Source organism: Lithobates pipiens, unplaced genomic scaffold, assembly GCF_037356315.1.
Source record: "Lithobates pipiens isolate NorthernLeopardFrog02 unplaced genomic scaffold, aLitPip1_a1.2 Scaffold_1, whole genome shotgun sequence".
NCBI classification, from domain to species: domain Eukaryota; kingdom Metazoa; phylum Chordata; class Amphibia; order Anura; family Ranidae; genus Lithobates; species Lithobates pipiens.
In genome coordinates, this window is record NW_027507685.1 from 197,975,759 (window position 1) to 198,552,474 (window position 576,716).

The 576,716-nt window shown below is 43.3% G+C and overlaps 1 protein-coding gene and 1 long non-coding RNA gene across 3 annotated transcripts in view; both read right to left on the reverse strand.

Moving 5' to 3' along the window:
* LOC143988785 (uncharacterized) overlaps window positions 1-5,066 on the reverse strand; it is a 9,386-nt gene extending 4,320 nt beyond the window's left edge. Inside the window, exons 1-2 of the long non-coding RNA XR_013276911.1 lie at window positions 4,944-5,066; window positions 3,718-3,824 (exon numbers count right to left, since the gene is read on the reverse strand). This is a non-coding gene — a long non-coding RNA (uncharacterized LOC143988785). The remainder of the gene's footprint in view (window positions 1-3,717; window positions 3,825-4,943) is intronic.
* An 85,798-nt stretch (window positions 5,067-90,864) lies between these two features.
* Window positions 90,865-343,457, reverse strand: LRFN1 (leucine rich repeat and fibronectin type III domain containing 1). Of its 2 annotated transcripts, XM_077479880.1 has the most exons (4): window positions 343,125-343,457; window positions 169,903-169,992; window positions 105,762-107,160; window positions 90,865-92,807 (listed from the first exon to the last, which is right to left on the reverse strand). In XM_077479880.1, the coding sequence occupies exons 3-4, from the start codon at window positions 107,138-107,140 to the stop codon at window positions 91,958-91,960; spliced, it is 2,229 nt and encodes a 742-aa protein (XP_077336006.1). In that variant the 5' UTR covers window positions 107,141-107,160; window positions 169,903-169,992; window positions 343,125-343,457; the 3' UTR covers window positions 90,865-91,957. The 2 variants fall into 2 exon arrangements, with proteins under 2 accessions (XP_077336006.1, XP_077335996.1); XM_077479870.1 differs by lacking the exons at window positions 169,903-169,992; window positions 343,125-343,457 and adding an exon at window positions 118,633-118,731.
* Between the last annotated feature and the right edge of the window lie 233,259 nt (window positions 343,458-576,716).

Genomic DNA, 576,716 nt, shown 5'->3' on the forward strand with positions numbered 1-576,716 from the left:
TTGGGCCGTTCGCGTCAAAATTCGAGTGACGCGCGCGCGGACCACAATGCACTGCGGCGGCGCAGTGCATTGCTGCCCCATGATTGGCCAAGCATGCACTGTGACCCCGCATGCTTGGCCAATCGCAGCGCCGGCAGCGAGGAGAGCCATGATTGGCCACAGGCATCCTGCCTGTGGCCAATCATAGCTCAGGCTGTGTAGTGCACGCCCCACACTATATAAGGCCGCCTTTGAGGCGGCTTCGTGTAGTGTGTTACTTAGCATCTGAAGCAGTGGGTGTTCTGTGTACCTTCAACACAGTACACACCAATCGTTTTTGGCTGATTTCCTATCTTGCTGCTGTGTAGTGGTTGTTGTCTGTGCCCTGACTGCAGTATACACCACTATATTCACCTCACCTATATAGCTAGTGATCTAGCTTTAACCACTTAACAACTGCCCATTGCCGATTAACGGCTTCAGGGGGGTTGTTTAACTCTGAGAGGCCGTTAATTAACGGCCTCCCAGAATTCTGCTCTCGCGTGCCCCGAGGTGTGCGCACTCGAGAGCATCCGTGACCGCCGGGTCGCATCACGGATCACGGTAAACGGCCGCTCATAGCGGCCGTTTACCACGTGATTGCTCCGTCAAATGACGGAGTGATCACTTGGAAACAAACCGGCGTCATGTTATGACGCCTGTTCCTCCCTCCCCTCTCTGTACCAATCGGTACAGCGGAGGGGAAAGAGATCAGTGTCAGCAGCGATGTGGGCTGCATCTGCAGTGCCCACATCGCTGCTCACTGAATTTAACCCCTCAATTCCCTGCCAATACTCTGCAATACCAGTGCATACTCTGCTGTACCCTGCCATTACTCTGCAGTACCCCGCCATTACTCTGCAGTGCAGTACCCTGCCATTACTCTGCAGTGCAGTACCCTGCCATTACTCTGCAGTGCAGTACCCTGCCATTACTCTGCAGTACCCCCCATTACTCTGCAGTAACCCCCATTACTCTGCAGTAACCCCCATTACTCTGCAGTACCCGCCATTACTCTGCAGTACCCCCAATACTCTGCAGTACCCTGCCATTACTCTGCAGTGCAGTACCCTGCCATTACTCTGCAGTACCCCCCATTACTCTGCAGTAACCCCCAATACTCTGCAGTAACCCCCAATACTCTGCAGTAACCCCCAATACTCTGCAGTAACCCCCAATACTCTGCAGTACCCGCCATTACTCTGCAGTACCCGCCATTACTCTGCAGTACCCCCAATACTCTGCAGTACCCTGCCATTACTCTGTAGTACCCCCCCAATACTCTGCAGTACCCTGCTATTACTCTGTAGTACCCCGCCAATACCCCGCCAATACTCTGTAATACCCTGCCATAAATTGCCATACCCAGCCATACTCAGAGATACCCAGCCATACTCGGTGATACCCTGAAATACCCAGCCATAGACGCCCCCCACCCCTCACCGCCCTCCGGTGCTTCTACCAACTCGCCAGTACGATCAAAGCCAGAATCTTTTTTTTTTTTTTTATTTCAGGCTTCCCAGCCTAGAGGTGAGATGTGGGGTCATATTGACCCCCCAGATTTCACTGTAAAGAGGACCTGTCACCCCATATTCCTATTACAAGGGATGTTTACATTTCTTGTAATAGGAATAAAAGTGATCAAAAATATATTTTTGGGGAAAAAAATGTCAAACTAACATAAATAAAGTAAAATGAACAATAAAAAAATAAAAATAAAAATTAAAGCGCCCATGTCCCCATGTGCTCGCATGTGCCACACATGTGAGGTATCGCCGAGAATGTTAGAGCGAGAGCAATAATTCTAGTCCTAGACCTCCTCTGCAACTCAAAACATGTAACCAGTAAAAAAAAAAATAAAGCGTCGCCTATGGGGATTTTTTAAGTAGCGACGTTTGGCGCCATTCCACGGGCATGTGCAATTTTGAAGAGTGACATGTTTGATATCTATTTACTCAGCATAACTTCATCTTTCACTTTATGCAAACATTGGGCTAACAAGTGGTTAATAATAGAGCTTGCAGTCAGTAGTGTTAGGAGATAGTGCGTGCTGTCTGCGTGCTCTGTACCCAGTACATACCGCTATAATATAGGGCAGGCTCCAACTTACAAACATCTCCTACTTGCAAATGCAAGGAGACAGCAGCAAGTGAGATGAAAAAAGATGGACGACAAAACAAATTATACAGGGGTGATAACCCTTCCCTATGTTTTCCAAAAAGCTTAAAAATAGTTTTTTTGACTGGAGCTACACTTTAAAAATGTACCGGTTGAAAATGACAAACAGATTCAACTTAACACAACAAACCTACACAGTCCCTGTCTTGTTTGCACCGCCTGTATACTGCTGTTCTGAGTATATAGGGCCTGGGGGCCACACGCATTTCCTTTTTTTAATATGGGTACGGGGTTCCCCTTAATATGCGTACAAGACCCAAATAGGCTGGTAATGGGCAGGGAGGGCTACCCATGCCATGTTTCTCAATGATTTTCAACCATATTGCAGGAACCAGATATAACATTAAAACCGCAAGCAGTTTTAAATGGTGTTATTTCCGTTTAATGTCATTTTGTGCAGGGACTGTTCTAAACACGGGAAACACGTGGCACTTCACAGGCATACTACAGACACCCCCCAGGCACCATATTTAAAGGAATATTTCACTTTTTTTTTTCACTTTAATCGTCATTAAAATCAGTGCTCCCGCCAAAACGGCAGTTTTTAAAACTTTTTTTTGCAGTGACCCATGTCCCCTGAGGCAGGAGGCAGGTCCCCAAACCCTTTTTAGGACACTATCTTGCATATTAGCCGTTAAAATTAGCACTTTCCAATTCGAACGTTCGAGTCCCATAGACTTCAATGGGGTTCTAACGTTCGTACCGAACGCGGGGGTCGTTCGCAAGTTCTGGTGCGAACCGAACCGGGGGGTGTTCGGCTCATCCCTAAACCTGAATCAACTTTTCTGAAGGGCTGGCTGTGGGACTTCACCTTATGGAATTTGGTTTGGAGAAAAGTTGTCTTCACTACTGGGATGTGTCCAGAGGCAGGTAAAAGTTGCATGACTGTCCTGAGGATTTGTGAGTACTAACCCTGAGTTGTGATCCCTGGTGACTGTGTGCTTCTTTGGGATAGAAGGGCCAGAGAGAGATATGGACTGAGATGGTTCTCATAGGGTCTCAGAGTATTAGTCATTTCCCTGTGTCTTCAGCAGAATTTATGAATAGGAGTTTGGGGAAAAGTATTCTCCTGTTACTGTGCAGCATTTTGGAGTATCCCATGCCCTAACCCATCTCCTGTTTGAAGTTCTTCAAGCATTAAAAAAAATAAAAATATATCCCCTAGACTAAGGTATTGGATCTGGTCTACATGAACTGATGCTTGCAGGGATGGGCAGCCTCTATACTATTTAGGAAGAACCAGCTATTACCAGCGGCCCCTACGGGAGTAGCGCTACACAGATTAAAAGCAATGTTATGACCGAGCATACAGGTATCAGTAATATGTTGCAACAATCTCTTTAGAAGAACTGATTATTAGTCTGGTAAGCAGAAGGCCACTTCTTCATTTTGTATATGTACCATCCCCAAGCAGGAAAAGCATAGAAATATGTATGAAAGCAAAAATGACAAAAGACAAGAAATAAAATGACATAGAGAAATTTGGTTATTTCCTATTAAAATAAAAAGAGGTAAACATACCAATTAAAATGACTGTTTGGACAGTATTGTTTCATCTACTTGGTTGGACTTCCATAACTGTCAGCTCCCCCATGCTTAACTTACAGGACATTAAGGCACAGTAAGTGCTGAAACTGAAAAAAAAGTTTAAAAGTGTATCTGAGAGATGAAGATAGACAACTCCCACAGACATCTATAAATGTAAAAAAAAACAATGTAGGCTGCGTCAGTCGGATCTAAGTAAGTGTACATCTATGGAGGTCAAAAGGATGAATGCACTGTGCGTTAAAATGCATTTGCCATTAAGGCCTCATGCACAATACAACTCTTCTATTCACCTTTCTCCTGGAAGAAGAAAGCCACATTTTTTCAAACAATTGTAGGCAGGAGTGAGCCAGGTGGTTCATTAGAGGGAAGGAATGACACATGGGAGTCAGGTTTAAAAGGAAGTATATTGTCAAGAATGTTTCAACCACACTGTAACATATGGCCACTGTCCCCACCTAAAACTAGCATTCACAGTAAGGTGCACATGGAAGGATGCTGCATGAAAGACAAAACCAAAGAAAATTCCAAGCTCAACTCACCAGCCAGCCTGCAACCAACGAAATTATCCTGTCTAACAGTATGCTTTAAAAACAGGGGTTTCATTTGCACACTTTTGAAAATACATGCATAAGCTGCACTGGCTACTTCACGGCACCCCAGTATTATTTGCAGTCCTAACTCTATACATTTTTTGAGAGCCTCCGTAGTAGAAGCACATGCATTATAATCGATAGGCAGAAGGCAGCTGAGCCTGGAGGGAGCCCACTTCCCCTAAAAGGCACAGGGGTGGACTGGAGACCCAGCATAAAGTGCAATGGCAGCAAAGGTGTCAAGTACGTCCCCTCACCAGTATTCCAACAGTACAAACAAATAGCAACTGCCCCCACCCATAACTGGCCTTTGCAGTAAGAAGCACATGGAAGGGCAATGCATGCAAGACAAAACCAAAGAAAATTCCAAGCTCAACTCTCCAGTCAGACTGCAACCAACCAATATTTCCTGTCTGACAGGCTCTGCATCCTACGCATGTATTTGCAAATGTGTGAAAACTAAACCCCTGCTTTTAATGAAAACTGTTAGACAGGATAATTTGGTTGGTTGCAGGCAGGCTGGTGAGTTGAGCTGGGAATTTCCTTTGGTTTTAATTTATAAACGGTAACAGGGTTTATGCAGAGGCTTTAACTGTCAGAAATACTCACAGATAATATTACAGTACTTGCGGAGAGCGATGCTTGAGAACCGACAGCATCTGGCATAGAAGGCAGCTAACAGGCAGTATGCAACATGCCACTAATAACGGGAGGTTCCACATAGCAGTAATATAGAACATCCCCTATACTGTCTCTCCTCCTCTAGAAACTCTCCCTACATTATGCAAGTTCTCTCTATCCAGCAGGTTCCTGTTCTTAACCTAACAACATGCAAAATGCGTGCCAGCTGCAGTGAGTCAGTGCTTTCTATAAGCACAGCCCTCACTAAAAATGGCCATGGACTTCATCCAGGGCAGCTGCCTCTAATTGGACAGCTACTCACCTGATGACATATATGGGGACATGAGAGGAACATGAGTCACCCTTTCTGCATGGCAGTTGCAGACAGAGCAACTTGTGTAGGGAGGACAACCTACACCTTCCTAAACATGTTTAGGCACGTTCAGACGAGGCGCGTCAAGTATTTGGTGTTCATTCATTTCTTTGGCCAGAATATTAGTTTACAATGGGCATTGAAATAAATGAAGGCTTAAACATGCACGTTTAAATGCGTTTCACACTTACTGACCTTTAGGCATGTCAGACATTCTTCTCATGCCTCCTGAATGAACTGGCCTTGTTTTTTTTTTCCTGCCTCTAAACGCCTGCGTGCATGGACACATAGGCAACATAGAGGGTCAGAAAAAAAGGTCTAAGCCCTTGTACACACACGGTCGGACATTCCGACAACAAAATCAAAAAAAAAAAAAAGGATTTTGTCCGAAACTGGTGTTGCATTCAGACAAAGTTGTCGGAAAATCCGATCGTTCTGAACGTGATGATGCAATTTCGTTACGACGGGACGGGACTACGTTCAGGCTAGTAGCCAATAGCTTTGGTCTAGGAATTTGATCTGAGCATGTGTGGCACTTTCTCTGCAAACGATCGGACAAAGTCCGATTGGATCATGTTGTTGGAAAGTTTTATAGCCCAGCTCTAAAACTTTATCGGTCGGATAATCAGACGGAAACAGTCCAATGGAGCCCACACACGGTCGGATTATCTGACAACACGATCCGATCGGACATTTTCTGTCGGGATGTCCGACCGTGTGTACAAGGGCTTACACCCTTACAAGCAATGCTTTCAACACCTCACATGCATGAGGCCTTAAGGGCATGATAGCTAGGGAAAAAACAAATTGGTGCCCTCTTCTTTTGGTGTCCTAAGCACATGCTTATTGTAATTAATGATTTATCCAGCCCTGGGTGTTCATAAAGCCAGGACATACCATTTTTTTCATCTGCATGTAGCTCCTAATGCATACTATCAGAAGGAATAAGGAAGCATGAAGCAGAAATGTTGAAGGGAAGTAAACATGATGTGTCTTTCATCTGCTGCATTCAGTTTCCTTGATGGACTACTGCATCTATGGACCTCAACATTGCCTGTTTCTTTGTTCGTCTTCAAAAAAGCTTGAAAAGCGCATCTTGAAATCCCAGTCTGATTTAAAATCTTTGCCTGGGAGAGACCTTGTTGATGCAGTAAAACTACTTTGTGTTTTGTCACTGTGCTCAGTATTTCCATGGTGTGTGATTTTGGCTGTTCCTCACCCAGTTTAAAGCATCCTACACAGCTGTTTCTGTTTCATTTAATGGCTACTTCAACATTCATATGAAATTTATAATCATTAGCACCTGCTTGGTAATAATTACAGTACAGAATACATTTAGGATGGGACTCTGTATATACACCCAAACAGTGGCGGCCGGTACTTTTTGGGTAGGCATACAAACCACCCTCCCTCCCCCCTCCATTTGGTTCGGTCACTCGGTCGATCGCCGAACAAACCCCCCCATTGCTCATCCGTCCGCCCACCAGCCCTGCACTTACCCCATTCAGGTCAGTGGACAGCTTCAGTGGCTTCCCCCTGTGTTTCCTCCTCGGCACCTTACCCCCTGCTTCTGCTCCTGGCCAATATGGTCACTTCCTGGTTGGCCAGGAGGAGAAGCAGAAAGACAATAGCGAATATTAACTCACTATTGTCACACAACTGGGTTGGCTAGGGACGCAGTGCTCTGTGCCCCGACTCCACCCTTTTTGAAGCCAATTAGAGCCTCAGGCTCTAATCACGTGCTTCAAAAACAAAAAAAAAACATTGAAATTCAAGAGTCCGGCACCCTGCATGTATACTTGGGTGCATAGATTAGGTGGGGGCTGTCCCTGTGCCCCTAATGGAGTGGCCACCACTGCCACCAAAAGTAATAACACCTTATTTTTTTGGATTTGTCAGCTTGGGTTGGTTTGATTGGATTTGTGCATGTCAGCTATGGAGGGTTTCCTTCACCCCTTCCCCACAGGCTGCCCCAGACCCCACATTTGGGAAAGCAGCACTACCTCCTGGCCTTATGTGGATGCCATATAACGTATGTATTTTCTGAGATAATGTTACTTACCCCTTATCACATAGTTGGCTTATCGTTCCCATATTCCACTGAACCTATGTCTCTGATTATGACTGTATGAAATTATGTTTGTTTATGTTATTAATCTGAATATTTTATTTGTTTGCAGTTTTAACATTACATTTTGCTATATGTAAATACAAGAAAGGCCAAAGAGGTCCTGAGGAAGTGACATTCCTGTGAAACGTGTCGACCCTATTTCTATACCTCTTAGACACTTCAAGCAGGATGACCCAGAGATGTTTTCCAGATATTTATGTCTGAGTATATGCATGGGATAAGTCATTTTTTTTATGAGATATGAAATGATCATGAGCTTTTATGCCTTTTGATATATAAATAAAAAATTGGATTTGTTTAAAAATAAGGTGTTAGTACTTTTGGGGGTATATACAAAGTGCCGTCCTATATGTATTTTGTATTGTAGTATTTAATTAGGGATAATATCTTCTCAAGTAGTATCACCACTTTGCTTGTTTATATTGCTTGGTGTAATTGGTTAATCATACACCTGACTCTAATCCTACAAAATTCCTGATTGTGCAAGTGTAAAGTCCCGACGGGAAATGTTCGATGACAGGCTGTTGTCGGTAAATGCGACCATGTGTATGCTCCATCGGACAATTTTTGTTGGACTTTCCGCTAGCAAGTTTTCAAATTCTCCGCAGACAAATGTGTGTTGTCGGATTCTCTGAGTGTGTGTACACAAATCCGTCGTTACAAACACGTACACAAGTCCAAAGTACAAACACGCATGCTCGGAAACAAGGATGAGCCAGAAGCGGTCGGTCTTGTAATCTAGCATTTGTAATGGAGAATTAACATTCATGACGTGCCAAATTATTAAATCTCCAAATGCAGCGCTTAATTCTCTTCTTTAATGGGATAATAATGAAGCTGCTTTGTTGGTGATACAGATGGAGTTATTGCAAATACATTTTCAATGGCTTTTTATTAATATGCTTTTTTTTTTTTTTATTTGGGCAAGTTACCACAACACCATTATCCCGTAGTTTTGTAAGATCAAAGATACAACAACGTTGATGTCCCTTTTCAATTTTATATTGTATTTTTTAAAATTTAACTGCTACTCCCAAACTGTCGTTTGAAGTAAAACACATAGCCAAGTATTATTCTCCACTATTGTTTTATTGTGCATAAAAAAAAAAAAAAAAAAAAAATTAGACATGCTATCTGCAAATAGAACTTAACCAAAAAGTGCATTCTATGCATCCAAAAATATAGAAAATATAACAAATTAAATCATTATTCAACCAAAAAAATAATATCAAAGCAATAACTCCAAGGCCAATAATAAATAACATGTTATCTCCTCCGATTCAGCAACATGTCTGGTTGACGAACGGCTCTTCAGAAATAAACTGAAAAGCATGAAGTGCAAAGTGCGAAATGAAACCTGCGAAATGAAAAGCGCAAATCAACACTCACCAAACTTCTACTAACGCGAAATTAGCAGAAGGAGCCCAAAGGGTGGTGCAAAAGAGCTGAAAAACCACATAGTAAGTCTAGTACATCACTACGTTTATAAGACAAGACAAGTTTGGGCCAACGCCCTTTGGACAAAATTCCACATTGGCGGAAAGTCCGATCATGTGTACGAGGCATAAGAATTGATGCTGGTTTGACGCCAAAGGACAGTCACACCAAATATTGATTTTATTTAGATTTTTCTTCTGTTTGCTCACTTTACATTTTGTAAATCCATTATTTATCTTAAGCCGCGTACACACGGGCAGACTGTATGGCCTACTTAGTCCGTCATACAATCCGACGGACAGTCCGTCCTACTATCGAATGAACGCACTTGACGACACACGGATAGCCAAACAGTCCGTCGAAAGCTTGCGCGATGACGTGTACAGCACGTACGACGGGACTAGAAATAGGAAGTCGAATACACAGCAATGCAACCTTCCGCAGTGTAAATCCTTTCTGAGCATGCGCCATTCTTAGTCCGTCGAACTAGCCTACTGACGAGCGGATTGTCCGCTGAAACCAAAGTATGACGGACAGAATTTCGAAAAATCCGAAATACTTAGTACGCCAGACTGCACGCTGAAAAAGTCCACTGAAGCCCACACACGAGCGGACTGTCCGCTGAAATGTGTTTCGACTGACTAAGTAGGCCATACAGTCCGCCCGTGTGTACGCGGCTTTAGTCTCAGAGCTTTCCCTTTTTAAGACATCATCATATCTCAATTTTTTTGAGTCCCCAGGGAAAAAAACCCTATAGAAATATTTTTTTATTGTTGTTATTTTTATCATTGCTACATAATATTATCTATCTATCTATCTATCTATCTATCTATCTATCTATCTATCTATCTATCTATCTATCTATCTATCTATCTCTTTAGAGTTTTCTGTCTTAGAGACATTACATGAAGCAGTCTAATTCAGTAGAAGTCATTGTGGGTCATCGGAGAACATTCGTATTCATTGTATCACATCCTCAATGACTCCCGGATCAAAGGATGCCAATGAACAAGAAATGTATCTGTTTAGGATTCAGATCTGCCTGCATAACTGTTTACTTTCCCTTATGTATAAGCCCTGCAGCTGTCAGGAAGTGCGCAGCTACCAGGCGATGGGGGTGAGCAGTAATGAAGGTTCTTCCTATTCATCCCATCTTTCATCTGCTCTCCTCTTCCCATCCCCTCCACAGCCTCTCTTTATTTACCAACCTATCTGCCGGTTCATCTCTATTCTCTATTGTCCTACCTATTACTGTGTATGCACATTCTGAACACAGACATATTGCACTGTGAAACCCTTATCCACAGTCAAACACACAGCAATTATGCAGTGGCTGCAGAGCTGAATATTCTGGATCAGAAATGGAAATTGCTGAGAAGATGGGGGAGATTGGTCCCTGGTGATATCCCTGCCTTTCAGTGTTCCCTACTTTGGGCCTGAACACCTTTTTCCAGCAGAACTGTCATGGCGATATATAGCTGTGTAAGCACTAGAGTTACCTAAAATCATTGGAAATATTTTAAAAATGCTGACTCCTACAATACATTACTACAGACACCATTTCTTGGAATTTACATTATATGCAGAGGTACAGTGTAACCCAACAGAAATGATAGATGTATCCCCGAGCTATAAAGAGTCTTCCGACTCCTCTCATCCCCCTCTTCACCCTCTTATTCTTACAGATTTCTTGATATATTTAGCCACGCATGTCTATAGGAGGTCAATAGGAAAAACACGATATTACCAAAAGTATTGGGACTGCTTCCTTTACATGCACGTAATGTCATCCCAGTCTTGGTCCGTAGGGTTCAATATTGAGTGGGCCCACCCTTTGCAGCTATAACAGCTTCATCTCTTCTGGGAAGGCTGTCCACAAGGTTTAGAAGTGTGTCTATGGGAATGTTTGACGCGCGTCAGAAGCGTGTTTATAAGGTCAGGCACTGAAGTGGATGGGAAAGCCTGGCTTTCCGGCTCTGCTCTAATTCACACCAAAGGTGTTTTATTGGGTTAAAGGCTAAGTTCACCTTTACAGAAAAATCTGTAAGGTGAACTCACACAGGACCCCCTACTCAACCCCCCCAGTCCCGCTGACCTGCAGCGCAGTGATCTCCCATTATGAGCCAGCTATAGCTGCCTCACCAGTCCGGGGCTTAGAAATCCCCACAGCTTAATCTACTAAATGTACTCTGTCAGGAGGATGGCCTTCTGGAAAAGGCAGCAGTTTTCCCTTGATCATGTTGCTGGTTTGCTAACAGTTTCTTCACAACATCTATAAATTCCTCCGGCTGCTGTTGTTTGGTTCGTCTTTTAGATCTTTGAGGGTTCCCTAACAACTGAGGCTCGGGGCATGTTTCTGGGGTTCCAGGTTCAGTATCCTCAAATTAATTATACAATTTTATGAATCCTCATTAATAAGAGTCTCATCCTGGTCATCCTCATGCCGCGTACACACGAGCGGACTTTTCAACATCCAAAGTCCGAAGGACCGAGTCCGTCAGACTATCCGATCGTGTGTGGGCTGCAACGGACTTTTGATTCACCAAAGTCTGACGGACTTTAGAATATGGAACATGCTTCAAATTTTTCCGAGGGAACTCCGCCGGACCCGGTCCCCTTCGAAAACTCCGCTCGTGTGTATGCTACTCCGACGGACTAAAACCGACGCTAGGGCAGCTATTGGCTACTGGCTATGAACTTCCTTATTCGAGTCGGGTCGTACGTCATCACGTTCGAATCCGTCGGAGTTTAGTGTGATTGTGTGTGGCCAAGTCCGTTCGGCCGAAAAGTCTGTCAGAACTCCGTCGGAATTCCAGCAGAACTCCGACGGAACTCCTTTGGAAGTCTGTCGGACTTAAGTCCGCTCGTGTGTACGGGGCATCAGTGTCTGAGGAACTACAGTAAATATACAATTCTAAATAACTACTCCTTTGTCCCTAAGTGAATCTGTATGGGAGTGGTTTATAATTATCAGGCAGCTTCTGCACCTACAGAGTTCTAATAAGGAACGCAGTAGGGTCTGCATCCCTTTAGACATGATTTCCCTTTAAGAGTGTATCACCAAAAATGTAATTTAGCCACTAAAATGTAGTTGAATCTCCACATTGCTTCTGACAACCTCCCTCCTGGGGAGAGGACAGGCTTGTATGATCTTATGAATGACACCACCTTTCATGATCTGTAATGCTGAAAAAGGCGGTATGGTGGTAGTACAAAAAACGGTCATTGTCCCAATCTATAATTGGTCTTCATAGCAAGGAGCTAGGAGAGGAGGAGGGGCTGGAAGAGCAAACGCATGTCAAATAAAACCAAAGAATTTCCAAGCTCAACTTACCAACCAGCCTGCGACCAATCGTATTGACCTAATGGTATGCGTTAAAAACAGGGGTTTAGATGCACACATTTGCAAATACACACATAAGCTGCAGGCTCCGGCAAGGCACCCTGTATCCTGCAGACCCTACCTCTAACTTTTAAGAATCTCCAAAGTGGGAGCACATGTATTCTAATGGATAGATGAAGGGCAGATGACTGGAGTGAGCCCACCCCTACTTAAAGTGGTAGTAAATCCGCTGAAATGTTTTTTCTGTTTTTTTTTTCTTTACACCCGCAAGGCAAAAGGCATAATGAGCTAGTATGCACCAGTCAGCCGGCCACCTTCTCCACCGCTCTTCCTCTGACTGAATGAAGCCTCAGCAACACATTGTCCAGCACCAGGAAATTGTAACCTCCCGGGTCTGAAAATGCATTGCACAAGGTCTCCTGAAGATGTTACATCCTCTGCTCCCTCTGCGAAGGCTGGATAAATTCTGCAATCTTACCCTTGTAACATGGATCAAGAAGGGTTGCCAGCCAGTAATGATCCCTCTCCTTTATACCACGAATCCTAGGGTCCTTTTGCAGGCTTTGCAGAATCAGGGAGGCCATGCAGCGTAAGTTTGCAGAGGCATTCAATTCTGAGTCCTCTGGGTCACTAAGGATCCGTAACTACTTCTTCCCAGCCACGTACAACTCCTTGGGATTCTGCGTACTGAAAACCATCCCTTGAAGACTGCTGCTGAGTGTTATCCTCTACACCTATGCTGAAACAATCCTCCTCCTCCTCCTCTTCTTCCTGTGTGTTTGGCGTGCTAGCAGGAATGCTATCTGGATAAAGGGAGCCTTGAGTGGTAAGGAAGTCCTCCTCTTCCTCCCGCTATTCTGGCTCAAGTGCCCCGTCAAAGAATCCACAAAGCATGTGCTCCAACAGGAAGACTAGAGGGACAGTATCACTGATGCATGCATTGTCGCTCACCATCCTTGTGGCCTCCTCAAATGGTGACAGGACAGTGCATGCATCCTTGATCAGTAGCCACTGGCGCATCGTAAAGAAGCCAAGCTCCCTTGACCCTGCCCTGGTACCATTCTCACACATGTACTCATTGATGGCCCTCTGCTGTGTGTGCAGATGCTGCAGCAATGCCAACGTTGAGTTCCAGCCAGTGGGCAGGTCACAAATGAGGCAGTTGGTGGGCAGGTTGCATTCCCTTTCAATGTCAACCAGCCCAGCACTGGCATTGTATGACCAACGGAAATGACCACAGACTTTTCTGGCCTGCCTCAGGATCCTGTAAGCCTAGGTACCTGTTCAAGAACCACTGCACCACCAAATTCAGGATGTGTGCTAAACATGGAACATGGGCCAAGTGTCCCTGTTGGAGGGCAGAGAGAAGGTTGGTGCTATTGTCACATAAAACCGTTCCTGGCTGAAGCTGGCGTGGCATCAACCACCTCTGAGCCTGCCCCTACAGAGCTGACAGAATCTCTGCCCCAGTGTGGCTCCTGTCCCCTAAGCAGAAAAACTCAAGCTTCGCATGGCATCTTTTCGGACTGTAGTGCAAATCCGCAAAATGTAAAAAGCACTAAAAATGCATAGGTGTGAATCAGGCCTAAGTGTTTATACAGCATGTTAAGTTTTCAGCAATTTGCTATTGCCTGACACCAAGAGAAAAAATAAAAAGGTGATGGAGTGCGAGCTCCAGCTGATTGACAGCCTCAGCTCCTGTCCCCCTATATAAGGGTTTACAATCACTTTAATGTAGGATAAACCAAGGTGTTAGCTCTCTGTGCATTTTTTTATTCTTTAGATTTATGTGTCTATCACACAGTAATTATAGAGGATTTTATTTGGCACAATGACTTCAGACTGTGTAGAGCAGGTATGTTAAAAGTCCGGCCCGCGTTCCGGTTTAATGTGGCCCCCCTGGTAATTTGTGTATACATATACACACACACATATATATACACCTTTTGTGGCTCCCAGGGCCACAAAAGATATATACTGTATTAATCAGCGCTACCTCAGAGGGGACAGGGAGGGGGTGAAATGAACGCCGTCAGATTGCATACAGCAGTATCTCCTGTTTACTCAGCATCTGTAATAGGAAGTCCCGTCACCTGGGCTGCCATTGGAGGATTGTTCTGTCTATCATAGGAGGTGGGACTTTTTAATAAAGAGGCCACCATGTAAACAGGCGATTCTCCTGTATGAAATTTGTTGGCGCTCGTTTCGCCCCGTCCCTCTCTCCTCTGAGGCTGCAGATGGGCATCGATCAGGCTGCACTCATGGCAATGGTAAGGCTGCATTCATGGCACACGTGGAGCTGCATTCATGACAATGGTGAGGCTGCAGATGGGCACCAATTAGGCTGATTTGCTGGGCACCGACCCCTATTTTGCTTCACAGTTCTTTATTTAAAATGTAAGTTTTTTTCCTGAAACTTCCCTCTTAAAGTGAAGGGAGGTGTTATATGTCTGTGCGTGGTATACTCCAATAAATACGTTATATCCAAATAACACGACAAGCTCATCCTTAAGCCGCGTACACACGTAGCCGTCTGTCCGACGTACTTAGTCTGGCGGACTTCCGCCAGACTGTCCGTCGGAATTTCCGAACGGGCTACTTGCCCACACACGGCACTTTTTCAGCGGACTAATACGGCGTACTAAGTCCGCCGTACTATCCGCCGTACTTTCAAAATGAACGGACTCGCCCCCACACACGCGGAGGAAAGTCCGCTCATTTCGAGCGCGTCTCCAGGTAGGCGGGGCCCGCGAAGGAGACGACGCTGGCCCCGCCGCCTGGTATGGACTTAAAGGGGAACCCCAACGCCGAAAAAAATCCACAACAGACCCTTGTCCGAGCACGCTACCCGGCCGGCCAGGAAAGGGGGGTGTGTGAGCGCCCCCCCTCCTGAGCCGTACCAGGCCGCGTGCCCTCAACATGGGGGGTGCCTTGGGGAAGGGGGGGCCGCACCCCCCCACCCCAAAGCACCTTGTCCCCATGTTGATGAGGACAAGGGCCTCTTCCCGACAACCCTGGCCATTGGTTGTTGGGGTCTGCAGGCGGGGGGCTTATCGGAATCCGGGAGCCCCCTTTAATAAGGGGGCCCCCGGATACCGGCCCCCCACCCTATGTGAATGAGTATGGGGTACAATGTACCCCTACCCATTCACCTGTAAAATAAAAGTAAAAAAAAAAACACAACACACAAGATAAAATACTTTATTGCACAGCTCCGGGGGTCTTCCGTCTTCAGGGGTCTTCTCGCCGGACTCCTCCGCTATCTTCTTGTAGCTCTTTTGCTAGTGGAGGAGTCCGGCTTTCTTCCTCGCCGCCGGCCTCTTCTCCCGACTTCGGGGGTCTTGTCCCCCTCTTCGGTTCTTCTGCCGGGCCACCGCGCCTTCTTATAGCTCTTTTACAGGCGGTGGCCTGGTCTTCTGTCGCCGCCGCCGCCTTCCGTTCTTCTTCTTCTTCTCCAGGAGATGTTGACTTGACGATCTCTCCGGCCGCAATGCCAGGGACACCCTGCGCTGCCACTTATATAGGGACAAGGGGCGGTGTCACATGGCTTTATGTCACATGGGTTGGTCACATGGGTTGATGTCACATGGGGACTGTGACATCGTAAGGGGGAGGGGTCACCATGTGACACCAACCCATGTGACATAAAGCCATGTGACACCGCCCCTTGTCCCTATATAAGTGGCCGCGCAGCGCGTCCCTGGCATTGAGGCCGGAGAGAGCGTCGAGTCAACATCTCCAGGAGAAGAAGGAGAAGAAGAAGAAGAAGAAGAAGAAGACGAATGGAAGGCGGCGGCGACAGAAGAACCGAAGAGGGGGACAAGACCCTCGAAGTCGGGAGAAGAGGCCGGCGGTGAGGAAGAAAGCCGGACTCCTCCGCTAGCAAAAGAGCTACAAGAAGAAAGCGGAGGAGTCCGGCGAGAAGACCCCCGAAGACGGAAGACCCCCGGAGCTGTGCAATAAAGTATTTTATCTCGTGTGTTGTGTTTTTTTTGTGCTTTTATTTTACAAGTGAATGTGTAGGGGTACATTGTACCCCATACTCATTCACATAGGGTGGGGGGCCGGTATCCGGGGGCCTCCTTATTAAAGGGGGCTCCCGGATTCCGATAAGCCCCCCGCCCGCAGACCCCGACAACCAACAGCCAGGGTTGTCGGGAAGAGGCCCTTGTCCTCATCAACATGGGGACAAGGTGCTTTGGGGTGGGGGGGGCGAGCGGCCCCCCTTCCCCAAGGCACCCCCATGTTGAGGGCACGCGGCCTGGTACGGCTCAGGATAGGGGGGGCTCGCTTGCCCCCCTTTCCTGGCCGGCCGGGTAGCGTGCTCAGACAAGGGTCTGTTGTGGACTTTGGGGGACCCCCACGCCGATTTTTTTCGGCATTGGGGTTCCCCTTTAAGTCCATACCAGGCGGCGGGGCCAGCGACGTCTCCTTCGCGGGCCCCGCCTACCTGGAGACCCGCTCGAAATGAGCGAACTTTTCTCCGGGCGGGAAAAGTCCGCTCATTTCAAAAGTAGAGCGGACTGGCATACACACGGCCGGATTGTCCGCCGAAATGCGAGTACGGCGGGCAGATTGGTGTGCAACACGGCATTCTAAGTCCGCCGTACTTTCAGGTCAAAAAAGTATGCAGGAGGCTACACACGGGGGGATTGTTTGGCGGACTTGAGTTTGCCGGACTTTTCCACCCGATTGTTTGATCGTGTGTACGCGGCATTAGTCTCCCGAGTGGTGCTTGGGGATTTGTTGGGACCACAAAAGATATATATTATATTATATATATATATATATATATATATATATATATATATATATATATATATATATGTATATATATATATATATATATATATATATATGTACAGTGAAGGTATTGTCAAAGCTTGATATAAGCACACTCTAAACAACTGATGTATGCGGGCGCGTCTCTCAGTGGGACTAATTCTCAGGGTGGTAATGCCTTGACACTGAGCAACAGCCGTGCAGACACTCTAGAACACACAATACACTATACAATGCTAGCGAACCAATGTAACACAATGTAATTACTGTGATGAAATGCAATCATTTATATATAGCAGTGACACTGTAAGGCCTTACAATGAATGGTATAGTCTCTTATCTTCTTTCTTCAGCTAGCCATTATACTGCAGTATTTGTATTTCATAGAATTTGCAGATGATAATGTAACATAAAATAGTGAACAGCAACTTCAATTATGCAATGCACTTATAGCTTCCTTTCCTGAGAATGCACCCTGAACATCAGTCAGTTCCTAGTGAAGTATAGGCTTTGAGGCCTGACTAAGCACAATCTAATTGGAAAGAACTGTTCAGTGGGACTGCAGGTCTCAGCAGCACTGTAGTGACTAGTCTATAGTGTGTTAGTTGCTTTAGATAAATTTCTGGGCAACAGCCCTCTCACCACACCATGCCCAGACAATTGGGTGCCTCCTATCCGGTGATCTCAGTCCTGCCGCCAGCCAGCACCATCATGCTGCACACCATGCAAGACGACCGGACTGTTCTTTGTTCTTCCTAAGATTTTATCCCATTTAGTACCTTCTAGCAAGGATTGTAGTTTAGGGAAGTTGGTCCTTTTGAAATTCAGTGTCTTTGTATTCCCCTTATGTTTCCTATTTGTGTGATGTATACTGAAACTAATTGACCTGCGATTGCTGTTTCCTAAATTGCCCCATATTTCCACACCCGTAAACAGGTCTGTATTGTTGGTAATCAGTAGGTCGTGTTCCTTGAGGAAGTCACGTGACAAGTGACTCAACGTCAGCTCCAGTAAGACCTAGGGTTGCCACCTCATCCCTTTAAACCTGAACACATATTTACACAGGTTATGTGGCTGATTAAGTTGATAATTAAATGCAGTGCTTTATCTGCAATAAATTACCCTCAGAACCTGTGTAATTAATATGTGTTTGGGTTTAAAGGAATGAGGTGGCAACCCTAAAAGGTCATACATCTGCTCAATAAATTGGCCCCTAAATATGGTTAATTGTCCATAGCTAGGGTTGCCACCTGATCCCTTTAAACCTGAACACATATTACTTAGACAGGTTCTGTGGCTGATTATGGTTTTAATTAAACTCACTTAGTGCTTTATCTGCATTAAATTAGCCTCAGAACCTGTGTATTGCATATGTGTTCGGTTTTAACCACTTTCAGACCGGACCATTTTGCTGGTAAATGACCAGAGGTCTTTTTACTAGTGATGGCCGAACGGTTCGCCCGGCGGTCGTTTCGCGGCGAATTTCCGACATTCGCGGTCCGCACGTTCGAACGCCTTTTTCCGTCGTTCGCCGCGGCGGACTTACGTGTTTAATGTATACAAGAACTTTAACCTTTGGTGACACGTTTATCATGTGATACAGGACAGCCAATTGAGACATGACAGCACATGGACACTTGTACATTCCCCCTAACCTATAAATACACCCGATCCGGTGGCCATTTTACATTCTTTCTTCTGTTAAGATAGGGACAGGTTCCTGTGTGGAGTAGGGAGAGATAAACCACTAGCTATTTGGTACACAAAAGTTCTTTTCAGGACTGGTATAGGTGTTAGGTGTTGATAGGTTTGCTGTGCTGCTGATTCTTGCAGCAGCCTGAGTGTCTTTTGTTAGTTTAGAGAAAGGGAAAGGACGGTGTATGCTACAGGGACAGCCAGATTAGTCTTTCATCATCATCATCATCATCATCATCATTAGCTGTTACTATCAAGGTCCACAAAAGAGCTGTTCCAGTAACCACTAATCGTTCTCTTTTTTTGCCAATTTGTATAGGGACAGGAAGGAAGCAGTGTTGTCAGGCAGTGAGGGTAATTTTAAAGACTTGCTGTTATTATTAGTTCCACAAAGGTTCTTTTCAGGACTGGTATCAGTGGTACAGTAATAGGCTTGTACATGTATAATATTCTTTCTTCCAAATATAGAAAGGATATTATACTTGACTGCTGCCCTTCTGCTGCAGTCTGCTAAACATTCACAACTCACTTGTTCCACAAAAGTTCTTATAAGGACTGGTAACTTGGTATAGGGTGCTACGGTACATAGGCTTGAGTGCGGTACAGTCTGCTGTTCTGTAAGGACCGCTATCGGTCCACAATAGATAGGGTTGACGTGCACCACTGCTGACCGCTGCCCTATACTGCAGCAGTCCTTCAGCGGTATAGGGACTGACGTACAGTCTGCTAATCACTAACACACAACCTGCTTGTTCCACAAAAGTTCTTATAAGGACTGGTAACTTGGTATAGGGTGCTACGGTACATAGGCTTGAGTGCGGTACAGTCTGCTGTTCTGTAAGGACCGCTATCGGTCCACAATAGATAGGGTTGACGTGCACCACTGCTGACCGCTGCCCTATACTGCAGCAGTCCTTCAGCGGTATAGGGACTGACGTACAGTCTGCTAAACACTAATACACAACCTGCTTGGTCCACAAAAGTTCTTATAAGGACTGGTAACTTGGTATAGGGTGCTACGGTACATAGGCTTGAGTGCGGTACAGTCTGCTGTTCTGTAAGGACCGCTATCGGTCCACAATAGATAGGGTTGACGTGCACCACTGCTGACCGCTCACCTATACTGCAGCAGTCCTTCAGCGGTATAGGGACTGACGTACAGTCTGCTAATCACTAACACACAACCTGCTTGTTCCACAAAAGTTCTTATAAGGACTGGTAACTTGGTATAGGGTGCTACGGTACATAGGCTTGAGTGCGGTACAGTCTGCTGTTCTGTAAGGACCGCTATCGGTCCACAATAGATAGGGTTGACGTGCACCACTGCTGACCGCTGCCCTATACTGCAGCAGTCCTTCAGCGGTATAGGGACTGACGTACAGTCTGCTAAACACTAATACACAACCTGCTTGGTCCACAAAAGTTCTTATAAGGACTGGTAACTTGGTATAGGGTGCTACGGTACATAGGCTTGAGTGCGGTACAGTCTGCTGTTCTGTAAGGACCGCTATCGGTCCACAATAGATAGGGTTGACGTGCACCACTGCTGACCGCTCACCTATACTGCAGCAGTCCTTCAGCGGTATAGGGACTGACGTACAGTCTGCTAATCACTAACACACAACCTGCTTGTTCCACAAAAGTTCTTATAAGGACTGGTAACTTGGTATAGGGTGCTACGGTACATAGGCTTGAGTGCGGTACAGTCTGCTGTTCTGTAAGGACCGCTATCGGTCCACAATAGATAGGGTTGACGTGCACCACTGCTGACCGCTGCCCTATACTGCAGCAGTCCTTCAGCGGTATAGGGACTGACGTACAGTCTGCTAATCACTAACACACAACCTGCTTGTTCCACAAAAGTTCTTATAAGGACTGGTAACTTGGTATAGGGTGCTACGGTACATAGGCTTGAGTGCGGTACAGTCTGCTGTTCTGTAAGGACCGCTATCGGTCCACAATAGATAGGGTTGACGTGCACCACTGCTGACCGCTGCCCTATACTGCAGCAGTCCTTCAGCGGTATAGGGACTGACGTACAGTCTGCTAAACACTAATACACAACCTGCTTGGTCCACAAAAGTTCTTATAAGGACTGGTAACTTGGTATAGGGTGCTACGGTACATAGGCTTGAGTGCGGTACAGTCTGCTGTTCTGTAAGGACCGCTATCGGTCCACAATAGATAGGGTTGACGTGCACCACTGCTGACCGCTCACCTATACTGCAGCAGTCCTTCAGCGGTATAGGGACTGACGTACAGTCTGCTAATCACTAACACACAACCTGCTTGTTCCACAAAAGTTCTTATAAGGACTGGTAACTTGGTATAGGGTGCTACGGTACATAGGCTTGAGTGCGGTACAGTCTGCTGTTCTGTAAGGACCGCTATCGGTCCACAATAGATAGGGTTGACGTGCACCACTGCTGACCGCTCACCTATACTGCAGCAGTCCTTCAGCGGTATAGGGACTGACGTACAGTCTGCTAAACACTAATACACAACCTGCTTGGTCCACAAAAGTTCTTATAAGGACTGGTAACTTGGTATAGGGTGCTACGGTACATAGGCTTGAGTGCGGTACAGTCTGCTGTTCTGTAAGGACCGCTATCGGTCCACAATAGATAGGGTTGACGTGCACCACTGCTGACCGCTGCCCTATACTGCAGCAGTCCTTCAGCGGTATAGGGACTGACGTACAGTCTGCTAAACACTAATACACAACCTGCTTGGTCCACAAAAGTTCTTATAAGGACTGGTAACTTGGTATAGGGTGCTACGGTACATAGGCTTGAGTGCGGTACAGTCTGCTGTTCTGTAAGGACCGCTATAGGTCCACAATAGATAGGGTTGACGTGCACCACTGCTGACCGCTCACCTATACTGCAGCAGTCCTTCAGCGGTATAGGGACTAAGAGTTTTGTCACAGGGTCATTTAAAAAATGACATGCAGAGGAAGAGGCAGGCCCTTCCGCAGGGGTGGTAGGGGTAGGGCAGGAGCAACAGGCTTGAGCCAAAGTGGGAAGTTGCAGAAGGTGCGTTCAATTACTTTAAAGGATGCACCAGACTTGGTTGAGTGGCTCGCTCAGCCTTACTCTTCTGCACCCTCCTCATCCTCTCGATCTGCACCCTCTTCTTCACTCTCTGCTATGTGCACCCCCAAAGACACTACCACCAACAACACGACCACCACCACCACCACCACATACCTTCCGCTTGAGTCACTGGAATTATTTTCCGATCCATATCAAGAGGACATTTCTGATGCGCAGCCACTCTTGGTATTGGATCAGGAAGAGGAGGTAGCAACAAGCGCTACTCAGCAGTCTGACGCCAGTACCCAGATCAGCCCAAGGAGGAGGTTGGTCCCCGGTGTTGCTGCCTACTCCGAGATCTCTACTTATAGCGGTGGGGAAGGTGACGTTGATGATGACGTGTCTAGTGATGTCACGTGGGTGCCCACAAGAGAGGAAGAGGAGGGGAGTTCAGAGGGAGATATGGACCAGCAGATAGGGAGGAGAAGCAGCAATGACTTACATTGCACAGCAGGGACAAAGCAGACTGCAAATGTATCAGGAGCGAGTCATCGACCATGTACGGTCACATCTGGCGCTCCCAGGACACCGGCACATGGCTCCGCAGTGTGGGCTTTTTTTAACGTGTCCGCTGCTGACAATAGCGTTGCCATCTGCAATCTTTGCAGTCAACGCGTTAGTCGCGGTAAGCCCAATACTCACCTAGGGACGACCGCCTTAAGAAGGCACATGAGCAGCCATCACCGAGCCCAGTGGGAGCAACGGAACACACAAAGCCACACTGCAGGCTCTCACCGTCCAGCCTCGTCTTCTACTTCTCCTTCTCCTCTCTCCTCACAATTGTCCTCCACTCCACCTTCCATCACGCCAAGCTCACATTTTTCTGCAAAAAGGCAGGCTTCCGTGGGCCTAATGTTTGAGCGTAAAAAAATGATGATGCCGGATAACCCTCTTGCCCAACGGTTGGCGGCTGGCTTGTCAGAACTCATAGCCCGCCAACTACTGCCATATAAACTGGTGGACTCGGAGGCCTTTCGCAAATTTGTGGCCATTGGAACACCACAATGGAAGGTCCCAGGAAGGAAGTATTTCTCAGAGAAGGGCATCCCAGAGCTATATGGCCATGTTCAGCGGCAAGTGAATGTATCTCTGGCACACAGTGTCGGTGCCAAGATACATCTGACCACAGACACGTGGTCTAGCAAACACGGGCAGGGAAGGTATATCAGTTTTACTGCCCACTGGGTGAACCTTCTGACGGCCGTCAAGCATGTAACCCGTGGCACCCGTGTAGATTTGGTTTTACCGCCACGGATTGCATGCAGGCCTGACTCTTCTTCTCCTCCTCCTACTCCATCCTCCTCCCTCTCCTCCTCAGCTGCCTCCTCCTTTTCCGCTGCTAGCGTCTCTTCCACTGCACCGCCCAAGCTCCCCAGAACCTATTCCACATGCCAGGTGAGACGTTGCCATGCCGTGCTGCGTCTGTTGTGCCTGGAAGCAAAGAGCCACACTGGCCCGGCACTCCTTTCAGCTTTGCGTTCACAGGCAGATGAGTGGCTAACACCGCTCAATTTGACAGTTGGTAAAGTGGTGTGTGACAACGGTGCCAATCTGCTTAGCGCATTGAAACAGGGCAAAATCACGCACGTGCCGTGCATGGCACACGTCTTAAACTTGGTCGTGCAGCGATTCCTTGTCAAATACCCTGGGGTCCAGGACATCTTGCGGCAGGCAAGGAAAATCTCGGCCCATTTCAGAAGATCTTACACGGCCATGGCTCGCCTTGCTGACATTCAGCGGCGACACCATCTGCCGGTCAGACGTCTTATTTGCGATTGCCCGACGCGATGGAACTCAACCTTCTATATGCTTGATAGGCTGCTCCAGCAGAAACGTGCAGTTAACGTCTACCTGTATGAACTCTGCGAAAGAAACGGTTCTGGGGAGCTGGGTTTTTTTTCACCGCGCCAGTGGCTGCTCATGCGCGACACATGCAGACTTCTGCGGCCATTTGAGGAGATCACCAAACTGGTCAGTCGCAGCCATGGCGCCATCAGTGACATGGTACCTTATGCCTTCTTTCTGGAGCGTGCATTGCGTCGTGTCATTGATCAGGCTGTGGAGGAGCAGGAGCGGGAAGATGAGGAAGTCGCAATGCTGGATGAATTCCCAGGGGGGGCTACTCTATCTGAGACAAGTCAACAACAGGAGTCTGATGAGGAGTCAGAGGAGGATGGTGCCGGGGCGGATGAGCAGGAGCAAGAAGAGCATGCTTTAAACCTTTCTGGGATCCCTGTTGTGCGAGGATGGGGAGAGGAGAATGAAGAGGACGACATTATCCTGGATGATGAGCAGGAGCCAGGCCACCACACCGCTTCCACTTTAGTGCAAATGGGGGCCTTCATGCTCCAGTGTTTTAATAGGGACCCCCGTATAAAAAGCATGAGGGTCAAGGACCAGTACTGGGTGGCAACGTACTTAGACCCCCGGTACAAACACAAAATGGCGGAAATGTTACCGCCGTCGCAGAGGGCTGTCAGAATGCAGCACTTCCAGGCCTTGCTTCGAGAAATGCTGCATTCTGCTTTTGCGTGCGCTGGCAGAGGAGCAATTCCCACTCCCAGAGAAGGATTTGCGGGTACCAATCCAACAGCGCCTGCAAGAAGAGGCCGGTTTGAAGATGTGTTGGTGACTTCGGATATGAGGTCATTCTTTCAGCCGACCCATCGACAGGTGTCATCCGGATCCAGCATCAGGGAACGCCTAGACCGTCAGGTGTCCGACTACATTGGGTTAACGGCCGATGTGGACGCTCTGAGGAGTGATGAACCCCTAGACTACTGGGTGGGCAGGCTTGACCTCTGGCCAGAGCTTGCCCAATTTGCAATCGAACTGTTGGCTTGCCCCTCATCCAGTGTCCTGTCCGAAAGGACGTTCAGCGCAGCAGGGGGGATTGTGACCGATAAGCGTACTCGCCTAGCTCACCACAGTGTTAACTACCTCACATTTCTAAAAATGAATGAGGCATGGATCTCGGAGGAATTCAACACATGTGACCAGTAGACCATGTATATGTCTATAAACTATTTTTTTAATCAAGCACACAGACCTTCTTAATTCATTTGGCTCACTTCCTTGACCCAAAAAAGCACACCGTACTATATGCCCCTACCCTCCTCTTTGAAGAGGTTGAGCGGTGTCATATTTCTACTGGGGCTGCTTATGATATCCCTGTGCTGTGCTGACTTCCTCCTGGGGGTTCTTATTATGAAGGGATCACACTATCCCTGTGCTGTGCTGACTTCCTCCTGGGGGTTCTTATTATGAGGGGATCACACCATCCCTGTGCTGTGCTGACTTCCTCCTGGGGCTGCTTACGGTGCTGCTGTCAGTGCTGTATGTCACGGTGCTGCTGTCAGCGCTGTATGTCACGGTGCTGCTGTCAGCGCTGTATGTCACGGTGCTGCTGTCAGCGCTGTATGTCACGGTGCTGCTGTCAGCGCTGTATGTCACGGTGCTGCTGTCAGCGCTGTATGTCACGGTGCTGCTGTCAGCGCTGTATGTCACGGTGCTGCTGTCAGCGCTGTATGTCACGGTGCTGCTGTCAGCGCTGTATGTCACGGTGCTGCTGTCAGCGCTGTATGTCACGGTGCTGCTGTCAGCGCTGTATGTCACGGTGCTGCTGTCAGCGCTGTATGTCACGGTGCTGCTGTCAGCGCTGTATGTCACGGTGCTGCTGTCAGTGCTCTGTATTACGGTGCTGCTGTCAGATGCCTCTATCACGGTGCATGTGTCATTCCGGTATGTCACGCTGCTGGTGATCATCTCCTGCACCCTCTTCTTTGCCTACCCTGGTCCCTGACCTTCCCTCTCCTCCATTGCCTTCATTAGCTCCATAGTCCTGAATTGTTAGAACAATTTCCCAAATAAAATAAAAATGCTTGTAGTTATCGATCCCAAATTCACCTCATACATGTATTATGTCATTGTCCAGATGGTGGGACTACGTTTTACCCCCTAATAATTACCACGTGGCCGCAAATTCGACATGAAGGTTTGCAAAGTTCGCCTCCCATTGAAGTCAATGGGGCCCGCGGCGAACGGTCGGTTTCGCGAACGTTTGGGTCCGTTCGCATTTCGCGTTCGCGAAACGTCCCGTCGGAAGTTCGTCCATCACTACTTTTTACACTTTGGCACTGCGCTGCTTTAACTGGTAATTGCGCGGTCATGCAATGTTGTACCCAAACGAAATTTGCGTCCTTTTCTTCCCACAAATAGAGCTTTCTTTTAAAGGTATTTGACTGACTCTGCGATTTTTATTTTTTGCGATATAAACGTAAAAAGACCGCAAATTTTGAAAAAAAATGATATTTTCTACTTTTTGTTATTAGAAAAATCCAATAAACTCAATTTTAGTCATACATTTAGGCCAAAATGTATTCAGCCACATGTCTTTGGTAAAAAAAAAGTCAATAACTGTATATTTATTGGTTTGCGCAAAAGTTGTCACATCTACAAACTAAGGTACGTTTTCTGGAATTTACGCAGCTTTTAGTTTACGACTGCCTATCTCATTTCTTGAGGTGCTAAAATGGCAGGGCAGTACAAACCCCCCCCAAATGACCCCATTTTGGAAAGTAGACCCCCTAAGGAAATTGATAAGTGGTATGTTGAGCCCATTGAATATTTTATTTTTTTGCCTCAAGCGATTGAATAATGACAAAACATTTTTTTTTTTTTTTTACACAAAGTTGTCATTAAATGATATATTGCTCACACATGCTATGGGCATATGTGAAATGACACCCCCAAAATAAATTCTGCTGCTTCTCCTGAGTACGGGGATACCACATATGTGGTACTTTTTGGGAGCCTAGCCGCGTACGGGGCCCCGAAAACCAAGCACCGCCTTCAGGCTTTCTAAGGGCGTAAATTTTTGATTTAAAAAAACCCCAACAAATGACCCCATTTTAGAAAGTAGACACCCCAAGCTATTTGCTGAGAGGCATGTTGAGTCCATGGAATATTTTATATTTTGCCACAAGTTGCAGGAAAATTACAAACTTTTTTTTTTTTTTTTACACAAAGTTGTCACTAAATGATATATTGCTCACACATGCTATGGGCATATGTGAAATGACACCCCAAAATAAATTCTGCTGCTTCTCCTGAGTACGGGGATACCACATATGTGGGACTTTTTGGGAGCCTAGCCGTGTACGGGGCCCCGAAAACCAAGCACCGCCATCAGGCTTTCTAAGGGCGTAAATTTTTGATTTCACTTCTCACTACCTATTACAGTTTTGAAGGCCATAACATGTCAAGATGGCACAAAACCCCCACAAATGACCCCATTTTAGAAAGTAGACACCCCAAGTTATTTGCTGAGAGGCAAAGTTGCGGGAAAATTACAAACTTTTTTATTTTATTTTATTTTTTCACAAAGTTGTCACTAAATGATATATTGCTCACGCATGCCATGGGCATATGTGAAATGACACTCCAAAATAAATTCTGCTGCTTCTCCTGAGTATGGGGATACCACATATGTGGGACTTTTTGGGAGCCTAGCCGCGTACGGGGCCCCGAAAACCAAGCACCGCCTTCAGGCTTTCTAAGGGTGTTACAGTTTTGAAGGCCATAAAATGCCAAGATGGCACAAACCCCCCCAAATGACCCCATTTTGGAAAGTAGACACCCCTAAATTTAGGGGTACACTAGTGAGACTAGGTAATAAATGGCGGGTGCCCTGAAACTATAAAAAAATAACTAACCAACCAGCGTCACCTGTAACAGTTATATGGTGATCACTGGTGAAAGGGTTAACTAGGGGGCAATCAGGGGGCTTTATGCGGTAGTATATGGGGGTCCCTGGCGCTATAAAAAGCTGCGGCGAACCTAAATACCTACCTGCCTAACTAGCGTCACCTGTGACACTAATACAGCGATCAGAAAAACGATCGCTTATTAGGCTGGGTTCACACTGGAGCGATGCGGGAACACCACGAATGCGCGGCGGGTTCCCGCATCGCATGCCTCCCGGCGGCAGTTCACACTGCCCTATGCGAACTGCTGGGAGTGTCAGTGAAATGTTAATGACACCCCCAGATCAGTTCGCATATCGCAGTGCGATCTGCAAACTCGGATCGCATGGTGTGAACACCCATGCGATCCGATTCTGCTGCGGACCAAAAAAAGGGTCCCGTGCGAGTTTGCGGCGGGTGCGGCGGGTGCAACGCGAATTCAGCCATACTATCTGTATGGCTAAACTCGAATCGCACAGAGATCGGATGTGATTTGCACTGCAGTGCGGTGCGAATCACATTCGTTCTCATAAACCGCTGCAATGTGAACCCAGCCTTAGTGACACTGGCGACGGGGGGTGATCACGGGGTTAAACCTTTATTGGGGGGGTTAGGGGGGTACATTAGAACTAAAGGGGGCTAACCCTAACTGCCCTAACAGTTATTACAGTCACAAATGACACCAATGCAAAAAAAAAAAAAAAAATGCATTGGTGTCACTGTGACTGGGGGGGCAGGGGTAATTGGGGGGGTGATCGGGGGGTAAAGGGGGGGTGTGAGTGTGCCTGGCATGTTCTACTGTGAAGTGTCATGTTGGTGCAACTCACCGATCCTCTCTCCTCGGTGCCGGAACGAAAAATACAGACACGGAGGAGAGATTACATCACTTCCTCTCCTATGTTTACATTACAGGAGAGGAAGTGATGCAATGCTTCACTCCCATTCGTCAGGATCGATCGCGAGGGGGTGGCCATGAATGAATGGCCGCCCCCTCATCCCGGATCGCTCCTGCACGGATACCGACCGCCGCTGGCACCGGGGGGGGGCCCGATAGGGCCCCCCACCCGCGGGAAGGCAGGGACGTACAGGTACACCCATATGCCTGCCCGTGCCATTCTGTCGACGTACATCGTCGTGCGGCGGTCGGGAAGTGGTTAAAGGGATGAGATGGCAACCCTATCCTAGCAGTGATCCCTGCTAATAGTACTGGCGATTTTCACAGCTCTCCTCCTACCTGTCCTTGACTTTGACGTAATTTAATGTTAAAATTGATTAATGTATGGAGGCTACTGGGGGAGGAAGGGAAGGTTGGCCATAAACATTTTGCTATGGGGCCCAATGATCTGTAGTTACACATTTCATTTTTATTATATTAGCTTGCTTCTACTCCTTGTAATATAATTTGTTGATTTGGACTGGAGCTTGATGGGTAATTTCCAGAAGCTGAGTTGCACTAGTAAAAGCGTTGGCACATTGTTGTGCATAATCACGCAATACTTCAGTGTGAATGATGGTTACTACAGTCTTCAAAGGCCCCTTTCTTATGGGTGCCTCCGTGCAATGGATTCCACTTGCTCAGTGGGAGATCTCTCTACTGATCCCTACTGAGCAGGCGGATGACAGGTCTTTGTCCACTGACTGTGTAGATCGGACTTGGACACAGTCCTGCTCTCCTCTATGGGGAAAACGGGTGGAAACGGATCACCTTTCTGTTTTTATCCGATCCTATCCAATCCGTTTAGCCAGACAGATGGAAAATAGGGCCACAATCCGTCTGGATCAGATGGAGGCGGGTGTCAGGGGACATGTATCCGGTGACATCTGCAGGCTCCATAAAGGAGACTAGGGTTGCCATCTCATCCCTTTAAACCTGAATCCATGTTAATTACACAGATTCTGAGGCTAATTTAATGCAGGCAAGGCACCAAGTTAGTTTAATTACCACCTTAATCAGCCACAGAACCTGTGTAATTAATTTGTTACATTTTAAAGGGATGAGGTGGCAACCCTAGAGGAATCTGCAAGGTCCAATCAGGTCCACCTAAAAAACTGACAGGTGGACCTGATTGAAAAGCCCGTGCGAAAAGACCCTAATACAGCAAACTGCTCTTTGCAGTTAACTAAGCTTCTTTAATACGGAAATGCAAAGAGAAGTAATACTGTGTGCTGGCGTTAAATAAACCAACCAATCCTGTGTGTCAACAGTAATTGAAAACAACATCCATACAGCCCCAGGGAAGATGGAGGCAATGCCGGAAGTCAAAGTTGAACTCCAGGCATAAAATATAAAAGAATTTAATGCATTTATGTAAAAATATAATTAGATGTATTTTTACATACCTCTAGCAAAAATACCTGAATCTGTTCTGATATCAGTCATCTCTAAATACGTGTACACACAATCGAATTTTCAGGAGACAAAACCTCAGATTTTTGTCCAAAGGCGTGTGCCTGAATTTTGTCTTGCATATGAACGGCAAGGAATTGTCAGCCAACAAATGAATGTAGTGACGTACTATGTGGTTTTTCAACTCTTTAGGGTCACCCTTTGGGCTCCTTCTGCTAATTTTGTGTTAGTAGAAGTTTGGTGAGTGTTGATATGTGCTTTTCATTTCATGCTTTTCATTTAGCGCTTTTCAGTTCGTTTTTGAATGGCCGTTCATCAACCAGACATGTTGCGGAATCGGAGGAGATAACGTGTTATATATTATTGGCCTTGCAGCTATTGCTTTGACCCAAGTCCAGTCCAGGAACAGGAGGAGGAGGAAGAGGATTTCTTGGACCAAAAATTGGTTGCTTTATTAATCGTGACCAATTATGTCATATGCCTTTGCTGCGGGAGCTCAAGGAGAATAATACGGATGTTTTTCATAATTATCTCTGGATGAAGGACCCCTGCTTTCACCAACCCTTGGAATTGTTAACCCCCTATATTAAGAAGCAGGACACATGCATGAGACTTTTATTACATTTTTTGGTTGAATAAGGATTTGATTTGATATATTTTCCATATTTTTGGATGCATAGAATGCACTTTTTGGTTAATTTCTATTGGCAGATATCATGTCTAATTTTATTTGTTTTCATTTTTAATGCACAATAAAAAAATTGTGTAGAATAATACTTTGCTAATGACAAATGACAGTTTGGGAGTAGGCAGTTACATAAAAAAAAATACAATGTAAAACTGACAAGGGACACCAACATAGTTGTATCTTTGATCTTAAAAACTATGGGATAATGGTGTTGTGGTAACTTGGCCAAAAAAAAAAAAAAGAATAATATTATTCTTGATATCACTAGAAAATAAAAGCCTTGTAAAATAAGTTTGCTATAACTCCATCAGTATCACCAGCAAAGCAGCTCCATTATTATCCCATTAAAGAAGATGAGAATTGTGCGCTGCATTTCGCGATTTCAGAATTTGCCACGTCACGAAATGTTAATTCTCCATTACGAACGCTAGTTTACAAGACCGACTGATTCCAGCTCATCCTTGCTTCCGAGCATGCGTGTTTGTACTTTGGACTTTTGTCCGACGGACCTGTGTACACACACTCGGAAGTTCCGACAACACACATTTGTCCGCCAAAAATTGTAAAGCCTGCCATCCAACATTTGTCCACGGAAAAACAACCTGTCATCACACAATCCCCGTCGGAAAATCCGATCGTGTGCACATGGCTTCATCCTTTATAAAGTACTGCAAACAGACTGTGCAAGAGAGAGGCAATACTTTGAGCCAGTCAGGCTCTGCTGCATGCACATGGTTGGCAGTGACTACACTGATAGGAAAAAGACAAAAAGACTGTGGGTAGCAAAGTGACACCAATGGTTTTCTACTTCTTAAAGAGAAAGTGATATGAGAGGTAGGACAAAGGGATGCTCGGGTGTGCTGCAGTCCCAGTCCAGGTATTTATTTGAACTACAGAACGCCTCCCCTTTATGCAGTGGTAAAAAAGAGGGGTGTTCTGTAGTTATAACACTCTTGCTTTCCCAGGGTGACAATGCGACTTCTCCATATATACAGTACAGTGAGTGTTGTCACCTAAAGACTAGGAATAGGAATTTGTCCATGGTCCCTCTTGTTGATTTGAAAATTGCAATCCTATTTTTTTTTTTCCACCAGAATGCACCGTATTACCTTTAATGGGGTTAGTAGGAGCAATATTGGAGCTTTTGGCCAGCACACTCACTATAAAATCGGTGATGGGGCTAAGAGCATTCATCTCTCTGTGTATGATAAATAATGACAGGCAAATCTGGGTTTGATTTACCAACGGTTTGGCAAATCCTATTGAAAATATGGCAAACCCTAAGGCCCAGTGTACACAGGATGTTTTCTTTTCCTCCCCTAGATGCCTATGCTCCATGGGAGGAAATATAAGCATTAAAAACACACTTAACACCAAGTTTTTAGGTGCTTAGGTGCGTCAAGTGCTTGGGCATTCATTCATTCCACTGGCCAGAATATTCATTTATTTTGGCCATTGGAATGAAGTAATGCCCAAGTGCTAAACATGCCTAGTGCTAAAGCACATGTAAATGCATTTAGGCACGTCAGCTTTTTTTTCATTAAAATTCTTCTCTCCTGAACCCACTGGATCTGAGGGTTTTTTCTGCCTTAAAACAATTGTGAACACATATGTGTGCATGGACACATAGGCTAAAGGCTGGTACAACCTATAAGGAAAATCGAGCAAGAATCTTCTTCCAAAGAACTTTCGTAAGATTTCCGCACAGTGTGTACACAACTTTCTACATTCTGACCTTCTGAACAAACATTTCCGAAGGGACAAGCTCCAAAATTTTCTTGTACGAGGACAGAACCAATTATTTTCCCTTGGTGTATACCAATTTTGGTACGGGAAAAATCAGAAACTATTTTGTAGAGCTAAAAGGGCAACAAGGAGAGATGTGTACCACTGCAAAAAAATAAAAAATACAGGGGTAGAATGTCTTTTCATGTGGTTTGGGGGGCAAAATTGAAAATACACAAATGCTTTAAATTACATGTTTGGGGGATATCTTAAAGCTGTGCATGGTGTTACAGAAAAGTAAAATTTTCATGGACCAATGACAGATCACTGTGCTGGCCTGTTGCTAGTAACATGTTACTGCTGTGGTCATTCACAGCAGATCACATGATAGTTGTACACCTTGAAAGGCTTTGTTACATGCCTTTCATTGTGTACTATTGTGATGAGCTCTGTGACTGGTCATCACATGGTACAGACAGGACCAATCACAGTCCATCTGTATCATGTGATTAGCCTGTGACCAATCACAGATAAATACAATAGTAAACACTGAATGAGTAGTTTTCATTCGGTAAAAATGGTTGCTTATTAATGGTAAAATGCACAGTTTTGAGCAGTCATAACGTGTAAAAAAAAATATATATATATATATATCCTGATCCTTCCCTACTATTGTAACCCTGTCTCTTGGTTCTTGTCACTGTATGTAAAAAAATAAAAATAAAAAATAAATAAAAAAAAAATGCTTTTATAAAATGTTTTTTTTTTTAAACTGAGAAAAATAATTATAATTTTTTTTTACATACTATCAGTGTCCCTGATCACCGCCACACCAGTCGTATGATGAAACAGTACTGAGCTGGTGACCGTATGTAAAAAATTGCAAACTTCAAAAAACTTGCCATGCCTCTTTCAAAATACCTTGTACTATCTACTTTCCAAAAAGGGGTCATTTAGGGGATGTTTGTACTGACATTTTTTTGGCCTCAAGAAATGAGTGTTGTCAGAACATCAGGATTGATTCATTTTCAGATATACACTATGTTGTCAAAGGTATTGGCACTACAAGAAAAGTAAAAATAAAAGGCGCACACACCTAGTGCATTACCAAAGATAATGTATTGATAAAAAAATTGTATAAAAGTGGGTACTCACAGAATGCAACTGCCAATAAGCCATATAAACACGGTGTATGGACATGCACAGAACACGGGGTACAATGCAACGTGGCTATTTTGTCACATTTTCAATCATATCATTCCCTATGAAAGTGCTTGCCCATGGTGAATGTCATTAGCCTAGCTCTGAAGAAGGGGGGGGCACCCCTGAAATGTGTTAGCTGTACCCCGTGTTCTGTGCATGTCCATACACCGTGTTTACATGTCTTATTGACAGTTGCATTTTGTGAGTACTCACTTTTATTCAATGTTTTATCAATAAATTATCTTTGGTAATGCATTAGGTGTGCGCGCCTTCCATTTTTGTTTTTCTTTTGGTTGCTTTGGATTACCCCATTTGAGGAAGGCAGCATCCAACCAGTCTTGGGATACCATTTTTTACCACCATTACACCTGATACCTGTTACCCTTTACTTCAGAAGACCTAATAGTGCTGGAAGTGACTGTGTTAAAAGTATTGGGACGCCTGCCTTTACACACACATGAACTTTAATGGCTTCCCAGTCTTAGTCCGCAGGGTTCAGTAATGAGTTGGCCCACCAATTGCAGCTTCAACTCTTCTGGGCTTTACTACAAGAATTGCAATACTGCAGAGGATACAGCAGTGTCAAATTGGCTAACAGCAGATTGGTCTTAGTCAAGGATAATAGGCCTAACTGGTGTATTTTATATATGGAATTTTGATCATATAATGTGAGGTGGTTTAGGTGCACACTATTCTTGCATGTTTTCTTTTTATTTTCTTTGAAGCGATGCAGCAACTTGCTCCAAATGAAAGGTGGCTCCAAGAACAGATGGTAAATAATTTAGGAATGCTCTGCGTTGGACAGTAAACAAAGGCCAATTCAACATGAAATAAAAATGAAAATCCCAATAACCCACAAAAGCCTTGTTTGAAGGCTGTTTTCACACTGGCCTGTTGAAAATGTGTGTTTTTGATGCATTTCTGGCACCTGACTCTCAGCATGCACCTGTGAAACATGAACGTGTGACTCAAACATACCAAAAAACAAAAACCAAGTCTGTGTTTGCTGCGCTTTCTATTAATTCCAGTGGTTTTAAAAACAGCACCAAAGATGCTGCAAGCAGAACTTTTCAAAATGCACCACACCCGCATGCAATGGTGTAGGAATTAAAGGTAAATTAAAGGTAAAAATGTTCAAACGCATCAGTGTGAAAGGGGCCAAAAGTAACACCTTGCAAAAAAAAAAACATTCTTATGAACAGGACAGCATCTTTATATGATACGTGACTTTAGACCAAATACAAAATAAAAAATAAACTAAAAAAAAAAGTCTACAATAATATGAAAAAAAACAACAAAGAGCTAACAATCAATACCTCTCCCTCTGCAGTTTGTTGGCTTTCCCTATGTATTCCCTGCAATGGATTCCAATTCACTGATGTTATGGCTGCTTTCTGCCCCTCCCAACCCTTCCTTAAGGCCTCATGCACACTGGACGTTAAAATAACATTACAAAAACGCCAGTAGCTTTGCAGTGAATTTTCAACTTTTTTACTTTTTTTTTAGCTTTTTTTCAATGTTTTTGCAATAGCGTTTTTCCGCGTTAGCGTTTTTTTTTAGCAGTGTTAGAGTGTTTTTACAGTTGAAAAACGTCTCCCAGAACCCACTATTTTTTTTTTACCGCTCAAAAACGGCACTGCCCAAAACTGTTCATAACAGCCTATGTGTACATGGATAACAAGATGGAGAGTTTAATGACTGTAGAAAAGAAGTCTACTGCCAAAAACAGCTGCTGTAAAAACGTCCAGAGTGCCTTATAGTGAGAGGGTTAGTGTAACTAAAAGCCTTTTTATTGGACCGCATAAGTTAACATTCACCCCGCCGCAAAGCAGATGCCCAGGGTGGCAATCAATGAGAATAAGTAGTGTGGCACCCTCTAGTGTGCTTATGGTTGCCACCTCATCCCTTTAAACCTGAACACATACTAATTACACAGGTTCTGTGGCTGATTAAGGTGGTGATTAAACTCACTTGGTGCCTTATCTGCATTTAATTAGCCTCAGAATCTGTGTAATCCAAAAGTGATCGGGTTTAAAGGGTGTGCTACTAGTGGTAGTGTAGGTAAAATATAGTGTGGCTCAGGGCTAAGCCTGAGCCATGGAACCTGGATCAGGGTTCATTAAAGTTCAGTGCTGGATAACTCATCCAGGCAGCTCTCTGGTGCCTCCCCCTCATTCTAGTAGGTTGTAGAATGTTCTAGAAATTAGCGGGTATAGGCTAGGAGGCTTGTCCTACATATTTAGGCTGGATCACACCTATGCATTTTTAGTGCTTTTTCCATTTTGCAGATTGCACTACAGCCCATTAACTTGGTTTCCTATGGGACACATTCTGTAGAGCAAATCTGCAAAATGCAAAAAGCACTAAAAATGCATAGGTGTGAATCCAGCCTTAGAGGGCCAATCCCCAGGCAGTGGGGCTGTAAGGGGACTAAGTGAGCCCTTACATATGATTCAGTCATGCCAGCAAGGGAAGTTGGGGGGAAGATGGAGATGCAGTGCTGAGGGAGACTGTCGATGGCCCTTGAGAGACGCCTGCAGGGGGGGGCCTTGGGTGGCTGGCCTGGAAGGATCCTACCACAGAAGAAGTTGGAGGATGCTTTCCTGAGAGGCAGCAGGAGCAAGAGGGACAGTGTGAGTGCATCACCACAGTGCGGGGACAGACAGGGGAGAGAATGTTTTGATGTGGTGTTAGCACAGTATGTTGCTGCATCCAGAGGTGATGCTTAGTCACCTCTGAATGCAGCATCTGCACCATACAGCAGTGTCAATGTGGCCTAAGCCTGCTGGCCATCGTTCAAAGGCCATGCAGTGCATTATAGCTTAAAAACATCTCTTGGATAAACCTGTACATTAATTTGCTGGAACACTAATTTCTGAACCTGCAGGATTCCCCTCACACCCATGCAGTGGCGGCCCGTGCATTAAGAGCGCATGGGCACCACCCCCTCTCTCCTGCCGCCCCTCTATCACCAATAGATAGATGAATCTATGGCTGCTGCTGCCACCCCCTATTCAGGCGCATGGCCCCTTTTTGGGCGCAGGGCGTCTGAAATACAGAGGAGGGGGGGGGGGGGGGTTGCCCATAGGCTCTAATAGGCATCAAAAAAGGTAACCCGCGAGTGCCATGCTGTGTTAGAAAAGCAAATGAATCTTCGCTTTCCTAACACTAAACCGCCTCTCCGCTAATCTGTCCGTTACCTGTCACCTGATTAGCTGAAATGACAGCTGCCGCTATTGGACGCCTATCAGGAGGAGAGGATGGGAGATGAGGACAGCAGGAGACACATGGAGGACCCTGCTCGTCGCTGTCACCCACTGCCCCACCAAGACAGGGTAAGTGCCAGGCAGACGGTGAGCGGGTGAGGGGCACACTGGCAGAATGAATGGGCACGCTGGCAGCATTTGGTGGGCACGCTGGCAGTGTTTGGCACAGTGGCAGCGTTTGATGGCACAGTGGCAGTGTTTTGGTGCTTGGGTCTGTCACCTGATTAGCTGAAATGACAGCTGCCGCTATTGGAAGCCTATCAGGAGGAGAGGATGGGAGATGAGGACAGCAGGAGACGCATGGAGGACCCTGCTCGTCGCTGTCACTCACTGCCCCATCAAGACAGGGTAAGTGCCAGGCAGACGGCGAGGGGCACACTGGCAGAATGAATGGGCACGCTGGCAGCATTTGGTGGGCATACTGGCAGTGTTTGGCACAGTGGTAGCGTTTTATGGCACACTGGCTGCAATTGATAGCACAGTGGCAGCATTTGAGGGCACAGTGGCAGCGTTTGATGGGCACAGTGGCAAAGATTGATGGACATAGTGGCAGCGTTTGATGGGCACAGTGGCAGCATTTGATGGCACAGTGGCTGCAATTGAGGGCACAGTGGCAGTGTTTGATGGGCACAGTGGTAGCATTTGATGGGCACAGTGGCAGCGTTTGGCACACTGGCTGCAGTTGATGGTACAGTGGCAGCATTTGAGGAAACAGTGGCTGCAATTGATGGCCCAGTGACTGCAATTGAGGGCACAGTGACAGCGTTTGATTAGCATAGTGGCTGAAATTGATGGCACAGTGGCTGCATTTGATGATTTTTTTTCCAATTTTTTGTGCCCCCCCCCCCCCCCCCCAAAAAAAATAAAATAAAATTGAGCACCAGCCGCCACTGCACTATGGTAGTGAATACAAACCTCATCTCTAATTTATAAAGTGAATATAGGGAGAGGCTAAGAAAAGCTTACAAACTGTATATGGAGAAATTAGGGTTAAGCCCCATACACACTATTATACTTTCTGCAGATTTTTGTCTTCAGATTTACCAAAATCATGTAGTGCAAGGGCCTGCCTGATTGCATACAAATTGAAACGCTTAAAGTTTGACCTCACATTATATAATTTTGGTAAATCTAAAGACAAAAATCTGCAGAAATTCTAATACTGTGTATGGGGCTGTACTTTTTCTGAATGCTATTAGGGTAAGTATTCAGTCTGGACCTAATGCATTGCCAAAACCATCAGTGGTCAAAGGCTTGTACCTGAGCCCTACTCAGGTGCAAGATGTTGGGTGATGATGTTTTTGACCTGAGTAGCAGCCCACACACTATAAGGCTCGGTTCACACAGGGGCGACTCAGATCCGACTTCAGGTCGCCCCTAGTCGCCTCAGGTCGGACAACATTTAAAAATCAATGTAAGTGAATGAGAGCCATCTTAATGCACGCTACTGAAGTCGCTCCGACTTCAAAAAGAAGTTCCTGCACTACTTCAATCCGACTTGTAGGCGACTTGTACCCATTGATTTCAATGGAGGTCGCCTCCAAGTCGGTTCTCTGTATGTACAGAGGCGACTTTGACAAAATTATTAGCTCTGAAGGGGGAACTCCATGCCAAATTTCTGAAAAAAAATTGGCGTGGGTTCCCCCTCCGAGAGCATACCAGGCCCTTAGGTCTGGTATGGATTCCAAGGGGAACCCCCTACGCCGAAAAAACGGCGTGGGGGTCCCCTCCAGATCCATACCAGACCCTTATCCGAGCACGCTACCCGGCCGGCCAGGAAATGGGGTGGGGACGAGCGGGCGCCCCCCCTTACTGAGCCGTACCAGGCCGTGTGCCCTCAACATGGGGGGGGTGCCTTGGGGGAGGGGGGGTTTGCGGCCCCCCCACCCCAAAGCACCTTGTCCCCATGTTGATGAGGACAAGGGCCTCTTCCCGACAACCCTGGCCGTTGGTTGTCGGGGTCTGCGGGCGGGGGTCTTATCGGAATCCAGGAGCCCCCTTTAATAAGGGGGCCCCCGGATACCGGCCCCCCACCCTATGTGAATGAGTATGGGGTACAATGTACCCCTACTCATTCACCTGTAAAATAAAGTACAAAAAAAACACAACACACAAGATAAAATAGTTTATTGCACAGCTCCGGGAGTCTTCCGTCTTCGGGGGTCTTCTCGCCGGACTCCTCCGCTATCTTCTTCTAGCTCTTTTACTAGTGGAGGAGCCCGGCTTTCTTCCTCGCCGCCGCCCTCTTCTTCCGACTTCGGGGGTCTTGTCCCCCTCTTCGGTTCTTCTGCCGGGCCACCGCGCCTTCTTATAGCTCTTTTACAGGCGGTGGCCCGGTCTTCTGTCGCCGCCGCCGCCGCCTTCTGTTCTTCTTCTTCTTCTCCTGGAGATGTTGACTCGACGCTCTCTCCGGCCGCAATGCCAGGGGCGCGCTGCGCGGCGACTTATATAAGGACAAGGGGCGGGGTCATTGGTTGATGTCACATGGGTTGATGTCAAATGGCGACAGTCCCAGCATCCTCCGGGACTGTGACATTATAAGGGGGTGGAATCACCATGTGACATCAACCCATGTGACATCAACCGATGACCCCGCCCCTTGTCCCTATATAAGTCGCCGCGCAGCGCGCCCCTGGCATTGCGGCCGGAGAGAGCGTCGAGTCAACATCTCCAGGAGGAGAAGAAGAAGAAGAAGAACGGAAGGCGGTGACAGAAGACCAGGCCACCGCCTGTAAAAGAGCTATAAGAAGGCGCGGTGGCCCGGCAGAAGAACCGAAGAGGGGGACAAGACCCCCGAAGTCGGAAGAAGAGGGCGGCGGCGAGGAAGAAAGCCGGGCTCCTCTTCTAGTAAAAGAGCTAGAAGAAGATAGCGGAGGAGTCCGGCGAGAAGACCCCCGAAGACGGAAGACCCCCGGAGCTGTGCAATAAACTATTTTATCTTGTGTTTTTTTTTGTACTTTATTTTACAGGTGAATGGGTAGGGGTACATTGTACCCCATACTCATTTACATAGGGTGGGGGGCCCCCTTATTAAAGGGGGCTCCCGGATTCCGATAAGCCCCCCGCCCACAGACCCCGACAACCAACGGCCAGGGTTATCGGGAAGAGGCCCTTGTCCTCATCAACATGGGGACAAGGTGCTTTGGGGTGGAGGGGGGCGTGCACCCCCCCATGTTGAGGGCATGCGGCCTGGTACGGCTCAGGAGGGGGGGCGCCCACTCGTCCCCACCCCATTTCCTGGCCGGCCGGGTAGCGTGCTCGGATAAGGGTCTGGTATGGATCTGGGGGGGGGGCCATGCCGTTTTTTCAGCGTAGGGGGTTCCCCTTGGAATCCATACCAGACCTAAGGGCCTGGTATTCTCTCGGAGGGGGAACCCACGCCAAATTTTTTTCAGAAATTTGGCGTGGAGTTCCCCCTTCAGAGCTCATTCTCTGATTGGCCACGGCAAAAGTCGCCTGGCCTGGGGCGACTTGTAAGTCGCCCCAGGTCGTGTCTAAAAGTCGTGTTCAAGTCGTCTCCAAGTTGCCTCACAAAGTCGTCCTCAAGTCGTGTCGCCCCTGTGTGAACCGAGCCTAAAAGGTTCCTTAATTCCCAGCAGCCCATCAGTGTGTTGGGAGTTTAGTGAGGGGCAGCTGATGGGATTCAGGGGAGAGAGTGTAGTGTAGTGTAGTGTAGTGTAGTGTGGTGTGCTACTAGTGCTTTGTACTTTATATAGTAATCAGTGCTATCTAGTGCTGTATATTTCCAACTGATACATTGCAGTTTGTGTGGCTAATGAGAGTGGAGTAAAAGCCCACCTATATTTTTTAATAGTGGTTAGTATTATTTATTTTCCTTAACCAAAAACATTTTTTTTTTTTTAACATTCGTCTGCATTTGAACTTTAGTTCGTGTGTGTGTGTGTGTGTGTGTGGTGTACACAGGAGCTCCTGCCTTTTCAGCTGGTAGATTCTGCACCCTTTTGCGAATTTGTAGCCTATGCTGTAGTGCAGCTACAGGTTCCTAGTCATTGCTTCTTTGAACGTTCACCTCCCCCCCTTCCAGCTCCCATATGTACCATTAATGTACCTCTGTTGCAGAAAAATAAAAACTTTCTTTTATTTCTAGAACAAGTCCTTACTTTAACCCCTGCATTGTTCATAGAAAACTTCATGACTTCCTGGTATGTAGATTTGGGACGTGAGAGCCAGTAAAACACAGGAAGCAGTTTACCAGCTGACTTCATTAGCACACACCCTACATCCATCAAATAGGTTTGCGTGGCATCCCCCACATCCTCCAAGTGTGCATTTGCCTAACTTCTCAGTGTAAGCTAGCTGCCACAGCTGCTATGTTTTAACAACATACACCGTGTCTCTTCAAATGTGCTGGGGCCTCATGTGGTCCACTGGCTAGACACCCCTGATGTAGTGGAAGGGCCTGCCTGATTGTATACAGAGTGAATGGATAGATAGGTGGGTTCTCCTATTCCATAGTTTTGCCAACTCTAAGGGAAATGTACAGAGATATATATATATATTGTATAGTGTATGGCCACCTTCATACGTGTAGATAGGAGGGAGTGGAATGAGAGCATCAACTGTGAGGTCCCATTCACATCTCTGTATGTTAAAAAGCTTATAGTTTTTCTGCAACAAAGCTACATTCATGGTTTATTGGTACATAGGGGAGCTGTTTTTTTTTTTTTTTAAATATGGCGAACTTAAACTTTAAGGGCATCCCTGCTATTCATCATCACATGGAAGGCAATTTTTCCAAGTCGCTGGACTACATTGCCAGCAGTAAGATTCACAGGACCACAGACATGGTCCAGCAAGTATGATCAGGGATGCTAAACTGCCTGATCTGTGACATGCCCACCAGGTAGAACTTTGGTCGTGCTGCAGGGGCTTCACATGCAGTAGAGGGCCATCAGCAAGTACCTGTGTAAGTATGGCATGAGGGCAGGCTTGAAGGAGCTTGGCACTTTTCTCCATGCCAGTTGCTGCTGATACAGGATGCACACAAAGTATTGTCACCATTTGAGAAGACAACAAGAATGGTGAGCCATTTTATAGCAGTTGTGTTCCTACTGGAGCACACACTGAGTGAAGTCAATGACAAGACACTCCTTAGCAAGACAAAAAAATGTATCCTTAGCAAACACAAGAACTTGGGTTCCTCTGTCTCCAGTAATTTGCCACGCATGAGCTTTCATAAGAACCTAAGGATTTGGGGCATTAAGGAGTGGGACCATTATTGGTTGACAATGCTCCTTGATCCATGTCCTGCTCCACTCATCCTGTCCTGCAGAGGGAACAAAGGATGTACAATAGAAGAACCTTTGTTGCTCAGTTCAAGAGGCATGCAGGTTAACATCTCACACATAAGGTGTCTGGAGGGGGTGTCTGCCTTTAAAAAGTTTTTCACTTCTCAGCGCCCAAGGCTGTCTATCAGTAGCGGCTGCATCACATGGTGGCTAATTATCTGGAGGCAAGAGTAGATGTACAGACCATCCATTGGGAGCTATGCTATTGTAAGCCTGCTACCATTTCTGGGGCCATAGTTGCAACCTTAATTTCAATGGGGCACCCCAATTTTTTTTAGCAGCAGTAGCTGTTAATTTTGTTTTAAAAACTGTCAATCCCATGCTCTGCAGGTATTTATCTGTGGGGTAATGGTGTTTGGACACCAGCAACACCCAAAACCCAATTGTTTTGCAGCTGTGTGACAGCTGCAGATATGGTGAATGTTTATTAAAGCAGTATCCATTCTGTGCTCTGAAGGTTAAGTTGTGATATTTGAACACCATCAACACCCAAAACCCTTTTTTTTTTTTTTGTGGTTGTATAATGACAGCACAACATTTTGGCTTGTAAAAGGTGCTTTAAATGTGCACGATTCCTCAAAATATTTTTTTACTTTGTCCCAGGCAAAATCAAATCAAATTTTTGTATGTACGAATGGAGCCTGCCTGTTCTCTCCCACTCAAATTGCTTCTGATGAGAACTTTTTATGTTCTGTGTAGAAAACGGTATGATTTTCAGATTATGTGTCAGAAAGATTAACATTTTATTATTGCCGGTTGAAATATAACACCTCTGAGTGCTAAATTGCCTTCTTTTAAAAAGAAGCATTAACGTGCATCAAATCTGTGAACTAGTACAATATATTATCGGGTTGAATTACTAAAACTGGGGAGTGCAAAATCTGGTGCAGCTGTGCAGGGTAGCCAATTATCCTCTAACTTCAGCTTCTTCAATTAGGCTTTGACCAAAAAACCTGGAAGGTGATTGGTTTCTATGCACAGCTGCACCATATTTCACAGACTCTAGTTTTAGTAAATCAACCCCAGTGTGTCCTTAAAAATACAAGCTTTATTTGCTGACTGAAATAAGCCAACTTTCTGCTTCCATATTCGTCATGTTCATTATTGCCAAGCATTAAAGTATAATTTCCTTTAAAACTTCAGATTGAAATAAACTGACTCCAAATCAGACTCCCTTTAATAAGAGTGAGATTTTCTGCTTGAAATAAATTGTGGCCTGTCCATATAGACCTAATAAGGGCCCTTTCACACAGGCATTCTGATCAGGTTCCCCTGTCAGGTTTTCAAGCGAAGACCTGGTCGGAAGGTCCATGCAGCCCTATGGTCAGGCGGATATAAACAGACTTACAGACTTGTGTCTGTTTACACCCACCAACCTTTGAGTCCATCCAGTTCCATACAAAAAAAATGAAAAGGATTGCTTCCTTTTCCGAATTTGTGGACCGGGTTGGAGTTTCATTTACATCAGTCTGTCCATGTCCGCCAGACAGAACTTAAATGGACAAAGATGTCAAAATCTTTCAAATTTTTCTTTAAACAAAGACACAAAGTTTAGTATTCAAGGTGCAATGTGATTTCTCTCTTTCCTTTTAAACATAATGGACTATCCGATAAAGGTTTAAAAAGTGTCCTTCAAAACGTTTCAATTTTTCAGTCTTCAAAGTTCGAAAATAACTCAAAATGATCTTTTGTTTTGTTTTACACACAATCTGCCTGCCCTCTCCCTCTGGATTAGTGGAACAGCAAAAAAGCCTAAGCCCCCATTGACACTGGTGCACATGACAATTTGCACTCTATTTCTGGCTTTGGAACCATTCAAATTGGTGGGACGCTGACTTGCACGACTTGGGAAAAGGTTCCTGCACTATTTTTGGTGATTTCATGTGTGACCTGCATTGACATCTGTGCATGAATTTGTGGCTGGTTTTGAAATCCTGAAGTAGGGCTTAAGAAGTCTGCATCAAATGTTTACAATTGGTTAGGTCTACAGGCTGAGAAAAAAAAGACATTGTGATCCCAGATCTGGTCTGATGGATCTCCCACTGATCAGTTTATTTTTTTCTGAATAACACACTCAAATCTATATTTTAGAAAAAAAAATGTCTGTGTATGCTATTCATCTTGCAATGCAGCCTCATAAAAACACTTAGAGACAGTTCACACCATAGAAACGCGGTCCAGATGTGTTCCAGATGATTTTCTGCATGCTTATTTTTGACGTGTTTGTTGATGCGTTGTAGTGCGTATTTAATGTGTTCCAGTGCATTTTTTCCCACTCTTTTTTCTTAACCCTAAAGTGGATGTAATTATTAAAGAAAGATGGGGTGAGTGGCGCTAACCTAATAAGATGAGGGTGAAATTAAACTATACACACAGCAGTATACCACCCTCACCTTGCTTGCACATAGAGGTAATAAATATTGTAATGTGACATTTCTGTTACAAATATAACACATCAAAGGTGGTGAAAACCATAAGTGCCTTAAACTTAAAGTTCCAATTAATATCTACATCCCAAGTGTAAATTACAACACCACAGACGGTCGGACATTCCGACAACAAAATCCGTCGGATTTTGTCTGACAAAGTTGTCGGAAAATCTGATCGTTCGTAACGTGATGACGTAATTTAGTTACGACGGGACTACGTTCAGGCTAGTAGCCAATAGCTTTGGTCTAGGAATTTGATCTGAGCATGCGTGGCACTTGTCCGATCGGAATTCTCTACAAACAATCAGACAAAGTCCATGTTGTTGGAAAATTTTATAGCCCAGCTCTAAAACTTTGTCGGTCGGATATTCCGACGGAAACAGTCCGATGGAGCCCAATCACAGTCGGATTATCTGACAACACGGTCCGATCTGACATTTTCTGTCGGAATGTCCGACCGTGTGTACAAGGGCTTAAACTTAATAACACCACATCACACCAAATCATGTAACGTGTAATGCCACACATGAACGCCTGTTTTATGTTAGTGCAATAATGAAAATAGAGTTTTGGAGTTAATTATATCTCAATAAGCACAGATGCAGAAGAGAACATTGCCAAATTCAAGTTTTATTGAAATTCCAAATACATTGTCAGCTGCCAGCCTTTTTTTATTCTGAAATTCCTAGAAAACTAAAGAACATACATGAAAGCAGGAATCAAACATCTGAATCCGGCATGAGCACAGCTGTATCTATTCTTTGAGGGCTGGCATGCATTCTGAAGCAGAATTTGCCATTAGCTTGACATGTCTATGCGAGATTCAGAGCTTGCCATATGATTGATTTTCTTATGTAAGATCCCCGCATCTGTACAGAGCAAAGTAGAGGATGAGCAGCTAAATAAAGAAAAATAAAAAAGTGGGAGAGATGGATGTAAACTGATAAAAAAGGATGATGTGGGAGGCAGATAATGGAGGGCAACAGAGGCAGCTCTAGACTTTGTGAGGCCTTAGGCAAAACTTAGACCTGAGGCCCCATTCACGCCCATAATGGGAAAAATATTATAAAAACGATAAAAATGAACTGTATAAATGTGCATATATTAACTTAAATCCTATGAACTATGAATTCACAGTTTCTATAACCAATTATTCTTTAATCAAATATCATTAAACATATGGTGGGTTGGTATATATATATATGTTACACTCACACAGATATAGATCAAATTGTGCAGCTGCCGACTTATTATCCTCTGTGCTGTCTCGTAAATGTGAATTCATGCAGGAAATGGTCATAGACTGAGGAAAATTAAATAGGAGATGGTCAGAGACTGTGTGTGGACAATAATATAGGAGACGGTCAGAGACTGTGCGGACAATGATACAGGAGATGGTCAGAGACTGTGCGGACAATGATACAGGAGACGGTCAGAGACTGTGCAGACATGATACAGGAGACGGTCATAAACTGTGTGTGGACAATGATACAGGAGACGGTCAGAGACTGTGCGGACAATGATACAGGAGACGGTCAGAGACTGTGCAGACATGATACAGGAGACGGTCATAAACTGTGTGTGGACAATAATATAGGAGACGGTCAGAGACTGTGCGGCCATGATACAGGAGACGGTCAGAGACTGTGCGGCCATGATACAGGAGACGGTCAGAGACTGTGCCGACAGTGATACAGGAGACGGTTTTAGTATGGTAATGACAAGCAAACTCTTACCTGGCTAACACGGTTTGAAAAGTTGGAGACACAGACAGGGTGCTGAAAGACAATCACACCACAAAGATACAGGTGATGGTCAGAGACTGCGCGGAAAATGATACAGGATATGGTCAGAGACTTTGCAGCCAATGATACAGGAGACGGTCAGAGACTGTGCGGACAATGGTACAGGAGACGGTCATAAACTGTGTGGACAATGATACGGGGATGGTCAGAGACTCTGCGGCCATGATATAGCAGATGGTCAAAGACTGTGCAGACAATTATACAGGGGATGGTCAAAGACTGTGCAGACAATGATACAGGGGATGGTCAAAGACTGTGCAGACAATGATACAGGGGCTGGTCAGAGACTGTGCGGACAATGATACAGGAGGCGGTCAGAGACTGTGTGCAGACAATGATACAGGTAATGGTCAGAGACTGCGCAGTCATGATACCAACAGAATGAGCATAATTGATAACTTAACAGTGTAATGCTGCTTCATTGTCAGCAAGTTTAGGGAGAGGGTAAATAACACTGCTGTATTACTTAACTGTAATAGAGAAGGTGGTATTGGTACACCATTCTGGGTGTACTGTCTGGCAGAGGAATATGAATCACAAAAATAGCTGCACAGAATTATAAATCTTTTGGTAGAGGAAACATTTCACATATGTGTGTGAATAGATGTTTGCCTGGCGTTAATTTTGAAAGCAGAACTGCAGCAAGATAAATAATTAAAATAATTAAAATGAAAAATAAAATAAGCTCTCCAGTTTGAACGACAGCCAGCCTCATTAAATGGCATTCAACTGGAATGTACATGCCCTCAGCCTGTCATTCAACAAGTAAGGAGAAGGGCACAATGATGATCCCATCCAGTGGTGGCTGGTGCTCACAATTTTTGGGGGGGCGCAAACAAACTGAAAAAAAAAACATAAATTGCAACCTCACTGTGCCCATCAGTTGCAGCCACTGTGCCCATCAGTTGCAGCCACTGTGCCCATCAGTTGCAGCCACTGTGCCATCAAAAGCAGCCACTGTGCCCATCAATTGCAGCCACTGTGCCCATCAATTGCAGCCACTGTGCTATCAAATGCAGCCACTGTGCCCATCAAACGCAGCCACTGTGCCCATCAAACGCAGCCACTGTGTCCATCAAACGCAGCCACTGTGCCATCACTTGCTGCCACTGTGCCCATCAAACGAAGCCACTGTGCCATCAAACGCCGCCACTGTGCCCTCAAAAGCTACTAAGAGAATAAGAGAACCAACCTTCAGTATGGTGGAACTATTTTAATTCTATTGATCCAGGCAAACCAAAACCTCAGTAAAGCAGATGACAAGTTATTTTTACAATGTGGGAAAATAAACAGTACATGATACATGAACTATTTTTAATTTGAGAAAAGAAGCCATGAATGAAGAAACTCCTCCAAGAATTCATAATATGACCTAAAGCCCATGCAGAGATAATATGGTCTTTGACTTGGGGGTGCATTGTTCTAGTTTTATTTATATATATATATATATATATATATATATATATATATGTACAGTGCCTTCGAAAGTATTCGGCCCCCTTGAACTTTTCAACCTTTTGCCACATTTCAGGCTTCAAACATAAAGATATAAAATTGTAATTTTTTGTGAAGAATCACCAACAAGTGGGACACAATTGTGAAGGGGAACGAAATCTATTGGATATTTTAAACTTTTTTAGCAAATAAAAAACTGAAAAGTGGTGCGTGCAAAATTATTCAGCCCCTTTACTTTCAGTGCAGCAAACTCACTCCAGAAGTTCAGCGAGGATCTCTGAATGATCCAATGTTGTCCTAAATGACTGATGGTGATAAATAGAATCCACCCGTGTGTAATCAAGTCTCTGTATAAATGCACCTGCTCTGTGATAGTCTCAGGGTTCTGTTGAGAGAGCATCATGAAGAACAACGAACACACCAGGCATGTCCGTAATACTGTTGTGGAGAAGTTTAAAGCCGGTGTCTTGTCAAATAGGGTCCTCCATCAGATGCTGTCCCCTGCATACTGCGCATGCGCAGTACACAGGAACACAGATTGCGAAAATTGCCGAGGATGAACGGCGCCTGCGCCGTGAGTCCAGGTTCTATCCCCACTATCCAAGTGGACATAGAGTTAGAATAAAAAAGAGCCGAGCGCAGCGAGGCCGAGCCCGAAGCGTGGCGAGCGAAGCTCGCTCGCGAGGGGCCCTCTAAAATTCACAACCCTATGTCCGCTTGGATGGTGGGGCTACCACCTCCACTCACGGCGCAGGCGCCGTTCAGCTTCGGAGATTTTCCGAAGCTTCGTCTGTTCCGTACTGCGCATGCGCAGTACGGAGCGGACGCATATTTATGGCCGGACTCTATTAGGCAGAACACCGGATTTGGATACAAAAAGATTTCCCAAGCTTTAAACATCCCAAAGAGCACTGTGCAAGTGATCATTTTGAAATGGAAGGAGTATCAGACCACTGCAAATCTACCAAGACCTGGCCGTCCCTCTAAACTTTCAGCTCAGACAAGGAGAAGACTGATCAGAGATGCAGCCAACAGGCCCATGATCACTCTGGATGAACTGAAGAGAACTACAGCTGAGGTGGGAGAGTCTGTCCATAGGACAACAATCAGTCGTACACTGCACAAATCTGGCCTTTATGGAAGAGTGGCAAGAAGAAAGCCATTTCTCAAAGATATCCATAAAAAGTCTCGTCTAAAGTTTGCCACAAGCCACCTGGGAGACACACCAAACATGTGGAAGAAGGTGCTCTGGTCAGATGAAACCAAAATCGAACTTTTTGCTCACAATGCAAAACGATATGTTTGGCGTAAAAGCAACACAGCTCATCACCCTCAACACACCATCTCCACTGTCAAACATGGGGTTGGCAGCATCATTGTTTGGGCCTGCGTTTCTTCAGCAGGGACAGGGAAGATGGTTAAAATTGAGGGGAAGATGGATGCAGCCAAATACAGGACCATTCTGGATGAAAACCTGTTGGAGTCTGCAAAAGACCTGAAACTGGGACGGAGATTTATCTTCCAACAAGACAATGATCCCAAACATACAGCAAAATCTACAAAGGAATGGTTCACAAATAAACGTATCCAGGTGTTAGAATGGCCAAGTCAAAGTCCAGACCTGAATCCAATCGAGAATCTGTGGAAAGAGCTGAAAACTGCTGTTCACAAACGCTCTCCATCCAACCTCACTGAGCTCGAGCTGTTTTGCAAGGAAGAATGGGCAAGAATTTCAGTCTCTCGATGTGCAAAACTGATAGAGACATACCCCAAGCGACTTGCAGCTGTAATCGCAGCAAAAGGTGGCTCTACAAAGTATTAACGCAAGGGGGCCGAATAATTTTGCACACCCCACTTTTCATTTTTTTATTAGTTAAAAAAGTTTCAAAAATCCAATAGATTTCGTTCCACTTCACAATTGTGTCCCACTTGTTGGTGATTCTTCACAAAAAATAAAAATGTTATATCTTTATGTTTGAAGCCTGAAATGTGGCAAAAGGTTGAAAAGTTCAAGGGGGCCGAATATTTTCGCAAGGCACTGTATATCATAATGTGCTTTCGGCTAAGTCTATGCTGTATTCTAACTTGACATTACATTGGAGCAAGTACAATTTACATATATTATATATATATATATATATATATATATATAGACAGTTATAGACACTACCTGCTCCTGCTCCTCGCCTTGGTGACTAATTGGTGATTAAAGGTAGCAGGACTCAGAGAAGCAACACATGATGTTCTATCTCTGCCCTGCAGTGCAATCTGGGAGTTGTAGTCTCTGCAGAGCACAGGCACCAGATGGCCATGTTGAAGTCTGTGTGCCTGTGCTCTGTGGGAGAACTACAATTCCCATCATGCACTAGGGCCACCGTCGCCGACTTTAGGGGAAGGGCTAGGACTCGGAGGATGGCGCTGTAGCAGTGGAGCCTGCTATTGGACGCAGGCAGCCTGAGCCATGCCCACACCATCCACCACCATGACGAGTGACTGAACATTAGTGTTATCCCCCCCCCTCGTAGAACGGCAGTGGATCAGCTCACTCTGCACCACAGCTGTGTGCAGCGCGCCCGGCGCCAACTCACCCCGCCACTTGCGAGTCCCAGTCCCAGTGTCCCACACTGTACACAACAGCAGCACAACACCTGAAAGGCAAATTAGGCAATTGCGCGACGGCGAGGCCCTTTCTGTGGGCGAGGCCTAAGGCAATCGCCTAATTTGTCTAATTAAAGAGCCGCCTCTGGAGGGCAATGAGAGAGCATCAAATGCCCCTTGCTGCCACCCACTTGCAAACCCTTCAACATGACCCATTCTATAAAGCAGAGACTCAGACTACTCTACTCCTGGTCGTCGCTTTACTTTTCCGATTCAAAGAGACACTGAGCAGAGTGAAAGTACTTCCTAAGGCTAGGTTCACATCTATACATGTGGCTGTGAGTGCAGGAATAACATATGTTCCCGTCAGGGACGTGCAGTAAGGGTAGGCCGGGCCATGAACATAAAAACAAAAAACCGAGCTTCAAAGGTCATGGCTCAGCGACCTGGGGTCACAGAGAGCCCAAATTTGGGGGGCATGTAGCCTAAGTCCTACCCCACCACTGGTAAAAATGGGGCCCCTACAATCTATTCCAGAGATATGGGGCTCCTTGTACAGCCTATCAGAAGCTACATACAGAGCAGCCAGTTAAAATACAAGCTAGCACACTCTGTTTGCAGCAGACTGAGAGGATGAGCTCACAGTGCCTCTCCTCACTTCATTGAGCTCAGTGCCTCTGACAGAACAGCTTGGAGTGTTGGACCAATGGTAAAGTACCATTAGCCCCAGCTGTCCAATAAAAATTCTGCATCGGAGGCACGCCTCTCACTGCACTGTCATAGAAGGGGCATGTGTGTAAAAGACAAATGCTCCCTTGCAGCCCAGCCCTCTTAAATGGAAGGAAAAAACATGGGTTTATGTGTATAAGATTTACCCACAATCCCATGTTTTTCTCATACAGTTAAGAGGGAGAAACTGATTCTGTTGAAAAGGACAAAAGGTACTGTTATATTCAAGCTAAATCATATATTATTATGCCATATGTTATAACATAATAATATACTATTTATCTATTTACTGTGAAATTGCTTGTTGGAAGTTATAACTTCAAACTTCAGTTTTTTGATCCGTTGAGTACAGATTTCGAAAATATAGTACCGTATATACTCGAGTATAAGCCGAGATTTTCAGCCTCTTTTTTGAGGCTGAAAGTGCCCCCCTCGGCTTATACTCGAGTCATCGCTGTCTGCCTGCTCGATCAGCGTGTCGAGCAGACAGACAGCGGCCATTCTATAATTCAAAAGCCGCGCCTCCGGCTCCGCCTTCGCCTGTGATAGGCGGAACACTGAATTTCCCAGCAGCCTGTGTTCCGTCTATCACGGACATCGTCTCATCCTCGTACTACGGACGAGGATGAGACGATGTCCGTGATAGGCGGAACACAGGCTGCTGGGAAATTGTGTTCCGCCTATCACAGACAGGGAGGCGCGGCATTTGAACAGGGGAATGGGCGCCGACGAAGAGCGGTGATCCTGGGACGGGACCGGACGGAGGCTCGGCTCGGGACGGGACGGGACCGGACGGAGTCTCGGGACGGGACGGGACCGGACGGAGGCTCGGGACGGGACGGGACCGGACGGAGGCTCGGGACGGGACGGGACCGGACGGAGGCTCGGGACGGGACGGGACCGGACGGAGGCTCGGGACCGGACGGAGGCTCGGGACACAGGTAGGCTGGACACACAAGGCCACACACACACACACACACACACACACACACACACACAGGGATGGATGGATGGATGGACACACACACAGGGATGGATGGATGGATGGACACACACACAGGGATGGATGGATGGATGGACACACACACACACAGGGATGGATGGATGGATGGACACACACACAGGGATGGATGGATGGATGGACACACACACACACACAGGGATGGATGGACACACACACACACAGGGATGGATGGATGGATGGACACACACACAGGGATGGACAGGCATATCTCACCCTCGGCTTATACACGAGTCAATAGGTTTCCCAGTTTTTTGGGGGTAAATTGGGGGCCTCGGCTTATACTCGGGTCGGCCTATACTCGAGTATATACGGTATATATAGTAAATATATATAAACAATATATAATAATTATTTGTATATTACTTATGGTAATTAACCCCTTGCCACCCAGGCCAATTCTGACACTTCTCTCCTAAATGTAAAAATCATCATTTTTTTTTCTAGAAAATTACTCAGAACCGCCAAACATTATATATAGCTATATATATATTTTTTTTTTAGCAGACACCCTAGGTAATAAATGGTGGTCGTTGCAACTTTTTATGTCACAAGGTATTTGCGCAGCAATTTTTTGCGGAAAAAAACTATTTTATTAATCATTTAAGCCCTGGACCATTTTGTTGGCCAAAGACCAGAGCACGTTTTGCGATTTGGCACTGCGTCACTTTAACTGACAATTGTGTGATGTGGCTCCCAAACAAAATTAATGTGTTTTTTCTCCATAACTAGAGCTTTCTTTTGGTGGTATTTGATGACCCCTGCGGTTTTTATTTTTTGCGCTATAAACAAAAAAAGATATAAGAAATATTTTTTGCTTTTTGCTGTAATAAATATCCCCCAATATATATATATATATATATATATATATATATATATATATATATATATATATATATATATATATATATAAATTTCCTCAGTTTAGGCTGATACATATTTTTGGTAAAAAAAAATCGCAGTAAGTGTTTATTGATTGGTTTGCACAAAAGTTATAGCGTCTACAAAACAGGGGATAGTTTTATGGCATTTTTATTAATATATTTTTTTTACTAGTAGTGGCGGCGATTTTTATCATGACATTATGGCGGACACATCAGACAATTTTGACGTGATTTTGGGACCATTGACATCTATACAGGGATCAGTGCGATTAAAATTGCATTGATTACTGTGTAAATGTGACTGGCAGTGAAGGGGTTAAGTGTGTCCTAGGCATGTGTTCTAACTGTAGGGGGGGATGGGCTATGTGTGACACATCACTGATCATAGCTCCCGATCACAGGGAGCTATGATCAGTGACAGTGTCACTAGGCAGTACAGGGAGATGCTTGTTTACATTAGCATCTCCCCATTCTTCCTCTCCTTGAGACGATTGCGGGTATCCCCGCGGACATCGATTTGGTGGGACCCGCGATTCTACTCATGGAGCTCCCGGCCGGCGGCAAATTCAAAGGGACGTACAGGCACGCCCATGTGCGCAGCCGTGCCATTCTGCTGACGTACATCAGTGTGTGCCAGTCGGGAAATGGTTAATAAAAAAAAAAATAACGTTAGCCTGATTTTTTATTTTTTTGTATAATGTGAAAGATGATGTTACGCCAAGTAAATAGATACCTAACATGTCATGCTTTAAAATTGTGCACACTTGTGGAATGGCGCAAAACTTCAGTACTTATAAATCTCCCTAGGTGACACTTTATATTTTTTTACAGGTTACATGTTTAGAGTTACAGAGGAGGTCTAGTACTAGAATTATTGCTCTCGCTCTAACGTTTGCGGCGTATGTAATCTGTGTGTACCTGGCTCTGATACTAGTCAGTGCTTCACCAGCCACTCACCTCACTGCATGTCCCTGGTTCCTGTACCCGCAACCAAATCACGCTGCTCTTATGAGATGCACAGGACTGCCATTCATTCTGAATGGCACCTCCACACATCTCAGCAAGTAATGAGCTTGCGGTTGTGGGAACCGTAGGGAAATCAAATGGTTAAAAAGACCCTGCAATTGCGGCCGCATTCTTGAAAAGGTGCGTGCACTTTTTTTTTTTTGTGGAAACGCAGGCACAGCAGCCCATTCATTTGAATGTGGAAGTGTAAACCTAGGGTAATAATCCACCCTCCCAGAAAGTTCTACTCACAGATGCTCCTCTTGTCTTCTTTCTCCTTTGGAGCCCTTGCCCTATTGCACTAGTAGAGTGGGGCTTTCTGGTATGGGGAAGCATGTGATCTCCCTCATGGTACAGTGTTTGGGCCTGAGTGGCCACCTGCCAGACTAAAACCCTTTTCACATTACGCCACCTCTATTTTTAGCAGCGTTTTACCGTCGGATTTGCGGCACATTTCGGCCGCTAGCGGGGCGCTTTTACCCCCGCTAGCGGCCGAGAAAGGGTTAAGACCGCCGGCAATACACCGCAATAGCGCCGTTTTGCCGGCGGTAATACAGCACTGCCCCAATGATTTCAATGGGGAGCAGCAGTGGAGGAGCTGTAAACACAACGCTCCTTCACCGCTCCAAAGAAGCTGCTGGCAGGACTTTTCCCTGACGTCCTGCCAGCGCACCGCTGTAGTGTGAAAGCCCTCGGGGCTTTCACAATACAAACAATGGTGCAGCTGTTTTAGGGCGGATTGCAGGCGCGATTCCTAACGCTATAGCGCCTGCAAAACGCCCTGGTGTGAAAGGGGTCTAAAACACTTTCCTGTGAAAACATCTGACTCAGAATTTTACCCCAGGCAGACTTCTGTCTTGCCTGGAAGGTGGTAATAGAGAATTGAGGGTGAGTATAACTTGAAAAGGGTGGCAGAAGAGGAGGGGGGGGGGGGCTCTGTTAATTTGTCTTAAATGATCAGGGGACAGTGTCTCTTTAAATTAATTGACAGGTAAAGTAAACCTGCCTTGTCAGAAATGGGCTGCCTTAGCTTGCCTTTTGAACATGCTAGCTTCCTAGATGTTCTGACATATTGGTGCCAGTTATTACCTTGCCACTGAAATCATTCAACCCTTCAGTTGGGTTGAATACCTGTTAGCCCTGCTGCACACAGTGGTTCCTCCTGATGACTCAAATGCCCTGTAGTGTTGTATGAGCTTGTGGGAGGAACCACAGCATGTAGAGGGGAGCAGCTATTCTTACTTAAAGCGGAGTTCCACCCAACAGTGGAACTTCCGCTCATTTGTCTCCTCTCCCACTCCGATACCACAACTGGCACCTTTTGGCGGGGGGGAAACAGGATACCTGTTTTGGGCAGGCATCCTGTTTCCACTTCCGGCAGTCCAGGCCGCGGCCCGTGACATCACTGCGGGGCTCCCTCCTCCTCCCTGTCACCGGGCGAGTAGGAGAGAGGAACGGGGTCTCGCACATGAGCAGTAGGGTTCCCGGCCTGAAGCCATAAGGCTACACTGTTGGGTACTCTTACCCGCAATGGCGGTGGCAGCCCCCGACAGCAGATTGGAACATCAGCTGCGGTGCCGACATTGCTGGACTCCAGGACAGGTAAGTGTCCTATTGTTAAAGCCAGCAGCTGCAGTATGTGTAGCTGCTGGCTTTTCATTTATTTTATTTTTGGGCGGAACACCGCTTTTTCTTTTGGGCTGAACACTGCTTTAATACTTGCAGCAGTTGGGGAGCAGCTAAGGGTACTGGTTGTCATTTTAAACAAGCTGACAGAAGGGTCCAAGAAGATTTAGTCAAGTCTCAAGCATTGCAAAAGCCTGCCAGCAGCTTGTATGAAGTGACAATAAGCATGCCCTTTTTAGATCTGTTTTTATCATCCGCCTAAATTGAGCTGAAGGTTGCTTTAAGAACTCATTCACACAATCTTTGCTCTATGAAGAGTGATCTGCATTTGGATTACTCTTCAGAGAGCAATTGACAGACCATGAGAAGGTGATGTGTTGCCTCCTCCCTGCCTGATTTAATCCTGCAAACCCCACACTAGCGTGCTGCAACTGTATGCATTGCAGAGCAGCCTCATGCACTTGAAAGGGTTTCGCTTAGCGGGTGTTATGCCTGCCGAAAGTGACAGGTGGTATAACTTCTGCTGCAGCATGTGTGTATGTAGAACTATCCCTGTAAGGGCCGCTGAATTTTTGGGTCCTCCCTTACGCAAACAGCCAGGCAACAGGAATTTTTGCAGCTTTCATGCAGACTCAAGAATGAGTCCAGGGGATGTTTTTTGTTTATTTAGGAGTTAAACTTGGATAGGGAATGGGAAAAGCATGGGATACCCAGAACTGTAAAACCTGAAAACAAACCTAATCACCTCTTACTGTCTCTGGCAGCTAGAAATTCACATTAGTATACAGTCCTCCCGTAGGATTGATGGATCAGCTGATTGGATAACAAAAAGTCTTAAATGTTGAATGCAGGTGCTGACCCATAAGGAAATGCTAATGCACCTGGCCTTGGACCCATGCTAGAGGTGCAGGATGGCTTAAACTACTGTGACTTGTCTCTAAGCTGTATCCTGGTTACAGGCTAGCAAAGTATTGCACCTTGCTGCTCCTCCTCTGTCCAAGCTTGGCATATGAATGATAAAGGTTACTCAGTTCCTCTTGAGTTAATCCTCTTGAGAAGTCCAGATGGCTGCTGCACAGGCTTCCTGGTGAACAAGCCCAGTTCCTGACTGTCAGGGTGCTCCAGCTAAGCCTAGCTAAGCCTAGCTAAGCCCAGATATACCCAGATATTGGAGGACACTCCAAAAATATTCAAGCTTCGTCCCTGTTTCTCCAACTTCTAAGTTCCAGCAAGTTCTAGAAGCCAGGAGGAGATATCAGAGACCCAGCCTTAGGCTACTTTCACACTGGGGCATTGCGTGCACTGGTGGTAAAGCGGCGCTATATTTAGCAGCGATTTACCGTTTTTTTAGCGGCGTTATGCGGCCGCTAGCGGGGCAGTTTTAACCCCCTCTAGCGGCCAAAAAAGGGTTAAAACCACCCGGGTTTTTGGCAGCCGTGGGTGGATCACTTCCACCCCCAAATTTTGATCATCATCTCTTAGTACCATAGTCTAAATATTAGATCTTACCTAGGGATGTATCTTCTCCCCTAAAACCTCTGGGGACGCAGGGTCGCCCACTGTCCCATCCTTGTCCCTCTTCTTTCCTGTGCTCCTTCGCTTTCTTTCACTCTTTTCCTTTTCTGGTCTCTGCTCCCCGCTTCCTCTTCCCTCCTCCTTTTTTTTACTGGTTGACTTTAAAGTCCTTTCTATGGTTGCTCTTGTAACTATGCTATAGTAGGGTAAATACTCTTTAAGTGGTTTCTGCTCCCTAGATCCAGGGATGGTTCACCCTACTATGGGGTCTCCTGTTGTTAGGATTCCCCCCTTGGTTTATACCAGATCCAGTGTAGAAATATCATTACAGCGCTTTGGCAGAGCTATTGGATCCTGGACACTTTCATTTGTTCTACATTGTTCTTTTCTGTAATCTCGTACTATTGTCACTGGCTGTATACTTATGTTACGACTGTTCTCAATTGTACGATCTTGTTTGTTTGTATAATTCTACCTTTTATATCTTAATAAAAAAAATTGAAAAGAAAACCACCTGGGTTTGCAGCGCTGCCCCATTGTTTTCAATGGGAAGGGGTGCCTTTGGAGCGGTAAATACACTGCTCCTACAGCGCTCCAAAGATGCGGCTTGCAGGACTTTTTAACCGCCCTGCAAGTGCACCGCTCGGGCTTTCACACTGGAGACACAGCAGTGGCTGTTTCAGGGCGCTTTGCAGGCGCTAGTTTTAGCACTTTAGCGCCTGCAATGCGCCTCAGTGTGAAAGCAGCCTTAGAACTCTGCCCAGCTAACACAAACACATTAACCCCAGCTCCTGTGCCTACAAAAAAGCCCAGCTAAAGTTTCTTACTCTGTATACTGAGGGTGCTACATGTACAACCCTGACCACTGCCTCTTCAGCTAAAGTGGGCAGTTGGGGTGGAGTAAAAGCGCTGCTTAACCATGGGATTTTACTGCCCCTAAACCGCTAGTATGAACGACCCCTAAAGCTTAAACAGAGCTGCCTGCATGCTATGCAATTGCTTTGTAAAAGCTTGCCGTTACACACTGCTGTTATACAAGCTGAAGCCCATGTGGACAGGCCTTAAAACTGAACCACAGGAATTATTTCATTTATATACTTACTTTTGTCCAGCTTGGCATAATGCAAGAAAGCATTATTCCTACACCTGCCCTTTACTCTTACTACACCTTATGAACTGCTAGGAAAGCTGAAAATCACTGTAATAGTCAGGGTCAGAATGCCTTAAAATCCACATGGGAAGGAATAGGGAAAGTAAGGAACATTGTGATACCAACAAGATATCAAGTATTTATTGAGAAATTACTAAAAGTAACCCCAGGAAGAACAATCTAGGGGAAAATTCAAAAACCATCAAAACTCCATAAAAATCTCACACATCATATCAAAATAAATGGTGAACCATGAGACATGGTGTAATGATCCTGATTGCATAGGTCCAGAGCCCTGACGTGTTTCAACTAGGATACTTTAAATGTCATATTGCATCTCTTTTCTGTGTATACTCAATTTGTATTTACAGTATTTTAGAGATCCTTCTGATATGCTAACCACTGCCATCCCCCCGAGAAAGACATAATGAGCTGAAACGCGTCAGCGCTCTGGACCTATGCAATCAGGAGACACCATCGCTCATGGCTCACTGCTTTTTTTTATTATATGTGACATTTTTATGGAGTTTTGATGTTTCTTGATTTTTCCCCAGGACTGTTCCTCTTGGGGTTACTTTTAATAATATCTCAATAAATGCTTGATGTGTGTCTTATATCTTGTTGGAATCACAAAGTCCCTTCCTTTTCCCTATTTTTGTTTTCGTTGTGACAACAGTTCGATATAGATAGGAGATTCGACATGACGCTGATAATAGCAATCTGTGTCCATCGAATCTGTGGTCGAATGTGCCTAACCTTAGCGCTATTAGTCCAAGATTATTCTACATAGAGAGAAAAGATTCAACATTATGGAGACAATAGCAAAAAAAGGTCAAATGTTATTATTAATGTCATTATTCTACATTGAGAGAGAAGATTTGGCGAGCAGACATTTATGGTCAAATGCTCCGCCCATAGGCTATAGAAGAATTCTAATGTTGGTTGACTAGAAATAATAATTAATAAATATAATTATTACCAGTGTCATACAACATTAGAATTCTACTATAACTTGTAGGCGGAACATTTGACTGGAAATGTACAATTGCGGTGTTGTACAGTTTAGCTGCTACGTTGAATCTGCTTAGAACATTCGACATACACAATAAGCCTTCAATGACAAATTCAACCTAAATTATTTTGGATTTTTGGACGAATGCATTTTTTAAAGAAACTAAATAAAAACTAATTTTGGGAGTAACTAAATAAATGTATTTTTTGGACGAAAACGAAATTCCGAAAACTAAATATTTCAGTGTGCACATGACCAGGGTAGTCTAAAGGTCCCTCTTTTACCTGTTACCCATTCCACTCCAACCTCCACCCCTTTTACCACAACCATGAATGATGAGACCACACCTTGCTTTGGAGTAAAATGGCCATAACAGCCTTTATTACCATTACTCAAACACTCCAATCAAAATATATATCTCAATATATAAATAGCCAAATATATATGTATAACCATAACCAACATCAGGTATAACGAATAGCATATAAATAACATGCCCGGTCTGGTGATGTCTGACGGTGACCCATAACTTTACCAAACAACCAACTCACTGCGGTACCCACTTACACTTAACCAGGCCTCCAGCTGTGACCGCTCGGAGACAACTTCCGACAGTGATAACCATAAAGGTATTCCATCCAACGTTCAGGAATACACCGGAGGGACCCATAATAGCAATGGGCCCCCCACCCCTTATCAGATGACCTCTGATTTATCGCCAATCGTCAAAGACCACCAGACAAACACCGCCACAGCCCGAAGGGTGACTCCCTTACCCTTAAGGGCCACCCCACACCCGCAAGGCCTTAGAATACCGTCTTCCAAACCCAAGGACCACCCATCAATCCCTACCTTGGCTAAGTGCACCCCATTCCGTCCAACGCACATACCCCATTGCATGGCAGCTCCCGGTGCCGAACCACGAACCCGTTATGCTGTGCCACAAACCACCCCACCACCTTGTGTACCCTAATACGGGTCCAATTGATGCCCCCGACCAACGAGCCCAGCACCATACCGTCCTGGCTACAATGTCTGATCAGCCCACCACTGTACCCGCAACACATGACGCTCAACCTCCCCGAACAAACGTTCCCACTTCACCCCCGGGATCCCCAACCCTCGCAAGCAAGCCTCACTCCGAGAAACACCGAGTAGCCTGCCCCCAGGTCGTTGGTCTCCTCTCCTAGCCCCCAAACACACGTAGGAGCGCCCCACGATCCAGACAAGGCGAGCTGTACCTCCATCTGAAAAGAAACCAACAGCATAAAACCAGCCGTCAACTACCACCATTGCACCCACCTCAACAGGAAAACAGCCACACCACCCCGCACATATGTAAATAACTTCCACTTGCGTTGTGCATGTGTGTCCACTTATTTTTTATTTTTATTTTTATTTTATTTTTATTTTTTTAATTTATTTATTTATTTATTTATTTTTTAAATTGTATTATTTAATAGAAACCCACTCAAACCACCGCCAACTGAGGCCTAACATACGTACGAAACCACCGAGATTCCCATCTCCCAATCCGGCGAACCGCCGTCTCGTCCAGCCCACACCGGGCAGCCTCAGTGACCGCCCGATGCGGTAGGAGTGCGACGCAAAGCCTTTGCTATCCAAACCCACCTCCCGCAAACACTTCCGGAACACCGAAACAAATTGGTACCTGAACAAAAAAAGGACCCTTCCTCATACCGCCGGAAAGGCCCCCCGTCACACTTCTCAAAAGTCCCGAACCGCTGCCACGGGCAAACCCTGGAACCAGGTAACGCAAACCGGGACACCAGCACCCCCTTCCCCTGCTGGTCCGTTTTGGACCTGCGCAGCCAGAGCCCCACCCGGTCCCGTCCAAACGCACCATGCCTTCAAACAGACCCCCAGTCACCCTCTCGGTCGGGCTCACCAATTCCCCAATCCGAACGCCCCATAAAAGCCAAAGAAAACGCTGCTGTGAACAGCCGCGCCTCGTAACCTGAAGAGCAAACAAACCCCAGCCGATAACAGATCGCCGGCAGGTTCGTGAACGTGACCGGCCTCCGTGCATCCCTCGTCCTGTCCTGCTTGCGATAACCTTTCCACGCCCGTCGCACCCAGAAATCATATTGTTTTATTTTTTTTATTTTTTTTTCATTTTTTTATCATCCACCCACAACAAGCTAAACAAGAACGTCAAACACACCAGTTTCCGGCCACTCGAGGAAACCGACACCCCTTGCTCCCCATTTCTGGCCACAAAGTAGAGCACAAACAGCCGCCTACCGCGTCCCCGATCACAGACCCCTGCCCCCGAACCAGACCCAACCATTTGGCCCAAACCTTGAAGAAGGACCGCCAAGGGGACGCTCTCACCAACTGCCTGAGCCATCCCGCAGCCACCCAATCCACCCCGGGCAAGGGACCCCTCCCGCTTCCGCGCCCGGAGCAAGCTCCCTGAATCTTTCCCACTGAAAATGAGACAGGGAGTCAGCCAGCTCAATTGCCACGTCCGAGATGTGTACAGCGTAAAGAAAAACATGCAACTGTACACAACGACAAACGAACTGCCGCATCAGCCGTGTAACCGGAGGGGAAGTAGCTGACATGCGGTTAACCACCTGCCCAACACCCATGTCATCGTAATTAATGCGCAACTTCAAACCCCTACACCCCCCCCCCCACAGCTCCAACGCTAACACCACTGGAAATAGAGTCCACAGAACCAGATTCCCCAGGAAACAAGCCTTCTCCCATGTCTCCGGCCAAGGCCCCGCGCTCCACTTGCCCCTGAAAAACGCCCCGCACCCGGTAGAACCCGCCCCATCTGTGGCCAAGGCCATGTCAAAGTTGCTAACCGGGCCCGCCATCCAATTGTCCTACCATTGTAGGAAGCCAAGAACTCATGCCAAACCCGCAAGTCCTCCCTATGGCCCCTACCCAGGCGCACAAAGTGCGTCAGAACGCTGACCCCCACCGTAGCCGCCGACAGCCGCCCGCGGAAAATCCATCCCATGGGAATGATCCTACCAGCGAAGCGCAGCTTACCCAGGATTGACTGCAACATCCGCAACTGAACCTTATTTCCGCGCCAGTGGCACCCCAACAGCCAAAAGCTCTCATGAGGAACAGGGAGCAGCCGGAACGCCGATTCCACATCGGCCTTGGCCATCAGCTCCCCTTGACCATACCGCCGCACCTACCGGACTGCCGCGCTGAATGACGTGTAGGACACCGTGCACACCGCTGGGTCAATAAAACCGTTTACTGAGCCCCCTGTTCGGAAACGACAGGTGATGGATGAGTCAAAACTACCCCACTTGCGTCTTGGGGACCACCCCAATGGGAAAACCACCAAGTCGGGCCAAGGCCTTCCCCAAACGGCCCCCCGCGTCCGCCACCCCCCTTTGTAGCCTGTCAGCCACCACCCCCGGATGCTGCAATGCCCACTTCAACTTCTTCGCCACCAGCGGCACCGCTGGCAGCGACAGGTAAACCTGAAGCCATCCCGAAACCCCACCGGCAGCACCCGCGCCGCCGCCCTCTCCGGATACCTACGTAGAAAAAGGAAGCATCCACGCCCGTATCACCGGCGTCCTCCCGTTTCCGAGCAGCATCCCCGACTCGATCCCCTTTCCGGAAGCACCGAGACAGCATGTGTGCTCCACCGCAGCCGGAACACTCACGCCTGAACCCGCACGCTCCCCCGAACTGGCATGCTCCCTCGTCGAACTACCCCCAGACCCCCCATTCCTTTCCGGCCGGCAGTCCAGAGGTAGGCGCACACCCGGTCCCCCCTTGAAGAAACTGAGGCGGGGGCCACGCCTACGACATAAGCCTCATCCAGAAGCTGATGTCCTAGCGGTCCCAGCGCAACTCCGGTCGCACTGCTATGCGCTGCCGGAATTGCCCGTCATACCGGGGCCACCACCCCCCCCATACACCCTATGGGCCGTCCCAATCGCAGCCATAGAGCAGAACAGCGCCAAGCAATGCTCGGGGCTCCGCTCCCAAACGACGCTCGCCAGAATGGCAAATGCCCGTAACCAATTAGTAAATTGCGCGGTAGCAAACCACCGCTTGTCCTCATCCTCCTGCGGGGAATCATCGGGCCTGACCCCGTCCAATCTAAACTTCACCAAATGGGAGAAGCGAGAAAGTCTCCCCTTACTCCCCTTTCCCGAGCCTTACCTGCACCTCCTGCGTCCAGTGGGCCCCCAGCGGCCCCACGAAACACCCGTACACCACCCACCATGCCGCGTCGGCGACCCAAACGATATCCGACCGTACAGCCGCTGCCGTTTGTTCGTTTTATTCTATATTTTAATATTTTCGCGTCCACTACTGGCGCCCCCACCGCCCCTCCCCCACTGGAGGCGGCACAGAAGGTACCAATGGTGTCGTACACCCTATGCCCCCAGGAACCCTCCAAGCACCCCGGCCAGGGGAGCCCCCCACGGGGCCACCGGCGGCGGCTGCGCCAGCCCCCGGTCAAACCGCCCCACCAAGGCCCGCAGCCCATCCAGCAAATCCTGTATCCGTGCGGCAGGTGCAGCACCCTCGCTGCCCATTCCCGCCGCCTGAACCCCCCCCACGCTGAGGCCCGCCCAACATGCACCACTGGCCCCCCCGTGCCTGCCCGTACCACCCCCAACAGACCCCGCAATGCCGCAGACAATGAGAAAGCATCTTGTGACTCACCTGGCTGTCCAGGAACTCTCCCCACAGCCGGACTGGTGACATCCCCTGCTGGATCCGGTACCTCATCTTCCGGAATCTCTCCTTCGGACCGATCCTCCTGTCCCCAGGTAGGCGGGGGGTGTAAGCCCCCCGGGGGAAGAGACCCCGGAGGCCGATGCCACAACCCGCATTGGTGCCGCCACCCCTTCGGCCAAGACCTCCCCGGCAGACTGGCGATGCGGACCAGACCTGTCAGCCCCTGGGGAAGCGCCCCTGCTGGCCTTCTGTGTGGAGCAGCCTGCAGGTGGTCCCCGCTCCTGACCAGGCTGAAGTGCTGTCCCCCTGCCCCTGGCCGCCTGATCCCTGGTAGAGCCAGCCCGAGCAGCCATCCCTCCTGCTGAACTGGGCCCTGCTGCAGAGTCCCCCCTCCCCCCACCCTCATTCTACAAAGAAGCTCCCCCGCCTCGTGGCATGCCCGCCCCACCCCCCGACACAGGCCGGTGGCGTGATGACCGCCCGAGGCCCGGTAAGTCCACCAGAGTCCCCCTCGCCGGGGGTAGCGATCGGTCTTCCCCAGGGCTCCGCACTAAACGAGGTGGCCGAGTAGCAGGCCCATGTACCAAGTGCGCCGAAGGCCGCGACCTCCGCGTGCGCTGCAGACTCTCACCCCTCCTGTAGTCCGGTCCCACCGCAACCGCCAGCCACCCGAGATGCTCCTTCAGCCAGACCGGCCCTCGTTTCTCCGTCCGTCCGTCCGTCCGTCCGTCCGTCCGTCCGTCCGTCCGTCCGTCGCCTCAGCCCCGCCAGGAGTGTTGTAAGGTCCACCATCACAGAGAAGCAGTGGTGTAAAACTGCCTCCTCTCTCTGTCCCTTCCTTCGCACTGCCCGTTGCTCCGCCCCTTCCTCCTTTTAAAGCGCTCCTCCCCTTCCATTACATTTTCCACTTGCTCCTCCCCCACAGCCTCTCTCTCTGCACCTTAACCCCTTAGACCTTATACAACCCTGTCATGCCCGGCCCTTCCTTACTTCCCTTTCAGTCCATCCACTGCGGGCCTCCCTTGTCTAGTATTCATTGAAAAAAAAATAGGTGTTCTATGAATGGTGGTGGCGCCAAGCGAACAAAACCCCTGTGGTCAGTGTGCAGTGGGCCAGAAGCAGGACCCAGAATGTCTCAAATATCATTGTAGTAGCTCTGATGAGAAATGCATACATTGTTCACATTGTGTCAAATTCACAATACAAATAATTCCAGTTCAGCCTTAAAGAAAAAATCCAGTTCCAGTTTAGGGATTTGAAACACAGAATTTAATGGGGAATCTGTTTATTTAGCTGCATCAGGAATGAATTTAGCTTAGTTACCACTTCAGCCCCGGTCCCCTTCATGACCAGGCCATTTTTTGCGATACGCACTGTGTTATTTTAACTGACAATTGCGTGGTCGTGCAGCACTGTCCCCAAATAAAATTGATGTTCTTTTTTTCCCACAAATAGAGCTTTTTTTGGTGGCATTTGATCACCTCTGCAGTTTTATTTTTTATGCTATAAAAAAAGCTATATTATATATATTTAATATTTTTTACTTTCTGCTATAAAAAACATCCAATAAAAAAATGTAAATAATCTAATTTCTTCATCAATTTAGTCAATGTGTATTCTGCTACATATTTTTGTTAAAAAAATTAAATAAAAATCACAATAAGTGTCTATTGATTGGTTTGTGCACAAGTTATAGCCTCTACAAGCCATGGAATATTTTTTTATTGTTTTTGTATTTATTTTTACCAGTAATGACCATGATCAGTGATTTATAGCGGGACTGCGACATTGCTGCTGACAAATCAGACACTAAGTGACACTTTTTGGGGACCAGTGACACCAATACAGTGCTCAGTGCTAAAAAATATGCACTGTCACTGTACTAATGACGCTGACTAGGAAGGGATTAACAGCAGGGGCGACCAAAGGATTAAATGTGTCCCTAGGGCAGTGATGGCAAATCTTGGAACTCCAGATGTTTTGGAACTACATTTCCCATGATGCTCAACTACACTGCAGAGTGCAAGAGCATCATGGGAAATGTAGTTTCAAAACATCTGGGATGCCAAGGTTCGCCATCACTGCCCTAGGGAATGCTTTCTAACTGTGAGGGGGAGGTGCTTTAACTGTGGGAAGACAAAGATCCGTGTGTCTGCTTAGCAAAAGCATAAGATCTCTGTCTTCCCTTGTCACATAATGGCAATCTGCTTTGTTTACATAGGCAGGCTGCCATTCTGCCTCTCTTGGGAGCGATCGGTGGGTCCCAGCGGACATCGCTGATTGGCTCACGCTGTGTTTAATCACAACAGTAGCTGGTCATCAGTGTTGCTCCTGTGTGCCACAGACCAGGAAAAGAGCGAAATCATGTACAGGTATACGTGGGGCGGTCTGCAATTGGTAAACTGAAGATTCAAAAGCGGGATTGTCATGAATGTATGTTGTAGTGTGACTGTTTACAATAACTGTCATTTTTACTAAGGCATGACTGCATAAAAAGCCAGGAAATTATGCAAAGCAAAATCTCAGTCAAAGTAGCTGATGTAAAGGGGGGGTGGGGGGTGGGTAAGAGGCGCCACCTGTGTAACACACGGTCTGTGATTCTCAGCTAAGAACCAGGACAGATGGCACCTCTCAGTAAAGAATTATGGCACATGAAAGCAAAACCACAGGGGTAGTTTGTTGTTTATGCATCATTTTCTCACGTTTAACGGGCTTTACTTTTATGTTATCATGACATAAACGCGTAATTCACAACTTTCCCTGATTTTGAGGGTCCACCCTTGATTTGGAATAAAGTCCCTCTTTCCTCCTCATTTGTCCCTCATTTTTGTGTATATATATATATATAAGAGGTATGTTGTCAGCAAGACGTACAGGACACCCATAGATTATATGTTATATGTAAGACTATTTGTTATGCAATTTCTCCTTATGGCCACAAGATGGCAAAAGGGAGAGACTGACCTTTCCTTTCTGAACATGGAGAGACACATGACACTGAAAGGTTCAGGAAGTGTGTGAGGGGAGGTACCAGCCTGGAGACTGAGGGTTGAGGAGAGTGTGAGATATAGAGGAGAGAGGAAGGGAAGCTGAAGTGGCTAACAGAAGGACAGAGATACCAAGCCTCAAAAAGCCCTTTTTGCTGTGAGACAGTCTACACCCAACAGAGGGGACAGAGGACAGTAGTGGGGAGGTGACAGGACTGTGTGGTGAAACTCCACCTAAGAGAGAGAGACACACACACACTTTTCCTGAGACTATAAGGAGTATAGGAGACTGAGGGGAGCCACCCAGCCCAGCAGAGATGACCCATACCGCTTCAGGGATTGCAACATCCATCCAGGTCAATCCGCTGTCCGTTATCCTCAGTTTTGTTACCAGTCATCTTGATTAGCTGTCAGGATGGGATCCGGTGCCTTACTACATCGCTAGGAGCAACAGAAGCCTGAACCAGCATCTAGGATTACCGTTGTGTCATCGCACAGAGGATTGGTGAGCAGGTGCTAACCCAACATCCTTCTTGACACTGCATGCAGACACCAATTTACCTTTCTAGTGTCACGGGATGCTTGTTTGGAGCTGACATCTTTAGAAGTTTGTCCTTTAAATCTCTAACTAACAAATATTCTAAATGATTACTGCTCCACACGAGCTTGTTTAAACCTACTCGTAAAACAAGGGCCCCACAGTTTGCTAGCAGAAGACACTAGTATTCTTCACCCGTGGACCTGCAACATTCTGAACTATGTTTACTGCACCAGTTTAACCCATTTTTTGTTGTTGATCTCTCAGTAGTGTTCATGGCCCAGAAGGACTGAGAATGTGACAAACCTTCTCTCCTCCCTCTCAACGCCTGTATTATGGGCATTAGATTACTGTCTTTTCTATACCTAAAGTTGCTAAATATTGAAGGCTGTCATTTATACAGTAGTATGTTTTAACAGTGCTGTAAGTTTCCATGATAATATATTCAGTTTATCACTACCAAGCGTGTATCTGTTTTTGTCATAATCCACAGCCAGTATAACGGTATTTTCCACGTGTCTTTAAAGTCGTTGTAAACCCTTACAGACCACTTTTACCTACAGGTAAGCCTAGATTAAGGCTTACCTGTATGTGCAAGAAATATCTCCTAAACCTACACGGTTTATGAGATATTTGCAAAAGACAGGCACCTATGTCTACGTAGGCAGGTGCACTGAGCATGCCGTTTCTAACGGCGATCGTGCTGTTAGTGGTGGCTCCCGTGCGCCTGCCTGGGAGTGACGTCATCGCGGCTCCGGCCAGTCGCATCGCCAGAGCCCTGATACCTGGAAGTCACTCCGGGAGATATGGCGGCAACGGAGGAGGGGAATGAGGACCGCTGCAGGGGCTTCGATCTCAGGTAAGTAATTTATAATGAGCTAGTATGCCATGCATACTAGCTCATTATGCCTTTGTCTTGCAGGGTGTTTATTTATTTATTTTTTTCCAGAGGGTTTACTTCCTCTTTTAAATGTGTTTGCAGTAATTTTATTTAACTAAGTGTGCCAGAGGGGCTGAGGTTTCTTGGAGTTGAGGCGGAGATCAGAGAATCCAAATTCACCAACCTGCTCTTTTCGGGAGTGGCGCTACATACATAAAATGCACTTTTTTATCTTTCAAAAAAGTGTTTGCCAGTGGTAAAGGTTTCATCCAATTTCTAAATGGCTGCATTTGTAATTTTCAAAAGCCAGTATAGAGAGATATTGGTAAAAAAGCACTTGTGGGTTTAGCTAATCATTTTTGTTGTATACTTCTCCTTTAAGGGGGCGTAGCAGGGTATGTGTCCTACACCTACATACTTTTGCTAATAGGTGTCCTTCATTTTCCATCTCAAAAAGTTGGGAGATATGTAAATGACACGGCCTGGGAAAATGCTGACCCTCCACAGCTTGCAGGAATTCCAGATACAAGTCCATCTTTCTCAGGCTGTGGCCTGTTTTTACAGTATGGACACCATATTAACAGCAGGGTTTGCATCCAAGGGCCTACAATAGCAGGGGCTCTATAGAGGACTTGCCTGATTTTTCTTTGCTTTGAGGAGCCTCTGAGTCATTAGCCAGGAAATCCAAACTTAAAACACTGCAGAGTAGACATGTGCACAACAAAAAAATTGTTTTGTTTCATTTCGTTTCTTTATGTTTCCGTTGATTTGTAACAATTTGTAATTTTCGTAAGACGTGAGGTTTCATATTTGGACTTGTTTGTATTTTCGTAACAGTTTCGTATTCGTAATTTTGTTCGAAATTTGTAATTTTGTAAATTAAGTGGTAGATAATAATTTTCGTTTATTCGGTACACTGCTCGTAATTTAGTAATTCTTACTTTTGCGAGATTGCCTTTTTCGTTGATTCGTAGGAAATAAAGAATAATAATCCTATGCATGCTTTTCTAATAAGTCCTGTACTTACTCCAATCCACTCCCTCAGTCACGAGACCTGACTCAGTCTCCTCCTCAACTGAATCTAAAAAGATTCAGGAATGCAGTGTGACTCAAACACAAAAGGGATAAGCTGATTGGCTAAAGATATTAAGTAAGATACATCACTCACCAATACACTGTCCATTTGAAAGAATGATTCGAGAACACGAAATTATGAACATACATATTAAGATGAAAAGTGTGAAAGTGTGTAATAGTCTGTGCAGTGCTGTACCCCACGCTAATACTCCACTACTGTATGGTAGTGTTAAAAACATTCACCAATGCAAAGACCAGGATTGTCAGGACAGGAGGGACAAAAACAGTGGGTGTCAGACCTATATCTATGCTTTCTACAGGCACATTTTCTTTGGTGGGCTTGTTGGGTAGGGGTACTAGGGAGTAGTGATGGACGAACTTCCGACGGGACGTTTCGCGAACGCGAAACGCGAACGGACACAAACGTTCGCGAAAACGACCGTTCGCCGCGGGCTCCATTGACTTCAATGGGAGGCGAATTTCGCAAACCTTTAGGTCGAATTTGCGGCCACGGGGTAATTATTAGGGGGTAGCACGTAGTCCCACCACCTGGACAATAGCATAATACATGTATGAGGTGAATTTGGGATCGATAACTACAAGCATTTTTTTTTTATTTGGGAAATTGTTCTGACAATTCAGGACTATGGAGCTAATGAAGGCAATGGAGGAGAGGGAAGGTCAGGGACCAGGGTAGGCAAACAAGAGGGTGCAGGAGATACAGAGCACTGACAGCAGCACCGTAATACAGAGCACTGACATCAGCACCGTGACATACAGCGCTGACAGCAGCTCCGTGACATACAGCGCTGACAGCAGCTCCGTGACATACAGCGCTGACAGCAGCTCCGTGACATACAGCGCTGACAGCAGCTCCGTGACATACAGCGCTGACAGCAGCTCCGTGACATACAGCGCTGACAGCAGCACCGTGACATACAGCGCTGACAGCAGCTCCGTGACATACAGCGCTGACAGCAGCTCCGTGACATACAGCGCTGACAGCAGCTCCGTGACATACAGCACTGACAGCAGCTCCGTGACATACAGCGCTGACAGCAGCTCCGTGACATACAGCGCTGACAGCAGCACCGTGACATACAGCGCTGACAGCAGCTCCGTGACATACAGCGCTGACAGCAGCTCCGTGACATACAGCGCTGACAGCAGCTCCGTGACATACAGCGCTGACAGCAGCTCCGTGACATACAGCGCTGACAGCAGCTCCGTGACATACAGCGCTGACAGCAGCTCCGTGACATACAGCGCTGACAGCAGCTCCGTGACATACAGCGCTGACAGCAGCTCCGTGACATACAGCGCTGACAGCAGCTCCGTGACATACAGCGCTGACAGCAGCTCCGTGACATACAGCGCTGACAGCAGCACCGTAAGCAGCCCCAGGAGGAAGTCAGCACAGCACAGGGATGGTGTGATCCCCTCATAATAAGAACCCCCAGGAGGAAGTCAGCACAGCACAGGGATGGTGGGAGCCCCTCATAATAAGAACACCCAGGAGGAAGTCAGCACAGCACAGGGATGGTGGGAACCCCTCATAATAAGCAGCCCCAGTAGAAATATGACACCGCTCAACCTCTTCAAAGAGGAGGGTAGGGGCATATAGTACGGTGTGCTTTTTTGGGTCAGGGAAGTGAGCCAAATGAATTAAGAAGGTCTGTGTGCTTGATTCCAAAAATTGTTTATAGACATATACATGGTCTACTGATCACATGTGTTGAATTCCTCCGAGATCCATGCCTCATTCATTTTTAGAAATGTGAGGTAGTTAACACTGTGGTGAGCTAGGCGAGTACGCTTATCGGTCACAATCCCCCCTGCTGCGCTGAACGTCCTTTCGGACAGGACACTGGATGAGGGGCAAGCCAACAGTTCGATTGCAAATTGGGCAAGCTCTGGCCAGAGGTCAAGCCTGCCCACCCAGTAGTCTAGGGGTTCATCACTCCTCAGAGCGTCCACATCGGCCGTTAACCCAATGTAGTCGGACACCTGACGGTCTAGGCGTTCCCTGATGCTGGATCCGGATGACACCTGTCGATGGGTCGGCTGAAAGAATGACCTCATATCCGAAGTCACCAACACATCTTCAAACCGGCCTCTTCTTGCAGGCGCTGTTGGATTGGTACCCGCAAATCCTTCTCTGGGAGTGGGAATTGCTCCTCTGCCAGCGCACGCAAAAGCAGAATGCAGCATTTCTCGAAGCAAGGCCTGGAAGTGCTGCATTCTGACAGCCCTCTGCGACGGCGGTAACATTTCCGCCATTTTGTGTTTGTACCGGGGGTCTAAGTACGTTGCCACCCAGTACTGGTCCTTGACCCTCATGCTTTTTATACGGGGGTCCCTATTAAAACACTGGAGCATGAAGGCCCCCATTTGCACTAAAGTGGAAGCGGTGTGGTGGCCTGGCTCCTGCTCATCATCCAGGATAATGTCGTCCTCTTCATTCTCCTCTCCCCATCCTCGCACAACAGGGATCCCAGAAAGGTTTAAAGCATGCTCTTCTTGCTCCTGCTCATCCGCCCCGGCACCATCCTCCTCTGACTCCTCATCAGACTCCTGTTGTTGACTTGTCTCAGATAGAGTAGCCCCCCCTGGGAATTCATCCAGCATTGCGACTTCCTCATCTTCCCGCTCCTGCTCCTCCACAGCCTGATCAATGACACGACGCAATGCACGCTCCAGAAAGAAGGCATAAGGTACCATGTCACTGATGGCGCCATGGCTGCGACTGACCAGTTTGGTGATCTCCTCAAATGGCCGCAGAAGTCTGCATGTGTCGCGCATGAGCAGCCACTGGCGCGGTGAAAAAAAACCCAGCTCCCCAGAACCGTTTCTTTCGCAGAGTTCATACAGGTAGACGTTAACTGCACGTTTCTGCTGGAGCAGCCTATCAAGCATATAGAAGGTTGAGTTCCATCGCGTCGGGCAATCGCAAATAAGACGTCTGACCGGCAGATGGTGTCGCCGCTGAATGTCAGCAAGGCGAGCCATGGCCGTGTAAGATCTTCTGAAATGGGCCGAGATTTTCCTTGCCTGCCGCAAGATGTCCTGGACCCCAGGGTATTTGACAAGGAATCGCTGCACGACCAAGTTTAAGACGTGTGCCATGCACGGCACGTGCGTGATTTTGCCCTGTTTCAATGCGCTAAGCAGATTGGCACCGTTGTCACACACCACTTTACCAACTGTCAAATTGAGCGGTGTTAGCCACTCATCTGCCTGTGAACGCAAAGCTGAAAGGAGTGCCGGGCCAGTGTGGCTCTTTGCTTCCAGGCACAACAGACGCAGCACGGCATGGCAACGTCTCACCTGGCATGTGGAATAGGTTCTGGGGAGCTTGGGCGGTGCAGTGGAAGAGACGCTAGCAGCGGAAAAGGAGGAGGCAGCTGAGGAGGAGAGGGAGGAGGATGGAGTAGGAGGAGGAGAAGAAGAGTCAGGCCTGCATGCAATCCGTGGCGGTAAAACCAAATCTACACGGGTGCCACGGGTTACATGCTTGACGGCCGTCAGAAGGTTCACCCAGTGGGCAGTAAAACTGATATACCTTCCCTGCCCGTGTTTGCTAGACCACGTGTCTGTGGTCAGATGTATCTTGGCACCGACACTGTGTGCCAGAGATACATTCACTTGCCGCTGAACATGGCCATATAGCTCTGGGATGCCCTTCTCTGAGAAATACTTCCTTCCTGGGACCTTCCATTGTGGTGTTCCAATGGCCACAAATTTGCGAAAGGCCTCCGAGTCCACCAGTTTATATGGCAGTAGTTGGCGGGCTATGAGTTCTGACAAGCCAGCCGCCAACCGTTGGGCAAGAGGGTTATCCGGCGTCATCATTTTTTTACGCTCAAACATTAGGCCCACGGAAGCCTGCCTTTTTGCAGAAAAATGTGAGCTTGGCGTGATGGAAGGTGGAGTGGAGGACAATTGTGAGGAGAGAGGAGAAGGAGAAGTAGAAGACGAGGCTGGACGGTGAGAGCCTGCAGTGTGGCTTTGTGTGTTCCGTTGCTCCCACTGGGCTCGGTGATGGCTGCTCATGTGCCTTCTTAAGGCGGTCGTCCCTAGGTGAGTATTGGGCTTACCGCGACTAACGCGTTGACTGCAAAGATTGCAGATGGCAACGCTATTGTCAGCAGCGGACACGTTAAAAAAAGCCCACACTGCGGAGCCATGTGCCGGTGTCCTGGGAGCGCCAGATGTGACCGTACATGGTCGATGACTCGCTCCTGATACATTTGCAGTCTGCTTTGTCCCTGCTGTGCAATGTAAGTCATTGCTGCTTCTCCTCCCTATCTGCTGGTCCATATCTCCCTCTGAACTCCCCTCCTCTTCCTCTCTTGTGGGCACCCACGTGACATCACTAGACACGTCATCATCAACGTCACCTTCCCCACCGCTATAAGTAGAGTAGGCAGCAACACCGGGGACCAACCTCCTCCTTGGGCTGATCTGGGTACTGGCGTCAGACTGCTGAGTAGCGCTTGTTGCTACCTCCTCTTCCTGATCCAATACCAAGAGTGGCTGCGCATCAGAAATGTCCTCTTGATATGGATCGGAAAATAATTCCAGTGACTCAAGCGGAAGGTATGTGGTGGTGGTGGTGGTGGTCGTGTTGTTGGTGGTAGTGTCTTTGGGGGTGCACATAGCAGAGAGTGAAGAAGAGGGTGCAGATCGAGAGGATGAGGAGGGTGCAGAAGAGTAAGGCTGAGCGAGCCACTCAACCAAGTCTGGTGCATCCTTTAAAGTAATTGAACGCACCTTCTGCAACTTCCCACTTTGGCTCAAGCCTGTTGCTCCTGCCCTACCCCTACCACCCCTGCGGAAGGGCCTGCCTCTTCCTCTGCATGTCATTTTTTAAATGACCCTGTGACAAAACTCTTAGTCCCTATACCGCTGAAGGACTGCTGCAGTATAGGTGAGCGGTCAGCAGTGGTGCACGTCAACCCTATCTATTGTGGACCTATAGCGGTCCTTACAGAACAGCAGACTGTACCGCACTCAAGCCTATGTACCGTAGCACCCTATACCAAGTTACCAGTCCTTATAAGAACTTTTGTGGACCAAGCAGGTTGTGTATTAGTGTTTAGCAGACTGTACGTCAGTCCCTATACCGCTGAAGGACTGCTGCAGTATAGGGCAGCGGTCAGCAGTGGTGCACGTCAACCCTATCTATTGTGGACCGATAGCGGTCCTTACAGAACAGCAGACTGTACCGCACTCAAGCCTATGTACCGTAGCACCCTATACCAAGTTACCAGTCCTTATAAGAACTTTTGTGGACCAAGCAGGTTGTGTATTAGTGTTTAGCAGACTGTACGTCAGTCCCTATACCGCTGAAGGACTGCTGCAGTATAGGGCAGCGGTCAGCAGTGGTGCACGTCAACCCTATCTATTGTGGACCGATAGCGGTCCTTACAGAACAGCAGACTGTACCGCACTCAAGCCTATGTACCGTAGCACCCTATACCAAGTTACCAGTCCTTATAAGAACTTTTGTGGAACAAGCAGGTTGTGTGTTAGTGATTAGCAGACTGTACGTCAGTCCCTATACCGCTGAAGGACTGCTGCAGTATAGGTGAGCGGTCAGCAGTGGTGCACGTCAACCCTATCTATTGTGGACCGATAGCGGTCCTTACAGAACAGCAGACTGTACCGCACTCAAGCCTATGTACCGTAGCACCCTATACCAAGTTACCAGTCCTTATAAGAACTTTTGTGGACCAAGCAGGTTGTGTATTAGTGTTTAGCAGACTGTACGTCAGTCCCTATACCGCTGAAGGACTGCTGCAGTATAGGGCAGCGGTCAGCAGTGGTGCACGTCAACCCTATCTATTGTGGACCGATAGCGGTCCTTACAGAACAGCAGACTGTACCGCACTCAAGCCTATGTACCGTAGCACCCTATACCAAGTTACCAGTCCTTATAAGAACTTTTGTGGACCAAGCAGGTTGTGTATTAGTGTTTAGCAGACTGTACGTCAGTCCCTATACCGCTGAAGGACTGCTGCAGTATAGGGCAGCGGTCAGCAGTGGTGCACGTCAACCCTATCTATTGTGGACCGATAGCGGTCCTTACAGAACAGCAGACTGTACCGCACTCAAGCCTATGTACCGTAGCACCCTATACCAAGTTACCAGTCCTTATAAGAACTTTTGTGGACCAAGCAGGTTGTGTGTTAGTGATTAGCAGACTGTACGTCAGTCCCTATACCGCTGAAGGACTGCTGCAGTATAGGGCAGCGGTCAGCAGTGGTGCACGTCAACCCTATCTATTGTGGACCGATAGCGGTCCTTACAGAACAGCAGACTGTACCGCACTCAAGCCTATGTACCGTAGCACCCTATACCAAGTTACCAGTCCTTATAAGAACTTTTGTGGACCAAGCAGGTTGTGTATTAGTGTTTAGCAGACTGTACGTCAGTCCCTATACCGCTGAAGGACTGCTGCAGTATAGGGCAGCGGTCAGCAGTGGTGCACGTCAACCCTATCTATTGTGGACCGATAGCGGTCCTTACAGAACAGCAGACTGTACCGCACTCAAGCCTATGTACCGTAGCACCCTATACCAAGTTACCAGTCCTTATAAGAACTTTTGTGGAACAAGCAGGTTGTGTGTTAGTGATTAGCAGACTGTACGTCAGTCCCTATACCGCTGAAGGACTGCTGCAGTATAGGTGAGCGGTCAGCAGTGGTGCACGTCAACCCTATCTATTGTGGACCGATAGCGGTCCTTACAGAACAGCAGACTGTACCGCACTCAAGCCTATGTACCGTAGCACCCTATACCAAGTTACCAGTCCTTATAAGAACTTTTGTGGACCAAGCAGGTTGTGTATTAGTGTTTAGCAGACTGTACGTCAGTCCCTATACCGCTGAAGGACTGCTGCAGTATAGGGCAGCGGTCAGCAGTGGTGCACGTCAACCCTATCTATTGTGGACCGATAGCGGTCCTTACAGAACAGCAGACTGTACCGCACTCAAGCCTATGTACCGTAGCACCCTATACCAAGTTACCAGTCCTTATAAGAACTTTTGTGGAACAAGCAGGTTGTGTGTTAGTGATTAGCAGACTGTACGTCAGTCCCTATACCGCTGAAGGACTGCTGCAGTATAGGGCAGCGGTCAGCAGTGGTGCACGTCAACCCTATCTATTGTGGACCGATAGCGGTCCTTACAGAACAGCAGACTGTACCGCACTCAAGCCTATGTACCGTAGCACCCTATACCAAGTTACCAGTCCTTATAAGAACTTTTGTGGAACAAGTGAGTTGTGAATGTTTAGCAGACTGCAGCAGAAGGGCAGCAGTCAAGTATAATATCCTTTCTATATTTGGAAGAAAGAATATTATACATGTACAAGCCTATTACTGTACCACTGATACCAGTCCTGAAAAGAACCTTTGTGGAACTAATAATAACAGCAAGTCTTTAAAATTACCCTCACTGCCTGACAACACTGCTTCCTTCCTGTCCCTATACAAATTGGCAAAAAAAGAGAACGATTAGTGGTTACTGGAACAGCTCTTTTGTGGACCTTGATAGTAACAGCTAATGATGATGATGATGATGATGATGATGAAAGACTAATCTGGCTGTCCCTGTAGCATACACCGTCCTTTCCCTTTCTCTAAACTAACAAAAGACACTCAGGCTGCTGCAAGAATCAGCAGCACAGCAAACCTATCAACACCTAACACCTATACCAGTCCTGAAAAGAACTTTTGTGTACCAAATAGCTAGTGGTTTATCTCTCCCTACTCCACACAGGAACCTGTCCCTATCTTAACAGAAGAAAGAATGTAAAATGGCCACCGGATCGGGTGTATTTATAGGTTAGGGGGAATGTACAAGTGTCCATGTGCTGTCATGTCTCAATTGGCTGTCCTGTATCACATGATAAACGTGTCACCAAAGGTTAAAGTTCTTGTATACATTAAACACGTAAGTCCGCCGCGGCGAACGACGGAAAAAGGCGTTCGAACGTGCGGACCGCGAATGTCGGAAATTCGCCGCGAAACGACCGCCGGGCGAACCGTTCGGCCATCACTACTAGGGAGGACATACGGAAAATGCCTCTCATGCAGCCGGCTTACTGGATTTGGATTTTGAAGGTGAGGTGGAGCACCGTCTGGATACAGAAGGGCTCTGACGATCTCTTCCTGGAATTTAAGGAAGGATTCAGTCCATCCCGAAGCTCTGTATAGCACATGAGCGTTCAGCAAAGCCAATTGAAATAAGTATACAGACACTTTTTTGTACCAGCGTCTGGCCTTACAGGCAATTAGGTACGGTGCCAACAACTGGTCGTTGAGGTTCACCCCTCCCATATCTTGGTTATATTCATGGAAACAGAGGGGTTTCTCCACAATACCAGTCGCTGTAGGTAGAACCGATCTGCCCTATACGCTCACTACTCAAGCTGCGTAGGGCCCCGCCACTGTGGGCGCCCCCAAGGGCGGATCGGCTCTGCTCCCAGAGCTCTGCCGGGCTTTCAGGAGTTATACCGGGATGATGCCCGCAGCTGCAGGCATCATCCCTGTACCCTTGTTTAGAGCGGGCGATTGGCTTTCCAGGGATAACAACCGATGCGGCTAAAAGCCGCTCGGCTGTTATCCTGAAGGAGCGGGAGAGGACATCCCCCCTTCCGCCTCCCGCCACTCTGACCGGGCTTCCCATCCCACCGGGAGACCCGATGCTCAGTTCACCACTTCTGGCAGCTAGGGACAGACTGGCACGGAGCCGGAAATGGCTTTGTTCCAGTCTCCTGATTGTAAACACAAAACCAATGTCACGTCACTTCCTGTTTACTCGGCTGCCAATAGCGCTGGTTTAAAAAAAATATACAGCATTCAGAATCGCTGAAAATGGCAAACTGAATACTTTGAAGTGCAAAGGAGAGATCAGGGGTTCCATAAAGCGTACCTGTCACCACCTATTACTGTCACAAGAGATTTTTACATTCCTTGTGAGAGCAATAAATGTGATCATTTTTTTTTAAACAGAATTTAATTATATAAAAATAAATAAGACATTTTTTTTTAAAAGCGCCCCCGTTCCCGCGATCATCAGAGTGAGAGCAATAATTCTAGTACTAGACCTCCTTTGTAACCTGGTAACCGTAAAAAAAAAAAAAATGAAAGCATCATCTATGTAGATTTTTAGGTACCGTGGTTTGTCGCCATTCTATGAGTGTGTGCAATTATAAAGCGTGAAATCTTTCACATTATACAAAAAAATGGGGCTAACTTTACTGTTTCGTTTTTTTTTAATTAATGAAAGCGTCCCTTTTCCCAAAAGTTGCCTTTAAAACACTGCACTGCACAAATACCATGTGACATAAAATATTGAAACAATCCTCATTTTATTCTCTAGATTCTCTGCTAAAATATATATATATATATATATAAATAATGTTTGGGGGTTCTAAGTAATTTTCTAGCATAAAATAAGGATTTTAACTTGTAAACACCAAATGTCAGAAATAGGCTTAGTCATGAAAGTGTGACTGTGTGGCAATGGCAAATGGTTTACATAGCTCATGGCATCACGGGTCAGGTAGAGGGCCTCTTACATTGAAACCTCAAAAAATTGGGATTTTAAAGGCAATATCAACAAAAAAAAAAAAAAATTCTCAAAGAGAATAAATTCATCTAAAAAAGCATAGATACATTAGCATAGCAATAGAAGTGGCACAATCTCAACTACAGATACATCAAAGAGAACATGTAAAAACATCACTCAGTGTAGTAGGTAGTTGAGAAGTCCGATGCGTTTTGAAAAAAGTGCATATAAATTCTTCATCGGGGACAAAAATCCACTATCTGAAAATATAGAGCATGATAACAATGTTCTGTACACTAAGGGATGATGGCAATTACATGCCAGCCTACATGAGCCTACATGAACCTAATTATTAGGTAGAGGGCCCCTTAGCAGAATTTTGCTTAGGGCCCCAGGGAGGTCAGGATCACTGGCAATAGGAATTTAGACTGTCATGTCTGCGTGAAGGGAGGACAGAACGAAAACATTCTTATTATCCCTCTATTTCACAGTGAGCAAATTATTACACTTGAAGCAGGCTCTATTTCCCAGCCTAAGAACGGACAAGCCTCTGGGTAAGCCCCAGCGATTAGGTCGCACGGTGCCACATGTGCCAATCTGATGATCAAACAAGTGACTAAAAGTGGCATATGATAATTGTCCACATACAAATGGTACCCCTTTCCGAATGAGGGCGACACCAAGTGGCGTAAAATCAACTGTTTCCACCTGAATGCCGGGTTGGCCAGTGAATGGGGGAAGTACGGGTGATGCAAAAGTGGTCGTTTCCCAATTAGGATTGGTGAATTCTGCAGGAAGGACACTATGGGCACGACGGGCCTGTCTTTGTCTTCTTGGTAGCAGCGGGACACTACTTATGCTTTCCACCTTGCCAGCTTGAACTGCACTTATGGGACTCACCACATGACCACATGACACTTTTCTCTATAGCAACAGACTGTCTCCCAGGGGCAATCTCTCATCAGTTGAATGTATCTACTACCCCTTTGCAGGCATGATAACCCATGAGCATTCATGAGTTCCATCTGTGTTTTCCTCTATTGGACTATGAATCTCTGAACATGGTCTTTTTCTTTGTAAGACGGTTTATGCTCCTGTTTGTGTAGCATTCTACCTTTCCTGCCCATAGAATTAACGGCATTCTGGGGATTTTTCACAAACTTTTAGAAATAGTCCATATACTGGATATTATATACTAGATATTATTGGTGAAAATGTTCATGAGGCTCAATCAATCAACAAGAACGTGAGACTCGTTCTTTCTTTTTGAACCTCGATCGTGTCCTGAAGAAGCATAATGGCAAAACACGTAGACACACAAGGGCTCACTGTAAAAAATGTAGAATTTTATATGATTTTTAATGCCTGTGAATACTGTGTATTATTGTGTAATGTTTTTAATAAATAATATCAATAAATTTTTTCTACTTATCCATTGTTTCTATGCCTCTAAAGTCTGATCCATGGATACTCCCCGAGTACCATTTTTTGTTTCACCTTTATTGGGTAATAAACTGCGGGTATAAAAAACTAACTAACCAGCGTCACCCGTAACACTTATACGGTGATCACTGGTGAAAGGGTTAACTAGGGGCAATCAGGGAGTTAAAACCTTTATTAGGTAGTATATGGGGGTATCTGACACTATAAAAAGCTGACGGTGAACCTAAATAACTAACTGACTACCTGTGACACTTATACAGCGATCAGAAAAATGATCGATTAGTGACAATGACTCAAAAAGGAGGTGAAAGGGTTAACTGGGGGCGATCAAGGGGTTAAACTATTTTAGGGGGGTATCCTAGACCTAAAGGGGTTTACCACTAACTTTCTTAACACTTATAACAGTCACAAAATGACACCAATGCAGTGATCAGTAAAAAAATTAAAACCGCTATTGGTGTCACTGTGACAGGGGGTGTGGGGGGGGGGTGATTGGGGGATTTGTGTGCCTATGTGTACTAGTGTTAGTGTGTTGTTGGTGCAAACTCGCATTGATGTCTTCTCTCCTCAGGCGCCGGAACAAAAAGGTTGCCTCTGCTTCTGTTTACATTTCAGAAGCAGAGGATGCTTCTCATTTGTCAGGAGCGATCGCAAAGGGGGTGCCCTTGAATCAGTGGCCTCCCTCTCAGCACGGATTGCTCCTGCAGTGATGCTGACCATTGCATGCATGGGGGGGGGGGGGGGGCGATAGGGCTCCCCGCCCGCTAGGAGGCAGGGAAGTACAGGTACGCCCATATCCCTGTCCATGCCATTCTGTCGACATCCATCATCGTGCGGCGGTCAACAAGTTATTATTTCAGATTTTTGGATTTTCGCTCTTTTGAATTTTCATTCTTATTTTTGTATTTTAGAATTTTTCAAATTGCCGAATATTCAAATACTCGAATTTTCAAATTTACGAATATTCAGAAAAAATAATTAAGCAGGTTTTCGTTAATTTGGATATTTTCAAATTAACTAATTTGTCGAAATTCTTTAAATTAAACAAATTCAGAACCAAATGAATTGCACATGTCTGCTGCTGAGCACCCAAACAGAGCTCTCTGGTGACAGCAGAAGCAAGGAAAGAGGTTCAAAAACATTTGCTTGATTTGCTTGGATATTAAATAAGCTAAAGTGAATAAACTGAACTTACTAGTTATAAAAATTGTTATTACTTTACTGATCCAGCATTAGATATGCTAGCAGGGCTCAGCATAAGCAATTCTGTTGCTTTGTCCTATTGTTAATAAACCAAGCCCAGAGATCTCAGATCAGATATCGGTTTTGGATTGTTATGAGAGCAGATTTGACATATTGAAAAATCTGGAAAGATGGGAAACGGGGATGGCAGGACATGAGGTTGGAAGGAGCAGAGATAGATGCAGAAAAGAGCTGGGCGGAGATGAAGTCCCTGGTGGCAATCAGACAGCTGTTTGGTTGGAGAAGTGATTAGTATTAAGCACTCTGCTGGGCTCGGGACATATGGGATAGAAAAGAAGATTTGCTGCCAGTTCTTGCTGTAATTACTGGACTTGGGGAGGAATGATCACACGTAGTGATGCTGAATATAAAGAGAACTCATCTCCAGTCCATTCTTTTGTACTCTTATGATGTCGAAAGTCCTATCCAACTGGTTACACTTGTCAGCATTGTAAAACAATTGTCAGGGAACCTCTACTGCTAATCTGCTTTCTAGCACAGTACTGCCTTCATAAGTCTGCATAGCTACTGGCAGTTACAGTATTAAGAGATGGCAAAGCATTAGACTCTATTCCCATAAGAAACATACGCTGGCATTAATACACAATGTAATAAAAATAAGCGTAATGCTTAAGTGTTTGTAAACCCAATTACTAAAAAGTTATATATAAGCTTGTACATGTTTTGAAGTTGTTTGTGTTCATCATTGGTAAATCTGCAGATTTTTTAAAAAATACCTTTTTAAAGTGTTGCTAAACCCAGGAACCTGCATTCACTATATCTGGTCTCTCACAGTACACAGAACATGGAGATGCAATCATCCTGGGAGAGATCAGTCAATGCTATGCTTCCACTATACAAATTGAAGTACATAAATAGGAACTGCCCGAAAAACTTTAATACAATTTGGCAGCCATGGACGGAGTAAGGGAGGATAGGCCCTGGAACAAAGGATCTGGACATGTAGGACTGTAGTTCAGACACCAGCTCCTGATGTAGAAGGATAGAGTGTACCCTGTGATATGACTAAGCCCTTGTACACACGGTCGGACATTCCGACGGAAAATGTCCAACCGGACCGTGTTGTCGGATAATCCGACCATGTGTGGGCTCCATCGGACTGTTTCCGTTGGAATATCCGACGGACAAAGTTTTAGAGCTGGGCTATAAAACTTTTCGACAACGTGATCCGATCGGACTTTGTCCGATTGTGTGTAGAGAATTCTGATCGGACAAAGTGCCACGCATGCTCAGATCAAATTCCTAGACCAAAGCTATTGGCTACTAGCCTGAACGTAGTTCCGTCGTAATGAAATAACGTCATCACGTTCTGAACGATCGTATTTTCCGACAACTTTGTCCGACCGTGTGTATTCAACACAAGTTTCTGACAAAATCCGACGGATTTTGTTGTCGGAATGTCCGACCGTGTGTACAAGGGCTATGGGATGTCGCATACTTAACATATCGCATATCTCTTGTATAAAATCCACCTGTACTGTAACTCTATGATTTGGTCCATATTGGACAAATGTTGTATCATGCTTTGATTTATGCTTCAATAAAGGAACATTCTTGAAGTAAAAAAAAAATATATATATAAACTGCTAAATTCATTTTCTCATAAGCAGTATATAGCAGTCTTGTGACTCCTATCAGTGTCTGGTTATTAGGCTAGGTTCACACAATTGCTGCATGTGGCTCACAGCAGGGGTGCGGTGCATCCCCGTTCACCGTTTCAGGTCCGATTTCAACCCACATTTTTGGGCTGAATTTGGACCTGAAATGGACAAAAAGATGCACAGGTCCCCTGTGAAAATTCGTACCGGAGCCGCAGCGGAGATATGCAAACCAGCTCCATAGAGAGTTACAATCTCCTACCATGCAAATTGGTTTGGGGAAACCATCATCCAGTTCACATAGATGTGAACTCAGCCTAAAGCTTGTAGGAGGAGTTGTCATACTGCACTGGCTGATCTATCAGGATGCAGGACCCCAGATATTCTGTCTGGACAGTGCTGATTGGCCCTGTGCTGATCACATGCACTCTCCCAAAAAAAAAAAAAAACAACTCTCCAGCAATATACACCAAACTGAGCATGTGCTTGACTTCATTTACTCTGTCCTATCTTGACATGTTTTGGGGGTAATGCAAGAAGAGGAGGATCTGTGCATACAGGATCAAACAGCCTTTTTACACAATGCGGAGGATTAACCCCTTAGGTTCCACAGTGAGTATAACAAGCATGCACTTACTGTTGTGGGTTTAGTAACACTTTAACCACTTCAGCCCCGGAGCATTTGGCTGGCCAAAGACCAGAGCTTTTTTTGCGATTCGGCACTGCGTCCCTTTAACTGAAAATTGCACGGCCATGCGACGTGGCTCCCAAGCAAAATTGACGTCCTTTTTTTACCCACAGATAGAGCTTTCTTTTGGTGGTATTTGATCACCCCTGCGTTTTTTTGTTTTTTTTCACCTTCCTTCCCCATTTCCCCCACCCCCCCCTTTTCCCTCCTTTTCCCTCCTCCACATGTTCTAGCTTATGGCTTACCCATTCCATGTATTCTATGTCATCTAGATTCCAGACCTCTGATTTTTAGTCACCCCCGGTCACCACGGGAGACCCCCTGCTGGCGACACCTTGTGTATGCTGGGAAGTGGTCCTCCATCTATCCCCATATAATAATTGTAATTTGTTCAAATTGTTTTTGATCATGTGCTAATTAAATTGAAGATAGTTTCCTGACAAAGCAACTCAGTCCGCAAAACTAGTAGAAACACTGTCCATGACCATCTATCCCATTGTGATCTTCCCCATCGGGGGAGTATTATCTTGGTGATACACAGGGACCATCACCTATTTCTTATTCATCATTGATATTTGTCCTGTATTATGTATCAAAAAACGTCTCTATAACTTTTTACATGTTTGTTTCTATATCTGAATTTACCTTTATTGCATTGTACCGAGATAGTCCAATTGCCTTTTAGCCTTTTGGTGAGCACCTGGCTGGGGACCAGGCTCCGAATCCCCTTATTTCTATTCTCCAGGGCTGTGCTGCCCATGAGGACAATTGAGGCAGTGGCTTCATGTGGTACTCCTGGAGGCATAAAGAGCACGGCATTTTGGCCAGGTTGTCCATATTGGATGCTTCATCTTCAGTGTATGTTCAACCCTGTGTATGCTCAGCCTTTTGGCTGCATGGTGTCATTGGTTGTTATGGTGTAGCTGGACGCCTGCACCATAACAACCAATGGTGCTGTGCTCCTTGGCAACAAATGAAGCTGTGCTGCCTGGCCTTCTGTTCACCACCAGCATCATAGCAACCAAAGATACTGTGCGCATCTAGTGTCCTAACAACCAAGGCTGCTGTGTACCGCCAGCTTCCTAGCAACCAACAATAGAGTGGTGGTGGTGGTGGGGGTCTTTTTGTATGTCCCATAAGTTGCCTGTGATCCAAACTTCATTAGAGTAAAGCATTCAACCTCAAGTTATTGTATTTTTCTGCAGCTAACCAAATGTCATTCAGCTACAATTTACCGTACATCTACACATGAAATCGTGTTATTCACATAATGATCAACTTCTATATTTACGCACTTACCTGCTTCTTCTTTACCCACAGAACCAAGAAAGTGCATTTTTGATACCAGAGTTTTGCAGAAAACACGTTAACAAATTGTAAAAGCATTTAAACCTAAGTGATGCAAATTTTTTGTTAATACTATTAAAAGCGGCTAACCTGAAGTTAGAAGATAAAAATATATCTTACTTTAATTAAGTATCAATATGCTGAAATTAAAGAGGAAGTAAACCCTAATGGGTTTACTTCCTCTTTGATTCCCTGCAAAGGTAAAGCATAATGGAAATGGACTACTATGCATTGCATAGTAGTCCATTATGTGTCACTTACCTGACACAGGAGCCAGCGAAGTCACCGTTGTCCCCTTGTGTATGGAGCCTCCATCTTCTTGGTGGGTCTCGCTGCTCCGGCGCTGTCATTCGACGGAGCCGCGATGATGTCACTCCCGCGCATGCACACGGGAGCCGGCACTCGCGGCATATCGCGGTTAACAGCTGCGTGCTCAGTGCGCCTGCACGCCGCTGTCTACGGCGCATGCTCCGTAGACAGCGGTGCCTGTCTTTTGGCAAATATCTCCTAAACCGTGTAGGTTTTTCTTGGACCTCACATGTTAATGACTGAGGGAAACAGTGCATTTTCAGAATGATTACGATGTAATTCACATTTTTACTTTGCTGTGCCATATATCTATCATTGTGCTATGTATACAGAGTTGGAGATTTTAGTGATTTATCAGTGTTTTGCTGCAACCTTTCCCCACCCCCAAAAAAAGGGGGAAAAAATCCCTGTTATAAAAAATAAAAAACGGATGCTGGTCTAAAATGCAAAAGTGACTAGAGGTGCCTCCAAATGTCCGCAGAAGCTTCAAAATCATGCCTTATTGTCAGGCAAAGCTTCAGCATTTATTAATAGGGACGACGCTCATGCGCTCCTTTCTGCAGCATGCTTCTAAAGATAAGGGTGAAGAGGTGGCAGCAAGCTTCAACGCTATCCAATACACTGTTTTAGGCTTCTGCAGGTATGTCCAGGAACTAGGTGTCTGAACTTGAAATCCGTATGGGGCACTACTGGAGCTTCCATAAACAAATTTAGTTTTTGTTACAGCTAGGCTGTAATCAGCATGAGCTTTGTTATGTATTCTCTATTTGTTAAGTTATTTTTTTCCTAAACCCACTGCATTGACTGCCAGTCTGCCACTACCTGCTGCTGTTGAGAGCCTCCAGCAGTTAATGTGAGAAATAACAATGTATTGGGTTATGAATATTTATTCTGCCTTGAAAAGTTTTATTCCAGTGATACCGGCAGGAAAAGTTTAGTATTTCAAGGACCCTTCTAGAAGAGTCTTGTCTGCTGGATTCCTGCCTGGCCTGAGAGGGTCCTTCCCTCTCAGGCTGCTGCCTGAATAGTGTGCCAGACTGAGGGTTCCTGTCCTTGCTTCCTAAGCCTTCCGACTTGGGAAGGGGAGAAGCAAAAATGTGCAGAGAACAGTATGCAGCATGGGTATGGGGGGTTGGGGCAGATAACCATTTGAACTGGACTTTCCACTTTAAACCCTAGCGCCTGATGCCTGGTTATTGCTACTGGAGGGTCAGTATGTTGTTTGGTACAGCAACGGGATGAGTCACCAGTAGGAAGGCAGGAGGGCCCTTCTAAAGTCCAGCAGCTTCTAAGGGGGTCACTGCTTGTTTGAAAATTATTGTTTGGTGATATGTGGGAGGTTGGCTTTTCTAAAATATGAATTTGTTGAATTTGTTATGCAATAATGAAATCTTTATTCCAAGCTCAATGGTGAATGGTAGCATAACGTTAACTTGGGAACTAACCCAGATAGCAACAAGAACTTTCCACACATTCGTGGCAGTGTTGAATTGTAAGTCTGTTAACTTGCTGCACATGTTCACAGGCAAGTTGTGCACTTGAAGCACAAGCTCTAGTTGAAACTTTTCCAATTTGTAGCAAATTTGCATGGCAAGTCTCTAGGAAAAGCAAAGTTGCAATGGTGAGTCTACAGCAAGAGCTCGGAAAGTCTATAGCAGGGGTAGGCAACCTTGTGCTCCAGCTGTGGTGAAACTACAACTCAAGATTCATTTCAAGACTTTGAGAGCCACAGGCATGACTCTCAGAGGCATGATGAGAGTTATAGCTTCACCACATCTGGAGTGCTGAGGTTGACTACCTCTGGTCTACAGCATGATAAGTCAGCCATAGTGACCCCTGTGGTGGGATGACCATTGCGCAACATAACTTAACCAGAACTTTTGCAGCAGGCATGCAAAATATTTGCAAAGAAAGTTGATCTGGAGTCATATAATGCAGACTTCCTAAAATTGTGCAACAAACGTGTGAAGTCTGGTGAGTCTAGCAATAGCTTAGTAAGTTATTTTCAAACTTGCAGCACAATTGAAGCTGTAATAGTAAAATATGACCGCACAACATACCGGAAAGCAGCTGCATCTACTTTTGCTTGTCAGCAAAATTGGTGTGTCTGGAAAGCTCATTAACCAAGCACACGGTGTTGTATAATGTACTCATACTGTATTGAAGCTAAAAACGGTCAGACTGAGAGTCTCTCATCTATAGCCAAGGACCAGCTTTAGTTCTTTCCATTATCTAGAAGGCAATATTACAGATTTGTATCAATAGATGAAGTTGGAAGATTATTATTGGGAACGTTTTGGGCCATTTTTAATCTTGCGTTTTCAATTTTTAATTGGACTATTGTGACCAGTTCTAATTATGTAAACGTTTTGAACATTTATTTTCTTAAAGATTTGAACAGCATGTAAGGAGACCCAGTTTCTTGACCAATAATTTCAGCAAAAATATTCCTATAAGATATTATTATATGCATTTTATTTAGCAGTAAAATCTTCCCTTGTGTAGACATCACAGTCAGTGGATGTGATGTCAGCAGTCCATCAGACTCAAATTACACTCTGCAATATCCTTCCTCATTCCTTCCTCTTCAGTAACGTTTTGCCCCCCCCCCCCCCCCCAATACATCTCATTCTCACCCCCACAGTATGGTTCTGATCCCTCAATATAGCAGTCCCACTCGATATAACACACTTACCAGACCAGGTTGGTTCAGCTGGTACACACAAGCTGGTACACACTGGCTGAACATTGGATAGTATTGGCTGGTTCAGCAGAAACCAACCGACATTCGGCCATTGCGTACAGCAGCCTGTCCGACAGAAGCTGGCCTAACATCTGTTAAATGGGCATGCTAGAAAGCAAGCAGCTGATTGACAACAGATCAGTGATGGCTGCCATTGGCCATTGACCAGTGTGTTCTGGCTGGGGGGGGAGCAGTTTGCCTGTCAGAACACAATAACTCAGTGGGGAGATCACTGTATCAACATCACATAGTTAGTACAGCAAGCACCTCCTTTTTTTTCGTTAATGCCGATGGGTTTGACAAATGAAAAACTGCCTGTGTGTACCAGGCATAAAGGAAGTCCTCCCTTGAGTGGTGACTGGAGCTAGAGAGTAGCAGCCTCCCTCACTCTGCACAGACAGGCTGCAAGAGTGTTTCTTTTCTTGGGTGTCGCTGTCAGCACTAGCTGCTGTGCTGCAGAGACTCTGGAGGGGGTGGTTAGACCCCCTATCCCTCCCATTATCTAGACCTCTGCTATGTTAGGAAATTGCTCTACTGTATATGGCATGACCAACATTTTCTAGCAAGTTGAAGGGAACATTGGAAGTGTAGCACCCTCTAGTGTGCTAGAAATATAGATAGTTTTTTTTTCGTTTAGTGTAGGTCAATTTGTGCAGAGATTCAGGGAGAGCTGGATGCCTCAAAGGCTGCATCACTGAGAAGGTACTGGAACCTTCTAGAAGAGTGGGAGGGGAGGTAAGGTGCCTGGAGTATTCTGAGAGCCCTGACCAATCCCCAACATGGTTTGGCAGGGGGCAGGCCCCTTCAAATACACTGAGTCAGCCCAGCTGGGGAGGAGAGTTCAGGTAGAAGCTGCAGATGGAGTTTTTGGCTGTTGTGGCTTTGGATGAAGCTCCCCAGTCTGGGGGGGGTGACCTTGAGCCTGGGCTTGGGTGTGGACAGGAACTTCTCAAAACCAACTGAGGTGTCCTGAGTAAAAGGCATGGGAGCAAGGAGCGGACAGCCAGGCACGTCTCCAGGAGGAACAGTCAAGATGGCCGGTGAGTGACACACAGTCAGGAGGACTGGGGGGCACACCTGAGAGGATTGGGATGGGTGCAGAGCCAATCAGGAAGGCTGTGGTGGCACGGGTATTGGAAAGAGGCAGCTGCAGCCAGGAGGGTTGGCAGTGCCTGAAGAGGTGGTACTGAGAGCAGTAGCCACATATAGGACAGCTAGCACCAAAGACTTCCATTTTGCTACACTATAGGTGTAGCAAAGGGCATTCATCCAGACCCAGCTGAGATTGTGTCTGAAACTGGTCATAGCTTGTCCTGGGAGTGATGGTCTGCAAGTATGTGTGTGCTGGTGGTAGAGGAGTAGAGAATTTATATACTGGAGTGTATATAGTTCAAGTCCCTACAGAGTTTCATAGTTCAAATGGGCATCCCATATGCACCCCTCCACATCCATGATCAATTCCCCTAATAAAAAAACAAACAAAGCTGCAAGGACTGCTTCTTATATCTAAGTGACTGGAAATGTATGTGCCTGACTGTGTAGGGTGGGAGACGACCACATTCACCAGCGGCCCTTACAAGGGTAGCACTACACAAGTCAATAAAAGTTATATATGGAAAGAATAAACATTGCAAGTGGGCAAATTAAATTCTTGATTATCCTGTATTTACCTACAATTTTTAGCTGGTGACAGGGTCTCTTTAAGGCAGCCCACAGATTTGCTTAAAAGGGGTTGTAAAGCTTAGTTTTTTTATTTTCTAAATAGGTTCCTTTAAGCTAGTGCATTGTTGGTTCGCTTACCTTTTCCTTTGATTTCCCTTCTAAATTTTTGTTTTCTTTGTCTGAATTTCTCACTTCCTGTTTCTCCTCAGTAAACTTCACACCATCATCCGAGCGGTGTTTAGTCAGCCAGAACAGCTTACTGAACAGCTTACTGAGGAGGAACAGGAAATGAGAAATCCAGACAAAGAAAACAAAGAAAAAAAAAACATTTAGAAGGTAAATCGAAGGAAAAGGTAAATGAACCAAAAATGCACTAGCTTAAAGGAACCTATTTAGAAAATAAAAAATGAACCTTTACAACCCCTTTAAGGCATACTAAATTGGCCCCATTATTAAAACATGTCCTTTTAGCATGCCTCAACTGCTATTAACAGTAGCACACCAGAAGTGTTGTTTTAGCTTTAAAGAATCAGAAGTCAATCTACATTGCCTTAGAAACCATTCAATTCAGCCTTGAATTTCCTACCTGCATGAAGAATAAGACAAAGAATCTGATTTATTACAATGAGCGCTTCTCACTTCTTTCAGACACTTTCATGCAGTGCGCACATCATAACCATGTAAATACATATGAGAATGCAATTTAAAAAAAAAAAAACAGATCAGACACAGAGATCAGTAACAGAAAGGACTTTAATTCCCCACTGCACCCACCAGCATCTCTCTCTCTCTCTCCTCCATGCTATATGTACTGGGGAGAGGGAGGGTGACACACGTTTTTAATGTAAAAACTTGTGTGTAGACAATATTCTGGATGATCTCTCACTTCCTGCTCAAGTCCCAGAAAGGCTCCTGACTCGAGTGACTCAGAAAGAATCCAGACCAGCTAGATGTACAGATTGTATAAGTGGCGCTAAGTGTGATCACGACCAATAAAATCCTCTTTTACGCTTTCTGTCTCCTCCGTGCAGGAATGCTTTTGTACAGTAGGTTTTAGGTATCGTGTCGTTTGTGCATATGTCCTGTTTCCTAGATGAACCAGCATGTCCACCCCTCAAGTTACACCAAGGTTCACAGAAGGGTATCAGAAAGCCTGGGTGCTGGTTTCTCACTTGTTTTAAGGCACTGCTTCAGGGGCTCAGTAAAAATTCTACTATAACCCAAGCAGAACAACAGCCCTCTAGATCCACAAACCAGAGACGGGGGGAAGGGCTAAACGGTGGATCCATTTTTATAGGGGCAAGGCAGAGGGTCTCATCCATGAATTTCTTATATTCTTTAACAACCTGGTAACCATGGACACCAAGAACATGAATTGATTAGGTGTTTGTCTCATTATGCAGGTGAGAGCAGCACTGCTGTGCAGGATCTGTAGAAACACACAGCTTTTAAAACCTTTTGAGAAAGCAGTGCCAACGGCCATTCTGATGCAAAAGCATTACATAACGATGCAGAATAAATCTGTACACTTCTGGAAATCGATAAGGGCCCTCTCAGGGTAAATCACACAATATGAATGAAGGTTTTGGGTATATCGGAAAACCCAACATCAAAAATGGCAACAATTTTTTTTAAAAAAATGATTTATTTATTTATTTATTTACCTCTTACGAAGTGTACTGAAACATTAAGCATAGTTACGCAATGCTTCAGTCGCATATCAGAGTTGGATCAATCCCCAAACATTAATGCCGAGACCATGAGGTTTCAAAGGAAGTGCCCTTCCATGTCACTTAACCCCTCAGGCAATCCATTCCCTGAAAGATAATCACACGGTGCTCTCTAGCATCCATTCTGTGCTGCTAAACGTGACTCTCCGGTGTCCCAGGGCAGCATCTTGGTTGTGCAACTCCGAGGTGGACATGTGTCTCTTTGTCCGTGCCCTGCGAGGGTAACTGTGGCTCTGGAATAGAGTATAGTCCCCATCAAAGGAAAATCTATGTTGATAAGTCCTGGGAGGTGCTTTTGGGCCCACACGATTTTGACCGTCAGCAGTAACTAGACATAGAGAGGTGGTGGAGCCAAGAGCACTGGTCTCTGTGTGGTCTCCTTCTGCAGACAGAGAAGATAACAGAGCAACTGTCTGAAGATCACTGGAGGTCCTAGTTCTCCGCTTGTCCTTTTCAGTCAGTGGGACCAGAGGAGGTGAACGTGGTTGGCTCTCTCTTTTACCAGGGTCTTTGCCCTCCAGGGGGGACTCTTTGGAAGATGGAGGCAAAGGTTCATAGTTATTTTCTCCCAGTTTGGCACAGGAGTTGGCGCAGGCCATGCCTTGCTGCCCGTTGGTTTGGGAATAAACATTGCTGACTCTGGCTTTGCCTCCTTCCTCCTGGCCACTGTACACTTTATATCGGATCATCAGGATAATGATAAACACCAGAACAGAAGCCACAATGATTCCTCCAATTATGATAATCATAGTACCCCCCAAGAACTGGGTATGAAGTGGTCTGCACTGTCCGCTCTCTTCTTTAGTGGTGAACTGGACACATCCTACCACTCGTGTGGCCGTCAAGGAGGTCATTCCATCATCATAGACAGCTAAGACACAAAGGTCATACTCACGGCCTGGAGCCAAATCATTCACAAGGAAACTCCTGTTGCTTGGGGGGATCATTCTGTAAAAAAAAAAAAAAAGATAACACATAACTCTGAGGATGCAAAAATACATTTTTAACAATGAAAGGTTAAAAAACAAAAAAACAAAACAAAAGTGAAGCTATATTTAATTGAGACCCCCCCCCCCCCCCCTCTGCTGCTGTGTTTTCAAAATTCAGCAGCAGAGCCACCTGTAGGTGAAACCTGGTACTAACAGAAATCTGTTCACAAGGCTTGTGAGTGCTGTGGGGTAAAACTGAAGAAAGAGGGATGACAACAAAAGTATTGTTGCTTATAGTAACTGATCAGACATTTTGTTTTATAGTCCATAAAATTAGAGAAGAGCTGGTTAGTTGCTAAAGGCCCACAACATGTTTTCTTTTTTTCCAGTTTTAATTAATCATTTGCAAAGTGTCAGTCCTGACTCCTGGCACTCTAAACAAAAATAGAATTGGCCTTGTTGACTTAGTGTGCAGGAGAATCTGATAAATTGGTGACAAGAAAAAGGGGTAATTTTAATTATAGAAAACTCATTTATATCCACCATTTTTACACTAAAAATGTAGGGATGAATTCTCGAGACGTTCTATTGGGTTGATGTCAGGACTCAACTCTTAAGCAGGCCAGTCAAGTTCCTCCACCTAAACTTGCTCACCTGTGTCTTTATGGACTTTGCTTTGTGCACTGGTGTGCAGTAATGTTGGAACAGGAAGGGGCCATCCCCAAGCTGTTCCCACAAAGTTGGGAGCATGAAATTGTCCAAAATGTCTTGGTATGCTGATGCCTTAAGAGTTCCCTTGGGCCAAGCCCAACCCCTGAAAAACAACCTCACACCATAATCCCCCCTCCACCAAATGATTTGGACCAAGGCACAAAGCAAGGTCCATAAAGACCTGGATGAGCGAGTTTGGGATGAAGGAACTTGAGTGGCCTGCACGGAGTCCCGACCTCAACCCAATAGAACACCTTTGGGATGAATTAGAGCGGAGACTGCGAGCCAGGCCTTTTTGTCCACATCAGTTCCTGACCTCACAAATGTGCTTCTGAAAGAATGGTCAAACATTCCCATAGACACACTCCTAAACCTTGTGGACAGCCTTCCCTGAAAAGTTGAAGCAAAGGGTGGGCCAACTCAATATTGAACCCTACGGACTAAGACTAGGATGCCATTAAAGTTCATGTTATAGGCCTTCCCTGAAGAGTTGAAGCAAAGGGTGGGCCAACTCAATATTGAACCCTACGGACTAAGACTAGGATGCCATTAAAGTTCATGTTATAAGGCTAACATGCAGGGTCTTTTAGAACCAGAACAAAATAATGGCAAATGCCCCTAAAACAGCATAAAATGTCCAGTGTGTATGCGGCCTTATACAAATATAGGCTTAAAAAAATAAAAATGTATCAAAAACCACATCATGCTCATTTTAATGTAGGTGCTACAATGAAGCTAAATATTCACATTTGGGATAGGTGAGGACCAAAATTATGAAATTTTAGACAAGCATTGATGTAAATGATCCATGTCTGTTTCTCCAGGACAAGTACATTTTGGAGTTTTGAAAGTATTTATTTATCCATGTAATTCATTTAAGGAACATCAATATACAGTAAAACCTTGGTTTGAGAGTAACTTGGTTTGAGAGCGTTTTGCAAGACAAGCTACATTTTTTACAAAATTGTGACTTGATATACAAGCAATGTCTTGATATAAGAGTCATGTCACAACTGAGTAAAAGAGAGAGAGAACAGAGGCACCTCTAAGTGTAGCAATATGGTTACATTTAATGAAGGTACAGCATTTAGAAACTCACATTGTTAATGATTAAAAAAGGCACATCTAAGTATGCAGGCATCCGGGGTAAAGCTGTCCACAGACCATCCTCTGCACCGTCATCAATGTTGTCCCTTCCATTCTACGCTCCACAAGCACTTCAAGCCTCATTTTAGATTGCTCTACTGCAGGGTAGTCTTCCCGGTCACGATTGCAGACTGACAGCGGTGAGACCTGGTCTATGAACCACTTTATCCCAGATCCCTGCTTACTTAGAGGTGACTCTTTTAATCATTAACCATGTGAGTTGCTAAATGTTGTACATTAATTAAATGTAACCATATTGTTAGGCCGCGTACACACGGGCGGACTGTTCGCCCAACCTTGTCCGCTGAACAGTGTTTGGGCGGACAGTCCGCTCGTGTGTGGGCTTTCAGCGGACAGTTTCAGCGGACAGTTGGACGGACAAAGTCTTTCGGAAATTCCGAAAAACTGTCCGCTGAAACTGTGTTTGAGCGAACAGTCCGCCCGTGTGTGGGCCTGTCCGCTGTACTTTCGAAATGAGCGGACTGTTCCCGCTCGGAAAGTCCGCCCATTTCGAGCGCGTGTACAGGTAGGCGGGGCCCGCGAAGGAGACGTCGCGGGGCTCCGCCGCCTGGAATGGGCTTAAAGGGGAACCCCAACGCCGAAAAAAATCGGCGTGGGGGTTCCCCCCAAGTCCACACCAGACCCTTGTCCGAGCACGCTACCCGGCCGGCCAGGAAAGGGGGGCGAGCGAGCGCGCCCCCCCTCCTGAGCCGTACCGGGCCGCGTGCCCTCAACATGGGGGGTGCCTTGGGGAAGGGGGGGCCGCGCGCCCCCCCCCACCCCAAAGCACCTTGTCCCCATGTTGATGAGGACAAGGGCCTCTTCCCGACAACCCTGGCCGTTGGTTGTCGGGGTCTGCGGGCGGGGGGCTTATCGGAATCCGGGAGCCCCCTTTAAGAAGGGGGCCCCCGGATACCGGCCCCCCACCCTATGTGAATGAGTATGGGGTACAATGTACCCCTACCCATTCACCTGTGAAATAAAGTACCAAAAAAAACACAACACATGGAAAAAGTATTTTATTGCACAGCTCCGGGGGTCTTCCGTCTTCGGGGGTCTTCTCGCCGGACTCCTCCGCTATGTGTGTGTAGCTCTTTTACTAGCGGAGGAGTCCGGCTTTCTTCCTCCCCGCCGCCGGCCTCTTCTCCCGACTTCGGGGGTCTTGTCCCCCTCTTCGGTTCTTCTGCCGGGCCACCGCGCCTGGTCCGGTGGCCCGGTCTTCTGTCGCCGTCTTCCGTTCTTCTGTCGCCGCCTTCGGTTCTTCTGCCGGGCCACCGCGCCTTCTTGTAGCTCTTTTACAGGCGGTGGCCCGGTCTTCTGTCGCCGCTGTCGTCGTCGCCGCCGCCGCCGCCGCCGCCTTCCGTTCTTGTTCTTCTTCTTCTTCTCCTGGAGATGTTGACTCGACGAGCTCTCCGGCCGGAATGCCAGAGCCGCGCTGTGCGGTCACTTATATAGTGACAATGGGGCGGTGTCACATGGTATATGTCACATGGGTTGGTCACATGGTGACCCCGCCCCCTTACGATGTCATAGTCCCCATGTGACATCAACCCATGTGACCAACCCATGTGACATATACCATGTGACACCGCCCCATTGTCACTATATAAGTGGCAGCGGAGCGTGTCCCTGGCATTCCGGCCGGAGAGCTCGTCGAGTCAACATCTCCAGGAGAAGAAGAAGAAGAACAAGAAGAAGAACAAGAACGGAAGGCGGCGGCGGCGGCGGCGGCGGCGGCGACGACGACGACAGCGGCGACAGAAGACCGGGCCACCGCCTGTAAAAGAGCTACAAGAAGGCGCGGTGGCCCGGCAGAAGAACCGAAGGCGGCGACAGAAGAACGGAAGACGGCGACAGAAGACCGGGCCACCGGACCAGGCGCGGTGGCCCGGCAGAAGAACCGAAGAGGGGGACAAGACCCCCGAAGTCGGGAGAAGAGGCCGGCGGCGGGGAGGAAGAAAGCCGGACTCCTCCGCTAGTAAAAGAGCTACACACACATAGCGGAGGAGTCCGGCGAGAAGACCCCCGAAGACGGAAGACCCCCGGAGCTGTGCAATAAAATACTTTTTCCATGTGTTGTGTTTTTTTTTGTACTTTATTTCACAGGTGAATGGGTAGGGGTACATTGTACCCAATACTCATTCACATAGGGTGGGGGGCCGGTATCCGGGGGCCCCCTTCTTAAAGGGGGCTCCCGGATTCCGATAAGCCCCCCGCCCGCAGACCCCGACAACCAACGGCCAGGGTTGTCGGGAAGAGGCCCTTGTCCTCATCAACATGGGGACAAGGTGCTTTGGGGTGGGGGGGGGGGGCCGCGCGGCCCCCCCTTCCCCAAGGCACCCCCCATGTTGAGGGCACGCGGCCTGGTACGGCTCAGGAGGGGGGGCGCGCTCGCTCGCCCCCCTTTCCTGGCCGGCCGGGTAGCGTGCTCGGACAAGGGTCTGGTGTGGACTTGGGGGGAACCCCCACGCCGATTTTTTTCGGCGTTGGGGTTCCCCTTTAAGCCCATTCCAGGCGGCGGAGCCCGCGACGTCTCCTTCGCGGGCCCCGCCTACCTGGAGACGCGCTCGAAATGGGCGGATTTGCCTCCTCCTTACGTGGGCGAGTCCGTTCATTTCAAAAGTTGAGCGAACTGTTTGCCCAACCTTGTTCGTCAAACAGTCCGCTCGTGTGTGGGCAAGTCCGCTCATGCAAATTTTGAGCGGACTGTTTGCCGAAACTGTTTGACGAACAAGGTTGGGCAAACAGTCTGCGCGTGTGTACGCGGCCTTACACTTACAGGCACCTCTCTTCTCTTTTATACTCTGTAGATGATGGATTTTGCTTCTAATCCCCTTGTGGAGGCTTCCATTTGTGGATGGACATTTTATGGTTACACAACCTATTGCTATAATCTTTTTTTTATGGACTATAAACGGAAGGACTTATGAATAAATGGTTCTGGAGCTAATCATTTGAGTTTCCATTACTTCTTGTGGGGAAATTCACTTTGATATACAAGTGCTTTAGATTACAAGCATACTTCTGAAACAGATTATGCTCGCAATACAAGGTTTACTGTATTCCACATGTTCATTGCTGTCCCAGAGAAGCTTACAGTCTAACATGCCCACAGGCATACATGTTTTCTAAAGGCTGTTTGGAAGGAAGATAGATTAACCCACCAATACGTCTAGGTATTATGGACAGAGTCTAGAGCATCTGGTGAAGACCCATATAAACTCCATATAGACAGTGCCCCTGGGGGCCACTGAACTCAAAACCCCAGCACTGTAAATCCATCAAGCCCCCATAAAATTAATTTTAAATCTCAGTGATTTGTGTTTACTACAAGATATGTGTTGTTTATATCACAGACGCAATAAGTGGAATTGAATGGCTTTTTAAGTATCTTTCAAGGCTCATTAAGTATAAGTGATAAATATTTGTGACCAGCTGGGAAATTACAAAGAGTGTGCAATGGAGAGACATAAGAAAGAAAAGAACATGAGAGGTGAGTACAAAGATAGGAAGGTGTACTCTGCAGGAAATGTATGACTGGGGCTACTTACTGTCTACAAAGAATATGGAGTGTTTATGGAAGGTCTCTGTACTTATTTATTATTTTCTGCAGACAATGGGGGTTATTTACTAATGGAAAATCCACTTTGCACTGCAAGTGCACTTGAAAGTAAAGTCGCTGTAGATCCGAGGGGACATGCAAGGAAAGTATAAAACAGCATTTTAGCTTCCACATGATTGGATGATAAAATCAGCAGAGCTTCCACTCATTTTAGATCTACCCCTTAGATTTCGAGCGACTGCACTTCCAAGTGCACTTTCAGTGCAAAGTGGATTTGCTTTTCGTAAATAACCCCCAATATGTTTTCTCTTTCTCCATATGTAATATGATAATGTGTTGGTATGAGATGTGGGGGGCAAAAATCTAAATATAGTTAAGCTGGCATGGGCTAACCACTGGCTAAATGATGGAGCAGGAAATGTAAGGGGAGCAAGTAGAGGAACCAAGATAGGGACAGGTAGAATGAGGGGTAAGGTTATGGAATACTTATGGCTCAAAAAGGGTAAACCAATTGGAAAAGGCCAAGTACAGGATGGGTTGCAAAGAGCAGTCAGGGAAGATCAATGAATCAGGCCTCTTGAGAGGGTGAGTGAGGCGGGCAGGTAGAGATAGATGGAAGAGTTAAAGGGGTAAGTGAAGGAAGAAGGATGTCTGGAATGGAAATAGCAGGTATGGAAGGAGCATAATTACAAGATTCAATAAAATGGACAGGTAGAGCATCTGGGGTGGGATGAGGGGTACTGTAGATGGAAGAACTGGGATGAGTGGGATAGAAAAGGTAGGTGAATAGATTGGCAGCAAGTGATAAGGGCAAGGAGTGAATTTCAGGTATGGTGAAAAAGACAAAAATAAGTGAAAGTTGAAGCGGTAAGGAGAAATGAGACTGACTGAAAAATGAGAAAATCACATAAAAAAAGGGTGAGAGAAGTGAGAAGAGCAAACAGTAGAAGGGTAGGAGAAGTGAGAAGAGCATTTAGTAGAAGAGCAGACAGTAGGTTAGGAGAAGTGGGAAGGCATTAGAAAGGAAGATAACAGGAGGGCTGGAGAAGTGAGAAGGGCATATTGTGAAAGAGCAGGCAAAAGAATGGTAGAAGTGAGAAGAGCAGACACTAGAAGGGCAGATACTAGAAGGGCAGGGAAAGTGAAAAGGGCCTATTGTAGGAAAGTGAGAAGAGCAGCCAGTAGAGGAGCTGGGAAAGTTAGAAGAGCAAACTGACTGTAGAAGGGCAGATAATGGGCAGGAGAAGTGAGAAAGGCATTTTGTAGAAGAGCATACAGTAGAAGGGTAGGGGACGTGGAAAAAACAGTCAGTAGAAGGGCAGAGGAAGTGAGAAGAACATACACTAGAAGGGCAGGAGAAGTAGGGCATACCATTGAAAAACCGACATTAGAAGGTAGGAGAAGCGAGGAGAGCATATTATAGAAAGGCAGGGCTAGCTGGGAAAGAAGGCATTAGAAGGGCATACAGTAATTGATAAGGGCTGAAAGACTATGATGGAGGGGTAGAGAGTAGACGTGAAAAGTGCAAGCAGTCAGTTTTGTAAGTTAAGTAGAGAGAACAAATTTAATCAGAATGCAGTAAGAAGGGGCAGGTAGAATGCTCTAAAAGAGGACACATAGGCTGGAATAGTCAAGAAGAGTAGAAAGAGAGGGAAATGTCAAGTGAAGTACAACATGTAATTACAGTTATTAGGTGATAAAGGTTTCCAAAGAAAGATGGGCTAGCTGTGGAAATTGTTATATGTTGAAAAGGTTAGGTAGTATGTGAAGGGCAGGTAGTTTAATCAATTGCATAGTGAGAAGTGTAGATAAGAAAGCATCTGACAAAGACAGAGAACTGGATGAGTATTGAAAGTAAAGTAATCAGTTCTGGATTAGCAAGAGTCTACCATTAAAGTCGTTTATTTTGCCTTAGGTTTATTGATCCCTTTGGGGCGTTCTTTTCCTGCACACTTACTTGGTCCCTTCTGGAACCTCCTAACAATCAAAATAAATGCAACAGCATAAATCAATGCAAATGCATGTTTTCCTGCAACCAACACTGTACCGTATCCAATATTTATGTTCATTCTGCATGTTGGTTGGAGAACTGCCCAAAACATTGAGGCTTGTGTGCTTGTTTCTGATGTATTAGCAACAGAAACACTTTGATTATGTTGCTATCTCTCACACATCATCAATAAATCAGTATGCTGCTCACAAGCAACTCTAGAGCATCTTATACTGCTGGGGTGGAATAGGCTGTCTCAAAGGCTACACAAAATGCTAACAAATATTGCATATATTTCATTCTATGCCTTTTCACAGCGGCATGTACAGTATATTGTGGCAATTGTAGTTCTTTTTCATTGTTTAAAAGCAACATGGTATTTACCTGTGACTTGCCTTCAAATCACAGTTTCAAGAGTCCTTGTTTCTCTGTGTACAATATCCATCTTTAAACACTATACACTCTTCCCTAAGTGTTAAGCAGATCTTCTCCCTGTCTGTAATGTTTATCTACAGCAAATATTACCTCTCAGTTCCGTTCTGCTCAGAAATCCTGAATCGGCCCATTCTAAAGTGTTTGCCATGTCTGACATTCTCTTTCTTTACACAGCGAAGAAACTCATTACGAAGGCGATGGATAAGGTGCAGATCGTGTCAGTTCAGTGATTCCCATAACGGAAAAGCCTCCATGGACCACAGGTTTTAGAAATAATACTAGGGTAGATATCTTTTAGTGAAATGGGGGTGGTTGATTGGGACATAGCTAAAAGGTTTCTCTGTTCCACACCATTTTGCTTGTTCCCAGCTAAATTGCCTCTCGAGATTGGTGAAAGCTGCCCTTTGAGAACCAATTCCATAGTGCAATTGTCAAAGCCCATACTTCCTTGATTTTCAGCTGTCTGTCACTGCCACTGGCACGCAGCCGAGAAAGCCAGTCACAAGATGGTAAGGAAATAAGATTTCAAAGAACTGAAGCAAAATGATGGTTTTCAAATAAATATATCAAAGGAAAACTCTACTGTAGTAAAACAATTGATACAAGATATGTATCAGTTGTGCAAATCATTTTATAGTTTGGAACAACCCTATTGCTATGACAAACAAACTAAGCCTGGAGCATCCTGGCAAAGTATGGGGGTAACCAGTGCATGGGGAGGGAAAGGTAGCGGTGGAGAAGAAGAGGTTGAAGATGTGGGTTAGAGATTGTAGGATAGAGCAGGAAGGTGATTGCATAATTGTGAGGGGACAGGGTCAATGGGACAGGTGGTGAGGTGGGCCATGGAAAAGAGTTTGTCAATTCCTCAGCGGTAACAAGGCTAAAGGAGGAACCCTGCACTCTGTAAATAGCACATCCCTGCACTCTGTACCTAGCGTAGCCCTGAATGCTGCATTCAGTACATAGTGCACCCTTCAACTCTGTATGTAGCACACCTTTCAACTATGCATTTTGTATGTAGTGCACCCCTCAACCCCACACTCTGTACATAGTGAACACCTCAATCCTAGTGCAGGATGGCCACACCTGTAATTTGATGCAGAGGTCATGATGTGCAGTAACCTTTAGCAACCAATCAGTGAGCAATAATGATTTGCAGTAACCTCTAGAGACCAATAAGTGAGCAGTAATGATGTTTTGTAACCTCAAGCAACCAATCAGAAAGCGGAAATGATGTGCTATAAGCTCTAGCAGGCAATCACAATCGTGACCTGATCTTCTGCAGTAAACTAATTTTGAGTTTACTAGTCCAATAAAATATTTTCCCAGGGTCCAATCAATATTAAAGACAGCCCTGCATGCAGGTCAGGTGCATGCTTCGGCCAATCATCAGACATCAATGCACTGATCTCACAGTGCATTATGGGACATTCCGCAGCATGTGAATTTGCCGCGAATGTGGAATTCGGCAAACAGACAAACACCTGATGTTCAAGTCAAAGTTACATTTGTCTCGAACCGTGGGATCGTCCCTAGTGTTCTGTAATGCTGAACATGATTCGTAGCTTGTCCAGGTCAATTCAGTTCTGAATGTAAGGAATACTCCTCGGCATTGACAGTATATAAAATCAGGTAGCACCAATATACACCTTTATACATTTACCATAGGAAAACAGGTGTTATCGTCTAAGCATAGGATAGAAGATGTGAAAAATGTGTATCCACCCTGTAAGTAGTACTTTAATCTCACCATTGCTGTTGGCAAGGGTTCATAAATGTTAATCCTTTGATTTACAGAAAATCTTTTGCTGGATATTTGACACAACACCTATTTCAAGTACAAGGACAACTTCTACCCACTTGCTGACTGCAATACATATATATACATTGCGGTTTGCAAGTGGTTTACCAGGATTATGGCTGAAGCTATCAGTCATAATCCTGGTATTTTTTTTTTAGCCGGCACCTGCTGCGGGAGGTTTACTTCGTAAACACCTTTTGCTCCCCAAGCCTCGTTTTCGATCTGGATACACGGCCCTGTGTCTCTCTCCACACCATAGAGGTGGAACGAATGCTGTAGAGACACAGCGCGGCTCAGCCATCCGTACTGATATCCACCCTCCCCTCACTGGAACCCCTATCCTTATCTGATGGACTCTTATCACTTCACTGGACTGTGATAGGCATTTTAGCTGGGAACACTGAAGGAGACTGCACAGCGCTGTGCTCAGCCATTTCCACCCTTTCATGCCTGGATCTGATTTGGTGCCAGCTATACAGGATCTGCTGTGACCTGCAGTCCAACACTATCTCCTCCACCCAGATTATGGAACTGAATGCAACTCCTCTTTCTTTCATGTGAGTGGATATTGTTGTTTAATTCAATTGTTTTGTGATACACGCTTCCTTGTTCACAGTGTATTGAGAAATGCAGAGAGCTGTAAGCCAGGGAAGCTCAAAAATGGCCAAACATAGGAAAGCAAATTCTATGGGCCAAATCTCATCAGTATTCCTACACCTTAAAGGGTAACTCAACTTTGATGAAAAAAAAATCTAGCAATAAAAAAATAAAAATAAAATCTAGCATATACAGTTGCCACACAAGCCATATTGTATTTTAATGTGATTAAAAAAGTACCTCTCCTTTTTAATCTGCAACCATTGTAATTACATGTAAAGTTCAATGCAATATGGCAATTGTCATTTCCTGCTTGTATGATTAGCTCATCGATTTTCCCCAAATTTGCACTAAGATATTCAAATTTTAGGCATTCCCTGCAATCAAAATTTTAATTTTGGTGAGATACTCTACAAGGGTTAAATACTTCCAAAGGGATGCAGATACTGTAGCTTCTCTCATCAAAAGACCAGGAGTGTATCGGCTGATTATAACAAACCAATCTCTCCTATTCAGAATCAGTATTCAAAAAGCTTTTTATTCAGAGCTTTAAAAGGTAGGACTATGCAAATAGGTTTGTTAAAATCCCTGAAATGTACAGTGACTGCTTAGAGAGGATTGTTTTTTTTTTTTTTTTTCTTAACAAAAGGAAACGTGGCATTCTATTGAGAACAGTGATGTGTCTGGAGAATCACCATTGCACAGGGGTGGGGACCTTCAACACCAACTGTCTTTCACAAATAATGCTGTTTTAATATATCTACCCCAGCATTTTGACAACAATCTCTACAATTTCAGCCATTTAGTTGGAAGGGTTAACATTTATGAAGCCTTCCTGACACCAAGGATGAGAATATGTATCTACTACAGGGTGGTTCCGCAATTTTCACACCTTCCATCCTGTTATCAATCAATAACATCTGTCTTTACATGATAATTAGATCAAGGTGTTTGGTGCTACATATTTGGATATAATTGCTGGGGCATATTTCTGACACTCATTAGAACTGAAGAAGTAGCTTGGACAAGCTTCAAAACATCTCCAAAAATTACAGAGCAAGTCCAGTTGAATGTGACTAACTTGAAAGTACATTCTAAGGCCCCATTCACACCTGAACATAGCGTTTTCAGGCAGGAAATCACGCGATTTTACCGCAATTTTTCATCGGTTTTTACTATGATTTTGCAGTGTTTTTTCCCGTGTTTTGCTGCAATTTTGTGCAGGGCAAAGGGTCACCAATTTAAAAAGAAGAAAAACGCCCAAATCTGCCTGATTCGAGCGGAAAAAAAAAGAGTCCAGAACTTGTTTGAGCTTCAGGCGTTCGGCTTCAGGCGACTTGGAGTGGAGATGTGAACCATCTCCATTGAGAATAATAGATTTTTTTTCCCCTCCAGCTTTTTTTAACTTCAGGCTTCAAGCCACAAGACGCTCAGGTGTGAATGGGGCCTTTAGGTCATCTTATCTGAGGAAGCATTAGGGGGAATTTATCAAACCTGGAGCATGCAGAATCTGGAGAAGCTGCGCATGGCAACCAGTCTATCTTCTACCTTCAGCTCACTCAGTTAAGCTTTGCAAATGAAAGATAGAAGCTGATTGTTTGCCATGTACAACTGCTCCAGATTCTGCATGCTCCAGTTTTGATATATTCAGCTGACTGTATAACATAGCCTTGGGAATGGAGACATATAGGGGTTTTGAGGGCTCTGCATAGTAACCAATTAGCTTCCAGGTTGTATTGTCAAGGCTTAATTAAACAAGCTGATGTTAAAAGCTGATTGACTACTATGCGCAGGTGCACTAGAATTTGCAATCTCCAGTTTTAGAAAATCAACCCCATAGAGACCAGAATTTGCAATCTCCAGTTTTAGTAAATCAACCCCATAGAGACCAGAATTTGCAATCTCCAGTTTTAGTAAATCAACCCCATAGAGACCAGAATTTGCAATCTCCAGTTTTAGTAAATCAAACCCCATAGAGTTCCACTACATATGTGTATTTTTTATGCATACCTAAGACACAGTTTACTATTGAGGGACAAATACATTATCACTGGGAACATACAATTAAGGCAACTTACATTTTCCATAAACAACTGTCTTTTGTTATCAAAAGAATTGTCAGGTTGGATAACAATCATCCAAAGGCCATGGGCAACTTTAGAGAGTTTTGACTTCATATAGTTAGTGAAATGCAGATGAGACAGCCATGAGAAAAGGAAAGTGTTCCGGTGAATTGCGATATGAAGGTTCTGGATCAAAGTGATCTTTTTTACCTTAGCTGGGAGTCCATGATATGGGTGACTATATGGAGTAGTCCTTTAGGTTACTTTCATACTCATAGATCTGAAGAACTTCCTTAAAGCTAAGCCAGGCCCACCTGCAATTGTTCTATGGCACAACATGTTGTGCTGAAATTCCTTTTTCCACTTGACTGTAGCCTTTTTGTATTCCCTTTATTTAGACTAGACTTGTTAGTCACACTACCCCTGCTACATTTTCAAAAGCAAGAAGAAACCATCTTAAAGAATGACTACCATATTTGATCCTACAAAGTGCAGCATAAGTATATTAAGTAGAAGAATGATGGAAAATTTAAGGGAGGGAATCTGACCAAGGGAGTACCAGATAATAGAATATGTGGGGTATTTCAATTAGATTGTATCCACTAAATACTGCAAATGGTTTTACTGATTTATATATGCAAATCTACCCCAAAATTATAACATCTTACCTGTACACCAGAGAGTCATCTAAAGAACTGTTGTACTGAATCTGATACATGCGAATCCCAGGAATATGGCGCTCTGATGGCCATTGAATGACAACTGAGGTGGATTTCAACTTGTCCACAACTATTCTCCTGTCCTGTAGGCTTTTGGTGTCATTGAAGCCTGATTTGGTGGAGGTTGTGATGTCAGAAGAGCCAGGGTCAGGTTCTTTTATGTGAGCCGTGTTATTAACTAACAATGGAAGTGGTACTATTGCCACTTCTACTGGGGCAGTGGCCTCCCCAGCTGCATTGGATGCTATACAGGTGAAAGAACCACTGTCCTTCAGTGTTGTTATCACAATATCCAAAGTTCCATTGTCATGAGCCACAATCCTTGATGTATTGTGGATAAGCTTTCCATCTGGACCAATCCAGTGGATGGAAGGTTCAGGATCTCCTACTGCTTTGCACTTGAGGTTTACAGACTGTCCTTCCATGACAAATGTTTTGCTGGCATAGTGTCGAGTAATAAGAGGAGGTTCACAGATAAACTCCTCCTCTTGAATTGACCAGAAATACTTGTCCGTTAGCTGTTCTGGAGAAGCACATGTCTCCAGGTCATCTTCTCTTGTCAGTCGTCTCAGCCATAAGAGCTCACAGTTACAGTGTAAGGGGTTTCCACCAAAACTAATGGACAAGGATGAACTGGAGCCTCTTGTACTGGCCAACACTTGAGACCTGAGGAATAGGTTGTCTGGAGGCAGTTTGTGCAGCCGGTTAGAGGTCATGTCCAATCTTACTAGCTTATGCAACATAGTAAATGTTCCTTCAGCAATGTAGTCTATGAGGTTGTGATCCAGAGTTAATGTATTCAGGTTGGCCATTTGCCCAATGTCATCCCAGGGCAGCTCTATTAAGTTGTTATAGGATAAGTCAAGGTCTTCCACAGTGGGAAGGAACTCAATGAAGGCTCCATTCTGGATAGTATTAATCTGATTGTTTCCCAAAATCAGATGGCGCAAATTGCCCAAGCCACGGAAGTGTTCACATCTCAGAGCTGAAAGCCGGTTACTGTTCATGTGCAAGGCTCGTAAAGAACGCAAATCAGAGAATGCCAGGGGTACAATCTGGCTAATTGTGTTCCGTGATAGTGTCAAGTGCACCAAGTTGGTCATATTGACAAAGTCTTTGCGCCGGATGATGGTGATAAAATTGTCCGTCAGTCGTAGCTCCACTGTTCGACGGTCAATGGCTGGTGGAACAAACAGAAGTCCTGTCTTGGCACACAGCATCGTGAGGGTTGGAGAGTTAGTCTGGCAGATGCAGCGGCCAGGGCAATGTTGTGCTCTCCCAAAGTACCCCAGGGCTCCCATCAGCAACAGGCATAGCAGCTTCTCCATGGCCCCTTGGCCAAAAGAGTCTAAAATAAAGAAAAAAGAAAGTTTAAAATATAAATAATATATGTTGCAGACTGTACAAGAAAGGAAAGTAGAAACTGCCCTTATGTATTTACACTGAAGGTTCAATAGCATTTTGGAAGGGTGATTTTCCTTCCTTGTGTAGCAATTGAATTTATATGTCTCCCTGTTTAGGCTCCACTTTCCATGACATCAGGCTCTGTGCACTTTGCATATGGAGATAAGGTTACAAAGAGCTGTGTGTGTCTAAATGAAAATTCAGCTTGCCACACCATCCCCTACTTTTTAATGGGCTAACCTGCAAGCTCCAGTAAACAATCAGTAAATAGGCAAACAGTATATATGAGATGAGAGTAAGACTCAAAAAATACATTATCTTTTGGAAAAACAAAAATCATAGAAAAATATGAATTTTGTACTCACCTTAAAATCCTTTTTTTTGAAGCCCACTGAGGTACACAAAATGTTTTAAATTGTGTGTAACCCAATAACATATTATTCCAGATATGTGTCTGTGTTTCTGTTTTAATCTAAACATGTCAGGAACGGAAACACATCCATCCTAGTGAACATACACATGGTGAGCTTGTGTTCCCGTGGTCAGAATTCTGCTTCCACACCTTCCAACCCCCATCCTATTTGGCCAGCTCATCACAAGGAAGGACCAATGTGCAGAAGTGTGAAGTATTTACCTTCTACACAGGCATGACATTCCTGCACTCCAATAAGACTGCTTCTGCCATGCCCCAACCCTGCATTGAGTGACAACACCTGTGGTTTAGATTGTCGGCAGATGAGCAAATCATCAAAAAGAGTCTCCACCCCTCTAAGCCCATGATACAGCTAAGAACAGTAGCCACATTACTGCTTGTAAACAAAGAAAAAAACAGGTATTTATGGTTGGAGCCCTCCGCTGTAAGAGATATGAAAGAACACATAAACACGTCACAAGACTAACAACATAAAATAGACCTGAATTGTGCCCTTGGTCTGCTGTAAGGTAAGCCCTGGTGAGCTGGGCGGTGAGCCCTGCTCTGCTGGGCGATATGCCAAGAGAAGGCCGCATACCTTAAGAAAGTAAATGGATGTTTCTGTAGAGAAACGTGTTTTAAGTGAAGTACTCTAAGAAGGGAAATGGGTGGGTGGGTACCTTGCACTGGAACCGACACAGACCGTTGTGGGTGGTCTGATTATATACCCTCCGGGCTCCTCCCATAATTACGGGCCACCATACTGGCCCTCTTATTTATGGTTGGAGCCCTCCGCTGTAAGAGATATGAAAGAACACATAAACACGTCACAAGACTAACAACATAAAATAGACCTGAATTGTGCCCTTGGTCTGCTGTAAGGTAAGCCCTGGTGAGCTGGGCGGTGAGCCCTGCTCTGCTGGGCGATATGCCAAGAGAAGGCCGCAAAAGATTTGGTGTAGGGAGGTAATTATTAATTTATGTACAGCAAGACACTACGGGGCAAAGTTTCTGAAGGCTCAGGACATTTCCACTTGTGGATTGGAGATGTATCGAGTAAAGCAGGTGGATTCCCGCCTGCCCATCTTTGATCGCGTGGACTGGGACCCCGTTTCGTGAGGCTGCTGATGCTGCTCCAATGCGAAAGAATGTCCAAGAAAATGACCAAGGTCCTGGCCTAATGTGCTCAAAAGGAACCTGACGTGACTAATGAACTGGTTGCTGCCTGGGGTACTAATCGAGAACGGTAGTAATGGGCTGTCCTGCGAGGGATCAAACATATGGGCCAAAAATTGATCTAGGATGGACACGGGGCACCAGGCTTTGAGAGTTTGGAAAGGTTTTAGGTCAACCCCTGGACCGGACTATTGTGTTTTGGACACGCTGAGGAGCAAGATGAAGTCTGATGGCGTGTGAGGTGGTGTCTATGTAACACTTTACAACTGGGATGGTGACAGTATTCACTGGGGCGTAAGAAGCTGTAGAAAGCCAGGTAGATGGCTGCTTGAAGGACCAGGCTGAATTTAGCCAAAAGGGGAATGTGACAGGATGAAAGACATGTCTCGGAATATGGCGCTGGTGACGGGTAGCCGTTTGATACCGATTTGGGGTCATTGCCTGTGAATACCACACAACATGGTCTTGACCGTATGGGCGGCGAACAAGACGGTTTGTTAGGATCTCATAAGGGGATGAAATACTGGATGTCAGCTGAGTGGGATCTAAGGTATTGTGTGACAATGCCAACTGTGTGCGGTGGCATAATATGAAGACCGGGATGTGATGGAGAACTCTTGGTATTGCTCTGGGGTTTGAGGCTAGTAACCTGACATAGAACCTCTAGGCTGCCCGGTAGGCCTTCAGGGTGTTGTGAGATAGTGAAAGATTAATAAGGCAGGTAGCGTCGTGAAAGTGTTGTTTGAATCCGAGGTTAGCTACGACCAGTGTGGGATAAGAGACATGGTCGGGTCGGTTCCAGGTTCCTGCAAAAAATAACGAAGCAAAGTTAACGGGTAGTGCGTCGGCCAGATTATTGCATTTGTCTGGGATGTGGACGCATAGGACGTTAGATTGGTGCTGTGGGGATAGTGGCACCAGCCTGCACAGGAAGGCCACGATGGCCAGCTACTAGGACCTCCTTTATTGGTTTATTGGCTTGGTTGTCTGTGGCGAACGCCACTGTTTGTCCTGCCCAGTTGTTGCACCAGACTTGTGCTCCTGCGACAATGGGGTAGAGGTCAAACAAAGAGGAGGACTAACTGAACCCAGGAATCAAGAGGATTTCTGACGGCCATGGCCCTATAAACCCAATTTGACCAAAATTGAGGCAAGGACCTGTGGAGGCTGCGGTGACCATGACTACCTGAGATGAAGAGAGAGATGCTGAAGGAATACACATTGGCATGCCATTCCAATTTGTGAGAAATTCGACTCTCATGGGCAGATCTGCTATAGCTGGCACATCTTAATTTAAGGATTTAGTCAGGGTCTTTGCCTGGAAGAGAAACACTAAAAGATGGGAGGTAAAAGATCCCCTTGAGTCTGGCTGCTGCCTTGGCTGAAAATGAGCAGTGATAGTCAAAGGATGGGCACCCTGCGTACTTGTGACCTGCTGCGTGCAGATACGGGTCCAATTCTACCCTCCTGTTGGGGTTGCTCTGCCTAGCATGTCTCTGACTGTCCCCAAGGCCCGCACAAACTCTGTGACAGTGAGCTTGCGATTAAGTAAAGGGTCTCTGGTCTTCAGGATGACGGAGACATCTCCCTGCGAATATGATTTGTTCTAGGCCAAGTTGTGTACTGCTATGAGGAGGGATGCTAAGTTAACGTCGTTGTCATCCAAGATGTCCTCCTAGATGCCCTGCTAGGACAAGGTGTGCAGGGAAGACAATGGTGCATCTGTAAGTGAAGGTACGGGAATGACGGTGGTGACTGGAGCTGGTAGGGGCATGGCTGGGCGTACCTCCAGGGCTGTCACTCTGCTTGGACTTCAGGGACTGCTGCTGACAGTGTGGTTACCCAGGAGTGCAGCTGAGTAGTCGCAAAGAAGATAGACTGAAGTGGTGCCTGGAAGGGCTGCCACTGGTGGTGGAAACAGTAGCCTAAAGGCTTGGTTTCCTGGCTGCAGCAGGGTAGGATTTACTCCTGCGACACCGTTCTGTTATGAGTTTATATATTTTTTTTTTTGTTTGTTTTGTTTATTTGTTTTTTATTGGTCCAAGCTCTTGTGAGACTAAACCGCCGCTTGCTGAGCCCGTAAAGGGTGATGGCAGGGCTGAGGCAAAGTCCTCACTGTCTGCCTGCGACATGGCGTCAACTAAAAGCAAGGGGGGGTATGTTTGAGGTAAGTTGCAAAGGTAGGAGCGGATAGTTGCGTTGGGTAGATAAGATGAAAGGCGGAAGGAAACAAGAAGAATAGGACAAGGAACGACAGCCATAGTGACAGTTGGTTTGCGCTCGAGCGCTGTTGAGTGTGACTTTAGAAAACTCAAAAGAATGCGTAACAACCGAGGTGAGCCAGGAGGTGACTGGCTAGGTAACCGATAGCTCGGGTGTCAGTCTGTGCTCGGCACAGACTAATGAACCAGAGCGCCCCAGGGCGGACTGGGGTGGGTAGCTGAAGTCTGGTATACTAAGTAGGAATGTTGCGATCTGTAGTTAATTGACGTGGGTTCGGTCTACTAATGCTTGCACTGCCAGCAAGTATGGAGATTAGGCGACCTTGTCTGCGTATTGAAGGCTTGTGCTTCGAAAACAGAGTGAAGTGCACAGAAGTATGTGACAGTTGCTAACGCCTCAGGAGCAGGTCAAATTCTGTATGTGAAGTAAAAATATGTAGTGAAAGAGTGTTTAAGAGAAAGGGGGAATCCCATTGAACTACACACCTGACTTTATGCCCTAGTTGTGAAGTCGACTGGTTGGTGGTCGAGAACTGAGTTGACCGGGAGCCTGTAGTAAGGTGACATGAGAATTTCGTTTTGACGATGGGGATTGCAAAGAGCTGTTTGGGGCAAAGCTGGCCCCCTGGTGAAGATGCAAGCCCTCGACAATGGTTTTTTTTTTTTTTTTTTTTTTTTTTTTTTTGGGAGATACTGTCCAAACCTGGTGCAGGGTGGACTAACTGGTGTTCTAACTGGCCTAAAAGGGGAAAGCGACAGAGAAAACGATGAGCAGCCGTGTTGCTACTGGAGACGATGAGTGGCAGTTTGAGCCATTCGCTGAAATGCTTGCAGCGATTGCAAGGAAGCGGCCTTATTTGAATTATAAATTGAATTATGAGGTGAGAATGAATGAATGAATGAATGAATGAGGTGAACAGCTGTGTTGCTACTGGAGACGATGAGTGGCCGTATTAAGCTATTGCAGAGATGCTTGCAGCGATTTGCAAGAAAGCAGCTTTATTTGAATCTATAAATTTAATTATAAGTGTGTAGGAATGAGGAGAGCAGCCGTTTTTCTACTAGAGATGAGATTTGAAAGGTGAAAGCAATGTTTTGCGGATTTATAAGTGTGTAGGTATGAGGTGAACAGCAGTGTTGCTACTGGAAACGATTGGCAGTTTTGAGCCAAATGCAGAAAAGACTTGCAGCGATTGCAAGAACGCAGCTTTGTTGAAAGGCGAAAGAAAGGTTATAGAGGAAATGTGATTATGTAGGAATGACCGTGCGCAATACTGAGCAAATTGGTGGAGAGAATTGTGTACGATCATGTATGGATAGACTGAGAAGGTCAAATGTAAGTACTGCTGAATTCGTACAGCCGATGTGACTAGTTTGAACTGGGCTATAGCTATGGAATAGTCTGCGAAAGATTTGAGTCGGTGATGCAACAGGATTCGGCTTGGTTGTTAGAGTTGCGTTTGGCAAGGACTGGAATCGTTGCGCCGACGCTGCGACTAAACTCGAATCCTCCGTAGATGCGACTGAAAGGCTCGTATATGGGATCCGACCGTATCGCTGAGGATATGGCTGGGTTCGGATTGATTGAATTGTGATGGTGGTTGAAGGGGCTGGTGAAACATAGAAGCGAAGTTGCGACTAGATTCGAAACGGCCGTAGATGCGAGGTGACTACAGGGCTCGTATGACAGATCTGCCCGTGTTGCAGATGATATGGCTGGGTTTGAATCGACTAAATGGTGATGGCGGTTGAAGGGGCTTGTGACTGCCAAGGATCCGAAACATAGAAGCGAAGTTGCGACTAGATTTCAAATCGGCCGTAGATATGAGGTGACTACGGGGCTCGTATAACAGATCTGACCGTATTGCCGATGATATGGCTGGGTTCGAATCAACTAAATGGTGATGACGGTTGTAGGGGCTTGTGATTGCCGAGGATCCGAAAACATAGAAGCGAAGTTGCGACTAGATTTCGAATCGGCCGTAGATGCGAGGTGAGTAAGGGGCTTGAATGTCGGATTTGACCGCATCGACCGTGAAGTGATCGGCTCGAGTAAACCCGCGTTGGGTAGAAAGGATGAAATACATGAAAGATGACATAGACTTACGGTGGCGTAAGTGCGACTTTGCAAAACGAACATGATAAGGTAACTATTGGAGTTTAGAAGAGCGGTAACAACAAAGTCCTACCTGCGACAGCGAGTGTGTAGCGGTCCGAGCGTGGGACAATCAATGAAGATATACGACCGATCTCGAAGGTACAACTACGTGGACATGCAGTGAGTTGGCAGAGTCAGCCTCTGCAATGCATTTGACACGAATCAGCTCAAAAATGTATGAGATGAATCTGATATAAATTGGCAGTAAGGAGTATCTGATACGAATTGGTTGTAGAGTGTATGCCCTTCCTTACTGTGAAACCAAACACCTATCAACCACCCATCCCCCCAGGCTAGTCAAGTGCAGGTAAGACATCAGGTGGGTTTAATTACACCTCAATCAGCCACAGAAACCCATACAAACAATACCTGTTTATCTCAAAAAAGGATGAGAACAGTGAATTTTATAACCAGTGAAGCCTATGGCGAGTGATAACGAGGAAAAACTGATAGCGACTCGGCTGTGCCGAACAATGTCGGGACATGAGTGTCAACAACTCAGAGGTAGGTTTTGCAAAAGGGGTGCAGGATAGTAAGCATGATAAGCCGCAAGTTTGCACATGATATGAAAAGATTTGGATACTACTTATCTGCGACCATGAGCGGGAACCGCCGACGAAGACCACGAATGAAGAAGCCGAAGTGCACCTACGATTGGACACACAGATAGACGACCGTGAGGGAGCTGAGAAGAGTCAGCCCCTTGATGTGCAGTACCTTGCACTGGAACCGACACAGACCGTTGTGGGTGGTCTGATTATATACCCTCCGGGCTCCTCCCATAATTACGGGCCACCATACTGGCCCTCTTATTTATATATTTCTTTAATTTAAAAAAAGCCTTATTGCTCTCATTATTCTCTTAAACTGATTGGTGTGATGTAGAATGTAATGTCCACAACCACTTCATACATTTTGGTTATACTGCCACATATAGTGTGATCTGTCACTAGCACACAAAAAACTGTCTTTGTGGCTTTGGAAGTTTTAAATGACCAAGACTAGAAACAGTACTAGAAACAGGCTCAACCTCTAGGTTTAGAATGGTGAACAACTAATAACAGCCAAAATGGGTCCTTTAATTTGTAAGTAATCATAGTAGACTGTGACTCTTCAGGGCTAAGCTCATCAGTTAATGACTGGTAGGGCCACTGGTAAGATATAACATCTGCAGGGGAGGGCACAGGAGTGCACTAGTGACCTCTGCAATCAGAGTCAGCAAATAACTATAAGATCTGAGCCATAAAGTCTTGCATGACAGTGGTAAAAACCTCAGTCAAAAGATTGGAGGATCAAGCAACACCAACTGAAGCTAAAGAGGACTTTGAGGACAAGGATAGATTTAAAAAAAAGGGCATCATGACTCTAGGCTGCAGAAGTCAGTACAGTCAGTAGATGCACTGTCCTACAGCTATTAGTGAGGGTGGGCTTGGGGCATCTATAACAGCAGGACTGTCCTCCCAATGTACAGAGTTGAACACATGATGGTAATGCAATGTATAGGCTCAGGGTAGGAGGCAAGTCCTCAAGCACTTGTGAAACACAAACCGCTGGTAGGGGGTGAGGGTGGGATGATTGGAAGTGACCAATCACTTTAGACAGGCAGTAGGAACAGATCAAAGATTGAAGCTCCAGCCTGAAAATTTTCCCCACATGCAATCCAGTAAAAGAAAGACACTTCCAGGCCATTCCTGCAACATCCAGTGCAGTCCTGACATGGTGCTCCAAAATTCAGGCCGAGAATGACTACACCAGATAGCAACAATCAGAAAGACCAGGCTCCATGAGCGACATAAAAATCAAAGAATCCTCCTAGGACACGAGAGAAAAACTGAGGCATGTTGAAGTAGGAGGAGATATCCAGGGCTGCCCCACAACTTTTTTAGTTGGCAGCGTCCAATGTAGTTAGCAGTATAACCTGATGGTTTAAAGCCTCCTGTGCCCCTCGATGGATGAGAAATAAAGTATAGTTATAATATTTTGCAATTGCTGCTGGAACATTTTTGGACCCGCTCCCTCAGGTTTCCAGTGGCTCTCGGGCTTATCTGGATGATCAGTGAGTCTGGGAACTAACATGGCGGTTGTGGCAGCTGATCACAGAGATTAGCTGAGGAAAGATGGCCTCAGCTAAATTCTATGGTCTAGGAGGACCTGAAGGGACATCATGACATCACATCCGGTTCTGGTTCAATATAAACAATGCAATTTTTTTTTTTTTTTAAAGCTTTGGATCAATTATTTTAAAATTTTTTTATCTAATGCTTTGCATTGTAGAGGAGAGATGCAGGGTCTTAAAGACCTCCATGTCTCTCCATAAAGAGGACCTGTCATTGTGTACTGTTATATATTGTGTTGTGTTTTTTTTATTCCCCCCCAAAAAATTGCACTTGAAAAATCGCTGCGCAAATACAGTGTGACACAAAAAATTGCCACCATTTTATTCTCTATGGCTATATATATATATATATATATATATATAAGTATAAGAATTGGCCTGGTAGGCAAGTGGTTAAATATGAAAACCTCCATAAGATAAAACCTTTGTAATTGATGGGATCATAAGTTTACCTCCCCTACTTGCCTCTTTCATAACATTTGTTACTATAGTACAGGTTCCCTATCAGCATTAAAATTTGCAGACACTGCATTTTGAAGTAAAAATCTCTTCATTTTTTTTTTTTTTTACTATCGCGCCATGGATGAACTGGTAATAAAAATGTTCTTTCCTACCTCAGTTTTATCCTCCAGTTCAGTTTATTTAATAAAGCAGAAATCCACACCAAGCAGAAAACCCATATCAACCAATCCCCTGCTCTATCAGACTGTTAAAACACAGGTTCAATTACGCTATATCATCACATTCCATAGTAACCTGTTAGCTCATTCACTTTTCATTCTAATTCAAGATCCTGGCTACTGTGTTTATCTATACTCTACTTATACAATCACCCAATCATCCCTTATACATTATATTGGTGTATAACAGCCCACATGGCTGCAATGACATCTGGGGTTGGAAGGGGGCAGTTGGAGACTTCAGAATATCGCTAGTCACTGTTCCCCTTTGCAACCTGTACAGTAAGGAACATTTGTTTAAAGTGGGCGTAAACTCCTATCCCTGACTTGTACCTATAGGTAAGCCTATTATTAGGCTTACCTATAGGTACTGTAAACATGCACCGCTTAGGAGATATTTTTGGTTTTGATTCGTTATTTACATAAATGAATTTAGTTAAATTTGTTTAATTCATTTAATTTGTTTTCGGAATTCATTTATTTTATTCATTTTCAAATTGATTTGAAAAGTTTTCAAATCATTTTCAAATAGTTTTTGAATTCAAATAGTTTTCGAATTTCCAAAAAAAATAAAATAGAATAGAAAATAAAGGAATTAAATAGAAAAAAAATTCCATTCTATTCCTTTATTTTCTATTCTATTTTATTTTCTTTGGAAATTGGAAAACTATTCGAACTTGAAAAGTTTTTGAATTTGAAAACTATTCAAATTTGAAAATTATTTGAAAACTATTCAAATTTTTATTTCAGATTAATTTAAATTTGGCACTATTCAAATTCGGAAGTTTGGATACATCCGAATTTTCAAATAACGTAAATTTGTCCGAATTTTAATTGTGGACCGAAATGAACTGCACATGTCATATATATATATATATATATATATATATATATATATATATACATACACAGTGGTGTGAAAAAGTGTTTGCCCCCTTCCTCATTTCCTGTTCCTTTGCATGTTTGTCACACTTAAGTGTTTCGGAACATCAAACCAATTTAAACAATAGTCAAGGACAACACTAGTAAACACAAAATGCAATTTGTAAATGAAGGTGTTTATTATTAAAGGGGAAAAAAATCCAAACCATCATGGCCCTGTGTGAAAAAGTGATTGCCCCCTAAACCTAATAACTGGTTGGGCCACCCTTAGCAGCAACAACTGCAACCAAGCGTTTGCGATAACGTGCAATGAGGCTTTTACAGCATCCTGGAGGAATTTTGGCCCACTCATCTTTGCAGAATTGTCCTAATTCAGTTACATTAGAGGGTTTTCGAGCATGAACGGCCTTTTTAAGGTCATACCACAACATCTCAATAGGATTCAGGTCAGGACTTTGGCTAGGCCACTCCAAAGTCTTCATTTTGTTTTTCTTCAGCCATTCGGTGGTGGACTTGCTGGTGTGTTTAGGATCATTGTCCTGCTGCAGAACCCAAGTTCGTTTCAGCTTGAGTACACGAACAGATGGTCGGACATTCTCCTTCAGGATCTCTTGGTAGACAGCAGAATTCATAGTTCCTTTTATCACGGCAAGTCTTCCAGGTCCTGAAGCAGCAAAACAGCCCCAGACCATCACACTACCACCACCATATTTTACTGTTGGTATAATGTTCTTTTTATGAAATGCAGTGATCCTTCTACGCCAGATATACTTGGACACACACCTTCCAAAGAGTTCCACTTTTGTCTCATCGGTCCACAGAATGTTGTCCCAAAAGTCTTGGGGATCATCAAGATGTGTTGTGGAGAAATTGAGACGAGCTTTGATGTTCTTTTTGCTCAGCAGTGGTTTTCTCCTTGGAACTCTGCCATGCAGGCCATTTTTGCCCAGTCTTTTCCTGATGGTGGAGGCATGAACGCTGACCTTAACTGAGGCAAGTGAGGCCTGCAGTTCCTTGGACGTTGTTGTGGGGTCTTTTGTGACCTCTTGGATGAGTCGTCGCTGCGCTCTTGGGGTAATTTTGGGCGGCCGGCCACTCCTGGGAAGGTTCACCACTGTTCCATGTCTTCGCCATTTGTGGATAATGGCTCTCACTGTGGTTCGCTGGATTCCCAAAGCTTTGGAAATGGCTTTATAACCTTTTCCAGACTGATAGATCTCAATTACTTTCTTTCTCAATTGTTCCTGAATTTCTTTGGGTCTCGGCATGATGTGTAGCTTTTAAGGATCTTCTGGTGGACCTTACTGTGTCAAGCAGCTCCTATTTAAGTGATGCCTTGATTGTGAACAGGTGTGGCAATAATCAGGCCTGGGTGTGGCTAGAGAAATTGAACTCAGGTGTGCACAACCACAGTTATAGTATGTTTTAACAAGGGGGGCAATCACTTTTTCACACAGGGCCATGATGGTTTGGATTTTTTTTCACCTTTAATAATAAACACCTTCATTTACAAATTGCATTTTGTGTTTACTTGTGTTGTCCTTGACTATTGTTTAAATTGGTTTGATGTTCCGAAACACTTAAGTGTGACAAACATGCAAAGGAACAGGAAATGAGGAAGGGGGCAAACACTTTTTCACACCACTGTAATATATATATATATATATATATATATATATATATATATATATATATTACATTTGTATTAACATTGTAAGCCAAAACATCATGGTTTTGTTTAAATAGCAATAAACTTCAAGGCTCACTTACAGTTCTCTTTAAACAATTCCCCTTTCCTCTCCTTTGTTCTCATATTTATAGTGTAAGTGAAATCATTGGGAATCCAAGATGGCTTTCTTCTTGCTGTGTTCAAGCCTATTGACAGATATTGATCAGCGAGGCACCAATAAAACATATCACCTGTCACACTTGGGTTTACTAGCCAAGCACACACTCATCTCACTGTATCAGTATTCCGAGAGCTGACCCCGAGCTCAGACGAAGACTGATTACAGAACTAATAAGGCTCATTACACATATAGATTATTTACAGTAATTCAGTAATCACCAATTGTAAGTGATCAGCATGCGATGACCAGATATATGAATAAGTAACTGGCTTGAGAAATGCACTTTTAGCCCTTGTACACACAGTCGGACATTCCGACAACAAAATCCATTGGTGTTGCATACACACGGTCGGACAAAGTTGTCGGAAAATCCGATCGTTCAGAACGTGATGATGTTATTTAGTTACGATGGGACTACGTTCAGGGTAGTAGCCAATAGCTTTGGTCTAGGAATTTGATCTGAGCATGCGTGGCACTTTGTCCGATCAGAATTCTCTACAAATGATCGGACAAAGTCCGATTGGATCATGTTGTCGGAAAATTTTTATATTCAGCTCTCAAACTTTGTTGGTCGGACACTCCGACGAAAAAAGTCAGATGAAGCCCACACACAGTCGGATTATCCGACAACACGGTCCGATCAAACATTTTCCGTTGGAATGTCCGACCGTGTGTACAAGGGCTTAGAGGTAAAGTATACTATATTTTCAGTAAGCACATATTGTGTTTCCTTTTTTATAGTGAAAGTACATCTGGTCCTCAATAGGGATTACATCGGTCCCTTTTCCTCCATCAATTCTATGGATGATATCAATTCTATTCTGATCTGACTCAGCAAAGGATGGGTCCTGGATCCTCTGCTGTGATGCAACGGAGCATGCCTACGTGAAGGGGGCCTAATAGTGCTGAGAAAAGCCACACAGGGAATAGTCAGCTGACTCATTTATTTGCATTGTAGAAAAGAACAGCAAATCTGACCATACACTATGTTAATTCACTCTCTGGGTGCCCTGTCAACTTTCATTGTATTTTGTGGTTGATTTGAGGTCAGCTGTCACTTTTAGCTGCTGTCCCCATGGCAAACTGTTTTTGTGCAGGAAGGCTTCCCTTTAAAAAAAGAGAGCTATTGTTCCAACAGTTGACATTTTAGGGTTTTCATTTACTTTTGGGGTATTTTGGCTTTTATTTTATGCTTATCTGGCTTTTTTTTGTTGCTGAAAGTCTTCCTTTTAAAAAGAAAACTTTTGTTTCAGGGTGACATCTTATATTTTTAATTTCTATTGTTTTTATTTTTAACTAATGCTGACAGTTTGGAGTTCTTAAATCACTTGCTACTGTCCATCTTTACTTTTATGTGCCTTTTGTTCACAGGACATAGCTGTATTGTTTCAAAGGAAACAAAGTGCAAATAAAGGTGCTCCTAAAACCATCTCACACTATATCACTCACGTTTAACATAGTGCCCTATCCCCATAGATAAAATGAAAGTTAGGCATAGTTCAGTAGGGCCTATTATCCCTGATTTAAAATGTCCTGCTTCTGTCTAATCTTACATCGCTGCATCCTCAGCAGTATCTTAATTCTTGTAGTAAAACTCCACCTTGTGGACCTAACTTTTTATTAGTTTTATTATTAATAATTTGTTGTGTTTCATTTGTTTAGATGCAGCATTCATTATTTTGGATAATTCGTAACTCCAGATAAATTCATATATTTGTTTCGTTCACTAACAGCCAAATTTGAAAGGAAATTCCAATACCTGTAATTTAATAGTTAGTTGTTATTAGATAGATAGTTATTATTTTGGATTTTCAAATTTTTGGATTTTCAGATTTTCGAATTTACAGATTTTCAAATATTCTAATTGTCGGATTTCCGAATTTTCAAATTTCCGAATTTATTCGGAATAAAGAATTTCGGTCATAATGAATGACCCAAAAATTAAAAAAAAACAAATGAAATGAAATCTAACACATTTTTTGGCAGTGCACATGTCTAATATCTGCATATCAAAGCAACAAGCATTCAGGATAACTATCGTATTTTCAGATCAAAATGACACTGGGGTTCAGCACCCAAAAGTGACTTGAAATTGCTGACAGCGCTGGATATCTGTATTTTAGACTTGGCGGTCAGAGCCATTTGAAGCTGTTTATCTGTTGTGACAAAGAGTACCTTTTAATACCAGTTGTTAGAATTTTGCTTTGGACTAGATATTGATTGGTTAAGGCAGAAAACAACAGCAAGCTTGCTCTAGTTAGGATTAGAGAGAGCCTGCTTGCATAAAGGCCAGGGGCAATTTAGTGGTCACTAACAATTTCACCAATCTTGTCTCCAAATGTCACCCAAATTGTCCTCTTGGCTCTTCTCAAGACCTCCTACTCTCAAGCTCTCTTGTCTCCTCCTCCAATTCTCGTCTCCAGGATTTCTCCAGAGTCTCTCCCATCTTCTGGAACTCGCTACCTCAACCTGTCCGTCTATCCCCTACTCTTGCTACCTTCAGGCAATCCCTGAAAATTCATATCTTCAGGGAAGCTTATCACGTCTCCAACTAATCTTTTACCACTTCCATCAGCTCATTCCCCACGGCTACAACCTTTTGTACCACCTGACCCACCCTATTCGATTGTAAGCTCTTCTGAGCAGAGCCCTCTTAATCCTCTTGTATTTTATTGTATTATAACTATATTGTCTATCTTTTACATTGTAAAGCACTGCGTAAACTGTTGGTGCTATATAAATCCTGTATAATAATAATAATTATAATAATAGACTGCCATGAAATGAACTACAGGTAAGCCACCTATACAGAGTTTTGTATTCACTAAATTATTATATTGTCAAGGTGACCCAAAATGTTCTATGTAAGTATAGAGCAGAGAGAGGTAATTGTAGACCTTCTCTTCCAATCTTCCATGTATGGACTACTGGCAACTTTTGAGGGCTGGATACTAAACAACCAGGATGGAAGAGGGAGTCCTCATTGAATGTAATTGGCTCTCAAGGGAATAATCCTGCTGACTGATCAGACCTTGAATAGACATAAAGGGGGAGATTTACTAAAGCTGGTGGACACAGAATCTGGTGCAGCTGTGCATAGTTACCAATCAGGTTCTAGGTTTTATTGTTCGCCAAGCGGACAAGCCGCGTGAAAGGACCAAAACTGAACAAGTTGATTGATTACTATGCACAGCTGCGCCAGATTCTGTGTGCACCAGTTTTAGCAAATCTCTACCAATCTGTCCAATTTGGCCTTCTTCTGCCAGGGATCAGGATCACCCCTGCCAGTAAGACTAGTTTCACATTTGTGATTTGCTCCATGTTTATCTTACTGCAAGCCTACACTTACCTGTAAAAACTCAGTAGTAAAGTACAATCACTGTGGAGCATTAAGGCTGAACACCAGGCAAACAGCTAAATACACAAATTAAATACTGTATAAAAAAAGGCATTTTTTTCAAAAAAGTTGTGTATTGCCCTCTTAGGTAGGTGCTAGAGTGAGTGTACTATAGTTTTGGTTTCTCTGCCTAACAGAGACGGTATGTGAGAATTTAACTTAAAGCGGAGTTCCACCCTAAAGTGGAACGTCCGCTCATTGGAACCCTCCCCCTCCGGGTGCCACAATTGGCACCTTTCAGGGGGGAGGGGGGTGCAGATACCTGTATAATACAGGTATCTGCACCCACTTCTGGGCATAGATAGCCGCAGATTCTGCGGGTATTTACGCCACTTCCTGCGGGGCCCCCACTGCTGGGAAACACACGGATCCCAGAGACAGCAGGGACCATCCTTATTGCACAGCACGACTTGCGCATGCGCAGTAGGGAACCAGGAAGTGAAGCCGCAAGACTTCACTTCCTGATTCCCATACCGAAGATGGCGGCGGCAGCACCGAGAGCTGATCACTGGGCGGGTAAGTGTCCTCATTTTAAAAGTCAGCAGCTGCAGTATTTGTAGCTGCTGACTTTTTAAAACAATAAATGCTAGAACTCGCGCTTTAAATATAAGTGAGAATTTTCTCAGTGTGCTCTGATTCTGCTAATCTGTCTTGAAGGTTCACACTGGTCTAGCAGCTATGGAAAGTGCTGGATAGTGGGTGGAAACCTTGCAGCTGGGAGCATGAATATTCATACAGCCCTTGCCAATTACAAGTGGAGGTGCCCCAAGGCATGCTGGGTGCCTGTATTTCTGCTTGACAAGCACATTGGCTCTGGGTCTTCCTCCAAAGAGAGAAGTCCAGGGGGGAGGGGGTCTGCTGCCCCTCATCAGCACAGGTTGCCATGTGGCCTCAGGTGTGTGACTCGAAGGCCTGAATATTGAAGCTGAAACCTAAGGTTCTCCTGAGAGCTGACTGAGGAAGGATGTCCATGGATTCTGTCTGGTATCACTAAGGAAGGCTGCCATTGGTGCTTCCAGAGCCTTGCACAGACCTCCTCTAAAGGAATCTTAGAGACTGGTGCTGCTAAATCCCCCTCTGGGTGCTAGAAGTCAGCATACTGGGTGTAAGCTAAAGGGGACACTGACTAGTGTCTCGAAGAATAGGAGGGTCCACTAAATTCCTTCTACTAAAAAGGGACTTTGCTACACAGTTCTACTGAGAAAGCTGCCCTTGCTCGTGAATAGTTTAATTTGGAGTATCCTACTAAATCCCTTCTCCTATCCAAGTTTTCCTAATAACACAAAGAAAAAACAAATCCCATAGACTGGTCATTGGAGACAATGAATGGAAGAGTGTGTGCACCTGGCTGTGTGGGAAAATAATCTGTGACTGGGCTTCAGCTTAAACAGTAGGAGACTCAGGGAAAAATACCAATGGCTCCTGCTGAGGTAGCGCTACATTTCCATGCCTGTATATCCATTTCTATGATGAATACAGCCCTACCACATAGCACAACCTTGTCTGGAATGGAAAAAGAGCTGATCTTCTTTGCTAAAGTTAGGTTACACAGGTTTTGTTCCTCTGCCAGCCTTTGACTGGACATTGAAAGAAAAACAAAAGACTGATGTGCCAATATCTTTTTTGCTCTGTTCTTTCCTGTTCTTTGTTAGAACATGAACACTGCAGTCCAGCTGAATAGAATCGTGTGCTGCTTTTCCTTCTCCCAGTCTGAACTCTGATGTACAGTGTATTACAGGATGCTGATACCAACTCAAATTCAGATACTCACATGGCCTTGCATTAAGAAAAAAACAAACCCCGAGATGCTTTAATTTTGTCTTTTATAACTGTCTGATCTCATCATTACTAAGTAGGAAGCAGAGCTTGGCTGTGGCATAACTACATTTGGCAGATCTCCATGTACAAATATATTAACGAGCTATACACAAGTTTATTAACACACAAGCTTACGTTAATAGTATATATAAATACTTTTAAGATGTTTATGAATCTTTTTTTCCTTTACAGAACTTAAAGTTTCAAAATTAATAAAAACAATTGCATCATGGCCATATGGGCGTAGTAGGTGGACTATTTTTTTTTTTCAGTCTTGTTCTGTTGGTATGTGTTGTAAATTGTTTCCATCAGCCTCCCCTCCCTGCCTCCTCTTCTCTCTGTGTTCACTCTTCATGTATAGATCTCTTAGGTTACCATTGAACGGGAAATGTATTCCGTAGGGGAAGGAAGAAGCTTTTTACTATCTGAAAATCAATGGGATTAGACTGCTGAGGTTAAAAGCAGATCAGCACTGTAGATGGAAAGAAAACATGGTCGGGTCTTTGCTTGGATATACTATGACGCGACTCCTTAAGGTCACAGCTGGAATGGCAAAATACTTGCTTATAGCCATGCTGACCTGCCACAATACCACATTGATGTTGAAAAAACATTTAGGAAAATTTCCTTAGTGATAAGTGAGGCAGGTATACAGTCTGCCCTGCTGAGATTCTACCTTTACTTAAGTTCCTACCTCCACACATTTCGAACAAACTTTTCTAGGTGGCCTTTAGCTGACCATAAACATTCAAGTCTAATTGTAGTAACCCTGTACAATCCCCTTTCAATTTATTGAATAAATCATGTAACCAACATAGACATGTGCACCGGATGTGCCTGGGCACACCCTAATCACCCTGTGCGGTAGCGATTTCCCCCTGCTTTCTGGTGCCCCATCTCCCACCTGCAGTGCTGCCAGCTTCCATCCTTTCCTTTCCCTCTGGCTGCTGCAGGGAATGTTACAAGATGGAGAGCACAGTGAGTGATCTATAGTGATCATTTCTGTATTTATTTTTAACTAAACCATTTCTTTACCGTCCAGTGCGGCTGCGGAGAAGGGGAAGCTCTGTCCTTAGTCCCTTTTTCTTTCTCAAAAGTGAGACCTCAGGGGTCTGTTTAGACCCTTGATATTTCACCAAAACTTCCCAACGGGGCTCCAAAAAAATTGTAAACAAATAAAAAATAATTTAAAAAACAAAATTGTAAAAATAAATTTAAAAAATAATGAGAATAAAAAACTACTGACACTGTCCACTGCCCTACTGACACCAATCTCTGCTCTACTGACACCGTTCACCTACCGTCTACTGACACCTTCTGATATACACACACGTGTGCTTGTGCTCTGGGGTGCCCACCCTAATGTAATAGGCTGTGCACACTAATGTTAACCAAGCAATCCAGTCTGAAACTGTTCAGACAGACCTTTGCATCACATAGTTAATGATAGATTAAAGGACATTGTACAATCTGACTGTGCTATGTATGCTAAGGATATATGGACAATTAAATATTTTTTCCTACTGAGAAATGCTACAGCTTCGGTCATCGGTCATCTCATTTGCAGCATACTGAAATCAATTTAAAGCTAATGAAATAGCTGTCAAGAAGCTAAAGCAAAAATAAGGCTCCATGCACAGTAGTGTTTTTTTCAGCTTCTAGAAGCTTATAGTGTTATCCTATGTGTCCATGCACAACTTCAGCGTTTAGAAGCAGAAACAAAAATTTTTTGTAGAGATTTTGTGAGCGTTTTCCCGGCAGAAAAAAATGCTAAACGCTCATAAACACTTTTAAACGCTACTAAAATGCTCCTAATGGCTTTTTTGAGCATTTTTTTTCTTTGCGTACTGTAAAAACGCCAAAAAAAAAATGCTAAGGCTCCTAAAATCTTTTAAAACCCTACTACAAGCTGGCACAAAACGCTATTATTAGCATTTTTCATCTAGCTTTTTTCTAGTGTTTTTTGAGCTTATAAAAAAATGCTAGTTTGCATGGAGCGTAATGCCCCATACACACAGTTGAATTTTCCAACGGAAAATGTTTGATGGAAGCTCTTTGTTGGAAATTCTGACCGTGTGTAGGCTCCATCGGACATTTTCCATCAGAATTTCCGACACACAAAATTTGAGATCTGGATCTCAAATTTTCCGACAACAAAATCTGTTGTCGGAAATTCCGATCGTGTGTACACAATTCCGATGCACAAAGTTCTACGCATGCTCGGAATTAAGCAGAGGAGCCGCACTGGCTATTAAACTTCAATTTTCTCGGTTTGTTGCACGTCACCACGTTCTTGATGTTCGGAATTTCTGACAACATTGTGTGACCGTGTGTATGCAAGACAAGTTTGAGCCAACGTCCATCAGAAAAAAATCCATGGATTTTGTTGTCGGAATGTCAGATTGTGTGTAATCGGCATTAGAGTTTTATTTCTGCTCCTAGAAACTGAAGCTTTAAAAACATTTCTAGACTAAAATAGTATGGATGGACACAAAAAATAGATATAAACCCCAGGGCTAAGATTAGACTTGTGTCTAAACTGGTGTGCCTCCGAAAAGCTATCTGTGTTCAGATTGAATTTTTCAGAGGCTACTAAACACTCTTCATCACTTGTTATAACCCTGTAAATGCCACACCAAAGCAGCGTCAACTGCATGCATTGAACTCAGTTGTGGGCAGTTTTCAGCACTTTCATATTAACTTGAATGGGTTCCAACAATTGTGACAGATGAGATTTATTTACCGTCAGCATAAAGCAAAGAATTGCACCCCAGCATCATCCCCGTCCTCTGCCTTTACAGTCAACAGTGGCAATGGATCTCAACTGTACGTTTTAATACTCTCACAACTGCAAGTCTAAACAAGCTCTTACTGTATATCATAATAAATTGCTGCCCCTTGTAGTCTCCATCAGAAGCCATGTGACAGGGTGGCAATGCGGAAGCATAACTAAGAGACATGGACAGAATGTTGTCACTTAATAACTGCTAGTACCTGGGAAGGACCTTTAATGCAAGATCATCAGGTATTTTTTAATAAAAGATACACATTTAGAAAAAAAAACTTTTTAAATTGCATTAACATACTAAAGCTTAAATGAAATGATATTGATTTGATTTTCATACATCTTAAATTATTAAACCCACAACAGTAAAATCAGTCTGTATATGCAGTAAAGCATGCTTGTTATACACGCAGTGGAACCTAAGAGGTTAATCCTTTCATTGCGTAAAAAGGCTGTTTGATCCTGTCTTCTATGATCCTCCCCTACTTTTACTGTTACTAGAACAGAGCCCTAGGAGGCACTCTGCACATGCTCAGTTTGAGTTTCAGGAGAATGAAAACTCCTTCTACAAGCTTTAACCAGTGCGCGGATGGACACTGATAGAAGTCACAAGACTGCTATATACTGCAGTTTATAATTACTAAACTAATTGCATTTCCATGTTCTGTATACTGTGAGAAACCAGATATAGTGAATGCAAGGCCCTGGGTTACAACCATAAAAAATAATTGTTGGTTGACCTGGCTGCTGTACTTTGCTTTACCAAATACAGACCCCAGGCTCAGTTGGCTTGCCATGGATAAGCTCTGCCCCCTTGCACAGTACATCCTGTCTATCATTCTTCCTCATAGAAGAGTAAAGAATAAGCCCTGTAAGCTCCTCTGGCAGCACAGGGTACTTATTATCACCCTCTAGAACAGCCTTTCTTAACTTTCTTGCTCCAAAAGAACCCTTAAAAAGGGGTTTTAAAGCGGTGTTCCACCCTAAAGTGGAACCTCCGCTGATCGGAACCCCCCCCCCCTCCGGTGTCACAATTGGCACCTTTCAGGGGGGGTGGAGATTCCTGTCAAAGACAGGTATTTACACCCACTTCCGGGCATAGACTCCCGTGGGAGTCTACGTCATTTCCTGTCCTGCCGCGCTGTCTGCTGGGACACACACGGGTCTCAGAGACAGCGCGGAGAATTCCTATTGCGCTGCGCGACTCGCACATGCGCAGTAGGGAACCGGGAAGTGAAGCCGATTCGCTTCACTTCCTGATTCCCTCACCTAGAATGGTGGCGGCAGCAGCCGAGGGCCGAGCGATCGATCGGCCTCGGCTGCCGGCATCACTGGAACCCGGGACAGGTGAGTGTCCATTTATTAAAAGTCAGCAGCTGTAGTATTTATAGCTGCTGGCTTTTAATATTTTTTTTTTTGGTGGAATCCCTCTTTAAGTGTCTGGGAATCCTGCTGAACTCATCAGAGGTCAGTAGGGAGAATGCCCCCTTTCAGACAACTGGCAAGATCATTGGTATCATATGAATGGCTCTGCCAAGTGACATTAGACCTAGACAATGTAAGCACTATCAGATGGGAGGTGAATTAACCACCATTGAGGGAACCCCTGGCAACCTCTGGAGTAAACCCTAGGGTTCCATGGAATCCTGAGTATGGCTCCTCTCTCAATAACTACAATGTTTATACAAATTTTGAAGCCTTTGGTTAATCTCAGGCTGCAAAATTACATTGAGCTCCACAGACCAAGGACAAAACGTACTGCATGGTGCCTCAAACAGTGACCCCCTAATGCTCGCCTCTGAGGAAGTTGCATTTAGATTGATTCTTGAGCTAGAACCTTCATGGAGGGATCATCAGGTATTATTTTAAGGAATACAGCAGATTTCAAAATATAGAAAATGACTTTTAAATTACATTATCACAAAATCTTAGTAGCAACAAGCTTTAATTGCCCATGTAGTCCTCAGCTCGTGACCCCTCCTGAATTATTCATATAGTCTTGATTATATGGAATTCAGTAGAAGACACAAGCCTCCTCTGTAGGAGATGGCAGGTTGGACTGTCACCAATTCTTTTGTCACATGCTCTAGATCTCAGGACTATTACTACAGTCTGCAGTGTGTCCTTGCAATTAACACTGGTGCCAGTCACCAGGACTCACTAATTATGTCTAGAGGAAAAATGTTGTGGTAAACTTTCTCCTAGAGTGCCTCTAGCGTTAGGTGAGAACTAAATTTAAGCTTTATAAAAATCTTAATAAAAGAGGTCATACTGCACATTGGGAGGACAGCATTTAAAGACTGAAAGCATCTAAATCTGTGCTGTTTTATCCCTCCTCTCTCATAGGCATGAGCATTATTATTACTAAGCAGGATTTATATCGCGCCAACAGTTTACGTAGCATTTTACAATATAAAAGGGAGATAGTACAGTTACAATACTATAAAATGCAAGCGGGTTAAGAGTACCCTGCTCATAAGAGCTTACAATCTAAGTGATGAGCATTATATAAGTTGAAGAAAGAGGTATGACAAGAAGAAAGAGAGGAAAAAAATGAAGTGGGAAGAGAAATAAGAAAAAGACCACCTCTTTAGTCTGTGTGGGGGCTCCAGGCCTTTTACGTACATCTCTGGAGAGAAGGAATAATTTCTTTGGCAAAAAGGCCATGGCAGCTGTATGTTCCCAGATATTATTCAACATACTGGAAATTTTTTGTGCAATTAGGAACATTTCCAAAGCTTGAAAGTTATGTTATCAAGAAGGAGTTTACAAATTTGCATGACTTGATGCGTGAATCATCCACACCACTTGCAATCATCAGGCTGTATATGACCTTTCTGATACATAGTTTATGGTGTTATTTTTATCAAAAGGAGCTGACGCCCTTCAGACTCTAAAGAGGTTTTCTTCAGCAGTAGCAGCATTCGTACCCTTGAGTTTTCCTGCTCCCCTGAGGCTCGGTGACATATTTGTGATGGGTTACAGGAGGTGACACACTGTTTACTTCTGTTCCCGGGAGAGATCTGTCAGCTGCCTCGGGATAGGGAACGTGAGCCTGAATCAGAGTGACACACTTGGACAGAACAAGCGTGGACTTTTCACTTTGATTAGACCTCAAAAAGGACAAGCAGCCTGTTCCAGACTGTGCTGCTGTCATGGCCAGGAGTGGAGGGAGTAAGCTGAACAGCTAGATGTCAAAGCAATGCAGTGTCACTGCTACAATACACAATGCGACTATTATCTTCAAGATTCCGTCTGTGTATAGTGCAGTTCTATGGGTTCCGCTTTTAGTACTCAGTGTGATCCGCCCCTGATGGCGTCTGAGGACATGTTTATGTTACACTTCATATCATATGTCAAATCAATACGGTGAGACTGGTACAATGCAGAACTAAACTGTATCTGAGCACCACAAACTGAAAACACTATTTAACTCATTTTTAATATTCAAAGCAAACTCACCCATCCATAAATGTCTCTAAGCTTTATTTTGTTGTGAAATCATTTTGAAAAAAAAAAAAAACCCTAGCATTTCTAGCAGTGGCCATCTTGAGTAAGGGCAGAAAATTTATGTAGCATTTACTTCCAAGAATCCATCCTCTTAGTTCAGGCATGTAAGCAGGATGGTGTGTTTACCTAAAAATTGCCCTTGAAAATTCATCTGGGGAATTACATAATTTTGGTTTAGTCAACTGGTGTCTGGTGTAGTTTAACAAGTTTAACATATGCAAATATAATATACCTTCCCACCTATTTACTAAAATAGTTAATGTTGATTGAGAGAGTTCAGTTCTGCTTTAAAGTCTTTAGTCCTCAATAAGATCCATTAATAGCAAGGTTTAGGAAGGCATTAAGGAAGAACTCCTGGAACTCCTAGAACTGAAAACAAAGTACATGTTGTACTTTGTCCTATATTCCTACATGCCTTGTAAGCCTAGCTACAAGGTTAGAAAGAGTGCCTCCCCATCTCGGTTGTCCGACAGTGCATGCTGCATGGCTATTGTTTCCATCTTGGCTGCCTTGATGCTTGAACCCCTAGCACTTCCTGGATCCTCCTTTTTAGTATAGACTAGTCCTACATAATTGCAGACCACAGCTTGCTATGGTTCCAGCACTGTCACCTTTCTGAGCACATTGCAGCTGTGCCCACAATGCAACAGCATAAGAAGATGGGGCATAAAAGATTCATGTGAATGGTCACGCCCATATATGTAAACCCAATACTATCTTTAAAAAAAACAAAAAACTTTAAAACTAGTAATTTGAAATGTAATTTTTAAGTCTTTCAACTTTTATTAAATTAATACTGATCCTACTATGAAGTTTCTTATTCAGGTACTATCTGTGTGTCCAGGTGCTTGACTAAGAAGGGGGAATGAGAGAACCACTGGCTGCAGCTTCTCACTGTAGCTTCTGCCCTGTGGTGCTGAACTGGTGAGCTGCTGAGCAGGAGTTCAATAGACTGAGTCAGGCAGCACTGCACTCTGGGGACTGTGGTCCAGGGGAGAGAGAGCTTTTGAACTGCATTTCCCAAACAGAGATTCCCAGGAGAAGGGAAAATAGCTGCATTTTTTCACACTTGCCATGAGGGATTCCAGAGAGTGCACATCACTGTCTTGTTTGCACCACCACTGCTGCATATTGGTGGCCTGAGCAGGATCCAGAGTGCTGAGTCCAGGTGTGCCGACAACCATTGTCACCTGGCTGCAGAGCAGAGAGTGGACTAATTACTCACTGTGTGTGACCGGATGATGAGTTGCATCATTGCTAGGACTACTGATTTGCTTGAGGATTTAAAACATGCTGCTGAAGAGAAAAAAGACTGAGCACTTTAGGAACTGACCATACAGACATCTAATAGCCTTATTGTTGCCTGCAGGCTTCACTGGGACTATTCTCATGAGCAACAAAGGTACAACTGGGCCCCAACGCTATCCGGCTGAAGAGTTAGAACTAAAGACTTGTCTCTTTGCAGCTGTTAAACAGAGATCTTTACCCATTGCTTATGCTAAGGAGGTACCACTCAGGGGATATTACACCACATTCTAGCCATTCTCCCAGAGTGCACTCTAGACTAGTTATAGTATTGATATAACATTGCAGTTATGCTTACAGTGCCTTGAAAAAGTATTTATACCCCTTGACATTTTCCACATTTTGTCATGTTACAACCAAAAACGTAAATGTATCTTATTGAGATTTTATGTGATAGACCAACACAAAGTGGCGCATTATTGTGAAGTGGAAGGAGAATGATAAATGGTTTTCCAAATGTTTTACAAATAAATATGTGAAAAGTGTGGCGTACATTTGTATTCAGTCACCTTTACTCAGATAGCCCTAACTAAAATCTAGTGGAACCAATTGCCTTCAGAAGTCACCTTATTAGTAAATGGTCCATCTGTGTGTAATTCTCAGTATAAATACAGCGGGGCAAGAAGTAAAGCCATTGTTGAAAGAAATCCAGAGTCCTGTTGCAGTTTGCAAGAAGCCATGTGGAGGACACAGCAAACATTTTACATGTTTGTGGAAGAAGGTGCTCTGGTCAGATGAGATTAAAATTGAACTTTTTGGCTTAAAAGCAAAATGCTATGTGTGGTGGAAAACTAACACTGCACATCACCCTGAACACATGGTGGTGGCAGCATCATGTTGTGGGGATGCTTTTCTTCGGCAGAAACAAGAAAGCTGGCCAGAGTTGATGGGAAGATGGATGGCGCCAAATACAGGGCAATCTTATAAAAAAAACTGTTATGCTGTGTACACACGACCAGACTTCCCGGCACACTAGGTCCGACGGTCTTCCCAACGGACTTTCAGTGGAGTTCTGATGGACTTTGCCAATGTACGGACTTGGCCACACACAATCACACCAAAGTCCGATGGATTCAAGCGTGATAGCGTACGACTGGACTAGAATAAGGAAGTTCATAGCCAGTAGCCAATAGCTGTCGGTTTTCATCTGTCAGACTAGCATACAGATGAGCAGATTTATCCATAGGAACTGGGTCCGGTCGGAAAAATGGAAACGTTCTATTTCTAAAGTCCGTCAGATTTTTGGACAGCAAAGGTCCGATGAGGCCCACACACGCTCGAATTGTCTGACGGATTTGTTCTTTCGGACCTTTGCTGTCAAAAAGTTTGGTCGTGTATATGTGGCATTAGAGTCTGCAAAAGACTTGAGACTGGGGCAGAGGTTCACTTTCCAGCAGGACAACAACCTTAAACATACAGCCAGAGCTACAATGTAATGGTTTAGATTGAAGAGCATATTCATGTTTTAAAATGGCCCAGTCAAAGTCCATACCTAAATCCAATTGGGAATCTGTGGGAAGACTTTAAAATTGCTGTTCACAGACCCTCTCCATACAATCTGACTGAGATTAAGCTATTTTGCAAAGAAGAATGGGCAAAAATGTCACTCTCTAGATGTGCAAAGCTGGTAGAGACATCCCCAAAAAGACTTGCAGCTGTAATTGCAGCAAAAGGTGGTTCTAAAAGTATTGACCGAAATGTACGCCAAACTTTTCAGACATTTATTTGTAAAAAAAATTGAAAACCATTTATCATTTTCAATTTTCCTTCCACTTCACAATTATGTACCACTTTGTGTTGGTCTATCACATAAAATCTCAATACAATACATTTACATTTTTGATTGTAACATGACAAAATGTGGAAAATTTCAAGGGGTATGAATACTTTTTCAAGACACTGTATTTGCACTATTCATTGTTGACTTTGCTGATTGATGAGCTAATCCCAGTTCAGTGGTACTGAACTCTCTTCTAAGTATAGTGATTTTACTGTCTAGCGAACTGAGTCTGAACCTACCTTCTGTGTCTTCGTTTATGCTCAAACCAATTATTCTAACTTGTACACCAATACATTGAGTTAATTTAGCACTAAACAGTCTTGTGTCTATTTCCTGATACGAATTCACATATAGATATGTGCACACTGAAATATTTTGTTTCATAATTTCGTTTTCATCTGAAAAATAAATTTATTTAGTTACTCCCGAAATTAGTTTTTTATTTATTTTGTTTCGTTAAAAAATGCATTAGTCCGAAAATCTGAAATAAGAAAGGTCGAATCTGTCATTGAAGGCTGATGGTGTCTGTCAAATCTTTTCTCTCTATGTCGAATAATCTTGGACTGAGTTAGGTTAGGCACATTCAACCTTTTTTGCCATTGTCTCTATAATGTCAAATCTTTTCTCTATATGTCAAATCTTTTCTTTCTATGTAGAATAATCTTGGACTAATAGAGCTAAAGTTAGGCATATTCGACCACAAGTTAGATGGACACAGATTGCTATTGTCAGTGTCATGTCAAATCTCCTATCTATATCGAACTGTTGTCACAACGAAAAAGAAAATAAAGCATTTGTGTATTTCGGATAATTTTCGGTTTTCGGATTCTGCACGTTCGTTATCATTTGCTAAAATGATAATGAAAATACCCAAAATTTGGACTAAAAAGCATTCGGACGAAAATGAATGCACATGTCTAATTCACAACCAAATTAAAGGAATCTACATTTGTGCTCCTATAAGTGCTTGCAGTAAGTTTCACTCAATCAGGTGTGTCGGAGGGGCTGAGGTTGTTCTTGGAGTCAAACCAACTCCTTCGAGGGGGGGGGGGGGGGTAGCTCTACACTGGTTTAGGTTGACAGTACTGCCCCTTATACCTAATTTTAGTCCTGCATTACCACCTTGTCACTAAAACGGGAGAGCGAAAAATCTGATGCAACTCTTCATAGAAACCAATCAGCTTCCAGGTTTGCCAAAGCTTATTTGAACAAGCTCAATTTAGAAGCAGATTGGCTACCATGCACAGCTGCACACGATTCTGAGTGCAGCCATTTTAGTAAATATAACCCCATAAATGTCTAATTTAGAGTACAAGTGACCGTTTTGACACATATTATATAGGAATGGTCCATTGTTGTCAAAATCAGGAAATTAGCCTTGAGAAATCCCTTGCAGCCATCACAATACTGCATATAGATAGGAAGTGACTGCAAAAAGGCTGCAGGACAGCAACTGCACTGGGACGTAACAAATTATAGAAAAAGGTTAAAACAACATTACAAAGAAATACACATTTTGCAAGCAACTAAATGGTATTCAGTTGTGGTTTATATCTACATTAAAGTGGAACATTATGTGGAAATTAAATTAGTATGACCAAGCAGGTTATTTATTTCAGGAAAAGCATACTATGGCACTTCTACAATAAAGAATTCCTACCTACCTGTTCGTCCTCCTATTAACAATGTCAACTGAGCTGTACATGTACAGCTTATGCCCTGTACACACGAATGGACATTGATCGGACATTCCGACAACAAAATCCATGGATTTTTTCCGACGGAAGTTGGATCAAACGTGTCTTGCATACACACAGTCACACAAAGTTGGTCGCAAATTGCGAACGTCAAGAACGTGGTGACATACAACACGTACGACGAGCAGAGAAAAATTAAGTTCAATAGCCAGTGCGGCTCTTCTGCTTGATTCCGAGCATGCATGGAACTTTGTGTGTCGGACTTGTGTACACACGATCGGAATTTCTGACAATGGATTTTGTTGTCGGAAAATTTGAGATCCACATCTCAAATTTTGTGTGACGGAAATTCCGATGGAAAATGTCTGATGCAGCCTACACACAAAAAACTCCCTTCGAACATTTTCTGTCGGAAAATCTGACCGTGTGTATCGGGCAATAGTGTATAATTTTCATCATCCTTGGCCGGCATGTATGAAATGTGCATGTTGAGTTACTTCATTCTGCCATGGCCAATTAAGATGGCCAAAAATCCCAAACCTGGAAGAAGACTGGGCAAGATGGCACATCATCAGCAGGGAGGTTAGTATAGATGCTCTTAAATTTGGATTTTTTGTGAACTAGATTTTACACTTTTAAAAGTAAAAGATGTGCCTTAGAACTGACACCTTTTAATAAACAGACCTCTTTAGTGCCCCTTTCTGATTTAGTTTTACTTTCATTCTTTGCCCTGATTTCATAGCTTAGGCCTACCAGCTACACTTTCCTATCCAATATGATTAACTCGGTGTCCAGTAAGGACATTCTTATTGGCTAGGGGAACAGTAGTTGATGGGGCTTAGCCTTAAAGTGATACTAAAGTCTTGTTTGTTAAAATTAAAAATAACAAACATATTATACTTACCTGCTCTGTGCAGTGGTTTTGCACAGAGCAGCCCAGATCCTCCTCTTCTCTGATCCCCCACTGGCTCTCTTGGCCCCTTCCTCCTGCTATGGGGACACTCGAGCTAAGCCACAGCTCTGTGTGTCCATTCAGACACGGAGCTGCGGTTTGGCACTGCCCCTCACTCTGTTGATTGGCTAACTGACTTTGATTGACAGCAGTGGTAGCCAATGGCACCATTGCTGTGTCTCAGCCACCAGGAAGGAGTGTCCTGGGCAGCCCAGACACTCCTGCAACATAGCTGGATCAAGCTGGTGCTCATGTAAGTTACGTAGGCTGAGGGGGGCTGCTGCACACAGCAGCTTTTTTATCTTAAGGCTGTCTTCACACCATTGCAAATTGGATGCGGGTTCCTCTCATCCTTGCGTCCTGTGCGTCTTTTGGTCCATTTCTGGTCCTAATTCAGCCACAAATTCGGGCTTAAATCGGACCTGAAACAGGGAACCAGGACGCACCAGACCCCTGCTGGGAGCCGCATGTGGTGATGGTGTGAACCCAGCCTAATGCATAGAATGCAATAAGATAAAAAAAAACTTCTGCCTTTAGAATCACTTTAAGTTAGGAATAATCAGTGGAACAATGTGACACTATATTAGATACTGGCACAGAATGGACTAATAGTAGCATTAGCCAATTTTTAACATCTGTTCAGAGTGCAAGGAGTATACTGTACATTTAAAAGTTTAATATGGAGCACAAATTTATTTTAGGGTAAATTGATTGGACTTTCTGACTTTAGAAACGTTGCACTGTTTCCCGGACAGCTTTGTGAGTACATTGATTTATTTTCCTCGATTTCTCGAATTGTTTCTTGCAGAAGAACACCACTATTTGTATCCAAGACACATATCATATCCCCAATGCAGTTTCAGCAGCAAATACGTTAAAGTGGACATTAAAGAGAATCTGTCACTTTGCTTCTTTAGGAAAAAGTATCTGGTTTGTCCAAAGTCTAAAATGGTTAAACAAGCTCATGGCTTGTTTCTGCTTTTTACCAGCCAGCGAGTTCAGCTGAACTTGCACAATTTCAACTCATCAACACAGTCGGACTTCAGGGGCGATTTGACAGACATCTGTGCAGATGTCTATACAAATCGCCCCCCCCCCCCCCCCCGAAGTCACCAAGAGTAGTACAAGAACTACGCTTGGGACGGTGCCATTACCGGCAATAGCCGCCGATGTCATGTCAAATTGCATGCCAAATCGGACCAATGTGAACCTAGGTTAAAAGTGACCTGAATGCCTATAAAATAATTAAAAGCACCCCAGTTGTTCTCTGCACACACACACACAAACACAATCACGCAATTTAGAGCACACACCTGTATATAAATTATTTTTCCACACATACTACATCACCACCACCATGAGAGGAATAATTCTAGGTCTCTCATTTACTGTTAGTTCTAAAATGATGAGTTGCAATTGCAGTTAAAAGCATTTTTTAATAATTACAGTGCCTTTGAGAAAGTATTCACACCCCTTGACATTTTCCACATTTTGCCATGTAACAAGCAAAAATTTAAAATTTATTTTTTGGGGATTTTATGTGGTAGACCAACACAAAGTGGCACACAATTGTGAAGTGGAAGGAAATTGATAAATAGCTTTCAACATTTTTTACAAATAAATATCTGAAGAGTACTTTGTAGAACCACCTTTCGCTGCAATTACAGCTGCAAGTCTTTTTGGGGATGTCTCTACCAGCTTTGCACATCTTGTGTTGGTCTGTCATTTAAAATCACAATAAAATACATTTTTGATTGTAACATGACAAAATGTAGAAAATGTCAAGGGGTATGAATACTTTTTCAAGGCATTGTATAGGTACCATCATTTTTACAAATTAGATGGGTGCATATTTGTTATCTATCTCCTTGACACTACCTCATCTTTAAAGTGGTTCTAAAGGCTGAAGGTTTTTACCCTCATAACCTTCTGTGGCAGCAGTCTCCTCAGCCCCCCAATACTTACTTGATTTCCCTCTCGATTCAGCGATGTGCATGAGAGCATCGGCTCTTGGGGACTCTCCCTCCCCACTGACTGAAAGAGTAGAGGGAGCCATCAGCTCTAGCTGCTGTCAATCAGAGCGAGACAGCCAATGAGCAAAGAGAGGGGAGTGGGGCCGAGCAGTCACTCCATGTGTTAATGGGCATGCAGAGCAGTGGCTTGGGAGCATGCCTGCTTGGGTGTGCCCAATCTGCTTGCTCTGGGGGAGCTTGACAGGAAGGAGGGGCCAGGGGCACCGGGAGGGGACCCATGAAGAGGAGGATCAGGGCTGCTCTGTGCAAATCCACTGCACAAAGTGGTTAAGTATGACATGCTTGTTATTAAAACAAAATTGCCTTAAATATCACTTTCATTTTGTAAAAAAAAAATGGGGATTAAATTGTTTTTGTGAAAACAAAAATTCACTTTAGTGTATTTAAAAAAATAATAGACCTTATAAATAGTTGTTCAAATATGGTAAGACATAAAAAATTGTAACTGCCATAATTTTTTCTAGAGGGCTCCTGGATTTAGAAAATATATAATATTCTGGAGGGTTAAATAATTTTATAGCTAAAAATGCTGATTTTACCATGTGTAGAAAATAAAAAAATTGATCAAAAACGGAACTTCATGAATAAAAATGCTACCCGTAATATCCCCCATGTATAAAGCCTAGGCAAAAAGATAACATGCCACCAAAATGATTCTGCAGAAAGCCTACTGTTTTATCAGTTACACCATATCTGGTAGATATACATTAATTAAAAGTTAAATCATACCTAAACGCAAAACCAAAAATGTAATATGTTGCAGCTTACCAATCCTCTAATGCTGCGTACACACGACCGGAATTTCCGGTAGACTTGGTCCGACGGACTTTCCGAATGAACGGACTTGGCCACACACAATCACACCAAAGTCCGACGGATTCAAACGTGATGACGTGTGACCGGACTAGAATAAAAAGTTCATAGCCAGTAGCCAATAGCTGCCCTGTCGTCAGTTTTCGTCCGTCGGACTAGCATACAGACGAACGGATTTCTCCATAGGAACTGGATCCGGCAGAAAAAATTCTATTCTATTGTTCTATTTCTAAAGTCCATCAGATTTTTGGACAGCAAAGGTCCGATGGAGCCCACACACGATCGAATTGTCCGACAGATTCTTTCCGTCGGATCTTTGCTGTTGTCCGGTCGTGTGCACGCGGCATTAGTGGTTCTAAAGGCAGAATTTTTTTTTTTACGCTAATGCACAACGCTTTTTTCTATCTATCACTACATATAGTTACATTGTTAGTAAGGTTGAAGGTTGTAGTAAGGTTGAATAAAGACACCAGTCCATCCAGTTAAACCTGTGTGAGTGTCTACAATTGTCCCTATCCCTGTACATTGCACACAATTGCTGACAATGTTTTGTTTTGTATTTAGCTGTCAGTAGGGAAGCTCGTTGACAGCTGATTACTCATCTGTTGTCAAGAACGCCACGGCCAGCTTCACAGCCTGCTCCTTAACAACCAGCAATTCACTGTGCAGCACGCAGTGCATTGTGGAGGCGCCCGGCGGACAAATATCTCGCCGAGCGCCCTGCAAATTCGGGTGTTTGGCCAGCAGGTGATGTTCGGGCTGAACTTTTTTGCTCGGCTCAAACTGTTTGCCCAACTCTAAGGCCGCGTACACACGCGGGGACTGTTCGCCCAACTTTGTCCGCTGAACAGTGTTTCGGCGGACAGTCCGCCCGTGTGTGGGCTTTCAGCGGACAGTTTCAGCGAACAGTCTGAAATTCCGAAAAACTGTCCGCTGAAACTTGGTTTCAGCGAACAGTCCCCTCGTGTGTAGGCTTGTTCGTCAAACTAAGTTCCGCGCATGCTCAGAAAGGATTTACACGCCGAAAGTTGTAATGCAGTGTATAGGACGTTGTATTTTCCGTCCCGTCGTACGCGCCGTTCACGTCATCGCGCACGGTTTCAGCAAACTGTTCGTTCGTCGTGTGTGGGCAAGTCCGTCCATGCTAATTTTGAGCGGACTGTTCGCTGAAACTGTTTGACGGACAAAGTTGAGCGAACAGTCCCCGCGTGTGTACGCGGCCTAATAGTCACGGACCGGATACTTGACACACTTTGACAGTACACTGACTTTCACTTCTTGCTACTTTCTTGTTGATCCGAAAGAGCGGGGATAAGTGACTCTATGTGAGCTCCAAGTCACGACTGAGGCCTTTGTAGTACAAATAGCTAGCTAGACATAATGGTACCCAAAGCACGTAACATGGCTGCTCCCTCACTCAGAACCAAGTTGTATGAGACTTTTTTATCTAGGCACATTTTATTAAAGTGCATATTATTACATCTTCAGTACAGACATCATGAGAGAAAAGGGATTTAAAACGCAAGCAGAAATGTCTTCTCTCAGGGGCACTAACAAGATCTACAGTTATGAATTTTAAACAAGTGTGATGCCACTAGGAAATAATAGTCTATATTTAGCCTCGGCTGAACTAGTCACGTGTTCCTATAGATTTATTTCAGATTTTGACCTGTTTACCCTGTTGGGTTTTTGAGGTCTGCTCTCTGCTATAAATAGTCTGAGTATTTCTTCACAGCATGCCAGCAGAAGATAACCATACGATCCTTTTTGTGTTATGTGGTAATAATTTTGGCTCATTTACATTTGTGCAGTGCGTTAATGCGCGTTACGCTGCATAGTAACGTCTTTTTGCATTGAGGCAACTCACTGAAAACAGGGGGCTTTAGAATGGCCTAAACATTAGACATGTCAAAATATTTTGGCAGCAATACATGCGTCACAAAGAATTTGTGTTACCCTAGTGCTTTGCGTTTCTATTCATAATGAACAGCACCACAATGCATCGACGCGCATAAAAAGTATTGCGGCAAAGATGGCCTTTAAGCTGGAACACTTTGCAATTTGATTGTACAATCTCCTTTTTGGTGGCCATACAAGTAACGATCTGATGAATCGATTCTTCACAGAATTGGACAATATCACCGAATGCACTGTATTACCAAAAGTATTGGCACGCCTGCCTTTACACGCACAGAAACTTTAATGGCATCCCAGTATTAGTCTGTAGGGTTCAGTTCGTATTGAGTTGGCCCACTCTTTACAGTTATAACAGCTTCAACTCTTCTGGGAAGGCTGTCCACAAGGTTTAGGAGTGTGTCTATGTAAATGTTTGACCATTCTTTCAGAAGTGCATCTGTGAGGTCAGGCACTGATGTGGACAAGAATGTCTGTTTCGTAGTCTTCATTCAAATTCAACCCAAAGGTGTACTATTGGGTTGAAGTCAGGACAAGCTCCTCCACCCCAAACTCGCACATCCATGTCTTTGTGGACCTTGTTTGTGCACTGGTGCGCAGTACAGGAATGGCCCATCCCCAAACTGTTCCCACAAAGCTGGGAGCATGAAACTGTTCAAAATGTCTTGGTATGCTGACACCTTAAGTGTTCCCTTCGCTGGAACTAAGGGGCCAAGCCCAACCCCTGAAAAACAACCCCACGTCATAATCCAGGTCCAGTGCACAAAGCAAGGTCCATAAAGATATGGATGAGCGAGTTTGGGGTGGAGGAACTTGCCTGGTCTGCACCCAAGTACAGGCAGGCGTTCCGCTACCTTTTGTAATATAGTGTATCAGAATTATCGAAAAGACACATACTAAAGGTAAAAAGAGGTATTTAAATGTTTATTCCATTTTTCACAAGAAATAAGAAAGACTCACAATGGATAAATGGTTGTCATTCAAACTCAAAATCAGGTAAAAGCCCGCCCCACATGTGTAGGGACTTCAAACAATCAAATGAGAATGACCTTGACAATAGAGTGTTACGCATCTACAAGGGTGAGTACACCTCTCACATTTTTGTAAATATTTTATGTGACAACACTGAAGAATTTACACTTTGCTACAATGTAAAGTAGTGAGTGTACAGCTTATGTAACAGTGCAAATGTGCTGTCCCCTCAAAATAACTCAACACACAGCAATTAATGTCTAAACCGCTGGCAACAAAAGTGAGTACACCCCTAAGTGAAAATGTCCAAATTGGGCCCAATTATCCATTTTCCCTCCCCTGTATCATGTGAATCGTTAGTGTTACAAGGTCTCGGGTGTGAATGGGGAGCAGGTGTGTTAAATTTGGTGTTCTTGCTCTCGCTCTCTTACACTGGTCACTGGAAGTTCAACAAGGCACCTCATGGCAAAGAACTCTCTGAGGATCTGAGGAATTGTTGCACTACATAAAGAAGGCCTAGGCTATAAAAATATGATGCACAAGAAAGCCCACAAACAGTTTGCTAAAGACGAGCAAACTAAGGATGTGGATTACTGGAACATGTCCTGTGGTCTGATGAGACCAAGATAAACTAATTTGGTTCAGATGGTGACAAGTGTATGTGGTGCAACCAGGTCAGGAGTACAAAGACAAGTGTGTGTTGCCTACAGTCAAGCATGGTGGTGGGAGTCTCCTGGTCTGGGGCTGCATGAGTGCTGCCGGCACTGGAGAGCTACAGTTCATTGAGGAAATCCTAAATGTCAACATGTACTGTGACATACTGAAGCAGAGCATGATCCCCTCCCTTCAGATACTGGGCTGCAGGGCAGTATTCCAACATAACGACCCCAAACACACCTCCAAGGTTACCACTGCCTTGCTAAAGAAGCTGAGGGTAAAGGTGATGGACTGGCCAAGCATGTCTCTAGACCTAAACCCTATTGAACATCTGTGGGGCATCCTCAAACGGAAGGTGGAGGAGCGCAAGGTCTCTAACATCCACCAACTTTGTGATGTCTTCATGGAGGAGTGGAAGAGGACTCCAGTGGCAACCTGTGAAGTGTTGGTGAACTCCATGCCCAAGAGGGTTAAGGCAGTGCTGGAAAATAATGGTGGCCACATAAAATATTGACACTTTGGGCCCAATTTGGACATTTTCACTTAGGGGTGTACTCACTTTTGTTGCCAGAGGTTTAGACACTAATGGCTGTTTTGAGTTATTTTGAGGGGACAGTAAATTTACACTGTTATACAAGCTGTACACTCACTACTTTACATTGTAGCAAAGTGTAATTTCTTCAGTGTTGTCAATAGAAAAGATAGAAGAAAATATTTACAAAAATGTGAGGGGTGTACTCACTTTTGTGAGATACTGTATATTGTTCACAATGAGTAAAAGGTGAAAAAAGATTGCTGGCGATCCCAGATCTATAGCAACAAGTCCCAAGCAGATGTTAGAAAATGCCTGCTGAGATACAGAGGATGAGTGGGATCGGAATGCTGGCATCATATGAGAAAACATATATCTATATATAAATATATATATATATATATATATATATATATACATACTGTATATATAAATACATTATCAACATTATGGGAGAGAAAATAAATAAAGAAAAGGAAGAGAAGGAAATGAAGAGAAAGAAAGAAGCCAAATCCCGCCTGGATGTCCTTCCCTAACCACCACTTTGACAAGCGCACATCTAAAACTTATTTTGAGTTTTCATAGAGTAGAGAGGGCTTAGAACACCTTTCAGGTTTTTATTGCTGTCTTTATTTCCATGATTAAGATTCACCCTCTCTATTTTCACAGTGACCATTATCACTGAATCTGAAGGTGAAAGGAAATCCCAAACTTTGAGTGGTTAATGGAATAGGAATAAAGGGGCAATATTGCTATGGGGACACTAGGTCTGGTGGCTCTAGTGGCTACCAGGGACTTTCCTCACTTCCTGTTGTGGCTATGGGATATGAAAGAAGGGAAATCTCCCCAATGGGACACAGATGGCAAAAAAAAAAAAAAAAACTTGCCTGTGGTTTTAACCCTCATCCACATCACTGCTCTGGACAGACAACCTAAAAGCACAATTAGGACACAGTTGTCACCCCATAACAGGAAGTACCTGAGCAAAGACCTTTGTGACACCATCATCAGATATTCTTTTAATAAAAGCTGCAGATTTAAAAATCTTGAAAGTTACTTTTGACAACCTGAAACAGCTCACTTTTTCTCTATTCATATTTTCTTCTTTCCTTATGCCATTGTGTCTGCCAGATTTATCTTGCAAGATAAATTGTTCAGTCTTCACATGTATTCTCAAATATCTTTCTTGAGTCACCAGTAAAACAACATTTTATCTTTGCAATACAACGTTGCTTTGTACCAAAGAAGACACACATCATTCTATCTTTACTTTAAGGCTTCTCCGCAGTCACTGGATATTCATCATTCTTCATTCCATGTTCCTCCATAAACACCACACATAATTCTGTCACTGTAATCTGTGTAATATCTCTAAATACATATCAATATATCCTCCCATCATTTAAATTCCTGGAATTCTGAGAACATTCCAGGTTATATTTCTACTAAAGGAAATCTTAGAACCCTTTCACACTGGAGAGGTTCGGGCATAGGCGGTAAAGTGCTGCTATTTTAGTGGCGCTTTACCACTGTTATAGCGGTGCTTTTTGGCCGCTAGCGGGGCACTTTTAACCCCTGCTACTGGCTGAACAAAGGGTTAAAAGCGCCCATGTGGCATTGATTTCAATGGGCAGGTGCAGTGGAGGAGTGGTATACACAACGCTCCTGCACTGCCCCAAAGATGCTGCTTGCAGGACTTTTTTTCCCTGCAAACGCACCGCCCCAGTGTGAAAGCACTCAGGCTTTCATACTGAGGTGACTTGAGAGGCGCTTTTCAGGCACTTTACAGGTGCTATTTTTAGTGCTAAAATGCCTGAAAAGCGCCCCAGTGTGAAAGGGGTCTTGCTGTGAAAAATATGTTGACTACTAGTACTGTCCTATAAATGTGTATAAATGCTGCGCTAAACTAGTGCTCATTAATAAAACCCATATAGATGAGGGTTATAGAAAAAAAAACAATCCTAAAATCATAATAAAGTGCCAAAGTGCTTTGTGACAAAATGCAGTGGTAGCTCGCAAGACTCTTATGCCCCATACACACGATCGGACTTTCCGACAACAAAATTGTGTACTTTTGTTCGAAGGATGTTGGCTCCAACTTGTCTTGCATACACAAGGTCACACAAATGTTGGCCAACAATTACAAACATGGGAACGTGGTGATGTATAAGACGTATAACGAACTGAGAAAAAGGAAGTTCAATAGCCAGTGTGGCTCCTTCTGCTTGATTACGAGCATGCGTGAACTTTTGTGAGTCAGACTTGTGTATACACGATCGGAAATTCTAACAACAAAGTTTTGTTGGAGGAAAATTTTAGAACCTGCTAGCCAACATTTGTTGGCGGAAAGTCCGACAACAGATGTTCGATGGAGCATACACACGGTCAGACTTTCAGCCAACAAGCTCACATCCAACATTTGTTCTCGGAAAATCTGATCATGTGTAGGCATAAGTGGGGCATAAAATTACATATTGGTACTGTCCTCTCTTAAAAATGCTGCATGCCTGCCAGCCTCTCATGACCATCTAAGGCCTTGAATACTATGATTCACCGGACCAATACAAGTAACAAGATCTTTCTTGAGTTGCATGCGTGTCCCAGGTTGGTAACTCTGAGACTGAAACTAGGGTCAGCTTCGGAGTTCAGAAATGGCAACCTTCATATTTCTCAACACATTTTTCCTTTATTACATTTTTTTTTTACATGCATATGAAGCTTTACCTTGTGCTATTGATAAATGCATAATTTTATGTTGACTTAAGGGGGTGTCAGGGACATGGCGGTCACGGTACTGGCAATGCCACCCTGAACACTCATGGATGCCCACAGAGAGTCCCAAGACTTGCATGAGTGTGTGCGCATCAGCGCACATCGGTGCATACTGGTGCGCATCAGCGCACATCATAACATACTGGTGCGCATCAGCACACATCGGCGCATACTGGTGCGCATCAGCACACAACAGCGCATACTGGTGCGCATCAGCACACATCGGCGCATCAGCGCATATCATCGCATACTGGTGCGCATCACCACACATCGGTGCATACTGATGCGCATCAGCGCACATCATCGCATACTGGTGTGCATCAGCACACATCGGTGCATACTGGTGTGGATCAGCGCACATCGGCGCATATCGGTGCATCAACGCACATCGGCGCATATTGGTGCATCAGCACACATCATCGCATACTGGTGCGCATCAGCACACATTGGTGCATACTGGTGCGCATCAGCGCACATTGGCGCACACGTATGTACAATACTGCGCGTCCGCGATGGCGCACAACTGGCGTGACTAATGATGGCGCCAGTGGCCCTATTTAAGCCAGCTTGCAACTACAGGACCTTGCTGGATTATCTCGACGGCTGCCTTGTGTACCTTGACCTTGTTTCCTGATCTGAGGCACCCGTTGTGACCAGGCTTGCCTTCGACCTTGCTTCCTGATGTCCTAGTCTGACCTTTGGCCTGCTCCTGGACTCTGCTTCTATTTCCTGATCTCCCGGCTTGACCTTTGGCTTGAATCTGGACCCTGGCTGTGTTTGACCTTGGCTCGCCCCTGAGTATTCTTTGGACTGATCTATCTGTGCATGACTTCTGGCCTGGCTCCTGGTTTCCCTGTTCATCTGAACACAGCAAGTTCAGCTCCGCCTGCTCCATCCACCCCGCAGCAGCCAAGCTCATCTAACTACAAGCAAGCACCCGGTCACCCATGCTTCTTCGGGCGTCGCGCTTCCTGTTCTCAATTTCAGGAGTGCGATGCACCTAGCCACAAGGGGAGCCCTCTTAGCATCTCGATCTCCATATACGCTCCTGATAGAGGGCTAAGTATGCCTAGTAACCTTGGAAATGCCTAAAAATATAATAATTATGCTGGGAAAAAGCCTTGGGAAATGCTATTGATAAAAGGTAATTTTTCTATTGTTGTTCTCCATTATTTTGTGCTAAAATATTCATAATTTTATGTTGACTTTGTACGTTTTTTTTTATGGGGGCTAGGTATGCCTAGTAACCTTGGAAATGCCTAAAAATGTAATCATTATGCTGGAAAAAGCCTTGGGAAATTCTGAACTGTCAACAGAGAATGATGACATATGTTAAAAAAAAAACAATGAATCTGAAGAGACAGTAGTGTATGTTCATTGACTCTGGATGAACTATATATATATATATATATATATATATATATATATATATATATATAATGAGGTATGTCTTGTGACCTTGGGAAAGCCTAAAAAGTCAACGTAGAATGATGATGACTGAAAAGCCAAAAAAAAGGCCCTGGAAAAGCCTAAACAGGCAATATAGAATGATAAAATGTATTCAGAGACTATGAAAAACAATGAATATGAAGATACAGGAGTTTGTGTTCATTGACTCTAGACTATACAACGAGGTATGCCCAGTCATCTTGGAAAAGCCTATAAAATCAACATACAAAGATGATGAAGAGTTTTCAGTGATTCTATGAAGATAATATATGGATATGGAGATACAGAAGTGTGTGTTCATAGACTCTGGATAAACAGAGTATATGTATACAGAGCTATGCCTAGTTTAAAAGTCTAAAATGTCAACATAAAATAATGATGATGGAAAAGTAAAAATGTCAATATAGAATGATGAAGTGTTTTGGAGATGAACATAGAGTAGTGTGTGTTTACTGACCCTGGCTAAATGGCATATATAATGAGGCATGACTGGTCACTCTGGTAAAGGCTAAAAAGTAAATGTGACAATGAAGATAGTGTAGATAGACAGACTTAAAAAAAAAAAAAAAAAAATTGGAAAAGCCTAAAAAGTCAACATAACATAGTGATATAGTAATGAGGGTTTTTAGGACACTCCGTAAAAAAATACAATGACATTTAATGACAAAGTAGTGTGTATTCATTGATTCTGGATAAATAGGATATATAATGAGGTATGCCTTGGGAAAAGCTTAAATGGTTAATATAGAACAATGCTGATGGTAAAGCCTAAAAAGTATTGGAAAAGATTAAAAAAAATCAACAAAGAATGATGATGAGGTATTTTCAGAAACCATAAAAAAGTAAGGAATATGATGATACAATAGTGTGTGTTCCTTGACTCTGGATAAACATGATATATAATGAGGTATGTTTAGTTACCTTGGCACAAACAAGAAAAGATTCCTCTTAAGCCAGTGCTGTGGGGGTAATAGCTACAAATCACTTGAGACATACTTCAGCTGATTGTCGGTCAGCCATATTTTAACCCTTTCCATTTTGGAATCCTTTGACTTTGATTTCACAATAAATCTTTTAATCACAAACCGTGGCATAGACATTTTTATGCCTTTTCCGAGGTGTGACTCAAGTGGTTTGTAGACATCATCCCCCAGCACTGGATTAAGAAGAAACGTGTTGCTTGTTCTTTTGCACAACACCATCCCTGGTGTTTTGGTTCCCGTCTAGCTGCAGAGGGCTAACATTCATTACACAGACTGCAATATGGTGGTTCTCCAAACAGCGCCTGAACTTTTTAGGTGTACATTAATTACCTTGGGAAAGCCTAAAAAGTCCATTTAGAATGATGATGATGGAAAAACCTAAAAAAAAAGCCCTGGAAAAGCCTAAACAGGCAACATAGACTGATGAAGTATTTTCAGAGATTTTATGAAGAACAATGAAAATGATGTTACAGCAGTGTTTGCATTTAGTCTGGATAAACAGAATAATATATAATGAGGTATGACTAGTCACCTTGGAAAAGCTTATGAATTCAATACAGAACAATATTTATGGAAAAGCATAAGTGCCTTCAAAAAGCCCAAAAGGTCAACACAGAATGATGATAAAGTTTTTCCACAGACTTTTACTGAAAAGAATGGATATGAAAATACAGTAATGTGTTTTCACTGACTGGATAAACAGGACATTAAATGAGGTATACCTGGTCACCTTAAAACACCCCCAAAAGTCAACCTAGAACAAAAATCATTGGAAAAGCCTAAAAAGTCAATATAGAATGACGATGAAGTGTTTTCAGGGACCCTATGAAAAGCAAAGAATAAGAGTGTACAATAGTGTGTGCTCATTGATGCTGGATAAACAGGATATATAATGAGGTATGCTTAGTTACCTTGGAAAAGCCTAAAAAGTCAACATGGGGGGCACCTGGCGGCCCCACCCCCTTGTGACGTCACAGACTGTATGCATTGGTCGGTAATATCACAAGGGCGCACTGCCAAGAGGTGGCATTGCCAGGTGGCCCTGCCCTTACCTTTATAAGAACTGTCAAATGGCAAGCCAGGCTTTCAGCGATTTGCCTTACTGGACGGCGGGGCAATTTTTATTTTTCCTTTTTTGGGGCAGTAGTGCAGTGGGCTTCCTGATTGATTATTGATCTACATCAGGGGACACTTTTTTTTTCCTTTTTTTTTTTCTTTTCCTTTTTTCTTTCCTTCTTTTCTTTTCCCTTTCTTTTTTTTTTTTTTTTAAGTTTAAAAGAGTTTTATTGAAAAATAGTTGGCATTACAGGATTGAGGCTCCCACGCAGGGGAAAGCCATAAAAAAGATGAATAGATAACATAACAGGTTATACACATGAACAATAAGGAGTAAGTTCCTTACTCCGGCATCGGGTAGAAATCTACAGGGGTATCAGCAGGGAGGACCTAGTACCGGGGTGGATCAGGAGTATAGATTAACCTGCACAACCAAAGTGAACAATAAACTCCTGAAAAAAAAAAAAAAACCATGGTAGAGATATAAACAGGAAAAGGAACCAGGAGTACTAGGTGTGCTCAATAGGAAAGACAAAGTAAAAAGTAATAATCATAAATGAACCCCCTCTCCCGGCGGCCTAGTGCCCCGACACCCCGACGGGGATCTCACTGTGTCGGAGCCCCATGGCTCACCTGGGACCGAGGATAAGCTAGTGTCAGGTCCCATCATACCCCATTTAGCATAAACTGAAAATATGACTAACATAAGAACTAATAGGAAGAACCTGGGAAAGACCCCAAGGGGGTCCTGTTCAATGGCATAGCTCCCAGCTGGACATGAGGTCCGGCCCCTGGGAGAGCCTAGTAAACAAAGGATATTGTTAGAGATACATGCCTAAGTATAATTGTTAAACCAGAGCTTGTGAAGGAAAGCGTCCCCCACCCCCCCTCAGCCTGGCCCGACCAGGGGGAGGGGAGGGGGAGGGACAAGAGGGGGAAAGAGAGAAAAAGAAAAAAGAGAGGGGAAGAGGGGGAGGGAACAACGCTAAACTGACGGAGCCTGGGTCAAGGAGAGCCGGACGCTGTCAGAAGGGGGTGCAGCTCTCTAGATAGGGCAATCACTAGGCCAAGACACCGGGACCAAAAACTAAAGAAGGATCCCAATGTGACTGGCCCAGGGCTCCCAAACCCTTTTAAATTTACTCATTTTGTCCAGAATAGTGTAGGAAATTTTTTCTTGAAACATAATCCAGGTAATTTTTTGTTTCAGATTCGGGAAGGAAACCCTAGGGGATTTCCAGGACCTGGTTATAGTCAATTTAGCACCCAATAGGATGAAATGAATCAGAGATTGAGTATGTTTGGAGATGTGGGGGATTCCTTCATTTAAGAGGGCGAATGTTGGGGATTGGGGAGCTGCTTGGCCGGTCACCTTGCGGATTAGTGCAAAAGTCTTATTCCAGAAATTTCTAATCCTGGGACACTCCCACAAAATGTGAATGAGCGATCCCAGGTGCCCGCACCCTCTGAAACATAAGGGGGAGGATTGAGGGTAATACTTAGCAAGGCGTGTGGGCACAAGGTACCAACGGGTAAGGACCTTGACGTCCGCCTCCACCAGAGATGTGTTGAGGATCCCCTTGAATGCAGTATTGAAATGGGTGTGCCAGGAGTCCAGGTCCCACTCGATTCCTAGGTCGCGTTCCCAGCTCAGCATGTACTGCGCTTTATCCATTGGTTCAGCAAATGCCGAATAGATCAGCGAAATCCCTCCCCTCATGTCTATGGCTGAAGAACACCAAAGTTCGTAAGGCGAAACTGTGAGGGGAAGGGGGTATTGGGAAGTTAGGTTATGCAGAAAGTGGGATAATTGGTGGAACCGGAACCGTTCTGTAGGAGGCATCTCCAACTTAGAGATGCATTGTTTCAACTTAAGTGGTCCTGCCGGATTAAGATAATGTCCTATTCTGTAAAGACCTTTGTCTGTCCACCATTGGAACGCTTTGATATTCAGCCCCGGCTGAAATGAGGGGTTATTGAAGATATGTGCGAGAGGTTGCCACCTGGAGGTAAGGGTATTGGACTTGTAAATGTCACAAAGAGCAAGGGAGTGAGATAGGGTAGGAGACATGACTGGGGGTCTGGATTTTGGGGGGCGCCATAAAAGGAAATCAATGGTAAATTTAGGGATAGCCTGTCTTTCCATCTCTATCCATTCGGGTTTAGGCCCGCTTGAGTAAACATTAGATATCTGGCAGAGTTGTGCTGCTTGATAATACCACCAGAGATTGGGCAGACCTAGACCGCCTTTTCTTCTGGGTCTAAATAATGTTTTCTTGGGGATTCTGTGGTTGGATCTGCCCCAGGTAAATTTAATAATTGCCGATTGAAGGTTCTGTATAAGAGACTTAGGTACCGGAATGGGTAGAGAGCGGAAGAGGTATAGTAACCTAGGAAGAAGGGTCATTTTTACAGCGTTAATTTTCCCTATCCATGATATCTTATGGAGGGACCATTGTTCAAGATCATTTTTAAGTTTTTTGATCATGGGTGGGTAATTCTGGTGGAACAGCTGGCCAAAGTTAGATGTAAGGTGAACCCCTAGGTATGGGATAGAGGGAGAACTCCAGGCGAAGGGGAATTGTTCTTTTAGCCTATTTACTACTTCAGGGGTTAAGGAAACATTGAGGGCCGTTGACTTGGCCATATTAACTTGGAGTCCTGAGGCTTGTCCAAATTCTTGGAGGAGTTGAAGGACATGAGGGGTTGAGACTGTGGGGGAGGTAATAAAGAGGAGGACGTCGTCCGCGAACAGAGCGCATTTGTGAATCGTGTTGCCGCAACGTACTCCCTGAATGTCCGGATGATTCCTGATGGATATAGCTAACGTTTCAATACCAATGGCGAAGAGAAGGGGGGAGAGAGGGCATCCCTGTCTGGTTCCTTTACTGATTAGGAAGGGGTCTGAGAGGTGGCCCTGGAGTCTAACTTGTGCCCGAGGGTGAGAGTAAAGAGCCCCTAGGAGGTGAATGAAGTGGGGACCAAAACCCCATTTTCGTAGAACGCCAAATAAGTAAGGCCAGGTGATAGTGTCAAACGCTTTCTGCAAGTCTATAGAAAGGAGGAAGCCCTCCTGAGGAGGCCCTCCGTCCCAGGGGACACTTTTTAAAAATGTTTTAATAAAGGAATCGTCAAAAACTGTCTATGTTCTTATTACTTTTTGACTCTTTTTTTTTTGGTGAATGGGTAGGGGTACTATATTCATTCACATAAGGCGGGGGCTGGGATTTGGGGCCTCCTTTTTAAAGGAGGGTTCCAGATTCCAATAAGCCTTCTGCCAGCAGACCCTCACAACCACAGCCCAGGATTGTGGGGATGAGGCCCTTGCCCCCATCAACATGGGAACAAGGTGCTTTGGGGTGGGGGGGAGCCCCCTCCTGGGAGCCCCCTTCCGTTCCAAAGCACTTATCCCCCCATGTTGAGGGCATGTGGCCTGGTATGGTTTCCTGACCTGCCAGGCTGCGCGCTCGGTGTGGCATGGATTTGGGGGGGGGGGCCCACGCCATTTCTTTTTCAAATTTTTCTAATGCCAGGATTTAAATTGTATTGCCGCAATTTAAATGTCATTTAATGCATTTTTTTCTTTAGAAACTGAAGTTTTGCTGCAGCAAGTTCTATACATGCTACAGATGCGCCACTTTACAAGCAGACTAAGGGGATCTCCCACCCCCCTTCCCCCACTGACCATATTTAAAAGAATTTTTCCTTTTTATTGTTGCACTTTAAGCATCATTAAAATCACTGCTCCTATAACAACGATATTTAAAAAAAATATTCTATCCTTCGAGAATTTGTTCAAATCATATCCATCCCTTGCAGTGCTTGTTTATCATCATGGCTGCCTTTCCAGACTTGTCCAAAATAAATCTTTCCCCTGTCACATTTACTAGCTCCCTTGTTACACCTCAGCCTTTAACCATTCTCACTAGTTCCATTACCAGGGAAAATGTCAGCAACAATATCAGCACATATCTTTAAATATAAGATTTGTATTGATCACATTCTTTGTGTAATACCACTGCAAAACAATTATGTTACTCAATAAGATATTTTAAGGCTTATTGAATCCATAAATTTCTGACAAGAAGGAAGCTTGGTGAGTCTCTCTGGATGCAGGAGCTTGTACTTAGAGAGCTTGATGCCGTTTTAATACAATCTAACACTGACCTTTTCCATTTTTTTTTAACTTAGCTGAGGCTGCAAATCGCTAAGAATTATTAATGATTCCCATCTTTTCTCACAAAGGTTTTGCTAGACAGCAGAAATATGTGTGCACAGTAAAGTTTCTACAAGAGTATATGCTATCTCACACGTGTCTTTTCAGATAAGAGCATCATTTTACATAATGTCTTGCAGAACCTGAAAAACCGAAGATCTCTCATTTGATATTGACCACAGTATTACATATTGGACCAGCAGATGTCTCGTTATCAACCACCTATCACCCATAACACCCATAAATATATAAATTGTATAAAAAGTAAACTTGGCAGTTTAAAGCAGGGGTAGGCAACCTTGGCCCTCCAGCTGTGGTGAAACTACAAGTCCCATGAGGCATTGCAAGACTCTGACAATCACAGGCATGATTCCTAGAGGAAGAGGCATGATGGGATTTGTAGTTTCACAGCAGCTGGAGTGCTGAGGTTGTCTTCCCCTGGTTTAAAAGGACTCTGCACCTGTCAATTCAAGGCCACTCAACTGCCAACAAGATATCCTCACCATTTGTGATGTCTCCTATGCTGAAGTGTAGGAAGATGTTTACCAATGTGGATGAGGTCGCTCTCCACATTCCCCCTGCTTTGGTCCTATCACTGTTACATGGGGGGATTATATACTACCCCCCACCATAAGCCATGCTCCATCACAGCAAAGAAGAAAGCATTCCTGGGGGACAGAATCAACACAGAAGCACAGATAGGACTGTATATCTTGCAAAGGCAAGCAGACTGGGCTTCATTAATAATGGCAGCCCTACCTAGTTCACATACTTCCCTTTGTACCATTTTCCCATGGCAGCAAGGAGAGGAAGCCCACCCAGGGCCAGAGATACTACTAGGCAAACTAGGCAGCTGCCTAGGGTGCACTGCTGCCTACTGATGCCCGGCCACTGGTTTCCCTCCATGTCTGGAGGCTGCAGCATGTAACTAAAGCCTCATACACATGGTATGATTGTTGGCCAACCAAGCATCTGATTTTTGTCAAAAGAGTGTGTGCCAGGATCTTGTCTTGCATACTAACGGTACACAATTGTTGTGCCACAAACACGAACATAGTGATGTATTATGAGGAATTTCAGCTCTTGAGCGCCACCCTTTGGGCCCCTTCTGCTAATTTCATGTTTGGTGAGCATTGATTCTGAGCATGCGTGTTTGTACGTTCGATTTTTTGTGACTGATTTGTGTACTGACCATACGAAAATCTGACTTCAATCCGTTACCCGCCGAAAATTTACTAGCCTGCCATCCAACATTTGTTGGCTGAAAGTTGGAAAACAATTGTCAAAAGGAGCGTACTAATGGTAATATTTTAGGACAACAGGTTTTCAACAGACAATCCACTGTCAACAATCATACCATATGTACGAGGCTTTACTCAGGCAGCTGCTCCATCCAACCGGTAGCGTAATTAGAGGCGCAGGGCAGCCGATGCTTCCTGTATATCTGTCACATGGGCAGGGCAAAGGGGGTGAAGTCAGGTGTGAAGCCAATAAGGGTGGCAAAATTAGGTTTCTCCCAGGGTGTCAAAAATCTTTGCCCAAGCCCTGAGCTCACCTAAAGCACACGATCAGAATTTTGGTTGGAAAAAGCTCTGATGGTTCTCTCGACGGAATTCCGATGACATTTCGCTCAAGCTGTCTTGCATACACACGGTCACACCAAATTCCGACTGTCAAGAACGTGGTGACATACAACACGTACAATGGGAATAGAAAAAGGAAGTTCAATACCCAGTAGCCAATGGCTTCCATCTAGTAGTTGAATCTGAACAAGCGTGAGTTTTTGTGCATTGGAATTGCATGCACACGATCTGAATTTCCGATACAATCTTTTTCTGTTGGAAAAATTGAGAACCTGCTCTCAATCTTTTGCTGGCGGAAATTCGGCCAGCAAAATTCTGATGGAGTATACACACCACAATGTTATTAGGAATAACCCTGGGAAGTCAACTCCATATTAAATGTGGTGCTCAGTTCATTGAGTTATGCTGTATTAGTTATTTGCCATAGAAGTCATTGTACAGGACCATGTGACTCTTATGTTTGCCTCTGGTTGCTGAGTATAGCACTCCTTGTGGCAAATAATGGTTATCACTTAGTGAACTGAACTCTATGATGTAGTATGTATACTATCGCATTGATGTGACCTCTACACATTCTTTATGTTGACACGTTATTACTTATGATACACAATGCAATGCAATCTGACACTAAGAAAATGGCTTTTAGATCTTTTTAATGTCGTGTATTTAATTTTCACTGACAGTTATGAATTCCATCATGGAGCACCTTCAAAATGAGTTATGGCGAGCTTCACACTATTCTCAGACTACAGCGGAAAATAGTAAATTATATTTAGCAGGAGTGACACTGCTCCTCTACAAAATATGTTTTTTTGACAGGTGTAATGTCACTATTTTCCAAACACGAGTGGAGCAACTATGTCCAATGTTTTGTAAGACCGATAGAGAGATATCTCACCTGCCAATTTCAAATAGGTTGTCGTGAACCTTGGCTCGCAATCAATCAATGATCCGTTGGGGACCTGATGTTCATCACAAAATGGCGATTTGCTCTCCCCAGGTGAGCTGATTCTTTACAAAGGACCCATTACTAGTTCACTGTAGAGCATAAAGGGGAACCCTCTGTGCAAAAAGCCTGCATGAGAGTGGAGTGGAGTGTTGGCTTTCCGACTCACCACTGACTGAGTGGATCCTGCTTTTATTTAATTGCCGAGAGTGCAGAGGATTATCAGATAGAATTTCCCACTCCCTCTAATGTTACCTACTTAATAAGAAAAATCACAGTTGCCTTTTAGGCAGTATCTGTGAAATCACATCAGGCAGGGGGACATGCTCCATAATCCTCTTCACCCTCTGCAGAAATGGTTCATCTGCCCTCCTACAAGTCAGCCTTGTTGTCTGGTCAGCCAAATCATCAGCAAACTCAGGGACTTCTACAACCAGCACTACATAACCTTTATGGAAGCTATGTCCCAGATTCATTCATTCAAGTGATTCGATCACCTAGTAAAACAACCCATCCAGTTTGAAATAGAAATTAAAGCCAAAACATTTGTATATATATATATATATAAAATATTATAAAAACATATTTTTACTTTTTTTATAAGTGATCACATTCCCTCTGTTCTCAGCTGCATACGAGTTGGGGGAGGAGAAGCAGCAGTACAATGATCTACACAGAGAATGGCTGTGCAGTGGGGGGGGGGGGGTTGTCAGGACAGGTCTGATCACTGGAGGAGAGCACACTGAGTTCCCAGCAAAGCTAGAGAACTGACCATGGTGTGTTCACCTGCTTAGTGTGGTGAGTTTTTAAAGCGGTAGTAAACTGCTGCATGTGTTTTTTTTTGCAGCCTGCAAGGCAAAGCCATAATGTGCTATAATGCATCACATACTAGCACATTATGTGGTAAGCCATGATGACGTCACTAATCTCCTAAACAGTGCTGGTTTAGGAGATATTTACAGTACCTATAGGTAAGCCATATTAATTGCTTAACTATAGGTGAAAATCAGATATGGGTGTTTACTCCCACTTTATTAAGAAAGCAGAGGGCCTGGCAGGAACACCAGGGATTTCACACAAAGGAAGCAATACAAAGAGAACAGGATATTTTTTCATGCAGGCACATAGAAATATGAAATATTGGGTTTACATATTCTTTAAGCACAGATGGGGCTTAATCATGCTTCAACGACATACTAAAACACTGAATAGCATGCCTTAAAGTGATTGTAAAGGCAGAAGGTTTTTTTATCTTAACCACTTGCTGACCGAGCCATAGCCGAAAGACGGGTACAGCGCGTCGTATTTTTCTGGGTGGACATCCATGTTGCTCTCGTGCGCCCCCTGGGGCACGCTCCCGCAAACATCTGTGACGGGTGCATTACGGATCGCGGTAAACAGCCGCAGGTAGCAGCCGTTTGCCATGTGATCGCTCCGTCAAATGACGGAGCGATCACATGTAAACAAACTGGTGTCATTTCATGACGCCGGTTCCTCCCTCCCCTCTCTGTACCGATTGGTACAGTGTGAGGAGAGAGGCGGAGAGATGGCAGCAGCGCTGTGGGCTGGATGTGTAGTGCCAATACTCTCCCCATACTGTGCAATACTCTGCAACACTGTGCAATACTCTGCAATACTCTGCCAATACTCTGCCAATAGTCTGCCAATACTTTGCAATACATTTTAACAGAAACAAAGAATATTTTTTTTACCAAATTTTCTGTCTTTTTTGATTTATAGCGCAAAAAATAAAAAACCCAGCGGTGATTAAATATGACCAAAAGAAAGCTCTATTTGTGTGAAAAAAATGACAAACATTTCATGTAAGTACAGTGTTGCATAACTGAGTAATTGTCATTCAAAGTGTGAGATCCCCGAAAGCTGAAAATTGGTCTAGTTAGGAAGGGAGTTTAAGTGCCCAGTGGTCAAGTGGTTAATGCATTCTATGCATTAAGATAAAAAAAGCCTTCTGTGTGCAGGAGCCCCACTCTGCCCCTCTAATGCCACGTGCACACGATCGGAATTCTCGGCAGAAAAAGCTCTGGGTTTTCCTGACAGAATTCCGCTCAAACTGGCTTGCCTATACCCGGTCACACCAAATTCCCATCGCTTAGAATGTGGTGACATACAACATGTACGGGGGGACTAGAACAAGGAAGTTTAATAGCCAGTAGCCAATAGCTTCCCTCTCGTGGTTGAATCTGAGCATGCATGATTCTTGGCATGTCGGAATTGCATACACGCGATCAGAATTTCCAATAGAAAGTTTTTCTGTTGGGAAAATTGCTGGCGGAAATTCGAACAGCTAAATTCCGATGGAGTATACACATGGTCGCATTTTCCCATGAAAAGCTCGGTCTTTATTTAATAATTATATTTATTCATTATTATTACTAGTCAACCAACATTAGAATTGTTCTTCTATAGCCTATGGGCGGAGCATTCATTTGACTATAAATGTCCACTCGCGGCAACTGCTTCATAGAATCTTCATGTCGAATCTTTTCTCTCTATGTCGAATAATCTTGAACAAATACAGTTAGGTTAGGCACATTCAACCTTTTTTGCTATTGTCTCCATAATGTTGAATCTTTTCTCTCTATGTTGAATCTTTTCTCTCTATGTAGAATAATTTTGGACTAATAGAGCTAAGGTTAGGCACATTCGACCACAGGTTTGATGGACACAGATCGCTATTGTCAGCGTCATGTCGAATCTCCTATCTATATCGAACTGTTGCAACAAAATGAAAATAAAGCATTTGCTTATGTCGGATCTTTCGGTTTTCAGACTCTGCACATTCGTTATCGTTTGTTAATTAATGAAAATTCGAAAATTCGGACAAAAACGAATGCACATGTCTATAGGATACAATCTTCCCCACAACAGCCCATAAGCCATATAAGAAGCCAGAGGGGAAGTCAACCTACCATAACACATCCATAGCTGAGTTAATAGATCTGGGTGAATGATCCATTTAAATTCTTTCACATTTTCAACATCCAAAGCCATTCATAACCCTGCCCCGAGCTACATCACCAAACTTATCTCAAATTTCACTTGAGCGACATCCTGCACTCTAGCTCCAGTCCAGTGTTTCTCAACTCCAGTCCTCAAGGCATACCAACAGGTCAAGTTTTCAGGTTTTCCATTATTTTGCACAGGTGATTTAATCAGTTTTACTGCCTTAGCAATTACCACAGCCATTTCATCTGTGGGAAATCCTGAAAACATGAACTGTTGGGGCGCCTTGAGGACTGGAGTTGAGAAACACAGCTCTAGTCACCTCCTCTCATGTTCACCTTCAGGACTTCTCTATAGCCTCTCCTTACCTCTGGAACTGCCTACCAGTCCAGTGTTTCTCAACTCCAGTCCTCAAGGCACACCAACAGGTCAAGTTTTCAGGTTTTCCATTATTTTGCACAGGTGATTTAATCAGTTTTACTGCCTTAGCAATTACCACAGCCATTTCATCTGTGGGAAATCCTGAAAACATGAACTGTTGGGGCGCCTTGAGGACTGGAGTTGAGAAACACAGCTCTAGTCACCTCCTCTCATGTTCACCTTCAGGACTTCTCTATAGCCTCTCCTTACCTCTGGAACTGCCTACCACAATCTGTTCATCTGTTTCCTACTCTGTCAACCTTTAGGTGATCCCTGATAACTCATCTCTTTATGGACACCTGTCCCCACCCATAGACGCACAGTTACTATCTTTCATATCACTTAACCCTACCTTTAAGATTGAAAGTTCTCATGAGCAGTGTCCTCCTAACCCTCTTGTCCTGGATTTTATTGTAACCGTCTCCCTTTTATATTGTAAAGCATTGTGTAAACTGTTGGTCCTATACAAATCCTGTATAATAATAATAATATTAATAATAATATTTGTGATATATCCATTGTGTATCCATTGTGTCTGTTATATTTAATTATCATACTGTTCCTCTCCAATTTCAAATTTCACTGTTTGTAACGCGTGATCAAGCACACAAAACGACCACCATGTCTGCAATACTAATAACCTAATTCTAACTGTCAGCAGCTGTCAGTTATGTACAAGGCAGAAAAAACTAAAGACTGATATGTTTTTTTTTTTGTGCAGCCCCTAGTACATGACACTATACTCAAGAAAAACTGTACATATAGAATCAAAGAAGGAATTATGAGGATGACCTGATTTTTCCATGACTATACCATAAAATGGGAGTCCAGAGGAATCATCAAAACAGAAATATATAAATATATTTTTATATACTTATATAGTTATTATTTTCTAGGTTGTAAGGGTAGGGAATCACTTCACAGGCGAGTTCACACCGGAATCACGCAAGAATGTGGTCCACAATCCTGTGCGATTGAGTGCATTGTGATTTACTGCCTATTTATTTTGAATGGACTGAAGTCCCACCAAAAGTAGTGCTGCAACCAGAATGCATGGTACCATGTGATATGATGTAGGCAAACGCACTATGTTTGTGATCTGCATTTGAGGTGTTGTTAAAGTGTTACTAAACCCAGGACCCTGCATTCACTATATCTGGTCTCCCACACTACAGAGCACATGGAAATTCAATTATTTAGTAAATATAAACTGCTAAATACCTTTTCTCAAAAGCAGTATATAGCAGTCTTGTGACTTCTATCAGTGTCTGGCCAAGCACCGGTTAAAGCTTGTAGGAGGCGTTTTCATTCTACTCTGACTGTCCTATGAGGCTGCAGGACCCCTGATCTTCTGTCTGCACAGTGCTGATTTTCCCTGTGCCAATCACATGAATCCTTCCCTTCTCTAGCAAAACACACCAAACTGAGCATGTGCAGCATGCCCCCAACCCCCCCCCCCCCCCCCCCCCCGCCAGGCTTTGAGCTATAAGCACATGGATTAGGGGCTGTGGAAGAAGGGGATGATCAGAGAAGACAGCCTTTTTACACAATGCAGAGGATTGACCCCTTAGGTTCCACAGTGAAACAAGCATGCTTTACTGCATCTACAGACTGATTTTACTGTTGTAGGTTTAGTAACAATACTAGAAGCCTTGTGTTGTCTTCTAACACTTTTTTTAAAATCCTCTGGTTTCTATAAAGCAATGAACTGTCAAGATTCCAAGCATTCAATGTATACAGGTATTGACTTAGAGCTAATCTCTGCCCCTTCCAAAACACAGCTCATTCATGGTGCAATGTCAGAGTCTCAGTTGCCAATATTTCACATTGGACTTTCAAAGGATGGGAGAAGAGGCCTCAATCTGGTGGCCAGAATCATCCAGCCCACTTTCTCTGTGCCCAGGTTGTCCAAGACCTACCTCAGCTTGCGACTGGACAGTAAAAAGAGAAGCAGTACGGTGATAATCTGTTATGTTGTATCTCATACAGAGAGGGAGGGGGAAACCGTATAAAACATGTTTTTTCACAATGGTTCACACATTACACTTTTTTGTTTATGCACATTGTACTATAAAATGTGTCAGTTTTTTTTTTTGCTTATTTTAGAAAAAAGGCTCATTTACACTTGTATTTCCCTTTTAAAGCGGTAGTAAGGCCCGCTTTGTGATTTTTACCTACAGGTAAGCATATAATAAGGCTGTAGGTAAAATGAATATCTCCTTTACTTGCACCATTTAGGAGATATTCCCCCTGGATGCAGTCACTGACATCACGGCACATGCGCTCTGAAGGTCTGGCATACTGTGCCCGGACCTTCAGAGCTTCGTGCAACAATCGTGGGCGTGACAGCATTGTGGCTTTGGCCACCCACACCACCAGAGCCCGCGAACCCGGAAGACATATCGGTGGAAGATATCAACCCTCTCAGCGGTGACAGTGCGCCACTGTAGGACTTAATTCTAAGGTAAATATTTTTTTTCTACCATGGTTTACTACCTCTTTAAAAGCAATCGGCAGTCACCTTTGTCTCCCATATTGGGAAACCCTAATTTTCCTCCAGGCTTAGAGCCAAGAGCATTTTGGAACCTTAGGGAGAAGGGCTGTTCTAAGGCCGCGTACACACGGGCGGATTGTCTGCCCAACTTAGTCCGCTGAACCGTGTTTCAGCGGACAATCCGCTCGTGTGTGGGCTTCAGCTGACTTTTTCAGCGGACAGTCTGACGGACTTTGTCTTTCGGAATTTCCGTAATTTTGTCCGCTGAAACTTGGTTTTGTCCATCCAAACTTGGTTTCAGCGGACAGTCCGCTCGTGTGTAGGCAAGTTGGACGGACTAAGTATGGCGCATGCTCAGAAAGGATTTACACGGCCGAAGGTTGCATTGCAGTGTATTGGACGTCGTTTTTCTAGTCCCGTCGTACGTGCTGTACGCGTCATCGCGCAAGTTTTCAGCGGACTGTCTGTTCATCGTGTGTGGTCAAGTCAGTTCATTCAAAATTTGAACGGACTGTCTGTCGGATTGTCTGACGAACTTAGTTGGGCAGACAATCCGCCCGTGTGTACGCGGCCTCAGGCTTCACATTTTTTGACCTCCGATACATGGCCAACGATAGACTCTTTGGTGCAGCAGGGAGGACAGTTTGAAATACATTTTTTCCAGGCCTTACAGATACACCATTATTTTGAAATCCTGGGACCTCCAGAGGGCTACCAGCGATTGTGTACAAAATTTGAGATGTGCTGTGAGGAAAAGGAGCCTCTTCTCCATATGATCTCTAAGATGTACGCGTTGTTGATATCACCGCCAGAAGATTTTATAATGCCAGACCTGAGTAAATTGGAGAGAGATCTAGGCAAGATTTTCACCCCAGCTCAGTGTCAGAATATCATACATCCTTCGCTAAAATCATCCAGGTGCACGAAAACCCAGGGATCTAACTATAAGTTACTAACATGCTGGTATTATACTCCTATAACTCTTAACAAATTTTTCCCTTCAAATTGCTGCTGGAGATGCAGTGAGGGACACGGGACCTTACTACATGTTTTTTGGGCATGTTCAGAGATTAGACAGTATTGGCCGGAAGTACAAAGAATTACTCAAAAACGAATGCCCTGTACACATGACCAGTTTTGCTGTCGGAATAAACTCTGAAGGTTTTTCCGAAGGAATTCCGCTGAAGCTGTCTTGCATAAACACGATCACACCACATTCTGACCGTCAAGAACGCGGTGACGTACAACACATATGATGGGACTAGAAAAAGGAAGTTCACTAGCCAGTAGCCAATAGCTTCCATCTCGTACTTGCTTCAGAGCATGCATCGTTTTTGGTCCGTCGGAACAGCATACAGATGAGCCGTTTTCCCGATAGGAATTGGTTCCGTCGGAAAAATATAGAACATGTTCTCTTTCTAGGTCCATCAGAATTTTTGATTTAAAAAGTCTAATTGGGCATACACATGGTCGGAATATACAATGAAAAGCTCCCGTCTGACTTTTTCTGTCGAAAATTCCGCTTGTGTGTACGGGGCATTACAGATTTTCAGATCCCAGATGACCCGGCTTTCTTCTTGTTACTTGGCTCACAAATCCCGCTTCGTAATTACAAAAAAATCTGTGCTTTGCCACCTGGTGAATGCAGCAAAAGCCTTTATTACTTTGTGCTAGAAAGACCCACGACCACCTCTCATTGCCCTGTGGCTCAATAAAGTTAGAAGCATGGGGATAATGAAGGATCTAGTGCTTACGACACTAGACAGAAAATAACAAATTTACTGAAACATGGGCCCCATGGGAGGTATTTGTACACTCGGAAGAGGGAAGAGGTCTCTTCCGCTATACGTTGGGGGAGTGCAGATGGGTAGTCCATTGTCTCTGGGATTGGGGGGGGGGAATTCCTTTCTGAGGGTTTTTTGTTTTGTTTTGTTTTTTTCTCTCCTTTCCTTTTTTGGTGTGGTTTGGTTATGTTTGGTTTGAGTTTTTTATGATAAAAATAATAGGAGAGCTGAAATTACTGAGGTTCATTGATGTAGTAACAATAGGTCCAGTTTGAGTCTGTTTGTGAAGTATAATTAGGTTTTAAAGCCTGCATCTATTATGGTACACCTATTGTCTTGGAATATGTATGATGTAATGGTAATATGGCTGTTTTTTTTTCTCTGTAAAAATAAAGAATTAAAATAAATAAATAAATAAGCAGTGGATTGCGTTTTAAAGGGATTTTGACAGGTGCCCGGAAGGCAATATGTTGCCTCATTACCACCAGTTTTAACCTCATAAAGCCTGCCCCACTGCGTTGAAACTGCATACATTTGACTTGAGTGGGTCACGTTCCATAAAACGTGGGTCACGTTATAAAAGTAAAGTGGCTCAGCTGCCTGTTTTTTTTTGTTTTTTTTTATCATATTTTGAATGCAAATGTAAACTAGGCCAAATATATCATTGGGAAATTTTGAGGAGTAAATGGAAGGATAAGTAATTTTCACGCCTTTTTCTCGCTCTCTCGGTCCTCTCTCTCTCTCACCTCTTCTCCTTCCACCATATGAAACAGAATGAGAGATAGTTATAAAATTACCCAACTTGGCAATAGGAATAATGACAGCAAATGACAAGCTGACAGGAGATTTTGAAAATGTGTAAGCTAAAATGCGAGACAGAATTGCTAAGTTGGCTGTTGAGAAATATTTAAGTATAATTAAAGGCAAATCTTTTTTGCAAAAATGTAGATAGAATGTTACGGGGTTTAGAGAGTCTGGATTTTTTTTTATTGCTGTCTGTGTTCCCGTTAGGGAGATTTTCTCTAATTGTTCTGATCCTTTATGTCACTAGAAATAAAAGTGAGGGCAAATCCAACATCTAGTGGTTGGTTTACTAAAGCTGGAGAGTGCAAAATCTGGTGCAGCTCGGCATTGTAACCAATCAGCTTCCAGGTTTTTTTTTTTGGTCAAAGCTTACTTAGAGCTCGTTCACACAGGGGCAACTCAGGATCCAACTTCAGGTCGCCCCTAGTCGCCTCAAGTCGCGCTACATGTAAAAATCAATGTACTGTATTTTCCGGCGTAAAAGACGACCTTTTACATGTAAAAAAATTGGCCAAAAAGCAGGGGTCGTCTTATACGCCGGGTCAGCCCCTCGGATGCCGGCTGGGTGTTCGGTAATACTGTATGTAGCTTTGGCTACATACAGTATATACCGCTGAGCCAATCCTGGTGAGCAATGTATTCATCGGAATACAAAGCCTGCTCGGATTGGAGTAACGACCTCTGCCAATCCGAGCAGGCTACTCTGTAGCCTGCTCTGATTGGCTTGGAGAGTCAGAGCGGCGCGGGCTGATGATGTTACAGCCTCTGCCAATCCAAGCAGGCTTTGTATTCATTAATAGAATAAATCGCTCGCCGTGATTGGCTCCAGCAAATGCAGGAAGAAGGAAGAAATATGAAGCCTCGGAAGCCTCGAAAGCCGGGTCGTCTTATACGGTAAGTACAGTTTTAAAAGCGTTTTTGTCCTGTAAGATTAGGGGGTCGTCTTATATGCCGGGTCGCCTTATACACTGGGAAATACGGTAAGTGAATGAGAACCGTCTTAAAGTACACTACTGAAGTCGCTCCGACTTCAGAAAAGGTTCCTGTATTACTTCTATCCGACTTCTAGGCGACTGGTAAACATTGATTTCAATGGAAGTCACCTCCAACTCGGATCTCCATCTATATTGAGGCGACTCTCACAGAATAATCAGCTCTCGAGGGGGAACTCCAGGCCAAATTTATTTTAAAAATCCGGCGTGGGTTCCCCCTCGGCAGCATACCAGGCCCTAAGGTCCAAAGCACCAGTAATATACAAAATATGAAAGTTTAATTATAGCAGTACTAAACACATGAATTGTATTTAATTACAGATAGTATACTAATTGGTATCACTAAAACATACTAGAAAATTTATAAAGAAGGGCCACCTAAAAAAGCCGGTATAGCTGTTGTTAGTTCAAAAATTAAAGTTTGAACCCCACAGTTTCTGACATGGAAGGAATACAGATTACACACAAAGCAGTGCATATCACAAACATAAAACACATAGGTCCGGACGCCAGTGGGATACAGGACTGGTCCCGAATAACTGCCCGGTGATGCTACTAATTGCACCTAATAGGCAGTATGGGGCCAAAGCTGCATCCCCCCGGTAGCTCGAGCAATATAAATACAATATTTTGTATTTATTTGTAGTGATTGGCTACCATGCACAATTGCACTCCCCAGTTTTAGTAAAGAGTTGCCGCCAGAGCAGGAATAGAGGGGAAATCTTTCAATGGAACAATCTTTTTCTTGTGGCAACTGTCTAAAAGTGGATTTCCCTTACATTGGAAACATATCCTCTCATTTCCTGCTGAGTTTACAGGATATGATGTAAAGAAGGGAAATCTCCCTGATGAGACATAGGGGTCGATTTACTAAGAGCAAATATTTTGGCCTTAGAGTACTTTTGCAAGAGCATTTGCTCCAGAGCTTAGTAAATGAGGTAAAGCTTAATTTCACAAAGAATATCCAATCGCATGCAAGGAAAATAAGAAAAAGAAAACAGCATTTTTGTTTGCACTTGATCGGATGATGTGAGTCAGCGAAGCTCTCCTTCATTTACTAAGCTTTGAAGCAACTGCACTTCCAAAAAAAGCACAGTCTTTGCCTTTATTAAATCTCCCCCATAGATGGCAAAAAAATTACAGCTGTTTTAACCTTCCCTACTCTATCCAAAACGAAACAAAAAATAGTTTTGGCTTTAGATATACTTTGTTAGTCACTACTGTAAAGTGAAGTTGTCAAAATCAAAGCGCTCTTTTGGGTTATAATACAGGCATACCAAACTTTTTTTTTTACTTTTCAGCTTTAGTTAATAAACCCCATTGTGTACTTAAAAGTGGGGTATGCTTGTAACAGACTCAACGTTATTTTTTATTGGTTCAGGACCAACATGGCGCTTTAGTAAAAGTCCAGGAACTGACATACAAAATTATATGTCTTATTTGTGACAAAAAAATATTTTGTTTCCTCATAAGAGCATATCAGTACCTTCAGACGCATCTACATTGAGATTGTATGTTTTTCATGTTTTTTTTTTTTAAATAACAAACATACTTACAGTAGGTGACCGCGATATTGTGTCAATCTTGCCGCTTCTAGCGGCGAGATCGACACCCTACGAGCCCTGTCGCGGGAGCCAGCGCCGAGCTGGCTCGCATCGGGAAAGGAAAAATGTTTTTCCTTTCCCGATAAGCATCTCTGGCCGGGTTGACACTGGCACGGGGATCCAAATTGGATTCTTGCCAATACCAGGCACTGTGTTTGGTATGAATCCTAAGGAAGAACTCCACGCCAAATGTAAAAAAAAAAACGGCATGGGTTCCCCCTTGGGAGGCATACCAGGCCCTTAGGTCCGGCAGGGATTTTAAGGGGAATCCCCTTCACCGAAAAATGGCGTGGGGCCCCCCCAAAATCCATACCAGACCCCTATCCGAGCACGAAGCCCAGCTGGTAAAGAAAGGGGGTGCTCCAGGCTCCGTACCAGGCGCTCACTCGTCCCCACCCCCTTTCCTGACCGGCCGGGTTGCATGCTCGGATAGGGGCCTGGTATGGATTTTGGGGGGGACCCCACGCCGTTTTTTTCGGCGAAGGGGATTCCCCTTAAAATCCCTGCCGGACCTAAGGTCCTGGTATGCCCCCGAGAAGGCATGCAGGCTTCATGAGTGAGGCGAAATTGTCGCCTCGCTCTGGCTGCTATAGGAAAAATGTCATTTTCCTATTGCAGCCAGCGCAACGGGATTGCGCTGGTTAGAGAAGCCTGTCGCCGGGAACCAGCGTGATACTGTCGCGCTGGAAACACAATGTTGGTGGCACCTACTGTACCTGTATGGTGGAGTGGTTTTGCACAGAGAAGCCTAGATCCTCTTCTTCTCAGGCCTCCTGCTGGTGCTCCTAGCTCCTTCCTCCTGCCATGTACCATCACAGAAAACCGCCTGATGTAGGGGTACCCAAGCAAGATTGTTCCTGAGCCGCTGCTCTGCGTGTCCATTCACACACAGAACCACGCCTTGGCCTGGCCCCTCTTTCTTCTCATTGGCTCACTGGCTGTGATTAAACCTGCTGCTGTCTCAGCCAATGAGGAGGTTGAGTCCCTGGAGAGCTCAGACTTTCATGCACATCGCTGTATCACAATGGGGCTTAAGGGAAGTATTTGGTGGGCTGGGGGGGCTGCTGCACACAGAAAGTTGTTTACCTTCTTCCATAGAATGCTAGCAGATTAAAAAAAAAAACCTTGAACCATTTTAACTATGTGAACTGGCTTCTAACTAATATGGCCCTTGAATTTGTGTATCTGTGTGAATTTGGCAGGGATACTAGACTGTTAGCTCAATTGGGCCATGAACAGATGTGACTGCTTCTATGTAGCCTGTAAAGTGGTAATTTTAACCTAAGGCTTCAAATTCAGATCCCTGGCCTCAGCTATATTTCACAGACAACTCCTGTGCCTCAGCAACTTGTCACACCTACTTATCAGAGATGACTTCCAGCTCTCATCTACTTTTCACAGATGACTTTCAGATCTCACCTTCTTGTCACAGATGACTTCCAGGCCCCAACCTACTGGTCACAAGAGGTGACTTTTAGGCCTCGCCTACTTATCACAGATGACTCCCAGGCCTCAGCTGCTGTTTACAGATGACCCCTGGGCCTCACCTACTTCTGAAACATCATGCATCACCTACTGGTCACAGAGGATCCCTTAAATTCATCTTTTTGTCAAAGATTGGGCCTAAGTTACTTGCAACAGATGACCCTTAGACCCCGCCAGCTTGTCACAGATTGGACCTCACCAACCTTTTACAGATGCCCCCTTGGCCTCACCATCTTGTTGCATATTTGTCCTTACCTACTTGTTGCAGCTGACCCCAAGCCTCATCTATATGTTACAGATAACGATCAGGGCCCCTCTATTTGTCACAGATGAACCCTGGACCCAACTTACCACACCGTCTTTCACAAATTGAGCCTTACCCACCTGCCACAGATGACTGCTGGGACTTACGTTTCACCCCTGCTTGTCACAGGTGACCCCCAGGCCTTACCTACTAACAGTACATCGCTCATCACCTACTTATCAGATATGACCTCTGGTTCTTACGTACCTTAGGCTCTGAGCAAAAGGGGATCCCCTTGAAACGCGTTAGCCATTTGGAAGGTTCTCCGGCATGCTGGAGACAGTCCTGCTGACCTGGTTGCATTTTGTCCATTGTGGACTCTGATACGCTTTTACAATCCACTTGTTTGTAAGAATGTTTCCTTCTTTTTGATTTGAATATTACTTGGGTAATGCACAAGGTTGGTGCACCCTCTTTTCATTCTTTTACAGTATTTCCATTGGGTATCCCCTGACCCTTGGAGGGCAGCAAGGCCTGTGCATGCACTGGGAGCCATAGGAATGCCAGGCTTCTTCCATTGCCATCTCACTACTGTTGAGCACAGGAGATTGTGTTTGACAGTGATTCTTACCTACTTGTCACAGATTGGGCATTACCTACTAGTCACGGATGATCCCTGGGCTTCATTTACTTCCTAGAGCAGGGTTTCTCAACCATTGTTCCATGGAACCCTAGGGTTCCTTCAGAGGTTGACAGGGGTTCCTTGAGCAATTTCTGCCTCTTCGATAAGTTCCAACTGACACCATTGATCTTTTTAGCCATATGTAAGGGGGTAACTCTTCCCAATGACCACAAGTGTAAGCAGCATTCTTCCCACTGACATTACACTAATTTCTCATGAGTTGTAGATATAGTCATTTTTATCAGGGATTCCCTGAGACCGCAAAGTTAATTTAAGCATTCCTCTGTGTTGAAAAGGTTGAGAAAGCCTCACTTATTTGTCGTGAATGCCCCTCACTTGTTTCCAAAAGTAGACCCCTAGGCCTTACTTACCCTACATACTGTATTATCAATAAAAACAAAACTAATGCACATCCTTGACAAAATAAACTACAATACTTACAATATTATGTATTATTTTAGCAAAATGATGTGACAAAAAAAGAAGCACTGCGGGAAACCACAGAAGACTTTTTCAGCATTGTAATAATACAATAAATAATACCTACCTCTCACGAGAGTGGGGATGTTACATTTTGAAGTTAATAATTCACAGTTTCTGTCATGTTATGCATTGCAACAAGGGAGCTTTGCAGGATCTGAAATCAAAAATAATTTTATTAGAGTTGTAAACGTCCCTCTGTTTCAGTCACAAACATTATTTAACAATGCATACAGAAAAATATCTAATAAACTTTTTACATTTGTATTTCACTGTAGAAAAGACAACTTTATATTGTGAACACAAAACCAGCAGTAAAAAGAAACCACTACTTGCATATACCTGACAGTTTTCATGATGGTGCCTTAAACTATAGCGGCCTAAGTATTTTTGTAATTTGTAGAATAGTTTTATTTGGAGACATTATTAACACTGTTCTATAGTTTTAAATGAAAAGTACAGTGTACTTTTAGTAAGTGAACAGTATTTTTTTTAGCTTTTAAATCATTTTTGCCCCTTATTGACCTTTAATTTGTAAAGTGCATGGAAAAAAAACTGACTTAAAATGACTTCTGTATAGAAGTCAATGCAAGTCGCCTTGAAGTTGTCCCAAAGTAGTACAGGAACCTTTTTCTAATGCCGTGTACACACGATCAAACAATCGGGTGGAAAAGTCCGGCAAACTCAAGTCCGCTGGACAATCCCCCCGTGTGTAGCCTCCGGCATACTTTTTTGACCCGAAAGTACGGCGGACTTAGAAAGTAGTTTTGCTCTCCAATATTCCCGCCGGACTTGCATTTCGGCCGACAATCCGGCCGTGTGTATGCCAGTCCGCCGTACTTTTGAAATGAACGGACTTTTCCCGCCCGAAGAAAAGTCCGCTCATTTCGAGCGGGTCTCCATGTAGGCGGGAGCCCGCGAAGGAGACGTCGCTGGCCCCCGCCACCTGGTATGGACTTAAAGGGGAACCCCAAGGCCGAAAAAAATTGGCGTAGGGGTTCCCCCCAGGTCCACATCAGACCCTTGTCCAAGCACGCTACCCGGCCGGCCAGGAAAGGGGGGCCGCGCAGCCCCCCTACCCCAAAGCACCTTGTCCCCATGTTGATGAGGACAAAGGCCTCTTTCCGACAACCCTGGCCGTTGGTTGTCGGGGTCTGTGGGCAAGGGTCTTATCGGAATCCGGGAGCCCCCTTTAATAAGGGGGCCCCCGGATACCGGCCCCCCACCCTATTTGAATGAGTATGGGGTACAATGTACCCCTACCCATTCACCTGTGAAAAAAGTACAAAAAAAACACAACACAGGGTAAAAATAGTTTATTGCACAGCTCCGGGGGTCTTCCGTCTTCGGGGGGTCTTCTCGCCGGACTCCTCTGCTATCTTCTTCTAGCTCTTTTGCTAGCGGAGGAGCCAGGCTTTCTTCCTCGCCGCGGCCTCTTCTTCCGACTTCGGGGGTCTTGTTCCCCTCTTCGGTTCTTCTGCCGGGCCACCGCGCCTTCTTATAGCTCTTTTACAGGCGGTGGCCCGGTCTTCTGTCGCTGCTGTCGTCGCCGCCTTCTGTTCTGTTCTCTTCTTCTCTTCAGATCTTGACTCGTTGCTCTTTCCGCTCACAATGGCTCTGGCACGACGTGCAGCGACTTATATAGGGACATCACCGGATGATGTCCCCGCCTATTATGATGTCACAGTCCCAGCATCCTCTGGGACTGTGACACCATAATGGGCGGGGACAAGTCGCCGCACGCCCAGTCCCCGTCATTGTGAGTGGAGCGAGCGACGAGGCAACATCTGAAGAGAAGAACAGAAGGTGGCGGCGGCGACAGAAGACCACCGCCTGTAAAAGAGCTATAGGAAGGCACGGTGGCCCGGCAGAAGAACCGAAGAGGGGGAGAAGACCCCCGAAATCAGAAGAGGAGGCCGCGGCGAGGAAGAAATCCGGGCTTCTCTGCTAGCAAAAGAGCTAGAAGAAGATAGCGGAGGAGTCCGGCGAGAAGACCCCCGAAGACGGAAGACCCCCGGAGCTGTGCAATAAACTATTTTTACCCTGTGTTGTGTTTTTTTTGTACCTTTTTCACAGGTGAATGGGTAGGGGTACATTGTACCCCATATTCATTCACATAGGGTGGGGGGCCGGTATCCGGGGGCCCCCTTATTAAAGCCCCCCACCCGCAGACCCCGACAACCAACGGCCAGGGTTGTCAGAAAGAGGCCCTTGTCCTCATCAACATGGGGACAAGGTGCTTTGGGGTGGGGGGGCCACACGGCCCCCCTTTCCCCAAGGCACCCCCCATGTTAAGGGCACACGGCCTGGTATGGCTCGGAGGGGGGGGGGGGCGCTCGCTCATCCCCCCCTTTCCTGGCAGACCGGGTAGCATGCTCGGACAAGGGTCTGATGTGGACCTGGGGGGGACCCCCATGCCGATTTTTGCAGCGTTGGGGTTCCCCTTTAAGTCCATACCAGGTGGCGGGGCCAGTGGCGTCTCCTTTGCGGGCCCCGCCTACCTGGAGATGTACTCGAAACGAGCGGACTTTCCTCCGCGTGTGTGGGCGAGTCCGTTCATTTCAAAAGTATGGCGGATAGTATGGCGGACTTAGTACGCCGTATTAGTCCGCTGAAAAAGTGCCGTGTGTGGGCAAGTAGACCGTTCGGAAAGTCGGACGGACAGTCTGGTGAGAAGTCCGCCAGACTAAGGCTCGGTTCACACAGGGGCGACTTGTCCAGGCAACTTTGCCGCCTGACAAGTCGCGCTCCGTTCTGTACTATGGAACCGTTCTAATAGGAGCGACTCAAGTCGCTCCGACTTAGAAAAAAGGTTCCTGTACTATTTTTGGGGCGACTTCAGGCGACTTGCATTGACTTCTATACAGAAGTCGTTTTGCAAGTCGCCGCTGATCGTGTGCAGGTCGCGGCGCTGCAAGTCGCGCCACCCCTGTGTGAACTGAGCCTAAGTCCGTTGGATAGTCCGCTACGTGTGTACGCGGCATAAGTCGGTCACTCCTATTCGAATGGTTCCATAGTACAGAATGGAGCACGACTTGTCAGGTGGCTAAGTCTCCTGACAAGTCGCCCCTGTGTGAACAGGCGCTTTAAATGTATTTTTTTTGTTCTGAAGTGCAAATAGCCCCTAATACAGTTTACACAGCAGCAGTATTTTGATAGCTAGATAGATAGACAGAATGGCTTTTATAGCACCTCTGAACAGTAAGCAGCATAGAAGATGGGTGTCACAAGTTCTAGAGCCATAAACCAAGCAAATTACCCCAACCCAGAATGTTTCCTATGTTATGGACAGGCCAACACTAGAAGTGGGGCTAGTCAATGCTCGTATATACTGTCTCTCCAGTTTACAGACAGCAGATATTCACTCATTCTCCTCAGTGGGCTTTATGGTGAAAAATAATGATTCCCATCAAAAGTCACTGAATCTGGCCATTTTTTAGCCCATGTGACCTTCAATTCACTGCACTTCTTTAGAACTCAACAACTAGCACTCACTCTTTCTACTTTTTTAGAGCTGTGCCATTACCTTAGCCCTTGTACACACGGTCGGAGATTCCGATAACCAAATCCGTTGGAGTAATTCCGACTGATTAATTCTGGAAGAGGTCCGGAAGTGATATTGCATACACATGGTCAGACTAAGTTGTCGGAAAATCTGATTGTACATAACGTGATGACGTTATTTTGTTACAACGGGAGTACGTTCAGGCTAGTAGCCAATAGCTTTGGTCTAGGAATTTGATCTGAGCATGAGTGGCACTTTGTCCATTGGAGTAGGCTACACATGATCAGAGTATGTCCGATAGGAGCATTTTGTCTGAAAATTTTACCAGCAGGTTGGAAAACTTGGTCCGTCAGATATTCAGACGGAAACAGTCCGATGCAGACCACACACAGTCGGAATATCCGACAAAACGGTACAATAGGACACATTCCGTTGGAATCTCCAACCGTGTGTACAAGGGCTTAAGCTCCATACACACTATCAGTTTTTCTGCTGATTTTTTCCTTCAGATTTACCAAAACCATATAATAGGAGGTCAAACCTTAGGAGTTCCAATGTGTATGCAATCAGGCAGACCCTTGCACTACATGGTTTTGGTAAATCTGAAGACCAAAACCAGCAGAAAATATGATAGTGTGTATGGGGCTTAAGACAGGTCCCATCCATGGTATGATAGAAGTGATGGGAGTCCACATGACTAGGTATGTCGAAATTCTCTTCTGAAGAGGGCAAATTAGATATTGTGTCAAAGTGGTGGCAACCTAACCAATCATATGTCAAGTTGGTAGCATTTTCACATAAAACCCAAAATCCTATTTAGTAACCAGTAACTGGGAAACACTAATCAACAGAGAGAACATTTCACATAGATAGATAGATAGATAGATAGATAGATAGATAGATAGATAGATAGATAGATAGATAGATAGATAGATAGATAGATAGATAGACAGAGAGACACATACATGTTTGCTTAGTAGTAATCGTTATTATTTCCAAGCATCTGTTTTAAGATGGTTATTATTATTAAAGTAAAAACAAATGGATAAGGGTAACAGCCATTTCTAGGCTTTTCATAACGACAGATAAATTATACACTAAGCTACATAATCTTCCACATGCAGAAGAAATGGGCAGTTCTAAACCTTGGCGGAGGAAAATCAATACTTGAAACAAGACGATCAAGCTTCAGAATGAAAAAGATAAAAAAATGATATGAATAAACAGTAGAGCACAGAGAAGCCCTTCTAGAGGCACCCTGTCAATTGTCTGCACATCCAGCCGTGGATCTTATGGCATTTATCCACATCTGTCATAGGAGTCTTAGTGCTGCCCCATAGCAACCAATTAAAATCAAACCTGTATTAGAAAATGGATCTTGGAAAATGAGAAGGAGAGCCATAGAAGATGGAAGCCTTTCAGATACACAGGCACAATCTGACTATACCCTCAGGCAAGGGTGTCCACTGGTCAAACCAAAACAGCCTACATAGAGGAAAGGGGACCCACATGCTGCAGACATTTCCGCTACCAGCTGATGCCATGGTAACAGACAAACAAAATAGAGACAGACAGGAGTACAGTGCAGACTAAAGCCTCATAGACAGGATCGGATTTTCTGCAGACAAAACCTCTGAGGCCGCGTACACACGCGCGGACTGTTCGCCCAACTTTGTCCGCTGAACAGTGTTTGGGCGGACAGTCCGCTCGTGTGTGGGCTTTCAGCGGACAGTTTCAGCGGACAGTTTGACGAACAAGGTTTTTCGGAAATTCCGTAAAACTGTCCACTGAAACCTTGTTTGAGCGAACAGTCCGCCCGTGTGTAGGCTTGTTCGTCAAACTAAGTTCCGCGCATGCTCAGAAAGGATTTACACGCCGAAAGTTATAATGCAGTGTATAGGACGTCGTATTTTTCGTCCCGTCGTACGTGCCGTTCACGTCATCGTGCACGGTTTCAGCAAACTGTTCGTTCGTCGTGTGTGGGCATGTCCGTCCATGCTAATTTTGAGCGGACTGTTTGCCGAAACTGTTTGACGGACAAAGTTGGGCGAACAGTCCCCGCGTGTGTACGCGGCCTGACTTTTGTCCAAAAGTGTGTGCCTGGATTTTGTCTTGCATACAAATGGCAAAGAATTGTCGGCCAACAAACACGAGCGTAGTGACGAACTATGTGATTTTTTTCATCTCATTTGTGCCACCCTTTGGGCTCCTTCTGCTAATTTCATGTTAGAAGTTTGGTGAGTGTTGATTCGTGCTTTTCGTTTCGTGCTTTTTAGTTTCTGCTTTTCATTTCGGGCTTTACATGACCCAAGTCTAGTCCAGGAACAGGAGGAGGAGGAGTTCCACTTAGGACTCCACTCCATTGGCAAAGGGCCACCTGTTAGGTGGAGTAGGAACTACACTTGCCAACACATTCATCCTTCAATTGCCATGAAAATCCAATTGCTAAATCTAATGCCCTGTATACACTACCAGCCTTTTTGACGGACTTGGTCCAGTGGACTGAATCTGACGGACAATTAGATCGTGTGTGGGCTCCAGCTGACTTCTTCTTCCCCAAAGTCCGGCGGACCTAAAAATAAAACTTGCTTCAAATCTGTCCGCCGGACTCAGCTTTCTAGTGGACAATCGGTTCGTTTGTGTGCTAGTCCGACGGACTAAAACCGACGCTAGGGCAGCTATTGGCTACTGGCTATGAACTTCCTTATTCTACATCATCACGTTCGAATCCGCCAGACTTTTGGAGTGATCTTGTGTGGCCAAGTCCATTAGTTTGAAAGTCCGGCGGACCTCAGCTGCAAAGTCCGTCGGATTGTCCGCCGGACCATGTCCATCGAAAAGTCCGGTCGTGTGTACATGGCATAAGAGTGAGGTGTGAGAATGGGATGGGCAGGGCCAAGCTCAACTTTTAAAGCATCCCTTTGTTTTCCAAACAAAAGCAATCGCTTAAATAATCAGTTAAAATAGTGCTGTAGGGTTGGCAAGAAGAGCCACAACAGCCAGTGAGGGTCACACTATCCTAAATACCCAGACGTGGTATTTGGAGCTCTGCAAGTGAGCAAAGTTTCAACATACCACCTAAGATTTTTTTCTTTTTTTTGGGGGGGGGGGGGGGGGCTTTTAGTTTATTTCACTAAGGAAGGGTTGTGATTTGCTTATAACTTTAACTGTTTAAATCTGGAACTGCTGTTTATTTTTACAACATATTGATTACACTGCTTATGCATTTTCTCATCATATGCATAGACAAGGTTTGGAATTCATTAGAGGAATGTTCCTAGTTTTCATAATTCATGATCCACCTAATTTATCAAAAAAAAAAAACTGCATTGTTAATCAGAATCCACAGTAACCAAAGTAGACTTTGTATGGTTAATGAGTACCTTTGGTTGATTTACCTTTGATTTACTAAAACTGGAGAGTGTAAAATCTGGTGTAGCTGTGCATGGTGGCCAATCAGCTTTTAACTTCAGCTTGTTCAATTAAGCTTTGACAAAATAACCCTGGAAACTGCACGCTCTGGTTTTCGTAAATCAACCTCCTTGTGTTGTTCAGCCTGATCATTGATAAGAAAAACAATCTTCTTTTTACTATATTTTAGTGCAAACAAGCTAGTGAAATTACGGTCCTGGAGCTTTGTTATAGGAGCCTGGATTTCTGGGCTCATAGCAATAATTACCATGCCTTATTTTACTGGTGTGGTTCGTAGTTGCTTTTTGGAGGGATTATGGGCTAGATGGTCTTATTCTTTCCATTTTCTGTTTACCATGGTGTTGTAAAAACATTTTTGTTTAGAGAGTTTTTCTCCACTCACACCTAGGTGATTTGAATAGTGGGCGGAATCGCTGTGATTTGAATCACGGGTGGAATCGCCGCAATTCTGCCGCAATTACAAATCATGGCAAAACGTGGGACGCTGTTGCAATACCATTATTTCTTAATGGCACCCCAATTGTAGTGCGATTGTGCCATGATAAATTGTGGCAAAATAGCAACTTGCAAAGCTTGTTGCTCAAAAAGTCATGCATTGCGATTTACTGCAATTGCAGGAAGTTTTATCGCAGCAAAATAGCACCACGGTTGGGTCGCATTCAAAAATAATAGCATCGCAAATGTGTCCCATGTTTTGCCACGATTTAGAATTATTGCGGCAGATTTGCGGCAATTCTATACACTATTCTAATTGCCTAAGTATGAATGGAGCCTAAAGCTCCGTAAACAAAAATGTTTTTACAACAGGGTGGTAAACAGAAAATGGAAAGAATAAGAAAGGGGAAACTATATCGTAGCTCCATCTTCTGGCTAGATAAAAGACTACATAATAATCATGCATAAAGACTCTTATTTACCAGACTAAAATAAGGAAAACATATTTTATATGTATATATGGTTTAAATCCTGATCATTATACAAAAAAAAAAATACAAAAACTTGCGTTTATCTTAAACTAAAACTTTTTTTTATTCTGAATAGGGCAGGGCATGGTAATATTTTTTATTTTTTGCCACATGTGTCTCATTAGCGCTATTTTTCCTTAATTTCCTGTCCTGCAGACAAAACAGAGAGTAGGAAGATATCTCCCCAAAGTGCAGGGATATTTCCCCTTTGCCCTTGTACACACGGTCGGAAATTCTGATGGAAAAAATCGGACCGCGTTGTCAGATAATCCGACCGTGTGTGGGCTCCATCAGACTTTTTCCGTCGGAATGTCTGACCAACGAAGTTTGAGAGCTGGATATAAAATTTTCCGACAACATGGTCCGATTGGACTTTGTCCGATCGTTTGTAGAGAATTCCGATCGGACAAAGTGCCACGCATGCTCAGATCAAATTACGAGACCAAAGCTATTGGCTACTAGCCTGAACATAGTCCCGTCATAATGAACGAACGTCATCATGTTCCGAATGATCAGATTTTCCGACAATTTTGTGTGACCGTGTGTATGCAACACCAGTTTAAGACAAAATCCATCGGAAAAATCCGATGGATTTTGTGGTCGGAATGTCCGACCATGTGTACAAGGGCTAAGACAGTTGTCACCAGAATAAATGTATTCAGTGGCAGATTTCCCTTTTTTTATATATGTATATATATATGTGTGTATGTATATATATATTTATATATATATATATATATATATATATATATATATATATATATATATATATATACACTATAGAGTAAATATTCTCAGTAAGAAAACAGCAATCAAAATGTTTCATCCAATTTCTAAATTGCTCCATTTGTAAATTCCAAAAGCCAATATAAAGGAATAATAACAATAAAAACAAGTTCTTGTAAGTTTAACCAATTATTTTATTGCAAAAATCCCCTATAAGGGGTGCGTGGCAGGGGGTGTGTCCTATACCTACATACTTTTGCTAATAGGTGTCCCTCATTCCAATCTCAGAAAGTTGGGTGGTATGCTTTAAGGCTGAATTCCAGGAATGTGTTCTTTTTTCTAGCTTGGACGAATGTAAGTGTGCAGTCATATTCTATATCTGGCTAATCCATGGAGAACTGGAGAATTGCTGCTACTACAGCGCTATTTGTTGTCTTCTGGGTCCTGTGCTGAGAATCTGCCCTGCTCCATTGTAACTACAGGGTCACTCACTTTTCCTGCGCAGAAAAACATTCAGCAAAAGCTTTTCATTTTCTGAAAGAATGCAAAGTGATCTCTGATTGGATGAGGTGGAGAGCAAGGGCAGTGATGTCACAATCTCCACCTTGTCCAATCTGAGAAGGCCTTGTTACCACTGAGGACCTAAAAGACAGGTTACCAGTTTAGAGTTATAGAGGAGGTCTAGTGCAAAAAATATTTCTCTCACTAACGATCGCAGCAATACCTCACATGTGTGATTTGAATGTCATTTACATATGCAGGTGCTACCTATGCATGCGTTCACTTCTGCGTGCAAGCATGACGGGACAGGGGCATTTTTAAAATTCGATTTTTTAATTGTGTATTTTATTTATTTATTTATTTTTTTTACACTTTCCCTTTAACTTCTTATTTTTTTATCACTTTTTTACCTATTACAAGGAATGTAAACATCCCTTATAGGACTAGGGCATGACAAGTCCTCTTTATGGAGAGATCTGGTGTCTATAAGATCCCAAATCTCTTCTCTATCCTAGAAAACCTGAGATAAAAATAAAATCGATCTCAGGCTATCCAGTGAAAAAAAAAATAGCATGACGTCACTCCTGGCCTTCGAGGATAATAGAGATGGCCAGGGACCATTTGGTCCACGTCTAGCCCTATGGTAAATCGCCGGCGACGGCGGATTCATTGTCCTTCTCCCTGATCACACAAGACAGACAAAAGAAGCACTGGAGGACAGAGGGGGGCTAAACAACTGCTAGGATAACTTCTACATTGCAGAGAATCCCCTGTTGGAAAAAAAAAAAGATATCTGGATGATGCCTGTAGCTGCAGGTATCATTCATATCTCCACTTCAAGTCCCTGACGTCATATTATGTCAACCCGAGGAAAGTGGTTAAAGCACCCTCATCACCCCCTTTATAAAAACCACAGCATAAGGCGAGCACATGTATGTTCACATTAATTGTTCCACAAAGGTGAGGTATCATTGCAAATGGAATGAGAGCAATAATTCTATACCAATAGTTCACAGTTCACTCTAAACTGATGACCTGTAAAGTTTTTAAAGTGTCGCTTATGGAGAATTTTGGGTACCATCGTTTTTTACGATGTCATAGGCGTGTGCAGTTTTAAGACTTAGCATGTTTAGTATCTCTTTACTCAACACAACCCCATCTTTTATATTTTACAAAAAAAAATGGGTATAAAATTGTGTTTGTTTGCACTAAAATCAATTTTTGTGTATTATTTCTTGAAACATATGTGCTTGATAAATAACTGAGCAAATATCATACAACATAAAAAATTTAATTTACCTCATTTTATTCTCTAGGGTCTCTGCTTTAAGAAAATATTTATTTTATGTTGGGGTGTTCTAGCTAAAAATGCAGATTTTAACATGTGCGTAAAAAATTCAAAAGTGGTTAAAGCTGGATTCTGGAAAAAATTCAAAACTACTCTTGCAATGAGGTGCCCCCCTGCACTGCAAGTGTTAAAAGATCTTTGTCTAGGGTACCGTTAGAGCAGTGTTACCTACCTTATCCCTCATTCTTCTGGCAGCCAGTGCTCTCCTCTTCCCTCTGACGCTCTGGGTTGTGGGCAGGCCCTTGGCATCCTCACTTGCAATGCATGACTTCTTATCTTGCATCGTACATCACGATGTCACAGTGTGATTGACAGATGGCATGCCAAAAAGAAGCACCTTTGAGGGACTGGTCAGATGGAGAGGAGGAAGCCTATGGGAGTGAGGCCACTCCATTTAAGAGTACCCTAGATACAAATGAGCATTTGACTCTTGCAGTGCAGGGGCCACACAACAAGGGTACTTTGAATTTGCTTAAGTTTATCATGTTGATAATAATATACTTCTTTGATTGCACCATTGTATTATTTGCCACTGAGGAATTAATAACAGTTTTCCTATTGGACACATGCCCTATGAAGTTTGCTCACACTTCTTCACTTAGTGACTGGACTTTTATATGTCATGGTTGTTATGCATTATTGTTTTGTATATTGATTTGTGTTCATAGCACATCTAATCACTATTAATTTTCACACACCCATATGGTGTCTTCGTTAGCGCTACACTTTTGTATATTTTATTATGTTGATAGCCTTTTGGGTATTTAAAAGTCAAGTTGCTATGGGTAACAGACTTAATAAAATCAATTTTTATAAATGAGAGCCATGATCCCCTCCCTTGGTTATTCTGACCTATGTTTACTGCTACACACAAGACAAGGAAAATAAATTCTCTTCCGCCGACTCTCCGAGCTCCTAAATGAGCCTACTGAATAAATGAAATTCACCGAAGCATAATGGTAGCATGAAAAGAAGACATTATAGCTCTGAAATGGCTTCCTTTCTCTTCTATTCAGTGAAAAGTCTGCAAAGGAGTATTTACTGTAGCTGTATCCTGGCTGAAACAAGGAAACTGCAGGCGAGAGCAGAGACTGAGGCGTTTTTGTCAAACAGGCTTGCTCTGTGCTATTCTGAACAGCTGACTCCATTTGTCCGGTTCCTGGGCAATTCTAAGCGACGCGGTCATATGGTCAACAGCACAATGCTGTACACCAGTCACATCATGGATAACAGTAGCTATATTTTTCTACTTATCTTTTGAATGGGCAACTGTGGTTAGTTGCACAAAGACATTTTTTCTCCAATTTTACATGATTTTGCGTACAGGAAAAGATCTGAATGTGACCCTTTAAAAGCTGGACTGCAGGAAAATACCAAAGACATAAATTATTGTCTGTAATCATTATTACATTAATAAGTGCATTTTTTAAAACTGTACTCCACTTTTGTAAAAAAATAAAAATAAATCATTTAGCATAAAAAATTGCTACACAAACTATTTTAAACTATTCTGATTTAAAAAATATATCCATCTATGCTCCTCCCATATCTGTAGACCTTTCATTTTCGAGAAAAGCTTGCCCCCCATCCCACCCCAAAAGCTTCTGATATTTTTCACAAATCCATCCTATTCTCTAGGATGGACCATCCTATAGAAAGAAAGGTTCTTACTGGTATTGCAATCTTAAAGTGGTTGTAAACCCTTACAAACCACTTTGACCTACAGGTAAGCCTAGATTAAGGCTTACCTGTAGGTCCAAGAAATATCTCCTAAACCTACACGGTTTAGGAGATATTTGCAGAAAGACAGGCACCGCTGTCTACGGAGCATGCGCCGTAGACAGCGGCACGCAGGCACACTGAGTGCGCCGCAGTTAACGGCGATATGCCGCGAGTAGCGGCTCCCGTGCGCATGTGCGGGAGTGACGTCATCGCTGCTCCGACAAATGACAGCGCCGGAGCAGCGAGACCCACCAAGAAGATGGAGGTTCCGTACACAAGGGGACAGCTGTGACTTCGCTGGCTCCTGTGTCAGGTAAGTGACACATAATGGACTACAATGCGATGCATAGTAGTCCATTATGCTTTACCTTTGCAGGGAGACAAAGAGGAAGTAAACCCATCAGGGTTTACTTCCTCTTTAAAGTACTAATGTTGATACAAATATTCTGGCTCTTAGGCAGGCGGCTTCTAAACCCCAGAGGATCTCTGTGGTCTCCTTGGCTTGTAATGCAATGTAACAAAAATTTAAATTGAAGCACCACACCACTGCTAAGCAGACCAGATACAACTTGAATCCATGAAAAGTCAGAGGGACAACAACTGGCAGCTGGCACTCAAAATTTCGTTACAAACTAACATGCTTCTGCCCCGGAGAGATGAACGGCAGTGATCATTCTGCCACCCCCCCGGTGGGAGACAAATGGAAGCCACCCCCTGCCATTGGGAAAAAACAGTGACGACCACCTGCCACCCCCGGGGGGGGGGGGTGGGGGAGAGAGACACTATGAATGCTGCCTTACCCTTATGGAGTAGGGGAAAGGAAGAGCCGGGGCCACTCCGGTGTGCACACAGTGAGACATTCTCCTCCTGGCCACACAGGAATAGGACATTTTTCCTGAGACACTGGCCAATAGGGGCTTCCTGATAGGCTGGGAGGAGAATCAGTGTGGTAATAGTGAATTTCCATTCACTATTGTCACACAAGTGGGTGTGCCGACCCTTTTTTGAAGCCTAGTAGAGGCTCTGACTCCAATCATGTGCTTCAAAAAAGAACACTCCCCCACTGGAATCCATGCTTCTGGCACACTGCATGTAGATTAGGGGGTCAGACACATGGATGGAGGAGCTGCGCCCCTTATGGAATGGCTGCCACTTGGGGCAACCCAATCCAAAAATGTATCTAACGCAATTCAGGGGTCCAGAACCCCCCCTACTTCAGGGCTTGATTGAATACTATGTGAATGGACTAGAAATAATTTCTTCAGTGTGATTAAAAGCACAGGTATGTCAACAGTCATTTTGGCAGAAACCATGTAAGTTGCACCTTCTTCCTATTGGCTCCTTATCAGTCTGTAAAATAATGTTCATGGTCTAGGCATCTGGACCACCGTAAGGAGTTTTACATTTTGAAAAAGACCACACAAAATCAACAACATGGCACTGAATGTATACCTCCCAACCATTGAAACATAAACATCTGGACACCACATTGACTACTCCAGTCTGCCTCCATTCTTTTCTGTTGAGTGTTGCCTTAGTTTTGACCCAAATATTGTGAAATTAAATCTGGCAGGGGTCATGTAATGATTACTATCTCCAGGCAACATATGAAATTGATTGGTGTGTGGTTAATACTAATTAGGATCCACTGCAATAGTACTCAAAGCAATGCTGTCTTAGAAATCCTACTGGTATAAATTGCAGGCACCTAAAAGTGCCCGCATATATCGGCATCAGGTTCCAAACTCTCTGGGCTCTCGTACTTTATATTTTTAGTAACAGAATCACTTCAAGTGAGTTAATTTACCACTAAAGGAACTTTCTGGGTCAACTCTATCTACCTCTAGGGATTTCTATATTCACTGCTAATGTCAAGGCTTACATATTTTGTATGGTGCTGCACAGATATGCTCTGGAACTACATCTCCCAGATAATAGTAGAATCCAGTGCTCAGTAGATGCATGCAAGAATGTTTTTTAACTGGTTCCTATTAATGTTCAGCAGGATTTTCCCACATGATTTTGTGACATGCATCTTCCCTCTTATGCTTCTGTTCGAAGAAGATGAATACTTTGCAAAAAGATGAATATTTCTTTGCAAAAAGACTGCCAGATCACATGAACTCTAGCCGACATCACTGCTGGATTCAAATTTAGACTTCATTTATGTACTGCTTGTTCATCTTGCCTAACAAAATAGCCTGAATAATCTAATTTAGGTCACTCTATCTGTTTATAGGTAAATATATATATATATATAACGGGTCAGACTTATGTGGCACTGGCAGCAGTAAACTATGCACGAGTTAGGGCCACCCAGGGATCTTCCAAGTAGTTCTGTGTTCTGTACATTTATTCACTGTTTCAACACAGGATCATTTTGTACAGCAAGTCCATAGCATAAAACAAAAGATCTGATTGTCTGAGCTACTAACTAAACTCAGGTCAGCTCCAGACTAATGCCCTGTACACACGGTTGGACTTTCCAACGGAAAATGTCCGATCGGATATTGTTGTCGGAAAATCCAATCATGCGTGGGCTCCATCTGACTTTTTCCATCCGAATTTCCAACACACAAAGTTTGAGAGTAGGATCCAAAATTTTCCGACAACAAAGTCCGATAGTTTAAATTCTGATTGTGTGTAGACAATGCAGACGGACAAAGTGCCATGCATGCTTAGAATAAATTACGAGATGAAAGCAATTGGCTACTGGCCCATTTATAGTCCCGTCGTATGCGTTGTAAGTCACCTTGTTCTGAACAATCAGATTTTCTGACAACTTTGTGCGTATGCAGGACAAGTTTGGGTCAAAATACGTTGGAAAAAATCTGACGGATTTTGTAGTCGGAATGTCCGACCGTGTGTGGGGCATATCAGGTTGCCCTCATTTGGCTTCTCCAAAAGAGACAGTATGTGCACCTTTTAGTGATCTATCAGCAGTCAGCCTTTTCACACAGTAGCTGGTTCTCCCAGCACAGAGAAACAGTAACAGAATTAGGAACCAGACCATCAGACAGAATATAAATACAGTCCGCATACAAGATGTAACAAATGGGAAAATGTTGGTGGTTTGGAATTGTGAGGCAAGATTGTGGATGTTATATTCATGTTACCTAGGTTTCTCACTTACATATGATCAGGAACTCCAGGGATTGTGTCTTATATGGAAAAAAATTAACCTTGTTTACTTGATCCTGGAGCCCAGATAGTTTGTAGAGCTTTGGGTGAGAACATTTTCTATTCCTAGATCTACATTTTACCTAGTAATCAGATCTCATTAATTAGGCTCTTGACAGAACCTTTTATATAAGATTTTACTTGACTCATTAAAAAACTCCAAAAATTAATTGCTTTTAGGGAACTTCACCTTAGCCACTTCAAGGACAATTCCCCACTGGGCCATTACAAAAATAGGAGTCACCCTCTCCTACAATGAAGGGCATATATCAGTAACCTTAAGATAAAATGAATCCAACATAACAATATAGGACAGTTTATGCCACATAAAAGGAGAAATAGTTTGAGGGTGTTACAACCAAGTTCATACTTTATGAATTTTTCCACTGGAAACCTCTAATAAGATATTCTGTTTTGTAATGACAGGTTCATTGATGTCTTTCAAAAGGCCATACAAGGAGGATCAGAGGCTTTCTATTAGGACACTATTTTTGGCAACTAATATGTATTAGTTGTATTACTTCTGTTTTAACTTTATTTAAAGTATAACACAGTGACACTTCATTCCTGTCTCCGTGAGGCAGTGCAATGACATGGTTTCATCCATTGCACTGTAAAAAATGGGCTGCCATCGGGGGTGGGCAACCAATACACATGCAAGGGGCCAAGGCTTCCCCAGGGGCTCAAATGTCGAGCAGGGCCAGGAAGTACATGGCTGCCCCGTCTTTCTCTATCCATTCATTCACAACAAATGAGTCAGCAGCTGCTGCTCTCTGTTATTTTGCTCACACTGAGCTCTTTACTGCCACCTGTGGCTGCTTGCTGCATATGCACTCCCTGTGTGAGTGCTGCTTGTACTGTATTCTGGATTGTGATTGGCTGCAGTCTGAGTCTCAGGAACATGTGTCAGCTTTATGGAAACGAGCTGGGACTAGGAACATCTCCTTTACAAGTAGGGTCTATGTGTATAAGTGAACGGCTGTTGGGTGGGCATTATATGTGTGTGTGTTGTGTGCGTTTTATGTGTTTCTTATGTGTATCAGGGGACTGAGTATGTACAGGTGTGGGGGGCTGCCTGCAGGACTGTGGGATGGCCAGTGGGTAGATTTGGTGGGATGGCCAGTGGGTTGGCCCTGGGGAATAGACATGTGCACTGCCCAAAAATTCATTTATTTTGTTGCATTCGTTTTTTTTTTTTTTTTTTTTTTGGGTCATTCGTTATGATCCAAATTCTATATTTTTTCGAAAAAATTTGTAAATTAGAAAACTCAGAAATACAAAAATTCTAAAATTCGGAAATTCAAAATCTGAAAGTTCAAAAATCGGACATTCGGATATTCGGAAATCCGAAAATTCAAAAATTCTAATTTATAAATTCGGAAATTTGAAAATCCGAAAATATGAAAGAAAATTTGAAAATTCTAAAGAACGAAAATAAGAACGAAAATCCGAAAAGCAAAAATTCAAAACTCTGAAATAATTTCTAACTAACTAGGTACTGATAACTATTAAATTCTAGTTATTGGAATTTCTTTTCAAATTTGGCTGTTAGTGAACATAACAAATACGAATTTATCCAGGAGTTGCGAATTATCCAAAATGACGAATGTCTCATCTAAATGAATGGAACGACAAATTAATAATAATAAATAATAATAATAAAAAGTTTTTATTATTATTATTTATTTGTTACGCTCCATTCGTTTAGATGCCACATTCGTTATTTCGGATAATTTGTAATATGGATATATTCATATTCATTACGTTCAATAACGGCCAAATTTGAAAGAAAATTCCAATACCTATAATTTAATAGTTAGTTATTATTAGTTAGTTATTTCAGATTTTTAAATATTCGGGTTTTCTAGTTTTTGAATTTTCATTCTTAATTTAGGATTTTCGTTCCTTTGAATTTTTGGATTCTCGTCCTTATTTTTTGGATTTCTGAATTTTCCAATTTTCGGCTTTTCAAATTTCCAAATTTCCGAACTTCTGAATTTGTGATTTTTTGTATTTTCGAATTTCCGAATTTTAGAATTTTCTAATTTTCGAAAAAAAATTTGTTAAATGGGTTTTCGTTAAATTGGAATATTTCCCAATTAACAAATTTTTCAATTTTAGTTTGAAAACAAATTCGTAACAAAACTAATTGCACATTTCTACTGGGGAATATTGGTGGTTAGGCCTGATTGGGAGGAGCAGGCCTAAAGCTGTGTAAGGGGCACCAACATCTCTGATGGCTGCCCTGCATATCACACAAGAGTTTTCGTGTGAGTAGAAAATTGCAGTCACTGCACATAACCCTAAAGGGCTATAGATTTTCTATCATAATAAAACAGAAGTTTATGGGAAGTCCTCATGGCCACCAAAGGGAAGAAATCCTCTGCTAGACCAAGGACACAGATAAGCAAACAAGATGTTAAAGTGAAACTGTAGCCAAAACTTGTTTTTTACATTATGATTAGTATAGAGAACACTTAGAACATCTATCATGTTTTTCTTGCTGCTTAACCCCCATCCTCTTGACAATTGTCACAAAGACAGAAAGTGAGCGGGCATCCATAAAGTTACGGTTACCACTTGTTTTGGTGATAATAGTAAAAAGGTGGAATTTCCCCTTAATTATAGAGATTTCCTCTTACATTGTCCACTCTCCAGTGAACGCACAGACAAAACTATAAACCTACCAGAGGTGTTAACTCTTTTCCACTGTATTTTGTATTCAAACATCTTCAGCATCTTATCTATGACTTAAATGAACCATTCCCCATACCACAAACTTCAGCCTGTGGGAATGTGGGCAGCACCAGAGAGTATATTCATACAGTGCCTTGAATAACTATTCATAACCCTTGAAATTTTCCACATTTTGTCGTGTTACAACCAAAAACATTGGGATTTTATGTGATAGACCAACACAAAGTGGCACATAATTGTAAAGTGGAAGGAAAATGATAGTTTTCAAAATGTCTTATAAATAAATATGTGAAAAGTATGGCGTGCATTTGTATTCATGCATGCTTTGATCTAAACCATTCCATTGTAGCTCTGGCTGTATGTTTAGGGTTGTGGTCCTGCTATAAGTTAAACCTCCTGCCCGGTCTCAAGTCTTTTAAAGACTCTAATGCCGCGTACACACGACCAGACTTTTTGACAACAAAGATCCGACGGAACAAGTCCGTTGGACAATTCGATCTTGTATGGGCTCCATCGGACTTTTGCTTGCCAAAAATCCAGCGGATTTTAGAAATAGAACATGTTTTACATTTTTCCACCGGAACTCCGCCTGACCAAGAAATCCATTAGTGTGTATGCTAGTCCGACGGACAAAAAACGACGCTAGGGCAGCTAATGGCTACGGGCTATGAACTTCCTTATTCTAGTCCAGTCGTACGTCATCAAGCTCGAATCCATCGGACTTTGGTGTGATTGTGTGTGGCCAAGTCCATTCATTTGTAAAGTCCGTCGGAACTCCGCCGAAAGTCCGTCGGAAAGACCGTCGGACCTAGTCCCTCGAAAAGTCCGGTCGTGTGTGCGCGGCATTACAGTTTTTCTTCTACGATTGCCCTGAATTCGGCTCCATCCATCTTACCATCAACCAGCTTCCCTGTCCCTGCTGAAGAAAAGCATCCCCACAACATGATGCTGCCACCACCATGTTTCAAGGTTGGGATGATGTGTTCAGGGTGATGTGCAGTGTTAGTTTTCCACCACACATAGCATTTTACTTTTAGGCCAAAATGTTCAATTTGGGTCTCATCTGACCAGAGCACCTTCTTCCACATGTTCACTGTGTCGCCCACATGGCTTCTCGCAATCTGCAAACTGGACTTCTTATGACTTTCTTTCAACAATGGCTTTCTTCTTACCACTCTTCCATAAAGGCCAGATTTGTGGAGTGCATGACTGATAGTTGTCCGGTGGACAGATTCTACCACCTGAGCTGTGGATCTCTGCAGCTCCTCCAGATGTACCATGGGCATCTTTGCCGCTTCTCTGATTAATGATCTCTTTGCCCGGCCTGTCAGTTTAGGTGAATGGCCATGTCTTGGTAGGTTTTGGATGTTGGATTGAAGTGCTCCATGAGATATTCAAAGCTTAGGATATTTGTTTATAACCTTACCCTGCTTTAAACTTCTCCACAACTTTATCCCTGACCTGTCTGGTGTGTTCTTTGGCCTTCATGATGCTGCTTGTTTACTATGGTTCTCTAACAGACCTCTGAGGGCTTCACAGAACAGCTGTATTTATACTGAGATTAAATTATACACAGGTGGACTCTATTCAATAATTAGGTGACTGAATACAGTTGGTTCCACTAGATTTTAGTTAGGGGTATCAGAGTAGAGAGGGCTGAATACAAATGCACACCACACTCTTCACATATTTATTTGTAAAAAATGTAGAAAAACATTTTTCATTTTCCTTCCACTTCACAATTAAGTGCCACTTTGTGTTGGTCTATCACATAAAATCCCAATAAAATACATTTACGTTTTTGGTTGTAACATTGGAAAATTTAGGAAATTTCAGGGGGTATTAATACTTTTTCAAGGCACTGTACCTCCAAACTTTCAAAGATGAAATAGATGGACACCTTTTAGAATAAAAAATAAAGGATACGCCCCTGCCATACCCCTAGGTAATGCTTAACCACTTGAGGACCGCCGTATTGCCATTGTACGTCAGCACAATGGCACAGGCAGGCATAATCACGTACATCTACGTGATTGCCTTCCAGCGGGTGGGGGGTCCCGTCGGACCCCCTCCCGCTGGTTACGGCGGTCCGATTCGGTCCAGGAGCGCTCCGTGATGAGGGGATGGCCGTTCGTTTTCGGCCACCCCCTCTGGATCGCTCCTGGCCAATGAGAAGCTTCCTCCCCTGTGTATTGTTTACACAGGAAGGAGGAAGTGATGTCATTCTCCTCGGGGCGGTCTTTTTGACCGGACTACGAGGAGAAGAGTAAAAGTAAGTCTGCACGAACACTACACTGACATGTAGGTACACACAGGCACACAAACCCCCCCCGATCCCCCCCCCGATCGCCCCCCGATCCCCCCCCCGCCAACCCCTCCCCCCCCAGTCACAGTGTCACTGATTGCATTGATCATTTCTTTACTGATCAATGCATTCAGTGTCAGTTGTGACAGTAAAAACTGTCAGGACAGTTAGTGTTAGGTCCAGGGTAGCCCCCTATCACCCCCCAATAAAGATTTAACCCCCTGATTGCCCCTAGAGTTAACCCTTTCACCCCCTTTTGCCAGTGTCACTAAGCGATCATTTTTCTGATCGCTGCATGTGTCGCTAGTGTCGCTAGGTAGCTAGTTATTTTTTTAGGTTCACCGCCAGGTTTTTATATCGCTAGGTACCCCGATATACTACCCAATAATGTTTTTAACCCCCTGATTGCCGCTAGTTAACCCTTTCACCCCCTTTTGCCAGTGTCACTAAGCGATCGTTTTTCTGATCGCTGCATTAGTGTCGCTACAGTCGCTAGGTAGCTAGTTATTTTTTTAGGTTCACCGCCAGGTTTTTATAGCGCTAGGTACCCCGATATACTACCCAATAATGTTTTTAACCCCCTGATTGCCGCTAGTTAACCCTTTCACCCCCTTTTGCCAGTGTCACTAAGCGATCATTTTTCTGATCGCTGCATGTGTCGCTAGGTAGCTAGTTATTTTTTTAGGTTCACCGCCAGGTTTTTATATCGCTAGGTACCCCGATATACTACCCAATAATGTTTTTAACCCCCTGATTGCCGCTAGTTAACCCTTTCACCCCCTTTTGCCAGTGTCACTAAGCGATCGTTTTTCTGATCGCTGCATTAGTGTCGCTACAGTCGCTAGGTAGCTAGTTATTTTTTTAGGTTCACCGCCAGGTTTTTATAGCGCTAGGTACCCCGATATACTACCCAATAATGGTTTTAACCCCCTGATTTCCGCTAGTTAACCCTTTCACCCCCTTTTGCCAGTGTCACTAAGCGATATTTTTTCTGAACGCTGCATCAGTGTCGCTAGTGTCGCTAGGTAGCTAGTTAACTAGGCTCCCAAAAAGTCCCCCACATGTGGTATCCCCGTACTCGGGAGAAGCAGCAGAATTTATTTTGGGGTGTAATTTGACTTTTGCCCATAGCATGTGTGAGCAATATATCATTTAGTGACAACTTTGTGCAAAAAAAAAAAGTTTGTAATATTCCCGCAACTTTTGGCAAAATATAAAATATTCCATGGACTCAACATGCCTCTCAGTAAATAGCTTGGGGTGTCTACTTTCCAAAATGGGGTCATTTGGGGGGGTTTTGTGCTATTTTGGCATTTTATGGCCTTCGAAACTGTGATAGGTAGTGAGGAGTTAAATCAAAAATTTGCACCCTTAGAAATCCTGAAGGTGGTGATTGGTTTTCGGGGTGCCGTGCGCGACTAGACTCCCAAAAAGTCCCACACATGTGGTATCCCCGTACTCGGGAGAAGCAGCAGAATGTATTTTGGGGTGTCATTTCACATATAACCATGGCATGTGTGAGCAATATATCATTTAGTGACAACTTTTTGTAAAAAAAATTTTTTTTTTTTTTTTTTGTCATTATTCAATCCCTTAGGACAAAAAAAATAAATATTCAATGGGCTCAACATACCCATCAGCAATTTCCTTGGGGTGTCTACTTTCCAAAATGGGGTCATTTGGGGGGGATTTGTACTGCCCTGCCATTTTAGCACCTCAAGAAATGAGATCGGCAGTCATAAATTAAAAGCTGTGTAAATTCCAGAAAATGTACTCTAGTTTGTAGACGCTATAACTTTTGCGCAAACCAAAAAATATACGCTTATTGACATTTTTTTTACTAAAGACATGTGGCTGAATAAATTTTGCCCTCAATGTATGACTAAAATTTAGTTTATTCGATTTTTCTTATAACAAAAAGAAGAAAATATCTTTTTTTTTCAAAATTTTCGCTCTTTTTCCATTTATATCGCAAAAAAAAAAAATCGCAGAGGCAATCAAATACCATCAAAAGAAAGCTCTATTTGTGGGAAGAAAAGGACGCAAATTTCGTTTGGGTGCAATATTGCATGACCGCGCAATTACCAGTTAAAGCAGCGCAGTGCGAAATTGCAAAAAGACCTCTGGTCCTTAAGGTGTTTATTGGTCCGGAGCTGAAGTGGTTAAATACAGTAAAAGAAGAAATACACATCATTTCAGGCATTAAAAGTACCCACAGTGAGCCAAATAATTTTAAGGAACATAAAAAAAAATCCTCCATCTGAAGGTGAAAGCTTTTAAAATTGGCTTGGAGATCTTCCCTCCTTAGCTCAGCAATTTTCAGTTAGAGCAATGTGTGAATGTTTTATGTATTTTTTTTCCCTGATGGGAGCTCAGATTCTGGCAGATGGTTTAATTGTTTATCTTATGCCATGTACACACGATTGAATTGTCCGGCGTACTTAGTTCGGCAACAATCCGACGTATGACGTACAGCACGTACGACGGGACTAGAAAAAAGAAGTTCAATAGCCAGTAGCCAATAGCTTCCTTTTCGTACTTGCTTCTGAGCATGCGTCATTCTTAGTCCACCGGACTAGCATACTGACGAACGTATTGTCCGCTGAAACCCAAGTCCGCTGAGAAAGTCCGCTGAAGCCCACACACGATCGAATTGTCCGGTGAAATGTGTTTCAGCGGACTAAGTACGCTGGACAATTTGATCGTCTGTACGCGGCATTAGGGTGGTTTCTACTTAAGCAGCCAGCAACTTGAAGACAGATTTGGTAAGTTTGGATTTCGATATTTTTTCAGCATCAAGTTTACCTTTTGTGTTTCAGCTGGATTTGAGAACTAGACATGGACTGAGGGTACTGGCCGGGTTGGTGAACTCTGGGGCATGTTGACCACCAAGTAGGGAAAGTCCAAAAAATATTGGTATTAAAGTGGTTGTAAACCCTTACAAACCACTTTGACCTACAGGTAAGCCTAGATTAAGGCTTACCTGTAGGTCCAAGCAATATCTCCTAAACCTATATGGTTTAGGAGATATTTGCCCGAAAACGGGCACCGCTGTCTACGGCGCATGCGCCGTAGACAGCGGCGCGCAGGCGCACTGAGCGCGGCAGTTCCAAGAATGGAGCTGCCGCATTTGTCGACTCCCGTGCGCATGCGCGGGAGTGACGTCATCGCGGCTTCGCCGAATGACAGCGGCGGAGCTGCGAGACGCCACCAGCAAGATGGATGCGGCAGACTACAGGGGACAGCGGCGACTTCGCTGGCTCCTGTGTCAGGTAAGTGACACATAATGGGCTACTATGCGATGCATAGTAGTCCATTATGCTTTACCTTTGCAGGGAAAAAAAGAGGAAGTAAACTCATCAGGGTTTACTTCCTCTTTAAGCAAAGGCTGATCAGTGACAATCATTTATAATATCAGGCCATGATACTTTTTGAATGAATTTTCTATTCATTCATTCATTCCTCTATTTTCCTCCCACACCCCCAAGACACACCGATAGGTCATTCAACTCCTCTCTAAAAAATTGGCCCAAGATGACTGCCCCAATAGCTGATAAAGTGGTTTGAGCCTCCAAGGTGGAAAAAATTTTATAAATATAGGTTAAATTGAAAAAAATATCCACATGGTTAGCTGTCCTGTACAGAGTTTTTTAAGGCCATGGTTGATCTAAGCCTACTTCATTTTGAATATTCATCTTTTGATGGCTATCAATGGTTATTTGGGTGTTCTGGTGACCCGAAAAACCAAAGGCTGTGCAGAAGCTACAATACCCAAGGCCCATCACCTCACACAAATCACTGAAATATACTTTCCTGATTGGAAACTAATTTTGCTGCATGTAAGATTCAAATTCCATCATATACCGGCATTTTAAATTAAAGAAAAAAAAAAGTATTTGGCCAGTTTTCACTGGTACCATTGATATCTTTTTATATTACTGCTTGAAAATAATAAACACAGTTATTCACCAGCTTGTCTATAACACAACGAGAAAGATTCTTTTGAAAGATACAAAATGTACAAGTCATGTCAAAGGATATAGAAAAAAAAGACAGTTGCCTGAGAAACAGGGGTACAAAGAAGAAGAGTCAGTTGTGGAGGAAAGAGAAACAAAGAGATTCAGATATAGATGAGAAGGGATGGTTGGAGATGAAAGGGACTGAGGGTACAAACAAGGATGGATGATTATGGTAAAAAAGTTAAAGATGGATTGGGGTACACAGTAAGACCCCTTTCACACTGGGGCGTTTTTCATGCGTTTTTCAGGCGCTTTAGCTGTAAAAAAAAAGCCCCTGTAAAGTGCTTGAAAGAAGCCTCATCTGCAATCCTAACGTGAAAGCCCAAGTGCTTTAAGAGCTCTTTCACAATGTCAGCACCTGAAAAAGCTCATAAAGTGCCGCTTAAACTAGCAGCGCTTTACCAGCGTTTTTTGTGCGCTGTTGGGTCGCTTTTAACCCCTGCTAGTGGCCAAATAAAGGGTTAAAAGCGCCCACAAAACACTGCTGCCAAAAAAGTGCTTTTCAGGCGCTTTTCAGGCGTTTTGCAGGCGCTTCCCATTGATTTCAATTGGAAGGGGCGATTTAGGAGCGTTGTATTCACCGCTCCAAAAGTGCTGCAAAGAAGCTGCTTGCAGGACTTTTTTTGATGCCCTGCCAGCGCAGCGCCTCAGTGTGAAAGCACTCTGGCTTTTACATTGGGATTGCAGTTGCGGCTTCTTTCAGGCGCTTTACAGACACTTTTTTTTTAAAGCTAAATCACCTGAAAAATGCCCCATTGTGAAATGGATCTCGGTGTGAAAGCACTCAGGCTTTTACATTGGGATTGCAGTTGCAGCTTCTTTCAAGCGCTTTACAGGCGCTTTTTTTAACGCTAAAGCGCCTGAAAAATGCCCCAATGTGAAAGGAGTCTTAAAGGCATGGTTCTTCTGGATGAAATAGAGACAGAGGAAATTAAATACAAATGTGGAGGAATGGTTGTTGATGACAGAGGGTTTGGGGTACAAATGAAGAGGCAGAATGTTGATGAAAGAGTCACCAAGTAACTGGAGTAAAAATGAGAAGGGGTGGTTGTGGATGAAAGTAGGACAGAGGAATAAAGGCACAAACGAAGGGGGATAGTTGTTGATGAAAGAGAGATTGGGGTACACATGGAGAGGATCGAGTGTGGATGAAGGAGGCACTAAGGAACTAGGGTACAAATGAGTAGGGATGATGGTGTATGAAAGAATAGAGGATTGGGGTATATTGTAAATGGAGAGGGACAGTGGTGGAGAAAGGATGACGAGAGGAAGTGGGGAACAAATAAAGAAGGACAGTTGTGGATGAATTAGGAACAGGGGAAAAGAAGTACAAATGAGGAAAATTGGTTGTAAACAAAAGACAGACAGGGTGATTGTGGTACAAATGAGGAGTGATGGTTGTGCAAGAAAGAGAAGCCAAAGGATTGAAGTGCAAATAAGGATGGACAGTTGTGGGTAAAAGGGGGGAAGTGGGACCAGGTTATCAAGGAAAAGGGATGGTGGTGGTTGAAAAAGAGACAGAGGGACCAGTGAACAAACAAGGTGGGATGGTTATGGAGTAAATATGGACAGAGGGACCAGTGAACAAACAAGGCGGGATGGTTATGGAGGAAATATGGACAGAGGGACCAGTGAACAAACAAGGCGGGATGGTTATGGAGGAAATGGGGACAGAGTGATTGGAGTACAAATGAGGAAGAATGGTTGTGATTGAAATACAGACAGCGGGACTAGAGTACAAGTGAGGAAGGATGATTGTGGATGGAAGAGGGACAGAAGAACTGATGTATAAATGAGGAGGGATGGATGTGGGTGAAAGAAGAAAAGTTGTATTGGGGTACAGATGAGGAGGGGCAGGTGTGGCGGAAAGAGGGGCAGAGGGATTGAGGTACAAAATAATATTGACAGTTATGGCTAAAAGAGGAACAGTGGAAACAGAATACAAGCAAGGCGGTATTGAAGAACAAACAAGGGCAGAGGAACTGAAGTATAAATTGTTAAAGAAAGAGGGAGAGAACAATTGGGGTATAATTCAAGTGGGGCACATTTGGAATCTCCTTGTGTGCAGTGATTAAGTAGAATGTTTCTGTAACATATGCAAATGAATACAGTGTTTTTTTTTATTTTATTTTACTTTATGAAGAGTTTTCTTTTAACTGTAGAAGTAAGGGTGATGGGTGATCTTTTGAAAAAGTGCAAAAAAACATTATTAGTGATTCAACAACAAAGGGGAAAAAAATAACAACTTGCACACAAATTGCAATTCAACAGCTTATTATTCTAAGTACTGAGTATGTTAAATTTTTTATGTGTGGAATAAAGTCTGAGCATACTGTGCCTTCATCTCCATTTTCAGGGTATATCTGCAATAATAAAAGCACATTGCTTCAACAGGAAACGTTAAAGGTCATGTGTACGGCAAAACCTAATCTTTAGATTGGGCGTAGAAGCTAATGTTTTTCCAGCAGCTTATTGATATACATTTTAAGGGTGGCACATCCTCTACTTTCCCTTAGTAACTCAAACATGAAATCATTTAAAAAAAAAAAATGCTCTGTCTATGCGCCTCTTGCCCTCCACTCATCGCTAAACCCTGTAAACTTTTTTTTAAAGATCACTGACTGCTACTACAACTTTGATTAAAAATAACATAAAACGACACTCAGATCTGTGACTGTGCTAAAACTTGAACCGAAAAACGAATGCTCACTTCACCTTGCAGTATTCTAACAAAGATAATGATGTGTTAGGGTAAATGCACACCTATATGTTTTATATATTACCAATAATTGTCATGGGATTTTGCTAGAAACCTCACCAAAAAAGCATGCAATATGCAAGCTGAGAAAAGATATTACCACATTAAAAGAGTGATGGTATTAGATGCAATTCCATGTTATGGAAACTGTGGTGCTAGACACTGCAATATTACATAGACCGTTGTGTAATGCCGCGTACACACGATCGAACTGTATGACGTACTTAGTCCGTCATACAATCCGACGGACAATCCGGCGTACTTTCCACTGAACGGACTTGACCACACACGGATACACAAACAGTCCGACGAAAGCTTGCGCGATGACGTACAGCACGTACGACGGGACTAGAAATAGGAAGTCCAAGACACAGCAAAGCACCCTTTGGGCTCCTTCTGCTGACTTTGCGTTAGTGGAAGTTTGGTTAGAGACGATTCGCGCTTTTATTTTTATTTATTCTCGAATTGGAATATTAATCATAGGATGAGGATGAATAAAGACATTTGTGATAACTCTGTGTGAATATAAGCAGCAAAGCAACTTCACTTTTCTTGCATTATGAAGAAGAAAAGAATGTGCTATATTAAAAAAACACAAAATTAGCAGCATGACAAATATGCTAGCTTCAATACGAACACTAGTTTTTCAAGACAGAGCGCTTCTGCCCTGTAAATCCTTTCTGGGCATGCGCCATTCTTAGTCCGTCGGACTAGCATACTGACTACCATATTGTCCGCTGAAACCAAAGTACGACGGAAAGATTTTTGTGCAAACCGAAATTCTTAGTACTCCGGACTGCACGCTGAAAAAGTCAGCTGAAGCCCACACACGAGCGGATTGTCCGTTGAAATGTGTTTCAACGGACTAAGTACGTCATACAGTTCGACCGTGTGTACGCGGCATTAGACAAACTTCCATATAGCAAAGCATTTGGTGTTAGACACGCTGCCATCTTACACTGACTGCGGTGCTAGACACACTGCAATATTACAAAGCATTTGGAGTTGGACACATTGCTATGTTACATAGACTGTGGTGTTAGACACACTACCATGCTACATAGGCTGTAGTGTGAGCCACACTGCAATATAACATAGCATTTGGTGTTGGGCACATTGCCATGTTACATAGCCTGTGCTGTTATGCCGCGTACACACGATCAAACAATCGGGTGGAAAAGTCTGGCAAACTCAAGTCCGCCGGACAATCCCCCCTGTGTGTAGCCTCCGGCGGACTTTTTTTACCCGAAAGTACGGCGGACTTAGAAAGTATTTTTGCACTCCAATCTTCCTGCCGGACTCGCATTTCGGCGGACAATCCGGCCGTTGGTATGCCAGTCCGCCGTACTTTTGAAATGAGCGGACTTTTCCCGCGTGGAGAAAAGTCTGCTCATTTTGAGCGAGTCTCCAGATAGACGGGGCCAGCGAAGGAGGCGTCGCTGGCCCCGTCACCTGGTAAGGACTTAAAGGGGAACCCCAACGCTGAAAAAGTCGGCGTGGGGGTCCCCCCCCCAGGTCCACATCAGACCCTTGTCTGAGCACGCTACCCGGCCGGCCAGGAAAGGGGGGACGAGCGAGCGCCCCCCCCCCTCCTGAGCCGTACCAGGCTGCGTGCCCTCAACATGGGGAGGTGCCTTGTTGATGAGGACAAGGGCCTCTTCCCGACAACCCTGGCCGTTGGTTGTCTGGGTCTGCGGGTGGGGGGCTTTTCAGAATCCGGGAGCCCCCTTCAATAGATACAAGATACCGGCCCCCCACCCTATGTGAATGAGTATGGGGTACAATGTACCCCTACCCATTCACCTGTAAAAAAAAGTAAAAAAAACACAACACACAAGGGTTAAAATAGTTTATTGCACAGCTCCAGGGGTCTTCCGTCTTCGGGGGTCTTCTCGCCGGACTCCTCCACTATCTTCTGCTAGCTCTTTTGCTAGCGGAGGAGCCCGGCTTTCTTCCTCGCCGCCGCCCTCTTCTTCCGACTTCGGGGGTCTTGTCCCCCTCTTTGATTCTTCTTGCTGGGCCACCGCGCCTTCTTTTAGCTCTTTTACAGGCGGTGGCCCGGTCTTCTGTTGCTGCCGTCGCCGTCTTCTGTTCTTCTCTTCTTCTCTTCAGATGTTGCCTCGTCGCTCTCTCTGCTCACACTGAAGGGGACACGGCGCGCGGCGACTTATATAGGGACATCACTGGATGATGTCCCCGCCCAGTATGATGTCACAGCCCCAGCATCCTCTGGGACTGTGACATCATACTGGGCGGGGACATCATCCGGTGATGTCCCTATATAAGTCACCGCGTGCCGTGTCCCGGTCACTGTGAGCAGAGAGAGCGACGAGGCAACATCTGAAGAGAAGAAGAGAAGACGGCGACGACAGAAGACTGGGCCACTGCCTGTAAAAGAGCTAGAAGAAGGCCCGATGGCCCGGCAAGAAGAACCGAAGAGGGGGACTAGACCCCCGAAGTCGGAAGAAGATGGTGGCGGCGAAGAAGAAAGCCGGGCGCCTCCGCTAGCAAAAGAGCTAGCAGAAGATAGCGGACGAGTCCGCCGAGAAGACCCCCGAAGACGGAAAACCCCCGGAGCTATGCAATAAACTAGTTTAACCCTTGTGTGTTGTGTTTTTTTTTTACTTTTTTTAATGGGTAGGGGTACATTGTACCCCATACTCATTCACATAGGGTGCGGGGCCGGTATCCGGGGGCCCTCTTATTGAAGGGGGCTCCCAGATTCCGATAAGCCCCCCGCCCGCAGACCCCGACAACCAACGGCCAGGGTTGTCGGGAAGAGGCCCTTGTCCTCATCAACATGGGGACAAGGTGCTTTTGGGTGGGGGGGGCCGCGCAGCCCCCCTTCCCCAAGGCACCCCCCATGTTGAGGAGGGGGGCGCTCACTCGTCCCCCCCTTTCCTGGCCGGCCGGGTGGCGTGCTCGGACAAGGGTTTGACGTGGACCTGGGGGGACCCCCACGCCGATTTTTTCGGCGTTGGGGTTTCCCTTTAAGTCCATACCAGGTGACGGGGCCAGCGACGCCTCCTCCGCTGGCCCTGTCTACCTGGAGATGGGCTCAAAATGAGCGGACTTTCCTCCGCATGTGTGGGCGAGTCCGTTCATTTCAAAAGTACGGCGGATAGTCCGGCGGTCTTAGTACGCCATATTAGTCTGCTGAAAAAGTGCCGTGTGTGGGCAAGTAGCCCGTTCGGGAAGTCCGTTCGGGAAGTCCGCCGGATAGTCGGCTACGTGTGTATGCGGCATTAGACAGACTGCCATGCTACATAGACTGTGGTGTGAGCCACACTGCAATATTACAAAGAATTTGGCATTGGACACATTGCCATGTTACATAGACTTTGCTGTTAGACACTCTGCCATTTTACGTACATGGACTGTGGTGTTAGACATACTACTGTGCTACATAGACTGTGGTGTTAATTGCACTACCATGTTACATTGAGTGTGTTGTGAGCCACACTGCCATTTTACATAGACTGTGGTGTGAGCCACACAACAATATTACAAAGCATTTGGTGTTAGACACACTACCATGTTACATAGACTGTGCTGTTAGACACACTGCCATGTTACATACATGGACTGTGGTGTTAGACACACTACTGTGTTACAGACTGTGATGTCAGACTCACTGCCAAATATTACAAAGATTGTAGTATTAGACACACTCACATTGCCATGTTACCTAGATGGTGATGTTAAACACACTGCATATTACATATTAGACACACTGTTATGTTAGAAAGACTGTGCTGGTAGACTTCCTGCCAGGTTGTATAGACTGTTGTGTTAGACAAACTACCGGATTACAAAGCATATGGTGTTAAACACACTGCAATGTTACATAAACTGAGGAGTTAGACACTGCCATGCAACAAAGACTGTGATGTTAGACACACTGCTATATTACATAAACGGTTGTGTTAGCTACACTGCCATATTACATAGCATGTTAGACACACTGCCATATTACATAGCATGTGCTGTTAGACACACTGCCATTTTACATAGACTGTGGTGTTAGACATATTGCTGTGTTAAATGAACTGTGGTGCTGGACATTCTGCCGTATTGGAGAGTCTATAATGTCACACACACTGCCATGTTAGACACATAGAGGTTTCCACAGAAACCAATCAGCTTCTAACCTCAGCTTGCTCAATTAAACTTTGGCAATAAAACCTGGAAGCTGATTGGTTTCTATACAGAAGTGAACCTGATTTTCCAGCTTTAATAAATAAACCCTATAGTCATGTTACATAGACTGTGCTGTTAGACACACTGCCATGTTACACAGATTGTGGTGTTAGACATACGGCCATGTTAAATGGACTGTAGTGCTGGACATTCTGCCATATTGTGGTGTTAGACATACTGCCATGTTAAATGGACTGTAGTGCTGGACATTCTGCAATATTGTGGTGTTAGACATACTGCCATGTTAAATGGACTGTAGTGCTGGACATTCTGCCATATTGTGGTGTCGCACACACTGCCATGTTAAAGAAAAACTGCTGTTATAATGTTGCATATTGTGCCCTTAAAATAATATTCTTCGTATTTGTATTATCATTTTGAGGTGTTGCGTTTTTTATAGCAGCCCATTAACAAAATACCTTTCAACCCCATTTATCTTTTTTTACTTGATATATTTAAGTAAGATTAAATGTAAATTAAATATAAATAAAGACCATGCATTGGCTGATGGCACAGTAGTTATATAAAGAAGCTTGTGGCATATTTCCTCTATGCAGAGCTGCACAGGAAAGCTCCTTTCCTATCTCTGCCTCTTGGATTAGAGCACTTGGCACTATCTCATGTGTTCCCTGCGGCCTTCATGTGACCCGTCGTGCCACTTTCTAAGCCACAGGGATGGACTGGTAAAGTGTAAAGTGCTGGGCTGGGAGCCAACGATTGATAATGCCTCTCCCGACATCTGCTTCTGGAAGAGGTATGTGACCAGCACACTTTTTATTTTGTATTCACTGTGCCACTGACCTGCCCTATTCCAACTCACTCCTGACATTTTAAGAGATTCCCCTTATGAATAAGTGAATGCAAATTACGGGTGATGCCTGGGATTTCTGTGGTTGAGATTACATATCTAAAAGGGCTATGTATGTGGGCACTTTAGTATCTGCTGCCGAGTGTGGCCTTGCTGAATACATTTCAGGTTAATGTGTTTTTTTTTTTTTTTAACTCCCACATGCAGAGAGCACAAGCAGTACATTGTACAGTCTGCTGGGCCTAATTGTACTGCTGTATGTAGAAGCATGCAGAAACTGCTTAGCGACTATGTCCCACAATTCCCCTGGGTTCGTTCCACTCTTCGAGAGTCGAGAGCGTGTGCTTTGAAGGCAGAATTTAGAATACAATAATGCAGAGGCGAGCGCTGCCTCTTTCATCAATGCTTCTCATCTGGCAGATGCTTTCAGTTGCGCCCGTACTCGGAAGAAAGTGATGGCGGTGATGAGGAGGGTGACATCACAAAGGAAGAAAGTCTAATTAGTCGATGCCGAGCTGAAGCCATGTGACGTATGTGCCGCACTGCTTCCATATATCAAGCTGCTGATTACTGAAGTTAAACTGTTTATAACCATAGGTGATTATATTATCACCCTGCATTCATGGCTGCTGGTGGCTAGATATTTTTTAAACCAGCTATTCAAACTGAAAAAAACATCAGATACAAAATGTCATATTTCCTTGCTTGTCGGATATTAAATAGCATAACTTGACTAGGAAACGCAAATATATTTCCTTTTAAATCGTTTTGATAATAGTCAGCTCATGTTCACAAGGCAACTGAGTTTAACCACTTCCATACTGGGCACTTTTGCTCCCTTACTTGCCCAGGCCAATCTTTCCCTTTCAAGGATGTCACACTTTGAATGACAATTGCGCGACAATGCAACGTTGTACCCAAACAAAATTTTTATCATTTTGTTCACACAAATAGAATTTTCTGTTGGTGGTATTTCATCACCACTGGGTTTATTATTTTTTGCTAAACAAATGAAAAAGACCAAAAATTGTGAAAAAAAATCTTGGAAATAAGTAAGTTTTCTCTTCACCGATGTGCACTAATCAGGGGGCGCTGATGAGGCGGCACTGATAGGAGGCACTAATAGGTGACACTGATGGGCAGCCTTTAGGGGCACTGATAGGCAGCACTGATGGGCATTGATGGACACTGATAGACGGCACTGATAGGTGGCACTGACAGGCATCACTGAGGGGCACTGAAAGACATCACTGATCTACACTGATTGGCATCACTGATGGGTACTGATTTATACAAACACAATTTCAGAAACACCTCAGTATTCCTGAACCCAGCGCTAAATGGATTTTGTATGTCATATCCTATATTTTATGTATGGTTATGTAAAATTGAAAACTTCTCTTGCAATTAATATTTAGCACTGTTAATGTTTGGTTTTTAATCAGACAGTTGTTTGTGATGGGTACTGATTGGCATCACTGGTGGGCATCATTGGTGGGCACTATTGGGCATTACCGGTAGGTAGTGATTATCAGTGCAGACCCTCCCATGTCAGGAGAGCTGCTTATTGGCATGAATAGAGGAAGGCCAATAACCAGCACTTTTTAGTTACGCTGTGATCAGCTGTGATTGGACACAGCTGATTTTGTGGTAAAGAGCCTATATTAGACTCTTTACCGTGATCTAAAATGTGGTGTGTCGGAGTGACACACCGTACTACCGATCGCTACGCTACACCCCGGGGGAGCGCACGAGTGGCTTGTTCTGAAGGACGTCATATGACATCCAGTCAGCACGGGAAAGCCACCACCTGGCCATCATTTTGCTATAGGCCGGGCGGGATGTGGTTAAAGAAGAATGTCCTCCTTATCTTAATGTTTACAACAAAGGCACCTTTAAAAAAATGATATTTATGGATAGTTGCAGGCTTTTAATTCTTTGCATACATTATTTAATTTTTTTTTCTCCATTGTCCTAAGGGTGGACACTTCCACTAAGGTGATGAATCCATCTCCCTTTACTTTCTAGATCTCTAGGTCAGTCTCCAGGAACATGTGACAGTGCACATCATCTGTGGGGAAAGGCACTGGTGATGTAGCCTTCCCAGGATGCTTCTGTAAGGCCCTGGCTACATAAACAGTTCCTCACTCAATCAATGAAAGATGATCTCAAATCAGCATGCTGATGTTACTTTTTTAGTTAAAGGGGGGCCAGTTTGCTCTAAAATTTATCTCAAAGATATTTTCAAATACTCCCCACTCTTCTCCCACTGTCTTATACAGGCTGAATAAATGCCCCTCACTCACTGCCTCCCACAGATTTAATGACGCTCAGCATTTAACTTACTTTCCAGCCTAAGGAGTCATTGACACACCCTTTTGGAGTGCATCCTTTCATCACCTTGAGCTAAAAGTAAAGTGCTGCAGGGAATGGCATAGAGGTCACTATGTGAATACTAATAAGCAAGAGGACTCTGGGATGCAACGTGATTGTTCATTTCTAGGGATGGGCTCTATGTTCGGGTCGATATGAAAATTGGCTGTTCACCTGTTTGCTGAATAACGAACAATGTGGGGTCTATGGGAGGAATCAAAAGTGCTAATTTTAAAGGTTATTATGCAAGTTATTGTCATAAAATGTGTTTGGGGACCTGGGTCCTGCCCCAGGGGACATGTATCAATGCAGAAAAAAGTTTTAAAACGGCTGTTTTTTCGACTTTAATAATGCTTAAAGTGAAACAATAAAAGTGTAATATTTAAATTCCGTACCTGGGGGGGGGGGGGGGGGGGGGGGGCTATTGTATGCCTGTAAAGGGGTGTATGTTTCCCGTGTTTAGAACAGTCTGATAGCAAAATTATATTTCTAAAGTAAAAATAGTAATTTAAAACTACTCATGGCTATAATGAATTGTCAGTCCCGGCAATACACATAAAAGTTAATTGATAAAAACGCTCACAGGGGAACCCCGAACCAAAATTTTAACAAAAATGCGTGGGGGTCCCCGTAAATTCCATACCAGGCCCTTCAGGTCTGGTATGGATATTAAGGGGAATCCCACGCCAAAATAAAAAAAATGGCATGGGGTCCCCCTCAAAATCCATACCAGACCCTTCAGATCCCCCCAAAAATCCATACCAGACCCTTATCCGAGCACGCAACCTGGCAGGCCGCAGGAAAAGAGGGGGGACGAGAGAGTGCCCCCCTTCCTGAACCGTACCAGGCCACATGCCATCAACATTGGGAAGGTGCATTAACAAGGGGACCCCCAGATCCCACCCCCCGTGTAAATTGGTAATGAGGTACAAATGTACCCCTACCATTTCACAAAAAAAAGTGTCAAAAATGTTAAAAAAGACAATAGATGGTTTTTGACAATTCCTTTATTAATGTCTTCTTCTTTCCCTGCTTCTTCTTATGGTCTTCCTTCAGTGTTCTTCTTCTTCTGGTCTTCCTTCGGTGTTCTTCTTCTTCCTCCATCGTGTTATTCCCCCGCTCCTTGCTCTGGTCTTCTCATCTGGCTTCTTCCTCCGGCTACTTCTTCTTCTCCGCTTCGTCCTCCAGACGATCTGCCTCAATGGGAGTCTCTCACTGTGTGACGCTTCTGTTCAGGTGGCAGCTCATATATATATATATATATATATATGCCCCCCTCTGATGCACGGGGACTTCCCTATGGCTTTCTCCACTACTATGACCAGAGAGGATGATTTTATGTCTGGGAACTGATTTATATTACCTGTTATATCTGATATTGGGCACATAGCTCAAATATTTTTCTTGTTTGACCCCTTTGCTGCTTAGAGATGGCAATATGGGGAGGTATTGTGGTGCAAAGCCCCCAAAATTAACTGGCTTTCCTACGAATAGCATTCCCAATTGCTTCTACTTCTTTCATGGTAAGGGTGCCTAACCATTAGAGTAGCTGCAAAGTTTGTATCTGGGGGGGTGGGTGTGTATGTGTATATATATATATATATATATATATATATATATATATATATATATATATATATATATATATATATATATATATACTATGTTACCAAAAGTATTGGGCCACCTGCCTGTAAGCGTACATGAATTTTAATGGCATCCAAGTCTTGGTCCGTAGGGTTCAATATTGAGTTGGCCCACCCTTTGTAGTGGATAGAGTGGGGAACTATATTGTCACCAAAGGGAGGGTAATTTCTGTCCTAGGCAATTGTCACTGGAACACTTGTCCCCACTGGAATAATTTACCGTTTTGTTCTGGTGAAAACTCTATAATTTTTTGATTATAATTTTGATTAATTTTGTCTCAAATGACAGTGGAAAAAATACAGGGGTGAATCTCCGCATACAGATATCAGTTCAAACTTGACAGAGGGTCTAAACCTTCCTTACTTTATTAAAAAACGTACAAAAATAAAAAATTAAAACAATTCCAAACCATTCTCATTTCCCTTTAAAAAGAAGATATGGCTTTTTCCCCATAGACATATAAACATAAAACATCACACCGCATATTCCTGCCTTTAGTACTTAGGGAAAAAGACAACTCTAAGTGATATGCTAAAAACGCAATAGAACTTTCAAACACATTTTATTTTATTTTTTTACTTATGCTCCTGACAAGTCACCCATATTATACAAGTTCTGTCTAAGAACTTCAGAGGAGACCCCAGCAGCTGCCCTTTATGTGTAGGTACGCTCTGGAGATTGAGGAAAGATGACACTTCTGTCTATGAGTAACGTTTGCAGCTTGTTACATCCTAAAAAGCCTTTTTTTTTTCTCAACCCTGACCAGAGAACCTATGAGATAAGTAGATGTCACAGGATACAAGTCAGCTGGTTCCCCAGTGTGAGTCTAAGTCCTGTTACCTGTGGGAGGAGGAAGCCAATCCAGATGACTGCTTGGAATTCTTCACCCATAAAGCAAGTGCCAAGCTCTTAATTAACTAATTTCACAGGCAAACGTTACAGATTATAAAAGAGAGAGAAAAAAAAAAGATAAGATTTCGAGCAGAATTAACGAGAATGACATCAATCCGACAGGCTTGTTCCTGGAGCTTTTTTGGAGATCTTCCAAGCCTCTGTCCTTGCTTTCTCTCTTTTTCCATTCACTGTCCCTACGTCACCGCTCTCACCGCAGAGATCTATTACTGGGTGTGAGCGGGTGCCGGAACGGAACCATAACGGACACCAGAATGTCATTTTCAACAACAAAGCTATTAGTGTTTCGCTACAGGGCCTGACAACAGAATGAGATTGGCTAGAGGAAAGTGTACATCTTCACATTCAGCCTTGTTTATCAAAGTGCTTTCATTAAGAACTGCGTGTGACACAGCATGACTCCCAAATGTCCCTCTTTGAGAGGGACACTGTCACTTTATAAATGTTCCTGATCATTAAATCTTTTATGTTGCTTTTAGACAGAACATTTAGCAAATGTTCTGCTTAAATTAACACTTTTGAAAATGTTTTATTTTTAATCTGATTAAAGTGGTACTAAAGGCTGAAGGTTTTCTCTGCATTACCTTCTAAGCGCAACACCTCCCTTAAGTCCCATACACAGGATCGGACTGTTGGCCAACAAAATCGTGGACTTTTGTCCAAAGGGCATTGGCCCAAACTTGTCTTGCATACACACAATTGTTGGCCAATACCTAGTAACGTACTATGTGTTTTTTTAGCTCTTTAGCGCCGCCCTTTGGGCTCCTTTTGCTAATTTCGTGTTAGTAGAAGTTTGGTGAGTGTTGATTTACGCTTTTCATTTCATACTTTCCATTTCACACTTTTCAGTTTGTTTCTGAATGGCCTTTCGTCAACCAGACATGTTACGGAATCGAAGTAGATAACGTGTTATTCATTATTGGCCTTGGAGTTATTGCTTTGACATTATTTTTTTGGTTGAATAATGATTTGATTTGGTAAATTTTCTATATTTTTGGATGCATAGAATGCACTTTTTGGTTAAGTCCTATTCGCAGATAGCATGTCGAATTGTATTTGTTTTATTTTTTTAATGAACAATAAAAAAATTGTGGAGAATACTACTTGGCTATCTATGTGTTTTACTTCAAATGACAGTTTTTGAGTAGGCAGGCAGTTCCATTTAAAAAAAAAAATACAATGTAAAATTAACAAGGGACACAAGTTGTATCTTTGATCTTAAAAACTACGGGATGATGGTATTGTGTAAAAAACAAAAACAAAAAAAAAACATAATAATAATATTCTTGATATCACTAGAAAAAAAAGCCTTTGAAAATGTGTTTGCAAGAACTCAATCAGTATCACCAACAAAGCAGCTTCATTAATATCCCATTATAGAAGAAAAGAATTGTGCGCTGTATTTGGAGATTTCATAATTTGCCACGCCATGAATGTTAATTCTCCATTACGAACGCTAGTTTACAAGACCGACTGCTTCTGGCTCGACAAGACTGACATTTGTCTGCGGAAAATTTGAAAACCTGCTAGCCAACATTTGTTGGTGAAAAGTCCGACAACAATTGTCCAATGTAGCATACACTCGGTCGGATTTACCGACAACAGCCTGTCATCGAACATTTCCTGTCGGAAAGTATGATCGTATGTACAGGGTTTTATTCTTACCTGATCTCAAGCTCGAGCCAGCGATCCACAAGAACTGTGGCTTACACAGTTCTCCCCCTCTAAAAAGGCTTATAGATTTTCCTGCCAATCACAGCCAGAGAGGAGGGAGCTAGGGTAGGGCCGAGCCCCACTCTCTGTGTGTCTATGGACACACAAAGCCCCAAGAACAGTGGCTCTCACTGTTCTCCGCCTCTAAAAAGGCTCAGAAATGCTCTTGCTACTGCCTATCACAGTCAGAGGAGGAGGGACCTTGGGCAGGGCTGAGCCCCGCTCTGTGTGTCTATGAACACACAAAGCTGGCTCAGGAGCAAGCCCGCATGAGTGCCCCCGTAGCAAGCAACTTGCTATGGTGGGCATCTGGCTTGGGGGAGGAGCCAGAAGTGCTGGCGGTGGATCTGAGAGAAGGAAAATCGGGGCTGTCCTGTGCAAAACCATTGCACAGAGCAGGTAAGTATTACATGTTTGTTATTTAAAAAAATAAAGGTTTAAATGTTTATGTTAAATGTATGTTAAATGTTAAAACAAGCAGAGCACAGGGCTCATTTTCTAGGCTATTCAAATTAGCTTTGCTAAAAACAGCCTGTTTTTTTCCCAGTTTAGTAGCTTAAACCTCAACTTCAGTTGAACGACTTTAATCACTTGACCTCCAGAAGATTGACCCCTCCTTCATGACCAGACCATTTTTTTCAATAAGGCACTATGTCCCCACTATTGGAGTAGGCCAATTTGCATTATAAATATTCATGTCTATATAAGTAATTTCAGAAGTGGGGTTATTCTTTTTTTTTTTGTTGTCTTGTGCAATGTGTTTTATATGTTATGTCTGTATTTAAACTAAGATGGAAAATATTAAATTAAATAAAATCCACAAATAGAGCTTTCTTTTGGTGGTATTTGATAACCACTGCATTTTTTATTTTTTGCGCTATAGAAAAAAATAATTATTTTTACATTCTGCTATAAAACATACCGTATCCTAATAAAAAAAATTAAAAAAAATCTAATTGAGCTGAACTCCATATACAGTTTTAGCAGGCATGAGAGAGCTTGAAGGCAAAGAGTTTCTGCTGTGCACTCTCTATAGAAAAACAAAAGGGCTCTGGCATCCAAAAGTCCCAAAGGTGTCAGATACTGAAGATTCTGCTGTTACCACAGCTCTGTTACAGTACAAAGATCAGCAATGTGGGCAGAAGGACAGGTAGGGTATGTCTTTTTAACACATTTTTAAACTAGTGACAGAGTTGCTTAAAATTTCGGGAGTTTTCTGTGAACCGTGCATAATTTAGGGTTATTATTGTAAATTACACCACACAATTGTTAATGTGACTTTTTTTATTTTCCGCATGAATGTCAAGCTTCAATCTGTGGTCAGTGTAAATCCCTTGACTAGACTAGGGCAAACATTAGCTAACTGCCAATCAGTCCCATTCAATTTGAATTTTTATTTGAGTGAGTCAGCCTGTCAAACAGATTTCCTGATTACCATAATGCCACGTACACGCGATCGGACATTCCGACAACAAAATCCATAGGACGTCAAGAACGCGGTGACGTATGACGAGCCGAGAAAATTGAAGTTGAATAGCCAGTGTGGCTCTTCTTCTTGATTCCGAGCATGCGTAGAAATTTGTGCTTTGGAATTGTGTACACAGGATTGGAATTTCCAACAATGGATTTTGTTGTCTGAAAATTTGAGATCCAGATCTCAAATTTTGTGTGTCGGAAATTCCGATGGAAAATGTCCGATGGAGCCTACACACGGTCAGAATTTCCTACAAAACGCTCCCATTGAACATTTTCCGTTGGAAAATCCGACCATGTGTACGCGGCATAAGACTTTATTGGTCATCTTAAGGAAAGACTTACCCGAAACTGATATTTACATTTTTATTAGGGGATTTAAACAGGTTCTTAGATCTTTCTGAGACACTGTAAGCCCTTGTACACATGGTCGGAGATTCCAACAACCAAATCCGTCGGATTTTGTCTGTCGGATTTTGTCCGACGGATCTTGTCCGAAACTGTTGCATACACACGGTCGGACAAAGTTGTCGGAAAATCCGATCTTTCAGAACGTGATGACGTAATTTCGTTACGATGGGACTATGTTCAGGCTAGTAGCCAATAGCTTTGATGTAGGAATTTGATCTGAGCATGCGTGGCACTTTGTCTGATCGGAATTCTCTACACATGAACGGAGTATGTTGGAGCATTTTGTCAGAAAATATTTCCGGCAAGTTGGAAAATTTGGTCCGGCGGATATTCCGTTCCCAGGCCACCAGCTGTGACCATTATGAGGAGCTCCCATTCTCCCTCTTGTATTTTTTTTTTTTTTACATTATGAAAAAGAAATCAGCGTTTTTTTTATGTTATTTTTGGGTAATTTTAGAGGTGCACATGTGTAGATGCTCTATCTCCAACATGTGTGGATCATTTTATAGCAGGTGCTGGTGTCAATTGTATTTTAAGTGTATAATGTTGCCCTTAAGAATTCTATTATATTTTTATATTGCTAGCATCATTGTTGTTTTAATGCTTCCACAAGAATGTGGCTTGTTTTTTTGGCCACTCCCATTCTCACCCACCAATGGGAGTGGTCTCTAGATCATATGATGAGACCCTATGTGCATTTTCTAATGTGTCAGTGCAGCATCACAGATGGGCTCTGAGGAAGAGGGGATCCCCCCTTGAAATGAGTCAATATCTGAAAGGTTCTCCAGCGTGCTGGACACAGTCCCGGTGACCTGTCGATTTGCGCCCATTGTGGACTTTGATATGTTCCTATGAACCACTTGTTTATGTTTAAATTTTCTTCTTTTTTATACCAATAAACACCACTTAGGTAATGTGCAAGGTTGGTGCACCTTCTTTTTGTTTCTTTACAGGGTTTCCATTGGGTGTCCCCTGACCCTTAAAGGGCAGCAAAGTCTGTGCATTTACCGAGAGCCATAGTAATTCTAGGCAACATCTATTACCCTCACATCACTTTTGAGAGCAGGAGATTTTGTGTGATTTAAGAAATCAGCAGAGCTTGAACACACAAATGAGGCCAGTAACACCTGAACCTCCCAGTGGGCAGCAACAGAGTTGGTAATTATGACAGGGAGATCTCACTTTTAGAGTATCCAAGACATATAAGAAACCAGAGTCTGAATCACCTCTACCTAAAACGAAACTCTCATTCCCATGAGGCATTTTAATCCATGCCCCGTTCAATGCTGTGGTTTACCAGAATAGGGTTGTAGAAGTGTTGTATGCATCCCTATACTAGCTCTGTCTATTAGGACACAGAGGCTTCACAGACACAGTTGGTGCTCCCAATGTGGCATCTCTGCGGGTGCCCTCCCCACTCTCCTTTTGAGCTATAAGCAAGTGTTTCTGGGCACACATACATTGTCACCTTTGCCTAGCAGACCACTTTGGTTTAGACTCACACTGAACCCTGGCACTGGCACCACAAGTGAACCGTGCCTTGGAACACCTTTTCCAATTGGTCCCAAGCATGGTACACTTAACCGTTCCTGGGCATTGCTCAGAGCACTCACAATACACAAACGGACCAGACCATGAAGGTAAAATTATCAGTGTGAGTGCTCCTTAAAATATAACATTGGGATGGACTGACATTTAAATTGCCTAGAATCGTTGTTATGCTCATGTTCAGGATCTAGCCGTCTGCAGCCACCCTTAGTCACTCTTCTGTGATTGGACATCTAGCTATGTTATTCTCGATTCTCAGCGGAGTTGGTGAAAAGATCAGGACCGCCTCACCACCGGGGTCAGCCTCAGGCCATTAATTATAAGAAAATAACAAACTAACAATGCCTGTTCGCCTGTGTTTACACGGACACATTCGGTTCTGTTACATACTCCGTGACAGAAAAGCTGTTCTCTAATTAGATTTTTTTTTTTTTTTAAATAGTCGAGCTGCCCAGTCATGTGAAGAAATGGGGAAATAAATCTATTCTCCTTGGATTTATCAGCGAGGCATTCTATGTTCTCTGTCACATAAGCTGTGAAGGAATTAGCAAGGGACAGCAGTCTGCGGTCTGTGTTGACTGTGAACGTTAGCAAGTCTCGCAGCGGGAGCACCATTGCACCCCTCACTCAGCCTGTCTCTCATACAAGTCTACTCCAAGAAACAAAAAAACTGAAAGTGAGCTCTCGGCTGCTGTATAGAGATGCCAATAAATGGATGAGACCTCAGCGAAATGTGCCTGTAGAAATCGAATTAAGGACATAAAACATCTGTCAGTTGCAAGTCTGTTTTATTCGCCAGAATCTACCATTGCTCCCATTCTGCGCTATTTGTCAACAGTGAATGGAATCGATACAGTTAATATACTAAAAGTACCAACAGATACTAAACAGTATGCAGAAGATTCTTTCTTTGGAACCATCAGTGTGAATGAATGCACTATAGACACCCCTGGTTGCTGCCTAAGCTGGAGGAACTGTTGCAATTGACTGGGTAGAACCAATTGATTGTTCCTTGGAAATGAATCAGCTAGGAAGAGTTTGCCAAGGTTGCAAAGCCCACGGACAAACACACACTTTCTGATCAGAATACAATTGGCAGATTGTGCAACCAAGATATGTCTCTGGATATGTCTTCTGAAAATCAGCACAGGAGAAGGGGGCAAAACATGTAAGCATATTCATGTTCAGCAGCAATATTATTTAGTATTAATTAATAAATATAATAAATATATGAATTAATATATATTAATTAATATATTTAGAAATACCTCACCTACAATATATTTTGGCATTGGCAGCTATATGATGTTTTACCACTGCTATAATTATTCTTGTAAACATAAAATTCATTAATTTACCGGAGCTCCTTAACCATAGCCAAAACATTTATGTGTGTCTTAAATAGACCCTCTAACACAAGGCTTGACAAATTCCAGGGGTCTGGTAGCCAATGCTCCATAAAAATGTTCAGGCTTTCTCTAGTTTTTGTCAATGGAACTAGCTCCTACAAAAGACAATAAATGAAAATCTGATATAGTCCGTATAATTCTAAATATCTCTAGAGAGAGTAACAAAAGATTCCATCAAGCATCAATATCTCTGTGTAATGAATGGCATATTCAGAAACACCAAAGTGTATAGTCCCACTACTGAGACACACTGTGGCTACTCACCTCCAAATGATGATCTCTGAATGGACAGGGTGGTCACAACACACTTTTCCCCTTTATGGGATATACTCAGATGCAGGTACCAGACTTACGACAGTATACACATTTCCAGATGACATAACAAGGTAAAGAAGAGACTAATAATGCTCTCTACTTAATTATTAAAAGTCTTTACTAAAAGTATTAAAAAACACTCACAAACAGATATTTGGCTGTATGTATGTAACAAGCCACTCATATGAGCCGATCCAAGGATAGCCGCAGGTGATGCTACTAGTTTTGCTCCTCCTCCCATACGCATTGTGTCCAATAAGGGACTTTTGTAATACTTCCTTTAGTAAATATTTTTAATCATTAAGCAGGGAGCACTATTAGTCTCTTCTTTACCTTGCATATGTCATCTGGAAATGTGTATACTGTTGGAGTCCAGTACCTGTCATGGTTATGCAGTAATCTTCTTCTGTTTGCTTATCTCTCCTCATGTGTTCAGACTAAGAGGCCAGCCACTTCCACCTGGTGGTTTTTATAACCTCTCTTCTAAGCATGGCTCCACCCCAGGCCCTATCAGGGAACCCTATATTAACCTGTGCACTGCAAGACAGTGGTGCTGATCAACCATTGTGTATCCATTGTGTGTTTGGCTTCCTGTTTCCTGCTTGCCGTGTGCTCTGTTTGTCTCTGTTACCGACCTTGGCATGTTCTCAACGATTCCTGTCTGCTTGTGACCTTGACCTTTTGGCATGTCCTTAACCATCCCTGTCTGCCTGTGACCCTGAACCTTTGGCGTGTACTCTGTTGTTCCTGTCTGCTAGTTGCCCTGACATCTGCCTTATCCCCTTACTATCCTTGTTGTTCCAGCCTGCTGCTTCCTTCTCCTGTAGCCTACTGTGAGCGTGAGCTGTGAGACCCTAGGGGCCGCTACCTGGAGCCAGACTGCGGCGAAGTCCATCCTCACCACTGGAGGCTCTGGTGAACACCTGCTGGCTCTTAGACTCCGCGCCCTGGGGAATTCATGCTCTAGCTCCTACTGGGATCTGTGTTAGTGATCCAGCAGACCTGTGTCCTGATTCTCCCTGGGTACAATCTGCAGCAGTCAGTCCTAAGGTCCACTACCTAGCGGTGCACTTCCGACTCCTACGGAGTGCATCTGTCACCTGGTCTCAGGTGACCTGACAGTACCTGCATCTGAGCATAACCCCTGAAGGGGAAAAGCATATTGTGATCATCCTTTTCAGGAGATGAGCAGTCACAGTGTGTCTCGATGGTGGGAATGTACATCTTGGTGCTTCTGAATATTATGTAAACGGAGATCTTGATGGTTGATGGACTCTTTCGTTACATGATTTTTAGAATTATATTGGCAATATCAGATTTTTATTAAGTATTGCGCTGCATTTTTATTGTAATTTATTGTATGTTGGAGGTAAAGTGGAATATACCTTTGGTATTTAGCTGGTAATATTTGATTTTGATTTTATGTTGTTTTGTATAGGTGTTTGCACTGATCGTTTTTAAAATCCTACCAAAGAAAAACCTGCTGGCTCCTTGATTGGAAAGACTGGCTCCTGATTTCTGCATCAAGCTGTCCACCCCTGCTCCACCCATTAAGCGAACATTTAACACAATTTTAAACTGTAACTCAAAGCTTAAACTTTATTCAATGCTCCAACTCTAATCTCTAACAGGCTACAGTTATGTAAATAATATTATCTCTAGTCAAAAACTGTCACACTGTATTTTTTGTCTATGATCACTAGGACAGAACGTGATGGGAAATCTAAACTGTAGGTAATGGTGATGTAAATTGTATTTGAAGGTGATTGTAGCAATATTAATGTTCTGGCAACAACAAGGTTGAGTACCTCACACGATACTTTTTAATTTGCATGAATAATTACATTTTCAGGACAAGTATTTGCAGTATACCTCCTTCTTCTAAGGTCCGAGCAATGCTGATACACAAAGCATATCTGCGCTTCCTTTGTGATCAGGTTGGTTAATTGCTTCTTCATGTGGCTATATACAGTATCTATCATCATGCTCAGCATGACTGTATCCATATTCATGAAGTAACACAGTTCAGTACTATCCATGATGCTTGTCTTATTTGCAAGAACAATTATGTTTTCAGGATATACACCCCTCTGCTCACACGATCTGATGAACATCCCGTGACAAGAGAAAAACAGGGAATGACATCTGTAGATGGACACAGCCAGGGCTGGTGCAAGGATATTTGACACCCTAGGCGAAACCTAATTTTGCCGCCCCCCACCCCCCCCCCCCCGAATGTGGTGTGGAAAATGCACATGGATGGTGGTTTTCCTGCACCGCGTTCTATCTTGCGTACACACGATCACAACAAAGTCCAACTGCCAAGAACACGTTGATGTACAACACATACAATGGGACTAGAAAAAGGAAGTTCAATAACCAGTAGCCAATAGCTTCCGTCTCGTACTTGCTTCAGAGCATGTCTTGTTTTTGGTACGTCAGAACAGCATACAGACGAGCGGTTTTCCCGGTAGGAATTGGTTCCGTTGGAAATATTTAGAACATATTCTCTTTCTAGGTCTGTCAGAATTTTCAATGTAAAACATCAGATGAGGCATACACATGATCGCAATATACGATGAAAAGCTCCCGTCTGACTTTTTCTGTCGGACATTCCGCTCGTGTGTATGGGGTATAAAGGTAAATCATTTTTTTACCTTAATGCATTACCTGCATTAAGGTAAAAAAAAGTTTTGCCACTTGATGTACCTCATTCCTCCCCCAAATACTTACCTGAGTCCTGTATGGATCCAGTCAGGGCTGGTGCAAGGATATTTGACACCCTAGGCAAAACCTAATTTTGCCGCCCCCCCCGAATGTGGTGTGGAAAATGCACATGGATGGTGGTTTTCCTGCACCGCGTTCTAGTGTGGACTGGGGCTAAAAGTCTGGTGTGTGAGGGCCAGCTCTGTATATGCCAGCAATCACCAGGTGGTATTGACAGGACAGATCCCTGGACACCTCATCTTTGTGTACTCCAGGCCTGGGCAGTGATCAGGGATGATAGATCAGATCAGAGATTAGTGATGGCCGAACGGTTCGCCCGGCGGTCGTTTCGCGGCGAATTTCCGACATTCGCGGTCCGCACGTTCGAACGCCTTTTTCCGTCGTTCGCCGCGGCGGACTTACGTGTTTAATGTATACAAGAACTTTAACCTTTGGTGACACGTTTATCATGTGATACAGGACAGCCAATTGAGACATGACAGCACATGGACACTTGTACATTCCCCCTAACCTATAAATACACCCGATCCGGTGGCCATTTTACATTCTTTCTTCTGTTAAGATAGGGACAGGTTCCTGTGTGGAGTAGGGAGAGATAAACCACTAGCTATTTGGTACACAAAAGTTCTTTTCAGGACTGGTATAGGTGTTAGGTGTTGATAGGTTTGCTGTGCTGCTGATTCTTGCAGCAGCCTGAGTGTCTTTTGTTAGTTTAGAGAAAGGGAAAGGACGGTGTATGCTACAGGGACAGCCAGATTAGTCTTTCATCATCATCATCATCATCATCATCATTAGCTGTTACTATCAAGGTCCACAAAAGAGCTGTTCCAGTAACCACTAATCGTTCTCTTTTTTTGCCAATTTGTATAGGGACAGGAAGGAAGCAGTGTTGTCAGGCAGTGAGGGTAATTTTAAAGACTTGCTGTTATTATTAGTTCCACAAAGGTTCTTTTCAGGACTGGTATCAGTGGTACAGTAATAGGCTTGTACATGTATAATATTCTTTCTTCCAAATATAGAAAGGATATTATACTTGACTGCTGCCCTTCTGCTGCAGTCTGCTAAACATTCACAACTCACTTGTTCCACAAAAGTTCTTATAAGGACTGGTAACTTGGTATAGGGTGCTACGGTACATAGGCTTGAGTGCGGTACAGTCTGCTGTTCTGTAAGGACCGCTATCGGTCCACAATAGATAGGGTTGACGTGCACCACTGCTGACCGCTGCCCTATACTGCAGCAGTCCTTCAGCGGTATAGGGACTGACGTACAGTCTGCTAATCACTAACACACAACCTGCTTGTTCCACAAAAGTTCTTATAAGGACTGGTAACTTGGTATAGGGTGCTACGGTACATAGGCTTGAGTGCGGTACAGTCTGCTGTTCTGTAAGGACCGCTATCGGTCCACAATAGATAGGGTTGACGTGCACCACTGCTGACCGCTGCCCTATACTGCAGCAGTCCTTCAGCGGTATAGGGACTGACGTACAGTCTGCTAAAAACTAATACACAACCTGCTTGGTCCACAAAAGTTCTTATAAGGACTGGTAACTTGGTATAGGGTGCTACGGTACATAGGCTTGAGTGCGGTACAGTCTGCTGTTCTGTAAGGACCGCTATCGGTCCACAATAGATAGGGTTGACGTGCACCACTGCTGACCGCTCACCTATACTGCAGCAGTCCTTCAGCGGTATAGGGACTGACGTACAGTCTGCTAAACACTAATACACAACCTGCTTGTTCCACAAAAGTTCTTATAAGGACTGGTAACTTGGTATAGGGTGCTACGGTACATAGGCTTGAGTGCGGTACAGTCTGCTGTTCTGTAAGGACCGCTATCGGTCCACAATAGATAGGGTTGACGTGCACCACTGCTGACCGCTCACCTATACTGCAGCAGTCCTTCAGCGGTATAGGGACTGACGTACAGTCTGCTAATCACTAACACACAACCTGCTTGTTCCACAAAAGTTCTTATAAGGACTGGTAACTTGGTATAGGGTGCTACGGTACATAGGCTTGAGTGCGGTACAGTCTGCTGTTCTGTAAGGACCGCTATCGGTCCACAATAGATAGGGTTGACGTGCACCACTGCTGACCGCTCACCTATACTGCAGCAGTCCTTCAGCGGTATAGGGACTGACGTACAGTCTGCTAAACACTAATACACAACCTGCTTGTTCCACAAAAGTTCTTATAAGGACTGGTAACTTGGTATAGGGTGCTACGGTACATAGGCTTGAGTGCGGTACAGTCTGCTGTTCTGTAAGGACCGCTATCGGTCCACAATAGATAGGGTTGACGTGCACCACTGCTGACCGCTGCCCTATACTGCAGCAGTCCTTCAGCGGTATAGGGACTGACGTACAGTCTGCTAAACACTAATACACAACCTGCTTGGTCCACAAAAGTTCTTATAAGGACTGGTAACTTGGTATAGGGTGCTACGGTACATAGGCTTGAGTGCGGTACAGTCTGCTGTTCTGTAAGGACCGCTATCGGTCCACAATAGATAGGGTTGACGTGCACCACTGCTGACCGCTCACCTATACTGCAGCAGTCCTTCAGCGGTATAGGGACTGACGTACAGTCTGCTAATCACTAACACACAACCTGCTTGTTCCACAAAAGTTCTTATAAGGACTGGTAACTTGGTATAGGGTGCTACGGTACATAGGCTTGAGTGCGGTACAGTCTGCTGTTCTGTAAGGACCGCTATCGGTCCACAATAGATAGGGTTGACGTGCACCACTGCTGACCGCTGCCCTATACTGCAGCAGTCCTTCAGCGGTATAGGGACTGACGTACAGTCTGCTAAACACTAATACACAACCTGCTTGGTCCACAAAAGTTCTTATAAGGACTGGTAACTTGGTATAGGGTGCTACGGTACATAGGCTTGAGTGCGGTACAGTCTGCTGTTCTGTAAGGACCGCTATCGGTCCACAATAGATAGGGTTGACGTGCACCACTGCTGACCGCTGCCCTATACTGCAGCAGTCCTTCAGCGGTATAGGGACTGACGTACAGTCTGCTAAACACTAATACACAACCTGCTTGGTCCACAAAAGTTCTTATAAGGACTGGTAACTTGGTATAGGGTGCTACGGTACATAGGCTTGAGTGCGGTACAGTCTGCTGTTCTGTAAGGACCGCTATCGGTCCACAATAGATAGGGTTGACGTGCACCACTGCTGACCGCTGCCCTATACTGCAGCAGTCCTTCAGCGGTATAGGGACTGACGTACAGTCTGCTAAACACTAATACACAACCTGCTTGGTCCACAAAAGTTCTTATAAGGACTGGTAACTTGGTATAGGGTGCTACGGTACATAGGCTTGAGTGCGGTACAGTCTGCTGTTCTGTAAGGACCGCTATAGGTCCACAATAGATAGGGTTGACGTGCACCACTGCTGACCGCTCACCTATACTGCAGCAGTCCTTCAGCGGTATAGGGACTAAGAGTTTTGTCACAGGGTCATTTAAAAAATGACATGCAGAGGAAGAGGCAGGCCCTTCCGCAGGGGTGGTAGGGGTAGGGCAGGAGCAACAGGCTTGAGCCAAAGTGGGAAGTTGCAGAAGGTGCGTTCAATTACTTTAAAGGATGCACCAGACTTGGTTGAGTGGCTCGCTCAGCCTTACTCTTCTGCACCCTCCTCATCCTCTCGATCTGCACCCTCTTCTTCACTCTCTGCTATGTGCACCCCCAAAGACACTACCACCAACAACACGACCACCACCACCACCACCACATACCTTCCGCTTGAGTCACTGGAATTATTTTCCGATCCATATCAAGAGGACATTTCTGATGCGCAGCCACTCTTGGTATTGGATCAGGAAGAGGAGGTAGCAACAAGCGCTACTCAGCAGTCTGACGCCAGTACCCAGATCAGCCCAAGGAGGAGGTTGGTCCCCGGTGTTGCTGCCTACTCCGAGATCTCTACTTATAGCGGTGGGGAAGGTGACGTTGATGATGACGTGTCTAGTGATGTCACGTGGGTGCCCACAAGAGAGGAAGAGGAGGGGAGTTCAGAGGGAGATATGGACCAGCAGATAGGGAGGAGAAGCAGCAATGACTTACATTGCACAGCAGGGACAAAGCAGACTGCAAATGTATCAGGAGCGAGTCATCGACCATGTACGGTCACATCTGGCGCTCCCAGGACACCGGCACATGGCTCCGCAGTGTGGGCTTTTTTTAACGTGTCCGCTGCTGACAATAGCGTTGCCATCTGCAATCTTTGCAGTCAACGCGTTAGTCGCGGTAAGCCCAATACTCACCTAGGGACGACCGCCTTAAGAAGGCACATGAGCAGCCATCACCGAGCCCAGTGGGAGCAACGGAACACACAAAGCCACACTGCAGGCTCTCACCGTCCAGCCTCGTCTTCTACTTCTCCTTCTCCTCTCTCCTCACAATTGTCCTCCACTCCACCTTCCATCACGCCAAGCTCACATTTTTCTGCAAAAAGGCAGGCTTCCGTGGGCCTAATGTTTGAGCGTAAAAAAATGATGATGCCGGATAACCCTCTTGCCCAACGGTTGGCGGCTGGCTTGTCAGAACTCATAGCCCGCCAACTACTGCCATATAAACTGGTGGACTCGGAGGCCTTTCGCAAATTTGTGGCCATTGGAACACCACAATGGAAGGTCCCAGGAAGGAAGTATTTCTCAGAGAAGGGCATCCCAGAGCTATATGGCCATGTTCAGCGGCAAGTGAATGTATCTCTGGCACACAGTGTCGGTGCCAAGATACATCTGACCACAGACACGTGGTCTAGCAAACACGGGCAGGGAAGGTATATCAGTTTTACTGCCCACTGGGTGAACCTTCTGACGGCCGTCAAGCATGTAACCCGTGGCACCCGTGTAGATTTGGTTTTACCGCCACGGATTGCATGCAGGCCTGACTCTTCTTCTCCTCCTCCTACTCCATCCTCCTCCCTCTCCTCCTCAGCTGCCTCCTCCTTTTCCGCTGCTAGCGTCTCTTCCACTGCACCGCCCAAGCTCCCCAGAACCTATTCCACATGCCAGGTGAGACGTTGCCATGCCGTGCTGCGTCTGTTGTGCCTGGAAGCAAAGAGCCACACTGGCCCGGCACTCCTTTCAGCTTTGCGTTCACAGGCAGATGAGTGGCTAACACCGCTCAATTTGACAGTTGGTAAAGTGGTGTGTGACAACGGTGCCAATCTGCTTAGCGCATTGAAACAGGGCAAAATCACGCACGTGCCGTGCATGGCACACGTCTTAAACTTGGTCGTGCAGCGATTCCTTGTCAAATACCCTGGGGTCCAGGACATCTTGCGGCAGGCAAGGAAAATCTCGGCCCATTTCAGAAGATCTTACACGGCCATGGCTCGCCTTGCTGACATTCAGCGGCGACACCATCTGCCGGTCAGACGTCTTATTTGCGATTGCCCGACGCGATGGAACTCAACCTTCTATATGCTTGATAGGCTGCTCCAGCAGAAACGTGCAGTTAACGTCTACCTGTATGAACTCTGCGAAAGAAACGGTTCTGGGGAGCTGGGTTTTTTTTCACCGCGCCAGTGGCTGCTCATGCGCGACACATGCAGACTTCTGCGGCCATTTGAGGAGATCACCAAACTGGTCAGTCGCAGCCATGGCGCCATCAGTGACATGGTACCTTATGCCTTCTTTCTGGAGCGTGCATTGCGTCGTGTCATTGATCAGGCTGTGGAGGAGCAGGAGCGGGAAGATGAGGAAGTCGCAATGCTGGATGAATTCCCAGGGGGGGCTACTCTATCTGAGACAAGTCAACAACAGGAGTCTGATGAGGAGTCAGAGGAGGATGGTGCCGGGGCGGATGAGCAGGAGCAAGAAGAGCATGCTTTAAACCTTTCTGGGATCCCTGTTGTGCGAGGATGGGGAGAGGAGAATGAAGAGGACGACATTATCCTGGATGATGAGCAGGAGCCAGGCCACCACACCGCTTCCACTTTAGTGCAAATGGGGGCCTTCATGCTCCAGTGTTTTAATAGGGACCCCCGTATAAAAAGCATGAGGGTCAAGGACCAGTACTGGGTGGCAACGTACTTAGACCCCCGGTACAAACACAAAATGGCGGAAATGTTACCGCCGTCGCAGAGGGCTGTCAGAATGCAGCACTTCCAGGCCTTGCTTCGAGAAATGCTGCATTCTGCTTTTGCGTGCGCTGGCAGAGGAGCAATTCCCACTCCCAGAGAAGGATTTGCGGGTACCAATCCAACAGCGCCTGCAAGAAGAGGCCGGTTTGAAGATGTGTTGGTGACTTCGGATATGAGGTCATTCTTTCAGCCGACCCATCGACAGGTGTCATCCGGATCCAGCATCAGGGAACGCCTAGACCGTCAGGTGTCCGACTACATTGGGTTAACGGCCGATGTGGACGCTCTGAGGAGTGATGAACCCCTAGACTACTGGGTGGGCAGGCTTGACCTCTGGCCAGAGCTTGCCCAATTTGCAATCGAACTGTTGGCTTGCCCCTCATCCAGTGTCCTGTCCGAAAGGACGTTCAGCGCAGCAGGGGGGATTGTGACCGATAAGCGTACTCGCCTAGCTCACCACAGTGTTAACTACCTCACATTTCTAAAAATGAATGAGGCATGGATCTCGGAGGAATTCAACACATGTGACCAGTAGACCATGTATATGTCTATAAACTATTTTTTTAATCAAGCACACAGACCTTCTTAATTCATTTGGCTCACTTCCTTGACCCAAAAAAGCACACCGTACTATATGCCCCTACCCTCCTCTTTGAAGAGGTTGAGCGGTGTCATATTTCTACTGGGGCTGCTTATGATATCCCTGTGCTGTGCTGACTTCCTCCTGGGGGTTCTTATTATGAAGGGATCACACTATCCCTGTGCTGTGCTGACTTCCTCCTGGGGGTTCTTATTATGAGGGGATCACACCATCCCTGTGCTGTGCTGACTTCCTCCTGGGGCTGCTTACGGTGCTGCTGTCAGTGCTGTATGTCACGGTGCTGCTGTCAGCGCTGTATGTCACGGTGCTGCTGTCAGCGCTGTATGTCACGGTGCTGCTGTCAGCGCTGTATGTCACGGTGCTGCTGTCAGCGCTGTATGTCACGGTGCTGCTGTCAGCGCTGTATGTCACGGTGCTGCTGTCAGCGCTGTATGTCACGGTGCTGCTGTCAGCGCTGTATGTCACGGTGCTGCTGTCAGCGCTGTATGTCACGGTGCTGCTGTCAGCGCTGTATGTCACGGTGCTGCTGTCAGCGCTGTATGTCACGGTGCTGCTGTCAGTGCTCTGTATTACGGTGCTGCTGTCAGATGCCTCTATCACGGTGCATGTGTCATTCCGGTATGTCACGCTGCTGGTGATCATCTCCTGCACCCTCTTCTTTGCCTACCCTGGTCCCTGACCTTCCCTCTCCTCCATTGCCTTCATTAGCTCCATAGTCCTGAATTGTTAGAACAATTTCCCAAATAAAATAAAAATGCTTGTAGTTATCGATCCCAAATTCACCTCATACATGTATTATGTCATTGTCCAGATGGTGGGACTACGTTTTACCCCCTAATAATTACCACGTGGCCGCAAATTCGACATGAAGGTTTGCAAAGTTCGCCTCCCATTGAAGTCAATGGGGCCCGCGGCGAACGGTCGGTTTCGCGAACGTTTGGGTCCGTTCGCATTTCGCGTTCGCGAAACGTCCCGTCGGAAGTTCGTCCATCACTATCAGAGATGGCTGAACAGTGATTTGTACATTTATGGAGGATTTCCCCCTCCAAAATACAAAAAATTTTGCAGCAATAAAGAATAGCTGCTGCTAATAAAATAAGTTACCTTGTGAGATGTAGCATGAAATAAAATCCATCTAAAAAGCAATGTGGCACAATGACTAAAAAGAATAAATATTAAATATTAAATATTCTACACCGCCACTCAAGACAATGTTGTTTTAACACACAATCAGCCACTAAAAAACACACTTATTGTATGTAGGCTGGGGGAGTCACATCTGTATAGACTGCCCACCTAACCTTACAATCACTGGGATGTCCAATTTTATTTATACTTTCTGGAAGGAATTTTAAGTGGATGCAGTGGATCCATGATCTGTCTGTGTTTGGTAGCAAAACGGACAAAGCAAAGTTGAAAGCAGTGTAAGGCTGTGTTCACACTGGAGCGATGCGGGAACGCCGTGAATCTGCGGCGTTTTCCCGCATCGCATGCCTCCCGCCGGCAGTTCACACTGCCCTATGCGGACTGCTGGGAGTGTCAATGAAATCTTAATGACACCCCCAGATCAGTTCACATATCGCAGTGCGATCTGCAAACTCGGACAGGAATCGGATCGCATGGTGTGAACACCCATGCGATCCGATTCTGCTGCGGACCAAAAAAAGGGTCCTGTGCGAGTTTGGGGCGGGTGCGATGCGAATTCAGCCATACTATCTGTATACTATCTGTATACTATCTGTATGGCTGAACTCGCATCGCACAGAGATCGGATGTGATTTGCACTGCAGTGCGGTGCGAATCACATCCGGGTCTCCCACCCGTAGCGGTGTGAACCCAGCCTAAAGCACACATAAATACAAGAGGCAGCAAGCAGCATAGGTCTGTCAACCAGTGTAGGGCATAATACTATATTTGACACATGTGTAGAGTGCAGTTCAGTCAGTATTACATGATGTTATGAGCAATACTACCATCACTCTGGTTGTGTCTCACCCAACCTGTGTGCATCTGCATACCTGTTGGGGCGCTGAAGCAGTGACAGGACATCCTTCCCAAAGCTATAGTCTGCTGCTCAATCCCACTACACACTGTGAGGATTCTGTATGTGCAGTTCCCCAGCCACCCTGGTGTCCTGTTTCCTGGCTCAGACCCTGTACAGTACACATGGTTTGCCTGGTGACATATTTTTCAGCTACCTTCTTCTAACTGGGCTGCAGCATCATGCGGGACATGTGCCTGTTCTCCAGGCTCCACTACATGTGACCACAGCCTCACTGGGAGGAAAAAAGAGCTGAGAAGAAACAGCAGCAGAGATCATGAAGTCTCTTACCAGGAGAGGGGATGTTGGCAGTGTTGTGTCGGTGGGAGAGCGCTCTGATCCTGCAGAGTGCCCGCACAGTAGAGGCTAAAAGCATCGAGCCCTGGACAATAGACATTGCTGGAGAGGCTGAGGAGAGGGGAAGAGGCGGAGTTATGGGGGGAGAACGGACCGTGCAGCATATGGGAACTGGGCAGAGAGAGAGGCAGAGCTGGCTGTAGTGAAACACAGACAGGTTACTAGCATTCTGGCACTGTGATGATCAGAGGCGCAGGGGATGACACAGTTCTCCGCCGCCGCTGCGCCTCTGACACTGTACAGAGGGACTGGGGAGCGGCTGCCTGTTGTGTTGAGACTGACTTAGTTACTGGCTGCAGAGAGAGGGAAGAGAGTCACCAGTGGCCGGGCGCCCTAGGCGGCAGTGCGCCCTAGGCGGCTGCCTAGTCCGCCTAGTGGTAGCACCGGCCCTGGACACAGCACTGGATCCACTTAAAATTCCTTCCAGAAAGTATAAATAAAATTGGACATCCCAGTGATTGTAAGGTTAGGTGGGCAGTCTATACAGATGTGACTCCCCCAGCCTACATACAATAAGTGTGCTTTTTAGTGGCTGATTGTGTGTTAAAACAACATTGTCTTGAGTGGCGGTGTAGAATATTTGATATTTGATATTTATTCTTTTTAGTCATTGTGCCACATTGCTTTTTAGATGGATTTTATTTCATGCTACATCTCACAAGGTAACTTATTTTATTAGCAGCAGCTATTCTTTATTGCTGCTAAATTTTTTGTATTTTGGAGGGGGAAATCCTCCATAAATGTACAAATCACTGTTCAGCCATCTCTGATCTGATCTATCATCCCTGATCACTGCCCAGGCCTGGAGTACACAAAGATGAGGTGTCCAGGGATCTGTCCTGTCAATACCACCTGGTGATTGCTGGCATATACAGAGCTGGCCCTCACACACCAGACTTTTAGCCCCAGTCCACACTAGAACGCGGTGCAGGAAAACCACCATCCATGTGCATTTTCCACACCACATTCGGGGGGGGGGGGGCGGCAAAATTAGGTTTCGCCTAGGGTGTCAAATATCCTTGCACCAGCCCTGACTGGATCCATACAGGACTCAGGTAAGTATTTGGGGGAGGAATGAGGTACATCAAGTGGCAAAACTTTTTTTTACCTTAATGCAGGTAATGCATTAAGGTAAAAAAAATGATTTACCTTTATACCCCATACACACGAGCGGAATGTCCGACAGAAAAAGTCGTAGCTTTTCATCGTATATTGCGATCATGTGTATGCCTCATCTGATGTTTTACATTGAAAATTCTGACAGACCTAGAAAGAGAATATGTTCTAAATATTTCCAACGGAACCAATTCCTACCGGGAAAACCGCTCGTCTGTATGCTGTTCTGACGTACCAAAAACAAGACATGCTCTGAAGCAAGTACGAGACGGAAGCTATTGGCTACTGGTTATTGAACTTCCTTTTTCTAGTCCCATTGTATGTGTTGTACATCAACGTGTTCTTGGCAGTTGGACTTTGTTGTGATCGTGTGTACGCAAGACAGTTTCAGTGGAATTCCATCTGAACTCAGTCGGAAAAACCTTCAAAGTTTATTCTGCTGGGAAAACCGGTTGTGTGTACAGGGCATTAGAACCACTTTAAGCTTCTCTAGAACCACTTGGAGAAAAAGTTAACCAACCTGATCACAAAGGAGAAACAGATATGTTTTGTGTATCAGTACTGCTTGAATTGTAGAAGAATAGCGTATACCCCAAAAGCTTGTCCTAAACATTTAACGGTCAGAGATTTTCCCCTGAATACAGGAGAAATCTTCCAGTAGGAACACCTGTTTAGGTGGCAACTGTCTAAGATGGAATTTCCCCTCACTTTGGTGGGATTTCCTCCAACTCTCTGTTGTGTTTTTAAGACAGGAAGTTATAGGAAATCCAATTAATGGATTTTGGGTGTGACTGATGGTACACTTTAGTCATGAACCAAGTACAAACACTATGATGTCACCAAAAGAAACATGCCTAATACATCTATGCTGAAAATGTTGATGCCAAAAATCCTTATGATCTTGCTGCCCTAATAAGTACTAATATTTCAAATGAAGATAGCAGGAAATAAAGAAGTACATTATTAATTTGCATCATAAGGGACTAAAAATGCTCAGGATCTGAAGTATTAAAAGCTGTATCCCCATTAGCCCTTGTACGCACGGTCGGAGTTTCCGACGGAATGTGTCCAATCGGACTGTATTGTCAGATAATCCGACTTGTTTATACAATTTTCCAACATGCTCCGATCGGACATAGTCCGATCATGTGTAGCCTACTCCGACGGACAAAGTGCCACGCATGCTCAGATCAAATTCCTAGACCAAAGCTATTGGCTACTAGCCTGAACGTAGTCCCGTCGTAACAAAATAACGTCATCATGTTATGTACAATCGGATTTTCCTACAACTTTGTCCGATCGTGTGTATGCAACAGTTTCGGACAAAATCCGTCGGACAAAATCCAACGGATTTGGTTGTCAGAATGTCCAACCGTGTGTACAAGGGCTTAGAGTGCAGGTTTCTTAGTGGTTGAGAGTCCACATCAAACAAAATGGTAAACTGTTAAGTGGTCCTTTGAACTACTTTTTATTATTTTACTACCCCTACCATATAAAACAATGACCATGGAATTATTGTGATCCATAATTAATTCATCTCTACACTCTACTGCCCACATTACCTGTTCATTAAGTATGATTGTTCTAGAATTCTGTTATACTGCAGACATTTCAGTTACATTTACCTCCAATTAAGCCCAATGCATTTTCCCTAGACTAATGTCTCAAGTGAGAAAACTCATCCATAGAGGGATGAGCAAAATTGAGACTGAATTTTGGTAATATGCTCAGGAATTGATTAGAGATAACATTTCACAAATAATTAGTTGTTCATCTCTTCTCTCCATACCCATAATATTACAATTCCAACATCACTTGACTGCTAGATACTGTACAGTGCCTTCAAAAGTTTTTATACTCCTTGACATTTTCCACACTTCTACATGTTACATTAAAAACCTAAATGTATTTTATTGGGATTTTATGTGACTGACCAACACAAAGTGGCACATAATTGTGAAGTGGAAGGAAACTTCCACTTCAAACTTTTCCAAACTTTTTACAATTAAAATGTGAAAAGTGTGGCATGCATTTGTATTCAGCCCCCTTTACTCTGATACCTCTAACTAAAATCTAGTGGAACCAATTGCCTTCAAAAAGTCACCAAATTAGCCCACCTGTGTGTAATTTAATCTCAGTACAAATACAGCTGTTCTGTGAAGCCTTCAGAGGTTTGTTAGAGCACCTTGGTGAACAAACAGCATCGTGAAGGCCAAGAATCACACCAAACAGATCAGGGATACAATTGTAGAGAAGTTTAAAGCAGGGTTAGGTTATATTAACAAAAAAAAAATCCCAAGCTTTGAACATCTCTTGGAGCACTGTTCAATCCATCATCCAAAAATGGAAAGAGTATGGCACTGCAAACCTACCAAGACATGGCCGTCCACCTAAACTGACAGGCCGGGTAAGGAGGGCATTAATCAGAAAAGCAACCAAGAGAACATGACAAAATGTAGGAAAATTCAATGGGTATGACTACTTTTTCAAGGCAATGTATGATCAAAATATAACTCCATTTTACTCTTGACATACACAAAAACCTTGGCTTTGTTTTTTGTACTATATTCCAAAACACTCCCCCTCCCAACAGACTCCAACTACTCAATACCATTAAAATACAATTGCTTTTTTAAAGAATACTACATGGTCAACCTGCTTCAATGAAACATGTGCATAACTCTGTTATAGTACACTGGGATAAACACCGCACTGTATCATAACACAAGTCTACTAATCTCTATGCAGATACAGAGTACGGAAACAATTCCAAGCAATTTCCACTCCCTGCATACAAAGACAGAGATTTCTGTGTCCTTGGATCTTGCAGAAAAATATGTTATGATATATGGAGACAAAAAAAATGTTTTTGACCTTCACAATTTGAAAACATTAATGCATCTTTATCAAGGCAAAAGCAATCAAGTTCCATCAATAAATAAAGAAATGAATGCATATTCTAGGTGGTTGTTGTCAAAGCAGGGGGTTTGAGCTTTTTTTTTTTTTTTTATCTTTTTACTCAAATAGGATTTTCTGAATTGAATAATAAAAAAAAAAAAATTGTCAAAAGGTGATTTTATTAAAGTAAGCCTATCCACCAAAGTGTATAAACCAGCATTATTGGTATGACCCCTTTCACACTGGGGTGGTTTTCAGGCGCTTTATCGCTGGAAATAGCCTCTTCTAAGCGCCTGAAAACCACCTCTCACTCATTCAAGTGTGACTTTTCACACTATTACTATTGCGGGATGTTCCGAAAGGTCCTGCAAGCTGTATCTTTGGGGCGGTTTGGGGGCTCTGTATGTAGCGCTCCCAAAATGCCCTGCACATTGGAATGATTGGGCAGCGCTTCCAAAAAAGCGATTCAGAAGCACCACAACACTGGCACTATTAACCCTTTATTTGTGGTTTAAAGCTAATGTGGCTGCAGCCCCAATGTGAAAGGGGTCTAAGACCCCATACACACTATTAGATTTTCTGCAGATTTGTGTCTTCAGATTTACCAAAACATGTAGTGCGAGGGCCTGCCTGATAGCATACAAATTGTAACTCTTAAGGTTTGACCTCATATTATATGGTTTTGGTAAATCTGAAGACAAAAATCTGCAAAAAATCTAACAGTGTGTATGGGATCTTAGCCCTTGTACACATGGTCGGACATTCCGACGGAAAATGTCCGATCGGACCGTGTTGTCGGATAATCCGACTCTGTGTGGGCTCCATCGGACTGTTTCCGTCAGAATATCCGACGGACAAAGTTTTAGAGCTGGGCTATAAACTTTCCGACAACATGATCCGATCGTGTATAGAGAATTCCGATCAGACAAAGTGCCACGCATGCTCAGATCAAATTCCTACACCAAAGCTATTGGCTACTAGCCTGAATGTAGTCCCGTCGTAACAAAATAACGGCATCACGTTACGTACGATCGGATTTTCCGACAACTTTGTCCGACCGTGGGTATGCAACACAAGTTTCGGACAAAATCCAAATTTTGTTGTCGGAATGTCCGACCGTGTGTACAAGGGCTAAGATGCATGTACCTTGCAGTGCTAGTAGGGCTGTATTTAGACATCATTCCACTTTAGGCAAACCACCAGAATGATGACACCCTTTTTTCACAAGCTTCAAACCTTGTGTAAAGATTATGTTAGAGAAAATGTCTTTTAGTATGCACTATTCGAGGCTTATGCTTTCTAATGTATAGACACAGAAAATTGAGTACTTTCCGTGAAACTTTTTTTAATTTCACTAACATACAATTTTTCTGGACAAGCTTTCGGGGAATGTCTCCTTCTTCAAGGTCCAAGCAGTACCAACTACAATCAAATCAAGTATAATGTATAGACAGAACTATTTATCACCTGCACAAAAGAGAAAAGAGACATGGTTTTATGTTTCTTTAACTGTAAATAGTCTTCTAATATATCCCCTACAACCACGCTACCCATCAAATCAACAATTTATATAAAATTCTTATAATGTGAAAAACAGCTTTAATTAAAGCCTATCTCCAGGTTTCTTGTGAAATTGAATAGTTCAAAGGAACTATTTGCATCATTACCTGATGCACTCGCTGGAAGCACTTTAAAAAAAAAACAGTACTAGAGTACCATCATTTACGAGCATTTTGCAATACCACCCATTATTTAAAAAAAAAAAATCCTGACTCGGTTTGTGAGCGTTGTCTCGCAAAACTAGAAGGATTCAATCCTCTGGGGTGTGCAGTACCTCATTTGCCAGAGGGTTGGGGGTGCCAGTGACACTCGGAACCGCTCGGAGACACTCAGAAACGTTCCGTTCCGGAGTGTCTCTGAGGCTTTCCAAGTGTCTCTAAATGCATCAGAGCGGCTCAGAGTGTTTCCTAGTGTCTCCGGCGCCACCCCACCTCTAGCCACATGCAGTATTGCATACAATAGCAGTCATTGTGGAACGAATTATCTGAGTTTCCATTGACTCCTATGGGGAAACTCACTTTGATATACTAGTGCTTTGGATTACAAGAATTCTTCTTGAATGAAGTATGCTAATAAACTAATGTACCACTGTATGTAGTATTAGCTACCTGTCTTGCTCCAGGAGCAAAATTGAGTTTGGCTGTGCATTGCTCAGCCATTCACAGAAGGCCTTGTATTTTATCAATGAATACAGGGATTCCTCTGATTGGCTGAGGTGGAGAGACGGGCGAATGACATCAATTTGTGGAAGCCTTGCATTCATTGACCAGTCACAATAAACTTGAAGTTAGACTTGAAATACATTTATTGGAATATATCCGCATACACAATCAGTGCTAACCTTGAAATATTTTCAACTTTATATTTAAAAGTCCAAAGCCTTTCTATGTAACTGTGTTTTATTCTTCACACAAAGAGTGCCTTTGAAAATGGATTCGCCACCTTTTAACCAGATAAATTATCCCTGGCACTGCATGTGTTCTGAACTCAAATGTACTCCAGCTGTTTTATCCATCACCACCTTCTGAGAGGCTCACTCACTAGATGGGATTGTGGACTTTACAACATTGTATTTAATATTTGTAGACCAAAAGTGCTGGTTGTGCTTGTGAATATAATGTAAAGAGTCCTCCAACACCTTTCAACATTCTCTGCACTTGCTTCCTTATATAATACTCTTGCTGATTTTTGCCACAAATGTCCATAGGAGGCCAGAAGAGGGAAACAAAAGCAAAAGCTATCACCCTTATCTAGCACAACCAGCATATGCGTTATGGTATATTCAAGACAGCCTGTTAGTACCCATATTTCTGGTTCTTTTATTTCAGGGAGAATGTTAAAGTGATACTAAAGCCATGGTTGGGACTTTAGATGAGGCACATGAATGGAACCGGATCGGGGATTAAAAATAATATTTATTTGAACAAGTACATATGGCAAAACATATCCATTTGGCAAATAAATCAGTAAGGCCCCTTTCACACATGCGGATGGTATGTCCGTATTTCATCCATCTGTTTGCAGATGAAATGCAGGCATACATTCATCCCTATGGGATAGCGGGTGTCTGCGGATGAACATCCGCAGACACCCGCTATTGTCCGCCTCCGCAAATGTCCGATTCTGCAGACGGAGGAAAATCCTATTTTTCTGTCCGTCTGCAGAGCGGATCGGACGAACACGGACAGACGGTCCGTGCTCATCCGATCCCCATAGAGGAGAGCGGAGAGCTGACAGGGCGGTCCCTGCACAGTGTGCGGAGACCGCCCTGTCCGCCGCCGGCTCAGCAGGGACAACGGAGCGATCCCCGCTGAGCGAGCGGATCATCGCGGGGCGGATCATTACTGATCCGTCCTGTGTGAAAGGGGCCTAAGAGTGATTGGTAAAATATACACACCCATGACTCAAAGAAATACATCTACATACTGGAGTATCAACATGGCACTTATATAGTAAGAGGTAGTATGAACTGAATGCTCCATACAAAAGATCATTAAAACATGGCAAGACGTTGCATAAAACCCCATGATTAAGTCAAGTGAATGAAGAAACATGTCGGGGCGTGGCTACTAGGTAACTAAGAGTGAGAGGAACCATCGGATGGCTCATGTCTATCTTCACCAAGGTGCTGGCGAGGCCAAGTAGCGGTGAGAGATTTAAAAAGTGTGTCTCGCATACCCTGGGTCCACTAAAAATCACCAATGCTTTGGCAATCAGCTGTGTTAAAGTGTGCTGTGGCTTGACTTATTTGGCGTTGTTACAAGTTTTTAAATGTGAGTGTAACTTAAGATGATCTTAAGGTGATTAAAAGTTTTTTTTTTTTACGGTATCACGCTATTGGAGCATTTTCTTTTTTCTATTTCATGAGAGCACTGTCTATGAAAGTGTCAATTGGGTCAGCTTTTCTCCCGCTGAAGTGAAGGATTGCGCTTTTCTGCCAAAACACGTTGAGTGTGAGGCTGATTTAGTCGGGGAGTTAATTCACATAAGGGGGAGAGGATCACATTTCACAGCGGTGTGGGGAAGGACAGGCAGTTTGAGAGAAAAAACACTGATCAATATTGCTTGTTAAAGTGAAATATGTTTTGGAGACTCACAGACTTTTGCAACATTGTATGAACACTGCATATGCTCTGCAATACTCCCTAAGGAGTGTTTAAATGTATAGTGTGAACTATCACGTATTCACTGGGTTATTTATTTTTATTTCATGTTTATTTACTATTAATAATTTTTTAATTTTTTATATATTTTTTTATTTATGTATACAATTTTTTTTGAGCTATATCTGATGTACTTTGTAGTATAATATTTAGTGGTGTAACAGTCACTTGGTTTAGCGCCACATGTTTCAATTATTTATAATAGGAACAAATCCACAGAAATTACACATTATTTTAAGTGGCTGCTTAGTGGGGAAGGGTTCTTTTGCTGGAAGCGCAGTGGTAAATACACAGGTGAAAGGGCATTAGTGAGTGTATTATTAAATTGCATAAAATACATCATATATGAGAACATGGTTGCACCTAGAATAGCTTGACACGTTTTGGAGATTATACCACCTCATCAGGAGCAAATGCATAAACCGTATCTGTAGAAAAAATAAGGTCAATATGATCTAATGTTGTCTAGAAAGAAAGAGAGCAAAAGGAGCCAGGAGGAAGGAAAATGTCCACCCCCTACACACATGTAGGCTCGAAGTTTATATATGGTACTGAGTGGGGACCATCTCAAGTGTCCATCCCAGGAGCTGTGGTGGTGTGGACCCCCAGACAGGGCAAGGGGCCAAAACTCCCCTAAAAGGGAGAGAATGTCCATGCTGATGGTATGCAGCAAAAGCTCCAAGGTGTCTGTAAAATAATGTGATATATGTGTATAGCTATACTTGTAAACAGTGATGAATACCATATTAAAGTAAACCCATAGTAGAAAGTGACTAAACACAAGGAGCCCTGTGAATGAAAAATCAAGGGTGGGTAAAAGCTGCTAAAGGAAAGCAGAATAAAGAAAGAGTGGGCAGCAAGTGGAGTGTTTCCATAGAATCCACCATGCGATATCCAAGAAATTATACAAAAGAATGTTTTGCACAGAGCAGCCTGGCTCCTCCTCTTCTCAGGTCCCTCACCGACCCTCCTGACACCTCCCTCCTTCTGGGTGCCCCCACAGCAAATAGCTTGCTCTGAGTGCACCCAAGCAGGAGCGTTCCCGCTGCTCTGTGTGTCCATTCACACACGGAGTCGGGATTCGGCCCCACTCCCTTCCTCTCCTTTGACAGCCAATAGAGTGTGAGTTCCCAGAAAAGCAAGGCTCTCATGGACATCGCTGGATCGAGAGGGTGTCTCAGCTAAGTATTAGAGGGGTCTGGGGGGCTCCTGCACACAGAAGGTTTTTTACCTTCATGCATTCAGTCTTTACAACCACTTTAAGTCAAGGCTTTATACAACCACATCTTTCATTTTTCAGCCATGTTGAATAGCAATCTCATGTCTGTAGGGCCAGGTAGATACTCTTTAGCAACTCTAATGCCCTGTACACACGGTGGGACATTCCGAAGACAAAATCTTTCAGATTTTTTTGCCCCAAATTGTCTTGCCTACACGCGGAGGCACAAAGTTGTCAGAAAATCCGATCATTCAGAATGCAGTGGCATAGAACACGTACGACAAGACTATAAAGAGGGCAGTAGCCAATAGCTTTTGTCTCGCAATTCATTCTGAGCATGCGTGGCACTTTGTCCATCGGAATTGTCTATACATGATCGTAATTTAAACAATCGGATTTTGTTGTCGGAAAATTTTAGATCCAGCTCTCAAATTTTGTGTGTCGGAAATTCCGATGGAAAAAGTCTGATGGAGACCACACAGGATCATATTTTCTGACAACAAGATCCGATTGCACATTTTCCGTCGGAAAGTCCGACCGCGTGTACAGGGCATAATGCAGTGTAAACACAGTCAGACTTTCCAGCAGAAAAGGTTAGACGGAATCCCTTAATCGGATATACTGATTGTGTGTGGGCCTCATCTGACTTTTTTTTTCTCGAAAATTCTGACGGACCAAAAACAACGCAATGGCAGCTATTGGCTACTGAACTTCCTTTTTCTTGTCCCATCGTACGTGTTGTACATCACCACGTTCTAGATGATCGGACTTTAGTGTGATCGTGTGTAGGCAAGTCTGTTTTCTGACGGAAAAACCGGTCGTGTGTACATGGCATAAGGGAGAATATACTGTATTTATTGCCATATAACATGCACTTTTTCACCCTTGAAATCGGGTGCAAATAGCGTGTGCATGTTATACACCAATACTTCAAATTTATGTGCCTCGGAGGGAACAGTGAGGGGGGTGGGACGAGCACCATCAGATTACATACAGTTAGAATCTCCTGTTTACTTGGTGGCCTCTGTAATAGGAAGTCCCGTCTCCTGGGCCACCATTGGACCAGTGTTCTGTCTATCATAGGAGATTCTCACTGTATGTAATCTGACAACGGTCATCCCTGTCCCCTCTAGGCTGTAGATGGGCATCGATCAGGCTGCATTGATGGCAATGGTGAGGCTGCTGCATTGATGGCACTTGTGAGGCTACATAAATGTGGGCTGATGAGGCTGCATTGATGACACTTGTGAGGCTGCATTGATGGCACTTGTGAGGCTACATAAATGTGGGCTGATGAGGCTGCATTGATGACACTTGTGAGGCTGCATTGATGGCACTTGTGAGGCTGCATTGATGTGGACTGACGAGGCTGCTTGATGGCACTTGTGAGGCTGCACTGATGTGGACTGATGAGGCGGCATTGCTGGCACTTGTGAGGCTGAATTGGTGTGGACTGATGAGGCTGCATTGATGGCACTTGTGAAGCTGCATTGATGTGGACTGATGAGGCTGCATTGATGGCACTTGTGAGGCTGTATTGATGGCACTTGTGAGGCTGTATTGATGGCACTTGTGAGGCTGCATTGATGTGGACTGATGAGGCTGCATTGCTGGCACTTGTGAGGCTGCATTGATGGCACTTGTGAGGCTGCATTGGTGTGGACTGATGAGGCAGCATTGATGGCAATGATGAGGCTGCATTGATGGGGACTGATGAGGCTGCATTGATGGCAATGATAAGGCTGCACTGATGGCACTTGTGAGGCTGCATTGATGGCAATTGTGAGGCTGCATTGATGTGGACTGATGAGACTGCATTAATGGCAACGGTGAGGCTTCATTGATGTGAACTGATGCGGCTGCATTGATGGCACTTGTAAGGCTGCAGACTGGCATTGATCAGGCTGCATTGATGGTAATGGTGAGGCTGCAGATGGGCACTGACCCTTTTTTTTTTGCTCCTTATTTAAAATGGAAGTTATTTTCCTGAAACGTCCCTCTTAAAATGAATGTGTGTGTTATACGCCGATAAATACGGTAAATTTAGTTGTTTGCAAATATTTTTTTTCCATCATGATATAAACAGCACCAACAATACTTTCTTTCTACTCCATCCCAATGACATAATCATTGACTAAGCCAAATAGTGCTGTTTTTGGAGCAGTCAAGGGTGTCAGAATAGGGGGTTGAATCACTTTGAGGCCTGCCATCGGCAGGAATGGATAATAACAGGAACCATGTGACAATACTATATCTAAGATTGATTGCCCAGTTCTGAAAACATCCTATCTCTACCGTTTCCTCCAGACAAGCTGGTTCCGGAACAATGCCTTCACCTCCCTCTTCATCAATCAATTCAGGTATTATGCTGTACTACAAAAAATAGTGAATAAAAACCCCAAAAGCAAAAATGTAGAGTCCAATGGTATTCTCAGTTTAAACCAGATAAACACCGTGAGTTTAAAAGCCTTTCCCCTGCCAACACGCTGTTGAAAAGGACCGATTCAGGGGAAACTGCGATCTCTTTGAAGAGGTCTGAAATCCCCCCTATAACTCTGCATTCAGCAAAGCTCATGCGGATTAGAGAGTTCTGACTCTGCAGGGGGAGTGTAAGGAATATGCAAAGAAGCCACAGCTTTCTATAGAGAGCAATGGTACCACTCTACAACATACTGGCAGGACACAGGCTTTTCTACTCTGTGGCTGATTTTTAAAGAAAATATATTGGAAGACTTTGAACATCTTTTGTTTTGATGCACCTGGAATGTATTTAGCTAATTTAAATTGCGAGATCAATCAGTCTTTAATATACTATATTACCAAAAATATTGGGACACCTGAACTTTAATGGCATCCCAGTCTTAGTCTGTAGGGTTCAATATTGAGTTGGCCCACCCTTTGCAGCTATAACAGCTTCAACTCTTCTGGGAAGGTTGTCCACAAGGTTTAAGAGTGTGTCTATGGGAATGTTTGACCATTCTTCCAGAAGTGCATTTGTGAGGTCAGGCACTGATGTTGTATGAGAAGGCCTGGCTCACAGTCTCCGCTCAAATTCACACAGATGTTCTATTGGGTTGAGGTCAGGATTTTGTGCAGACAAGTCAAGTTCCTTCACCCCAAACTCACTCATCCATGTCTTTATGGACCTTGCTTTGTGCACTGGTGCACAGTCGTGTTGGAACAGGAAGGGGCCATCCCCAAACTGATCCCACAATGTTGGGACCATGAAATTGTCAAAAATGTCTTGGTATGCGGTTGCCTTAAGAGTTCCCTTTACAGGAACTAAGAGGCCAAGCCCACACCATAATCCCCCCTCCGCCAAAGGATTTGGACCAGCACACAAATCAATGTGCATAAAGACCTGAATGAGAAATTTTGGGGTGGAGGGACTTGACTGACTTGCAAAGAGTCCTGACCTCAACCTGATGGAACACCTTTGGAATGAATTAGAGCGGAGACTTTGAGCAGGCCTTCTCGTCCAACATCAGTGCCTGACCTCACAAAAGCGCTTCTGGAAGAATGGTCAACCATTCCCATAGACGCACTCCTAAACCTTGTGGACAGCCTTCCCAGAAGAATTGAAGCTGTTATAGCTGCAAAGGCTGGGCCAACTCAATATTGAACCCTACAAACTAAAGCTGGATACATACAATACAATTTTCTGTCAATTATTTCCCTTTAGATTTACCAAAAACATATAATATGAGGTCAAACCTTAAAAGAAGCCCTTGCACTACATGGTTTTGGTAAATCTAAAGGAAATCAGATAACAAAAGTCGTATAGTGTGTATGGGGTCTAATGCCACGTACAGGCGATCGGACATTCCGACAACAAAACCGTGAATTTTTTCCTTCAGATGTTGGCTCAAACTTGTCTTGCATACAAGTGGTCACACAAATGTCAGAAATTCCGAACGTCAAGAACGCAGTGACGTACAACACTTTCAATAGCCAGTGCGGCTCTTCTGCTTGATTCCGAGCCGTGCACACGCTCGGAATTTCCGACAAGTCTTCTTGTCGGAAAATTTGGGAACCTGCTCACAAACAGTTGTTGACGGAAATGGCAAATGTCCGATGGAGCATATACACGGTCAACATTTCAGACAAGCTCACATCGAACATTTGTTGTCGGAAATTCCGATCGTCTGTACGCGGTGTAAGACTGGGATGTCATTAAAGCGGGAGTCCGCCGGGACTCCGCGTTTTTTTTTTTTTTTTAAAAGCCAGCAGCTACAAATACTGCAGCTGCTGACTTTTAAAATAGAGACACTTACCTGTCCAGCGCGCCCGCGATGTCGGCACCCGAAGCCGATCTCTAGATCGACACTCGAGTGCTGCCGCCGCCATCTTGGGTATGGGAATCAGGAAATGGAGCCTTTCGGCTTCATTTCCCGGTTCCCTACTGCGCATGCGCGAGTCGCGCTGGGCAATAAGGACGGTCCCTGCTGCCTCTGGGATCTGTGTGTTTCCCAGCAGGCAGCAGGGCACTTGTGGAAAGGGACGGGCACTTGCGGAAAGGGGCGTAATCTATGCCCCTTTCCGCAGAGAGCTATCCCGGAAGTGGGTGCAGATACCTGTACTGTACAGGTATCTGCACCCCCCTCCCCCCTGAAAGGTGCCAATTGTGGCGCCGGAGGGGGGGAGGGTTCCGATGAGCGGAAGGTCCACTTTAGGGTGGACCTCCGCTTTAAAGTTCATGTGCGTGTAAAGCCAGGTGTCCCAATACTTTTGGTAATATAGTGTATATTGCAGTTTACCAGTCTTTTAAGATGCATTGTCTGCATTAATTTTCATGTTTCAGGTTAACAACATTTTTCAGCAAGTTCAGAAAATGCTTGTTCATCTTGCCTAAAATGCAGTGTCCTTGTCAAAAAGAATGTGATCTTTATTCTGTAAACTACTGATCTCTCCAACCTCTATATAATGGAGTTGAACAAAGGCAGACATATTTTAGGCCAGGCAGAGATTATCTGCAGGAATACCAGGTGACACACTATCTACATTTTTTGGTTTGGGGTTTAGATACTCTTTAAAAGGCTCTGCAAACATGGAGCTCCATTATCACCCACTGTCTAGTTTCCTGTGTGCTTTGACCACCCTCTCCAAGTTACCTACCTATCAACAGCTCCCCCCACAAAATGAGGCAACGAGAGGTATTGCGCTCTGGAGACAGCACTTTAACATTAATCATTTTACTTTTTTTCAGCAAAGGGGCTGCACTGCTGTAATTTATATTTTGCAGGAAGTCAACGCCTTCCTCAGAATTTTAATATAACAGCTTAATAATACATTTCAATTCAAAGTGTTATCAACCTGTCAAACCAATCATGTGCTCGAGGCACCCTGCTGCTTTAATTATATAAATATTATCCTGAGAAGGCTATGAGGAACAAGTCACTGACATAAATATTATACTCCACCAGCACATGCATATCTCAGCAGGATACCGGGCTGAAACTTTACATAGACACATTGGCAGAACCCGTGAATTAAAGAAGCAAGTAAACTACTATATCCCATGGACAATGTGCTGCTGGGTAACTATGCCTAATGCCGCGTAAACACGACCCGACTTTCCGGCAGACTAGGTCTGACGGACTTTTCAGCCGAGTTCCAAAGGACTTCAGAACTAATGGACTTGGCCACACACAAACTAAGTCCGTTCGAAAGTCCGTTCGTTTTGAGCGTAATGACGTAAGACGGGACTAAAAAAGGAAGTTCAATAGTAGCCAATAGCTTCCTTTGCGTCGTATTTGGTCCGTCGGACCAGCATACAGACGAACGATTTTCCCGATAGGAATTGAGTCTGTCGGATAGATTTGAAACATGTTCTATTTTTAGGTCCGTCAGATTTTTATAACGAAAAACGATCAGATTAGCCCACACACAAATGGCTTGTCCGATGGACTGATCCCATCGGACCTAGTCTGCTGAAAAGTCTGGTGGTGTGTATGCGGCATTAAGGACACATGGGACTGAGCGGTCTATTCACCTGTAAATTTGTTAACTGGCAATCATTGGAAAGAATGCAAAAATAGTATCCAGGGTGCTGCTTTATCCTTCTCAGGATAGTCATGGCTGTGCTCGTTTCCACTCTATAAGGGACTCTTTCAAATGAAAGAGGATCTTCACCCTCATTTGTAGCTTCCCTTCTCTGCACACCTCCTCTTTTTTATTTTTGGTTATTTGCTAACCCCTTCACCCCCCGAAAGGATTTACCCCCTTCCTGATCAGAGCATTTTTTGCAATTTGGCACTGCGTTGATTTAACTGACAATTGCGCGGTCATGCGATGTTGCACCCAAACAAAATTTACGTTCTTTTTTCCCTACAAATAGAGCTTTCTTTTGGTGGTATTTGATCACCCCTGTATTTTTTATTTTTTGCGCTATAAACAAAAAAAGAGCATCAATTTAAAAAAAAAAAAATATCCCCCAAAAATATATTTTCCTCAGTTTAGGCTGATATTTATTCTTCTACATATTTTTGGTAAAAAAAAAAAAGCAATTAGCATATATTGATTGGTTTGCGCAAAAGTTTTATGGCATTTTTGTTATCATTTTTTTTATTAGTAATGGCGGCGAACTGCGATTTATATCTTGACTGTGACATTATGGGGGATACATCAGACACTTTTGACACTATTTTGGACCATTGTCATTTATTCAGCAATCAGTGCTATAAAAATGCACTGATTACTGTGTAAATGACACTGGGAGGGAAGGGGTTAAACACTAGGGGGCGATCAAGGGGTTAAGTGTGTCCTAGGGAGTGATTCTAACTTTGGGGGGGATGGGCTACTACTCACATGACAGCAATCACTGCTCCCGATGACAGGGAGCAGTGATCTCTGTCATGTCACTAGGCAGAACGGGGAAATGTCTTGTTTACATAGTTAGTAAAGTTGAATAAAGACACCAGTCCATCCAGTTCAACCTGAGTGAGTGTGGTGCGTGTCTACAATTGTCCCTACCCCTATACATTGTGTCTCATGAAGATGCTCATCTATTAGTAATTTAAGGTACACATATAGCACCGTCAATTTACAATTTTAGTGCCCCACATATACATCACACACTCACATCGGTCCCTAACCTCAAGGAGCCCACAATCCAAGGTCCCCAACTCACATTCATATAATAGGGCCAATTTTTTGGACAGAAGCCAATTAATCTACCAGCATGTCTTTGGACATAGGCATCTCCCCGTTCTTCAGCTCTATGACACAATCGCGGGACACCAACGGACATGGAGTCCATGGGACCCACAGTCACCCATTTGCCCAGCCATGCCATTGTGCTGACGCATAGCATCTTGCGCTGGTCGGCATGTAGTTAGATTGAAATATTCCCTCCCTTGTCGCTGTATTTTTTATATGATTGGGTCACCATGGAATCCAGGGGGGACATATTTTCTTGAATAAATAAAGGTTCAGTAGCCCGTGTTCTAAAAACTGGGAAAAGGTTTGCTGTATATATTTGTTTTCTTTTGAATATTTGGGTGTTATATGTATGATTATGTTAAATCAATAAAATTTACCGCATCCAATTCTTTGCCAAAATATGGTATGTGTTTATTTAGTTACATGATGGTATCCAGGGAACTTAGGTGAAGGGCAATGTGTGGCCTGCTGTCCCATATTAGATACTTTGTCTATTACTCCAGGCAGCAGATGAATAATACAAAGTTATGATAAATTATACCGTATCCCAGAATACTTACTACGGCATATATCATTTTGTTTAGACTCTCATGATCAAGGAGCCCCCGACAGACAACACACTGTCAAGCAGCCAATGGTGAGGTCATTCCACTATTCATTCTGATGTCAATATGTTAAATCAGAACTCCAGCCAAAAAAATAACAAGATAAACATTTCTCCCATTTTTTTATGCCAAAAAATACATTGGTATTGCACTGGAAACATACTGAACCTCCAAGCTTGAAGGGGTAGTAGAAAAAAAAAAACTCGGTCCAAGTGGGCATCATCACCACACCAGCCACATTCACAGAGAGATACAGTATGTTGTCAAAAGTATTGGGATTCCCACCTTTACATGCACATGAACTTTAATGGCATCCCAGTCTTAGCCAGTAGGGGTCAATATTGAGTTGGCCTATCTCTTGCAGCCATAACTGCTTCAGCTCTTCTAGGAAGGCTGTCCACAGGGTTTAGGAGTGTGTCTATGGGAATATTTGACCATTCTTCCAGAAGTGCATTTATGAGGTCAGGCACTGATCTTGCATGAGAAGGTCACGAAAGGCGAGCACCCCCCCTCCTAAACCATACCAGGCCACATGCCCTCAACATTGAGGAGTGCTTTGGGGCAGAGGGCTCTGCCCCACCACCCCAAAGCACCTTGTTCCCGTGTTGATGGGGACAAGAGTCTCTTCTCCAAAACTCACGGCTGTGGTTGTGGGGGTCTGCGGGAAGGGGGCTTATCGGAATCTGGAAGCCCCCTTTATTAGGGGGCCCCCAGATCCCCGCCCCCCCATGTGAATATAGTACCCCTACCCATTCACCAAAAAAGTGTCAAAAAGTAATAAAAACACTTGACAATTCCTTTATTCCTTTATTAAAAAATAAAAAAAATAGTGTCCCCTGACGTTAATCGTCCTCAATCACGACGCCATCTGAAAAAGAAAAACGCTCCACCCACTGTGAAGGCAAACCGCTGAATGGCTGGCTTGCCATTTGACAGTTATTATATAGGTAATGGCGGGGCCACCTGGGGACTTCACCACTCCCTTGTGATGTCACCAACGGGTGCATGCTGGGGCAGCGGGTATCACAAGAGGGCAAGCCAGTGATTTTTTTGGGGGGGTTGCTGGTGCGGCAGGTGCCAGGATTGACATTGGAATTACATGGGAGGGACACCATTTCTTTATTTTTTTATTTTTTAATAAAGGAATTGTCAAAAACTGTGTGTGTGTGTTTGTTACATTTTGACACTTTTTTTGGTGAATGGGTAGTTTTACTCAGTCACATAGGAAGGGTGGAATCTGGGAGCCCCCTTGTTAGAAGTGGGCTTTCAGATTCCGATAAGCCCCTCTGCTGCAGACCCCTACAATCACCGGCCAGTGTTGTGGAGAAAAGACCCTTGTCCTCCCTGCCCCAAAGCACCTCCCTCATGTTGAGGGCATGTGGCTGGTATGGTTCAGGAAGGGGGAGGGGGGCGCTCGCCCCCCCTTTTCTGACCTACCAGGCTGCATGCTCGGATAAAGGTCTGGTATGGATTTTGGGGGTCCACACCATTTAAAAAAAATGTTGCAATGGGATTCCCCTTAAAATTCATACCAGACATTTGGGATTGGGGGGGGACCCCACGCTTTTTTTTCTTTCTTTTTTTTTAATTAGCCAGGTGCTGGCAATTGCAACTGCAAGTCAATTTAAATGTAATTTGTTATTTTTGCTGCAGCATGTTCTATACTCTTATTTTATTGTTGCACTTTAACCACTTTACGACCGGTGCACAACGATGTACGCCCATTATTTGAAGAGGGATACCTCGGTAATGGCAGCAGATACCACAACCGAGATATCCATCTCTTCAGGCGCCGGTCATGTGTACGATAATGGTGGACTCTGCGGCGGGTTCACCGTGAGAGCACCGTTATCAGCGGTGGGAGAGGTGCCATCCCCGCCACTCTCCTGCGCCCTCCGCCGCTTACCGGAGCCGTCGTAGCGATGGAGACGATCGGGTCCTTCACATTGCTGGGTATGGAGATGAGTGACCCATCTCTATACCATAGCAGGGAGCGGAAGCAACGTCACTTCCGCCCATACTGTAGCTCTTAAAGGCATATTTTTTCAAATTACATTTTTTTTTTTATTGCATTTAAGTCCAAATATGAGATCTGAGGACTTTTTGACCCCAGATCTCATATTTAAAAGGTCCTGTCATGCTTTTTTCTATTACAAGGGATGTTTACATTCCTTGTAATAGGAATAAAAGTAATCCGATTTTTTTTTTTTTTTAAACAGTGTAAAAATAAATAAAATCAAGTAAAATAAGAAAAATTTTTTTTTTTTTTTAAAAACACCCCATCCCAACGAGCTCGCGCGCAGAAGCCAACGCATATGTGAGTAGCGCCCGCATATGATAACAGTAGTCAAACCACACATGTGAGGTATTGCCATGATCGGTAGAGCGAAATAAATAATTCTAGCCCTAGATCTCCTCTGTAACGCAAAACATGCAACCTGTAGAATTTTTTAAATGTCTCTTATGGAGATTTTTGAGGGTAAAAGTTTGACGCCATTCCACGAGCGGGCGCAATTTTGAAGCATGACATGTTGGGTATCAATTTACTTGGTGTAACATTATCTTTCGCAATAAAAAAAAAATAGGCTAATTTTAATGGTGTCTTATTTTTTTTATTCAAGAAAGTGAATTTTTTCCAAAAAAAGTGTGCTTGTAAGACCGCTGCGCAAATACGGTGTGAAAAAAAGTATTGCAATGACCGCCATTTTATTCTCTAGGGTGTTAGAAAAAAAAAAACAATATATGATGTTTGGGGGTTCTAAGTAATTTTCTAGCAAAAAAAAAAATGTTTTAAACATGTAAACACCGAATCTGAAAAAGAGGCTCGGTCCTTAAGTGGTTAAGCATCATTAGAAATCACTGCTCCTGAAAAAACATTTGATTAAAAAAAAAAAAAAATTGCATTGACACATGTCCCCCAGTGCATTACCCGAAAACCCCATACTCCTTTTATGGCCGATTACTTGCACATGAACCTTCAAAATGGGCACTTTGGATTTCTCATTTTCATAGACTTTAATGGAGTTCGCTGTTTGGGGCAAAACGTTCCGCCCATCTCTGTATATTACATTTGTGGCTTTGGGTTTAATACTTTAATGCTCACCCTAGACACTGGCCCATAGACACCTCTATATTATAATGCAATCCTATCAACACCTATTATTCAGTCTGTAAGTGTGGCAATGTCTGCTTCCATCAGAGCCTTCTAACCCAGGTGTTGATTCCCTGCAGTAAAAATACTGATGCAGTTAAAACCTCAACATTATAACTGTTTTATTTATGTAATAATAACACGTTGTTCCTGCGAACAATATTTAGACCTTTTTCATTTAAAATGAATAGGGTTTCTTTATATATATATTTTTTTTACATTTTCTGCTCAGTTTTATAGACATGAGAATGTACTTTTGAATAGGAGCACCGAGAGGTCTGAAATCTTTTACACTTTGCTTTTAATGCATTGCATTGCCACAGTGCATTCCTATGGGAATATCGCATTGTCCACTGTTATTTTCATACAGATAACATTTTGCCCCTTTCTTCCTTATTAATGTGCACAGTACCTCTCACACGCAGACAGCAGAGCAGCCATTTTGTGACCTAAGCTACCACAATATGTGAGCAGGGACATTTTCTTTCCTGTTTTGATATGTTTAACGCAGTCTTTAAAAATGCCCTGCAGGATAACAGCTAATTACATATATTGGAACCAGCCAAAGGTTTTTAATGATTGTCCATCCAGTTTTCAGATTTATAAAGCTCTGCCATTCGGCTCTGCCTGTCTGGGTCTTCTCCTTCATCCAGCCTGTGACTGGACAATGAAGAAGCAGCAGACCGATGAGCCCAGGATAAAAAATAAAAAAAACCCCTGCAATAAAAGAGCTTTTATACTCATCATTTTGCATGCCGTTTCCATGCACTTTGCATTTTACGATTCTTTTCTCTCTGTTTAAATGCACTATAAAACACACTGTATATAACTGGTTGCTAAGGAGGGAGCCAGGAAGCCGGCTGCCGTGTCCTTAGCAACTGATGAGTTATCAGCTGTAAGTGGGGTTGTCACAAGGGGCGGGCTCTCCGGGTGATGTCATTGGATGCCCCCCCATTGCTATATACCGTATTTGCCGGTGTATAAGATGACCCGGCATATAAGACGACCCCCTAACTGTACAGGTTTTTTAAATGTTTTGCCCGTACTCACCGTTTAAGATGACCCCCCATTCCGAGGCTTCCGACGCTTCATATCCCTCTTCTTCGTTCTTGCTAGAGCCATTTCCTTCTTCCTTCTTGCTGGTGCTGGAGCCAATCACGGCGAGCGATGTATTCTATTAATGAATACAAAGCCTGCTTGGATTGGCAGAGGCTGTAACATCATCAGCCCGCGTCTCTCTCACTCTCAAAGCCAATCCGAGCAGGCTACTGTGTGTAGCCTGCTCGGATTGGTAGAGATTGTTACTCCAATCCGAGCAGGCTCTGTATTCATTTGAATACATCGCTCACTGGGATTGGCTCAGTGGTATATACTGTATGTAGCCGAAGCTACATACAGTATTACCGGACATCCAGAAGGCATCCCAGCAGCTGACCTGGCGTATAAGACGACCCCTCCTTTTTGCCCAGTTTTTTTAAGTGTAAAAGGTCGTCTTATACGCCGGAAAATACGATAAGAATCGGGAGAGAGTGGGTGACAAAAAAGCAGATGAAGACATCAACAAAATAAGAGTGGCTTTTTAGATTTCTTTAGTGGGTAAAAGAAAGAAGACAGCAGCGGAAAGACACTGCAGCGGCGGGAAGAGGCAACTTGAGGAGAAGACAGCGGGAAGAGACAGCTCAGGAAGGAGATGGCGGGAAGTAGAAGACGGTGGAAGAGACTGTGGGAAGGAGAAGACAGCGGGAAGAGACAGCTCGAGGAGGAGACGGCAGGAAGGAGAAGAAAGTGTACCCGATACCCATTCACATAGGGGGTGCAGGATGTGGGGGCCCCCTTCTAAAAGGCTACCTCCGGCTAGGGTTATCAAGAAGAGGCCCTTGTCCTCATCAACATGGGGGCAAGGTGCATTGGGGTGGGGCGGTAGAGCCCCCTGCCCCAAAGCACCCACCCCCCCTATGTTGAGGGCATGTAGTCTGGTATGGTTCAGGAGGTGGGGTGCTTTCTTGGTCTAAATGTGGACGAATCATGAAATGGAAACATTACAGTAGCCAAAGTCAGTGAGCCGCTGAGAAATGGTCAACTTTGGAGTCCTGCTTAGAAGGATAAATCCAGGCGTTTTAAAAAAAAATCTAACAGTCATGTTATAACGATATAACGGACATGTTTTTTGCACAAAATGCAATGTTTTTGCTGTTATGTTGGAATAAGTATGCCGTTTATTAAGTCAATGCAGCTGTGCTTGTGCCCGTTCCAACATAATCGGAATCAGAGTCTTTACTGGGCCATTCCCTTATTGAAGGATTCTGGTATGTTATTATTCATGCCTTTACTTCACAGCAGTCAGTATTTTTCTACCAACAACTGGACAACAAGGCGATATTACAATTTGAGTGTTCAATCTACTAAATCTGCAGTGAATGGTCCAAAAATAACTACTGTAATAGAAAGGCCAGCTCTCCTGCTTGGTAAATCCACACACTTCTCCGCAGGGTGCATGGTCCCTGCTGCTCCAGGAGTACATATAGGTAAAGATAGGCCAACACAACAAAAATAAAAGTAAGCTTTATTAAACCATATTCGGGTTTCTACATTATAAGCTGTTAATTCCACTCGACATCTCCTGCAGCCATTTCTCCCTACAGTCCTTTGCTTGAATGTAGCTATTAAAGCGGTATTAACCCTTTTACTGACATTTTTGCATTTTTTTGCACACATTTAAAAAAATTATTTTCGTTCTGAAGGTTAAAAAAAACATTATATGTTTTCTAAAAGCAGAAACACTAGAGAATAAAATAGCGCTAGTTCCAATTTTTTATGTTACTTAACGCATGCTTAAAAATATTATTTTAGGTCTGAAGAAAAAAAAAACATTATATATTTTCTGAAAGCAGATATCTTAGAGAATAAAATAGTGGCAGTTCCAATTCTTTACGTCACTTGATATTACCGAAAAGGTCTAGGAAACCCAACACTTCAGTAAAAAAAAAAAAAAACACGCTAAAGTGAATATTAGGGCAAACAAAAACAATAAACGACCCACATTTTTTGATAAAATATAAAGGACAAGGTTGCACCTTTAAATGTGCGTGCGCCCGTGAAATGACAAAAAAACATTAGTACCCTTTTTTTTCTATAGGTGACACTTCAAAAGCCCCCTATAGGTCATCAGTTTAGTGTTATGGAGGAGGTCTTGTGCTAGAATTATTGCTCTCATTCTGGTGTGCGCGCTAAGTGTATCTCAATCTGTAAGCACCCCCGACGAGTGCATTTACGTTCATATGTGCGTATATGTGGGTGTGAGGGGGCCTCTGTATTTTTTTGGGGGGGGGGGGATTTTATGTGCTTAGATGTAACTTTATGTTTTTGCAAAAATAAATGTAAAAAAAAAATTTTCCTTAACTTTTTTTTACATCACATAGGGGACAAAAAGACCCTTATGTGATGTTTTTTTAAGTGAGAGATTTTTTAGGGGCAGGGACACGTGCGTGAGGGGGGACAATGGATAGAGTATCCATTTAGTGGATACCCCATCCTCAGTGCATGTTCACCTAACAGTGTCCTAGCAAGCAATGACTAACTGTATATGCCCCATTCAGTTGCCAGCCAGGAGTTCGCCCAACCAACAGCTGAAAGTTAAGGGTCAGGAATTCAGTCTGACATCATTGTCCAAATATAACCACAACAGTAATTAAATAAAACAAGACAAGATGTCACCCGTCATGGAAGAATATGGTCCCAACTATCTCCCAGTGACTGGCGTATACACAGTGCAAGCTAGATGTAGGAGGGATGTTTGCTCAGCACCTGCAAATGCTAACATATGAGAATAGACCTCAGGAATAAAAGAAAACAATACCCTATTAGCCTGCCATGATCAGAACTTTAGAGCCCTTTCACACTGTGCCGCCCCGAGGTGGCAGCGGTAAAACTGCACTATTTTTAGCACTGCTTTATCATCGTTTTAGCAGCGCTATTCGGCCCCTAACGGGGTAGTTTTAACTCCCCGCTAGTGACCGAAAAGGGGTTAAATCCGCCTGCAAAACGCTGCCGGTATAGCAGCGCTGCCCCATTGATTTCAAAGAAGCTGCTGGCAGGACTTTTTCTGACGCCCTGCCAGTGCACCGCTCCTGTGTGAAAGCCCTCAGTCTTTCACACTGGAGTGAATGGAGCAGCTGTTTTAGGGCAGTTTGCAGGTGCTATTTTTAACGCTACAGCGCCTGCAAAACGCCCCAGTGTGAAAGGGGTCTTATGGCGAGAAAATATACACTACAATATATGGTCAAAAGTATTGGAACACCTGCCTTTATACAAACTTTGATTAAATACCACCAAACGAAAGCTCTATTTGCAGGAAAAAAAGAATGTCAATTTTGTTTGGGAGCCATGTCGCACGACCACGCAATTGTCAGTTAAAGCGATGAAATTCTGAACCGCAAAAAGGGATTTGGTCTTAGGCCAGCCAAATGGTTCGGGGCTTAAGCGGCTAATTGTCCCATGAGGAGGCAAAAGAAACTGCTGAGCCATTAGGCTTGGTTCACACCTATGCAGTTTGCTTTTCATCCATTTAGGCTGGATTTACACCTATGCAGTTTTAGTGCTTTTTGCATTTTGCAGATTTGCACTACAGTCCCTTTACCATGGTTCCCTATGGAACACATTCTGTAGTGCAAATCTGCAAAATGCAAAAAGCACTAAAAATGCATAGGTGTTAATCCAGCCTTATGCAGTGCTTTTTGCCTTTTTGCACGTGAATTTTTTATGTGTTTGGCACTTCTTGCTTTTTTTTTTTACCAATTTGTGGTTTGAGTGGAATACAAAAACGCAAATCACGGTGAAAACGCACTATAGACTTTTCTGCAGCTTCTCCGTTGAGGTCTTTTGAACCAAAAACACACTGCTTCGCTTTAAAAAAAAAAGTAGTTGAGCCTTTACTAAAAAGCATAGATGTCAACGTGTCCCACAGAAAACAATGTTAAACTGACTGTAGCGCGTTTCTGCAAGAAGCATTTAAAAGAAATGCATAAGTGTGAACTGAGCCTTGCAGGCTATGGCATAGATGTGATTCAGAAGCAATTACAACTCTTGCCAGGTAAATGCGGAACCGCGGCGGGTGCAGATCTTGGTGGTAGTAGCCAATATTCAAGCGAGAACTTTGAAGGCTGAAGTGGAGAAGGGTTCCATGTGAACAGCAGTTGATACATATGTATTTCAACCATTTATTTAGCTGTCTGGAATTCTACATGAAACATGACAGCAGTAGTAAAAAAAAAAAAATAATAATAATGAATCACATAAATTAGGCAATCTTTGCTTGCCAAAATACCTATGTGAAATGTATAATGTGCTGTGCGTTGGCATACACAGTTATCACCCATCTGCCAAAAGGTTGCACATTAAATGGTGCCACTGGCTACGGATAACTGTTCTATAGCACTATCCAAAATAATAGTCATTTCTAGTACAGTTTTCACTTGAACCTTCCTTCTAACTCTAAATAGAGGAGGAGTCAATAAAAGTGCTGTACCTGCAAGGTTTCCCGCAGGAAGAGCGCCGATTATTGCGGCAGGTGTGAATGGTAATTTGCCCTGGCTCAGAGCAATGCCATCCTCACATCAGTCTTCTCTGCAGGATTTATCCTGATGTCTGTATCAAACACTCTCCGGCTCCCCTGGGAGGGCGTGAGATCCGCAGCTGATAATGAACAGTGAGATGCGCTGCCAGAGTGTTCGCCTTGTATACTGTTGTTAACGTGCGTGCTGGATGGATTAGAGGATGTGTAATTACTGCATTGTGCTTCCATGTGTGCACTGCCATATGATGGCATTTTGTAGATGTGCACGACAGCGTGCATTAAGCGCGCATATTCATATATTACCATGCGCAGTATTCTGTGCACCCGTGCGTACACGCTCTTCTATGGAGACTGTTTATTTAGCAATAAGGGGTGGTCATATATTAAATCAGCTCCCGGAGTGGTTAGAGGATCTGTACTGTAAAGTGTATTTAAACTCAAGAACAAAAATGGAATGTATTGTAGCTTGCCTTGGTTAGTGAATTTTTTTTTTTTTTTTTTTCTTTGCACACCATTGTACTGTATCTAAGGCCTCTTGCACACCATGCTCCTGTTTGAGCATCTATTAGCCTTCATTTTGGTATTTATTTGCGTGTATTTTCACGCACATGCAATTTTCTGCATTTGCTCAAACGTATTCTCGCATTCACAATACGTTAATGGGGTCGTGCACAAATGTATTGCGCAGAAATATATGCATGTGCACGCATTTACACACATTAGGCCTAAATTACTGACCAAAAATGCAGATTTTTCTATTTTTTTTTTTTTACTGAAGAATACACAGTGCTTGTTTATGTGTCTGTGTGCATAGGCTAATTACAATATGGACTGTATTTTAGCTTAGTAAAACTGAGCTTTTTCAAGCTGCAGTGTGGAAAAGGCCTAATGCCGCGAATTCTCATCGGAAAAAGCTCTGATGGTTTTCCCGTCGGAATTCCGACAGAATTTTGCTCAATCTGTCTTGCCTACACGCGGTCACACCAAATTCAGATGGTCAATAACACCGCGACATACAACACGTTCAACGGCACTATAAAAGGGAAGTTTAATGCTTCCGAGCCTGTGTTGAATTCTTTCCGAGCATGCGTCGGAATTTTGCGTGTCGGAATTGCATACACACCATCGAAAAATCAGATAGAAAGGTTTTCCACAGGAAAAATTAAGAACTCGCTCTCAATCTAAAGACCAGAAATGCAGACAGAAAAAGAAAGATGGGCATACACACAGTCGGAAAATCCGATGAAAAACTCCCATCGAACTGTTTCCATCGGAAATTCCGGCCGTGTGTACGCGGCATAAGAGGAGCAGTGTTGTCACCCAGAGAAAGAGGTGTGCTAGGATTATAGGACAACTTCCCCTCTCCATAACATGGCCAGGGGGGTGTGTAGTCAATGGAGATAGCCGGGAACAATGCTGACAACTGTCCGCAAAGGAAGACAGCACAGGAAATGATCTGCTTGCAAGGTTTCCGGTTGGATGAACAGTTTTTTTTACTTGTTAAACAGATACTGTTTTTCCCTGAAAATAAGACCTAGCCTGATTTTCGGGGAAGGCTGCAATATAAGCCCTACCCCAAAAATAAACCCTAATAAAGTCCATGTAAAAATATACAATGCCCACTGTGTCACCTTTTGTAACTTTATTGTTGAAAATACCTTATTTACAGCGCTGCTGGGCACTCATGTGACCCGCTAGAGATCTCCTCTCCTCCCAGCAGACGTCAGCGGCCCCTCCCTTTGCAGTGCTCGGAGCGGGGCTGACATCAGCAAACATCTTGGCACTTCCCTTTGCAGTTCTCGGAGAAAGGCTGACATCAGCAGGCATCTGGGCCCTTCCCTCTACAGTGCTCAGAACTGGGCTGACGTCAGCATGCATCTCGGCTCTTCCCTTGGCAGTGCTCGGAGCGGGGAAGAAGAGCTCACGTGGGCACCTAGTGGCGCTCTACATAAGGTATTTTCGATTTGTGTCCCTGCTCTGTCCTGTGAGGTCAAAGCAAAGCAGTCACTCCCTTGCAGCTGTATTTGACTATTATTTAATAGTTTAATTGACATTATACAAAAATAATATAAATTTATTTAAAAATGATATAAAAAAAATCAAAATAAATAATAATAAAAAATGAATAATATTCAATAATAAAAATTACTTTTTTTTTATATTAAATGTATATTGAGAACTAAAATATGGGGAAGCCATCATTTATAAATGTTTTTACTCTGGACTGGTATGTTGTATCTTTTAAAAAAATTTATTTTGGCAACTCAAGCAAACCAAACATAGAGCACTATGACTGTGCGTTAAGCCTCATACACACGATTGGACTTTGTACAAACTTTCCTGTGGACTTGTGTACAAATGGAATTGACCGTAAATTTGTATTGCATACACACAATCAGACTTTTTAGGCAACAAACACGAATGTAGTGACGTTTCAACGTACTGACGACACTTCAAAAGAGGACGTTCAATTACTGTAGCGCCACCCTTTGGTCAACTTCTTTATTGTTGTCTGATCTTTTGCATTGGTTCTGAGCATGCGTGTTTGTACTTTGTACAAAAGTCTGATGGGTTTCTGCACACACAATCGGCCTTGGCTCCATCGGACTTATGTTGTCAAAAAGTTTGTCCGTTTGCACAGCCAACAAAAGTTAGATGAAAACCGAAAGAGTTTGTCCGATGGAGCGTACACACGGTTGGATGTTGCCTTAAAACAGCTCATTTGCATGTTTGTTGTCAAAAAGTCCAATCGTGTGTACGGGCCTTTAGGGTTGCCACCCCATCCCTTTAAACTCAAACATATAATAATTACACAGGTTCTGAGGTTAACTTAATGCAGATAAGGCACAAAGTGAGATTAATTACCATTAGGGATGAGCTCAGGCGTATTCGCATGGAACACGTGCAGAGCCCGCCAGGAAGTCGGTGCAGCGCTGCGCTAATCACAGGCAGTGAGACATTGCCGATCTCTGCAGCCACACATTGGAGCAATGTTTCACTGCCTGTGATTAGCGCAGCGCTGCTCCGACTTCCTGGCGGGCTCTGCACATGTTCCATGCGAACATGCCTGAGCTCATCCCTAATTACCACCTTAATCAGCCGCAGAACCTGTGCAATTCATACTGGTTTGAGCCCCCATTCCCATCAGGGTGATATGACATGTCAAATCGCTGTCTATTACCGACAATGGCACCATCCGAATTGGTGCGACATCAACTTTGCGACTCCAGATCCTGCACTACTTTTGGTGACTTTGGGGGCAATTTCAATAGACATATGTGCATGAACCTGCACAGATGTCTCTCAAATCGCTGTGATTTCAAACCCTCATTCAGTGTGAACCTACACTAAAGAGATGAGGTGGCAACCCTACTGCGCGCGCGTGTGTATGCATGACCTCAGAATGACATTGTTTCATGCATTTTAAAAACATGTGACTGTCATTGAGAAAACAAAATCTAAAGTGTCCTGGGCCCTCCAAGGTCTAAATGATTTTCACCAAAATGGTGCAGGACTAGGGTTGCCACCTCATCCCTTTAAAACTGAACACATGTAAATTACACAGGTTCTGTGGCTGATTAAGGTGGTAATTAAACTCACTTGGTGCCTTATCTGCATTAAATTAGCCTCAGAACCTGTGTAATTCATATGTGTTTGGTTTTAAAGGGATGAGGTAGAAAATCTGTCTTCATTTGTATGGTGTATGGGAAAACTACAATTGGACTTTAACCAATTGCTGCTAGTCAACTCATTAGGCTAAACCTACACAGTAGATTTTTAATATCTCAGTAATGCTGCTAAGCGTTACTGATTAATTGCTATGATATGCAGCTGATGATCAAACAGATGGAACAAATTGCTCCTAATAGAGTAAGCAAGTAGTATATAGTAGTGGTTGATTTTGAATAGTTGTACAATGGTCCAATCATGTGTGATTGATGACTTTAAGCTGCTGCTGCTGCAAGCAACTTGTGTAGTTTACTCCACCTGGAGCCATTTGTTCTATCCGTTTAGCAGCCAATTGGAAATCTTAGCAATTATTTGCTTTAGTAGCACAACTGAGGTACTAAAAGTCCTGTTTACCCCAAGCCTAATGAGTTGATTGCCAGCAAGTAGTTAAATCTCCCAAGTGGGAGTCTGCTAAAGCGATTTAACTTTTGATTCAATTTTTTCCCAAAACACAAATCAATTGAAGACATAAAATGGTAGCTTCAATTGGCTCCAAAGAAATTAGAAAAAGAAGGAAAATAAAATATATTGGAGCTCATCAGTTCTTAAATATGGTGGCTGCATTTTTTTTCTTTTACAGCCCTTTATTTTCATCTGGTGATCCTGCTAGTAAGGCTACTTTCACAACGTGGTGGACGGGCGCCGGCGGTAAAGAGGCGCTATTTTTAGTACCGCTTTACCTTCAATTTAGCATTGCTATTCGGCCCCACTAGCGGCCGAAAAAGGGTTAAAACTGCCCGCAAAGCACCGCTGCAGCAGCACTTTGCCGGCGGGTTTGTGGTGCTGCCCCATTGTTTTTAATCGGAAGAGGTGCTTTAGGAGTGGTGAATATACCGCTCCTATAATGCTGCAATAATTCGGCTTGCAGGACTTTTTTGACCGTCTTGCAAGCGCACTGCTCCAGTGTGAAAGCCCTCTGGGCTTTCACATTGGAGTGAATTGAGCGGCTCTTTCAGGGCACTTTGCAGGCACTATTTTTAGCACTATATCGCCTGCAAAGTGCCTCAGTGTGAAAGTAGCCTAACACAGACTTGGTTCACACCTACTGTCTGCAGTTTGCCTTTGATCCGTTTCTGCGGTGCTTTTTGCACATGTGTTTTTGAAAAAAATGTTGATGCATTTTGCATTTTTTGTGCTTATTTTTACCTATTTGTTATTGGGTGGATTAAAAAAATTCAAAATGCAAATTGTGGCAAAATTGCAGTACATTTGCAGCAAAAACGCACAACAAGCTTTTCTTCAGCTTCTCTATTGAAGTCTACTGAACCAAAAGTGCACCGTTTTACTTTAAAAAAAAAGTCCCTGACCCTTTCCAAAAATGCAGCGGCTGACAAAAGCATAAATGTGAACGTGTCTCCATAAGAAAACCATGCTGAATGGACTGTAGTGCATTTCTGCAAACAGCAAAAAGTATAGAAAAACGCATAGGTGTGAACCGAGTCCCTGTTTACACTTGAGCGAATTGTGTGTAGACAATTTTGAGGCATTATGTGTTCTTATGAGTGAAGTGCCATGCGGAAGCTTCTATAACCACTTAAGGACCGCCTCACGCAGATGTACGTCAGCAGAATGGCACGGCTGGGCACAAGCATGTACCTGTACATTGCTTTTCAAGTGCCCAGCCACGCTCCTGTGCTCCGTGACCGTGGGACCAGCGGACCCGATGGCAGCTGGTGTCCCGCAATCGGGTCACAGAGCTGAAGAAAGAGGAGAGGTCTGTGTAAACAAACCTCTCCCCGTGCTTCCCTGTGTGGCTGTCACCAATCGTCTCTTCCCTTTTATAGGGAAGGATTGTCAGTGACGTCACATGCCATGCCCCCTACAATAAAAAAAACACATAACATCATACATAACGCCTGCACTGCCCCCTAGTGGTTAACTCATTCACTGCTAGTGTCATTTACACAGGAATCAGTGCATTTAAATAGCATTAATTGCTGTATAAATGAGAATGGTTCCCAAAATGTATCAAAAATGTCCAATGTGTCTGCCATAATGTCGCAGTCACAATAAAAATCGCTTATCGCTGCCATTACTAGTAAAAAAAAAATATTAATAAAAATGCTATACAACTATCCCCTATTTCGTAAACGCTATAACTTTTGCGCAAACCAATCAATAATCGCTATTTGCGATTTTTTTTTTTTTTTTTTACCAAAAATATGTAGAAGAATACGTATCGGCCTAAACTGAGGAACAAAATATTTTTTTATATTTTTTGGGGGGATATTTATTATAGCAAAAAAAAAAAAATATTGAATTTTTTTCAAAATTGTTGCTCTATTTTTGTTTATAGCGCAAAAAATAATAACCGCAGAGGTGATCAAATACCACCAAAAGAAAGCTCTATTTGTGGGAAAAAAAGGACATCAATTTTGTTTGGGAGCCACGCCGCACGACCGCGCAATTGTCAGTTAAAGCGATGCAGTGCCGAATCGCAAAAAGGGGCTTGGTCCTTTGGTTGCAAATTGGTCCAGGGCTTAAGTGGTTAAGGCAGGATCATGCACTTTATGCCTCTTAGCCGTTTATTATGTGATCACCTACAAAAGTGCTTACAGCATTTGTGTGTTTTTTTTTTCTTCCCTTTACCAGTTAATGGGGTCAGAAGTAGTTCCTCTGGAGCTGCGTTGAACTACAAGCACTTGAATACTCAAATGTGAACAGGGACAATTTAAAAGCCTAGGTTTGGCTGGTGGAGCATTCTGGAGCTTTGAGTTTCATCCTATAAAATATTTGATGTGAATGGGGCTAAGCTCTAGATCAGTGGTTCTCAACTCCTGTCCTCAGAACCCACTAACAGGCCAGGTTTACAAGATAACTGAACTACATCACAGGTGATATCATTTGCTACTCAGTGATTGCAGTATTCTAGTCTGAATCTCCCCAAGGTAATACTTGAAATCTGGCCTGTTAGTGGGTCCTGAGGACAGGAGTTGAGTACCACTGCTTTAGATGGACAGAGCCAGGGGCGGACTGACCATTTGGCCACTCGGGCACTGCCCGAGGGCCCGGGCCACTAGGGGGCCCCATCAGGGTTGCCAGCCTCAGTAAAATCAGGGACATTATGTAAAAATCTGTGTTTTTTTTTTTACATCTGTCTCTGAAATGTCCCTTACCGACATCCTTTTGGGCTAAAAATCCTGGGATTATAGCTGCCCCACCTCTCCAGTACCTTCTCAGCCAATAGAAACATGTCTGTGTATACTGTGTGTACATGTATGTGTATACTGTGTGATTGTATACTGTGTGTGTATACTGTGTGGCCCCATAATCTCTGATTGCCTGGGGGCCCCATAATCTCCTAATGCCCGGGGGGCCCAAAGAGTTGTCAGTCCGCCCCTGGACAGAGCCCTGTCATCATATCTACTATATTTAGGTGAAAACGTGTCACCATTGAACAGAGCTACAAACAACACCCCCTACTCTTCTCCATAACATAGAGTGGAGTGGTTCTGTATTCCCCAGAGGTAGCTGCAAAGGATGCAGCACAGGTAAAAAGCACAGGAATGTTGCTCACAAGCTCTTTGCCAGAATCAACAGGATTTTTTTGCACATAAAGTATATGTGAATCCTTACCTTGTAAAACAGCCCAGCTTAAAATAGAAATGAAAGGCAAAACGATTGTGTATCCATATAAAAAACATTATAAATACCTTTATTTAAAGTGATCATATACCCCCTCTTCTCAGCTCCCTAAGGAGCTTAGAGAGCTGGGGGAGGAGAAACATCAGGTCACTGATCTTCCCAAATTTCTGTGATGGGGTGGGGGGTATATCAAGACAAGTCTGATCACTAGTCCTGAGCACAGCTAGAAAACTGACCACATCGTGTTCTGCCTAGTTTGGTCAGTTTTTCATAGTGAAGCAGGGGGACTGGCAGGAACACTAGGTATTTCACACAAAGGAAGCAATACAAAGAGAAAAGGATACAAGTGAATGGTACAGTAGGTACATATTAGGAATAAGAAATGTTGGGTTTACCCTTAGGAGGTATATTTAACAGACCAAAATGAGATCATGTTTGGGGTCTACATATACTTTAAGGCAATTTGAGTGAACCGTAGTACATTTTCAGCATTTACTGGGTAAGATTAGTTCGCAAAATTGCCCTTTAATACAAAAGTGTTATTTAGTAACAGTATAGAATATGAAATGCAACTGCTTTCCAATTAAGGAAGAAGTCCGAAGGTAAAAAAACACACAGGTATTGGGGACAAAGAACATCTCACTGAAACGAGGCTTGAACAAAGGAAAAGGGAACTTCCCATGAGAGAGCTGCCTAAAACCGAGAGGAGGACAGACAAGGAGACAGGAACTCTTAGCTGTGATAAAAAGAAACCCTCAGAAGTTATATTTTTTTCTCTTATTGTGTTGTTACTGCAAAGGCTGTCCCAGGAGATAAAAGCTTACAGATTAGTCAGTAGATGCCACCTCACAAGATATTGACTCATAACCGAGAGGAAAGAACAACCAAGCGTATAGTTATGGGGAGGAAGAAACCCTAAGGAAATCAGCCAATCCATCTTTTTTGGACTTGTACAGGCAGAACATAAAAAAACCTCTGTCAGTAGATCACTAAGGGTTAAAACGCTAGAGAGCTTTGTGTTTTCCTCAGCCTCATATTTCATGTATTATTTTCCATAAAGGAGAAGAGCAAATCACAAAGATCAATAAATAACAGTTAACGTGAAAAGCAATTTACATGTGTCTTTTTCCTGATTTTAGATGCAAGTTCTGAAAAAAAAAAAATCCCCAAAATCCGGGCTTCACTATAATCTGGATTCCAACCAACCATTACACAAAGTGCCTATAAAAATATTTATCCCCCTTGGAAGTTTTTATGTTTTATTATCATAGAAGATTTAATCACAATGGCCTTGATTTCCTTCTTTTTTTTTTTTTCTGCCGGTTTCAGAACAGTGATATTTTTGGTTTTAAAGCTGTATGAGACAAAATCTACCCTTGCAGTGGGGCACTCCACAATGCAAGAGTTAAATGTTTGTTTAGTCTAGGGGTGCAGGGGTAAGTTATATTACTTACCTCATTCCTGACTTTAGTAGGCTTCCCCAATCCATGCAACTGGCCAGCTACAGCGTCTCCTCTAGGCAACATCAGGCCACCCACAGGCTGGCTTTGAGGACAGCACCAGAGCTTGCCATATGGAGGGATAGCTTAAAAGAGAAGTATAGATTTTTTTTTCACAATCATGACTGTCAGTCATCGACTCTCTGATCTGGCTCCCCACACTCACTGGAGCACTGGGCTGTGGAGGGGGAGGGAGTGGTTAGCTCAGGCTCTCAGCAGATTTTTGAGAGGCTGAGCCAGGTGTCGGTCCCGGCAAATGGGCAGATCCCAACTTCATTGTCATGATTTTGCCTGAGCCTGGCTTCAGCCCGCTGTCTGCTGAAAACAGGTCACAGGAGTGCAAAGCAAATGTGCTTTGGCTGTACTTCTCCTTTAAATAATACACTTTATCACTTTACCACCCTAGACTAAACAGTTGTTTACCCCTTGCATGGTGGGGGGGTGCACTGCAAGAGTAGATTTTGTATAATTTCCGGGGGTTTAGCTTTGAGTTAGCTAGGTTCACATCTGTGCGGGTGTGGGAATGCACGTACATCGCACATGTTCCTACATCTAAAATGTGGTGCTTTAAAAAAAACATGCGGGGTGCCATTAAGACACTGAAAGATACGGTGCAGTTTCTTGCATGTGGAAATGCATGGTGCAAAACCATTATGCAATTTCTGTGCAGCTGCATGTTTAAAAAGGTGCAGAAAACGCAGGTACAGCAGCCCATTTCAATTAATGGGCTGGCATGTCCATGCAAACGCAGCACACAGAGTCGCATAGATATGAACTGAGCCTTAAGCCATTTATGTTTAAAGTCATTGTTGGAAGAGAAATATTGTCCTAGGGTTAAGGTTTCTTGAAGACTTCATCGGGTTTTCTCTAGGGCTTTCCTGTATATTTTTTGTTTCTATTCCACCTTCTCCCCTCTCAATTCTTTCAGGGCCTATTGCAGAGAAGCATTTCCAAAGCATGATGCTGCCACTGTCATGCTTCATGGTTAGGGTGGTGTATCTATGGGGATGTACAATTTTGGAAAACATAAAAGTTCAGGGTGACAGCCAACAAGCTAAATGTTGGTTTTCTCAGACCATAGGGTCTTTCTCCAGCTGACTTGTGCCTTCTAATAAACGTTGGGTGTTTTAGTTAACAGTGGCTTTCTTTTTGCCACTCTCCCATAAAAAATTGACCGTGATGATTGATGGTTTGTTCTTGGCAGATTCACAACTTGACACATTATTTACATGTCCTAATAATTGATTTAACTATGCTCCAGAGGATAGTTTTTTCTTTCCCTGACTTGCGATTTTGTATAAGGATAGAAGCCCTTTGAATTGGTAAACCCTCTTAGGTTGCTTTCACACCTTCCTCTATCATTCAATAGTGTTGCTGTAGGTATAAAAGGACAGGTGTGGATATGTAGAAGGACATCTGCCCAGCAGACAGTACCATGTAAGTTTTTTTTCAGTGTTGGGTGTACAAGTAGGGCCTGCTCCCTTAGAAGAAGCCAAGGACCAGACTAAATATGAACTGTAAAAATCATGCTTTGACCTTGTGTTAAATGTAGATATGGGCCTGTCTGGAGGGACTGGATGTTTGCAATTTTTATTGAAGTGTATGTACCTTTTAGATGTGCCTGTGAAGCAACATCTACCCCTGAGGTACATGTTGTTCACTTGAAGAGCTTTGAGTAAAGATGACCTTTTTTTTTGAACTGTCATTACTCCTTTGAGTGGGGTCACGCTCGAAGACCAATTGCTATAGCAGTAGTGAAACTATCACCAACCAGCACAATAGGTACACATGCAGCCCCACTGGTGACTGATGCAGGCTCATCTGAGGTGCTGAGTCTAAGCACTAACCTGTGTTCACCAGAGCTCCTGATTTTGGAGATGGATTTTGCTGTATGTTAGTACCAGGATACGGTCCTCAGGATTGTCCCACCAGGAGGGGAGCAAGCCGGGGTCCAGTAGTGGATACGCAGGTAGGGATCAGACAGAAGTGTAGTCAGTAAACAAGCCAAAGGTTGATACCAAGTAGTTGCAGGCTGGGATCAGGTAGAAGCATAGTCGAGGAAAACAAGCCAAGGGTTGATAACGAGTGGTAGCAAAATATGGACCGCAGCAGGGAATACGGGACTGACATAGTGGCTGGATAGAGCACAATAATCTGGCAAACAGGAAGTGCAGAGACATGACTTAAACCAGGAAGTTCATGGCTAGAGCAAAGATTTTAGTGTTCAAGACAAACAAGGTTCAAGACAGGATGATTCAAGGGATTTTCAAGGGAACTGTCCAGCATTTCAGCTAGCTTAGCAAGAAGAGACACAGCAGAAGTTCAAATCCAGACCCTGACACTAGCAGGTTGGGATTAAGCAGAAGCATATTCAAAGAACAAGCCAAAGGTCAGTAATGAATGGTAGCAAAGATACGGATGGCAGCGGGAGAGACAAAAGTGAGATATTGACTGGAGAGAGCACAATAATCTGGTAAATGGGAAGTGCAGAGACATAGCCTAAATTAGGAAGTGCAAGGGAGGAGCAAAGGGTTCAAGACAAACAAGGTTCAAGGCAGAATAATTCAAAGAATTGTCTAGGGAACTACCCAGTATTCCGGATGACTCAGCAAGAAGAGCCATTGTCAAACACAGCTGAGGCCCCAGGATCAAGTCCAGGCCCTGACACTTGCAGTATGCTGCCCTATAGTAGAGGCTTGATAATGGGACCCTACCCTAGTTAGGCCAGGCTGGGCCTTGCTTAGAGTTCCCAAGCCGGTCATGTCTCTTCTGTTTTTCCCTTAGAAATGTGAGAACTCTGGGGAGCCACATGTAAAAGGATTGCAGAGGTACATTTTCCCTCGCACCTCTCCTGCAGCTGCTACATTCCCCGCGCCTCCACCTCCACCTTGTCTCAGCAGTCAGCTCTAGAGGACAACAGAACTCCTCCACCAGATCCTGCACCAAATCCCTCTAGTCTACGCTTGCCCAGGTCTCAGCATTAATCAGACTCCCGCAGCTGACTAGCCCTCCTCTGGTCCTCCTCCAGACCCTGCACTTTCTGCTTCCCAACTCTGCCCCAGCTCTTGACAACTGATGTAAAGGGGTGGGGTTCTCTGGACATCTGTCTTACAGATAAAATTAGCCCTTTGAGAGCAACCATAATGCTTATGAAATTGAGTTTGACACACCAGCACTTGAGGTTGGAACTTCAACATACTGTACATGTGTATCTATACTACGATGACTTGAAACCTCACAGGCCATCTCCATTTTACTCACTATGTGACTTTGGGAAAAAACTGTCTGCATCAGTGATAGTTTAGGTGTGCAATATGAAAAGGGAGTGTATAGTTATGCAACTATTTAGTTTGTGTCTTTTTATTGTGATTATTTTAAATTACTTGGAGGAGGTCTGTTCTCAGTTTGAAATGTAGGAGTCTATTTTTGTTTAACTACAGTATGTAAAAATTAAAACCAGCTTGAATTCAATGTTTTGTGTCAATAGAACATGAGACACACAAGGGGTTAATAGTTTTTATTGGCACTATAATTAAATCCAAAAATAAAACCTTTAACTGGTCACAAAATGCCTTAAAGCTAAACTCCAGGCAAACACATGTGCATAGATTAAATGCATACAAAGACAATGGTTTTACCTGCCAATGGGGTTGCGTTTCTGTCAATCCAGTTCTGAAATGTACACAGCTCTGCTGTACAGCCCTGTTTAGCAGGGCAGGAGACTCAAGCAGGGCTGGTGCAAGGATTTTTGGCACACTAGGCAAAACCTCATTTTGCCGCCCCCATTGGCTCCACCTTTGACTCCACTCCCTTTACCCTGCCCATGTGAAAGAAGGTGCTGCTATACAGAAAGCATTGGCTCCAGTGATGTGCTGCACCTCTAATTACACTACTGGTTCGGATGGAGCATCTGCCTGAGACTGAGTTAGTTACATGTTGCAGCCTGCAGAGCATGCAGATGCGGAGGGAAACCAGCAGCCGGGTGCCCCTAGGCAGCAGTGCGCCCTAGGCGGCTGCCTAGTTTGCCTAGTGGTAGCACCGGCCCTGGACTCAAGTCTTTGCTACTGTAACACTTATGCCCCGTACACACGAGAGGACTTATGTCCGACAGACTTCCAAAGGAGTTCCGCCGGAGTTCCGCCGGAGTTCCGCCGGAGTTCCGCCGGAGTTCCGACGGAGTTCTGACAGACTTTTCGGCCGAACGGACTTGGCCACACACGATCACACTAAACTCCGACGGATTCGAACGTGATGACGTACGACCTGACTCGAATAAGGAAGTTCATAGCCAGTAGCCAATAGCTGCCCTAGCGTCGGTTTTAGTCCGTCGGAGTAGCATACACACGAGCGGAGTTTTCGAAGGGGACCGGGTCCGGCGGAGTTCCTTCGGGAAAATTTGAAGCATGCTTCATTTCTAAAGTCCGTCAGACTTTGGCGAATCAAAAGTCCGTTGCAGCCCACACACGATCGGATAGTCTGACGGACTCGGTCCTTCGGACTTTGGATGTTGAAAAGTCCGCTCGTGTGTACGGGGCATTACAGGTCTTTTTTCAACCAAATTCTATTATTGGACAAGCATCAAACTGATGAGCTCATCACACTGTCTCCTATTAACATGTTCTTTGCACTGCAGCACATCTGATTGGCTCCTTGTGCTGATTCTCTGTGTCCGAGTCTGAGCTGTACATAGACTGCAAGAGGCCCATACTATGTCAGATTTAGGTATTTACACTGCTTGTATTACATTAATAATTGTATTTTTTTTATTAGAGGATACAGGGCTGCATTAAATTGTGCCTGGAGTTCAGGTTTAAATATTAATTTCATGAAAAAAAAAGAAAAGAAAATGAAAAAAAAAAGTAAAGAAAATGAAAAAAAAAGAAAAGAAAATGATCATAATGAGGTAAAATAATAAACATGGTTTAAATAACTCATGCACCAAAATGATTTGATCCTGAGGCCTGGAAATATTTTGTTTGAATTCCCTTATATCCTCAGTAGGTTTTTGCGCATAAATACTGCAACATATAAATATCATTTTCACCTTTTATAACTGTTTATATTACTGTATTTTTACACTTTCGCTGTACATGATAGCTCTCCCAGCACATATCTTTATTTTCTGCAAAATATGTTTATTCTCAAGAGGAATACTGTTGACATATTCGAAAATAACCGCAGACATGTCCACCCACCCACTGTTTCACGTCTGTAATCTATGTGACCAAACATTTCCCTTCTTTCAGGACTGGAAAGTTTTTCTTCAACTGCGGCGGTGTGTGCAGATACCTGACAGTTTATGAAACATGATGCATGATGGGACTTTATAAAAGGAACTGCCGACCTGATGTCAAATTTGAAAGGTTCTAAAGCCAAGGGTAGCACAGAGCTTTGATGAATTATGCAACACAAAGCACAATCTTGGGTACCTGTCTGATTTTCTCCAGGACTGTTGAGGATATATGATAAGACTCTAGAAAATGATAAAGGTGAACTCTAGTCGAAATGAAAATCATTTTTTCAAGTGTTACAGACCACCCAATAATTGGCTCTAATTTCCTTCCTAGCATTTATCGTGTATACCTATCTGGCATGCTAACGTTCTTTGTCAGCATTATCTGCTGATGGATCTCAGCCTGTGAAAATAGAAGGCATGGTGCCCTCTGGCTTGCTGATAAATGCTGTAAAGAAGTTGTGAAGTACAGAGTCAAGTGAGAAGTGACTGAAGTGCCACCTAAAAGTACTCTGAGAACCATAAAAACCTTGCTGCAAGGGATAATGGATGGAATTGTATGAGATGGATGGATTGTATGTAGGGATGAGCTGTATGTTCGACTCGAACATCGGCTGTTCGCCCGTTCGGCGAATTATGAACGTTATGGGCCGTTGGCGCCAAATTCGTGTGGCGCTCACGGCCCACAATGCACTGTGATGGTGCAGTGCATTGCTGGCTCATGATTGGCCAAGCATGCACTGTGACCCCGCATGCTTGGCCAATCACAGCACCGGCAGCGAGGAGAGCCATGATTGGCCACAGGTAGACATGTGCAAAAGGAAAAAATTTTAGTTTAGTTTCGTTTTAATGCGTTAATTCATTAATTTCGTTTAGTTATATTCGTTAACTTCCTTAAATTCGTTTTCGGATTTCGTTTAGTTTTCTACCGAATTCGAAAAATCGGCCACATTCGAAAATATTTCAACGAAATTCAAAAATATTTCTACCGGATTCGAAATGATTTCAACATGATTCGACATTATTTCAACCACATTCGAAAATATTTTGTGACCCGAGTTTAGGGCCATGTATCTCGGGGTCACTTGGTGCTACACACTTCAAATTTGGATATGTTGTAGTGCTAGTACTATTGTGTTTGCATACCAAATTTGGGGTTTAAGTGACCCCGAGATATGTGGCCCCAAAATCGGGTCGCAAAATGTTATTAGTTAATAGAGCAGAGAATGACATTTTGCGACCCGATTTTGGGGCCACATATCTCGGGGTCACTTATAGCTAGAAACCCCAAATTTGCTATGCAAACACGATAATACTAGCTCTACAACATATCCAAATTTGAAGTGTCTAGCACCAAGTGACCCCGAGATACATGGCCCTAAAGTTGGATCACAAAATATTTTTAAATGCGGTTGAAATAATGTTGAATCATGTTGAAATCATTTCGAATGCATTCGAAATTATTTAAACATGATTCAACATTATTTCAACCGCATTCGAAAATATTTTGTGACCCGAGTTTAGGCCATGTATCTCGGGGTCACTTGGTGCTAGACACTTCAAATTTGTATATGTTGTAGTGCTAGTACCATTGTGTTTGCATACCAAATTTGGGGTTTCTAGCTATAAGTGACCCCGAGATATGTGGCCCCAAAATCGGGTCGCAAAATGTCATTCTCTGCTCTAATAACTAATAATATTTTGCGACCCGAATTTGGGGCCACATATCTCGGGGTCACTTATAGCTAGAAACCCCAAATTTGGTATGCAAACAAAATAATACTAGAAATACAACATATCCAAATTTGAAGTGTGTAGCACCAAGTGACCCCAAGATACATGGCCCTAAAGTCGGGTCACAAAATATTTTCGAATGCGGTTGAAATAATGTCGAATCATGTTGAAATCATTTCGAATGCAGTTGAAATAATGTCGAATCATGTTGAAATAATTTCGAATGCGGTTGAAATAATTTCGAATCATGTTGAATTCATTCGAATTCATTCGTTATATTTCTTTCGTATTCGTTGTAATTTGTTATTTTTTATTCGGACATTCGAATGCATCCGAATGTCCGAAAGATGCAAAATTCGGCCGAATTTCGATTCGTTACGAAACGAATTGCACAAGCCTAGCCACAGGCAGGATGCCTGTGGCCAATCATAGCTCAGGCTGTGTAGTACATGCCCCACACTATATAAGGTCGCCAGCGCGGCGGCCTTGTGTAGTGTGTTGGCATCTGAAGCAGTTAGTGGGTGTTCTGTGTACCTTCAACACAGTATACACCGATCGTTATCGGCCGATTTTTCGTTCTTGCTCTTCTGTAGTGGTTGTTGTCTGCGTGCCCTGACCGCAGTATACACCGCTATATCCACCTATATAGCTAGCGATATATCTATCTTTTATAATAGAGCTTGCAGTCAGTGGTAGGAGCTTGTGCGTGCTGTCTGCGTGCTCTGAACCCAGTATACACTGCTATATCCACCTATATAGCAAACTATCTTGCTCGTTTTAAATAGAGCTTGCAGTCAGCGGTAGGAGCTTGTGCGTGCTGTCTGCGTGCTCTGAACCCAGTATACACCGCTATATCCACCTATATAGCAAACTATCTTGCTCGTTTTAAATAGAGCTTGCAGTCAGCGGTAGGAGCTTGTGCGTGATGTCTGCGTGCTCTGAACCCAGTATACACCGCTATATCCACCTATATAGCAAACTATCTTGCTCGTTTTAAATAGAGCTTGCAGTCAGCGGTAGGAGCTTGTGCGTGCTGTCTGCGTGCTCTGAACCCAGTATACACCGCTATATCCACCTATATAGCAAACTATCTTGCTTGTTTTAAATAGAGCTTGCAGTCAGCGGTAGGAGCTTGTGCGTGCTGTCTGCGTGCCCTGAACCCAGTATACACCGCTATATCCACCTATATAGCAAACTATCTTGCTCGTTTTAAATAGAGCTTGCAGTCAGCGGTAGGAGCTTGTGCGTGCTGTCTGCTTTAGGGATGAGCTTCGTGTTCGAGTCGAACATACGTTCGACTCGAACATCGGCTGTTCGCCCATTCGGTGAATTCCGAACGTTATGGGCCGTTCGTGCCAAATTCGTGTGGCGCTCACGGCCCACAATGCACTGCGTCATCGCAGTGCATTGCTGGCTCATGATTGGCCAAGTATGCACTTTGACCCCGCATGCTTGGCCAATCACAGCGCCAGCAGCGAGGAGAGCCATGATTGGCTCCAGCAGGATGCCTGTGGCCAATCATAGCTCAGGCTGTGTAGTACACGCCCCACACTATATAAGGCCGCCAGCGCGGCGGCCTTGTGTAGTGTGTTGGCGTCTGAAGCAGTTAGTGGGTGTTCTGTGTACCTTCAACACAGTACACACCGATCGTTATCGGCCGATTTTCGATCTTGCTCTTCTGTAGTGGTTGTTGTCTGCTTGCCCTGACCGCAGTATACACCGCTATATTCACCTCACCTATATAGCTAGTGATCTATCTTTTATAATAGAGCTTGCAGTCAGTAGTGTTAGGAGCTTGTGCGTGCTGTCTGCGTGCTCTGTACCCAGTACACACCGCTATATCCACCTACATAGCTCTTCTCTATTTGAGCCCACTTGCCATCTGCAGGAGTTATTGGAAGTTGTGTGTGCCTCCAGCACAGCACAGTATACATCTCTATATACCCCTTTATCTCTGGTGTTCTATAATAAAGGCATCTGCAGGAGTTAGTGGGTGTTTTGTGCCTCCAGCACAATATACACCTGTATCTACCCTTTATTGCTGTTCTCTAATAGAGCCATCTGCAGGGCTTAGTGGGTGTTGTGTGATTCAATTACAGTATACCCCTTTATCTGTGGTGTTCTATAATAAAGGCATCTGCAGGAGTTAGTGGGTGTTGTGTGACTCCAGCACAATATACACCTGTATCTACCCTTTATTGCTGTTCTCTAATAGAGCCATCTACAGGGCTTAGTGGGTGTTGTGTGACTCCATTACAGTATACCCCTTTATCTCTGGTGTTCTATAATAAAGGCATCTGCAGGAGTTAGTGGGTGTTGTGTGCCTCCAGCACAATATACACTACCCAACTGCTGTTTTACCCAACTCCCTTCAGGCCATTACCATGTCTGGAAGGCCAGCAAGGAGAGGCAGACAAGCACAAGCCGATAAAAGAGGGAAAGCAGGCTCTGTGTCTAGAGACAACAGTGCTGGTCGTGGACGCGGTGCATTGTTATCAGCATGTGGCCATGGGACACGCTTGTCCTTCTTTTCGGCAGCTGGACATGTTGAACCGCAACATGCCAACGACTTGGTAGAGTGGATGACCAAGCCCTCTTCATCCTCCTCATCCTCTCTCACCCAGTCTCAGGGTACTAGCAAAGCAGCTGCCAACGCATCGTCTTCCCTCCTCTCAATGTCATCATCAGTGACTCCTTCCCTAGACCCACCACGTCCTCCTGAAGAGTCTCCTGAACTCTTTGAGCACAGTGTTGGGTACATGCTCCAGGAGAATGCCCAGTGTTTTGTAGGCTCTGATGATGACACTCAGCTAGAGGAAGGCAGTAGCGTGAGCGCAGAGAGAGGGGATGCTCAAGAAGGACAGCAATCTGGCAGTCATGTTCCACAAGCTGCAGCATACTGCCAGGTTTGCTACCGCGATGAAGAGGGAGGGGATGATGAGGGCACTGACTCCACGTGGGTGCCTGGTAGGAGAGAGGAGGAGGAGGAGGAAGAGGAGGCACATGTCCAACGAGGCAGGATGCCCTCCGGGGGCCAGCTTAGGGGCAGCACACCGACTGAATCACACCGCGCGTTATTCTAAAAGTTCTTTGGTGTGGGCCTTTTTTGAGACGAGTGCATCAGATCGCACCGCTGCTATTTGCAACATATGTCGCAAGCGTATCTCGCGTGGCCAAAACATCAGCCGCTTGGGCACCACATGCTTGACCAGACATATGTTGACCTGCCATGCAGCTCGTTGGCAAGCGTACCTCAAAGACCCACACCAAAGAACAAAGTGGTCCTCTCCTTGCTCCTCATCAGCTGGCATCACCAACCCCACTAGACCTTCAGTCCTCTCTGAAACCTGCTCTGAGAGGAATGAAGGTGTAGAATTAGGTGTGTCACAGCCAAGTGCTTCCGGGCACTCTGCTAGCAGTACACCCACATCCGATTATAGCAGGCAAATGTCCCTGCCCCAGCTGCTGGACCGGCGAAAGAAGTTCACTCCCAGCCATCCACATGCCCAGCTGTTGAATGCTAGCTTGGCTAAATTGCTAGCACTTCAACTGCTGCCTTTTCAGTTGGTAGACTCGGCCCCCTTCCGTGAGTTTGTACAATGTGCGGTTCCTCAGTGGCAGGTCCCCAAACGCCACTTTTTCTCACGGAAGGCGATTCCGGCTCTCTACCGGCATGTGGAAGGCAATGTCCTTGCCTCGCTGGACAGGGCGGTCAGCGGTAAGGTGCATATTACCGCTGACTCATGGTCCAGCAGGCATTGACAGGGACGTTACCTGTCTTTCACGGCCCAAAATGCTACTATTGGTTGTGACACACCTCTCTCCTCCACCCCCTCCTCTTCTTCTTCCTCCATGGCCTCTTCCAGTGCTCTGTCCTCAGAACCAGCGGTGCTCCGTAGGCGTTCCAGGGGCTACGCAAGTACGCAGGCAAAACTATGCCATGGCGTGCTTGCGCTTGTTTTTTTGGGGGACAGGAGCCACACTGGGGCGGATGTTTTGTCAGCTCTGCAGAAGCAGGCCGAGAGGTGGTTGACGCCACGCCAGCTTAAGCCAGGAATGGTGGTTTGTGACAATGGCACCAACCTCCTCTCCGCCCTCCGATAGGGACAACTGACCCATGTGCCCTGTGTAGCTCACGTCCTTAACCTGGTGGTGCAGCGGTTCTTGGGCAGGTACCCTGGCTTACAGGATGTCCTGAAGCAGGCCAGGAAAGTCTGTGTGCATTTCCGCCGATCATTTCATGCCAGTGCTCGGCTGGCTGAGCTTCAAAAGAAGTTGAACCTGCCCAAGAATCACCTTATATGTGATATGCCCACTAGGTGGAACTCAACGTTGGCCATGCTGCAGCGGCTGCACATGCAGCAGAGGGCCATCAATGAGTACCTGTGCAACTACGGCACCAGGACAGGGTCAGGGGAGCTCGGTTTTTTCTCACCACGCCAGTGGGGCATGATCAGGGATGCATGCACTGTCCTGTCACTGTTTGAGGAGGCCACAAGGATGGTGAGCAGTGACAGTGACAGTGCATGCATCAGTCCACCTCTTGGAGCATACGCTGCGTGGAATAATGGGCAGGGCACTTGAGGCAGAACATAGGCAGGAAGAGGAGGACTTCCTTGCCTCTCAAGGCCCCCTTTATCCAGACAGTGTTCCTGCTGTGCCACCCATCACACAGGAAGAGGATGAGGAGGAGGAAGAGGAGGAGGAGGATGATTGTGTCAGCATGGAGGTGGAGGCTGGCACTCAGCATCAGCAGCAGCAGTCTTGTAGGGATGATTTACAGTCCCAAGAAACACGTGGACTTGTACGTGGCTGGGAGGAGGTAGCTGCGGATCATGTTGTCCTTAGTGACCCAGAGGACTCTGGACCGAATGCCTCAGCTAACCTACGCTGCATGGCCTCCCTGATCCTGCAAAGCCTGCGGAAGGGTCCTCATATTATTCGGATCAAGGAGAGGCATCATTACTGGCTGGCCACTCTCCTTGATCCACGGTACAAGGGTAAGGTTGCCGACCTTATCTTGCCATCGCAGAGGGAGCAGAGGATGAGACATCTCCGGGAGGCCTTGCAGAAAGGTCTGTGCAACGAGTTCCCAGAGACTGGGAGGTTACAAACTCCTGGTCCTGGACAACGTGTTGCTGAGGCATTGGTCAGAAGGAGCGGTGGAGAAGGTGGCCGTCTGACTGGTGCTTTCAGAATTTTTTTTAGTCCGCAGCCCCAAGGTATGATCGGTTCCAGCAACCATCGCCAGCGTCTGATTTACATGGTACAGGAATACCTAGGGGCAAGGTCAGACTTGGACACCTTTCCCACCGAAAATCCTCTGGCTTACTGGGTCTTGAGGATGGATCACCGGCCAGAGCTTGCACAGTATGCAATTGAGCTACTGGCCTGTCCTGCATCCAGTGTTCTTTCGGAACGCACCTTCAGTGCTGCTGGTGGCTTTGTTACCGATCACAGGGTGCGTCTGTCCACCGAATCAGTTGATCGACTGACCTTCATCAAGATGAATCAGTCTTGGATCACCCACAGCTACCAAGCACCTGAAGCTGATGTAACAGAATAATTTTTTTGGAAATATCACATCCCTTCAAGACTGCCTATGCTGATGCTGAGTGACTGTCCTGTTATGTTGATTGTCTATCCTCTTCCTCCTCCGCTGATATGTTGGAAGAACATTTCTGGTTCTGGGTGATGCCCAAGGCCCCATTTTTCTGCCCCTGTTTAACAGGTGCGTTTAAGTACAATTTTTGATGCAATGCTTTGCAGCAGGGCTAATTCCTGCAATCAAACAAGAGTATATGGGAGAGGCTGCAGTGTGGTGGCACCAGCACCAGTGCCTAAGGCCCAATTTTTCTGCCCCTGTTTAACAGGGACATGTAATTACAATTCTTGATATAATATTTCACAGGAGGGCCCGCCCGTTCCTGTGCCCACCCAGAGTAACTGTGAGGACTTAGTGTTGTGGCACCAGCACCACAACCACCAAAGGTCAATTTTTCTACCACTGTTCAACAATGGCATGTAATTACAATTCTTGATATAATCGTTCACAGCAGGGCGCTCCAGCGCCCACCAAGAGTCACTTTGAGGGCTTACAATGTTGTGGCAAAACCAACACCTTGTTCCGCCATTCCTGCAGAGCATATAGGGCAGGCCCCTACTTTCAAACATCCAACTTACAAACATCTCCTACTTGCAAACGGAAGGAGACAACAGCAAGTGAGATGAAAAAAGACAGACGGCAAAACAAATTATACAGGGGTGATAACCCTTCCCTATGCTTTCCAAAAAGCTTAAAAATAGTTTTTTTGACTGGAGCTACACTTTAAAAATGTACCATTTGAAAATTACAAACAGATTCAACTTAACACATAGAACCTACACAGTCCCTGTCTTGTTTGCACCGCCTGTATACTGTTGTTCTGAGTATATAGGGCCTGGGGGGCGACACGCATTTCCTTTTTTTAATATGGGTACGGGGTTCCCCTTAATATGCGTACAAGACCCAAAGGGGCTGGTAATGGGCAGGGAGGGCTACCCATACCATTTTTCTCAATGATTTTCAACCATATTGCAGGAACCAGATATAACATTAAAACCGCCAGCAGTTTTAAATGATGTCATTTTGTGCAGGGACTGTTCTAAACACGTGGCACTTCACAGGCATACTACAGACACCCCCCAGGCACGATATTTAAAGGAATATTTCACTTTTTTTTCACTTTAATCGTCATTAAAATCAGTGCTCCCACCAAAACGGCCATTTTTAAAACTTTTTTTTGCATTGACCCATGTCCCCCTGGGGCAGGAGCCAGGTCCCCAAACCCTTTTTAGGACAGTATCTTGCATATTAGCTGTTAAAATTAGCACTTTTAATTTCGAACGTTCGAGTCCCATAGACTTCAATGGGGTTCTAACGTTCGTACAAATTTGGGGTCCGTTCGAAAGTTCTGGTGCAAACCGAACCGGGGGGGGGTGTTCGGCTCATCCCTAATTGTATGTGTTTTACCCATGTATAATAGGTCAAAGAGAGCACCAAATAATACATCTTTAGGCATCCAAAGTCTTTGTTGTTCGAATGGTTACAACAAACAGGGCAAAGAGGGGTCAACATGTTTTTAATGAAGCCACATAATCCCCCTTCATCAGGAAAACTTTTAAAATAACACACATAAAAATTACAAAAATATTCACACATCACCTTTTTTTGTATGGTATTTAAATCTTTTCATTCCGCCGTGATGAAGGGGGATTGTGTGGCCCCCGAAACGTGTTGTATTTTTTATTTATTTTTTGCCTTGTTGGTTGTAACCAGTTGAACAATAAAGATCTTGGATTCCTAAATATTTACAATGTGGTTCTAGTTCAAGGTCTTTATTGTTCAACTAGAAACAACCAACAGGGCAAAAGAAATTCAAAACATTTCAGGGGGCACATAATCCCTCTTTCATCTGAGCTGGATGAAAAGTTTTAAATACCATACATAAAATGGTGATGTGTGAATATTTGTGTCGTTTTTATGTGTGTTATTTTAAATGTTTCCCCAGCGCTGATGAAGGGGGATTGTGGGGCCCCATGAAACATATTGGCACATCTTTTCCCTGTTTGTTGTAATTAGTTGAATAACAAAGAGGAGCCAATGTGTTTCATGAGGCCACACAATCCCCCTTCATCAAGGCTGGAGGAAACTTTTAAAATAACACACATAACAATTACACAAATATTTACGCATCACCATTTTAGGTATGGTATTTAAAATTTAATTCAGCCCTGAAGAAGGGGGATTGAGTGGGTCCCAAAATATGTTCGATTTCTTTTGCCCTGTTGGTTGTAACCAGGTGGACGGTAAAGACCTTGGATTCCTAAAGATTTATGATCTGGCTCTAGTCCAAGGTATTTATTGTTCAACTAGTTAAAACAAACAGGGCAATAGAAATCCAACACGTTTTGGGGGCCACACAACCCCCCTTCATCAGGGTTTTTAAATACTGTACCATACATAAAATGGTGATGTGTAAATATCTGTGCAATTTTTATGTGTGATTTTTTAAAAGTTTCTTCCAGCCCTGATGAATGAGGATTGTGTGGCCCCATAAAACACATTGGCTCCTCTTTGCCCTGTTTGTTGTAACCAATTTAACAACAGAGACTTTGGATGCCTAAGGGTTTTTGATTTGGCGCTCTCTTTGACCTATTACACTTGGATTTCTCAACTCAGGTGACTGTCCTCTCCTGGTGGGTGGGTCTCTGTTTTTGTGGTGAGCTGTCGAATACAAGTCAATTGGGCTTAAGTAATGACTTTGTCCATTTTGTGAAAATCTGTGGCCAGTGCCCCTCTACCAATACCTATTGTATGGGATTTATGGCCATAGGAAAACAAATCAAGATTGAGCTTATACAAACATCTAAATATTCAATCATAATTGATCATGCACATGTAGGCTTACTTAGTAAAGTATTTGTATTTGCTCCTTTATTTGGTTTTACACGAGGGGGACTCAAGGGCTTAGGGAAAGATCTGAGAGGCCCCTGTGGTTGCCCTTCCAACTATTTGAACCCATGCTGATAACCAACACTGTCTCCCTTCTTTGCACAGTAAAAGTCGAGCTTGACCCCCACCCTCTTCTACTTCTTTAAAAAATAATATTGGTCATTGAGTCTATCCGTTACATAAAAAAATGACCTGGGAGGCCAGAAGGAGGGGTGCGGCCAAGTTGACTTTAACCAGAAAAGTTTAAAATGTGAATATAACTTCTGCTGTCTATAATTCTGGAACTATTGATCATTTTGACAAACAGTTTTAGCTACGAGTAACCACAGCTTGTGCATTTTTACATCATAAGCTCAGTATGACTTGCACATGTGTATGAAAGATTTGCTTTCAAGACAGAATTTTCCTTCAGTTTCAGATTCTGCTTTGTACCTTGTTAGTTTGATTGCCATTGTTACTGTACATTTCTCATGTGTAGGCCTGCTGATTTTGTACTGTGCTGCTAAATCCATATTTACAGATCCAGTCTCTTCATGAGGTTCCCTGTCTCTGTAGCTTGATTTGTTATCGTCCATTTAATAAAACATTCATAACTTTGTGCTATAGACTTAAGCAGCATGGGCAGTTGCTCTAAGGGATTCAGGGCAGCTAGAGGTCATGCAATATCCCGCAGTAATTGGTATGCAGCTATGCAGTGGTGGAACCAATGTGAATTTCATTATAGAAGAGATACTCCGACACAAGGCAAAGACTGCAATCAGTCTTAAGAAACAAATGCAGTGTAAACACCAACAAGATGGTGCTGTAGCCAATCAGATTTTAATTTACTGGAGTCAGATCAGGGAGAGATAACTTTTAATTGATTGTTATGAATAAATAATCGTATTGTAGTGCTATCCCCGAAGGAGCAGCTTAGTTTTTTGGCTCCTCTCTTCTGCCACGACTCCTTAAATTTCTTGGTCCCCACTGACACACCTGGTATAGATTAAAGGCCACTCAGCCCTGTGTAACTTAAGCATTAGTATGCCTCCTCTCTCTAACAGTACACAGAAAATAGACCACAAGCAACTGTTTGGCAGATGAAATGGATGAATTATGGTAAGTCGGTTAAACGATGCATGAATCGATAAATAGATATTTGAACAAGTTTAAAAATGCTGTACTAGATAATATGAACATTGACCCATAAGCTGGTAATCAACTAAAAGGTTGTGATGTTAAACCAAATTATAACTGGTGCAAACAGTGTTAAGATTATTGGCAATAACTAACACAATAATTAAGGTCCTTGTTGTGTACACACTAAGCATACAACCCCCATCGTAGGTTGGTGTATGGATTCCTGAGAGTGGTAACCCTGGGAATGGCTGCAGAGTAACTGGGGCCTTATTGTCTCAGTTCTCAAGACCTGGTCCTTGCAAGGCTCAGTCCCAGTGTAAGCCCTTGTACACACAATCGGAGATTCTGACGGAATGTGTCCGATCGGAGTGTTTTGTCTGATATACCGACTGTGTGTGGTCTGCATCGGACTGTTTCCGTCGGACCAAATTTTCCAACTTGCCGGAAATATTTTCCGACAAAATGCTCCGATCGGACACACTCCGATCATGTGTAGAGAATTCTGATCGGACAAAGTGCCACGCACGCTCAGATCAAATTCCTACATCAAAGCTATTGGCTACTAGCCTGAACGTAGTCCCATCGTAACTTAATTACGTCATCACGTTCTGAAAGATCGGATTTTTCCGACAACTTTGTCCGACCGTGTGTATGCAACAGTTTCGGACAAGATCCGTCGGACAAAATCCGACGGACCAAATCCCACGGATTTGGTTGTCGGAATCTCCGACCGTGTGTACAAGGGCTTAGACTCTCACTGGCTCTCTCAGTATCAGTTTCTCTGAAGGTAGGTACAGATAAATAAGAACAGTAGAAGATCTCAGTGGCTTAGTCCTCAGCCTCTGTAGACACCATACACATCTCTGGCTCTCACCAGGCTCCTTCCCAGTATAGTGAAATGGCTATGGTGACATATAATGAATAAATTTAAAGTGATTAGTATGATTAATTGTGCCAAGAAGCTGCTGCTATCGTGTAAAGTAAAACAAAACTAAAAGATAATGAAAAATGTTAAACTTAGCGCTGCTCCTATATACCAGATGTAAATAAATAAATGAACTATAATAAAGTGCTAGTGCAATCATAAAGTTCATAAAAGTGCAATCACATAAGTATCACACGTGTTCAATTCCTGCTTATGTGGGTTGCAGTGCCATTCTGTGCTCCCCTCCTGGGTCCCCACTCACCAACAATAAGCTTTAAAAACAAAGTCTTTGTCCTGTATCAATGGATGAGATGTCTCCTCCCTGCTTTCCAGAGGTCAAGTTTCCATTGTGATGATATGAGGTTTGTGGTATACCAATGAAGAGAGAGATATATAGCGTAATATTGCTAGGATTTATTGTAAAATTAAAAACGAATGCACTTCAGCAAAAAAAAGTTCATAAGGGCATATAAGTAAAATCGCAGCTATGGCGTGCGTTCCAGCTGTCACTAGGTCTTGAGTACCTGGTCTTTGCTTGATTTGATGCGCCCCTCCTACTAAGCGCCGTATCATTACAATGGAAACCTTACCGCTGGAGGAGTGAAAGGAGATATCTCATCCACTGATACAGAACAAAGATCTTACCTTTCTAAAATGTATTTTTGGTGAGTGGGGACCCAGGAGGGGAGCACAGAGTGGCACTGGAATCCACACAAGCAGGAATTGAATACGTTTGATACCTATGTGCACGGATAGACATTCACTTATGATTGCACTATTATGAACTTTATAGAAGCAGCACTAAGTTTAACATTTTTCATTATCCCTCCCAGTATATGTATGCACAGCTGCAGGTCCTCACACACTGGTTTCCCCACACTGTCTGCCCAGATCTCCATAGATTTGCCTGAGAAAAGTCCCTCTATCTCCTCCTGTGTATGCAAGGAATCCTGGGTATGAAAGTTCACAGCCCATTAGCCTTGATTTACTTGCATTGTACACTGCCCCTTTAAGGACTACAGATCCTATGATCCTTAGCAGCTGTTGTGTCTCCTTCTCCTGACAGGCTCTCCACTGCTGCCATGAGAAGGAAGGTGGGAAGGAGCGAGGGATGTTACACAGAGGCTCTACTCACTGCCAACAGTGCATCATGGAATGGAGAGAGAAAGGCCCACACAACTAGAGGTCGACCGATATATCGGCCGATATTTGCCGTTTTTTAATTAATCGGCATCGGCCGATTGTGCTGATAAAAAGCCGATTTAGAACTACAGCGGGACTTAGAAATGACTTCTGTAAGAAGTCAGTGTAAATTGCCTGAGTCCTCATAGAAACACTTTCCTCCTCTCTGGGCAGGCTGCCAAGAAAATAACTAAATGATACAATGTTTACACTTGAATGAATGAAGTCATCTCAGTGTGTAGAAGTTCTCAGTTTAACCATTTAAAGACTAAATCTTTTCTGACACTTGTTGCTTACAAGTAAAAATCCTGTATTTTCTGCCAGAAAATCACTTATACCCCCCCAAAAATTATATATCTTTTTTTAGCAGAGATCCTAGGGAATAAAATAGCGGTTGTTGCAATATTTTATGTCACACGGCATTTGCACAGAGGTCTTTCAAATGCATTTTTTTGGGAAAAAAATACACTATTTAAAAAATAAAAATAAAATAAAAACAGTAAAGTTAGCCCATTTTTTTTTTTTCGTCCAAAAGTTTTGACTACCTGTTTTTATTTAATATATATATATATTTTTTTTTATCTAAATCATACATACAAGTAAACTGATAGGAGGTTTGTTTTGTTTAATAAATGTTTAAATGTAAGAAATTTTCTGTATCACTTATGAAGACTGCTTTCACACTGGAGCGGGCAGGTGTTGATGGTAAAACGCAAGTTTTAGCGGCTCTTTACCATCATTTTAGCGGTGCTATTTGGCTGCTAGTGGGGCGCATAAAACCCAGCTAGCGGCCAAGGAAGAGGTTAAATGCGCCCATGAAGCATGCGCTTCGACAGTGGTGCCCATTCATATCAATGGGCAGGAGTGGTGGAGGAGCGGTATACACCACTCCAAACGTGCTGCTTGCAGGACTTTTTTTTTTTAAGATCCTGCCAGCGCATCGCCTCAGTGTGAAAGCACTCTGTCTTTCACACAGACTGCAGGGGAGCCATTTTGCAGGCACTTTACATGCGCTATTTTTAGCCCAAAAGCGCCTGAAAAACGCCCCAGTGGGAAAGGTGTGTTAGATCAAGGGGGATTAAAAAATAAAAAATAAATAAAAAAGGAAAAAAATAAATAAATAAAATAAAAATCGGCCTAACATATCGGCCCAAAAAAATCGGCATCATATATCGGCTATCGGCCGCCATGATTTCTAAATATCGGCATCGGCATCGGCCAAAGAAAAACCCATATCGGTCGACCTCTACACACAACCTACAGATGCATGCTCTGCAAATGTTTACAGCAGTGGCAGGGGGGGTGGATTAGAGGGGGCACCGGAGCACACAGCCCGCTCCTCCTTTAGCCAGCAAAGCCACATCTGGCTACAGTACTTAGCGCATTGATATTTACCTGTAAAGTGTAACTTTAGTCAGAAAATGAAGTCCTCATGGATCACTTTATGTTGGCCCCTTTTTCAGGTATAGCTATGTAAAACATTAAAAATAAGTAACTATACTGTTTAATATCTAGTAATACACTGTCTTTCCGTGCTCTACACAGTTGCTCTCTATTTTTTGGCACTGTGCCGAAAATGCAGAGGCCAATTTGCTGACAGCCTAAAGATTTTTCCTGCTGCTCAAGGGTTCTGAGCTTTAGCAAAATGGCAGCCTCCAGTAAGAACGTTGGAGGCAATTTACAGCCCACGCTAATGTTTTAAGAAAATTCAATACAAAATCGTGCTAAGGAGTATGCAATCAAATCAAACTAATAAAAATCGGGGAATAAAGCTGCTATCCTATTTTTTACATAATCAAAAAATGTTTGGGAGTAAAGAAATTAAGTGCACTACCCCTTATACGCTCCCCAATCAGTGTAATGTGTGTGATGCCACAATAGCTGCCATATGATACTCAAAAAAGTGCCCTGTGCATTATACGCAAACCAAATTCATTGATATAGAATCATATACAAAATGTAATCATGTGGAAAATAAATTAAAAATCTCTAATCAATATACAATAAATTACCCTGTGTGTTATACATCATTGTTGTAGTCTCCATATCATCAGTGTACCTCATTCTGCCAATCAGTCTTGCACACTCCCTTCACACTGCTAGCTTGATTGACAATGGCTGTGGGACGGTGTACTGTAGGTGTCATCTAGATGTGTCTCTGTGTTTCACACTGTTAAAGGTAAGGTGTGAAATGAGTATCAGTCTCCACACTCTGCCTCCAGGGCAGTTAGGGATGCTGGGACTTGAAGATGTTGACACGGCAGCAGCATCATTCAGTGAACCTGTCTGGTTTTACTGTTTCCTTGCTCCCTAAGGCCTGCTATATAGAAGCCATGGTTTCCATGCACTGCACTGATGATGGCCAAAAAGCCTGAAACAGCTGTATTCAGTTTTGGAATTCAGGGCCCTAAAATATTTGGCTGTATCTGCCATAAAAGCACAGCTGTCTCTGACGGCATAAAGGAATGATTTGCATGATTTTCCTAATGTTGGAAATAAATACTTATTTTTTTTAGATGTTATGAAAGTGAGATGTGTAGATACCTTTAGCTTTAAGAAGACTATACTGTAATTCTTCTTACTATACATTGTTTTGATTGCTGAAGGTAGAAATTAGAAAATTAATCATTTCATTGAAGGTGGGTTTTGGCAATTTGTCCCAGACTCTAGACTAAAGGTACAGCACCTATAGTCATTAGATAGTAGTGAGCCATTCATTCATGATCTGATAAAAAAAAAAAAAAAGTTTTACAAATGAGCATTCAATGAGAAAACACGCAAGGGAAGGAAAGGATCAGGACACTCTGTGTCTTAGGGGAAACATGAAGAATTACTTGCGAAAAGCTGTTTTGACCAGTTACCCCTTCCTGAGCCCTGGCTCAGCTAGGGGCATCATGGAGGACTAATATATACAATATACTGTATTGCGACTGACCTCCTGGCTTTCACCTTGGGTGCCTTTGTCAAGATATAGCTTCCTCTAGTCTGGAACCAGGTATTATTGCTGAATATTGCACCCATGAACTAGACGACACTAGCTTAGGTGCAAACTGAAACTAACTACTAACTATTGTAAACTCACACAGAATATATAACATGCAAGATCAGGTAATGGATTGATCAAATTAACATAAACAGTATGGTAATCAACCACTAGTCACTTAAACAAGCCTAGATGCCCAGACCATTCGGTACTAGTTCCCCAGTAAATAAGACCTAGGGCTGTCCAAATATCTAAAAGGATTAGCAGACAGACAGCAACTATAGATGACTCAATTAATAATGATAATTCGCACCTAGGTGGCACACATTGGGGCTGAGATACTTAACACAAAACACCTTAAACAAATAGCAGGAGACCCCAGCATCAGGTTGTTTTGAGCTGATTATAGTAACATCTGCTCTGTGTCTAGGAGGAGGATTGGAGAAATCAATGCTAAGTTGGGCATAGAGGCCCCACATCTATAACCAGGTCCTCCACTGCTGAGAGTCTGTGTGTTTTGGGGAGACATGGACTTGAATCCAAAGTAAAACTACTCCAGAGGTCCCACAGGCACACACCTTCCAAAGAATAGGACCCCCTCAAAAGCCAGGGCCCATAGTCAGTAAGCAGGAGGCCACCCTGCAGTCATCTACAAAAGCCCCATGTCCTGGTTGGGTCTGTTATATATATCTTAATCTGACCATGAACCGAACTTTTGTTGCAGCTTTTAGAATGGTGTATTGATTTAGTTGATTTAGACTATTATCCTATGTCTGGCAATCTGATTTTGGAATAGGAAGTAAAAGGAAAAAGAGAAGCCATAAAAGTTTAAGGTCACCATTATTGGAATTCTTTAGAGGCTTATAAATGTATAATTTTCCATTGTTTTACAATTAAATATACTTACAAATAAATATTTAATACAGGGTATATCCATGACATTCAGTGTAAAAAGGATGACAGGCTTTCCAATAAGAAAGCCTAGCACTGCTTTTTCTCTGACAACTTGTATGAAGTAAATAACAAAGACAAACTCTGCTAAATTAAAGGGAGGAGTGTGTCCCTCCTTTTTTAGCCGATGTGCAATCTGACCATTCCTGGCATGATATGACAGTTACCTGATATATATATATATATATATATATATATATATATATATATATATATATATATATATCATGTATATATTTATTTATTATGGGAAAAAAAAGAAATATACTATATATATAAAACACTAAAATATACAAAAAAACATGTTTCTTGTTTGAGACTCAACTTGAAGCTGCACTGAGCTCCCACATATTGCAATGTAAAGCAATCAGAAATGGCAGTCATTTACTAAATGCTACTCTATAATAATGTTTAATTTCCTGCCATGTACCAGAGGGAGTTGCCATCTCTTCACACCACAGGCCTGTTGTGTTGCTCTAAAATCTCACAGACTCAGCTGCCTGCGCTCACGGCTTTATTGATCTGTGGGTAGTGTTACCTGCACCTCAGCTTCTGGAACCAGCCGACATGAAACTGGCATTGAGAGCTAGCTTCCTGTCTAGGTAATCAGGCTGGAGCGTGTGCACAGTTCAGCACTGTATTCATCACAGACAGAAGCTGTCTGTGCCACCACATAGAGAATAGAAGAATTTATCTACCCATTCATGAGCCATGGATTTCCTGCAGACAGGTCAAACTGTTCCAGACCTATCCTTCCCTCTATTCAGTAATGTCTGGCTTTAGACATGGTGACTGTCTGGCCAATAGAAAGGCACACTGTGACATCTTTTTTAATCGCCGTGGTAGGGGACCTTGAAGTAGAGCCAGCAGGGCATAAAACAGTTTCTCAATGTTTCCAACTCTGTAAGAGTTTTAGAAAAGCTATTTCTGGAATAAAGTAAAATCACTAAAATGCAGATAGTACCCAGTAAAAATGCTAAAAACTTTATCAAAGTGACTTCTATAAAATAAAAATAAAACATGTCCAATGGAAAGAAAGACTATAATAAAACATGTCCAATGGAAAGAAAGACTATTAAGATCAGTGGGTAAGATTTTATAGCCATGATAGCTGCTGAAAAGAACAAACTCACCGGGGACGTAAATATTCAAAGGCTTCTTTGGCAGGGTCCATTTTTTTTATTATTCTTTTTTTTCAGCAGACAACATCACCCTAAAGCTGAACTCAACACAAAATGATCACATCAAAATGTCAGTCTTGTAGTCCATATATAAGCCCTCTTTGCAAATATCCTCCATATGCTTATTTCAACACACATCATCTAGAATGTTAGTAATGACTGGATGACTGACCAGAACAAGGGTGGGCAATTAAATTTCCCATGATAAACTGAGACGCTTGTGGAGGACCAAACTTAATTCTGCTCAATATTGATTTTGGACCTGGGAAAGTCCATAAGTACATAAACATATAGAAACTAAACATCTATACTACTTACTAGGAATAATAGGTACAACTGCTCATGCAATAGGTCTCTTTCAAATGGGTGGTTTGGGTTTTATTGCCCTGTGGTTGCCCGCCTTAACTGTAAAATGACAGGCTGTTTGCATGCTGCATGGTTTTTAGCTTGGGCTGCAGAGTTTGATGAGCAGCATCACTTTCAAACTCACCCATTGAGTTTAATAGGGCTGTGCTGCAACTGATTGGCAGCTACAAGCTTCAATGGCAAAGAAGACCTACATAAAAAAAATATCATAAAAAGAAATCTGCAAGCACTTTTTTTTAAAACAAAGATCAACAAATTTCCTCTTTAATTATTACTAAAATGACTCCTAAGACACAACACTTACTGTTCTCTGCGCTACCTGCATCAACTGTCATTTTGCACCTTTTGTAAAATGTCATATAGAATAAGTGAGGTGCACGATGGGACTAAAACTTTGCATCAAGCCTGAAATTAACGTGCAGTAGATTTTCTCTGAAATGAAGCTGTCTGCTCCCATTGTGTTCAAATTGCTTGCGCACCATGTATGTGTAAATGTCCCCCAGCATGAAATGTCCTATAATTACTAGGGCAGCACAATGTATTGAATGGCAGCAAAACATCCTTGAACAAGAAAGGAAGCAGCACTACAAAAAACAATAAACATCTTCAAGGTACAGACAGTACCTTTCCATCTAGGCAATATGGAACAATCAGCGCAAACAATATAGTATCAGAAATGTTGCAAGCTGAACACTTTAGGTTAATCACATTGCCTCATAGAATATACAAAATAGAAATAAGTGCAATGCAATAATGAAAAGTCCGTAAACACAGTGTTCACAAAGGAATTACAAGTCCCAGGCAAAAGGAGCTGAAGAAACCTTCTAATGAATATTAGATTTCTTTGTGACACCACCTTCATCAGCTGATATAAATTGGGCGCTTACCAGATCCTATGGACCTCTGAGCCTACAGAAGGTCAAACGAGCTTTGTATCCACAATGGGATAAAAGTAACCAGTACTCCAATGGACCAGATCAGCCGAAATTGGTATAAAAGGAAGAAACACAATCTACACGTCAAAAAAAAGAGTAATTTATTTAAATGTCCTATTGCCAGGCTCCATACATGCCGCTATCACACTACCGGATTTTTCATTATTACGCTGCACTTATTTCTATTTCGTATAGTACCTATCCATCATTGAGCCTTAAAATAAGCCACACAAAAAGAACAATACCACCAATTAAAGTGTATATTAACTCAATCTCGAAATGCTCAGATAAGCTTTAACCTATTAATGTAATTTAAAAAGTAATTTTCTGTATTTTTATATCTGAATTTTCCATTAACACTGAAGTCTGGGCATAGCAGCATTGAAATATATTTTTGTATACATCTTTGAAACTTTTAGAGGGTCTGTACTGGCTTCATCAATTGAGCCTTTTCCAACGTCCCTCCCTGTATATTGTCTCCGTCCACACAAGCTCCCAGTATAGATATTTACATATTAACAGATCAATAGGACTGTGGTGAGTACGGGTCACTCATTAGCATATGCTATGGATTTGTGCTCTCCCTTTTTTCCTTAAAGAATGAAAGTATAATATATCACTTAATATCTATTCCAGGTATTGTTATACTTGACTATAATAGTTAAGACATATAATATTACATCTCTCCCTATGGGAGATCCAGCATATTTTTGGACCAACATTTAATGTAGGCTATTGGGGCCCCTTGGAAATCCCCTCTTTGCCCTTATTCAAGACTCATTTTGGAGGTACGGACTTTGTGCCTTTTGGGATGTTTTGTTGGGGTGGGGTTTAAGGTGGGGTGTTGTGTTTTTTTGGGGGGGGGAGGGGGTTGGGATATGTGGGAAGGGTAGTATGATCTATTTGCGTTTTGTGGGCTATGTGTGGCTATGTTTGTGCATGATATATTGTATTGATCCATTGAAGAGTGATATATTAATTTGTGTTTTTTTTTTCTATTTTCTTTCTATAAACCTAAGGTTGAGAATATCATAACATGTCTTTTAAAATTTAATAAATCAAATACTCTCGTCCTTTTCCTGATGAAGCCATTCCGGCAAAACATGTAGAAATTTCTGGACACAGAATTATTTGTATGTGATTGCAGTACTCTCACTGTCTGGAATAGGGATTGTGTATATACCCATGACCTTGACCGTAATTGTATTCACTACTTTTATATTGGTTTTCTAAATAAAAGATTTGTATATTTTTACATAAAAATTGGTGTTGTTCTTTATACTATGTACCCATAAAGTCCCATTGCTCCATTTTGTATATTGAAATATATTCCTCAGTAGACACAAAGGATATAAATTCACCAAATACCTTTAGAAAGATAAGTATCCCCTTGTAAAAAGTAACAGAGACATCCTTATTGTGATGTGCATTGCCTGTATACACAGTACAGCTGTTGGAGGGACCCATCAGGCTCACCAACTATAGGTTTTTTTGGAAGAATTTACAGGAGAGTTAGAGATGAGATCAACCACTGTAAAAAAGGAGAGAGATCAGCAATGACCAGCCTTTTTTTACAGGAAGCTCCTACACAAAGGCAATGTTTCACACTGGGTTACTGCACAGATCTGGAGGAAATACACAAAGCACACCAAAATGCAAGTAGGACTGGCCATATATGGTTTGAATTGGCCGAGATCCGAACCATTAATGGGCAGGCTGAATGTACCAAGTTGATCGAACTATCGACTTGGGTACAACCAGCCTGCCGGATTTGCTTGTGATTTTCGCAAGCAGATGCTAAAACCACTAGGAATAATTACTGTCTTCTCCTGGCATGGACAGCATCCCCCGACCACTCCCACTCCCCCTGCCGGGAGGAGACCATAGCTCGGAAGGAGGGATTCCCCTGTCTTCCCATGGTTGCAGGAAAGAAATGTGCTCCGTTTGTGGCCTGCGTAAGATTACAAATGTCTCTTGTATTTAAACAATATTTGCTTATCTCTTATCAACTTCTAAATAATACCTTGTAGTCATTTCTTAAAGATCCTTGTTTAGACATTTCATGTTATGGGGTGGCAACTGTCTCCCAGTTGTGTTTCTGCATTGTCACCCTGGAACATGGGCATATGATGGAGACTACAAATGGCCTTTTATATACATAATATGTATGCATGGTTCACGGTTTTCACTATGGAGGAGATAAAACTTGTGTGCAAAGCATCTGGTGCAGCTTTGTATAATAACCAGCTTCCAACTTCAGACTGTTCAATTAAGTTTTGCCCATAAAACCTGGAAGCTGATTGGTTACTATGTGCAGCTGTATCAGATTCGGTGTGCACCAGTTTAGTAAATTTCCCCCATGATGAGGAATCTCCTGCAAGCAAGTGCTAGAGTATATTTATGTACACAGCAAGTGGCTTATATGTTGAAAGAGATCAACAGTGCTGAGATGCAAAAAGGATAAGAAAAAATATAAAAACTGTATTTTATGGTGGGAAAAAATGGCAGATGTTTAAGATCTTTAAAAAACAAAATGGTATTTAATTAGGGTTTACATCTACTTTAATTTTATTACATTTGGAACAGGCTTGTAGGGGTAAAAGTAGCCAGCTTATCTTCTTAATTACTGACACACGTGTTACCAATATTATAACTAGGAAACGGCCCTAGACCACTGCCCCCAACACCCCCCCCCCTCCATCTACAGGTTCCCCTTTGCTTGGTCCCCCCACTTTACTATCTCTATATGTACTTACATTAATGAAGAATACTGAGTGGATAAGCTGAATTATTCAGCTGAATGTGCCATTGGGTAGACACAAGGCAGAGATGCTTCTCCATGGATTCCTCATGTGACTTCAGGTGACTTGGGCAAGCACAATACACACAGGAGAATTGTTGCTGTTCCGTGCCAAACCTGTAACTAGCAGACTAGTCTAAATTTATCAAGCACATGAATCTTTCTGTGAATTTCCAGGCTATCTGAATGTCACCTGGGAAATATAAATTCTTTGACATATTCTAGCTAGTAGCAGTTAGTCACATTCAACTGAACTTGTTCTATAATGTTAAAGATACTGCCAAGCTTCTCCAAGGCATATCTTCAGTGGTTTGGATAAGCTCCAAAATTACGTCAACATTACAGTCCAGTTGAATGTGACTATCTACTATTAGATATACAAAAAAACATTATTTATCTACTAATTGAGCTTGTTACTCAGTACATACAGCCAAAATAAGTTATACAAATCACAAGAATTTTTTTTTAAAAACACATTTATTAACTATATATAACAAATAAAAAAAAAACAAGTCTAGAATTCACTATCCTGCAGAATACAACTAATGATCAAATTATGAGCTTATTTTGAATACATGTCATGAGCAATCATAACTATACATCAGATATATGATGAGCAACAAGATATTCCATGGATCCAATGATATACTATATGTTCCTCAGGCCTTACTCGCTTCTTCAGGAGAGGTGAAGCTCAAACAGAAGACCAAATTATTTCATACAATTCATCCTAGTGTCAGCAAGTGTACAGTAAGCACAACACTTAGAAGTCATTCCATTAAAAAATAGCTGCATACAGGGCCGTTTTTAAGGCAGGGCAAAAGAAGCAGATGCCCTGGGCCCTGTCATTATTGTGGGGCCCAAAGCAGCTGCTTCATACTTGCCAAATATCCTAGTTTAAATTCCCTTGCCCCTTGAGGTTTTAGTCCTGTGCTGTGTCCCAGATGACTCACCCGGAGAATCTGTGTTTACATGTAAATTACCGGCATCCATATGTAAATAGAGGCGGCCGGTGGCATTGATATGTATATCATGCCCGCTTGAGGTCATATCTACAGTAATCTCTAGCAACCAATCAACAAGCAGAAATCATGTGGTGTAACCTCTAGCAACTAACCAGTGAGCTGTAATGTGTTCTGTAACCTCTAGCAACCAGTCAGTGAGCGGTAATGATACACTGAAACCTCTGGCAACCAATCGCAATAGCTGCCTGAACTGATTCAGTAAACTGATTTCGAGTCTAGCTGCTATTTATTGTATGTCTCAGAGCAGGTATAGAGCGAAATTGCATGGGGCCCCCAAGAAAAGATTTTCCCAGGGTCCAATCAATATTAAAGATGGCCCTTGCTGCATATCATGTTATGTAAATAGAAAATGTCCCCATATTCACCGATCAGCCAAACAACAGGGAGGCCTGCCCCTCTGGAAAGATGGCCTCTACACAGCCATCTAAATATCTGTGTTCCCAGACCAATGGAAAGTGGGATAGTTAATCTGCTTCTATATATACCATGAGCTGAATGAGTGAGAACCTTAACAGGCGTATTCTAACATATTCTTATTTGATCATCTTTTCATTTAAAGGAAAACTCTACTTTCCCCCAACAAAAATGTTACAACATATATAAATTCTATAGAAACCATTTTGTAGTGATATTTAAATTGACCATTCCATTTAAACCCACCATCAGTTATGAGTTTCTAACACTGCCAAATAATGCAAATATTATCCGAATTACCGCTCAGCATTTTGGCATTACTTATGCAGAGAACGTTCAAAGAAGTAATGTTTCTTATTTATGTGACTGGCTTTATGACTGTGATTTTGACAGACTACTTTTCTCTGCAGACTTATGCTTTACAACAGGAGTGGACTGATCATGTGATCATAAAAAGTAATCCTGCTCATTTAGCACAGGAGGAGAAATTACTAAATGGTCTCTCTCAATCTACAAAACAGAAGCAAGAAAGAGTCAGCAATGAGGCTTGCTACAATCCTTGTAATGTGCATAGGTAACCAAGAGAGAATGAAAGACTGTACTGGGTACACACTGCTCCAAGGTGGCCTGCAGGGATCCTCTAGCTGCTTTATAGACCCGGGTGCCTGCTTGATCCTTGGCCAGATCAGCATATGAAGAAGAAATGTGTGGCAGCACAATCGGGGAATAAAAGCAAATGCTTTATTTCATGTCCATAATATAAGCAGCATGGCCACACGGTCCACAATGGTTCAGCAAACACGTTTCACACTCCTGTGACTAAGCATAGGATTGTGAAATGCATGTGCTGAACCATTGTGTACTGTGTGGTCATGCCGCTTATATTATGGACATGAAATAAAGTATTTGCTTTAATTCCTGGATTGTGCCGTCACTCTTTTCTTCTTCATATGACCTAGAGAGAATAACAAATTTGTCAATGGTTTTGGTTGACAGATAATGTGTGTGAGGACAGCAGCGGCAGACACTCATAACCAATCACCGTTGAATGAGTGATTAGATAAGGAAAATTGTATATCTGAGCATTACTAGTATCCCTTGGCTAAGACTGTTAATGGCAAAATGTGCATGCTTCAGTGTACATGCACATTATTGTAAAGGTAATTTAAAAACAATAATGTGGACCAGAAATTTATGTTTATGACTGGGACATGCCAATAATAGTTTTACTGGGACCCTGCCAGGTAGAATCAATGTAAGATACCAACTGACAGGGGCGGACTGACCATTGGGCCACTCAGGCACTGCCCGAGGGCCCCATACCACTAGGGGCCCCATCAGGGTTGCCAGCCTCAGTAAAAACAGGGACAGTATGTAAAAAATGTGTTTTTTTTTTACATCTGTTTCTGAAATGTCCCTTACCAACATCCTTTTGGTCTAAAAATCCAGAGATTATAGCTGCCCCACCTCTCCAGTACCTTCTCAGCCAATAGAAACATGTCTGTGTATATTGTGTGATTGTATACTGTGTGTGTTTGTGTCTGCTGTGTGGCCCCATAATCTCTGATTGCTTGGGGGCCCCATAATCTCCCATTGCCCGGGGGCCCCATGAGTTGTCAGTCCGCCCCTGCCAACTGATTTGTCTCAATCTGGAGACTAAATCACTAAACGCTGACTATGTGATGGAGGACTAACTCAGCAAACCTTAGAACTAGTTCTAACTTTCATGCTTGCTATCTTTGACCCTCCCCCATTTCAAATACTGTCCAAGTAAAGTACAGATGAAAAGTAGCCTTTGAGATCCCCTGAACTCTACCTTCACTTCCAGTCCTACTGGTGTGAACAGCAAATGGAAAAGCATTCTACATGCGTCAATTAAGGTAAGGAAAATGCTTGGGTATTATAGACTCATGCCAGAATATATGGGAATTTTTGTATTTTATTGCAGATATACACCACGTGCCTACTCCTGAAGAGTGGAATAAATCCACGAAACACGTTAAGCTATTTAGATGCTGTGTTAAAATCTATCATTTACAAGACTCCATATGCAATTCCTTATATATGAATCTTGTGTTTACAGGATCCCATATGAACTTTTTGCAACAATGCAATTTTTACTTAAATTGTTACTGATTTGGAGAGTTCAGAGAGTTTATGGGTTACATATTCATGACCATTCACAGCTGTATTGTGTTAATATGCAATATGTGTATGTATATATATATATATATATATATATATATATATATATATATATATATATATATATATATATATATATATATGAATTTTAATGGCATACCTACCATTACCATGTATTAATGTTTTGTAACTTGACATATACAGATATGTATGAATCAATAAAAATGACAATATACATTGTCCATTTCATCTATTTACAGCCACATGCTTCCTTTAAAGTCCTACTCCTTTTTATTTTTCTTCTATAGACAGGGGTGGAGGCATATGACCTCACTAAGTTATTGCTTCATTTAAAAAAAATAAAAAAAACTCCTCTTTTAGGGTTAGAATATAGTTAAGAAAAGCAGTGTTCAGCTGAATTGGACAACAGGAGAAGGTACCAGCACTAGTTAAACCTATACTAAATATAGATGGACCCCTAAGTTCCAAAGGGCCCTTTTACATCTGCACAGTCTTCACAAACTGTATGTCCGCACTGAATTTCAACTGCAATTCTCATCCGAAAATGAATTTCTCATTTTCCTGCCGCAGACTGGAATGATGTTTGTAAATCTGCAGCCTCTGACTAATAGTGACAATAATCATAACTAAAGATGGTTAAATCCGCTGCATCAGCTTATCTGCAGAGTTTTCATAGTTGCAGTGGCGTCCGTCTGTTCATTCCCCCAGAAGGCTGCAACAAAGCCAGAAATTGTGATTGTTAAACCCATCTGGTGGATCGGGTGATACAGGTGGTGTATTGGAAAGTGGGGGTGTGAATTTCCCCTGCTTAGTTTATCTCTACTAATAACCAATCCACCTAAAAATGTATTGTTAAGATTAACCACAGACATAGAGCAGAGCACAATCTGACTGCATGTCCTGTATGTGGCCACCATCAGACGTGTGTGTTTATGCCTGAGAAAAAGGGGAATAGGAGAGAAAAAACACAGGGCAAAAGACCGGTTTATAAGGAAAGGATATTCCATAAATAGTTTTGACTCATAGATCACTCACCAATCTTGGTGTTGTCACCATAACCAAACCATTAATGCAAAAAGATGAGAAAAACCCCTGGTATTGTATACCTGGAGAACAAAGGGGTTACTATTGGTAACACAAGGATCATAGCAGAGCATAAGTAGAGACATTTGTATAATTTATTAGTATCAGGCAGATTTAAAAAGGGCAAATAACAATACTGCTATTAAAGTACCGTATATACTCGAGTATAGGCCGACCCGAATATAAGCCGAGGCCCCCAATTTACCCCCAAAAAAACTGGCAAACTTATTGACTCGTGTATAAGCCGAGGGTAAGACATGCCTGTCCATCCCTGTGTGTGTGTCCGTCCATCCCTGTGTGTCCGTCCATCCCTGTGTGTCCGTCCATCCATCCCTGTGTGTGTGTGTGTCCATCCATCCATCCATCCCTGTGTGTGTGTGTCTCCGTCCATCCATCCATCCATCCCTGTGTGTGTGTGTCTCCATCCATCCATCCATCCCTGTGTGTGTGTGTATCCATCCGTGTGTGGTGTGTGTGTGTGTGTGTGTGTGTGTGTGTGTGTGTGTGTCCAGCCTACCTGTGTCCCGAGCCTTTGTCCCGAGCCTCCGTCCCGTGCCTTGCCTCCTTGCCTCCGTGCCTCGCCGCCGTGCCTTGCCTCCGTCCCGTCCCGTCCCGTCCCGTCCCGTGCCGTGCCTTGCCTTGCCTCCGTCCCGTGCCCTCTTCGTCGGCGCCTCGGCGCCCATTGTAAAATTCAAAAGCTGCGCCGCCGCCTTCGCCTGTGATAGGCGGAACACTGAATTTCCCAGCAGCCTGTGTTCCGCCTATCACGTACATCGTATCATCCTCGTCCGTAGTACGAGGATGATACGATGTCCGTGATAGGCGGAACACAGGCTGCTGGGAAATTCAGTGTTCCGCCTATCACAGGCGAAGGCGGAGCCGGAGGCGCGGCTTTTGAATTATAGAATGGCCGCTGTCTGTCTGCTCGACACGCTGATCGAGCGGGCAGACAGCGATGACTCGAGTATAAGCCGAGGGGGGCACTTTCAGACTCAAAAAAGAGGCTGAAAATCTCGGCTTATACTCGAGTATATACGGTAGATTAAACTCCACAGTCACATTGGATAGCTGGTTGGTATTATTTTAGTGCCTACATGGTGAAACATAGGAATTACTAGAGAGCCATGAGTTGAATTTTTTAAATATGTTTTTAAATTAACCTAAATTTGTCTTGGCATTGCCATCCTCTACATGGCATGCTTCAGATTGGGAGGTGGGGTGATGAGACGATGCTCAGAACCCATCAGGCTCTGCTGCAGTGCACATATTCAGGTAGGGAACAAACTGATAGGAGGAAGGCAAAGTAGACTGTGCACTTTGTAAAGTGCAGTTGCTCCAGAGCTTAGTAAATTAGGTAAATGTTCACTTTTCAAAGAATACCCAGTCACATGCAAGGAAAATTAAAATCATGCATTTTGCTTGCACATGATTAAATGATGGAAGTCAGCAGAGCTTCTGCTCATTTACTAAGCTCTGGAGTAATGGCTCTCGCAGAGTGCAAATGCACTTTGCAAAGTGCACAGTCTATTTTCCTTAGTAAATCAACCCCAGTGTGTAATCTGTCCAATCAGCAGGCCAGGGGTGTGTTCTTGACCTGATGCTGCTGTAGTTGAATTTAAGAACTTCATGAGTTACAAATCTTTTCGCAATGTATATATTTCAGTTATGTATTTACCTGCTTACCATTTCAAGACTGTAAAAACTCCATTAGTCAAAATCTGAATGCAAGTTTATCAAAATTTGTATTTATTACAACATTATAGCACAGACAAAATACAAACTAATAATCAGGGCAAATAAAATGGGAATGGCTTAGGATAGGAAAAGATAAAAAGCAAAACCCAAAATGCAGAGGATAATACACACCATGTTCTAGCAGTATCATTTTATGTGACTGTGGCTCCACAAGAAATGAGACATTACTAACAGCTTTACCCAACATAATCCATCCCACTACAGCGACTGATAATCATTCCCGTGGGCATGTATCCGTAGGTCTACCATCATAACTGTAATGGCATCAGTAACTATTAGAGTAGGTATCAGTCCCTGGAGATGGGATCGAGAATGAGGAAAATTCATTACATTTTTTTTTTCTGGAGGATGAAAGATGCAGCTAGGGAGTACCTACAACCAAAGAATCCTTTTTCCACTGTCGTGGAGTCCTGGCAACACAAAGGCTCTGCACACAGATATCAGCATATGGCCGCACAAATCTCAATGTATCAAAAGGAACCTGTACCAAGAGAAATATGATTGCCACTACAGACCACCTTATGCTAATGTAGCTGCCTGGCTATCCAAGAATTTAGAACTTGGAGACACAGACCTGTGACAAGCAAGCAGATCAGCAGAGTCAGACTGAGGCCGCGTACACACGGGCGGACTGTTCGCCCAACCTTGTTCGGCAAACAGTTTCATCAAACAGTCCGCTCAAAATTTGCATGAGCGGACTTGCCCACACACGAGCGGACTGTTTGACGAACAAGGTTGGGCAAACAGTTCGCTCAACTTTTGAAATGAACGGACTCGCCCACGTAAGGCGGAGGCAAATCCGCCCATTTCGAGCGCGTGTACAGGTAGGCGGGGCCCGCGAAGGAGACGTCGCGGGCTCCGCCGCCTGGAATGGGCTTAAAGGGGAACCCCAACGCCGAAAAAAAATCGGCGTGGGGGTTCCCCCCAAGTCCACACCAGACCCTTGTCCGAGCACGCTACCCGGCCGGCCAGGAAAGGGGGCGAGCGAGCGCGCCCCCCCCTCCTGAGCCGTACCAGGCCGCGTGCCCTCAACATGGGGGGTGCCTTGGGGAAGGGGGGGCCGCGCGGCCCCCCCACCCCAAAGCACCTTGTCCCCATGTTGATGAGGACAAGGGCCTCTTCCCGACAACCCTGGCCGTTGGTTGTCGGGGTCTGCGGGCGGGGGGCTTATCGGAATCCGGGAGCCCCCTTTAAGAAGGGGGCCCCCGGATACCGGCCCCCCACCCTATGTGAATGAGTATGGGGTACAATGTACCCCTACCCATTCACCTGTGAACTAAAGTACAATAAAAAACACAACACAGAGAAAAAATATTTTATTGCACAGCTCCGGGGGTCTTCCGTCTTCGGGGGTCTTCTCGCCGGACTCCTCCGCTATGTGTGTGTAGCTCTTTTGCTAGCGGAGGAGTCCGGCTTTCTTCCTCCCCGCCGCCGGCCTCTTCTCCCGACTTCGGGGGTCTTGTCCCCCTCTTCGGTTCTTCTGCCGGGCCACCGCGCCTGGTCCGGTGGCCCGGTCTTCTGTCGCCGTCTTCCGTTCTTCTGTCGCCGCCTTCGGTTCTTCTGCCGGGCCACCGCGCCTTCTTGTAGCTCTTTTACAGGCGGTGGCCCGGTCTTCTGTCGCCGCCGCCGCCTTCCGTTCTTGTTCTTCTTCTTGTTCTTCTTCTTCTCCTGGAGGTGTTGACTCGACGAGCTCTCCGGCCGGAATGCCAGGGACACGCTCCGCTGCCACTTATATAGTGACAATGGGGCGGTGTCACATGGTATATGTCACATGGGTTGGTCACATGGGTTGATGTCACATGGGGACTATGACATCGTAAGGGGGCGGGGTCACCATGTGACCAACCCATGTGACATATACCATGTGACACCGCCCCATTGTCACTATATAAGTGACCGCACAGCGCGGCTCTGGCATTCCGGCCGGAGAGCTCGTCGAGTCAACATCTCCAGGAGAAGAAGAAGAACAAGAAGAAGAACAAGAACGGAAGGCGGCGGCGGCGACAGAAGACCGGGCCACCGCCTGTAAAAGAGCTACAAGAAGGCGCGGTGGCCCGGCAGAAGAACCGAAGGCGGCGACAGAAGAACGGAAGACGGCGACAGAAGACCGGGCCACCGGACCAGGCGCGGTGGCCCGGCAGAAGAACCGAAGAGGGGGACAAGACCCCCGAAGTCGGGAGAAGAGGCCGGCGGCGGGGAGGAAGAAAGCCGGACTCCTCCGCTAGCAAAAGAGCTACACACACATAGCGGAGGAGTCCGGCGAGAAGACCCCCGGAGCTGTGCAATAAAATATTTTTTCTCTGTGTTGTGTTTTTTATTGTACTTTAGTTCACAGGTGAATGGGTAGGGGTACATTGTACCCCATACTCATTCACATAGGGTGGGGGGCCGGTATCCGGGGGCCCCCTTCTTAAAGGGGGCTCCCGGATTCCGATAAGCCCCCCGCCCGCAGACCCCGACAACCAACGGCCAGGGTTGTCGGGAAGAGGCCCTTGTCCTCATCAACATGGGGACAAGGTGCTTTGGGGTGGGGGGGCCGCGCGGCCCCCCCTTCCCCAAGGCACCCCCCATGTTGAGGGCACGCGGCCTGGTACGGCTCAGGAGGGGGGGGCGCGCTCGCTCGCCCCCCTTTCCTGGCCGGCCGGGTAGCGTGCTCGGACAAGGGTCTGGTGTGGACTTGGGGGGAATCCCCACGCCGATTTTTTTTCGGCGTTGGGGTTCCCCTTTAAGCCCATTCCAGGCGGCGGAGCCCGCGACGTCTCCTTCGCGGGCCCCGCCTACCTGTACACGCGCTCGAAATGGGCGGACTTTCCGAGCGGGAACAGTCCGCTCATTTCGAAAGTACAGCGGACAAGCCCACACACGGGCGGACTGTTCGCTCAAACACAGTTTCAGCGGACAGTTTTTCGGAATTTCCGAAAGACTTTGTCCGTCCAACTGTCCGCTGAAACTGTCCGCTGAAAGCCCACACACGAGCGGACTGTCCGCCCAAACACTGTTCAGCGGACAAGGTTGGGCGAACAGTCCGCCCGTGTGTACGCGGCCTGAGAGCAGAATTCCCAAACTGCACCCTTGTTCTGACTCATAGTACTGAAACCATTGGATATGCCTGACAGATAACTAGAATTTCAATAAGAGTTCAGCAAAGGAAGTCTCCATTCTTTAAAGCAGGTTCCCTTAAGCGACCCCATCATAAGATCACATAAAAAAAAAAGTCATAGGTGGAAAAGAAGCAATGTAATATTTACCTTTCATGCCAGAACTCTGCTCCCTTCAAAAGAAATGTCCAGCTAAAGTCTGAAGGGAAACTGACACTTCCAGGAGTTTTGGTTTCTCCTGGGTCTTCCACAGTGTTTAGTGGTTCCAACCTTCAACCTCCATGTTACTACTGTGTTCTAAAATAGGTGGGGGGGGGGGGGTAGAACCACTGAGGGGACCAAGAAGACGCTCTGGAAGGTGTCAGTTTTCCTACTGACTGTAGTCTGGGATTTCTTGCTAGTGGAACACAGTTCTGGCAGCATGGACAATGAAGAGGATTAGTATTAAACAACAGGGTCACTTTTAGCCTGGACTTATGCCGCGTACACACGATTGCAATTTTGGTCGGAAAAAAGCTCTGATGGTTTTTCCAGACAGAATTTAGATGGGATTCTGCTCAAGCTGTATTGCATACATACGGTCACACAAAAGTTCTCTGATCTTTTGACTGTCAAGAATGCGGTGACGTAGAATACTGCAACAAGCCGAGAAAATGAAATTCAATGCTTTTGAGCATGCGTCGAATTGTTTCCGAGCATGGGTAGGAATTTTGCGCGTCTGAATTTCTTTACAGATGATCGGAATTTCCGATCAGAAACTTTTTCCGACTGAAAAATTGAGAACATGCTCTCAATCTTTTGCTGGCTAAAATTCCACCAGCAAAAGTCCGATGGAGCATCCACACGATCACATTTTCCGACCAAAAGCTCTCATTGGACTTTTGCTGGCGGAATTTACGATCGTGTGTACGGGACATTTATCTTTTCTATGTGTGTTTCATGTATTGCAGGCATATTCATGTGCTGTCATTGTCATTCATAGAATCACTGAGCCCTTGTACACACGGTCGGACACTCTGACAACCAAATCCGTTGGATTTTGTCCGAAACTGTTGCATACACACGGTCAGACAAAGTTGTTGGAAAATCCGATTGTACATAACATGATAACGTTATTTAGTTACGATGGGACTACGTTCAGACTAGTAGCCAATAGCTTTGGTCTAGCAATTTGATGTGAGCATGTGTGGCACTTTGTCCGTCGGAGTAGGCTACACATGATCGGAGTATGTCCGATCTGAGCATTTTGTCTCAAATTTTACAGACAAGTTGGAAAACTTGGTCCGTCGGATACTCCGACAGAAACAGTCCGATGGAGACCACACACAGTCGGATTATCCGACAAAACAGTCCAATTGGACACATTTCGTCGGAATCTCCGACCGTGTATACAAGGGCTTACACATTATGATCCATCAATACATGGGCAAAGCATCGCACAGATGTGAACTAGAATGATTGAAAACAATGGCTAATCTGTGTCCAAGCATTGTGCTTGCTAAAACAAATGCTCAACTTAAAGCTGCATGTTAATGCATAACATGCGGTATGTGTACTGTACATTGAGGTGCATGTCATTCATTCTGACTGTTACCTCAAAACACATACTGTATACGGTAAGACAAAGCCAACATGTGTTATAACACATGACAATTCACAACTGTGAGGTCTTGTTCACACTTAGCGAATTGGAATCACGGTGCAATTCTCCCCGTGACTCTAAATCATGCTTTAAGAGAATCAAACTGGGGGCATCAACATGGGCAACAAATGACAGCGTACAAAACATGTGAATGCCACAGATATATGTGGCCTTAAGGAGTATGATAAATTAGTAGCACACCAATCATTCTTTACAGGCTGTATGCAGTGTTTTTTCGCACAACAGACTTGTTATTCCCGTGACACATCTCTGTGTTATAGGCCTCTGGTAATGACAGCAAAATGGTGGGAAAAGGTTATGATTCTGTGCACCCGGATGAAGGATACTATTAGCAGAGCTCATTTAAATATGAACTGTTTTATATAAACACACGAGGGCTAATGAGATTCCAGCCTGAACCAGAACAGGATATTTAGAGAGCAAAAGTATCCTGTGCCCAGGAGGAAAATGCAGGACCTTGTAGACATTAATATTGGCTCCTCACATAGCTGTACATACATCATCTCCTCTCGTCAACAGCTATATATACAATAACCTCCCAGTATTCTGTCATATACCCAGTTCTCATTTCCTCAGCAGCCAAATATATCCCCCATCCACCATTGCAGAAGGTTGGTTCAAATATAGACTTCTCTTCCCGCAAACAGTGGCTATATACACAGTGCTCTCAACTTACAGTAGCCATATATAAATTCTCTACTACTGTACCTTCCTGGACATAAATAAAGTTATCTTTTCTTCAGAAGCCATAGATAAGCTGCTTTCACACTGCTTGATTGTAAAAACACTGTAAATATGCTAATGCATTTTTGCCACTTTTTTGGTGCATTTCCAGTGCCTTTTGTGGTTGCCTGGCATCGGCCTGCACCTGTGATTCTACAAACGCACCAGAAAAGCAACTGTGGGTGCATTTTTGATACATTTTTGATGTGTTTTCCATTTATTTCATTGGGAACAAGGTTCGCTTTTGGCGCATTTTTTTTTTTTTACCATACCTAACATGCACCAAAAATTCAGCATGCAGGACTTTTAAAAACGCTACCGACCCACAACTGACTGATGTAAAGAGTTCCAAAGGGTTTAATGGTTATGCATTTTTCTTCTACTTTTTGTAATGCAAAAATGGAAGAAAAACTGATTATTGTGAAAGGGCCCTTATGTTACATTCTTACCCACCCCCCTTCCTGCAGGTGGTGGTTCATATATAGGATTCTCCTCTCACCCAGAACAGCTATATATACAGTGTAGAGTACAAGGGTTTAGTTGAGCACTCGGGCTTAATTGGACTTAATCATACAATTATTGGCGTAAGGGCGGGGGAAACACGTCAGAGGGGCGTGACCAATCAGTGGGCATTTGAGCTGAAGCCTGTCTTCACACGGTAGGTAGTTGAATACAGTGTGCAGTGATACTTGTATGATATATTGTATCTGGGAGCAAGATGTGCCCTGTTTCCGCCAGCACCTGAATACCGAGTACAAACTTGATAGACTGATACTGCAGGATTGGAGAAGCACCAGCCTGTTATGGTATTAGTAATCTCAGACAGTTACTACAGATGCCTAAGCATCTTCCAGACAAAAACTGGTAAGTATTTGCTATGAAGTTTCTAACATCCCTACTATGTACATGATTAGCCTTGAGAGAATGGTCTCCCTTTAATTGCAAATTATTTCCTATCATAGCTTCATATGGGTTAATATATCATACCTTTTAAATATACAAAAATACAGGATAATACCCTATGGATCATAGATCTAAGCAGTTATATCCTCTTTTATTGAAGATAAATAAAGGCAAAAGACCCTTTAAATTCCACTTTACAAGTGATTCTCCCTCCCTTTACCAAGATCACTAGTCAAGCTTCTTGCTGCTTCTCCATCCCTTTCATCATCAGACAAAATCCACCATCAAAGTGGCAACCGCAAACTCACCACATGCTGCCTAGTCCCAAGAAGAAGCATGCAGATACATCATACAACAGATTAGAGAAAATCCTATTGACAACACGCAGTCTCTTAACATTCAACACAATTCTGACATTCCAACAACCCAGAGAGGCTACTGGGGAGCTGCAAGAGCCCTGCAACCTTGTATAACCTATAGAGTAAATAGCTATTGCTAAAACACACACACACACACACACACACACACACACACACACATATATATATATATATATATATATATATATATATATATATATACAGTATTTCACAAAAGTGAGTACACCCCCACATTTTTGTAAATATTTTATTACACCTTTTCATGTGACAACACTGAGGAAACGACACTTTGATACAATGTAAAGTAGTGAGTGTACAGCTTGTATAACAGTGTAAATTTGTTGTCCCCTCAAAATGATTTAACACACAGCCATTCATGTCTAAACCGCTGGCAACAAAAGTGAGTACACCCCTAAGTGAAAATGTACAAATTGGCCCCAATTAGCCATTTTCCCTCCCCAGTGTCATGTGAATCGTTAGTGTTACAAGGTCTCAGGTGTGTGTGGGGAGCAGGTGTGTTAAATCTGGTGTTATCGCTCTCACTCTCTCATACCAGTCTCTGGAAGTTCAACAAGGCACCTCATGGCAAAGAACTCTTTGGGGATTTGAAAAAAAGAATTGTTGCTCTACATAAAGATGGCCTAGGCTATAAGAAGATTGCCAAGACCCTGAAACTGAGCTGCAGCACGGTGCCCAAGACCATAGAGCGGTTTAACAGGACAGGTTCCACTCAGAACAGGCCTTGCCATGGTTGACCAAAGAAGTTGAGTGCATGTGCTCAGCATCATATCCAGAGGTTGTCTTTGGTAAATAGACGCATGAGTGCTGCCAGCATTGCTGCAGAGGTTGAAGGGATGGGGGGTCAGCCTGTCAGTGCTCAGACCATATGCTGCCCACTGCATCAAATTGGTCTGCATGGCTATTGTACCAGAAGGAAGCCTCTTCTAAAGATGATGCACAAGAAAGCTAGCAAACAGCTTAAGACAAGCAGGCTAAGAACATTGATTACTGGAACCATGTCCTGTGGTCTGATGGGACCAAGATAAACGTATTTGGGTCAGATGGTGTCAAGCAAGAGTAGCGGCAACCAGGTGAGGAGTACAAAGACAAGTGTGTCTCACTTACAGTCAAGCATGGTGGTGGGAGTGTCATGGTCTGGGGCTGCATGAGTGCTGCCGACACTGGGGAGCTACAGTTCATTGAGGGAACCATGAATGCCAACATGTACTGTGACATACTTATATTCCTAAACACCCCTTCAAGACAACCACTGCCTTGCTAAAGCAACTAATGGGAAAGGTGATGGACTGGCCAATAATATCTCCCAACCTAAACCCTATTGAGCATCTGCGGGGCATCCTCAAATGGAAGGTGGAGGAGCGCAAGATCTGTAACATCCACTAGCTCCATGATGTCATCATGGAGGAGTGGAAGAGGACTCCAGTGGCAACCTGTGGCGCTCTGGTGAACTCCATGCCCAAGAGGGTTAAGGGAATGGTGAAAAATAATGGTGGCCACACAAAATATTGACTCTTTGGGCCAAATTTGGAAAATTTTACTTAGGGGTGTACTCAATTTTGTTGCCAGCAGTTTAGACATCAATGGCTGTGTGTTGAGTTATTTTATAGGGGACAGCATTTACACTGTTATACAAGCTGTACACTCACTACTTTACATTGTAGCAAGGGGTGATTTCTTCTTTGTCACATGAAAAGATATAATACAATATTTACAAAAATGGGAGGGGTATACTCACTTTTGTGAGATAAGGTGTATATATATATATATATATATATATATATATATATATATATATATAAACACACAAAATATGCAATATACTGATATACTGTATGTAAAAAAGCATGATTTAAAGAGTCCCTGTTGCCAGACCACTAATTTCAATAAAATACATCCCATAAAAATCATATGTACAGTACATTGAACATGTTATTTACCAGTAAAAGCCTGTGTGAGCATCTAAAAGCCTTGAGACTCCTGCTGGGTGCCACCATCTTGGATGTGATATCAGCAGCCCTAGCAAACTTACAGCTGTCACTCAAGTGACAAGGAGGTGAAGGGAGGGATGAGGAGCTGGGCCAGCCAGGCAGTAACAGTAATTAGACACTCCCATAAGAAGATAGCACTATGCCATGCAAGAAGGGAGGTGGCTGTGCCAGGGAATTGACTCTCCCCGGAATAGTCACATTTTCTAACACGTTCAATAACACATTGCAAGTGGCCAATTTTTATGCCACACTGTTGCCTGATAGAGGGCTTGATGGTATTGTGCCCTGTAAGCTCCTTCACTTGGGGGTTGATTTACTAAAACTGGAAAGTGCAAAATCCGGTGCAGCTCTGCATAGAAACCAATCAGCTTCCAGTTTTTGTTTTTTTGCCAAAGCTTAAAGTGATTGTAAAGCTTTGTTTTTTAAATATAACATGTCATACTTACCTCCACTGTGCAGTTCATTTTGCACAGGGTGGCCCCAATCCTCCTCTTCTGGGGTCCCATGGCGGCGCTATCAGCTCCTCCCTGCATCATATAACCTCCTAGGAGAAGCACTCTCCTGGGGGGTTACCTTTGCGGGCGCGCTCCTGAGTCCAGCATTTGTGTCCATAGAAGCAGAATGTAGGACTCGGCCCCACCCACATAATTGGATTTGATTGACAGCAGCGGGAGCCAATGGCTGCGTTGCTATCAATCTATCCAATCAAGAGCCGAGAACCCCCGGGCAGAGAGGAAGAGCGCGTCGCCACAATGTGAATTACAGGCTCAGGTAAGTAAGCCGGGGGAGGGGCTAGGGGGCCTGTCACTGTGGGAAGTTTTTTCACCTTAATGCATAGGATGCATTAAAGTGAAAAAACATGAGGGTTTACAACCCCTTTAATTGAACAAGCTAAAGTTAGTTAATTGGCTACCATGCACTGCTGCACCAGATTTTGCACGCTCCAGTTTTAGTAAATTTACTCTCTTGGTATTATGCTCCCACTGCAACCAAAAAAAAGTGCAGTGCGTTGGCTTTAAAACGGTATTAAAACTGATTTCAGATAAGTAAATAGACTTCACACAGCCCTGCATCAATGAAATTTGAATGAGGTAATGGTCATATATCATTAAAGGGCTGGTTCACACCAGGAATCGCACAGGAACGTGCTGTGTGCTCCTGCGTAATTCACATGCAGTTCTGTGCTGAGCAAATTTTGGCTGAAATTGCACCACACCAAAAGTAGTGCATTCCCTACCTTTGGAAACTCACTGCAAATGTATTGCATGGTACATCTGTAGCATTTGCAACCTGCATTTGAGGTGTCATTAAAGTGGTTGTAAACCCTAGCAAAAAAACAAACAAACCTGCAAGACAAAGGCATAATGAGCTAGTATGCATAGCATAGCATAGCATGCATAGCATACTAGCACATTATGTATTACTTATCATAGATCAAAGCCCGCTCAGCGGTCCTTGTTCACCGCTCTGGCCGGAGCCATCGATCCTGGAGTTACTTCCGGGTATCGTTGGTTCTGGTGCTGTGATTGGCTGGAGCCACCGGCAATGGCACAGTCTAAGGAGATATCTATGGTATCCTTATTATAAGCTTACCTGTAGCAAAAAGTGTGTTGTAAGGGTTTACAACCACTTTAACTGCAGTGCATTTTGATCTTGGTTTGGGAAATGAACATGAAACATGGGTTTCCCGCAGCGCGCTCTGATGTGAACCAGCCGAAAGAGTACATCTTTGTAATTGAAAGAGGGTTTAATATTTTACAGAAAAATCTCCCTAATTTATGGTCGTATTCCCATCTGAACACCTAATGGTGTGGTCATATAAGATGCTTTTTCAAATGCATTTTTTTTGTAGTGTTAGATCCAGTGCTGAGATGGAACATGGAACCTCTCTCCAATTACAATTAAACACCTCCTCACTTGAAACTAAGCTCCTCTCTCAGCATTCAACTGTCTAATGCCAGAACCTCTGTGAGCACAAGAATGAAAATGAAAGGTTGCCTTGGGCAACATGACAATTTTTAGGCATATGCAATGCAACAATATAACTTTAAGGTACACTGTCACACATTTTAAGTGGACCTATACACAAATGTTAAAGTTTTATTGGCAGCCTGGCTGAGATACATTAATAGAGAGTAATAGAATGGTTGAAATACTTATTAATGGAAAAAAATGCTGCTCCATGCTCCTTCCAGTTCTCCAGAGGCAGTTCTGGCCAGCTCAGTAGATACGTAAGCATGTCACTTCTCCTAGCTTATCCACACTCTTGTGCCCCTTTGTTGATTAGAAGCAGCATCTGCAACCACCTTTCAATCATTGTCTCACTGAGACATTAAATTGAATGCCCTTACACCAAGCACTAGGTCATTAGTGCTACATCTGTAAGCAAATTTTCATTAAAAAAAATGCATTAAACCATACAGAGAGCACTATGCTCTTTTAATTGATTTTACATGGTGCAACAATCTTATCTGGTCCCCATTGATTGTGAGATCTGGTTGGCGATTTGCAGCGGTGTAGTCCTGTTACTGTTGGATCCATGCAGAGGTACCAATCATCTCTTACACCCTTTATACACATGTGCATTTGTTTTCGTCCGAATGCATTTTCGTCCAAATTTCAGGTATTTTCGTTATGACAACAGAGAGAAAATATTTGACATAGAGAGAAAAGATTTGACATTATAGAGACAATAGCTAAAAAGGTCGAATGTGCCTAACCTAACTCTATTAGTCCAAGATTATTCAACATAGAGAGAAAAGATTCAACATGAAAATTCAACGAAGCAGTCGCCGCGAGCGGACATTCATGATCAAATGCTCCGCCCATAGGCTATAGAAGACTTCTAATGTTGGTAAACTAGTAATAATAATTAATAAATATAATTATTACCAGTGTCATACAACATTAGAATTCTACTATAGCTTGTAAGCGGAACATTCGACCAGAAATGTACGATTGGGGCGTCGTACAGTTTAACTGCTCCGTCGAATCTTCTTAGAACATTTGACAGACACCATAAGCCTTCAATGACAGATTCGACCTTAATTATTTCGGATTTTCAGACGAATGCATTTTTTAACGAAGCAAAATAAATAAAAACGAATTTCAGCAGTAACTAAATAAATGTATTTTTCGGACGAAAACGAAATTCCGGAAAAAAAATATTTCAGTGTACACATGTCTAACCCTTTATAGGAAGGCTCATTTAACCTATCTGTTGATTCAGTGGGTCCACATAGTGAGGTGAGCGGCTTGTATTGATTGTGGTGGAGGCATTAACACGGATACACACAGCTGAGATGTTTTTATGAGCACAGTGAGCACAGCCGAGGATTCTACTCTATCCATTCTCCTTTTCTACTGCCCTTTTCTCACTTTATTAAAGATGTATGGACTAAACTTCTGACTGCATTTTATGAATTTAATATATGATTTTCAGTTTTATTTTATATTAGCAATGCACATCTATTTGTGACTTTTCATGCAGGATTTGATATATTGAGCTTGAGTGTTTCAGCTGCTTTGTGGTTAGGGATTTTATTTGCGCTGATTTTCAACTCAGTAGATTGCTTTAAAAAAAAAAAAGGCCTGGATTCTTTCCTAGGTGTACATAATATAATTGGGTAATAACATTCATAGGTCAAGTTGATCCAGGGAATATCCGATTGCCTCTCAGGGGAGCAAGAAGGAATTTTTCCCCCTGCTGTAGCAAATTGGGTCTTGCTTTGCTGGGGTTTTTTCGCCTTCCTCTTAGTCAACTGTGGGTATAGGATTGTGTATATGGGATTTATGTTTAGTTTTTTTTGGGCTGAACTAGATGAACTTGTGTCTTTTTTCAACCTTACTAACTATCTCAGAAAAACTCTGCTGAAGATTATATGATGATACTTCTAGGCATTTGGTTATATGAGCAGCCCAGGGAAGATCTTGGAACAACGGTTTGTCCAATAGTAGCTATTACTTTACTTTTTTTTTTTCAATAAATGCCTTATTTCTAAAAACATAAAAAAATCATATATACAGCATTATGGACAAAAAAAGATGGACAGTTGTGAAAGAAAGAGGGATTTGGGCCAAAGAAAGGGCAATTTGCAGCATGGATATTACCACATAAAGAGAGGTTTGCAATATGATATAACGTTGCGGTATGTACCATAATGGAACTCATAGGTCAGTACTTAGGACAGCAGGGAAATGAGGGCAACACCACCCCCCAAAGTTTACAAACTGTGATACTTTATTACTTATTGTGTTTTCTACTCTGGCCAAGCCTTGTGTCAAAATCTAAATTCAGCACATGATCTAAAGGGGTAAGTGTGTGCAAGGAACTTTGAAAGGAGCCATAAGACTCGCAATACTTCAATAAATATGAAACTGCTCCTTTTTCTTTTCGGTTGGTCTGTACAGTTAAAAAAAAAGTTGGCAATATAAAAGCAGATAGCAATGCATTCCTTTAATAAAATAATCACATAACACAAGGGTCAGAGTTTGCAAGAAAGGATGTCATTATATATGAATGGTTAGGCCAACATGAAGTTTAAATGTAGCCCTGTCTAAATGCAGTCAAGCCGCATTTCAGTGGCACAGCAGGCTCCGTGCCGTCATTCTTACTCAGTGATCTGCCAGTAAATTCCCAGCTAAACACCTCAGTTGGCTCTTGCCTTGTCTGTAATTGTAAACCAGTACACCCTCTATCTTTGTCTCTCCGTGCTGGTTGTTATACAGCCAGGCTGATTTGTCTCGTAAATAAATAATATAAATAATCACAAAAATTAATGAGCAAAGCAGTCAAACTGAATCTGTGTTACAGCTCATATTACCTTGGAAATAAGAAGCTTTATGAACCTGCCAAAATAACTGGCTGACTGCTTCAAATACAATGAATAGAGAGACAGGTTGTACGCGGCAGCAGGAAGAGTAAGCGCAATGGTGAATAAGAGAGACAAGTTCTTTACACGTAATGAAGAAGACGGATAAGCTCATAATGGTGCGGACCATGGGAATGAGTGATATGGGTTTTTAGCACATTCTTTGTGGTTAAATAGGGACTTCAAGCCACAAGTGAAATCAAACTATGACCTGAAAATGCCTTCCAGGAAGCACTGTAGCTGTTCTTTAGTCTCTAAAGTTGAATCACACTTCAATGTACACTTGTGTTCAGACTAAAAACTGTAATATTTACATATTCAAAACAAGTAATAAAAAAAATTTAAAACACGTGATCCCTGAACTGTTTAGCTGCTTGTAATGTGAAGTAATTTCTTCTCAAAGATCCCTCTTGCCCCTTGAAGCTTGTATCTAGTTTTTGCTACTTGGGAATCATAAAACTACAACTTCTTTTCCTATACTTTAGGAATAATCTAAACTCTCTAAGTTCTGGCCAACCTTCCCCTGACCCTTTTAGAAAGGGTAAACATACAGTATTTAAAATTATGTTGCTGCCCCGCTTCCTCCATCTATAGCTTAAGTAATTCTCCAGTGTATATCCCCAAAAGTCGCTTTCAAGAGATTGACTCTATTCTCATATCCTTTATCTGGGGAGGTAAGGCTGCTCAAATAGTAAACGACACCCTGCAATTACCAGTTCTAGAGGGGGCCTAGCAATTCCCAAACTTCTAATTTATTATGTAGCTCCTTAGTTGGCTCATGCTCACTGATGGTTTCATCTGGAGGCTAATAATGCTGCTTCGGCACTGGAAGCAGCTATTCTCACCTCATATAAATCTTTATAAAACTTAATTCACTGAGAATCTACTCTGGGTCGGGCAAGTACAAGAATCTTATCCATGATGCTGAGGCTTTTCTAACTTTCTAAACTGCTTGCTCCTGGCTCAGCAAATGTATATTCCCCTAACACCCCTTTATGGCAAAATCCACGTCCATTCGACTGATGGGCCTTTTTGGTCTAGACAGGGGGTAAAACTGATCTCTCATTTATTACTATTGGGGGTTTTACATTTGTTTTTGGATTTTCAACTAGCCTTTCATCTACTCTCGGCATACTGTGGTGGCACAACTTTGATTAACCAATGTATCTATAAAGCCATCTGCCTTGAAGAACTTATTAACCACTTGCCGCCCACCATATAGCAAAATGACGGTGGCAAAGTGGTTGTAATATCCTGACTGGACGTCATATGACGTGATCAGGATATTAGGCCACTGCACGCCCCGGGGGCGCGCATCGCGGCGATCGTTGTTGCGGGGTGTCAGTCTGACACCCTGCAATTACGATCTGTCAGAGACTCTTTACCATGTGATCAGCCGTGTCCAATCACGGCTGATCACAGTGTAAATAGGTAGAGCCGGTGATCAGCTTTTCCTCACTCTCGTCTGTCAGACGCGAGTAGAAGAGAGCCGATCGGCTGCTCCTCTGACAGGGGGGGTCTGTGCTGATCGATTATCAGCACAGCCCCCCCGAGGATGCCCTCACTGGATCACCAGGGGTGCCACCAGACCACCAGGGACGCCCAGCAACCGATATGCCCCCCTAGACCACCAGGGATGCCAGTCAGTGCCCACAATGGATGCCAATCAATGCCCATAATGGATGCCAATCAGTGCCCACAATGGGCATCACTGATTGGCATGCATTATTGTTTGGCACTCATTTGGATCCATCCCTATACAGTACTGTACACTACAATGCCCAACCATGCCGCCTATCAGTGCCCATCCATGCCACCTATCAATGCCCATCTATGCCGCCTATCAGTGCCCATCCATGCCGCCTATCAGTGCCCATCCATGCCGCCTATCAGTGCCCATCCATGCCCATCTGTGCCGCCTATCCATGCCCATCCATGCCACCTATCCATGCCACCCATCCTTGCCACCTATCAGTGCCTATTTGTGCCACCTATCAGTGTCTATCTGTGTTGCATATCAGTGCCATCTATCAGTGCTGCCTATCAGTGTCACTTCATTGATGCCACATTATTGGTGCCCATCAGTGCCCCCTTCAGTGCCAGTCACTGCGGCCCTGTCAGTGCCCATCAGTGAAGGAGAAAACTTACTTATTTACAAAGTTTTGTAACTGAAACAAAAAAAATGTTTTTTTCAAAATTTTCGGTCTTTTTTTATTTGTTTAGCAGAAAATAAAAGTCCCAGAGGCGATCAAATACCACCAAAAGAAAGCTCTATTTGTGGGAACAAAATGATTAAAATTAAGCTTGGGTACGGTGTAGCATGACCGCGCAATTCAAAGTGCGACAGCACTGAAAGCTCAAAATTCGTCTGGGCAGGAAGGTGTATAAGTGCCCGGTATTGAAGTGGTTAAGTAATCCTTCTCATTCTAAACTTATCTCTACATGCTATTCTACTTTACTTCATTCTAGAACAGATAGACTCCATCTTACTGAATCTCCCTGGCATGTGGACATTACACAGCTTGCGGAGGAAGTTTGGCAGGAAATTCTTCCCCTACAAGTACCCATGGTCATTTCATCCAGGAATAAGGTTGTGCAAACCAAATTTCTTTAAAGATCATATTACACCCCCTGTCTCTTTTTTCGATTGGGTAAACTGTCTTCTCCAGCTTGTTTTAAATGCTCTTCAGTGGATGGCACATTCTATCATCTGGTCTGGGAATGCCTCTGAATTAGCGCTTTCTGGTCCACAGTTACTGCTTTTATTAGGTCAATTACATAATTGCCTAATATATATGTAATCCTTTACAATGTCTCTTTAGATATATAGATGTTGATACTCTTCCTAACTGTACCAAACTCTTTTTGCATTCAGTTTTGTACTGTGCTAAGAAATCCATAGTTATTCAGCAGCTCCTCCCTCCATAGCATCCTGGTTTATCTTAGTTAATTGGACCATTCCCTTATATAAACTATTGTTTGAAGCCAGAGGTTTCCCTAAGAAGTTTAATAATATCTGAGACCCATGGTTTTCTTCTGAAAGTACTGTTCCACCTGCTAATCCAGACTAGGTATAGGGTCAGAACATATGTGTTTCATTTGCTCATTATGACAGTATTCAAGGTTTATGGGAATCTAGTCTAGCCCACACTTTTCCTACATCTGTTTTTTTTTTTTTTGCTTTTGTTTTTTTACAGACTACTGATTTTAGCTTTAACAATGTTTTATACATGTATCCTTTGTGCTTGTTAAAAGTGCATTGTATGGGCACTTTTCTGTTATAGTTTATTTTTCTTTTCTCTTTTTATTTTGACATAATGTGAGCAAGGTTCACTCTTCTTGTGGTAACTTTATTCCTGTACTTAATAATAAAGTTATTAAAAAAAAAAAAAATGATCCTTGAAGATTGCAACAAAGGTTAAGGGTTCATGCACATGAGTGTAAACTAAGTTATACAGATCTGACCATTTAAACAGATATTTAAACAATTGTGCTAATCTTTGCATGTGTACAGTGTAACTGGACCCTTCCCCATCACAGCTGCCTAGGGAATTTAGTACTAACATGTGAACATCAACAATGTGTAGGCACGGATGTAAGCAGATGTATGTTTGTACGAGTTCACATGCAATACTGGCAGCTTTCTATGCAGAGTCTTGAAAAATCTAAGCTGTTAGTTTTTATAACAGCTTAAAAACATCTGCTAGTTGTTTACATTAGAGGATTGACAGTCTGCAAAAAATGAGTTATAATAGCAACTAACCTTTAAAGCTGATTATATTTACAATGCTTATAGCTACAGAGCTAAATGAGGGTTTGTTTTAAAGTGTTTTACTGCTTTTTTGGAATGTATACATACTTTGGTCAGCATAGTATGGGCATAGGTTCACTTTGAACTGTGACTAAAACACCACTTCTACAGGGGGTGGTCTTGTGTCATATCATGCAATTACAGTATGCACAAAATACTTACCACACATTATGACACACTTACCTTCTTGAGTGCCCTCCTCCAGCAATGTAACATCCACGTTCCTCCTCATGACTCCATCACTGGTGATAACATCTTCTGCTGGTCTTCTTCTGGGACTTGTCTCACCACCTGCACCTTTGATTTTTGATTTCTTGATGAACTAAGGTGGCTGAAGAATCTTCAGCACTCATATATAACAAAACAGAGAATCAGGGACACTATACAGTCCTTTAACTGAGATAAACAGTCTTTAAGCTGGCAAAACCACACCCAAGTGGGATTTCAAATCCAAAGGTCTAAGGGTTCTGGAAAACCACCAATTAGTTAGGGTATTCTCCACCAGAACATTAACGAAGCAGATTACCAAAATTTGAAACCTCTAGATCATAGGGTATCTGAAAAAGCTTGTTAACGGTTTAAACCAACTGGACCACTGAATTCATACTCCTAATCAGTTGCTCCTGGAGATCGGGAATATATTACTAAAGATTTGCAAGTAGGGTGGTCTCTTTCTTCAAATCTTAATTACTTGTTGCAGTAAAGTACTGTAGACCTAGGGGTTGATGGATGTAAGTACAGCACACAAGTGTGTCAATGGAAGTGTATAACACAACATGAGAAAAAGATCCTTCAGCAATATTTTTAGATTTTATTTTTTTAAACTGGTGCATTCATTTGAGTTTTACATTCAGTCAGTTTTGATTCCATAAACTCTTGCATATGCTTCCACTACAGCCACTTGTTATATGATTCTACACTGTTCATTGTTTCTTTCTGCTCATTCACATGGCTAAGCAGTCAGTCAATTTCAACTTGACTTTGTCCAGCTTTTGAAAAAAAAAGCTTTTTTTATTTTTTTTTTCGTTTTACTGGCTTGATCCAGTTGCTAACAAGCCTTCTTGAAAATTCACTCTGCCTATAGGACAGAGGTTGCATGACATTTATCACAGAGAACATCACAATAGTGTGAACCCGGCCTGCAAAGTGACTTTCTACTACATTCACTAAGCTAAGGAAAAAAATCCTCTGCATTGTGAAAATTTCCTTGCAAATAAGCAGCCTATTTGTCCTAAAACAACCGTTGTCTAAGCTTGTAAAGATAATTATCTTTCTCGGAGGCATTTTAAATGCAAAAAGAAAAACTATTTTATTATATTATGATAGAAGCAGACAATGATTTAGTAGAAAATTATCGGAAGAGTACTAAGCCAAGATTTGTCAGAGCTAGAAGTGAGTACAGGTAAAGGGAGCCGAGGGACACTCTCTTTAATGCAACTATTCCTGTGTTGCTGGCCTTTTTGTCAGATATTCAGGATTTTTAAACTGGTTGACAGGTATGGAAGGCTCTCAGTAGGCAGAAATAGAAAGGAAAAAGACAAAATCATGTAACTGCAAAATACTTTTATTTGACTGGGTATTTTAATAACCTAATGCCACGGACACACGATTGGAATTCTCGTCGGAAGAAGTTCTGATCCGACGGAATTACGCTCAAGCTGTCTTGCCTACACACGGTCACACCAAATTCCGATCGTTTAGAACGCGGTGATGTATAACACGTACGACAGGACTAGAAAAAGGAAGTTCAATAGCCAGTAGCCAATAGCTTCTGTCTTGTAGTTTAATCTGAGCATGCATGATTTTTGGTGTGTCGGAATTGCATACACACGATCGGAATTACCGATAGAAAGTTATTCGGTCGGGAAAATTGAGAACATGCTATTAATTTTTAGCTGGCAGAAATTTGGACAGCTAAATTCTGATGGAGCATACACACGGTCGCATTTTCCGATGAAAAGCTTTCATCTGTCTTTTCTGGCTAGAATTCTGATTGTGTGTATGTGGCATTAGATGTGTTAAAAAATATGCCTATTATATGATTAGTAGCAAGTCTTGCAAAAAAATTACTGGTCTGCTTGTTGAAGCCTAACTGAGTGGAGAAATCTTTGTGCAGAAAACCACCGAATCAACATATATATATATATATATATATATATATATATATATATATATATATTACATATTATATATTTATATTATATTAAATCACAAGATATACAGTGAGGGGGAAAAAAGTATTTGATCCCCTGCTGATTTTGTACGTTTGCCCACTGACAAAGGAATGGTCAGTCTATAATTTTAATGGTAGGTTTACTTTAACAATGAGAGACAGAACAACAACAAAAAATATCCAGAAAAACGCATTACAAAAAAGTAATAAATTGATTTGCATTTTAATGAGTGAAGTATGTATTTGATCCCTTATCAATCAGCAAGATTTCTGGCTCCCAGGTGTCTTCTATATATATATATATATAACGAGTTGAGATTAGGAGCACTCTCTTAAAGGGACTGCTCCTAATCTCAGCTTGTTACCTGTATGAAAAACACCTGTCCACAGAAGCAATCAATCAGATTCCAATCTATCCACCATGGCCATAGTACACAGAGATTAAAGAGGAAGTAAACTTTCCCACTCTGATTCTTCTCTTCATTTAGTCCATTATAATAAGTAACTATCAAACTATAGCCACTGTAATCCAGACCAAATTGCATATTACTTACTGTTTAAAGAAACTTTAAAAAACTTGTTTCCAGGGGTTAGGCAGCACCATCTTAAGTATTGTTTTCTGAGTCCAAAGTGGAGTGTATTTCCGCCCTCACATTGAGCATTTCCTGTACTGTTAACCAAGCCTCCTTCCCAATCCAACGTTTCTAAGGCAACCCTGCTTCCCTGTTCATATCTGACTTGTTTTATTTCATAGTATTTACTTGTGCCGGTTATCTAATGTGTGCCTGTGTCAGTCTTATCAGCTTCAGTTGATAAGACTGAAGTAATGCTGTCCGATGGCCAGGTTTACACTGCATGTGATGTCACATGGTCACATGGGGTTTAGGTGGAAGCTCTGAGTAATTATGCAGCCTCCTGGGATTTCAGTGGTGTGCCGTAGGAAGTCCTGATAACAGATAGACAAGCACATAGAGAGTGTGCCGTAAATCAGGGGAGATCTGGGCATGCTCAGTGATGTCATTCTAAAGAACAAACAGTATTACAATAATACTAAGCAAGTAAGGAGATATCTACAAGAAGTGTTCATTAGGGTTTTTTATGCTGATTTACATGGCACAAAGTTGTGGGGGAGAGTTTACAACCGCTTTAAACAAATCCTCCTACATAAGTTATACTTGTGTATCTGCAGCCCTCTTTTCTCTACAGCCTCCTAAAACACAGTTTACACAGCATCTCTCAGCAGTAGAAACAAGGAGATAGGGGTCTAAGATAATATACACTGCAGAGGTAGAACAACCCTTTTCAACCAGGGTGCTGTTTAGGCTCCTCAGGGGTACCATGGGAAAAATTCTAAGTCTAACGTGTGGCTCTGTATAATAAAAAGCTTGGATCAAGCTCCTTGTCTTTACAGATGATATGGGGGTACAGGTCAGAAAGGGAGGATGGGGCTGTCTGTGGCGCTCTCTACTCCCGGGAGAAATAGATTGCATTTCTCGTACCCCAACTTCTTCCCTGGCAGCCGGATGTGTGGCCACCTCCTTCCTTCCTCACACAGGTGGTTGCTTTCGCTGATCCAGCAGCTGAAGATAGAAGAGGAGAAGACATAGCAGGCCCCGTAATGGCGTGCACACACGGTCGGACTTTCCAGCAGAAAAGGTCTGATGGAATCATTTCATCGTATATTCCGATCGAGTGTGGGCTTCATCAGACCTTTTTTATCGAAAATTCTGATGGACCTAGAAATAGAACATGTTTTAAATCTTTCCAACAGAATCAATTCCTATCGGGAAAACCATTCGTCTGTATGCTATTCCAACGGACCAAAATGACGCAAGGGCAGCTATTGGCTACTGGCTATTTAACTCCCTTTTTCTACTCTCATCATACGTGTTGTACATCACCGCATTCTAAATGATCAGAGTTTGGTGTGATCGTGTGTACGCAAGTCCGTTTCAGCAGACCTCCATCAGAAAACCGTCAGAATTTATTCAGACGGAAAAACCGGTCATGTGTACGCGGCATAATTCTTTCATCTCCAGTGGTGTGGTAAGTGGCTAATGGAGAGAGGCATCTCCAGCAGGAATTCCATGTTTCCCCTCACTAACTGCCACTACATACTGCTCACTGACTGATAACACATGCTGTTACTAATTACCACTACATTCTACTCAACGACTGCCACTACATTCTGCTCGCTGACTGCCACTACATTCTGCTCGCTGACTGCCACTACATTCTGCTCGCTGACTGCCACTACATACTGCTCACTGACCACCTCACTACTGCATACTGCCCTATCCTGTCACTACATACTTCTCACAAATTTCTACAGATACAAGATAACTCTGTGCCACAACCTACTGACCATTGAACTCTGCCTTACAAACTACACTTTAGGGCTGGTTCACACCAGGTGAGGTGCAGGAACATGTGTGAAATTGCATGTTTTTCTACACCGCACAAAAACATACTGCCTTTTGCAGATTAATTCTTAATGGCACCCCCACACATCTAGCAAATTCACATGCATTTGAGTCTGGTAAAACACATGGGGGTTATTTACTAAAGGAAGATCCACTTTGCACTGCAAGTGCACTTGAAAGTAAAGTTGCTGTAGATCCAAGGAGGACATGCAAGGAAAATAAAAAAAAACAGCATTTTAGCTTGCACATGATTGGATGATAAAATCAGCAGAGCTTCCACTCATTTCAGATCTATCCCTTAGATTTAGAGCAACTGCACTTCCAAGTGCACTTGCAGCACAAAGTGGATTTGCCTTTCGTAAATAACCTCCATGGTATTGTAGTATTATGTATTTTTGGTGCGGCACAATTTTAAAAATCATGCTGCCACCTTTTTTGCATGTTTCACGTACATAGGGCAGCCTATTGCAAAACGCAATGTTGCTGAAATTCTAAAGGATGCCTTTACTGTAAAAAGGTTGAGAAACACTATAGAGCACACAGCTCCATGACATCTGATGGTTAATTGGAGTGAAGGGGCACATTCCACGCAGGCTTAGGGCTCTTTCACACCTACGGACCTGTCAGTTTTTCAGGCGGACCTGAACGGATGCCCAATGTACTACTATGGAGCGATGGATATCAGTGGTGACATGTCTGCTGACATCTGATCCACTCCACTAAATCCAGACGGATGTAAACCCTATTTTCCATCTGTCCGGTGGATCGGATGAAAACGGACAGGTGGATCCATTTTCATCTGATCCCCCACAGCGGAGAGCGGAGATCTGACAGGTTCGTCTGTGCATAGTGTGCAGAAGTGGACCTGTCACCCGCTGGAAGATCAATGAAGCAATCCCTGTTGAGCAAGTGGAGTCCATGAAAATGGACATTAAAGTGTGAAAGGGGCCTTAGAGGTTAAGTCTAAAGTGTTGGCTAAGGCTTGGTTAACACTTCTGCATGTGGCTGTGGGAATCGCAGCAGTTTCTGCACCCACAACTACCCGCAGTGAAAACGCACTACTCTGTGAAAACGTGCAGGACTGCCATTCATTGTGAATGGCACCCCCACACATGTAAAATTGCAGTGCATGTTTGGGTTTGAGTACCGTAGATAAATCGCATGGTCAAAAAGACCATGCAATTTCCCTGCACCCGCCTTTTTGAAAAGGTGCATGAACCTTTTTTATTTGCAGAAATGCAGGCACTGCAGCTTATTGATTTGAATGGCCCGTTGTGTCCATGCAAACGCAGCCCACAAAAACGCATAGATGTGAACCTAGTGTTAAAGTATTTTCAGTTACTCATGCAGACAGCAGAGGGTTTAGAGATCAGAGATGAACAACGCTTGGTGCTTTGGATTCAGACAAAAACCCAATATAAAGGGATATGGTTTGTTTATTTTACATGTCTGAGGTTTACAACCACTTTAAGGAGGATAGGGTTGCCTTCAAGTAAACATGATATGCATGTATTGATTTCTTATATTTGTCCCAGTTTGGTAACTCACATAGTTAAGGGCCTATTCACAAATATGCATTATGGTAACACTACCACAATGCATGTTAACTCAAGAACCGTGTGCTCCAATACATCCTACAGTAGTGGGCAATGTACTGAAGCACAGCTGAAAGCACATGCTTTACTCTTCTGTTGACCCTTATCCCTTGAAAATAAGAGTCTTTTCGTGCCTCTATGCATCCCTCTGTGTTACCTTTTGTGCCCATGCACACATAGGCATTTACAGGCAATTAGAGGCAAGCACATTTAGAGGCAGAAAAAAACCCCAAGGCCAGCGTGTTCAGGAGAGGAGTGCTTTGCCACAAATAATACCCGGTGTGCATAAATGCATGCAAACTTGAGCATTCATTAATTTCAATGGCCACAATAAATTAAAATGCTGGCCAATTGAGAGTTGCAGTGTGCATGAAGCCTTTGAGATACTTTCTATAACTTTATCCTTTGCCTTCTGGACACACGCCCTCCTCATTCCACCTCGAGTGGCTTTATCTGCCCACCCTTCGGGTGGGCAGATGCTTATTCCACAATCTTTGTGAGTCTATTATTGGCTGACCCGCTTTTGTAAGTACATCTAATCCATTTCTTTGCTCTTATTAGTTCAGGTCTAGCATGCAAAATTACAGTTTCAGTATAATTCTAATGGCCAAAAAACTTTTTTCATTACATTACTGTTGTACTAATCTTTAACTATATCTACATTGTAGAAAGACCAAACGTCTGCTATAAGTGACACTAAGCCTCTGAAGAAGGACGTTTTTGTCCGAAACATGTCAGGCGTCATTTCCGGCATCGATCTGTGCTAGTCCAAAATGTCTGTACAGGGCAGCTAAGTTTCATGTTTATCATGTTTTTAATGCATAATACCTTTTGAATAATCTTTTGATACTTGTATGTTATTGAATCTTGCATCACACTAAATAATAAATATCTATATTTTTTACTACACATTTGGTCCATCATTTAAAATCCTGAGGGGTTATACCGTGCTTTGTGCACTAGGTTCTTTTTCTATTGCCTTCTGGAAATGTCATGTTTAGAACTAACTCTAGTCCTGGATTCATCTTCCTCTCTACTGCCTGTACATATATTATATCGCAGAACAGGAAATCAGGTAGTTTGGGATACGACTGGCACATAAATCAAAATGTACAACAAACACCTGTGTGTCGGAAATAAGTAAGACATCCTCCATCTGTAAGGATGTCTCAAGGCTGCAGATTTGCATATTAGCTGCTGCTTGGCCCATTGCAAAGGAAAGAGATGTTAAGTGTTAATTGTTTATATTCAGTGATTTAGCAGCTTCCTAATATTCTTTTTTTTAATTAAACAACAGTTTTTCAAAGAAGGTTAGAAGCTGCTGTGATCAATGAATGTCTTAAATTATCATCTTTACTTCTATTTGTTTAAACATCAATTATCATGGTTAGTAAAAGGCTTATGGTAGGCATCAGTACTAGACAAGTTATTTCTTGAACAGGTTTACTGGCATACCTATCTGTACACCTGTACATAGAGCTTTCTTTGCCCACATGGGATACACATGTTTTTCATGCATATACATGCAAGCTTTCTCATTCATGTCTACTGGGATGTAAGTGGTTGCAGGGACACAGCCGCTGGTCACAGAATGCACACCAGCACTGGTATGGCCCTCAAATTGGAACCAGTGACTGTGTCCATGCAGATGATACATCCCAATAGACATAAATTAAAGTGCCTACATGCAGATGCATGGATTAGCTGTGCATCTCATGTGAGGAATGATGGCCCTTTGTATGGGTGTACACCCAATTGAGATAGTCACCTTATACACCATATAAACCTGCCCCAACCTACAGTGCTGGGTTATACAATTGAAGCTATTAGAAGATTAATCATGATTGGCACATCTAATATTGAGATCTGCTGTGTTCCATGCATTCACTACAATGTAAAAAAAGAACCAAAAGCTATATGTCATTCAGAGTGCAGCATTATAATGAATTACTTTTTCCTCCTACTAAGTTCCACAAAGCGTACAAAATAGGCATTGGTTTACTTGAAGCACATCTAAAGTCAAATGCTTTTTTTTTTTTTTAATAAAACCCTTGCTTTTTGCCATCTACATACCATTTGTATCCTTGCCAACATTTTTACCCCAGTCCTTAGAAACTGTAACCCCCCTCCCACACATATCAAGCAGTCATGCACAGATTAAGCTTACTTTCCAGAGAGTGCCACCTGGATCAAGCCAACTTTTTGGCTGTCCCGCCCTAATTATATGGGAACAGCCCACTCACAGCTTTGACTGTCTCTGTAAAACCCTTTGGTGAGTTTCTGCACATATTCAGTAACTCAAAGCCCTTGTACACACAGTCGGTCATTCTGACAACAAAATCCATCGGATTTTGCCCGAAACTGGTTTTGCATACACACGGTTGGACAAAGTTGTCGGAAAATCCGATCGTTCAGAACGTGATGATGCTTAGTTGTTGTGACAGGACTACGTTGCGGCTAGTAGGCAATAGCTTTGGCCTAGGAATTTGATCTGAGCATGTGTGGCACTTTGTCCGATTGGAATTCTCTACAAACGATTGAACAAAGTCTAATCGGATCATGTTGTTGGAAAATTTTATAGCCCTGCTCTAAAACTTTGTCGGTCGGAAACAGTCCGATGGAGCCCACACACGGTCGGATTATCCGACAACGCGGTCCGATCGGACATTTTCCGTCGGAATGTCCGACCATGTGTACAAGGGAAAATATGGATGATCCTGTGTTCTCTGGATACAGCACCATCGGGACAGAGCACAGAGATGTTGGCCTGTCTTGGCAAATCTCGGACTGTTGGTATCTATCCATTGGGAAGATTTTCTTTTAATTTTATGCCTTTTGTGTCCAATATGGGAGAATTCTTTCCATACATAGTTGTTACCCCAAATGTCCCCACTGGAAGACTTCTCCTTTATTGCTGTTCTGATGGCAACTCAAAAATTGGTTTTTCCCTCACTCCAGTAGCAATGGTTACCAGCACAAATGTAGAGGGCAAATCTCCCCAACCAGAATCTCACAGCATTTCTAACCCCTCACCACTCTATTCAAAACTATTGAGCTGTTATCAACATCAGGAAACCTGCCCTGAGGAATGCCATTCATTATGCAGTCATCGCAGAAAGTGGCAGCAAAAAGGATGTAGTAAATCAACAGCACTAACAAGCAAAGCATGAAAGATGGCAAAAAAAAACACTATCTTACTTGTAAAAAATGCAAATGCTTTATAAAACTAATGTCATTCAGTCAGAGTTTACATTAGGGAACATTATTTAGGTATTATATGTATTTATGTAGTGTTGAGAATTTACACAGCACTTTACATATATATCAGTCCCGCAAGGAGCTTACAGTCTCTGGCATCTAAAAAAAATGTACCCTATTATGTATATGTATACATGTGGGAACCAATTAGAATTTGAGAAATATTTTAAAGCCAAAATGTATTTTTAGATTTGGATATTATTTTTAAATTTGTTTTGTTAAGAGACACAGCAAAAGCATTTCCTTTCAATTCTCCTATAGACACAATAGAAAGTGGGGGGAAATTTCTCCAAAGTGACAGTAAATCCTCTCCTACGCTGTTGTCACTGAAAAAGGTGGAGAAGATGGAAGATTTCCTCTCTATTCCTGTTCTAGTGACAACATGAAATGTTCGATTTGTCCTAATTTTTTTTCTGCCCAAAACAAAAGTTTTGCCTTTAGGTACACTCTAAAGTGGTAGTAAAGTCTCGTTTTTTTTTTTTTCTAAAAAACAAACAAACATGTTATGCTTCCCTGCTCTGTGAAATGGATTTGCACAAAGCAGCCCGAATCCTCCTCTACTCGGTTCCCTCTTTGGTGCCCCCACAGTAAGCAGCTTGCTTTGGGGGCACTCGATCCGAGTCACTGCTCCTTTTGACCATTCAGACACGGAAGCCCCAGTTTGGCCCCACCCCCTCTTTCTCCTGATTGGCTAACTGATTTTGATTGACCACAATGGGAACCAATGGCGCCACTGCTATGTCTCAGCAAATCAGGAGTAGAGTCCCAGAAGGCCGAGGCACTTGTGGACATCGCTGGAAAGAGATGGGGCTCATGGGGCGACTGCTGCACACAGAAGGTTTTTTTATCTTTATGCATAGAATTCATTAAGATAAGAAAACCTTCTGACTTTACAACCACTTTAACTATCAATATGCTCACAAAGAGACTGAATAATGCTACAGACAATAACGTACAAACCCCCTTTCATTTCATTTAGACACCCATATATTTCAAACTGAATTTTGTGCAAATACACTGTAATTTAAATATATTCTCCAGCAGCCACAAGAGATATGAATATACTTCATGTGTACCAAATGCCTTTGCAATCCTCAATTTCCTTTTTTTGTTGTAAAGTTAGCAGTAACATCATCACTGTGCTGCAAATTGCATGTGCAGAGGTCACAGCTGTGGGAGGGACCCTGCAGATTTCACCCACTACAACAGAAACAGGTGGAGACTAGGGATGCGCCGAACACCTGTTCGGTTTGCAGCAGAACATGTGAACAGGCAAAAAATTTGTCAGAACACACGAATGCCATTAAAGTCTATGGGGCACGAACATGAATAATAAAAAGTGCTAATTTTAAAGGCTTATATGCAAGTTATTGCCATAAAAAGTGTTTGGGGACTTGGGTCGTGCCCCAGGGGACATGTATCAGTGCAATTTTTTCCCCATTTTTCCGGGAGCAGTGATTTTCTTAATGCTTAAAGTGAAACAATAAAAATGAAATATTCCTTTAAATATTATTCCTGGGGGGTATTTATAGTATGCCTGTAAAGTGGCACATTTTTCCTGTGTTTAGAACAGTACCACAGCAAAATTACATTTCTAAAGGAAAAATTGTCATTTAAAACTGATCGCGGCTGTAATGAATTGTCAGGTCTCGGCAATATAGATAAAACTCATTGAAAAAAAAGAGCATGGGATCCCCCCCCAGTCGATTACCAGGCCCTTTGGGTCTGGTATGAATATTAAACTGAACCCCGGACCAAAATTAAAAAAAAAATGCATGGGGGTCCCCCTAAAATCCATACCAGGCCCTTTGGGACTGATATGGAACTTAAGGGGAACCCTGCGCCAAATGTAAAAAAAATGGCGTTGAGGTCACCTCCAAAATCCATACCAGACCTGAAGGGTCTGGTATGGATTTTAAGGGGAACCCTGTGCCAAAATGTAAAAAAAATGGCGTAGGGGTCCTCCCCAAAATCCATACCAGACCTGATGGGTCTGGTATGGATTTGGGGGGACCCCTACCCAATTTTTTTTTACATTTTGGTTCGGGGTTCCACTTAATATTCATACCAGACCCAAAGGGCCTGGTAATGGACGGGGGGGGGGGTGATCCCATGCTCTTTTCAATTAGTTTTATCTATATTGCTAAGACCCGACAATTCATTACAGCTGTGATCTGTTTTAATGACATTTTTTCCTTTAGAAATTTCTAAATGTTAAATTATAGTGTAGCGCTATATAAAATATGATTAAACCACTAAGTGATGTGACAATAATATATAAGTATCAAAATTGCATGACATACAAAAGTGCTTGCCCAAACTGCCCAGCAATTGCATAAATAATGAAAAAATTATAATGAACCCAAAAAAAATGTGAAAACAGTCCAAAAAATCTGTTATTCGATTAAATCCAATCCACACGTGAGAGGGAAAGAGCCATCCACCTTCGTCCTATGAAGACCACATGCAGGCACCCTGTGGCATATCCATCACCAAATAAGATGTAGGCTTACCAGATAGAATGGATCCAAACGAATATACATTCGAAGGATCAATCAAACTTCAGAATATTCTCATATAGAGTTGTCCAACATAAAAAAGGCTCTCCTGGGAATTCTCAATCAAGTATTCAAACGATGGGAAAATCTTCCACTTTAAACCTCAACGCCCATTGTAGAACTCATACAGGAGGAAAAATGAGGGCCACAATAGTGTAAATCCGTTTTAAAAAATTTAATGAAATAAGTAATGAACTTACATGAATCCAAATGAATAAAGCGCTTTTATCATAAAAACAGAGCTGCAGTAGGAGTCCCGACGCGTTTCGTCCTCAAAAGACGTCATCTGAGGACGAAACGCGTCGGGACTCCTACTGCAGCTCTGTTTTTATGATAAAAGCGCTTTATTCATTTGGATTCATGTAAGTTCATTACTTATTTCATTAAATTTTTTAAAACGGATTTACACTATTGTGGCCCTCATTTTTCCTCCTGTATGAGTTCTACAATGGGCGTTGAGGTTTAAAGTGGAAGATTTTCCCATCGTTTGAATACTTGATTGAGAATTCCCAGGAGAGCCTTTTTTATGTTGGACAACTCTATATGAGAATATTCTGAAGTTTGATTGATCCTTCGAATGTATATTCGTTTGGATCCATTCTATCTGGTAAGCCTACATCTTATTTGGTGATGGATATGCCACAGGGTGCCTGCATGTGGTCTTCATAGGACGAAGGTGGATGGCTCTTTCCCTCTCACGTGTGGATTGGATTTAATCGAATAACAGATTTTTTGGACTGTTTTCACATTTTTTTTGGGTTCATTATAATTTTTTCATTATTTATGCAATTGCTGGGCAGTTTGGGCAAGCACTTTTGTATGTCATGCAATTTTGATACTTATATATTATTGTCACATCACTTAGTGGTTTAATCATATTTTATATAGCGCTACACTATAATTTAACATTTGGAATTTTCTTCACTACTGTATATCCTTGTGATTGTGTTAGCAGCTTTTTTGTATGTAATTTTTGGGGTTAGCGCAGTGTTGATTGTCATTGACAGTTTTTTTGGATACACATTCTTTAGAAATTTCTAAACATGGGAAAGATGTGCTACTTTACAGGCATACTATAGACACCCCCAGGCACAATATTTAAAGGAATATTTAATTTTTATTGTTTCACTTTCTCCAGAAAAAACATCAGTTTTAAAAATAAAAGCATTGATACATGTCCCCCGGGACATGTTGAGGGCATGTGGCCGGGAACAGTTCAGGAAGGGGGTGCTCTCTCATCCCCCCCTCTTTTTCTGTGGCCTGCCAGGTTGCATGCTCAGATAAGGATCTGGTATGGATTTTGGGGAGGACCCCTACGCCATTTGTTTTTTACATTTTGGCACAGGGTTCCCCTTAAAATCCATACCAGACCCTTCAGATCTGGTATGGATTTTGGAGGTGACCTCAACGCCATTTTTTTTTACACTTTTTATGACAATAACTTGCATATAAGCCTTTAAAATTAGCACTTTTGATTTTTCATGTTAGTGTCCCATAGACTTTAACGGTGTACTGGCAGCTTTCAAATTTGCCGCAAATTCTGCATATTGTTCGCTGTTCGGCATTTACATTCGACATGCACATCGGGCTCATCCCTAGTGGACACAAAAACAGTCATCCTGCACAAGAACAGAGAGAGAGAGGAGCGACAACTGGTAACTATACAGTACAGGTTTCATGCTACATAGCTCTAGGACAGGGATATGCAATTAGCGGACCTCCAGCTGTTGCAAAACTACAAGTCCCATCATGCCTCTGCCTCTGGCTGTCATGCTTGTGGCTGTCAGAATCTTGCTATGCCTCATGGAACTTGTAGTTCTGCAACAGCTGGAGGTCCGCTAATTGCATATCCCTGCTCTAGAAGCAATACACTAAAGACATCAAAGTGTAAATAAGAATACAATTAACTTTTGTATTTAGATAATATTTAATTAGCCTTGATATCAGCTTTTGGTAAAACTATTCATAACATTGGACAATTTTTTTCTCATAAATGACCTTCAGATACTTCAGTTTATCCACGACAAGTGAATTTTCTGTATTTTACAAAGTGGCAGAGCTGGGCAGTCAGGACAGATGTTGTGGGAGTTGACAGAAGATGGTATTCAGCAGATGGCTGTGAGTATGTTTGGGATATTCATGTGCCACTCATTCTATGGATAGGATACAAACGCCATGTTCATGGGACATATGCCACAAGCCCGCCAGAGAAAACCCCCACCTCCTCTAGATTCCCTTATTTGTCACTGCAAATTCACAATGATTCATAATCCGTAAATTCTGTCGGAAAGTGTCAGCGGTCTCTGTTTTCTGTTCATCCTCGAATAAACGTCAACACGGATTTTTGGCTGTTAATACACTCACGCAAAACAGTTTTGTTTTAACTTGTTTCTGCCTGTGAATCTAATTTGTAATTGGAAATCAAAATAAATACATGTAGTTCTTCTAAGTTCAGATACAGAAAGCAGGAAGGAATCTTTCAGAAAAGACAGGTTCCTTTCAGGATGGTTGTGTGTTTCAATCTGCCACTGAGACAAAGTGACATTAGCATAGTTGAGAGTTCTGTATGAGGTGTAATACTCTCGAGGTACCACTATGTTAAAGCATACCTGTGCCAAATGAATTATGTAAGCTATCATGGATTGCCTCTGCTTTCTAAAATGCTTATTGCCTGGATGCCATGATAATCCAATGGCTCAATATGTTCCAAGTCACTGATTACTATGAAGATTGGGAGTTTCAACTTCCCATGTTACATTTTGACAATTGCACGGTCATACAACACTGTACCCAAACTAATTTATTTTTAATTTTCTAAGAATTTTTAATTCTTCCCACAAATAGAGCTTTCTTTTGGTGGTATTTGATCACCTCTGTGGTTTTTATTTTTTGCTAAACAGACTAAAAAACACAGACATTTAAAAAAAATAGTTTTTCTTCATTTCTGTTATAAAATTTTATTTTCTCCTTCACTGACGGGCACTGATGAGGCGGCACTGATGAGGTGGCACCGATGGGTACTGATGAGTTGGCACTGATAAGGTGGCACTGATGGGCACTGATGAGGAAGCACTGATATGTAGAATTGATGGGTACTGATAGGCAGCACTGATTGGCACCGATAGGTAGCACTGATATGCAGCACTGATGGACACTGACAGACAGCAGGGATGGGCACTAACAGGCAGAATTGATGGGCACTAACAGGCAGAACTGATGGGCACTGACAGGTGGCATTGATGGGCACTGACCGGCGGCACTGATGAGCACTGACAGGTGGCGCTGATAGGTGGCATTGATGAACACTAATAGATGATACTGATGGGCAGCACTGATTGGGCAGGTACTGACAGGTATTAATGCTGGGCACTGATTGGCACTGTGATGGACACTACATGGCACTGTGGTGGGCTCTGCCACTGTAATAGGCATTGATTGGCACTGTGGTGGGCACTGGCAGACTATATTATTGGAGCACTGCTGGGCACTGATTGGCAGCTGATTTGCACATCTGATGGGGCTTTGCTGATTATCAGCACAGACCCCCCTCTCTGACAGGGAGAGTCAGCGTGAACCAAGGAATGCCTCACAAAGATCAGCTGTGATTGGTAACAGCTGATCACATAGTAAGAAGCCTCTGTCAGAGGCTTCTTATCATGATTAAAGATGCGGCATGTCAGACTGACATGCCGCATTCGTGATCGCCGCAATGCTCGCCCCCAGCATGTTATCCTGCTGGACGTCATATTCCAGTCAGGAAAACAGAACCACTTTCTTGCCATCATTCTGTTATAGGCCGGGCGGGAAGTGGTTAAGCACAGTTAAAATTCTTAAGCTCTGATAAAAGGGGAGTGTCCTTGGCCTCTGAAATGCATTGGTTTTATTCTGCTTTGAATCAATTTTATAATTAAATCACCTTGTACTGTGTTCCTGAGGGTCGTTTCTGTTTTGCGGAGTGCCAGAGAACCGGAGCCAGTGTGCCCAATGACAACTTCAGTTACCCTTAGAAAATCTGAATCTAGCACCCTGTTTGTTCTTGTGTTCAGAAAATATTAATGTCAGACACGGTCAGGCAACTAGCAGTTTCAGGGGGAGGTGAACAGATGTATTATCTGAACAACAGGAAGATGAAAAGAAACACATTGGGGGTTGATTCACAAAAGACCAAGGATGAGTTTTATGTTCAAGTCGAACTCATGTTTGACTTGAACATTGTCTGTTCGCCAGTTCCACCGAACAGCAAACAATTTTGGGTGTTTGTGGTAAATTTGAAAGCTGCGGAACGCCCTTTAAAAGTCTATGGAGAAATCAAAAGTGCTAATTTTAAAGGCTTATATGCATGGTATTGTCATAAAAAGTGTTTGGGGACCTGGGTCCTGCCCCAGGTGACATGTATCAATGCAAAAAAAAGTTTTAAAAACAGGAGCAGTGATTTTAATAATGCTTAAAGTGAAACAATAAAAGTGTAATATTCCTTTAAATTTCATACCTGGGGGGTGTCTATAGTACCCCAATACCAATTCACACAAGGGTTGGTGGGATCTGGGGGTCCCCTTGTTAAAGGGGGCTTCCAGATTCCGATAAGCCCCCCGCCCGCAGACCCCCACAACCACCGGGCAAGGGCTGTGGGGATGAGTCCCTTCTCCCCATCAACATGGGGACAAGGTACTTTGAGGGGCTACCTCAAAGCACCCTCCCAATGTTGAGGGCATGTGGCCTGGTACGGTTCAGGGGGGAGCTCTCTCGTCCCCCCTCTTTTCCTGCGGCCTGCCAGGTTGCATGCTCAGATAAGGGTCTGGTATGAATTTTTGGGGGACCCCACGCCATTTTGTTTTTACATTTTGGTGCGGGGTTCCCCTTAAAATCCATACCCGACTTGGGGCTTGGCAGGGCCTGGTATGGAATTTAGGGGGACCCCCAAGAATTTTCTTTTAAATTTTGGTTTGGGGTTCCACCGTGGGCAAATCCCCATGCCGTTTTTATCGATGAACTTTTATGTGTATTGCGGACCGACAATTCATTATAGCCGCAAATAGTTTTAAATGACTTTTTTTTCCTTTAGACATGTCATTTTGCTGTCAGACTGTTCTAAACACGGGAAACATGTTCCCCTTTACAGGCATACTATAGACACCCCCCAGGTATGAAATTTAAAGGAATATTACACTTTTTTTGTTTCACTTTAAGCATTATTAAAATTACTGCTCCCGAAAAAACTTTTTTTTGCATTGATACATTTCCCCAGGGGCAGGACCCAGGTCCCCAAACACTTTTTATGGCAATACCATGCATATAAGCCTTTAAAATTAGCACTTTTGATTATTCATGTTTGTGTCCCATAGACTAACGGTGTTCGCGTGTTCAAACAAATTTTTTTCCTGATTGCATGTTCTGGTGCAAACAGAATGGGGGGGGGGGGCTGTTTGGCTCATCCCTACTAAAGACAAATAAACTGTGCATTTTTGCAAGTGCAGTTGCTCAGAGCTTAGTAAATGAGGTAAAGCTTCAATTTACACAGAATACCGAATCACGTACAAGAAAAATGAAAAAAAAACAGCATTTTCGCTTGCACATGACCAGATGATGTAAATCAGCAGAGCTCTCTCTCATTTACTAAGCTCTAGACAGCTGCACTTGCAGGGTGTAACTGCACTTTCAAAAATGCACAGTCTTTTTGACTTTAGTAAATCAACCCCAACAGACCTCAGTACTCAATTTCCACCTGATAATGCCTGCTGGGTGGGTATTTAGGTCCTCCCCTACTAAGTGCCTCTTGTGTTTTGCTTGCTGCCAGAAACTGCTAGCTGTTATCCTGGTCCTGCCCTGTACACTGTAACCTGCTGCCTTGCACCTACTCCCCCTTATTCCTGGTCCCAGTTTTGTTTCCCCCTTCCCATCTGCTCCCTGCACCTCAAGTTTTCCCCTTTTTGGTGTTCCGCATTTCGTATACATTGTACATAATTAATTGTTAGTTATTAGTCAAGTACTCTGTCACTGGATTTTTTGGTTCACTTATATTGTCATGTTTGCTTTGTGCTGGTGTTTGGAAGGATTTTGTTTCACTGTAAATAAACCTCACTTAATGCATACATAGTCTGGTCCCAGTTTTCTGAGTGTAGCCACGCAGATCTGGCCATCTCTGTTGCTGATTCCTGGCACAATAATGAAGGTCTGTATTTTTTTGTTTTTATGCAAACAGATTCACAAATCACACAAATCATTTTACCAAGCACTAGCCTCTTGCAGTCCATGTACAGCAAGCACCGAGTTGGAAGGGAAACAGTAAAAGGAGCCAATCAGCTCATCGCTCATCCGGTGTGTCTCCATTCACTGTATCAGGTCCAATTCAGCCCGAATTGTGGGCTGAATTCATATCTGAAATGGACCAAAAGACACATAGGACTCCTGTACAATTTGCACCAGAGCCGCCGCGGAGATGTGTCAATCGGCTCCATAGAGAGCTGGTCACAATCTCCTGCTATGCAAATTGGATGTGGAAATCCACATCCAATTCACAACAGTGTGAACCCAGCCTGACTGTCCATTCACAGGCTGTGGGTGGGCCCATGACAGCCTTGACTCAGAAGAAGTGGTTGTTATTAGACCCTGGGGCCTGAGACTAGTAGCAGAAAAGAAGCATTGTTGGAGACAGCCTCAGTTTTGTTTCTTTTTTTTTTCCGTAAAAAGGTTATTAAAGATTTTAACAGACAATACAGAAATGTCAATATAAAAGGACACATCAACATTACTAACCTGAAAATACATAAAGTGCTCTTCGAGATGTCATTGCATTGCCATGTTTGTGTAAGGTAATTCAGGTGTTTATAGAAAGAAGTATAAGGTTTCCCTGAACATTGAGGCATAAAGCACTGAGATCACAGTGACTCCCCAAGATAAGCTAGAGCACAGCGAATCAAAGACAGTAGGGGCTTTTGTGAAGCTTTCTCTGTTCGCTGGGTTATCAAGATAGTGTTTCAATTGTAGATAGGCCCAAAAAGGAAAGGACTAAGAGATAGTGTTGTGAGCTCTCTCTGGTTTAGCTTGCATCTCTGCATAGGACCACTCAGCTGATAAGTAGGCCTTAGCGATACCTGGAAGAAAGTCTGGGTTACCCTTAATAGGAGTGATCGCAAAGTCTTTGGCTGAGAGCACATGGACTTTACAAGTCCTTTCAAAGGCATGAAGATTTGCCCAAATAAGAGGGTGTGACTGGGTGTTGTGTGTTATGTGCTTTTTAGAGAACCAGGGGACTGAGTTCAACTCCTGCGATCAATTGCTCCAAGAGTACCCATCCCTTACATCAGGTATGTATCCTCCAATCCACTACCTGAGCCAAATGAACAGCCCAATAATATTTATGCAGGTCAGGGAGTTCAATGCCACAACCAGACTTTGGTAACACCAGCTTTGCCCATTCAATTTGTGCTGCCTTGGTTCCCCATAGGAAAGCTCTGCACATTCTCTTGTATGCCGCAAAGAAGGAAGGTGGCAAATGGATCGGGATAGTCTGCAGTTTATACAGAATGTGGGGAAGCACTATCATTTTTAGAATTGGGGCTCATCCAAACCAGGAGACGGTGGGCACATCCCCCCCAAGGAGGCCCTGCTGTATAATTTTCAGTTCTGTTAGCTTACCAGGTAGTTGGATACCTAAATAGGTGATGGCATCTGACTTTCAGTGGAAGAGGAATTTTTTCTGACATAGATGTACTAGTTTAGGGGGTAAAGAGACGTTCAGTGCAAACAATTTTGAATAATTAATTTTTACGTTTGAAATGAGTTGGAACTGTTCTAGGACTTGCATTTGATTGGGTAAAGACTTCAATGGGGATGAGAAAAAAAGCAGGATATCATCCACAAAGACAGCAAACCGAACTCTAGCTCTTGGATTGGTCTATAATGCCCCAATGAAGGACTGCATAAAGCTACCCTGTCCTGGGGCTTCTAAAACTGCATCCATATAGTAGTGGTGTAGGTTTAGAGCTTTAATGGTATTGTCCCTGGCTTCTCTGCCAGGGACAAAGCCAACTTGGTCGAGACCCACCCAGACAGGCACATGGTAAGACATTCGGTTGCAAGGATCTTGGAGAATAATTTGACGTCCACGTTCAGAAGCGAGATCGGTCGGTAGTTGGCTACATTAGTGGGATCTTTATACTCTTTTGGGATCACTGAGATATATGCCTTTAATAGGCTTCCTGAAGAACTAGGGGTATCTAATAGAGTATTGAAGGCCTTGAGGAAATCTGGAGCCAAAAGATCTGGAAAGCTTTTGTAGAGATGTGCCGTGAAGTAATCCGGCCCTGGACTCTCACCAGGCTTCATGGCTTTTAAGGCTTCCTCCCATTCCTCTGATGACAGCAGGGCTTCAAGAGCCTGCCAGTCATTAACTGGCAGGCTCTTATAAGATTCAAATGTGTATTTGCTGCTACCAGGCTATGTTCATTTGATTTAATATCATACAGTTTGCTATAAAAGGCATTGTTTCTTTTTTATCTTTCATTAAGGTTTTCATTAAAAACATTTAACTGTATGGGTTGTAAGGTGCAGTCACTTGTACCCCGGTCACCATGATATCACTTGATTTCCTCTGTCACCTGCTCAGGAAATGCCTTGTACTTCCAAGTATGAGAGAGCACATGACACATCCCTTGTCTCCCACAAAAGTTTAGTGCCTGGCTAACAGATCACAAAGCATGGTTTCTGTATACATTTCAACTTGCTCAGCAGTGGAAGATAAGTACACATACCTTATGCTCTATACAATAGTGGTGCAGATTTTCCTTAAGTACTCCCACTTACTGGTGTAAGTTTAAATAGCCGCATAGCTACTTAGATTATGAAAGACCAAAGCCTTCTTCAATGCATGAATTTTTAAAACCACAGCTGATCTAAAGGTGAAAAAAATAACTTTATAACATGGTCCAAGTTGCCTCAAAGGCCACCTCCGCCCACAACTGATATTTCCATTAATTGTAGTTCAATATCCATGCTAGCCTGTTAGTTCAAAGTTTACTAATGGTGTCATGCTACTTGAATAGAGATAGACATCTATTTTTTGGCCCAATGCGAGAAAGAGAATATTTATAGTTACATCTTCCCACTGAATTCTTCAATATAAAAGAAAACAGCTAGTAATTCAATCTATTGGTGCCTAATAAAAGTACTGAAATATAATGACCTTTAACACAAACCATTAACATATAACAGCTCAATACAACATATAATTTGGGTGTGGCTATTTTATATAATTATCTGCAAATGTCCAGGTGCAAAACAGTTTTGGGAACTCCCATATCTTTTATTCTGCACAATGAGAGAGAGAAAGAAATTGTCATATTACTATCTCTAATTTTGCCTATGCTCTAAGAGCTGTTGTCACAGGCCCAAGTCAGTGCAATCATTGTTCTGTTCAGTGCCTTCACCGTATCTACAAACATAAAGAAGGAGCAAGGGTGATATTTACTCCATATACCTTTTGATTCAGTGTTTCTACCAGGAGTTTAAAAAAAATACTTTTATGTTGCAATGCATACATGCAGGCACAGTAGATCACAAAGTGCAAAAAAATCAGGCACATTTTGCAAATACATATACAGTACATATAGCAAATATCTCCAGACTAGGATGGAGAATAAACAATGGATTAGGTATCCCTCTTGATGTGCATTCTACTTTTCACAGTATTGTGTAATGGGGGGATATTCATGATTTACTTGAACAATGTAAGGGCTGCCCTTTTCTAGCAGTTTGTGATCTTCTGTGATTACATTAGTGGCACACAGCACATTAAACATAATTTAAGGCTCCGTGCACTGAAGGCATTAAATAAAAGGTATGTCCCAGAAAAGGCATGCTGATCTCAGTCCTATGGACAAGCTAAGGCTCCATGCACAGTGGGTGTGGCAGAAAAAGAGTTCACACAGAGCATTTCTGTATATGTTTAAGCTCTTGTACACACGGTCGGAGATTCCGATGGAATGTGTCCTATCGGACCGTATTGTCGATTAATCCGACTGTGTGTGGTCTCCATCGGACTGTTTCCGTCAGAATATCCGACGGACCAAGTTTTCCAACTTGTCTATAAAATTTTCCGACAAAATGCTCCGAACGGACATACTCCGATCATGTGTAGCCTACTCCGACGGACAAAGTGCCACGCATGCTCAGATCAAATTCCTAGACCAAAGCTATTGGCTACTAGCCTGAATGTAGTCCCGTCATAACGAAATAACGTCATCACGTTATATACAATCGGATTTTCCAACAACTTTTTCCGCCCGTGTGTATGCAACAAAATCCGTCGGACAAAATCCAATGGATTTGGTTGTCAGAATGTCTGACCGTGTGTAGAAGGGCTTAGGCATGTTTAGGAGTGTTTAGCATTTTTTATGCCAGAAAACTGCAAAATGCAAACTAGAAATAGTTTTTCTGCCTTCTAAACATTGAACGTGAACGCATAGAATAACATTGAGCTTCTACCACACTCAGAAAAAAAAAAATTCCTGTAGAAGCAGCGCTTTTTTTTTTTAAGCCAGTGTGCTTGAACCATAAATATACAGGATGAAAGTAGCATGGAGCTGAGATGAGAGCTTTCAAAGCAATGGGAGAGAAAGGGTAGAGGTGGGGGGATCTACTTGCAAAGTTACTTATGTTAAAAATACAGTTATCCTTTAAGAGATAAAAAAAAAAAAGTCACATGCATTAGATATGGTTGCCTTAGGTCTCCCAATCTTTGCAAGCACTGTACTCAGTTAAAGTTAACGTGTAAATGTTAGGCAAAGCAGGGCTTTCCAGTTGCAGGATACAGGCCACCCTCAACCCCTTACAAATCACAAAAAGTGTTTCCAGCTTGTTGGATAGTTCCTGTGGGTGCCAATTGATCTCTCTTTTTTTTTTAAAGGGAAATAATAGTTCATCTTTAACATCCACCTTTATCCTCATGATAGAGCTTTGAGGCAGATGCCCTCGGCACAATGATGCTTTTACAGTTTCTGATGAGCCAGTGAAGGATCCACTGTATATGGCCTACATGGCAGCTGCAATCACTCTGTGTAAATGTAATATACTGTAGTAACCATAATGTGATATGAAGGGTCAAAAGCAAGCATTGGTATGAAGATAACTTGTGGCTATGGTTGCATTAGTCCTATTAAAAACAATGCATTATTCCATTATCCAATGTACACAAAGCTTACAATGGCTGGAGCACTTACATAAAAAAAGCACTTCACCCTTGATTGTATATGATGGAGCTGCTGGCGGAGCTGAAGGCTTCACATAAGAAAAAAGAGAAACAAGTTTCTCTGGATGACAAAAGCACCAGCCATGCCTGTATAAATGATACTGAGCCCATTTAAATTGTGAATTCTCATGCCAGCAGTACATTGTAGATTATGTTAATACTTTACTCCAGTCCAGTGGGAAGATCTATCATGGGAAATGCTGGCATTGCTTGATTTAATCTGCTAGCTGTTGGTAACCTGATATTCCAAGGAAACCTAATCCTGTGATATTGCAGGACATCGTTAGATGTCAGTTCCCTAGACCTTGTCAACAAATTCCTCCTTTCTGGCTCCCTAAGGACTACCCTCAAGCCTTACCTTAGTTTCCTTCTCAATAACATGCTATTTGAAGCTGAAGCTGGTCATGCATATTACAATCTGATTGCACATTTTTCCCATTTTATTAGATAGTGTGAGAGCCTACCTGATTGGATATAAATTGAATAGATTGTTTAGGTAGACCCTCATACTATACAGTGATGCTTGTTTCTCCCCCCAAGTGGCTACATCATTAGAGTATCCCTGTAGAGATGCAGGGACACCCCTGGAAGTGCTGAATGCCAAAGATCCTAGTGGTGCCTTTCAATCTGGAAAAGAGTAAAGACTCCATATAATGAATGTGTTGATGAACATTTAAAGCTATATTTTAAGGAGACAACAAGGGGAATTCATCAAGAGCATTGCATGCATGCATTCCCTTGCTCCTCTGCACATAAAATGTTGGTCTACACAAATCTGGTACATGGAGGTGGGGAGGCACTGAGGCTGAAGTGTCTTTATAGTCTTCAATGCATGCTTAGCCCCTTGCTAACTAGGACAGCATTGGCTGTGTAGCCACAAGGGTCAACACAGTGGTTGACTTATCTCATGCTCAGTTGGTGGTAATTCTTTTTGGATCCTTTACATCCGCACTGACGATCCTAACTGTGGGAACTACCTAAATCTAGCATGTGTTGGTACTGGTACCATAACTGGTGCAAATATTTTATAAATTTTGGCACAGGCCATGTTAAAAGGGGCCAGACTTTGAGAAAAAAAAGTAGTTAGTGCTGTACTGAATTCACCCAATGTTGTTAGGATTCTAATAGCAGTATCTTATTTAGAGAAACATTGCTGAGTAATTTTCCTGCAACCTCCAAACTGCCCTGGAGCTCATAGAGACAGACACATTCACTTTCCATTAATATAAGACTTTAATGAGTGTGAAGACAGTATTGCTAATTAAAATGCAGTGGCTGGGCTATCCCTGTATCCCAGTTTTTTTTGGTTTATTTTTTATTTTTATAAATATAAAAGTAAAAAAAAAGAATCTATCTTCTCATTCATGAGAATATAAACCAAAGTCGATGTTAGGTTTTATGAACAGCTTTCCAAAAAATCACTCCACCTAAGAATTGTTTCTCACACTCGATAATTTTTACTGTGTGATAGTATTAGTGTTTCTATTATCATTACCAGTAATTGCATTACATATTACAGGGACTGTCTACTCAAAATTGGGTAGGAGTCTGGTGGGTTCTTGTCGCAAATTAGGTCAATTCAAACTGAATATATGATGAATACATACATAGGTTACCTTCAATAAATAATTCATGTCTAAATGATAAGAAAAATGAAAGATACAAGAAACTGTAGTTATACTGTATGTGAGAATCTTAACTTCTGTAACAGTCTGGCCAATTCTCTCTCAAGCATCTCTGAAGGTCAGTGAGGCTGTCAATCAAATTTAAGCAGTTGTAAAGGCATTTTAAAATGAAAATATTAAACATGTTATACTTAACTGCTCTGGGCAATGGCATTGCACAGAACAATTCCTTTACCTCCTCTTATCAGGTTCCCCACTAATGTTGTCTACTCCTCCTCTTTCCTTAAGTGCCCCCATAGCAAGCTCTGTGCTGTGGGGTCACTTGTGTGGTCACACTCCCAAACCAGGCTGTGTGCATCCATAGACACACACAGTGTGGCTCGGCCCCTCCCCCAGCTCCCTCCCCATGGGATTTGATTGACAGCAGCAGGAGCCAATGGCTCCAGCTGCTGCCTCTGTGAATTCAGGAAAAGAAAGCAGTGCTCCTGTAGATGGGCACAGCACTGGTTTAATAGAGGAGCCAGGTAAGTATTTAAGGGAGGGCGGAGTGGATCATGGAAGTTTTTTTTGTATTTTTAAGGTTTTTTACCTTAATGCAATCTCTGTGTTATATCTTTAGAACCAGTTTAAAGCCCAACTGAACCATCTGTATTTATTATTATAATGCAATCAGACAGCATATACAGTAACTCTTGGAGAGTTGGACTGGTGCCCTCAAACACAGGGCCACAGCCCAGTTCTCCAGCAGTCAGACACGCCCCCTTGCAAGCTGCTCCAATCAACAGTGTTCTTGCTACCTGAGCAGCACTGTTGATTAGAGCAGACAATGATATATACTTACTAGTAGAAAATAGTATAAAAACCTAGAAAAATTATGGTATAACACCATGACATACCAAATTTATATTTCTATACTCTCAAGAATAGCATAACATCAATAATGCTGTGAGAACAATACAGACACACTATTTTAATCTTAACACTAATTACTATTACTAGAGACACACAACTACCAGACACAGGGAAATGCTATTTTGCAACATAGCTAGATAATAATTATTGATAATTAGACATTCACTATTATCTGATATAAAATAGTCAGCCAACCACTGTTATTAGTTTTAGTTAGGACAGCTACATACCTATTCGTTGTAACCTATTCACCAATTAACTACTGCCATATGGTGTGTTGGTAGCCCATTCAAAATAAACAGGTTGCCCAAATATAACACACACTAACAAGTTGATGTACAATACAAAACACTTTGGCACACATGATAACACAATGCAAAGCTAAGGTGTGAAGAGGGCCTTCAATTGGGCCAGGGTCAGGAGGATCTTTGTTTAGATTTTATTGCTGTCTGTGATCTCATTGGGAAGGTTTGACAGAGGTTACAAGGGCAGAGCGTGATGACAAATCTCTTCAATGAGGACACAGACAACAATGAAAACCTGACAGTGACTCTAACACTGGCAGTGACCCTACTACATGCAAAAAAAAGTGGTTTGGCTGGAGCTTCGCTTTAGTAGTAAAATTTAAATGGAAAATGCACTGCAGGATAAAAGAGAATGAACACAAAATGGAGATATTAGCAAATCAGAATTCTTGTTTAGCTTGCTATAAATCTGAAAAGCAAAACTTGATTTTTGGCCATACACCACATTTCCTATTTTGCACTCACTTCCTTTTCTGGGGTCAAAGTTCAATGCATTGAGCTGCTCTGTTCCTGTATCTACAGGTCACAGAAGCAGTAGTGGGAGCCATTGGCTCCTACTACTGTTAATTAAATCCTGTAACCAGGGAGCTGGGGGCAGGGCAGAACTCCAATACAAGTGTCTATGGATGCACATAGCACAGCTTGTGTGCGTTCCCACGAGTGCCCTCACAGCACACAGCTTGCCATGGAGGCACTCAGAGAAGATAGGGAGCAGACAGGAGGTAAGGGACCACTCTGAGGTGGAGTGGACAGTGTTGGTGAGGAACATGATAAGAGGGGGTAAAGGAACCGTTCTGTGCAATACTATTGCACAGAGCAGGTACGTACTGTATAATATGTTTACTATTTTAATTAAAACATGTCTTTACAACCACCAACAATCAGGGGGAAAGGCATTTCCCTCACGTTGTACAGATTTCCATATACTTCCTGTTGTGTCTCTGTGGAAGAAAGGGAAGATTAAGCTCTTCTCTCTATCAATTATAAGATATTACAAGTGTTACTATATTACTTTTTGACTTTGCTTGAGTTGCGGCTACTTAGATTGTCCCAGTATTCAAATTCAGTTGGCTTTTTAGTGCTAAATGGTGAAATCTGATTGGTGGTTACAGGCAATGTCATGCTCATTTTACTATGAGAAATTGTTTTTATAATGGCCCTTCCTAACCTTTTTAACATGGAGGAACCCTTAAAATATCTTTCTAGTTTTAGCTAAGTTCATGCTAATTACATTAGTGTGATTGTCACTGGGAAGAATAGTTCTTCCATTTTTGATCAGAAGGAAGAATTCCCTCCTTGCAGATAGCTAAAAAGAGCATTGTTGTCAGTGGTTACTTATCTGAGAGGCAGACATTGCTTAGAGAAACCCTAGCAACCCCTGTAGGAACCCTAGTTGAGAAAGGCTGTTCTAGACTAATAAGCAATGTTAGTTTACTTTAATGTACTGCTTCTAGGTCTAGGTTTCCTCTAACCTAAATGACTAAAAACCTTCTTAGATAAGATGTGAATAAACTACAAGAAGCTCTTTGCTCCCTTCCAAAATATGACTTTAATGAGCACCTGTCACCTAAGCATAATGGAAACAGCTGCTCCTTGCCTTGTGCTTTAGAAGATAGATACATTATTTGTCTTTAGCGACACTGTCAGCTGTTTTGCTTCATGATATGGCAAACAGGTCATACTAGTCACAAAATGGATGAGAGAGGCACTTCTAGCCATGGCTAAGCTCAGCCAATGGATACAAGCAATGTTTTAATGGTCAGCCATGCCCAAAGACTATATTTTTGAGGGTTGTGCAGATGTTGGCATACTAAATTGCATGCTGGCTACTAGAGATTTTAAGAGCTCCATAATTGAGCTATTCCCACCAAATCTGCCACAAAATCAAATTATGGTATCACACTCCCCCAATGGACTCTCCATTATAAACAAATAACATGAGGATTCATCTCTGAGACAGTGGCACCTTCAAAATGGCTTCATGGTTAAAACAGAATTTACCACAGAAAAATCATCTTGTTTTTGAAGATGTCAAGGTAGGTAAAAACCAGGGGTTGGTTCAATTTAACAGTTCCCTCTTGAGACTAAAATGCTTGCTTTGGGTGAAGAGAGCCTTTAAGCCATTTCTAATTATTCTTTACATATGGTACTACTTTAAAGAAAACGTATGGTTCACCACTGGAACACTTTTACGACTCCAAGCTTGTAATTGCACTTAGTCAACACTTGGGAGCTCACTACCATCACATCATTAAAGCATATTCTGGTACATATGCTTGCAACTCTAATCATTATAACTCTCTTTTGATATTTAGTAGTGTGAAAACACAAGGGACAAACCTAAGATATGTCCATGCACCATTTTAATTGCGAGATGCAGAAACAAGTACACAGATTTGTAAGGGGGAGGGGGGGAATACACCAACAGAGAACTAGGGCCATCTATTTTAAAGCACGTTGCTGTTGTCGATTGCTGTCAGGACACGTAAACAGATGCAAAAGACCCCATTTATTTTGTGTACACATATGTAATGACGTTCAACACCTAATGACTATTGTAGAACAATGTCAAATTAACTGCTCGCCCTTTCAGGCAGTTTGCCACTAATTTGCAAGCTCGTGACCACAACAAACCATTAATGAGCTGAAGACAATATAAAGATATGTCATATTCTGAGCAATACATTCACATTATCTACTACAGAGACAAACAGAGCAGGCATAGGCTTATAATCTTGTGATATATACCTGGAGGACGATGTGATGCATATATATATATATATATATATATATATATATATATATATATATATATATATATTGAGTGACAGAAGCTCTATTAGAGCAGGATAACTACAGAATATATGGAGCTGGCCAGATTTAGCTATGGCTGATCTTTTGATAAGAATTCCTGGCTTAGCTGTTGGTATGCCAGTGACATATGTCAAGGCTGTGAGATTTATGCTGGTGTCATGTGTCAGGGATGCAAGAGGCATCTTAGTGGGATGCTGTTTGGTATAGGATGCTGACTCGTGAAAAGACTGCTGTATGCATTTGTTAGCAGAAATTCATTATGCATTGCTACATCCAGCGATATTTTACTCTTGTCTTGTATCTTTTCAGCAGATTAGTATGTATCATACTGTATAAGGAGCTGACATTTCTAATGGTGATCATACATGCATCGATACATTATTACTTTTTTTCCCTATCATTATCTTGTGAACAGAATAATCAATCGATAACTATAACAAAATTACAGGTTTCAATCAATAGGAGGAAGATATAATCTTGAGTAATCAATTACATCTGCATTTTAATATCAAAATCTCCTAATCAGCTCTATCTCATTGCAGCTGATAGATGCAAAACAATAATATTCCACCCTGACCAATCGCATCTGATCTCTATTGAGTTTTGGTTGATGAGAAGGCAAGTTACAGCTGCTTAATCATTTATCGATCTAATTGAATGATAAAATTGAGGCATGTATGTCTGCCATAAGGAGGACCTTGCTGAATTATTTCAAGGATGCATCATGTGTGGTTCAGCTCCAGTGCCATATATGCCACTGCTGTGTCGCTCAAGGTGCATGTTGTTTACCTGTCTGGCTGAACCATGTATGTTGCTGATGCCCCTTGTCATGCTTAGAATAGCATGATCTGACGTCACAGGGCTGTGAAATATATGGAGGTGACATTGCTCTCTCATCCTGGTGGAAGTCATTATCATTTTGGAAAAGGTAGTCAACATCTAGATGAGTGCTGAGTTCTATGATGTAGCTGAGCCTGTCTGGGTTCATGGTGCTGACCAGTTGGTGTTGCCCTTGACCATGGTGCTGAATTGCTGGCACTGTCTATGGGTACCCCTGTCCTGAAATACCAGTACTGAATATGGGTCCCCTGTCCATTGTGCTGAATTACCAGTACTATATATAGGTGACTCTGTCCATGGTGCTGAATTACCTGTACTGTACATGGGTGCCTCTGTCCATGGTGCTGAACCGCAGGCATTATTTATATGTGACTCTGTCCATGGCGGTGAATTGTCGGTATTGTATATAGGTGACTCTGTCCATGGTGCTGAATTGTCGGTACTATAGATAGGGGACTCTGTCCGTGGTGCTGAATTGTCGGTCCTATTGATAAGGGACTCTGTCCATGGTGCTGAAATGTCGGTACTATAGATAGGGGACTCTGTCCATGGTGCTGAATTGTCGGTACTGCATTATAGGTGCCTCTGTCCATGGTGCTGAATATATATATATATATATATATATATATATATATATATATATATATATATCTATAGCCTCTTCGTGGTTCTGAATTTCTGGCACTGTCTATGACTGTTCCTGGTGCTGATCAGTGGACTCTGTCAGTTCAGCACCATGGACAGGGACAGCCAGAGACAGGCTCAGCCACAACATGGAGTCAGCAATCATCTGCGTGCAGGGAATGTCAGAGACAGCCAGAGGAAAGAGACAGAGACCGCCTAGACAACCCAATGCAGAACACTCTAAGAAAGGCTGAAAACTCCCAGGACACAGGAGACAGCAGCATAGAAGAGACCAAGAGACAACCTGACCACAGTCAATCCAGAGAAAAAAAAAACACTGCCAAAGCATAATCCCACAGATGTTATGTTCTAACAGGGCACAACCCTGACAGCAAGACATGCACAATCCAGAAAGACATGGCCATCCTGAGCAAAAATAGACAACTTAGCCTCGAAAAGAGGTATAAAGAGGCAACCTGGCCGTGCTTAGAGCCAAAGAAGAGACATGAAGGTGGGCACTGCGGTGTGTGGCACAGAGCTGCACCTACCTTCATCTGGGCTCTCTCTGCGCCATGCCATCCAACCTGGTGCCAGCGCCGGCCGCCCCTCCTGCATCAGCAGCAGCGCCCCTCCAGCCTTAGGAAAGCAGCTGGCACGGAGGGGGCATTCAAAGGGCAAAAGCGGCTCCATCCATAGCTCCAGCGCCCGGCTCCGTGATTCCATCCAGTGGCATCCTGCTGCCCCCCCCAACCGCACCCCACGCTGCCTCGCAGCTCCCCGAGAGGCAGGAGATGGGCGCACATCCGACCCCCGGGAGGAGTCCTGTGCCGGAGCCAACCTCGTCCAATCCTCCGATCGGTGAGTCTGGGTGGAGGGGCCGGGGAGGATGGAGGTGACGGGGAGGGAGGAGGAGGATGGGGATGGAAGGGAGGAGAGGAGGAGGAGCACTGACACTCTTCAGCACTGCACCACATACATACATGTGCGGAGAAGAGCACACTGGTCAGCTGTCTATCTAGCTGTATATCTATTTATCTAGCTACCCAGCTATCTATCTATACACAAACACAACTAGGTACAAAGAGACTATATATAGATCTCTCTCTCTCTCTCTCTCTCTATATATATATATAGATAGATATATATTGTATATATTGTGTCTCTTTGTACATAGCTGTATATCTATCTATCTATAAATCTATATATATATATATATATATATATATATATATATATATATATATATATATATATATATATATATATATATATATATATATATATATATATATATATATATATGCAATATCTCACAAAATTCTGGGCACCCCTCATATTTTTGCAAATATTTTATTATATCTTTTCATGTGACAACACTGAAGAAATTACACTTACACAGTTGCTGTCCCCTCAAAATAAATAAACACCACACAGCTATTAATGTCTAAACCACTGGCAACAAAAGTGAGTACACCCCTAAGTGAAAATGTACAAATTGGACCCAATATTTTCCAGCACTGCCTTAACCCTCTTGGGCATGGAGTTCACCAGAGGTTCACAGGTTGCCATTGAAGTCCTCAGAGCTGGTGGATGTTACAAGCCTTGTGCTCCTCCACCTTCCCTTTGAAGATGCCCCAGAGATGCTCAATAGGGTTTAGGTCTGGAGACATGCTTGGCCAGTCCATAACCTCTAGCAAGGCAGTGGTCATCTTGGAGGTGTGTTTGGGGTCGTTATCATGTTGAAACATTGCCCTACGGCCCAGTCTCCAAAGGGAGGGGATCATGCTCTGCTTAATTATGTCATAGCAATAAAAATAGATAAGATTGCGCTATGGACAAATTCCACCCGTCCGCCACACAGGCAAGGGAAAAAACAAAATGAAATAAAGATGAATTAAAATGAACTCAAGGGGTTAAAGCTGCCTGTGCTTGAAACCTGTCCCTAAAAATAGGAATAGGTTAGAAATCTGAGATATAAATTAAGCTTTGGCGCTAAAACCTTTTTGTGCACTGTGGATACCAAAATCATGTATGAGTGTGAAATGATCTATTATCTCTGCTAGTGCTCTGGAGAATTTAATACAAATTAAGGTGGAAATCTCCCAAAAACCACTATATACGTGATATTAAAATGCGTGAAAAAAGAGAAAAGGATGTGTGTCTGTTGACTTACACCTCAAAAATGCACATATGTATTAAAAAAATGGTGAATCAATCACATAGAAATAAACAATTAAAAATATTAACGTGCTCAATAGAAAAACATACGCAAACCAATATCTGAAAAATCATATGCAAACCAATATCCAAAAATTATGCTCTATGTTCAAAGTGACAATCAAAAAGCGTTTTGTGAAAGTACCAAGAAAAAATAATAATAACAAAAATCTTATAATGTCCAACAAAAAAATTTTTTTTTTTTTCAAAGTCGCATCATCTGGTTGCTGGAAAAACGTATGGAACTTTCATCAAATGAGGAAAGTAGAGCAAAGTGACTAGTGCAGAAGGGTTAAATGCATTCCTCTCCGGTGCGCCACTCTGTGTTAGGAAAAAGGTATATATATGTGCTCACCAGACCAAAAACCCTCAATGGGTTAACCGAGCAGCCACAGTATGAGCCACTGTGCAGCTTTCTTTGGGCTCTGCTTCTGCTATGCTGGGGGGATGCTTTACACTTTTCCTTCCGCAGATAGTCCGTTTAGCAATTATACATAAAGGGAAACAGAAGTACAAACATAGTGCAATACTGTTGTTTGAACGTTTTTGTTTATTAAGAAGTCAGGTTACTCACAATATCCAAAGAGACAAATCGCTTTAAAATTAACTGCGCCGGCATTGCTGCTTGTATACCAGTGTAAGGTGCACGTCCTAGGCCACGCCCTACGCGTTTCGTCAGAGCGACGTCATCTGGAGCGGCCATGTTGGTGCACCCTCACGTTTATGTAGGGTGCAGTGCTCTTCTGCGCCTGCGCGAGTGTATTAGCGCCATAATATACCGGAATGTAATATGTAGGTTGCGGTGCCCTATAGCTTAATAATTTGTCATGCCCTGAGTCCGCAACAATAAGCAAAAAGAAAGGTTTTCATTGGGATTGACATAAGTGAATACACTGCAGAATATAGCATATCCCGTGTCCACAATAATGAAATAGTTTTTCCATGTTCGTGCTGTCACAAGAGAGCACACAGTATGTAATAGACACACAGCGGCTCGTATAGGGCATTCCCACAGTAAAGATGGCGCTAATACACTCGCGCAGGCGCAGAAGAGCACTGCACCCTACATAAACGTGAGGGTGCACCAACATGGCCGCTCCAGATGACGTCGCTCTGACGAAACGCGTAGGGCGTGGCCTAGGACGTGCACCTTACACTGGTATACAAGCAGCAACGCCGGCGCAGTTAATTTTAAAGCGATTTGTCTCTTTGGATATTGTGAGTAACCTGACTTCTTAATAAACAAAAACGTTCAAACAACAGTATTGCACTATGTTTGTACTTCTGTTTCCCTTTATGTATAATTGCTAAACGGACTATCTGCGGAAGGAAAAGTGTAAAGCATCCCCCCAGCATAGCAGAAGCAGAGCCCAAAGAAAGCTGCACAGTGGCTCATACTGTGGCTGCTCGGTTAACCCATTGAGGGTTTTTGGTCTGGTGAGCACATACATATACCTTTTTCCTAACACAGAGTGGCGCACCGGAGAGGAATGCATTTAACCCTTCTGCACTAGTCACTTTGCTCTACTTTCCTCATTTGATGAAAGTTCCATACGTTTTTCCAGCAACCAGATGATGCGACTTTGAAAAAAAAAAAAAAAAAAAAAAAAATAAAATTTTTGTTGGACATTATAAGATTTTTGTTATTATTATTTTTTCTTGGTACTTTCACAAAACGCTTTTTGATTGTCACTTTGAACATAGAGCATAATTTTTGGATATTGGTTTGCATATGATTTTTCAGATATTGGTTTGCGTATGTTTTTCTATTGAGCACGTTAATATTTTTAATTGTTTATTTCTATGTGATTGATTCACCATTTTTTTAATACATATGTGCATTTTTGAGGTGTAAGTCAACAGACACACATCCTTTTCTCTTTTTTCACGCATTTTAATATCACGTATATAGTGGTTTTTGGGAGATTTCCACCTTAATTTGTATTAAATTCTCCAGAGCACTAGCAGAGATAATAGATCATTTCACACTCATACATGATTTTGGTATCCACAGTGCACAAAAAGGTTTTAGCGCCAAAGCTTAATTTATATCTCTTAATTATGTCATAGTACACATTGGCATTCATGGTTCCCTCAATGAACTGTAGCTCCCCAGTGCTGGCAGCACTAATACAGCCCCAGACCATGACACTCCCACCACCATGCTTGACTGTAGGTAAAACACATTTGTCTTTGTACTCTTCACCTGGTTGTCGCCACACAAGCTTGACACCATCTGAACCAAATAAGTTTATCTTGGTCTCATCAGACCACAAGACATGGTTCCAGTACTCCATGCCCTTAGTCTGCTTGTCTTCAGCAAACTGTTTGTGGCCTTTCTTGTGCATCATCAGACCAATTTGATGCAGTGTGCGCCATATGGTCTGAGCACTGACAGGCTGACCCCCCACCCCTTCAACCTCTGCAGGAATGCTGGCAGCACTCATACATCTATTTCTCAAAGACAACCTCTGGATATGACGCTGAGCATGTGCACTCAGCTTCTTTAGTCACCCATGGTGAGGCCTATTCTGAGTGGAACCTGTCCTGTTAAAACTGCTGTATGGTCTTGGCCACCGTGCTGCAGCTCAGTTTCAGGGTCTTGACATTCTTCATATAGCCTAGGCCATCTTTATGTACAACATCAATTCTTTTTTTCGGATCTTTGGAGTTATTTGCCACGAGGTGCCATGTTGAACTTCTGTGACCAGTATGAGAGAGTGAGAGTGATAACACCAAATTTAACAAACCTGCTCTCCATTCACACCTGAGACCTTGTAACACTAAAGAGTCACATGCCACCAGGGAGGGAAAATGGCTAATTGGGCCCAACTTTACATTGTAGCAAAGTGTAATTTCTTCAATGTTGTTCCATGAAAAGATATAATAAAATATTTACAAAAATGTGAGGGGTGTACTCACTTTTGTGAGATACTGTGTGTGTGTGTGTATATATATATATATATATATATATATATATATATATATATATATATATATATACAGCAGGCAAGATACGTATTGAAGAGGTCACCATTTTTTTTTTTTTTTAGGTAACTATACACTCACTGGCCACTTTATTCGGTACACCTTGCTAGTACCCACTTTTGCTTTCAGAACGGCCTTCATTCTTCATGGCACAGATTCAACAAGGTGTTGGAAACATTCCTCAGAGATTTTGCTCCATATTGACATGATAGCATCATGCAGTTGCTGCAGATTAGTCGGCTGCACATCCATGATGCGAATCTCCCATTCCACCAGATCCCAAAATCGCTCTATTGAAACGCTCTATTGGAATCGCTCTATTGGATTGGGACTGGTGACTGCGGAGGCCTATGTAGTGAACTCATTGTCATGTTCAAGAAACCAGTGGTGAGAAGATTTGAGCTTTGTGACAGGGTGCATTATCCTGCTGGTACTTGGTACTAAGGTACAATTGATACTAAAGGGACCAAAGTGTGACAAGAAAATATCCCCACACCATTGCACCACCACCACCAGCCTGAACCTTTGATACAAGGTAGGATGAATCCATGCTTTAATGTTGTTTACACAAAATTCTGACCCTACCATCTAAATGTCGCTGCTGAAATTTTTTTAAATCTTCTATTGTCCAATTTTGGTGACCTTGTTTGAATTTTAGCATCAGTTTCCTGTTCTTAGCTGACATGAGTGGCACCCAGATTGGTTTTCTGCTGCTGTGGTCCATCCGCTTCAAGGTTTCATGTGTTCTCTATTCAGAGATGGTACTCTGCATACCTTAGTTGTAACAAATGGTTATGTAAGTTACTGTTGCCTTTCAATCATCTCAAACCATTCTCCTCTGACATCAACAAGGCATTTTCATCCACACAACTGCTGCTCACTGTATATTTTCTCTTTTTTGGACTATTTTCTGTATGCCCTAGAGATGGTTGTGTGTGAAAAGGCCAGTAGATCAACAGTTTCTGAAATACTCAGACCAGCCCATCTCACACCAACAACCATGCCATGTCTGAAGTCACTTAAATCCCCATTGTGATGTTCAGTTTGAGCTACAGCGTGTCATCTTCACCATGTTTAGTTGCCTTAATGCATTGAGTTGCTGCCATGTAAATGGCTGATTAGCAATTTGTATTACCAAGCGATTGAACTGGTGGACCAATACGCCAAACGCTACGACATTTGGAGCTCATGTCACATGACATGTGAAAATTAACGTTTCCCTATGGCAGCCGTTTTAACTGGTCTGACACAATTCAGTCCGACTTTGAAAATGCTCCCTGTACTACTTTGGTACGACTTTGATCCTACTTCAGCCCATTGACTGTCATTGAAGTAGGATCAAAGTTGGATCCTTGTCCTAACCATCTGACTTTGGCATCCGACATTGTGTTATTTCCTGCCCCCCGCTGTAGCCCCCCCCCCCCCATTGTGTGTTAGCTTTGATTGGCCAAAGGACAAGTCGTACTATCTGAAAAGTTGGATCAAAGTTGTATCCTGTTCATGAAAGTTGGATGGATGTAATGTAGGACTAATGTCGCAGAGCAAAGTAGGATGAAAGTCATGTAGTATAATGTGAACCCGGCCTTAGTTCTTTCTATAGATTTTCTACTGGATTCAAGTCAGGTGATTGACTGGGCCATTCTAACAGCTTTATTCTTTTTGTTTAACCAAATAAGAGTTTTCTTGGCTTTGTGTCTGGGATCATTGTCTTGCTGAAATGTCCACTCTTGTTTCATCTTCATCATCCTGGTAGATGGCAGCAGCTTTTTATCAAGAATGTCTTGGTACATATTTGCAGTCATCCTTCCTTCAATGATATGAAGTTTGCTAGTACCATATATACCACTCCCAAACCGCCACAGAGATGCTTCCTGCAAGCTCTCCCTCACAGTGTGAAAGCACTCAGGCTGTCAGAGGATCACCAGACTTCAATGTTGGAGCTTTCCTGTGTGCCTGCGGGGAAGAGCGGCAAAACGGCGCACACGGGTGCACAATGTGGAGGGTTTGCGCATACGGGTGTGCGAATTAGCGGGTCCACGCGCACACAGTACCACGGGTTGGCGAACACATATGTGCGATACAGTACAACGACATGCGTGCATGCGCACGCCTATGCACACCACCTGATTGCCCTGACAGACCTATAAAAGGCATCAATGGGCTCTGTGTCTTTGCTGGTTTGTCTCCTCTGCTCCTGTGTTCCTGTGTTCCTGTGCCTTGTTTCCTGAGCCTACCCATTGTGACCCGGATTGTACCTGACTACTCTTGGACCTCTCCTGCGATTGACCTTTGGCTTGCTTCTCGGATCTCCTTCTCTGTTGTTTCTGTGTTTGACCCTCGGCTTGCCTCCTGGACTTGTCTCTGCCTATTCCCTGTGTTTGATGCTTGGATCCACGGACTGACTTCCCGTGTATGACCTGGCTTGCTCTCGGACTCTCATCTCTCTTCCTGGTGTTTGACCCTCGGCCTTCCGCTTCTCTACTCCAGGTGTTAAAAAATTGAAAAACGTGCTACAAGTCACAGATAAAAGGGGCTAGACTCAGCCTCATCCCAAAGAAATAGAAATTTGAAAAAAGTTTTTCCTCTGTAGAGGAGACTTTCAAGTAGGATGAGTCGCCAATAAATTATAAAGCATATATTAAAAAATATAATTTTTAATAATAGTATTAAAAAACATGAGCACATACAAGATGAAAGGACAATCCTATACACAGATCTTTATAGGAAGCTGGAAAATACATCATACATGTTAAATTGTACATCAAATGAAAATCACATTTATTCCACTGCACTATGAAATAATGCAGCAGCTATACCCAACTCATTTCAAGACTTTGCTTATGTCGCTTCCTCTTCCTCAGGGATGTGTGCGATTAACGCAAAACATATACGTCTGCAATCAAACAAGAGTAAGTTACATACATATAATGATCTAACAGGAACACTTTTTAGTCATTATGCATTATCTAATTCCATTAACTATAGTCTGAGAGCATATGCACTGAACATACAAATTGTAGGTGTTCCAGCATCCAAATAATTTTTTTATATTTTTAAAAACCAACATATGTATAATGCAGACAATGGCTCCTCTCTGGTCTCTAGTTCACTGGACAATTCAAGAACGCCCTCCAAGAGCAGCAAATTCCAACGCAGGTGAGATCCCCCACAAAGGACGTCCAAATATATCCGTATGAGGATGAATCCTCTAGGTACCCCAAATAAGGAAAGAAAAGAAAAGGAAATAGTGTAAAAATACTTATAAGATATAAAATATAATCAATATAAATAAATAAACATCCCTATAACTATTGCAGCAAGTACAACACCAGCAAATTATACATATAGTCAAATTAAATCATATAAAGCATTCATTGCTATCTCAGTATATAAATAAACCAATCAGTATATATATAGAGCTACCTTGAGCCTGAGGGGATGCCGACTACTGGGAGGATCTATTGATGTATATAGACACAGAACGCAATCACCACTTGTCTACACAGCTGATTCAGAGTGCTGGGCATGGTCAGATGCACTACCCTGGAATAAACAGGGAGACAGAGGGAGAAAAACCCCCACAACAGAAACCCTGGGTTAGAGCTGTATATGTAGCTTACAAAACAAAGTGATCAGACAGACCGTTGTATGCAGAACAATTGTGTGCCTCCCCGGGCTGTCAGCCACACTGGTGCCATAAATAAAGACATTTCAACATAATATAAAGTATAGAACCCCGTGCTACCTGCTGCATGTGTCCATGGAATAAAGCCGATCTGTGTGTGATCCTCACCATCCACATCACAGGCGGCTAGATGCAGGGAAGATTTTAAGGTGGTTGGTTGGAAGCAATCAACCAATCATGTCCAGTCTTTCCTATAGAGAGGGCAGGGCCATCCAGGACGTCCCCCGGGAGGACAGCGCGCGGACGGCGCCTCCACCGCTACCATAGTTACCCAGCAGGCATCATGCGTGGATGGAAAAATGCAATGCCGTGGGAACCACCACCCCGATCAATAACGACAGGGGTGGCGTGTAGGCTGCGCCGTCTCACGCCGCCGCCCCGCAACGCACGCACAGAAGTCACATGACCCAAGCATATGGGTCACGTGACCGAATGTAAACGACAAAAACAACACCTGTGGCCCCCATGCGCTGAGTGAGGGGACACAAAGCGGCAGATGCCGCAATGGTGGCAAAGAAGAGGCCATATGAGACCCAGAGCCAGAGAGAGGGTGCCAGTGTTGATGGGGACAAGGGCCTCTTCCCAACAACTCTGGCCTGTGGTTGACAGGATCAGCGGGCAGAGGGCTTATTGGAATCTGGAAGATTCCACCCCCCACTCATGAAGGGCCTGGTATGGACTAGGGGGGACCCTATACTGTTTTTTTCTTTATTTCTTCAATAGCCGGGTGTCGGCAATTGTAACTGTGAGTAATTTTAAATGGGATCTGACTCTTTTTTTTTATTTAGCAATGTCATTTTTAGGTTGAATATATTTTTATTTGCAAGATCAATGAAAGTTCAGTGATACAAAAATACAAAAATACAAAAGTACAAAAGTACATAAGTGTGTCAGAACCTTATGTGTAACATTACATTTTAACTTCTATCTTTTATCCCAGATAGAGGAAGAGGTAGGCTGACAGGGAGGGCGGGGAAGGGGGGGGGTGGGGGAAGGGGAATAGTAAAGGTAGATAGAAACCCTAAAGAAGGTAAGTGTTTGAGAGCAAGGTAGGAGTCCCATGGTTCTGTGGCATGTGTGATTACTGACGGTAACATTATCAGTAGTCTTAGGACCCACAACCCTTTAACAGTTATCAGCTTAATCCTCTAGATTATATCCAATTCAACAGCCCAACATATTTCGCCTCAAGGGCGCATATCACCCAGGAAGTTTTCCGAGGCTGAGTGGTGGCGCCATATGGACCACAGTGTGACGAATTTGTCATACCTGTCGCCAACCTTCGCCTGTAGCTCCTCCATGACCATCATATCATTAAAGGATGTCGACCCATCCAACTATAGACGGGGTACAATCCTTTTTCCAGTAAAGGGTGATATTATGGCGGGCAGCAGAGAGAAGAAATCTGAGGAGGCAATTTTTGTGCGACTTAATGGAGCCCAGTATGATGGACAGGAGAGCGACCAAGTGCGAAGGGGACAAGGCAGTCTGATACATAGCATTATACATTTCAAAGACTTTATCCCAGAAAGGACGGACATTAACACATTCCCACCATGTGTGAAGAAATGTTCCCTTTCCTCCGTGGCATCTCCAGCACATATCTGTTGATCCGGGGAACATCTTGTGCACCGAGACTGGAACTCTGTACCACCGTGAAATCAGTTTGTAATTCTTCTCCTGAGTGAATCCTGATCTGGAGGATTGGTGGGTAAGTATAAAGGCTGTTTGCCATTGCGTTGGGGTAATCTCCGCGCCAACGTCACTGGACCATTTGTGAGTGTATAGTGAATATCTTTATAGAGGAGAGATAAGGTATGTTTAGGAGTGTGCGGGAGGGTGCAGAGTTCCTCAAACAGGGTAAGCGGCCTATGGATATTACCTGGAGTGTGTAACGACCTACAAAATTGGTTTAGGGATTGCCTGGAAAGCCAGTCCAAACAGGTCGAGGGCAATGGCGTTGACAGCTCTCTCAGTTGTCCGGCGGAAGGGTGAACGAATTGATTAACCATAGGCCAGTCCTCTCTGCAGTATGCCCCAACATGTGTTCCTGAGAGGTAAGTGGGTAAGTGTGCATTATCAAAGAGGGGGGAGAGAGGACCGGGGTCCGTAGGCAGGCCGAGTTTACAAGACGTCTCATACCATTTGGTCAGGACCACCACCTTTAGTGGGGAAATCTTTCGGAGCGAGTGATATTTGACATGGTATCCCCATTGGAGGGCTCTGAGGTCAACTGGGGCCATATCTTGTTCAATAGCAACTGAGGGTTTAAACAAGGGTCTCAGGAACCATTCCAGAAGTCTGGACAATAAGGACGCCGTGTGATACAGTTGGAAGTCGGGTAAGCCGGTACCACCTCTGAGTTTGGGGGCACAGAGGACTTTATGCTTTAATCTGGAAGGGTGATTTAGCCATATAAATTTAATTATCGTGGAGCGGAGGGAGAGGAAGAAAGCTCTGGGGAGGAGTATGGGTAATGTTTGAAACAAATATAAAGCTTTAGGTAATATATCCATTTTAATGGCGTTCATCCTCCCCCACCAGGTGAGCTTCAATTTGTGCCATGATTCGAGAGAACGCCTAATGTTGGTCAGCAGCAGCAATGTCATTTTTGATGTAGCATGTCTTATGCATGCTACAGATGTGCCACTGTACAGGCACATTAAGGGACCCCCCCCCCCCCAACACTATATTTAGAGGAATTTTTCATTTTTATTGTTGCACTTTAGGCATAATTAAAATCACTGCTCCTGAAAAAATTATTGTTTAAAAAAAATATATATATTGATACAAGTCCCCTACAGCAGTACCTAGACCCCATACCCCTTTAATGGCCAATTACTTGCATATAAGCCTTTAAAATGGGCAATAGGAGTGCTGCTGCTAACCAAACAGGGGGATGTTCGGCCCATCCCTAGTCAGGACCTACCAAAAGTGGTTCAAGGAAGGAAAACCAGTGAACCTGTGACAAGGTCATGGGTGGTCACGACTCTTTAATGCATGTGGGAGTGAAGGCTGGCTCATGTAGTCAGATCCAAAGAAATAGTTATTGTGGCTCAAATTTCTGAAAGCGTTAAAGCTGGTTCCAATAGTAAGTTGTCAAAATGCTAAATGCATCATATTTTGTTGTGTATGGGGCTGTGTAACTTCAGACAGGTCAGGGTGCCTATATGGTTCACAGCCAAAAGTGCCCACAATGGGCATGCGAACATCAGAACTGGACCATGGAGCAATGTAAGAAGATAGCCTGGTCTGATGCATTCAAAAATTATTTAAAGAAGACAAGTTTGAGGTATTGACTTTGCCTCCTAATTCTCTAGATGTCAATTGAGTTGAACATCTCTGGGATGTGCAGGAAAAACAATTTCAATCCATGAAGGTCCTACCTCACAACTTAAAGGATCTGCTACTAATGACTTGGTGTCAGATACCACAGCATACCTATGGAACCCAAAAAGAGTAAGGGCGAGTGGTCAGCTTTAAATACTCTCCGGGCTCCCACCATAAACTCAGGCCACTATACTGGCCTTCTAATTTATGGTTGTGGCCCTATGACTGAGAGAGATGTGGATCACATAAACACGCAACAAGACTTACAACATAAATAGACCTGAGGTGTTGGTTTGGTCATCTGGTAGGTATGCCAAAAAAGGCTGCAAAAATAATCAGGTAGGAAAGTATTTCTTTATTGGCTCTATCCTCATTAAGCAAATGTGGAGAAGGCATGAGCCATCTCCACCTGAGGGTTTGGAATGTATCTGGTGAAGTGGGTGGACTTCCATCTGCCCTGTTTCTTGATCACAGGGTCTGGAGAGTCAGCCGGACAATCAGCCCGTGTGTGGGCTCTGGCGGACTTTTTTTTCCCAAAAGTCCGGCGGACTTAGAAAGTATTTTTGACTCAAAAATTGTCCGCCGGACTGCGAGTCCGCCGGACAATCCGGCCATCTGTGTGCTAGTCTGCCGGACTTTTGAAATGAACGGACTTTCCTGCACACGGAGGAAAGTCCGTTAATTTTAAACCTGGCTCCAGGTAGACGGACTAGCGCAGGTCAATGTCATCGCCTCCATGGGCAGGGGGCTTATCGGAACCCAGGAGCCCCTTTAATAAGGGGGCCTCCAGATACCGGCCCCCCACCCTATGTGAATGAGTATGGGGTACAATGTACCCCTACCCATTCACCTGGTGAAAAAAATAAAAACACCACAATAATTTATTGCACAGCTTCGGGGGGTCTTCTTCCGTCTCGGGGTGTCTTCTCGCCGGACTCCTCCGCTATCTTCTGCTAGCTCTTTTTATAGTGGAGGAGCCCAGCTTTCTTCTTCATCGCCGCCCGGGGGTCTTCTTCTGACTTCGGGGTCTTGTCCCCCTCTTCGGGGGTCTTGTCCCCCTCTTCGTTTTTTCTTGCCGGGCCTCCTCTTTCTTCCTTTAGCTCTTTTACTAGCGGTGGCCCGGTCTTCTGTCGCTGCCGCCTCTTCTTCCGACTTCGGGGGTCTTGTCCCCCTCTTCGGTTCTTCTTGCCGCGCCTCCGCTCCTTCTTCCAGCTCTTTTACTAGCGGTGGCCCGGTCTTCTGTCGCCACTGTCGCTGTCGTCGTCATCACTACCGCCTTCTCTTCTTCTTCCTTGAGATGTTGACTCGACGCTCTCTCTTGCTGCAATGACAGGAACGTGTTGCGCGGCGACTTATATAGGGACAATGGGCGGGGTGATGCCCCTGCCGATTATGATGTCACAGTCCCAGAGGATGATCGTGTGTACGTGGCATTTGACTCACAAGAAGGGTTTAGATGAAGCTTGGTGTCAATCAAACCCAGAAGAATGACAGCAGAAGCAGGGCAGGGTCGGGTATCCTCAGGGACTAGCCCTGGAAAATAGGTGAGTAGTCCAGCAAAAAGTGTATTTTAATATCTTAACAACTGCTGGGCTTTTTATTATTATTTTTTTTAAATTGGAGTTGGACTGTATGTACTATAGTCATAAGAGTGGTAGAGTTTCTTCTGTTTTTTTAAATCAGCTTTAAAGCCAAAAATATTTAACTAAAAACGCTAAACAAAATCCCTTAATGCCTTGTATGAATCCATGGTCATGTGACACTCTGTGTCCCAGGTCTTCTTTCCTCAGAGCGATAGAGCCCTTCTTCGAGCGACCTCTTTTTTCCTCTATTGATGTATATAAAAAAGTTCAAACTATGAAACATTGCATAGGCCATAGGTTAGGCTTGTGTGCACAGCATGTGTTACAAGCAAAGTCTTTATCTTTTGCAGACTATTTGGAGTACTGACGTCTGTCCTCCCTGGTAAAGAGGATGCTGCTCATTGGCTAATAGAAGAGTGCTTCAACAGGGTCTTGAAGATTCGTATGACAGCTTGAGGGATTGCAGCAATACTGGCTGACAGCAAGAAGAGACTGTAGAGGTGGACCATCAATGTAGAGGAGTATCAAGTGATGGGGGACTTAAGTGAATGAAAAAATGTCATAAAGTTTTGTTTTTTATTTTTTGACTGGCTGGGAGTGAAGTGAGTTGGAGGGTTCAAGAGGGTATTGTTTTTGCCTGATATGGGGTTTACGTTTATGCTCCCACATAAGAGTGCTGGTGTTTGGTGATGGCTTCTGAGAATTCCAGTGCTGTTACTTGGGGATGAGGAGAGAGTCCTACTACTTAGCAATAACTTCCATTAAAATGAACCTTTTGATTTGTTCTGTGTAAAGCAAGGACAGGTTCGCTTTAACATTTGCATCACTTAAAAGGCATGCCAAGCTTCCCCTTTTGATGGCTGTGTTTTCAAAGCCTTACACCTGGCATATCTGATAGGTGTCTTTGGGATTCAGTCATTTGTTGCTGAATCAATATTGAAACTCAGCTCTCATAAACTCAAGCCTTGCAACTGGTTTATGAAATGTTATTACACTTCTAGGAAAGACTTGTGTAGGGAATGAGTCAGAGGCTAAAATCAACTAAAAAGAGCCTCTTAAATGTTGGAAAACCTTTTAATATTTCACTGAAATAGCATTTGATACTTGGACATATTTCCAGCAGGTGCAATCTTCAAGAGAATGATAAAAAGAGGGGAAAACAGTCTATTTCCAAAAAAAGTCTTGCAACTGTATCAATAAAGAGTTCTTAGCCTTAAAGTGTAGCTAAAACCAAAACAGATTTTTTTTTCATGTTGGAAAAAATGTAGAATGATTAAAAACTCTGTCAGTTCTTTTGCTGCCTGTGTCTGATTCAGATTTTTCATCTAGTTATAAAGCTAGAAGGAATATCCCCTCCTACACAGTTGTCACCAGAGCCAGTGTCTCCATCGGAAGATTTTCCCTCTATTACTTTCCTGGTGACAACTAAGAATTTTGTTTTCTCCATCACTTCTCCCCCGGGACAATAGTCACCAGGGCAGATAGAGAGGGTGAATCTCTCAATAGAAAGACATAAAAACATGCTTTGGGGAAAAGGTGTATGGCCCTGGATCACTCTAACTAGACTTGTACACAACGGAAAATTTTGTTTAGTTTCAGTTCGTTGTCATTCGTAAAATACATCATTTCGTTCTGTTATATTCATTATGTTACGTTAATATGTTTTCGGATAATTCGTTATTATTCGTAGAGTGTCGAATTCGTTCGTATTCGTTGAAATTCGCTATTTATGTATGTATAGACATTCGTGATAATGATTCGTAGTTTGGAAAGTCGTTTGTTTATTGAATCTTTTAACACACAATGACAACGTCTCTTCTCCTCGGCTCAAATACAATACAACACCCTTCTAACTCAGTTCTCAGGAATGCACTTTGCCAGTAATCCATCTTCCGGCACAAAATTAATTAGCTGATTGGACTATAAGATTTACTTTGAGCTGACCTTTTGTTTCATTAGATCTTTAAAGAATTACCAAATCATGTCGAATTCATTCGAATTCATTCGTTATATTTCTTTCGAATTCGTTGTTATTCGTTATTTTTTTATTCGGACATTCGGATGCAAGATGTAAAATTCTGACAAATTTCGATTCATTACGAAACAAATTGCACAAGCCTAACTCTAACACTTCTTGTTAACGCCTAATAGTGTGGAGATGGTGTTGATAACTGGGCTAGCAGTTTTCTGTACACCAAAGGACTTTTATGGTCACCATGGGCTGTGGGTGGAATAATTATGGCTAGATTTGAAGCATCACACCATGTCTCAGTTTGCCACAATTAGCTGCTGATGAACACTGTGCCATTTGATTCAACAGTCATGATGAAGGGAGCACATAGCCCCTGAAATATTAGAAAAGTGGTCTCTGATAAAAGATAATTTACATTAAGGCATGTAAGGGTACCATCATCCTATGAACAGAGCATTTTAAGGGCAGGAGATAATTCCTCCATTTGTCCCCAAATAGTTAGAATAAATTGACTTTCTCTGTACCTAATAATTACAAGTTAAACATAAAAAATAAATTTTATTAATAAAAAAATATGTAAAAAGGCAAAACAGATTTACAAGTATGGATTTAAAAAACATGAGTCTCATTGTGGGACCCAGTATTATAAAACAGACAGTTATATGTTACACTGATGCTTGGTACCCTCCAAGGTAGCAGGTGGAGGGATAATTAATTGTCAGTGAATGGTAAGTCCTCTACATGTTTCATGGATATCTCTGCTTCTTCAAGAGAAGTAGCATATATAGATAAATATAGCAACATGATAACATGAAAATATTGTGACTAGTACACCAAAGAATGTGAAGGAATATGGTAACAACACTGTCGCTTACCAATGAGGGCCGAGAGCATCATTGAAACTCCCCCACTGCGAGCATACAGGGGGTTACACATTGGTCGAGAGTGAGCATACACAAGTGCCCCAAGAGTACTCTGCTTGCTCTGGGGGCACTTAGCAGGGGAGAGTGGTCGGTAGCACTGGCAGCAGACCAGAGAAAATCAGATTCTGGGCTACTCTGTGCAGGTGACATGCTTGCTATTTAAGAAAAAAATCTGAACCTTTAGTAACACTTTAAGTGGAGGCATTAAGTTATTAGTCACTTACATAATGTTCACCTAAATCTGCTAGTCCATCTAACATTACTCTCTTCAGACAATGTTGATGTCCAAGAGTGTCTCTGTTGCTGTTCCATAGAGAGGAATTGTGTTCAAAGGAAGGAGGGTAGCCCCTGGAAGCTGCACATCTATAGTGTCCTGCAGAGATGAGCAGAGTGGCAACCTCAGCCTGGACTTGACCAGGCAATGCTCCCAATGCGTTTCACCTCCCAGAGCTTAGTCATGAGGATGGGGAACTCATGCATGTGGGGAGTATTTAAGCAGCATCGGTAGTCACTCATAATGTGTAAAGTAGTAGCAGGTGTGTGATTGATTGTAACAAGTGTTTATTTAAAGGGATAGGACTATCACCACAGTCTGACCTAAAGTGCTACTCTCTATAAAATGCATAGTGTTTATGAGTGCAAAGGAAAAGTACAGTTACTATCCAGAACACCAGGTGAAAACAAAGGAGAAAACTAAAATGCAAAATGAATGCAGAGACAACATCTAAGAACAGATAATATTTAATATATTACATTTTTATTTTTGGGTTTGATCTTTTTTGGCACTGCAAAAATTGACAGAGTTTCTAACCCTTTAATACCACTTCTCACCCTTCCATTAATAAAAATGTGGCTTTAGATATACTCTAAGAAAGTAATCTGTTGGAACTCCAAGGCTTATTAGCATCCTCTGTTCAGTTCTTAAAAAACCTTCTACTCTCTATGGAGATCAGCACCATCCAACCCTGTACTGCTGATGTCTGAACTAGCGATGCTGAGTACTTTCAGCTTCCCCTCCCTGTGATTCTTTTCAGCACAGCTCATTATTTCAGTCCAACTTACAAGGTTTCCTAAAACCTGAGCAGAAAGTATCAGGATGCTGCTGGGGCACTAGGCGCTGCAATATCGGCTTCTAACACCATGCTGACAGATTCATTTTAAATCAAATAAAGTGCAAACAAAAATAAATGAATTCAATGTGCGTATGTATGAACACATAAACAAACAAACAAATTAAATATGGTTCTAAAATTTGCAGGTTGCATTATAAACAGGGGAAAAAGCTGATTCTGGGTATCCTGTGAACACAACGAACCATAGCAAATTGCCTTTCTCCACCACAATGCTAAAAGCTGCTCTGAAATGGAAACGAAATGCACATTTTTAAACTGGTTTCTTGCTGTTTTATGCCTCCCAAATCTGTCTGTGCCTCAGGCTAACTCACTATTGACCCTGAATAGTGTATTTATTTCTGAAGCCTCTCCAAATCACTTTACAAGTCTGCGCTTTTTTCTTGCATATTATTGGTTTCATCCTTAGCGTTTTAAGTATCTACAATTTAAAATCTAAGCTCAATTTTGCAGAAAATATCCTGTACAGTCAAGGTGCCCCAGTGGATATTAAAAAACTGTGCAGTTTTTAAAACTTTCATTTATTTCTTTTTGTCATACCTGTAGGGCATTTGGGCCCCCCTGAAGCCTGGCTGGAAAAACTCCCAGTTAGCAATCCCTGCATCCTGTCTCTGTTGCCAGGACAAGGATAAGTGTATTTTTTGTTACTGCTAGACCAGTTTCCAATTATGTCCAACAGCAAAAAAAGTTCTATGTTTAGGGAGTGGGAGGGAAAGGGCTCCCACTGGCTCCTTGTATTTAGAAGGCACCCAAATTCAGATTTCTCTGTGTTATTTTGTATTCCCCCAAACCCCATGCTCCCACCAGGCCATTTTGAAGAAACCACTCTCTTGCAGTTGGGTTCCACAGTCAATGTTGTTTATCAGTTGTACATTGTGGGGCGTCTGTAAGTACTGAAACATACAGCCTTGAAATAAAGGACATCTACGAAGTAGCATTCGTCTTAGGCCGCGTACACACGAGAGGATTGTCCATCCAACTAAGTCCGTCAGACAATCCGACAGACAGTCCGTCCTACTTTTGAATGAACGGACTTGACCACACACGATGAACAGACAGTCCGCTGAAAGCTTGCGCGATGACGTGTACAGCACGTACGACGGGACTAGAAATATGACGTCCAATACACTGCAATGCAACCTTCGGCCGTGTAAATCCTTTCTGAGCATGCGCCATACTTAGTCCGTCCAACTAGCCTACTCACGAGCGGACTGTCCGCTGAAACCAAAGTTGGACGGACTGTATTACGGAAATTCCGAAAGACTTAGTCCGCCAGACTGTCCGCTGAAAAAGTCAGCTGAAGCCCACACACGAGCGGACTGTCCGCTGAAACACGTTTCAGCGGACTAAGTTGGATGGACAATCCTCTCGTGTGTACGCGGCCTTAATGTATGTTTACTTAGAAATCTGCTCCGTACAGAGGATCACACCTTCCAAGGGGTTGTGATACAGAATACAAACTGTTATGCCCCGTACACACGAGCAGACTTTTCGACATCAAAGGTCAGACGGAACGATTCCGGCGGACTATTCGATCGTGTGTGGGCTGCAGCGGACTTTTGATTTGCAAAAATCCGACAGACTTTAGAAATGGAACATGTTTCAAATTTTTTACGTCGGAACTCCGCCGGATCCAGTTCCTATCGAAAAATCCGCTCGTCTGTATACTAGTCCAACGGACAAACAGCGACGCTAGGGCAGCTATTGGCTACTGGCTATGAACTTCCTTATTCTAGTCCGGTCGTGTGATTGTGTGTGGCCAAGTCCGTTCATTCGGAAAGTCCGTCAGAACTCTGTCAGAACTCCGTCGAACCTAGTCCCTCGAAAAGACCGGTCGTGTGTACACGGCATTATAGCTTTTTATAAGAAAATGATAACATGACAGTATATGGCGGGCACAAGCCCAAATTACAAAATACGCAATACATTCCAGGATAATCTATTTCATATTTCATCTGGACATACTGAACCAAACACAAGTGGGTGAAGCTTGGAATTTTGGAGAATGGCACTGACTAGATCAGATTCCTGCTGTGCTGTTTTTTTTTCACTCCTACTAAAAAAAAGAAATCTTTATCTTGCAATTTTTTTTCACTTACTCTTCATGGATGGGTCAAGATATATATGCGACATACAGATGATACTATTCATTGCCTCATGGGTGCACCAGTACCACCACATTACCACAATGTGAATGCCTTCTTTTCATTTCAAATAAATGCAAGGTCTTCTGTTAGGTCTGGGCACCCTCCCCTTGCAGCAAGCTAAACAAAAATGTCGACCACCCCAAGCTATAACTAGCCTTTAAAGGAAGGTGTACATGGAAGGGCTTTGAACAGCATAAACAAATCAAGATTTGTTCCAGCAAACGTTGCACAAAACAAGAGGCTAGCTAGTAGGTGTGCTGGGATAACACTAGTTTTGGGCTGGGAAAACTCATGTTTTGTGCAGAGCACTTTCATGTGCATCTTGCTTTAAAGGCTAGTTATAAATTGGGTCAGATATCATGTTTGTTCAGCTTGCTGGAATTGGTATAGACCTACTGGTCTCCTTCATCTGCTCTTGCACTTTGCTAGGCTTCTGGTATATCCCTATGCCTTTAAGGAAGAATAGCCTGCTTTCTGGCATACCTGTCCTTAATTTATCAACTGCTATATGTGCTCCAAAATGGATACTTTCATTCAAATATTAGATTTAGGACCACACTTTAACCACTTTAGGTCCATCCTATAGCAGTTAATTAGAAAAATTGCACACAGGGGCCTATAGGCAGCTAGAAAAAAATTGGACTGAATAGAATATATCAAAAAAGTTCTTTATTACGTACAAATATATGAAAAAACACATGAATTAAAAACTGCATGAGCCCTGGTATGCATGGTATCCAAGCATGAGATGTCAATATTGCAAATAGCAAAAAATTGTTTCTTAGCACTAAATGCTATTGCTCACAGAAGAAGGCCAACAGGTTTCTATAATATATTGTTCTGATCTTCCTCGGGGGATGAAGACATCTTCAAATTAAAATATTGTGTATGACCAGAGTTGATTAAAAACATATACGTGGGGTAGTTATCTGGTGGTAATCTGTCCAAGGAGAATGGAACGGGCCCACACAAAGCCACAGAAAGTCACACAGGCTAAATGTGAGACAGAGGGAAAGGGAGCACAGACTTACCCATAAGTGGCCTTAGATGGTAAATAACATTCAATTCCCACTGATGGGAATCCTTTCAACAGTATATATGTATGCATGTATGTATATATCCCACTTAATGACATGCAGGTAGGTTAATTGGCTTCTGTCTAAAATTGGCCCTAGTATATGAATGGGGGCCTTGGATTGTGGGCTCCTTGATGGTAGGGACCGATGTGTGCATAGGGACAATTGTAGACACTCACTTAGGTTGAACTGGATGGACTGGTGTCTTTATTCAACCTTACTAACTATGCAACTATGTTGATATTTTTTTGTTTATAGCGCCAAAAAAAATGCAGATGTGATCAAATACCACCAAAACAAAGCTCTATTTGTGGGAAAAAGGACATACATTTTATTTGGGTACAGTATTGCATGACCACGCAATTGTCAGTTAAAGTAATGTAGTCCTATATTGCAAAAAATTGCCTGGTCATGAAGGGGAGGGGTAAATCTTCTGAAGGTCAAGTGGTTAACGAGGGGGCCTTGATGAGGTAGTGTGGTTTCCACATATATTTGCAAATGTTGTGCAACTAAAACTTCTGCTTTTAACATAAATTCTTATTTTGCTTGCTTCCCATTACAGGGTGTGATGTCACTATCCTTCTGGCGAGATTCAGTAAGTACCCCAAATAACAGTGGAAGACACTCCAGTCCATGGCAAGAGCTTCCTCTCATGAGATTCAGGTTGTCCTACATTCCCTAGGATCATACTGGACTAGGACTTCAACCTCACATAGGTGCCATGGGTGGAAGATGGTGGTAATATAAGTATGTAACCTAACTTTTTTCATTACTATCATTTTTAAATTACTTTTAGGCCTCTTGCATACAATACTCCTGTTTGAGCATCTACTCTTTCAGACAGTTTTTTTGTATGTATTTACACATATATGCGTCTGCGCACTTTCCGCGCAAATTCGCGCACACACACAGAAACTTATGCAAGAGGCCTTAGACTGCAGGTGGCCTGGACCTAATAAACAGATATTATATTTTACTGCAAAGTTTGCTATAAATTTCACGATCATCTTGATCAGCGTTTTGAAAGGTAACACTAGCATTTTTAGATAGAGGTTAGCAATGACCATATTTTCCTCAGTGACACAACACCACCTCTTTCACCTCACCCAAAAAGAAATAAATAAAATATTTTAATACTCCAGGGTACTGTAACACAGGTGACAGTGATATATAGCATTTTTTTGTGACTTACATCTGTTGTCCAATCTCAGATTTTGCTGACTGGTTATGCTGCATGGATTGCATCGTGCCCAGAGACTTAAGAAAATCCAAAACAGCAGGGTAACTGTGTATCTGTTATTTTAATAGGTGAAAAGAGGTCAAAGAAAAGTCTAATGGTGCATAATTTGCTGTCAGGGCTGCAGTTTGCAAATCAATCATGGCCAGACATTAGATGTAAAATGGACATCCTCAGTAAAATGGCAATGGTTGCAAAGAAACCTTTTTACTACCCATTTAAACACAAGCTGTTTTTTTTTTTTTTGTTCTTTGTTTTTAGAAAAGAGCAGGTTTTTTTTTTGTTTTTTTGTTTTTTTTTTTTAGAAAAGAGCAGTTCTGCTAGTAACCTACCCTAACCATATACCCTATGTTTGTATTTCTTTACCTATTTACCTTTAATTTTTGTAAGTTCAGCTATTACAAATCCGTTGTTTCTTTTTCTTTTTTTTCTTTTACTGTAGCTCTAGATACAGTAGAGTTAGAGCCCCTAATGTCCTGTACACACAGTCGTAAATTCTGATGGAAAAGGTCCGATCGGATTATCTTGGAAAATGCAATTGTGTGTGGGCACTATCTGACTTTTTCCGTCAGAAATTCCGACGGAAAAAAATTGAGAGCAGGATCTAAAATTTTCTGACAAAAAAATCAGATCTGACTTTTTCCAATCATTTGTAGAGAATTTCCGACAGAAAAAATGGCACACATGCTCAGATCAAATTACAAGACCAAAGCTATCGGCTACTAGCCTCTACAAAGTCCCGTTGTACGCAATGAACGTCACCACGTTGCGAACGATCGGATTGTCCGACAACTTTGTCCTACTGTGTGTATGCAACACCAGTTTTGGACAAAATCCGTCAGAAAAAATCTACAGGGCATTCGAGTTTTTTCTCTGTGCCCCAGACATGTAAAATGGACATCCTCGGAAAAATGGCAATGGTTGCAAAGAAGCCTTTTTCATTTTCAATCATTTTTATATGCACGTAAACAAAGTACGTTTGAAAAAGGGAACGTTTGGTACATATGACTCCAAAAAGTATATAAATTGGCCAACGTGGCCTAACAAACAGTGTGATAACATGTGACTTATTCATAGGATACAGCATATGTTAAACATGTGTAATTGCTAAAGAACATTTTGTCAGCAAACAACATGAACTCTGTTATGTTCCCAAGTCAGAATGGTAAGCATGTTAGTGGGTTGGTGATGAGTATGGGTTTGTCACTCACGAGCTCCTAGCTAGTAATGGAGAGGAGGGTGAGAGGAAGCTCCCCCAGCCACCCCTAAAGGGATCATGCTGTGGGTGAGGGATCCCCCTTGATTCCTTTAATTTTGACCCAAATCTCCGCTCGGGAGAGTAATGTGCTAGGAAGTATTGTTTAAATATATTAGTATATCAAAACAGGTAAAATAACTACTGATATATCCAGAACTGAAACTTGGTTGCTAGGAACGGAGCGGAAGTGAGCTCAGATAGCCTAAAGAGTAAGAGATCCAGAGAAACTTAAGCCGCGTACACACGGGCGGACTGTATGGCCTACTTAGTCCGTCATACAATCCGACGGACAGTCCGTCATACTTTCGAATGAACGGACTTGACCACACACGGATGCACAAACAGTCCGTCGAAAGCTTGCGCGATGACGTGTACAGCACGTACGACGGGACTAGAAATAGGAAGTCGAATACACAGCAATGCAACCTTCCGCCGTGTAAATCCTTTCTGAGCATGCGCCATTCTTAGTCCGTCAAACTAGCCTACTCACGAGCGGATTGTCCGCTGAAACCAAAGTATGACGGACAGAATTTTGAAAAATCCGAAATACTTTTTTTACGCCAGACTGCACGCTGAAAAAGTCCGCTGAAGCCCACACACGAGCGGACTGTCCGCTGAAATGTGTTTCGACGGACTAAGTAGGCCATACAGTCCGCCCGTGTGTACGTGGCCTTAGTTCTAGTGTTGCTGTTCCATGCTCTTCTAATGCGTAAAAATCCAATCTGACTATTTCTGGTCATTTGTAGAGAATTCCGTTGCTGTCCCATGCTCTTCTTGAGTATGTTTGTCTCCTTTATTCACTTTAAGGTTAAGGAGTGCTATGTCTGGTGTTTGGGGGACCTGTACAGTCATCACTCTGTGTATCAAAGAAAATACTTTGTTCCAGAGACCCCTTATGCGTGGGCATGACCACCATATATGAAACATTGTTCCTATGTGGTTGCTTTTTCGAAAACACAGCGGGGAAGCATCTGGATAGCTCCTAGCAAGGAGGGAGGGAACCCTGTACCATCAGGTCAGTATTTTAAGGCTTGCTTCAATCAGAGAGATATTTAATATACCCTTGAAGGATCATTGAAAACAGATAAACCATTTATCCTGGTCCCAGGATATATTGAGGTAATTTTCCCAAGAGAGAGTGTAGGAAGGTTTGGACATAGCTGAGGCTAGGGAGGAGTAGATCATGGATATTCCACCTCTCTGATCCGTGCTGCCCGAGCACCATGATTCATAGGCCGTGACCCTGGGTGGGTTCTGGTTTATTAGGCCAGATCGAATGGAGGAAGTGTAGTAATTGTATCTGAACCATTCAGAGAAGGGCATCTCTAGTTTGCTATTGCAGAATATGACAGAGACGGGGCATGTCGAAGTGAAAAGTTCACTATTCTAAGCAGTCCTTTATTGAGCCACCAACTAAATGCTAAAATGTTCATTCCCAGAGGAAAGGCGGGATTATGGAACATGTGTGTTAGGGGGAGAAGGGCTGAGATGAGGGATGGGTTTTTTGTATTTTATTGCACAGAGCTAATGAGTGGGAGAGAGTGGGAGCTAAAATAGGGAGTCTGGGTTTAGCAGGTGACCATAATAAGAAGTGTGGATGGGGAACTGCGTGTCTCTCCATGTAGACCCAATCAGGTTTTGGGCCCCGTGAATAGATGCGATAGAGATCTGGGCCAGCTGTGCGGCTTGGTAGTACCACCAGATGTTGGGTAGGGCAACCCCCCCCCCCTGAGATTTGGGTCTAAACAGAATATTTTTAGAGAATCTTCTGCTTTTTGGTCCTCAAATAAATTATAGAATTTTAGATTGAAATGTATGCAGTTGCGATTTCCGGATTGGGATAGGTAGAGATCTGAATAAGTAAAGGAGGTGAGGGAGGAGGGTCATTTTGATTGCGATTATGAGGCCTAGCTAAGATAGGTTATGCTAAGCCCAATTTACAAGGTCTGATGTCAGTTTATGGAAAGCGGCTGGGTAATTAGAAGGGTATAGGGAATCTATTTTAGGGGGGAGATTTACCCCTCGGTATGGAATGGAAGTTGAGCACTAGTGATGGCCGAACGGTTCGCCCGGCGGTCGTTTCGCGGCGAATTTCCGACTTTCGCCGTCCGCGGGTTCGAACGCCTTTTTCCGTCGTTCGCCCCGGCGGACTTACGTGTTTAATGTATACAAGAACTTTAACCTTTCGTGACACGTTTATCATGTGTTACAGGACAACCAATTGAGACATGACAGCTCATGGACACTTGGACATTCCCCCTAACCTATAAATACACCCGATCCGGTGGCCATTTTACATTCTTTCTTCTGTCACTGTAGGGAAAGGATCCTGTGTGGAGTAGGGACAGAGAAAACGCTAGCTATTTGGTACACAAAAGTTCTTTTCAGGACTGGTATAGGTGTTAGGTCAGCAGCCTGAGTTTCTTTTGTCAGTTTAGATAAAGGGACAGAGCGCTGTATGCTGCTATTTTAGGGACAGCTCAGCCAGATTAGTCTTTCTTCATCATCATCATCATCATCATCATTAGCTGTTACTATCAGGTCCACAAAAGAGCTGTTCCAGCTAATCGTTCCAGCCTACTCTTTTTTGCCAATTTGTATAGGGACAGGCAGGAAGCAGTGTGTCAGGCAGTGAGGATAATTTTAAAGACTTGCTGTTACTATTAGTTCCACAAAGGTTCTTTTCAGGACTGGTATCAGTGGTACGGTAATAGGCTTGTACACGTATAATATTCTTTCTTCCAAATATAGAAAGAATATTATACTTGACTGCTGCCCTTCTGCTGCAGTCTGCTAATCATTCACAACTCACTTGTTCCACAAAAGTTCTTATAAGGACTGGTAACTTGGTCTGTCTAGGGTGCTACGGTACATAGGCTTGGGTGCGGTACAGTCTGCTGTTCTGTAAGGACCGCTATCGGTCCACAATAGATAGGGTTGCCGTGCACTACTGCTGACCGCTGCCCTATACTGCAGCAGTCCTTCAGCGGTATAGGGACTGACGCACAGTCTGCTAAACACTAACACACAACCTGCTTGGTCCACAAAAGTTCTTATAAGGACTGGTAACTTGGTATAGGGTGCTACGGTACATAGGCCTGAGTGCGTTACAGTCTGCTGTTCTGTAAGGACCGCTATCGGTCCACAATACATAGGGTTGCCGTGCACTACTGCTGACCGCTGCCCTATACTGCAGCAGTCCTTCATTGGTATAGGGACTGACGTACAGTCTGCTAATCACTAACACACAACCTGCTTGGTCCACAAAAGTTCTTATAAGGACTGGTAACTTGGTATAGGGTGCTACGGTACATAGGCCTGAGTGCGTTACAGTCTGCTGTTCTGTAAGGACCGCTATCGGTCCACAATACATAGGGTTGCCGTGCACTACTGCTGACCGCTGCCCTATACTGCAGCAGTCCTTCAGCGGTATAGGGACTGACGCACAGTCTGCTAAACACTAACACACAACCTGCTTGGTCCACAAAAGTTCTTATAAGGACTGGTAACTTGGTATAGGGTGCTACGGTACATAGGCCTGAGTGCAGTACAGTCTGCTGTTCTGTAAGGACCGCTATCGGTCCACAATACATAGGGTTGCCGTGCACTACTGCTGACCGCTGCCCTATACTGCAGCAGTCCTTCATTGGTATAGGGACTGACGTACAGTCTGCTAATCACTAACACACAACCTGCTTGGTCCACAAAAGTTCTTATAAGGACTGGTAACTTGGTATAGGGTGCTACGGTACATAGGCCTGAGTGCGTTACAGTCTGCTGTTCTGTAAGGACCGCTATCGGTCCACAATACATAGGGTTGCCGTGCACTACTGCTGACCGCTGCCCTATACTGCAGCAGTCCTTCATTGGTATAGGGACTGACGTACAGTCTGCTAATCACTAACACACAACCTGCTTGGTCCACAAAAGTTCTTATAAGGACTGGTAACTTGGTATAGGGTGCTACGGTACATAGGCCTGAGTGCGTTACAGTCTGCTGTTCTGTAAGGACCGCTATCGGTCCACAATACATAGGGTTGCCGTGCACTACTGCTGACCGCTGCCCTATACTGCAGCAGTCCTTCAGCGGTATAGGGACTGACGCACAGTCTGCTAAACACTAACACACAACCTGCTTGGTCCACAAAAGTTCTTATAAGGACTGGTAACTTGGTATAGGGTGCTACGGTACATAGGCCTGAGTGCGTTACAGTCTGCTGTTCTGTAAGGACCGCTATCGGTCCACAATACATAGGGTTGCCGTGCACTACTGCTGACCGCTGCCCTATACTGCAGCAGTCCTTCATTGGTATAGGGACTGACGTACAGTCTGCTAATCACTAACACACAACCTGCTTGGTCCACAAAAGTTCTTATAAGGACTGGTAACTTGGTATAGGGTGCTACGGTACATAGGCCTGAGTGCGTTACAGTCTGCTGTTCTGTAAGGACCGCTATCGGTCCACAATACATAGGGTTGCCGTGCACTACTGCTGACCGCTGCCCTATACTGCAGCAGTCCTTCATTGGTATAGGGACTGACGTACAGTCTGCTAATCACTAACACACAACCTGCTTGGTCCACAAAAGTTCTTATAAGGACTGGTAACTTGGTATAGGGTGCTACGGTACATAGGCCTGAGTGCGTTACAGTCTGCTGTTCTGTAAGGACCGCTATCGGTCCACAATACATAGGGTTGCCGTGCACTACTGCTGACCGCTGCCCTATACTGCAGCAGTCCTTCATTGGTATAGGGACTGACGTACAGTCTGCTAATCACTAACACACAACCTGCTTGGTCCACAAAAGTTCTTATAAGGACTGGTAACTTGGTATAGGGTGCTACGGTACATAGGCCTGAGTGCGTTACAGTCTGCTGTTCTGTAAGGACCGCTATCGGTCCACAATACATAGGGTTGCCGTGCACTACTGCTGACCGCTGCCCTATACTGCAGCAGTCCTTCATTGGTATAGGGACTGACGTACAGTCTGCTAATCACTAACACACAACCTGCTTGGTCCACAAAAGTTCTTATAAGGACTGGTAACTTGGTATAGGGTGCTACGGTACATAGGCCTGAGTGCGTTACAGTCTGCTGTTCTGTAAGGACCGCTATCGGTCCACAATACATAGGGTTGCCGTGCACTACTGCTGACCGCTGCCCTATACTGCAGCAGTCCTTCAGCGGTATAGGGACTGACGCACAGTCTGCTAAACACTAACACACAACCTGCTTGGTCCACAAAAGTTCTTATAAGGACTGGTAACTTGGTATAGGGTGCTACGGTACATAGGCCTGAGTGCAGTACAGTCTGCTGTTCTGTAAGGACCGCTATCGGTCCACAATACATAGGGTTGCCGTGCACTACTGCTGACCGCTGCCCTATACTGCAGCAGTCCTTCATTGGTATAGGGACTGACGTACAGTCTGCTAATCACTAACACACAACCTGCTTGGTCCACAAAAGTTCTTATAAGGACTGGTAACTTGGTATAGGGTGCTACGGTACATAGGCCTGAGTGCGTTACAGTCTGCTGTTCTGTAAGGACCGCTATCGGTCCACAATACATAGGGTTGCCGTGCACTACTGCTGACCGCTGCCCTATACTGCAGCAGTCCTTCAGCGGTATAGGGACTGACGCACAGTCTGCTAAACACTAACACACAACCTGCTTGGTCCACAAAAGTTCTTATAAGGACTGGTAACTTGGTATAGGGTGCTACGGTACATAGGCCTGAGTGCAGTACAGTCTGCTGTTCTGTAAGGACCGCTATCGGTCCACAATACATAGGGTTGCCGTGCACTACTGCTGACCGCTGCCCTATACTGCAGCAGTCCTTCATTGGTATAGGGACTGACGTACAGTCTGCTAATCACTAACACACAACCTGCTTGGTCCACAAAAGTTCTTATAAGGACTGGTAACTTGGTATAGGGTGCTACGGTACATAGGCCTGAGTGCGTTACAGTCTGCTGTTCTGTAAGGACCGCTATCGGTCCACAATACATAGGGTTGCCGTGCACTACTGCTGACCGCTGCCCTATACTGCAGCAGTCCTTCATTGGTATAGGGACTGACGTACAGTCTGCTAATCACTAACACACAACCTGCTTGGTCCACAAAAGTTCTTATAAGGACTGGTAACTTGGTATAGGGTGCTACGGTACATAGGCCTGAGTGCGTTACAGTCTGCTGTTCTGTAAGGACCGCTATCGGTCCACAATACATAGGGTTGCCGTGCACTACTGCTGACCGCTGCCCTATACTGCAGCAGTCCTTCATTGGTATAGGGACTGACGTACAGTCTGCTAATCACTAACACACAACCTGCTTGGTCCACAAAAGTTCTTATAAGGACTGGTAACTTGGTATAGGGTGCTACGGTACATAGGCCTGAGTGCGTTACAGTCTGCTGTTCTGTAAGGACCGCTATCGGTCCACAATACATAGGGTTGCCGTGCACTACTGCTGACCGCTGCCCTATACTGCAGCAGTCCTTCATTGGTATAGGGACTGACGTACAGTCTGCTAATCACTAACACACAACCTGCTTGGTCCACAAAAGTTCTTATAAGGACTGGTAACTTGGTATAGGGTGCTACGGTACATAGGCCTGAGTGCGTTACAGTCTGCTGTTCTGTAAGGACCGCTATCGGTCCACAATACATAGGGTTGCCGTGCACTACTGCTGACCGCTGCCCTATACTGCAGCAGTCCTTCAGCGGTATAGGGACTGACGCACAGTCTGCTAAACACTAACACACAACCTGCTTGGTCCACAAAAGTTCTTATAAGGACTGGTAACTTGGTATAGGGTGCTACGGTACATAGGCCTGAGTGCAGTACAGTCTGCTGTTCTGTAAGGACCGCTATCGGTCCACAATACATAGGGTTGCCGTGCACTACTGCTGACCGCTGCCCTATACTGCAGCAGTCCTTCATTGGTATAGGGACTGACGTACAGTCTGCTAATCACTAACACACAACCTGCTTGGTCCACAAAAGTTCTTATAAGGACTGGTAACTTGGTATAGGGTGCTACGGTACATAGGCCTGAGTGCGTTACAGTCTGCTGTTCTGTAAGGACCGCTATCGGTCCACAATACATAGGGTTGCCGTGCACTACTGCTGACCGCTGCCCTATACTGCAGCAGTCCTTCATTGGTATAGGGACTGACGTACAGTCTGCTAATCACTAACACACAACCTGCTTGGTCCACAAAAGTTCTTATAAGGACTGGTAACTTGGTATAGGGTGCTACGGTACATAGGCCTGAGTGCGTTACAGTCTGCTGTTCTGTAAGGACCGCTATCGGTCCACAATACATAGGGTTGCCGTGCACTACTGCTGACCGCTGCCCTATACTGCAGCAGTCCTTCATTGGTATAGGGACTGACGTACAGTCTGCTAATCACTAACACACAACCTGCTTGGTCCACAAAAGTTCTTATAAGGACTGGTAACTTGGTATAGGGTGCTACGGTACATAGGCCTGAGTGCGTTACAGTCTGCTGTTCTGTAAGGACCGCTATCGGTCCACAATACATAGGGTTGCCGTGCACTACTGCTGACCGCTGCCCTATACTGCAGCAGTCCTTCATTGGTATAGGGACTGACGTACAGTCTGCTAATCACTAACACACAACCTGCTTGGTCCACAAAAGTTCTTATAAGGACTGGTAACTTGGTATAGGGTGCTACGGTACATAGGCCTGAGTGCGTTACAGTCTGCTGTTCTGTAAGGACCGCTATCGGTCCACAATACATAGGGTTGCCGTGCACTACTGCTGACCGCTGCCCTATACTGCAGCAGTCCTTCATTGGTATAGGGACTGACGTACAGTCTGCTAATCACTAACACACAACCTGCTTGGTCCACAAAAGTTCTTATAAGGACTGGTAACTTGGTATAGGGTGCTACGGTACATAGGCCTGAGTGCGTTACAGTCTGCTGTTCTGTAAGGACCGCTATCGGTCCACAATACATAGGGTTGCCGTGCACTACTGCTGACCGCTGCCCTATACTGCAGCAGTCCTTCATTGGTATAGGGACTGACGTACAGTCTGCTAATCACTAACACACAACCTGCTTGGTCCACAAAAGTTCTTATAAGGACTGGTAACTTGGTATAGGGTGCTACGGTACATAGGCCTGAGTGCGTTACAGTCTGCTGTTCTGTAAGGACCGCTATCGGTCCACAATACATAGGGTTGCCGTGCACTACTGCTGACCGCTGCCCTATACTGCAGCAGTCCTTCATTGGTATAGGGACTGACGTACAGTCTGCTAATCACTAACACACAACCTGCTTGGTCCACAAAAGTTCTTATAAGGACTGGTAACTTGGTATAGGGTGCTACGGTACATAGGCCTGAGTGCGTTACAGTCTGCTGTTCTGTAAGGACCGCTATCGGTCCACAATACATAGGGTTGCCGTGCACTACTGCTGACCGCTGCCCTATACTGCAGCAGTCCTTCAGCGGTATAGGGACTGACGCACAGTCTGCTAAACACTAACACACAACCTGCTTGGTCCACAAAAGTTCTTATAAGGACTGGTAACTTGGTATAGGGTGCTACGGTACATAGGCCTGAGTGCGTTACAGTCTGCTGTTCTGTAAGGACCGCTATCGGTCCACAATACATAGGGTTGCCGTGCACTACTGCTGACCGCTGCCCTATACTGCAGCAGTCCTTCATTGGTATAGGGACTGACGTACAGTCTGCTAATCACTAACACACAACCTGCTTGGTCCACAAAAGTTCTTATAAGGACTGGTAACTTGGTATAGGGTGCTACGGTACATAGGCCTGAGTGCGTTACAGTCTGCTGTTCTGTAAGGACCGCTATCGGTCCACAATACATAGGGTTGCCGTGCACTACTGCTGACCGCTGCCCTATACTGCAGCAGTCCTTCAGCGGTATAGGGACTGACGCACAGTCTGCTAAACACTAACACACAACCTGCTTGGTCCACAAAAGTTCTTATAAGGACTGGTAACTTGGTATAGGGTGCTACGGTACATAGGCCTGAGTGCAGTACAGTCTGCTGTTCTGTAAGGACCGCTATCGGTCCACAATACATAGGGTTGCCGTGCACTACTGCTGACCGCTGCCCTATACTGCAGCAGTCCTTCATTGGTATAGGGACTGACGTACAGTCTGCTAATCACTAACACACAACCTGCTTGGTCCACAAAAGTTCTTATAAGGACTGGTAACTTGGTATAGGGTGCTACGGTACATAGGCCTGAGTGCGTTACAGTCTGCTGTTCTGTAAGGACCGCTATCGGTCCACAATACATAGGGTTGCCGTGCACTACTGCTGACCGCTGCCCTATACTGCAGCAGTCCTTCATTGGTATAGGGACTGACGTACAGTCTGCTAATCACTAACACACAACCTGCTTGGTCCACAAAAGTTCTTATAAGGACTGGTAACTTGGTATAGGGTGCTACGGTACATAGGCCTGAGTGCGTTACAGTCTGCTGTTCTGTAAGGACCGCTATCGGTCCACAATACATAGGGTTGCCGTGCACTACTGCTGACCGCTGCCCTATACTGCAGCAGTCCTTCATTGGTATAGGGACTGACGTACAGTCTGCTAATCACTAACACACAACCTGCTTGGTCCACAAAAGTTCTTATAAGGACTGGTAACTTGGTATAGGGTGCTACGGTACATAGGCCTGAGTGCGTTACAGTCTGCTGTTCTGTAAGGACCGCTATCGGTCCACAATACATAGGGTTGCCGTGCACTACTGCTGACCGCTGCCCTATACTGCAGCAGTCCTTCATTGGTATAGGGACTGACGTACAGTCTGCTAATCACTAACACACAACCTGCTTGGTCCACAAAAGTTCTTATAAGGACTGGTAACTTGGTATAGGGTGCTACGGTACATAGGCCTGAGTGCAGTACAGTCTGCTGTTCTGTAAGGACCGCTATCGGTCCACAATACATAGGGTTGACGTGCACTACTGCTGACCGCTGCCCTATACTGCAGCAGTCCTTCAGCGGTATAGGGACTAAGAGTTTTGTCACAGGGTGATTTAAAAAATGACAGGCAGAGGAAGAGGCAGGCCCTTCCGCAGGGGTGGTAGGGGTAGGGCAGGAGCAACAGCCTTGAGCCAAAGTGGGAAGTTGCAGAAGGTGCGTTCAATTACTTTAAAGGACGCACCAGACTTGGTTGAGTGGCTCACTCAGCCTTATTCTTCTGCACCCTCCTCATCCTCTCGATCTGCACCCTCTTCTTCACTCTCTGCTATGTGCACCCCCAAAGACACTACCACCAACAACACGACCACCACCACCACCACCACATACCTTCCGCTTGAGTCACTGGAATTATTTTCCGATCCATATCAAGAGGACATTTCTGATGCGCAGCCACTCTTGGTATTGGATCAGGAAGAGGAGGTAGCAACAAGCGCTACTCAGCAGTCTGACGCCAGTACCCAGATCAGCCCAAGGAGGAGGTTGGTCCCCGGTGTTGCTGCCTACTCTACTTATAGCGGTGGGGAAGGTGACGTTGATGATGACGTGTCTAGTGATGTCACGTGGGTGCCCACAAGAGAGGAAGAGGAGGGGAGTTCAGAGGGAGATATGGACCAGCAGATAGGGAGGAGAAGCAGCAATGACTTACATTGCACAGCAGGGACAAAGCAGACTGCAAATGTATCAGGAGCGAGTCATCGACCATGTACGGTCACATCTGGCGCTCCCAGGACACCGGCACATGGCTCCGCAGTGTGGGCTTTTTTTAACGTGTCCGCTGCTGACAATAGCGTTGCCATCTGCAATCTTTGCAGTCAACGCGTTAGTCGCGGTAAGCCCAATACTCACCTAGGGACGACCGCCTTAAGAAGGCACATGAGCAGCCATCACCGAGCCCAGTGGGAGCAACGGAACACACAAAGCCACACTGCAGGCTCTCACCGTCCAGCCTCGTCTTCTACTTCTCCTTCTCCTCTCTCCTCACAATTGTCCTCCACTCCACCTTCCATCACGCCAAGCTCACATTTTTCTGCAAAAAGGCAGGCTTCCGTGGGCCTAATGTTTGAGCGTAAAAAAATGATGACGCCGGATAACCCTCTTGCCCAACGGTTGGCGGCTGGCTTGTCAGAACTCATAGCCCGCCAACTACTGCCATATAAACTGGTGGACTCGGAGGCCTTTCGCAAATTTGTGGCCATTGGAACACCACAATGGAAGGTCCCAGGAAGGAAGTATTTCTCAGAGAAGGGCATCCCAGAGCTATATGGCCATGTTCAGCGGCAAGTGAATGTATCTCTGGCACACAGTGTCGGTGCCAAGATACATCTGACCACAGACACGTGGTCTAGCAAACACGGGCAGGGAAGGTATATCAGTTTTACTGCCCACTGGGTGAACCTTCTGACGGCCGTCAAGCATGTAACCCGTGGCACCCGTGTAGATTTGGTTTTACCGCCACGGATTGCATGCAGGCCTGACTCTTCTTCTCCTCCTCCTACTCCATCCTCCTCCCTCTCCTCCTCAGCTGCCTCCTCCTTTTCCGCTGCTAGCGTCTCTTCCACTGCACCGCCCAAGCTCCCCAGAACCTATTCCACATGCCAGGTGAGACGTTGCCATGCCGTGCTGCGTCTGTTGTGCCTGGAAGCAAAGAGCCACACTGGCCCGGCACTCCTTTCAGCTTTGCGTTCACAGGCAGATGAGTGGCTAACACCGCTCAATTTGACAGTTGGTAAAGTGGTGTGTGACAACGGTGCCAATCTGCTTAGCGCATTGAAACAGGGCAAAATCACGCACGTGCCGTGCATGGCACACGTCTTAAACTTGGTCGTGCAGCGATTCCTTGTCAAATACCCTGGGGTCCAGGACATCTTGCGGCAGGCAAGGAAAATCTCGGCCCATTTCAGAAGATCTTACACGGCCATGGCTCGCCTTGCTGACATTCAGCGGCGACACCATCTGCCGGTCAGACGTCTTATTTGCGATTGCCCGACGCGATGGAACTCAACCTTCTATATGCTTGATAGGCTGCTCCAGCAGAAACGTGCAGTTAACGTCTACCTGTATGAACTCTGCGAAAGAAACGGTTCTGGGGAGCTGGGTTTTTTTTCACCGCGCCAGTGGCTGCTCATGCGCGACACATGCAGACTTCTGCGGCCATTTGAGGAGATCACCAAACTGGTCAGTCGCAGCCATGGCGCCATCAGTGACATGGTACCTTATGCCTTCTTTCTGGAGCGTGCATTGCGTCGTGTCATTGATCAGGCTGTGGAGGAGCAGGAGCGGGAAGATGAGGAAGTCGCAATGCTGGATGAATTCCCAGGGGGGGCTACTCTATCTGAGACAAGTCAACAACAGGAGTCTGATGAGGAGTCAGAGGAGGATGGTGCCGGGGCGGATGAGCAGGAGCAAGAAGAGCATGCTTTAAACCTTTCTGGGATCCCTGTTGTGCGAGGATGGGGAGAGGAGAATGAAGAGGACGACATTATCCTGGATGATGAGCAGGAGCCAGGCCACCACACCGCTTCCACTTTAGTGCAAATGGGGGCCTTCATGCTCCAGTGTTTTAATAGGGACCCCCGTATAAAAAGCATGAGGGTCAAGGACCAGTACTGGGTGGCAACGTACTTAGACCCCCGGTACAAACACAAAATGGCGGAAATGTTACCGCCGTCGCAGAGGGCTGTCAGAATGCAGCACTTCCAGGCCTTGCTTCGAGAAATGCTGCATTCTGCTTTTGCGTGCGCTGGCAGAGGAGCAATTCCCACTCCCAGAGAAGGATTTGCGGGTACCAATCCAACAGCGCCTGCAAGAAGAGGCCGGTTTGAAGATGTGTTGGTGACTTCGGATATGAGGTCATTCTTTCAGCCGACCCATCGACAGGTGTCATCCGGATCCAGCATCAGGGAACGCCTAGACCGTCAGGTGTCCGACTACATTGGGTTAACGGCCGATGTGGACGCTCTGAGGAGTGATGAACCCCTAGACTACTGGGTGGGCAGGCTTGACCTCTGGCCAGAGCTTGCCCAATTTGCAATCGAACTGTTGGCTTGCCCCTCATCCAGTGTCCTGTCCGAAAGGACGTTCAGCGCAGCAGGGGGGATTGTGACCGATAAGCGTACTCGCCTAGCTCACCACAGTGTTAACTACCTCACATTTCTAAAAATGAATGAGGCATGGATCTCGGAGGAATTCAACACATGTGATCAGTAGACCATGTATATGTCTATAAACAATTTTTGGAATCAAGCACACAGACCTTCTTAATTCATTTGGCTCACTTCCCTGACCCAAAAAAGCACACCGTACTATATGCCCCTACCCTCCTCTTTGAAGAGGTTGAGCGGTGTCATATTTCTACTGGGGCTGCTTATTATGAGGGGTTCCCACCATCCCTGTGCTGTGCTGACTTCCTCCTGGGTGTTCTTATTATGAGGGGCTCCCACCATCCCTGTGCTGTGCTGACTTCCTCCTGGGGGTTCTTATTATGAGGGGATCACACCATCCCTGTGCTGTGCTGACTTCCTCCTGGGGGTTCTTATTATGAGGGGATCACACCATCCCTGTGCTGTGCTGACTTCCTCCTGGGGGTTCTTATTATGAGGGGATCACACCATCCCTGTGCTGTGCTGACTTCCTCCTGGGGCTGCTTACGGTGCTGCTGTCAGCGCTGTATGTCACGGAGCTGCTGTCAGCGCTGTATGTCACGGAGCTGCTGTCAGCGCTGTATGTCACGGAGCTGCTGTCAGCGCTGTATGTCACGGAGCTGCTGTCAGCGCTGTATGTCACGGAGCTGCTGTCAGCGCTGTATGTCACGGAGCTGCTGTCAGCGCTGTATGTCACGGAGCTGCTGTCAGCGCTGTATGTCACGGTGCTGCTGTCAGCGCTGTATGTCACGGAGCTGCTGTCAGCGCTGTATGTCACGGAGCTGCTGTCAGTGCTGTATGTCACGGAGCTGCTGTCAGCGCTGTATGTCACGGAGCTGCTGTCAGCGCTGTATGTCACGGAGCTGCTGTCAGCGCTGTATGTCACGGTGCTGCTGTCAGCGCTGTATGTCACGGAGCTGCTGTCAGCGCTGTATGTCACGGAGCTGCTGTCAGTGCTGTATGTCACGGAGCTGCTGTCAGCGCTGTATGTCACGGAGCTGCTGTCAGCGCTGTATGTCACGGAGCTGCTGTCAGCGCTGTATGTCACGGTGCTGCTGTCAGCGCTGTATGTCACGGAGCTGCTGTCAGCGCTGTATGTCACGGAGCTGCTGTCAGCGCTGTATGTCACGGTGCTGCTGTCAGCGCTGTATGTCACGGAGCTGCTGTCAGCGCTGTATGTCACGGAGCTGCTGTCAGCGCTGTATGTCACGGAGCTGCTGTCAGCGCTGTATGTCACGGAGCTGCTGTCAGCGCTGTATGTCACGGAGCTGCTGTCAGCGCTGTATGTCACGGTGCTGATGTCAGTGCTCTGTATTACGGTGCTGCTGTCAGTGCTCTGTATCTCCAGCACCCTCTTGTTTGCCTACCCTGGTCCCTGACCTTCCCTCTCCTCCATTGCCTTCATTAGCTCCATAGTCCTGAATTGTCAGAACAATTTCCCAAATAAAAAAAAAATGCTTGTAGTTATCGATCCCAAATTCACCTCATACATGTATTATGCTATTGTCCAGGTGGTGGGACTACGTGCTACCCCCTAATAATTACCCCGTGGCCGCAAATTCGACCTAAAGGTTTGCGAAATTCGCCTCCCATTGAAGTCAATGGAGCCCGCGGCGAACGGTCGTTTTCGCGAACGTTTGTGCCCGTTCGCGTTTCGCGTTCGCGAAACGTCCCGTCGGAAGTTCGTCCATCACTATTGAGCACCAGGAGAATGGGAAATGGCTTTGTAAATTATCAAGTAAATTGGGGGGACAGTAATGTTTAGTGCTAATGATTGAGATTTGAGATATTTACGCGGAGGCCAGAGATTTTGCCAAATTATCAAGCAGGGAGAAAATGTTAGGCGTTGATATCAGCGGAGAGGTGACAAATACTAACAGATTGTCAGCAAACAATGCACACCTATGCTCTTGGTTTCCGCAGAAGATTCCCTTAATGTCAGGGTGAGACCTGATTGCTATGGCCAGGGTCTTGATAGCTATGGCAAAAAGGAGAGGGGAGAGTGAGCAGCCTTGTCTGGTGCCTTTTTCTATGCTGAGGGGGACAGAATAGCAGCTGAAACCCCATCTCTCTAGGACATTAAATAGATAAGGCCAAAAAGCCTTTTGTAGGTTGATCGACAGTAAGAATCCTTCCTGGTGGGGACCTCCATCCCAATGACAGTTGAGGAGGGATATGATGTCACCTGCTCTCCTTATCTGGTCAGGTCCTTGTCTCCCCGGGATAAAGCCCACCTGGTCCTTATGGACATAGAGAGTGATACAGGATGAGAGTCTACTGGACAATACTTTTGTTAAGATTTTGTGATCATTGTTAATTAGGGCGATAGGGCGATAATTATACAGCATATTGTATCTTTACCAGGCTTAGGTATAACTTATATATAAGCCAACTTTAGGGCTTTATCCAGGGGAGAACCAGACATGAGAGAATTAAAGTATCTAACCATATATGGGCAAGGGTAATGGCAATTTTTTTGTAATAGCGACTGAAAAGCCATCCAGTCCCGGGGCTGAGTTCTGTTTAAGCTCTTTTATTACCTCCATGACTCCCGATTCCAATATTGGCTCGTCCAGGAGCTCAGAGAGTTCCGCAGATGTTTTGGGAGAGGGACATTATTAAGGAATTCGTCTATGGGAGGTTGAGTACTTAATTGCTAATTTTTATATAAATTGGTGTAGAATTCATGGAATGTTTCCATGATGGGTTTTGTGTCAATTCCCCCGTCTGAGCTTGTATCTTGGGAAAGGCATGGGATCGGGTTTAAGGGATAATTTTATCTTGTCTTTCTGGGAATAGAATCGTACTCCTGACCATCTTAGATTTTGTTCGGCTTTGGTGGTTAGGACGAGATTTACGGACATTCGGGTTGATTCAAGGGATTCCAGAGACCCTCTAGTGGGGCTATGCTTATGGGCCTTACTTAAGGATTGGAATTCCCTGGTGGGATTGTTGATATCTGCCTTGCATTCCTTTTTAAGTCATGAGGTAGTTTGGATAATCTTCCCCCTTATCACTGCCTGTTTCTGGGGAGATGGAGTCGCTATTGTTCAGTAGGAAGTATTCTTGGATTTCTCATGTGAGGATCGTGCATTGAACTGGGTCGCTTAAAAGTCTCTCTCTCGCCATATGAATTTCGTACGGGGTTGTGGGTGTGCTGTAAGTATAAAGGAACCATAGAATGGTATGAAATGGTGGTATCTCTGATGACCGCTTTTGAAGCAGATGGAATGTTGTGGGACTGAATAAAGATTTGATCTATTCTGGTGTAAACTTGATGTGGTGCAGATTAATGAGTATAATCTTTGGATCTAGAGTTTAGTTACCTCCTGATGTCCGCAAGGCCCAGAGAGCACAATGTGGAGGCTATCTTAGTGCTCTGTTTCAGGGGTTTCCTTGACTGATAAGGGTCTGACCCCAATTTGTCAAGGGATTGATTGAAAGGAAGATTTGTGTCGCCTCTCATAATTATTTTCCCTTCCAGCTGCAGGCTAAGTGTGGACATCATGGAGGAAAAGAATGTCACCTGGCCTTTATTTGGGGCATAATAAGAGACAAATGAATACTGTGTGCCATCAATAGTGCCTTTTACTAATAAGTATCTGCCTGCTTGGTTTCTTATAGTGTCAGTTGGGGAGAATTTCAGATTTTTAGAAAAGCATATTGCCACACCTTTGGTTTTGGTACCTGCATTGGAGAGGTAAAACTGGGAGTAGTTACTATGTAGGAAGGAGGGGTTGTACGATGATGGGAAATTAGTTTCCTGTAATAAGAGGACTTCAATCTTTGGAGACTGTTAGTGTTTAAAAAGTTTTTATCTCTTAACTGGGGAGTTTATCTCTTGAACATTGTGGATGGCAATACATAAGGGTGTTGGTGTCAGAGTACATGGATCAGAGGGGGGGATGTGTGCATAAACCTTTGGGTTCTTACCCTGACCTCCTGATGTGGGTTATCGTTCACAGCCTCTGATGTCCGAGGGCCTTGATGATACAGTCATGGACATTGTGATGAGCCTCTGGGTGACCCAGGGGAAGAGAGGGAAGGGTTAGAAGGGGAGGGGGGGGTAAAGAAAGCCGATCTTGAGGAAGAGAGACAAGGCATGTCAAAAACAATATAACGGGCAAAAAAATGCAGCTTAAATAGAACCAAAGTCCCCTTGCAGGAAGAGGGGGCTGAGACCCTCCCCCGGCAAGTTTTCCCCAAAAAAGTAACCTCAAACATGGTGGTTGTTTTGCAGTCTCCGAGTGGAGGGAAAATGCCACTCCGAGACAGGTGGAGGTGAAGTGAGGCCGCTCCGGCCATTCTGCCAGAAGAAAAAAAACAAGAACTGTGGAAGCAAATATTATAGGTGAATAAAGTGTCACAGTGCAGATAATGGATGACCTACCAGTATGTAAAGTGACAGTACAAACAATAAAATATGTCAAAAAATTGTCTCCATCAAATATAGTAAAAAAAAATAAAAAAAAAAATAATAAAAGGATAAGAAATAAAAATGGAGTGCTCAACTAGTCCAAATATTATATGTGATGGATAAAAAGTCTATAACAGGAATACATAAGCCGTCCAAATCAAAATAATACATTTGCAAAAAATTCCAAAATATGTGACTTTGTTAAAATTGGTGAATGATAATGTCCATATAAACTTCCATAAATTTTCTCCTAGACTACGGTCTCACAGAACTCTCACCTGGTAACCATGTGGTATCTTGCATCAACAAATAATAGGTATTATCCAAATTCTTCTATCAGGATCCTATTAAGTTGATGTGTAGTGTAAATAGAGTCATAGGCACTTTTCTCTTTCAGAATCCTCCACAGATCCCGGATTGCTCAGATTAACAACACATTAACAACTCATTAACAACAACACCAAGTCACATATTTTGGAATTGTTTGCAAATTTATTATTTTGATTTGGAGGACTTATATATTCTTGATATAGACTTTTCATAAATCACATGTATATTTTTGGACAAGTTGAGCACTCCATTTTTATTCCTTATCCTTTTATTATTTTTATTTTAATATTTGTTTTTTCACTATATTTGATGGAGATACTTTTTTTACATATTTTATGTCATTGCACAAGACAGTACTGCACTAGTATTGATTTATTAGAGGATTATATTTCATCTTTTTAGGTGATTTTTATTATATTGTGCAAGATCACTTCATGCTTTTATTACCTGTTTTTGTATTATTGTGAACACTATTCGATTTTGCTGCAATCACTTGAATTTATCACTATATGATATTTTGCAGATAGGCACTTTAACTATTTACTCTTAGTAGCGCAAGGCACACGTATATTTCCAAGATTATAGGTGGTGACCTAGATCTTATATGTAATGAGTATAAGAAAAGAGGGCGAGATCAAAAAGAACAAAAAACCTGTGAGTGTGGGTTGTCCACACATCTGTGGTCTGAGATTTCTGTCTCCATCCCCCGGTCAATTAGTGAGGGGAGAGAGAGGGAAATCTGCTTTAGAGTAACCAAGAGGTTGATTAAACAGCAAGCTGTCTTTAGGGAGTCTTTTTTTTCCTGTAAAGGAGAAAATTACTAGTTCACAGCAAAATATAGTAGGTGTGGATAATGTCACTCAGGGGTCTGAAGATTCAGGTAGGAAGAGAATGGCAAAGTGTCCAGATCAATGTAGTAGAGATTTGGACTGGTTGCCATTATTGTACTATAGGACATGGAACAGACTCAGTCTGTGCAAGGTGGGCAGGCATGACTTATGGAGTCATTTGACCAGAGTTTAGTCAGTGAAGTCCCGGAAGGAAGATAAAAGGTTAATTGCAGGATTCTCATTAAGGTGGATATCCATCTTTAGATCTCATTGTTTGTGCCACAGAGGTTTGATGAGGTTTGTGGGGGGAGGCCTTTTCGTGGAGATTGGAGTCCTGGGATCCAATGCAAGGGCAGGAGAATGGGAGATGAGGCCCAGTTGAAGTAGCAAGCATTCTCTGTCTACGAAGTTTGTGAAGCTGTACGATTTGTTTAGAAAAGAAAAATTTAAGTGAAAAGGAAAAGACCATCTCTAAGTGATCGATTTTTGTGACAGGATTTGTAGAAGAAGTTTTAAGGATCTTCTTTTTTGTATCGTATAAGGAGAGAGGTCAGCAAATATTTGAATGGGGTGTCCCTGTATAGTAAGGTTTTTTGTTTCCTGGGCCTTATGCATGACCTCCTCTTTAACTCTGGGTAGGCCGTCTTGGCATGGTGGTTGGAGGGCTCTGTGGGCACGGTCCATTTCCAGGCGGTTGTCCTTCTTCAAGCTCTTTTACTAGCGGTGGCCCAGTCTTCTGTCACCGTCGTTGTTGTCGCTCTCTCTGGCCACAATGACAGGGACATGTTGCACGGCGACTTATATAGGGACAATGGGCGGCGTCACCAGGTGATGTCCCCACCCATTATGATGTCACAGTCCGTTGCGGCCAGAGACAGTGTCGAGTCAACATCTCAAGGAAGAAGAAGAGAAGGCGACGATGGTGACGACGATAGAAGACCGGGCCACCGCTAGTAAAAGAGCTGGAAGAAGGAGCGGAGGCCCGGCAAGAAGAACGAAGAGGGGGACCAGACCCCCGAAGTCAGAAGAAGATCCCCGGGCAGCAACGAAAAAGAAAGCCGGGCTCCTCCGCTAATAAAAGAGCTAGCAGAAGATAGCGGAGGAATCCGGCGGGAAGACCCCCAAGACGGAAGAAGACCCCCGGAGCTGTGGATTAAATGATTTTAAAACCTTGTGTTGTGTTTTATTTAATTTTTTTTCACCAGGTGAATGGGTAGGGGTACATTGTACCCCATACTCATTGACATAGGGTGGGGGGCCGGTATCTGGGGGCCCCCTTATTAAAGGGGGCTCCCAGATTCCGATAAGCCCCCCGCCCGCAGACCCCAACAACCAACAGCCAGGGTTGTCGGGAAGAGGCCCTTGTCCTCATCAGCATGGGGACAAGGTGCTTTGGGGTGGGGGGCTGCACGCCCCCCTTCCCCAAAGCACCCCCCCATGTTGAGGGCACGTGGCCTGGTACGGCTCGGGGGGGTGCTCGCTCGTCCCCACCCCCTTTCCTGACTGGCAGGGTTGCATGCTCTGATAAGGGTCTTATATGGACCTTGGTGGGACCCCCACACCGTTTTTTTGGCATAGGGCTTCCCCTTTAACTCCATACCAGGTGATGGGGCCAGCCAGGTTTCAATCTCGCCGCCGAAGGCAGCGACCTTGACTTCCTTCGCTAGTCCCGTCTACCTGGAGCAGCGTTCAAAATGAACAGACTTTCCTCCATGTGTGGGCAAGTCCGTTCATTTCAAAAGTCCCGCGGACTCCCGCCATAGTCCGGCGGTTTGTCCGCAGCACCTAGTCCGCTGGAAAAGTCTGGTCATGTGTGGGCAGGTCTGCTCGAAAGTCCGGTGTTTTGAACTCCTCGTAACAGCTATGTTTAAAGCTTATATGAGAATAAAGACAGGATAAATCCCCAGCTTAGGCTTGCGTCCCTCTAAATGAAATTTCTAATATGCAGTAAACGAAACAATTTGGCAAGGACCTACAGTATATAGCCAAAATATGTGTCTGTATAGGCAAGATACTGACTGGATCCCATCCTACACAACATTTTTCTTTAGAAATCTCCAGTCAAGCAGATAAATACACTTTACTAGGTACTGTGGAAGCCGTAGTCCAGATCTGCCTTCCATACTTCAGGACCCCAGCTGCACTACTGCCTAATACCACATACCAGTGTCTTATGACTTAAGGTGAACTTCAGTGAACTAAAAAAATTAGTCATGTGCAATTTTTTTTTCGGTCTGAATATAAATTCAGACCCATTTCTGGTTATTCTGAGATTTGGATGTGTCCGAATCTCAGAATAAATAGTAATGCATTTCATTAAAAAAAATTTCGTTTTCAGATATTCATTTTCTGATTAAGTCTACATTTTCAAAACATTTTAGTGACAACTTTGTGCAAAAAAAAAAGATGATCTTAGGTCGAGTACATGGATACCAAACACGACATGTTTTAAAATTGCGCACACACGTGCAGTGACGACAAACTATATACATTTTTAAAAGCCTTTAAAAGCCTTTACAGGTTACCACTTTAGATTTAACACAGGAGGCCTACTGCTAAAATTACTGCCCTCGATCTGACCTTCATGGTGATACCTCACATGCATGGTTCAATTGCTGTTTACATTTGGCGCCAGACCGAGGCTTGCATTTGCCTTTGCGCAAGAGCGGGGGGTGGCAGGGGTGTTTTTTTTTTGTTTTTTGCTTTTTTATCTTATTTTTAAACTGTTCCTTTCATTTTTTTAATCATTTTTTTTGATATCTCAGGGAATGTAAATATCCCCTATGATAGCAATAGGTAGTAACAGGTACTCTTTTTTTGAAATAAATTGGGGTCTATTAGACCCTAGATCTCTCCTCTGCCCTCAAAGCATTTGACCACACCAAGATCGGTGTGATAAAAGGCTTTCTCAATTTCTAGTCTCTGATCAGCTCTATGGTCAGCTGGCCGAATCACTGTCTGCATTCTCAGGTTTCTTGTTGGGACCAGAGAGCCAGAGAAAAACATGGAAGATTGTGGGGGGGGGGGGGGGGGACATTCCATCCCACTGCTTGTAAAAGCAGTCTAGAGGCTAATTAGCCCCTAGGATTGCTTTTATAGGAAAGCCGACCGCTGGTTGAAAAGAATGATACCAAGATGATACCTAAACCTGCAGGCATCATTCTGGTATAACCATTCAAAGTCCAGCAACATACTAGTACGTTGCTGGTTCTTATTGGCCATATATTGTAAACTTTTTTTTCATGCAGCCTGTGGGCTGAACGAAAAAAAATTGATCGGTGGGTATGCCCACCATTAGAATACCTCCCTTCATCCACCCACTTCTAATGATGGGCATACATGCACCATTTATATATGCCGAAGCATGGGGGCACCCACCCCAAAAGGTAGGAGCAAATCGCTCCTCCACCCCTGCTACCCCCATGCTTCGGCATATATGCTCTTTTTTTAACTGCGGTGGAGAAATCACCACCTACAGTGCTGGAGTCACGGCTTTATGTATCGTGGGAGCAAATGCTTTTGCTGTCAACATAAATAAATCCAGGCTGCAACTGAATGGCATACCTGCTAAGCAAATTATGGTTAACAATAAAACAAAGCAACATTACAATATAACAGTAAGGCCGCGTACACACGAGAGGATTGTCCGTCCAACTAAGTCCGTCAGACAATCCGACAGACAGTCCGTCCTACTTTTGAATGAATGGACTTGACCACACACGATGAACAGACAGTCCGCTGAAAGCTTGCGCGATGACGTGTACAGCACGTACGACGGGACTAGAAATACGACGTCCAATACACTGCAATGCAACCTTTGGCCGTGTAAATCCTTTCTGAGCATGCGCCATACTTAGTCCGTCCAACTAGCCTACTCACGAGCAGACTGTCCGCTGAAACCAAAGTTGGACGGACTGTATTACGAAAATTCCGAAAGACTTAGTCCGCCAGACTGTCCGCTGAAAAAGTCCGCTGAAGCCCACACACGAGCGGACTATCCGCTGAAACACGTTTCAGCGGACCAAGTCCGTCAGACAGTCCGCCCGTGTGTACGCGGCCTAAGACTTACCATACCCGCAAAGCAAAAAAAAATAAAAAATTTGTAAAAAATAACAAATTTATTTTTTAATGCAATCTGTGCCTAAAATATATATATGCCAAAGCATGGGGGCATTCTCCCGCAAAAGGTAGGAGAAAATCGCTCCTCCACCCCTGCTGCCCCATGCTTCAGCATATATGCTATTTTTTTTAACTGTGGTGGTGAAATCACCTCCTACAGCGCTGGAGTCACGGCTTTATGTATCATGGGAGCAAACACTGTTGCTGTCAAGATAAATAAATCTTCTCTGCAGCTGAATGGTGTACCTGAAAATAAAAAATTGTTTAACAATAAAACACAGTAAACAGTAAAGTATAAAAAAAAATTGCATACCTGAAAAGCAAACATGATAAAACATAATAACAACAAAACATTGCAAAATAGAATACAGTAAAAAAGAGCAGAAGAATAGAGAGAGAGAGAGAGAGAGAGAGAAATGTTTTATATATTTATATATATATATATATATATATATATATATATATATTTTTTTTTTTTTTTTTTACTTTATTTACACTTTTTTTGTAGCTGTAACGGTTCTAACGGTTGTAACTGTTGTAACGGTTCCAGCGGTTTAGGTCTCTCAAAATGCGTTGGTTGGAGAAGGTGAGGTGGAGCACTGTCTGGAAAAAGAAGGGCTCTGACGATCTTTTCCTGGAATTTAAGGAAGGATCCAGTCTGTCCTGAAGCTCTGCATAGCACATGAATGTTCAGCAAAGCCAATTGAAATAAACAGACACTTTCTTGTACCAGCGTCTGGCCTTACGGGCAACTAGGTTCGGCGCCAACAACTGGTTGTTGAGGTCCACCCGTCCCATATTTTGGTTATATTCGTGGACACAGAGGGGTTTCTCCACAACACCAGGCGCCGTAGTAATTTTGACCGTCGTGTCTGCATGAAGGGAGGTAAGAACGAAAACATTCTTATTATCCCACCACTTCATAGTGAACAAGTTATTACACTTGAAGAAGGCTCTCTCCCCCAGCCTAAGACGGGAATCTACAAGCCGCTGGGGAAGTCCCGGCGATTAGGTCGCACGGTGCCACGTGATCCTATCTGATGATCAAACAAGTGACTAAACAGTGGCACGCTCGTGTAATAATTGTCCACGTACAAGTGGTACCCCTTTCCGAATAATGGTGACACCAAGTCCCACACAATCTTGCCAGCGCTTCCTATGTAGTCAGGGCAGTTTGTCGGCTGTACGTGACTACCTTTGCCCTCATAAACCATAAAACTACATGTATAGCCTCTGACAGGGCCACAGGCTATACATGTAGTTTTATGGTTTATGAGGGCAAAGGTAGTCAAGAAGGTACTGTTTGAATGACAAGCGGCCAGAAAACATAATCAGAAAACTTGGTGGGGAGTAAACAAGTCTGCAAAATTATGGTTGAAGTGGTTTACAAGGGGCCAGATTTTGTGGAGCTGATCATATCCAGGGTCTCCATGAGGTTGACAGAGTTCATTGTCATTGAAATGCATGAACCCCAAGATCTGCTCGTATCGTGCCCTGGTCATGGAAGCAGAGAACAAGGGCATATGGTGAATTGGGTCAGTGAACCAATATGACCACAACTCACTCTTTTTGGTTATGCCCATGTTGAGGGAAAGGCCCAGAAAGAGCTTAAATTCAGAAACCATAATTGGTTTCCAATCTCTGGCAAGGGAAGACCTGAGGAATAGTGGTGATGTGTTTACCAGTGTACAAATTGCTTTGGTCCACAATAGATCTATAGAGATCTTCGTTGAAAAAACAGCGAATAAAAATCAAGTGACGTAAAATCAACTGTTTCCACCTGAATGCCAGGTTGGCCAGTGAATGGGGGAAGTACGGGTGCTGCAGAAGTGGTGGGTTCCCAATTAGGATTGGCGAATGCAGCAGGAAGCGCACTATGGGCATGACGGGCCTGTGTTCATCTTCTTGGTGGCAGTGGGACACTACTTGTCCTTGCCACCTCACCAGCTTGAACGGCACTTATGGGACTCACTAGGTCACCACGTGATACTGCAGTGCTGGTTTGACTATGACCGGGGTGTACTAGGCCGCTGGTGCTTGCCAGTTCACCAGAAGGATGAGCGGCACTAGTACTGCTCTGCTCCATATGAGGGACCTGAGGTTCTTGCACCTCAATGACTGCAAGATTGGGGTCTGGTACACCTGACCTTGGCAGGGGCCACAACGCCGTCGTCAGAGCTATCTGTCATGGAACCGCTGTCGTCTACAGGATCGTATTCTAAGCCTGAATCTGACAGATGAGTGACTTCCTCTTCACTATCTGTCATGCTCAGAAAAGTGTAGGCCTCTTCACTAGTGTACCTTCAATTTGCCATTTTGGGGTCTAAATTTAGTGGTACACTAGTGAGACTCACAGGTAAAAAAGCTCCTAGACTGTCAGCAACTGTATCAAAACGCTACCAAAAAACTATTAGCGATCGCAGGGATCAGGCCTGACTCTAACGCTGCAGTTATGTGTTCAGTGTTTTGTAAGGGACAGTGATCGATAGATACTGCACTTGGGTGGGCTGGGCTGGGCGGAGGGGCAAAACACAGGTGCTAGCAGGTTTTTGTGCTGTTCCCGCTAACACTGCATTTTTGGGAACCCTAAACTGCTGGGGATGCTAGTATAGATCTGATCAAATATCAATCCGTTAAGATACTATACCACTAAGGGAGGTGTATGCTGCGTGCGTGGGTGTTAGTGGTACTGGCACTAATCTGACGCTGCCTGGGGGGACACAAACCCTAAAACCTAACTTATATCCCCTGCTGGGTGATCAGGGGGTTAAACCTTTATTAGGTAATAAACGGCAGGTGCCCTGACACTATAAAAAAACAAACTAACCAGCCCCACTCGTAACAGTTATACAGTGATCACTGGTGAAAGGGTTAACTAGGGGGCAATCAGGGGGATAAAACCTCTATTAGGTAGTATATGGGGATACCTGATGCTATAAAAAGCTGACGGCGAACCTAAATACTTACCCGCCTAACTAGCGTCACCTGTGACACTAATATAGCGATCAGAAAAACTATCGCTTAGTGACACTGGTGACTGTGGGTGATCATGGGGTTAAACCTTTATTAGGGGGTACCCTAGACCTAAAGGGGGCTAACCCTAACTGCCTTACCCCTAATAAGAGTCACAATGCACCAATGCAGTAATCAGTAAAAGAAAAAAAAACTGATACTGGTGTCACTGTGACAGGGGGTGCAGGGGGGTGATTGGCGGGTGAAATATGTGCCTGTGTGTTCTACTGTTAGTGTAGTGTTTGGTGCAACTCACTTGGATGTCTTCTCTCCACGGGAGCCGGAACGAAAAGGCTCCACGAGGAGAGATGACATCACTTCCTCTACTGCTGTTTACATCACAGCAGCAGAGGAAGCTTTTCATTCGCCGGGAGCGATCTCAAGGGGATGGCCATGAATCAGTGGCCTCCCCCTCAGCACGGATCGCTCCTGCAATGATGCCGACCACCTCAGGGGGCGATGCCTGCCCGTGGCCATTCTGCCGACGTATATCACCGTGAGGCAGTCGGCAAGTGGTTAAAAACTGATGACTTACCAGTTTCCCTGCTGACAGCTGATTATAAACAAACAATTTCCAGAAATTAAAAAATTTGTAAAAAAAAAGTGTGTGGGGAATCCCCAAGTCAATACTAGGCCCTTCAGATCTGGTATGGATTTTAAGGGAGATCTCACTCTCAAAATGTAAAAAAAAATGGCATGGGGGGTCATTGTCCCCCCACCAAAAGCCATATCAGACCCTTATCTGAGCATTCAGCCCTGGCAGACCAAGAAAGGGGGGATGAGTGAGCACTGGGCCAGGGTTGTGGGTAAGAGGTCCTTGTCCTCATTAACATGCAGACAAGGTGCTTTGGGGGAATCCCCTCTACCACAAAGCACCCCCCCACGTTGAGAGCATGTGGCCTGGTATGATTCAGGAGGATTCCTTTCTTGGCCTGCTGGGCTGCATGCTTGGATAAAGGACTTGTATGGATTTTTCATTTCAGCGTGGGGTTCCCCTTAAAATTCATACCAGACCTGCATTTTTTTCAGAATTTGAATGCTGGAAACAAAAACCGAAAAGCTTTATTAACTAATATACCCAAAAAGAAACTAAACAAACTTTTCCATTCTGTACATGTTTAAAAAAGATACCCTTGCAGTGGGGCTCCCCCTATACTACAAGGTTTAAATGTTAGTTTTTGTGCAGGGCACCAGGAAAAATTACTTTTACTTACCTTGCTTTGCCTCCTCCCGCAGCCAGTGCTCACCTCTAGTGATGGACGAACTTCCGACGGGACGTTTCGGGAACGCGAACTGCGAATGCCGCCAAAAGATTGCGAACTATAAAGTTTGCGGTGGGCCCCATTGACTTTAATGGCAGGTGAACCTTAAAAACCTCAAGGTCAAATTTTCAGCCACAAAATACTTACTAGCTGTGCGCACATAGTCCCACAACATGGACACTGACATAAAAAAAGAATGCTTGTCATTGTCGATCCCAGATTCACATAATACTTTTGTTATCTGTGAAATTTTGACAATTCAGGAGCGCATGAAGGCCATGGAGGAGAGGCAAGGTCAGGGCAGGCTATGAAGGGGGTGCAGGAGATGATCAGTGCCACAGTCAGGGCAGCGCAGTCCTGTGCCAGTGTCCAAGTGTGCCAACCTGTGCTTGAGCCCCTCCCTCTGCCCGGCCCTTGCCCCCACCTATGCAGGTCTCCTCAGCCATGGTGCTGGCACTGCCTGCTGATTGGCTTCTCTGCTGCTATCTCCCTCACTGACACCAGCACTGAGATAGAGACTGAGCACTGACACCAGCACTGAGATAGAGAGCACCCACACCAGCACCGAGATAGAGAGCACCCACAACAGCACCGAGATAGAGAGCACTGACACCAGCACCGTGATAGAGAGCACTGGGACCACACCAGTACCCAGAGAGAGCACTGACACCACACCAGCACCGTGATAGAGAGCACTGACACCAGCACCGAGATAGAGAGCACTGACACCAGCACTGAGATAGAGAGCACCCACACCAGCACCGAGATAGAGAGCACCCACACCAGCACCGAGATAGAGAGCACTGACACCAGCACCATGATAGAGAGCACTGAGACCACACCAGTAACCAGAGAGAGCACTGACACCACACCAGCACCGTGATAGAGAGCACTGACACCAGCACCATGATAGAGAGCACTGACACCACACCAGCACCGAGCTAGAGGGCACTGAGACCACACCAACACCGTGATAGAGAGCACTGACACCAGCACCGTGATAGAGAGCACTGACACCACACCAGCACTGTGATAGAGAGCACTGAGACCACACCAGCACCGAGATAGAGAGCACTGACACCAGCACCGAGATAGAGAGCACTGACAGCAGCATTGATACCAGCAACTCGCTGCAGGACCCAAAAATATGACATTGCTCAACCTCTTCAAACAGGAGTGTACGGGCATATAGTACGGTGTGCTTTTTTTGTACAAGGAAGTGAGCCAAAGGTAGAAAAAAGGTCCATGTGCTCGATTAAATAAATTGTTTATAGAGTTATGCATATACATGGTCTACTGGTCACATGTGTTGAATTCCTCCGAGATCCATGCCTCATTCATTTTTATAAATGTCAGGTAGTCAACACTGTCGTGAGCTAGGCGAGTGCGCTCGGTCATGACCCCCCCTGCTGCGCTGAACGTCCTTTTGGACAGGACACTGAACGAGGGGCAAGCCAACAGTGCCATTGCAAATTGAGCAAGCTCTGGCCAGAGGTCAAGCCTGTCCACCCAGTAGTCCAGGGGTTCATCACTCCTCAGAGCGTCCACATCGGCCATTAACCCGATGTAGTCGGACACCTGTCCGTCTAGGCGTTCCCTGATGCTGGATCCGGATGAGACCTGTCGATGGGTCGGCTGAAAGAATGACCTCATATCAGAAGTCACCAACACATCTTCAAACCGTCCTCTTTTTGCAGGCGCTGTTGGATTGGTACCCACAACTCTTTCTCTGGGAGTGGGAATTCCTCCTCTGCCAGCGCACGCAAAAGCAGAATGCAGCAGTTGTTGAAGCAAGGTCTGTAAGTGCTCCATTCTGACAGCCCTCTGTGACGGCGGTAACATTTCCACCATTTTGTGTTTGTACCGGTGGTCTAAGTATGTTCCCACCCAGTACTGGTCCTTGACCCTTATGCTTTTTATACAGGGGTTCCTGTTAAAACACTGGAGCAGGAAGGCCCCCATTTGCACTAAACTGGAAGTGGTGTGGTGGCCTGGCTCCTGCTCATCATCCAGGATAATGTCGTTCTCTTCATTCTCCTCTCCCCATCCACGCACAACAGGGATCCCAGAAAGGTTTAAAGCATGCTCTTCTTGTTCCTCCTCATTCGCCCCGGCACCATCCTCCTCTGACTCCTCTTCAGACTCCTGTTGTTGACTTGTCTCAGATACAGTAGCCCCCCCTGTGAATTCATCCAGCATTGCGACTTCCTCATCTTCCCGCTCCTGCTCCTCCACAGCTTGATCAATGACACGACGCAATGCACGCTCCATAAAGAAGGCATAAGGTACCATGCCACTGATGGCGCCATGGCTGCGACTGACCAGTTTGGTGATCTCCTCAAATGGCCGCAGAAGTCTGCATGCGTCGCACATGAGCAGCCACTGGCGCAGTGAAAAAAAACCCAGCTCCCCAGAACCTGTTCTGCTGCAGAGTTCATACAGGTAGACGTTAACTGCACGTTTCTGCTGGAGCAGCCTATCAAGCATATAGAAGGTTGAGTTCCATCGCATCGGGCAATCGCAAATAAGACGTCTGACCGGCAGATTGTGTTGCCGCTGAATGTCAGCAAGGCGAGCCATGGCCGTGTAAGATCTTCTGAAATGGGCCGAGATTTTCCTTGCCTGCCGCAAGATGTCCTGAACCCCAGGGTATTTGACAACGAATCGCTGCACGACCAAGTTTAAGACATGTGCTATGCATGGCATGTGTGTAATTTTGCTCTGTTTCAATGGGCTAAGCAGATTGGCACCGTTGTCACACACCACTTTACCAACTGTTAAATTGAGCGGTGTTAACCACAGATCTGCCTGTGAACGCAAAGCTGAAAGGAGTGCAGGGCCAGTGTGGCTCTTGGCTTCCAGGCACAACAGACGCAGCACAGCATGGCAACGTCTCACCTGGCATGTCAAATAGGTTCTGGGGAGCTTGGGCGGAGCAGTGGAAGAGACGCTAGTAGCGGAAAAGGGGGAGTCAGCTGAGGAGGAAAGGGAGGAGGATGGAGGAGGAGAAGAAGAGGCAGGCCTGCATGCAATCCATGGCGGTAAAACCAAATCTACATGGGTGCCACAGGTTACATGCTTGATGGCCGTCAGAAGGTTCACCCAGTGGGCAGTAAAAGTGATATACCTTCCCTGCCCGTGTTTGCTAGACCACGTGTCTGTGGTCAGATGTATCTTGGCACCGACACTGTGTGCCAGAGATACATTCACTTGCCGCTGAACATGGCCATATAGCTCTGGGATGCCCTTCTGTGAGAAATACTTCCTTCCTGGGACCTTCCATTGTGGTGTTCCAATGGCCACAAATTTTTGAAAGGCCTCCGAGTCCACCAGTTGATATGGCAGTAGTTGGCGGGCTATCATTTCTTACAAGCCAGCTGTCAACCGCTGGGCAAGAGGGTTATCCGGCGTCATCATTTTTTTACGCTCGAATATTTGGCTCACGGAAGCCTGCCTTTTTCCAGAAAAACATGAGGATGGCATGATGGAAGGTGGAGTGGAGGACAATTGTGAGGAGAGAGGAGAAGGAGAAGCAGAAGACGAGGCTGGACGGTGAGAGCCTGGAGCGTGGCTTTGTGTGTTCCGTTGCTCCCACTGGGCTCGGTGATGGCAACTCATGTGCCTTCTTAAGGCAGTCATCCCTAGGTGAGTGTTGGGCTTACCGCGACTTATGTGTTGACTGCAAAGGCTGCAGATGGAAACACTATTGTCAAAAACGTTAAAAAAAGCCCACACTGCGGAGCCATATGCCGACGTCCTGGGAGCGCCACATGGTTGATGCCTCGCTCCTGATACATTAGCAGTCTGCTTTGTCCCTCCTGTGCAATCTAAGTTCTGCTTGCTTCTCCTCCCTATCTGCTGGTCCATATCTCCCTCTGAACTCCCCTCCTCTTCCTCTCTTGTGGGCACCCACGTAACATCACTAGACACGTCATCAACAAGGTCACCTTCCCCACCGCTATAATTAGAGATCTTGGAGTAGACAGCAACACCGTGGACCAACCTCCTCCTTGGGCTGATCTGGGTACTGTTGTCAGACTGCTGAGTGGCGGTTGTTGCTACCTCCTCTTCCTGATCCTCTTCCTGATCCAGTGCCAAGAGTGGCTGCGCATCGGCAATGTCGTGTGATGGATCGGAAAATAATTCCTGTGACTCAAGCGGAAGGTATATGGTGGTGGTGGTGTTGGTGGTAGTGTCTTTGAGGGTGCACACAGTAGAGAGTGAAGAAGAGGGTGCAGATTGAGAGGATGAGGAGGGTGCAGAAGAGTAAGGTTGAGTGAGCCACTCAACCAAGTCTGATGCGTCCTTTGACGTAATTGCACGCACCTTCTGCATTTTGCACTTTGGCTCAATTCTGTTGCTCCTGCCCTACCCCTACCACCCCTGCGGAAGGGCCTGCCTCTTCCTCTGCCTGTCATTTTTGACCCTGTGACAAAAGTGTCTAGAGAAGTGCAGTATGTATGTGGAAAGTACAGTGCCTTGCGAAAGTATTCGGCCCCCTTGAACTTTTCAACCTTTTGCCACATTTCAGGCTTCAAACATAAAGATATAAAGCTTTAATTTTTTGTGAAGAATCACCAGCAAGTGGGACACAATTGTGAAGTGGAACAAAATCTATTGGATATTTTAAACTTTTTTAGCAAATAAAAAACTGAAAAGTGGTGCGTGCAAAATTATTCGGCCCCTTTACTTTCAGTGCAGCAAACTCACTCCAGAAGTTCAGCGAGGATCTCTGAATGATCCAATGTTGTCCTAAATGACTGATGGTGATAAATAGAATCCACCTGTGTGTAATCAAGTCTCTGTATAAATGCACCGGCTCTGTGATAGTCTCAGGGTTCTGTTGAAAGCGCAGAGAGCATTAAGAAAGACCAAGGAACACACCAGGCAGGTCCGTAATACTGTTGTGGAGAAGTTGAAAGCCGGATTTGGATACAAAAAGATTTCCCAAGCTTTAAACATCCCAAGGAGCACTGTGCAAGCGATCATTTTGAAATGGAAGGAGTATCAGACCACTGCAAATCTACCAAGACCTGGCCGTCCCTCTAAACTTTCAGCTCAGACAAGGAGAAGACTGATCAGAGATGCAGCCAAGAGGCCCATGATCACTCTGGATGAACTGCAGAGAACTACTGCTGAGGTGGGAGAGTCTGTCCATAGGACAACAATCAGTCGTACACTGCACAAATCTGGCCTTTATGGAAGAGTGGCAAGAAGAAAGCCATTTCTCAAAGATATCCATAAAAAGTCTCATCTAAAGTTTGCCACAAGCCTCCTGGGAGACACACCAAACATGTGGAAGAAGGTGCTCTGGTCAGATGAAACCAAAATCGAACTTTTTGCCCACAATGCAAAACGATATGTTTGGTGTAAAAGCAACACAGCTCATCACCCTCAACACACCATCCCCACTGTCAAACATGGTGGTGGCAGCATCATGGTTTGGGCCTGCTTTTCTTCAGCAGGGACAGGGAAGATGGTTAAAATTGAGGGGAAGATGGATGCAGCCAAATACAGGACCATTCTGGATGAAAACCTGTTGGAGTCTGCAAAAGACCTAAAACTGGGATGGAGATTTATCTTCCAACAAGACAATGATCCCAAACATACAGCAAAATCTACAAAGGAATGGTTCACAAATAAACGTATCCAGGTGTTAGAATGGCCAAGTCAAAGTCCAGACCTGAATCCAATCCAGAATCTGTGAAAAGAGCTGAAAACTGCTGTTCACAAACTCTCTCCATCCAACCTCACTGAGCTTGATCTGTTTTGCAAGAAGAATGGGCAAGAATTTCAGTCTTTCGATGTGCAAAACTGATAGAGACATACCCCAAGCAACTTGCAGCTGTAATCGCAGCAAAAGGTGGCTCTACAAAGTATTAACGCAAGGGGGCGGAATAATTTTGCACGCCCCACTTTTTTTTAATTTTTTTATTAGTTAAAAAAGTTTCAAAAATCCAATAGATTTCGTTCTACTTCACAATTGTGTCCCACTTGTTGGTGATTCTTCACAAAAAATACAATTTTTATATCTTTATGTTTGAAACCTGAAATGTGGCAAAAGGTTGAAAAGTTCAAGGGGGCTGAATACTTTTGCAAGGCACTGTATATTATATGTGTTGTGAGGGGTTAGCTCGGCAGCGGGTGTGTGTGACCCCCTGGATGGGTTCACAACACAAAATCAGGCACAGCAGACAGCGTTGTAGGTAAAAAAAAACAAAAGATGCGGTTTATTCATGCTACATGCAGTAAAAAATATAACAGCCAAAACAAAAGAAAAACATGAAAATAAATCCTGGTCAGCTTGACCTCTAAATACACACATAGATTCCCTGTCTAACAACTGAATGCAGCCTTGTGCTGCACCAGTCCCTGTCTCTGTTGTAGAGGTTTGCCACACAGGCGTTAACTCACCGCACAGAACAGGTGTCACACTCCCCAGTCTATACAACACAAAACTGGTTCCAGGATGGAGCATCTCCCTAAGCATGCTGGGGTTTTTTGTAGAGATCTTAATGAGCCCACTTACTTCAGCTGGGCTCATTAACTCTTCTCTAGTTGTACAAGTCTGCATAAAGCCTGAATCTAGGGCACACATATTTCCCATCCTGGATACAACCAGGTGACTTTACCTGCCTGCTGCCACATACCCCCCCCCCCCTCTTGTTTCAACCTTGGGGTTGTAACACAAGCAGTCAGACACGCATGTATCCGAGACAAAGCATCCACATTCCCCATTTTAACACCAGGGCGATGCTTAACTGTAAAGTTAAATTCCTGTATGGCCAGGAACCACCTATTTACCCTTCTATTGGTCTCCTTGTTTTGAGCCATCCACTTTAAAGGAGTGTGATCAGTCACCAGGTCAAAGTGCCTACCTAGCAGATAGTACCCAAGGGAATCTAGAGCCCACTTCACTGCTAAACATTCCTTCTCAATCGTGGCGTAATTTACCTCATGGGACTTCAACTTCCTGCTGAGGTAAATGACTGGGTGCTCTTCCCCGTTCCAGACCTGGGATAACACTGCCCCTAACCCAACGTCTGATGCATCAGTTTGTACCACAAAGTCCTTAGAGAAGTCTGGTGAGTACAACACTGGCTGGCTACATAAGGCTGTTTTTAAGGACTGAAATGCTTCTTCAGCCTCTGGGGACCATTTAACCATGACCGACTCTTTCCCTTTTGTCAGGTTGGTGAGGGGCACAGCCTGAGAAGCAAAATGGGGAATGAATCGTCGATAATAGCCAGCGATTCCCAGAAAGACTCGTACCTGTTTCTTGCTGTTGGGACGTGGCCAACTCTGTATGGCCTCGACTTTATTGACTTGGGGTTTTATCACCCCCCTCCCAATAGTGTACCCAAGATATTTGGCCTCCTCCTGTCCAATGGTACACTTCTTTGGATTGGCCGTAAACCCAGCTTCCCGGATAGAGTCTAGGACTGCTTGTACTTTCGGCAAATGTGAGACCCAGTCTGTGCTATGGATAATCACATCATCCAGGTAAGCTGCAGCATATTTCTGATGGGGCTTCAGAACCTTATCCATTTTCCGCTGGAATGTTGCCGGTGCATTCTGTAACCCAAACGGCATTCTCTTATATTGGAATGCCCCATCTGGGGTTACAAACGCAGTTTTCTCCTTGGCCGACTCGGCCAGGGGAATTTGCCAATACCCTTTGGTGAGATCAAGAGTTGTCATATATCGGGCTGTTCCCAGCCGGTCAATCAACTCATCTATACGCGGCATGGGGTAGGTGTCAAATTTTGTAACTTTATTCAATTGTCGAAAATCGTTACAAAACCGTCAGCTCCCATCAGGTTTGGGCACTAGTACGATAGGACTGGACCAGTCACTCTGGGACTCCTCTATCACACCCAATTCCAGCATCCTTTGAACCTCCCCACGTATTGCCTCCCGTCGGGCCTCTGGTATTCTATAAGGTTTTAGTTTTACCCTTTCTCCTGGCGGGGTGATAATGTCTTGCTCTACGCCAGATGTTTGTCCCGGCAGCTCAGAAAAAATCTCTTTGTTACGAAGTACAAACTCTTTAACCTCCTGTTGTTGGGCTTTCGATAAGGTGTCTGCTATTACAACCTCAGGAACTAAGCAATCAGGCTGTGCTTGTAACAAAGTCTCTGCGACTAGGGATTCCCTATCCCTCCAGGCTTTCAGCAGATTGACGTGATAGATCTGCTCTGGCTTTCGCCTTCCTGGCTGTCTAACCCTGTAGTTCACCTCACAAATTTTTTCAATTACTTCGTATGGACCTTGCCATTTGGCCAGAAATTTGCTTTCAACCGTAGGGACTAGCGCCAAGACCCTATCCCCCGGGGAAAAAGTACGGGTCTTGGCCCCACGGTTGTACACTCTCTGCTGTGCTAACTGCGCTTGGGTCAAATGTTCCTTTACGATTGGCATTACCTGTGCAATTCTATCTTGCATCAGGGCGACATGCTCAATCACGCTCCTGTGAGGAGAACTCCCATTTTCCCAAGTTTCCTTGGCGATATCCAGCAGCCCTCTTGGGTGTCTCCCATAGAGCAACTCGAAGGGTGAGAAACCCGTAGAGGATTGGGGTACCTCCCTAATGGCAAACATCAGATAGGGTATTAGACAGTCCCAATTCTTTCCATCTCTATCCACCACCTTCTTTAACATTTGTTTTAGGGTGTTGTTGAATCTTTCAACCAACCCATCTGTTTGGGGGTGATACACAGATGTACGCAATTGTGTCACTTTGTACAACTTGCATAGTTCTTTCATAACCCTGGACATAAAGGGTGTACCTTGGTCCGTAAGCAGTTCCTTACAAATACCCACGCGGCTAAAAACAAGAGATAGCTCTTTGGCTATGGTTTTGGCCGAGGTATTTCGAAGAGGAATTGCTTCCGGATAACGGGTGGCATAGTCCAATATAACCAAAATGTACTGATGCCCCCTAGCAGACTTCATTATCGGACCTACCAAATCCATTGCGATCCTCTCAAAGGGGACCTCAATGATAGGAAGAGGTACCAGCGGGTTACGGAAATGTGGCATAGGTGCCGACTTCTGACACACAGGGCAGGAGGAACAATAATTTTCTATTTCCTTCATGACCCCAGGCCAATAGAATCTCTGCAGTACCCTCTCTCTGGTTTTCTCGGCCCCCAGATGACCTCCCAGAATGTGCCCATGGGCCAATTCTAACACCAACTTCCTGTAAGGTTTGGGCACTACAAGTTGCTCAATGGTTTCTTCTGCCCTTTGAGCCACTCGATATAGCAGGTCCCTTTCCATAGTGAAGTAAGGATAAGTGCAAGTCTTATCTGGGTTCACTAACTCGCCATCTATTTTCACCACATTTTCCCGTGCCTTTATTAGGGTGGGGTCTTTTAACTGTTCTGTGGCAAAATTTTCCCTGTGAACCTCAAGATCCGAAAACTCCACAGATGGCATGTTTTCATCTGAGGATGTTGGCTCCTCCCCAGTTTCTCGAGTTTCCCCCGCCAATACCGACAAGGGAAATTCAGGAGAGTCCTCACCACTCCCAGAGGAATTCTGGTCATCTTCCTGGTTTATAGGGGCACCAATGGGGGGCTCAGGACAATCCCAGAGTTCCCAGAATTTTGGAAAATCCCTTCCCACAATAGCATCATGTGGTAAGTGAGACAATAACCCCACCTGATGAGAGAGGTTACCTTTGGGGGTCTCAAAAAACACCGAAGTTACAGGATACTCTCGGGTGTCCCCATGCACACAAAAAACAGCCACCCTGTTCTTCCCAGAGACCTCTGTAGTAACTAATTCAGCTTTTATCAATGTTACCAGGCTACCTGAATCCAGCAACACATCAACATTTCTACCATTAATACACATTTTACATAAATGTTTCTCAGGTCCCCGAATGGCAGTGCACGCAACTGTCGCAAACAGCGACTGACGTCTCTCCCTTATAAAGTCACATTGCATAGGCTCATCCACAACTGGGCAATTGGCTGCAATATGTCCCTCTTGGCGGCAGCGGTAGCAAATAATCTTTTTCGCTGCCTCTTGCAGCCTGGGCTTCCCGGGCTGCTCCCGCCAGACCTTAGGTAGAACTCCCACTCTCTCACTCTCTCCACCCTCACCCATTGGAGTCATCTTACCCGCCACTGGGGATGATCTGGTCTTAGGATGGAAAGTCCGTGAGTCCCTGGAAGAGTGGGTCAAGTTCTCTGTAGCCAAGTACCTCTCAACCAGATCCACAAGTTTATCTGCATTTTCTGGGTCTCCATGGCTTACTCATTTTTGGATGGCAGTAGGAAGAGCTCTCAGGAAACGATCCATAACCACACGTTCCACAATGTTTGGTGCGGTCAAAGTCTCTGGTTGCAGCCACTTCCTGCTCAGGTGAATGAGATCATACATTTGAGACCTGGGGGGTTTTCCAACCTGAAAAGTCCAATTATGCACACGCTGAGCCCGGACGGCCAGGGTGACACCCAGCCGTGCCAATATTTCTGTTTTTAGCACCACATAGTCTTTTGCTTGGTCAGGCTCTAGGTCATAATAAGCTTTCTGCGATTCCCCAGTTAACAGAGGGGCCACCAGTCCAGCCCATTGCTCCTTAGGCCACTTTTCCCTTTCAGCAGTCCTTTCAAATGTGGTCAAAAACACCTCCGGATCATCCTCTCCAGTCATTTTTGTCAGTAATCGGCTCACACCAAAGGATGCGGTATTATTGTAACCACTTGCTTCATTGGTCTGCGGACGTTGCTGTATTAATGTCTCTATTTGCTGTTGAAAACTCTGCTCTTGCTTCTGCAACAGGTCTATGAAGCGGGCTTCAGATTGCTGCTGGGCTTGTTGTTGAGCTTCCAAACTCTGCAGGTGAGCTTTCTGCTGAGCTTCCAGACTCTGCTGGTGAGCTTTCTGCTGAGCTTCCAGACTCTGCTGCAACGTTGCATTTGTCTGCTGCTGGGCTGCAAGGCACCTTTGTAAACCCGCATTTGTTTGCTGCTGATTTGCATTTGTTTGCTGCTGATTTGCATTTGCTAGAGCCAGCTGTCTCAGTATCTCCTCCATGCTGGCCTTAAAAAAAAACTGCCAAAATTCTCCACCAACTGTGAGGGGTTAGCTCGGCAGCGGGTGTGTGTGACCCCCTGGATGGGTTCACAACACAAAATCAGGCACAGCAGACAGCGTTGTAGGTAAAAAAAAACAAAAGATGTGGTTTATTCATGCTACATGCAGTAAAAAATATAACAGCCAAAACAAAAGAAAAACATGAAAATAAATCCTGGTCAGCTTGACCTCTAAATACACACATAGATTCCCTGTCTAACAACTGAATGCAGCCTTGTGCTGCACCAGTCCCTGTCTCTGTTGTAGAGGTTTGCCACACAGGCGTTAACTCACCGCACAGAACAGGTGTCACACTCCCCAGTCTATACAACACAAAACTGGTTCCAGGATGGAGCATCTCCCTAAGCATGCTGGGGTTTTTTGTAGAGATCTTAATGAGCCCACTTACTTCAGCTGGGCTCATTAACTCTTCTCTAGTTGTACAAGTCTGCATAAAGCCTGAATCTAGGGCACACATATTTCCCATCCTGGATACAACCAGGTGACTTTACCTGCCTGCTGCCACAGTGTACAAGCCTATATACTGTACACCTATAAAAGGACCTTTGTGGACCTAGTAGCTAGTGATTTGCAGACTGTCCCTGCTCAGAACACCAAGCTGTTGCTCAGTCCCTACACTGATAAAAGACAGCTTCAGAATCGGGCAGCAATCAGCTCAGCAGCACAGCAGTCAAGTATAATATGCTGTCTATATTTGAAAGAAAGTATATTATACGTGTACAACCCTATATACTGTACACCTATAAAAGGACCTTTGTGGACGTAGTAGCAAGTGATTTGCAGACTGTCCCTGCTCAGAACACCAAACTGTCCCTCAGTCCCTACACTGATAAAAGACAGCTGCAGAATCAGGCAGCAATCAGCTCAGCAGCACAGCAGTCAAGTATAATATGCTGTCTATATTTGAAAGAAAGTATATTATACGTGTACAACCCTATATACTGTACACCTATAAAAGGACCTTTGTGGACCTAGTAGCAAGTGATTTGCAGACAGTCCCTGTTCTAAACACCAAATTGTCTCTCAGTCCCTACCCTAATAAAAGACAGCTGCAGAATCGGGCAGCACTCAGCAGCACAGCAGTCAGCAGTGCACCATAATATACTTTCTATATTTGAAAGAAAGTATATTATACGTGTACAACCCTATATACTGTACACCTATACCAGTCCTTAAAAGGACCTTTGTGGACCTAATAGTAATAGCTAGTGATTAAACTCACTGTCCCTGCTCCACACAGCGTCCTGTCCCTACACTGACAAAATACAGCTGCAGAATCGGTCAGCAGTGCACTCAGCAATCACCAGCACAGCAGTGCACCAGAACCCTATATACTGTACACCTATACCAGTCCTAAAAGGACTTTTGTGGACCTAATAGCTAGCGATTTGTCTCACTACAGTCTGTCCCTGCTCCACACAGCAACCTCTCCCTACACTGACAAAAGACAGAATGTAAAATGGCCGCCAGATCAGGTCTATTTATAAGGTAGGGGGAATGTCCAATTGTCCATGTGCTGAAATGTCTCAATTGGCTGTCCTGTACCCCATGATGGATGTGTCATGGGTCAAAGTTCTGCAAAATGTAAACAAATATGGCCACCGCGAACAGCGCCAGAAGTCCGCCGGTTTGGCGAATCACGTACAAGGCCATCTCTTATTTTACACTTGCAGTTTGGGGGTAAAAACAGATTGCTGATGAGCCACACCTTTACCACCTCCAACTGCTCTCCCTTAATCCATGAAGGTAGCATCTGGGGTTGTTCACACCATCGGCAGCCAGTGCCCATCTCTTCACTTTAATGCTCCCGGTTGTAGGCAGGCCCTCAGTGTCCTCACTTTGGGCTCATTTACCCTTGTAGTTGGGGGCAATAAAAATAGGTGACTTTTAGCACCACAACCACACTCCCACTTAGGCTAAAAGGCAGCAGCTGGGGGCATTTACATGTCATGGGCATGATGTTTTGCTTCACGGCTATGGTAGGAATTAGACCCTCTGTCAGGAACTACTGCCCACCAAACCTGAGCAGAACATTCGGCAGAACACAGGGACACCGGACACCGTTAAAGTCTATGGGACACGAACATGAATAATCAAAAGTGCTCATTTTAAAGGCTTATATGCAAGTTATCGTTATCGTCATAAAAAGTGTTTGGGGACCTGGGTCCTGCCCCAGGGGACATCATATATCAATGCAAAAAAGTAATTTTAAAGTACTCGCTATAATGAATTGTTGGTCCCGGAAATACAGATAAAAGTCATTGAAAAAAATGGCATGGGATTGCCCCAGTCTGTTACCAGGCCCTTCAGGACATGTTCTCAACACCATCACAACTTACTTAGAAAATTACCTTCAAAGACCCTAGTTGTTATGACATAATCATCTCCCAAAGTGACCAATGATCTCAAAGTTGAGTGGGTGAGCGTCTGCATTTGGCATCAATAAACATCTGGCAGACCCTTGGATTCACCACCCTATCAAATGACCCTTGGGACTTCCTCCCTTCCTGGATCTCATCACTAATCAGGTAAGTGCCCCCCCCCCCCCAAATGCCTTTCCTAATACCATAACTGCAATAACTTTTTCCTGCCCAAAATACCCCACTAACCCAGTAATGTAGGTCTTACACATAAGTCTATAGTTCTGAATGAATGATTGACTTATATAGGGCTACCTATGAAAACTGAACCGCCTCAGGGCACTTTCTTGCCACTGGTGTCCATCTGCAGCTTTGACGCGATCCTTTAACCTGTAGGGTCTTGAAACACTCACGACACATACAACATTGACATACACATATTATGGCCGATTATTTTTTTTTTGGACAGGGTCTAATTAACCTACCAGCATGTCTTTGGAGTGTGGGAGGAAACCGGAGTACCCGGAGGAAACCCACGCAGGCACAGGGAGAACATGCAAACAGATAGTGTCGTGGTCGGGATTTGAACCAGCAACCCTATTGTTGCTAGGTGAAAGTGCTAACCACTACACCACTGTGCTGCCCATCAGTTCTGTCCAAGGTCTGTCCAAGGTCTGTCCAAGGTCTGTCCAAGGTCTGTCCAAGGTCTAACTGTTGTTACATATTCCCACATATTCTGGAAAACTGTGTGTAGCCAGATGCTGGGCTAAAACAACATGGAGAAGGAGACATTGCCCTTATAATTTTAAAGTCTACTGTGATGCTGGATGTCATGCCACACTATTCCCTCCAGACAGCAGGGGGAGAGCTATGACAAGAAATCCTCCTATGCAGGGCACTGGTAATCATGGGAGTTGTAGTTTGAGACATCAGCCATAAAGTAGGGCCAATTGACCCTTTACATTACAGTTCCCAGAGAATGCTAAGGAAAAGGGGGAGTGACGAAAGGGCTTTTACCAGACTGCATAAGAAACACCTTCCTCTTGGTGCCAAAGGAGCTGATGAGAGCACATCTACCTGCATGCTGACCACAATGTTGTGAGGCCAGACCACCGAGGACTAAGTTTGAGGCCTGGGAGCAAAGACACCAAGCACAGAGCACAGCATCACACCTGCAGCATTGCTGTAGCAAGACCGGAGTTTGGTCTCATCCTCTTCCCACTACTGGCCACCAGAGACAGTCTGTGAAGAAAGACAGAGGGGGCCCCCTCTAACAGTGAGAGTTCACAGCCACACCACAGGGACAGGTGAGAGGGCTTACTCCTATTGTTCACACTGATTGCAGGGGCTGAGCCACTAGAGCAGGCATATTCAATTAGCGGACCTCCAGCTGTTGCAGAACTACAAGTCCCATGAGGCATAGCAAGACTCTGACAGTCACAAACATAACACCCAGAGGCAGAGGCATGATGGGACTTGTAGTTTTGCAACAGCTGGTGGCCCACTAATTGCATATCCCCGCACTAGAGGCAGAACATTGACTATACAGCACCTCTACCACACCCATATCTCACTTATACCGCACCTATATTGCCTCTGTATTTCCCTAGACTGCATCTATTATACAACCTTACTACATCTATCTAGTACATATACTGGATCCTTACTGCATGCTGGTTTACTAAGAGTGTCAATAAGTGCACCAATGCTTCTTCAAGGGCCCTAACAATAGCCAGCAGATAAACAACCCAAAGGACTGCCCCTTCTTCCAAGCATTCTTCTAGCCCTTACTCATTATTAATTAACCATGTAACCCCACCCAGTGAACCTAGGCCTAGTGTAATCATCAGTAAGACACCTTAGCAGTATAGCCTCCTGAACACAGTTGATTACTACTTTTTTTACTACCGTACTGTCTGTTGCTCTTCGGTGATTTTGTTCCTCCTTATGCTGATCTGGCACAAAGTCTCATCTCATGCCTAATGTTTGCTATTAGTTCCATTTGATGTCAAATTGTGTTATTACAATTGCCAACCCATCTTTATGCCTTCTTTCATTACTATCCATACTGTGTGGCAATATACCAAGTTTGTCATTACTTTGAGTGATTTTCTGTGATATTACATGCTTAAACACTTGACCTAGTAAGTCACAGGGGTTGAAGTTCTTGAGGAGGTCACGGCAGAGAACAGAGGGCCCATCCTGACCAGTGGCTCCTATAGGAATAGCACTACATGTGGTCTGGGATTGAGGTGCTAATATCCACCTTGAAGAAAAGTAATTATTTGCATTCGGAATCTGGAGTTCTCAGGGGTAAGCTAAGAATACAGTTTTAAAATGAGTATGTACTGGAATCCTCAGTATAAGCACCAAGCCAGTGGAGGTTTTACTATATAAAGATTTGAAACCTCTCAATTGAAGCTGCATGCCCTTAGCAGCTCTGCAGTGACAGCTCATATCAATAAGACATGATTAATGGACAATTAGTAACAGCTGTTTGGGATTCCCCTTTGATATAAAGGTCTGTGCGCAGTGCGAAATTCTGCTGGTACTCAACACCTACAGACACCAGTCGATTTGTTCCTCACTGAAACTGAGACAAGCTCAGCTGAAAACTGCTTTCTTTCAGTTTGCAAACAAGTCAAATCTGTGAAACGCAAATTAAAGGGCAGCAGCATCCAAACAGCAGATCTGTAGAAACTGTATTACAAAGACTGCAGAATCAATGCTACTCTTGCTTGTTCACTAGAGAACATCATACTGGGGATGGCCACTATGAGTTTTATCCTTCCTGTAAGTCCACCACCTATTATGACAATCCTTTATCCAGCTGAAGTATGAGATTGATTTGATTTTTAAAGTAGATGTACCTTATCTGAATGCCATTTTGTTTGCTAAAGCACTACGTACTGATGGATTCTTGCATCCACTAATGGTCTGCATATGTGGACTTTGGTGATGGTTGCATGACCAAAGTCCATGACCATACATATATATATACATGCATATATATATATATATATATATATATATATATATATATATATATATATATATACAAGTTGTCGGAAAATCCGATTGTACATAATGTGATGACGTTATTTCGTTACGACGGGACTACGTTCAGGCTAGTAGCCAATAGCTTTGGTCTAGGAATTTGATCTGAGCATGCGTGGCACTTTGTCCGTCGGAGTAGGCTACACATGATCGGAGTATGTCCGATCGGAGCATTTTGTCTGAAAATTTTTATGGACAAGTTGGAAAACTTGGTCCGTCGGATACTCCGATGGAAACAGTCCGATGGAGACCACACACAGTCGGATTATCCAACAAAACGGTCCGATAGGACACATTCCGTCGGAATCTCCGACCGTGTGTACAAGGGCTTATACTGTGAGACATGTAAAAAATATATGTGATAAATGATCAGTACATGTGATGTAATAAATATCCAATGAAAAACCATAAAGGGAAATCAAAGTCCGTCCAACGTGTACTTTATACGTAAATACATTGTATACCTACAGATAAATGTCTCTAAAAAAATTCAGTGTTTTTTCTTCCAAATGTCAATATATGCTCTCTTGGTGCTCACAGTCAAACTGTGCAAACCCCCATGACCCTTTTAACTTAATAAGTGGGTCCACAGTAGCTTAGATTTACATTTTCCTTCCAGGCATCCTTTCATCCTTCTAAGTCACCCCCTTCAAGCTTCTGATTGTTGCAGTACTCCAAATAAATTTTGGCCATCATGAATAAACAATAAAAAAGAAAGCCATATTTCAGTAATTGTTATTAAAATAGTAAAAATAAATAAGAATATATAAGAAAAAAGTGCAGCGTTTGGCCAATAATTATGAAAGTGACCAAAGAAAAGTTGCAAAAAATATATATGTAAAAGAAACTGTGAAGCCAACTACTCAAATGCTATTGAAAAATAAAAAATAAAAAATAAACTCAAGTGTCCATAAAAAATAATCAAATGTCCATACATAAATGAATACACAAAAAAGAAATATGTATATAATGTCCAGTGTGTATATAAAAATAACTGTGGAAATAACTGGAAATTGATTATTCAATCAAATTATATTTGACCACGTGGACCCGTCACCTCTAAACACAGCTATTAGATGGAGAATTAGCAGATCCCCAGTGACCCCCCTGTTAGGGGAGGTCAAACTGCGCGAATTCGATCACAGGTCACATAGACGTCCAGATATCCAGATCCCGGAGATTATCCCGATCTGTCTGACCTTTCGGATGTCTTGCAATCTTCAGATTTGCACGATAGCTCTCGGCACGCCTCCAAATGAAGTATCACCATAAAAAAACGTCTTGATGTCAGGTAGCCATTGTACCCTTAGCCCACGTACACACGGTCGGAGATTTTGGCAACCAAATCCGTCGGATCTGGATTTTGTGTCCGAAACTGTTGCATACACACGGTCGGGCCAAGTTGGCGAAAAATCCGATCTTTCAGAACGTGATGACGTAATTTCGTTACGATGGGACTACATTCAGGCTAGTAGCCAATAGCTTTGATGTAGGAATTTGATCTGAGCATGCGTGGCACTTGGTGCGATCAAAATGTTCTACACATGATCGGATTAGGTCCGTCCGACCCAGTTGGTCGGAAAATATTTCCAACATGTTGGAAAATTGGGTCGGACGGAGATTCGGACGGAATCAGTCCGATGCATACCACACACAGTCGGATTATCTGACGACACGGTCCAATAAGACTCATTCCGACAGATTCTCTGACCGTGTGTACAAGGGCTTAGACAAACTGAATGTGAGGATCCACCTTCTCCAACACAATAGTAAAAATAACAATACAATGAGTTTCAAGCTTCGGTTAAGCATAGATTCAAAGAGACATGTATACAAGTACCATCATCCTAATCAATAATTTTTAAGAAGAAACAAGAGATTATGAGGCCACATAGACAGTTGCTGCAACTGTAACTAATGTGACCAAACCTACAAGATTATAGAAATCTCTGGACTATCTCTGTACTTATTAGCATAAATAAATCGACAGATACAATCGGACATGGTTTCCCCATGAAGTTTATGTTGAGGGGTGGCGTAGCGAAATTCCTCTACCGGTTTCGTGGTCAAAAACCGCTTATTCAGGAGGGAGATCTACATGGTAAACAAATATAATAGGATAGAATAGAAAAACAGCAATGTATATAACAATCACACAGAGTGCTGAAATAAATACCTCATCATTATCAAAAATTGATGACCATCTCATAGAAAATAAATAAATACATAAGTGAAAGTAAACTAAATTCAATTGATGCACAAATCCATAATAATATAAATATTATAAATAAATAATTAAAAATGAAATGAAATACCAGATAAATGTGAATAAATTAAATTAATAATAATACATAGTGTCCATATGTGAATAAATTAAATTAATAATAGTATATAGTGTCCATATGGTTGACCAATCACCCGTGATGAAGTTGAATAAATGACTGAACTCCAATCAAAAATTCTCCAAGTGCAAACGTGCTCTCGCCATCACCACACATATAAGTTGGCTCCTTACCGACTCAATATGATCCAACCCCCCCCCCCCCCCCCCCCCCGTTACAGAGGGTCACAGCAGGTGAAAAAAAGTATTTATAATATTTATATTATTATTGATTTGTGCATCAATTGAATTTAGTTTATCACTTATGTATTTATTTATTTATTTATTTTCTATGAGATGGTCATCAATTTTTGTCACCTGTGATGGGTATTTATTTCAGCACTCTGTGTGATTTATATTTGGTGTAACAACTGGAGATATTCAGTTGCATATTTGATTGCCATTGGTTGGGTCTGCATATATATGCATATATATTTTTACATATTTTTATAGGTGATTTATTTTTGATGCGACAACTGGAGATATTCAGTTGTAATTTACACTTGCGTGTTATTTTTTGGGTTCACACTTATATTCACATATAGTTTGCACAGGTTAGCGCAATTCCCTACTTTCTTATCTGATTTTGTGTATATTTGGTGTACATTAGAGTTGCAGCTTCCCAGATACACTGTGTTTTGGGTTGTTGGGTATTTTGTTTTATCCGGTAGCGCAGTTTGTCCCCCTTTTTTCATGTATATAACAAGAAAGCAACATAATTTTACATTGATTAAAATTAGAACGGCTCACCAATACAGCTAGTAGCAACAGGTCACAGGGCCCGCCAAATTCCTCCAGCAGCGAATGCGGGGGAATATATAGGACCGGCTATAGTGTCAAAAAAATTGTGAATTAAAGATAATAATTGATTATCACAATCAAAGCACAATCAAACAGCACAATATAGAAAGGATTATAATCCGATAGGTTCAGAATGTAAAAGTACCAACCTGTGTAAACGATCGCCTAAAACAAACGCCCAGCATCACGGTCCCAAGTTGCTCAACAGAGGGCTGCCAAGCAGCCTCTATTTGAGCTCCTCAACCCACGTGGCGTACTGCGCCGCCGCCGATGGCAGATCACTAATCCCATGCAGGTCCCCTGCAGATCTGTCAGTTTATTGGCCTGCTCATACCTTGTATGAGAAAGATGGTACATTTTGACAGGAAGACTCAGTGAACTACCATGGTGCTCACAGCACCGTGGTAGTTCATTGAAAACTACAAGCCAACAGCTACAAAGACAACAAAGACAAATGTTGTTGGTTGATTGTTATTCAAGATCATGTGGATCACATCAATGAAGCTAATAGACTATTGGCTGACTCGTCCACTTACACCAAGTTGAAGAAAGATCCAATACCAGAGTATAGAGAGGAGCTAAATAGTTTAATTAGTCATGCGAGACACCATAATATAATAGATAAAATCTAGGCTTTGTATCTTTATAGGGATTTTTCGCATTTTGTAATTTTATCATATCCCCAAACTCCACAAGAGTCCAACACCCCCCACCCCCCAGATGCATCATTGGAACTGTGGATAGTATCACTTCTGGTCTATCTATATATATTGACCAATATTTAAATCCTTTGATCCAGGGTTTGCAATGTTATATTAGGAACGGGGTCCATTTTTCAGAACAACTGCCACCATATAAATGGAAGAGCAATTATATCTGGATGTCTCTTGATATTAACTCATTATATATGTCCATCCCACACCAATTTGGACTTACAGCGTTAGATTATTTCTTATTTAATGATTCATATATGAGTTAAGGTTAAGCAGAATTTATTATAGAATGTTCTGTTTCACACATAACTAGTTCAGCTTTGATGATCAATTATATCTGCAGGTCCGGGGGACAGCCATGGGTGCAAATTTTGCACCTCCTATGCTAACTTAGCAATGGGTCTTTGGGAGTCCCAGCATATATGGTGTAACAATCCCTTTTCAAACATCTAATATTTTATGCGAGAGATATAGATGATATTTTGATTATCTGGGATGGCCCTAGCAAAAGATTTAGTCACACGTAGTAACAATACACATTAATTGTCTTTTACTTATGCTTTCCTGGACCTTGAACTGTATCACATCATTGAGGAGATTCATGCCAAAAATGATTACAAACCTACAGCAGGTAATTCCTTATTGCATTACAAAAGTTGTCATTATCATAAGTGGACAACACAACATACCCAAAGGACAGTTCTGTCGACTTAGACAAAATTGTACCAGTACCACTGACTATATGTAACAAAGCAACTGCCTAAAAAATAAATAATCTATAATAAACCAAGCTTAGGCAAATTATCTCGATAATATGCCTCCTAAAAAAGAAAAATAGGCATTAGATCAATCTGCTCGTTTCACCACTGAGAACCACTGAGAACTTAAAAGGAGGGAACTCATCCTTAAAAAAAAATGGCAAATACTATTAGAGGACCCACACCTCAAGCTCCTTCTGCCCAACAAACCACTAGTGACATACTAAAAAGCATGTAATCTAAAAAATAAAGTTGCACCCATCAAGCTCAAGCCCCATCTGGGGACCCTATCTCCCCGGATCTGCCTTATATCTCTGCAGGAGATGTTTCAATGTAAAAAGCCCCTATGTAAAACTTGTGATTTTGTACAACACAGCAAAAAACAATTTTCCACAAAAGGCAAAATGTACAGGTTTGTGGAATTTTATAATTGTTTCTCAGACCATCTAGTATACTGTCTAAGCTGCCAGTGTAACTTTCAATATATAGGATGCACCATTCACCCACTCTGACAAAGGTTTGATGAGCATCGCAGATGGGTAGAAGAAGGGAAGGACAAACACAGTGTCCCCCATCATTTCGCCCAACATCATAACCAATCCACCAAAGGTCTAGAAGCATGAATCATAGTACAAATGCCTAGGAACCTCTCTGAAGTGAAAAAATTCCATAGGCTTTGTGAATGTGAAACTTTTTGGATTTATTCTTTTGATACTCTCTCACCTGGCAGGTTGAATGAGTAGTTAGATATATATATAACATCTTATGGTTTCCACACGATAATACTGTAATTTTTTCTCTTTTTTCTAGGTTTGATCAGTGTTTATTATCCTGTTGAGGTGGTATATTTGAAAATGTATGATGGCTGGGGAGGTGGGTGGCAATCACAAGGAGTAAGTAACCATTACACGTTATCTGTAATAAATTGCATTTACATATAAGTGTTACTTCTCTCTTAGATATACCCCAACTTGACCCAACGTCAAGGTGTGTTGGCATTATAAATACTGAACCATGGAATACCCCTAATGGTGGACTTTTAAGGCACTTATGCCGCGTACACACGACCAGACTTATGTCCGACAGACTTTCGAAGGAGTTCTGACGGAGTTCCAGCAGAGTTCTGACGGACTTTCCGAATGAGCGGACTTGGCCACACACAATCACACCAAACTCCGACGGATTCGAACGTGATGACGTACGACTCGACTCGAATAAGGAAGTTCATAGCCAGTAGCCAATAGCTGCACTAGCGTCGGTTTTAGTCCGTCGGAATAGCATACACACGAGCGAATTTCTCGGTAGGAACTGGGTCCGGCAGAGTTCTTGCGGAAAAATTTGAAGCATGTTCCATTTCTAAAGTCTGTCAGACTTTTGTGAATCAAAAGTCCGTTGCAGCCCACACATGATCGAAAAGTCTGCCGGAATCATTCCGTCAGACTTTTGATGTTGAAAAGTCCGGTCGTGTGTACGGGGCTTTAGAGTCAATATCACATTTTGAAAGTACAAAGAAAAAGTTTTTTTATTATTGAAAAGGTTAAAAGATTACATAAAATATGGAATGCATAGATGCACCGATAATCTGTACATATACAAATTATTCTAAACACTCTACGCATTTGGAGAAACTAGATCTCCTTCTTCAGGGGGTATGTACATTGGTAATGGATAATCTATTGAAACAGGAAGTAAAATATATATTAGAGAAAAATTCCCATCTTCAGAAGTACATACATGTGATGTATTTACTAATACTTTACTTACCATTAGGGGTATTCCAAGATTCTGATCTAACTTTGGATGTGGCACACAAAATTGTAGAATTATTGCCTCCCGCACACATTGTTGCATAATAAATACTAGGCCCCTTACATTATTTAAAATAATATAATCTAGATAGATCACCATAACCAAAAAACACTTATAGGGACCATATATCTGGCTAGGCATACAAGATAGCATCTGCAAAATAGCCAAGACGGAGCATCCTATGACACATTCCCAATCTATGGAGGGTGACATGTGTTCATGATAGGTGGACCGGTCACGTGTCAGTCAAGCTTGGAATTTGCCCCCCCTCCAATCTTTTATTTTTATTTTTTATTTATAACTGGAAAAGAGGACCAACCAGGCCACAACAAGTATACAGATAAATTGACCACAGTGCAGGTACAGCCAAGAACAATACAAAAAAAAAGAATAAATCACAAAATAAAACTTCAGCATAAGTATGCGCTGGTACCTATATTCTATGACCAGTTGCCATGGCTCAGCGGGGCCTCCCCCCGTTTATTCAGATGTGTAGAAATCAGTAAGAGCTTGGATAAAGCCCTGGAGTGCTAAGGGAAGCCAGACTAGAAAAAGGGTAGGAAACGGGGGGAATAGGTGGGTACAGAAGAGAGAAGGTTTGGGAAAGGGTAAGGGGAAGGGGGAACTCACGAACATGGGTGGTATGGTTTTACCTGCAAGTCTTGGTGACTGTACCCCCCTCCAATCTTTACCATTATTATTCCTAATAAAAACAGGGGGTCTGCCAGCATGTGGTAGACACTTCTAACAATTCATCCATGAACAGAATATGCAACATGATATAAAACTAACATTCATCCATTTTTAATTGATTAAAAAATATTTACAATGAATATTTATTAATACCCCCCCCCCTTTTTTTTTCTTCAATCCACAAAATGTGCACAGGCCATTATCACTCTTCAATTTAGTTTGACTACGCTTATGCACAGGACTAGATTTTAAACCAGGTCTTTCACTTTCTTTTAAATACATTCAGATGCTGTTATTTAATACATTGTTCATTAGAAAAGTATGCTTTTTTTATTATATTTTATTATTCTACAAAAAATCATATACCTTTATAATCTGTATGTTTAACTTCTATATCATGAATTGTATGTACTGCATTTATTTTATATAGTTGGTTTTACTATTAAGGCAGAGAGATTTTCACTCTCCCCACTAGATGGCAGCACATCAAGGCACATATAAGGCTCCCCTAGCCCCAATAATCACAGTTTGAGAAAGGAGTGCTTTGTTGGTATTTTCCCTAGTGCGCATGCTCCAAAATGCGTTGCGAGCACACCGGTGACGTCAACACATGAGGCGCTGCATTCCAGCCTGACTTCCAGTCCTCAGCTCAACTCCATCAACATCCAGCTGGCCAGGACAGCCCCATGAGTAGCAGAGATGGCATCCCATGGCTCCTTACCCAGACTTGTGCAGGCCTCATCCCCTGGACGTTTTTACAGATGTGTCAGTATTTATCGTTTACCATGTGAGTTTTATACTCTTTATACTTGCAAATAATGCTTTACAGTCTACACTCAAAGATGCTTGTATGTCTGTTTTTTTCTCGACAGCCACAAAGGCTGCCTGGCCTTGTAATTTTCCATTGACAGAGGACTGTGAATGAGTGATGTGACCAGGTGGGTGGAGCACCGCACGGCTGTGCCTTTTTTTAATTCTGGCAGCAGGCACAGGGAGAAGATCCCTGGTCTTCTATCATAGCAGGGATCGGGGGGTGGGGGGGTACAGTACATTCAAAACATGTTACATCCTGAATATGGGTATAAGATGCAACATGTTATGAAAGGTGAACTTATCCTTTAAAAGTGTGACCAGGCCTGCTGTACATGGTGTTTGGAGTGGGCTCCTGGTTGTGTGGGAATCTGTTCCTTCATTTGCTAGGTTCCCTCTGGGTAGAGCTATGTCTTTTATTCAAGAGCAAAAGAGCAAACATGCCTGACGCAAGGCAGAAATCTTTTAAACTGAGCTTGTTGGCTCTTTGTAAGAGAAGATCTTAGTACCTGGAAGAGAACAGGCAGGGTGTGACTACACCACACTGGTGTGCTAAACTACATATATGTACATACACTGGGCCCCTTGTGACAAGGGGGGCATATGCAAGCTTCTGAATATTTGCAGGATTCTCGAAGGAGGCAAGCAGCTACCCATGAAAAGTTTTAGCATGAATATATTTTCTGACATAAGGACAGTCATAAGAGAATGCAGCATAATTTTATGTTACAGCATTTATTTAGTGAAGACAGTGAGGTGGAGCGCCTCACTAAGTTCCAGTTACCTTGAAATATTAAGCAGACTATTTACTCAATGCTGATTTTCCTACCAAGGAATACAGCTTTCTGGAATGCTCAGTTCTCTTGCGTGAGATGCCAGGGAGTGGCATTAGAGATAGAGATTAAAACTACAAAAAAGTTCCAATAATTTAGGTTTAAACCATTGCAATTTCATTGAAGTTCCACTTAAGTGTCAGGGCTGGCTTAGCCTTTCCTCCTCTGGGCTGGTCACTCAGCTGTCAGCTAATTGCCAGCTCTCTTCTCTGTCTACAGTTACCAGCTGTTCCCGATGATGCTCGTCTGACCTGCCTATTTAAAGCTTTCCAGCTCACTTTTTCCTTTGCCTTCGTGTTGGTCACATTACAAGGAACCATCTCCTGCTGTTTGTTTCAAGACTGGCTTGCTGACATCGCTCCTGGCTTCTTATCAAGCTTGCAGTTGCTCTCCTTGGATCCCTGACTTCTGGCCTGGCTGATTACCTGATCTGGTTAATGAACTTTGGACTGGCTGACTACCCGATCTGGCTACTGGACTCTGGCTATGCTTGACTATGCTTTTTTCTATTTACCTTTTTATTTTTATTAATAAACAAGTGTGATTTGATTGTACTTCTGTCTCAGTCTGTTTCAGTAACAGTAAGTCAATATTAAAGCAAATGTGTTATTGTCTCAAAGCTGTAAGTTGACTTTAATCCTTAAGCCTAGTACACGCAGGCTGAGTGTCAGGTAGCATCGGCTGGTTCAATAGAAGCTGGCCGAAATTCGGCCCGTGTGTATGGCAGCCGGTCCGACAGAAGTCACCCTTCCGCCAGCTTCTGTCAACAAGTCGTGCCTGAAAAAGGTCTGTCAACTGGCTCCTGGTCAACACTCTCAGTCAATGGCTGAGAGCGCTGACGAGAGTGTTCTGACAGGGGGCCATTCCCCTGTCAGAACACAATAGCACAGCAGGGGGTATCGCTGTACTAACATTGACTTGTTAGTACAGTGGCTCCAACCTGAGCTGTCAGATTTATTTCCTTCATTCCCAAATTCGTACAATCACAGGTGATTTCATTTTGATATGGAAGCCGATTGGATCCCTCTGCCATCATTTTATGATAGTGTATTGAAGTTTGCCTTTAATATTGATAATGACATCATGTATGTGTGGTCAGCATGGAACATGACATCACAATGGCATGTGTGAATTCGCTAAACATTTACCCTTGTTGGTGGGAGATGTTAGATGATGAGAAGACCTTATGAGGGTAGGATGTAAAAACAGGAAGTGATAGATGCTGGAGAGTCTCAAAGTCTATATGTTAATGGATAGCTATGTTGTATTTGTTGGAGCAGTGGAAAATTCTGTATAAGAGAGCAGTGGGTGATGGATATGTGAGTTTAATGGGGTGGCTTTTTGAAGATGGAGGAATCTTGAAGTAATGGGGATCTGAGAGGTTGGCTGTTTCATTTGGTTGATATTATGGATATGGGGATCTTTTAGGTGAAGGTAATAGATGTGGTGAAAGAGGTGGGTGAGCTATTGGAAAGGGGTAATGAATGCAGAGGAGAGTGTTATCTTTGCTTCAAAAAAGGAGAACTATTAAAGCTATTGGGGGCCCTAGGAGGTGAAGGATGTGGTAAGAGATGTGGAAAAGCTATTGGTGCAGAAGGATTGTGTGCAGAAGAGTGTGTTTTTTGTGTTTTATACAGTGGCAAATTTAAGATTGGGAGTTGAAAATAAATGTCATGAAAGGCACAGGGGAACTAATTGTGTGAGGGGTTAGATGCAAAGGAGTGTGTTTGTGTTTCATATGGGCAATATTTAGGATATAGAGGCGTGGAAGATGGAGTTGGTAAATTTGGTACGAGAGGTGGGGGGGGGCTTTGGGCATGGAGGGTCAAATCCAGAGGAATGTGTTGTCTTTGCTTCACATAGGGAAAGTTATTAAGGCTATGGGGGCCAGAATTTGAAGTTGATGGATGTGATAAGAGATGTAGGGGAGCTATTGGTGCAAGAGAGCTGGTTACAGAAGAGTGTTTTGTTTGTTTTATACACAATGGGAAATGTTAGGCTTGGGAGGTGAAGATCATAACTGTTATAAGAGGTGCAGAGGAGCTATTGGTGTGAGGGTTTAGATGCAAAGCACTATGTTGTCTTCTTTTCATATGGTTAGATGGGGGGGGGGGGGGGGGGTGTAGAAGGGTAGGATAAAAGAGAGTGTGTGGTCTGCATTCAATATGGGGGATATTTAGGATATGGAGGTCTAGGAGATGAAGGCGATGGATATACTGAAATGGATGGGGGAGCTATCAGTGTAGAAGTTAGGAAGCAGAAAAAATTCATGGTCTGTGTTTCATATGGAGGGATGTTGCAAGAGTGTTATAGAAGTGGTGAGATGAAGTCACCAAAGAACAGGATTCTTATATCATCTCTTATATCAGGGCCATGGAGTTCTACTAAGATATTCACCTGAGAGGACAGTCAATTTTCCTTCATCACACACTGCATTCGGTAACATAAACCCCATATTTCAGTTGAAACAAAAATGTTGGTTTGTTTAACTCTTGCCAGGCTTATGTGGGAGGCGAGAGATGAAACCTGTGATCTAAGCCTGATGTGTTTGTGGAATGCTGTAAATAAGCACTTCTCATAATTGCTTTTCCTTGTCACACATGATATTAAAAATAGCTGTTTCAGGACAAGGCTGTGGTTGACCTGGCAGTGTGGTTTTGTACACAGCTCAGCGTCAGGCCTCGGAAGTGGGATTGATGTATTCAGACTTGGCTGAGCCTGTGCTTGGCTGCCAGCTGCACTTGTGGAAGCTGCAATTCCAGATTTTGTATTTCCTATCAGCATGACTTAATGTGACTCTCTTATCCCCATAGTTAGCAGGCTGGGAGGAACATCTGCTCCTGTTTTCATGCTGATTTCTGTATTCTGTGCATCGTTCGATCCAAGAGGTACGGAGGTGTCAGCGCTGAGTCTAGTGGTAGAGTGGGTGGTTTGCTAGTGGAAGGATGAAAATCCAGAGATGACCTTGAGATATATACTGTATATATATGTATATATATATATATATATATATATATATATATATATATATATATATATATATATATATATATATATATATATATATATATATATATATATATATATATATATATATACATACATATACATATATATATATATATATATATATATATATATATATATATATATATACACACACATACAGTATGTAGGCATGAGTTGCCATTCTTATATCAGTTAGCATCAGCAGAATGCACTGAAAGGCCAGAGCCTGTATCTACTGATGGAGCTACCACTTTTTTAGTGGCTGCATTTTCAGACATATGAATCTAGTCAGGGCCTCGACTGCATCCCATTACCTGCAGTAGGGAATAGGCAAACCTGCTGTATTTGGCACAGATGTTTTGCCACTTGTTTCTTAATGCCAATTTCTTGGTAAATCCTATATGCCAGTCCAAAAACGTTTGTCACTTATATTTTATAGCATGACTTCTAATCCTTTTACAAGAAAATGTAGCAAAAATAATATGGCAGTTAGAATTGTTTTTTTTTTTTATTTTTTTTGCTTAGGATTGATGCTTACCACTAAAACAGATCTAAACTCAACCACTCAAATCTCATAAAAATTAGAATGCTGTTAATGAAATTTCAAATGTTGTGAAGAAACCCTTCCTGAGTTAATTGATTATTTCTCTTGAGTTGTCTCTTGTAGTACGCATGAGAGTTAACAATGTCTGAGTTATGAATATTTATCCACCTCTGCCGGTGCTGGACAAGGTCATCCAGTGTCCAGTGTGAAGATGCCAAACTGCCCCCCCCTCTGGGCAGAGCAGGGGGCAGGGCCAAAAGCAGCGAGCACAGCATGTCATGACTTGTGTAATTGTTGCAACATGTGATGAAATAATGCACATTACAGTGAACTGAGTTTAATAGCCATGCACATACTGTGACATATAAAATATGGGCATAGCAGAGGCAAAGGAAGTAATCCACTGCATGTGGAAACAAATCTCCTGCGTTGGTGATGAGAAAAACCATGCACTTATGGAAGGAACACCAGATCAATGAATAAACAAGTGCAAATACATTTTTTAGTTTGAAATGAAAAAACAGCCAACACTCACCCTTCATCGGGGCTTTAGTTAAAAAAAAACATGGAATAGACTCAAAATAAAGATTTCCTATGTGAATCTTTGAAGGGAAGCTCATTGCTGGATCAGGAGAGTTACTGGCCTTATAAGCTTGCCTGGATGAAGCATCTTTGGAGAGCTCTGTCTAGGGAGCAGAAGCTGCTGTCATTGGATATTTCAATAAAAACTTAAAAATGTAAAGTACCTATGGCTGCTTTCAAAGGGACAAGATCCTAATATTTCTTAGAGAAAGTAAAAGATCTATTGAACCTAAGGGACCAACAACAGCATAGACTGCCTCTAGAAAACCTTAGGTATCTTGTTTTTTGGGATATACTGTATCCTTAGCCCCCTACCCCAGAAGTTTATTCAGCAATACATTTTTGAAAAAAATGTAACCCAGACTAAAGCTGATAACTGGTATTTAACAAGTACAGCCCTCACACACCCAAAACTAAAATAATAATATAAATACTAAACAGTCATAAATAGTCCTATGAATCACCAATATCTAATCCTCAATGTGTATTGTTAACAGCAATATATGTAATCAAAATGCTTATGTAAACAGTAATATAATAATAATAATATACAAAAACATAAATTAACAAAGTGGTTAAATCCAGAAATTAAAATAGAGGCATATACACTGTAAAATACGATAGGATAGAAGAAAAAAGTCCCACAAGCCGCCATGAGAAAGTAGGATGCGCTCCTCAGGCCATCACAATCAAACATTTGTAAGGCCTTGTAGGTGTCATTGGTCACACACAAGGCTTACCAAATAATGCAACCCTCCATGTAAGAGTGGTCATATGCACATTGTGAGATTCTCCCAGGGAAAGGGAGCTCTCTCCAGCTTCCCCTCATTCACAGAGTCACCAGGAATATTGCTGTCAGTTGTCACCATATACATCCACAACTTGCAGGGAGCCACTGCACCAACTATCTGTTATTTATTATATTATTTTAGTTTTGGGTTTGTGAGCACTGCACTTATAATATCCCTATATGACATATCTGACACAATGTCAGGGATGCCCCATAGTGGTATAGAGTCTGTAACCTCGAGGGTAGGAAAGTATATTGATTTTTTATTACAACCTCTGATTAAAACACCAGCCTAGCTTAACCTCCCTAGCAGTATTCTCGACTGTGACTCGGGGGGGAATTTTCAGTACCAAAAGCGGTGACCCCCCCGGACCAGACTCAGGATCGCATCACAGGATACAGGCAAAGTTACTTTCCTTGTCCCCAGGATCCTGCGATGTCTCCCTGCTGTGTGTGTGAGCTGTGTCCTCCGCCGGATCTATCACAGTGCCAGGCTTGATTACATTATTGTATAATTTTTATTATTATTATATTATTATTTGTGTAGCACTAACCCCCGAAGGAGCTGCTGGTTAGATTGGGCTTACCGTTACCTTCTTTTCTCGTATAGGGGTGTCCCGTGGTAGATGGCCCAGTAACTCGAGAGACCGACAACAGATCCACTTGAATGGATTTTATTTTCAAAAACATAGACAATGAACAGTCTCTTAAATTGGGATCAGTGGGTTGGAAAGGAAGTTCTGGTACTCTTAGTGTCAAAGTCAAATATTAAAGAACTTGCTTTGACTGCATCCAGAGAATAGCCATTCACAACTGGATATTCACTCAAGTTGGACAGTCCTTCTCTCACAAGGCCTAGCAGCCAACAAGGTGCTTAACTCAGGAACAAGTCTCTGCCACAAACGTTGTAGAACATACAAGATATGTCTCTGCCACAGACATTGTAGTAAAACACATAGGAAACTAAATGAAGAACACTCATGGGATACCTGGATCTTTCAGCCAGCTTGGCGATATCCACGAAACCGGATTCTCTTGGGTACTTCAGCCCTTCCAGGCCCTTACTAAGAAACCAACTCCTACGTGGTCATCTTCTGAAGAGTCCTCCCCTGGAATGCTTGAAGTCACTGGGTCTCTCCCAAACCGGAGACGGCACTCAACCACCTCAGAATTCTCCTTTAGTTTCCCTGCCTCGGGCTAGCCAGAGCTAAGAAAACAAGATCGGGTGGAGCCGCACCCCAGGCCATGGCCTTCCGGGGGGGTGGTCAGGAGGACCAGGACCATGAAGTGAGTACATCCTTCTGGACCGGAACACCGAACCACATGACGTCTACATCTTAAATACCCTCTCCCAGAAATTACAGCAAGAGCACCACTCCCACTGGGCGGGCTCCGAGAGAGAGTAAATTAAGCACCCAACCAGACCATATCTGCCAGAAGAGACAGTGCCCCCTGTGGCCAGGCTGAACATCTCATAGTCCAGTCAGACTGATGCTGAAGTCCAAATTTAGACAATTGTACCCAAACCAAACTGCAGTTTAGGTATAACCTTAACTTTGAAAAACGCATCGCGCGTGCTCTTCAGGAGCCAGCGCTACATTTGTTATAATTATTTATAGTTATTATAATTTATGATTTTGTGTTTCAAACTTTATCATACCCAGGTTGTCTTTTAGACTTTTGTTTGGACAGATTTAAGTGTGTTATTCCTAAGCCCTTGTGCATACGGTCGGACATTCTGATAACCTAAATTCCGAAGGATTTAGTCCAGAAGTGGTCTGGAAGTGGTGTTGCATACACACGGTCGGACTAAGTTGTCGGAATTTCCGACCGCCAAAATGGGGTGACGTAAGCCACGTACGACGGGACTAGAAAAGGGAAGTTCAGCATCACATCCGGCACCCTTTGGGCTCCTTCTGCTGATCTCGTGTTTATCGCGTGTTAGTAGAAGTTTGGGTAGAGACGATTTGCACTTTTCAGATTTGTGTTTCAGGTCGTTACTGCTCTTCAGTTTGTGCTTGTCGATTCGTATCTGCTTATCAGTGCGTGTAGTCAGTTAGCATTTGTTGGTCATCGTGGACTATATCTTGGTATATAGTACACTTTGATTTTCATTGCTTATTGTCTACTCGTTTCTGGTTTTCAGTTCGTTCTTTCAGGCCTTGCTGTTTATCGGTGCCTTCTGTTGTCCGTTCTGACCAGCCGACCATTTTGAAGCCATGTTTCGTGTACGTACTCATCGTAGAGTTCATGCTATGCAGGGGCTTGGTGTTGGGCTTTTAGCTTTGACACAAGCCCGGTCCATGAACAGGGCGAAGAAGGAGTTTGTGGACCATGAATTTGTTGCTCCAGTGTGACCAGTTCTCGCACATGCCTTTCCTTCGTGAGATACGGGAGAATAATCCTGATGATTTCAGGAATTATCTCCAGATGACGAACCCCGTTTCTCACCATCTGCTGGCTTTGCTGTCCCCTTGTATTAGCAGAACCTGCATGCGGCAAGCCATCACTCCAGAGCAGAGGCTCATCGCCACATTGTGCTACTTGGCGACAGGGAGAAGTCTTCAGGACCAGAAGTTTTCGACAGGCATCTCCCCCCAGGCTCTGGGAATCATTATTCCAGAGACCTGTTCTGCCATCATACAGGCCCTGCAGAAGGACTATATTAAGGTAAGTTTTATCCTTTAACATCACATTCTATGTATTTAATGTTTGCTAATGTATTGTATTTCTTTCCTCATTCCCTAATTACCATGTTTGCAATATGCTGTAATTGATATGCTGTGCCCCTTTGTCCTCATGCATGCTGGAAGCTTTTCAAGTTCCTTTTTTGTCCTTCATGCATATTTGCCTTCACTAACTTCCCCAGCATGCTCTTCTGGGGCCATAAACCTATAGCCTAGTCACTTAGCAATGTATTTTGTCAGCTCCATAGTATTGCTTTCCCCTAAAATGAGTACAAATGTTATGTGTGTGCTTAAATTCACGCAGAGGGCCAGATTATTTTTTTTGTTGGGCCAAACTCATTAGAAACCCCCCTCCCCCAACTGCTAGGTCAGCTGATAGCAATCCTCTATCTGCTGACATTGCCAAACCCAATACACACTATACCTACCTTTTCCTGGTCAGATTTATGGATGAATTCACCAAAGCATGTAGTACAAGGGCCTTCCTCAATACTTTCAAATGCTACAGTTTAAAGTTTTTTTTCTCCTATTATTATCTTGATAGGTAATAGCAGAATGTCAAAATGTGCTTCCATTTGTTCCTTTTTTCTGTATTATGACACTTCTTACCTGTCCGGTGGGCTGCCAATAGTGTAAGTAAGGAGAGGCTGGCCAAAGTATCACACATTATTTATGCATTCAGCTTTCAATGAAGTGGAGAGGGTTACCTGTCCAAAACATCCCCCCCCCCTAATTTTTTGCAATGGACCATCAGATGGGGGGGGGGGGGGGGGCGAGGAATCTGATAAGGGGATCTTATGCTCTAGGCTTTAAATACTCATTTCCAAAAATGTTATACTGATATTGGCCAAACATTTTTTGTGTCTAATCTGCTTGCAATGTTGATGTGCAAAATGACTAATTTTTTTTATTGTTTGACTCCACAGTTTCCTTTTAACACCACAGGAATGGCAGACTGTGGCCTCCCACTTTGCCAGCCATTGGGACTTTCCCAATTGTGGAGGTGCAATTGATGGGAAACACGCCTACATCATCCCACCCCCCAACTCGGGGTCCTACTATTATAATTACAAGGGGTATAATAGTATCGTGATGTTGGCGGTGGTATCAGCGACGTATGACTTCCTGAGTGGCAGTCTGGGCTTGCCACCTCCAGAGGAGAATGTAGAAGGACTCCCCTTCGTTTTCGTCACGGATGAGGCGTTTGCTCTGGCAAACCACCTGATGCAGCCTTTCCCGATGAGGACCCTCACCTCGGATCAGAGGATCTTTAATGTGCGGCTGGCCAGAGCCATAAGAGTAGTGGAGAACACTTTCGGGATAATGGCCAGCCGGTTCCGCCTATTTTTGACTCCAATACACATGGCGGAATATAAACTAAATCATATTGTGCTTGCCTGCTGCGTTCTGGACAATTTTTTGAAAAAACATTCAATAAACTATGTGGCCTCAGTTGGCCCTGATGCAGACTTGATGGAAAATGTGAACCTCACGGCCCTTGAAGCTGTTCGTCCTGGCTTGACCCCCCCCCCCAAAGCGCCCATGAGGTCCGATCCAGAAATGTGGAGTACTTTGTGGGTAGGGGGGCCATTGATATGCCAGACAATGTCTGAGAGAAATGTTTTTAATACATTTTTCTTTGAAACTCCAATAATCTTTGTTTTCATTTACTGCTTGGCTTTGTTTTAGGTGTCTCCTAGGTTTTTTGTGTTTTTTTTTTGCCTTTTTCTACAACAGTGCAAACCCAAGTTCAGAGCCAAATGAGGTGACAGTCTCTTCTTCAGATAATCTTATTGTGTTGTGGGTCTGCTACACACACACCTTGTTTTTGTTGATAATGTATGTAGTGCATTACTGACAAAAATATTGCTCATTTTCAGCACCATGGCAGAAATATGTGGGGTCATGAAAATGGCGTGATTGGGGACATTTTAACATCACTGTGGGTGTTATTTACTAAAGGTAAATCCACTATGCACTGCAAAAGTGTACCTGAAACTGCACTTGGAGTGCAAAGTGGATTTGCTTTTAGTAAATAACACCCATTGCCACAGAAAACAACAACTTTACTACAAATACTGCTTTTGCACATTGAAAAAGGAAACCACACATTGTTGACAATTTAACTTTTTACTCAAAGCACATTCACATGTGCGTTTAGAAAAGGGTTTTACAACAAACCAACATATTTGGTGGATATAAAACATTATTTTGGGTAACATTTTAAAACTTGCCGTTTTTGTGTAAACAGGCACGTATCAAAGCATAACATACAGAACACAGGAACTTACAAAGTTCAACTTTGAAAAGTGAAGACAATATCAGACACGAGTATGTACAAACTGTGCTGATATTGCCTTCATCAGATGGGGTGTCACCCCTGGAAAAGCCAAATTTGGAAGATGCACACAAATTGAGAATCATAAAGTGTCCAGTTTCCTCCTGATCCCATACCTAATGTCAACATGTGCTATCTCCCATCATGGGGTATCAATGTACGTGTTTTGGGAGTGCAACCCCTTCATCTCAGCCACTTTAGTAGCAAGGAAGGGGTTGCACCCACAAAACACGTACATTGATCCCTCATGATGGGAGATAGCACATGTTGACACACTGTGTGCATCTTCCAAATTTGGCTTTTCTAAAAATAAAAAAGTGTTTTTTTAATTTAAAATGGATGCTAGCTAGTTTTGGGTGGTTCAGATTCTCCCTAAAACATCAATGATGTTCTTCATTTTTTGTTGAACATCATTGATGTTTTTTCTGTATATTCTCTAAATCGCGATTGCACCCCATTATCTCCCCAATGAGGATCTGGGCACTTTCATTTGTAAAATGTGATTCTTCTTCCACAACATCCACATCGCCTAAAAAAATAAAAAAATAAAACACACCATGTACTATAAATATGCAGATATACATTGATTAGCTTACCTGAAGCTGTGGTCTTCGACACTCACCTGTTGTGGTGCCAATTTCGCCAATTTCGACAATCTCTCCTTCCTCCTCCTCCTTTGCTTGTGCTTTTGGTAATTTCCCCTTCTTTGGGAGGTGTGGGTCCCTGGTGTCCTCAGACGTCCCGAGTTTTCTCTCCCCTATGAGAATGTAAAAAAGGAATACTTAGCACACAGATATTTAAGGGCATAAATAGGAATATGAAACATTGCTTGGAAGTGTCCTACAATTGTGTTTTTTGGCAGAGTTCAAAGGTGAAAACATTATTTTTGACACTTTCTAAAGCTGGAATACTTACCTGTTGTGTGAACAAATGTAGTCAAGTGCAACTTGGCAAAACATTGTTTTGGAGTGGGCTAACAAACAATGTTTATTACGAATGATTGAACCCATGAACATGAAAGTGGCCATTTTAAACTGTACAACATTAAATCAAAGCACATGGAGAAGTATACAAGCAATAATAATAATACGAACACACAACAACTACTTACTTTTTTGAAGAACTTGCTTCATCCTTCTGTACTGATCGTGCTCCCTCAGTTTCAGGTCTGACCAGCGTTTTCTTAGTTGATCCTTGGATCATCGTACCCCAAAAGTCTTCTGAAGACTCTTCACAACTTTAGTCATGATCTTGGCCTTTCTGATATTTGGGTTTGGGTAAGCTCCCTACTTCCCATCACAGTCGTTCCTCTTCAATATGTCCACAATCTCCAACATCTCAACAAAAGACATATTTGAGGCCTTAAATCTTCTCTTCCAGGATCTGGACGTTTCAGGCTCCGGGCTTTCCTCGTCCTCCTCCTCGTTAGTGGAATTAGCATGCCCCTGCTGTGTCTCCTCCATGTGCTCTCCCCACTGTGCCGAAAGAGAAGGGGCGGGGAATAGTCTAGAATGAACATCAGGGATGGAAGGAGTTTCATGCATGCACACTGTATATAAAACGCAACGCGCATGTGTCGTACGTACGATCTGTGAGCAGAGGGAGAAGCTGACATGCCGATCGTGCAAACAAAGGTACAATTTTTAACTTGGTACATCACTAGCCTATACTGCTTCTAGATTGAGGCCTGTATTGGGACAATATTTAGTAGCGTTTAGCCTGACATTAGTGTTTGTCTTGTGTTGTGTCTTGCAGAGAATATGGATGGGTTTAACGACCATAGTTCCCTCCCTCTGTTCATTGATAAGTACAGGGAGCTGCCCTGTCTGTGGCAAGCTACACATCCACATTACAGTAACAAATTAAAGAGGCAGGCAGCAATGGAGAAACTGCTAGAGTTTGTGAAGCCGGTGGTCCCCAGGGCAGACACCACCTATTTAAAAAATAAAATTGGTGGCCTGAGGAGTACATATCTGAGGGAGCGCAAGAAGGTGCTGAAGTACATGCAAACTGGAGCTGCAGCAGATTAAGTTTATGTCCCTAAGCTGTGGTATTATGAGAGACTGCATTTTCTGTCAGACCAGGCTGATGTCAGGGAATCCCTCTCTACCCTTCCTTCCACATGTCCTTCCACACTTCATTCCACTCCTGCTGAGTCTTCCGACACCCAACCTGGGCCTTCCAGACAGGAAGAAATGGAGGAGCCCAGCTTGAGCCAGGTATAGTATTGTTCTACATATTTTGGGAGTAAAAATTAATGATGTTAACTTGATTTTTGCTCACTGATTTTAGCTGATTTTAGAAAGTGTTTCACATATCAATAGACCATAGTGACTAAAACATTTGGGCCAAGAATGAAAAATGCTGGGCTCAGAATGATAGTCTTTTCTATTTGTTAACAATTTGCAACAGTCATGAGCTGAAAATTGTGTGTGTTTGATGAACCAAAAACCAAAACTATGTCCCTTTTTCATACACAGCAAGACCTCAGCCAGGAGGAGTGTGTGGAATGCAGCAGCCAGGAGGTGGCTGTGGAAAGTGGCAGCCAGGAGAAGGCAGGGGTAAGCGGCAACCAAGAGGTGGGCAGGCCTAGGAGCCTGACTGAATCACAAGTCCCTCCCTTCTGCCTTCCACCCAAAAGGGCCAGAAAGGGGGGGGGAATGTGGAGGAGTCGGCTCTGCTCATCGGGGAGCCTTCAGCGGCCCTCAAAGCCACCCCCACATTCCAAGAGGCCTTTGCCGCCTTGGCTGCCTGCAAACTCCAGTAAATGGAGGAGGGGCAACACCTCTTGTGTGAGGAGCTCATCATCCACACCCTCAACAAGGGGTTATTGGGCCAAATCACACAAACAACACACTTGTGCGATTTGGACCATGCTCCTCCTCCTCCTTCTGCCACACCTCCAGCACCACAGCCACAGCCTGGAAGGAAGCGTGGAAGGAAGACCAGAGAGCGATGGCCTGGGTTCAGTCAGGTCTGACAGAAGATGCAGCCTCTTGTAGGACCACAGCCTGGGGGATGTCATCTGCTGCTGTTCCAGGTTTCTTGTACTTCAGGACCAGACTGCTCTCCCTCAGATATGTACTCCTCAGGCCACCAATTTTTGCATTTAAATAGTGCATGTGTGCCCTGGGGGGCCAAAGGCTTTGCTAACCTCCCCAGTTTCTCCAGCGCTGCTTCCCTCTTTATTTGTTACTGACACCTAAATAAAGGTTTTTTTTTTGGTTCAAGAAATACTTGCCTATGTGTTTTACTTCAAAAAGAACAGTTTATTTATGAGTAGGCAGGTACATTTCAAAAATACAAAGTCAAATTAATAACAAGGGGTACCAACACCAAACAACCTTCTAGAGATTAAAAAAGAAAACAATAAGATCAAAAGATAATAATGGTGTTGTGGTAAATTGGCACACAAAACACACCAAAAAAATTCCGAAGATGAGCAAACTGTCAAAAAAGGAGATCTTGATAAAAAAAAAAAACACAAAATGTAAAACAAAAAAAAATAAAAAAAAAAATGATTATGGAGATGTGACGAATTAAAATATTGTATTCATGAAATGAGGAAAAAGAATAAAGAAATAAGTTTTGGAGAAGTGTGTGTGAATATGAGCAGCAAAACAAATTCATTCTTCTTGTAGCATTGTAAAGAAAAAGAGAATGCACTGCATTAAATAATTTTTAACATTGCAGCATGATGAATGTGCTATATCAATTAGGAGTGATAGTTTTACCTGACCGAGAGTTTCCGTCTCAGAATTTATTCTGAGCATGCGTGGCACCTTGTCTGTCGGACTAGGCTACACACGATCGGAACTGACGTGCATCAGATCATGTTGTCGGAAAAATTTATAGCCAAGCTCTCCAACTTTGTCCGTCTTATTCCGATGGAAACAGTCTGATGGAGCCAACACACTGTCGGATTATCCGACAACACGGTCCGATCAGACATTTTCCATCGGAGGGCTAAGAATTACAGGCCTACAATATAAAACGCTAAATTTCCATGCAAAACAATGTACCGCTTTGAGCATCAAAAATCTGACATAATCTTACTACCAGGGAGGTTAAGGCCTAGGGATGAGCTTGATGTTCGGGTCAAACATACGTTTGATTCGAACATCGGGTGTTTGCCCGTTCACTGAAGAGCGAACATTATGGGGCGTTCGTGGCAAATTCAAGCACAGCGGAACACCCCATAATGCACTGCGAGATCACAGTGCATTGCTGTATGATAATTGGCCAAAGCATGCACCTGGCAAATCCCAGCGCCCTCTGCTAAGAGAGCCATAATTGGCCAAAGGAAGGGATTTTTGCTTGCATATGATCTTCTGCTCATTTACTAAGCTCTGGAGCAACTACTTTTGCAGAGTGCAACTGCACTTTGAAAAGTGTACAGTCTATTTGCCTTTAGTAAATCAACTCCACAATGTCAATGGCATGGCCTGCAAATAGTCTGGACCTCAATCCAATTGAAAATCTATGGTGGAAACTAAAGAAAATGGTCCATGACAAAGATCCAAACTGCAAAGCTGATCTGGCAACCTGAATAAGAGAAAGTTGGAGCTGGATTGACGAAGAATACTGCTTGTTGATAGTTAAATCCATGCCTCAGAGAATTCAAGCTGTTATAAAAGCCAGAGGTGGTGCAAAAAGGTAAGTACTAGTGGTGTACTACAATGTTTTTTTTTATGATTCCATAATATTTTCCTCAGCATTTAGTAATTCCATTTTTTTCTTTTGCTTGATCTGCAAAAACAATTGCAATTGACTACAGCTTTCTTTACTTTTTTTAATTGTTTCTTACAGCCAGAAGGTTGGATTGTTAAATTAATATAGTTTAGATGCATGTCTGTGATTAGTTTTTTTTTCTACACAATTAAACACCTGAATGAACATTTTCCAAGAGTGGCAATTCCATATTTTTTGCCAGGGTTTGTATAACCGGAGTGCTTGTAGGTGGATACAAAAAGCACTGAGATGCAACAAAGTAAATGTAAAAGTAAGTATTTTATTTAAGAAAAATGGCACAGTGCTTTAGCAAATATAATGCCATTCACTTAGGGCTTACATATACTTGGAGTTGAGGCTTGAGGTTTATAAGCGTTTATGAGCGGTTATCGGCGTTTGTCGTTTTTTGGCGGTGAAAAACGGCACTTTGAACACGAATTTCTGGCATTCAGAAAAAAGCCCATAAATTCCACTGCTCATTAAACCTAAAAAATGTCCATGTGTGCATGGACACATAGGCTAACATAGAGTGGAGTTTATGGGCTTTTTAAAAAAAATGCCCAAACTCCAATAAACTGCAGTTTATGAGCTCCAGTGTGCATGGAGCCTTAGGGATTAGCTTTTCTGAACTCAGCTAAATAGACGAGTGTGAACTGTTTTATCCACCAAAGGATTAATATTTCTGTTCAACCATATTTGTGTCTCATACACCACATCACATATTTTGTTAGATCTGGAAAGCTGATTGATGGTGTGTGTTTTTTGCTTTGTGCTCTCCATATCTTTTATTAATTGTGCAAGCATAGATGGGCTTTTTTATATCTGACTCCAATTCCTGGAAATTGACCAACAAAGAGCCCTCAGAATTTCTAACCATTTAGCTATCTAAAACATGTTGGGGGCTTCAACTATTTTCTATTCTATCTATTCAAAACTTATAAAAATGCCTTTAGGCATATCTGACTGAGGGATCAATCAAATAACGGCACCTTTTTTACCCAGCAGAACATTGTCCCCAATAAAACATTGTTTATTTAAACCATTCTATTAATTAATTAAATGATACATGTAAATGAAAATAACATAGCAAATCACATTTTAATTGAACATAGCCAACTAGTTAAAACTGAAGTAACCAGCAAGGTGGTCCTCAGTCTCAGTAGGTTTTTAATAAACCATATTTCCTTTTATCAGCCACAACCAGAACTGAACTGATAACTACCAACCGCAGAATGCTAGCTTCTGGGACCATCTCCTGCCCCTCTGCTGAAACTTGTAGCCACACTGGCTAGGACTTTCTTTTGAGGCTTTGGGTGGCAATCTATGTTTACTCTGATGGGAAATTTTGTTGGTATCTAGGTGTCAGAAAGCTAGCTGCGTACAATTAGACCCCCACCCCCACCTTTCATACTACATCTGCCATAAATAGTAAATTCAAGAGGGATGGTTGGGGGGGAAATTTCTTTTTAGTGCAACCCTTGTGTAACATAAACGTGAACGGAGATGTAACATAAATGTAAGAGTAGGATAGTTTTGTCTTAGAGAGATGTGATGTGATCTGTAGAAGTAGTATAATTGAAGATGTAGTTTAATTCTGAGTTATTAACAATATAGTATTCTCAGTAATCAGTCATACACATATGTTATTTCATTAGCATTTGAAAAGACATGACCAGCTTCTAGGCAGAGTTGACACCTAGATACCAACAAAATTTCCCATCAGAGTAAGCATAGATTGCCACCTTTCTGAAGCCTCAAAAGAAAGTCCCAGTCAGTGTGGCTACAGAAGGTCCCAGAAGCTTTGATTGGTATCAACAGATCTAAGGAATACATTTTGTCTCTCATAACAGCTAAAATATTAGCAGAAGAGTGATGAAAATAATTCCTTGTGATGTTATTATGTAAGCGTTATTATGTATTCTTTGCAAAAGTGAAGCTTTACCTAATTTCCTAAACTCTGAAGCAATTGCACTTTGCAAAGTGCACCGTCCGTTTGCCTTTAGTAAGTCAACCCCAGTGTGTGTTCCACCCAGAGTGAAAATGATGTCACCAGTCATACGTTCCATTCTAGCAAAGAAAGCAACATTGACTATTAAACACAAGGAAAATGTATAAAAATCAAACAAGTCAAAGCATGATGACTTCTTATTTATCAAAAACTTCAAACATTATATCCAACAGATGACTAAATCCCAAAGAAATAGCCCCTCCATCATGCTCTATGCACTCCTGGACTATTTTGCATCTTGTGTCTGTCTCCGATTTTTATATACAACAGCGCAGGAGTAGAGATTGTAAGAGGTAATGCAGCCAACATGAGGTTTTAACCCAGTAAGTCCCAGACAGGTAAAGGTTTCAGATGAAATTGCAGATACAAGGGTTGTCTTGCAAAAAGAGCCACAGAAGAGATAAGTACTCTCCAACATCTTATGCCCTGTACAAACGGTTGGACATTCCGACAACACAATTCCTCAGATAGATTTTGGCCGAAACTTGTGTTGCGTATACACGGTACACGGTCACATAAAGTTGTCGTAAAATCCAATCGTTCTGAACGAGGTGACGTCAAACACGTAGGTCGAGACTATAAACAGCACAGTAGCCAATAGCTTTCATCTCTTAGTTTATTCTGAGCATGCGTGTCACTTTGTCCATTGGAATAGTCTACACACGATCGGAATTTATGTGATCGGATTTTGTTGTCGGAAAATTTTAGATCCTGCTCTCAAACTTTGTGCGTTGGAAAATAAGACGGAAAATGTCCGATGGAGCCCCCACGTGGTCGGAATTTCTGGCAAGATGATCCGATCACACATTTTCAGTCAGAAAATCCGACCGTGTGTACAGGGCATTACTTAACTGGGTGGCTGCACTGTTGTAGCAAGTATATGTGCTGTTTCAGGATGGGCAATATGGACCAACAGAAAATGTCACCATCAAAGCCAACCAGGGGCTTCCTCTGTCATCTGTATTACATTACTAACTGTGAGCATGGGGAAGAGACATGAAAACCATTTTTTATCACTGTATTTTACCTCCTCTTTTACAATGACCATGTAAGTAATTTTAAGCCTTCTGTCCAAATACATCTAAACAGCCTTGTACAGACATTTCATAATTCTTCATGTTCTACTGAATAAGGCATTACATGATCTTTCATGTCAAATCTTTTCTACTAAGGTCACAATGCAATAACAGGATACGTTATATACGCTATTATTCTGGTGCTGGCCCAGGGCCTTTTGTGACCTTACCAAGAACAACAGCAGTATTGGTGATGACCATGTAGAGTGATGTACTGCAAACTAGTCACACACATGTTACATGTCTGTCATATATTTAACATTATCTTGGCCAGGTACAAACATGTGTCCCATAAACATACAGGAAAATCAGGGATATCAAAATGTGTTTAAATGTATTTATGAAACAACAGTTAAATAATTAACATTCAGTGGAAAGTAATTGTTTATTTTAACTCCTTCATGCAGACCATACACAAATATGCAACCTCGGCTTGAAGGGGATGTACCGGGGTGAAGCATGCAGCTGCACACATAACCCCGGAATAATTTTTAGAGCAACCGCTTGGCTTTCTTGGGATAACAGCCAGCTAAAAGCCGGTCGGCTGTTATCCCAAGGAGCAGGGGGGCATGTCCCCCACTCCCACCACCTTCCGTGGCTCGCCTGGGCTTGCTCGTTCTCTCCTGTTCCACCAGCACGTCTGCTGGCTGGTCGGAGACTCAAACGAAGCCAGATTCGGCTTAGATTGGTTCTCGGATCTAGTAACCCATAAGCGATGTCATGACATCCCCTCCGGTTTACTAAAGGCTTAAAGGTGCCAAGGAGGGAATTAGAGTCTTATAGGCCCCCCAATCTCTCCATGAAGAGTACCTGTCACTTACTATTACTCTCACAAGGGATGTTTATATTCTATGTGACAGCAATAAAAATATCAGATTTTTTTTTAAAGAGACAGTGTAAAATAATTAAATAAATAAATACATAAAATAAATAAGAAAAAAAATGTAAAGGCCCCTGTCCCCATGTGTTCAGGCGCAGAAATGAATGCATATGTAAGTTGCAGTTGCAGATCTCCAGTAACGGTCCTTCAGAGTTATAACTTTCATCCATACGCTCTCTTGACTCTCTGCTGCTGACAGCAGAGTCCACAGTCTCTGGTAAGAGTATATACCCTCTCCCCTGGGTGACAGATGCACAATCCTGGGTGACCCCTTAGCAGATGGTGGTTCACTCCTGTCTCTACTGAACACACTTTCATTTTCAATCTTCTGCTCATTCAAACTATTTCATGTGAATGGTGGTGATTTTTCACCCTAGCCCAGCAGAGCCTTATTTACGGTCTGCTTCTAATATTTGAACTGTCTGAACCCATGGCGGCTACTTGTACCATAATTGTATTTGAGTTACACTTATGATATGATTGCTTCAGCACATTTGCACTTTATTATTGGTGTATGCCAGTATTATTAGTCACTCAGTTTATAATTTATATGCATTCATTTTGCACAATTATTGTTGGAATTGTATATTTGCACCATTGTTTATATGTTGGTTTATACCTACAATATGGTTCACTTATAGTGCTGCACTTTTTTTATTACATGTACATGTAAAGGCAGGCACCCCACTACTTTTGGTAATATAGTGTATGTAACAATGACACAGTACAGCAATAATGTAAGTGTATTTGGGTTAGAAGCGGGTAAAAAGAAACCTTCTACCTGTGCATTTTAATGCTTGTGGATAAGACAATAACAAATCCTGTGAAATCTAATTGGAAGATAAAATCAGTTGGATTGCTTTTGAGATAAATGGCGACGACATCTGATCATATGCTGAAATGCACACATAAAAAAAGGATTCGTTTTTTTAAGTGTATGAGTAGCAGTGAAAAACCTTTCCCAGCACATGGTGCTATCATTATTAGAAACTTGTTTAAATTACATAACAAATAATTATTTTTCTTTGAAGATACTTTTACATTCCTGCATCGCTTGCCTGGTATTAATTCCATCTCCTGTCCTTTAAACTAGCCATGTCTCTATGTCTCATTATGATAAAAAAAAATTTGATCATTATTATATCCAGTGTTTGTGTGCCATAACATAACAAGCATAGAAAGGCTGTGACCTTTATTCAAGGACACAAAGTGTCATCCCTTTGCCATCAAGGGAATGTCTGCAGATACTCATTGTGTACGCGTGTTAGAGACCTGGGAGGTGACCAACATGTGTCATCCTGCTCTTCCTGCTGAAATGCAGAATGACAAAGCTCAGTGTCAACATTTCTTTTAAGAAAATCCCTTCTGAGTCGGGGGGACAAGAACTGCCAGTCCCAGTGACACAAGGGGAATGTCTGTGGCGTTTGAAGGGCATTTAGGGGTGGCTTTGTATGAAATGTTCCAGACATACTGTATATCATTCAAATCAGCCTGGCAAGAATATTTTGCAAAGATATCAGACTTAAACGGGAAGCCTGGAGATTGTAGCAAGGCCAGATGTCTGCCTGTATCGCCGGAGAAGGGGGACAGAACCAGGGAGAGAAATGTTTGAACAAGGAAAATAATTCTCCAGCTTTGATTCCGAATGCATACCTTTCCCGAAATAGCCTTAAGATATCTAAATAAATCAGACTTGCCTCTACTGGGGGAGCTGGGAACTTCACACTGTATATTGAGCTGACTGACACTTGGGAGGGGAGTCTAATGATTATTTTCAGAACTTTCTTGAGGTGCTTTAAGGTGAGCAGACATCTCACAAAAAAATGGTCTGTGTTGGGACACTTGCTAGTGCTGGAACTGTCCATGATCCTCTGTCAATGCTCTCTGTGATAAGGAACTGCATAATTAACACTCCCTTGATTAACAATTGGCAATTAAGGTGAAGACATCAGTACATCAGAAATGCTTGTCACTCTCCTGTGGAATCTTTGCAAGGAATGAAAGTAATCTAACTTTAGCATTAAAAAGTAGTGCTGAAATTGGGAAGCGAGTGGACCGTGGGGGAGGGGGCAAACTTTTACCACTATGTCTCATCCACCAGGATTAAAGGAGCAGTGAACTCAAGCGCTGGAAAATGCATGGGTCAGCTCTTGTGAATTTTTAAAGGTAATGTATAGCCATATTAATTTTTTTTACATGCACATATAAAAGAGGTTAGCTTATAGCAAATCTAAACACTTTGTTTTTCCAAGGATTGTGTATCATAAACCAGGCTCATTTTTTTTATTATTGAAAATAACTGTTTCACATTTTTCCACCCTTTGTTTGCATTTTAGTGCTGCTGATCCCCATCTGTCTTTTTCTAACACTTATGCCCTGTACACACGTTCCGATTATCGGACCACAAAAGTCACTTTCAGACAGATCATTTGATAATCTGATCGTTAGTACGCAGCTTTCGACAGCCGATCACGACAGTCTGTCCAACCAAATCCGAAAACAGGAAAACTTTGGTCGGATGACAGCCATCGTACGACAATCGTGTAGCCAGTACAGTATGCGTCCGATAAAAGTCATTCGACAAACACCACGCATGATTGGAAACACGAAAATAAACCAGAAAGAACCCACAGGTCACACATATTTGACATCATTTAAAATACGTAGCTATGCACGACAAAAGATTTTTCCAGAATCGTACGACAAAAATCTTACACACATTTTGCACTGTTGTATTCGATCTTAGTTGTATACAACACAATGTGAACGATCTGTCTTACGATAATCGGAACGTGTGTACGGGGCATAACTTCCACTTGCACTTGCTTTAGTATTGGCTGCACACCATTATCCTATATCAATTTCCCTATAGTGATAGTATTGAACCATGTCTACACAATTTATGTTGGTACAGCAGATTGTAGCCCTGTCAAGGGTGACAACACAAGAGCACAGTTAGAAGATAGTTGTCTCACGATAATTAGAAGTATCTGAACAAAGATCTTTGTGGTAGGATCACCGGGTATTTTTTAAAAGAGTTGTGTATTGAACATGATTTGGACCAACTTCTGAAATTAAATTACCCACTAAAATATCATACAAGCTCAAACACAGTAGATATTCTTTACTATAAAATAAGAAACAAACAGAAGGTGCCTCTAAGTGCAGCAAACAAAAGACTTTAATTGCCAGAGGATAAAAATACACTTACTAGCATTAAAATAAAACAAGGCTCATCATATGGATGTGAGAGGGAGTCGACAAGTGGTCCCAGAAGTGGTCTGAAGTGCAGCTTGATGGAATAAGTCCTAACTGACCCAACCCTCTGACCAGCGGGGGGGGGAGGGGGGAACGCAGGAGAAAGGACCCTATCGCATTATGCTTGTTTCTTTTTTACCAGAGTATTGCTTCCCTCTTAGCCCTTGTACACACGGTCGCAGATTCCGACAACCAAATCCATCGGAGTAATTCCGACGGATATTAATTCTGGAAGAGGTTCGGAAGTGATGTTGCATACACACGATCTGACTAAGTTGTCGGAAAATCCGAGTGATGACGTTATTTCGTTAGGATGGGACTACGTTCAGGCTAGTAGCCAATAGCTTTGGTCTAGGAATTTGGTCTGAGCATGCGTGGCACTTTATCCGTCGGAGTAGGCTACACATGATCGGAGTATGTCCAATAGGAGCATTTTGTCGGAATATTTTACTGGCAAGTTGGAAAACTTGATCCGTCAGATATTCCAACAGAAACAGTCCGATGCAGACCACACACAGTCGGAATATCCAACAAAATGGTCCGATAGGAAACATTCCGTCGGAATCTCCGACCGTGTATACAAGGGCTTAGAGTGCTGCCCAAGTACTATTTAAAACACCTGTTTGCCTGATCTGCATCCATCACAAATTGCTGACATGTTCTCTGGCCAGATTCTGTCATCCATAGTGTGCTTCATTCTCTTACCCTTTACTATAAATAATCTTATTGTTATGTAATATGTAGTAAACATTTAAAACTATATATGTGCAGGTGGACAGCCATATGTATCCATTGGATATGCACATTCTCCTTCTTTTTTTGCAGTGCTACATAATATTATGCTAACCAATTAAGTCGTAATGACCAAATACATTGATATGAGATGTGCGCCAGGATGCTGAGAGCAGCAGATCTTGGTTAAAGAAATTGTTTGCACACATTCCTATAGTGCTGTGATTTGAATTTCTTTATAACAAACAAGATTACACTATGATGGTTGTTGCATGTCCTCATCTCTAAATGATCAAACACAATAAAACAACAGAGGTATAAGATGGAAGAATAACGTTGATCCAGGAATTATATTTTTCTCTTGGGAGACTTGCTAAGCTAAGTGTACTGGCTTTTTTCTTAACCAAGCGTGACCTTCTCTACATGTGAGAGATGTGTTAAAAAAATAATATTACTGATAATGCGCACGTATATTATAGGGTTTTTTCAATAATTAAATTTTTGCTGTAAGCTCACAAAAGGTAATTGCCTACCAAAAACAGACATACATGATTGTTTAGTAAAAAAAAGTAATCCTGTAGCCAGAGACATACTGTACATTCCTGAAAAACATACAATTCCACTATAATACAAATTGCAAGTAATGAATCATATAACCATCTACATTAGATAGACATTATAATATGCATTATAGTTACCGCCTGTTCCAAGTTTGCTTCAAAACCCAAAAATTGTATTAAACCTTCACCTGTTCAGTCCCTCCTATTCTTTTGGTCAAGTTCAAGCCTGTTGTTTCAATTCATTATTATAGTAAACATTTCTGGGGAAATCTGAATCCATGCATACATATTATGATACTATTTGTCATATAACAAAAATTTACAAAATCTGAGTTTGTGCACTACATATCCAATCTAGTGAATAGTTTGAAGAATTACTGGAGGATTTGATGCACTACAGTATTTGGGCATTATTTATATACTTTTTATATTTTTTGTACATAATTTGGTATTTCTTTCTGATTATATGAATTGATTGTTCTTCACTTTCATTTTAATGTATTTATGTGGAATAAAAATGATGTATAGTAATTAATTGTAAAGGGTTTGTTGCTGCATTATGTACATATTTTAATATTTAGTGCAACACAATGATTTTGTTTTACAAATGCTAATCTATAAATTGACCAACTCATTATAAAACAATGCTCTCCCTGTGTATATCTGATATCTTAATAGTTTCTAGGCAGAGTAATTTCAGTAGTGAAGTTATTCTAGTGACTAATCTAAAAACCTATGATACAAGTCTGCAAATGCAGTTCTGTAGTTATTAATGTATCATTAAATGTTTTCATTAAATAAATGTTCATTAAGTACCTGAATTTGACCTGGTATCAGCCTCTTGCAATTCCTCTAAAGCATGGTTGGAGTATGAAAGGAATAAGCAGTACAACGAGCCAATCAGTTTATGTGCTGACAAGAAGCATGCTGATAGAAGGAGAAATAAGCTTATCTCCATGCTGCTTCTCTTTTCACTGCCCAGTCACAGGCTGGGGGTGGGTTCAGGACAACCTTGGTCAGAGGAAGTGGGTTTAATGATGCTATCCATCAGACAGGGGCGGACTGAGCATTGAGCCACTCGGGCAATTGCCGAGGGCCCCGGGCCACTAGGGGGCCCCATCAGGGTTGCCAGCCTCAGTAAAACCAGGGGCAGTATGTAAAAATCTGTGCTTTTTTTTACATCTGCCTCTAAAATGTCCCTTACTGACGTCCTTTTGGTCTATCTGTGTATACTGTGTGTACATGTATGTGTAACCTGTGTGATTGTATACTGTGTGTGTGTTTGTGTATAGTGTGTGGCCCCATAATCTCTAATTGCCTGGGGGCCCGATAATCTATTGCCCGGGTGCCCCATGAGTTGTCAGTCTGCCCCTGCCATCAGACTGAGTACATCTAGCTGCAGAAAAAAGGCAACTGTGGGGAAATCTGTGAATTGAAGTTCAATAGTGTGGTAAAAGTTGGTTTTGTTATTTTATCTTTAACAGGCTGTTGTTTTTAATCTGGGTATGTTTAACTAGAAGTTTTCTTTAAATTAGAAAATGCAAAAATAAATTTAAATATATGCTCATTGATCATATCACTGACCATATTCTTCCATTGTGGCAGGCATTAATAGAACTGAAGGAGCTTTGACAGGGCAGGTGGGTGATTGAAAGGTTTGCTTCCTCCATTCATAGATTACGTTGCATTCATAGAAGCTTTGCTATAGTATGAAGTAGCTTCTATGAATTGAGGAGCTAGATGGAAAGGGCAAGCATAGTCCTGCACTCTTGATGAGATCAGTTCTATTAACCTCTACTGCATTAGTATAATATGGCGGCTGGTGTGTGTGTGTGTGTGTGTGTGTGTGTGTGTGTGTGTGTGTGTGTGTGTGTGTGTGTGTGGGGGGGGGTCTGAGGAAAAGGATTTCTACCCTATGAGGAGACCGCAGCACAGGGGACGCATGGCATCAATTGTAAGTATTGTGCATTGTGCTCACTTTTTTCTATTTAATAAACTTAGGCTTTAATACATTTTTTAATTGATTGAGTGCCACATTCAACTGGCCTGAACAGAACATACAGAGAAGAGAAAAGCGCCTCTAGGTGTAGTATGAAAAGTAACATTTATTAAACCCCTAATTGTGGCTACTGCCACAAATAATAAAAACATTGGCTCGTCTGTCATTGGAAGGGATCCATGTGTCTAGGGTGTCTATTGCCGGTAATGTTCGAGAGTTGTGCCTCTGAAGTCCCGGAGTTGGTTTCGGAAGTCTGCTGATGCGGGTTCAGATACGGTGGAATGCACTGTGGAGCGCACTGTGGATGAGACGGTATTGGGCATTGGAGTCCAATGCCTAAGTTTAGACATCCAAAATAGACACCCCCAGATGCATTGATCCCTTCCAGATGAGTCAATATTTTTATTATTTGTCTGAGTAGCCCCAATTAGGGGTTTAATAAATATTACTGGTCATACTACACTTAGAGGCAATTTTCCTCTTCTCTGTTTCTCCCCTATCCATAGAGGCTACAGCTCTTGGATTAGCATGCCCTAATGCCGCGTACACACGAGCGGACTGTATGGCGTACTTAGTCCGTCTAAACACATTTCAGCGGACAAGGATTTACACAGCGGAAGGGTGCTTTGCTGTGTCTTGGACTTCCTATTTCTAGTCCCGTCGTACGTGCTGTACATGTCATCGCGCAAGCTTTAGACGGACTGTTTGTGCATCCGTGTGTGGTCAAGTCCGTTCAGTCAAAAGTACGACGGACTGTCCGTCGGATTGTATGACGAACTAAGTACGCCATACAGTCCGCTCGTGTGTACGCGGCATAAGTGTTATTGGACTTTCTTATCTACTCATCTTAACAATTCATTTTTATACACCAACTTATTTGCACTGGACTGTTGCCTTTACACTTATCTCTCCCTATGTTCTGTGCAGTATGGGGAATAGTGTTACTTGCACTATTTTAACAACTTTTAAGCCAAAAGTGCAGATTTAAACTGATCTAAGTTTTTTTGTAATGAGTTCTGACATGAGTTAATCTTGAAGAGAAAGTGTCACAGAGAAAAACATTTGTATTAGATTGCCCTGATGGAAGCAGTCCCGAGAGGCACATAAATTGTCTGTGAATACAGAATAGCTCCGGGGTATACATGTCTGGAAGGTGGGAGACTGTAAAGTGCTGTCAGGGATCCGCTCGTCCTGCGCGATCGGCTCTCCGTGCGCGCGTGCACGTTCGTGCAGCGGGTCGTCGTAGGTACGAGCGTCTTCCAACGCGCGCGGGTGCACGCCGTTCGTGTGTGCGCGCGGTACACGCACGCACGGGCGAGCGTTAGCACGATTGGCGCCAGTAGCCCTTTTTAAAGGCACAGTTGCAGCAGCTCTGTGCTGTCTCGTCTGCAGCTTGTGCCTGTGTATACCTGCTTGTCTACCTGCTACCTACCTGATATCCGACCCGGCTCCGTCTGACCTTGTTGACCTCTCCTGCTCCGACCCCGGCTTGTTTGACCCTTCTTGAACTGATCTCCTGTTGCCGAACTCTGCTCGTACCTGACACCTCTGCTTGTTCCTGCATCGCTACCCTGTATCCTGAGGACCCATCCAACCTGATCCAGTGGCCTGCAGTCCTCAGCCTTCCTACTACAGAGAGTCCCTGCTTCTGAGAACCCTCATCTCCGGATACCTGCTACTGCTCCTGGCTGGACTCTCCTACCCCACTGCGCTCCGGTCTCCCTGTTCCCATTCCAGTGAGACCAGAACCAGAGCCGTAAGAGAGGTCCCCTTCTACTAAGACAGACTCAATACCTGAAGTTCCTAACAAGTGCAAATGTGTAAATGGCCAGAAAGTGAGTGAGTCACAGCAGACTCGAGCACAACACTCACAGCAGATGTAGGTGAGAAATTCATAGCAGATGTGGGCAAGAAAGTCACAGAAGATATGGTCGAGAGTCAAGTCACAGAAGACATAAATGAGAGAATTGCAACAGATCTTAGAGAAAAATTCACAGCAGCTATGGATGAGAGGAACACGGAAAATAAGTGCAAGAAATTTGACACAGATGTGGTTAAGAGAGCCATAGCAAATTATACCATGAGATTCAAAGCAGACTTGGGTGAGAGAATCACAGCATACATGACCAAGATATTTACAGCAGACATGGGTAAAAGAATCAAAGCATATGTGACCAAGAGATTCACAGCAGACATGTGTAAGAAAGCCATAGCAAATTATACCATGAGATTCACAGGAGACATGAGTAAGAGAGTCATAGCAAATCATACAATGGGATTCACAGCAGACAGGGGTAAGTGAGCCATAGCATACTATAAATAAAATACTAGTGCGCACAACCCCTAACAAATACTAATTATTCCTAAAAAGTGCCTACTCAATATCAAAGGAAGCTGCCAACATAAATAATGTCCTCAACACTATTTAATCAGTCAGAGCCATAGCATACGTGATCACGAGATTCACAGCAGACATTGGTAAGGGAGCCATAGCAAATTATATCATGAGATTCACAGCAGACATGGGTAAGAGAGTAATAGCATATGCAACCAAGAGATTCACATCAGGCATGGGTAAGAGAGTCCTAGCAAATTATCCAATGAGGTTCACAGCAGACATGGGTGAGAGAGTCATAGCAAGCTATATCATGAGATTCAAAGGAGACATGGGTAAGAGAGTCATAGTATATGTGACCAAGAGCTTCACAACAACTACTGGTATATGCAAGTGATTCACAGCAGACATGGGTAAGAGAGTCATAGACCCCATACACACTATTAGATTTTCCGCAGTTTTTTTATTCCGATTTACCAAAACCATGTAGTGCAATGGCCTGCCTGATTACATACAAATTGAAACTCTTAGCCCTTGTACACACGGTCGAACATTCCGACGGAAAATGTCCGATCGGACCGTGTTGTCGGATAATACGACTGTGTGTGGGCTCCATCGGACTGTTTCCATCGGAATATCCGACGGACAAAGTTTTAAAGCTGGGCTCTAAAACTTTCCGATCGGACTTTGTCTGATTGTGTGTAGAGAATTCCGATCAGACAAAGTGCCATGCATGCTCAGATCAAATTCCTAGACCAAAGCTATTGGCTACTAGCCTGAACGTAGTCCCGTCGTAATGAAATAACGTCATCACGTTACGTACGATCGGATTTTCCGACAACCGTGTCCAACCGTGTGTATACAAACACAAGTTTCGGACAAAATCCGACGGATTTTGTTATCGGAATGTTCGACCGTGTGTACAAGGGCTTAGGGTTTGACTTCATATTATATGGTTTTGGTAAATCTGAAGACAAAAATATGCAAAAAATCTAATAGTATGTATGGGGTCTATGACTCTCTTACCCATGTCTGCTGTGAATCACTTGCATATAGTTGTTGGGAAGCTCTTGGTCATATATGCCAAAGCTATCTTATGTGTGTATGGGGCTTTAGTATAAGTGAACAAGACATTTGCAGCAGACATGGGTAAGAGTGTTAAAGCAGGTATGAGTGACTAAGTCACGGTAGCCATGGATGAGAGAATCACAGCAGATGTAAGCAGGAGATTTACAGCAGATCTGGGCAACAGCGTCAGAGCAGATTTGGGCAACAGAGTCACAGTGAATGTGAGCAAGAGATTCACAGCTGATGGGGGTTAGAGACCATGTATCGATTCCTCACCATTGTATTGCCTCCTCACTACCCGTTTTAAACCATTGAACCCTGCACTTAGGCATTGCATGCAGTTGCCAGGTGAATATGGGACACATTCAATTAGGTGATATTTAGCAGGCAATACTGCCTGCTGAACATGACAATGTGATGATGAAGCTATGGATCACGGCCACAGCATGTATACACCCCCGTCTGCTGCCACATAAAAGGAAGTGCTGCCAATTAATCATATTGTTAAAATCAACTGCTAGTGTAAACAAGGCCTAAAGCCCCGTACACACGAGAGGACTTATGTCCGACAGACTTCCGAAGGAGTTCCGTCGGAGTTCTGCCGGAGTTCCGACGGAGTTCTGACGGACTTTTCGGCTGAGCGGACTTGGCCACACACAATCACACTAAACTCCGACGGATTCGAACGTGATGACGTACGACTGGATTCGAATAAGGAAGTTCATAGCCAGTAGCCAATAGCTGCCCTAGCGTCGGTTTTAGTCCATCGGAATAGCATACACACGAGCGAATTTTTCGAAGGGACCGGGTCCGGCGGAGTTCCTTCGGAAAAATTTGAAGCATGTTCCATATTCTAAAGTCCTTCGGACTTTGGCGAGTCAAAAGTCCGTTGCAGCCCACACACGATCGAATAGTCTGACGGACTCAGTCCGTCGGACTTTGGATGTTGAAAAGTCCGCTCGTGTGTACGGGGCTTAAATGTTTTGTATGAGCTCTGTTTTGGTACTATGAACCGCTGAGTTGCATGGAATGAAGACATTTTGGTATTTAACGTCCATTTCCAAAGTGACTCGGTAGCTTCTAAATGAGATCTCCGCTGACAACAAACTAGCTTAACTAGCAAAGCTTTGCAAATTGAGACACATTGGCTTTATGCAGTATACGGGATCACTTGATTGTTAATAAATAAACTCTGTTGATTATGTATGGACTCCAGCGTTGATTTTTTTGACTTATAGGGGAAAGAAAAGACATTTATATACAATATTATGCCCATGTGAAGACCTTAGTATGAATATTTAGACCATTAAAGGCCTAAGGCCTCGTACTCACAGTTTGATTGTTTGATGACCGAGCGTCTGATTTTTGTCAAAATTGCGTGTGCAGGATTTTGTCTAGCATACTAACTATCCACAAATTGTCATTTGACAAACACAAACGTAGTGATGTACTATGAGAGTATAAAGAGGACGTTAATTTTTTCAAGCGCCACCCTTTGGGCCCCTTCTGCTAATTTCATGTTAGTAGAATTTTGGTGAGCGTTGATTTGTGATTTTCAAATCGTACAAAACAAATGCCTTTTAAAATATGTTTGGCATAACTAAATCAGTATCACCAGCAAAGCAGCTTATCTATTATCCCATTAAAGAAGATGAGAATTTTGACATTTCATCAATTGCTGCATCATGAATGTTAATTTTAAATTACGAACAGTAGTTTACCAGACCGTTCCTTGATTCAGAGCATACGTGTTTGTACTTTCGACTTTTGTGTGACAATTATTGACCATCCGAAAGTCAGACGTTGAGTTCACATTTGATAAAAATTTTATAGCCTTCACATCCAGCTTTTGTCTGACGAAAAAGTCAAATCAGCTGTCGAAAGCACCATACTAATGATCCGAAAATCCGCAGACAGCTCATCTTGCGAATTTTCCCTTCGTATCGTGTGTACAAAGCTTAAAGGGGTTACATAGTCAGGTTGAAAAAAGTCCATCCATTGTAAAGGTTTGTTTTTTATTTTCTAAATAGCTTCCTTTAAGCTAGTGCATTGTTAGTTCACTTACCTGTTCCTTCAATTTCCCTTCTAAATGTTATTTTTCTTTGTCTGAATAACTTCCTGTCCCTCCTCATGAAGCTTGCCCCCATCATTCGAGCCATTCTGCCTGGGGGTTAGTCAGTGTGCTCGCCCCCTCCCTTGGCACAACATCCCTGCGTGGAGATGCTCTGTTAGTTCACAGGCACGGAGGCAGGGGATACGTGGGCGTGTCTATGATGCTGTAGCTCCACCTCCTGTGTCTTGTTATTGTGCTGAATGAACATCTAAGCAGCACTGCCCGCCTTAACTCCACCCCCTTACTTAATGATTGGTAGGTAGGAAATACAATGAAACCATTATTCATAAAGAATTAAATATATTTATTATTTTTTTCAAAATGTACTACTATTTGGTTCTCTATGTTATGGGCGTGCTGGGGAGGCAGGAATGGGCGCCTTAAATGGGCGGCATTTGAACATGCAAGCCTGAAACAGAAATGAGAACTATGCTCGTTAGATGACATGGCGAAAAAGCGGCAATGTGCATGCGTGGTGCTGCTAAGCCTCAAGAGAAAAGTAGTTGCTTTGATGTCGTTGCTTTAGTGAATGCGCTTCGAAACGCGGAAGTAGAGGAGAGAAAGTATAGAGGAAACAACGAGGACAAGAAATAGCATACTAAAAATAGCATACTAATTTAACAGGTTAACCCCCCTGACGGTATTCCCGAGTCTGACTCGGGGTGGATTTTTCATACCAAAAGCGGTATCCCCGAGCCAGACTCGGGACTGCATTGCTGGATCCATGAGGAGGATTACTTACCTTCTCCCTTGGATCCAGCGTTGTCTCCCCGCTGTACGAGCGAGCCGTGTCTCGCTCGATGCATTACATCGCCGATCTCCGTGCCCTGCGAGCGTTGCGACGCACGGGGACGGAGATCGGCGCCAAATTCAAAAAGTGAAACAAACAGTAAACATACAGTATAATGTAATCTTACAGATTACATTGCTGTATGTAAATATTTCACATCCCCGTTGTCCCTAGTGGTCTGCCCAGTGTCCTGCATGCACTTTTATATAATAAAAACTGTTCTTTATGCCTGGAAACTGGAGATTGCCCATAGCAACCAAAACTGTCACTGTACATCAAAAATGATTTTAGACCAGCTAGAAAACAGCGATAATAAATTAGAATCACTCGCAGAATTGAGCGATAGCGATTTGTGGGGAGATCCGTCATCAAATACTGAAAAGTAATGACAGTGACAATTCTGCAACTGAGCAAATTTCAGTGTTTTTGATTTGATTACATTATTGAATAATTTTTATTATTGTTATATTATTATTTGGTACAATTATTTATAATTATTTATTATATTATAATTTATGATTTCATTTTTCAAACTTTATCATACCCGGGATGTCTGCTAGACTCTGGTTTGGACAGATTTAAGAGAGTTATTCCTAAGAATTGCAGGACTACAATATAAAACGCCAAATTTTCATGCAAAATAATGGTACCGCTTTTAGCACCTAAAATCCGAAATAATCGTACCGCCAGGGAGGTTAATACATATTTTAAACAGAAATAACAAATATATTCAATATCTGTAAAGCAAAGAGATCACTTATAGGCTAAAAATGTTTAACCTTTACAACCCCTTTAAGTGCTTGTTCTGATTAACCACTTCGGCTCTCACACCTGTTTACCCCTATGGGCAAGACCATATTTTCACATTTTTGCCATGTGTGTTCATAAGTGTATAACTTTGTAATTACTTATGATAAAGAATTGATACATATTTTGTTTTTTGGTGGACAAGTGGAGCTTTTTTGTAACCCTAAAGTCAGAGAATTTTTTTTTAATTTACAGTGGGGAAAATAATTATTTTATCCCCTGCAGATTTTGTAAGTTTGCCTACTTACAAAGAAATGAAGAGCCTAAAATTTTTATCATAGATGTATTTTAAATGATAGAGACAGAATATCAACCACAAATGCAGAAAAAAAAAACACATAAAACAAATGCTATAAATTAAGTTAGAGTTCAGTGAGTAAAATAAGAATTTGACCCCCAAGCAAACCATGACTTAGTACTTGGTGGAGAAACCCTTGTTGGCAAGCACAGAGGTCAGACATTTCTTGTAGTTGGTGACCAGGTTTGCATACATCTCAGGAGATATTTTAGTCCACTTTTCTTTACAGATCTACTCTAAATTCTCTAAACTCTAAATAAAGTGGAAGTCCATGCTAAAACTAAAATTCTTGCCTCTATAGCCCCCAGGATTCTAACACTAACCTCTCTAACTCCAAAAAATAAATAAATGTATACATACCTTTTCTGCAGGTGATCCGACCTGATCTCCAGTAGTGGAAGCTCTTCAGAGGACATGGCCGACAACGGCAGTGAAATTAATGGGATGTGACATCACCCATAGAGTTACTATGGGTCTTCCATGGTGAAGCCTCGGCTGACAGCTCAGCGATGGATTGGGTTGAATCACCTGCAGAAAAGGTATATATACTAGTTTTTTTCTTTACAGGGCTAGAGAGGTCAGTGTTAGAACGCTGGTGGCTATAGATGCAGGGATTGTAGTTTTAGCATGGATTTCCACTTTAAGGTTCTTGGCTGTCTCTTGGCAACTCGAAGTTTCAGCTATGTCCATGAATTTTTTTTATAGGATTAAGGTCTGGAGACTGACTGGGCCACTCGATGACCTTAATGTGCTTCTTCTTGAGACACTTCTTTGTTGCCTTGGTGTTATGTTTTGGGTCATTGTCATGCTGAAAGACCCATCCATAACCCATCTCCAATGTTCTGGCTGAGGGAAGAATGTTCTCATCCAGTTCTCTATACAATACATAGCCCCATCCATAGTCAGTCTCAAGATCTTAATTCTATATAAAATTTACGGAGATAGCTGAAACTTTGAGTTGCTAAGCTACAGCCAAGAAACCTTAAGGATTTAGAGAAGATCTGTAAAGAAGAGTGGACCAAAATCCCTCCTGAGATGTGTGCAAACCTGGTATTTAACCACAAGAAATGTCTTACCTCTGTGATTGCCAACAAGGGTTTCCCTACCAAGTACTAAGTCATGTTTTGCTTGAGGATCAAATACTGGACTGCAACTCAATTTATATTTGTATCATGTGTTTTTTTCTAGATTTTTGGTTGATATTCTGTCTGATAAAAATTATAGGCACTTCATTTCTTTGTAAGTGGAGAAACAAAATCTGCAGGGGATCAAATAATTATTTTCCCCACGGTATTTGAATTTTAAAGGGAGTAAAAGGTAAAAATAAAAAGTACAAGAATATTTTTTCAAGTTTGATCAGTAATATTTTGAACACAAGTACTATTACTGCGGGGGAAACTTCTGTTTTATTCTGCTGCTTGTTTTATTTACTGCAACATTAAAATTAAATTTTTGGTTATTTTGGCATATGCCGGGAATGTAACTGTCACATTGGTTGTGATCTCTACCAAACTGTCAAACCATTCATTGGCTGGTGTCAGAGCTGATCACATGTGCAGCATCATGGCAGTTGAAGATTAAAAAGAGGCCAAGATGGCACCTTCCTTGGCTGAAAACTATAGAAGAATTGGAATTTTCTTATTGTTTCTCTGGATCTACAGTGTGGGGGCTATATATATATATATATATATATATATATATATATATATATATATATATATATATATATATATATATATATATATATATATATATATATATATATATATACAATATATATATACAATATATATATATATATATATATATATATATATTTCCCACAGGATCTAGGCCAAATTCTCCCATTTCTCGTATTGTTCTCAATTGGAAATATGTGAATCCTGGAAAAAAGTTGTGTGAAAACATTTATAAAACAGTTTCTATGTCCCTGTCTACCTCATATGTTTCACCATAGGTATTCTTTGTCAATGTGTTTTCTCATAAAATACTGTTAGATGTTTTGCATTGCCAAAAACGGTGACAGTTTTACTTTAACCATAAGAGGAGCTTGCCAAAACCCAATTATCAAAAAAAAATGTATTATGAATATTATAAGTTACAAAATGTACTTAGCTTTGCAATGTTCTGAATATTGAAGAATTAACACAGAACTCGTAATATGTGGTTTTGTGAAGGTGGCGGGATCAAAGCCACCTTTTCATATTACCAATACCTATTAATACAAAGCGTACTGGCAGCACTTTTCATTAACCGACCTGCAGTGATAGTTTCAATATGGAAGATTGAAGACCCAATATCTTGTCTTTTAATTAAATTTATCCTGCTCTGGAATATGATCAAATTTAATTAGTCCAGGCCTATGATTGGCAGTAGAAACCATTGAGCACAAATTAACAAAACTGCAATGCTGAGCTTTAATTAGAAAGACTCTGGCTTATATATTATTTCTACAGTCCTCTCCTTCAATCTGACGTTGAGCCCAGGGGTTTAATACAGAGTGATGTGCAATGCTCTTTCCACGGCCAGATGATTTATGTCCCTTTTGGCCTCCAGATTGTGATAGCAGCATCTGGAATTTACTATTGTCTTTTTTTAGGACCCTTTGGCCAAATCAGGACCTTGTGGAGAGAAACCCCATTACGTTCTTGGAGAAAGTAAAACATGTTACAGTGTAAGCTTTCAGTACAGCATATCTAACTCTAGCACAACCTAAACACCTAGAGCAGCAATGATAACAATGGTAACAAGCAGATATTAATCGAAACGTATAATTAAATATAGGGGCTGTCATTCTGGCTCTCTTAATCAGCATTACCAAATGTTATTATTATTATTTTTTTCAATAAAATTTTTATTAAAACTGAAAACAGTACAACGTTGCATAGTATATGTAATAACAGCATATACATATTGGAGATGAATTAGTTAATTATATTATATACTTTAGATTAACATTTAATGTGTGGCAGGATTTTTATACAAAAACTGTGTAAAAATGTTAGAAAGTAGTAAATAATTAAACATATCGATGGGGTGTTAATCATAGTAGTAATCATAATGCAAAAAAAAAAGAAAAAATGTAATTAATTATACATATGTGTATTAAAGAAAAAAGAAAGTAGAGTTCTGGACTGAAGATTGTGATGATTATAAAGTTAAGTGTGAGAATAAATGGAATAAATATTCCAGACTGTCCGTAGTTTATAAACCTACTTTGTACTTAACGAGGAGATCGAGCCCCACCCCCCTCCCCCAAGAAAAATTAACTAGTACATGATTAAAACTTTTACATGCATTAAGATTGTAAATAAGGTGGAGGACAGTATTTTATATATGAGGCTAAGGTCAAGAACACAGGGACAAGACTTCAAAATAACAAGAGGAAAGATCTAAGATAATTAAGGAAAATATAATATACCAAAAGAGTCATTGATGTTTGGAAAATACTTCCCGCAGAGATAGTGAGCCCATTAACAGTAAATAAATGTAAACATGGGACAAACCTGAATCTATACCCAGATAAAAAGGTTTAAAGTTACACAAACCTAAATAAATAAATAAATGGCACAGATTCAATGGAACTGGTCTTTTTCTACCATCATTCTTCTATGCCCTATGGTTTATATAACCATAGGCATGTCACTCACATGTCCTTATTTCTTTGTGCTTATGCTGCGAATTATGCCGCGTAAACACAACTGGATTTTTAAGCAGGCTAGGTCTGACGGTCTTCCCGACGAACTTTCAGTGGAGTTCCGAACGAACGGACTTGCCCACACATGAACAGACTAAGTCCGTTTAAAAGTCCATTCATTTTGAACGTGATGACGTAAGATGGGACTAAAAAAGGAAGTTCAATAGCCAGTAGCCAATAGCTTCCCTTATGTCGTATTTGGTCCGTCGGACCAGCATCCAGATGAATGGTTTTCCTGATAGGAATTGAGTCCGTCGGACAGATTTGAAACATGTTCTATTTCTAGGTCCATCAGATTTTTTAAATGAAAAATGATTGGATTAGCCCACACACGATCATAATGTCAGACGGACTGATTCCGTCAGACCTAGTCTGCCGGAAAGTCCGCTCGTGTGTAGGCGGCATCAGGAAGAAGGGCAGTGCTGTAATGCCCTGCACACATGACCAGTTTTCCCTTCAGAATAAACTCTGAAGGTTTGTCTGATGGAATTCCGCTCAAGCTGTCTTGCATACATGCGGTCAAGTCTGACCATCAAGAACGCGGTAACGTACAACACGTACGATGGGACTAGAAAACAGAAGTTCAATAGCCAGTAGCCAATAGCTTCCATCTCGTACTTGCTTCAGAGCATCTGTCATTTTTGGTACGTCGGAACAGCATACAGAGGAACAGATTTCCCGATAGGAATTGGTTCCATCGGAAAAATATAGAACATGTTCTATTTCTGGGTCTGTCAGAATTTTCGATGTAAAAAGTCAGATGAGGCATACACATGGTCGGAATATACAATAAAAACCTGTTGTCTGACTTTTTCTGTCGGAAATTCCGCTCGTGTCTATGGGGCATCAGGGTAGGTTGTAGCACCTTGGGATACTAGATGTCAAGTTTCAAGTTAGGTTGTAATTAGGGATGAGCTCCTAGCTTGCTTGTTCAGATATTTGTCTGAATACTGGACTTTTAGCCTGTTCTGCAGGAGCCAGATGTCATATATTGTAGATGTTTTTCTACCATTACTACAGTATATAGGACAACTTTGTTCTTTTGCTGTCAGGGAAAGTGGTGTGTGGATAGTGGCTGACATCATTGGCCAAACATAGCCTTGGACATATTTGTTCAATTACATCCATGGGTACACCCCACCACTTTGTTTACATTACTTACAACGGCTTGGTAGCTGTCATTTGTAGTGAATGTATGAGAATATGAGACGTGTCAACTGGTAGGGTTGTTTTCTCTTTCAGCGAGTCAGCAGTCTTTCTTCTTCATGCTTGATAAGGATCTGCATTGCCAGGTGAGATGATTGATAATTTATTTACATTGTTGGAATTTTCTTTTTTTTATAAATTATTTTTAAATATCTGTATTTACATTTTCTTCTCATGAATGAGCAGGGATACTATGTATCCCTTACTTATTTACACAGAGGGAGGGGCAGTAAGGGGATTAAGGGAATCTCTAGCTGCTTTATTTACAAACAAAAGTAATTCACCAAAACTGTCAATTACCGGTATTAAATGGCATTTTTGTTAATATAAATGTTGCTATGGTAGAATGTATTCTTCGTACAGTTGTGCAACTTGACAGGTAGGTTTAAGTAGAGAATTTATGTAAGAGAATTTTGCTTTTTTAATGTTGCCCTTTAACCATTATTAAAAATTTCATGCCATTTGTTTGACAATCGCTTGCCCATTAGCCTAGAAAATGGCCATTACTGGCCATCATGTTTAGTAATGTTCTACTAACCCACGTATGTTCGGCTCATCAGCTAGTTGTAATGAATAATTATTTATTTTAGTTTTTTTTTTTCTGGTCATTGTATAGCAATATTATTGTTGTAAAACATAATAATATAATACATTTTCCAAACTAGAAATAAATGAATGTACGAAGTATCACAATAGAAATCTAGGTTGGCAAAGCTTCACCAGCACTTCAAATCAAGATTCCTAATTAAATTATCAGCTGAGATACAAGATAGCACCTTCATATAATCCTGTATCACTGCTTCTTAGCTAACTGAAATGGTTTGGACAAAATGTTTTTTTTTCTTCTTCTGAGATAAAAAATGTAATCAAATTTGCAGTGGTAATATAATTAAGCTTCAAAAACACATTACATTGAGTCATTTTAAATGCCCTTTATTAAGCATTTAGAAAATACTTTAAAATGTCAAACCTTCTTTATTTAAAGTACTAAGAAAAATGCATACCTTCATTACCCTTCTTTCTTTACAGTTTAAGGTCCAATATTAAATTACAGAACAAATCACAGATGTACTATGATATTATAATCAGAGCTGTGTGTGTGTGTGTGTGTGTGTGTGTGTGTGTGTGTGTGTGTGTGTGTGTTTTTCTTTCAGCAGCATCTTCATAAACCTTGTTTGCATTGCCCTTACTGCCTGGTACTTTCCAGAGTTTCTCAGCCAGTGTTCCCTGAATCCCTACTGTTCCTTTAAAGCAGGGGTCTCAAACTGGTGGCCCTCCAGCTGTTGCAAAACTACAAGTCCCATGAGGCATTTTGAGGCTGACAGTTACAAGCATGATTCCCTTAGGCAGAGGCATGATGGGACTTGTAGTTTAGCAACAGCTGGAGGGCCACCAGTTTGAGACCCCTGCTCTAAATTTTGTTAGGCAATCCTTGTCAGTTGAGTAGTGGCAGACTGAGCTGCATAGTTGTGGCACCAATGTCACTCATCAGAGCTTGCAGTGTGGGACCGGAGACAAAAAATGTGAGGGAGCGCTACACTGACCACCAATGTAACAGGGCATTGTAACCCTACCCTTCTCCTGCTGACCACTAATGTAAGGGAGTCCTTATTCCACTGACCACTACTCTAGGGGCTCACTTCTCCAACTTACCAGCAACATAGAGTGGTTCTTCTCCCACGTATGTAAAAGGTGCCTTCTCCCACTGACCACCAAAGTAATGGGATCCTTCTCCACTGACCAGCAGTGTAGGGGTACCTTTAATCCATGACCACAAATGAAAAGGGTCCCCTCTCTACTGACCCCTAACGTAAAAGACCATTCTTTACCGATGTAAAATATAAGTAAGCATTTCTACACTGACAAACAAGAGGAGACCATTCTTCCACTGCCCACCATAAGGGTAAGTTCTTACCTTTCTCATTTACCATCTAGATAAAGGTATCCTTCTCCCAATGATACCGAATTTAAAGCCTTGCCCTTCCCAATTACTAAAAATGTAAAGTGATCCTTTTCCCATTGGCACCAGTCTAAGCCCTTGTACACATGGTCGGACATCCCGACAACAAAATCCGTCTGATTTTTTCAGACGGATTTTGTCCGAAAGTGGTGTTGCATACACACGGTCGGACAAAGTTGACGGAAAATCCGATCGTTCAGAACGTGATGACGTTCGTGCCTTGTGACGGGAATACATTGCGGCTAGTAGCCAATAGCTTTGGTGTCGTAATTTGATCTGAGCATGCGTGGCACTTTGTCCAATCGGAATTCTCTACAAACAATCGGACAAAGTCCAATCGGATCATGTTGTCGGAAAATTTTATAGCCCAGCTCTAAAACTTTGTCATTTGGATATTCCGATGGAAACAGTCTGACGGAGCCAACATACGGTCGGATTATCCGACAACACGGTTCGATCGGACATTTTCCGTTGGACTATCCGACCGTGTGTACAAGGGCTAAGGGCTCACCTTTTTCAACAGGCCACCATTATTATGTAGCCCTTCACCACCCTGTACCAGTGTTAATTTTGATGTCAAATTTTGATTTCATTTTAGATATAGTCTTTAAACTAAAATGCAATTTTAGTTTTAGTCGTATTGTAGTCATCTGAATGGTTTTAGTTTTAGTTGTATTTTATTCCACTAAATTCTCCAGTACATTTTAGTTGACTAAAATCTAAATGGGTTTAGTTAAATTGAAATCCATTATTTAAGCATTTCTTTAGAATTGCTAAACTCATTATATACTCCTGGAGTAAAAATCTAATAACATATTAATATTTGTGGTATTAAGGTTTGAACATGCACTACAGACATAGTCGCTGCGCTATATAATATCTTTATAAATAAAACCAAGTTTCATAGGAAAACAAAAATAATGTTTTTTGACAAGCAGAAGTATAATTTGAAAATATAAAAAATAAAAAAATGTAAACTCTATTAGCTGTAATGCTATTGCACATATTACCTGAATATAATAACAACAATAAATATCAAGAAAAAAAATAAGAAAAGTATTTTTCTTTTTTTTTTTTCTTTTAACAGCTTAGTAGATTCCCCCTATACGTTCTTGTGCAGGGTTCATTTTGATGTTAAATTTCAATTTAGTTTTAGTCATTGTTCTTTGACTAAAATGCCATTTTAGTAGAAATAGAACCAGTTCCCCCACAAACGGGGTTTTTAGGCAGCAAGAGACAGTGATAGAAGCAAATAGAAGTAGTATAAAAGGTATTTTAATATTCTTTGATAAAAACAAACATGAGCTTCACCTGGACACTTATATAACAGACAGAATCATGTGTAAAAAGTGCATATAATGTCACATGGAAGTATACTAACAGACACAGCTATATGTTACACTGTATGGGTTAGTAACAGTGAAAGCATAAATCTAACGCGTTTCAACCCTTGAGAGGGTCTTCTTCAGAGATGGTAGTCTGTTAAAGAAAACACAAGGTTACACTGAATAAATAAATCCGGTGTTATGCATGTTGGGAATACCCAATATTAATTTAATATGGTTTACCCGATGATGTACTTCCAGGTGGATAAGGTGGATTATAGTACTTTGGATAGAGTTCCCCCAGAGGGCAATGTCTCAATTTCCTTTACGCATCTGGAGTGGTACCTGGTCCATATGTGTCGCCAGAATGCCAGAGGGAAGGGGAGGCAGCGTCACAAGCCCACTGACGTGACTCGCGGGAGGTCACACTAATGCCTTGCCCCCCAGAAAAGAGAAGAATCCGGGGGGTAGGTGCGAGTAAGGGTACCCAGATGATGTGGTGAGTCACACCTGCAGCAAAATCCCAACAACAGGCAAAAATTAAAAGCAAGGATTGTTTGATATTGGAAACATGGGGTGCATATGTGGTATGAGGTTAATAATGTCATATCCTCATTATGTATACCAAAAAATATATATGTATATGTGCACCCCAAGTTATCCAAATATCCATATAGGGTGCTTTCTAACAAAAAGCGGAGAAAGAAAAAAGGAGACCATGCCTGGAGGTATCTAAGGTGCCTGGGAAAAAGAGGAAAGGGGGAGGGAAAGCCAAAAAAATGGGTGAATGTGTTGATGAGTGCTGCTGTGTGGACCATAATGACAAGAAGGGGGGGGGGGAAGGGGGAAGGAGTGATGAATGGTGGACTGGTGAAAAAGGTGGAAGTGTAGGCACTCAAGCAGAGAAAGAAAAAATGCGCTAAAATAGTGGGAAAAGTGAAGAAAATGTAAATCGTGAAACAAGAGAGACCACATGTGAAAATGTGCAAAATAAAATACATTAAAATAAGGTGACGGCAGCAAGAGACATAACCGATAAAGGTATCGAGTGCATAAATGAATGTGCATGCATAAGAAGTGTATATGTGTGATAATGGTGTGAGAGAGTGCCGAGCAGATATATTGGCCACATTAGAACAGCCAGGCCAATGGTGAGATTATTACCTGGATTGTAAGACCTGGTGGGAGATTAGTCCAGATGGTAATGAGGAAAGGACGGCGACTTAAGCGTTAGTCCACAAGGGGTAACTGGCGCAGTCCCTGACTCGTGTTTTCTAGAGTCATCCGATCTGTAAGTTAGTTAGATCAGTCCACATACCTGTCAGCTAGTACAAAGGCTATTTTGGTGCAATACATCACCAAATGCAGGTCAAATGAAGAGGAAAAATCATACTCACCAAACGACAGGTAAAGGTTTCTTTCCCCCTGAGTGAATGTACACTTCCTATGAAGGAGGGTTTGTATTTAAAGCCTGAAAATTGGCTGCAGGTGCATACCGCCCACCCATCAGCCGGTATACGCCCAAACGCATTGGCCGCCTGAACAGGATCAGCCTCGTGTGGCTGCCCCGGCGTCCTGGAAGGCCGGAAACCGGCCCCGAAATGACGTCACTTCCGTCGCAAACGCGTGGCGTCACCGCATCATGCACGTCCGCTGGAACGTGCGGACGTGCGTGAGGTGTGCGTCCGGAAGTGTCCGAGGATGCCGCAGGGAAGGGACTATGTGTCCCCATCCCTGGGCGGGACCAGCCCGCCCATTCAACGGGGGGGAGGGACCAGCGGAGAGGTTTGTCCGTATTGACCAGACAGGAGCCACTCCTACCCTTGCCGGGGAGTCATGGCAGGGGGCAGACCCAATCCTCTCCTCCTCACCTTTGGGCTGTAATTTGGCGAAGGACCATTTTAGATTACGGGGAAAGGAGACATATGCTCGGTGGAAGGAAAAAATTGTTATATTATAAAAATTAGGCGATGTCTAATGCCGAGACTAGCCAGATCCATCCCGAGCACCTACCGAGGATCTTCAGGGCTGATGATGGGATGGGGAGTGTGAAAGTGAGGAACATGGGGGAGGGGGGGAAAAAAAAAAAAGGGAAGATCCAAAGGTAGGCGAAAAGGGAAGGCAGGTGGCAGGTCGGGGCATAGCATCACAAGAAGCTAAATAGAATTCACCAATCAAATTATGTAATTGTATAATACTTCACATGATTTAATGTGAGTCTATTATCATGCAAATGCATGTCTCTATCAGGAGCTTGAACAAAGCAGATATGCAAACTATAGCAAGATATACATCAATTGGAACACATGACAGTTAGACACATGGCTTTTCTGGGTAACTGGTAATGTAAAGATACATTTCATTACAGAACAGCCCTGACTGGCCTATTGGCGGACGCGAGAAGAGACTTTGAGATGTGGTAATGAGAAGAAAGGCCTAGGTAGGGGAGAGGAGAAGACCCCATTGCAGGGCAGAGGGAACTCTATTGTGTCCTTCCAGAGGAAAACCCCTTAAGGAAGGGAGCAAAAGAGATCGATTCATTCAAACCTGGGGCAGAGGTGGCATCCAATTTGTGTATCCACCTCTGTTCCCGTTGCAATAAGATCTTGTTCCAATCCCCACCCCGGGCCGGTATGTGTATGCGATCTAGGGCAACAAATGTGAATTTCGGCATTCTATAATTGTGTACTGTTACAACATGTCGACCAATTGGCAAATAATAATTGCCAATTTCCATACTGTACACATGTTTGGATATGCGACGGTGGAATTCCTGTTTCGTTTTACCCACATAGTATGCCCCACATTCACATTCCATGAGATATACTATTCCACGTGTTTGACAGTTTACAAAATGAATGGGTCGAAAAGTACCACCGTTCGGTAGACAAAAAGTCTTATCCCGTCTGATATGCTTGCAGCATGAGCAGTGATTGCAAGGAAAAGAGCCAAAAACTGAGCAGTGTTTGGATCCCTTTGCCGCACTCATATACTCACTTTGCACTAATTTATCATGTAACGATGAGGCCCTTTTGAAGGAAATGGAGGGACGTATGGGGACAAAACGTCCAATTCTGGGGTCATCTCTTAAAATAGGCCAATATTTCTGAATAATATTATAAATGATGTTATGTTGTTTAGTAAAACGCATCGTGATCCTGGGTAAGTCCCCCGTGGGGTCATCACGTATCTTTTTAGAGAACAGGAGATCCTTGCGGGGTAGAGTTACCACCTTATTAAACGCCCTGCGTAGGCATGAGCGGCTATACCCGCGTGCTAGGAATCTAGTCTGGAGTTTATAGGCTTTTTGCCATTTTAGTTTTAGTTGTATTTTAATCATCTCAATTGTTTTAGTTTTAGTCGTATTTTAGTCGACTAAACTAGTACTAATTTAGTCAATGAAAATATTTAAGTCGACAAAATTAACACTGCCCTCTAGCAGAGATATTTCTTCACCAACCACCCTTGTAAAGGGACATCACAGTTTTCAATGATGTGTTTATTTTGTGGCTATTATTATTATTTGTATCTAAGATTAATGATGAACATACTGTAGTTTTTCATATAAAACAGTGAGGAAGATAAAAATAATCCACCCAGGGTGCCAAATTCTTTGTATTATTATATTATTTGTAAAACTGACAAGGCTTATGTACCATGGATTGTAGATTTCATAATTTTTTAGAAGGTGGTCTCAGCGGGGAGCATCGATAGTTTAAAAAAACTATTAGATAAGCATCTGAATGACTGCAACATACAGGGATATACAATGTAATACTGACATATAATCACACACATAGGTTGGACTTGATGGACTTGTGTCTTTTTTCGACCTCACCTACTATGTAACTATGTAATATATAACCTTAAAGTGATAATTAAACCCAAAAGCAAACATTTAATATATTGCAGCTTACCAATTCTTAGATGTAATGGCTGTGTTAGCTTTCTTTTTTAGGCTTTCTTTCCTTTATTTTCACCTGGTGATCCGACCATTGAGTATGTTATTTTTTAACAGAACAAGCTGTCCTGCAGATGTAGCAGTTAGAAGGTTTAGATAAAGCTGATTATTGTAAGCAACCCTCTCAGTGGTAAATGGTTTAATTTATGTACCGTATTTAATCGGCGTATAACATGCACTTTTCCCCCTTAAAAGCAGGCGAAAATCATGGGTGCGTGTTATACGGTGATCCCCCGCCGTTTCTAACCTTTTCTGCGGCTCTTGGTGGCTTTCAGGTATTTTCGGCCACACTCGGCCATTCTCGGCTGCACTCGGACATTCTCGGTGGCTTTCGGAAAGTTCAGTTCTCAGGAATGCACTTTGTCAGTAATCCATCCTCCGACACAAAATTAATTAGTTGATTTGACTATAATATTTACTTTGAGCTGACCTTTTGTTTCATTATATCTTTAAAGAATTACCGAATCATGTCGAATTCATTCGAATTCATTCGTTATATTTCTTTCGTATTGGTTGTTATTCGTTATTTTTTTATTCGGATACATCCGAATGTCCGAAAGATGCAAAATTCGGCCAAATTTTGGTTCGTTATGTAACCCCAAGCCACATCGGGATTGCATTGCAGGATCCTAGTGCAGGTTACTTACCTTGTCCCCAGGATCCTACAATGTCCCCCAATGTGTCTGCGGGCTCTGTCCTCCGCCCGATGCCTCTGTGCCGGGCTCCGTTCCCTGAGAGTGTTGTGACGCATGGGGCAGAGCCCAGCGGCAAACTAAAAAAATAGAAAATTCATAACACATACAGTACACTGTAATCTTACAGATTACATTACTGTATGAAATAATTTCACATTCCTTTTGTCCCCAGTGCTTTGTCCAGAGCCCTGCATGCAGTTTTATATTATATATACTTTTCTTTCTGCCTGGAAACTTGAGATTGTCCATGGCAACCAAAAAGTGTCCCTTTATGTCAAAAGTCGTTTTAGACCAGCTGGAAAACAGCGATGGTGAATTAGAACATTTGCAAAATTGAGCGAATCATGGGGAAATTAATTTTTATTATTATTTTTTTTATATAATTATTTATTATATTATAATTTATGATTTTGGGTTTCAAGCTTTATCATACCCAGGATATCTACTAGACTCTTGTTTTAAGTGTGTTGTTGCTAAGAATTACATGCCTACAATATAAAACGCCAAATTTCTATGCAAAACAATTGTACTGCTTTGAGACGCAAAAATCTGCCATAATCATACCGCCAGGGTGGTTACACTCCACTTTTGAAAAAACTGCTAACATAGCTGCTACACAAGCCATCTTGTAATATAATGCTATTAAAAATGACCTTTCCGCGCTAGCTTTGGTTTGATAAAACTGCCAAAAACTCAAATGTTGATTCTTTGTAACATGGCAGATGAGGGGCATTGTATACAGTGTATATGTACAGAATGCCACCAGGAATGTTATTTTGCAGACTCTTACTGCCCTGCTAATGACCCTTTATAGATACTGGGGATAACAGAGAACATGTATTAAAGTGATTGCAAACATTTTTAAAATAACAAACATGTTATACTAACTTGCTCTGTGCAATAGAACTGCACACAGCACCCTGAATCTCCTCTTCTCATGGTCCCCTGTTGGCACTTCTAACTCCTACTCATTGTGTGCCACCATAGGAAGGTACTTCCTATGGTGGCACACCAGTGGGGTCTTTCCTAAGCCATTCTGCCTGCATCTATAGACACAGACAGTGTGGCTCAGCCCCACGCTCCACTCTTCTGTCAGAGAATTTGATTGACAGAGGGGGGAGCCAATGGTGCCTGTTATCAATCTACCCTGTAAGGAGGGAGAGAGAGGAGAGCTTCATTGCTCTAAGGCCCAGCTCTGGTTCAAGATTGGGCTCAGGTAAGTTTAAGACTGCTTTCACAATGAAAGCATCAGCCATTAGCGCTAAAGCGCCACTCAATTTAATGGCGCTTTAGTGCTGTTTAAACTGCACTTTTGCATCACTTTATGCTGCTAGCAGGGCACTCTTAACCCCAAAAAGTGTTAAAAACTCCCATTTTGCTGCGGTTTCAAAGTACTTTTTAGGCTCAACTGATATGACCTGTCTTTTACTGGCACCTGTTCTGGGAGTGAAGACCAGTGATCCAATTCGGGTCTTGTTGTCACCCCTCTTTGTGACATCATCACGACTCTAAAGTCCTCAATAGCCTTAGAAGTCTCAAGAGTTGGATAGCACTGGAAATGTCCAGGTCACCCATGCAGTGTTGTGGGCCCCAAAGAGGGACCCACTTACTCTACAGTCCATGAAATAGAAGACTCAGGAACCATTGGGTTGATTTACTAACACTGAAGAGTGCACAATCTCGTGCTGCTCTGCATATGAACCAATCAGCTTCCAGGTTTGTTTGTCAAAGCCTAATTGAACAAATTGTAGTTATAAGCTGACTGGCTAGTGGATACCATGCAGAGCTGCACCAGATTATGTACTCTCCAGTTTTAGTAAATCAACCCCATTGCCTTACGTGACCATGTTTTTTTTTGGGGGGGGGTTGCTTCAGTAATCAGCTAAAGAGGGATGGGGTATTGTTTATGCTGGAGGGAACGGGGAGTGAGTGTCTGTGTCCAGAGTTTTAACAAAATGATCTGTACTTATGTAACCCAACAACTGTGCACCTTTGCTTAGGATAACCTCCGCCCGTTAACCATGCAAATGAAAGGCGCTTAGCATCAAAGAATATGCTTTCTACCTGGGAACTGTGGAATTTGAGCAGCTGTTCTAAAAGGTATTAAATCAATAAAACCACTAGAAAATATTAAACAAAAATCTGCGAGGTGAATGGATCAATCAATTCACCCGTAGAAAAAACAGCGCATAATACTTCATAAAACAAAGAAAAAATTATATGTGATTTGTGCTAATACGAACTATGGAGAAAACATTTATTTCTTCCCAAATGCAGTCATACACACTAAGTATTGTCCATGAATACTGTCCATATATCCAAATTAGGCTGAGTAATTGGGATAGTTTCAGCAAAAAAGTTACAGCAAAAAAGTTAAAACGAAATATCTATTTCAGTCCATCAACAGACAATAGAATTAAAGATCAAAACTGAAACAAAGTGTCCTGGTACAAATCACAGGCAGTGTACGCTGCAATCCTTCCTTAACATGATTATACTTCCACTAGTATGATGCAGTAATCCCGAATTTACTGGGGTGCAGTCTCAAGGATGAGGTGACCCCCCTTAGTAATATTCTTACCAGATATGCCTGGTTACATAGGCTCTCAGAAATTACTCCTCATCGGTTCGATCTCATCAGCTTCATAAGCGCAGTCTTAGTCTGAAGACATGAGGGAAGATCTTGAATTACCCGACACTTATGCAGTGGATGAGATCCAGCCGATGAGTAACATCTGAGATCCCGTGTAACCAAGCACATCCGATCGTGTATTACCTGCGCTTATGAAGCTGATGAGATCGAACCGATGAGGAGTAATTTCTGAGAGCCTATGTAACCAGGCATATCTGGTAAGAATATTACTAAGGGGGGTCACCTCATCCTTGAGACTGCACCCCAGTAAATTCGGGATTACTGCATCATACTAGTGTAAGTATAATCATGTTAAGGAAGGATTGCAGCGTACACTGCCTGTGATTTGTACCAGGACACTTTGTTTCAGTTTTGATCTTTAATTCTATTGTCTGTTGATGGACTGAAATAGATATTTCGTTTTAACTTTTTTGCTGTAACTTTTTTGCTGAAACTATCCCAATTACTCAGCCTAATTTGGATATATGGACAGTATTCATGGACAATACTTAGTGTGTATGACTGCATTTGGGAAGATATAAATGTTTTCTCCATAGTTCGTATTAGCACAAATCACATATAATTTTTTCTTTGTTTTATGAAGTATTATGCGCTGTTTTTTCTACGGGTGAATTGATTGATCCATTCACCTCGCAGATTTTTGTTTAATACTTATGTAACCCAATAGCTACTAAATATCAGCTGACTGTTGATCAGGTATTGCTATTCTAAACAGAACTACTCTACATTACAACTTTGTTTATTAATAGCTTGTGCTGTTAAAAGAAATGACGCAGAATTAGGATTGAGGGGTCTCATGTTCAAGATGAGGGGTCTAATCAAAATGTGTGCATTACATAAACAGAGAGCGGAATCAATTTCAGAAGGAGCATGGATTAGAATAATTTCTCTCCTAAATTATGATTGATTAAATTTGTGCAGAACAAGATAGCTTCTGCTATGTTACCTCTAATTAAGTTGATTTTGGAGAGCTTGAGTGGTGAAGGCTTGTTGATTGACTAGTGAGAGAAAAAACAGACACGTGTATTATAGGAAATAACATTAGTGTATATTGGAATGTCAGACGGTGGAGCCACCAAAAAAGACCATAGGACAGAAAAAAATAACCATATTTTGTTTTACAGTTTTGATTTTTTTTTCCAATCTCTGATAAATTTTCATTCTTTATAGATTCCCCCCTGTAATTGTTCCCACCCCAGCTATCCCCCTGCTATTAGCTAAAGACTGGTACACATGTACCAAAGTTTTCCGGTTCGGCAGGTTCAGAGTATTTTGGTGGGGGAGGGACAGTGAGAAAACAATATCGCAGCTGGCAAAATCCCTGCATCAAACATCGTTGTGTTAAGTTTATTTTTATATTTTATATTATATATATATTTTTTTTTTATTATTATTTATTTATGTCTGTCAGTTTATTTTTGTGTTGTGTGAGCCCATGCAGCAGGCTTCTGGCTATTTCAGTAATCATCCCAAAAATGTGGCACACTATATATGTTTATTTGGTCAGACTATTCATACTGTAGTTCCCGCTTATGGCCGTGCACCTTCAAAGTGTTTCACTACAATTGCATTTAGAGGCTTCTGACTTTATCTGCACAGTCCTCTCCGAGCCACCAGCAAGCAGCTCCACAGATACACTCAGCAATTTGTGCCTAATGCCTGTTACTACCTTACTCTTGTGAGTAACTATGCCCATTTGTGAATTAAATTTACTTTTATACTGCACTTAGAGTGGTATCTGTGTTTTATCCTGTGCATTGGTCTTTAGGAGAGTGAAAAGTATTGGTGCTATTATCAGGTTTGTGGCCAGGCTCACATAAGTTAAGAGCTATAAAAGTTATGTCCAAAAAAGTTATGCGTACACCCCCAAACTAGTGAGTTCATGGGGTTTCTATTGAAGAGTTCTGTTAATGCTACAGCATGCAAAGACATTTTAGACAATAGCACGGTTCCAACATTGTGACATCGATTTCAGGAAGGATATTTTCTGTTCCAGCATGACCATGCACAAAGCCAGTTCTAAAAACTTAGTTTGATGAGATTTGTGTGGAGGAACTTTAAATCCTGACCTTAACCTTAACACCCCCTGGCGGTATTCCCGAGTCCGCCTCGGGGTGCAATTTCAGTACCATAAGCAGTAACCCCAAGCCTCGGGATCGCATTGCAGGATACAGGGAGAGTTACTTACCTTGCCCCCTGGATCCTGCGATGTCCTCCCCGCTGTGTGTGCTCTGTCTCCTCGCTCAATTCACACAGTGCCCGAGTGCAGCTGAGCTCCGTTCCCTGCGACGTTGCAACTCACAGGAGCGGAGATCGGTGCCAAATTCAAAAAAGTAAAAACACACAATACACATACAGTACTGTAATCTTACAGATTACAGTACTGTATAAAAAAAAATACACATCCCCTTTGTCCCTGGTGGTCTGTGCAGTGCCCTGCATGTAGTTTTATATTGTAAATACATTTTTTTCTGCCTGGAATTTGGAGATTGATCATAGCAACCAAAAACTGTCCCTTTATGTCAAAAGTGGTTTTAGACCAACTAGAAAACAGCAATAATAAATTATAATCACTTGCAGAATTGAGCGATAGCGATTTCTGGTGAAATTCGTCATAAAACACTAAATCTAATGACAGCGACAATTCTGCAACTGAGCAAATTTCAGTGTTTTTGATTTGATTACATTATTGAATATTTTTTTATTAATATATATATATATATATATATATATATATATATATATATATATATATATATATATATATATATATATATATATTATTTGTAATAATTATTTATAGTTATTTATTATATTATAATTTATGATTTTGTGTTTCAAACTTTATCATACACTGGATGAGTTATTCCTAAGAATTGCAGTGCTACAATATAAAATGCCAAATGTCCATGCAAAATAATGGTACCTGTAAAAATGGGGTATCTAGCGTTACCTGACATTGAAGAAGTGAACCCCTGTGTTTCTAACAATCCAGGTGTCACATCAATTTAGTAAAATTTGTGTACGTTAACCTTTCTGTATCAATTTTGGGTATTTTAGTTACCGTATCCCTAAAATATAAAGACAATAAATTGTGACAAAAGGCTATAAATGCCCATAGAAAGTGCTTAGTGCAAGGATAAGTTCAAAGTAATAATATAATACTCAATGCGATTTATGTTTAAAATCGCATAAGTACTATTATGTGTTGAATTATCTCCAAAACACTAATAGACTACATACAGTAAATTCATCAAGTTGTAAAGTGCAAATTAGTGGAAAATAAATCAAATACAGTATAACTGTAAAATCTGTAAACATATACTTCAAATCTCATGTATATAATAGTGCAAAATCACAAAGTGAAAAAGGAAAAACAAACCCTATATAGATATATGTACGTAGGATATATATCAAAATTTCTATATATCATAAACAGAAAATATATCGAAAGAAATATATATATATCAAAACTTAAGTGTATATAAAAAATAAAATATAAATCAAAAATAAAGCAAAATAAATTAAAGGAAAAAAAAGGAGAAAAAAAGGGGGAAAAAAGTCTTTAGTGTCCACAATTGAAAAAAATCCTCAGTTGTGCAAATCCAGCAAAAAAGGTGTATTCATAAGGTGACTTTAGTGCTTGGTATATATCCTTCAGATGACTTGCATGCTCCCCCACAAGGTTCCCCACTCACCAGAAGAATACACCCCTGCAGGGGTACTGCGCCTTTAAATCAGCCTTATGCAGTTCCAACTCTCAGGCCCATATACGATATAGTTCTTTGTAGCCAGAAAAAATCCAGTTTATTCTGCAGCCAAAAATGGAGTCAGCGAGAGGACGTTGTCTTCCCTCCAGCCACGGTCAGGGGTGATCAGCACCCGGTGCACTCACTGCTGGATGACTCAGGTCTGCTGAGTCATCCAGGAGGGATGGAGGGATGGCTGGAGGGAAGACAACGTCCTCTCGCTGACTCCATTTCTGGCTGCAGAATAAAATGGATTTTTTCTGGATACGAAGAACTACTGTATATAGTATATATCGTTTATTGTCTTTATATTTTAGGGATACGGTAACTAGAATACCCAAAATTGATACAGAAAGGTTAACGTACACTAATTTTACTAAATTGATGTGACGCCTGGATTGTTAGAAACACCGGGGTTCACTTCTTCAATATCAGGTAGCGCCAGCCACCCCATTTTTACAGATTATTAATTACTTGTGAAAACCCCTTGTGGGGATTTCTTGGCTGGGGGCTGCAACCTATTTTTTCTATTTTTTTATTTCTTGTATTACATAAGCGCGGCTTTGTCCAATATTTATAAAAATAATGGTACCGCTTTCAGCACCTAAAATCAGAAATAATTATACCACCAGGGATGTTAATGAACACATTTGGGATAAATTGGAATGATAATTTCAGGTCAGATCTACCCATCCAACATCAGCATCTGACCCCACAAATGCTTTTTTATGGCTGAATGGGCACACATTCCCAAACACAACTCCAAAATGTTATGGAAACTCTTCCCAGAGGAGTGTAGGCTGTTATAGCTACAAAGGGGGGCCAACTTGATATTAGTACCTATGGTATTGGCATGGGATGTCCAAAAAATTCATATAGGCGTGATGGTCAGGTGTCCACTAATATTTGGTCATATTGTTTGCATTTATTTGCAAATGCAGCTACAAAAGCCAGAAGAATATTACCATACATAAAAAAGAGGATATACTCCAGAGATAGAATGATAATCCTGCCACTTTATAAAACTCTGGTTAGACCACATCTGGAGTATTCTGTCCAGCTCTGGTCACCAGTCCTCAGAAGGGATGTGCTGGAACTGGATAGAGTCCAAAGAAGAGCAACAAAACTAATAAGGGGACTGGAGGACCTTGATTACGAGGAACGACTGCAAACACTAAATCTATTCTTGCTGGAGAAACAACGCTTGAGAGGAGATTATGATATCAATTTACAAATAGCTCAATGGTGATCCCAGCATAGGAAAAAAATGATTCAGTCTCAAGTAGTGTGGGAAGACACAGACACACACTATGAGATTGGAGGAGAAGTGGTTTAACCCTAAACTGCGCAGGGGGTTTTCACTGTCAGGGTAATAAGGATGTGAAACTCTCTTCCACAATTGGTGGTGGGTTGCAGGGAGTATGGATATTTTTAAGTGACTCTTGCATGTGCATCTTAAAGAACACAACATACAGGGATATGGGAAATAATTATACACACTGACATGTGCACCTACACAGGTTGACCTGGATGGACTATTGTCTTTATTTACCCTTGCCTACTATGTAACTATGTAACCATGTATGTATTTACGTTCTAGATATATCAGACTTAAAATGGCACTTGAACAGCTATTTTTCTCTTTAATAAAACCACTGCAATGTCCACCTTCTGGTGATTAATTTACAGATTAATGAGCTAGTGTTCGAGTGGTGACAGAGCAGTCTGCATTGCCTCCTCTTCACAGCCACTAGAGCCAGTGAGTAATAATGTGCACTGTATCTAATCATCCAGCAACCTCTCCTCCCAGGATCCTGAAATGGTGCCTAGGTCATCAATTAATTGACAAAATGATTGATGGCTCCCTCCATATTGCAGTACTACTCACTTAGCCAGGACATCAGCTAGCGGCTATCCTTTTATTACTTTCTGAAAAGAGACCTTTTGCTGCAAAATTAATTTTGGAAAGGGGACACCATTTAATTATATGTCATTTTTAGTTATCCTTGAAAAAAAAACCTTGAATGATATCTTGGCTTAGAAAGCATGCATCTTGTACCACGATACACTTGTTTCATCAATCTGAGAATCATGGCAGAAAAAGGAGGAATTTCATTTTCATTGCAGGATGTCCTTGATCATAAAAGCCCCAAACAGGCACCTCCCACTGATGATTTTCCCTCTATGAGAGGCTTCATCATCGAGCATGTGTGCATGAACTTTGAAAGACATTACCACATGAGGCAATATAACTTGATCAAAAAAGGAAAACTCAATTAAAACATCTCATATACTTTTACATATGCTTTTGTGATTTTAAAAGTCATTTTAGTTCATTTAAATCTGCATCAATCATTAAAATAATACCTGGTGATGCTGCCATGAAGGTCTTTGTTTGAGTATTATCTCTTCTGGAACATAGAAAAAGAAAAAGAGTTTTGGTACTTTTCAGGCGCTACTTAGAATCATAAATGCACATTATCTACAAAAAATAAAAAATAACTTTATTCATTGACATAAAAATATTTTTTTTTAATAAAAGACCAACAACACCTTGCATTTAGACATATGTACAGTATGACTATTTTGCATGATAACATTGCAAATATATTGTCAAACTGTAAGGGAAGTCTGGTCAACAGAAGTGCATTGGTGCGCAGGTGCAGGCACACCAGCGTGTGCACAAAGAATAACTTGTATTGGTGCATGTGTGAGTGTGCATGGGCATGAGCAGGCACACACGTGCACAAACATGCCCATACTGGCACCAGACAGCCTATTTAAACTGAGCAATGACACATACATACTTTCAGCTTGTTCCTGTTAACCTGTGTCTTGATCTGTTCCAGTTACCTGTGTTTGACCCAGCTTCATTCTTGTACATTCCTTTAATCTTCTGCTTGCCTACCTGTGACCTTGGCTGATGTTTGACTCTGCTCCTTTCTCATGTTCCTGTACCTCGCTGCCCGGCTGTTGATGACCCCCTGGCTTATGTTCACGCAATGTTTCCACCTGCTGATCCAGCGACACAGAGTTCCAGTTCTCAGTGCCTCTCCGGTGATCTGCAGCCATCGGGTTCCTGCCAAGGCCTAGCTGGTGCCACCTACTATATCGACGCTCGTGCTACTCTGTGTCCTTCACTCCCTGTCATCTCTACCAGGGGCGTTGGACAAGAGGTGCAAGACACAGCTCGATCTCCACCAGTTACGTCACACAAACTTAGTCCAAGGCTGACAACTCCAAACCCTCCATCTAACTTCACTCCTGCATTGTCACCTGGTCACATGGACTTCTGATGGAGACCATAGCCAGTCCTGCTGATGCTCATGGTACAAGCATGTCCCATCACTGTCACCATCAGGTAACCCATGTAGACAGTAGGTGGCTGCAGAAGATTGACAGCACTGACACGGAACAACACAAAAAAAGTGAAAACATAACAGTTGTTTATAATATGTTAGAAAACTTATGTCATCCAGTTATGGTTTACATCTAATGTAGGTACACCTGTTGTTATAAAAGCATAACTGGTGCATGTAAACCTTATGTCATGAGCCTGTATGCAGAACCTGAGTTGACGAGGGTGGCCTTTGCACAGTTTCCATCCAAGCAACCCAGGATAGTAAGACAAGGACTTCAGAGGCTAAAGAAAGGCATAAGTGCCAAGGTGTAGCCACTGTGAACAGGAACTTGAGAGTGCAGGTATATGATGAGCAGAGGTGCAACTGTTGATGTGCTGAGGTGGCACCAAGTTTAGTAGATGGCATACGCCGGGATGTGCACAGAACCAGAGTCAGAGTCAGGGACAGGCAGAGGTCGGCAATGGTCAATCAGTGAGACACACTGTGAGACACTAGGCAGAAGCATGACCAGTAGTCCAGGCCGGGGTCAGTAACCGTGGCAGATAGCAGACATGAGCAGGTAAGGATCATCCAAGAGTAAGGTCAGAACAGAAGCCGGGTCAGTAACAGGATCATGGATGCACATAGAGACTGGATCACAGGGGAAAGGCTGAAGACCATACAGAAAAGGACCAGTGCAGGATTCTAGGTTAAACAGGCTACCTGTTAGCGGTATGGGCAAATGAGCAATCTGTCTTCTATGCTTATGCCCATGCACACTCGCATTAGCCAAACAGCAAAGTCCTGGTCCGATGACTGGTACTACATTCCTGACACCCTAACAATGCCGGTAGTCTTTTAAATATACTATTAAAGCCCCTTTCACACTGGGGTGTTTTTCAGGCTACAGCACTAAAAATAGCGCCTGAAAAAATCTGGCCCCTTTCAGGGCTTTCACACTGGAGTGGTGCGCTAGCAGGACGGTGAAAAAAGTCCTGCTAGTCACATCTTTGGAGCGCTAAAGGAGCTGTGTTTTCACCGCTCCTAAACCGTTCCTACCCATTGAAATCAATGGGGCAGCGAGCGCTAGCGGCCGCATACCGCTGCTAAAACAACGGTAAAGCGGCGCTAAAAATAGCGCCACTTTAACGCCGACGCCGCTCCCGCCCCAGTGTGAAAGGGGCCTAAAAGAGTGTTGTTATATCTGTTTAAGTGCAACAAAATACTCATTGATCTTGCATATGAGAAGGTTCTTATTTGCCCTGGTCATGGTATATCTAGTAGAAGTTAGTAGTTAAGCTTGCCAGACATCTTCCTATGCTCTCTGCCTTTGCTGCACCTTTATCAGTTAGCATCGTTCCCTGGTCTCTATCTACCCTTCAGATCACCCCCTCCCTGTCATGTTAAGAGAATACAAAGAGGTGTTCTGTAAATCTAACATATTTCATGTTCCAAGGTGACAACACTGCTCTTCCATAGAGACAGTACAGTAAGTAAGCGTTGTCACTCTAGGACATGAAGCCTACCAAATATAGACTGTCAAGCAGCAAAATATTATTTTATTAGATTTGGGTATATTTATCAGAGCTAGGACAAGCATGAAGCAAATGAGCATCAACAAAAAGCCTGAATTCTATATACAGTTAGTCAGAAAGTACTGACAACTAATAATTTCAGAAGTAGAGGTCAGCATAACCTTCTCCACATCCTCTTAAAGGTGTACTTCAATACTCATCAGGCACACCGCGATTCTTATGAAATTTCAACCATTTAAAACGCTTTCGGTCCAAAAAAAAACAAAAAAGGCAAATGTAATTTAAAGTGTTTTTATACCCAACAACAAAAATGTAATGAAAACAAACAAATAAACTCGCTCTTCATGTACAACAACAAACACGAGATTTCAGCATCCTAAAATGTTACTGAAAGTGAATACTGAACATACTGTAAAGACAAATCTATATAAAAAATCAAGTGTGCATATCTCTTTAAATGTGAAATGAATAAATAAAAACATTAAATTAAACAGTTAATAATATTCCAATAAAGTGAAGTAACTAAAATAAAATAAACAGATCATGTATTCAGTACAACATATCAAAAATGAATTAACCACTTGCTGACCGCCCTGTAGCAGTTTTACAGCTCTGCGCTGGATCATGTGTATATACAGTATACAGCACATAATCCTGCACTCTTGCCTGCAGGGGGGTGCACAAGTGCCGCCGGCGGACTGATTCTACTGTGATTATTTACAGAAGAAGCTGATCTGCGGGTGTCTGCCGCCACCCACCTATCGACAAACAGATCTTTGTTCTAAAGGGGGGTGGATGGATTTTGTGTTCCTGCAAAGCTCTTCCCCTAGTAAAAGCAACCCCTTCCCAGGCAGTGTCATTAGTACAGTGACAGTGCATATTTGTTAGCACTGATCACAGTATTAGTGTCACTGGTTCCGGCAAAGTGTCAAAAGTGTCAGTTATGCCACATACACACGATTTAACTATCCGGCAGACCAGGGTCCACCAGACAATTTGCCCGTGTGTGGGCTCCGGTGGACTTTTTCTTCCCAAAAGTCCAACAGACTTAGAAAGAAATTTTGACTCAAAATTGTCCACCGGACTCGGCAGTCCGGCAGGCAATCTCCGCTGGACATTTCAAATGAACAGACTTGCCCACACACGGAGTAAAGTCCGTTCATTTTGAACATGACTCCAGGTAGACGGGACTAGCGATGGAAGTCAATGTCGCTGCCTCCATCAGTGATATTGACACCTCGCAAGCCCTGTCGCCTGGTATGGATTTAAAGGGGAACTCATACGCTGAAAAAAAACTACGTAGGGGCCCCCCTCAAAGTCCATACCAGACGCTTATCTGAGCACGCAGCCTGGCCGGTCAGGAAAGGGGGTGGGGATGAGCGTACCCAGCCCTGTGCCCTCAAAATGGGGGGTGCTTTGGGGAAGGGGGGCCCTGCAGCCCTCCCACCTCAAAGCACCTTGTCCCCATGTTGATGAAGACAAGGGCCTCTTCCCAACAACCCTGGCCATTGGTTGTCGGAGTCTGCGGTCGGGGGGCTTATCGGAATCTGGGAGCCCCTTTAATAAGGAGCCCCCCAGATTCCGGCCCCCTACCCTATGTGAATGAGTATGGGGTACGATGTACACCTACCCATTCACCTGGGGGAAAAAGTGTCAATAAAAAAAAAACACAACACAGGGCCAACGCTAGTAAAAGAGCTGGAAGAAGAACCGAAGAGCGGGATGAGACCCCCGAAGTCAGAAGAAGACCCCCGGAGTTGGAAGAAGACCCCCGGACGGCGGCAATGACAAAGAAGAAAGCTAGGCTCCTCCACTAGCAAAAGAGCGGCAAAAGAGCACAAGATAGCGGCAAGAAGACCCCCGAAGTTGGAAGAAGACCCCTGGAGCTGTCTAATAAACTACTGTTTTTTTATTTACACTTTTTTCCCCCAGGTGAATGGGTAGGGGTACATCGTACCCCATACTCATTAACATAGTGTGGGGGGCCGGAATCTGGGGGCCCTTTATTAAAGGGGGCTCCCGAATTCCGATAAGTCCCCTGCCCGCAGACCCCGACAACCAACAGCCAGGGTTGTCAGAAAGAGGCCCTTGTCCTCATCACCATGGGGACAAGGTGCTTTGGGGTAGGGGGACTGCAGGGTCCCCCTTCCCCAAAGCACCCCCCCATGTTGAGGGCACGCAGCCTGGTACGGCTCACGAGATGTCAATCTCGCTGATGGAGGCAGCGACATTCTCTTCCTTTGCTAGTCCCGTCGTACCTCAAAGCACGTTCATGTGTGGGCGTGTGTGGGTAGGTCCGCTCATTCAGAAAGTCCAGCGGACCTCCGCTGGAAAGTCTGGCGGATTGTCCACCGGATAGTCTGATCGTGTGTATGCGGCATTAGTTTCCGACTGTCTGCTGCAATATTGCAGTTCTGCTATAAGTGGCTGATCCCCGCGATTACTAGTAAAACATAAATAAATAAAAATTTGATAAATATATACTATAGTGTGTAGACACTAAACCATTTATGTAAAAAAATCAATATATGCATATTGGGATTTTTTTTTTTACCAAAAATATGTAGCAGAATACATATTGGCCAGAGTTAGATGTTTTTAAATTTTTTATTGGACATGTTTTATAGCATTAAAAAAATATTTTTTTTCAAAATTGTCAGCCTTTTTATTGTTTATAGCACAAAAAAATAAAAAACCCAATGGCGATCAAATACCACCAAAAGAAAGCGCTATTTGTGGGGAAAAAAGGACATAAATTGCATTTGGGTACAGTGTTGAATGACCGTGCAATTGCCAGTTAAATTAACGCAGTGCCATATCACAAAAAATGGCCTGGTCATGAAGGGGGAGAGGTAAATCTTCTGGAGGTCAAGTGGTTAAAAAATCCACTATGTTGCTGAACTCGCACAATTTCATTTCTGCATGTAAGTCCCGACTTCTGGGGTGATTTTAGAGACATCTGCGCAGGTTTCCACACAGATGGCAATGGAAATCGCACCCCAAAATCTACTATTGGGAATTGGTGCAGCAACATACCAATTCGGACGCTGTCAAATTGCATGCCAATTCGCATCAATGTGAACCACGGTTCAGTGACATTCAAATGCAAATAAAGTGCTTCCAGTGTTCAGGTGTTGCTCCCCCATGTACAGCTTTTTACCAAAGGGTAAGCTCTCAACAAAGGGAGATCTACTGTATCTGCTTTTTGTTGAAACACTGCTGAAGGTCCCAACAACTGGCTCCAGGTCAGTATCATCTGAGGATGTCACACACGAGCACTCAATATTCCCCTCACATCAACATTTTTAATGTCATGGTACAAAATAAAAAGAAGTTTACTGCTAGGGTCTTTACCAACAATAACAGTTTTTTTGACACTGTGAATTATTCCTAATTGCTGAAAAAATGTTGCCTTGATCTGATAGTTGTCTTAGTGATTGAAAGCCACTTGACTGGTTTGAAACTGCTGGAAAATTGCCATGTTTGCAGGTAGTATTAATCATTAAAATTTTCATTGTGATTCACCTTATTCACAAAGCTCTTTGCCTCAGTAAAGATTGTGTAACATTGGTGCGTGAAGGATTTGCTGAATTTTTAGGGGGCCCTCTCAACCTTGCCAATGGTGAGCTTTTTCAGGGTTACCAGTTTAGAGTTACAGAGGAGGTCTAGCACTATAAATATTACTCTTGCTCGAACGATCACAGCAATGCCTCACATGTGTCATTTGAACGCAGTTTACATATGTGGGCATGACCTAGGTATGCATTCACTTCTGCGTGCGAGCACGAGGATCGCTTTTGTTTTTTTCTATTGTTTATTTTTTACATTTTTATTTTTACACTTTCCCTTTATTTGTTTACTTTTGTATCACTTTTATTCCTATTACAAGGAATGTAAACATCCCTTGTAATATGAATGGGACATGAAAGATCCTCTTTACAGAGAGATCTGGGGTTTATAAGTCCCTATATCTCTCTTCTATACTGGAAAACTTAAGATCAAAAAAAAAAAAAAAACAATCTCAGGTTTCCCAGCAAAAAAATATTAGTGTTTACAAAGCCAGCAGAGCCCCCTTGCCCCAAAGCACTCACCCCCCCAATGTTGAGAGTATGTGGCCTGGTATGAGGGGGGACACTCACTGGCCCCCCCTTCCTGACTTGCCAGGCTGCATGCCCGGATAAGCATCTGGTATGGATTTTAGGGGGGCCCACCCCATTTTCTTTTTAAATTTTGTTGTGGGGTTCCCCTAAAAATCTATACCAGACCCAAAGGGCCTGGTATAGACTGGGGGGGCTCTTATAGACTGGTTGGCCACCCACCCCATTTTTTTTTTTTACCCGCCAATTATTTTTACTCAGCTGTCCACTGGGAAGCCCATTGGCAGCTAATGATGACTTACATTACCCAAATACTGCATGTAATAGCCTTTCCTGAATTGAGTCCAATGTCTTTGAACCCAGATAACATAAACAACACTTGGTCTGGCTACACCCTAGCTGCAAACACTACATTTAGATTAAAGACATGCCAGCTTAAAGTAAGATCTCTGTACTTGCATCAGCCTTTCACCTGCTGAAAAAACGTTGATATGTTCTATATTGCAAACCTGGCAGTTCTTTTATAAAATAACTACTATAATATTTATGAATCCTACTGTTATATAATACACTGAGCAAAATGATAAAAGCAACACTTTTGTGTTTGCCCCTATTTATCATGAGCTGAATGCAAAGATCTACAACTTTTTGTATGTACACAAAATATTGTTTACAAATATTACAACCCCCACCCCCCCCCCCCCCCCCCCAAAAAAAAGTAAAACTGAACATTTTTGAGTGGCCTTTTATTGTGGCCAGCCTAAGGCACACCTGTGCAATAATCATGCTGTCTAATCAGCATCTGGATATGCCACACCAGTGAATTGGATGGATTATCTCGGCAAAGGAGAAGTGCTCACTAACACTGTGAGCAATATTTGAGAGAAATAGGCCTTTTGTGTACATAGAAAAAGTCATAGATCTTTGAGTTCCGCTCATCATCAATAGGGACAAACACAAAAGTATTGCGTTTATAATTTTGCTCAGTGTGTATGGCTGCACAACATCACTGAATTACTTTTCATTTTACACCTAGGTTTTGGTTAGATTTGTAGCATTTATAAACATTCAATATTGGCATTCAACTGGTCCAGCTTCATTCGTCATTGTCAACTTGATTTGCCATTCTTCAAGGTGAAAATAGTAAAACTCCAAACCTTTTGGTTAGTAAGGAATTAAACATAGGATGGTACTTACGGCTTCAGAATGTTAGATTGAATTCAAATGTTTTGTATGTTTTTTGCTCATGTGGTTTTATTCAATTGAAATCAATTGAAACACATCAAAATGCATTAGAATGCCTGTCAATGTGCATCATAAAGCTTGCCGACTTGTGTTGATACACATCAATGTATGTTGGCATGCATTTTTATACACTACAAAAAGCCTTTCAAATTGCACAGCATTATGTTCAGTTTACATTCTTTCTTTCCAATAATTTGTAGCTGTAGTAGCTTTTTTTAAAAGTATTAACCAGTTCCCGACCAGCTCGTGTATATATATGGGGCAGAGTGGCTCCCCTTGTACAGGTACGGGGTTCCTTTAAGAGCCGTGGGGCAGGAGGTCGCGATTTCCACCGGCCACGCACGATCGCATGCACAAATGCCAGCACAGGGATTTGTGTGTGTAAACAGGAGAGGAGACATGTTGTTTGTTCCTACTATGTAGGAACAGCAAAATGTCTCCTCTCCTACTCAGTCCTATCCCCATACAGTTAGAAACACTCACGAGGGAACACATTTAACACCTTGATCGCCCCCTAGTGTTAGTCCCTTCCCTACCAGTATAATTTACACAGTAATCAGGGCATTTTCATAGCACTGATTGCTGTATAAATGTCAGTGGTACCAAAAATTTATCAAAAGGTTCCGATCTGTCCACCTCAATGTTGCAATAACGCTAAAAAGTGCAGATCACTGCCATTACTGTTAAAAAATAAATTAATTAAAAAATGCCACAAAAATGCCATAAATCTTTCCCATAGTTTGTAGACACTATAACTTTTGCGCAAACCAATCAATATACGCTTAATGTGTTTTTTGTAGAAAAATATATATATTGGCCTAAACTGATGAAGAAAGTTGTTTTTTAAAAACATTTTTGGGATAGCAAAAAGTAAAAAATATATATTTTTTTTCAAAATCGCCGCCCTTTTTTGTGTATAGCGCAAGAAAATAAAAAATGCAGAGGTTATCAAATAGCACCAAAAGAAATCACTATTTGTGGAAAAAAACTACGCAAATTTTGTTTGTGTACAGCATTGCATGACTGCTCAATTACCAGTTAAAGTGCCAAATTGTAAAAAGTGCTCTGGTCAGGAAGGGAGTAAAACCTTTCCGGGGCTGAAGTGTTTAATGTGTGGTTTTACCAATGTTTGTAAGATGTGAAATGGACAGTACTATTCCAGAGTAGGGTAGCTGACTGTAATTCATGCCACCTTCCTAATCACTGCTGTAACACTCAACTCTAAGCCCCCGTACACACGGTTGGAAATTCCAACCACAAAATCCGTCTGATTTTTTCCGACTGATTTTGTTCGAAACTGGTGTTGCATACACATGGTCGGACAAAGTTGTCAGAAAATCCGATCGTTCGGAATGTGATGACGTTCTTTCGGTCCGACGGGACTACGTTCAGCCTAGTAGCCAATAGCTTTGCTCTCGTACTTTGATCTGAGCATGCGTAGCACTTTGTCCGATCGGATTTCTCTATAAACGATCAGAAAAAGTCTGATCGGATTTTGTTATCGGAAAATTTGAGATCCTGCTCTCAAATTTTTTTCCGTCAGAATTACAGACGGAAAAAGTCCAATAGAGCCCACACACGATCGGATTTTCCAACAATATAATCCGATCGGACCGTTTCCATCGTAATTTCCGACTGCGAGTACAAGGGCTTAGGCCTCATGTACACTGCTGCTGGTAAACGCACGTTTTGGAGCAGTTGGTCATTTTTTTCAATTGCTCCTGAATGCTCCTCTATGTTATCTTATCTGTCCATGTATGCTGAGTCATTTACAGTCGTTTCTAGGAGGTTGAGTTTGCAGGCTTTTTTTGGAACACACAAAAAAATTGTTCAGAAGTTGAGTTTAGAGGCATTTCAAGCGTCAAACATTTCTAAACATGGCTAAATGTGGTAACTCGCGTTTAGCCGTTTTTCGTTTACAGGCATTTTTCATTTTTGGCTATTTTGAAAAAAAGAATTTTTAAAACACTACTAAACATGGCTTAACACGGCAAAACTGATGTTTTAAATGTGGGTTACCAACTGTTATGTTAAATCGTTCAGGAGAGGTTGTAAAAATGTCCTGTGTACATAAGTCCGGCGAACATAGAAAGTAGTTTTGACTCAAAATTTGTCCGCCGGACTTGGCATTCAGCGGACAATCCGGTCGTCAGTGTGCTAGTCCGGCGGACTAAGAATGACGCATGCTCTGACGCAAGTACGAGAAGGAAGCTATTGGCTACTGGCTATTGAACTTCCTTTTTCTAGTCCCGTCGTATGTGCTGTACGTCATCGCATTCGAAATCTCCGGACTTTCGGAACGTCCGTGTGTGGCCAAGTCCGTTCATTATAAAGTCCGCAGATTATTTGCCGGATTGTTTGCCAGACCAATTCTGCCAGACAATTTGATCGTGTGTATGTGGCAGTACTGGAAATTGGAGTCAAATTTAGAAGCATTACTGCCAAATTGTCAGAAGGGGAAACATCTGTAAGATCGTAGACGATCTGCAGGACCTGTTTGCCAGAATGAGGTCAGTTTTGGACAATTCTAGAAAATGTGGAGTAGTGTGCCAGTCTGGGTACCACATCTTTAGCATAACGGGCTATGTCCTGGGAATAATGACACTTGTACCCATGGAGTCCTGTACCAATGCGTCCAGATTTTAAATGCGATCTACTGATAATTGCTGTACAGGGAAGACTTATGAACACAGAAAAGTATATGATTCTTTTGGTCTTCTGAAAACATAATGTTAAGATCTGTTTTGAAGACATGTGCAGTTTGTTTAATTACAAAATTAAATTCGGATGAATTTTTTTTTTCTGGAAATTTGGATTTATTCGAAATTCCGACTTACAATCGTACCGAATTTCAATGAATCCGAATTAACAAAAAAAATGTGGATGGAATTCAAATTTGAAGTGATTCAAATAGTTTTTGAAAAAGAAAAGAATAGAATTAGAAAAACAATAGAATAGAACAGAATAGAATAATAACCATTTCCCAAAATTCAAATAGAGTTAATTTGAATTTGAATAGAATATAAAAAAATTGATTAGAATAGAAAATAACAGAATAGTATAAAAAACAGAATAGAATGGAATAAAAGGAATATAACTATCTTCTGAAATTCCAATTTACGAAATAGAATAAATTTGAATATAAAAGAATAGAATAGAATAGAATAGAAAATAAAATAATACAATATAAAAGAATAGAATAAACAGAAAAATAATAGAATAAAAAAAAATAGAATAGAATATAAAGAATATAACCATTTCCCAGAATTCAAATAGACTCAATTCATTTGAATAGATTAGAAAAGAATAAACTTCCTTCCTTCCAAGGTTTCCTTGTTGAATGTTGAAAATTTGAAAATATTAAATAAAGAATAAAAAAAAAAGAAAAGAAAAGAAAAGAAAAGAATAGACTATTCTATTTAAATTAGAATTTTTATTCTTTTCTATTCTTTTTTAATTATATTATTCTCTATTCTATTATTTTTTATTTGAATTTCAGAAGATGGTTATATTATATCTATTTTATTCTAGTCTTTTTTATTCTATTATATTCTATTTGTTTCTATTCTATTATATTATGTTCTTTTATTTACTATTCTATGTTGTTCTGTTTTATTCTATTCTTTTATTTTCTGTTATATTATCTTCTATTCTATTATATTTTTTTATTCCATTCCTTTATTTTTTATTGTATTTTATTCTCTTTGGAAATTGTAAAACTATTGGAAAACTATTTGAATTTGAATATTATTCAAATTCCAAAAACGATTCAAATTCGAAAAGCTTTTGAATTCGAAAACTATTCAAAATTGATTCAAAAACTATTTGAATCGATTCAAATTCCGAAAATTCTAATTGATTTGACTACAAATAAACAAAATGAATTCCGAAAACAAATGAAACGGGTTAAACAAATTTAACTAAACACATTTATGTAAATAACAATATATACTGTAAGAGCGCAATAGCAATTTCCATAAGGGCTCATCACCCAGGTAGAGGTCTTCAAATAAAGTGGGTGGTCTACAGGAACAAGCATGAAAAATCTTTCACTTGCCTAAAGTAGAGGAATTAAGGGTGGAATGTACGAAAGATGGCATGATCCACTCGGAGGGGCCAAGAAAGGTAGAAGCTCTAACCACACTCAGGTCTGACTGGAGCTGAAAAGATTTGTCAGAAAAACCCGGCACAAAGTCCAGCTGGCCTTGTATATGCTTTAAGTAAGATTTACTTATGGTGAAACAAAACCATCCAAACACCAGCACAAACACCAGCACACAGCAAAAATAAAAGTAACGTGAAGAAAAATCCCAGTGACAGAATGACTAACAACTAAATATATACAAAATGGGGAAAACAGAGAATCAGGGAAAACTGGAGGTGCAGGAAGCAGATGAGTAGGGGGAATTGAGACTTGGATCAGAAATAAGGGAGAGCAGGTACAAGGCAGCTGATCACAGGGTACAAAGAACAGGGCAGGAACAGGAACAATGGAAACATAGTTTTTGATCCTGTTCCCTGTACCTGTTTGCCTGTTGTAACCCGGATTGATCTTTACTACTCTGCTCTTCTCCTGGACCTGACCCTTGGCTCACTTAAATGGATTTCCACCTTGTCTCCTGTGTTTGACCCTCTGCCTGTGACCCGGACCCACTTCCTGTCTCCTCGTCTTGACCCTCTGCTTGTGACCTGGACTTACCTTGTGTCTCCCAGACACCATACCCCAGTCAGTGATTGGGAATACCGATTCTCTGTGTTTGACCCTCAGCCTGGTTCTGGACTTTCTGTTTGTTTATCTTCAGCAAGTCATCCCATCTGCCTGACTCTTCACAGCTGCTCAAACCTACAAGGACTACTCCTGCCAGCTGGGTAGCCTCTTTGTTCCATTCACTCCCTGTATCACCTCCAGGGGGCAGACTGCGCTTAGTCGTAAGGGTGAACTGCTCTCGGCATCTCAGCCTTGGTAAGTACTTTTCTGACATCAGGTGAGTGCAGGCAAAAGCATAACAGATTTTTGTTGGAAAATGTTACCCTTTAAAGTTAGGGTTGCCACCTCATTCCTTTAAACCCGAACACATATTACTTACATAGTTGTGTGGCTGATTGAGGTGGTAATGAAACTCACTTGGTGCCTTATCTGCTTTAAATTAGCCTCAGAACCTGTGTAATGGGATAGAAGGCAGCAAGCATTTTACATTGTATAGATAATAAATACAAAACTAGACAAGCGATTAATTTAAAAAAAATATTTTATTGGTAAATATTTTGGCTGCGGTTGTTTTCTAAAATGTTTACATTATTTATTATCACTTATTATTATTATCACATTTATTATCACATCACTTAAAAGTATAGATAAATAAATAAATAAACCCAGCCACTATGGCTCATGCTTAATAATATTCTCTCTTCTGAGTAATCAAAACAAACTTATCCCAAAGACAAAGCTCTGAACCACATAAAAAATCAGCGACAATGGAGAGAGGGGTGGGGAGCTGTCCTCTTCACTTTCTTCTGGCAACTGTCAACGGTCCATAACCCCTATTTATAGGGGTATTTTGCAGTATTGGTGAGTTAACTGATTTTAAACTGATCTATCCTATATTAAATTTTAAATGTATATAATTTTATTGGATAACTAATGCTAGCCTATGAATTTACCCCATTTTCAAAACTATTGGGATATATTTAAGACAATTACTGCTTTCTTAAGCAGTATCAAAACACACTTACCCCAACAGACAGGAAGTTTGATAAGCATACTGCCCATCACCTAACCAAGGCTTTTTCTATGCAACTCTGGAAATCATTGTTTAAAATATCAAGCCCAATGTCTGATAAATGAATACCGTCCTCACGGTATAAACCACAATGACCACCCTCCAATTCTAAGTGCCGAAAAATTAAACCCAAAAGGATGCTTTAAAAACATATTAATAGATCTATTTACCCACTTTAATTTTTTTTCGAAAGGACGTAAGTAGAAAGAATCAATCCATCAAAGTCGAGGAATAATTTCAGAAAATACAATTCTTAAATGAGGAAAAGCCAAGCTAATGAAATTAATTGTTTGTTGAATTTCAAAAGCTAAGTCTAAAGTCTTCATCTTGCCTATGTCATTACCCCCTAAATGAATAAGTAGAATATCAGGTTGTGGCCAACAGTCAAACAATCTATAAAACTCTGACTGTACGTCATCCCATTGCATACCTCTCCAGCCACTCCAGTATACTTTAAAAAAAGAATCAAGACTCAAATTAGAAGAATAGGATCTTGCTGACCCTCTCTTCTGAGCCCAATACACAAAGGAGTGGCCGAGAATCTAAACAAAATTCAATCGACCTGTTAGAAAATTAAACCAAGGAGTTAGGATGGAAATATAACTTGTAAGAATCAGATCTCCATCTACCCAATTTATTCAGCTTCAGTGGCTGCACCTATTCTAAAAGAATGAGAAGTTAAGCAAATATGATTCAAATGTAGATAATCCAAACAGCTGTGAAAAACACAATTAAACTGGTATCTAGTTAATGGAGAACCATCAACATGCACAAACAAATTATCATTACTAGAAAATATTTTCTTAAAAGCCAAAAAGGACAAATGTCAAGGAAAGGACACCGATTTAAATAAATCCGGTGTCCCTTGTCATATTCATCAGTCTTACTGTAAGGAAGAAAAATCCTCAATTGGTTATCCTCAATAATTACATTCTCAATTTTCATTGGAGAGGGCCTACTTTTTGCAGCAGAGACAACCTTCGATATGCAAAAAGCTCCAAAGAAAAGGAAAGAAAAAATGATTTAAAAAGAAGATCTTCATAAACAGAAAAACAAACCTTCACAGAAATAGAACACAAACCGCTCAATAGATCAATATCAATAGGAAAGCGTTCATCTCTGTGAAACATAGATTTCTTATATCCTTTTAATGCTTTTTTGACAGAAAAATAACTCAAACAATACGGCCATGATTTTAGCTTTAGAAAAAATGAAATGCCAGCTAACGTTTTATGCAGATGAGACCATAAATATTGTTTATCCATTAAAGAACTAAGAAATAATAGTATAACTTCTTCAAAAGAAAATTGTACAAAATGATTCGTTTGTAAAATGGACATCCATAACTTCCAAGACCAAGTAGATTTAGCTGAGTTTTGAATATGGTTGAAAATTATATTAGATCCCATAAATGATTTGGGCATGGAAAACCTTGAAGATCCGCTTCCAGCATCAGATGATAAAAATGATACATCTGGAATCGAGAAAGCGAGTCTGCCAAACTGTTTTCTCTACCAGGAAAAAAATTAGCTCAATTGAAACATTTAATGACAGACATTTAAAAACCAAATACCTTAACAATTTATTAACCTGTGGCAATTTGGATGAAAGGCAATTAATAGCATAAATCACCCCTTTATTGTCAGTATTGACAAGTAATCTCCTGTTCTGGAAAGAGTGTCCCCATAATTCTATCGTCACAATGATTGGGAATAATTCTAGCAACACTACCTTCTTGCAAAAACCTTGCACAGTCCATGATTTTGAAGGCCAGCGGGAAGCACACCAGTGCGTCATCCAAATAGTGGAAAAACCGACAGATCCAGCCGCATCAGTGAAAAGAGAAAAAGCCTCACTGAAAATAAAGTCAAATTGACAAATGGCTTTACCATTAAAATGTTGTAAAAATTGCAACCAAATCAACATAGCAGCTTTAATTTCTCCAGACAAGCACACATGAGATGAAGGATTTTTTAACCCTGAAATAAAGAATAAAGACATCTAGAAAAAAATTCTACCAATCAGAAGAATTCTAGTCACAAAGGATAACATCCCAAGCAGAGACTGCATTTCTTTTAAAGGTTTTTTTTTTTTATGTCTAATCAATATGATCAATGCATAAGAAATGTTATCTAATTTATCTAAAGGAAGTCTAAATTCCATATTTAAAGAATAAATAGTCACACCCAAAAATTCTAAACAAGCAACAGGGCCAACAGTCTTTACTTCAGCTAAAGGAATATTAAAATACCTACAAATTCTAAAAATGGAATCCAACAAATAATTGCATTCTTCCAAATCATGTTTACCAAAAATATAAAATCGTCCAAATAGTATTATTAAATCTGAACCACATACAGTTTTAACTACCCATTTCAAAAAGGTTGAAAATGCCTCGAAATAATAATAAGCCAAAGAGCACCCCATGGATAGGCATTTATCAACATAATATTCCCTTTTAAAATAAATACCCAAACGAGCAAAAGAAATCAAGGTATATTGAAAGAAGTCTAAAAGCAGATTTAACATCCATTTTAGCCAATAAAGCGCCCTCACCTAACAAACAAAGATGTGAAATTTCAAATTCAAAAGATACATAAGTAACTGAAGACAAAGACGGATCAATTTGATAATTTAAAAAATCACCGTAAGGATATGACAAATGATGGATTAGCCAAAATAAATGGGGTTCTTTTTGGATAATCCCCAAAGGAGAAATTCTCAAATTAGCAAAAGGAGGCTGCGAAAAAAGGGCCCACCATTCTCCCCTCATTAACTTCTCTTAACAATTTATCCCTAACAACAGAAGATAATGCAGCAACAGAAGGTAAATTACGCACAACCAACTCCATTAAATGTAGGAAGCTGAAAAACCCTCAATTAATAGCAATGCTTGCTGCCGATCAGGGAAAATTAGTAGCCAAGGTAACATGTTTTCCATGTTCACTGGTGATCTGGCTTTTACCTGTAATTCTCTAGGTTGTTGTTGAGACTGTGACGATAATTTACGAAAACATTTTACTACAGGGTGAGCACCAGAGCAAAATGCACATTCATGCTTGTACCTACAGGAATGAAGCCATTTACATTGGCTATCATTATACGCAAAACAAAACCCCTTTTTATAAGGCGGAGTAGAGTAAACACTAAAAGAAACATTGGTTGGACGAGGTGGAAAAGGTTGAGGAGGGAGGAATAAATTCAACCAAAGTCCCACCACCTTTGCACCACATTTTAAAGTAGGATGAATACTCAATTTATGTCTGAATGCTACATCATACGTAAACAAGGAATATGCACCGAAGTTACAATAAGCTTCAAGAACAATGTCCATATGTTGAAAAAGTTCTGGACTCTTATTTGATAACAACGCTATATAAAATTGAAAAAGCCTGAAGCCAATTACAAATTGACTTGGCAATAGGCTTTTTACGATCATCCTCAAGCCTAGCATCCTTCTTATCCAGCTTAGACAGGTAGTTTTTTTTTTTATAATTGTAATTTTTATTAATTTTCAAATCAAGTACAAAATAATCGAGCATTGGAATAATCAATAAACAGAAGTGAATATAGATTATAACACAAACATTAACTACAGAAGATAAAGAATAATGTCCACATATGCAGGCACAAGGGTGGTCTGCATAATCATATCATGTATAATGAATAATAAACAGTTTATGAAAACCAAAACAAAAATGCAGTTTGACAAAAGGCCGTAGGCCAGAGAGAGACAGAGCAACAAAACATTCACATGGTCATCATGGTGAATCTGGGGGGGGGGGGGGGTGGGTTACCTGGAATAGTACATAGAGAAGGTGAATAGGAGGGGGAGAGATGGGAATAGATGCCAGAAAGGGGGTGTTACAACTGGCAGTTATGATCATGAAGGGTGTACAGGCAGGGGAGCCCCATAGCCTGACCGATCCCAGGGCCCCCATACCTTATCAAATTGGGGAACCAAGTCGTGCACCGAGGCCGTCAGGTATTCCATTCTCCGAATCTCGGACAACAATTGAAGAAATCTAGGCCATGGGGGAGCTGCGCCCGACAGCCAGCACAACGGGATAAGCCTCTTAGCAGACAATAGAATATAGGAGACCAGCCTGTTTGTATTTTTAGGTAGGCCATGGACAGGAAGACCCAACAAACAGTGTAAGGGGTCGATTGGAAGGGACACCCCCATCACCTCCGCCACCAATGACCCCACCGTTATCCAAAAGGGACGTATCAGGGGGCATTTCCAGAAAATATGGAACAGTGACCCAATGTCAAGCCCACATCGCCAGGGGTCATATTTGTGGATGACATTGGGGGTCCTATACCTGAACATGAGGATTTTAATTGCCGTTTCCCTTTGTGTGACACACTTAGAGGATTTAAAGGTAGAGGACCAAATCCTACCCCGTGTCTGTAGGGTGATAGGTTTGTCTAACAACCGAGACCACCTACCCATATACAGAAGTGTAAGTTCATTTAAGGGGGTCAACTCATGGAGGATTCGGTGGATAGAGGTAATTAAATGTAGTTGGTGGGGTCCCTGAGCGCAAAGGTGCTAAAAGGCCATGGGGTTATCAAGGATTAAAGTCGTAGATTTGGAGCTAAAGAGGTGCCTAACCTGTAGGTAAAAGTAAAACGAATGCTTGGGGATGTCATATTTTTCACGTAGAGTCTCGTAGGCATGAAGTCTACATGAAACAGGGTGTACCAGGTTCCTAAGTTGGAAAAGGGGGGGATCTAGCCACGGGGAAATCCTACCCAAAGACAATCCATTGGGAATAATAGGGTTAAACAGTACATTCGTGAGGGGGGAGCAGGGTGAGGAAAGGGAGTACTTTTTGTTGCACTTTTGCCACAGGTCCAGGGTGAAGGTCATTGGGGCCGTACATAGACATCTAAAGTTTGGGTGTAGAGGGGATGGAGCGCCCCAGATCAAGGAGCATGGGTGAACCGGATATAGGACCCCCTTCTCGAAAGCAGCCCACTGACTCGTGGCATTAACAGAGGACCAAGTGGTAATAATTCGTAAATGGGTAGCATAGTAATATTTCACGATATCTGGAGCCCCCAAACCTCCCCGATCCCTAGGCGCAAACACCACAGACAGGTAGTTTTTTGAAGACGTTAATACAGTTAACAACTCAATGTATTCACCACTCCAAATCTTTTCCTTTACACCCTAGGCCAAATGAAAACCCAACAGTAAAAGTATACAAAGCATCACTTCTTTACTATATAATTCAGACCTGTTGGAAGAAGCATTTGTAAATGAAACAGTAGAATTAGAACAATTAAGTAAACTGTGATCCACACCCTTATTAATAAACACATTAGCAGCATTGATTCAATGCGAAGTTTGTTGAGGATTATCAATAGCAGACCATACAGACGCTGCAGGATCAGAAATATCATTACTATGAGAAGCAGTTGAATTGGTGGACACAATAATGCTAGCAATAATATTAGTTAAAGAAGAACACAAATTGTTCATTGAATGCAAAGTATGAGACCCAACTCACAGAGGAGATTGAGGAGTCTCAGCCGGTGTAAACTGTTGTTCTGTTAATAGAACAAGAATACTCTGAAAAGACGATGCAGGTGCTGAATTTGATAGAACAGAGCCTTCAGAGCCTTCAGGAACTTTTGCTAGAGTTTTAGAGTATACCTTTAAGAGAACTTGTCAACTCCCCAGAAGTAACATCTATGCTATCAATAAATGTTTCAAAAGCCAAAAATAGGGATTTCTGCAATAGTGCCTGATGGCAGTAATATCATAAACCTCTCAACTTCAGAAATCGCAAGAGCTTCCTACCCTTAAGGAAATGGTTAGCTCTCTTAATAATATCATAAGAAAAGAAGAGTTAGTGACATGTGACCATAATAAATTAAAACTATTTAATCATGGCTGGCTCTGTCTGTTTTTTTCATGACACAGACACAGTTAAATCATCACTGTAATATTTTTATTAAATGTGCTGTGTGTCGGCCTCCAATCATATGTATTTCACTTAAACCAACTTCATAGCATTAGATCAATCTTTCTCAACTTTATTTCTATGTAGGTTTCAGTGACAACTGTAAATTTTATATTTTTCCTCACTTTGAACCTTGGTAATGGTGGTTAAATAGAGAGTTTGAGTCCTTTAACTGTAGACAAAGACAGCAATAAAAAACTGATTAATTACTCTTCCCTACATCATTTAAAACTAAAAAAAGTTTTGAATTTAGATACCGACTTACTGTATCTAATTAAAATGATCCTTGGTAATAAATGTTAAAAAAAAAATTAACAGGTAATATATATATAAAAAAACATAATACGATATTTTATTTGATAATGGATAGTAATATCGTTCACTAATTACCCACCTGAAATTTTTTACACCGATGATGACAATAATGCACAAGTATTTTTGCCATTAGTTCGTTATAATTTTTATTTATTTTTTTAAATACAAGAAGTGGTGGTAATCTGTTCTGAACCTAAAGCCTGAAAATGTAAATTATATATTTTCTGAAAGTAGAGGGCATATACAATAAAAACATGCCGATTGCAATTTTTTTATGTTGCACATTCAAATTAATTTTAATGCACACAAACACTAAAAACTCCACATTGTCTATAAAATATTAAAGATGAGACAGAGCTGATACCAAATATTGCAAGACTTAAAACTGTATGCTCCCGCAAAAGGGCGACAATCTATGATATCCAAAACTATACTGTACTGTCTATAGGTACAGTAAAAGATCATCAACTCTGAGTTAACCATAAGGCCTCATGCACATGGGACATCTGTAAAAGCCCCTCCGAACACCAGAACTGCTGGCAGGAACATGTTGCTTAAAAATGTACTGTGTATTGCACACGTGTTTAGAAGCATCTAGCGCTTGAGTATTAATGTGTTCTATTGGCCAGAATATTTACTTAGTCTGGCCATTGGTAAGCATTAATGATCAAATGCTAGATGCGTCTAGCGCTTACATGCATTTGTGTGCGTTTAGATGCCTTTGGGTACATTCTGTGTTGTCATGGAGACCACAGTGACTTGGGCTCTTGGAGGTGCCTACTTCCCACTGACTATGGACCTAGGATTAAGGAGACCACCCTCTTGGGGTTACATGGAACCTTTTCCCCAAGAGGGTTATATCTCTTCCCTGGTACCTGGCGGGGTGTGAATTATACCAGCTACGATTCCATGCAATTAGGGCTGGAGAGACAGTTTCTAGGACCCCTTGCCGTAATGTGCATAGTGGAACTATTATCCTAGAGCAATGTGCTATGTGCAGGGGGTGGATTCAAGCATATGTGGGGTTAAGAAACTTTATTTTCTGTTACATGTTTCCTGGCATCAATTATCGTTTGTTGTAATTAGGTTTAGGTGATAAGCTCTCACTTTGGTTAATCACCTCCAGAGTCCAGACTGCTAGGTACCGGGAAGGAATCCATTATTTTCTTGTGTTTGATTGCTTATTTGTTTATGTAATGTAATTTTCTCCTGGGACTTGTAATGTGTGCCATACCTGTCTAGGGGCATAAATGCTGTGCTGTTTGTTAATAAATTCAGTCCTGTTATACTCTAACATTGGTTCTGAATTCAGTTTGTTCATTAAGCTTTGACAAAAAAAAACCTCAATGCTGTTTGGTTTCTTTGCAGAGCTGTAACAGATTTTGCACTCTCCAGTTATAGTAAGGCTGGGTTCACACTTATGCGAATTGGATGTGGGTTTGTCCCAATCCAATTTGCATTATAGGAGAATGTGATCCACATTGGAAAAGGATCCTGTGCATTTTTGGCTTCATTTCAGGTGTGAATTAATGCAAAAAAATCTGACCTGATTTTCACCTTAATTGGTGTACTGAGACACATTGGACCCCCTGCTGGGACCTGCGGCTGCAGCAGTGTGAACCCAGCCTGAACCAACCCTATGGGCTTATATAGAGATGCTTTTAATGGCTGAATAAAAAACCCAATGGCTGTAAGGCTTGATTCACACCTATGCAGTTTTAGTGCTTTTTGCATTTTGCAGATTTACACTGCAGTCCATTTAACATGGTTTCCTATGGAACACATTCTGTAGTGCAAATCTGCAAAATGCAAAAAGCACTAAAACTGCATAGGTGTGAATCCAGCCTAAAATGGTGTTTTTTAAAGTGCAACTAAAGGCAAAACTTTGGATAGAGTAGAGAGGAATTAGAACACCTGTCAGCTTTTATTGCTGTCTGTGCCCTGTTAGGGAGATTTAGCTTCTCTTTTGGTCCTGTTTACCATTATCATTGAAAGTGAAAGTAAAAGAAAATCCCCGATTTTGGATTGTTCCTAGAAAAGTAATAGAGGAGAAATCTTCCAATAAGGTCATTAGTTCTGGTGACCTGGGGGTCCCCAAGGAATACCCTTAATTTGCAGGGATTTCATATCACTTTTTATTTGGCTATGGAACAGGAAGTGAAGGGAAATCTCTGCAATGGGACACAGATGGGGAAAAAAATAATCTGACAGGGATTATAACCCTCCCTTCCTTATGGGGTTTGCCCATAGTTCTACTTTAAAGTGATTGTAAAGTCTATTTTTTTGTTTTGTTTTTAGGTAAAAACAACAAACGTCTTATTCTTACCTGCTCTGTTACAGTGGATTTCCACAGAGCTGGCCAGATCCTCCTCTTCTCGGGCACCTCTTCTGTGCTCCTGGCCCCTCATTTCTGTTCAGTGCCCCCACAGCAAGCAGCTTGCTATGGGGGCACCCAAGCTGAACCACAGCTTCCTGTGTCCATTCAGACAAGGAGCCACAGCCCGGTCCTGCCCCCTTCCTCTCCTCATTGGCTGACTGACTTTGATTGACAGCAGTGGAAGCCAATGGTGCCACACTGCTGTCTCAGCCAAGAATCATGGACAGCTGAGTGTTTCTCGTGCAACGTCGCTGGATCTAGAGGGTGGCTCAGGTAAGTATTAGGGGGTCTGAGGGGGGCTGCAGCACACAGAAGGCTTTTTACCTTAATGCATAGAATGCATTAAGATAAAAAAAAAACTTCTGAGTTTACAATCACTTTAAGATTGGTGTGAATGAGGCCTAAATGATGGCCCTAAAATGAATTATCTTCTTCAGGCACGCACAGCAATACCCAACCTGTTTTGCGTATTGTTTTTTTTTTTTTTTATCACAATAAAGTTTATTAGAAAGAATAAAATGAATACAGAGAATAGGTTGTATCAAATAAAAAACAAGAAAAAATAGTATGAGAATTATGGACATAGCTTTAAGACTTATAGTTATAAGGATAATATCTGAAATCTGTAAACACATGAATAAGGTTGATACATTAATTATGCCTGAAAAAAGAAAAGTGTAATAATGAGATTAATCATGTCATTTCAGAATGGTTCTCATGTTAATGTTATAGTGAAATTAAATTAACTAGACTCATGTTATAAGGTGGATATAGTTTTAGTAGAAAAGTGTCTATGGAATCAAGAACAAGTTCTCAGGTTCAGTCTCCAGGTAAGAAATTGGGATCCCCGGGATTATATCTCACATCGTGAGAGTGTTGAAAGTCTTTGTTTTGGCGAAATTCCGCCGAGGTTCCCAGATTTGTGCGGATTGAGTAGTAGATCCTTGTTTTATGGCAATGATTTCTTCCATATCGCAAATGTGTTGGATTTTACGAAGCCAGTCCCCAATGGAAGGGATGGATCGTGTATTCCAATGAAGTGGGATCAGGTGTTTAGCTGCATTGAGAAAGTGTCTGATCAAGGATTTTTTATATGTTTTGTAGGAAAGATCATTTAAGTGTAGCAAACACCAAGCCGCGTCAAGAGTTGCCCGAGAGCCTGAAATAGAATTGGTCCAATGTCGGACTTGATTCCAGAAAGGTTTCAGTCTCTCACAGCTCCACCAGACGTGAAGGAAAGTGCCAATCTCAGATCCACATCTCCAACAGGCCCTAGAAAACTGGTGAGACCAGTAGTGTTTGGTAAGTGGTGTAATATACCACTGTGTAGTGTACGAAGTTTATATGAAGTTTCTTGCATACGTGTGCTGAGTGCACATTTGTGGGTGAAGATGTTTGCTTTTTCCCATTGACTGGTGTACTTGTGTGCACCATATGCAGACAACAATTAAAAACCCTACACAGAGCAATCATATAAAATATAAGTGTACATATGGGTAATTAATTATCACTGGAACCTGCGTGCTAAACAGAAGTATATAGAAGTTATTGAATGTCTACGCATGTGCACAAAGACCAATGCATTAGCAGCACAAAACCCTCCATTAACAATTCACTGCTGCATTTTACAAATCAGTTTTTTTTTTTTTTACAGCTTTTTAATGGTAGCAATAGGCAATGACATTTTTTTTCTTAAATGTTTTGCACATTTTAAAATGTTAACAGCGGTTAGATGGACTCAAAACCAATTTAGAAAATCACATTTTTATTTTAGGCACGCAGCGACTTGTATGTTGGAGTGTATATTACATTACAAAACACCCTCATTTGTACATTTCACATGTATAGATGTACACAGCAGGCCCCTAGTGAAGTCTGTGAGCATACAGCTTGCTTTTTGCCGCAGGATCCATGCTACCTCTATGTGTAAATGATTACATTGTCATAAAAAGAAAAAAAAAAAAAGTGTTGGTTTGTACTGACATCTTATGTGTGTTTAAAAGGGCCAAAATCCTTTTTTTTTTTATAAAGCTGTTGGTGATGAATTGGTTAATGTATTATCTGTACTCTGCTCAGAATTGCACCTTTCTTTCTCCTATTCTACTTCCTCTCGTCTTTTTGTCAGCCATGGTCTAATGAGCTGCCATTTAACTCTGCATTGAGGCAAATGACTGCTATGTGTCTGATTAATTTCCCCCCCGAGGTAAGTTCAAATGAGAATTACAGAAAACATAGCCATTTCTTAGAGCGTGCTTCATTGCGGAGTCCTGCGTAATGTGGAAATAAAACAGGCTGGGAGTATTATACAATTGGCATTTCTTGTTAATTATAAAGAAGAACTCCGATTTAATGGAATGCAGGGTATTTCTTTTTAAATGAGAAACAGCTGTAATCACTAAACTATGGGAAATACTAATATGCAGTCCAGTCTGTACCACCCTGAAAGGTAGTGTGTCAATGTCCTCTCACTGTAAGTAATGCTGCATACCATTTAGCAAAAGACCTGCAAGAAAGAACCCATTGCTATCATTAAAAAACTGTCAACTTTAATAAAACATTTTTTTTTAAATCAATAACTACTTAAAGCGGAATTCCAGCTGATTTTTTTAAACACCCCCATGATGATTGGACATAATGCAATACAAAATTGTATTATTATTAAATGCAAGTTTTCTAAATGTTAATTTTTTTTTGCAAACTGACTTTGTTGTCCCCTCCGACCATGCTCCCATCTTCAGTGTGGGCATGTTAAGCCCACTGGTATCTCCTTCCAGGATGCGGTGCTGCTGGATACCCAGCATGCACATCTTGATCTCAGTACGGCACACTCATTGTTTGCCTTGCATTGTGCCATTTCCTGTTTGGAAATAACGTGATGCTACCAGTGGTGGATGCCCATTGTCTCCTGGGATTGAGAAAACTCATATCCCAGGAGCCAATACGTGGCTGGAAATGATGTACCATGCTGCAACACTGAAAGAGGATATAACCCAAAATTGCAGCGCTAAAATAGCAAGTGATAAAACCAAAATGCAAATGAAATAAACAGTGATAAGTCCATGAGAACATTAATGTTCAAATCCGTGAGGAAATCAAACATAAATGAAGTTCTTAAAGGGGTTGTAAAGGTAATTTTTTTATTTTCTACATAGGTTCCTTTAAGCTAGCGCATTGTTGGTTCACTTACCTTTTCCTTTGATTTCCCTTCTAAATGTTTTTTTTCTTTGTCTGAATATCTCACTTCCTGTTTCTCCTCAGTAAACTTCTCACCATCATCCGAGCTGGTGGTTAGTCAGCCAGAACAGCTTACTGAACAGCTTACTGGGGTGAAACAGGAAGTGAGAAATTTAGACAAAGAAACTAAAGAAAAAAAACATTTAGAAGGGAAATCGAAGGAAAAGATAAGTGAACCAACAATGCACTAGCTTAAAGGAATCTATGTAGAAAATAAAAAAATTACCTTTACAACCCCTTTAAATATTCATGTCTCAGTGATGATAAAAGATTGAACAGCAAAAGTGTACCTTTCACCGTGAAAAAAAGAAAGGATGTGCCCTTACAAGATGACTAGACTCCACGTTATAGGAGCCTAGTAAAGCGTAGATCAAAAAGAAAAATAAATACCGCTCTAAACATAAATCTACACTAGCACAACTAAAAATTGCTGCAGCTCAGTTTTACAAGATACACGTAAACACAGTAAGATAAAAGAAAAAAGATGCGCACATACATAAATACTGTAAATAAAATTAAATATAAACACCTATGAGTGATTAATTGATTGCAATAGTAGCGAAAAAAGTTGATCTACCCCTCTAATAAATCAAACATACCATAATTTATAAAAATAATTATAAATAACAAGTGTTAATAATGACATTTTCGAAAAATCCCAGTTAATTGATAAAAAGTCCAATAAATGAAAAATATTCCAGTGAAAATTTTATAAATATCTAAATTTTATAAGAATTCATGGAAAAATAAAAAATATTAGATTAATAGTAGCAATAAAAATGAAATGTAAAAAATATATGTTAGTGATAACAATAAAAAATTTAAGATAATATGAGTGTAATAATAATGTAAAAATAAAAAAACAAAATTAAAAATAAAAAGTGTTCAATCTTCTGTGCAACCAAAACACACCAAGGATCGTGACCACCACCACACAAAATATGCGCTTACCAAAAGGCAAGAGATTTCATGCCCATAGTCAATCTCCAAAACACCTCCTCAGAGCATGGTCACAGTAGGCTCCCTTATTGAATGAAACAGGCCGGGACCATCAACAGCAGCACGTGAAGCAGAAAAGCAGTACTATAGAAAGCAGTAAAAATGCCCATAAAAAATGCCGGCCGGCATGCAATCGCCCGTCCAACCTTACGCTGTATGGCAATGACGTCAGCACATCTGCCACCCGATGTACGTTTTGTCGTTAAAAGACTTATTCGTCGGGACAGACCTAGTAAACCTACCTAGTAAAGCGTAGATGAGTGTAATACATATAATCCGTCCTTTAGATGGGAGGATGGAAGTATCAACACAGGTGGCTGCTCTCTCAGTTTCTCACTTCCAACACCGGAAGAGAAGCATTCCCCTGTGCAAAAAAGATAACTAGAAAAAAAAATCCAATGCGGCATTGTAAAGTGATAAGGAACAGGGGGGCATAAAGTTTAAAATGTGGGTGAAACTTCGCTTTAAAGCGGAACTCCAGGCATACATATTTCCATTCAAATATACTGTATTCCTCAATAGCAACAAAGGATACAAATCAACATTCCGTTCACCAAATTGCCTTTGCAAACCTTGATAAATAAAATATAAAAGTAGCATGACATAACCATTATGCTGTGCATAACCTGTGGGAGGGGCCCATCAGCTCCACTCTCTACAGGCTGCCTGCAAAAAACTACAGGAGGGGCGGAGACAAGACCACTTATTCTGCACAAGGAGAGAGAGCAGCAGTGACTGGTCTTTATTACGGGACGCTTGTGCAGTGTGGAAAAGTCTCACTCTGGAAGACTGCACAGATCTGGAAGAAATACACAAATTACACCAAGATGCAAGTAAGAATATGGCACCTGTATTTAAATGATATTTGCTTATCTCAGAGTTCAGCTTTAAAGAAGATTTATAAAGTATATAAATAAAAAAATAAAAACATCCATATCTACCTCTAATGCCGCATACACACGACCGGACTTTTCGAGGGACTAGGTCCAACAGACTTTCGACGGAGTTCTGACAGAGTTCTGACAGACTTTCCGAATGAACGGACTTGGCCACACACAATCACACCAAAGTCTGATGGATTCGAACGTGATGATGTACGACTGGACAAGAATAAGGAAGTTCATAGCCAGTAGCCAATAGCTGCCCTAGTGTCGGTTTTTGTCCGTCGGACTAGCATACACACGAGCGGATTTCTCGGTAGGAACTGGGTCCGGCGGAGTTCCGGCGGAAAAATTTGAAACATGTTCCATTTCTAAAGTCTGTCAGATTTTTACAAATCTAAAGTCCGCTGCAGCCCACACACGATCAAATGGTCTGCCAGAATTGTTCCGTCAGACCTTTGATGTCGAAAAGTCCGCTCGTGTGTACGGGGCATTAGATGCAGCATTGGTCTGATGCTACAGCTGTCCCCCGTCAGCTTTAAGTCTGGAAACTAAGCGATCACATGACCACTGATCGATCAGTTTTTGGTCTTTTTGGAGCTGTGGACATCAGTCACCCCTTTCTGCTTTGCCACCCAGCTCTCACTCAAGTTCCGGGCTGGGGAGGAGTTGGGCACAGCTGGTTTCAGCTATGAGAGCAGGAGGTGGCTGTTAATTAGGCAGCTGGATAGATCCTGACAATATAGTTAGGATCCTTCCAGAGTCTGGAGTGGCTCTGTGACTTGAACTGACAGTGGGCATTAACACACTATTACCTGACTCAGAAGAGAAGTATGGCCAAAAAAGTTTAAAAGAAGCTAGAAGCGATAAGTACAGAGGCTACCATTGTTGAACTCCTTTTGAAAATGCAAATTTTCTGGCTATTATGTGTTTCTTTTGACTTTTTCAGTGGCTTGCAACAAACATGTAGCCAAGGAAATGTGTTTAAACACATGATAAGCCTTAAATGGTGGGGTTACCATGGCAATTCATATCCCTCAAAATAACCAACACCCAGCTGAGGCTAGGTTCACACCTGTGTGGGTGATGCCACTGTGGGAACCCCACATATTCCAGCAGCTGCAACCACCTGTACAGCGAAATGCAGGATTCGCGGACGGGTGCCATTATTCCTAATTCAAATGAATGGGCTATCTTGCCCATGCAAAACGCTACCCGCATAGCCGTGTAGATGGGAACCTAGCCTTAGGCTAAATTTGGCAGCCACAGTGGCCAAATATAGAGTCAAATAACATCCTTGTAAACCATAAAAAGAAATAATAAACAGTACAGAAAGGATTTAAAAATGGCATTGGGATTAAGATCTTTGAAGGTCAAACAAATCAACTATCTTTTAACTTTTAGCTGCATGATACCGCATCAGGGACTTTACTTTCACCATCGTAGATACTAAATTAATCTTAATTACCTGTTGCCACAGGGATGCCATACCTGAAACTGGTCCCCAATCTCAGTTGAACATTAAAGTGTAACTCCACTTTGTTAAAAAAAATGGTTATATATACATTGCAGGGATTAAAAAAAAAATTGTTTGTTTCTAGCTCTGACTGCGAACGTTAGAGTGAGTGCAATAATTTTCATCATGTACTTGCAATTTCTGAATGAGGGGGTCTGGTTCATTATAACCGCTTAGTGCACATTCAGTGTTCTAATTAGGAATGTTGCAGTGTGTCTGCATTCCTGTAGAAGTATTTAACCTTAAGGCTTTATGTACACTGGGAGTTCTCCTCTAAATGCCTTTTGTCCTAGCAGGAGAAACCCAATTTAAAGTGTTTGTTAACCCCCCAAAAAATGTAGATTTTGGTCCCTTAAGGCAGATTACACAGCACAGCGCTTGTGCTGTGCAATCTGCCCCACTCTAAATTGTAAAAAAAAAACCCTGCTTGTTGCACTTCCTGTATGGCCTCTTTAAATAGACCAGGATAATCAGGGTAGCTCCACCCTGATCGCTGTGGTCTAAGTGTGTTCCTCCGTCATATGCTGTCACCTCTGCTCTCCTCTCTCCCGCTCACCCCCTTCCTTCCTCCCTGTCATCTGCCTCTGTGTCTGTCTCCACCCCGGCCCCGCCCCTTTGTTTTTGCTTGTAAATTAACCACTTAGCAATCGGCCCATAGCCAAATGACAGCTACAGGGCAGTTTCTTAACTCTAGGAGGGCATACAATGACGTCCTCCCAGAATTCCGCTCTCGCGCGCCCCCTGGGATGCGCACCCGAGAACATCCGACCATAGATCATGGTAAATGCTGCTAATTGTGGCCATTTACCACGTGATCCCTCCGTCAAATGATGGAGCAATGACGTGACATGCTCCATCAAATGACGGAACATGTCATTCTTTTTTTTTTTTGTTCGCAGAACATCCGAAAAACCAAAGTTATGCTGGGGCTGAACCATTCGCCCATCCCTAGTCACAGGCAATAGTGATTTGCATTTCTGCATCATGTATTGTGAAAGGTCTGCATATAGTTGGATATGTGAGAATCTTTCCAGAGGTTGTTGGTTTTTGCAGAAGGCTATAATGAGTTGCTCCTTAGTTTGATAAAAATGTACTCGCATCAGAACATCCTTAGGTATGTTGTCAGGAAGATGGGACAGTTGGATAGGCGGTGACGCCGGTGAGTGATTAGTTCGGACTCAGATATGGAGGGCAGGAACTCTTTGATGCAGTCTCGGGCGTATTGCTGCAGCTGTGCATATCCCCTGGAACCCCCCGAATCTTAACGTTGCTCCTTCTTGACCTGTCTTTGAGGTCAAAATTTTTTTGCATTGATACATGGGGCAGGACCCGGGTCCCCAAACTCTTTTTATGACAATAACTTGCATATAAGCCTTTAAAATTAGCACTTTTGATTATTCATGTTCGTGTCCCATAGACTTTAATGGTGTGCGAGTGTTCTGCCAAATTTTTTGCCTGTTCGGTATGCTATGGTGCGAACCGAACCGGTGGGTGTTCAGCTCATCCCTACCTGTGACCAAGGCCCTACGGAATCACAACATCCCATAACTCTGGGGATACTTCATCAAACAGTCACTCATGATGGCAATACCACAGTGATTACCTGTGTGGAAGATGGGCTAACACTACTATGCTCCTTAGACATAATTCCTGACCAAACCACCGAAAACTCATCTCCCTCAGCAAGGTTGCACACCCAGTCTGACTGGCAAACAGCGTCATGAAAGAAAAGCAACAAAAAACACAATACCTAATTACCCTATTTATAAAATGATCTAAATTTAACATGATTCCTGAAGGACTCTGGAGTACTCAGTGCGCAATTCTCCCCTCCTGAGTTATGGGCAGCTGTTCTGCCTCCAGATTCATGTTCAAATCCACTATTTACTTTTATATGGCTTGACTTTGTTTTTCTGTTTATTTTCCCCACCCACCGGTCTGACCTGCATGAGTTGTGCCTCACTATCACCAAACTTGAACTGAAAATTCTACCTTCAACTGTCTATCACCTGGAATCTACTGCAAAAGGACCCATTGAAACCCGTATAAGATACTGTCAGCGCCCTCACTTACCCTACACATATGGCTATTAAAATAGTATCCTTTAACGTACATGGCCTTAACCACCCAGCCAAAAGATCCTTGGTTTGGAAAGAGGCGCTTAAGCTCCAGGCCGATGTTCTCTGCATCAAGAAGACCCATTTCTCAGCCTGCAATACTCCCCACTTCCAACACAAAAAATTCCCTCATACCTTTTTGGCCTCAGCTCCTATGAAACAAAAGGGAGTTCTCATTGCCATCAAGGACTCTGTGGCCTTTACCCTGCAAGAAACCCAAATCAATCCAGCAGGACAATATTTAATCTTGTAGGGGAACTTAACAATAAACCCTACACTATTGTAAACCTGTATGCACCCAACTCCCATCAAATCCTCTTTCTGAAGAGAATGTTCTGCATAATTGCTACCATCCAAAAGGGCTCCCTGGTAATGTCTGGAGCCTAACTGAATTTTTTTCGCTGAACATCCATTCTGTGTCTGACCCTGCAATGCTGTGGTGTGCACATAATTCCTTTATTAAAGGGATTATCCTAAAAATCTGTTCATGGGAGAAGAGGCAGAGGATGCAGAAACTAGACCAACTCCTTAGTGAAATTAAAACTCTAGAGTTCCTAAACAAAACAATGCTAATGCACATTTAGCACATAAACTCTCCCAGCATTGCTCTGATCTCAGGCTCCTGATCATTCAGCAATATGATAAACACATCCATTCACTCAAATTATCCCACTACTCATCCAAAAAAAAAAATCGCGCTGGTAAATTTCTTGCCCAAAGACTCAAAATATGTAGCACTAAATCAAAAATCCCATACCTAACCCACCCATCAGACAACAAAAAATATTCAACCCCAGAGAAATAGCATGTTTTTGATCTCTTTTGAGAAATACTATTCTTCATTGTACAATCTTAAGAAAGACCCCAATACTCCGCAACTAACTGATGAAAGTATACAAGCTTTCTTGATAAAAATTACCTCCCCTCCCTCTCGCAAGCACAACTAATTTCTCTTAATGCCCCCATTACGGAACCTGAGATCAAAAAAGAGATAAGAACCCTACCATCGGGCAAATTACCAGGTCCTGATGGGCTGCCAAATGATTACTATAAAATCTTTCAAAACAACTTATCTCCAACATTACAGTCGGTCTATGCTGATGCAATGTCCTCTGTTTCATTTCCCTCTGAGATGCTTAAGGCCTATGTGGTTACCATTCCCAAACCAGGTAAAGAACCCACTACCCGTTCCAACTTCAGACCTATCTCGTTACTTAATACAGATGTCCAATTATATGCCAAGATCTTGGCTCACAGACTGCTCCCTATCCTTCCTTCCCTTCAAACCTGACCAAACAGGTTTCACCCCTGGCAGACAAGCCTCTGATGCTACAAGGAGAGTCCTCAACATTATGCAATATACTAGGACTTGTTGAATGCCTTCTCTGTTCCTCTCTTTGGAATGCAGAGAAGGCATTTGACAGAATACAGTGGAGCTATATGAAACACAATTTGCAAAAGTTTGGCTTCACAGGACCCATTCTCCCCACTATCTTGGCCCTTTACATGTCCCCCTGTGCTCGTCCCCAGCCAAGCCTCCCAAAGGGACAGGGGCAATTGGACTGTCTCGGTATAATATAAGAAGGGGGGGGCAATAGAAAAAGAAGAAAAGAAAGGGAGGGGAAAGGGGAGGGAAAGGTATTGGAGGAAAGAAGGGAAGGGAGGTGGGAGAGGGGAGGAAAAGAAAAGGGGGAGGATGGGGAAGCAGCGGAGGAAAGTAGATGGTGAGGGGAATATTGGGTGTAATGTACACCCGATGTATAGATATAATAAATCGGGGGTCCTGGAGGTGAAGTAAATCCCAATAGGGATAAGGATAACAAGCTTCAGTAGAGGTTTGACACCACTAGAAAGAACAAGTAGAAGGTGGGGATGCGTTAACATTAACATAGTACTGCCCAGTAAAAGTAACCTGGAGAGGAAAATCAGGGAATAATGGACGTAAATGAAAAAGCTAGCACTTCGTGATGAGAGACTATGAAGGGGCTGCTAATGATCATGCTGCCAGTGAGGTGTATTTACGGTAGAGTTACTGAATCGGACAAATCCCGGGCCTGACATCCAGAGTATTCACAAGCAGACAACAATCAGCTTTTTACAACCCCCAACCCAGCAGTGTTGTACACGTGCTGGCTATCACTGGTGCGTGACGTCACTGGGTCAGAGCTCCTGCAAGGCAAACACGCAGTCCTAAAGCCCAAGGGCAGAAGCCCTTGCCAGGACATGTGCAAGTGGGGAAGGCCGTCCCACCTGTCTGGAGATCCGCCTATCCACCAGGGAGATCACCAAGCCACTGCATAAGGAACGATTGGCAAGCCATCAGTGTACCAATGCAAGTCACCAGGGGGAGCAAGCAACAAGGCTCTGAAAATACGACAAAATATACAAACAGCATTATATACTGGTTGACATATATTAAACAAAAGAATTATAGAAGGCAATACAATGCAATAGAGACTAATAAGCCAGCAATTATATACAAGGATTGAGTAAATACCCTATACAGCCAAAGCAACTCTTAATGGTTCATATTGGGGGCTCATGGATAAATAAGACCTAAGACCAAGACCAAAGAATAATGAAAATAGGCAAGAAAAATGCATACAAAGGGAAAGATTGAAACGGTAAACAGTAGTGAGGACCAAGGATAGAGAAGATAATACATGTAAATATATGTACATGTATACAGAGATCCGCAGATAGACAGGACATTAATGAGGGGTGAGGAACAACGTCAGGAGACAAGATCTATAAAAATAGTTTAAAGGAGTTAACGTCGTTAAGGCCAGGCGGGATAGTGCCATTCAGCCTCTCAATCCAGTGGGTCTCACGCTGCAGGAGTACCTTTCCATGGTCACCCCCTCTGGAATCAGGAGGTACCACCTCCAAGGCCATCACAGTCCCTCACTTGCTTCACTGTTCTTCCTTTTCCCCATCCCCATCACAGTCCCTCACTACTTTATCTCCCAGCACACCTACATCACTTTACCCAGCACATTCGCTTCACACAACATTTTGCACCCCCAGTGGCCTTCTTTCAAGTATATAATTTACTTATACCACTTGCCTTATTCCATTTGTTTAGATATTAGTCCAGTGTTTCACTAATCCCCCTAGTTGCCGCGGGGGACCCTCTTGGTTACGCCCCATTTTCTGTACACGCCAGGTCTCGAGTAAGCAACTCTGCTCTGTTCCCACCATACCTCTGATAATTTTTTTATTGTTATTGACTTTTTGGTATCAAATGTTACTATTATTATAGTGCAATATATTGTCAGTGATCAATTGTTAATCAGATTACAGATATTCTCCTGACGAAGCTGCATCAGTCCGCAAAACTAATAGAGATGCAATCCATGATCAACTATCCCACTGTGATCTCCCCTGTTTGGGGATTACTATTTTGGTGATATACATGGATTATTACCAAGCTTTTAACCTGTATTTGACCATTTAGTGTGTGTCATTCATCTTGTTTTAATACATTTCATTTCAATGAACTTTCTTTATACCTGTGTATACATTTGAATTTACTTTCTTATATTGTACCGAGATAGTCCAATTGCCCCTGTCCCTTTGGGAGGCTTGGCTGGGGACCAAGCATCCAATCTATTTATCTCTAAGTTTCTGGATGATGGTACAACCCTCTACTTAATTTCCATTAACATTATTACTATAGAGGCTACCCACATTTCTCTATACGAATTAGGTGTATACACACCTGGCTTGCTGTAGGACACGGTAGGACACGGTGGTGGTGAGCTTATAGGAGGACTTTTTTGTTCCCCTTTTTTTCTTTGCTCTCACCTACACTGCCATATCGCCACAAAAAAAAATCCCTTTTGGGGGGGGGGGGGGGGACGGTGAAGGGCGGCTCTCATTGTATATTCCATTATCATAAGCGTTTTTCTCTTGTAATTAGCCTTCAAGCAACTCTTTGTTGTAATTAGCCTTCAAGCAGCTCTTTTATTATGGATGTTTCGGGTATGGCCTGGACAGGCTTTATGACCAAAATACAGGTGAATTGTTAACACGGCCTCAAAGTGTAGGTATCATTCCATATGATACATCCCACTCCATGATTACATTCCAAGGGAGCTCAAATAAGATGGTGTTAATAATGTGTTTTAGCACTTTACACATTACACGCACATCAAGGATCTGTGAAGCTAGTTAGTCACAGCTGTTGACATTCTGTTATAATCAAATGATCACTTTTGATAAACCTGAAGGAAACATTGATAGATACAGTGTTTGAAACCATATAATGGAAAGTAAACTTAGTGGTGTCATAATCCCATGTAAGGAATTTAAATCATCTGACCTCAAGGTGGCTTTGTAGATTTTGACATGTATGTGAATGCAAATTTCAGATCTTCATTAGAAAATGGTTAGACAACCAAGGTAATGCAGGGGGAGTCTTGGATTTCAAGATAGAACAGACCACAACCATGACTAGGGATGGCTATAAGGATTTTGGCAGAATTTTGCTAAAGCAGCAAATACATTTTGCTCATTTTGATGGTTAGGTGAACATTTCTTGGAATTTTTGAAAGATATATTTATAAATACTTTTGTGTTGTGGGAAAATGTGTGTGTGTGTGTGTGGGGGGGGGGGGGGGGGGGGCGGTGTGGGTGGGAGTTTGTGAAAGTTTAGTTTATTTCATTCAGTGTTCTTTGTATTTGTGGGGTTTTTTCCTTTACTTTGTGCATTTGATTGTTATTGTTCATTTTTATTTTTGTATTTTGATTATTTATACATTTCCTTAGCATGGCGGAGTGTCCGGGGAACCAAGTTTCCCTAGGGATTGGGGTACTTGGAGGTGGAGAATTTATTAGAGTAAGAGTAGACTAGAGTGTCTATGAAGAAAAGGAAAAAGAGAAGGGGGAAGGTCTTCCCCACAGATCAGACATTGTGTTAAAATTGTTCTAGACTAAAAAGGAGCAAGGAGGGAAAGGCATAATTAAGCCAGGGTTCCCAAGTCTTTAGAAATTTTGAGTGGGTTTCAATTATAATGCTGGACATTTTTTTCATGAAGCATTATCATAGTCATATAGTCTTTTATTTCCTGAAAGGGGGTGGGTTTTTTTTTTCCAGGCCTTGGCTATGTTCTATTCTGTGACCAAAAATAAGCATTTTTTATTTTGTTTCTTTCATTCATTTTTATTGAAATATAAGTATAGAATTACATAGTACAACAAGTACTTGAGTATGTAGTACCCCAATGGGTTGATCACAACATGTAACGTCATGGAACCAGGAATTGTCATTATGCTTTGGCATGTGGCACATTTGCACAGGGCACATAAACTAACAAAGGAAACCCAGGTGAAAGGCACATTTCATACTATGTACATTGAACAGTTAAAAAATGTGCCCATAGGACCCATAGACTCCATTGACGATCAAAGAGTTTTTGTTTCCATGTTTATATGGCAAGAGGCTTTCAAAAGCAAAAATTTGTTTCACTCTTTTAACCACTTCCACTTAGCAGTAAAAAACATTCTGCCAGCTAGCAAAATATGACTAACAATTCTACGACAGTCGGGGGGATAGATATATACCTTTTAATAAGCAGGTTTTTAATTGATGGCGTAAAAGATATGCAATTGGACAGTGCAACAAAACTAACTTAGTGTCTCTGGATCGTCAAATGGAATAGGGTTTGGTGTAAGCCAAAAACCCCAACCAGAGGTGACATTTTTTAACAAGAACAAGTTTAGAGCAGTTAAAAAAAAAAAAACCTGCTACCTTGCCCTCGGCCCCATTCTAAAGCTTTTGTAGCGAAGGCTATTCCAGTGGTTTTAATGTTGAGCCACTGAGCTAAAACAAGAAAGTCAGGCCTGGAGCAGTAGACAGAGGCATATGTACAAGGCCTGCATAACTGCATAGGCCCCTGTTTTCATTATACTCCCAAACTCTGCACTGTATACTCTGTCATACATTTGTTATACTCCTGAACTGTGCACTGCATTCATTATGTTGTACATTATACTTCTGTCCCCTGTACTGTATGTGCTACATTGTATGTTTTACTCTTAAAGTGATTGTAAAGTCTTGGTTTAAAAAAAAATGTATACTTACCTCCTCTATGCAGTTGGTTTTGCACAAAGCAGCTGGCATCCTCCTCTTCTAGTGTCCCTCTTTGCTGCTCCTGGCCCCTCCCTCCTCAAGTGCCCCATAGCCAACAGCTTCCTATAGGGGCACTGGAGCAGAGTCACAGCTCACTATGTCCATTCAGACCCAGAGCCCCGACCCGGCTCCGCCCCCTCTCTCCCCTGATTGACTGACTGACTTTGATTGACCATAGCACTGCTGCTCTGTCTCAGCCAATCAGGAGGCATGCCCTGGATGGCTTAGATATATTCGTGGACATCGCTGAGGAGAGATGGTGTTCAGGTAAGTAATTAAGGGGGCTAGGGTGGCTGCTACACACAAAAGGTTTTTTATCTTAACGTATAGAATGCATTAAGATAGAAAACCTTGTACCTTTACAACTCTTTTAAAGCGGAAGTAAACCTCATCCATAAAACAGTTTCATTTATGGCTCGTGCCGGAAATGTAACACTTCCATTGGTTGTGCTCTCAACCAAACTTTCAAACCATCCAATAGCTGGTGTCATAACTGATCACATGTGCAGCATCATTAGATTAAACCGAGGCAAAGATGGCAGCTTGCATGGCTGAAAATACACTTTAAACCCTGCATTCATTATGTTGTACACTGTATAGGTTACGTTTTCCATTATACCCCCAGGCTCTTGCACTGTATGCACTATGTTGTATGTTATATTAAGTATACATATAATTCCCTAATAAAAATTTTTTAAAAAGGGTTTTAAAAATACAAATTCAAAGCACTATATAAAATCAAGCTTTATTTTTACTATTAAAAATGTTCATGCTAAAATGTGTATTTCTTGCTGTCCCTTATAAGCAACATTTCATGTTCAGTAGTTTGCCTCAGACATCTCAATGCATGGAGTATTATTACACAGAATTTCAAAATTCATGATTCCATTGTTAGTTCAAGTGGGTATCGGGTTATCAGAAAATTTCAAAGCGTTTCTCGGGTCAGTGCCTGCTGCTTCGTAAAAGAGATAGCTGGCTGGGTGCTGGTTTTTTGAATATCTAACTCTGCCAACATCCCTATGAATACATACATATGTAAAGTGTAAAAAGATACCCTCTGGATTGAGAGGCTGAATGCCACTATCCCGCCTGGCCTTAACAAGTGTAACTCCTTTAAACCATTTTAATAGATCTTGTCTCCTGGCATTGTTCCTCACCCCTCATGAATGTCCTGTCTATCTGTGGATCTCTGGATACATGTACATATATTTACATTTATTATCTTCTCTCTCCTTGGATGGTCCTCACTACTGTTTACTGTTTCAATCTTTCCCCTTTGTATGCATTTTTCTCGCCTATTATCATTATTCTTTGGTCTTGGTCTTAGGTCTTTATTAGCCATAATCCCCCAATATGAACCATTAAGAGTTGCTTTGGCTGTATAGGGTATTTACTCAATCCCTGTATATAATTGCCTGCTTATTATTCTCTATTACATTGTATTGCCTTGTATAATTCTTTTGTTTACTGTATGTTAACCAGTATATAATGCTGTTTGTATATTTTGTTGCATTTTCAGAGCCTTGTTGCTTGCTCCCCCTGGTGACGTGCATCGGCACTCTGGTGGCTTGCCAATCGTCTGTTACGTGGCAGCTTGGTGATCTTCCTGGTGTGCACATTGGTGCGCGTGTACAGCGCTTGGCGCCAATCGGTCTATTTAAACTGTCTGTGCACCTTGCTCTGTGCTGTCTGATCTGCAGCTCCCTGTGTCCTTGCTCCCGTTACTTTGTCTGAAACGTCTGATCTCCTGACTACCCGGCTTGCCCATTGGATTATTCTCTGTCTTCTGTCTGCATCTGATCCCGGCCTGTCTTTGAACTTGAACCTGCCTGCTCCACTGTACTACGCTGCCCGCCTGTTGCCGACCCTGCCTGTGACCTGAACTCTGAACCCGCCTGCTCCTCTGTACTGTGCTGCCCGCCTGTTGCCAACTCTGCTTGTGACCTGACTTGCCTGCTCTGTTCCTGCTCTGCATCTGCTGCCTGTGTTCCAGCTGTCTAATGATCACCAATCCACTTGCACCAGGATCCTGGGCCTTTCCTTCTTCACCCACCCTACAGGCTCTCATACCACTCTGTGCTCCCATGCCTCCTGTTCACACTTTCAGGGGCAATGAACCAGACATGTAAGGGAGACCTTCCCCTGCTATATTGGGCTCACCGGTCAGGTACGTGGAAGTCTGACATGTCCATTGTTTCCTGTTTTTCCTCTCTAGGTTACTTTTACTGGTTAGTACTGTGTGTATGTTAACACATCCCCATCTTCTACTTGTCCTCTCTAGTAGTGTCAAACCTTTACGGAATCTTGTTATCCTTATCCCCATTGGGATTGACTTTACCTCCTGGACCCCCAGATTTATTGTATCTATAAATCAGGTATACTGTCACGTACCTGGTGGTTGAGCCCACGGATGCTGGGAGCGGCTACTCGTATTCCTCCGGCTCAGGAACTCCTGGTAGAGGAGACAGAGATTCAAGAGCGCGGAAGGGGCACAAGTGCCAAGCAGGACACAGGTGTCAGGACTGATCCGGCTCCGGGTACTGGAGAGGAGCAGATTCAGCAGGAACAGCGACCAGCAGGAGGTGAGAGCAGTGGAAGATGCACACGCTGAAGCAGCGGGGAAGGTGTTCTGTAGTACGGCTTCTCTCAGCAGACCCGCAAGCAGGTAAGGCAGGATACTGAAAGGCTGGCACCGTGGAGGGATGGCAGACTGGACGAGGTCGTGGACAAGCCGGGTCAGGAACAGGCAGGCATATAGGTACCGAATCAGCAGGCAGAAGAATCGTCAGACAAGCCGGGGTCGTGGGCAGGCAGCAAACAAGTAGTCGTCAGGGTAAGCTGGGTCACAGGAGTAATAAGTATCAAGCAGGAGCAAAGGGATCACGACAGGAACGCTGTAGACCGGACAGCAAGGAGGCAAGGCAACAGGTCCCTTTAAGTAACCCCTTTGGCGCCAAGAGCCGTCACGGGCGCTCCTCACCAACACCAGCGTGCACCCGCGTGCGCCCATCTGCGTCAACGCGCACCCGCGTGCGCCCATCTGCGTTAACGCGCACCCGCGTGCGCCCACCAGGACATCTGCGCACCCGCGTGCGCCCACCTACGTTAGCGCACACCCGCGTGCGTCCACCTGCGCTAGCGCGCACCTGCGTGCGCCGACAGACGCTCACAACAGGGGCTTTGCGGCCCGAACCTTCAGGAGCAGTCGGATGACTGGGCTGACCTTCTTGACATTGCCCCCCCAAGGGGGAGCCCCCGGATGCCCAACTGGGCCAGCTTAGCTGGGTGCGCTCTCTTGAAGGCCAGAATCAGCTTTTCAGCATGAATGTTACTTTCCAGCTCCCAAGAATTATCTTCAGGACCGTATCCCTTCCATTTCACCAGGTACTGAACCTGTCCCCCTCTCCTCCTGCAGTCCAGAATCGATTCTACTTCAAATTCAACTTCTCCGTTGATCAGGACAGGTTCAGGTGGACCAACATCTCTGCCAACGAAGGGATCTGGGACAGCGGGTTTGAGAAGATCCACATGGAAGACCGGGTGGATTCGGAAAGACTCTGGTAGTTGCAACTCGTACGCCACACTGTTGATCTTCCTCTTAACCGGAAAAGGACCAATGAACTTTGGACCCAGTTTCCTGGAGGGACATGCCGGTTTTAAATTCAGGGTTGACAGCCAAACTTGATCCCCAGGCTCCAGGCTAAGTTCCCCTCTCCTCTTCCTATCAAAGATCCATTTATAATACTCCTGAGCTCTGGACATTGTTTCCTGAAGAAGCTTGTTGTTGTTGCTGAAGAAGGTCAAAGTTTCCTGAGCGGCAGGTACCGAGCATTCCGGAAGATTATTTGTTAGAATCAGGGGGTGAAATCCGTAATTCGCAAAGAAAGGGGTTTGCTTGGTGGCAGAGTGGACAGAATTGTTGTAGGCAAACTTAGCGAGAGGTAAGAGGGAGACCCAATCATCTTGAGAGAAAGAGGAGAAGCAACGTAAGTACTGTTCCAGAGTTTGATTTGTTCTTTCCGTCTGGCCATTAGTCTGCGGATGATAAGCAGAGGAAAAGGAAAGGTTGATCTCCAGGGAACCACATACTGCCCTCCAGAACCTTGAAGTAAACTGTACCCCCCCGATCAGAGACAATGTCCACAGGAATCCCATGAAGCTTCACAATTTCTCTAACAAATACCTTAGCAGTTTCAGCAGCGGAGGGGGTACCTTTCATGGGAAGGAAGTGCGCCATCTTTGAGAGCCTGTCCACAACTATGAAGATGGTAGAATGGTCTTCAGAAAGAGGCAGCTCAACAATAAAATCCATGGAAATCATCCTCCATGGTCTTTCAGGGACAGGCAGAGGTTTCAGCAGACCCCAGACCTTGGATCTGCTGCCCTTGTTCCTCGAGCAGACCGTGCAGGATTCCACATAGTTCTTGCAGTCCTTCACCAGTTGTGGCCACCAAAAGGTCAGCTGAAGGAGTTCAAGTGATTTGAGCACCCCGAAATGACCGGCCAACCTATGTTTATGGCAGGCACTGAGAACAGCTACCCGTACCCCCTGGGGTACAAAGATCTTGTTCAGATGCCACAAAAGATTGTCTCTTGCCTGCAGAGTGACACCAGGAGGAGAGACATGGAGTGAGGCCCGTTTGATTTGATCCAGCAGGTTTTCCTGAAGTAAAAGGAGGTTCCCGGAAGATAGGATGGTATCCGGGGGAGAAAAGGCCTCAGATCCACAAAACATCCTCGAGAGGGCATCCGGCTTGGTGTTCTTCGACCCAGGTCTGTAGGTTATGTGAAAAGAAAATCGAGTAAAAAAGAGTGCCCACCTGGCCTGACGTAGTTTTAGCCTCTTAGCGACCTTCAGATACTCGAGATTCTTGTGATCAGTAAAAATGAGGATGGGGTGTGCTGCTCCCTCCAGAAGGTACCTCCATTCCTCGAGTGCCGATTTGATGGCCAACAGTTCCCGATCTCCCACATCATAGTTCCTTTCAGCTTCCGAAAGCTTACGGGAGAAGAACGCCACCGGATGCAGAAGGGCCTTGGAACCTTGCCTCTGTGAAAGAACAGCCCCAACCGCAATTTCAGAAGCGTTGACCTCTAAGATGTAAGGCAGAGCCGGATCAGGGTGCTTCAGGATTGATGCCGAGGTGAACAGCTTCTTGAGGGCCACAAAAGCTTCCTGGGCTTCGGAAGTCCAGTGGAAACGACAGCCCTGCTTCGTGAGCTTCGTAATGGGGGAGATGATGGTAGAGAACCCCCTGATGAATTTCCGGTAAAAGTTGGCGAAGCCCACGAAACACTGAACGCCCTTCTTATCGGAGGGAGCAGGCCAGTCCAGAATGGCGGAAACTTTCTGTGAGTCCATTTGAATGCCTTCCACAGAGATGATCAAGCCCAGAAACGGAATACTCTGCTGCTCAAACACACATTTCTCTGGTTTCGCAAACAGGCCATGACAACGTAGTCTGGTTAACACCTTTTTGACGTGCTCACGGTGCTCGGACAGAGAAGGGAAAAAGATTAAGATGTCATCAAGGTAAATTATAACAAACAGGTAAAGATAGTCCCTGAAGATGTCATTCACGAAGTGCTGGAATGTAGCAGGTGCATTGCATAGTCCAAAGGGCATGACCAGGTACTCGAAATGCCCGAACCGGGTGCGAAAGGCAGTCTTCCACTCGTCGCCGCTTAAGATGCGAACCAAGTTATAGGCCCCGCGAAGATCCAGCTTAGTAAATACCGCTGCCGTCCCTAGTCGCTGGAACAGTTCGGGTACCAGAGGTAGAGGGTACCGGTTCTTGATAGTTATTTTATTCAGTTCCTGATAATCAACACAGGGGCGCAGCGAGTGGTCTTTCTTCTCCACAAAAAAGATTACGGCTCCCGCAGGGGAGGTAGAAGGTCGGATGAATCCCCTTTCCAAGTTCTCATCAATATACGTCTTCAAGGTGCCCAACTCCAGCTCAGTTAGAGGAAAGATCCTTCCGAAGGGGATTTCGGCTCCAGGAAGGAGCTCGATCGGACAATCGTAAGGCCTATGAGGCGGGAGAGTTTCGACACCTTTCTTGTTAAAAATGTCCAAGAACTCATGATAGGCCTCAGGGACAGATTGGTGAAACTCCTTGTCAGCTTCCAGGCACAACAAAGAAGGGGAAATATTGGTAGACTTAATTAAGTAATGCTGGTTACAATAGGAAGAGGAGAAGTTAATCTTCCTGGTGCACCAGTCCACCTGAGGGTTATGGGCCTTCAGCCAGGGCATGCCAAGGATGATGGGGAATAAGGGAGAATCAATAATGTCCAGGCATAAAAATTATTGATGATTCTCAGAGATGGTGGTCAACAGGGGTCTTGTTTCCTGTGTAACTGGCCCGGACTTAAGAACAGATCCGTCAGCCAAGTGTACCGAGAGTCCCTTCGCAGGGGAACGTGATTTTTGATGGCAAAGGTCAAGTCCATGAAGCCACTGCAAGCTCCAGAATCAATAATTGTGGTCGCCCGGATACTCCTTCCTGGAAGCTGTAAAGCCCCGTACACACGAGCGGACTTTTCGACATCCAAACTCCGCTCGTGTGTGGGCTGCAACGGACTTTAGCTTCGCAAAAGTCTGACGGACTTTAGAAATGAAGCATGCTTCAAATTTTCCCGACGGAACTCCGCCGGACCCAGGTCCGATGTAGAAGTCCGCTCGTCTGTATGCTGTTCCGACAGTCCTAAAACGACGCATGCTCTGAAGCAAGTACGAGACGGAAGTGCTCGGTCTTGTAAAACTCCAGTTCGTATTGGAAGTAGCACATTCGTCATGCTGCAAATTCTGTGCTCGTTTAAATGTATAGCGCATCTTCTTTATAATGCTAGAAGAACGAAGCCTTTTTATTTATAATGCTAGAAGAACGAAGTTGCTTTGCTGCTCATATTCACTCACAGAGTTCTCACCAAACACATTTCTGTTTTATTTCTCCTCATCTCATGAATGATCTTGTTTTTATTTTAAAGCCCCATCTCAATATTTTTTTTTTTTTATGTTTTTTTTAATAATTTTTTTTACTCCATATTTTTGGTACAATTCTTTACCATGTTTTTCTTGTGATCTCCATATTTAATTATTCTGTCAATTAAAACCCAAAAAAAAAAAAAAAGTTGTTAACTTGACCGAATAATTAAATATGGAGATCACAAGAATAAAAATGTTCATGATTTCACCCAAAAATATTGATGAAAAAATTACTCCAAAAAAATAAAAAAAAACAAGAAAAAATGTTGGTGACTAATTTTTGGCCTACATATTTTTGGTACAATTCTTGACCATTTATTTTTTATTGTGATCTCCATATTTAATTATTCTGTCAATTAAAACCCAAAAAAAAAAAAAAAGTTGTTAACTTGACCGAATAATTAAATATGGAGATCACAAGAATAAAAATGTTCATGATTTCACCCAAAAATATTGATGAAAAAATTACTCCAAAAAAATAAAAAAAAACAAGAAAAAATGTTGGTGACTAATTTTTGGCCTACATATTTTTGGTACAATTCTTGACCATTTATTTTTTCTTGTGATCTCCATATTTAATTATTCGGTCAATTAAAACCCCAAAAAAAAAAAAAAGTTGTTAACTTGACCGAATAATTAAATATGGAGATCACAAGAATAAAAATGTTCATGATTTCACCCAAAAATATTGATGAAAAAATTACTCCAAAAAAATAAAAAAAAACAAGAAAAAATGTTGGTGACTAATTTTTGGCCTACATATTTTTGGTACAATTCTTGACCATTTATTTTTTCTTGTGATCTCCATATTTAATTATTCTGTCAATTAAAACCCAAAAAAAAAAAAAAAGTTGTTAACTTGACCGAATAATTAAATATGGAGATCACAAGAATAAAAATGTTCATGATTTCACCCAAAAATATTGATGAAAAAATTACTCCAAAAAAATAAAAAAAAACAAGAAAAAATGTTGGTGACTAATTTTTGGCCTACATATTTTTGGTACAATTCTTGACCATTTATTTTTTCTTGTGATCTCCATATTTAATTATTCTGTCAATTAAAACCCAAAAAAAAAAAAAAAGTTGTTAACTTGACCGAATAATTAAATATGGAGATCACAAGAATAAAAATGTTCATGATTTCACCCAAAAATATTGATGAAAAAATTACTCCAAAAAAATAAAAAAAAACAAGAAAAAATGTTGGTGACTAATTTTTGGCCTACATATTTTTGGTACAATTCTTGACCATTTATTTTTTCTTGTGATCTCCATATTTAATTATTCTGTCAATTAAAACCCCAAAAAAAAAAAAAGTTGTTAACTTGACCGAATAATTAAATATGGAGATCACAAGAATAAAAATGTTCATGATTTCACCCAAAAATATTGATGAAAAAATTACTCCAAAAAAATAAAAAAAAACAAGAAAAAATGTTGGTGACTAATTTTTGGCCTACATATTTTTGGTACAATTCTTGACCATTTATTTTTTCTTGTGATCTCCATATTTAATTGTTCCGTCAAGTTAAAACCAAAAACTTTATTTTATTTTATTTTTTTTTCATTACCACAATAACCTTTTTATTTTTATTCTGGTGACAAGTTACCACAATAACATTTTTATTTTGTTTATAACCTCAAGGAGGTTAGTGTCCCTTGTTAATTTCACATTGTCTTTTATAGAAAGGTATTTGACCAAAAAACACATAGGCAATTATATTTTCAAACAAAAATATCCATTTATTCTGGTTCTACAAACAAAAAAATGAAGGCAACACTGGAGAAAATTGTGACATTTCTGTAGCCTTTTGGCCCCAGGGCAAACGTGAAACTATGTGGACAAGAAAATTCAAATATTACAAAATCAAATATGGTCCCAGAATCCCAGACATCAAGAGCAGCATCAGATGGTATATATGTCCCCAGGCTGTGGTTGGTCGGACCAGAGTGAAGCCAGGTCATCACCTTCTTCTCTTCGCTCCACCCTTCACTGCACCCTTCCCTGCAGACTTCCCTGTAGCCTTCCTGGGAGGCTGTGTCTCCGGTGGTGGACTCGTGGCAGGAGGAGGAGGAGGAGGAGGAACAGGAGGAACTTGCTCCACAATAGTACTGTTGGCCGATAAATCTCCACTGAGCCCCTTCTGTAAGGACAGGAAAATGAGCCTTTCGCAGTGGAGACGTTGGCCCATCTCTAGTTGCTGGAGCCGGCTGGCAATGTAGCAGCCGTAGGCCTCTTCTGCGTCAGGGGGGCTGTTTAAAACATTAGTCGCCTCTCTAATTAGTCGCAGGGATTCCTCCTGTGCCTGTGTATTTTTTTTGGCCCTTTTGGATGGAAGACGGAGGGGAGGCACTTGAGAAGTCGTCATGCTTCTACTAGGCCCGGCCACCTCCTGCCTGACAGAGGGCATGGACTCCTCCTGGCTGAGAGTGGGCATAGCCTCCTCCTGCCTGCCACTTTCACCACCTTCCTCCTGGCTGAGCTCCTCCTGTGTATAAAAAAGGGACATTGTTTTAGTTTTTTGTTCATCAATCCTAAACATTTTTCAGCTCCTGACTTCAAAATTCGGTTAATACATATAAAAGAGTATCATTATGACACCACTATTTCTTGTTTCTGCTGGTGACAAACATTTGTGGCCACTACTGTAAATTGATATGTCCAAATTTTCACTATTTTTTAACATCAATAATAGCGTACAAATTCGAATAACATCTAGTTAACATCATTAATATTCTGAATATCACTATTTTTGGGAAAAAAATACCTGGCTCCAGCTGGGTGCATCCGCTTCCTCCAGGATGGAAGGCTCATCAGCCTCTGCTGAGGTGGAGGGAATGCTGCAGGGAAGGGTGGAGGGAAGGGTGGAGGGAAGAGTAGAAAGCGACTCCCTGGGTCTACACCGGTCGTCCAGGAACCGTAGCTTTTCAAAGTACCACAGCCTGGGTACATACACATCACCTGGTGCTGCTCCTGATGTTTGGGATTTAGCGATTTTCCTCTTTTCCTTTCGGAACATATTTTGCAATATTTGAATTTTCTTATCCACAAAGTCCACGTCTGCCTCTGGGATCCAAGTCTGCACAAATGTCACAAATCTCTCCAGTGTTGCCCTCCTTACTTGTTTATTAACCACTTCAGATCCGCGCTATTGCCAAATGACGGCATTAGCGCGGACCTACATTTTCAGGACTACGTCTATTGACGTCGTCCTGGTTACGAGCGGCCTGCGCGCCCCCTGAGGGGCGCGCGCGGCGCGCTCTGTGATCGGCGAGTCCGTGAGACTCGCCTGATCACCGATCCGTGTAAGGGGTCGATCCCGACCCCTTATCACGTGATCAGCTGTCAGCCAATGACAGCTGATCATGTGATAGAACGGAGCCGGTAATCGGCTATTATTCCTCCTCGCGCTGACAGCGCGAGGAGAAAAAAAAAAAGCCGATCACCGGCGGCCGTGATCGGGACATCAGTCCCGATCACGGCCATCAATACAAGGGACCACCTGCCACCTGCCTGTGCCCACCTGCCTCCCGCAGTGCCATCCTGAAGTAAAATAAAAGAAAAAGTAAGTGCCCCCCGTCAGTGCCCCCTGTCAGTGCCCATAGTGCCCACAGTGCCACCCACAGTGCCACCCACAGTGCCACCCACAGTGCCACCCCACAGTGCCACCCACAGTGCCACCCAATCTGCCTCAAAGGTGCTGCACCCCAGTGCCGCCCATCAGTGCCCAGCAGTGCCGCCCATCAGTGCCCAGCAGTGCCGCCCATCAGTGCCCAGCAGTGCCACCTATCAGAGCCACCTATCAGTGCCACCTATCAGTGCCCATCAGTCCCATCTATCTGTGGTACCTATCAGTGCCCATCCGTGCCACCCATCCGTGCCACTTATCCGTGCCACCCATCCGTGCCATCTTATCTGTGCCCATCTTTGCCCATCAGTGCCGCCTTATCTGTGCCCATCGGTGCCGCCTTATCTGTGCCTATTAGTGCCGCCTTAACTATGCCTATCAGTGCCCACCAGTGCAGCCCATCAGTGCCCACCAATGCAGCCCATCAGTGCCCACCAATGCAGCCCATCAGTGCCCACCAATGCAGCCTATCAGTGCCGCCTAATCAGCGCACTTCAATGAAGGAGAAAAATGACCCGTTTGCAAAATTTTATAACAAACTATTAAAACATGATTTTTTTTTTTTTTTTTTGCATCTTTTTTTGTTTGTTTAGCAAAAAATAAAACTCCGAGCTGTAACTAAATACCACCAAAAGAAAGCTCTATTTGTGGGAAAAAAATGATAAAAATTTCATTTGGGTACAGTGTTGTATGCCCGCGCAATTGTCACTCAAAGTGCATCAGCGCTGAAAGCTGAAAATTGGTCTGGGACTGAGGGGGGTTTAAGTGCCCAGTAAGCAAGTGGTTAAAATAATCCTTGTTCTTGGTATGCCACAGATTAGACATTTCTTTATACTTGTCGATAAACAGACTTAAAAATTCTGGATCCTTGAATTTTTTATTCATTTTTCTGCAAGACAATACACAAGCCAAAAAACATAATGTTAGCTCAGACTCTCCTAATCTTAGCCCAAGATAGACTCCAGGATCTGCCACTTATTTGGGGAAATGGTTTAAACTTACCTTCGTTTTTCTTGCTCCCAACTTCTGTTCCTATTTTCGCAAACGAACATACGACATGTGATTTTTGTCGTTATATACAGTGCGTACGCGTAGAACTACGCCTGCGTTGCCCGCCCCTGACGTTCTTTTAGTCAAGTTCATGGTTTCCCGCCCCTTTCTGCGCACTTAACGTCCGTACGACATGTGCATTTTGTCGTAAGACCCAGTGCGTACGCGTAGAACTACGCCTGCGTTGCCCGCCCCTGACGTTCTTTTAGTCAAGTTCATGGTTTCCCGCCCTTTCTGCGCACTTAACGTACGTACGACGTGTGATTTTGGCGTAAGACCCAGTGCGTACGCGTAGAACTACGCCTGCTTTGCCCGCCCATGACGTTCTTTTACAAGAATATTTCCCGCCCCCTTTTCTCTACGGTGCGCAGTAGGAGAAACATGGCGGAAACACAACAGGTGCTTGATATGAACGACTCCAGTAGTCAGGAATCCCCGGAGCCACAAACGTCCCGATCCGGAAAGAGGAGATTTAAGGCCTCAAATATGGCATTTCAAGAGATGGTGGAGATGGTGGGAATCTTGCGAAGTAGGGATTATGATGGCAAGCATGGACCATACACCCATCCGAACTTGCGCAAGGCCAGAATCATGGCCAAAGTAGTTAAGACCCTGCATAATCGTTTTGGGGTACGACGGTCAAAAGACCAATTGAGGAAACGGTGGTCCGACCTGAAATTGAGGGAGCCGGATCAATACAGAAGGATCAAGAAAGTTCTGAAAAAAAGTAAGTACTTGTCGTGTGTTCCTATTTTATGATTATTGCATACAGATCCATATGCTTTACCTTTGTACAATGTAAAAAATTGCTGCTTTCATGTTGTATACAGTAAAAGAATCGTATCGTTTTAACAAACCCTCGTAAATTGTTCGTGGCAAACCTCGTTTATGATACAGGGTTTGAACAGCATTTTTTGGGTGTGTAATTTTTAGGACACAACAAATGATTAGGACATTGTGGTTTAGATGTGTTTCAAAATACAATGACTAGAAAAGAACATTCAGTGTAATTGAAGGAGAGGACACTTGGCAGCTGGGTAAAAACACATCTGCACTCATGAGCAAAGGTGTGGGACACCAGAGAACATTTATTAGGGTAAACCACACGCCACACGGGGTTCCCTGGTATACTTGGGGGGGGGGGGGGTTGGGCATGTGTGAACCTTGGCACAAAGGTTTCATCTTCCTAGTTCTGGCCTTAAATATCTGTGTGCTAAAGTATACCTTTTGGTTTGTTAATTTCTCATAGGGGAGAAAAGCCTCACAAAGCAGGATCCCAGGGACCGCCATCCTTGCCAGCAGGAATGTGAGGTTAGCCCCATCCCCCCCGTGGATGTGCATGTGGAGGAAGGAGAGGTGGAAGAAGGAGAGGAGATGGGCACCCCACCAGGTGAGTGTCTGACACCACAGCTTCAGGTAATCGATGTATACCTGCATATTTCCAAACACATGTTTTTACATCTATTTTAGGTGATGTTGTGGTTGTGGAAAGCGACACATTTCCAAGCACCAGTGCCCCCCCCGAGGATGTCGAGGAAGGAGAGGTGGAGGAAGTAGGGGAGCTGGGCACCCCACCAGGTGAGTGTCTGACACCCCAGCTTGTTGAAATCCATGTATGACTGCCTAATTTTTGACCCAATTTTTCCCATCTATTGTAGGTGATGTTCTGTTTGTGGAAAGGGCCCCATTTTCCAGTGACAGCGCACAAAGGCTGATTGGCCAGATAATGGGCTGGAATGGGGAACTAGATGACATGCGAACTAGCCTGGATCTCATGAAGACTCAGATTGACAATATGCAGCTGGAAATGAAGAACATGATCGATATTTTGGGGAGAATATAATCCGTTTCTCCATAATATCGATCATGTTCTTCATTTCCCTTGTTTTAGTTCAAAGATTGTTTTACTTCACCAATTTTTACGATTGTGGCTGATTGTTGTTTTATACATTTTTCATATTTTTTCTAGAAAAATAAAAACCACAAAAAAAAAAAAAAAAAAAAAAGTTTATAAAAAATTGAAAAAAAAGGAAACAAAAAAATGTTTGGCAAAGAAAGTTAAATAAACCCCCCAAAAATTTTAGATCACTAAATATTCAATGGCACATGTGAATGTGGCCAAATTAAAATTTTGAAGAATCAAGAATGTGTGGCGTATTCTTTCAATGCTTAATACCAGTTTGGGAAAAGGGATTTTGTGTATCCAGTGACAATGGGCCTTATTGAATTTAATGAAAATACACTTGGCACTACAAGTACACTAGGATAACATAGGAGACAGCACAAACCAAAAGCAAGCAAGAAAACACATTTCAGATTTGAGGTTATTTTATTATTTTCCTCTTTTTTAAAATTAAATATTGGGTGGCATTGCAATGGCCCCCCTACCATTAAAATAAGTGACATATCTCTCACGCACTTCCCGTGCACTTTGGGGGGCCAAGCCAGTACGGCCAGTATCCAGGCCTGTCATGGATTCTGGCCCAACTCCAGCCTCCGGCATTATTCCTGAGAAATATGTAGTGGAATATTTGTGCAAAAAGTTGTGCAAAATGCAGCACGTAAGGATGACATGGTTCAGTTTGTATTCCGCTAGGTTGAGATCCGTCAGAAATACACGGAACCGGCTGGCCATTATGCCAAAAGCATTTTCCACCACTCTTCTCGCTCTGGCCAGCCGGTAGTTGTAAACCCTCCTCTCCGGGGTGAGGGCTCTTTGGGGGAATGGCCGCATTATGTGGTTGTCCAGAGCAAAAGCCTCATCCGCAATGAATACAAAGGGTAGTTCCTCCACATTCTCCGAATCAGGTGGCAAGCCCAGGCCACCTGTCTGTAGACGGCGGTAGAACTCCGTCTCGGCGAAGACTCCTCCATCCGACATGCGGCCATTCTTCCCCACGTCCACATAGAGAAATTCATACTGTGCCGACACCACCGCCATTAACACAATACTGTGAAACCCCTTGTAATTAAAAAAGTATGACCCCGAATGGGGTGGTGGCACAATGTGGACGTGCTTCCCATCTATGGCACCACCGCAGTTAGGAAAGTCCCACCGGGTGGCAAAATGGGATGCCATAGTCTGCCATTCCTGTGGCGATGAAGGAAACTGGGGAGGCAAAAAGCAGAAAAAAAACAAAATAAGTACTTTGGCACATTAAACATTGTACATTACAACACAAACTTTATTTCACGCTTCTGCCTAGTCACATGACACCGATCGTCTGCTCCCTGTCATTGGGAGCAGTGATCAGGGTCATGTCACTGCTAGCCCATCCCCCAGACAGTTAAGAAAAACACTCACCCAGAACACACTTTAAACCATTCCTTGGCCCCCTTGTGCTTAATAAAACACCTTCACTGCATGTGACATTTTTACAGTAATCAAGACAATTTTGGACAGCATTGATCACTGTATTAATGACAATGGTCACAAAAATGTATGGAAATTGGCCAATGTGTTTCCGCCATAATGTGGCAGTCACCAGAAAAAAAAATAAAAAAAAATTAAAAAAAACGGTTAGCAACGCCATTACTATTTTCAAAAATGGCAAGATTTTAAAAATGCCAGCAAAATAGACCATATTTACTAAACGATAGAACTTTAAAAAAAAACAATCAAGAAACGCTTAAATTGTGATTCATTTTAACACATTTTTGTTTACTAAAAGACTACGTATCAGCATCAAATGAGGTCCCAAAAAATCATGGTGATATATTTTTGTGACTATCTTTCTTTAGAGCGAAAAGAGAGAAAAAAAAGCAGATTTAGAAAAATGCATTTTGGGTTTGTTGGTGGTTAATCACCAAAACTAAAAAAGCAGAGGTGATCAAAGACAACCAAATACAAAATCGCTTTGTGCTAATAAAATGAAGATAATTTACTAGGAGGAGCCATGTTACAAGGACGCACAATTGTCAATTCAAACAACGCACTGCCAAATCACCCAAAAAAGTGATGAAGGTCAGGAAGGGGGGGAAAATCATTCCAGGGTTGAAGTGTGTTAAAAATACAAGATATAATTCAACATTAATTTAAGGACACACAGACTCGTTGGAATTATATTAAGTGTGTGTGGGGGGGATCCAGTTAAAGGACACACAGACCATTTGGGATACTATTAAGGGGGGGGGGGATTCAGTTAAGGGGACACAGACCATTTGGAATAAGCTTTAAAATGTTTGGTTTTAGGATAAAGCAATAGAATGGAGCTGACAAAAGACATTTTAAGTGACTAGACTAGGTGGATATGGGCCTACCATAGCATGTTGGTGAGGTTTAATGAAGGCAAATATGCATGAAAAAGAAAAAAGGAGCATTAAAAGATTGCAGCATGCATGAGGACAAAGGGGACATTCACAGCATATTGCAATCATGGTAATTAGAGATTGAGGAAAGAAATACAAGGCATTAGCAAACATTAAAGACAATAAAATGTGATGTTAAATGCTAAATCTTACCTTAATATAGTCCTCCTGCAGGACCTGTATAATGGCAGAACAGGTCTCTGGGATAATGATCCCCAGAGCCTGGGGGGAGATGCCTGTCGAGAACTTCAAGTCCTGAAGGCTTCTCCCTGTCGCCAAGTAGCGCAACGTGGCGACGAGCCTCTGCTCCGGAGTGATGGCTTGCCGCATGCAGGTATCCTGCCTGCTGATATAAGGGGTCAGCAAAGCCAGCAGACGGTGAAAAACGGGGTCCGTCATCCGGAGATAATTCCTGAAATCATCAGGATTATTCTCCCGGATCTCACGAAGCAAAGGCATGTGCGAGAACTGGTCACGCTGGAGCAACCAATTCTTCGTCCATGAACTCCTCAACACCCCGTCCAAGGACTGTTCTTGGGTTGCAGAATGAACTACAACACCAAGCGCAAGCAAAGCACGAACTCGACGACGAGTACGTACACGCAACATGGCTTCAAAACGGTCGGATTGTCAGAGCGAACTTAACAGACGTCACTGAAGAACAGCAGGGCCTGTGAAGAGCGACCTGAAAGTCAGCGAGCGCAGTTAGATCGCACTGCAAAATACAGACACGAACTGACTACACGCACTAAAAAACAGATACAAACCTCACAAGCACAAACTGAAAAGCAGTGAAAAACGTTCTGAAAAATACGAGTCTGAAAAACGCGAATCGTCTCTCACCAAACTTCTACTAACACGAGATAAACACGAAATTAGCAGAAGGAGCCCAAAGGGTGGCGCACTTGGTATTGAACTTCCGTTTTATAGTCTCGTCGGACCTGGTGTACGTCACCGCGGACCAGACGGGCGGACTTTAGTGTGATCGTGTGTAGGCAAGTCCGTTGCGTCGGAACTCCGTCGGAACTCCGGCGGAACTCCGGCGGAACTCCGTTGGGAACTCCTTCGGAATTAAGTCCTCTCGTGTGTACGGGGCATAAGAGAGCGGAAACAGCCAGATGAGAAGCGTAATCAGGTAAGGTGGATACAGGAACAGTAGCAGCGGCTTGGCACTTACGGAGCTTGGCTGGGCAGGTCCTTACATAATGTCCAGGTTCCCCGCAGTACAAGCACAGATTATTAGTCCTCCTACGCAGACGTTCTTCTGATGTGAGAGAGGGTCGCAGGAGACCAAGTTGCATGGGTTCGGAAGAATCGGAGGAAGAAGACACCGGAGCAGAAGAAGCTGGCTGAGGGTAGCTGGTGACTCGTGGAAGCATCCAAACTGGACGGGAAGGATCGGCAGAGCGTTCTGATCTCCGTTCTCTTAACCTCCTGTCGATCTGTATGGAGAGGTTAATGAGAGCTTCTAAAGTCTCTGGGATACCCACTCGGGCCAGCTCGTCCTTCAAGTTTTCAGAGAGACCTGCACGAAATTGGTAGCGCAGGGCGGCGTCGTTCCAGTTGGTATCGGAACTCCACCACCTGAACTCAGTTACATAGTCCTCTACAGGTCTGCGGCCCTGCTGTAAGGAGTGCAAGGCCGCCTCCGCGGTAGCTGTCAGTTGAGGGTCCTCATAAAGCTGGGACATCGCCTGGAAGAAGGAGTCCAAATTGTCAAGGGAGGCATGCTTCTGCTCAAGAAGACAGTGGGCCCAAGACTGTGGTTCCCCCAGTAACAGGGAAATGACGAATCCCACCTTAGTGGATTCAAGCGAAAAAGTCTGAGGTTGCAGGGCAAAGAATAAACTGCAGGCATTACGGAACGCCCTGAATTTGCTTTGATCCCCTGAGAACCTCTCAGGCGTGGGGACCCTTGGTTCGGGTGGCATCATTACCACGGACGGAGTGGGAGCTGGACCTGATGAAGGAGGTGAAGATGCCGACAGAGCTTGAACTTGACCCTCCAGACGGTTGTACCCTTCTTGTAGGTTCTTCACAGCCTGAGTGAGACCAGCAAGATGGCGGCAGAGTTCATCCATCGGGGAGGCTCCCGACGTGGGCTCGGACATGGCTGTCCGGTACTGTCACGTACCTGGTGGTTGAGCCCACGGATGCTGGGAGCGGTTACTCGTATTCCTCTGGCTCAGGAACTCCTGGTAGAGGAGACAGAGGTTCAAGAGCGCAGAAGGGGCACAAGTGCCAAGCAGGACACAGGTGTCAGGACTGATCCGGCTCCGGGTACTGGAGAGGAGCAGATGCAGCAGGAACAGCGACCAGCAGGAGTGAGAGCAGTGGAAGATGCACACGCCGAAGCAGCGGGGAAGGTGTTCTGTAGTACAGCTTCTCTCAGCAGACCCACAAGCAGGTAAGGCAGGATACTGGAAGGCTGGCACCGTGGAGGGACGGCAGACTGGACGAGGTCGTGGACAAGCCGGGTCAGGAACAGGCAGGCAGATAGGTACCGAATCAGCAGGCAGAAGAATCGTCAGACAAGCCGGGGTCGTGGGCAGGCAGCAAACAAGTAGTCGTCAGGGTAAGCCGGGTCACAGGAGTAATAAGTATCAAGCAGGAGCAAAGGGATCACGACAGGAACGCTGTAGACCGGACAGCAAGGAGGCAAGGCAACAGGTCCCTTTAAGTAACCCCTTTGGCGCCAAGAGCCATCACGACGCGCACCCGCTCAACAACACCAGCGCGCACACGCGTGCGCCCATCTGCATCAACGCGCACCGCATGCGCCCATCTGCGTTAACGCGCACCCGCGTGCGCCCACCAGGACATCTGCGCACCCGCGTGCGCCCACCTACGTTAGCGCGCACCCGCGTGCGTCCACCTGCGTTAGCGCGCACCCGCGTGCGCCCACCTGCGTTAACGCGCACCCGCATGCGCCAACAGACACTCACAACAGGGGCTTTGCGGCCCGAACCTTCAGGAGCAGTCGGATGACTGGGCTGACCTTCTTGACATATACATTACGCCCAATATTCCCCTCACCATCTACTTTCCTCCACTGCTTCCCCATCCTCCCACTTTCCTCCCTCCTTTCCCCCCTCTCCCTTCCCTTCTTTCCTCCCCTCCCTTTCCCTCCCCTTTCTTTTCTTTTTTGTCCCCCTCCCCCTCCCCCATCCTTTCTTCCCTATTTCCCCTCCCTTCTTTCCCTTTTTTCCCTCCCTTTTGCCCCCTTCCCACCCTTTTTTCATTTGAACATTTTTCTCCTGCCTTTTCTTTCCTCCTTTGCCCTATCCCCATCACAGTCACTCATTGCTTTATCCCCCAGCACACCTACCTCACTCCACTTTTTGTTTCTTCCTTTGCCCCATCCACATCACAGTCCCTCACTACTTTATCCCCCAGCACACCTATGTCACTTTACCCAGCACACTCACTCCACACATCATTTTGCCCCAGTTACCTTATTTTAAGTATATCATTTACTTATACCACTTGCCTTAATCCATTTGTTCAAATATTAGTCCAGTGTTTCAGTAATCCCCCTAGTCACCACAGGGGACCCTCTTGGCGATGCCCCGTGGCCTGTGCATGCAACATCTCGGATAAGCAGCTCTGCTCTGTTCCCCTCATACCTCTAATAAAATCATTGCTCCAAAAAAAACTGACGTTTTTAAAACTTTTTTTTGCATTGATACATGTCCCCTGGGGCAGGACCCAGGTCCCCAAACACTTTTTATGACAATACCATGCATATAAGCCTTTAAAATTAGCACTTTTGATTTCTCCCATAGACTTTTAAAGGGTGTTCCGAGGCTTTAGAATTTGCCGCAAACACCCAAAATTGTTCGCTGTTCGGAGAACTGGCGAACAGCCAATGTTTGAGTCAAACGTGAGTTTGACTCAAACATAAAGCTCATCCCTGGTGAAGAACAACCTCAGGAGACAAGATCTATAAAAATGGTTTAAAGGAGTTAAACTCATTAAAGCCAGGCGGGATAGTGGCATTCAGCCTCTCAATCCAGAGGGTATCTTTTTACACTTTGCATATGTATGTATTCATAAGGATGTTGGCAGATTTAGATATTTAAAAAAACAGTACCCAGCCAGCTATCTCTTTTATGAAGCAGCAGGCACTGACCTGAGAAATGATTTGAAATTTTCTGATAACCTGATACCCATCTGAACTAACAATGGAATCATGAATTTTGAAATTCTATGTAAGCATACTCTATGCATTGAGATGTCTGTGGCGAACTACTGAACATGAAATGTTGGTTCTAAGGGACAGCAAGAAATACACATTTTATTTATTATATTATAATTAGGGATGAGCTCGGTGTTCGACTCGAACATTAGCCGTTTGGCTGTTCGGCAAATTCAGAACTTTGTGGACCGTTCGCACCAAATTCGTGTGGCACAAACGGCCCACAATGCACTATGCCATCGCAGTGCATTGCTGGCTCATGATTGTCCAATCACAGCGCTGGCAGCGAGGAGAACCATAATTGGCCACAGGCAGGTTTAGTACACACCCCACACTATATAAGACCACCAGCGCGGCGGCCTTGTGTAGTGCGTTCCGGCGTGCAGGGAAAGAGCAAGATAGGCAGGGACAGTGTTCTTTTCTCAAGCATCTGCAGGAGTTAAAGTGGGTGTTGTGTGCCTCCAGCACAGTATACAACTATATCTACCCTTTTTTGCTGGTGTTCTCCAATACAGGCATCTGCAGGAGTTAGTGGGTGTTGTGTGCCTCCAGCACAGCACAGTATACACCTGTATCTACCCTTTATTGCTGGTGTTCTCTAATACAGGCATCTGCAGGAGTTAAAAGTGGGTGTTGTGTGCCTCCAGCACAGTATGCACCTGAAGATACCCCTTATTGCTGGTGTTGTCTGTTGCATATCTTGTATATTAGCCTTTAAAATGAGCACTTTTGATTTTGAACGTTCAAGTCCCATAGACTTTAATAGGGTTCTAAAGTTCATATGAATTTTTGATCCGTTCGAAGGTTCTGGTGCGAACAGTACCGGGGGGTGTTTGGCTCATCCCTAATTATAATTTCTTATTTTGTGTTTCAAACTTTATCATACCTGGGATGTCTACTAGACTCTGGTTTGGGCAGATTTAAGTGAGTTATTCCTAAGCATTACAGGTCTACAATATAAAACGCCAAATTTACTTGCAAAATAATTTTACCGTTTTCAGCACCTAATATCCGACATAATCATACCGCCAGGGAGGTTAATAGTAAAACTAAAGCTTGATTTTATATAGTGTGCTTTAAATTGGTATTTTTAAAACCCTCTATTTTATTTTTTATTAGGGAATTATATATATACTTAATATAACATAAAACATAGCGCATACAGTGCAAAGGCCTGGGGGTATAATGGACAACATAGCTTATACAGTGTACAACATAGTGAATGCAGGATTTAAAGTGTACGTAAACCCCCTTATCATTTTCAGCCAAGGAAGCTGCCATCTTTGCCTCGGTTTAATCTATAACTGCCATGATGCTGCACATGTGATCAGTTATGACACCAGCCATTGGATGGTTTGAAAGTTTGGTTGAGAGCACAACCAATGGGAGTGTAACATTTTCATCACATGCAGTAAATTAAACAGTTTTATGGATGGGGTTTACTTCCACTTTAAAGGAGTTGTAAAGGTACAAGATTATTTATCTCAATGCATTATGCGCGTTAAGATAAAAAATCTCTTGTGTGTAGCAGCAACCCCAGCCTTGCTAATTACTAAACCTGCACCATCTCTCCTCAGCGATGTCCACAAAGGTCTAAGCCATCCGACACATGCCTCTATAAATACAAGGACACTGAATGAAATAAACAAAACTTTCACAACCCAAGCAAAATTCTGTCAAAATCCTTATAGCCATCCCTAGTCATGGTTGTGGTCTGTTCTATCTTGAACTCTAAAGCCCCGTACATACGAGAGGACTTATGTCTGACAGACTTCCGAAGGAGTTCCGTCGGAGTTCTGCTGGAATTCCGACTGAGTTCTGACAGACTTTTCGGCTGAGCGGACTTGGCCACACACGATCACACTAAATTCCGACGGATTCGAACGTGATGACGTACGACTGGATTCGAATAAGGAAGTTCATAGCCAGTAGCCAATAGCTGCCCTAGTGTCGGTTTTAGTCCGTCGGAGTAGCATACACACGAGCGGATTTTTCGAAGGGACCGGGTCCGGCGGAGTTCCTTCGGAAAAATTTGAAGCATGTTCCATATTCTAAAGTCCTTCGGACTTTGGCGAGTCAAAAGTCCGTTGCAGCCCACACACGATCGGATAGTCTGACGGACTCAGTCCTTCGGACTTTGGATGTTGAAAAGTCCGCTCGTGTGTACGCGGCATAAGACTGCCCCTGCATTACCTTGGTTGTCTAACCATTTTCTAATGAAGATCTGAAATTTGCATCTCCACAAAGCATTCACATACATGTCAAAATCTACAAAGCCAACTTGAGGTCAGATGATTTAAATTCCTTATATATATATGGGTCTATGACACCACTAAGTTTACTTTCCATTGTATGGTTGCATCCACTGTATCTATCAATGTTTCCTTCAAGTTTATCAAAAGTGATCATTTGATCATAACAGAATATCAACAGCTGTGACTAACTAGCTTCACAGATCCTTGATGTGCATGTAATGTATAAAGTGGTAAAACACATTATTAACACCATCTTATTTGAGCTCCCTTGGAATGTAATCATGGAGTGGGATGTATCATATGGAATGATACCTACACGTGGAGGCCCTTTTCTTATAAGGCATGACTAATATGATATTTTCTAAAGCCATATAGAAGTAAAATTCAGATGTATTATGTGCATTTTGTTCATCCAACATTTGAGCTAAGCTTCAAAAAATGAGTCCAAGGCATGAAGCGCCAATCTACCAAACCTGGCGTTTTGTAAAGGGCCACCAGTATTTCCCAATGGATAACTGATAAGAGTATTTGATTGCGTTATCCGAGTTTTCTATGAACTGGAACTCAAAGGGACTGATTTACTAAAGAAACAGAAAGACTATTCTAGGATAAAGTGATGATCACTTCAATCAATCATGTGCTAGCATTTTTTTCTTCTTGCAGAGAATTGAATATTCCATATCAAACCATTTGTTTTAATTGCAGAAGCTGCTGAAATTTGGTATTAAGGGTGTATCTTTTGGACAATTACACACAATTTGGTGAATTTATAAAAACATTCTTATAGAAATTTATGATCATAAATTAGAATGTTATTAACGTAGTTGTGAATGTAGATAAATGAATGCTGCATTTACAAAAATCTGCCTTTATTTCTTTATCTGACCTCAGATGTGCAGGTCACATGATCTCTATAACTTCAGCAGCAATGCACGGACCCTCCAACGGGGGTATCCAGTGTGGGAGCATGTACACCATTACAGGAAATGATGTTGCTGCTGAGTTTCTGCGTTTCCATGACAATGCAACTCAATGCGAGCAGGTATAAAACATAACTTCCCCCATCCCCTGGTCAGCCAAGGCAGGAAGAATGTGCGGGGAGTAGTGATGGACGAACTTCCGACGGGACGTTTCGCGAACGCGAAACGCGAACGGACACAAACGTTCGCGAAAACGACCGTTCGCCGCGGGCTCCATTGACTTCAATGGGAGGCGAATTTCGCAAACCTTTAGGTCGAATTTGCGGCCACGGGGTAATTATTAGGGGGTAGCACGTAGTCCCACCACCTGGACAATAGCATAATACATGTATGAGGTGAATTTGGGATCGATAACTACAAGCATTTTTTTTTTATTTGGGAAATTGTTCTGACAATTCAGGACTATGGAGCTAATGAAGGCAATGGAGGAGAGGGAAGGTCAGGGACCAGGGTAGGCAAACAAGAGGGTGCAGGAGATACAGAGCACTGACAGCAGCACCGTAATACAGAGCACTGACATCAGCACCGTGACATACAGCGCTGACAGCAGCTCCGTGACATACAGCGCTGACAGCAGCTCCGTGACATACAGCGCTGACAGCAGCTCCGTGACATACAGCGCTGACAGCAGCTCCGTGACATACAGCGCTGACAGCAGCTCCGTGACATACAGCGCTGACAGCAGCACCGTGACATACAGCGCTGACAGCAGCTCCGTGACATACAGCGCTGACAGCAGCTCCGTGACATACAGCGCTGACAGCAGCTCCGTGACATACAGCACTGACAGCAGCTCCGTGACATACAGCGCTGACAGCAGCTCCGTGACATACAGCGCTGACAGCAGCACCGTGACATACAGCGCTGACAGCAGCTCCGTGACATACAGCGCTGACAGCAGCTCCGTGACATACAGCGCTGACAGCAGCTCCGTGACATACAGCGCTGACAGCAGCTCCGTGACATACAGCGCTGACAGCAGCTCCGTGACATACAGCGCTGACAGCAGCTCCGTGACATACAGCGCTGACAGCAGCTCCGTGACATACAGCGCTGACAGCAGCTCCGTGACATACAGCGCTGACAGCAGCTCCGTGACATACAGCGCTGACAGCAGCTCCGTGACATACAGCGCTGACAGCAGCACCGTAAGCAGCCCCAGGAGGAAGTCAGCACAGCACAGGGATGGTGTGATCCCCTCATAATAAGAACCCCCAGGAGGAAGTCAGCACAGCACAGGGATGGTGGGAGCCCCTCATAATAAGAACACCCAGGAGGAAGTCAGCACAGCACAGGGATGGTGGGAACCCCTCATAATAAGCAGCCCCAGTAGAAATATGACACCGCTCAACCTCTTCAAAGAGGAGGGTAGGGGCATATAGTACGGTGTGCTTTTTTGGGTCAGGGAAGTGAGCCAAATGAATTAAGAAGGTCTGTGTGCTTGATTCCAAAAATTGTTTATAGACATATACATGGTCTACTGATCACATGTGTTGAATTCCTCCGAGATCCATGCCTCATTCATTTTTAGAAATGTGAGGTAGTTAACACTGTGGTGAGCTAGGCGAGTACGCTTATCGGTCACAATCCCCCCTGCTGCGCTGAACGTCCTTTCGGACAGGACACTGGATGAGGGGCAAGCCAACAGTTCGATTGCAAATTGGGCAAGCTCTGGCCAGAGGTCAAGCCTGCCCACCCAGTAGTCTAGGGGTTCATCACTCCTCAGAGCGTCCACATCGGCCGTTAACCCAATGTAGTCGGACACCTGACGGTCTAGGCGTTCCCTGATGCTGGATCCGGATGACACCTGTCGATGGGTCGGCTGAAAGAATGACCTCATATCCGAAGTCACCAACACATCTTCAAACCGGCCTCTTCTTGCAGGCGCTGTTGGATTGGTACCCGCAAATCCTTCTCTGGGAGTGGGAATTGCTCCTCTGCCAGCGCACGCAAAAGCAGAATGCAGCATTTCTCGAAGCAAGGCCTGGAAGTGCTGCATTCTGACAGCCCTCTGCGACGGCGGTAACATTTCCGCCATTTTGTGTTTGTACCGGGGGTCTAAGTACGTTGCCACCCAGTACTGGTCCTTGACCCTCATGCTTTTTATACGGGGGTCCCTATTAAAACACTGGAGCATGAAGGCCCCCATTTGCACTAAAGTGGAAGCGGTGTGGTGGCCTGGCTCCTGCTCATCATCCAGGATAATGTCGTCCTCTTCATTCTCCTCTCCCCATCCTCGCACAACAGGGATCCCAGAAAGGTTTAAAGCATGCTCTTCTTGCTCCTGCTCATCCGCCCCGGCACCATCCTCCTCTGACTCCTCATCAGACTCCTGTTGTTGACTTGTCTCAGATAGAGTAGCCCCCCCTGGGAATTCATCCAGCATTGCGACTTCCTCATCTTCCCGCTCCTGCTCCTCCACAGCCTGATCAATGACACGACGCAATGCACGCTCCAGAAAGAAGGCATAAGGTACCATGTCACTGATGGCGCCATGGCTGCGACTGACCAGTTTGGTGATCTCCTCAAATGGCCGCAGAAGTCTGCATGTGTCGCGCATGAGCAGCCACTGGCGCGGTGAAAAAAAACCCAGCTCCCCAGAACCGTTTCTTTCGCAGAGTTCATACAGGTAGACGTTAACTGCACGTTTCTGCTGGAGCAGCCTATCAAGCATATAGAAGGTTGAGTTCCATCGCGTCGGGCAATCGCAAATAAGACGTCTGACCGGCAGATGGTGTCGCCGCTGAATGTCAGCAAGGCGAGCCATGGCCGTGTAAGATCTTCTGAAATGGGCCGAGATTTTCCTTGCCTGCCGCAAGATGTCCTGGACCCCAGGGTATTTGACAAGGAATCGCTGCACGACCAAGTTTAAGACGTGTGCCATGCACGGCACGTGCGTGATTTTGCCCTGTTTCAATGCGCTAAGCAGATTGGCACCGTTGTCACACACCACTTTACCAACTGTCAAATTGAGCGGTGTTAGCCACTCATCTGCCTGTGAACGCAAAGCTGAAAGGAGTGCCGGGCCAGTGTGGCTCTTTGCTTCCAGGCACAACAGACGCAGCACGGCATGGCAACGTCTCACCTGGCATGTGGAATAGGTTCTGGGGAGCTTGGGCGGTGCAGTGGAAGAGACGCTAGCAGCGGAAAAGGAGGAGGCAGCTGAGGAGGAGAGGGAGGAGGATGGAGTAGGAGGAGGAGAAGAAGAGTCAGGCCTGCATGCAATCCGTGGCGGTAAAACCAAATCTACACGGGTGCCACGGGTTACATGCTTGACGGCCGTCAGAAGGTTCACCCAGTGGGCAGTAAAACTGATATACCTTCCCTGCCCGTGTTTGCTAGACCACGTGTCTGTGGTCAGATGTATCTTGGCACCGACACTGTGTGCCAGAGATACATTCACTTGCCGCTGAACATGGCCATATAGCTCTGGGATGCCCTTCTCTGAGAAATACTTCCTTCCTGGGACCTTCCATTGTGGTGTTCCAATGGCCACAAATTTGCGAAAGGCCTCCGAGTCCACCAGTTTATATGGCAGTAGTTGGCGGGCTATGAGTTCTGACAAGCCAGCCGCCAACCGTTGGGCAAGAGGGTTATCCGGCGTCATCATTTTTTTACGCTCAAACATTAGGCCCACGGAAGCCTGCCTTTTTGCAGAAAAATGTGAGCTTGGCGTGATGGAAGGTGGAGTGGAGGACAATTGTGAGGAGAGAGGAGAAGGAGAAGTAGAAGACGAGGCTGGACGGTGAGAGCCTGCAGTGTGGCTTTGTGTGTTCCGTTGCTCCCACTGGGCTCGGTGATGGCTGCTCATGTGCCTTCTTAAGGCGGTCGTCCCTAGGTGAGTATTGGGCTTACCGCGACTAACGCGTTGACTGCAAAGATTGCAGATGGCAACGCTATTGTCAGCAGCGGACACGTTAAAAAAAGCCCACACTGCGGAGCCATGTGCCGGTGTCCTGGGAGCGCCAGATGTGACCGTACATGGTCGATGACTCGCTCCTGATACATTTGCAGTCTGCTTTGTCCCTGCTGTGCAATGTAAGTCATTGCTGCTTCTCCTCCCTATCTGCTGGTCCATATCTCCCTCTGAACTCCCCTCCTCTTCCTCTCTTGTGGGCACCCACGTGACATCACTAGACACGTCATCATCAACGTCACCTTCCCCACCGCTATAAGTAGAGTAGGCAGCAACACCGGGGACCAACCTCCTCCTTGGGCTGATCTGGGTACTGGCGTCAGACTGCTGAGTAGCGCTTGTTGCTACCTCCTCTTCCTGATCCAATACCAAGAGTGGCTGCGCATCAGAAATGTCCTCTTGATATGGATCGGAAAATAATTCCAGTGACTCAAGCGGAAGGTATGTGGTGGTGGTGGTGGTGGTCGTGTTGTTGGTGGTAGTGTCTTTGGGGGTGCACATAGCAGAGAGTGAAGAAGAGGGTGCAGATCGAGAGGATGAGGAGGGTGCAGAAGAGTAAGGCTGAGCGAGCCACTCAACCAAGTCTGGTGCATCCTTTAAAGTAATTGAACGCACCTTCTGCAACTTCCCACTTTGGCTCAAGCCTGTTGCTCCTGCCCTACCCCTACCACCCCTGCGGAAGGGCCTGCCTCTTCCTCTGCATGTCATTTTTTAAATGACCCTGTGACAAAACTCTTAGTCCCTATACCGCTGAAGGACTGCTGCAGTATAGGTGAGCGGTCAGCAGTGGTGCACGTCAACCCTATCTATTGTGGACCGATAGCGGTCCTTACAGAACAGCAGACTGTACCGCACTCAAGCCTATGTACCGTAGCACCCTATACCAAGTTACCAGTCCTTATAAGAACTTTTGTGGACCAAGCAGGTTGTGTATTAGTGTTTAGCAGACTGTACGTCAGTCCCTATACCGCTGAAGGACTGCTGCAGTATAGGGCAGCGGTCAGCAGTGGTGCACGTCAACCCTATCTATTGTGGACCGATAGCGGTCCTTACAGAACAGCAGACTGTACCGCACTCAAGCCTATGTACCGTAGCACCCTATACCAAGTTACCAGTCCTTATAAGAACTTTTGTGGACCAAGCAGGTTGTGTATTAGTGTTTAGCAGACTGTACGTCAGTCCCTATACCGCTGAAGGACTGCTGCAGTATAGGGCAGCGGTCAGCAGTGGTGCACGTCAACCCTATCTATTGTGGACCGATAGCGGTCCTTACAGAACAGCAGACTGTACCGCACTCAAGCCTATGTACCGTAGCACCCTATACCAAGTTACCAGTCCTTATAAGAACTTTTGTGGAACAAGCAGGTTGTGTGTTAGTGATTAGCAGACTGTACGTCAGTCCCTATACCGCTGAAGGACTGCTGCAGTATAGGTGAGCGGTCAGCAGTGGTGCACGTCAACCCTATCTATTGTGGACCGATAGCGGTCCTCACAGAACAGCAGACTGTACCGCACTCAAGCCTATGTACCGTAGCACCCTATACCAAGTTACCAGTCCTTATAAGAACTTTTGTGGACCAAGCAGGTTGTGTATTAGTGTTTAGCAGACTGTACGTCAGTCCCTATACCGCTGAAGGACTGCTGCAGTATAGGGCAGCGGTCAGCAGTGGTGCACGTCAACCCTATCTATTGTGGACCGATAGCGGTCCTTACAGAACAGCAGACTGTACCGCACTCAAGCCTATGTACCGTAGCACCCTATACCAAGTTACCAGTCCTTATAAGAACTTTTGTGGACCAAGCAGGTTGTGTATTAGTGTTTAGCAGACTGTACGTCAGTCCCTATACCGCTGAAGGACTGCTGCAGTATAGGGCAGCGGTCAGCAGTGGTGCACGTCAACCCTATCTATTGTGGACCGATAGCGGTCCTTACAGAACAGCAGACTGTACCGCACTCAAGCCTATGTACCGTAGCACCCTATACCAAGTTACCAGTCCTTATAAGAACTTTTGTGGACCAAGCAGGTTGTGTATTAGTGTTTAGCAGACTGTACGTCAGTCCCTATACCGCTGAAGGACTGCTGCAGTATAGGGCAGCGGTCAGCAGTGGTGCACGTCAACCCTATCTATTGTGGACCGATAGCGGTCCTTACAGAACAGCAGACTGTACCGCACTCAAGCCTATGTACCGTAGCACCCTATACCAAGTTACCAGTCCTTATAAGAACTTTTGTGGAACAAGCAGGTTGTGTGTTAGTGATTAGCAGACTGTACGTCAGTCCCTATACCAATGAAGGACTGCTGCAGTATAGGGCAGCGGTCAGCAGTAGTGCACGGCAACCCTATGTATTGTGGACCGATAGCGGTCCTTACAGAACAGCAGACTGTAACGCACTCAGGCCTATGTACCGTAGCACCCTATACCAAGTTACCAGTCCTTATAAGAACTTTTGTGGACCAAGCAGGTTGTGTGTTAGTGATTAGCAGACTGTACGTCAGTCCCTATACCAATGAAGGACTGCTGCAGTATAGGGCAGCGGTCAGCAGTAGTGCACGGCAACCCTATGTATTGTGGACCGATAGCGGTCCTTACAGAACAGCAGACTGTAACGCACTCAGGCCTATGTACCGTAGCACCCTATACCAAGTTACCAGTCCTTATAAGAACTTTTGTGGACCAAGCAGGTTGTGTGTTAGTGATTAGCAGACTGTACGTCAGTCCCTATACCAATGAAGGACTGCTGCAGTATAGGGCAGCGGTCAGCAGTAGTGCACGGCAACCCTATGTATTGTGGACCGATAGCGGTCCTTACAGAACAGCAGACTGTACTGCACTCAGGCCTATGTACCGTAGCACCCTATACCAAGTTACCAGTCCTTATAAAAACTTTTGTGGACCAAGCAGGTTGTGTGTTAGTGTTTAGCAGACTGTGCGTCAGTCCCTATACCGCTGAAGGACTGCTGCAGTATAGGGCAGCGGTCAGCAGTAGTGCACGGCAACCCTATGTATTGTGGACCGATAGCGGTCCTTACAGAACAGCAGACTGTAACGCACTCAGGCCTATGTACCGTAGCACCCTATACCAAGTTACCAGTCCTTATAAGAACTTTTGTGGACCAAGCAGGTTGTGTGTTAGTGATTAGCAGACTGTACGTCAGTCCCTATACCAATGAAGGACTGCTGCAGTATAGGGCAGCGGTCAGCAGTAGTGCACGGCAACCCTATGTATTGTGGACCGATAGCGGTCCTTACAGAACAGCAGACTGTAACGCACTCAGGCCTATGTACCGTAGCACCCTATACCAAGTTACCAGTCCTTATAAAAACTTTTGTGGACCAAGCAGGTTGTGTGTTAGTGTTTAGCAGACTGTGCGTCAGTCCCTATACCGCTGAAGGACTGCTGCAGTATAGGGCAGCGGTCAGCAGTAGTGCACGGCAACCCTATGTATTGTGGACCGATAGCGGTCCTTACAGAACAGCAGACTGTAACGCACTCAGGCCTATGTACCGTAGCACCCTATACCAAGTTACCAGTCCTTATAAGAACTTTTGTGGACCAAGCAGGTTGTGTGTTAGTGATTAGCAGACTGTACGTCAGTCCCTATACCAATGAAGGACTGCTGCAGTATAGGGCAGCGGTCAGCAGTAGTGCACGGCAACCCTATGTATTGTGGACCGATAGCGGTCCTTACAGAACAGCAGACTGTAACGCACTCAGGCCTATGTACCGTAGCACCCTATACCAAGTTACCAGTCCTTATAAGAACTTTTGTGGACCAAGCAGGTTGTGTGTTAGTGATTAGCAGACTGTACGTCAGTCCCTATACCAATGAAGGACTGCTGCAGTATAGGGCAGCGGTCAGCAGTAGTGCACGGCAACCCTATGTATTGTGGACCGATAGCGGTCCTTACAGAACAGCAGACTGTAACGCACTCAGGCCTATGTACCGTAGCACCCTATACCAAGTTACCAGTCCTTATAAGAACTTTTGTGGACCAAGCAGGTTGTGTGTTAGTGATTAGCAGACTGTACGTCAGTCCCTATACCAATGAAGGACTGCTGCAGTATAGGGCAGCGGTCAGCAGTAGTGCACGGCAACCCTATGTATTGTGGACCGATAGCGGTCCTTACAGAACAGCAGACTGTACTGCACTCAGGCCTATGTACCGTAGCACCCTATACCAAGTTACCAGTCCTTATAAAAACTTTTGTGGACCAAGCAGGTTGTGTGTTAGTGTTTAGCAGACTGTGCGTCAGTCCCTATACCGCTGAAGGACTGCTGCAGTATAGGGCAGCGGTCAGCAGTAGTGCACGGCAACCCTATGTATTGTGGACCGATAGCGGTCCTTACAGAACAGCAGACTGTAACGCACTCAGGCCTATGTACCGTAGCACCCTATACCAAGTTACCAGTCCTTATAAGAACTTTTGTGGACCAAGCAGGTTGTGTGTTAGTGATTAGCAGACTGTACGTCAGTCCCTATACCAATGAAGGACTGCTGCAGTATAGGGCAGCGGTCAGCAGTAGTGCACGGCAACCCTATGTATTGTGGACCGATAGCGGTCCTTACAGAACAGCAGACTGTACTGCACTCAGGCCTATGTACCGTAGCACCCTATACCAAGTTACCAGTCCTTATAAGAACTTTTGTGGACCAAGCAGGTTGTGTGTTAGTGATTAGCAGACTGTACGTCAGTCCCTATACCAATGAAGGACTGCTGCAGTATAGGGCAGCGGTCAGCAGTAGTGCACGGCAACCCTATGTATTGTGGACCGATAGCGGTCCTTACAGAACAGCAGACTGTACTGCACTCAGGCCTATGTACCGTAGCACCCTATACCAAGTTACCAGTCCTTATAAGAACTTTTGTGGACCAAGCAGGTTGTGTATTAGTGTTTAGCAGACTGTGCGTCAGTCCCTATACCGCTGAAGGACTGCTGCAGTATAGGGCAGCGGTCAGCAGTAGTGCACGGCAACCCTATGTATTGTGGACCGATAGCGGTCCTTACAGAACAGCAGACTGTACCGCACCCAAGCCTATGTACCGTAGCACCCTAGACAGACCAAGTTACCAGTCCTGATAAAGAGCTTTGTGGAACAAGTGAGTTGTGAATGATTAGCAGACTGCAGCAGAAGGGCAGCAGTCAAGTATAATATTCTTTCTATATTTGGAAGAAAGAATATTATACGTGTACAAGCCTATTACCGTACCACTGATACCAGTCCTGAAAAGAACCTTTGTGGAACTAATAGTAACAGCAAGTCTTTAAAATTATCCTCACTGCCTGACACACTGCTTCCTGCCTGTCCCTATACAAATTGGCAAAAAAGAGTAGGCTGGAACGATTAGCTGGAACAGCTCTTTTGTGGACCTGATAGTAACAGCTAATGATGATGATGATGATGATGATGAAGAAAGACTAATCTGGCTGAGCTGTCCCTAAAATAGCAGCATACAGCGCTCTGTCCCTTTATCTAAACTGACAAAAGAAACTCAGGCTGCTGACCTAACACCTATACCAGTCCTGAAAAGAACTTTTGTGTACCAAATAGCTAGCGTTTTCTCTGTCCCTACTCCACACAGGATCCTTTCCCTACAGTGACAGAAGAAAGAATGTAAAATGGCCACCGGATCGGGTGTATTTATAGGTTAGGGGGAATGTCCAAGTGTCCATGAGCTGTCATGTCTCAATTGGTTGTCCTGTAACACATGATAAACGTGTCACGAAAGGTTAAAGTTCTTGTATACATTAAACACGTAAGTCCGCCGGGGCGAACGACGGAAAAAGGCGTTCGAACCCGCGGACGGCGAAAGTCGGAAATTCGCCGCGAAACGACCGCCGGGCGAACCGTTCGGCCATCACTAGCGGGGAGCACAGCTGTGTACTGAATACGCTACATACTGGCATGGTGTGCTCTTGCTCAGTGCGCCTGTATCTCCAGAGGGATGACACAAGACAAAAACTGAACACGGTAGCATGGACCAGTTGGTCAGTTTACTTGTAGGAGGAGATGCGCAGGCAGGATCAAGAAAGTAAAATAGAACATCAGCAGGAAGTAAAATAAAAGTAACAGATGACAAATCACATTTAACTAAATTAAAGCGCCAGTGTAAGTTTTATTTGTTTTTAGCTTTACAAATACTTTAAGCCATTTCCTGTACTGGATAAATATGTTTTATTGATTTAAGAAGGAAAATACCACATTTGGTCACTAGATGGCTCTAAGTATTCTATGAAATTACAGTTACACTTATCGCCATCTTGTGGCCAATTACAGTATTTTCTGTTTTATATTAGTGAAATAATATTACATTAGAACAGGATAAAGCCTCATAGCATTCTTTCTTTTTTTTGTTGGCCCCATTCGCATAGAACAAATGTACATGCACTTTCAGTGGTAACATTTTTATGTAAATGTAATATAAATACACCTCAGAGCAAACTAATTATAACTGTTTTCACTCAAGATTTGCACAGCTTTCACTCAAGACTACAAATTGAATTCCTATAGAAAAATGTGTCTTAGGTGGGAATTGTGTGAATCTTATGCGAAAACATTTATAAATAAACCCCTTAGGCCTTGTTTACACTTGAAGTAAGGAAAGGTGGGGGTAAAAACAGGTGATTGCACCATGTTTTTACTACCCCTGACTGCCACCCTTAAGCTGCAAAGGAAACAGGATGGGGTTGTACATATGCCACGGCTGTGATGCTATGTCTCTATACCACAACAAAAATAACCCCCCCCCCCCCCCATCACGTTAGGCAGACAGTATCACTGCCAAGCACAACTTATTCAAGTACATAGGGCTGCACCACAATTGCCCTGCAGCTGACTGAAAAGCATGCAGGTGCTGCACAGTAGTTCAGCATTCACAGAGTTAAAACATGCAGTAAGGAGGCAACATGTTTCATCCCCACCACCTGTCAAATCTACCGTGAAGATCGTTGTTCATCGAAGTGACAAAGTCTGCCACATGTGTAAACTTAGTCTAGGGGCTTGTTTACACTTACAGTTGAGGAATGGTAAAAACACGCAGCTGAGCCTCCAACTATTTCTACTTAGGCTGCAAAGGCAACACTTACAATGCAACTCCAGGAAAAGACGGGAGCAACTGTTGACCACCCCTTCTAAAAAGAGCACACGGTAGAAGTGCTAGGTGAATACTGGGTAAAGTGGTTTGTATTCATTTTTGACATTTTAAGTTTCAACCAGGTGCTGTTCACTTATGTAAATTTTATTATTTGTATTCATTACACTACGTTATATAATAAGAACATCGGAGGGAAGGCCGATATTATAGCACATATACAGCGTATGAGGTTATGTTGAATAGGCTGTTTAAGCTCTGCCATTGATTTTTTGTCAAGCTTGAAAAATTTTATACACTAAGAAGAATTGACTTTAACACAGGTGTCACATATCTAGAGATTGGAAAATGCAGGTTTGTTTGGGGTTTTAAATCCCTTTAATCCCCTGTAATTCTCAAGTGAATTAATGGCTATCCTTCAACCTGGAAAAAAGTTAAAACTGCACTCTAGGCAGATATGATGGTCAAAAATGAATGCAGCTCAGTAATAATTAAAGCTGAATTCCAGGTATGGATTTTGTTGCATAGTTAACGTGCGTTGGTCCAGCTTGAGCTATATATATGTTAGTATGTATATGTTATACCTATGGGGTCTCTGTGGGAAGCAGAACATTTCTGTAGTATTCACCTCTACCACAGTGATCACCACTGTCTTATGGGTTGAGGGGTTGCCCTGCTGCCTTGTAACCACAGGAAGTTGAACACACGGGCACAATTTACCGAACATCTTGCATTTTTTTTAACAAATGCAAGGCATTCTCTGAATGGACAAGGTGGGAGGCAGAACAATGCAATCACAATCTCAAGCTCTTTTTATTAATAGATTTATAGAGGATAATGCATGAGGCCGGTGCGCCCTCTTTTCTTTATTTCTCTTATGACTTTCTCTTATGACTGCTAGGATGCTCCATCCTGGAGGGCACCAAGGCCTGATAAGTTATCCCTTGAACATTAGATCACCGGGACACCACACTTGTGTGCAAGAGTATTTGTTTGCTGCACTTAGAAGGCGCTCCTTCTTCTGCTTTTTTTTCTACATGTGGTACTGCTTCCCCCAAGAAGTTGTGGACTATCATCTCATCCTGTTGGATATCATTATCCATTTCACCCATTTTGTGCTTTATTCCTGAACCCTACACCCATACATTTACACAGACTATGGTTTCCGGCATTTCTGATTGCAGTTTGCGCCATTACCTACCCTACCTACCCATTACCTACCCTCCTTTGGACCTAAGACAGCCCTGTGTGAAAGGAGCCTAATGGGAAAAATTTACTAAAACTGAAGCACACAGATTCTGGTGAACCTGTGCATAGTAACCAATTAGTTTCTAATTTCAGCCTTTTCAATTAAGCTTTAACAATATGGTACGGTTCATACTGGTGCAATATGCGCTCCGATTTTGAGAGCACATGTCACATGACATGTAAGAAACAATGATTCCCTATGAAAGCCGCCTTAACCATCTTAGAAATGGGTTCTACACTACTTTGGTCCGACTTGTGATTTCAGCCCATAGAATTGAATGGAAGTTGCAGCCCAGTCAGATCACCATGTTAACTGATCCAACTTGTGGCATGCGACATGCGCTCCGAGGTGTGTGCAATGTTAGCAATGCAAAATCCATACTAGGCCCTTTGACGAAAAGGTCTGTGATGTCACAAGCTGGTGAGGTCTCCGGGTGATGTCACCTGATGGCCACGCCCCATAGTTATATAAGATGTGTCAGATACTGAAGCTGACACATTGGTTGGAGCCAGTGTCGGTGGAGGAGCGTTATTTTTTTCAACTGGACATTGTGATTCACGTTGGCGCCACCGCAGGGGACATTATTCATTTTCAATGAAGAACTTGTTAAAAACTGTCTCTTTTTTAACATTTCACTGCTTTTTTGGGGGTGAATGGGTAGGGGTACAATGTACCCCATAACCATTCACCTAGTGGAGGGGGCTTGGATCCAAGGGCCCTCTTTCTTAAAGGGGCTTCCAGATTCCGATAAGCCTCCTGCCTGAAGACCCCAGCAACCACCAGCCAGGGTTGTTAGGGACAAGGTAATTTGGGTGGGGGCAGGACCCCACCAGACCCCCCTTCCCAAAAGCACCAACTCTCCCATGTTGAGGACATGTGGCCTGGTATGGTTGAGGAGGCGGGGCGCTCACTTGTGCCCTCCCCTTGCTGACATGGTGGGCTGCATGCTCTGATAAGGGTCTGGTATAGATTTTAGGGGGGCACACTGTTTTTTTTGGTGTGGGGTTTCCCCTCAAAATCCATATCGGACTGAAGGGTCTGGTATGGTCTTAGAGGGGGCATGCCATTTTGTTTGTGATTTTGCATTGCTAACATTGCACAGACTTGACCTCGGAATGTGATGTGAGGTATCATCCATACCAGAACCAAAGGAATTGTTTTGATTGGTCAAAAGAAAAGTCACACTCATCTCAAAGCCCAATCCGATTAGTTAAAGTCACATGGAAGTTGAACTGATGTCGCAGGGCAAAGCCGGAGTGAAAGTTGCGCAACTTTTGTGTCACACCAGTGTGAACTGGGCCTAAAACCTAGGAGCTGATTCGTTTTAGTAAATCTCCCCGCAATTTACACAGTCTGGAGGAAAGAAGTCAGAGGGGAGACATTATTGAAATGTTTTAACCTCCCTGGCGGTATGATTATGTCAGATATTTGAATCTCAAAGCAGTCGATTGTTTTGCATGGAAATTTTGCGTTTTATATTGTAGACCTGTAATTCTTAGTAATAACACACTTAAATCTGTCCAAACAAGAGTTTAGTAGACATCCCGGGTATGATAAAGTTTGAAACACAAAATTCTAAATTATAATATAATAAATGACAATAAATAATTATAACAAATAATGATATAAAAAGAATACATTTTATTCAATAATGTAATCAAGTCAAAAACACTGAAATTTGCTCAGTATTGTCCCTGTCGTCACTTTCAGTGTCTGATGGCAAATTACCCCACAAATCACTATCGCTCAATTCTGCAAATTATTCTAAAATACTATCGCTATTTTCTAGCTGGTCTAAAACTACTTTTGATGTAAAGGGATACATTTCAGTTGCCGTGGACATTTTCAAGTTTTCAGGCAGAAAGAATAGTATATATAATATAAAACTGTAGGCAGGGCACTGGACAAAGCACTGGGGACAAAAGGGAAGTGAAATGATTTGATACAGTAATGTAATCGGTAAGATTACGGTGTGTTATGTATTTTTCACTTTTTGAATTTGCCGCCGGGCTCTGCCCCTGTGCGTTGCTCCGCTCGCAGGGAACAGATCCCGGAACAGTAATATATTGGGCGGATGATCTGATGGGGTACACCGCGATGGTACATCACAGGATCCTGGAGACAAGGTAAATAAGCTGTATATGGATCCTGCGATGCAATCCCGAGTGTGGCTTGGGGTAACGGCTTTTGGTAGTGCAAATTCACCCTGAGCCACACTCGGGAATCCTGCGAGGATGGTTACTACATCAAGAAGGGCAAGTACAGTTCAGGAGGGCAGCATTTTCAATATGAAGCCAAGATCAAGAACAAGAGGCCATGACCTCAAACTAACAGGAGGAAAGTTCAAAACTAAACATAGAAAGTTTTATTTTACCAAAAGTGGTCAATGCTTGGAATAGACTCCCAGCAGAGATAGAGAATCAGTCAACAGTAAGTGGATTCAAAAATGCTTGGATCAAACATAGATCTATACTGATTAAAAAAAACTTAATAGGCCCCTTGGTTTTTTTTCTGCCATCAATCCTACGTTTTTTTTCTCAGTGACAATGGTTACCAGTACAGTGTAGAGATGCATCTTGCCGACAGTGACACAGATGGCAATAAAAACTTCACAAAGGGTCTCACTCTTCTCCATGCAATTTAAAACTTAAAAAAAAAAACAAAAAAAAAAAAGGTTTTGCCTAGAGATACACATTAATGATGTATTCACAAATACAGAGCTGCATTAATTTATGTCTTTCATATCTGCTTTAAATTCTTTGCAAAGCTCTATGAGCTGATTTTTACACAATTGAACATTTCACTTTAGGATTACTGCTCCTTTGGAACCTGCTAGGTTTGTACAAGAGGCAGCCCCTCTCTGGTAACAAACTGTTCCGAGACGCTTCCATCCCGCAGCATGGAGCTTTCGCTGTGGGAGATGAGGTATCATATAATCGCCCCTTCCTTTAATTATTCTTCAGGAGTAAAAATGTGCCAGCAGCGTGTTAATGACACAGCAAGGGAGATAAGGTGGAACGCTATCCGCTGGCACAGGAACTTGTCAGCCTCCTTTCTGACTCATTTAGTACGTGGTTAATTAGCAGTCTTTTCATTGCCCACTTCTCTGTTCTGCAGGTAAATGCAAGGGTTTGGTGCCTTCCAGTGTCGAGACTCGATGCCAGGATTTGAATGCCCTCAGTCTATTTCCAGGCACTTTGAAAATGTTTACGTCCTGCTTCAGCAGCAAGTGTACTGGGCCATCTGGAGAGGAGCCCATGCCACCTGGAGGGAGGGCCTGCTACAAAATGTATTTATCAAACAACATCTCCTAGGCTTTAGCAAACATGCGAGTGTGAATATGAATTTTTTGAACGTTGCTTTCGGAATGAGAACGCACCGCAGTAGACAGGTTAGACCTGCCTTCTAATTATCGGTACATCTGTTCCCCCCTGAGATTGATCTGTGAGAAGAAAGGACCAGAATGACGACAGGAGTAGACCACCCTTAAACATGCTTGTATTATATGGTTGCCCAGCATAAGGAAGATGACAGCAATTTCAGAGCTTGTAGTTCTGTGGACATTGATGCAATGAGCTAGAGTGCCTCTTACCTGCTGCTGGCTGCTATTGTGTGCATATCTCTACCCTTGTGATGTCGACAACTCATGCATGTTTTACTATCTCTGTTCCTTAACCTCCTCCTGCCCACCCTGACATCCTTTCAAAAACCTCTAAATGCACAGGGACGGGGGAGGGGGGGTGGCGATCATATGATCATTGTGATTGGCTGTCACAGCAGTCATTTGATCAGGAGCTGGTCATAGTGGCTTCCAAACATTACTCTGGACCGAAAGCTATCCTTGGTCTCTGTGCTGGGAGTGCACAGTGAGCACACTCTCGGCATGCAAATATTGGTCACCCAGAGATGCATTTATGCAGTATCTGGGCATTATAGCCCACACTTCTGCTGTTGCATTAATGTGTTTCGTGGGTAGCAACAGGTTAAACTTTAAGAGAAAATACAGTGGATTTAGGTCAATTGTATTTTTATCTAAAGCTAAACTCCAAGCATAAAAACATAGAAGCATGAATGGAGAAAAATACCAAGTGATCCATAGAGTCTGCCCCAATTTTTATGTAACCTTTTTGTCTCAGTATAGATCTACAGTTTGTTTGTCCCAAGCATGTTTAAATTTGTAAACCATTGACTGACCTACTATTTCCTCTGGAAGTCAGTTCCAAACTGTGTATATATATATATATATATATATATATATATATATATATATATATATATATATATATATACAGTATCTCACAAAGAGTAAACCCCTCACATTTTTGTAATTATATTATTATATCTTTTCATGTGACAACACTGAAGAAATTACACTTTGCTACAATGTAAAATAGTGAGTGTACAGCTTGTATAACAGTGCTGCTGTCCCCTCAAAATAACTCAACACACAGCCATTAATGTCTAAAATGCTGGCAACACAAGTGAGTACACCCCTAAGTGAAAATGTCCAAATTCGGCCAAAAGTGTAATTTTGTGTGGCCACCAATATTTTCCAGCACTGCTTTAACCCTCTTGGGCATGAACTTCACCAGAGCTTCACAGGTTGCCACTGGAGTCCTATTCCACTCCTCCATGACAACATCACTGAGCTGGTGGATGTTAGAGACCTTGCGCTCCTCCACCTTCCGTTTGAGGCTGCCCCACAGATCAATAGGGTTTAGGTCTGGAGACATGCTTGGCCAGTCCATCACCTTTACCCTCAGCTTCTTTAGCAAGGCAGCAGTTGTCTTGGAGATGTGTTTGGGGTCATTGTCACATTGGAATACTGCCCTGCGGCCCAGTCTCCAAAGGGAGGGGATCATGCTTTGCTACAGTATGTCACAGTACATGTTGGCATTGATGGCTCCCTCAATGGAATGTAGCTCCCCAGTGCCGGCAGCACTCATGCAATATATATATATTTATTTGTAGCAGAGACCCTATAAAATGGCAATTGCTGCAATATTTTATGTCATACTGTATTTGTGCAGCGGTCTTTCAAACGCAATTTTTGGGGAAAAAAATACACTTGGATGAATGAATGAAAAATAAACAGTAAAGTTAGCCCAATTTTTTTGCATAATAGGAAAGATCTCATGCCTCAAGAATCGTGTGAAAATCATGATCTTTATTCTAAGCAAAAAAATTGATTCTCGTTTTGGCCAGAATTGTGCAGTAGTGATGGACGAACTTCCGACGGGACGTTTCGCGAACGCGAAACGCGAACGGGCACAAACGTTCGCGAAAACGACCGTTCGCCGCGGGCTCCATTGACTTCAATGGGAGGCGAATTTCGCAAACCTTTAGGTCGAATTTGCGGCCACGGGGTAATTATTAGGGGGTAGCACGTAGTCCCACCACCTGGACAATAGCATAATACATGTATGAGGTGAATTTGGGATCGATAACTACAAGCATTTTTTTTTTATTTGGGAAATTGTTCTGACAATTCAGGACTATGGAGCTAATGAAGGCAATGGAGGAGAGGGAAGGTCAGGGACCAGGGTAGGCAAACAAGAGGGTGCAGGAGATACAGAGCACTGACAGCAGCACCGTAATACAGAGCACTGACATCAGCACCGTGACATACAGCGCTGACAGCAGCTCCGTGACATACAGCGCTGACAGCAGCTCCGTGACATACAGCGCTGACAGCAGCTCCGTGACATACAGCGCTGACAGCAGCTCCGTGACATACAGCGCTGACAGCAGCTCCGTGACATACAGCGCTGACAGCAGCACCGTGACATACAGCGCTGACAGCAGCTCCGTGACATACAGCGCTGACAGCAGCTTGACAGCAGCTCCGTGACATACAGCGCTGACAGCAGCTCCGTGACATACAGCACTGACAGCAGCTCCGTGACATACAGCGCTGACAGCAGCTCCGTGACATACAGCGCTGACAGCAGCACCGTGACATACAGCGCTGACAGCAGCTCCGTGACATACAGCGCTGACAGCAGCTCCGTGACATACAGCGCTGACAGCAGCTCCGTGACATACAGCACTGACAGCAGCTCCGTGACATACAGCGCTGACAGCAGCTCCGTGACATACAGCGCTGACAGCAGCACCGTGACATACAGCGCTGACAGCAGCTCCGTGACATACAGCGCTGACAGCAGCTCCGTGACATACAGCGCTGACAGCAGCTCCGTGACATACAGCGCTGACAGCAGCTCCGTGACATACAGCGCTGACAGCAGCTCCGTGACATACAGCGCTGACAGCAGCTCCGTGACATACAGCGCTGACAGCAGCTCCGTGACATACAGCGCTGACAGCAGCACCGTAAGCAGCCCCAGGAGGAAGTCAGCACAGCACAGGGATGGTGTGATCCCCTCATAATAAGAACCCCCAGGAGGAAGTCAGCACAGCACAGGGATGGTGGGAGCCCCTCATAATAAGAACCCCCAGGAGGAAGTCAGCACAGCACAGGGATGGTGGGAGCCCCTCATAATAAGAACACCCAGGAGGAAGTCAGCACAGCACAGGGATGGTGGGAACCCCTCATAATAAGCAGCCCCAGTAGAAATATGACACCGCTCAACCTCTTCAAAGAGGAGGGTAGGGGCATATAGTACGGTGTGCTTTTTTGGGTCAGGGAAGTGAGCCAAATGAATTAAGAAGGTCTGTGTGCTTGATTCCAAAAATTGTTTATAGACATATACATGGTCTACTGATCACATGTGTTGAATTCCTCCGAGATCCATGCCTCATTCATTTTTAGAAATGTGAGGTAGTTAACACTGTCGTGAGCTAGGCGAGTACGCTTATCGGTCACAATCCCCCCTGCTGCGCTGAACGTCCTTTCGGACAGGACACTGGATGAGGGGCAAGCCAACAGTTCGATTGCAAATTGGGCAAGCTCTGGCCAGAGGTCAAGCCTGCCCACCCAGTAGTCTAGGGGTTCATCACTCCTCAGAGCGTCCACATCGGCCGTTAACCCAATGTAGTCGGACACCTGACGGTCTAGGCGTTCCCTGATGCTGGATCCGGATGACACCTGTCGATGGGTCGGCTGAAAGAATGACCTCATATCCGAAGTCACCAACACATCTTCAAACCGGCCTCTTCTTGCAGGCGCTGTTGGATTGGTACCCGCAAATCCTTCTCTGGGAGTGGGAATTGCTCCTCTGCCAGCGCACGCAAAAGCAGAATGCAGCATTTCTCGAAGCAAGGCCTGGAAGTGCTGCATTCTGACAGCCCTCTGCGACGGCGGTAACATTTCCGCCATTTTGTGTTTGTACCGGGGATCTAAGTACGTTGCCACCCAGTACTGGTCCTTGACCCTCATGCTTTTTATACGGGGGTCCCTATTAAAACACTGGAGCATGAAGGCCCCCATTTGCACTCAAGCGGAAGGTATGTGGTGGTGGTGGTGTTGTTGGTGGTAGTGTCTTTGGGGGTGCACATAGCAGAGAGTGAAGAAGAGGGTGCAGATCGAGAGGATGAGGAGGGTGCAGAAGAATAAGGCTGAGTGAGCCACTCAACCAAGTCTGGTGCGTCCTTTAAAGTAATTGAACGCACCTTCTGCAACTTCCCACTTTGGCTCAAGGCTGTTGCTCCTGCCCTACCCCTACCACCCCTGCGGAAGGGCCTGCCTCTTCCTCTGCCTGTCATTTTTTAAATCACCCTGTGACAAAACTCTTAGTCCCTATACCGCTGAAGGACTGCTGCAGTATAGGGCAGCGGTCAGCAGTAGTGCACGTCAACCCTATGTATTGTGGACCGATAGCGGTCCTTACAGAACAGCAGACTGTACTGCACTCAGGCCTATGTACCGTAGCACCCTATACCAAGTTACCAGTCCTTATAAAAACTTTTGTGGACCAAGCAGGTTGTGTGTTAGTGATTAGCAGACTGTACGTCAGTCCCTATACCAATGAAGGACTGCTGCAGTATAGGGCAGCGGTCAGCAGTAGTGCACGGCAACCCTATGTATTGTGGACCGATAGCGGTCCTTACAGAACAGCAGACTGTACTGCACTCAGGCCTATGTACCGTAGCACCCTATACCAAGTTACCAGTCCTTATAAGAACTTTTGTGGACCAAGCAGGTTGTGTGTTAGTGATTAGCAGACTGTACGTCAGTCCCTATACCAATGAAGGACTGCTGCAGTATAGGGCAGCGGTCAGCAGTAGTGCACGTCAACCCTATGTATTGTGGACCGATAGCGGTCCTTACAGAACAGCAGACTGTACTGCACTCAGGCCTATGTACCGTAGCACCCTATACCAAGTTACCAGTCCTTATAAAAACTTTTGTGGACCAAGCAGGTTGTGTGTTAGTGATTAGCAGACTGTACGTCAGTCCCTATACCAATGAAGGACTGCTGCAGTATAGGGCAGCGGTCAGCAGTAGTGCACGGCAACCCTATGTATTGTGGACCGATAGCGGTCCTTACAGAACAGCAGACTGTAACGCACTCAGGCCTATGTACCGTAGCACCCTATACCAAGTTACCAGTCCTTATAAGAACTTTTGTGGACCAAGCAGGTTGTGTGTTAGTGATTAGCAGACTGTACGTCAGTCCCTATACCAATGAAGGACTGCTGCAGTATAGGGCAGCGGTCAGCAGTAGTGCACGTCAACCCTATGTATTGTGGACCGATAGCGGTCCTTACAGAACAGCAGACTGTACTGCACTCAGGCCTATGTACCGTAGCACCCTATACCAAGTTACCAGTCCTTATAAAAACTTTTGTGGACCAAGCAGGTTGTGTGTTAGTGATTAGCAGACTGTACGTCAGTCCCTATACCAATGAAGGACTGCTGCAGTATAGGGCAGCGGTCAGCAGTAGTGCACGGCAACCCTATGTATTGTGGACCGATAGCGGTCCTTACAGAACAGCAGACTGTAACGCACTCAGGCCTATGTACCGTAGCACCCTATACCAAGTTACCAGTCCTTATAAGAACTTTTGTGGACCAAGCAGGTTGTGTGTTAGTGATTAGCAGACTGTACGTCAGTCCCTATACCAATGAAGGACTGCTGCAGTATAGGGCAGCGGTCAGCAGTAGTGCACGGCAACCCTATGTATTGTGGACCGATAGCGGTCCTTACAGAACAGCAGACTGTAACGCACTCAGGCCTATGTACCGTAGCACCCTATACCAAGTTACCAGTCCTTATAAGAACTTTTGTGGACCAAGCAGGTTGTGTGTTAGTGTTTAGCAGACTGTGCGTCAGTCCCTATACCGCTGAAGGACTGCTGCAGTATAGGGCAGCGGTCAGCAGTAGTGCACGGCAACCCTATGTATTGTGGACCGATAGCGGTCCTTACAGAACAGCAGACTGTAACGCACTCAGGCCTATGTACCGTAGCACCCTATACCAAGTTACCAGTCCTTATAAGAACTTTTGTGGACCAAGCAGGTTGTGTGTTAGTGTTTAGCAGACTGTGCGTCAGTCCCTATACCGCTGAAGGACTGCTGCAGTATAGGGCAGCGGTCAGCAGTAGTGCACGGCAACCCTATGTATTGTGGACTGATAGCGGTCCTTACAGAACAGCAGACTGTAACGCACTCAGGCCTATGTACCGTAGCACCCTATACCAAGTTACCAGTCCTTATAAGAACTTTTGTGGACCAAGCAGGTTGTGTGTTAGTGTTTAGCAGACTGTGCGTCAGTCCCTATACCGCTGAAGGACTGCTGCAGTATAGGGCAGCGGTCAGCAGTAGTGCACGGCAACCCTATGTATTGTGGACCGATAGCGGTCCTTACAGAACAGCAGACTGTAACGCACTCAGGCCTATGTACCGTAGCACCCTATACCAAGTTACCAGTCCTTATAAGAACTTTTGTGGACCAAGCAGGTTGTGTGTTAGTGATTAGCAGACTGTACGTCAGTCCCTATACCAATGAAGGACTGCTGCAGTATAGGGCAGCGGTCAGCAGTAGTGCACGGCAACCCTATGTATTGTGGACCGATAGCGGTCCTTACAGAACAGCAGACTGTAACGCACTCAGGCCTATGTACCGTAGCACCCTATACCAAGTTACCAGTCCTTATAAGAACTTTTGTGGACCAAGCAGGTTGTGTGTTAGTGATTAGCAGACTGTACGTCAGTCCCTATACCAATGAAGGACTGCTGCAGTATAGGGCAGCGGTCAGCAGTAGTGCACGGCAACCCTATGTATTGTGGACCGATAGCGGTCCTTACAGAACAGCAGACTGTAACGCACTCAGGCCTATGTACCGTAGCACCCTATACCAAGTTACCAGTCCTTATAAGAACTTTTGTGGACCAAGCAGGTTGTGTATTAGTGTTTAGCAGACTGTGCGTCAGTCCCTATACCGCTGAAGGACTGCTGCAGTATAGGGCAGCGGTCAGCAGTAGTGCACGGCAACCCTATGTATTGTGGACCGATAGCAGTCCTTACAGAACAGCAGACTGTACTGCACTCAGGCCTATGTACCGTAGCACCCTATACCAAGTTACCAGTCCTTATAAGAACTTTTGTGGACCAAGCAGGTTGTGTGTTAGTGTTTAGCAGACTGTGCGTCAGTCCCTATACCGCTGAAGGACTGCTGCAGTATAGGGCAGCGGTCAGCAGTAGTGCACGTCAACCCTATGTATTGTGGACCGATAGCGGTCCTTACAGAACAGCAGACTGTAACGCACTCAGGCCTATGTACCGTAGCACCCTATACCAAGTTACCAGTCCTTATAAGAACTTTTGTGGACCAAGCAGGTTGTGTATTAGTGTTTAGCAGACTGTGCGTCAGTCCCTATACCGCTGAAGGACTGCTGCAGTATAGGGCAGCGGTCAGCAGTAGTGCACGGCAACCCTATCTATTGTGGACCGATAGCGGTCCTTACAGAACAGCAGACTGTACCGCACCCAAGCCTATGTACCGTAGCACCCTAGACAGACCAAGTTACCAGTCCTGATAAAGAGCTTTGTGGAACAAGTGAGTTGTGAATGATTAGCAGACTGCAGCAGAAGGGCAGCAGTCAAGTATAATATTCTTTCTATATTTGGAAGAAAGAATATTATACGTGTACAAGCCTATTACCGTACCACTGATACCAGTCCTGAAAAGAACCTTTGTGGAACTAATAGTAACAGCAAGTCTTTAAAATTATCCTCACTGCCTGACACACTGCTTCCTGCCTGTCCCTATACAAATTGGCAAAAAAGAGTAGGCTGGAACGATTAGCTGGAACAGCTCTTTTGTGGACCTGATAGTAACAGCTAATGATGATGATGATGATGATGATGAAGAAAGACTAATCTGGCTGAGCTGTCCCTAAAATAGCAGCATACAGCGCTCTGTCCCTTTATCTAAACTGACAAAAGAAACTCAGGCTGCTGACCTAACACCTATACCAGTCCTGAAAAGAACTTTTGTGTACCAAATAGCTAGCGTTTTCTCTGTCCCTACTCCACACAGGATCCTTTCCCTACAGTGACAGAAGAAAGAATGTAAAATGGCCACCGGATCGGGTGTATTTATAGGTTAGGGGGAATGTCCAAGTGTCCATGAGCTGTCATGTCTCAATTGGTTGTCCTGTAACACATGATAAACGTGTCACGAAAGGTTAAAGTTCTTGTATACATTAAACACGTAAGTCCGCCGGGGCGAACGACGGAAAAAGGCGTTCGAACCCGCGGACGGCGAAAGTCGGAAATTCGCCGCGAAACGACCGCCGGGCGAACCGTTCGGCCATCACTATTGTGCAGCTCTAGGGTTGATACAAAGACGGATCATCCACAAGACAAGAGCATGAGCCAAAAGCCTGGTGGAGGTTTAGAGCAGTGTTTCTCAACTCCAGTCCTCAAGGCGCCCCAACAGGTAATGTTTTTAGGTTTTCCATTATTTTACACAGGTGATTTGATTAGTTTCACTGCCTTAGTAATTACCACAGCTGTTTCATTAGAGGGAAATCCTGAAAACATGACCTGTTGGGGCACCTTGAGGGCTGGAGTTAAGAAACACTGGTCTAGAGGTCCCAATGACAACCTTCATATCCCTGCTTAAACCAGGGTAATAGTGCAATCAGTCAAAGCACTTTACAAAGCGAAGATACTCTAGGTAATAGGTGTCTTATGAGATGGGGTACAGCAGTACAGACAGTGCCAACTGGGCAGCTTCTCTGTTAAGTCCATAGCAATATGCTGGATCCTCATGGGGTAGCTCAAAGGGGGGATGCACGGATGCTGCTCCTCCTTTATCCACAGGTTGCCATTGGCTGCAATCGACGGTTTCCCTGCACAGCAACAGGTAACAGATTAGTCGCTTGCCCTTCACAGCGACAAGCAGCAGATTGGACAGAATTGGCGGATAGCCAAAGCCCGTGCTACTGGAGCACATAAAAGGGGATTCCGGCCACTGAGCTTCTGGACCAGACAGTGACTCTCACCCACACTCCCTATAGTTCTTATATAGTCATGGTGTTATTTAGTAGGGGAGTAGTCATCCATTGTCTGGATGGACATCGTGTAATTTCGTGTTGATGTATTTTAGCCAGGATGGCTTCATACTTCATTAAAATTTTATTGTAATTATTATCAGGTTACCCTTTTAATAACACACCGTGGCTAATGTTTAAATTTTGCAAAGCAAATAAATATTTGGAAATAGTTAATGGTGTATGGTCTCATTATTGGTTACAACAATCCCTTTGTGCTAATCCACGTGCCAATTGCATTCCTGATCCATGTCAGTTGTAGGAATAATTGTGTGCAAAATTGCTATTATGCCTAGATCTGTATTCTGTCCATCTCTAAGGTCTTAGGGTGTGAGACTCAAAAAGCAAAGAACCAGGAAACTAGTATTTTCAGATGTCAGCCCCTCTATTCTCCAATCTCTAATGACAGGTTTCCTTTAAAGTAGAAACCTTTTTGAAATAAACATCCTTTAATGTGCTGTGATGAAGAATTAACAAGCAGAACCATTAGTCAGATTTAATAATAGTAGAAAGGAATTCTGTATATTTTGTCACAATGCTTTTTCCCTTAGTTCCAATTTCCATGAGTAATAAGTCATGAAATGCATTAGTAAAATAGCATTATAATCTTTTTAATTCTACGTACACAATTGATCTAGAGGAGCGTAAAACATGGGTGACAAAATTCCTCACATCTAATGTGAAGAAATACCTCAGAGGCAGAGAAAATGATGATCATTTCTATGGAAAGGAAAATAAAGGGCTTTTTTTTTTCAATCACCTGTACAGGCATTTATGGTGAGCTGCAGGCAAGCAGCTAAATACATTGTTTAAATATATATATGGGAGCTGTTTTACACGTGAAAGGATTTGCATTTTTGTCTATTAAGTTGTAAGGTTTACACAACTTGGCCACAGAGGCAGGTGGATGACACTACTTTCTCTGTTACAGTTGAAGGATAAGGGCATTTAAAAAATAAATTAAAAAAATAAATGCACATTTATCATTTATTTGCAGGTAAAAGTTATTCATTTTTTTATTTTTAGGAGCCTGCACAGCATTGCACCTGCGATCAGCATTTCGCAGGTGCTTTGTCAGGCTTCTACAGGCATTCAGTACAGCTGTCTGCCCGTACCTCCCATATAGAAGTGCAGGAGGAGTAATGAACTAAGAAAGTGCTCATCAGCACCCACACAGTTCATTGAGGACTACAAGCTGTTTGCCACAGCGGCTTACAGGATTTGTAGTTTATTAATTAACAGATAAGTGCGAATGAGTGACACATCTGCGTACCCAAGCCCCACACAGCCATACTGTTTTAACCACTTTGATACAGGGTATTTTCACCCCCTTCCTGCCCAGGCCAATTTTCAGCTTTAATTTCTGACATGCTTTGAATGGCAATTGCGCGGTCATACAGCACTGTACCTATATGACATTTTGATAAATTTTTTTCCCCACAAATAGAGCTTTCTTTTGGTGGTAATTTATCACCACTGCGGGGTTTTTTTTTACGCTATAAAAAAAAAATACACAATATTTTTTACTTTTTACTATAATAAATATCCCAATAAAAAAAAAACATATTTCTTCCTCAGTTTAGGCCGATATGTATTCTTCTACATTTTTTTGGTAAAAAAAATCGCAATAAGCGTATATTAATTGCTTTGCGCAAAAGTTATACCACCTATAAAATAGAGGATAGATGTATGGCATTTTTTTTACTAGTAATGGCTCTGCGATTTTTTTCAGGACTGTGATATTGTGGCAGACAGATCGGATAGTTTTGACATTATACAGCAAACATTGCTATAAAAATGCACTGATTACGGGAGGGGACTGACTGGGGGAGGTAACTGATCGGTGTTCCTCTGTGCTGGGAGCACATGATCGGTCTCCTCTCCCCTGACAGGATGTGGATCTGTGTGTTTACAAACACAAATCCACGTCTCTGCTCTGTGACTGACAAGCAGGTAGAAGGCGGACATCGCGGCCGCCAGGCATGCTCATTGGCTCCTGAGTGACGGGGCGGGCGCATGCGTGTGCCGCCTAGTGGCCGGGAAACCGAAGATGTCATATGACGGCCGCCAAGGATGAGAGAGACACCTTTCAGTTGTCATTTGTCTATACGCCGGATGGGAAGAGATTCAATTGTGACAGCAGGTTTGGGAGAGGATCCCCTGCCTGCTGTCACAGGGCATGTTGGAGGCGTGGGAAGAGAGGTTCACCGTAACATGCAACATGTTATACCCTAAATATGGGTGTAACATCTTAGTAAATGTGAACTTATGCTTTAATAAATGCAGTGATGTCATATCCCCCCCCCCCCCAACTGGCTAATTGGACCATAAAGAGTTGATGAGATAATTCTTTTGCTCGCTCAATTTACTGCTACAAGCAACATGCAGCACACTTGATTAGCTCCCAGTCCTGCACTTCCTCTAGCTCCTGTAGTAGAGATTACAAGAGACTAATTCAAATTGTTTCTTGCACTGGTTGCATTTAAAATACATTTTATCATGTAATAATGAATGCAGATATTTATTGATGTGTGTCTTTTATATATGCACAGTTGTGTTGGTACAGGAAGGGGCCATTCCCAAACTGTTCCCACAAAGTTGGGAGCATGAAATTGTCCAAAATGTCTTGGTATGTTGAAGCGCTAAGAATTCCCTTCACTGGAACTAAGGGGAAAAGTCCAACGCCTGAAAAATAACTCCACATCATAAACCCCCCTCCGCCAAATGATTTGGACCAGTGCACAAAGCAAGGTCCATAAAGACATGGATGAGCGAGTTTGGGGTGGAGGAACCTGACTGGCCTGCATAGAGTCCTGATCTCAACCCGATAAAACACCTTTGGGATGAATTAGAGTGGAGACTGCGAGCCAGGCCTTCTTGTCCAACATCAATGCCTGACCTCACAAATGTGCTTCTGGAAGAATGGTCAAACATTCCCATAGACACAGTCCTAAACCAGGAGAGGAGCACAGCTGGTTGATCTGGGCATGGAGAAAGATCTTTTGCACACATAATTCAGTCCAGCTGCGGGATATCCTTGGCAAGTCCATAGGAGCTGGATACTGGTTAGAAAGGTTGGAGCTTGGCTGCATGATCTATCTTGGGAAACAGTATCGGTACATCAAGCCTATATGCTATGCGAGATAACCCTGTAGGGGTTATTGGAGCTGGTGAGTGGGAACCCAAGATAGGGAGCACTCAAAAGTCACCTGGATTTTGTTGCTGTGTTTATTGTCACCAAGCACTTAATTATCACATAAGACTTTGGTTGGATGTATTTTTTGGACTTGGCGTGCTAATTTTTTGCGTTCGTTTATATCATTTCAACAATTTTTTTTATTTCAATAGATTTTTATTGAAAGAATAAACATAAAGACAATAAAAAAAAAACACTATGCACCTTACACAAAAGTATTACATAGTATATTAGAGTACCGCTTAGTCAGAACATGAACCCAGAGAAATATTGAGCTTGAACAAACAGTTTAAGCTATCTGGTGGATAACATGTCGATTTTTAGTTAAGAATAACCAACGAAAAAGCCTCTCCATAGATGTACGACCTATGGTTCCGAGGAACCCGTCTATTGACTGTGAGGTTGAGCCTCTTGGGCCTAGCACCCCAAAAGGGATCTTGCTGTGCCAGAGCCCCTAAGACCCAACCTAGCCCACTAACTGGGACCTATGCTACATCTTCTTATGATACATCTTCTTAAAAAAGAAAACAAGAAAAAAAAAAAATGAAAAAAAAAAAAAAAACACTTCAGCAAACAGAACTGAGTATAGAGGTTTATGATCTTAATGGGGGTTTAAGCCTCCCGGTGTACCCTAAATACACTAGATAAGAAGCACTAAATCAGAGAAAGATGAGAAAAAGAAAAGAAGGAATGAAAAGAAAAAGAAAAGGAAATAGAGAAAAGATAGCTAAGATGGAAGCGGGCCTCTCTTGCCCCTCAACAAACTGGAGTCCCTGAACAAGGTAAACATTTAGAGGTATAATTGATCCACGGATCCCATATCGCTGTATGTTTGTCTAGCTTATCAAGGAAAATGCTTACAGTTTTTTCCTGAACCATGATCAAAGAAATTTTCCTTTTAACCATTCTTAGGGAGACCGTCTGTGTTTTCCAGGCCCTGGTTATAGTGAGTTTAGTTCCCACCAGAATAAATCTAATGAGTTGTTGCGTCAATTTCGGGATTCCTTGTAAGGGAAAGTTGAGTAAAGCTATTTGAGGTGTTTTTTGAATGGGGGAGGTAGTGATCTTCCGAATAATGTGAAAAACCTTATTCCATAAAGACCTAATTTTCGGACAATCCCACCAGATGTGTAACATAGACCCTATATGGCCACAATCACGGAAACAAAGGGGAGAGGCATTCGGATAAATTTTTGCTAATCTCAGAGGTACCATGTACCATCTCATAAGAATCTTTAGGTTAGCTTCTATGAGAGTTGCATTTAGAAAGCCTTTGAAGGCCTTGAGAGACGCCTTATGCCACTCCTCTAAGGACCATTGTTGTTGTAGATCTGTTTCCCATTCTCGCATAAACAGTGTTTTACTTTCCACCCTTGTAAGAGCGCGATAGATCACAGATATCCCTCCCTTCTGCTCCATGGCTTGACCACACCAAATTTCGTATTCAGTGATGAAAAGAGGGGGGTCAGTAGGATGCCTCAAAGACTGTAGAAAATGGTTAATTTGATTAAAGCGGAATATTTCAGTATCTGGCAGGTGATGCTTTTTAATATAGTGTTTCAAAGAGAAAGGACCAGAGGGCGATAGAAAGTGGCCAATCCTATACAATCCTTTATCTAGCCACCAACGGAAGGCCTTAATATCCTGCCCAGGAAGGAAGAGGGGATTCCTGAACATGTGGGAGAGCGGTTTCCAATGTGAAATAAGAAATTGATTATTTTTCAACGAGTCCCAAAGGGCGATGGAATGGGAGAGAGTAGGCGCCATAACTGCTGGTCTGGACTTCGGAACGTACCATAGGAGATAATCCAGGGTGTAGTTAGGGACCGCCTGCCTCTCCATATGAACCCAATCTGGCTGGGATGTTTTAAAGTAGAGAGTAGACAATTGGGAAATTTGCGCTGCCTGATAATACGAAAGGATGTTCGGGACCCCCAGACCCCCTTGATTTCTATGACGAAAAAGCGTGTCTTTAGAGATTCTGTGACCCTTGGAACCCCAAATAAATTTTAGGATCCTGGACTGGAAACTACGTATGCGGTCCTTCGGGACAGGGATAGGTAATGACCTGAAGAGATACAGTATTCGTGGGAGGAGTGTCATTTTGACCGAGTTTATCCTGCCCAACCAGGATAACTTAAGGGTATCCCAGAAGGCCAGATCTTCCTCCAGTTTGCGGAATGTCGGGGGGAAATTAGTTGAGTACAGTTTGTCAATTGAAGCGGTAAGGTGAATCCCTAGATAAGGAATGTTTGAATCTGACCATTCGAAACGGAAGTTATGTTTAAGTTGGGAGACCAATGTGGGTGAAAGGTTGATATTAAGCACTAAAGACTTGGTATAATTGACCCTTAACCCAGAGATATCGCCAAAATCATTAAGGAGTTTGCAAATTACTGGGAGCGAGGTAGTCGGTGAGGAGATGAAAAGCAAAACATCATCAGCAAATAGAGCACACTTGTGAATTTTCGGTCCACATCTAATACCCTTAATGTCAGGGTTCGCTCTAATTGATATAGCAAGTGTTTCAATGACCATGGCGAAAATCAATGGAGACAAGGGGCAGCCCTGCCTTGTGCCCCTACGTATAGAGAAGGGGCTCGAGAAATAACCCTGCATCTTTATTCGAGCTTCTGGGGTCGAATAAAGAGCGTGAATGATGTTCATGAAGGATTGTCCAAATCCCCACCTTTCAAGAGTGGGGAACAGGAATGGGGACCAGGACACCGAGTCAAACGCCTTCATTAGATCTAATGAGAGGAGGCATCCCTGTTGAGGGGGACCCCCATCCCACTGGGACTGCAACATTGAGATTATGTCTATTGCCCTACTAATTTGATCCGGGCCTTGTCTCCCCGGGATAAAACCCACTTGGTCAGCATGCACGTATTGGTTAATGAATTTAGAAAGACCATTAGCCAAGAGTTTAGTTAAGATTTTAAGATCGTTGTTGTTCAAAGATATGGGTCTATAATTAGACACGCTACTAGGGTCTTTACCAGGTTTTGGGATAACCGTAACAAAAGCTGAATTGAGGGCCTTATCCAGAGGAGAGCCAGATCTAAGGTGATTAAAAAACCGAGCAAGATACGGGGCTAGAGTTTGCGAGAAGTGCTTATAATAAGGCACAGAAAATCCGTCGGGTCCTGGTGCCGAATTTGACTTAAGGTCCTTAATTACCCCTTCTATTTCCTCTGCAGAAATAGGGGCCTCTAAATCGTCCCTATGGTGATCCTTCAGTGTGGGGATCTGAATCGATTGTAAAAATGAATGAATGGCATCGGAACGTGTGCAACTATCTGTATTACCGTAAAGGGAGAGATAAAAATCCTGAAATGCATCTAAAATTTTAGGGGGATTCTGGGATAGTGAACCATCAGCCATTCTGATTTTTGGGAGTGAAAATAATTTGGTTTTAGGGGTAAGACGTCTAGCGAGTCGGGTACCAAAACTATTAGTATGTTGATAATGGCGTCCTCCCTCCCATCTGAGTTATTTTTCTGCTACCGCTGTAAGAGCAAGGTTTAATGCATTACGGGCTACGTCCAGTTTGTCTGCAGAGAGTTGTGTGGGGTTAGCTTTATGACTTTTACTCAGGGAAGAAAATTCCCTTTCCAGTTTGAGTATTTCTAACTTACGAGATCTGGTAGAAATTTGGATAAGGACGCCCCTTATGGTGGCCTTATGAGCTGCCCATAGCGTTGACGGGGAAATGTCTTCCACATCGTTGCGGAGGAAGTAATCTTGTATATGTTGTGCTATTTCCGTGACATGTACAGGATTGCTGAGAATGGAGGCATTTAAACGCCAATGAAACTCGGATGGGGGGGTCGAACCCCCCTGAATGGAAAGCAGGACCATGGAATGGTCCGAGTAAGCAGAGTCCCTAATGGAGGACCGACGTACTAATGGGATATGTTGTTGGAGGATAAAGAAGTGATCAATTCTTGCAAAGGTTTGGTGAGGACTAGAATAATGAGTATAGTCCCGAACCCTGGGATTAAGTTCCCTCCAGGCATCGATCAGACCATAGTGACATAATTGTCTGGCTACCTTTAGGCTCTGCTTAGTCGGACGAACCCTGTCCCTTCCGGGAGGGCGTGTTTTGTCTACCCCAGAGTCGAAGGCTAAATTAGAATCACCCCCATAAATGACTATTCCTTCCGTCAGTGGAGACAAGGTGTTAAGCATGGATTGGAAAAACTGTGCCTGCCCCTTGTTGGGAGCATAGTATGAGATAAGAGAGTAAATTTGTTCTTCAATAATAATTTTAAGAAGAATAAATCTGCCGCCCGGGTCCTTACATTCAGAAACCAAAGAAAATTTAACTCTGCCCGAAAAAAACAGACCAACCCCCTTGGTCTTGTTGTCAGAATTGGCTAAATAAAACTTGGGGAATTTTGCGTGGATGAAAGAGGGTTGATAAGATTTTGGGAAATGTGTTTCTTGTAAAAAGAGGATGTCAATTTTTTGGGAGTGACAATGTTGGAAAATTTTCTTACGTTTGATGGGGGAATTCAGACCTTGCACATTATGGGATGCTAGGCGCAGTACAGGTTTGTGGTGTGGGATGTCAGCCATGGAGCAGAAAGGAACAGAAGGCAGGGATACCCTTGTGACCTACCCTCTCGCTGGTGACCAGTTGTATACATCGAGGATCCAAGAGAGACTCCCAAACATCCAGATGAGACGCTAGGGAAAGAGAGACCGCTTCATAAGCTATCTCAGGGAGAGAAAAGAAGAGAAAGAAGAAAATGAAATAGAGAAAAGAAAAAAAACAAAAAAGACATAAGTTTCCCAGGTGGGGGATAATAGCAATTCCGCCCACCGAAGGAAACCAACATTTCTATCCTCACAACGGAGGAGACGTCCAGACTGGATGACACAGACCCCTCAGGAACTGTCCCACCCAGAAAGGAAAGAGTGCTCAGGGAGAACGTCCCGGACCCCCCTGCTCTCACCTAAAGGCAAGATATATGAAAATTCCACAGATAAAACTGAACACCTAAAACAAGACATAGCTAATGGATGTGATATAAAACTTGCACACATCACAAGTATTGGAATGGGGGCAAGATGAGTGAATGCAATTAACCAAAAGTTTTGAAACAATAGAACCTGGTAAGGTTCGGACTCCAAAATAGAAGGAAAAGGAGTCCCACAGAAAAATAAATTTTCGGAACCCAAAATAGGACTACGTCATCATCATGGAGGAAGTCCGTCTTTAGCTTTCTTGTGTTTGGGGGAGATCCAGAGTGAAGTAAGAGGGCTGGAAGGCGGAGGGCGTTTGGCCAACCCAGAGGAAGTGGTCTGCATGGGGGATGGTGGATCCGATGGGATAAGGCCGAGCTTGCGGAGCAGTAGTTCTCCTTCATGGAGTGAGTTGAAGCGGAAAGGTTTACCATTAAAGTCAAATTTTAAGCCGAACGGGAATAGCCACCAGTACTTAATGTTCTTCTGAGACAGGATCGTCAATAAAGGTTTCAGGGATCGCCTTTTTTGGATGGTAAAGGGAGAAATATCAGCGTATAGTTGAATTGGGTGACCCATAATTTGAAGCTGGGGCGATAACCGGGCTTTCTTCATCACCTCTTCTTTAACACTATAGTTGTGCGGCTTAACCACTATATCGCGTGGGAGTCCATCTTGGCGGGGGGGACCCAGGGCTCTGTGAGCGCGATCCAATTCCATTCTGTGAGATCTGATATCAGGAATGAGGGATTTTATGAGTGAATGGACAGCGTCATTTACATCTGTTACCGATTCAGGGAGCCCCCTGATGCGGAAATTAAGTCTGCGGGATCTATTTTCCAAATCGTCGATTTTGGCGTAAGCCCCCTCAAGTTGTTCGTGTAGTTCCTGATAACGATCGGAATTCTGGTTCACTCGATCGATCGTGGCATCCATTTTATTTTCAATACTTTCAATGCGGGAGCCCAGCATATGGAGATCAGATTTTATGTCAGAAGTAATTCTAGACGCTGTCTGCGCTAGCCCCTTATCAAGCAGCTCTGCAAATTTGGAGAACATAGAGGACATATCCTGAGACTGAGGGGACTGGGGTGAGTGAGGGATGAGCTGTGCTGCTTCCGTGAAGGCCTCTGCAAGTTGTGGTCTGTGGGCTCCCTCAGGAGATAAGCAATGGATGTCCTCCAAAGTCTGCTGAATCAGCGATATGGTGGATGCAGGGGATTGTGGACCTCCCTTGATGGGAAGGGTGAGATCCCCTCCACATACCTCGTCGTGGAGTCTGTCCCGCCAGGGCGACAATCCCCTCGTGTCTGTGAGGGCCTCGTGAGGCGATCGCTCCGCCGCCATCTTAGGTGAGCCGTCCGCTCCGGGGAGGCTAGCGAGACGGGTGTTCAGCCCTCTCCTCGCCTTTCCTTTTGGCATCCGTTCGAGCCCCTACGATGTTGGATACCTTCGCTATCCTTTTCGCTCGGATTTACGGCGGTGTTCAGCCACTAAGAGAGCGATGAGGCCGGGACGTTGCGGAGCCCTGTGTTCAGGCGGCCATCACAGGGCGCCGCGCATGCGCACTGTTCAACAATTTTTTATTATTTAATATAATAAATATTTAATTTGTCTTACACTTTTGAGACTATTTTTATATATACATTTATTTTTATTTATTTATTTATTTTTTATATACTTGCGTTTTGGATATTGGAGTATTATGGTTTATGTATCACTTTTAAACATTTATTTATATCAAGTTCATATATATTTGGTAACCTAGTGAGTTTTGCACCACTGGTATATGCACATTGGTAATTTGGTAGCGCCATTTACCCTTATACTTGCACTACAGTCCTAAACCTTGTGGACAGCCTTCCCAGAAGAGTTGAAGCTGTTGTAGCTGCAAAAGGTGGGCCAACTCAATATTGAACCCTATGGACTTAGACAGATTAAAGTTTGGACTTAGACATATTAAAGTTCATGTGCATGTAAAAGAAAAAAAATCCCAAATAGTGTACATGTATTATATTTTAAGTAGAATTTCACTGGAATAAACTGCTGTGTCTTATAAGCCCTTGTACACATGGTCGGACATTCCGATGGACAATGTCCGATAGGACCGTGTTGTCGGATAATCCGACAGTGTGTGGGCTTCATCGGACTGTTTCCGTCGGAGTATACGACAGACCAAGTTTTCCAGCTGGACTATAAAATTTTCCGACAACATGATCCGATCGGACTTTGTCCGATCATGTGTAGAGAATTCAGATCGGACAAAGTGCCACGCATGCTCAGATCAAATTCCTAGACCAAAGCTATTGGCTACTAGCCTGAACGTAGTCCCGTCCTAACGAAATAACGTCATCACGTTAAGTATGATCGGATTTTCTGACATCTTTGTCTGACTGTGTGTATGCAACAGTTTCGGACAAAATCCGTCGGACAAAATCCGACGGATTTGGTTGTGTGTACAAGGGCTTAGAAAGTGGAGCTGTCTGTGGAGGCTGGATTTTCAGCAGGTGAAAATACTGATTATATGGACCAAGCGGTCTAAAGGAGGTTTGCCAATGCATAAAGCGGTGCTTGAAATGAAACACAGAACAGAACTGTTTCCCAAGATTCACACATTTACACATATGATTCAATTAGAAAAATTTTAGTAATGTTGGTTAAATTTGTGAACCTTGGGAGTGCAACTAAGGTTAATATGAGGGAGGGTCTCTGGGGCTCTTTCCAGAAAAATTGTCACCTTCTGCCTGAGCAAGGTGATATTGTCTTTTTAAAGAGACAAAACATTAAAAATGCACATTTATTTCAGGGATATATTAAGTTGTTTTTTTTTCTTTTACCAAGACACACATATTAAGTAGCAAGTGTGAGCGTGCCAAAGTTTTAAAAAGTGATATGCTATAGGTGTGACCACTAATAATACATATCTTCTTTTTATACAGTATGTGGTCTGCTAGGATTCAAGCAATATTTATTTTTTCTGAATTCTCAGAGTGCAACCATTGACTGCTTGCTGCTCTTCATCATGTTAAGTAGTCTAAGCTGACTACTGCAGAAGATATGATTGACAGGTAAGCACGCTGCCATGCGATGTAGCCATGTCTCTGATTGACAGCTGTGCTTCAGATCAGCATGCTGCAGAGTGGGGATACATAATCGGATGGTGACACACCAGCTCCAGGAACAGAGAGCGGTCACAAAGTGCAGCAGGCTACAATAGCAAAGTGCAGTCAAGTGTGATCAGATCAGTAAAAACCAAATTAGTGTGACCTCTTCCATGACCACTGCCTGTGTGGCTGCAATGTATATAATAGCCGGCACCTCTTTTATTTGTTACAAATGCGCCTTAAGCCAAAGGTTTCAGCAAATTCATGCATTTGAGATTCTTTAAAAGGTGGGAAATAATTTTGTTTTCAAAAACGTTACAGGAAAAAAAAAAGATAATATTAAATAGGATAATATATGTCACTTAAATCTGTTGTCTAGACAGGCAGCTATATACACAAATAAAATAGACATATTCTATGTGAACCGTTTGCCAAAGATTTTGCAATTCTGTTCAAACAGTCTTGCAATTTCTATTAGGTCCCAAGCTTACTGTATTTCCCTGGTATTACACTGATTTCCAAGGCATTGGTCATGTGATCTATGATCAAGCGATTTAGGGGACTGATGTTCAGGTGGAGCTGGCCAATCAGTGACTCTGCCTACACAGTGATCCTCCTCCCAAGCAGGTTGCAGATCACTAGCCATTGGAGAAAGGCAAAATTCATTTATTACAACTGCTGGCACTTTGCTCACAAATTTTACAATCTTATAGATCATTCATGTTTTATATTTTGTGTGACTATTGCCAAATGTTTTATAATGTTACAGTGAACACATGAAGATTGCATATGTTTCCATAATTCTCCCTTGTGCAGCAATGTGTAACACATCAATGATGACCTGCATTACCATATAGTTGCCTTCTCATAGACTGGTCTATATGGCAGTTGGTACACTGGGTGAATGAAAGCCAGGCCTTAAAGTGGAACTAGAGGCAAAAAAGGAAAAAATTGTGAACAGGCAGGCTCCCTAATAAAAATAAACGGACCTGCGTGTTCGCATTTTGCAGCTCTGGTTACATTTCTGGCGCAGTGCCAATGTGCCCGGATGAATAACTCCCATACATTTGTAGGAGTTATATCATTATCCATGGTCAATCAAGACACTCAATGACAGCCATCCAGAAGAAGCTTCTGCAAACGAGGAACCTTATGGGTGTCAGCATAAGTGAGTACTCAGGTGTCACCTTTGGAGCGTAAGTGTGTATTCTTGCCTAGTTCCGCTTTTACAATGATGAAGGGGTTTAAAATATATGGAAATATTAAAGGTTACATTCAATAAAAAGCCAGCATGTTTCTTTCTTTGCTTTCAAAGGGTTACCTTTATCAAGGCTGAAAGAAAGATAACATGAAAGGATCCACTTACTATATCATATATTGTATCTAGATAGACTAAAATGTTATAAAGTATAACCAACATTTTTTTTTTATACTTTGTTGTATAGAGAAGTGTTAGAAATTATGTATTTAGCCATACAGAGCAGACAATGCACAGTCCACATGGGCTTTGCTGCTTAACTGCAGACAGGGCACAGGAACTTTATTATCAGAGAAAATGCAATATAGTATACAGTACCATAGATGCAGCTACAAACTTATAAATGCTACCATCTACGGGCTGAAGTAGTTGTTGCACAAACCACTTTTCTGTGTTCCAATACCCCCACTAAACAACTACTACTTATATTAGTCCATTTTGAAATCTCATTTCTATAAATCTGTTTCTTATAAGCAGTTTTGTCAGCGCTTCTGATCCACTTTTGTTCTCATGGGTTGGAAGTCTTTGCATCTCATCCCATGAATCTGGCTCTGGTTTTAATATTATGAGAGCAACACAGGACAGATGTTTGGATGGGGTGCCTTTATTGCTTCTGGTAGATTTCCTGATTGAAGCCTCTAGTGGCTTGGTTTCTTCTTTTACAGTATTTGGATTGTCTGAGTTCATTTTTATTTCTGTGCCACTTTGTTTCTTTTCATCTTTAAAGCAGACTCTGTGATAGAGGCACTGTCACTATTAATGTGTTCTTGTCAGGGACCGTGAATCACACTGAGAAGAAATTGCAGTAAAAATCACACTTTTTAATAAAATGGTACAAACAGAGCAAATGTAATCAAAACATAGCCAGGGTTCGGTAACCAGAGTAGAGGTCGACCGATATGGGTTTTTCTCTGGCCGATGCCGATACCGATATTTAGAAATCATGGCGGCCGATAGCCGATATATGATGCCGATTTTTTTGGGCCGATATGTTAGGCCGATTTTATTTTATTTATTTATTTTTTCCCTTTTTTATTTATTATTATTATTTTTTTAATCCCCCTTGATCTAACACACCTTTCCCATTGGGGCGTTTTTCAGGCGCTTTTGGGCTAAAAATAGCGCCTGTAAAGTGCCTGCAAAATGGTTCCCCTGCAGTCTGTGTGAAAGACAGAGTGCTTTCACACTGAGGCGATGTGCTGGCAGGATCTTAAAAAAAAGTCCTGCAAGCAGCACGTTCCTCCACCACTCCTGCCCATTGATATGAATGGGCACCACTGCCGAAGCGCATGCAATGCGATTTGGCAGCAGTGCTTCATGGGCGCATTTAACCTCTTCCTTGGCCGCTAGCTGGGTTATATGTGCCCCACTAGCAGCCAAATAGCACCGCTAAAATGATGGTAACGAGCCGCTAAAACTTGCGTTTTACCATCAACGCTCCAGTGTGAAAGCAGTCTTCATAAGTGATACAGAAAATTTCTTACATTTAAACATTTATTAAACAAAACAAACCTCCAATCAGTTTACTTGTATGTATGATTTAGATTTAAAAAAAAACCTATATATTAAATAAAAACAGGTAGTCAAAACTTTTGGACGAAAAAAAAAAATGGGCTAACTTTACTGTTTTTATTTTATTTTTAAATAGTGTATTTTTTTTCCCAAAAAAATGCATTTGAAAGACCTCTGTGCAAATGCCGTGTGACATAAAATATTGCAACAACCGCTATTTTATTCCCTAGGATCTCTGCTAAAAAAATATATATAATTTTTGGGGGGTCTAAGTGATTTTCTGGCAAAAAATACAGGATTTTTACTTGTAAGCAACAAGTGTCAGAAAAGATTTAGTCTTTAAATGGTTAAACTGAGAACTTCTACACACAGAGATGACTTCATTCATTCAAGTGTAAACATTGTATCATTTAGTTCTTTTCTTGGCAGGCTGCCCAGAGAGGAGGAAAGTGTTGCTATGAAGACTCAGGCAACTCACACTGACTTCTATACAGAAGTCATTTCAAAGTCCCGCTGTAGTTCTAAATCGTCTTTTTATCAGCACAATTGGCCGATGCCGATTATTTAAAAAATGGCAAATATCGGCCGATATATTGGCCGGCCGATATATCGGTCGACCTCTAAACCAGAGCCAGTGAAACAGGAATCCAGAGATCAGCATAGTAGAGAAAGTAAACAGGATCAGAAACCAGAAGGGAAGTCAGTCAGGCAAAAATCTTTAACAGGAAAACACAGCAGAGAGTATCCGGATATGTTGACCAGACGAAGGCACAAGAGATCTGATCCAGGCAATTTAAATAGCCAGCATGGCTAGCTGACAAGCAGGAAATGAAAACCAGATGATTCACTGTGGAATGAAGAGTACTGGCAATTAACTGACAGCTGAGCACAGAGCTCTGAGAATGAAGGGCTGGGCCCAGCCCTGACAGTTATGTTTTACACTTATATTCATCCACACGCTTTCCCTTAACATATTCCAATGTCAGTTCATCATCTGGATGTGCATTAAGTGCTGTGACAAGCATTTCATAAAATTTCTGGTAGGCCACTTAGTAATAGCGCTCCGACATGAAAATCTTTTATTTCCTCTCCTATACCTCTCAGGCGTTCAACCATTTCCAAGGTGAGCCTTATGTAATCCTGTATATCCTAGCCTTTCATTAGCTTGGTTTGGTATAGATTTCTAATCAAAAGCAGTTTATTACTGAGTTCAGCGTTTTCATGCATGCTTTGTAATCCTTCCCACATTTCGAGCAGTTTCACACTTATGTAAATTGTATGACTGGATTTTCTTCCATGCTAAGAGAGATTGTGCTCAGAGCTTTTTGGTTTTTCTCTATCCGCTCATCTGAAGGGTGTTCTGACCTGACTTCATTTATACATTTTTGCATATATTCTCTTATTAGCAGTCCATTACCTGTTACAAATTTTGCATATAGCCCCACAGAACAGACAGTGCACAGTCCACATGGGCTTTGCTGCTTAGCTATAGACAGGAAACAGAAACTTTAATTTAGAGTATACAGTACCATAGATGCAGCTACAAACTTAAAAACACTGCCATCTACTGACTGATGCAGTTGTTGCTCAAAATACATTTCTGTATTCCATCAAGAAGGGGAAGTTTTCAATGCTAAAAAACAAACAATGCAATCCCAGTGGGTAATAGTAATAATGCATACATAAACCTGTGACTAAAGTGAGAACCTTTCAATAATCTATCAAAGATAGACTGAGAAAGGAATTACAGAGCCATCTACACATTCCATACTATATAGTAACAGATCTACTGTATATACATTAATGCATATTTTTCTTAGTACAAAATATCACAGACCAATAACAATATGCTGTGTCCTCAAACTCATAAAAACAAACATTAACAACATTCTGCACTCGGTTACTACATACTAACTGACAGAAATGGTGGATCCCTATCCAATTGTAGACATCATATAATGTAATGTAGCTGTAAACCCAAAAATTAAGTTGTTTAGAATTTGCATTTAAAGTGATTGTAAACCATTACCTATACCCAGTAGAGTGACTAGCCTTAGTTGATATGTACAGCGAAAATCAAATCATTATTCATAAGTTGGATATGTTTATCTACAGCGTTCTCTTCTCTGTAGTCTTCTAAAACACACTGATCAAAGTTTATTTCTCAGCTCCAGCAGGCAAGGGACAGGGATCTGACATCAGGCATTGCACAGCACAGAAAGGATAGCTGAGTGTATTCTGAGACCTGAATGGAGGGAAAGGACACACCCTCTCAACACAGTCTTATAGAGAAACATGCACAGCTGAGGCTGTCAATCGCCTTGTGTGCTGGAGTGGAAGGCGGGGCTTTCTCCCAAGATTCTGTGATGTCAGGATAACCTGTCAGATAACCTGATAGCAGAAGGAAGAGAGAGGAAACAGAAATCACACCTTGTGCTTTGTGGCTAGTATACACTGTAGAGGGGATATGCTCCCTTAATTTTTTATCTCAGCTGTTTACAATCACTTTAACATCCTGTGTGCTGGAAATGAATTGATGCTGTCACTCATTAAAAACCAGATTATTACTAAAGTTGCTTCTCCCACCATAAATTAAGGCACACTTGGGATACAAGTTCCTTGCTTACAGACTTATCAGTCATATACATCCATGTTTCATAATCAGCATGATCAAAATATTTTGTTTATAAGGGTTAATGCACATCGAGGGGAGCTATTGGAGTGATTCAACATCTGACGGTAAACCACATTAAAATAAAGGCAATTGTACTGGTTTAGTCATGGATATAAATAAAAAGCCATGTGGATATAACCAAAAAAGGCACTGCAGTGGTATATTTGATAGCTAAAAACTAGTATCTTCAAATGGTATAATACCCTTCTTGCATTTATTTTGTAATTTCATAACACCACAACTGTAGTAATTTAATCCAATGTGCAATGTTCTTATAAACATGGTTCAGTGACCCCACACAAGCAATTATGCTGGTTGTGTCACAGCACGCTTCTGTTGTTTGCAACAGAACCAATTCCATACAATGCTTAAAACAATGATTTTCACTGCCTGAAATCCACTCTATCACAATATCCACAAAGAGAATTTGTAGATATTTACTCCACTGTCAGGGCCATGGTCAGTGTCCAATTAACATGGAAAAGGAAAGTAATGAATGTAGGACTTTACTGGTCCCCAATTATAATCCCGAATAAGAAGAGAGAGTATTCTTCTTATTTTGGCCAGATGGAGGAATCAATGTACCATCACCAATAAAGATCAGTACGCATTTTGCCAAAGGTTCCTTCAGGGGATCCTAGTGGTACTAAACCAAAATGAAAACCATGGAGTGCCTGGTCCACAGGATAATGGGGAGGAGGGTCACGTACAACCAGTTCAGGTAGAAACATGCATTGGAAACAATGCAGCTAGAGAGGATAAGGGATAAGCCTATACTTGCAAAGGAAAGCAGGAGATACGCTCCAATTTTTTTTTTTCTTTCAAAATATTTTTTATTGAAAATATGATCAAAAACTACAATCAAGGATGATACATATAAAAGGTTAACCGCAGATGCCTCGTGAATTGCCTCAAGGCCAGCAAGGAAAGATAGGTCCTAAGGCGCTATTGCAACATCAACCCTCAATAGAGATAGATTAAATGTAGCAGTTAAACATAGTCAATCGGCTCTAGATTATAACATCATTGAGCCTTACTTGTATGTAATGAGTTCCATATAAGAGAGACCTCTGTATAATTGGTCCTTGATCTTATGGTCTAAAGCGGAGTCTAAAATGCACTACTAGAAAGTGCACAAGAAAATTTTATAAGTAAAGAAAGGACAGAAAGAAGTAAGAAAAGAAGAAAGTATTCAGGAAAGCACTGCAAATGTTATAGTTGAGGTAAGACTGTGCAGTCAGAGTGGACAGATAGTCCATATACAGTTAACCTCTCATATGTTTAACACATAAATGCACCTGTGCCGATCCTGGCTGCGGCCTCCATTTCCTCACAGGGCATAGGTGAGACTTCTGATTTTCATTTTGGTTTAGTACCAATAGGATCCCCTTAAAGAGAAACCTCTGGCAAAACGCATAGTGATCTTTATTGGTTCAGGTACATTGATTCCTCCATTTGGCCCTGCACATGTAAAATTATCGTGTATCCAACTCTCCAGATAACTAAATATTGAACTGTAACGGGACATCGAAACAAGTTTTTCTGTACATGTATACACCTAGCCATTTAACATAAGGTAGAATGTTGCACCAATTTGTTTGTATATATTTTTGATATGCTTTTATAAGATTTTAATCATGTTGTTATAATACATTTTGGATTTTACACCAATATGAGTACTCTCTATTCCTATTTGGAATTATAATTGGCAACCAGTAAAATCATACATTTTTGCTTTGTTTTTTCATTGTTCTTTAAATAAGGTGCCATATGAAATGTGTTATGTCTCTAAAAGTTCTTACAATTAACATTAGAGCCCTTTTCTTGTAGCCAACCATCAAAAATCCAAAGTAGACCCAAATACAAAATAGGGAACAAATTGGCTGTGTGCAAGTCCACTAG

Bases quoted from the DNA above. Each gene is read 5' to 3' on its own strand.
- LRFN1 (XM_077479870.1), bottom strand. From the start codon at position 118,675: ATGAGAACAAAGGAGAGGAAAGGGGAATTGTTTAAAGAGAACT. The intron at 107,161-118,632 runs GTAAGTGAGCCT...TCTTTATTTTAG, and splicing joins GGAATTGTTTAAAGAGAACT to ACTCTTTTGGCCAAGGGGCC. The intron at 92,808-105,761 runs GTAAGATGTTAT...TTTTTTTTACAG, and splicing joins GATGACTCTCTGGTGTACAG to AATGATCCCCCCAAGCAACA.